Source organism: Hyla sarda, chromosome 8, assembly GCF_029499605.1.
Source record: "Hyla sarda isolate aHylSar1 chromosome 8, aHylSar1.hap1, whole genome shotgun sequence".
Classification (NCBI taxonomy): domain Eukaryota; kingdom Metazoa; phylum Chordata; class Amphibia; order Anura; family Hylidae; genus Hyla; species Hyla sarda.
Window position 1 is genome coordinate 148,718,334 of NC_079196.1, and position 540,696 is coordinate 149,259,029.

The 540,696-nt window shown below is 43.6% G+C and overlaps 4 protein-coding genes and 1 long non-coding RNA gene across 7 annotated transcripts; 2 read left to right on the forward strand and 3 right to left on the reverse strand.

The window, feature by feature from the left end:
• Positions 1-68,520: 68,520 nt before the first annotated feature.
• NABP1 (nucleic acid binding protein 1) lies at positions 68,521-94,520 on the reverse strand. Its single transcript, XM_056535534.1, has 6 exons — positions 93,822-94,520; positions 93,553-93,691; positions 84,423-84,494; positions 76,752-76,842; positions 74,680-74,719; positions 68,521-68,878 (listed from the first exon to the last, which is right to left on the reverse strand). The coding sequence occupies exons 1-6, from the start codon at positions 93,910-93,912 to the stop codon at positions 68,688-68,690; spliced, it is 624 nt and encodes a 207-aa protein (XP_056391509.1). The 5' UTR covers positions 93,913-94,520; the 3' UTR covers positions 68,521-68,687.
• Positions 94,521-149,444: 54,924 nt separating this feature from the next.
• Positions 149,445-201,833, forward strand: LOC130283866 (uncharacterized). The gene is made up of 3 exons (XR_008846869.1): positions 149,445-149,505; positions 200,803-200,902; positions 201,727-201,833. It is a non-coding gene; the product is annotated as an uncharacterized LOC130283866 (long non-coding RNA).
• On the reverse strand, positions 198,506-418,151 carry MYO1B (myosin IB). Of its 3 annotated transcripts, none has more exons than XM_056533484.1 (31): positions 417,953-418,151; positions 381,882-382,022; positions 371,388-371,503; positions 317,776-317,870; positions 294,746-294,850; positions 294,407-294,453; positions 293,680-293,743; positions 286,656-286,754; positions 286,342-286,445; positions 283,555-283,702; positions 281,531-281,649; positions 280,224-280,310; positions 275,512-275,577; positions 252,663-252,767; positions 249,168-249,230; positions 248,059-248,259; positions 245,429-245,655; positions 245,129-245,329; positions 232,720-232,813; positions 232,017-232,166; positions 229,236-229,304; positions 225,217-225,303; positions 224,916-225,002; positions 220,170-220,256; positions 217,966-218,040; positions 216,319-216,453; positions 211,400-211,506; positions 209,244-209,376; positions 205,855-206,007; positions 201,920-202,047; positions 198,506-200,421 (listed from the first exon to the last, which is right to left on the reverse strand). In XM_056533484.1, exons 2-31 carry the CDS (start codon positions 382,014-382,016, stop codon positions 200,298-200,300), a joined length of 3,411 nt encoding a protein of 1,136 aa, XP_056389459.1. In that variant the 5' UTR covers positions 382,017-382,022; positions 417,953-418,151; the 3' UTR covers positions 198,506-200,297. The 3 variants fall into 3 exon arrangements, with proteins under 3 accessions (XP_056389459.1, XP_056389460.1, XP_056389461.1); XM_056533485.1 differs by lacking the exon at positions 417,953-418,151 and adding an exon at positions 414,695-414,712; XM_056533486.1 differs by lacking the exon at positions 224,916-225,002.
• Positions 418,152-455,659: 37,508 nt separating this feature from the next.
• On the reverse strand, positions 455,660-503,849 carry PDAP1 (PDGFA associated protein 1). Its single transcript, XM_056534635.1, has 6 exons — positions 503,681-503,849; positions 486,281-486,372; positions 483,481-483,585; positions 481,374-481,495; positions 464,904-465,055; positions 455,660-455,979 (listed from the first exon to the last, which is right to left on the reverse strand). Exons 1-6 carry the CDS (start codon positions 503,691-503,693, stop codon positions 455,921-455,923), a joined length of 543 nt encoding a protein of 180 aa, XP_056390610.1. The 5' UTR covers positions 503,694-503,849; the 3' UTR covers positions 455,660-455,920.
• A 284-nt stretch (positions 503,850-504,133) lies between these two features.
• On the forward strand, positions 504,134-517,919 carry BUD31 (BUD31 homolog). Its single transcript, XM_056534636.1, has 5 exons — positions 504,134-504,262; positions 505,766-505,872; positions 507,162-507,284; positions 510,466-510,632; positions 517,727-517,919. The coding sequence occupies exons 2-5, from the start codon at positions 505,779-505,781 to the stop codon at positions 517,775-517,777; spliced, it is 435 nt and encodes a 144-aa protein (XP_056390611.1). The 5' UTR covers positions 504,134-504,262; positions 505,766-505,778; the 3' UTR covers positions 517,778-517,919.
• Positions 517,920-540,696: the final 22,777 nt, after the last annotated feature.

Consider the following 540,696-nt stretch of genomic DNA (forward strand, 5'->3'; position numbering starts at 1 on the left):
TGGATTGCACGCCGAGCCAGGAAGTGAAGCACACCGCCATGCGCTTCTCCCGGCTGTATCTAAAGATCAGTGGGGGCACCAACTTCTGAAATGTCTGTGTGACAAATCAAAAGTTTTATTTTAAATGACTCTAAAAGTTTAGGGTTGATGTTAGAGGGAATCATAGATCACTCTATAAAAAATGTGCATACTCTAAGAGTCTGTGAGGAAGATGTGATAAAAGGGTAATAAAAAATTGCCTGGTAACAAGCTCTTTAAAATGTAGGACCACATACTTTACCAAGTAAAACCCAACCATGCAGATAATTTTTTCCCAATATATATTCAGTAAATGGCCTAGTACACATATAATTCACAATCTCAAACAATTTAAATGTTTCCGTCTGGTTGACTGTAATGCCCACTGTAGTAGAAAAGACCCCAATTCCAGGACTAATGATACGAACACATTGCTTTATTAAAAGAGTAAGCTCAGTTGCACCTGTTTGCATACGTATGATTTCTTGACGGGGCGCATTGTTCCTTCAACTGTAGCTCCATCTGCAGATTTTAAGTAGCTGATTATAGCTAGCCTTAAGATTATTTTCATTCCGAATGTATTAAACACAGTTTTACAGTACATAGTTCTTAGAAAACTGCCCTCTAAATACTTTGTGTACTCACCCCTTATATATCTTGTCTCAGGTTATGCAATTCGATTTTAAGCATATAAACTTTCAAATGCATTTAACCAGCCAGGCTTCAAATTTGGTGTCAGGCTTCACTGAGCCAATTTAAAATAGTTAATTCACATATACGATGTAAGGAAAAAAGTAATAAAAGAGACAATATTCACTTTCTTAAACAAACCCAGTACATAGCACACTAATAACACATTTTCAGATTTGCTGGTATTTTAGATTTCTGTTTTGTAAGATTGAAATAGGAAGTAATGTTTGTTTGCCATAAATATTGTAGGGGATCCAGAAGCCAGATTTGACAGTTGCAGTTTTCAATACTCCATGCAAAGTTTTAAGGTGGTAACTAGGGATGAATGAATCGAATCGTTACGAATTTCAGGAAAAATTTTCTTCGCAACGAATGTGAATATCGCTGCAATTCGATTGCAGGAATTGTTTCATTGAACTCCATTTAGTGCAGTCCAGGCTCCAGGGCATCTAAAATGGTGGCTCCGCACGTCAGGACATGGGGCAAGGAACTCTAGGAAGGCGGGAACAAGGGTAGTCGGGATGACCCTGAATCACATGCAGCATGGTAGCCTATGTTACGCCGAGCGCTCCGGGTCCCCGCTCCTCCCCGGAGCGCTCGCTTCACTCCCTCCGCTGCAGCGCTCCGGTCACGTCCTCTGACCCGGGGCGCTGCGATCCCGCTGCCAGCCGGGATGCGATTCGCGATGCGGGTAGCGCCCGCTCGCGATGCGCACCCCGGCTCCCCTACCTGACTCGCTCCCCGTCTGTTCTGTCCCGGCGCGCGCGGCCCCGCTCCCTAGGGCGCGCGCGCGCCGGGTCTCTGCGATTTAAAGGGCCACTGCGCCGCTGATTGGCGCAGTGGTTCCAATTAGGGTTTTCACCTGTGCACTTCCCTATATTACCTCACTTCCCTTGCACTCCCTTGCCGGATCTTGTTGCCTTAGTGCCAGTGAAAGCGTTCCTTGTGTGTTCCTTGCCTGTGTTTCCAGACCTTCTGCCGTTGCCCCTGACTACGATCCTTGCTGCCTGCCCCGACCTTCTGCTACGTCCGACCTTGCTTCTGCCTACTCCCTTGTACCGCGCCTATCTTCAGCAGCCAGAGAGGTGAGCCGTTGCTAGTGGATACGACCTGGTCACTACCGCCGCAGCAAGACCATCCCGCTTTGCGGCGGGCTCTGGTGAAAACCAGTAGTGGCTTAGAACCGGTCCACTAGCACGGTCCACGCCAATCCCTCTCTGGCACAGAGGGTCCACTACCTGCCAGCCGGCATCGTGACAGTAGATCCGGCCATGGATCCCGCTGAAGTTCCTCTGCCAGTTGTCGCTGACCTCACCACGGTGGTCGCCCAGCAGTCACAACAGATAGCGCAACAAGGCCAACAGCTGTCTCAACTGACCGTTATGCTACAACAGTTGCTACCACAGCTTCAGCAGTCATCTCCTCCGCCAGCTCCTGCACCTCCTCCGCAGCGAGTGGCCGCTCCTGGGATACGCTTATCCTTGCCGGATAAATTTGATGGGGACTCTAAGTTTTGCCGTGGCTTTCTTTCCCAATGTTCCCTGCATCTGGAGATGATGTCGGACCTGTTTCCCACTGAAAGGTCTAAGGTGGCTTTCGTAGTCAGTCTTCTGTCCGGAAAAGCCCTGTCATGGGCCACACCGCTCTGGGACCGCAATGACCCCGTCACTGCCTCTGTACACTCCTTCTTCTCGGAAATCCGAAGTGTCTTTGAGGAACCTGCCCGAGCCTCTTCTGCTGAGACTGCCCTGTTGAACCTGGTCCAGGGTAATTCTTCCGTTGGCGAGTATGCCGTACAATTCCGTACACTTGCTTCAGAATTGTCCTGGAATAATGAGGCCCTCTGCGCGACCTTCAAAAAAGGCCTATCCAGCAACATTAAAGATGTTCTGGCCGCACGAGAAATTCCTGCTAATCTACATGAACTTATTCACCTAGCCACTCGCATTGACATGCGTTTTTCTGAAAGGCGTCAGGAACTCCGCCAAGATATGGACTCTGTTCGCACGAGGCGTTTCGTCTCCTCGGCTCCTCTCTCCTCTGGTCCCCTGCAATCTGTTCCTGTGCCTCCCGCCGTGGAGGCTATGCAGGTCGACCGGTCTCGCCTGACACCTCAAGAGAGGACACGACGCCGTATGGAGAACCTCTGCCTGTACTGTGCTAGTACCGAACACTTCCTGAGGGATTGTCCTATCCGTCCTCCCCGCCTGGAAAGACGTACGCTGACTCCGCACAAAGGTGAGACAGTCCTTGATGTCTACTCTGCTTCTCCACGTCTTACTGTGCCTGTGCGGATGTCTGCCTCTGCCTTCTCCTTCTCTACAGTGGCCTTCTTGGACTCTGGATCTGCAGGAAATTTTATTTTGGCCTCTCTCGTCAACAGGTTCAACATCCCGGTGACCAGTCTCGCCAGACCCCTCTACATCAATTGTGTAAATAATGAAAGATTGGACTGTACCATACGTTTCCGCACGGAGCCCCTTCTTATGAGCATCGGATCTCATCATGAGAGGATTGAACTTTTGGTCCTCCCCAATTGCACCTCGGAGATTCTCCTTGGACTTCCCTGGCTTCAACTTCATTCCCCAACCCTGGATTGGTCCACTGGGGAGATCAAGAGTTGGGGGTCCTCTTGTTCCAAGAACTGTCTAAAACCGGTTCCCAGTAACCCTTGCCGTAACTCTGTGGTTCCTCCAGTAACCGGTCTCCCTAAGGCCTATATGGACTTCGCGGATGTTTTCTGCAAAAAACAAGCTGAGACTCTACCTCCTCACAGGCCTTATGATTGCCCTATCGACCTCCTCCCGGGTACTACTCCACCCCGGGGCAGAATTTATCCTCTCTCTGCCCCAGAGACTCTTGCCATGTCCGAATACGTCCAGGAGAATCTAAAAAAGGGCTTTATCCGTAAATCCTCCTCTCCTGCCGGAGCCGGATTTTTCTTTGTGTCCAAAAAAGATGGCTCCCTACGTCCTTGCATTGACTACCGCGGTCTTAATAAAATCACGGTTAAGAACCGCTACCCCTTACCCCTCATCTCTGAACTCTTTGATCGCCTCCAAGGTGCCCACATCTTCACTAAATTGGACTTAAGAGGCGCCTATAACCTCATCCGCATCAGAGAGGGGGACGAGTGGAAAACGGCATTTAACACCAGAGATGGACACTTTGAGTATCTGGTCATGCCCTTTGGACTGTGCAATGCCCCTGCCGTCTTCCAAGACTTTGTCAATGAAATTTTTCGTGATCTGTTATACTCCTGTGTTGTTGTATATCTGGACGATATCCTAATTTTTTCTGCCAATCTAGAAGAACACCGCCAGCATGTCCGTATGGTTCTTCAGAGACTTCGTGACAACCAACTCTATGCCAAAATTGAGAAATGTCTGTTTGAATGCCAATCTCTTCCTTTTCTAGGATATTTGGTCTCTGGCCAGGGACTACAGATGGATCCAGACAAACTCTCTGCCGTCTTAGATTGGCCACGCCCCTCCGGACTCCGTGCTATCCAACGCTTTTTGGGGTTCGCCAATTATTACAGGCAATTTATTCCACATTTTTCTACCATTGTGGCTCCTATCGTGGCTTTAACCAAAAAAAATGCTGATCCCAAGTCCTGGCCTCCTCAAGCAGAAGACTCCTTTAAACGACTCAAGTCTGCCTTTTCTTCGGCTCCCGTGCTCTCCAGACCTGACCCTTCCAAACCCTTCCTATTGGAGGTTGATGCCTCCTCAGTGGGAGCTGGAGCTGTTCTTCTACAAAAAAATTCTTCCGGGCATGCTGTCACTTGTGGTTTTTTCTCTAGGACCTTCTCTCCAGCGGAGAGGAACTACTCCATCGGGGATCGAGAGCTTCTAGCCATTAAATTAGCACTTGAGGAATGGAGGCATCTGCTGGAGGGATCAAGATTTCCTGTTATTATCTACACCGACCACAAGAACCTCTCCTACCTCCAGTCTGCCCAACGGCTGAATCCTCGCCAGGCCCGGTGGTCTCTGTTCTTTGCCCGATTTAATTTTGAGATTCACTTTCGTCCTGCCGATAAGAACATTAGGGCCGATGCTCTCTCTCGTTCCTCGGATGCCTCAGAAGTTGATCTCCCTCCGCAACACATCATTCCACCTGACTGCCTGATCTCCACTTCTCCTGCCTCCATCAGGCAGACTCCTCCAGGAAAGACCTTTGTTTCTCCACGCCAACGCCTCGGAATCCTCAAATGGGGTCACTCCTCCCATCTCGCAGGTCATGCGGGCATCAAGAAATCTGTGCAACTCATCTCCCGCTTCTATTGGTGGCCGACTCTGGAGACGGATGTTGGGGACTTTGTGCGAGCCTGCACTATCTGTGCCCGGGATAAGACTCCTCGCCAGAAGCCCGCTGGTTTTCTTCATCCTCTGCCTGTCCCCGAACAGCCTTGGTCTCTGATTGGTATGGATTTTATTACTGATTTACCCCCTTCCCGTGGCAACACCGTTATTTGGGTGGTCGTTGATCGATTCTCCAAAATGGCACATTTCATCCCTCTTCCTGGTCTTCCTTCTGCGCCTCAGTTGGCTAAACAATTTTTTGTACACATTTTTCGTCTTCACGGGTTGCCTACGCAGATTGTCTCGGATAGAGGGGTCCAATTCGTGTCTAAATTCTGGAGGGCTCTCTGTAAACAACTCAAGATTAAATTAAATTTTTCCTCTGCATATCATCCCCAGTCCAATGGACAAGTAGAAAGAATTAACCAGATCCTGGGTGATTATTTGCGACATTTTGTTTCCTCCCGCCAGGATGACTGGGCAGATCTCCTTCCATGGGCCGAATTCTCGTATAACTTCAGGGTCTCTGAATCTTCCTCCAAATCCCCATTTTTCGTGGTGTACGGCCGTCACCCTCTTCCCCCCCTCCCTACCCCCTTGCCCTCTGGTCTGCCCGCTGTGGATGAAATTTCTCGTGACCTTTCCATTATATGGAGAGAGACCCAAAATTCTCTCTTACAGGCTTCTTCACGCATGAAGAGGTTCGCGGATAAGAAAAGAAGAGCTCCCCCCGTTTTTTCCCCTGGAGACAAGGTATGGCTCTCCGCTAAATATGTCCGCTTCCGTGTCCCTAGCTACAAGTTGGGACCACGCTATCTTGGTCCTTTCAAAATTTTGTGTCAAATTAATCCTGTCTCTTATAAACTTCTTCTTCCTCCTTCTCTTCGTATCCCTAATGCCTTTCACGTCTCTCTTCTCAAACCACTCATCCTCAACCGTTTTTCTCCCAAATCTGTTCCTCCCACTCCTGTTTCCGGCTCCTCGGACGTCTTCTCGGTCAAGGAAATTTTGGCTGCCAAAAAGGTCAGAGGGAAAAATTTTTTTTTAGTAGACTGGGAGGGTTGTGGTCCTGAAGAGAGATCCTGGGAACCTGAGGACAACATCCTTGACAAAAGTCTGCTCCTCAGGTTCTCAGGCTCCAAGAAGAGGGGGAGACCCAAGGGGGGGGGTACTGTTACGCCGAGCGCTCCGGGTCCCCGCTCCTCCCCGGAGCGCTCGCTTCACTCCCTCCGCTGCAGCGCTCCGGTCACGTCCTCTGACCCGGGGCGCTGCGATCCCGCTGCCAGCCGGGATGCGATTCGCGATGCGGGTAGCGCCCGCTCGCGATGCGCACCCCGGCTCCCCTACCTGACTCGCTCCCCGTCTGTTCTGTCCCGGCGCGCGCGGCCCCGCTCCCTAGGGCGCGCGCGCGCCGGGTCTCTGCGATTTAAAGGGCCACTGCGCCGCTGATTGGCGCAGTGGTTCCAATTAGGGTTTTCACCTGTGCACTTCCCTATATTACCTCACTTCCCTTGCACTCCCTTGCCGGATCTTGTTGCCTTAGTGCCAGTGAAAGCGTTCCTTGTGTGTTCCTTGCCTGTGTTTCCAGACCTTCTGCCGTTGCCCCTGACTACGATCCTTGCTGCCTGCCCCGACCTTCTGCTACGTCCGACCTTGCTTCTGCCTACTCCCTTGTACCGCGCCTATCTTCAGCAGCCAGAGAGGTGAGCCGTTGCTAGTGGATACGACCTGGTCACTACCGCCGCAGCAAGACCATCCCGCTTTGCGGCGGGCTCTGGTGAAAACCAGTAGTGGCTTAGAACCGGTCCACTAGCACGGTCCACGCCAATCCCTCTCTGGCACAGAGGGTCCACTACCTGCCAGCCGGCATCGTGACAGCCTAACAGCAGTCAGCCACCCCTGTGATGTCACAGTCCTATAAAATTGGCAGTCATCTTGCAGCAACTCACATCAGCATTCTATTGCAGAGAGAGAGGGGCAGAAAGCAGTGTGTGTTGCACAGAAAAGCATTTTCATAGCAGCGATTCACCTCAAGCCCAAATCCAGCCTAGAAGCACTGATAGGGAAGGGAGAGAGATTGAGAGAGAAAGTGCAATTGTGGGTGTATTGCAGCAGCGATTCACCTCAAGCCCAAATCCAGCCTAGAAGCACTGATAGGTGAGGGAGAGAGATTGAGATAGAAAGTGCAATTTTGGGTGTAGTACACAGTGACAGTGTGCTGCAGCACTGGCGTGTACAACAACTGAGAAGCTAATAGTAGCCAGCCAGTGAGGGTGAGCAGAGCCCTAAAAGCCAAAATCACTTACTATTAGTGCCTAATACTGGTTGAGTAGCGGAGCATATTGTCCTCTATTAAGTGTAACCTGTGCGTACATAGGTGGTGTACCATTTTGTTCCTGTTAAAGTCTTAAGGGCCAAGTTACTGTGAAAGTCCAGGCAAAAGTCCACATCTGCTGGTGTTGTAGACAAATACTGTTTTAAGCGTACTGGAGCGCATTGTACTCCCTTCATAAGTGCATACCATGTACGTACATCTAAGTGGTGTAACATTTTGTTCCTGTTAAAGTTCTAAGGGCCTTGTTACTGAGAAAGGCCAGCCAAAAGTATACACATGCTGGTTTTGTAGACAAATACTGTTTTAAGCGTACTGGAGCGCATTGTACTCACCTTTTATAAGTGCATACCACGTACATAGACCTAAATGGTGTACCATTTTGTTCCTGTTACAGTCCTAAGGGCCTAGTTACTGTAAAAGGCCAGCCAAAAGTACACACCTGCTGGTGTTGTAAACAAATACTGTTTTAAGCATACAGGAGCGCATTGTACTACCCTCATAAGTGCATACCATGTACGTGCATCTAAGTGGTGAACTTTTTGTTCCTGTTAAAGTCTTAAGGTCCTAGTTACTGTGAAAGGCCAGACAAAAGTACACACCTGCTGATGTTGTAGACAAATACTGTTTTAAGCGTAGTGGAGCATATTGTCCTCCTCTCATAGGCCTCGAGGAGTGGTAGAGGCCTAAATTCATCAGGTGCAGGCAGAGGTTGCAGCAGACTAGGGGCGAGTGGCAGCAGGAGTCACAGCTAGAGGCCTGAGCTCCCAGTATCAACTAGCAGTTGTGTCTCGACCAGCAACCCATCTGCTGTCATCGATTGGTTAACACTTTATCACAAGTGACATCTGATACCCCCAGTCAACAGTCGAGGGTTCCTCTGACACAACCCTCAGTTGGCATGGCCCGGGAGCAGTCCCTGTCCTCCCATTGACTCTGTCCTATGCTGTTCCCTCCTCCACAGAAGTATCTTATGCTGTGGATTTAGCTCCACTATTTAGTGAGGACGATATACTAGAGGACAGTCAGCGCCTACTGCCCGCCAAGAAGTGGAGGAGACATCCGCCGCTTCCTCCACTAGGCAGGCAAGTAGTGAGGAGAGTGGCGAGGGAGGTGGTGTTGAGAGCGTTCAGGCTCATGATGCAGACACTGTTGAGGAACCTGAGGAGGACATCAGTAATGTGCAGACACAATTCGATAATGATGAAGCCGATCGCACTTGAGTTCCGGGTGCAGAAGAGGCTATATCATCAGGAGAAGACGGTTGTAGGTGGCCAGTGAGGCAGCAGCTGAACCAGCAAGGTGGCAGCATGGTTGGCAGTCAGCATGGTGGCAGAAGTGGAAAGTCTGGAGGCAAACGTGCCTGGGGTAGACCACCTGCTTCGCGGCAGCCTACCTTCCCTGGAGGTAGTGGAACAGGGGTTCCTGGAGTCGGTGGCAGTAGCAGTCAATCAGTGCGGACTGTTGGTGGAAAAATCAGCTACTCGGCGGTGTAGCAGTTTTTCACCAAGCATCCGGAGGAGGTTAACATCGCCACATGCAAGATGTGTCGGCAGAAGGTGAAGCGTGGCCAGGGTCCCATTGTTGGAACCGCGGCCCTGCATCAACATATGCAGCGACACCATAAAGTGGCCTGGGAGAACCGTGGGTCCGATGTGGTAGTCCAGCCTGCTCTATCACCCAGTGGCACGCCGCTCCCTCTTTCAGTCAGCCAAGGCTCTACCACCTCAGCCGAAGGGAGCTGCGTGTCACACCCATCTTATGTCGCTCCAGATGCTCCTGCTCCTCCTACTTCGAATCAATCATTCTGCCAGCAATCCATTGGCGAAGGCATATCCAAGAGACATCTGTATGCACCCACTCATCCAACCGCGCAGAAGCCGAATGTGCTCCTGTCCAAATTGCTGGTGTTGCAATGCAATGCTGGTGTTGCATTGCACCTTTCAGAGAACTGATTGCTTGTGCCAAGCCATGGTGGAGAGTCCCAAGCCTTCGTTTCTTTACGGAAAAGGTACCAGCCCTGAACAATTTTGTGGAACAGAAGGTGGGCCAGTCCTTGAGCCTGTCGGTGTGTACCAAAGTGCACGGCAGTGTGGACATGTGGAGCTGTAACCACAGTCAGGGACAATACATGTCCTTTACGGCCCACTGGGTGAATGTGGTTCCTGCACAGCCACATGGCAACTTGGACAGGTCACACCGCTTCCGCCTCCACGCTTTCAGGCTGTTGGTCCTGTGACAGTGTGCGACTCCACCTCCTCATCTTCCACCATGTCCTCAGCCTCACCTGCACGGACAAGTCTTCGTGCCCCTCCAGCATACCATGTGTGCAGGGCACAGCGATGTCACACTGTTCTTCACATGGTTTGCCTTGGAAAACTGAGTCACACAGGGGAGGAACTGCTAAAAGTCATTCATCAAGAAATCAAATCATGGCTTACTCCACGAAAACTGGAAATCGGAACCATGGTGACCAACAACAGAAGAACATCTTGTCTGCGCTGCAACAAGGAAGCCTGAGCCATGCATCCTGCATGACACACGTGTTCAATCTGGTTGTCAAGCGGTTCCTGAAGTGTTCCTACCATTTGCAAGACATCATCACAATGGGAAGGAAACTTTGCATGCACTTCAGCCACTCGTACACCGCAAAGCACACCCTCCTTGAGCTGCAGCATTAGAATGGTATCCCCCAACATAGTCTGATTTGCAACGTTTCCACACATTGGAATTCCACCCTCCATATGTTGGACCGACTATGAGAACAGAGAAAAGCCATCACCGATATCTTGATAATCCAAGCAGCTAGGGGGTCTCCCCTGTGTAACTTCAATGTCAACCCTGTGTAACTTCAATGTCAACCAATGTCATACGTGACACCTGCCGTTTGCTCAGGCCCTTTAAAGAAGCCACCGTATTAGTCAGGCACCAGGATTACGGGATAAACAACATAATTCCACTGCTTTATTTTATCCAACACGTGTTGGAAATCATGGCCGGTCAGGGCACTGGAGACGTGGCGCCTACATCTCACGGCCACATGAGCCCTGTGGGGGCTGAACTAAAGGGGGAGGAGGGGCACAGTGGAGCACAGTTTAGGTTTCGTGAAATGGGCTGTTTTTCTAGTCATCTGACAGGAGAGGAGGAGCAGAAGTAGCCAGAGGAGCTAGAGGGTTATGAGGAAGGTGAGACAGAGGACCCAGACACACCGTGGCAGTATGCAGTGGAGATGGAGGCAGAGAATCCCTCTGAGTCACTTGCACAAATGGCACAATGCATGCTCAATTGCTTTCGTAGTGACCGCCGAATTGTCACCATTCAGCAGCGGGATGACTTCTGGCTCTACACCTTATTGGACCCTCACTACCTGCACAAAATGAGGACCTTTTTTACACCCACTGAGAGGGGGGACAAACTGACCTACTACAGAGACATTCTACACAGTCAGTTGGCTGATGCCTATCTGCGCCATCGTCCATCCCCTTGCATGTATGACTAGGGGGGCCCTCTGCGCTCACCTTCCACTGCCATGGCTGCTGGGGAGGGGTGGCTGGAGCAGTACCAACTCCATCAGCAGTAGCCTGAGTCTACAGTCACTGATGAGTAGCTTTCTTCACCCGCATAGTGAAGAAACTCATAAGCAGCAGGTAGACCTAGAGCAGGACCTGAACCAGCAGGTGGTGGCATACCTTGACAGGACCATGCCAACACACCATGAAGATCCGCTGGACTTCTGGGCAGCTAAATTTGATTTGTGGCCGCAACTAGCAGAGTTTGCCCTGGAAGAGCTGTCCTGCCCCGCTAGTAGTGTGCCATCAGAGCGGGTGTTTAGTGTGGCAGGGGCCATAGTAACCCCAAGGAGAAATGTGGAGAGACTGACGTTTGTGAAGATGAATCAGACATGGATCAGCCAGGATTTCAACCCCCCAATGTCTGATGCATCAGAGTAGATTGACTATGGTGCCACACCAACACTTCACAAGTATGGATAGTGCAAAACATATTTAAGGTGCTACTCCCCAGTTACAGACATTACTTGGCATTAGACCACAAGTAAGTATTGAGGATATGTATTAGCTAAAACATAACTTTTCTTAGGATAAAATATATGTACCCAAAAAAATGTTTTCAATAACACAAAAGAAAAGGTGCGCAAAAAACTCCATGTGCCACCTACACCACCAAGTATTGATGTGATGCAAAGACCTCTAAAAGGTGGAAGGGAACAATGCATGGTCCATTGTAACCGGTGGGCGTAAAAACATCCCCTGTAAGGCCCTACTCACGCATTATTAATTCCCTTCTTAGCAAGTGTTAAAAAGGCCAGCCCCACACAGGAACCTCTCCCTATTTCCACCTGAAAACACTGCCATTTCCCAGGGTTTTTAGGTGGAAATAGGGAGAGGTTCCTGTGTGGAGCTGACCTGTTTAGGGCGAGTAACACTTGCCAAGAAGGGAATTAATAGGACGAGAGCAGGGCCTTACAGGGGAATTTTTACCCCCACCTGCTACAATGGACAATACGTTGTTCCCTTCCACCTTTTCGAGGAAAGTGTTACTCGTCTTAAAAAAGGCGGCCCCACACAGGAACTTCTCCCTATTTCCATCTAAAAACCCTGGGAAATGGCAGTGTTTGTAGGTGGTAATAGGGTTAAGTCCCTGTGTGGGGCTGCTATTTTTAGGGCGAATAACACTTGCCAAGAGGGGAAGTAATAATGCAAGAGTAGGGCCTTACAGGGGAAGTTTTTATCCCCACCGGTTACATTTAACCATACATTGTTCCCTTCCACCTTTTAGAGCTCTTTGCATCACATCAATATTTGGTGGTATAGGTGGTACATGGTACTTTCCTTTAGTTTGATTTCAAAAACAATTTTGGGTACATTTATTTTATCCTAAGAATATTATTAAAAGTTAAGTTTTATGTAATGCATATCCTCAATACTTACTTGTGCACTCTAACACTTTTACAAAAGAGACCGTTTTCTTCTGCCCACCTGCCTCAGCTACTATTCTGATCCTGCCACACATCTGATGCCAAGTTCTTCTTTTTTCCCCCACCTTCATCACCGGATACTGGTATTGCCACCCGCCGCCCCACTGTGTCACCGGGTCACTTTCAGGACTCCAGATGCTGCTGATGCCACCTCCGGGCCGTCTCATTCTGCCACCATATGTTCTCATGCTGCTGCCACCTCTAGGCTGCCTCATTCTGCCACCATATGTTCTCCTCATGCTGCTGCCAGCTCCAGGCTGTCTCATACTGCCACCATATGTTCTCCTTATACTGATGCCAGCTCCAGGCTGTATCATACTGCCACCATATTTTCTCCTCATGCGGATGCCAGCTCCAAGCTGTCTCATTCTGCCACTATATGTTCTCCTCATGCTGCTGCCAGCTCCAGGCTGTCTCATACTGCCACCATATGTTCTTCTAATGCTGATGCTAGCTCCAGGCTGTCTCATTCTGCCACTATATGGTCTCCTCATGCTTCCGCCACCTACAGGCTGTGTCATTCAGTCATTATATGGTCTCCTCATTGTGCCACCATGTGTTCTCCTCATGCTGCTGCCAACTCCAGGCTGTCTCATTCTGCCACTATATGGTCTCCTCGTGCTTTTGCCAACTCCAGGCTGTGTCATTCAGCCACTATATGGTCTCCTCATGCTGCCGCCAACTCCAGGCTGTGTCATTCAGCCACTATATGATATCCTCTTGCTGCCGCCATCTCCAGGCTGTGTCATTCTGCCACTATATGGTCTCCTCATGTTGCCATCACCTCCAGACTGTGTCATTCAGCCACTATATGGTCTCCTCTTGCTGCCGCCTACTCCAGGCTGTACCATTCCGCCACTATATGATCTCCTCATGATTCTGCCACCTCCAGGCTGTGTCATTCAGCCACTATATGGTCTCCTCTTGCTGCTGAAAACTCTGGGCTGTGCGATTTAGCCACTATATGGTCTACTCCAGGCTGTGTCATTCAGCCACTATATGGTCTCCTCATGCTGCCGCCAACTCCAGGCCGTGTCATTCAGCCACTATATGATATCCTCTTGCTGCCACCAACTCCAGGCTGTGTCATTCTGCCACTATATGGTCTCCTCATGCTGCCGTCACCTCCAGGCTGTGTCATTCAGCCACTATATGGTCTCCTCTTGCTGTTGCCAACTCCAGGCTATGTCATTCAGCCACTATATGATCTCATGTTTCCGCCACCTCCAGGCTGTGTCACTCTACCACCATGTGGTCTACTCATGCTGCTGGCACATTAAATAAAACTTTTTAGGTTCATGTATTTGAAATCTTCAATTTAAATGTTAAAAAATATCTTTAATCTTTTCAATTGTGAAGCCCTATGGTCTCGTCAGGCCGTTGCCACCTCCAGGCTAGGTCATTCAGCCACTATATGATCTTTTCATACTGATGCCACCTCCAGGTTCTGTCATTGTGCTGCTCTGCGACAGTTATTCTAACATCTAATCTGCATGTCGTACTGAATAACAGTATTATTTCACTAACCAAGCACACACCCTATGTGTGTTACAGCAAGGCAAAGTGTTCTACACCCCTATTGAGACTCTCTGTAGGCCAGAAATAGCTGTTTTAAATAGAAATTCTCTGCAAATTAATTAGGACTGAAACAAATTTTTTTCTAAAAATTCGGGGAATCGGCCGAACCTAATTTTTCAAAAATGTGCTTATCTCTAGTGGTAACATTATTCTGAATATGCTGAATTTAAAAGCAAAGCTATTCATAGGCATAGCTCTTAACACCACCAGGGGTCACATCACAGTCCTTTTGGATAGTTTAATGAAAAGGGGCAAACTATAGTTCCATCGGTCATAAGCCTTGTTAAAAACATGCATAAAACTGAACTTAAATGTTCCCTTCTTCTATTAAATTTGACAGTTTGTGAAAAGTAGAAAATACTCCAGAACAAAGACTGCACTGGCAGGAAAAATACAATACTACTATAGTTAACTACCTGTTTTTAACACTGAAAAACCAAGCAGCATACATCCAATAAATATATGGTTAGATAAAGCAGAAAGCATTGACTCACTTTTTTTTTCTCTATTCCAACTTGCATCAAGAAGTTAATATATCGTAAGTTTTCATTAAAGGGGTTATCAAGGAAAACATTTTATATAGATATATATATATATATATATATATATATATATCTCAACTGGCTCCAGAAAGTTAAACAGATTTGTAAATTACTTCTATTAAAAAATCTTAATCCTTTCAGTACTTATGAGCTTCTGAAGTTAAGGTTGTTGACACGTGTCTCGGTAACCGCCCAGTTTAGAAGCAAATCCCCATAGCAGACCTTTTCTAAACTGGGCGGTTCAAGAGACACGTGTCATCAGAGAGCACTTAGACAGAAAAGAACAACCTTAACTTCAGAAGCTCATAAGTACTGAAAAGAGTAAGATTTTTTAATAGAAGTAATTTACAAATCTGTTTAACTTTCTGGAGTCAGTTGATATATCTAAAAAAGTTTTTTCCTGGATAACCCCTTTAAAATGTATTGCTGCCTATGGCAGACAGCCCCTTTTAGAATGGGGCCTATTTCCAGCACCCGAGCAAACAGCTTATTTTACAAGGGGAACCCACATCCAGCCAGGTATTGGCAGCTGCTGCAGGGAAAATATAATATTATATGGTGGCCATTGAGATTAATGCAATCCATGAAATACAAGCAGGGCTCCAAGACACCAAAACAGGGGCTGCTCTTACAAAGCAGTGGACTCCCTTCAATGAAAATTAAATGTCCTAACCGGACTGGGATGCCTGCTGAGATCATTCAGCAGGCGTCCCGGCATAACGCCTGCTGAATGATCTCATCAGGCATCCCCCCCATATAAGCGATTCCAGATCATTCAGGTGACACGTGCCCCGATGACCCGGAAAAGGAGAGTGACCAGTGGTATAATATACACCATACACCAAGAAAAAAGCAACCACTGTTAGAATAGCTTAGTGACGTGTCATTTCAATAGTAATACCCCAAAAGATTAGATACTATTACAAAAATTTATCAAAAAAATCCATAATCTTTATTAGACATATTACAAACCATTCATAAAATCATGATAAAAACATGTAGCACCAGTAACTACCTCTATGAATTACATGACATGATAAAGTGTGGTAAATAGAAAAAATATATCAAACAAGCCTTACCAGACATATAACAACCCCAACATATGTTTAGCTACCATAGGTTTCCTCAGGGGGTGTGGCTAAACCCCGATCCCGTCCTGGTTAATATATCGATCACTGGCCAGTCACATTTACTCTTACATACATACAATACGGGGGATTGTCCCTATTATTATTGCACTTTGTGAATTAATTGATATCTACTGTTTTTATGGGGATTTGTGTACGTTATTCTGTAATAGAATTTTTTGTAATAAAAGGTTTAAAATTTAGCTATTGTTTTTCCTGATTTGGTAGTCTAGAGCTAGCTAATATTTATCTATATATCAGTGATTGTCATACATACAATCCATCTCTCACCTATCCCGGCTTCTCTTACATATGAATACTCCTCCCCTTTGTAATGCATGCCTTAGCACAGCTGAAAATTACTTAGGTATATACCTTATGTGGCTTCCTGTTTAGTTTGTGAGAAAGGAATGTAATCTAGCGAGATTACGGAGTGTCAGCGTGCCCACGTAATCAAGCCTAGTCACAGGGTCTCGTATTTACTCTGTGTCCATGTGATGATCACATGACACATACTATCCGTGATTGAGTGACGCCGACCTAAGCATCACTCAAACCAGTGATCGCGCGCATGCGCACTTTTAGCAATTAGGGACAGCTTTAGGTTAGCTAGGGAGACATTTTTTTTTTTTGCTAATAGTGTGGCCGGGGTCTCTTCTGTATAAAAGAGTGGCCCGCCACTGTTAGGCTGGGTTCACATCACGTTTTTGCCATACTGTTTTCAATCCGTTTTTCTAAAGACAACCGTATGGCAAAAAAACTGATGGAACAGTATGGGGAAAAGTAAACCGTATGTGTTTTTAACCTGTATACTGTTTTTAAAAGTGCATACAGTTCCGTCCGTTTTTATAAAAAGAAAATATATAAGTTTTTGATAATTTTGTCCATTTTTAATGGGAGGGGTGTTGGGTGGGTACTTTAGGATGCAAATGCGCATGTTCAAAGTAAAAACCGTATATGGTTTCCCATATGGAACTGTATACATATGCGTTTCCCATTGACGTCCATGTCAGAAAAAAACTTATGCGGTTGCAGTACGGTTTTCAACCGGAGTCAAAACCGTGGTTGACCACATTTTTGTCTCAGGTTTAAAAACCGTACTGCAACCGCATTCCTTTTTTTAACATGGACTTCAATGGGAAACGCACATGTATACAGTTCCATACGGGAAACCGTATACGGTTTTTACTTTGCACATGCGCATTTGCATCCTAAAGTCCCCACCCAACACACCTCTCATTAAAAATGGACAAAATTATCAAAAGCGTGTTTTTTTTTTTTTTTTTATAAAAACAGACAGAACTGTATGCACTTTTAAAAACAGTATACAGTTTAAAAACACATACGGTTTACTTTTTCCCATACTTTTCCATCTGTTTTTTTTGCCATACGGTTTTCTTTAGAAAAACGGATTGAAAACAGTATGGCAAAAATGTGATGTGAACCCAGCCTTAGCTAAAGCCCACCCACTGCTGATCAGTCCGTAGTATTGATTAGCATTTATTTTTTGTGGTGCAGGCACTTTTTCCGAGGATTAAAGCGTCTTTTTAATTTTATTTTTTGCACCTAAAGGCGGTCTGTGCCACCAGCAGCAGGCCTGTGCTGTGTGTACAGACCGTATCTGTGTGTGTGGTCTCCGTATTGGGTTGTAAAATCACCAACCTAATGACTTGAACTCGTACTCTGCAGATTTCACCTTGCTTGTTGGCAAACTTCTGCTTTGCCTATAGAACTTTCAAGTGGTGCTGCGCAGCCTGCTGGCCTGAAGGGGACATATGGGGAAGAGAGGCATGCAAGGCATCTAATACTTCAGCAAAAACATTTTCATAAAGTTCATCACGAATATAAACTCAGCAGACCCCTTATCTGTCACATTAGTTACAATCACTCCCTGCCGGTAAGTACATGCTCTCCTAATTGAATAGCTGGTCTCCCATGTCTGGGGACTGGTTGCCCATTACCCGCAACTACTCTGAAATTAACATCATCAGGCTCACACAATAAACGAGCATCCCAATACTGATAGAAAACACTTTTAGGTATGGTAGACACTTGTGACCCTGTATCTATCAACGCCTCTAAAAGGTACACCTTCTTTTACATAGGTGCAGGGATGTGGAATTCCTATCGCCGACGCCCTGGGCTTGCAGTGTCGGGTGCCGGGCAGGTGAATTTTTCCGTCCCTTAGCCCGGCTTTGGCAGTCTTAGCCCGGTGCTCTGCAGTGCTCTGCAGTCTGTATGGAGCGGGCTCCCGACTTATGCCCGTTCCATACTCTGCAGGCCCCGGCTGTGGAAACTTGCGCCCTCCGAATGTGTACGTCCTTTCTCCCCGTGCAGACCTGCGTCCTCTCCCTTCGCTCCACACACCTCTAGCTTCGGAGAGCTGAGGGGAGGAGCGGACGCAAGTCTGCATGGGGCGCAAGTTTCCACCTCACACCGCCGCTAATAGCCAGCATGCGGTGCTCAGCAGTCTGTATGGAGCAGGCTCCTGACTCCTGCCCGCTCCATACTCTGCAGCCCCTGGCTGTTCCCAGCAGTCTGTATGGAGCAGGCTCCGGGCTCTGGACTCCTGCCCGGACAAATGGATCGTCAAAGTAGATTTTGCTCATTTTAGTCCTGTGCACAAGTAGTTTTTTATAAAATTTCCACACCCCTGTAGGCGCCTCTAATGGTACACAATACATTTTACATAGTGGCAGGAAGCAACATAAAGTGAGAGTCCTGAATTAGGTCACTCGGGGGTTGGACCTGATGACTGATTTCCCGAGGGTCGGTCCTCGACCTCAGGGTGAATCCAACTAAATCCCAGCACTGTATTTTCCAATGGCCAGGCTTGTTACAGTAGGTACAGAAAGGTCTCTGCATCCCCGAATACCTATTGGGTCGAGGATTACGGTAATTGAGATTGTGGGGAGCAAGAGCAAGGGTAAGGGTTTCCTGGGAAAGGGTGGTTCACGGTCAGATGGAGCAGGTGGCAAGCTCCTGTCACGATTCGGCTGGCTGGAGGTGGATCCTCTGTGCCAGAGAGGGATTGGCATGGACCGTGTTGGCGGACCGGTTCTAAGTTGCTACTGGTATTCACCAGAGCCCGCTGCAAAGCGAGATGGTCTTGCAGCGGCGGTAGCAACCAGGTCGTATCCACTGGCAACGGCTCAACCTCTCTGACTGCTGAGATAAGCGCGGTACAAGGGAGTAGACAAGAGCAAGGTCGGACGTAGCAGAAGGTCAGGGCAGGCAGCAAGGATCGTAGTCAGGGGCAACGGCAGGAGGTCTGGAACACAGGCTAGGAACACACAAGGAAACGCTTTCACTGGCACAATGGCAACAAGATCCGGCAAGGAAGTGCAGGGGAAGTGAGGTAATATAGCCAGGGAGCAGGTGGAAACTAATTAGGGTGATTGGGCCAGAGCTGGCGCGCGCGCGCCCTAGAGAGCGGAGCCGTGCACGCCAGAGCATGACAGCCGGGGACCGGGACAGGTGAGTGACTTGGGATGCGATTCGCGAGCGGGTGTGTCCCGCTATGCGAATCGCGTCCCCGCCGGCAATGTCAGTGCAGCGCTCCCGGTCAGCGGGTCTGATCGGGGCGCTGCAGGGAGAGAAACGCCGCGAGCGCTTCGGGGAGGAGCAGGGACCTGGAGCGCTCTGCGTAACAGTACCCCCCTTAGGTCTCCCCCTCTTTTTGTCGGGATGTCGCTCCACATGGGACGAGGACATTGGGAGCGATTGTAGAGTCTCCTTCTGGGGGACAGTGAAGTCCTGGGTATACTCATGAACGGCAGAGAGTTCAGAAGAAGTGGGAATGGGGAGGGGGGGCAGAGGGTGAGGCTTGGCACGGGGCAGAGTGTCACCAGGACGGGGGCTATGAGGAGGCACGCACAGTCCTGATAGGCCTTGGGGAGACCAGGCACAGGAGGAGACACAGAGGCTCGACAGACGGGGCTGGGAGCAGACGTGATGCATTTCTTGCGGCAAGCAGGACCCCAATTCTTGATCTCCCCGGTGGTCCAGTCAAGGGTGGGAGAATGATGCTGGAGCCATGGCAGACCGAGGAGGACTTCAGAGGTGCAGTTGGGCAGAACCAAAAATTCAATTTTCTCGAGATGCAGTCCAATGTTCATAAGCAGGGGCTATGTGCAGTAACGCACAGTGCAGTGCAACTTGACTCTGTTGGCCGAAGAAATGTAGAGCGGCTTGATGAGACGGGTCACCGGGATGCAGTACCTATCAAGCAAAGAGGCCAGAATAAAATTTCCAGAAGAACCAGAGTCCAAGACGGCCACGGCAGAGAAGGAGGAGTTGGCAGAAGGAGAAATACGCACGGGCACAGTGAGACATGGAGAGGCAGACTCCGTACCCAGAGATGCCAGACCCACGTGAGCTGGTTGCGTGCGTGCATTTTCCAGACGTGGAGGACGAATAGGGCAATCCACCAAGAAATGTTCGGTACTAGCGCAGTACAGACATAGATTTTTATCCTTACGGCAAGACCTCTCTTCAAGAGTCAGACGAGACCGATCCACTTGCATAGCCTCCTCGGCGGGAGGCACAGGGGTAGATTGCAAGGAATACCATGAGAGAGGTGCCAAGGGATTAAGGTCTTTTTCCTGGCGGAGTTCCTGGTGTCTTTCAGAAAAACGCATGTCAATGCGGGTGGCCAAATGGATAGGTTCATGCAGGTTGGCAGGAATTTCTCGTGCGGCCAGCACATCTTTGATGTTACTGGATAGGCCTTTTTTAAAGGTCGCGCAGAGAGCATCGTTGTTCCAAGATAATTCGGAAGCGAGAGTACGAAATCGGATGGCGTACTCGCCTACTGAAGAATTACCCTGGACCAGGTTCAGCAGGGCAGTCTCGGCAGAAGAAGCTCGGGCTGGTTCCTCGAAGACAATACGAACCTCAGAGAAGAAGGAGTGTACAGTGGCGGTGACAGGATCATCGCAGTCCTAGAGCGGTGTGGCCCAAGACAAAGCCTTCCCAGACAGGAGACTAACCACGAAAGCCACCTTCGACCGTTCTGTAGGAAATTGGTCCGACAACATCTCCAAATGTAGGGAACATTGTGACAGGAAACCACGGCAGAGTCTAGAGTCCCCATCAAATTTGTCCGGCAGGGACAAGCGGAGGTTAGGAGCGGCCACTCGCTGAGGAGGAGGTGCAGGAGATGGTGGCTGCTGTTGCAGCTGATGTAGCTGTGACTGAAGTTGCTGTACCATGGTGGACACTTGCGACAGCTGGTGACTTAGATGGGCGATCTGTCGGGATTGCTGGGCAACCACCGTGGTGAGGGTGGACCGGTTCTAAGTTGCTACTGGTATTCACCAGAGCCCGCCGCAAAGCGGGATGGTCTTGCAGCGGCGGTAGCAACCAGGTCGTATCCACCAGCAATGGCTCAACCTCTCTGACTGCTGAGATAAGCGCGGTACAAGGGAGTAGACAAGAGCAAGGTCGGACGTAGCAGAAGGTCAGGGCAGGCAGCAAGGATCGTAGTCAGGGGCAACGGCAGGAGGTCTGGAACACAGGCTAGGAACACACAAGGAAACGCTTTCACTGGCACAATGGCAACAAGATCCGGCAAGGAAGTGCAGGGGAAGTGAGGTAATATAGCCAGGGAGCAGGTGGAAACTAATTAGGGTGATTGGGCCAGGCACCAATCATTGGTGCACTGGCCCTTTAAATCTCAGAGAGCTGGCGCGCGCACGCCCTAGAGAGCATGACAGCCGGGGACCGGGACAGGTGAGTGACTTGGGATGCGATTCGCGAGCGGGCGCGTCCCGCTATGCGAATCGCATCCCCGCCGGCAATGTCAGTGCAGCGCTCCCGGTCAGCGGGTCTGACCGGGGCGCTGCAGGGAGAGAAACGCCGCGAGCGCTTCGGGGAGGAGCAGGGACCCGGAGCGCTCGGCGTAACAGCTCCTTAACAGCCTTGGTCAATTGCTCAATGTTCTGCTTAACACTCTGTAGATCAAAGGCTGCAGTGACTGGCAAAGTGGGCTGCACTGGGGCAGGGACAGGAAACGGTGATGGTAAAGGCCTGGCTACTGCCCCTAGTGGATCTTGAACAGGTGTGAGGAGAATACAAGTTTCCTCTAACTCAGTCCCAGACTTGATCACTTGAATAGCTAGTCTTTTAATAGTAGGAAATAACATGTTGGGATTTTTAACTGCTAACATTGTCAATTGGGCCTTGTCCCACTTGTTATGGGCTCCATCAATGAATCTGTCCATTAACACTTTGTTGCCCTGTTCGGGAGTTATACCATCTAACTTTTGGACAGTCTCTAGGGCATTCTGTAGGGCTACAGCATATCCTCTCAAGGTCTTACCTGGCTTTTGTCGCCTTTCATACAACCGGAGACGTACCTCAGATGGCGAATATGATTCAAATACCTGGTACAGTCCTTCAAATATCTGCTCCACCATCGCCTTCTCAGATGCTGGCCAAGTGCGGACTTCCTCTAGTGCCGGTCCCTGGAGTTGCCCTGTTAGCAATTGCACCTATTGGTTAGGAGGGAAAGAGTAAAAGACAAACAAACTCTAGATCCTCTCTTTGAAATCCCTCAGGGTAAAGGGATTTCCATTGTAGATAGTAATGACAGGGTTCCCCATGAATACAGGTGCAGACACTGGAACACAAGGACTGCAGGCAAGGGGGGCAGGATCTTCCCCTGTGCAACACAGGGTGGCTCTTTGGTTCCTCCTCGCAGTATTGAAGAGGCGTCACCGCTGGGGACTGACCAGATGGAGCTGCGACAGCTCTTGAGCGTGGGAAACACTGGACCAAGTTATCCCTTTCAGGTACCGACTCTTTAAAGTTCACAATGGCAAACAGTCTTTTCTTCACCTTTCCCTCTATTTCACAAGTGCCTCTTGACATAAACTTTTCACAGGCAAAGTCCTGTACACTTTCTGGCGCAATTTTTGTGCGTTTTACTCTGCAATGCTGGACACAGTTCAGAATGGGGGGGTACTTTAGACATAAGGCGCACACACGTATCCTGTTCATAGGACCCCAAAAGTTGTGGTGAGGGTGTGATGAGGGCAGATGGAATTACCCTAGGGGCAGATGGCAATAACCCCTTGTGTTTATGACACCAGGGTGTGGTTTATCCTCTACACCACCCGAAGGAATACCGCTGGATCCTGGGCTAGGCACAGGGGCAAATAATGACTCCAGCGACAAGTTACGGAACAAAGCAGCTTTACTGAGTCAGACAGGTGTAACAGGCTATACAGCTTGGCTAGGCCCATGGAGGTGACCAGTAACTTCCGAGACCTTAAGGCTTGCTGGGACTTATAGTGGACTTGGACAATTTGAATGCAGGCCACTCTGACTTGAGACAGGATGACTTGGACTGACTTGACTATGACTGTCTCAACCCCTTGTAGCTTACCAGGCTTTGACTTGACCTGTGGGGCAAAGGACTTGAGAATCCATGGCTGCTTTACTGACTTTAGGCCTCCTCTGGACTCCAGACACACTCTTACAGGACTTGACCTTGCTGCAACTCAGCACTAAAAGAGAGTGAGGAAGCTCCACCCAGGGCTTATATGGGGAGACTAGGAGGGGTCCCAGGGGACACTGCATGGAGGCTGCCTGACAGGGCCACCACACATGGCGTATGCCTCCTCCAACAAAAAGGCTTTGGGGTATTTATATTTTATTAGGGGGGGAGGGTGTGTAAGTGTAGTGTTTTCACTTTATTTCAGTGTGTAGTGTAGTGATTTTTACGTTTACTGTAGGCTTTTTTTTGCGGTGCAGGTTTTTGGTTTTCTTTGCACTTTTTGGGGAGCGTATGCGGTAAATGCCACCAGCGACTGTTCTACGCTGTGCGCTGTGCTGATCAGTTAATTATAAACTTTTTTTGGGTGCAGGTTCTATTTCGCGCTTTTAAAAAAAAAATTTTTTAGGTGTTTGCGGTCAGTCCTATCAGCGACTATTCTGCGCTGTGTGGCGGGACTGCAAACTCCCCCCTAAAAAAAGGCAAAAAAAAAAAGGTCTGTACCCCAAAAAAGTTCTGATCAGTAATAATTCACTGATCAGCAATCAGCGCAGTCTACACATGGGGTACGGTTCAGCCACACAGCGCAGAATAGTAGTTGGTGGCACGGACCGCATACGCCCGCCAAAAATCTGCAAAAAAAAAAAAAACCTGCACCCCAGCTAGGGGCAGGCAGCAGACCAGTGGTCGCCAAGGTGCAGCCCTCCAGAGGTTGCAAAACTACAACTCACAGCATGTGCGGACAGCAGTCAGCTGTCTGGGCATGCTGTGAGTTGTAGTTTTCCAATATATGGATGGCCACAGTTTAGAGATCACTACACAGTGGTCCCCAAACTGCGGTCCTTCAGATGCTGCAAAACTTCAACTCCCAGCATGCCCGGACAGGCATTGGCTGTCTGGACATGCTGGGAGTTGTAGTTTTCCAACATATGGATTGTCAAAGTTTAGAGACCAGGCAGCAGACCAGTGGTCGCCAAGGTGCAGCCCTCCAGAGGTTGCAAAACTACAACTCACAGCATGCCCGGACAGCCGTCAGCTGTCTGGGCATGCTGTGAGTTGTAGTTCTCCAATATATGGATGGCACCAGTTTAGAGATCACTACACAGTGGTCTCCAAACTGTGGTCCTCCAGGTATTGCAAAACTACAACTCCCAGTATGCCCAGACTGTGTGTGCATGCTGAGAGTTGCAATTTTGCAAATTTAAGGGGAAAGCACTCACCCGCCGCACCATCGCCGCCGGACCCCTGGACACCCACCGCACACCTCCTAATCCCGCCACGCACCCTCCGATTCCTCCGCACATGCACACCCGATCGCTGATCTGGTTAATCAAATGGGGTCCCGGGGTGTCAGGCGGGAGTGGTCTCCCACCGGACACCCCGGGACTTTAGCTAATTAACCCCATCAGTGCCACGGGAGCGCATATTTAATGAACGCTGTGTATATACGGTGGAATGCGCATCCGCCGTATATATACAATGTTCTGTGGGAAGGGGTTAAAGTTATAAAGTTTTTGCTTTCTTCTTAAGCACAACATTCAAAAATAAACACCAGGTTAGCTTTTAGCTAGCAAACTTCAAGATGACTGAGAAGTATTTCAGTGACAAATTGACTACAGTAATTTCTTAAATTATGCTTTCTTTCTTAGATTAGTAGTTGTTATTTACTCTGTTATTGCTATAAGATGATGCAAAATTACTCACGACTTTGCATGAATTGCATATGATGTACAGTAATCTCCAACTATTACTGAATATGCAATCATCTACTCAAGCCACAGTGCTTACATCAGACATATACTATGGTTGTATACTTCTTTCTTTGTAATTTCTTATAAAATTCTCAATAAAAATGTATTGGGGAATGTGTGTACAGACATTACAGTTATACAGGTTTGCAGTGTAATCTATTTGGTTACATAAACACACTTTATTATTTATAACAGCATGATATAAATGCTATAGGTACACAAAGTATAGAAACTTGTACAGTGGTCCTTCAGCATACAATGACCTCAGGTTACAATATTTTCAGCATACAATGTTTTTTTTTCTGGACCATTGTAACTTGAAACCATACTCAGAGTAATAACATAGCACACCACTTGTGGTGAATAGAAGTAAGTTTTATTCTGGCAATCCAAAAAACATGTGACGTTTTGTTCAAAAATGACCTTCCTCAGACTTATGTGAGACAGTATAACATCAGCATTAGTGTTGAGCGGCATAGGCCATATTCGAATTTGGGAATATATGGACGAATATTCGTCATATATTCGCATTTTATTTTCGCATATACGAAAATTAGCATATACAAAATTAGCATAAGCAAAAATTTGCATATGCGGAAAATTTGCACGCCAGTCTCACACAGTAGTATTAGAGCCTTCTTTACACCACACAAGCTGGAAGCAGAGAGGGATGATCACTGTGATGTGTACTGTGATAAAAAAAAACAATATTCGTAATTATGAATATATAGTGCTATATTCACGAATTCGCGAATATGCGACATTCACGAATAAAATTCACATTGCGAATATTCGCAAGCAACACTAATCAGCATACAATATTTTACAAAATATATATAAAAAACAAATAGTCCATGTATTGTGCATGCTAATTGTTACGCCTAGCGCTCCGGGTCCCCGCTCCTCCCCGGAGCGCTCACGGCGTCTTTCTCCCTGCAGCTCCCCGGTCAGTCCCGCTGACCGGGAGCACTGCACTGTCATGGCCGTTGGGGATGCGATTCGCACAGCGGGACGCGCCCGCTCGCGAATCGCATCCCAGGTCACTTACCCGTTCCCGTCCCCTGCTGTCATGTGCTGGCGCGCGCGGCTCCGCTCTCTAGGGCGCGCGCGCGCCAGCTCCCTGAGACTTAAAGGGCCAGTGCACCAATGATTGGTGCCTGGCCCAATTAGCTTAATTGGCTTCCACCTGGTCCCTGACTATATCTAACCTCCTCCCTTGCACTCTCTTGCCGGATCTTGTTGCCCTTGTGCCTAGTGAAAGCGTATTGTGTGTCTTAAGCCTGTGTACCAGAACTTCTGCTATCCACCCTGACTACAAACCTTGCCGCCTGCCCCCGACCTTCTGCTACGTCCGACCTTGCTTCTGTCTACTCCCTTGTACCTCGCCTATCATCAGCAGTCAGAGAGGTGACCCGTTGCTAGTGGATACGACCTGGTCACTACCGCCGCAGCAAGACCATCCCGCTTTGCGGCGGGCTCTGGTGAAAACCAGTAGTGACTTAGAACCGGTCCACTAGCGCGGTCCTCGCCTATCCCTCTCTGGCACAGAGGATCCACTACCTGCCAGCCGGCATCGTGACAGTAGATCCGGCCGGTGTAGAAGCCAGGGTAGTCCAAGGAGAACTTCGGAAGTGCAATTGGGAAGGACAAAAAATTCAATTTTCTCGTGATGAGGTCCGATGCACATTAGGAGGGGCTCCGTGCGGTAACGCACGGTGCAATCCAACCTGGCTCCGTTGACCGCGGAAATGTGGAGTGGCTTGACAAGACGGGTCACCGGAATGCGGAATTTATTCACCAAGGACTCCCGAATAAAATTCCCAGAAGCACCAGAGTCCAGGCAGGCCACGGCTGAGAGGGAAGAGCTGGCTGAAGTAGAAATCCGTACAGGCACCGTGAGACGTGGAGAAGCCGACTTAGCATCAAGAGACGCCACACCCACGAGAGCTGGGTGCGAGCGTGCGTTTCCCAGACGTGGAGGACGGATAGGGCAATCCACCAAAAAATGTTCGGTACTGGCACAGTACAGACAAAGATTCTCTTCCTTACGGCGATTCCTCTCTTCCAGGGTCAGGCGAGACCGATCCACTTGCATGGCTTCCTCGGCGGGAGGCCTAGGCGCAGATTGCAGTGGAGACTGTGGGAGAGGTGTCCAGAGATCTAAGTCTTTTTCCTGGCGGAGCTCTTGATGTCTCTCAGAAAAACGCATGTCATGTGCTGGCGCGCGCGGCTCCGCTCTCTAGGGCGCGCGCGCGCCAGCTCCCTGAGACTTAAAGGGCCAGTGCACCAATGATTGGTGCCTGGCCCAATTAGCTTAATTGGCTTCCACCTGGTCCCTGACTATATCTAACCTCCTCCCTTGCACTCCCTTGCCGGATCTTGTTGCCCTTGTGCCTAGTGAAAGCGTATTGTGTGTCTTAAGCCTGTGTACCAGAACTTCTGCTATCCACCCTGACTACGAACCTTGCCGCCTGCCCCCGACCTTCTGCTACGTCCGACCTTGCTTCTGTCTACTCCCTTGTACCTCGCCTATCATCAGCAGTCAGAGAGGTGACCCGTTGCTAGTGGATACGACCTGGTCACTACCGCCGCAGCAAGACCATCCCGCTTTGCGGCGGGCTCTGGTGAAAATCAGTAGTGACTTAGAACCGGTCCACTAGCGCGGTCCTCGCCTATCCCTCTCTGGCACAGAGGATCCACTACCTGCCAGCCGGCATCGTGACACTAATCTACGATTAAGCATATGTGAATGGCAGAAGAGAAAAGTACAAAAAAAAGAGGAATAATATGATAGATGGAAGCGAGATGAGGTAAAAAGAGGAGGGGAGCAGCTGATCAGTAATGATAAATGTGGAAAACTAACCTGGGGAGTAGGGACGCCGCTCCCTGCGCTACTGACGGTACGGTCACCTGACCAGAAGTGCGTCATGTGGAACGCATCCTGCGTTCCACAGCGCTATGGTGGCGGAAGTAGATGTGTAGAATGGCATAGCTTGAGTGTTATGAATGGAGAAGAGTTGTGTAATGGAAAGGGGGACAAAATATACCAAAACGGAATGTAATGTAGTTGAGAATGTGTGAAAATATTGGATTTTGTGTAAGGAAAGTAAATACAAAAGGAAATTGAGGAGAAGAGAGAATGGAGAAGACATAAAAGACAGGGGGTGATGAATGTATGGATCTGGAGAGAATATAGTGGAGAAGAGGCAGAAAGTTATGTAAAGATAGGAGAATATAAGGAGCAGTAAAATGAACAAAAAAAGGGGAGAAAGAAAGGGGAAAAGAGAGAAATGAAGGAGAAATAATGAGTACGTAAGAGGGATAAAGGGTATGGATGAATGGACAGGATAGGTGAATAAACGTATATAGACTGAAAGTAGGTGAGGGATATATGGGGAGGATGGATAATGGAACAGGTGGTTAATTAGTGTAGGGAGGACAAAGGCGATGGGAGAAAAAATGGCATACAAAAGATAATATAGAGAAAATAGGGGAAGAAAAGAAAAGAGGGGAAAATATGGAGAGGTCACCGATAGGCGGTGTGGAAGGGGGAGTAGAAATCAAGTGATATTGAGGGGAATAAGAGACAAGTAGGAGGAAAGAACGGAAAAGTTGTAATAAATAAAGTTAAAAAAAAAGGATACAGTGCACCGTGTAGAAAATCCGCCGCAGCATTGGTCCGGATCAATCCTCGTTAACAAGCCTATGGGAATAGAGAGACAAAATGAATAAACAGTAGACATTTATAATTGTGTGATATTGTATTCCCTATTGAGTCCCCTGGGTTCCAGGGACTGCATTCTGTGGATCCAATAGGCTTCCCGTGTTTTAAGTTGTCTGATGTGGTCACCTTCTCGCCTGCTACGTGGGACATGTTCCAGGACTTGGAAACTGAGTTGTGAGGGGGAATGGTTGTGGATGTGGAAATGATATGAAACCTTTAGTAATAGATTTTTTCGCCTTATAGTGCTTTTGTGTTGTGCCATCATGTATTTGATGCGTTGAGTGGTTTCCCCACATAGACTAGTACACTGGGACATTTGAGTAGGTAGACAACAAAGTTAGTGTTGCATGTGAATGAACCATTAATGGGGAATGATTGGCCAGACAGGGGGCGATGTGTGCATTCGCCCCTAATGATACTGTTACAGTGTATGCCGTGTAGACAAGGGAATGTCCCATTCTTTTGGGTTCTAAGAGTGGTTTGTCTGTAGGTTGTACGATTAGCTCCGATGTCTGCCCAAACCAGTTTGTCTTTAAGATTTTTGGGTCGTCTGAAGCAGGGTAGAAATGGTGTTTGGAATTCACCAAGGCTTGTTGGAGTAGGGGCCAGTGTTTACGTATTATACCATGGATTCTATAGGAGAAAGGATGAAAAGTGTGGCCAAAGGGGATCCAACCACCAGGGTCGGAGGTACTGGGGGGTCTGGGTGTGTGGGCTTTCGTAAGGATGTTGTTAGGGTATCCTCTTTCCCTGAATTTTTTATGCCATGTTGTCCAACCGTTTTTCTCTGGTGGCGGGGTCACTTACAATATGGTTAATCCAGTGAAACTGGGAAATGGGTAGTGAATTGATGGTGGCTCTGGGGTGATAGCTTGAGTGTAGAATATTATTTCTGTCAGTGGGTTTGGTGTATAAGTCCGTGGATAAGTGGCCGTTGATGTGGACCTGTACTGTTGTTTCAAGGAAACTTACTGATTCGGTACTATGGTGTATGGTGAATTGTAGTTCTGGCCAGATGCTATTGAGATCATTGTGGAATTGTTGAAGATAATCCAATGTGCCGCTCCATATGCAGAAAATGGCATCAATATATAGTTTCCACGCTTTGGCGTGTGATTGGAACAAAGGGTTGGTGTAGATGAATCGGGATTCGAAGTAAGACATATATGCATTAGCATATGGAGGCACCACATTGGACCCCATCGCGGTGCCCTGTACTTGGAGGGAAAAGGTGTCCTGAAAGAGAAAGTAGTTATTGTGCAATACCAGTTCTAACATATCTGAACAGAAGTCAATGGTGGGTGTGTCAAAGTTTGATGTGATCAGAAGATTCTTAATTGCATGTAAGCCTTTTATGTGCTGTGTGGATGCATATGGACTATTGACATTGAAGGTTACTAGGATGGTGCCAGGGGTGACATGATGGATTTCATTGATGAGTCTTAGGAAGGAGTTTGTGTCAAGTAAAAATGAGGGTGTTGATGTTATTAGTGGGGTTAGTATTTTTTCCAGGAGAATGGAGAGAGGTGAGAGTATAGAGTCTGTGGAGGCTACTATGGGTCTGCCGGGTGGTTTATGGAGATTTTTGTGAATTTTGGGAAGGGTATAGAGAACTGGTGTAATCAAGAACTGCCTTATCAGAAAAGTGTGTGTTTTGTCATCAATAACACCAATATGAAGATAATGATCAATAGAGGTACGGATTTTGGTACTGATGGTGGTCAGGGGGTCAGAGTCTAGGCATCTGTATACTTGTTGGTTTGATAGTTGTGATTGTATTTCAGACAAGTAGTCTGTTTTGTCCTGTATGACAATGGCACCCCCTTTATCTGCTGGTTTGATGATGATGCTATCATCTAGCTGTAAACTGCGTAGGGCAGCTGACTCATTGGGGCTGAAATGTTTGTGATGATGGAGTAAATCTCTCTCTATATATTCCTCCTTACATCCTCCCTCTTAACCAGGTCTATAAAAGTCTCAAGAGTGGGCAAGCCCCTAGGGGGCTGGAATCTACTGGGGATTCTAATCCCCGGTGTTTGTATGTTCACTGGGGTAGATATGGAAGTGGGAGCAACATGGCTTATTATTGAAGTGAGCCTTGAATAAATGTAGGTGAGGGATATAGGGAAGTAGGTGAGGGATATATGTTACTATGTGCAACTTTGCTTCAATATTTATTGAATTTATCTATAGCGAGTTTGCCTTCAGTTCGCTGGTATGCTATACACATGTCCCCATATGGACATTTACCCAGCATTACCTATAGCCATATGTTATTTATCATGGCCACATTATGCCATTATACCCCCCAGCCTTGTTCTGCTCTCTGTGTGTACTGTAGATTAGCATGTACAATACAACGACTGTTTTTAATATATATTTTGTAAAATATTGTATACTGATGTTATACTGTCTCACATAGGTCTGAGGAAGGTCATTTTTGACCGAAACGTCACATGCTATTTGGATTGCCAGAATAAAACGTACTTCTATTCACCGCAAGTGGTGGGCTACGTTATTACTCTTTGATTATTAACGAATTGGGACCCTAACTGTGCCATATCTTCTACAAATACATGTTCTACCCTATACGGGCACCACTGAATTATGTCCAGCAATATCTTCCATTACAAGTTGCAAGTTCCTGCACATGAGTTCAGATCCAGGGAGTTTGAATGTGAGTCCAAGCACCTTGTGAATCTTGAGCTGCATTGCGCCACCCTTACAGAGTATCTCAAAGTACACCGAATCCCACATGGACTATGAGTTCGCCTGAGGCCAACAATGTTCAGTGAGAAAAAAAGAATCCTGTGAACTCTTTGAACAGATACTCAACAAGTGTTCCAGCGACTTGATGACCCTCACCGTAGACTTTTTACAGAAGGAAATCACTACTATACAAGAAAAGATAGAAACTATTGAGACACAAATACGTTCCAGCCTTAATCCTGAAGATCTTGGCAAACTAAAAGAAAAAGTCTCCACCACTCTAGAATCACACAGAAAAGAATCCAAAAGGAAAAAGCGAGAAAAACCGAATATATCTCCAAAACCGAATACAGTGATCCCCCGACTTATGATGGCCCCGACATATAATCATTTCAACATATGATGGCCTCTCAGAGCCCATCGTATGTTGAAGGCAGCCTCGACATATGATGCTGCTGTGTGTCGGGGCCATTGTACAAACAACTATCTGACCGCGCTGACAACTTCAGCAACTGACAGATAGTTGTTTAATGTCCCCGTGTGCCCCGTTCTGCCTCCTGTTACTCACATGCTGTCCTGCTAACTCACGCAGGCTTCCACTGTGAGCTCTGTGTAAGCCCCGCCCCCCCCAGTGCAGCCATAGCCAATAGCCTGCAGCATCTTGCTGCAGGCATCCAAGGAGCTGCTGGCTGCCCTCCCCTTCCTTTCCTATAGAGCTGTAGTCGGCAGGATCATAATGAAGGACATTCTGTCCCCCCTGAAGGTATTTAAAGAACTGTACAGTACTGTATGCGATGTCACACATCACATACAATACATATACACACTATACACCCCATACATCAATGTTTCCCTATCAGTGTGCCTCCAGCTGTTGCAAAACTATAACTCCCAGCATGCCCAGACAGTCAATGGCTGTACATGCATGCTGGGAGTTGTAGTTGTGCAACAGCTGGAGGCACCCTGGTTTGTTAAACACTCCCCATACACTCCACATACAATGGTCATCCCAGAACCAATTAGCAGTTTCCCATAGAGATATGTACTCGACATACAATGGTTCCGAGGCCCCAGAACCAATTACTATTTTTACATAGACATATGTACTCGACATATGATGGTTTCAACATATGATGGTTCTCCTGGAACCAATTAATATCATATGTTGAGGGACCACTGTATATCAATGGCAAGAATCCTTTCCTCCCCCAAGGGGATACCATTCACGCGAGGAACCTCCCAGGACACCCTTTCCTCCAGTTCAGAAGGAGACGACTACACCCAATCTTGTGGCCGTTTTTTAGGCAGAGGACACCCAAGAAGACGGGGAGGGGAGGCCATCGGCATGGACACCGCAGTGACCAGATCCCAGGTATCCACAAGCCAGACACCACTGGTAGTGAGCATTTCATCCAAATCCCTGGACCAACAACAAATCCGGGTGCTGCAAAAGGGTTTATCCTTTTGTCCAGCGAACCGCTTTGACTCATTCCAACTAGATCTAGACCTTCTACATTTTTTCAGGAATATCCGACTCAAGGCTCACTTCAGTAATAAGCCAGAGAAAGTTGCTCCCACTCCCATATCTACCCCAGTGAACATACAAACACTGGGGATTAGAATCCCTAGTAGATTCCAGCCCCCTAGGGGCTCGCTAACTCTTGAGACTTTTATAGACCTGGTTAAGAAGGATGTTGTCAATGTAAGGAGGGATAGAGAGAGAGAGGTTTACTCTATCATCACAAAAATTTCAGCCCCAATTAGTTAACTGCCCTACGCAGTTTACAGCTAGATTATAGCATCATCATCAACAAGAAGATAAAGGGGGTGCCATTGTCATACAGGACAAAACTGACTACTTGGCTGCAATACACTCACAACTATAAGACCAACAAGTATACAGACGCCTAGACTCTGACCCCCTGACCACCATCAGTACCAAAATCCGTACCTCTATTGATCATTACTCTATACTCTCACCTCTCTCCATCCTCCTTGAAAAAATACTAACCCCACTAATCACATCAACACACTCATTTTTATTTGACACAAACTCCTCCCTAAGACTCATCAATGAAATCCATCATGTCAACCATCATATCACTACCTGCACAATAGTCTATATACATGCATATAGGACAAAAAAGGCTTACATGCAGTTAAGAATCTTCTGTTCACATCAAACTTTGACACACCCACCATTGACTTCTGGTCAGATATGTTAGAACTGGTATTGCACAATAACTACTTCCTCTTTCAGGACACCTTTTCACTCCAAGTACAGGGCACCATGATGGGGTCCAATGTGGCGCCTTTATATGCTAATACGTATATGTCTTACTTCAAGTCCTGTCTCCACCTTAGTACCTCCTACCCACAAATAAGTGTAAGAAGCAAAACAGTGAATTACACTTGCTGATAATTCCTGTTATGTTCTCAACAGCACCACCTGCAAAATAGCAAAGATAAACTTTACATAGAGGGACAACAGCACTAAGGACTTTGCTTCCAAAGGCCTACACTGTGTCAACCTTGTAATGTTTCGAAAAAAGTGTGTAGACTTTTTCAGGTAGCTGCTCTACATATCTGCTCTATTCTCTCTGCCCAGAAAGAGGAAAGTACTCAAGTTGAGTGGGCTTTCAATTGAAGAGGTGGACTTTTGACTCTAGCTCTAAAAGCTTCTGAAATTGTTATTCTTAGCCATCTAGCTATGGAACTCTTAGAGGGTTTTTTGCCTCTGTTAGGGCCAGCAAATTGCGCAAAAAGATTCATATCCTTTTTTTCTACTGCTTAGAAGAGCAGTTCTCCAGTAAAAATCTCACTTACACTCCCATTGATCCCGTACTGAGGCCAGGCCCCCTGCATCCTCCGCATGCAGCCTAAAGAATAAGCCTGCACCACTATGCTACAGTACATGAGAAACAAGTTCTTTTACAGCCAGACTCCCAGCTCCTGTACAATAATGAGTGGTGATGTGTACTTGGTATGCATTGCCCCTCATTTTAATTAGGTAGGGGGGGGCCTTGCAGCTGTACTTAAGGCCAGTGCCTCACTCAACACACCCTAGCTACAGCCTTGCCATGACAACTTACATGGATGCCCTTATATATGTGTTTCACTACGGTCGGCTCATTGAAATACATTACATATGGGCCACATATGGAAGGGATACGGGAGCGCCTAGTTTTAGCTCCTCCCAGTCATGTGCGGTCCCGTATTGCATAAAATGTGATGTGAACCCAGCCTAAGGCTTCTAGTTTTTCTGTCCCTCCTCTCTCCTTTCCCTCAGTCTCCATGGCTGAGCTGTGCAGATCAATCACCACTCATTTTCTTTCCTGTGAGAGAAAGGGCACTTTTAGCAGGAGCATGAAAGGGCAGAGGCTAAAGCCCTCTTTCGAGTCAATGGGGGACATGTATCAAAGATTTTACCCCTGCTTTGTGTTTAAACTTTTGCACAATATTTTGCGCAAGTTGTTTTTTTGCGTACATTCTGGTGGAGCATTTCTTCCAGATGTGTATGTTTCGGTGTACCTTGGAGTTACATATTTAGTATGTACGAATTTATTAACTGCATACATTTCATTTACCCCTAGAAATCTTGCGCAATGACCATATTTTTAATGCAAATATAAGCCATCTTGGACTGCACGTAGCAAGATGCTCTAAATCATCGATTTCATTTTTCAAAAAGTAGAGGTATGAGGAGATTACTATATTTACCTGCAATTTATGAAACTCTTTGCGCTTGATTGATAAATTTAGCGCATCTGAGCATAATTTTGAATTCGACAAAAAGGGTAAACTGCTTCTACCATACATAAATAATGATACATGTCCCCAATGTGTGCACATCGCTGATAGAGAGCACTAACATCTAAAAGACTACAGGAGTAGTCCTGGTCATTCTTAGGGTTAGAGAAGAAGTACAGTAGGACAATGTCCTTAGAGCTATGCAAAGATGGCATAATCTTAGGCAAAAAATTTGGATCAAGCTTAAAAAATTATCCTTTCTCCCAGAATCCTGAAATAAGGCTCCTAAAGAGAAAGGGCTTGAATCTCGCTGACTTTACTTGCAGTTGTTATAGCCACTATAAAGACTGTCTTAAGAGTAAAAAAAAACTTAGAGGTACTCTGGTGAAAACCTTTTTTCAATTGGTGGCAGAAAGTTAAACATATTTGTAAATGACTTCTATTAAAAAATCTTAATCCTTCCAGTACTTATTAGCTGCTGAATGCTATGAGGAAATTCCTTTCTTTTTGGAACACTGATGACATCACGAACACAGTGCTCTCTGCTGACATCTCTGTCAATTTTAGCAAACATGCATAGCAGATGTATGCTAAGGGCAGCATGGTGGCTCAGTGGTTAGCACTGCTGCCTTGCAGTGCTGGGGACTTGGGTTCAAATCCCACTAAGGACAACAATAAATAAAGCGTTATTATTATTATTATAATAAAGTCAGCAGAGAGAACTGTGGTCGTGATGTCATCAGAGAGCATTCCAAAAAGAAAAGTATTTCCTCTGTAGTATTCAGCAGCTAATAAGTACAGGAAGGATTAAGATATTTTAATAGAAGTAATTTACAAATATGTTTAACTTCTGCCACCAGTTGATTTAAAAGAAAAAATGTTTTCACCGGAGTACCCCTTTAATAGAGACAGAGGCTAATGGTCCACATAGATCTAAAAGGAGAGATACTAGAACAGTGGTCAAATTCCATTGGGGTTAAAAATTCTAAACCATAGGTTTCAATCTTTCTGTAGTCTTAATAAACCCACACATCACCTGCCAGCTTAACCTGATAAAGGATGTGAAGAAATCTGTACTTAGGGAGTACTAGAGGAAAGACCCAAAAAGAAATCTGAAGGCTGAAGGAAATCAACCTTAGAAATGATGGAAGTTTCAACAAAAAAGTGAAGGTTTACAGTTTGCTAGATTACCCTCTCAGAAAAGCCCTTCCCTAGCAGTACAGACTTTATTATTTCCATGCTACAACTCTGTACTTGACCATGGGGAATCGGCCTATGGGACAACGGACCCTTTTGAGAAGGAAACCTGATAAGCTCTTCTAGCCTTCTTGGGAAGATTTATCAAAATATGTGCAGAGGAAAAGCTGACCAGTTGCCCAAAGCAACCAATTAGATTACTTCTTTTATTTACTTTAAAGCGTACCTATCAGATCCAAAAACAAAACAAAACATTTTTTTAACCCCTTAAGGTCGCCGAGTTTTTCAGTTTTTGCATTTTTCATCACCTTCTAAAAATCATAACACTTTAAATTTTGCACCTAAAATTCCATATTATGGCTTATTTTTTGCACCACCAATTCTACTTTGCAGTGACATTAGTGATTTTACCAAAATATACACGGTGAAGCGAAAAAAAATCCTTGTGCGACAAAATTGAAGAAAAAATTTAATGTTGTAACTTTTGGGGGCTTCCGTTTCTACGCAATGCATTTTTCTGTAAAAATTATATCTTTTCTTTATTCTGTAGGTCCACACGGTTAAAATGATACCTTACTTATATACCGTATATCCCGGCATATAAGACGACTTTTTAACCCCGAATTTTCTTCTGAAAAGAAGGTCGTCTTATACGCCGGGTATTGAGGTTCCGGGAGAGGAAAACTTCTGATTATCTGCCAAGGTCGGCTCCCGTGTGTGGCTGCAGGCGGGGGCCGGCCAAAGCAAGTAAAAACGAATACTATAGAATTGTAATAAAGAGAGGAGCACCAGGCACTGTCTACTCGGCTGTAAGTCAGATATTCCTGTCCGGACTATCCGGGGTGTGTAACCTGCTGCACTAGGTGCTGTGGGGAGCGTCTACGTCTGTTAAAGAGCAAAGTCTTTCATACAATGGCAGGTAGAAATGAAGATAGACGGACGACTCACCCAGGTAGCAAAATTTTCTTCTTTATTCAGAGCTCTCAGCTTAAAATAACAGCAGGTTCAGGGGGGTCTGTCAGCAGGAACGCAGGGCTGTGGAGTGCAACGAACGTATCGCTTCGGACTGAAGCTTCTTCCGGCCTCCAACAGGTGTTCTACGTCCTGCTGTGATTTAAAACCAGGTATGTGCGGAAGGGGGGAGGGGCCTTCACCTAGACAAAAAATCACCTACGTGCTAACATAATGTTAAAAACATTCTTAGCGAATTTACAAAAATGGGCTGAATTCTGCCCTATCGTTAAGTCCCGCTGGTCCGAGGGCTCCGGTTCTAAGTATCCAGCGAGTTTCCATTTGCATAAGAATATTTTCTCTATCTCCTCCTTCTTTCGGGGGAGGAATGCGCTGGATACCGAAGAACTTAAGAGCCCTGGGATCATTATCATGCTCTTCTCTCATATGTTTCATTAATTTTGGGACTCCTTTCCCTGATTTTAGAGAGTAAATGTGTTCTCTGTATCTAGTAGACAATTGCCTTTTCGTTTTTCCGATGTAGAATCGGGCACAGGGACACATTAATCCGTACACTACATGTGTACTTTTACATGTTATGACTTCTCTGACAGTGATGTCTCTTCCTCCTAGGTTTACAAAATTCACTTTCATATTCTGAGAGCAGTGTGAACATTGACCACAGGCGTAATTGCCTGGGGGAAGGGAACTGGTCAGCCAATCTTTTCTGTCTTTCTGTGCGGTTTCCTTGCGTTTTTTTATTTTTTTAATATTATCACTAATCGTGCTGTTTTTTCTAAATGGCATTAAAGGTCTATTTTTGGCTACTGTTTTCAGATCTTCATCTTGTTCTAATATTTTCCAATTGTTGTGTATAGCTTTGGTAATTATATTATTTATGGGTGTATTAGCGAATGAGAAGGTAAATCTTTTGTCTCCTATATCTTGAGTATTAGATGTTTTTTGTTTGTTGACTAACAGATCTTCTCTTTTCTTTTTGTTTGCCTTCTCATAGGCTTGCTGTATGAGTTTTTCAGGATATCCTCTTTTTCTCAGCCTTTCTTTTAATTCTTCTGCCTGTATTTCGTATTTATATTCATGTGTATTAATACGTTTTAGCCGAATAAATTGGCTATATGGCAGACCCTTTTTTACATGGTGAGGGTGGGAGCTTTTAAAATGGAGTAAAGTGTTTCTTGCTATTTTCTTTCTAAAGCCTGTCACTGATATCATGTTACCTTCAATATTTATTTCTGTATCCAGAAATTCTAAGCTTTTGTTGCCATATACTGCCGTGAAAAACATGTTACAGGAATTAACATCGTTTAAATATTGCACAAATTCATGAAACTTTCCTTCTGTGTCACTCCAAACTATTATAATATCATCTACGTAACGCTTAAATAAGCGCACGTATTGTAGATAGGGGTTGTTATCAGAAAAAATATATTGGTCTTCAAATGCAGCTAAAAAAAGGGTTGTAAATGTACAGGAAACTGGTTATTGCGTCCCATGCTGACCAGCACCAGGACATATTTAAAAGACACCACCCATCTGATAACCTCCATCCAGTCTTTTCACATTCTACCACAAGACACCTTAGGAAGTATCGATGTAGAAAGCCTGTATACCCGTATCCCGTTGGATACGGGTATACAGGCCATCCGATACTTCCTCACCAAAACAGGTAAAACCAATCATTTTATAAATTTTGTATGTGAAGCTCTCCACTTCGTTTTAACAAACAATACGTTTAAATACGATTCCCAGTGGTACCAACAATGTACTGGTACCGCGATGGGGACCCCGGTTTCCTGTACATTTGCAACCCTTTTTTTAGCTGCATTTGAAGACCAATATATTTTTTCTGATAACAACCCCTATCTACAATACGTGCGCTTATTTAAGCGTTACGTAGATGATATTATAATAGTGTGGAGTGACACAGAAGGAAAGTTTCATGAATTTGTGCAATATTTAAACGATGTTAATTCCTGTAACATGTTTTTCACGGCAGTATATGGCAACAAAAGCTTAGAATTTCTGGATACAGAAATAAATATTGAAGGTAACATGATATCAGTGACAGGCTTTAGAAAGAAAATAGCAAGAAACACTTTACTCCATTTTAAAAGCTCCCACCCTCTCCATGTAAAAAAGGGTCTGCCATATAGCCAATTTATTCGGCTAAAACGTATTAATACACATGAATATAAATACGAAATACAGGCAGAAGAATTAAAAGAAAGGCTGAGAAAAAGAGGATATCCTGAAAAACTCATACAGCAAGCCTATGAGAAGGCAAACAAAAAGAAAAGAGAAGATCTGTTAGTCAACAAACAAAAAACATCTAATACTCAAGATATAGGAGACAAAAGATTTACCTTCTCATTCGCTAATACACCCATAAATAATATAATTACCAAAGCTATACACAACAATTGGAAAATATTAGAACAAGATGAAGATCTGAAAACAGTAGCCAAAAATAGACCTTTAATAACATTTAGAAAAAACAGCACGATTAGTGATAATATTAAAAAAATAAAAAAAACGCAAGGAAACCGCACAGAAAGATAGAAAAGATTGGCTGACCAGTTCCCTTCCCCCAGGCAATTACGCCTGTGGTCAATGTTCACACTGCTCTCAGAATATGAAAGTGAATTTTGTAAACCTAGGAGGAAGAGACATCACTGTCAGAGAAGTCATAACATGTAAAAGTACACATGTAGTGTACGGATTAATGTGTCCCTGTGCCCGATTCTACATCGGAAAAACGAAAAGGCAATTGTCTACTAGATACAGAGAACACATTTACTCTCTAAAATCAGGGAAAGGAGTCCCAAAATTAATGAAACATATGAGAGAAGAGCATGATAATGATCCCAGGGCTCTTAAGTTCTTCGGTATCCAGCGCATTCCTCCCCCGAAAGAAGGAGGAGACAGAGAAAATATTCTTATACAAATGGAAACTCGCTGGATACTTAGAACCGGAGCCCTCGGACCAGCGGGACTTAACGATAGGGCAGAATTCAGCCCATTTTTGTAAATTCGCTAAGAATGTTTTTAACATTATGTTAGCACGTAGGTGATTTTTTGTCTAGGTGAAGGCCCCTCCCCCCTTCCGCACATACCTGGTTTTAAATCACAGCAGGACGTAGAACACCTGTTGCAGGCCGGAAGAAGCTTCAGTCCGAAGCGATACGGTCGTTGCACTCCACAGCCCTGCGTTCCTGCTGACAGACCCCCCTGAACCTGCTGTTATTTTAAGCTGCAAGCTCTGAATAAAGAAGAAAATTTTGCTACCTGGGTGAGTCGTCCGTCTATCTTCATTTCTACCTGCCATTGTATGAAAAACTAATACTGTATACTAAAAACCAGGGTGCCTCCAGCTGTTGGGAAACTACAACTCCCAGCACGGCAAAGGCTGTCCGGGCATGCTGGGAGTTGTAGTTTTACAACAGCTGGAGGCCCCCTGGTTTTTAATATACAGTATTAGTTTTTACTTGCTCTGGCCGGCCCCCGTCTGCAGCCACACACAGGAGCCGGCCCGGGCAGATAATCATAGGTATTCCTATGCCGGACATCCCTGTGTCCCGAAAAATCTTTTTGGGACATACGGATGTCTGCCGGTCACTTACCATTCCCCGGCGGCGCATGCCCTCCTGCGGTCCGGTCCTCCGTCTCTATGGTTGTACGCACGGGACGTCAGTGACGTCCCGTGCCTACAACCATAGAGGCAGAGGAGCGCAGGACCAGGAGGACGCGTGCCGAACGAGGCCTAGTGAGTGACCGGCCGTGCGATCTTAAGTGATCTGGTCACCGCTCCCCGGTCCCGGCACCTACTGCTATGGTTCATAGGCCATAGCAGTAGATGGTGACCCGGGCCGGAGGAGATTGGAACACTGTGGGGGCAGACCAGTACAGACATACAGCCTGCAGCCATACACTGTACATGGCTGGAAGCTGTATGTCTGTTGGGGGGAGCTGCCAATCTAATGTGGGGGGAGCTGCCTACTATTGTGGGGGGAGCTGCCTACAAATGTGGGGGAGCTGCCTACAAATGTGTGGGGAGCTGCCTACAAATGTGGGGGGAGTTGCCTACAAATGTGGGGGGAGCTGCCTACAAATGTGTGGGGACTGCCTACAAATGTGGGGGAATTGCCTACAAATGTGGGGGGAGCTGCGTACTATTGTGGGGGAACTGCTGACCTAATGTGGGGAGAGCTGCCTACAAATGTGGGGGAGCTGCCTACAAATGTGGGGGAGCTGCTACTAATGTGGGATAACTGCTGACCTAATGTGGGGTAACTTCCGACCTATTGTGGGGGAATTGCCTACAAATGTGGGGGGAGCTGCCTACTATTGTGGGGGAACTGCTGACCTAATGTTGGGGGAGCTGCCTACAAATGTGGGGGGAGCTGCCTACAAATGTGGGGGGAGCTGCCTACAAATGTGGGGGGAGCTGCCGACAAATGTGGGGGAACTGCGTACTATTGTGGGGAACTGCTGACCTAATGTGGGGGGAGCTGCCTACAAATGTGGGGGGAGCTGCCAACAAATGTGGGATAACTGCTGACATAATGTGGGGTAATTCCCGACAAATTGTGGGGGAACTGCCAACCTAATGTGGGGGGAACTGCCAACCTAATGTGGGGGAACTGGCAATCTAATGTGGGGGAACTGGCAACCTAATGTGGGGGAACTGGCAACCTAATGTGGGGGAACTGGCAACCTAATGTGGGGGAACTGGCAACCTAATGTGGGGGAACTGGCAACCTAATGTGGGGGAACTGGCAATCTAATGTGGGGGAACTGGCAATCTAATGTGGGGGAACTGGCAACCTAATGTGGGGGAACTGGCAACCTAATGTGGGGGAACTGGCAACCTAATGTGGGGGAACTGCCTACCTAATGTGGGGGAACTGCCTACCTAATGTGGGGGGAACTATACTGCCTACCTAATGTGGGGGGAACTATACTGCCTACCTAATGTGGGGGGGAACTATACTGCCTACCTAATGTGGGGGGGACTATACTGCCTACCTAATGTGGGGGGAACTATACTGCCTACCTAATGTGGGGGGAACTATACTACCTACCTAATGTGGGGGAACATGATGCCTACCTAATGTGGGGGGAACTACAAGGTACCGTACATCGCGGTAGGAGGGGTAGTCTTATATGGCGAGTGTATCCCAAACTCTATATTTTAACTGTAAAAGTTGGGGGGTCGTCTTATACGCCAAGTCGTCTTATACGCCGGCATATACGGTAGGTTTGATTTTGTCGTACTTCTAAAAAAAAAATCATAACTACATGCAGGAAAATTTATATGTTTAAAATTGTCTTTTATAGATCGGACATTTCCGCATGTGGCAATACCACATGTTTATTTTTATTTATAGTTTGTTTGTTTTTTAATGGGAAAAAGGGGTGATTCTTACCATACGGAGTGCATATTTTTGCTATTGCACTCCTTATGGTAAATAAAAAATATTTCTAATATACTTTGTTTAAAAAAATAAAATTAAGTTTTCTAAGTTTTATTTGTGCTTAAAAAAGCTCAAGTGCACATTTTCCCCCATCTCATACACAGACTTTGGACCGAAGTCCAAACACAGAAAGTGCAGCCTGGAGAGGTGAGGGGGGTGTCCAAACAACAGCATATGGCAATTAAGTGTGAGAGGAGCTATGATTGGATGAGGCTGGACACACACCCCCTCAGCACTCCAGACTGCACTTTCTGTGTCTGGACTTCGATGTGAAGTCTGTGTATGAGATGAGGGAAAATGTGCTCTTGAGCTTTTTTAAGCAAAAATAAAACATAGAAAACATTTTTTTTAAACAAAGTTAATTAGAAATATTTTTTATTTACATTAAAGCGTGCAATAGCAAAAATAAGTTTTAATGAGAGTTACCATTTAAATGATCTTTATTAACTTTTTTTTTACACTTTTTTTTTTTGCAGTGTTATAGCCCAGGGGGCTATTTCAGTGTTATAGCCCAGGGGGCTCTTTCACTGCACATACCGATCTCATACACAGATCACTGCCATGAATTAACATGGCAAAGATCAGTGAAACCTGCGATCAATTGCTCAAGACTGGATTTCAGGCTTGGAGCAATCAATGGCTGATCCGACGCGACAGAGGCAGGTGAGGGGACATCTGCTCGCGTTCTAGCTGATCGGGACATCGCGATTTCACCGCGATGGTCCCGATCAGCCCAACTGAGCTGCCGGGAAGCTTTTACTTTCATTTTAGACACGGCGATCAACTTTGAATGGTTAATAGCTATTAGCCCAGGGTCCCGGCTGTCATTAGCCGCTGGGACCGACCAGGTATGATACAGTGTCACGGCGTGACCCCCCGTTTTATACTGGGACTGGTACGCTCTGCATCCTTAAGAGGTTAATATATCACTCAGTACCTAATCCTTACCATGTACATCTAATTTTTATGTGTCTAGCACCTTTATTTTTTTATTACACTATTAATTTAGCTCACCAGTCTGAATTCCTCTCAAAGGAAGGGGGTGTGGCCTCACTGTGCCGGTCTCTGCCCCCTCCCTCAGTATGCTGTCTGCTCACATCTCCCCTAGCATTAGCTAAACTACAACTCCCAGCTTGTCCTCACTGACAGTAGTGGGACACAAGCTGACAGTGGGAGGATTGAGCCCTGCACTCACAGCTGTCAATCAAGGAAGTGGGTTCATGACGTAGGTGATGACACATGGACACAGCAGGATTAGTATGTGTCCAAGCAGGCAGGGGGGGGGCAGGTGTTTGACTGGCCTTTTCAGTATGAAATACCGAAAATTTTCTAATGAAAGCAATTGCAAAACCTAATGGTTTTGCATACTTTGCAACATATCAAATGCTTTTGTATCGGACAGTGCCCATTTAAGTATTTTTAAAAATTAAAGAGGTAATCTGGGGACCTGGTCTGTGTTTCCTCTGCACAAGTTTTGATGAGCCCCCCCCCCCCCCCCTATGACTTTAGGAGAGAGAACAACCCCCTATTTGGCCAGTATGGTGTTATGAGGATAAGACTGCATGAATAGTTCATCTGTTTTTAACCCCTTAAGGACCCTTGACGTACGCGTATGTCATGACACCCTGGTACTTAAGGACCCATGACGTACGTCATGGACAATTTCGGCCCCCACCGCGCACCGGGTGGGGATCGGACCGGGATGCCTACTGAAATCATTAAGCAGGCATCCCGTGCAAAGGCCCAGGGGGGTTATCAGGCCCCCCCCCCCCCCCCCATGTTGGCGATCGCGGCAAATCGCAAGTGAATTCACACTTGGGTTTTGCGCAATTCTGGGTCATTACGGGTCTATGGTGACCCGGAATAGAAGGGGGATCGCGGGTGTCCATGACACCCACAACTCCCCTGAAGAGATAGGAGTGAGGTGGCAGGGGTGCCACCCCTCCTATCCCTGCTATTGGTGGTCTAGACAAGACCACCAATAGCAGATCGGGGGCCGGGGGGGTTTACTTTCGTTTTCCCCGTCCTGCCCACCCACAATAGGCGGGGCAGGATGGGGAAACCCGACAGGGACCGGCGCCGAAGATCCACTTACCGATCCGGAGGCTGCGGGCGACGGAGATCGTCGGGCGGCGACGTCGTGCGGCTTGATCCTACGGAAGCCGGTGAGTTGCCTAGCGACATCTGGAGGGTCTCTAACTGTAGCCCTCCAGATCCTGCAAAACTACAACTCCTAGAATGCCCAAACAGCTGTTTGCTGTCCGGGCATGCTGGGATTTGTAGTTTTGCAACAGCTGGAGGACCACAGTGTGGAGATCACTTTGCAGTGGTCTCTAAAACTGTAGCCCTCCAGATGTTGCAAAACTGCAAATCCCAGAATGCCCAAACAGCTGTCTAGGCATGCTGGGAGTTGTAGTTGCGTACCTCCAGCTGTTGCATAACTACATCTCCCAGCATGCCCTTTGGTGATCAGTACATGTTGGGAGTTGTAGTTTTGCAACAGCTGGAGGCACACTGGTTGGAAAATACTGAGTTAGATAACAGAACCTAACTGAAGGTTTTCCAACCAGTGTGCCTCCAGCTGTTGCAAAACTACAACTAACAGCATGCACGGTCTGTCAGTACATGCTGGGAGTTGTAGTTTTGAAACAGCTGGAGGTTTGCCCCCCCCCCCCCCAGGTGAACGTACAGGGTACATTCACACGGGCAGGTTTACAGTAAGTTTCTTGCTTCAAGTTTGGGCTGCGGCAAACTGTAACCCTCCAGTGCGAATGTACCCTAAAAACACTACACTACACTACACTACACTAACACATAATAAAGAGTAAAACACTGCATATACACCCCTTACACTGTCACCCCAATAAAAATTAAAAACGTATTGTACGCCAGTGTTTCCAAAACGGAGCCTCCAGCTGTTGCAAAACAACAACTCCCAGCATTTCTGGGCAGCCACTGACTGTCCAGGCATGCTGGGAGTTTAGCAACAGCTGGAGGCACCCTGTTAGGGGCATTCTACGCCAGTGATTCCCAATGTCCACCCCTATGCAATCCCCAATATAGTCCTCAAATGCGCATGGCGCACTCACTTCAGAGCCCTGTCGTATTTCAAGGAAACAGGTTAGGGCCACATATGGGGTATCTCCGTACAAATTTTGGGTGGCTTTTTCTCCTTTTACCCCTTATGAAAAGGAAAAGTTGGGGGCTACACCAGCTTGTTAGTGTAAAAAAAAAAAAAATTTTACACTAACATGCTGGTGTTGCCCCATAATTTTTATTTTCTCAAGCGTTAGGAGAAATTGCGTTACAAATTTTGGGGGTCTTTTTTTCCTTCTGAGTACTACAAGAACATGCGAGTGTAAAAAATGAAGATTTCGAATTTTCTACTTCAATTTGCTGCTATTCCTGTGAAACACCTAAAGGGTAAACAAACCTTTTGAATGTCATTTTGAATACTTTGAGGGGTGCAGTTTTTATAATGGGGTCATTTGTGGAGTATTTCTAATAAGAAGGCCCTTCAAATCCACTTCAAAACAGAACTGGTCCCTGAAAAATTTCGATTTTGAAAATTTTGAGAAAAATCGGAAAATTGCTGCTATACTTTGAAGCCCTCTGATGTCTTCCAAAAGTAAAAACATGTCAACTTTATGATGGAAACATAAAGTAGACATATTGTATATGTGAATCAATATATAATTTATTTGGAATATTCATTTTCCTTATAAGCAGAGAGCTTCAAAGAAAAAAAAAAAAGCGAAATTTTCAATTTTTTCATCAAATTTTGGAATTTTTCACCAAGAAATTATGCAAGTATCGCCAAAATTTTACCACTAACATAAAGTAGAATATGTCACGAAAAAACAGTCTCGGAATCAGAATGAAAGGTAAAAGCATCCCAGAGTTATTAATGTTTAAAGGGACAGTGGTCAGATGTGCAAAAAATGTCTGTGTCCTACAGTGAAAATTGGCTGGGTCCTTAAGGGGTTAAAGGGGTACTCCGGTGGAAAAACTATTTTGTTTTTTCTTTTTTAAATCAACTGGTGCCAGAAAGTTAAACATATTTGTAAATTACTTCTATTAAAAAATCTTAATCCTTCCTGTATTTATTAGCTGCTGAATACTACAGAGGAAATGATTTTCTTTTTGGAATGCTCTCTGATGACATCAAGAACACACTGCTCTCTGCTGACGTTATTATTATTATAATAATAATAATGTGTTTATTTATTTATTGTTGTCCTTGGTGGGATTTGAACCCAAGGCCCCAGCACTGCAAGGCAGCAGTGCTAACCACTAAGCCACCATGCTGCCCTTAGCATACATCTGCTATGCACGGTTGCTAAAATGGACAGAGCTGTCAGCAGAGAGCACTGTGGTCGTGATGTCATCAGTGTTCCAAAAAAGAAAGAAATTTCCTCTGTAGCATTCAGCAGCTAATAAGTACTGGAAGGATTAAGATTTTTTAATAGAAGTAATTAACAAATATGTTTAACTTTCTGGCACCAGTTGATTTAAAAAGAAAAAAAAAAAATGTTTTTCCACCGGAGTACCCCTTTAACCCCTTAAGGACCAAGGGTGTAATGTTACGCCTTGGCGTTTTCCGATCCCTGCCGCGTGCTGGGCAGAGATCGGAACGGCATGCCTGCTGAAATCGTTCAGCAGGCATGCCGTGCAAATGCAGAGGTGGGTCCTGGTACCCCCACATGTCGGCGATCGCGAGCGCGAATTCACGCGAGCGCTCTGCTGCGATTCCGGTAAAAGAAGGTGACCGGCGGTGTACAATACACCGCCAATCACCTCCAGTTGCTGGGGAGCGGTGACAGTACTGTCACCGTCCCAGCAACGCTGCTATTGGCCGGCGATTGTCCGGCCAATAGTAGTCCAGCAGAGGAGGGGTTAACGGTCCCCTCACGCAGCTCTGCACGCTCGCTGAGTTCAGTCAGCGGGCAAAGCTGCCACGAGAGGACCGGGATCCCCCCCCCCCCCCCCCCTCTGCACGATCGGAGCCCCCTCAGGAGCCCCTAGATCAGGGAGAGCAGTATTCAGGGCAAGGTAGGCATTCTGTGTCCCAACAAAAGTAAAAAAAAGTAAAAAATTAATAAAATCCCCCCCCCCCCGAATAGGTCCCCAAGGGTCCGCTGTCACCTGATCCGTGTGACCCCGGGCCCTATTAGGGGTTCAGGGTGCTGCGAGTGCCACCCATTTTTTCCCTATAAGTTTACACCAAGCACCACACACTAAATACTACCCTCCCCCCCCCCCCCCTCCGCCACCGTAGAAAAAAGGCGATGGCCCACCGGGCATTTTCGGCAGCGGAGGCTTACGCTTTTTTAGCCTGCGACTCCAAATCTGCCAGTGAGGACGAGGAAGATCCGACATTTTTGTGTTCTTCCTCACCCTCCTCATCATCTAGTAGTGATGATGAGTCCCCTGTACGGTGGTGGAGACGCCGCCAGGTGAGGCCACGCACCCCCCATGAAAGTGACCTAGTGGCCGACACTAGTACGGGTGGCAATGCCACTCGTAATAGGAGTCCGGCCCCCCAGACAAGTGCACCGGAGCCCCCTTTCGATGACCCTGTCTGGAGCCCCCCAGAGGGTTATCAACCACGGATTCCTGAGTTTGTTGGAGACTCAGGAATCCGGATTGATCATGCTGGATTCACTGATCTGGACTTTTTAAAGTTTTTTTTTAGTGACAGCCTGGTCAATCTAATGGTGGAGCAAACGAACTTGTATGCCCAGCAGTTCATTGCCCACCACCCAGATCCGTTTTTGGCCAGGCCCAATGAATGGCGTGCCATTGATGCAGCGGAAATGAGGAAATTTTGGGGCCTCACGCTGCATATGGGCCTGGACAAAAAACCAAGTGCTCGTCATTACTGGAGCGGGGACGTCCTCTACCAGACCGCGCTTTACAGTATGGCGATGACACGGAGGCGGTACGAGGCGATTTGGAAATGCCTGCATTATGCAGATAATGCGGCATGTCCCCCCCCCCCCCCCCCCCCCCGAGGTGATCCCGCCTATGACCGGCTTTACAAAGTGAGGCTGGTCATCGATCACTTTGGGGCCAAATTTTTGGAGGCCTACATACCCCTCAGGAACCTCTAGGTAGATGAGTCATCAGTTTTAAGGGGAGACTCATCTTCCGCCAGTATATTCCCTCAAAGCGGGCACGGTATGGCGTGAAACTCTACAAACTTTGCGAGAGTACCTCCGGGTACACTTGCAAGTTTAGAGTATATGAGGGACAAGATTCCCGTATTGAACCCCCAGAATGTCCCCCCACTCTGGGTGTTAGCGGGAAACTTGTTTGGGACCTTGTGCACCCATTGCTGGATAAGAGTTTCCACGTGTACGTGGATAACTTTTATACCAGCATACCTCTGTTCAAATCCCTTTCCGCCAGATCCACGTCCGCTTGTGTGGCCGTGCGGAAGAACCAGAGAGGCCTCCCTCTAAATTTGGTCAAGACGCCTATCCCCAAGGGTGAGTCCCGTGCCCTGACCCATGATAACCTGTTGTTGGTGAAGTATAAGGATAAGAGGGATGTCCTTATACTCACCACTATTCACGGGAATGGCCGCACCCCTGTCCCTGTGCGAGGTACCGTGGGACCGGTCCTCAAGCCCAATTGTATTCTGGACTACAATCGGTATATGGGGGGGAGTTGATCTCTCAGATCAAGTCCTCAAGCCATACAATGCCATGCGGAAAACACGGGCATCGTACAAAAAAGTTGAGGTCTACATGGTACAGGTTGCCATGTACAATGCTTTTGTACTTTTCCAACACAGGCACATTCCTCCAGTACCAAGAAGTCGCCCTAAGGTTCCTGATCTTTGGCGACTGGGAAAGATCAGGCCGGACTTCCCAAGGGTCTGGAGTTATGGGCGCCAGGATCGTCCCCGGCCAGCACTTTCCAGGTGAGGTCCCCCACACTGGAAAGAAGAGGCGATCCCAGAAAAAAATGCAGAGTGTGTCGCAGGAAGGGGATTCGGAAGGACACCATCTATCAGTGCGACACTTGCCCAGATAATCCGGGCCTCTGCATAGGCTGCTTCAGGGGAGTATTACACTTCCATGGAGCCCTAAATTTTCCCTTTACATTTTGAATTGTCCATAATTTGACCAATGTACCAAGTCCAGAGTACATTTCAAATTTTAACCCCATAAATCACTAAATTGCCCAAAAAACTGAAGAAAAAAAAATAACCTGATAAGACCCAAAAAAAATGGGTCATAGGTCACTGCGTCACTCTCATCGGGGACTTTTTGTGTTGCCTCAAATGCGTAGCGCTCTTTCTCCACCTGAGCGGGTGCGCATTTGAGGCAACAGGTTAGGGACGGCCACACACATCACATTCCCAGAATGATGATTCAGAGCATAGGGTTTGGGGCGGGCATATTTTTTAAAGTTTTGGCTATGCTCTGGGTCATCATTCTGGGAACATATCCTGTTTTATTATTATTTATAATTTTCTGGCCCACTGTACCCAATATTACGGGCCTCTGTACCCCACCTGACTACCCCAGTTACGGCCCATTGTTCCCCATAGTGTTCCCCTATTTTAGGGCTCAGTGCTCCCCCCATTAATGCTCCTTGGGGGGGGGGTCCCACATGCTGGCTCCATATGAAGCTCAAGGCCCCTGACTGACCTCACGCTATACCAAGACCCGCTGTGCCTCTGCCAATCCATAATCATTCAAAAATAACGTATGTCCTTACTCCAAAGAAATGTATTTACAAATTGTGGGGGGTCTTTTCTGCTATTAAGCCTTGTAAAAATGTAAAATGTTGGTTAAAACATAAATTTTTTGTGAAAAAAAATATTTTTTTTTTTACATATGCAAAAGTCGTGAAACCCCTGTGAGGTATTAAGGCTCACTTAATTCCTTGTTACGTTCCCCAAGGGGTCTAGTTTCCAAAATGGTATGGCATGTGGTTTTTTTTATTGCTGTCCTGGCACCATAGGGGCTTCCTAAATGCGACATGCCCCCCGAGCAAAATTTGCTCTCAAAAAGCCAAACGTTACTCCTTCTCTTCTGAGCATTGTAGTTTGCCCGCAGTACACTTCAGCTCCACTTATGGGGTACTCCCATACTCAGAAGAGATGGGGTTACAAATTTTGGGGGGTATTTTCTGTGATTAACCCTTGCAAAAATGTGAAATTTGGGGGGAAACACATTTTAGTGAAAAAATTTTTTTTTTTACATATGCAAAAGTCGTGAAAGCCCTGTGGAGTATTAAGGCTCACTTAATTCCTTGTTACGTTCATCAAGGGGTCTAGTTTCCAAAATGGTATGCCATGTGGTTTTTTTTTTTTGCTGTTCTGACACCATAGGAGCTTCCTAAATGTGACATGCCTCCCAAAAACCATTTCAGAAAAACGTACTCTCCAAAATCCCCTTGTCGCTCCTTCCCTTCTGAGCCCTCTACTGCGCCCGCCGAACAATTTACATAGACATATGAGGTATGTGCTTACTCAAGAGAAATTGGGCTACAAATATAAGTATAACATTTTCTCCTTTTACCCCTTGTAAAAATTCAAAAATTGGGACTACGAGAACATGCGAGTGTAAAAAATGAAGATTGTGAATTTTCTCCTTCACTTTGCTGCTATTCCTGTGAAACACCTAAAGGGTTAAAATGCTGACTGAATGTCAATTTGAATACTTTGGGGGGTGCAGTTCTTATAATGGGGTTATTTGTGGGGTATTTCTAATATGAAGACCCTTCAAGTCCACTTCAAACCTGAACTGGTCCCTGAAAAATAGTGAGTTTGAAAATTTTGTGAAAGATTGGAAAATTGCTGCTGAACTTTGAAGCCCTCTGGTGTTTTCCAAAAGTAAAAACTCGTCAATTTTATGATGTAATCATTAAGTAGACATATTGTATATGGGAATAAAAAAAATATATTTTGGAATATCCATTTTCCTTACAAGCAGAGAGCTTCAAAGTTAGAAAAATGCTACATTTTCAAATTTTTCATAAAATTTTGGGATTTTTCACCAAGAAAGGATGCAAGTTACTACAAAATGTTACCACTATGTTAAAGTAGAATGTGTCATGAAAAATCTATCTATCTCGGAATCAGAATGATAACTAAAAGCATCCCAGAGTTATTAAGGTTTAAAGTGACAGTGGTCAGAATTGCAAAAAACGCTCTGGTCCTAAGGTGTAAAATGGCCTGGTCCTTAAAGGTTTAAAGGACCCAGAGCACCAGTGGTAGGGGTGGAAAAGAAGAACCTATGCCAAATATCCATTCCTGGGCTAGAGTCCACTGCTAATGGAGAAGATAGATTAGAATAGATTTAACCCTTCGATGACACATGACATACATGTACGTTGCTGCAGATTTACCATCTATGAAGCAAGCGCCAGAGCTAAGCTCTTGCTTCATAAACTGAGAGTCCCAGCTGCTATCAGCGATCACACTGATGTCCGCTATTAAATCTTTTAGATGTTGTGATCAATACTGATCACAGCATATAAAGTATTAGGGAGACTCATCAGACTATCCACAGCACGATTGCAGGGATCCGATGATTCAAGATGGTGGTTTGAGCTCTGCTCACCTTCTTCAGGGCTGTCCTGGAGTTTTCTAGTATAGTCTGCCTTCTGGTAGATAATATACATAGATCACGGCACTGATATCACTGATCAGTGCTATGCCTGTTAATTCATATTGACCCATAGAATAAACCCCCCAAAAGTTGCACATTTGTGGTTTTCTTTTCAATGTCAGCTCCTTCTTCAGGAACTTAAGCTGCGTCATATTGCAACATAGCATTTATCCAAGAAACACACCACTATAGCACTGGCTCCTTCACCTTTGCCCTTCGTCACTACCATACAGTTTAAGTTGGTTGCTACTCAGGATAGAAAATTGGGAGCAGTGGCTATTCTTTCCCAAACTTGCCCCCTTCAAGTAACTTTGGTGGTCCCGGACCCCTCCACTAGTTTACTACCCTATTAGGCACTCTTAGTGGTGTACCCATAACTCTCTAATATTTTGCCCCTAATTAGACAGATTTTCCCTTACCTGAGTTTTTGCTAAATTGCGCATTTCCCTTCTGCTACTCTTTTTGTGAGGTGTGTGTTGCTGATAGACATTCTGCTTTATTAGCAACCCCACAATACCCCTGTGACCTCTGGAGGATCTCAAACTCTACGAGTAAGGACGCGTTAATTTCTAACACAAATTTGTTTTTCCTTAGTCCTAACAGCAGCACAAGTGGGTGTTTCTGCCCCTGTGAAGCTGGCAGGATGGTGGAATTTTTAATTCCGCCCAAGCAATTAACATAATTGAACCCCCCATATAAGGCCTCCTCCCCAGGCCATAGTGCTTTAATAACAAGCAAAATTATACAAACTACAAGGGCGGGAAATTTGTGTGCTGCTGTTAGGACTAAGGGAAAACAAATTTGCCTTAGAAATGAACGCTTCCCTGTCGTCCTAACCAGCAGCACAAGTGGGGACTTAGCAAGTAACAACACAAATAAGGAGGGACTAAGGAGGAGCGGCACTTAGGATGGAACGCCCAAAGGACAGCTCTTCCATATGTTTGGCATTAACCCGGTAATGTTTGATAAATGTGTTGTGCGTGCTCCAGGAGGCAGCAGCACAAATTTGTTCTACTGGAACAGACCTTCTTTCAGCAAAGGAGGTAGCAACTGCCCGGGTAGAGTGGGCAGTAACAAAAGAAGGAGGAGTTAGCTCCTGAGCTATAAATGCCTCCCTGATTGCCTCTTTGACCCATCTACTCAGAGAGGGTTGGAGGCCTTTAGACCTTTGTTCCGTCCTGAAAAAGAAATTGAAAGGTTTTCAGATCTTCTGAATTCACCAGTTCTTGAGATGTATATCTTGAGACTTCTTGAAATGTCCAAGGTATGGTTAGCAGCTTCCTCAGAAGAGGAAGGGTCTGGGCACAAAACTGGTAAGGAGATAACCTGGTTAATATTGGAAAAGGTTGGTACCTTGGGAACAAAGGTCGGTAGATATCTCAACAAGACCCTGTCTTGAAAAAAGAGAGTATAAGGCTCAAAAGCCGCTAGGGTCTGAAGCTCGCCAATTCTCTTGGCTGAGGTTATAGCCAACAAAAAGGTGACTTTAAGGGATAAGTACCTAAAGTCCACTTGGTCCAAAGGCTCAAAGGGGGGAGAACTCAACCCCTTGAGAACGACATACAAATCCCATTGGGGAATAGGCCTAAGGACTGCAGGCTTAAGTCTTTCGGCTCCTTTGAGGAACCTCTTGATTAGGAGATCTTGAGATAAAGATCTGCCTAGAGAGGCAGAGAGTGCAGCAACCTGCACTTTTAGAGTGGATGGGCTAAGACCCTTGTCAAGGCCATCCTGCAGGAACTGAAGCAAAGCAGAAAGAGGAGGATCTGAGGCAACTACCTCTTTCTTAGCACACCATTGTAGGAAAATCCGATTTATCCTAGAGTAAGCTCTATTAGTAGATTCTGCTCTTGAGTGAGCAAGAGTTCTCAAGACCTCCGATGAGAGACCACTACCTAGTAGGGTCCTGTCAATCTCCAGGCTGTCAGATTGAGTATCCTCAGATCTAGGCAGGAGCCTGTGTTGTGAGACACAAGGTTCTGCACATGGGGAAGCCTCCAATAACACCCTTGACTCATCCTCATGAGCTGGGTGAACCAGGACCTCTTTGGCCAGAATGGTATGATGGCGATTACGGAGGTCTGGTCTTGCCGGACTTTCATCAATACCCTCGGTATCATGGAAAGTGGAGAGAAAATGTAGGCCAGCCTGAACCTCCATGGAATGGACAGAGCGTCTACTGCCACAGGATTGTCATCTTTGTAAAGAGAGCAGAACCTGTTCACCTTGGCATTCAGACGAGTTGCCATGAGATCTATCTCTGGCATACCCCACCTCCGGGTTATCTTGCGGAAGATATCCTCGTTCAGGGACCATTCCCCTTGGACTGGGAGACCGCAGCTCAGTCGGTCTGCAACTATATTGAGATCCCCCTTGATGTGGACTGCCGAGAGGTGGGAAAGATTGGTCTCTGCCCAAGAGAGAATTAGTTCGGTCTCCTCGAGGAGAACTTTGGACCTTGTGCCTCCCTGTTTGTTTAGGTAAGACACTACAGTCATGTTGTCTGAACGGACTTTTATCACTTGCCCTAGAAATAGGGGAGCGAAGTGATAGAGAGCTAGATGGACTGCTCTCAACTCTCTCATGTTGGAAGAGAGGAGTCTCTCTTGAGAAGTCCAGGTACCTTGTACCGGAGTTTTGTCCAGATGGGCTCCCCAGCCTACAAGGGAGGCGTCCGTGGTCAGAATGATCCAATGAGGTTGAATCAAGGACTTCCCATCTGACAGAGTTGTCCACCATCTGAGGGATGCACGGACTTCGACAGACAGGGAATATCTTTTGTCCAACCCTTTGGGGTTGCGATTCCAGACACTCAAGAGCTGATCTTGAAGTGGACGGAGATGCCATAGGGCCCAAGGTACTGCCTCTGCAGATGCTGACATGTGGCCTAGCATTTTCATCAGAGTTCTGATGGAGACCCTTTGGGGAACCATTAAGAACTCGGCGGCTCTTACGACTTTCTCCTTCCTCTCTGGGGTCAGAGATAAGGTCATGTGAGAGGAGTCGATTATGAACCCCAGATACCTTCTGGAGGTAGAGGGGACGATCTCTGATTTGTCCCAATTTATGATCCAGCCTAAACGCTGGAGAAAATCCAGAGCCAGTTGAAGATGAGACTGCAGTACGTCTAGAGATGCGGCTTTTAGAAGCCAGTCGTCTAGGTAAGGGATGATTTCCAGGCCTTTTAACCTTAAGGCGGCCACAACCGGAGCCACAACCTTTGTAAAGGTGTGGGGAGCAGAAGGGATCCCGAAGGGCAGCACGGCAAACTGATAATGCTTTACCATACCCTTTATGGTGACAGCAATCCTCAAAAATTTCCTGTGAGCAGGATGTAAGGGCACGTGCAGGTAGGCGTCCTTGAGGTCGATGGTGACCATCAGATCTAGAGGATTCAGAATGCTGGTGACTGACCGAATAGTCTCCATTCTGAACTTTCTTTTCTTTATGAAACGGTTCAGAAAGCGAAGATCTATGATTATTCGCCAAGTGCCCGAGGGCTTCGGTACCAAAAATATAGGGGAGTATACTCCCAGGCCTCTCTGGTTTGGAGGAACCTCCTCCAGGGCCCGTTTCTCTAGGTACAATAGTACCGACTCCTCCAGAATGGATTGTTCTGGTTGAGGGAGTCTTTATCTTAACAAAAATTTCCTTGGTGGGGGGAAACAAAATCTATCTTGTAGCCCGACCGGACTACCTCTAGAACCCAAGGATCTTGGACTTCCTTCATCCAAGCGGAGAGAAATAAACTCAAACGACCTCCTACTGGAGAAAAAACTGGAGACAGAACTTCTGTCAGGACCTCTGGAGGGGAAGGGAGAGGGGAGACGTTGGTGGGATCTGGGTGAGAGTCATAGCTCAGACTTGCGGTCTTTGCCCCGACCGCGTCCGCCACCACACTTAGATCTTTGATTTTGGCGCCTCTGGGTCCCAGAGGAGCCCTGAGATCTGCCCCATCTGCCTCTACCGCGGCCACGAAAGGTCTGCACAGGAAGGGACTTGCCTTTTTTGTCGGCAATCCCTCCATAATTCGGTCTAGCTCAGACCCAAAGAGCCTATTGGGCTCAAGAGGCATGGCACAAAGGTTTATCTTAGAGGTGGTATCTGCCACCCAACCAGAAGGGGCGTCTGCTTGCAGAGGATAGTCCCATAGACTTTGCGGCCAACTTTAGATGTTGCTGAGTGGCCTCACAAAGAAAGTTAGCACCCAGTAGCAAGGTGCTGAACAAGTCCAAAATGTCTTCTCTGGGGACATTACCATCGATGTCGGACTGGATCCTTAGGATACGATCCTTGATGAAATTGGCCACCTCATTAGAGGCAATGGCCACCGTAGCAGAGGCTGAGGCAGCAGAGTAATTTCTCCTGAGCAGGGAGTCCACTTTCCTGTCAAGGGGGTCTTGGAGGTTGCTACCGTCATCTGCGGGAACAAGGACGCGCTTGTTTATCCTGGTAACAGCCATATCCACCTTGGGGGGTGGGACCCAAGCTTCTTTCTGACTCCGCCTCGGCCAGGGGGTACATGAGCTTGAACCTCCGAGTAAGGACAGGGGGTTTGTCCGGATGTTTCCACTCAGTGGTCATTAACTTTTTTAAGGAGTCATCCACTTTAAAAACCAAGGGTTCTTTAGGGGTGGATGTTGAGGCTTCCCCTTGATCAGCATCCTGGTCCCTTGACCGGATGGATCTTAGTAAACGCTGAGTTTTCTCAACGGGAAAGATGGAGGGGGAGATGACTTCTTCCACTGTCTGTTCCGAATGCCACGGACATGGCTGTATATTTTACAATAGAGGAGGGACTAGGAGATGTCCTAGGTCTCTTGGCAGAGAGGGAGCTTTTTTTTCTCATTTATTGAGTTCCCCATGAACTCTTTCATCCATACAAACATGTCCTGGATGGTAGGTTCCGCAGGATTTGCCGGAGGGCGACATCCAGGACACTTATTATATTCATAGGTGTCCGGAAGAGGAGTGCCGCAATCGGCACACGTAAGGTGACGCTTTTTAGAGGACGCCTTGGTCACCGGAGGGTGGAGTAGACATCCTCTATAAAAGATAGAGAGAGAGAGAAACAGTTAAGGAAAAAAAAAATATTTTTTTTTTTAAAACCCCACCCCAGCAAGGAAGCCTAGTTGAGAAGAAAACAAGCTGCATGAAATACACCAGTCTTGCAGTCACGGGTCTAGCTGAGCGCAGCAGAGACCCAAACAAGGCAAGAGCTGCTTTATATAGGGAAGGGGATGGCGCCAACTTTGAATAGGCTCCACCCCCAGAAATGAGATACAGGAAGGGAAACTAATTCCCAGGTCAAAGCGGCTCCTACACAAAAATCTAAATAATAACAGCCAATATGAGCCTACCACAGGCTTAAAAATTATAAAGAAAAGGTCCTGTAGATGTTCGGAGTGAAAACTCCGAATATCAGAGAATACGCCGGTTCGGAAGTGGAAAGTGACGCACTTCCGGTCCCCGCGTCCGGCCGCGCACGCGACACCGCTAGCGCCAAAGGGGGGAGCCGGTACAGCGATCTCAGAGCGGAGCTCCGACCTGAATAACTGACCAGGTACGGAGCTCCCATAACAGCGCATATGCGCACGGGGAATGCACTGACACAGAGCACTGCAACCGGAGAAACGCAGCGAATGCTGCGAGGAGATAAGCACAGGTCAGACCTGTAAAGGAAAGGGCTAAAAAGCCCAAACTTAAAGCAGCAGCGCTGCAGAACATATGTATAAAAAGTATATAAATCCAGGCAGGCTTAATGAGCCTGCCCCGTCCTGCTGTCCAGCACAGGACAGAAAAAAAGCACTATGGCCTGGGGAGGAGGCCTTATATGGGGGGTTCAATTATGTTAATTGCTTGGGCGGAATTAAAAATTCCACCGTCCTGCCAGCTTCGCAGGGGCAGAAACACCCACTTGTGCTGCTGGTTAGGACGACAGGGAATACACCTTTTACTTACAGCCCCAAATCCATGCATACTCAGAGAGACTTTTCTGGGTAAGCTACTGGTGCTTTGCTCACTCTTCTCAGCTACCATGAACCTACCATGCTCCATTGACACTTGATCTGCTTTTGGGTTTACCCCACAAAGGATGTCACTAGAGACTCAATTGCCCAGATTTATCAAACTGTGTGAGAGAAAAATTGGAGTGATTTTCCTACAGAAACCAATCAAATGTCAGCTTTCACATTACCAGGGCTTGTTAGCTGACCTGTGGGAAAATCACTCCACTTTGTCTCCCACATAGTTTAATAAATCTGGGCAAATGTGTCCCTGCTTAAACACGTGGTGCACAGGAATTCTGCATAACAGTGTCTAAGTGGTTATTTTGACGTAACATTGATATAGTTCCTTCTTTCTCTACAGTCTGGGAGGACCACAAAACGGTAATACAAGGGTACTGTATTTTCCTGTCCTGATGCAGAGGGTAAAACCCGGGTACCGAAGGCACATCTTTGGGCTCTGGAGAGCAGAATGGGGCTAACCCATTTGTGCTTGTGCATCTGTATCACATGCGATATTGGTTCTTATTGTCCTGTTGACTTGAATCCCCTAAACAACCCCGATATTTGTTTAGGGAGGAAATGTGGTCAGACAGTTGTTTGTAAACCAGAATATTAACCCTTTAAGGATGTAGCCCATTTTGACCTTAAGGACAGCCATTTTTGCAAATCTGACCTCTGTCACTTTATGCATAACTCTGGGATGCTTTTACTTATCATTTAGGTTACAAGATTGTTTGTTTTTTTGTGACATTCTACTTTATGTTAGTGGTAAGTTTTCGGCAATACTTCCATAATTTCTTGGTGAAAAATTCCAAAATTTTATGAAAATTTGGAAAAAGAATAGCATTTTTCTGCCTTTGAAACTCTCTGCTTGTAAGGAAAATGGACTTGCCAAATAAATTATATATTGATTCACATATACAAATATGTCTACTTTATGTTGACATCATAAAGTTGACATGTTTTTGCTTTTTGAAGACATTAGAGGGCTCCAAAGTTAAGCAGCAATTTCAAATTTTCATAAATTCAAAATCTGAATTTTTCAGGGACCAGTTTAGTTTGAAGTGGATTTGAGGGGCCTTTCTGGAAGAATCCCCTATAAATTATGCCATTATAGAAACTGCACCCCTCAAAGTATTCAAAATGACATTCAGAAAGTTTGTTAACCCTATAGGTGGTTTACAGGAATAGCAGCAAAGTGGAGGAGAAAGCTCAAAATCTTCATTTTTTTTTTTTACACTAACATGTTCTTGTAACCCCATTTTGTTAATTTTTACAAGAGGTAAAAGTAGAAAGACCCACAAAATTTGTATCCCAATTTTTCTTGGTTTATGAAAATACCTCATATGTAGATGTAAAGTGCTCTGTGTGTGCACCAAAGAGCTCAGAAGGGAAGGAGCGACATTGGGCTTTTGGAGAGCGTATTTTTCTGAAATGGTTTTGGGGGGGCATGTCGCATTTAGGAATCCCCTATGGTGCCAGAACAGCAAAAAAAAAAAAAACACATGGCACACTATTTGGGAAACTACACCCCTCAGGGAACATAACAAGGGGTACAGTGAGCCGTAACACCTCACAGGTGTTTGACGAACTGTCGTTAAAATGGGACGTGAAAATGAATTTTTTTTATTTATTTTACTAAAATGTTGCTGTTACCCCAAATTTTATATTTTCTCAAGGGATAATAGGAGAAAACTCCCCCAAAATTTTTAGCCCAATTTCTCCTGAGTAAGGAAATACCCCATATGTTGACATAAAAGGCTCTGCGGGCGCACAACATGGCTCAGAAGGGAAGAAGCGCCATTTGGCTTTTGGAGAGAAAATTTAGCCGGAATCGTTGTTGGGGGCCATATCACACTTCCAAAGCCCCCATGATGCCAGGACAGTGGAAACCTCCTCCTGTGACCTCATTTTGGAAACTACACCCCTTAACCTGTTAAGGACCAAGGGCGTACAGGTACGCCTTTGCTCCCTGGTACTTAAGGACCAAGGGCGTACCTGTACACCCGTGGGAATTTCGGTCTCCGCCGCGCGGGGACCGAACGGGGGTGACTGCTGATATCGATCAGCAGCCCCCCGCGCGCAAATGCCCAGGGGGGGGGGGGGTCATCAGACCCCCCACCATGTAGGCGATCGCAGAAAACCGCAAGTGGATTCACACTTGCGATTTTCGGCTATTCCGGTGATGCGGGACCCACTGACCCGGAGATACATGGCGATCGGGGGATGCACCCCCTATCACCCACTGTATCTATGGGGAGGTGACGATTTCGTCACCCCCCCCCCCCCCCCCCAGGATCGCTGCTATTGGCCGGACCACCGCAGCTGGCTGGGTTCAGTCAGCGGTCAGAGCTGCTGGAGAAAGCCCCCCCCCTGCAAGATCAGAGCCCCCACAGGACCGAAGCTCCCTCTTAGAGCAGGGACAGATTAACCCCAGGGAAAGGTAGGTCGTAAAAATTAATAAAAGTAAAAAAAAAAAAAATCCCACCCCCCCCCGACCCCCTAATAGGTCGCCAAGGGTCCTCTGCAGTTTTTCAGTGTGACCCGAGGGGTTCAGGGCGCTGCATTTGGCCCCCCCCCCCCTTTTTTTTTTTGGGCCGCAGCGCTTTTTTCCACATATAACGGTGTGTGATTTCTAATCACACACCGTTATATATAGTATACACCAAGACAGGCATTTTCGGCAGCGGAGGCATACGCTTTTCTGGCCTCCAACTCAGTCAGTGAGGACGATGAAAATCCTACATTTCTGTGTTCTTCATCGTCCTCCTCATCATCATCTAGTACTGATGAGTCCCCTGTACGGCAGCGGCGAGGCCACGCACCCCCCCCCCCCAATGATAGTAGCCCAGTGGCTGGCACTAGTGCGAGTGGTGATGCCGCTCGTACTAGGAGTCCGACCCCCAGACAAGTTTACCGGAACCCTCTTCCGGTGAACCTGTCTGGAGACCCCCAGAGGGCCATCAGCCACGGATTCCGGAGTTTGTTGGCGGCTCCAGAATCCGGATTGACAATTCTGGATTCACTGAAATTGACTATTTCAGTTATTTTTTCAGTGACTGTTTTGTCAATCTGATGGTGGAGCAGACAAATCTGTACGCCCAGCAGTTCATTGCCCACCACCCTGATTCTGTTTTGGCCAGGCCCAATGAATAGTACGCCATTGATGCAGCAGAAATGAGGACATTTTGGGGCCTCTTGCTGCATATGGGCCTGGTCAAAAAAAAACAGTGTCAGACAGTACTTTTTACAGTATGGTCATGACACGGAGGCGGTTTGAGGCCATTCGGAAATGCCTGCATTATGCAGATAATGTGGCATGTCCACCCCGAACTGATCCCACCTATGACCGGCTTTACAAAGCGAGGCCGCTCATCGATCACTTTGGGGCCAAATTTTTGGAGGCCTACATACCCCTCAGGGAGCTCTCGGTCGATGAGTCTCTTATCAGTTTTAAAGGGGAGACTCATCTTCCGCCAGTATATTCCCTCGAAGCGGGAGCGGTATGGCGTAAAGCTCTATTAACTTTGTGAGAGTACCTCCGGGTACACTCTCAAGTTTAGGGTGTATGAGGGACGAGATTCCCGTATTGAACCCCCAGATTGTTCCCCCACTCTGGGTGTTAGCGGGAAAATCGTTTGGGAGCTTGTGCACCCATTGCTAGATAAGGGTTACCATGTGTACGTGGACAACTTTTATGCCAGCATCCCTCTCTTCACATCCCTTGCCGCCAGATCCCACGCTTGTGGGACCGTGCGGAAAAAACAGAGAGGCCTCCCTCTAAATTTGATCCAGACACCTATGCCCAAGGGTGAGTCCCATGCCCTTACCCATGAAAACCTGTTGCTGGTCAGGTATAAGGATAAGAGGGATGTCCTTATGCTGACTACTATTCATGGTAACAGGCAGCTCACCTGTCCCTGTGCGAGGTACCACAACACCGGACTACAATCGGTATATGGGGGGGAGTTGATCTTTCTGATCAAGTCCTCAAGCCATACATGGCCATGCGGAAAACACGGGTATGGTGCAAAAAAGTTGCGGTCTACATGGTACAGGTTGCCATGTACAACTCTTTTGTACTGTCCCAGTACGCTGGCAACACAGGGACATTCCTCCAGTTCCAAGAAGAAGTCCTAAAGGTCCTGATCTTTGGTGACTGGGAAAGAGCAGGCCGGACTTCCCAAGGAACTGAAGTAATAGGTGCCAGGATCGTCTTAGGCCATCACTTTCCAGGTGAGGTCCCCCACACTGGAAAGAAGGGACGATCCCAGAAAAAATGCAGTGTGTAACAGGATGGGGATTCGGAAGGACACAACCTATCAATGTGACACTTGCCCCGATCATCCGGGCCTCTGTATTAAAAACTACTTCAGGGAGTATCACAATTCCATGCAGTACTAAATTTTCCCTTTTCATTTTCCATAATTTGATCCCAATGCACCAAATCCAGAGTACATTGCAAATTTTAAACACCATAAAACCACTAAATGGCCCAAAAAAACTCATCTAAAAAAACAAAAAAAAATGATAAGACCTCTGGGGGTATTATTTTCTCTGGGTCATGGGTCACTATCATCGGGACTTTTTATGTTGCCTCAAATGCGCAGCGCTCTCTCTCCACCTGAGCGGGGTGCGCATTTGAGGCAACAGGTTAGGGACGGCCAAACACATCACATTCCCAGAATGATGATTCAGAGCATAGGGTTTTGGGCAGGCATATTTTTTAGTTTTGGCTATGCTCTGGGTCATCATTCTGGGAACATAACCTGTTTTATAATTTTATGTCCCACTGTACCCCATTTTAGTTATTTAGTGTACCCCAGTTATTTACCCCATGTAATGCCCCTTGAGGGGGGGTCCCACTGTTCTGGCTCCATAGGAGAAAGCCAAAGCTCAAGGACTCTGACTGATCTCCGGCACCTCTGAGACCGGTGTGCATGCTGTTTACACCCAGACATGAGGTATGTCCTTACTCCGAAGAAATGTATTTACACATTTATAATGACATTTTATCCTTTTACCACTTGTGAAAGTGAAAAATTTGGGGTAATCCCAGCATTTTAGTGTAAAAAAAATTCACATCCCACTTCATGAATATTTATCAAACACCTGGGTGTTAAGACTCACTGTACCCCTTGTTATGTTCCTTGAGGGGTGTAGTTTCCAAAATAATAGGCCATGTGTTTTTTTTTTTTTTTTTTGCTGTCCTGGCACCATAGGGGCTTCCTAAATGGGACATGCCCTTAAAAAACCATATCAGCAAAATGTGCTTTCCAAAAGCCAAATGTGACTCCTTTTCTTCTGAGCATTGTAGTGCGCCCACAGTGCACTTGACGCCCACACATGGGGTATTTTCATACTCAGAAGAGATGGGTCATCACAAAAAAGTTCCCCTAGGTGGATCAGGGATCCCACTTAATTATTCACACAAACCCAGGGCACTAGATCCCTTTAATTAAACCCCCCAATAAATAAAATATAACTTTTATTCAATACAAAGTAAAATGATGAAATATGATTTAAAATCCAGCTTCACAGCTCCAGATATATATTATAAGCTCTGGGATGTACCCAGTAGTCTCATATCTATGGGTCTGCAGTACCCAAAACAAATGGAATGCTGTGAACACTGATTAAAATCAAGACATTTGCCTCCTCTGCTAGTTTTGGCGCCTCTGCACCGTCCTCAGGAGGAATATCTGGCAAACACCCCTTCACGTGCTAGCCTGGGCCTTTGATGCCCTAGGTGTACTTCATCATCATTATTAGTCTCTCCTATGGACCAATCTTCTCCAAGCAGTACCTTATCATCCAATCACACACCTTGAGATCATCTACCTTGTCTACTGTGGCCAATCACTAGCGCTTATACCTGTCTGTACCTTACACCAGGTCATCGGTGTGCGCCACTCTTCCGGTGTACGTGTCATGTGTATAGTCCCATGATCGGGAGATCTTTCCTCTCTTAATGCATGCGTACAATCGTTGTTAGGCTACAAGTACTCTATTGCGGCTGCGCAAGAACTTAGAGAAAGATTCTCCTTATATCTAGTTACCTCGCGTGCGCGGGGACTTAGGTTGTATTATGCCGTGAGACATTTACTACGCCGGCACGCAAACTTAGAGAAAAACTCTTCCTATTGAGTATATGGCGCATGCGTGGGGACTTAATTTCATACCATGTCCTATTGCACAACATTTACCTTATAGCTAGATATAAATAAATCTTCATGTATATTGATACAGTACAAGAGGGGACTAAGGTACAGTATAAGGAGTTATTCAAAATATAGGAAAATATATACTTAAAAAGGTTATAAGGTGTATCATTAGCTTTCAGGCCACTATTAATAGATAGTAATGTAAGGTAGGTTATTGGCCATATAACATATATTATACATCTCTAACTCAGTATACATATCCAGAGTTTGGTATATGGATGTATTACGGGCTAATGTCAAACAATTTACTAGTTATCATTAAGGTATCTTTATATTAAACTATCACTATATTGGATACTCCAAGTATTTTGACGTTCTGTGAAAGTACATGGTGATGGAGAGGTAGACACCAATATCAATTAGTGGATTATTTATTGTCCTCAATCATGTAAGATTGGAGACATATTAGTAAAGTTTTTGTGACATCATGATGTCCCAAAAGTATTTGATTAACCAAGGTTGGTCCCACAAATATATCTATCATTAGGTATCTTGTCTCCTCAAGGTACCTACAGAAGAGAACTGTCCCATCATGACTGGCTCGGTAATCCCGACCACAACCATGGCATCTATCACCATCGACATAAAACCACCCCGAGAGACACCCCACATCAAACACAGGTAAGTATTGCATTGTTCTCAACAAGAGTGTAATACTTAGAATAGATGGTACATGTCTAATGAGTTGCTTTTTCTTTTCATGGATCTAGGGGCATAGTGAAAAGAACCATCCCATCATGATAAAGCTCGGCATCTCTGAGCACAACCGTGGCATCCATAACCATCGAGATATAAACTACCCCAGCCAGAATAACACCATGAGAGCCATCCCACACCAAAAACAGGTGAGTATTTCATTATTCCCCACCAGAGGGTAATATTTAGAATAGATAGTGCATGTCTAATATATTGCTTTTCTCTTCATGGATCTGGCGTAACGCCCCCTCCCATAGACATGAATAGAGAGGGCATGGCGTCACGTCCCCATCTCGGAAGCCCGGCGGTTTCCAAAACTACAGACGGAGCTTCGCTTAGAATGCGGGCCGCTGCAGGGTTAAGATGTTTTTGCTCGGAATACCCCTTTACATTTTTCAGTTTCTCAGACCACTGTTCCAAAAATCTGTCAGACAACTGATTATTTTTGTTTTGCATTTATGTTTAGAACTGCTGCAACTAGAGATGAGCGAACTTACAGTAAATTCGATTCGTCACGAACTTCTCGGCTCGGCAGTTGCTGATTTTAGCCTGCATAAATTAGTTCAGCTTTCAGGTGCTCCAGTGAGCTGGAAAAAGTGGATATAGTCCTAGGAGAGAGTCTAACTTTTCCTTTTCAGAAGGGGTAAAAGAAGAAAAAGCCCCACAAAATTTGTAATACAATTTCTCCCAAGTACGGAAATACCCCAAATGAGGCACTAAACTGTTGCCTTAAAATACGACAGTGCTCTGGAGTGAGAGCACCATGCACATTTGAGGCTTATATTAAAGGATTTGCATACCCTACGACAGTGTTTCCCAAACAGGGTGCCTCCAACCGTTACAAAACTACAACACAGTAAAAAAAAAATTTCAACAGCCGGAGGCACCATTTAGGAAACAGTGCCGTACGAGCTGTTTTTAATATTTATTTTGTATAAGTGTAGCGTTTGGTGCTTTTACAGATCGTACACAAAGTCGGGTTTACAACAAGTTCCCTGCTACAAGTTTGAGCCATGGCAGGTTTTCCGCAACTCAAACTCGAAGCGGGAATCTTACTGTAAACCTGCCCGTGTGCCTCCAGCTGTTGCATAACTACAATACTCAGCATGCATTGACAGTCAAAAAGCATGCTGGGTGGTGTAGTTATGCAACAGCTGAATGCAAGTAACTACAACTTCCTGCATGCCCTCTGGCTTTCTGTGCATACAGGGAGTTGTAGTTATGCAAAAGCTGGGGGCACTTTTTTTCTATAAAAAAAAAAAAGTATGCCTCCAGCTGTTGCATAATTACAACTCTCAGCTTTCGGGCAGTCAAAAGGCATGCTCGGTGCTGTTATGCAACAGCTGAATGCACATAACTACAACTCCATGCCCTCTGGCTGTCAGTGCATGCTGGTAAGTTTTAGTTATGCAAGAGCTAGTGGGGGGAAAAAAGTGCCACTAGCTCTTCCATAACTACAACTTCCAGCATGCACCGACAGCCAAAGGGCATGTTGGGAGTTGAAGTTGTGTTCCTCCAGCTGTTGCATAATTACAACTCCCAGCATGTCCTTTGGCTGTGCATGCTGGGAGTTGCACTTATGCAACAGCAGGAGGCACACAGGGCCTTACCTCCTGCAGCTGCGGTGATCACGGGACACAGCTCTGTAAATGTACAGCACTGTGCGCTAGGTGACGCTTAGGAGCGCCGTCCATTTATGGCACTCGTCCTTAAAAGGGTTAAGAACCTCACTAATGCACAACTAAGTTGTTGTATCATGTGACCAAAGTGTTACCAGCCTTAGTTGTATTTCTGATAATGCGATTAGTGGATGCCCAGTTTGACTTTTCTCGGTTTTCAATTCTGCTGCTTCCAGACTTTCTGGGTTAAATATTTTGTGCTTAAGGACACTCAAATACCTTCTAAAATATTGTGTTTTAATCATTTCTGGTGCTGTTTTCCTGTGATAGTGTTTTATTATCCCCAGATGAGATTAGTTTATCTGTGCACTACTGGGATTTGATACTATAGTACAAACCAATAGCCGACAACATTTTTCACAAATTCTACTTAAATGAGTTTAAGTACATTTTGACTTTATATAAAAAAAATAACATTTCATTATGAGGGAAACCCGTATATTCTTACATGCCACTTTTATCATAGTTTTTCTAAAAAGAGTTGCCTGGCCCTTAGATTTAATTTTTTTTTTCAAAAGGAGCTTAGTATGGTTCAAACCAGTAAGGGCTCGTTCACACTATGGAAGAGATTCCATATCTAGCAGGAGTCAGCAGAACAAAAATTCCAACCTAATGCTTCCAAAGCCCCACCAGACTGCTTTTCGATCCCCCAATGTAAACATAGCAGCCAGTGACCAGCCACAGCAGTCTCATCTCAAAAGGAAGCGAGTAGTGACCAGCAGTACCCAGGAAGCATTGTAACAGAAGAAATGAGGGATTGTATGACTTATTTTAAACTATTCAGAGTTTAAAAAAAAAAAAAAAAAAATGCCAAGAGTCCAGCAAACCCTTTTAACATGAAGTTGGATGTTATTAAAGTAAATGTTCATATCCATATAGAGAAAATAAAAAATGTTTGCAAAACCCCTGTAATCCAACTGAATGCAGCTTAGATGGGAAAGGCTGTGGAAAGATTGTGTCTGCAAGTCCAATTTGGTCCAGTGTGATAGGTCATCAAAACTCTATACATTGCTCCAAATTCAACATGAATATAATCTATGAATACTCAGCAATGGCATAAACCATCTGGAAATGTAACTGTACTGAGATACAAAAACGTGGAGATTCAACTTCTCACATTAACCATAAATAAAAGTGCACTAAGTGTTCAAGTAGAGCGGTGGTCTGCAACATGTGGCTCAGCAGCTGTGGCACTACAACTCTCAGCATGCCCTGGCAGTTTATGGCTGGCAGGCCATGTTGTAATCTAGCCCTAGCTAGAAAGCCACAGGTAGCTGACAACTTAAAACGAGATCTCCAGCCTTGATAAACGTATCCCCTATCCTGAAGATAGGGGATAAGTTTCAGATCGCTCGCTGGGGGGGGGGGGGGGGGGGGATGGTGGTGGATGTTCCGACCGCTGGGACCCCCCACGACCTCCCGGCAGCCTGTGGGAAGGGAGCGTGCCGACCACCGAACAAAGCGGCAGCTGACAGGCCCCCTCGATATAACTATGGCAGAGCCGGAGCGCTGCTTTTGGCAATCTCCGGCTCTGCCATATCTGTGTATTGAGGGGGCATGTTGGCCGACGCTTGTGCGGTGGCCGACACTTGCGCGGTGGTCGACCCGTGCTCACTGGCCCCGTACGGGAGATCGCGGGGGGGGGGGGGGGGCGCCCAGCGGTCGGACCCCCTGCGATCTGAAACTTACCCCATATCCCTAGGATAGGGAATACGTTTTTCAAGGCTGGAGTACTCCTTAAAGTATGGTGTGTCATTTAGTAGGCTACACAGAAGGCATATACATGTCATCTCTTTGCTTTTCTTGGGTCTCTTCCATTGCTTATGGTGGCAGCGGTTTGCGGAGCAGGATTAGGTAGTGGAACAGTTATTTGTTGGTTTACAGGTCCTCGTCCATTTGTTCTACCATTACTACTATAGGAAGGTGCATGATTAGGGAAGGAGTTTGCGGATCCTGGCACAGACTGTGGTCCGTTACCTGCAATAAAAGAAGCAAACTTTTAGTATGTAAAGAATTGCACTGACCAAAAACAAAAATGACAAAACATCTGCAGAAATTTTATATAACGCAGATAATAGATTTATATTTGTAATTTACACTGGTAGGAAAAAAATAAAAAGGAAGCGTATTTTTGGGGTGAAAAATAGTTTTTTACTATTTACCAAAAAGGGGTCCACCGCCACTGTCCAGAACACTGTATTGTCCCTGCAGCTATTGCCTATATGTCTCTGTGCCGAGACAAAATACAGGAAGTGTGGGAAGGACAAGCAGGGCTCTGTGCATGCTCCTGCTTTTCAACCATCCTACTGTGCGAGCGGGGGGGTATGTCATAGAGCCTCAGTGCACAAAGCAGCCAGCTGTAAGCTCTGAGCAGTGAGAGGAAGTTCCCACATGAGATGTAAGGGCAAGCCCCATCTTTCTCAGTATACTGCATGCAATGAAAGCAACATAAATAAGGGAATTAAGAGCCATAAAAGGATGAAAACCAGAGTTTAAAAGGACACAGCAATTCCGTTTTTTGCATTTTCGTATTTTTTTTCTCATCACCTTCTAAGAGCCATAACACTATCATTTCTATCCACAGACCCATATGAGGCTGGTCTTTTGCGTGATCTAGTTTACTTTCAAATGAAAAGATTTTTTACCATAAAGTGTACGGCACTACAAAAAATTATTTGTGTGGAGAAATTTAAAAGGAAAACCTAATTTTAACAACTTTTGGAGGGTTTCGTTTTTCAGCTAAACATTTTATGATAAAACTGATATGTTTTCTTTATTCTGTGGGTCAAAAAAATGAATAGCAACAGAACTACCCGCACACAGTATTGTTCTTATTTACATGCCTTCTTATTACTGTAGTGCTTTGTTAAAGTGTTTTGTTAAAAAAAAAAAAAAGTTTTTGGGTTAAAATATGTTTAAAATTGTTCTATTCTGACCCTTATAACTTTCAAATTTTTCCATATACCTGGCTGCATGAGGACTCCTTTTTTACGCTACAATATGCAGCTGGGACCCACTGTGCATGTGGTACATCTCTGCAAAACAACCTTTCAAATATATTTAAGAAAAATGCTATTTCCTTTTTATAGAAATCATGGCTTATAAAATCATGGCTTTGTCCAAGCTGAAACACAGGCATTGACAAAGTCCAGTAGGTGAGGGTGGGCTAGCACTCCTCTGCGCTCTCTCCTGACTGACGGCACTTCTCTGCGCTCTCTCCTGACTGACGGCACTCCTCTGCGCTCTCTCCTGACTGACGGCACTCCTCTGCGCTCTCTCCTGACTGACGGCACTCCTCTGCGCTCTCTCCTGACTGACGGCACTCCTTTGCGCTCTCTCCTGACTGACGGCACTCCTCTGCGCTCTCTCCTGACTGACGGCACTCCTCTGCGCTCTCTCCTGACTGAGAGACATGCCCTCTAGTGCACCCACAGATCACTTTACATCTACATAGGAGGTATACTCAAGAGAAATTAGATTACATATTTTGGGTAAAATCAGTGTACAAAAAATGAAGATTTTGAATCTTTAAAACGTTTAAAATTGTCATCCTCTGACCCCAATAACTTTAAAAAAAATTTTTGCGTATGGAGTGGTATGAGGGCTAATTTTTTACACCGTGATCTGAAGTTTTTATCGGTACCATTTTTGTATTGATCGGACTTTGATTGCTTTTTATTCTTACTTTTTTCATGACATAAAAAGTGACCCAAAATACGCAATTTTGGACTTTTACGCACGCAGCGATGCCACGTATGTTTATTTACATGTTTTTTTTTTTAAATGGGAAAAGGGGGGTGATTTGGGCTTTTTTTTTTAGGGAAAGGGTTAAATCACATATTATATATATATATATATATATAATTTATTTATTTTATTATTTTTTTTTTTTTACACTTTTTTTGCAATGTTAAGCATGCACTGATTGCCAGCACTGTTCATTGCAAAGCCTTAGCTTTGCATTTATCAGTGTTATCGGTGGTCGATTGCTCAAGCCTGAATCCCTGAGTGACCCCCCTCTCGCATCCTAGCTGATCAGGACACTGTATTTTCACTGCGGTGGTCGCGATCATCCCCACTGAGCAGCTGGGAAGGTTTTACTTTTGTTTTAGACACTGCGTTCAAATTTGAATGCCGCGTCTAAAGTAAATAGCGCGTGGCACAGCGTAAATATACGTCCGTTGTTGTTAAGGGGTAAAAGGACCCAGGGTATACCTGTAAGCCCCTGTGAATTTTGGTCCTCACCGCACGGCGGGCGGGGACCGAACCGGGATGACTGCTGATATCTATCAGCAGGCAACCCGTGCAAATGCCCAGGGGGTTCCTGAGACCCCCCCCCCCCCCCCCCCATGTCGGTGATCGACGCAAATCGCCAGTCAATTCAGACCAGCGATCTGCGGGTCATACGGGTCTCCAGTGACCCGGAAAATAAGGGGGATGGGGGTTGTCCAAGAAGCGACCAACCAATAGTAGATCGGGGGCGGAGGGTTAAAGTTCGGTTCCTCTACTCTGCCCACCCTATGTAGTCTGGGCAGAGCAGGGGAAGAGTCGGTGACCAGCGCCGGAGGTCACTTCCCATGGACGGCGGTAGCGGGTGACATGCGGCTGGCTCCCTGGTGCAGACTACAGAAGCCGATGCGTTTCCTAGCAACATCTGAAGGGCTACAGTTTGGAGACCACTATACAGTGGTCTCTAAACTGTAGCCCTCCAGATGTTGCAAAACTACAACTCCCAGCATGCAGTTTGCTGTCTGGGCATGCTGGAATTTGTAGTTTTGCAACATCTGGAGGGCCACAGTTTTGCAACATCTGGAGGGCCACACTGTGCGGTGGTTTCTAAACTGTGGCCCTCTAAATCTTGCAAAACTACAACTCCCAGCATGCACCAACAGCAAAAGGCTGTCTCGCCATGCTGGGAGATGTAGTTATACAACAGCTGAAGGTACACAACTACATCTCCCAGAATGCCCTTCTGCGATTAGTACATACTAGGAGTTGTAATTTTGCAACAGCTGGAAGCACACTGGTTAGAAAATATTGAGCTAGATAACAGAACATAACAAAGGTTTTCCAACCAGTGTGCCTCCAGCTGTTGCAAAAGTACAACTCCCAGCATGCATGGTCTGTCGGTGTATGTTGGGAGTTGTAGTTTTGCAACAGCTGGAGGTTTGTCCCCCCCATGTGAATGTACAGGGTAACTAAGGTTATTACAATGCAAGTGGGTGGAAGACTGCAAAATTCCCAGTGCAGGCCGTTCTGAAAGATGTCCAGAACCTGGGAACTGCCGGCTATTTTTTGCAATGCTGGAAAGAAACGTTGCAGTCTGGCACCCACTCGCAGGACCCAGTCATTGAGATGCTGGCTTTTTTTTTTTTTAATTTTTAGGAGGTTTGGGGTTGATTAAACATGAGGCCACTATTTTTTATTTTTTTTTATTTCCAGCACCCATATTGACCTCATCCTCTTCTCTGGCCTCCACCTGTCCCCCTGGACCGAAAGTCAAAAGGAAACACTTTCTTCCTATCATTTGTCTTTAAGTATATCAGAAAGGACAGATCCAAAACAACTGCTCTCCTTCACAGGGGATGGCACATCATTTATTTTCTGAGGATACCTCACCTGGCCAATTTTTTAACCACAACACCCTCCTAGCCGAATTTGATAGTGCCCCCGATAGTAACCTTAGAGCGTCTGAGGTGGAGTCAGCTAAGAGGGCTACTCCCTTACGAATAGTGGGAATGGAAGACAAGAGCTGTTCCTTTGGTACCTTATTTTGGATGTTAGGGGCTAGCTGATCTAACCAAATTAAAACAGATCTGGCCACAGAAGTCCCCACTACATTAGGCTTTAAGGCTGCCCCTGAGGCTTCCCTAAGCTTTAGGTATAAAAGTCTATATCAGGGCTCTCCCACTTCTTAAGAATAACTTTAGAGATAATTTTACGCATAGGAAAAACCCTGTATTTTTTAGACTCAAGACCCTCAAATATATATTGAGCTGACCTTGGTTCCCTGGGCTCCTCCATATTCAGAGTGGAACGTACAGCTTTAACTGATCAGTGTTCTCAAAGGAAAATAATGTTTTCCCTGAGGAGTCGTCTTCTGACTCCTCTCCTGAGTCTGATGCATCTGGCATAATAATACCCTCTTCATCAGAGTCAGATTGAGTTAAGGCCACTGGAGTAACATTTGAAGCAGTGGGAAGAGAAGCAGTATTAATGGCTATAGGATTAGTAGCCGCTGTTAAATTCTGAATAGATGACTGGATCTCCTTTCTAATAAGATCCTGCATTTGTGCCAGAAGAGACAGAACTAAGGCTGAAATCTCCGAAGTAATCAGCTTATTAATACAAGACTGACATGAAGATTTTTCATATTTAGGAGGTAATTTTTCTTTACACATGTTACATTCAAGATTTAGAAAAAAAAATGAAAAATTTAAAAAAGAAAAAATACAATCAATCACTCAGGAACCACTGGTACCGTAGATGGGGTCCTTGTAGATGAGTCAGATGGAGTATGCTTTGAGTTGTCACCGCTGGTACGCCCCCACTCCATTGATGGACAAGTATGGAATGACTGGCCAGCTCACAACGGGAGGCAGAATGGCAGAAAAAAAAAAGAAAAAAAAACTTCCTTTTAAATCTGCCGCCTCCTGCACGCCGGAGGCCTGGCATGTGACCTCACATCCGTCCCTTTGACTTCCGACTTCCTCCGCAGTGTCGCTACACCATAGTGACGATGCTAATCTCCACCCACTACACGGTCCACAGCCGCACGCAGCTATCCGTGCACAGACGCCGGGATCCTCCGCCAGCAGCCCGGCCGCAACCCCCCTGAATACCAGCAGCAGCGGACATAATATTTAGTAAGTCAGCGTAGGCTGCCGGCAGAGGGGGAAGGGGCAGGAGATTCAATCAGGAGGAAAAAATGTGAGCCTAGCTGAGATGCCAGACCACGGCTCATACAGGGATCCCATACCTCCTACACCAAGGGGCCCAACATAAAGGACCCCACAGCCATTCTAATATCTTAGAGCCCCACTTGAGACAGGGCTCCCTTCCAGGAGTCCTTCTCTCATGTGGTGCTGTCATGCTGAAGGGAAAATTGAAAAATTGCTGCTGAACTTTGAAGCCCTCTGATGTCTTCCAAAAGTAAAAATATGTCAACTTTATTATGTAAACATATTGTATATGTGAATCAATATAAACATATGAGATTTCCATTTTCCTTATAAGCAAGAGTTTCAAAATAAAATATGCAAAATTTGGAATTTTTTACCAAGAAATTATACAAGTAGCAACAAAATTTTACCACCAACAAAGTAGAATATGTAAAAAATAAAAAAATAAACTCTCGGAATCAGAATGAAAAGTAAAAGCATCTAAGAGTTGTTAATGCTTAAAGTGACAGTGGTCAGATGTGCAAAAAATGCCCGGGTCCTTAAGGTGAAAATGGGCTGGGTCCTTAAGGGGTTAAGGTAGGGTCACACACAGCGCAGAAATATGCTGTGCTTTTTGCAATGAGCAGACAAACAGGGCTTCCCTGTCACAACCCTGCATGTGCAGTTTGGAGGTGGACCCGTGCATCACACTTCGGTGCTCTTGGCCCGCCTCTAAACCTTACTGCACACACAGGGCTGCGGCTGAAAAGCACTCTGTATCTGCTTATAGGAAAATGTGCATAGTATTTCCAGGTGTGCAGCTTATTTCTCGCAGCATGTAATACACTGCGTATGGTGTGGGTGACCTTTGCCAATTCCAATGGGCAATACACTTACCTGCGTTGGGTGGGGAATTATTGCTTTGATCCATATGTACCTGAAAGACAACATGCATTTTGTTATACTTCTGATGTTGCATTTTGCTTTCTAACAAAAAAAACTAAATCCTTTCATATTAATAATTTTCTAGGCTTATCTAGATTGTTCAACCCTATGAAATTTTCCCAGGGTAAAAGTCAACATGGGACCACTCGGAATTAGTGAGTATTACTGATTTTGTTATTTTAGACCAGTGTTTCTCAAGCGCAATCATCAAGTACCATCTAAGAGGTTAGGATTTGAGGAGATCACATACAGAAAACACTTGTGGTGATGCCTGAAGCACTGACCATAACTATATCACCTGTGAAAGACTAAGGCAATCCTGGAAACAAAACCTGTGAAATAATAATAATAATAATAATAATGATAATAATAATAATATTCATAATGTTCATATTTAACATTTTAAAAGGTCGGAAAACCCCTTTAATTTCTCACTATTACTTAAGCAAAAATCATGTACTACAAGGAGTATCTGCTGACAGGCTAAAGCAGTTTATCAATGATTCATAGAAGATTGATCCTTTATGCCATTCAGACTGCACAGGAGAGTAGATCACTATTCTAGGAAAGCGCAACCTTTACATACATCACTGATCTTAGAGACAGAACAAGCCAACAGTTTAATATATTTTGCATGGCCTAAAGTATTTAACCCCTTAAGGACTCATGGTTTTTCCATTTTTGCACTTTTGTTTTTTCCTCCTTACCTTTTAAAAATCATAACCCTTTCAATTTTCCACCTAAAAATCCATATTATGGCTTATTTTTTGCGCCACCAATTCTACTTTGCAGTGACAGTCATTTTACCAAAAATCCATGGCAAAACTGAAAAAAAAAAAAAATCATTGTGCGACAAAATCAAAGAAAAAAACGCCATTTTTTAACTTTTGGGGGGGGCTTCCGTTTCAACGCAGTGCATATTTCGGTAAAAATGCCACCTTATTATTCTGTAGGTCCATACGGTTAAAATGATACCCTACTTATATAGGTTTGATTTTGTCGCACTTCTGGAAAAAATCATAAACTACATGCAGGAAAATGTATACGTTTAAAAATGTCCTTTTCTGAACCCTATAACTTTATTTTTCCACGTACAGGGCGGTATGAGGGCTAATTTTTGCGCCATGATCTGAAGTTTTTATCAGTACCATTTTTATTTTGATCAGACTTTTTGATCACTTTTTAGTCACTTTTTAATGGTATAAAAAGTGACCAAAAATAAGCTTTTTTGGACTTTGGAATTTTTTTACGTGTACACTATTGACCGTGCGGTTTAATTAACAATTTATTTTTATAGTTCGGACATTTACGCACGTGGCGATACCACATATGGTTTATTTTTATTTACACTTTTTTTTTTTATGGGAAAAGGGGGGTGATTCAAACTTTTATTAGGGAAAGGGTTAAATGATCTTTATTAACACTTTTTTTTTTTTTTTTTGCAATCTTATAGCTCCCATAGGGACCTATAGCACTGCACACACTGATCTTTTACACAGATCACTGGCGTGTATTAACATGCATGTGATCAGTGTTATCGGCGCTTGACTGCTCCTGCTTGGATCTCAGGCACGGAGCAGTCATTCGCCGATCAGACACAGAGGAGGCAGGTAGGGTCCCTCCTGGCGTCATGTAAGCTGTTCGCCATCGCGGCGGTCCCAAACAGCCCGACTGAGCAGCCGGGATAGTTTCACTTTCGCTTCAGACGTGGTGGTCAGCTTTGATCGCCGCGTCTGAAGGGTTAATACAGGGCATCACCGCGATCGGTGATGTCCTTTGTTCGCCGCGGGTCCCGGCCGTTGATGGCCGCCGGGACAGACCAGATATGACGTCCTTCGTCGTTAAGGAGTTAATATATATATTTTTTTTAAACACCAATGCAGGAGCAATATATTTAGCTGGTGATGAAGTTGCCTACAGCAAGTTAGACAAGGCGACAGAAATTCTATACAAATGTATACATTATTTACTAACAGTCTGAAGTGCTCATGCAATGTTATCTATGCTACACAAATGCAACTTACAGCTTTATTTGGATTTGCTTTCTGTTGTGAGTTGGCAAAGTCTGGATTTGGTTCACTAAAGTTTGGCACTTCTGAATACACCATACAAAATCTAGGAGTGGAAAAAAGGGAAAAATCATTAAAAGGAAAAGGTGTGTTAAAAATCTTCTAAATGCAAAGTCCATCTCAGATCCAGGGAACTCTACTTATTTATGAAAGAAACCTAAAACTTCACAAGGTTACAAACATGACATTCATTTGTGTAAATCAAGGCAGCATGACGATTAGGCCTAAAGTGACGCCAGGGACCAGTGTAACATACTGCCGCTCAGCTAATCACTTTCTGAGGCGGGAGATCGCTCGGTGATTGGCCGAGTAGCAGAATGACACATTGGGCTCCGAATGGAGAAGCACACCGGAGACACAGCGGGAGCGCTGGAGTACAGGACTGTTTTTTTTATATACACTGTAGAATGGCCATTATTCTAACACCCCCCCTCACCTTTTGGCCAGATATTGGGGGGGGGGGGGAAATCGGGATATTCCGGCTTTAGACATTTTATCCCCTATCCAAAAGGATAGGGGATAAGATATCTGGATTGCGGGGGGGGGGCGACACCGAGACCCCCCGCGATCTCCCTGCAGCACCCGCATTATGGTGCGGAGCTGCGTCTCCAGCCTCAGAAACCGGACGTTTTCGGGACTGGAGATGTGAGGTAACGCCACGTCCCCCTCCCTTCATGTCCCTTCAAGCCTGGAGACACAGCTCCACACATAATGCAGGTGCTGCAGGGAGATTGCAGGGGGTCCCAGCTGCAGGACTATGAGATCTTAGCCTAGTAGATTGCCTGTCATACTTTGTACAGCATAAGGAGTATTGGGGAGATTTATCAAAACCTGTACAGTGAAAAAGGTTGCCCATAGCAACCGATCAGAATGCTTTTATTTTTCAGAGGCCTTTTTAAAAATGAACCAATTGATCTGATTGGTTGCTATGGGCAACTGGTCAACTTTCCTTCTGTACAGGTTTTAATAAATCTATCCATATGAATTTCCATAAACCTCTCTCTCCTCCCCCCCCCCCCCCCAACAAAAAATAAATAAAATAAAAATAAATAAGAATCAGCAGCACTACAGTTCACAATTCTTCAATCTTTCCTAAGCACAAGCATGGAACACATTGCAATACTGTATTAATAAACCCGTCTATGTTTGTGTATTACATGTGACAAGTACCGTATATACTCGAGTATAAGCCGACCCGAGTATAAGCCGAGACCCCTAATTTCAACCCAAAATCCCAGGAAAAGTTATTGACTCGAGTATAAGCCTAGGGTGGGAAATACCTCATCCCCCCCTGTCATCATCCAGACCAGTCATTAACATCCTCATCATCATCCCCTTGTCATCATCCCACACATCCCCCTTCATCATCCCCTTATCATCCCACACATCCCCCCTTCATCATCCCCTTATCATCCCACACATCCCCCTTCATCATCCCCTTGTAATCATCCCACACCCCCCCTTCATCATCCCCACCCCCCTTCATCATCCCCACACCCCCCCTTCATCATCCTCTTCTCATCATTCGCCCTCAGTGGTCTTCAACCTGCGGACCTCCAGAGGTTTCAAAACTACAACTCCCAGCTTGCTGGGAGTTGTAGTTTTGAAACCTCCGGAGGTCCGCAGGTTGAAGACCACTGCGGCCTTCAACATCATCCAGCCCCCCTCTCACCCCCTTTAGTTCTGAGTACTCACCTCCGCTCGGCGCTGGTCCGGTCCTGCAGGGCTGTCCGGAGAGGAGGTGGTCCGGTGAGGAGGTGGTCCGGGCTGCTATCTTCACCGGGGGCGCCTCTTCTCCGCGCTTCCGGCCCGGAATAGAGGCGTTGCCTTGACAATGACGCAGAAGTACGTTGCCAATGAACGCACCTCTGCGTCGTTGTCACGGCAACGTGACTATTCTGAGGCCGGGCCCGAAGCGCTTAGAAGAGGCCTCCCCGGTGAAGATAGCAGCCCGGAACCAGTATCCCACCGGACGACCTCCTCACCGGACAGTCCTGCAGGACCGGACCAGCGCCGAGCGGAGGTGAGTACTCAGAACTAAAGGGGGTGAGAGGGGGCTGGATGATGTTGAAGGCCGCAGTGGTCTTCAACCTGCGGACCTCCGGAGGTTTCAAAACTACAACTCCCAGCAAGCCCGGACAGCCGATGGCTGCCCGGGCTTGCTGGGAGTTGTAGTTTTGAAACCTCTGGAGGTCCGCAGGTTGAAGACCACTGCGGGTGGGGGAGTTCACTCGAGTATAAGCCGAGGGGGGTGTTTTCAGCACGAAAAATCGTGCTGAAAAACTCGGCTTATACTCGAGTATATACGGTAATATCTTTGGAGGCAGATCAAGGTTCCAGCGTGTTGCCCCTTAAGTAACATTTGGTAAGCGGCCATCTTTACGCTTACTTTTCCTACTATGAGCCACTGTGGGCTTCATTAAATGTGCACCTTGTGTGTAATGTGTATATTTAAATCACAGTTCTTTGTCTCCCAACAACAGCATAAGTTACATTGACAAGGTAAATGGTAACACTGATATGTCAATTTAATCTTTTAAAAAAGTAATAAAAAATGCACCATGCAAAGATGCTCACATTTTTTTATTTTTTATGGGAAAAGTAAAAATGTAAGAGAAAAGCCACAACTCAACCCATCGGCTAAGCAGTTTATAACAGCGCTGAGAGAACAGGATTATTTACATCCTGGTTACTATAATGCTCTTGCGCTACAGCTGAACCACATGATAATAAATACAGTTTTTGCTGCAGTTTCCCTAATCCCTAAACTACACAAAAAAAAACGTAAAAGCTAAACTTTTTTTTTTGCACATGATGTAGCTCTCTATCAGTGTTTAAAAGGGTACTCCAGGTCTTATTAGCTGCTGTATGCTCCAGAGGAAGTTGAGTTTTCAGTCTGACCACAGTGCTCTCTGCTGACACCTCTGTCCACGTCAGGAATTGTCCAGAGCAGGAGCAAATCCCACAGCAAACCTCTCCTGGTCCGGACAGTTCCTGAGACAGACAGAGGTGTCAGCAGAGAGCACAGTGTTCAGACTGGAGAGAATTATACAACTTCCTCTGTAGTATACAGCACCAGAGTACCTTTTAAATATACTAAGTACGAAAAGTGTTTTCCACCGGAGTACCTTTTAAATATACTTTAAAGCTATGTTCATATACACATTTTTTCCTTATTCTATGCAGCTGTATACAGCAATGTGTGCCTAAAAAGCAGAGAACAAAAGTCTGGTCATGCACATCATCCAGCTGAACCATCCAGACCATTATTTAACTGAAACAGGACAAAGCTAGCATGGAGGTGGCTTTACCTTTTTACAGCCCTAGAGGGTGCTCCCTCGGGTCAGGGTAGTGTGTGGAAGCTCGCATTGCGGCTGCCTGCACCGTACCTGGCCTGTGAATAAATAGAGGACTTCAGTTTTCCACGCTGCCAGTCCTTTCACATTAAACCAGAACAAACAGTAAAGAAAGGTTAATTCTGAAAGAAAGCTCTGAAATGCCATTAAAACAAAGTTACACGCATGAGAAGGTCCAGATGCCACCTAGAATTAGAAGTATAAAACCCATGCCCACTTTTGAAGGATCAATCACCTGTTCAAATAAATAGAGAATTGTTGTAAATTAATTGTTCACTCCCTACAAGCACAAAAGACTACAACTTATTAAATGTTAACATGGAACAGATGGCAGTGAAATGACAAATGGCTAGAAAAACGTACACTTTAAAATGTATTACAAAGATCAGCATAACGCCCGAACACCAGGACCGCAAAGGACCATATCTGATTTATTAAAGTGTACCTGACCCTGATGAAACTTATGATTGGTCAAAGGGTTCACACCCCCACCATTCGTTATAATAAGGACGGGGGGTGGTCTGCTAAGAGCTGCTTCTCCCCGCTCTGTGTGCGTGACATTAGACGGTCCCATAGACTTTCTCTCTCGGTTGTGCAGAGCTAGGGAAGAACACATTTTAAGTGCATCTGTCCCAACTAAATCTAGCAATCTGTGGGGATCTCAGCACTAAGAACACAGTTCAAAAAAACTATTGACATGTCTAAAGTTTTGATTGACAGTGCCCATTTAGGGTAGGGTCACACAACTGATCCACAGCCACATAGGAGGCCTGCAAGTCGCCGAGTCTACTCAGACATCGCAGAGCAGCTGCGATGTCTGAGTACACTGCACATGCGCAGTGCAATCAGACATAGAGGCTGCTCCGGATGTCAGAGTGCCCTCGGCGACTCGCAGGCCTCCTATGTGGCTGCTCTTAGCGGCAGATTGCCGCTGCAAGCAGGCCAGGGGAGGTGGCAACAGCTGGAGGCCCAAAATGGTCGGGTCACTGGCAGATCCACAGCGTAAAATATGCTGCAGATCCGTTATGTGTGACCCTATCCTTAAAGGGTAAATATGCACAGGATATGGTATTTGTGCATACAGCCTAAATTAAAACTGCAGACTTCAATGTAAACTTATGACTGAATACAACTTCAAATCCAGCACATCAAATATGTGAATACACCCTTAGGGTACACGTTCACACATACAGGATCTGCTGCATATTTTTGTACAGCTGATTATGCTACCCATTGAAGTTAATGAAGTTGTCCTTAATGTCCACTCACATGCACAGTATCCTGCGCATATTTAAAGCTGCAGATTTTATAATGCATTCAATCATTTAGTTTGCAATGAACTCTGCAGTTAGTTAGCAACATAAAATCTGCAGCTTCAAATCCTGCGCAGGATACTGTACAAGTGAATACACCCTTAGGATCTATTCACACATACAGTATCCTGCACAGATTTGATGTGCAGGAGTTGAAGCTGTGTTCAGTCATTTAGTTTACACTGAAATCTGCAGCAGAAAATCCTGTGCAGAATACACCATATAGGGCTATTTCCTTTAATTATGTTATTTCATAGTCTAGTGATATCAATCCCCTGCTGTGCCGGGTTTATAAGGTGTTGAGATATCAAAGCTGTGACTGGTTGCTATGGGAAAATCACACCAGTTTTTATCTCAAACATCCAGGCTAAAGCACAGAGCTGTCTGATCCTGACTCTTTATGGTACATGCAAGCTATTGCCAGCTGCAAAGGTCTGTACTAACAGAGACATATGCAGCCACTGTGTGTTTACTGTGCCCTGCTGAAGCAGTCCAACTACTTCTCAGTGAAGACATGCAAATAAATGCATGAAGTAAACAAAATAAGCCCCGATACATTTTCTAGTTGTCAAGGTGATCGGTTGTGGTTCATCCTAAGGGCCTGTTCATACTACAGAATTTCCACAAGGAAATTCTGCGCGGAGTTCAATGAGACTCTGCTTCACAGTTCACATGCAGAAGTCCTGTAGCAGAACTTCAAACTTGGAATTGGATCCAAATCAGTTCACACTGGAGAACAGGGAGGCGAAACAGAGCTACAGTTTTACAATGTGAAGCTGCAGACAGTGTAAAGTGCCATCAGCTTGCGGCACAACTACCAACGTGTCACAGCACAGTATAAAAAAATAAAAATAAAAAAAACACAAAGCCCCTGGCCTACACCATGGGTTGTTCTAAATATACCTTCGGCTAGATTTATGTACAAAATTAGAGAATTTACAGTATGTGGAAGGGAGAGGCTGGATGCCCCATGGTAATCGACATAATAAAAAGTATATGTTTTAACTATGGAGAAAAAAAACTGAAGTTACCATTACTCTGCTCAAACTGTTGCCATCCATCTAAAAGGTAGCTTATTGCCTATGCGTGTGTTTCTTTTCCAATATTTTTTATGAAGCATGAAGGGAAACAAACCAGCACAACAGGAAAGGCAATGATAATCTGCCTCTAAGTGCTGCCCTGTCATGCCAGAATGGTATGAAAATAACTTGTAAGCTTGAACAGCTATTGGGCCCTTGATTTGTCTTTCCTGTAATCTATTTAACACCTTTCAGGACTAAGGGTTTTTCAGTTTTTGCACTTAAATTTTTTCCTCCTCACCTTCTAAAAATCGTAACGCTTTCAGTTTTCCACAGCTACGCCCTGCGTCCTTAAGAGGTTAAGGTCAGAGTAAAATGCTTTCTTTCTAAAATTAAAACCATCTTAAAAGAAGAAAAAAAAAATTTAAAAAAACTGTCTGTTGCCCATAGCAACCAGAGCTCAGCTTTCCTTTCTAAGGGCAGAGTCACACAGGGGGAACCTGCAGAGTATTTCTCGATGTGGATGCGCTGACAGCAGTCAAAGAGGAACTACAGAGTGAGCTGGCAGCTGCGACCGAGTAGTAGTATAAGTCCACTCGTAGGAGCGGATTTCTACAGTGGGAAATCCAACACTGAGCGGACACACAGAGCTACCTGGCCACGAGCTTTCTGCAGTGTCTCTGTGACTGCCGTTAGCGCATCTGTAGTGGGGGATCTGCCCTTACGGTAGGGTCACACGTAAAGGATCCACAGCGTATTTTACGCTGTGGATCCACCAGTGACCCGACCCATATTGTGTCATGCACAGTGTACTCAGACATCACGGCTACATCATGATGTCTGAGTGAACTCAACGACTCGCAGGCCCTCAGTGTGGCAGCTCAGAGTGGCGGATTGCCGCTGCGAGCAGGCCAGGGGGTGGGGCAGATCCATTACATATGACCCTACCCTTAAACTGATCTGATAAAATGAAAGCAGCTGCGCTGACCGGTCGCTACAGGCAACAAAGAGTTGGTCAGTGTATTACAAATGAGGTGAAAGTATTTATAATACTTGGGGAACTTTCATCTAAGGGCCCATACATCCTACAGTATGGTATATTCTACTTTTTCAATATTCTTAAAAATCCCATAATAGCACACTTTTAGCATATCCACATCATGAGTCCTTTAAACAAATGAACACATGACAGGCCTGAGCTGCATTCATTTTTCATACTGGTGTAATTTTTAACTGTGGTGTGAAGATCGTTTTAGGGTGTATTCACACATACCAGATCTGCAGTGGATTTAAACGTGTGAAATCTGCAGTTACAGCTTTTAAAAGGCAATCCTTATATATTTTTCATGTCAGTAAAGTGATTTGCAACTGTATTGTACAACTGCAGATTCAAAACTTCAAAGCTGCAGCAGATCAGGTGTGTGAATACACCCTATGAATGTAGCCAAAATGCTTGCTTCACTGTTCCTTGCACTCCTATGGCCGTGAAGATGCGTAGACATCTTCCCACAAGCGTCACCAGGTAGGATCAGGGGACCTCCCTTTTCTTTGCATAGGTGGGATCAGCAAGTATCAGACATTGATGGCATTTCTTGTGGACGTCATACATATCTGAGCTGAAAATTATTATCCTTTAATAATCCTTTTGTTTTAATTTCTTATATAATTTTATCACCACATCATAGTCAGTTATTGGGCAGTTTTTAATCGGTAACAAATTTCTATAATAGATGTTGAACTGACCACAAAAGCTTCTGGTCCAAACTACCCTATAAAAGTGTATGAACAACAAGTATTGAACCAGTAGGATGAATTCATTCCAAGATAATAAATGACAATTTTAGGTGTACATTTTGTCATGAGAAGAGTTTGTCTGGAGGAGAGAAACAAACTATCACTATGATGACAGCATCTCACAGGAACAAGCCATATACTTACTCTCCTATTTTCTGAAGTTCCCCTCCTCTTCCACTGTACAGTGTTAGACATCCTTTCCACATTGATGCATACCTTAAAAATAAATGTAAACCATATCAGTTCAAGCACAAGTAGAGTTGTTAAACCAGAAACCAAAGATTAAATGTACATTCTATGAAAAAGCAAAAACTGTATTGGATCCAGTTTTGTACGCAAAGGCCAATCCAGTTACTAACCACATCCACTACAGCCACTTCTCATTACTCAGCATAACACCTTTGTGATGGTCGAAGCCTAGCCTTTCAGTTTTGCAACCAAGCCAGGAAAGGGCAGGCAGAGGTATGGCTTAGTCACTCACATTACAGGACATGCGGATATCTTAGGGTACAGTCACACATTGCAGATGTTCTCCAGCACTAGCAATCCAAAACAGCAAATCTGCACCAAATCATACAGATTTGGGGACAAATATAATAAAGGCATAATCAGGGGGGTTGGGAGGTAAATAAGGTATTATCTTTTCTTGGTTCCCAGCAACTCATTTCAGGTTTAGGCTCCTCTCAGCCCAATAAGTTATTGTCTGGCTTAAAGGGGTATGCCCGTGGAATATATATATATATATATATATATTTTTATTTATTTATTTATTTATTTTTAAATCAACTGGTGCCAGAACGTTAAACAGATTTGTAAATCACTTCTATTAAAAAATCTTAATCCTTCCAGTACTTTTTAGGGGCTGCATACTAAAGAGAAATCCAAAAAAAGAAATGCATTTCCTCTGATGTCATGACCACAGTGCTCTCTGCTGTCTATTTTAGGAACTGGAACTGTCCAGAGCAGCATATGTTTGCTATGGGGATTTTCTCCAGAAGAGAGCACTGGGGTCATGACATCAGAGGAAATGCATTTCTTTTTTGGATTTCTCTTTAGTATACAGCCCTTAAAAAGTACTGGAAGGATTAAGATTTTTTTAATAGAAGTGATTTACAGATCTGTTTAACTTTCTGGCACGAGTTGATTTAAAAAAAAAAAAAATAAAACAAAGTTTTCAACGGGAGTACAGCTTTAAAGGGGGAAGACTTCTATGCAAATAAATGGATGGTTCTCCCAGCTGACCAGGAAGCAGAGCTAATAACTTACAATTGCAGTGGGTCTCAGGAGCGAGACGGCCAACAACTTTTGACATGTAGGATCAAAAGTGGTTTTTAATGACAGTTACACTTTAACTCCTTAATGACACAGGACGTAAATGTACGCCCTGGTACTTAACGCACCAGGACATCCATTTACGTCCTGTACATGACCATGAGCACCAGACCGGTGCTCGTGTCATGCGCTGCAGGTCCCAGCTGCTATTTGCAGCCAGGGACCCGCCGGTAATGGCAGACATCAGAGATCACGCTTATGTGCGCCATTAACCCCTCAGATGCTGTGTAGTCAGTTAAATGGATGATCAGATAGCCCACAGCACTGCCATGGGTATCAGATAATCTAAAATGGCGGTCAGAGATCCCTGCCATCTCCAGGGATCTTCTGCTCTGGTCTGAGATCAAGCAGACCAGAGCAGAAGATGGCCGATAACACTGATCAGTGCTATGCCTTATGCATAGCACTGAACAGTATTCGCAATCAAATGAATCCTCTATGGGGACTATTAAAGTGCAAAAAAAAATAAACAAATGTAAATTGTCCTTTTTTCCCCATTTTACCACCAGAAAGTGTAAAAAAATAAAACATATTTGGTATCGCCACGTGCGTAAATGTCTTAACTATTAAAATATGTTATTGATCTCATCCGTGAACAGAGTTAATGTTAAAAAAAATTGCTGCTTTGTCCCATCATATTCCCAAATAAAAAAAAGGTATTAAAAGTTTCATATATGCAAATAAGGTATCTAAAAGTACAGATAACGGCGCTCATACCGCCGCTTACATAGAAAAATGAAAAACGTTATAGTTCATAAAAATTTTAAATGCACTAATTTGGTTAAAAAAGTTTGAGGTTTTTTTAAGCGGGACAATAATAGAAGAGTATGTAATCATGGTTATCAATTCAATCGTATTAACCCACAGAAGAAAACATGTAATTTTTACCGTAAATTTTACAGCGCAAAAAAAATTCCAAAATTTGCTAAATTGCGGTTTTCTTTTCAATTTACCCACACAAATTGTATTTTTTTTTATTTCGCCATACATTTTATATTAAAATGATTGATGTCATAACAAAGGACAACTGGTCGCGCTATGATTTTTAGAAGGTGAGGAGGAAAAAATGAAAATGCAAAAAATAAAATTGGCTGCGTCCTTAAGGCCAAAATGGGATGTGTCCTTAAGGGGTTAAAAGGAGTACTCCAGGACATTACTTTTATAAAATTTTCACAGAATATCGGCATATAAAACAAAACGCACGTGACTTACCTCCCCTGACGTTCCCAGTATCCCGCTTCTGGCCTCTGCAATGATACTCTTCCTTCTTGTGGTCGACGCATCACACTCAGCTAACTGCAAGCCGCAATTCTGTCCCATCTTGGGCGGTGATAGGCTGGGCGACAGTGTGACATATCAGACCCTGGCACCAGGAAGAAGGCCAGGGCTCGGGCTCAATGCATCACACTGTCGCTCAGCAGATTACCGATGCCGTTTTTTTTTATAATAAACTAGCTGAGTACCCGGCGTTGCCCGGTTTTTCCTTCCTAATCCTTGTCGTGGAGGAAAATCAACAGAGGAAGTTTTTGACTTCATATCCCGTCCTCATATATTGTTGTCCTATCCCGACCTGTAAAATGTGTACCAGGTATTGAAATATCTCCAGCCGTACGGAAGTTATATGGGAACATACATTTCCCATTGATTTGCATGGGACTTTAAACGAAAACCCCGATCCTCACAAATGGGGGTAGTTAAGGGTTAAATTAACTATCCTATATTTTAAGTGGACATAAGTAACATGTGACCAAGTATTATCGAAATATCTCCAGCCGTTTGGAAGTTATGCATGTTATAATTCCCATAGACTTGCATGGGACTTTAAACATAAACCCCGCCCCTGGCAAATGGGGGTGAGTAAGGGTTAAATCACCTATCCTATGTTTGTTGTTGACATATAAGTAACATGTGTGCCAAGTTTCATGTTAATATCTTTAGCCGTGATTGAGTTTTATATATGTGAGAGAGGCATAAAAATTAGATGTACGTGGTCAGGATTAGGTACTGAGTAACATTCATTTTTGGGGGATCTGACAGGTATACATTAATACAACTCAGGAAGTGCAGCAGGGGTTAAACCGCTCACCCTCTCGCCTTATGCATGCGCGGGAAGTGTTCAAAGTCATAAAAGACCAAGAGAATAAAATGCTTTCTGATCATACAATAAATAAAATTAATTAAATAAAATAAATAAAATGCAAATGCTATTTGTGATTACAAATTAAAAACTAAATTTGGGGAACAAGCATTATTAGAACAAATTCTGCTCCACAGGCAAATATATTGTGTAAAACAAAGCGTTCAAAAGAAACGCTGAAGAAACACTATAAAGATCACAGAATGTTTGCAAGCTTGGCACAATGTATATAAATATATGTTCTATATAAGATAATAGTGTAAAAAAATAAACTTTGAGATTAATAGTTTTCACTAGATCCAGTCACCTAATATTTCACCACATGTATGACAAAATAACCTGCTTCCCACCCAAACTATTGTGTTTGCTGATGGACATGGCTGTTCATACAAGAGTTCTCACAGAAGTCAAATATTTACCCAAGAATATGCTAGAGAATACCAGCAATGAACAGCAGAGGGCAGAATATACAGCGATAAGGGACCCTGCACACTGAGCCGGAACCCAGCTATTGAGGGAATGAGTCTGATGAGAGTATCCTATGTAGTCATACTACAGTGGTCCCTCAAGTTACAATATTAATAGGTTCCAGGACGACCATTGTATGTTGAGACCAGAACTCTATGGAAACCTGGTAATTGGTTCTGAAGCCACTAAAATATCATCCGAAAATAGGAAAAAGTGAGGATTAAACAAAAATAAGTAGATAACTAATATAGATGAAGCAAGTCATATAAAAGTAAGAAAGAGCTGCTGGGAGCTGTAAATCACTGTCTATTTCAGTGTTTCCCAACCAGGGTGTCTCCAGCTGTTGCAAAACTACAACTCCCAGCATGCCTGGACAGCCAAAGGCTGTCCGGGCATGCTGGGAGTTGTAGTTTTGCAACAGCTGGAGGCACCCTGGTTGGGAAACACTGGTCTATGTAGAGGACAGGAGCTTCTTCAGGGTCCTGTACAGTACACACAATGTCCTAAAAATTTAAAATGGAGCCACCCTCACCTGGTGTCCAAAGGAGCAGCTATCCCTGGCACAGGTTAAAAGTACAGAACATGTAATACCTACCTGTACTGTAGGGGTGCTACCAGACACCAGTCAGTGCATACACTTCAGTAATACAGGTAAAGAACAGTACAGAACATGTAATACCTCCCTGTACTGTAGGGGGCACTACCAGACAGCCAGTCAGTGCATTTACTTCAGTAATACAGGTAAAGAGTAGTACAGAACATGTAGTACCTTCCTGTACTGTAGGGGGCGCTACCAGACACCAGTTAGTGCGTGCACTTCAGTAATACAGATGTTTTACCAGTGAATGCCCATTCTGATTGGTTGGTTCTTCCAGCCATTGACACCTTTGACAGATCTGGACTGTCCGTAGCATTGTATGTTGAGTCTGGTTTCAAGTTACAATGGTCCAGAAAAGACTATTGTATGTTGAGGCCATTGTATGTTGAGGGATCACTGTATTGTCATTCCAAAGGTATTTAGAAATGACGCGCTTTAAATAAGTATACATATTTATTTGGTTGTGAAAAGTGAATAGAGCCTAAGATTTTCAGTGTCCAGATGTAAACTTGCCAAGCACATGCCGTACAATGCACAGAATACATCTGAACGCAATTTTTTTTAAAGAACCAGAGTTTAAAGGTGATGCAAAAATGTAGTTATTCAATAGGTTTAGCATGTGCACTTTGGAAAGGTTCATGCAGAGACATCATTCATGTGTCAGTCTCTGATGCAAATAATAAAGGCTTCTATTTATATTGGGATTGTCTTCCAGTTCAGCATTAAACAATAAGCCATTCTTCTGAACAGAGTGCTTAGTTTGCACTGTTAAACATGTAGTAACTGATGCCAGGCTGCCATAATAGGGAAGTCAGCTAGAACATACTTCATTGTTTGCTTATGTGAGGAAGTTATCCTGCTTTACCTGATTCTGTCTTTGATACACATCCGCACCACCTAACTGATGCAACACACAATGTGGCGACACGTAGCAGGTGTCCATCAGCAACATGTCAAAAAGGTTTGCCAAAATCCGGACTTTTATGGCCAGTGACTTATTCACATTTATTAACTTTATTTGGACCTTTCACTATTTTTAGTCCATATAGAAGACAATTACACGCAATCTTCTCAGGATAAGGCTTCACTTTCTTACAGAAGCAGCTCCACATATGTCCATAGGTTATATGTAGTTTTATAATTCTGCTCAATTTACGTTTACATTTTTGTTAAAAAAAATAAAAAAAAAGCGGCGTTTTTTGCCGACCACCATAACAATGCACTGCCAGTGGGAGGGAATATCCAAATAAATACATTTGGCATTTTTGGAAACTTCTTTTCCCCCAGAAAAGTTTAGAGATAAGAAGTTTTAGTGTGTACGATCCCTGTTCCTCCAAAGAGCACCATGCACACATATCAACTGTCCTATCTGCTAAAGAGAAGGTCGGTTTCACACAGGCATGAGGCTAGGTTTCCACTTGGGTTTTTTTCTGGCAGTTTTTGGAAAACTGCCACTGCAGTTTTTGAGCCAAAACCAGAAGTGTATTCAAAAGGAATAGGACATATAAAGGAAGGACTTATACTTCTCATCCCTTATGGATCCACTTCTCACTTTGACTCAAAAACTGCAGTGGCAGATCTCCAAAAACTGCCAGAAAAAAAAACAAGTGGAAACCTAGCATAATACAGACATTTTTGTGCCTGTATTACCGCAGTAAGTCAGAACCTGACCTTGGGTCTGATGACCTGAACTGTCAGCTGTTCGCTCAGATCAGCAGAATTGTGGTCGGGCTAGGACTTAGGTAAGGCTAGGCTTCCACTCAGTTTTTTTTTTTTTTCCTGCCATTTAAAAAAAAAAAAAAAAAACTGGCACTGCAGTTTTTAAGCCAAGGCCAAAAGTGGGTCCAGTAGGAAGGAGAAGTACACGTCCTTCCTTTACATTTCCTATTCATTTTTTTTTTTTATACACTTCTGGCTTCAGTTTTCCAAAAACACCAGAAAAAAAAACCTGTGAGGAAACGTAGCCTAAGGTCCAGTTCTTCAAACACTGGTGGACATTCCGCACATTTGAAGAATCTGGCGGGCGCAAAAAATAGATAAGTCTATTCTTTTTTGCGGACCCAGAATCAATATGTTACTGCTACGGAAATTCTACTGTGTGCACAGTGCAGCAGAATCCCTTTGAAATCAATAAGACTGCTGCGGCAGAATGTACGAGCGGAAAAACAGTGGGAAGTGTTAGCAGAATCACAATGTCAATTCAAATATAAAAAAAATATATAAATACAATTATGTCTATGGTTAAAAGTATATCAACTGTATCACAGGTACAATTAAGTATAAGGTAATATGTAGGGTTACAAATTCTGACATTATGGCGTTGTTCCATTTACAATCTAGAACCTGACCAAACAAGAAAATTCTATAGACCGTTTGTTTTGTATATGTAACTAACAAGCTGTCAGTGGACTGACAGGGTGACTGAGGTAGGACACCTACCACATTAAACTACAATTCCCAGCATGCACAGAAAGCCTTTGGCTGTCAGGGGATGCTCAAAGTTGTAGTTTCGGTAACAGCTGGGGGCACCCTGGTTGGGAAACACTGCCCTACAGGTTCATATTACTGCTGCACCTTCATAAGCCAATGAGGTAGTTTTATCAGAACTGGTGCAAAGGAAAAATGGAACTGTTACACAGCACCTAAAATCAGATCACTGCTTTGAAAAGTTATAAGGTGGATTCTGATCGGCTGCATGGACAACTGGTCCTCCTTTTCTCTGTACCAGTTCTGATACATACCCCCTAGGGAAGAAAATCTGCATAATATGACAAGGGATGGAACATGGCAGCATTCTATGAGCAGCTCCACACGTTTCCATAGAATCTGAAGCACCATGAGGGAATTTGCGATTAGCGCAGATTTGCATGCAAGTATTATTATTATTAATTTCCCCCTTCACAACAAGCTGTTGGAATTGTCTTATAGATCCATACAACACATATGCCTAAGGGTAAATGTACAATAGAAGGATTACTGCGGCAAATCCACACAAAAATCTGTGCAAACTTTGTCACGGAAATCCTGCAAATATACGGCAGATTTGATGTTCTCTTTAGATTTCAACCGGGAAATCTCCACCATATAATTGACATGGATCAGGTATTAAAACCGGCTCCAAGGTCAGTTTTCATTTAGAAAAGATTCGTGTACAGGAGATTTTATCAATCAAAACTACTTTGCTGGTTTTGTAACCTTCTTCAGAATTGCTGAGAGAATTTCGGCTGAGAGCGTGTCTAGTGTGCACTTACCCCAATATAGCCATGTAACCTTATCTGAACAATCACTTGTTAAGCTGTAACTCTCATAACATTGTTTACTACAATACTGTTGTGAAGTTGAACGGGTTTCAAAAGTATGCCTGTTGTGTAGTATGTAACAAAACAAACCTTTACTTACCTCCTGCACTCCCGCAATGCCCCGCAGTGATCATCTGCTTGAGCAGCAGCCTGATGTGTCGGCCCAGGAAGCACCCAGGTCCAGTGTGCGACACTGCTGCTCAATGTATTTGGCCTCAGCGATGTCCCACCTCAGCCAGCGATGAGCAGCAGTGTAAGGCTGGGTTCACATCACGTTTTTTACATACGGGTGCCGGATCCGGATGAGGGAGGGGCAAACCGGGCTCTCCCATACCCCAGCCGGACCAGCGCTGAACTCCATTCACTTTAATGAGCCGACCGGAGTCAAACAGTGACTCCGGTCGGCTCAGTTTTGATCCGTATCCAGTTTTGTGACCGGACCTAAAACCGTAGTACACTATGGTTTTAGGTCCGGTAGGGAAACTGGATACAGGTCAAAACAGCCGACCGGAGTCACCGTTTGACTCCGGTCGGCTCATTAAAGTAAACGGATTTACGGGCTGATCCGGCTGGGGTACGTGAGCGCCCGGTTTTCCCCTCCCCCAGCCGGATCTGGCACCCATATGTAAAAAAAACGAGATGTGAATGCAGCCTAAGACATAAGACTCCTGGGCCCAAGAGTCAATCTGTGGCTTAGAAAGAAGATTGACGTGGGAACCAGAGCAGGACACTGGAGGTATTGCGGGAGCACAAGGTGAGTAAAGGTTTATTTTCTTATATACTACACAACGACATACTTTTAAAGCTCCATCCCCTTCCCCCCCCCCCCAATAGCCGCTGGATAACATCTTTAAGAAAAAGTTACACTTCACAATAATCTACAGCAGGAAACAAAGCCTCATGTCGCCCCCTCCTTTTTTTTATTAGATCAGTATGGAAACTGGTCAGGAAATCCATGTTTAATAACAGATCCCCCCCCCCCCCCCCCATCAATGATGGTGACAAGTGACAATACAGGCCTTGTAGTCATTGTGAGTGACGGGCATATTTCTCGCACAATTTCGGCCCGGGCTATGACATAAATCACTAACCCAGTCATAATTTGTAGACCAGTGGTCTTCAACCTGCGGACCTCCAGATGTTGCAAAACTACAACTCTAAACATGCCTGGACAGGCAACGGCTATCCGGGCATGCTGGGAGTTGTAGACCACTGTCATAGACAAATCCCAAATGACTACTTAACATTGGAAAGCCCCAGTTTTTCCCTCAGAGTTTCCCTTTAACTTCTAGCTACTCTCTAAAGAAAGGTGCAGTAGTAATGTTTACTATGTTTTTGTACATAGAAGAGCCAAGATGTCATACGTGCGGTGACTTACGGTTACGCAGCCCATGGCATGCCTCTGCCAGCAGCCTATGGGCACCCAACATTAACACATACCCTCTTGTTAAACGAATTATGTCTCCTGGCTGTATAAGGCTTCCAATTTCATCCCACACTGAGACTGTGATGCTGCCCGTTTTATCTGCCACTTTGCAGGACCTCACTTCATGCCCATCTTTAGTTTTTGTGACTCTGCCTGTTTGAAAGATTGAAATGGAAAACAAAACTGGGATTTAGTCACAAAACAAAAAAACCAAAGTCAGATGATGGAGAAGTGTGCTGGCCATGTGCAGGAGGGGAGCCCACGTGGTTCTGCCCACACTTACCTATTTCCAGGACAATAAAGATGACATTTAAATTTTTCTGTCCGGTCTTAATGTCTTTTATGGACACGTGTGAGTCGTTTAGCATGTTCATGGTGATCTATGAGCAGCACAAAGCATTACTCTATGACCGTGCACTGCATGCAACGTGGAGCTCTCAGGCTCCGGGACACTGATGTCCTGACACACAGGGGACAATATCAAGAGTCAAGGCACAAATGCCTCCACAATTTAGGTCAAGTATCTTCCGATCAGCGCAATGCTGCCCCTAGTGGCGAGGCGAGGTCAGCACCTCTTACAGCAATAAGGTTTCCCTACGGGAGCGACCAAATTGTCTCGTGTCTGACGTTACCACAGACCACCTAATGTCGTATAATTGCCCCTTTGGATGTTTTGTGCCCTCTAAAGCTGCCCCACAGCTAACACAACTTCACACGCCACCACTTCCCTCCGCTCCACATAAATGTCTGCAAGCATGTGCGGCGTAACCTCGGTATTTATATGTGGACTATACCATTGACACACTTCCGAGGGGAAAACGTTTGTACACAGAATCGTCTTTTCACTTGGTTTAGAAGACGCCTAAACAGACCTATCCACCTCTCTGAGGCAATATTCGCTTTACCGCTATTTAACAACTTCAGCTGGCTGAGTTACAGTATTTTAACATGCATATTGTATTAGGTGTGTCGAAACAATGAATGGAATGTTCCCGGGCATTTGCCTGTTCATTTCTAACGAGTGTACAGAAATCCTTGAGGCTGATTGGCTAGTTGGCTGCAAGGAGGCGTGGCTAGTAGTCTTTTGTCCTCTGACTCCTGATTCAGTAGTTCTCGGGGTGTGTGAGCGGCGTGTTGTGTGAGGGCTCCAGCTCGGCTGCGTTATGTCATTAATTCTCTATAGTTAATGGAGATGAACCTTAAAGAACAATGATGTGACCTGATCGCAACATCTGAAAGAATCACTGACCGAAAAAAAAACTTTCTTTTTATTAGGCTGGGTTCACACCACGTTTTTGCAATACAGTTTGCTTATACATTTTCAATTTGAAAACCGCATGGCAAACTATGCAACCAGTTGTGTCCATTTTGTAGCCTGTATGTTGTTTTCCCAAAACCGTAGCCTAGGATGGTCTTTGGTCTGGGTGAAAAAAACGTATGGAAACGTATACTTTTTTTCAACATGGGAGTCAATGGGAACCGTACAAAACCGTATGTGTGTGCAGATCCATCCAGTTTGCAGCATACGGTTTTTTACTTTGTATATAGTTTTTTTTTTTTTCTTGGAATTTCAATCAAACAAATGAAACTTTATTCATAATATAGTGAAAAGTTAAAAACGTATACAGTATTTTACTTAAATAACGGATGCAACCGGACATAATTTCTTAAACTGTATATAGGTAAAAATTTGTACACATGTTATGATACAGTTTAGTCTGGTTTTGAGGAATCCGTTTATTATCCAAGAACCTGATTCGGGATCTGTATTGCAAAAACGTGGTGTGAACCCAGCCTTCGATGATTTCCTAACATCTTGTGACAATGGGAACTGAGATGTTGGTTTTTATGGTACATACCTATAATTTTACTAGTACAGGGTTGTGTTATATATAACAGTACATTCATTATGTAGTAATGAATCTTACCCAACACCTTTAGCCCATGTGATTTATAATATACAACTTTATTTGTGGTTCATAAATGGAAGGCTGGGTTCACACACTGTTTTTGTCTCTTTCATTGTTGCCATTAGGCTAGGTTCAGACTACGGAATTTCCGCCCGCAATTTCGCTTTGAAATTGCAGGCGGAAATGCCGCTTGCTAAAATGTATAGTGTAGTGAATGGTTTTCCGTTCACAAATTCACACTTCGGAATTTGTGAAGCGGAATTTGTGAACAGAAAATCCGAACGGAAAATCCGCTTGGAAATTTCCACTTGAAAGGCGTTGCTCTTTCTTCAGGTGGAAATCCGCCTGGAACACATTGCAGTCTATTGGAGATTGCAGTGTCCACGCGGTTCTGGCCGCACTCGGAATCTCCGGGCGGAAATTTTCTGCCCGGAGATTCCGTAGTCTGAACCTAGCCTTTTAGTATGTTTAAAGGCATTATCCATTAATAGAAAAAAACAGAGCTAATTGCTTCCAAAATTAGCACTAGCCCTGTCCTCAGTTTGTGTGTGGCATTACAACTTGGCTTCAGTCACTGAAGTGGAACCTAGCTGCAATACCACACACAACCTAAGAACAGAGCTGGTGCTGTTTTTTAATTATTTTTTTTAGCTAATGTGATTAGGCTGGGTTTTAAAATATAAAAAAGCCTTTACTCATCTCCCTCGAACCCCTTGCAGCCTCCGGTGTCAGAGCCAGGTCTGTGCCGTACCTCACTTTCCAAATCATTGACTAAGGTGGGACCCTTCTGCAACCAGTGATTGAGTAGCAATGTAACATATTAACCACAGCATCAGGAAGAGCAGCTCGGCAGAGATCGACCTACGCGAGATGGCGCTGCACCGAGTGGTAATGTGACATTGTCTAAAGCTCTGGGAAGTGAAGTACGGTGGAGACCGGGTGCTGATATCAGAAGCTGCAGGGGGATCAAGGGAGGTAAGTAGAGGCCTTAATTTTTTTTAAACACAGCCTTGGCACATAAGTTATACGCAATTGTGAACACCAAAAGATAGATTGAGATAATGGGCCTCATTTACTAAGAGTGTCAGGTTTTTCCTAGTGGGAAATGTTGTTTCAGACTGCATGTACTATAGGGAAAAGTCAGGAAAATTTTCGGACCAGATTTTTCTAGATGGAAATTTGCAGCCATTTATCCACAGGATTTTCTGTGAATTCAATAGTAAATAGGTCAGGTTGGGAAACCATTGCTCTTTTTTGTGCCAACCACGTCCCCTTTGCGACAGACCATGCCACATTTTCGCCTTTTAACAGTGCAATGTCAGGTTTGTCGGATTTTCCCGGCGCAGACTGGCACAGATATGTTGCAGACACTCTGCGCCAAAAGAACCAGACAAAAACTGGTCAGTTTTAGCTTAGTAAATGAGGGCCAATATCTTCCTTTATTGTCCCATGTACAGCATATCAGACAAAAACAACCTTGACGCATTTCAACCAATTAGGGTCTATGTCATGCCTTTTTACTTATCCTGCGACCAAGGCGTGCAACCAATGCATGATGATTGCAAGAAGCACTACACGTAGTTCTTGATAAAGTGATGGCATATCACTTTATGACTGGTGGGCATCTAACCTTTAAAACCTCACCGATCAGAAGAATGAAAGGGGGTGCTGTGTTCCCTTCTGAGCCATTAGTCAGGTGGCTGTGCAGGAAACTGCAGCTAGCCCAAGTCACATTTAGGCTAGGTACACACATCGTAAAATATTCTGACAGATTTATTTTACATGGGCATTTTTGTTTGTAATCAGGGAAAACAAAACCATAAGAAATCAACTTTTTTGGAAAATCCTCACGTAAAAACAAAACATGAGTGCATTTTACCATGTTTGAACATAGCCTAAGCCACTTAGATTAAGCCTCTAAACTCAAAAGCACTGGGGAACGGAGCTCTGTTATACCAGAGGCAGCATGACAGCAAGAAAGGTAAATGGAAGAGTTGTGTTTAGTTTTTTTATTTTTAACAAACTCCTCCATGAATAGGTTGTTTTGTTTGTTTGTTTTTTCTTAAGGATCCAAAGGATAGGGGATAAGATGTCTGATCATGGGGGGTCCCGCAATCTCGACTGCGGCACCCCAGACATCCAGTGCACGGAACAAACTTCGCTCCATGCCGGATGACTGGCAATGCGGGGTGGAGGCTCGTGACATTACGGTCACGCCCCACTCAAGACATCACAGCTATGCCCCCTCAATGCAAATCTATGGGAGGGGGCGGGATGTCATGGCTTTGAAACGAGTGCAGGAGCTGCGCTCACTTCTGAACAGTGAGCTACAATCAGTCCCTCCCACCGCTGCCTGCTCCGGAACCATTCTGGACTCCCAGCCATGTGTGCTCACCTCTGCTCCTCAGTGCTCCAGCCTGCTGACCCAGCCTCCTGATCAGTGCCCCCATCCCCGGGACTGACCTTCTCTCCTCCGGTGGTCTCTTGCAGCTCTCCGGTAACCTCTCCTGGAGCGCTACTCCTCCCAGCTCCTGCGCCTGGCCTCATCTCCTCCAGCTCCCACTCAGCTCAAGATGGCGGCACACATCTGTCCCCGGCTGCTGTGGCCTCCGCTCTGCCACTGAGTGATCCGTACTTTCCTGCAGCGTTGGGACTGGTGAGTGAGGATCATGCTCGGTCCCCTTCTGTTCCCTCAATAAGAGGCACCTCTCCACTAGATCTCCTGACGGGGGACACCCTGCTGACTCCCCAGGTGCTTCACCTGCATCCCCCACTGGGCCCATTTCCGCTTCCCTGGACGAGCTCAACGACTATGCTGAGCCCCACTGGCTCCCCTCTGGGCCCCTATGCGGACTCTCCTCCAGTCTCTCCTGCAGTGATATCTGCATTCCTCCCATCGCCATCCCCATTGCAGGCTCCCTTGGTGGCTAAACCACCCTCCCAACGATGGTCCACTGACTCCTCCCTGGATGCTGCTTCAGCCCCTGCCATTATGTCTCCTGCTGGGTTTGCTCTGGCTGCCTCCCCTCCAGCCTCTGTGTCTCCCTGTCGGGGGCAGTCCTCTCCATCCCCTCCATGCCACCTGTTCGCGCCTGTGCCCCTGGCTCATGCCTGCAGCTTGGATGCTACCCCTCCACTACTCCGTTCCCAGCCGCAAACCTCAGGACTGGGGCCTCAGTCTGTGGATTTATGTCAGTTTTCTTTGAGTTGTGATATGGCTGTGCCTCAGGCTGCAGTGGCTTCCGCTCCGATTACCTTGGCTGACCTACAATCTCTAATCCACTCTCTTTCCTCCAAAATTGATGTCTCTAATCTCGCTCAGCAAGTGGTGGACGAATGTAAGCAAGAACACAACTCCGAACAGAACTCTCTCCTGTGTCTGCTAGAGTGGACGCTGTGGAGGTGACTCAGGATTTTACTGTGTCTTCACTTCAAGCCTTACAAGCGGTGGTGAGCGGTCACTCGGACCAACTGTTTTACTTTCAGCAACATCTGGATGATATTGAGAACTGGAGTCGCAAAACTGGAGTCGCAAAACAATATCCGAATACATGGTTTGCTGGAAGCGGTGTCTTCTGAGGAGCTGTGCCTTGACTTCTATCTTTAATGATCTCTTGGACCGTCCTGATGCGCATATAGAGATGGACAGAGCTCACAGGGCACTGCACCCTCCTATCACTGATGATCAGAATCCCAGGTATGTCATCTGCCGGATTCATTTTTATGCTCTTAATTAGGACATTCTGCAAAGTGCGAGAAGGCATCGACAGATCACCTATAAGGACGTCCCTATTCAACTGTACCCGGATCTTTCCCGCCATACCCTGGCTCAACGTGCTGCTCTTAAGCCTCTCCTCCAGGTCCTCCGGAAAAGGGATATTCCGTACCGCTGGGGGTTCCCCTCTTCCCTCACGGTCCGGCGAAAAGGACGTGTGTTGTCCCTGCGTTCTCCTGATGACCTTCCGGGTTTTCTCCATGATCTGGACTTGAGATGGTGCTCCCTTTTCCCCATTCATTTTGCTCTTATTCTCTGTTCCCCCTTTTTTTTTTGCACCTTTTTGCCTCTTCCCACTAGTTCTCGTATTTTTTGGCAGTGCTATGGGTTCTGGTATTCTTGCTACCTGACTAACTCTACTCCCCAATAGGTATAGGGTTCCTAGGGCATATGTGTCCTTGGGTCTTTCTCCCTTCTTTGGCCTTTTTGTTGGTTGTTAGTCTCCACAGCAGTTGCCCTTTTCTGGACTACTGCTTGTTTCTTTTTCTTTCCTTTCTTTCTTTGGTCTTTTTTGAGGTTTGTCTTGTGTTTGTGTTTTTGTCGTCCCTGTGTGGTGTTTTCTCTCCCCCCACCCCCTTTTCTTCTTTTTTCTTCCCAGCTTCCGTCTCTCCTCTTTTTTCCCTTCTCTTGTGTTTTCCTGCTGTTTGTTTTGAGTTAGTGTTTTCACTGTCCTTTGTCTTTGTCCCTCTTTTTCTTCTCCTTTGTTCCCTTCCTCTTGTCATTGGGTTCCTCATACTTGCATTCCGTCCTTCTGTATTAAGTTTCCTCTTTTCTTTTCCTTCTCCTCTGTGTTGCTCATGGCGGATCTCAAGATTGTTTCCTTCAATGCAAAGGGACTCTACACTCCTGAAAAGCAGACTCAAGTTCTGCACCACTTCCATAAGCAAAGGGCTCATCTGGTATGTTTTCAAGAGACCCACTTTAAGGTAGGCCATGCATCCTCTCTTAAACACCCACACTACACCACATGGTTTTGTGCCAACAATCCTCATTCATGGTCCTGTGGGGATAAATTTCTCCCTCATCAGGTCCTGAACTGCATGATTGCTCTGGATGCATGCTATATAATTCTCTCCTTGTTTAAAGGGGTCATGAATTCTTGGTCCTAAATGTATACTCTCCGAACTATAATCAGATCCAATTCCTATTAGACTTTGCAGACACTGCCCTTCCACTGCTCCGGGGTACTGTTATACTGTGTGGTGACCCTAATCTTACCTTAGATCCCACTGTGGACAATGCTACGGCCGCTCCTCTGTCTCCTACTCTGTCATAAAGCATCTTAAGAGAGTAACTCTGTGATGCCTGGCAGATTCTCCCCCCGTCCGACAGGAATTGCAGTTTTTATTCCACCCCTCATAGCTCCTAAAATAGAATTGACTATGTCTTACTACAACATAATGCCCTTCCCTGGTTAGTTTCTTTGTCTATTGGCGGTATTTTATGGTCAGACCATGCCCCGGTGACCGGGAACTTCTGTTAGCACGTCAGGACGCTCGGCATCTGCATGATGCCTCCTCTAAGCGTGTTCTTCAATTGTGTCGCAGTAAATTCTATTAGTTTGGTGACAAGAATGGGCGTATGTTGGCTAGGGCCCTTAGGGAACATTTAGCTAGATCTCATATCTGTGTCTTAATACCCCCTCTGGCTCGGTAGCACATACTACTCCGACTATTACTGATGTGTTCCATGACTATTAAGCTGCCCTATATAATCTTCCCTCTTCTGCCCTTGTCAGTCCTTGACCGGACTCTTTCCCACTTTCTGATGTTCCTCCCATTCCGGAAGAAGCGTTGGAAGCCCTAAAGGCTCCGTTTTCTTTGAGCCAAGTTCAGGGGGTTATTGCTTCCCTCCCTGGGGGCAAGAGCCTGGGTCCCGATAGCTTCACTGCTGCCTTTTCTAAAGCATTTGCTGAACGCCTCGCTCCTCTGTTATTGAAGACCTATAATGCGGTCTCTCCAGAGGCTCCTTTCCACCAGCAAATTACCCTGGTGCATGTCGCAGTCCTCTGTAAACCGGGCAAAGATCTGTGCTAGTTACTTTATTGAATGTGGATCTTAAGATCTTTGCCAAATTGATTGTACTCCATTTGGGTCCTCTTTTACCGGACCTTATCGACCCAGATCAGGCGGGCTTTGTCCCGGGCAGGGAGGCTTGCGACAACACTTTTAAACCCTTGATATTATTCACTATGCTAGGTCCCATACAATCCCCCTCATGATTTTCTCTATGGCAAACTTCATCAGCTTTTGGTTTTGGCCCTGTCCTTACTTCTAAAATACTCTCGCTCTATCAGGCACCCTCAGCGCGTCTTAAAATTAATGGTACCCTGTCTAGGCCTGTTACTATTCATAACGGGACCAGTCAGGGCTGCCCCCTATCCCCCCTACTGTATGTATTTATTATGGAACATCTACTGACGGCCATTCGCCAGAACCCTGGCGTCTCAGACATTACCATTGGTGACCACGTATATAAGTGTTCGGCATTTGCGGACGATCTCTTAGTTTATGTTACCAATCCTCATGTGACTCTCCCCATGTTGATGGCGGAGCTGTCGGGGTTCAGTGTCTGGTCGAATTTTAAAACTAACATTGCTAAATCCGAAGCGTTGAATGTCTCTCTTCCCCAGTACTTGGTTGCCCTAATTTAACTTAACTTTGCATTCGCTTGGTCCTCTGCAGGCTTTTTGTACCTGGGCACGAAAATCCCTGCAGACCTGTGTCGCCTTTTCCAGTGAAATTTCTCCACTCTGTTGTCTCAGTTTGACGCCCTTCTGCAGACGTGGCGCCGGAATTTTTTTTCCTGGTTTGGTAGGATAAATAAATTGAAAATGACCCTGTTACCCAAGTTTCTCTATCTAGTACAAACATTGCCGATTTGTGTACCTGGCCTGTGTTGGCGGGCTTTACAGGGGCGTTTCAGGTCTTTTGTTTGGGCTTCGGTTCGCCCTAGAATTAGGCGTGAGACGCTTTTTCATCCTAAGGAGGCTGGGGGTGTGGGCCTACCTGACTGTCGCCTGTACTATATGGCGGCCATGCATGCCCGTTTGCTGGAAATCCCGCATAATTCTGCCTCCGAACTCTGGGTGCGTATTGCGCACAATGTTTCACCCCTTTCTCTAGCTGGGCTTCCTTGGTCTTTGTCTCCACTCCCACCCTCCTTGCCCCTCCTGTCTTTTACTTTTTTTATAAACATATTTATTTATTACATTTTGATGTATAAAATACACAACTGAACAATAACGTGTAGCACCCAAAGAGTGCCTCTGTAGGTCCACAGGTCAACTCCATTACTGTTACAGGGATAAGATAACCAAAGGCAATCATACACATAAGGAAAGAACAGTCCCATGATCATCCAGAGAAGCCCCATACCAACAGACATTCACACTTCCACACATTAGCAAGGCTAATACCTTAGTAGAAAATAATTACTGAGCTACTCCAAATGGAGTGTCAGCCCACACATACAATAAAAGCCACGGAGTCCACACCTTATCAAATCTTTTCGGACACCTACGACTTATACAAAGCTTGGTACAACGGGACATATTTATTAACCAAATTCAGCCAGCGAGCTAAAGGAGGAGGGGACGAGTCCTTCCACATCATTACAACCACCTTACAGGCACAGAACAATGAGAATCGGATCAGGGTATGTCTATGCGACCCAGTTACCACCTCATTGAGGATTCCTAATAAGCAAACCACCGGGGTAAGCAAGATGGAGAAATCCAGATTATCCGCCAAAAACCCCATGACCTCCCTCCAAAAAGAGGCTATAACAGGACATTCCCAGACCGCATGCAGAAAAGTACCTACCTCCGCAGAACAGCGGAAACATAAATCCGACGAGGACACCCCTATACGCTTCAGCATAACAGGAGTATAATATAACCTCCCTCCTGTATTTTACAACTTGGCAGACATTCTTGGCTCTCCATTGCTTACCATCCAGAGGGTCTATGGTGGACCACAAAGGGCCCCTGCTGCCTATCACTGACCATCCGGATTTTCCTCCGGGTGCAGCTTCTTGTTTTCTGGGAGGGGTTAAGTTTTCATGTGCTCTCCTCCAATGGTTTGCTCTTCCTTTCCTGATATCTGCCCTGATGGGCCCCCATCCCCGTGGGCCTTTTGAATAGATGCAACTATGACATTTCTACACCACTGTGGCTCGCTTGACCCCTTTTCAACAGCTTTGTCTTACCCCTCTTTAACCTCCCCAAACTATTGGTTTTCTGTACAGATTACTGCTTTCACGCTACACCCTGCTTTACCCTCTTTCTGCAATGCCTGGGAGGCAGAGCTTCATACTCAGTTTACCCCAGCACAATGGCAGAAATGTTTCCGCCTTTCCCATAAGTCTGTCTTAGCTAACAGAACACAAGAAACAAATGATAAGATCCTCTCTCGCTGGTACCGCACTTCAGAGTAGTTGCACCGCTGGTATCCGTTAGTCTCTGAGGCCTGCTGGCGATGCGGCCATTCTGTAGGCACGATGTCAAACATTTGGTGATAGTGTCCCTCTCTGCGCCCGTTCTGGACTATGGCTATGACTACGACTGCTCTGACTACGACTACTGGACTATGGCCATGACTACGACTGCTCGCAAGGTCACCATTGTAACTGTTCCGGACTCCGCTGAGGAGGTTCTGCTGTTTATGTTTTATATTTCCTCCACTTCCTATAGGAAATCCCTTTTGCATTATTTTTTGTAGGCCTCGTAGTCATTCATTCGTCGTAAATGGAGATCGTCTGCTCCCCCCACCACTGGAGAGTGGCTTGAGGAGGTCAATTACTTCCAGCATATGGAGGAATTGATTGCATTGACCTCTGCAGAAAATGATCGCTATACTAAAACGTGGTTTGATTGGCTCTGTTGGCTTCTGGGACCCCTGTGGCTCCTTGACTTTCTTTAGACCTATCGCCCTTCTTTCCCCCTGTCCTTTCTCTCCTCCTCCCTATCTCCTGTGTTGTACTCTGTTGGTCTTTTTTGTTTTTATGTTGTGTGTTATTCTGCTTTTGCTCCTTGCTGCTTTTCTCTCCTTGGTTCTGTTCTTAGTTGGAACTATTGATCCTTATTTGCACTATTATACTATACTGTGTAATTCATAGCATGATGGACCATTCTCCCTTAAGCACTTAGTCAGTATTTGACTTACTTGATTCCATGTTTATTTTACCTTGTTTTGTTTGTATTCATGCCTGTATCCTTGGATATGTAATTGTCTGTTCTCATTTATTTTTTGTTTTATGTTAATAAAAAAATTAAAATAAAGTGCAACTTGTCCTACAAAAAAAAGATGCCCTAATACTTTGCTAGTGGAAAAATAAAAAAGTTATAGGTTTTTGAGTGTAAGGAGGAAAAAAAAACGTGAGCCAAAAAAAATTATTGCTGGGTCATGAAGGGGTTAAATAATAAAAAAAAATAATAATAAAAAATGACAGAAAATATACAAATTTGGTACTTAAAGGCATTGTGCAGGCTAGGGGATAAGTGTCAGATAAGTGTCCCAGCGGTGTAACTCCCTTGCAGTGTCTTGAACAGGCCTCAGCTCTCTGACAGGAGCATGTGCTGGTGTCAGCACATATTTAATTCATTTTTATGGGAGCACCCGAAGATGCCCAAGTACATGGGATAACAAACTGATCATGGGGGTCTGACTCCTGGGATCCTAACCGATCACAAGAATTAAGGTGAAATGTCCCCCTGAATGAAGTGAGCACACTGGGATTGGGCAGCTAGCACTCCATTCTTTATAGAACATTGCAAAGCACTTGCCAAACTCACAATACTTGAGAGCCTCATAGAGAATGAATGGAGAGCTGGCAAAGCCCACAAAGTGAGCCCCATTTATCTTGGCCCAGTACAGGAGTTGTACCCCTGTACCATTGCTGCCCTGTCAGGTGGACTCTATTTCAGTGAACTGTGGGCCCCCCTTTCATCTATGTTCCCTAAATAGTTAATAAGCACCTATGTTATCTAATGTAAGGTGTATATATTGTTATATACCTTTAAATACTGTTGTTATGTGTTGTAACCAAGGTAAGGTACCAGTGACCATGTGACCTATAGAGTGACCTAGGGGACCCCTCCAGAGTCTCCCCCATATAAACCCTGGGAGGAGCTAGTTCAGTCTCTTTGCTCTCTTTAGCTCCTGCTTAGCTGAGATACAGAGCAGTGAAGTCCAAAGAGAGTGTCTGGTGTCCTGAGGAGGCCAAAAGCCTGCCACGTATCCACAAGTCTACTACCCCACAGGTGAACATTAAAACCTGGTAAGCTACATGCTGGGTGAAGTCTGTCAAGTCAATCTAGTCAAGTCAGTCAAGATCAGTCTGTACCAGTCAGCGTGGGCCTGCAGCAAATTGTCCTAATCCACTATAAATCCCAACGAGTCCTAAGGTCTCTGAAGTCACTGGTCATCTCCTTGGACCTAACTGAGCTGTCAAGACTATTACACCTGTCTACCTCAGTAAAGCTGCCGTTGTTCCGTAACTTGGTGTCGAAGTCAGTATTTGCCCAATGCCTAGCCCAGGATCCAGCGGTATACCTTTGGGTGGTGAAGAGGTTAAACTACACCCTGGCATCACGAATACAATGGGTTAATACCATCTGCCCCTAGGGTAATAACATCTGCCCTCATCACACCCTCACCACACATTCATTGCAGGAAAAATTTTGTCTACATTCTTAGGATGGGTGAGGTCCCATCAGTTAGTCTTACAGGATCATCTTGTTATCTCCTATATTATAGATAGGGAATAATTTCATACCAACCACATGAGAAAGCAGACATCCAATGTGGTCAGCAGTTTTACATCAAACTCATAGATTTTGTTCCTTCACATGGCCTCCACATTCCTTACCATTACTGTCACTTTTTCCAGACTGGATAGTTCAGCCATGTATTCAAGAGTTCCTCCAAATGGTTCTTATTGAGCCTAATTTCCTCCAGACTGGAGTGAAGTGGACAGGCTGGGGCCATCCCTATGTCCACTGCATCACATTCTCCATTCCAGTGCCATAAATCGGACTCCTGTAACACTCACGTTTCAGAAAACAGGAACTCCGGTAGATGTGGATCCGCTGGACCTGTGTGGCAGATGACTCCGACCGCACCAGGGAGCGGAATCTAATGTGCCGCTGGTTTTCACCAGAGCCTGCCGCAAAGCAGGATGGACTTGCTGCGGCAGGCGGCACCCAGGTCGCTACCTCTGGCACGGCTCAACCACACAGGTGGCTGAGGAGATGCGAGGCACAGGAGGGATAAGGCAGCTCGTAGTCAGGATAGCAGAAGGTCAAGGCAGGCGGCAAAGTAGCGTAATGAGGACATAGCAGGAGGTCAGTAGGCAGGCGGCAGAGGAGCAAGGTCAAGTCACAGAGCAAAGGATCAGATACATGGTAAGGCAACTCTCAGAAATGCTTTCTCTCAGGCACAAAGCAACAAAGATCCGGCAGGGAAGTGAGGAGGGTGGAGGAATTTATTAATGAGCCACAGGTGAATTACACTAATGAGCGCACTAGCCCTTTAAATCTTAAATCTCCGGCACACGCGCCCTAGGGGACGGGGACACGTGCACCGGAGCAGAGAGGCAGTGGCTGGGGCAGGAGAAGCACCAGATGAGTGACAGCCTGGGGCTCGCATGCGAGCGCATCCCGCGATGCGAGACCCAGACCACGCACTCACGACCAGCGTGTGCGGCCAGAGCGCATAACCTAACAACTCCTCAGCCAGCACAATGATTCGAGGTATCTGAGACTGGCACTTTAAAGAGTAGTAACTGGCACACACTGATGGGGAAACTTATAAGGCATACTCTTATGAACTGAACCAGGGGGAAATTTATATAAGCAATAAAAATCTGTGTGCAGCACTGTAGAATATGGTGTAGAATATTGTGAACATTATCTACAGGAGCTTTTAGGACATCCCTTTCTAAAGCCATAGACATAAATATGGAATTGGTCCCACCATTTGCAGTTGAAACAGCTTCTACTCTTTGGAAGACTTTCCCATGGGATATGTTATTGCCCCGTCTGAAAAGCAGATGTCTGGCCCTATGACTTTGTGAATGTGATATGTGATGTAGCCAATTCCAAAGCAAAATGATTCAAACCAACGAATGAAAAATAAATGAAACAGTTGAGTATTGAGTTTTAGTTATAGGACCTTTATTCAAACATGACCACAACAACCAACAACAGTTATAGCTGTGAAGCTCAAATGAAAAACATGTACCTCACCCTTGAGCACTCAGGAGAGAGAACCACCCCTGTGGATGAAACTTCTAGGGAGCCATGGCTGAAGAATTGCCCTTCCTTGGGCTTACTTACAGTGACAGCATGTTAAAAATAAACAAAGATACAGCCATGCTGGTTAAACAGTTAAAGGAGTACTCTGGTGCAGAGTATTCCTGTTCCGTCCTTCCCGAGCTGCAAAATAAATGAAAATAAACCATCTCTCACCTTCCTGGGTTCCCGCGGAGCGCCACTACAGCTGATCGGTCCTCCGGTCCATCTTCTTCATACTTCCGGGTGTAACGAAGCGTCACATGGCCTATTATGGGCCGAGGCAGAACATCGCGGCGGCTGGCGATAGGCTGAGCGCCATGTGACGCTTCGTTACACCCGGGAGTATGAAGAGGATCAACCAGAGGACCGATCAGCTGTAGTGGCGCTCCGCGGGAACCCAGGGAGGTGAGAGATGGTTTATTTTCATTTATTTTGCAGGACGGAGCAGGAATACTCTGCACCAGAGTACTCCTTTAAGCAAATAGGTTGAATAGACAGTATTAACCCCTTTCCACAGATAGACAGACATAGCTTGAACGTAAAATTGCATTGTTGCAATGGATGTACAATTCCTTCAGTGGGTGGCAATACACATACAGATGACCTTCATTACATTGATTATTTTGTGACAATGACGCATGTCAAGTGGTTGGATATATTTGTAATGAATAGATCTGGTTCCAGCAGAAGGGTTAAATTCCTCTCAGTTTGGCTGAGGCTTCTGTGTTGCTGTGGCAACACCCAGGCCGATCAGGGGGGGGCTTGTACTACTAGCCAATCTCATCTCACCTCAATGTTCAAGTCCTTCTCTGCTAGTCTGTTCAATCCCTGTCTGTGTTTGATTTATTTCTGCACTAGCTCTTGTATTTCTCCTTGCTCCTTCTATCCTGTGTATTTTGACCCTTGGCTAAGTGATCTGATTATTCTTCTGTCTTTTTACTGAAAGCTCTCTTGGTTTTTATTCAACCTGATTATACTTTCACTGTTTGGTAGGTGATTCCCTGTGTTTTGAATCTTGTTCTGACATGCTTCCCTGACTTGTGTATTGTGTTGTTTATTTTATTGGACTTCTCAATGCTCCTGTACTCAGAACAGGGGCCACAGTCCAGTTGAGGATTCGTCACTTAGGGCAATTACTCAGTAGGCAGGGAAAGTGGCTGTGGGTGAGCTCGGGGGTGCACATTACCATGCCCTATGTGACAACATTAGGCAGCAAATTCACTTGAAATGTTCTTGAAAGTTATTAGTTAGAAGCAACAAAAATTAACAAGTGTAAGGATCTTAATAAGGCTGGGTACACACTGCGCAAGCTCCAGACAGAATTTCTGCCGCAGTTTCCGTTGGAGGTGCTAGGACCCTGTGGACTGCATTGCCTTCCCCATAGACAGCAATATGTTTGTGAGCAGATCGGAAATGCATTGCCGCCTATGGGGACAATGATGCAGTCCACACGGTCCTATAGCTATCCGTGGGATCTCCAGTGGAAATTCTGTTCAGAGATTCAGCAGTGTGGACCCCACCTAGCTATGACAAAGTCTAAATTTGTTGTTGTAAAATGGCAGGTCCTGTGGTGCGCTCCTGGTATGCCGTTATTTGTTTATACCTACTAAAAGTGTTCCAAAAATCGAAAACCAGTCATACACTCCCAGGATAATGCTTTACTTGCCACAGTAGCAGTAATGCAAGGCCATATAGCTTATAGCAACTTGTATAAGGAAAAAATCAAACTCAGTTTTCCAAATTATGCCTGTTGGATACACAACAAAAATACACCCATGTCTCTACCCAGGCAAACTAACAATCCCATAAAATGGCAAAACAGCGGATAGATGCTTTAGTTCAGACTCATAATTGGCAGCTCAAATTTACCCAAAATAAATATTACTGTTGCAGCAACAAATCTTATAGCCTTGTCTAACAAAGCTTCATTGTTCCTACAAACCCATTTTATTCCTTAGGGACTTCCATACACAACACTTTTAACCCCTTAATAATGGGGTAATGGCAGATATCAGCGATTGTGCTGATGTCCTCCATTAACCCCTCAGATGCCGTAATCAATACAGATCACAGCATCTGTGGCAATGCAGTAGTTATATTGGATGGTCCGATCTCCAGCGGCGCTGCCACAGGGATCCGATCAGCTAAGATGGCAGCAGAAGGTGCCCTCACCTGCCTCCATCTGTCTCCTGTGGTCTTCTGCTCCGGTCTGAGATTGAGCAGACCAGGGCCAATAACACTGATCAATGCTATGCATATGCATAGCACTGAACAGTATTAGCAATCAAATGATTGCACTAAATAGTCTCCTATGGAGACATAAAAAGTGTGGAAAAAAAAAAGTTTTAAAAAATTTGAAAAATCCCCACCCCCAAATAAAAATTGCCGCCGCTTATACGGAAAAATTAGAAAGTTATAGGTTGTCAAAATAGAGGGATTTAAAACATACTAATTTGATTAAAAAGTTTGAGATTTTTTTTTAAGCGGTATAAATAGAAAAGTATGTAGTCATGGGTATCATTTTAAAACATCATTTTTTACTGTAAAGTGCACAGTTTGAAAAATGAAACCTTCCAAAAGGTTTTTTGCATGTTTTTTTCCTATGTGTATTTTGATCAGGTGGTTATGTTGGTTAGCAAGGCAGGTCGGCATGCCTTGTTGGCTAAGTCAGACATTGAATTGGCTTTCCAATTGTTACCTGTTCACCCAGAATGCTATCATCTACTGGGTTGCAAGGTGGATGAATCATATTATTTTGATGTGTGTCTTTCCATGGGCTGTTCAACTTCCTGTCATTACTTTGAATTGTTCAGTTCCTTTTTAGAGTGGGCAGTCCATTTTGAGACGGGGTCTGGATCCATCATATATTGCCTGGTTGACTTCCTGCCGTTTCCTGCTAGACAGTTTTAGTTCACTCATGAGTAGGTCTGGGGTTCCTTTGTTCTCGGACAAGACAGAGGGTCCGGTCGCGCGTTTGTCATTCTTGGGTATAGGGATTTACACCGTGGACATGGTTTTCGTTTGCCTGTGGATAAACTGAATCATCTGAGTGAACTGTTGGAGGGTTTCTGTGCATCACCCTATTGCAGGTTCAATCGTTGTTGGGGGATGTTGGTTTTTGCATGTCAAATAATGCCCATGGGACGTGTTTTTTCACGACACTTGTCGCTTGCCACCAAGGGCTTCAGTAGGCCGGAGCATAGAATACGGGTCACTTCGGCCTTGCAGGCTGACTGTCCCATCTGGCTTGAATTTCTCTGGCGGTACAATGGTCACACTTGCTGGCAATCTCTGGTGGCCTTTAGTGTAGAATTGTCTCTCTTCACGGATGCGGCTGGCTCTGTGGGTTTTGGTGCCTACTTTGGTGGGGAATGGTGTGCTGAACGTTTGCCGGTTTCCCGGCAGGACAATGTTTTTTGCCGGAATCTAACTTTACTTGAGCTTTCCTCATAGTAGTTGCCCTGGAGCTGTGGGGTGATCGGATCCGGAATTGTAAGGTTTGTTTTTGGACGGATAATCTAAGTGTTGTTAATTGTGTTAACAAATTGTATTCTGCCTCCTTACCTGTTCTCTCCCTACTCTGCTGCCTGGTCCTTTGCTGTCTTGATTTCAATGTCTTTTTCAGGGCCCGGCATGTCCTGGGGGTTGACAACAAGATTGCTGATGCATTGTCTCGATTCTGTTTTCAGGAGTTCCGGGAGTTGTGCCCAGAGCAGCCTTGGAGGGCCTCCGGTGCCCATCTTTCCTCTGGGATGTGGTGAGCAACGCCTGATGCCCTTGGTGTCGCCTTCGGTGATTCCTGTCGCATGGTCCGGACATGGTAAGGTGTGGGGGGAGTGGCTTTCATTGGTTGGGGACCGAGATGTTCCTGGATGTGAGGAAGGGAGATTTGCAATGACTGTTGACTACTTGCTACAGTTGAGGGTTCCAAGGAAGGAAATGCAAGTCACAAGGGATACTATACCTGGAACAGAAAATACAAATAGGGGACAGTGATCAATTTAACGTCCTCAATATGTCAGCGAAAATTATTTCGGAAGATCAGATCAACATTCTTAGCAGTCTTAGGGTCTCAATTTCGTACCCAGTATGAACTTTAACATCTACCAGACTTTGTGGGACATAAACCGCTTCATCCGTTCACTTACAGTGAAAGCATTTTTTTTCAATGCAGAGACTGCAAGTAATACTCAGTTTCAGATTACTCCCGATCTCAACCATTTGGGGGTACCATTACATTTTTCACTTATAGATCAGATAGCAGTCTCTGAAATGCATGAGTAACAGTATTCAGACCACACTCCAGGAGATATTGTATCTACTGGAGATAGGATCAGAGTTTCCAATGAATTTTTCTATCCAATCAACTCCAGGGTACAGTGTATGGATGCCTTCCAACACAGAATAGAGAAAGAATTGTTTCAATTGGAGAAAAATATCAAATCTACACCCACTTCTTATTCCAATGTCACGACTAGAGACCGCAAAACCATTAAGGATTTGGAAAATTTTGATGACATTATAATCCGCATGTCTGACAAGGACGGCTCAGACGTAATTTTGGATAAAGAATTGTACCGTACTGAAGTGTGGAAGATCCTCAATGACCCCAATACCTATAAAGTTTTGGATTGTAATCCTACATCCATGGTGCAATCCAAACTAAATAGCATTTTACAGGAGGGTGTGAGTTTGGGCATTTTGGATGAAAAATCACGTGAATATCTCTATGTTACCAAACCAACTGTTACGCCGAGCGCTCCGGGTCCTCACTCCTCCCCGGAGCGCTCGCAGCATCCTCGCATTCGCAGCGCCCCGGTCAGACCTGCTGACCGGGTGCGCTGCGATATCTCTCTCAGCCGGGATGCGATTCGCGATGCGGGAGGCGCCCGCTCGCGATGCGCATCCCGGCTCCCGTACCTGACTCGTTCCCCGTCTGTCTTGTCCCGGCGCGCGCGGCCCCGCTCCTTAGGGCGCGCGCGCTCCGGGTCTCTGCAATTTAATGGGCCACTGCGCCACTGATTGGCGCAGCAGGCTTAATCAGTGTGTTCACCTGTGCACTCCCTACTTATACCTCACTTCCCCTGCACTCCCTCGCCGGATCTTGTTGCCATTGTGCCAGTGAAAGCGTTTCCTTGTGTGTTCCTAGCCTGTGTTCCAGACCTCCTGCCGTTGCCCCTGACTACGATCCTTGCTGCCTGCCCTGACCTTCTGCTATGTCCGACCTTGCTCTTGTCTACTCCCTTGTACCGCGCCTATCTTCAGCAGTCAGAGAGGTTGAGCCGTTGCTGGTTGATACGACCTGGTTGCTACCGCCGCTGCAAGACCATCCCGCTTTGCGGCGGGCTCTGGTGAATACCAGTAGCAACTTAGAACCGGTCCACCAACACGGTCAACGCCAATCCCTCTCTGGCACAGAGGATCCACCTCCAGCCAGCCGAATCGTGACACCAACATGCCCCATTTTTCATTGTCTACTGAAAACTCACAAAGGGGTTTTCCCCCCTCCCCTATGCCCAATATTTTCGGGCATGGGGTCAGTGAGTGAACGTCTGTCCATGTGGCTGGACAGTCTTCTTCAGACCCTTGTCACCAGGACCCCAGACTATGTCAGGGATACAAAAGATTTACTAACTGCCCTCAACAAACTAAAATGGGAACCTGACATGGCCTGGGTCTCCGGTGATGTCACCTCGCTCTACAGTGTGATCCCACACGATAGAGCCATTTTTGCCTTGGAACATCATTTAAGTAAATACAGTAATTATTCCCCTGCTCTGCAACACTTCATGTTGGAAGTCACCAGTTTTCTTTTGAAGCACATTTTTTTCTTTTTTGATGGATCTTTCCTCCTCTAGACATGTGGTTGTACTATAGGGGCCAAATTTTTGCCCTCATTGGTCAACCTATACATGTCATGGTGGGAGGAAAGATCCATCCACATACCCCTTAATCCCTTCCTCCGCCACATCACCTGGTACGGTTGCTATAGAGATGACGTGCTGGTGGTGTGGCGGGGGTCTATGGAACCCCAGATCATGTCCCTTGTTCAACAATATCTTAATAACAACAATGACAATCTTTGGTTTACTTTGAATTACAGTAGCACAGAGATGGTCTTTCCTGGACATACATGTTTTTATTGATGACATGCAGAAAGGTATTTCTACCAAATTGTACAGAAAGCCCTGGTATCTCTGGTAACTCCTTATTACATGCTACAAGTAGTCATGAACTACACACAATTAAAAATCTCCCTGTAACAGAATATAATAGAGCACGTAGAGCTTGCTCTACGGATGAGCTATATCAACAGGAATGTCAAGTGATCAGAGGTTCAAAAAAAGGGGGTACAAACACAGTGTTACATCCAGAGCAGAGAACATTGCTGGGGCCAAACCCAGATCAGAGTATCTGTATCTGGGGGAGTAAACATAGTATAACACAAAGGAACAACATTTCCAGTAAGAGTAACCCAGTTGTTTTTTCCACTACTTTTCCTAATCAGTTCGATGTTATCAAAAACATTATTTTGGAACAAGATCCATGTCTGGAGGAAATCTTGAGATCAGGTTGCAGGTGTGTGGCTAAAAGGAATGTCACCATTGGCAACAGGATCTCACCTAGTTTCTTCAGGCAGGAACAACCAAAGGTTAACAGCACCTGGTTGAGATATTCTGGGAGTACACCTTGTGGGAAAACACGATGTCCCATGTGCCATCTCATGATTAAAACACACCAGATAGTGTCATTCACGAACAATTTTATTTCACCAATCAAAACTTACATTTCCTGCGAGACAGATCATCTTGTATACTGTAAATCTTGCTCGGAATGTAAGAAACAGTATATAGGCTCAACAGTATGTAAATTGAAACAAAGAATCTCTGAGCATATTTCAGGTGCGCGTGTGGAGGGCATTGCTCACACACGCGCACTGTCAGGAGCGTCGCAACATTTTCGGGACATACATGAAGGTAAAATCACACATATGAAAGTAACACTTATTTAACACATTTTCAAATCGCCAAGAGGTGGGAACAGAACATGAAACTGCGTACCAGAGAAATATACTGGATCATAAAGATGGCTACACGGGCACCAGAAGGTCTCAACCTGAGGTCTGATGTTATGCTTTTTTACTGAATAATATTTATGAGTAGTTACTAATGTCTTAGTAGATGGGTATTATATTTGGATTATCATCATTATTATGTAAATTTCTGCGGTTGACGGTAAAGGTGTTTTTATTTTATTTATTTTTCCCCCTTAAGCCGCATGCACACAATCAAGCAAGTGTGAATATGGAGCTTAAATAAAAAATAAAAAAATATATATTTTTTTTTTACCCCAAATACAGCATGCACACAATCAAGCAAGTGTGAACATGGAGCTTAAATTCTGAATTACTTTTTCCCCATAAACTGCATGCACTCAGTCAAGCAAGTGTGAATATGGAGCATAAAGTCAGAACTTTTATTTATTTTTTCTCTCCCTTTCCCTTAAACCGCAGGCACATAATCAAGCAAGTGTGAATATGGCGCTTAAATACAGGAAGTGATGTGCACAACAGGGAGGAGCTTTGTATGCATTTGTGTATTTATTCGGCATAATATATTTATCTTGAGCAGACCTTGAGAAAGGCTATACAGCCGAAACACGTCGGTCCATGTTTTTAACATGATTTGCTACCCTGATGTTTTTTAAGAATATAAACTAAAATATGGTGCTTTATATCTACTGATGTGTCTGGAAATGCTGAGGGATCTTCAGTCCAAGTGAGTTACTCCTTTCTATTACAGTTGAGGGAGTTGGGTAAGTCAGCGGTGTTGGCAAGACATTGGTTGACTGGTAATAGTTTTCATTTTAAACTTAGAGGGTGGGTGGATGTTACAAAATGGTTTTGCATTTCCCAGGCACTAAAAGGGTGGGCTCGTGGCCCAAAGATGAAAGATACTAAGAGACCGGTTTCCTTTTCTTTGTTGATGTGTCTGATGGTGGCAGTTGAAGGGGTTTGTTCCTCAGCTTATGAATCTTTTTTGTTTCTGGTTGCTTTCTCCCTGGCTTTCTTTGGGGCTTTACGGGTTGGGGTATTGGTGCCCTCGTCTTCTACAGGCTCCGGTGGGCTGTTACGGGAGGATGTGGTACTGTCTGGTTCTGTGGTTGAAGTGCAAATCAGGAGATCTAAAATGGATATTTTGGGCAGGGTGGAGTCATTGTCTTTACATTCTTTGGAGGGTAATGCTTGCCCGGTTTGTTTAGTTTGGTGGCTTTAGGTATGCCCGAGCAGGATTGGGGCGGCTACGGAGGCTTCCCGGGCGGGATGAGCTGCCGCGGAGATACAGAGGATTGGCCATTGGAGATCGGGGTGCTATGCTTCTTATGTACGCCTGGAATTGTTATAATTGTTCTCTCTTTGCAGGTCCACATTCTCTGGTGATTGTTTTCCTTGGACATTCCCATATTTTCAGAGCCAGGCAGAGGGCCCTCTGTAAACCTTGGGGACAGTCCCTAGGTTTCAACAACGAAGTACAGTGGAGAGGCATTGGTGGTCTGAAATGGATATTGGTAGAATCGGTGGGTATTGCCCGTTTAATTACTTCCCCAGTGGTGTTAGCTATCCACGCGGGCAGCAACAATCTCTACTCGTTGCGGATGGCCGAATTTATTATTTAATGTGAGCAGATGTCGAGAGAATTCCATTTTTTTTTTCAAGAAATAGTTATAGTATAGTCAGAAATGGTTCCCTGGGTTACTTGGCAAGGGGCTTGAGATGCAATGGCAATCGAGAAAGCTCAACGCAGTGTTAGTTTCAGACTGGCTGGATACATTAGGTCCTGTGGAGGGGGGGGTAGTTGTGCGCCATCAACAGTTGGAAGGGGACAACCATCGACTTATGATCCCGGATGGCATACACTTTAATGATATAGGCACAGACATATTTCTTTCAGGGCTCCAAGATGGTGTGGAGCAAGCCTTGTTTCTCCTTGGTGGGGGTCGGAGTGCGGCATAATTCCTCACTGAACTTTTCCATGGCGGAGGAGAAGTGGGTATAATGAGCACCAGGAGAGTAGAGTGTCTTGTCCGCTGAAGAGGGCGGCCGGCATACCGCTTAGCTCAGAGAGTTTTAAGAGCTGTTGGAGTCAAACTTTTGTTTGATATGGTTATTCAAAATAAACACTGTGGTCAACCCCCAGTTGTCCAGCAAAGGTTTATAGTTGTCATTGTTTTTATTTACCAGACAGCAAACAACATATATGTAATGTTAATACAAAAGTAAGTTATGGGGAGTCCTAGCTTTATAGTGATACTCTCTTTTAAATCTCCATCCATCAAGATTCCTCTGGCCCAGATAGTGTCCCTGTAGAATAGAATACATACCTATCCTGATTAATTTATATAATAACATTTACCACAATCTGCCATCTCCAGATTTGTTCACAGATTGTGGGACCATTCACCATTCCACTGTGGTACTGGAATAGGATGCCACCATTGCAGCCAGTAAGGTAAAAAAAAATGTCTTCCCTCATAGATCAGCTATGGGAGGTTTTATTAAAGTGTGGAAGCATGTAGGAACCAGGGCCGGTTTTAGTCAAAGTGTGGCCCTGTGCATAATTAAAAATGGGGCCCCAAATTTTTAAATATTGTACCAACAATACGGTCACATATAGCCAATTCAGGTACAGTGGCTTGTGGCACAAGCCACATGCAATATGTCCCCTCTAAAAACATATTGCGTGTGGCTTGTGCCATAAAATATTAATATGCATTGTTATCAAATAATAACAATACAGTGGTGTGGCACTAGGTGGGCATTTTTTTCCTATCTAGCTCTGCAGCTTTCCCGAAGCAGGGCTAGAATGGCAGGCAGTGGTGGCTGCCAAACAGATTAATAGCCACAGCTATCCCTGCGTGCCACAGACAACAATTACTGGCCCACAGGGTGCAGAGTGATCCGCAGCAGTTGGGGGGCAAATTGATGCATGTATTGTTTCTTTAACCCCTTAAGGACGCAGAGTGTATCCATACGCCCCAGTTTCCGAGTTCTTAACCCCTTAAGGACCAAGCCCATTTTGACCTTAACCCCTTAACGACGAAGGACGTATATTTACGTCCTCTGCCGGCTCCCGAGATATGCCGCCATATCGGGTCGGTCCCGGCAGCTATCAACGGCCGGGACCCGCGGCTAATACAGGACATCAACGGTCGCGGTGATGCCCTGTATTAACCCTTCAGACGCGGCGATCAAAGCTGACCGCCACGTCTGAAGTGAAAGTAACCCGGTCAGTCGGGCTGTTCGGGACCGCCGCGGTGAAATCGTGGCGTACCGCACAGCTTACAGGACACCGGGAGGGCCCTTACCTGCCTCCTCGGTGTCCGATCGATGAATGACTGCTCCGTGCCTGAGATCCAGGCAGGAGCAGTCAAGAGCCGATAACACTGATCACAGGCATGTTAATACACGCCAGTGATCTGTGTAAGAGATCAGTGTGTGCAGTGTTATAGGTCCCTATTAGAGATGAGCGAACTTACAGTAAATTTGATTTGTCACGAACTTCTCGGCTCGGCAGTTAATCACTTACCCTGCATAAATTAGTTCAGCTTTCAGGTGCTCTGGTGGGCTGGAAAAGGTGGATACAGTCCTAGGAAAAAGTCTCCTAGGACTGTATCCACCTTTTCCAGCCCACTGGAGCACCTGAAAGCTGAACTAATTTATGCAGAATAAGTCATCAACTGCCGAGCCGAGAAGTTTGTGACGAATCGAATTTACTGTAAGTTCGCTCATCTCTAGTCCCTATGGGAGCTATAAAACTGCAAAAAAAAAAGGAAAAAGTGTTGATAAAGGTAATTTAACCCCTTCCCTAATAAAAGTTTGAATCACCCCCCTTTTCCCATAAAAAAAATAAGACAGTGTAAATAAAAATAAACATATATGGTATCGCCGCGTGCATAAATGTCCGAACTATAAAAATATATCGCTAATTAACCCGCACGGTCAATGGCGTACACGTAAAAAAATTCCAAAGTCCAAAAAAGCATATTTTTGGTCACTTTTTATACCATTAAAAAATAAATAAAAAGTGATCAAAAAGTCCGATCAAAACAAAAATTTCAGATCACGGCGCAAAAAATGAGCCCTGTACGTGAAAAAATAAAAAAGTTATAGGGGTCAGAAGAGGACATTTTTAAATGTATAAATTTTCCTGCATGTAGTTATGATTTCTTCCAGAAGTACGACAAATTCAAACCTGTATAAGTAGGGTATCATTTAAACCATATGGACCTACAGAATAAGGTTAAGGTGTAATTTTTACCTAAATATGCACTGCGTAGAAACGGAAGCCCCCAAAACTTACAACATTTTTTCTTCGATTTTGTCGCACAATGAATTTTTTTTCCGTTTCGCCGTGAATTTTTGGGTAAAATGACTAATGTTACTGCAAAGTAGAATTGGTGACGCAAAAAATAAGTCATAATATGGATTTTTTGGTGGAAAATTGAAAGGGTTATGATTTTTAAAAGGTAAGGAGGAAAAAACGAAAGTGCAAAATCTGAAAAACCCTGCGTCCTTAAGGGGTTAAGGACCAGGACAATTTTATTTTAGCATTTTAATTTTTTCCTCCTTGTCTTCTCCTGCGTAATGAAATCACTAATTTTACCATAAAATGTATGGCACAACCAAAAAAATACTATTTGTGTGGGGAAATTAAAAAAAAACGCAATTTTGCTAATTTTGGAAGGTTTCGTTTTCACACCATACAATTTACGGTAGATATTACATGTGTTCTTTATTCTGTGGGTCAATACGATTAAAATGATATCCATGATTATATATTTTTCTATTATTGTTGCGCTTAAAATAAATCGCAAACCAAATTAGTATGTTTAAAATCCTTCTATTTTGACGACCTATAACTTTTTCATTTTTCCGTATAAGTGGCGGTATGGGGGCTCATTTTTTGCGCCATGATCTGTACTTTTTATTGATACCACATTGGTGGTTATAAAACTTTTATTCATTTTTTATTCGTTCAGCAGGCATCCCAGCAAACCGCCGGTCAATTTAGACCGGAGATCTGCAGCGATTCCGGGTCATACAGGTCTCCGGTGACCCAGAATATAAGGGGGATCGGGAGTGTCCAAGACACCCACGATCCCCCTGAAGGGATAGGAGTGAGATGGCAGGGGTTCTACCCCTCCTATCCCTGCTATTGGCCGTCAGAAGCGACCGACCAATAGCAGATCGGGGCAGGGGGGTAAAGTTCGGTTCCCCCATTCTGCCCACCCATAGTAGTGCGGGCAGAACGGGGGAACCGTCCTGTGACCGGCACCGGAGGTCACTTACCATCGGCGGCGGTGACTTGCGGCTGGCTCCCTGGTGCAGACTGCGGAAGCCTAGCAATATCTGGAGGGCTACAGTTTGAGACCACTATACAGTGGTCTCTAAACTGTAACCCTCCAGATGTTGCAAAACTACAACCCCCAGCATGTGCAGACAGCTATTTGCTGTTTGGGCATTCTGGGATTTGTAGTTTTGCAACAGCTGGAGGGCTACAGTTTGGAGATCACTGTGCAGTGATCTCTAAACTGTGGCCCTCTCGATCTTGCAAAACTACAACTCCTAGCATGCCCACACAGCAGTTTGCTGTCTGGGCATGCTGGGATTTGTAGTTTTGCAACATCTGGAGGTCCACAGTTTGGAGATCACTCTGGAGGGCCACACATTTTGTCGGTTTCTAAACCGGTGCCCTCTAAATCTTGCAAAACTACGACTCCCAGCATGCACGAACAGCAAACAGCTTTCTCATTATGCTGGAAGTTGTAGTTGCATACCCCTTTTGCAACAGCTGGAGGCACACTGGTTGGAAAATACTGAGTTCGATAACAGAACTGAATGTTTTCCAACCAGTGTGCCTCCAGCTGTTGCAAAAGTACAAATCCCAGCATGCACGGTCTGTCAGTGCATGTTGGTCATTGTAGTTTTGCAACAGCTGGAGGTTTGCAACCCCCCCCCCCCCCCCCATGTGAATGTACAGGGTACATTCACACTGGTGGGTTTACAGCAGCGCAAACTCCTAGCGGGAAACTCACCGTAAACCCCAGCCCGTGTGAATGTACCCTAAAATCACTACACTACACTAGCACATAATAAATGGTAAAACACTACATATACACCCCCTTACACTGTCCCCCCAATAAAAATTAAAAACGTATCGTACGGCAGTGTTTCCAAAACGGAGCCTCCAGCTGTTGCAAAACAACAACTCCCAGCATTTCCGAACAGCCACGTACTGTCCAGGCATGCTGGGAGTTTAGCAACAGCTGTAGGCACCCTGTTTGGGAATCACTGATGTAGAATACCCCTATGTCCACCCCTATGCAATCCCTAATATAGTCCTCAAATGCGCATGGTGCTCTCTCAATTCGGAGTCCAGTCGTATTTCAAGGAAACAGTTTAGGGCCACATATGGGGTATTTCCGTACTCGGGAGAAATTGTTTTAAAAATTTTGGAGGGCTTTTTCTCCTTTTACCCCTTATGAAAAGGAAAAGTTGGTGCCTACACCAGCCTGTTAGTGTAAATTTTTTTTTATATTTTACACTAACCTGCTGGTGTTGCCCCATACTTTTTATTTTCCCAAGAGGTAAAAGGAAAAAAAGACCCCCAAAATTTGTAACACAATTTCTCCTGAGTACGGAAATACCCCATATGTGGGCGTAAAAATGTTCTGCGGGCACAGAACAAGGCTCAGGGGTGAGAGCGCACCATGTACATTTGAGGCCTAAATTGGTGATGTGCACAGTGGTGGCTGATTTTACAGCGGTTCTGACATAAACGCAATAAAATAAATACCCACATATGACCCCCATTTTGGAAACTACACCCCTCACGGAATGTAACAAGGGGTATAGTGAGCCTTAACACCCCACAGGTGTTTGACGAATTTTCGTTAAAGTTGGATGGAAAAACGAAAAAAAAAAATTTTTTTACTAAAATGGTGGTGTTACCCAAAATTTTTCATTTTCACAACGGAAAATAGGAAAAAAGCCTCCCAAAATGTGTAACCACATTTCTTCTGAGCAAGAACATACCCCCATATGTGGATGTAAAGTGCTCTGCGGGCGAACTACAATTCTCAGAAGAGAGGGAGCCTCATTGGGCTTTGGTGAGAAAATGTGTCCGGAATTGAAGACCAGGTGTGTTTTCAAAGCCCCCATAGTGCCAGAATAATGGACCCCCCCACATGTGACCCCATTTTGGAAACTACACCCATCATGGAATGTTAAAAGGGGTACAGTGAGTATTTACACCCCACAGATTTTTGGAACAGTGGTCCGTGGAAATGAAAAATGTAATTTTTCATTTCCAAAGACCTGTGAAACGGCAGTAGGGTGTAAATGCTCACTGCACCCCTTATTAAATTCTGTGAGGGGTGTAGTTTCCAAAATGGGATCACATGTGGGGGGGGGGGGGCAATGTTTTGGCACATGTAAACACACAAGACCCCTGACTTCTATTCCAACCAAATTCTCTCTCCAAAAGCTCAATGGCGCTCCTTCCCTTCTGAGCATTGTAGTGTGCCAGCAGAGCACTTGATGGCCACACATGGTGTATTTCCATACTCAGAAGAAATGGGGTTACAAATTTTGGGGGGCATTTTCTCCTATTACCCCTTGTAAAAATTTAAAATATGGGTAAAAACCAGCATTTTTGTTAAAACATTTTTTTTTCATTTACACATCTGACTTTTACAAAAAGTCGGCAAACACCTGTGGGGTTTTAAGGCTCGCTGTACCCCTTGTTACGTTCCTTGGGGTGTGTAGATTCCAAAATGGTATGCCATGTGTTTTTTCTTTTCTTTTTGCTGTTCTGGCACCATAGGGACTTCCTAAATGTGACATGCCCCCCAAAAACTATTTCAGCAAAATTTGCTTTCCAAAAGCCAATTGTGACTCCTTCTCTTCTGAGCAATGTAGTGCGCCAGCAGAGCAATTTATGTCCTAACATTGGGTATTTCCATACTCAGAAGAGATGGGGTTACAAAATTTGGGGGACATTTTCTCCTATTGCTCCTTTTAAAAATGTAAAATTTGGGGGAAAAACAGCTTTTTAGTGAAAAAAAAATCCATTTACACATCCAACTTTGACGAGAAGTCATCAAACACCTGTGGGGTGCTAAGGCTCACTGTACCCCTTGTTATGTTCCCTGAGAGGTGCAGTTTCCAAAATAGTATGCCATGTGTTTTATTTATTTATTTATTTATTTATTTTTTTGCTGTTCTGGCACCATAGGGGCTTCCTAAATGTGAGATGCCCCCCAAAAACCATTTCAGAAAAACTCACTGTCGCTCCTTCCCTTCTGAGCCCGGAAAAACCCTGCGTCCTCAAGGGGTTAAAGGAGCAGAGCACCAACAGAACTCTGAAGTAAACTTTTGCTGTTAGCAGTAATCAGCAACAGCAAGGTGCACTTCCAAATGCTGAAGGCTGCTGCTGATTTACTCTGCCCGACCCATGTGTGTCAGGGAAGCTACAGGGGGCCCCTCTGGAGGATGGGGGCCCTGGGCAATTGCCCTGTTTGCCCCCTCCCCCCCCCCCCCCCAATAATCTAGCCCTGGTAGGAACCATAGCAACTCAGTCAAAAGTGGCAGACGACAAGGTTACAGACATTCAAAGTCACCAACATTCAATAACTGCAGAGTTGTAAGCCTCATCTGAAACTAAAATCTGCACAAAAACTTTGTGCCCAGAGCTTAGGTTTCCATGGCTAAGCAGCTGTATACAAGCCTTACATCACCAAGCGCAATGCAAAACATCAGATTGGTGTACGGAGTGTTGTACAGCACATTGCCACTGGATTCTGAAGAATTAGAAATGTGTTCTGTGGAGGGAGGAATCAAAATTTTCTATCTATCAGTCTGATGGTGAAGTCTGGGTTTGGCAGATGCCAGGAGAACATTACCTGCCTGACTTTATTGTGCCATCTGTAAAGTTTGATGGAGAGGGGATAATGGTATTGGGTTGTTTTTTCAGGTGTTGATCTAGGCCTCTTAGTTCAGTTGAAGGGAAATCTTAAAGGGGTTATTCAGGAATCAAAAAACAGACCTATTTTCTTTCAAAGACTGCTCCCTGTCTGTCTCCACTTTGGGTGTGGTATTAAAACTTTGCTCCATTCACTTCAATGGAACTGAGCTGCAGAATCATACCCAACCTGGAGACAGATAGGGAGAGGTCTTTGAAAGAAATTGTGTCTGTTTTTTAAATCCTGGATAACCCCTTTAATACTTCTATACACCAAGACATTTTGGACAATTGTATGCTTTCAACTTTGTCGAAACAGTTTGGGGGAAGGCCCTTTCCTGTTCCAGCATGACTGTGCCCCAGTGCACTAAGTAATATGAAGGCATCTATAAAGACATAGTTGGGTGAATTTGTTGTGAAAGATCTTGAATGGCCCGCATAAAGCCCTGACCTCAATCCCATGGAACACCTTTAGGTTGAGGGGAAATAGATTGCTGGACAGGCCCTTCCATCCAACATCAGTATCTGACCTCACAAATGCTTTTCTGTATGAATAGGAATAGGCAAAACTTCCCACAGACGCACATTAAAATCTTGTAGAAAGTCTCCCCAGAAGGATGGAAGCTGTTATAAAGTGGTGCCTGAAAGTTTGAGAATGCTTCAGAATTTTCCATATTTCTGCATACATTTGACTAGAGATGAGCGTACCGAAGCTGACGAACCCGAATTTGTTACAAATTTCATGAAATATTTGATTTGCAACGTATGCGAATATCGCCGCGATTCTATCGCGCAAATCGCTTCATTAAACTAGATTTATTGCTGTCCAGGCTCCAGGGCATCTAACATGGCGGAGCCACATGTCAGTACATGGGGCAAGGAACCCTGGTAAGGCAGGAAGGCAAGGCGGGAAGGGAAGTTGGCAGGATGACCCTGAATTACATGCAGGATTCAGCCTATCAGCAGCCAGTCACCCCTGTGATGTCACAGCCCTATATATTCGGCAGCCAGTTTGTGGCTCGTCATTTCATTCATTATCACTGCAGAAAGGACAGACGGACATCACTCTGTGTGTGTTACACAGAAAAGTTTGTTGCAGCAGCGTTTCACCTCAGCCTTCTGTTGGACACAGAGCACAGCGTTTTTGCACAGAAATGTATTCTTAATGCAGCATTTAACCCCTCTCTGAACAGCATTGTATTACAGAGATGGGCAAAGAGCTGTGTGTTGCCTCAGCTGCAGAAACGTTTTCACAGGAGGGAGAAATAATTTTTTAGGGCAAATCTGTGTCTTTGTTCCACAACAACTGGTATGCTGGTTATACTAGTCTGTAGACGGTATAATCTATACCCAGCAGTCCATTCCTAATAGTATTTGAAAGAGAGTCTGTTTGCAATTTTGGGTTTAGTACACAGTGACTGTGTGCTCCAGCATTGTTGTGTACTGCTGATGCTGTGGTCAAATTTTTTTCATATCACATACCTACATCTAAGTAGTGTGCTATTTTGTACCTGTTAATCTCTAAAGGGCCTACATACTGTGAAAGGACAGCCAAAAGTTATTACCGGCTGGTGTTTTACTCCAATACCTTTATTAAGCGTACTGTAGCGCATTTTTCTGCCCTCTTAAGTGCATACCACATACCTACATCTAAGTAGAGTACTATTTTAAACCTGTTAATCTGTCAAGGGCCTCCATACTGTGAAAGTCCAGGACGAAGGATATCGCCGAAAAATACATTGGGGTGGCGTCGCTCCTGCTGCACTGGTAACTTTATACTTTACCTAGGTTTGTACTGTATATTACTTATGCACTTTTGCACTTATGTACTTTCTTTTTGCTGAGATTCTAATCTGTATGACCATGTTTGTACACTTACCTTTGTAATCTTGCTTACTATCATGTTCACAAGTGCAGCAGCAGTGACGCCTCTTGTTGTCCTTGTTCCCCCCTGTGTGTGTTTCTTTCCTGTTGTACATGTTTTAATTAGTATTTAATCAAATACATTTTTACATTTTCCTAATCAAATGACTCCATTGTTCTTGTGTAGTGCATTATAACCAGGAGTTCATATAACTTAGTCCTATATCTACCTAGTTCACCTTGTTACATTCAACAGTATATAGTATGTGTTATATCACACACATATATTTATATATAACTTCTGTCTGGTAGAACTTTTGAGGTAGTTTGCTATTTGTGTCTTTATCGTGAAAGTCCAGGCAAAAGTACTCACTGCCTGGTGTTTTTACTCAGATACTTTTTTAAGTGTACTTTAGCGCATTTTTATGCCCTCATAAGTGTATACCACATACGTACATCTAAGTAATGTACTATTTTGTACCTGTTAATCTGTCAAGGGCCAAGATACTGTGAAAGTCCAGGCAAAAGTAATCACTGGCTGATGTTTTACTAAAATACGTTTTTTAAGCGTGCTGTAGAGCATTTTTTTGCCCTCTTTGTTTCACAACAAATGGTCTGCTGGTTATAGTAGTCTGTAGACGGTATAATACATACCCAGCAGTCCATTCCTAATAGTCTGTGAGAGAGTGCAGTTTTGGGTTTATTACACAGCAACTGTGTGCTGCAGCACTGTTGTGTACTACTGCTGGTGGTGTTGGGGAACACCAAACACCCCTCCCCCCCAAACTTTTTCAAAAGGCAAGTCTTAAACTAACTATTTCACTTTTTAATTGCTGCTCAACAAATGATAAGGGTGCTGACTTCATTTTTCACTTAAGAGCTGAAAAGTGTCAATTCAGTTTTCTAATACAAGACAGCAAACACATAACAATTATGTAAATCCTAAAATCTTTCAAATATAAATAACAATTACAAAACAACACAATCATATATTGTGTCTCCTAACAAACAAATATGTAAAATAGTTATAGACACTTTAAGCAAGTGCCATGAGGTAAACTCTTGTATTAAAAATGGAAAAATATATAAAAAATAAGTATTTTGCTTACATAAGTGTGAAGCCTAGTTAGGCTGTATTTGTGAGAGGGGCGGTAACATCTCCACCCCCCTCGCACGTCAGGCGGCACATAGGGTTGTGGGCGGGGGCAGGGGTACATAACGCCCCTGCCTCCGATCAGTGGGCCGTTCGTGACGTTTGCGGATGGTGGTGGACTTCCTGCCTTCCGGCGTCCCCACGTGTTTCAGTGCTCGGTCCAGGAGCGTTTTGCTGGGGCGGTGGGTAAGGGCACAGTGTGCCGTGCAATCCTCCATATTTCCTTTCCTTGGCAGGAAGAAGCGCAGTCGGGATTGTGTGTCAGCGGCCGGCACGCCACTGCCAACACTGAGCACAGCACTGGTTAGTATATCGCGGAGCCCTGCTCTGCAGCGTGGAGCTGCGCTCCATTTTCACATGTCTCGCACACTTTTCTCCACCGCTCCTGGCGCAAAATATGTGTTTCCTCCCCGGTATCCATGCAGTATCATAAAATCAGTAACCTAGATAATGGTTTTCTAATTGTTACACACAATCTGCCACCTCTATATCCAGATGTTAGTCAAAGCACTGCAGCTGCCTGGTTTTGCCCCCAGTCTGGGCGCTCGGCACTGCGATGCGCTCCCTGCCCCGCCCCTGCAGCGGGATTGGGTGAATCATACCTCATGGCCAGGACACCTGGCGGACGTCGCTGATTACCGGAGCTCCTCAGTGGGCTCCAGCTTCTCCAGCGCAGCAGAATGATAAGGGGACACGAACGTCGTATCTAGAGCTAAGTTACGCAATGTATAGTTGTAATGATAGGTACAGTGCATACAGTCATAGTACTTATGTATAGTACTACATAGTACTCATGTAGGTGGGAAGTTACATGTGCACACGGTCTTAGTGTACATTCAGTCACGGTATCCATAAACACTGACAGCCGTAGCATTTTTCAAGGTACACGGTCATAGTTTCTCAGTGCTTTCGGTCACAGTGTTTCACAGCACATGTGGGCACAGTATGGTACAGGACTCACAAAGGGTTCACAGCATCAGATGCAGGGAAGACACTTACAGTATCATGCAGTACATATGATCATAGTTTTCATGCAGCCGGTCATAGGGTTCTCATGCAGTGAATATGGGTATAGTAATGTATATGTCACACATACGGTCACATTAATGGTATGCAGCACATGCGATCATTAGTACATATGGTCATAGTAGTTATGTCATTCATACTGTTCCATGTGCTTGGCAGGTATTCCATTCATACGCTCACAGCATTTATACTGTTCACTTATACCGTTCATACGCTCATGGTATTTTTATTTATTTTTTTCTCATGGTTCATACGCTTATGGAATACTGTTCACCCGCTCATGGCCGTTAACTGTTTCATTCGCTCATGGTTTCAAACTGTTTCATTCACTCACAGCTTTCATACTGTTTGTACACACATGGCAGTTATTTGTCAATACATTCATACACTCTGGACATTTACACTGTCCGTGCGCCCATGACAGTTATACCGTCCACACGCTCATGGCTTCATACAGTAATTCCCTCATGGCTTCCTTTCACTCAGGATTTGTACACTGTTCATACGCTCACAGCATTTCACTCGGTTCACCCGCTTATTGCTTCATACCGTTTTCACGCTCTTGGCTTTACTGTACACACTCTCATAATATTCACACCTTTCACATGCTCTTGACACCTAAACTAGCCGTATGCTCAGGACATTTATGCCGTACGTTTTTTTGTTCAGACGCTTATCGCATTTACATTGTTCTCATGTCGTGGCGTTTTCACTGGGCATTTTCTGTGACTTCCACACTGTTCATGCGCTCTGGCGGTCGTTGTTCATTATGCTTATGGCATTTGTTCTGTCAGTACGCTCTGGACATCCATACTGTTGTATGTCCAGGACATCCACAATCTTCATGCGGTTCATACATGTCATTTACACTGTTCATACATTCATGATGTTCCATGTGCATGCTTGTGGCGCATGCACGGGACGGGCGCACATAGCATTCATGGTGTTCTACGCTCATGCCACTGGTATTACTGGCACATACACTGGGCGGGCGCACATAGTATCCATGCTGTCATGGTCATACATTGTTGGGTGATTATGGTTTCATTTGCTCACGGAACGCACTATCGACATGATGGTGGCGTTCATGCTGGTCATCAGCCATGGCAGCTATACTGTCTTCACGCTCGTACCAGTTATACTATGCTTACACTCATGGCATTCATACCGCCCACACGCTTGGTATTTCATGCGGATCGCATGCCCACAATATTCATACTGTTCACACACCCACGGGTTTGCCATTATACACACATGGTGTTTTGCACCATTCATATGATCATAACACACATACTGGTCATACTCTCACGACATTGACAATGTTGCATTCACCCATGGCTGTTACACTGTTCATAAGCTCAGTATCTATAGTGGTTATACGCTCATCGCATGAACATAAGTTCATGGCATCATCACTGTGTTTATTAACCATACTGTTCACACACTTAGCATTTTTTCACGGTCATTTGCTCATGGCTTGCACACGGTTCATACACGTAGTTATACTGTCCATGCAATAGCTTTTATTTTTATCATTTGCTAATGGTATCTATGCCACTCATCCGCTCATGGCATTAACACAGCCACATGCTCTTGACATTGACATTACGTTTATGCCATTCGTACTGTACATACGCTCATCAGCACCCATACCGTTCTGTTCATTTGTCCTTAGTTCTTACTGTGTCATACGCTCACGGTTCCAACATTCACAAACCAATCATAGCATTCCATGGTACGCATGGCTTTGCTGACCATGCACTCTCGTTGTTCATACATCCATTGCTTTCATGCCACACATGCACTCTTGACGAGTGACTGGTTGTGCATGTGTGGTGCTTTGTTTCATGCGCCTCGGGCATTCGGGTTGTTCGGACGCTCATGGCATCAGTGCCATGCGAAGGTGCATGGCATTGACGAGCTGGTAGCGTTGGTGTGGTGTATATGCTCAGTTTTATTGCACATGGTGGGTGCTTCCATGCAGTTATAGTACTCATACATGCATACCATCACTCGGCTCATACGCTCATTACTACACGGTGCCCACGCTTGGGACTACGTTATAGTTCCCATGACTGCCAGTCACTTCACATGGACATAGGACGTGGGTCCTTGTCACGCCTGGCACGTCTGCAGGGGGGAGGCACCACACAGGTCATTGTCACTGACACGCCTTCAGAGCAACAACATCACAATACACAGGTTGTTGTTTACCCGTTATGCCTGCCACATTGCAGGGGGAGGCACGACGCGGGTTCATGTTACTGACACACCCTCAGAGCAATAACCTCACGAAATACAGGTGGTTGTTTACCTCTTATGCCTGCCACGTCTGCAGGGGAGGTGCCATGCAGGTTATTGTTACTGACACGCCTTCAGAGCAATAACATCACGACACACAGGTGGTTGTTAACCTGTCATGTCTGCCACGTCTGCAGGGGGAGGCACCATGCAGGTTATTGTTACTGACATGTTCTACAGAGCAATAACATCACGACACACAGGTGGTTTACCTGTTATGCCTGCCACGTCTGCAGGGAGAGGCAGCACGCAGGTTATTGTAACTGACACATCTTCAGAGCAATTACATTATGACACATAGGTGGTTGTTTTCCTGTTATGCCTGCCACACTTGCAGGGGAGGTATCACGCAGCAATTGTTACTGACATGTTTTCAGAGCAATAGCATTTCGACACATAGGTGGTTCTTTACCCGTTATGCCTGCCATGTCTGCAGGGGGAGGTACCATGCAGGTTATTGTTACTGACACGTCTTCAGAGCAATAACATCACGACGCATAGATGGCTGTTTACCTGCTATGCCTGCCACGTCGGCAGGGGGATGTACCATGCAGGTTATTGTTACTGACACGTCTTCAGAGCAATAACATTACGACACATAGGTGGTTGTTTACCAGGTATGCCTGCCACACTTGCAGGGGAGGTATCACGCAGCAATTGTTACTGACATGTTTTCAGAGCAATAGCATTTCGACACATAGGTGGTTCTTTACCCGTTATGCCTGCCATGTCTGCAGGGGGAGGTACCATGCAGGTTATTGTTACTGACACGTCTTCAGAGCAATAACATCACAACGCATAGATGGCTGTTTACCTGCTATGCCTGCCACGTCGGCAGGGGGATGTACCATGCAGGTTATTGTTACTGACACGTCTTCAGAGCAATAACATTACGACACATAGGTGGTTGTTTACCAGGTATGCCTGCCACACCTGCAGGGAAGGTATCACGCAGCTATTGTTACTGACACGTTTTCAGAGCAATAACGTTACGACACATAGGTGGTTTCTTTAGCTGTTATGCCTGCCACGTCTGCAGGGGGAGGTACCACGCAGGTTATTGTTACTGACACGTCTTCAGAGCAATAACATCATGACGCATAGATGGTTGTTTACCTGCTATGCCTGCCACGGCTGTAGGGGGATGTACCAAGCAGGTTATTGTTGCTGACACGTCTTCAGAGCAATAACATTATGCCACACAGTTGGTTGGTTCCCCGTCATGCCTGCCATGTCTGCAGGGGAAAGCACCACGCAGGTTATTGTTACTGACACGTCTTCAGAGCAATAACATCACGACACATAGGTGGTTGCTTACCTGTTATGCCTGCCACGTCTGCAGGGGGAGTTATCATGCAGGTTGTTGTTACTGACATGTCTTCAGAGCAATAACATTCCAACATAGGTTTGTTACCCTTTATGCCTGCCACGTCTGCAGGGTAAGGCTCACGCAGGTCTACACTACTGACACAGTCGCAAAGCAATAGACCACGGGTGAGCAAGAGCAACTCGTCACACACATGGGGTCACCATGTATGACAACATGTCTGCCAGGGGATACACCATGCAGGTTGTCACCAACATGAGTCCATTCACACGGTCGACGGCCCTATTAGCGCCTGCTTCACCGGCATTATCATCTGCACAATTGTCCAGCTTGTTGGCGCGATGGCTCAGGCACGGAGCGGTAGTATCTGCAGGTACATTTGGGTAGGCAAATTACAGACAGGATAGCTGGTGGGTCACTCACAATGTTACACCACTCACAAGACAGTGGTGTTAGGAAGGGGGCATTGGGTTGGCTTAGTTTTCAGGTAAGGTGTTCGGATATTGTTTGATCTACAGGCAATAAGGCTGTTCACCGCCAAGGGTAGTCGGGGGTGGTGGTTGTGCCTATCTGCTAACAGTTTATATTTTGCCACTTATTAGCAGAAACATGATGGGATTCATCAGGCCTGACAGGTCACAGTGTTTCACTCCCGCACTGATATTAGGCAGCATGCTACAAGCAGACATCGGCTTGGGGTTTGGCCTGACCTTGCTCAAGTGCCAACTCTGGTTTCGGTCGGGGGTGGGCATGACTACCACACTCTTCAGTTTCCAGGCATCTATTCCTGGGCCAGTCAGTTCGCTTCACCAATTCCCTCTCCATATCAGAGCTTTATGTTGGGCTAGCGCTAAGGTAGGGACTTTGGTCCTTGATTACTTTTAATTCCCTACCAGATTTACTTTTTGCCCTCTTAAGGTATGGCCTCCGTCGCGTTCATCGGGCACATCTCAGACCGATATGTTAAGTCATAATGTGTACATAACAAGTAAGTATATATCATTGTTATCACGAATACGAATGTGTAAGCCCCGATCACAAGTGTGAAGCCTAGTTAGGCTGTATTTGTGAGAGGGGCGGTAACATCTCCACCCCCCTCGCACGTCAGGCGGCACATAGGGTTGTGGGCTGGTGCAGGGGTACATAACGCCCCTGCCTCCTATCAGTGGGCCGTTCGTGACGTTTGCGGACCCCTCCCAACCCTCCCTCTTATTTTCCTCTTTTTATGTCTTCATTTCATCCATTACTGGGCATGCCCTCTTAAGGTATGGCCTCCGTCGCGGTCATCGGGCACATCTCAGACCGATATGTTAAGTCATAATGTGTACATAACAAGTAAGTATATATCTTTGTTATCACGAGTACGAATGTGTAAGCCCCAATCACAAATGAAATACTGGCGAGGCATCTTAACATTAGATAATATAATGCAAAAACATACAAAAAAGTTAGCACAGTTAAGAAATGTGCCAAACACTACAAATGTCATTGGCATAAATAGTACTACTGCAAGTAATAAAAATTTTTGCAATTAAAAATTCAGATATTGAATCCAGAGATCATTGTCTTGTTTCATCTTTTCATCTTGTTTCATCTTTCATCGTGTTTTCTACATTATTGCCAAGAACTCCATGGCCAGCCTATATTTCCAGTAGAACTATAAGAGTATGGATTTGGCACTGGATTCTGATTTGAAGAAGAGGATGGATCTGCATAATTGTATGGCATATTGGCACCAAAGGGACCAGAAACTGAAAACATCGGTGCTTGAATCTGTCTATTGAAATCAGAGTAAGGCTGTTTGTATTATAGGAATTTGGCACTGTAAATGCAGATGACGGATTATAAGGATTGGTTCTCTGTGTATTGTAGGAAACATTTGGGTATCATTGAGTTACTCTCCCAGAATTATTGCCATGTTGATACCAGTAATAAAAGAAATATTGCCAAGGACTAGCAGAAACAGGAAACTGTGGATACTGACCAGCAGCTGTTGGAATTGACTGACTATTCCAGGTGGTAGATTTACCATTTTGAAGTTCCTCAGTTCCAGTATGCTTTAAAGGGGTACTCCGGTGAAAACCTTTTTTCTTTTAAATCAACTGGAGGCAGAAAGTTAAACATATTTGTAAATTACTTCTATTAAAAAATCTTAATCCTTCCAGTACCTATTAGCTGCTGAATGCTACAGAGGAAATTCCTTTCTTTTTGGAACACTGATGACATCACGAGCACAGTGCTCTCTGCTGACATCTCTGTCCATTTTAGCAACCGTGCATAGCAGGTGTATGCTAAGGGCAGCATGGTGGCTCAGTGGTTAGCACTGCTGCCTTGCAGTGCTGGGGACGTGGGTTCAAATCCCACTAAGGACAACAATAAATAAAGTGTTATTATTTTTATTATAATAATGTCAGCAGAGAGAACTGTGGTCGTGATGTCATCAGAGAGCATTCCAAAAAGAAAAGAAATCCCTCTGTAGTATTCAGCAGCTAATAAGTACAGGAAGGATTAAGATTTTTTAATAGAAGTAATTTACAAATATGTTTAACTTTCTGCCACCAGTTGATTTAAAAGAAAAAAGGTTTTCACCGGAGTACCCCTTTAAGTCGTTCATTCTTTGTTGTGGTTCTTCAGTTGCAGAAATAAGTTGTATCATGTTTTCCTGTTCCTCTGATGAGCTAAGGTCACTGGAACACACAATACTCATATTGTCATCTAATGAAGGATCCTTTTCTTCAGAGAACGTATGTATCATTTTATTATTTTGAATGTCAGGTGGTATTCTGACATTTTCTGATTCTAAAGTAATTTTGGAATCTGAGACACAGGTAAAAATATATATTTTTTAAGCATACTGTAGCACATTTTTCTGCCCTCATAAGTGCATACCACATACCTACATCTAAGTAGTGTACTATTTTGTACCTGTTAGTCTGTCAAGAGCCTATATACTGGGAAAGGACAGCCAATAGTGCACACCTGCTACTGTTCTAGACAAATACTGTTTTAAGCATAGTGAAGTTTATTGTACTCCCCTCATATACGCAATAAGTATGTCAGGCAGAGTAGTAAAATTTCAAATTCAACATCCTCAATTTCAATTTCCAAATCTTAAATTAAAAAAAATCTTACATTTCAATGGTCTCCTCATGCTTTAGCCAACTCCAGGCTGTGTCATTCAGCCACTATATGGTCTCCTCATGCTTCAGCCACCTCCCTGCTGTGTCACTCAACCAATTTATGGTTTACTGATACAGCTGGGCCTGGGCCTAAAAAAAATTATGGTAGCACTAGCTACCATAAATCTTCAATTTAAATTTCAAAGTTCATCTTTTAATCTTAGGGATTGTGCAGCCTTAGTGTCTATTCATGCTGCTGCCAACTCCCGGGTGTTTCATTCAATCACTATATGGTCTCCTCATGCTTCAGCCAACTCCAGGCTGTGCCATTCAGCCACTATATGGTCTCTTCATGTTTCAGACACCTCCAGGCTGTGCCATTAAGACACTATATGGTCTCCTCATCCTTCAGCTACCTCCAGGCTGTGCAATCCAGCCACTATATGGTCTCCTCATGCTTCAGCCACCTCCAGGCTGTGTCATTAAGCCAATATATGGTCTACTGATGCTGCTGGACCTAAAAAATGTTATGGTAGCACTAGCTACCATAAATCTTCAATTTAAATTTCAAAATTCAGCTTTTAATCTTAGGGATTGGGAAGCCCTAGTGTCTACTCATGCTGCTGCCAGCTCCAGGCTGTGTCATTCAGCAACTATATGGTCTCCTTATGCTGCCAACACCTCCACGCTGTGTCATTTAGCCATTATATGATCTCTTCATGCTTCAGCCCCCTCCAGGCTGTGCCATTCAGACACTATATGGTTTCCTCATGCTTCAGCCACCTCCAGGATGTGCCATTTAAACACTATATGGTCTGCTCATGCTTCAGCCAACTCCAGGCTGTGCCATTCAGGCACTATATGGTCTCCTCATACTGCTGCCACCTCCAGGCTATGTCATTGTACTGCCATGTGACTTCTTGTTATATTTGGTCCTTTGTACACACATGCCGGGGCCCAGGACACTAAAACTTGGGAGTTAAAATTTCAATTTCAAAATCCTCAATTTCAATTTCAAAATCTTACATTTCAATGGTCTCCTCATGCTTCTGCCAACTCCAGGCTGTGCCATTCAGACACTATATCAAGGGTCTCAAACTGAAATTATCTGGGGGCCACTAGAGATAGCAGCTGGGTTGAGGCTGGGCCACATGCGCCCCTCATATATAATGCCCCCCATCATGTACCCCTCGCATATAATGCCCCCATCATGCCCCCAGATATGAGCCCCATCTGGTAGGGCTCCCCAGTAGGTACATAGGCCCCCAAATAGATATGACCCCCCATCTGGTAGGGCTCCCCAGTAGGTACACAGGCCCCCAGATAGATATGACCCCCCATCTGGTAGGGCTCCCCAGTAGGTACACAGGCCCCAGATAGATATGACCCCCCATCTGGTAGGGCTCCCCAGTAGGTACACAGGCCCCCAGATAGATATAACCCCCCATCTGGTAGGGCTCCCCAGTAGGTACACAGGCCCCCAGATAGATATGACCCCCCATTTGGTAGGGCTCCCCAGTAGGTACACAGGCCCCCAGATAGATATGACCCCCATCAGCTCGGGCTCCCAAGTAGGTATAGAGGCCACAGATAGATATGATCCCCATCACTGATTGGGGTCATATCTATCTTGGGGCCTGTCTACCTACTGGGTAGCCCATACCTGGTGATCAGGTAGGGGTTCCCAATAGGTGTACAGGCCCCCAGAAAGATATTACCCCCGGAAGGTAGGGCTCCTATTTAAACAATTATGCCCCCTAAGAAGATAGGTTACTGTTAGCCCCTGGTGATTAGCAGGTCCTCCCTATTGAGTCATTAGGCAAGCACTGCTTCAGTACTTACCAGTGGCGTTGCCAGGGATGGTGTCACCCCCACCAAATGTAAAATGTTGACAAAGAGTTTGAGACCCCTGCACTATATGGTCTCCTCATGCTCCAGCCAACTCCAGGCTGTGTCATTTAGCCAATATATGCTTTACTGATGCTGCTGGGCCTGGGCCTAAAAAATTTTATGGTAGCACTAGCTACCATAAATCTTCAATTTAAATATTAAAATTCATCTTTTAATCTTAGGATTTGTGAAGCCCTAGTGTATACTCATGCTGCTGCCAGCTCCAGGCTGTGTCATTCAGCAACTATATGGTCTCCTCCTGCTGCCAACACCTCCACGCTGTGTTATTCAGCCATTATATGGTTCAGAAACTATATGGTCTCCCCATGCTGCCACAAACTTCAGGCAGTCATTCAGCCACTATAGTGTCTCCTCATACTGAAGCCACCTCCAGGCTCTGTAATTGTGCTGCCATGTGACATGTGACTCCTTGTTATTTTTGATCCTTTGTACCCACACGCCAGAGCCCGGGACAATAAAACTTGGGAGTTAAAATTTCTATTTCAAAATCCTCAATTTCAATTTAAAAATCTTACATTTCTATTTAAAAACCTTAAATTTCAATGGTCTCCTCCTGTTTCTCCTGGCTGTGCCATTCAGCCACTATATGGTGTCCTCATGCTTCAGCCACCTCCAGGCTGTCATTCAGCCAATATATGGTTTACTGGTGCTGCTGGGCCTGGGCGTGGGCCTAAACATTTTTATGGTAGCACTAGCTACCAATCAATTAAAATTTCCAAATTCATCCTTTAAATTTAGGGATTGTTAAGCCCTAGTGTCTACTCATGCTGCTGCCATCTCCACTCTGTGTCATTCAGCCACTATATGGTCTCCTCATACTGATGTCACCTCCAGGCTATGTCATTGTGCCGCTCTGCGGCAGTGATTCTAAAAGCGATGCCGGTAATCTGCATGTCATTCTGAATAACAGTATTATTTCACTACCTCAGCACACTCCATATGTGTGTTAGAACAAAGCAAAGTGTTCTACACCCCTATTGTCACGATTCGGCTGGCAGGAGGTGGATCCTCTGTGCCAGAGAGGGATTGGCGTGGACCGTGCTAGTGGACCGGTTCTAAGTTACTACTGGTATTCACCAGAGCCCGCCGCAAAGCGGGATGGTCTTGCAGCGGCGGTAGTAACCAGGTCGTATCCACTAGCAACGGCTCAACCTCTCTGACTGCTGAAGATAGGCACGGTACAAGGGAGTAGACAAGAGCAAGGTCGGACGTAGCAGAAGGTCGGGGCAGGCAGCAAGGATCGTAGTCAGGGGCAACGGCAGGAGGTCTGGAACACAGGCTAGGAACACACTAGGAAACGCTTTCACTGGCACAATGGCAACAAGATCCGGCGAGGGAGTGCAGGGGAAGTGAGGTATACATAGGGAGTGCACAGGTGAACACACTAATTAGACCAACTGCGCCAATCAGTGGCGCAGTGGCCCTTTAAATCGCAGAGACCCGGCGCGCGCGCGCCCTAGGGAGCGGGGCCGCGCGCGCCGGGACAGGACCGACGGAGAGCGAGTCAGGTACGGGAGCCGGGGTGCGCATCGCGAGCGGGCGCCACCCGCATCGCGAATCGCATCCCGGCTGGGGGCGGTATCGCAGCGCACCCGGTCAGTAGATCTGACCGGGGCGCTGCAGTAGCGAGGATGTTGCGAGCGCTCCGGGGAGGAGCGGGGACCCGGAGCGCTCGGCGTAACAGTACCCCCCCACTTGGGTCTCCCCCTCTTCTTGGAGCCTGAGAACCTGAGGACCAGACTTTTGTCTAGGATGTTGTCCTCAGGTTCCCAGGATCTCTCTTCAGGACCACAGCCCTCCCAATCAACCCAAAAATTTTTTTTTCCTCTGACCGTCTTGGAGGCCAGTATCTCCTTCACGGAGAAGATGTCAGAAGAACCGGAAACAGGAGTGGGAGAAACAAGTTTGGGAGAGAAACGGTTGATGATGAGTGGTTTAAGGAGAGAGACATGAAAGGCATTGGGAATACGAAGAGAAGGAGGAAGAAGAAGTTTGTAAGAGACAGGATTAATTTGGCACAAGATTTTGAAAGGACCCAGATAGCGTGGTCCCAGTTTGTAACTGGGGACACGGAAGCGGACATATTTAGCGGAGAGCCATACCTTGTCTCCGGGAGCAAAAATGGGGGAAGCTCTTCTTTTCTTATCGGCAAACTTTTTCATGCGAGAAGAAGCCTGTAAAAGAGAATTTTGGGTCTCTTTCCATATGGTGGAAAGATCACGAGTCACTTCATCCACAGCGGGCAAACCAGAGGGCAAGGGAGTAGGGAGGGGGGGAAGAGGGTGACGGCCGTACACCACGAAAAATGGGGATTTAGCAGAAGATTCAGAGACTCTGAAGTTGTACGAGAATTCGGCCCATGGTAGAAGATCTGCCCAGTCATCCTGGCGGGAGGAAACAAAATGCCGTAAATAGTCACCCAGGACCTGGTTAATTCTTTCTACTTGCCCATTGGATTGAGGATGATAAGCAGAAGAGAAGTTTAATTTAATCTTGAGTTGTTTACAGAGAGCCCTCCAGAATTTTGACACGAATTGGACGCCTCTATCCGAGACGATCTGCGTGGGCAAACCGTGAAGACGAAAAATGTGTACAAAAAATTGTTTTGCCAACTGAGGCGCTGAAGGAAGACCAGGAAGAGGAATAAAATGTGCCATCTTGGAAAATCGATCAACGACCACCCAAACAACAGTGTTGCCACGGGATGGGGGTAAATCTGTAATAAAGTCCATACCAATCAGAGACCAAGGCTGTTCGGGGACAGGCAGAGGATGAAGGAGACCAGCAGGCTTCTGGCGAGGAGTCTTATCCCGGGCACAGACAGTACAAGCCCGCACAAAATCAACAACATCCGTCTCCAGAGTCGGCCACCAATAGAAACGAGAGATGAGTTGCAAGGACTTTTTGATGCCCGCATGGCCTGCGAGGTGGGAGGAGTGACCCCATTTGAGAATCCCGAGACGTTGGCGTGGAGAAACGAATGTCTTCCCTGGAGGAGTTTGCCTGATGGAGACTGGAGAAGTGGAGATCAGACAGTCAGGAGGAATGATGTGTTGCGGAGAGACCTCTACTTCAGAGGCATCCGAGGAACGAGAGAGAGCATCGGCCCTAATGTTCTTGTCGGCAGGGCGAAAATGAATTTCAAAGTTAAAACGGGCAAAGAACAACGACCACCTTGCCTGGCGAGGATTCAGCCGTTGGGCAGACTGGAGATAGGAGAGATTCTTGTGATCGGTGTAAATGATAACTGTAAATTTTGATCCCTCCAGCAGATGCCTCCATTCCTCAAGTGCCAATTTAATGGCCAGTAGTTCTCGATCCCCGATGGAGTAGTTCCTCTCCGCCGGAGAGAAGGTCCTAGAAAAAAAACCACAAGTAACAGCATGCCCGGAAGAATTTTTTTGTAGAAGGACCGCTCCAGCTCCCACTGAGGAGGCATCAACCTCCAATAGGAAGGGTTTAGATGGGTCAGGTCTGGAGAGCACGGGAGCAGAAGAAAAGGCAGACTTGAGCCGTTTAAATGCGTCTTCCGCTTGGGGAGACCAGGACTTAGGATTGGCATTCTTCTTGGTTAAAGCCACGATAGGAGCCACAATAGTGGAAAAATGTGGAATAAATTGTCTGTAATAATTGGCGAACCCCAAAAAACATTGGATAGCACGGAGTCCGGAGGGGCGTGGCCAATCTAAGACGGCAGAGAGTTTATCTGGGTCCATTTGTAGTCCCTGGCCAGAGACCAAGTATCCTAGGAAAGGAAGAGATTGACATTCAAACAGACATTTCTCCATTTTGGCATAAAGTTGATTGTCTCGAAGTCTCTGAAGAACCATGCGGACATGCTGGCGATGTTCTTCTAAGTTGGCAGAAAAAATCTGAATATCGTCCAGATACACAACAACACAGGAATATAAGAGATCACGAAAAATTTCATTAACAAAGTCTTGGAAGACGGCAGGGGCGTTGCACAGGCCAAAGGGCATGACTAGATACTCAAAGTGTCCATCTCTGGTGTTAAATGCAGTTTTCCATTCGTCCCCCTCCCTGATGCGGATGAGATTATAAGCACCTCTTAAGTCCAGTTTGGTAAAGATGTGGGCACCTTGAAGGCGATCAAAGAGTTCTGAGATAAGAGGTAGGGGGTAGCGGTTCTTTACCGTGATTTTATTAAGTCCGCGGTAATCAATGCAAGGACGTAGGGAGCCATCTTTTTTGGACACAAAGAAAAATCCAGCTCCGGCAGGAGAGGAGGATTTGCGGATAAACCCCTTTTTTAAATTTTCCTGGATGTATTCAGACATAGCAAGAGTCTCAGGGGCGGACAGAGGATAAATTCTGCCCCGGGGTGGAGTAGTGCCCGGGAGGAGGTCAATAGGACAGTCATAAGGCCTGTGAGGAGGTAAAGTCTCAGCTTGTTTTTTGCAAAATACGTCAGCATAGTCCATATAAGCCTTAGGGAGACCGGTTACAGGGGGACCCACAGGGTCACGGCAGGGAGTACTGGGAACCGGTTTAAGACAGTCCTTGAAACAAGAAGTACCCCAGCTCTTGATCTCTCCTGTGGACCAATCAAGGGTTGGGGAATGGCGTTGAAGCCACGGTAGTCCAAGGAGAATTTCGGAAGTGCAATTGGAGAGGACCAAAAACTAAATTTTTTCGGGATGAGGTCCGATGCACATTAGGAGGGGCTCCGTGCGGTAACGCACGGTACAGTCCAATCTTTCATTGTTAACACAATTGATGTAGAGGGGTCTGGCGAGACTGGTCAACGGGATGTTGAACCTGTTGATGAGAGAGGCCAAAATAAAATTTCCTGCAGATCCGGAATCCAAGAAGGCCATAGTAGAGAAGGAGAAGGTAGAGGCAGATATCCGCACAGGCACAGTAAGGCGTGGAGAAGCAGAGTTGACATCAAGAACTGTCTCACCTTTGTGCGGAGTCAGCGTACGTCTTTCCAGGCGGGGAGGATGGATAGGACAATCCTTCAGGAAGTGTTCGGTACCGGCACAGTACAGGCAAAGATTCTCCATGCGGCGTCGTGTCCTCTCTTGAGGTGTCAAGCGAGACCGGTCAACTTGCATAGCCTCCACGGCGGGAGGCACAGGAACGGATTGCAGAGGACCAGAGGAGAGAGGAGCCGGGGAGAAAAAACGCCTCGTGCGAACAAAGTCCATATCCTGGCGGAGCTCCTGACGCCTTTCGGAAAAACGCATGTCAATGCGAGTGGCTAGATGAATGAGTTCATGCAGGTTAGCAGGAATTTCTCGTGCGGCCAGAACATCTTTAATGTTGCTGGATAGGCCTTTTTTAAAGGTCGCGCAGAGGGCCTCATTATTCCAGGATAATTCGGAAGCAAGAGTACGGAATTGGATGGCGTACTCGCCAACGGAAGAATTACCCTGGACCAGGTTCAGCAGGGCAGTCTCAGCAGAAGAGGCTCGGGCAGGTTCCTCAAAGACACTTCGAATTTCCGAGAAGAAGGAGTGTACAGAGGCAGTGACGGGGTCATTGCGGTCCCAGAGCGGTGTGGCCCATGACAGAGCTTTCCCAGACAGGAGGCTGACTACGAAAGCCACCTTAGACCTTTCAGTAGGAAACTGGTCCGACATCATCTCCAAGTGTAGGGAACATTGCGAAAGGAAACCACGGCAAAACTTAGAGTCCCCATCAAATTTATCCGGCAAGGATAGTCGTAGGCCGGAAGCGGCCACTCGCTGCGGAGGAGGTGCAGGAGCTGGCGGAGGAGATGATTGCTGGAGCTGTGGTAGTAGCTGCTGTAGCATCACGGTCAGTTGAGACAGCTGGTGGCCTTGTTGCGCTATCTGTTGCGACTGCTGGGCGACCACCGTGGTGAGGTCGGCGACAACTGGCAGTGGAACTTCAGCGGGATCCATGGCCGGATCTACTGTCACGATTCGGCTGGCAGGAGGTGGATCCTCTGTGCCAGAGAGGGATTGGCGTGGACCGTGCTAGTGGACCGGTTCTAAGTTACTACTGGTATTCACCAGAGCCCGCCGCAAAGCGGGATGGTCTTGCAGCGGCGGTAGTAACCAGGTCGTATCCACTAGCAACGGCTCAACCTCTCTGACTGCTGAAGATAGGCGCGGTACAAGGGAGTAGACAAGAGCAAGGTCGGACGTAGCAGAAGGTCGGGGCAGGCAGCAAGGATCGTAGTCAGGGGCAACGGCAGGAGGTCTGGAACACAGGCTAGGAACACACTAGGAAACGCTTTCACTGGCACAATGGCAACAAGATCCGGCGAGGGAGTGCAGGGGAAGTGAGGTATACATAGGGAGTGCACAGGTGAACACACTAATTAGACCAACTGCGCCAATCAGTGGCGCAGTGGCCCTTTAAATCGCAGAGACCCGGCGCGCGCGCGCCCTAGGGAGCGGGGCCGCGCGCACCGGGACAGGACCGACGGAGAGCGAGTCAGGTACGGGAGCCGGGGTGCGCATCGCGAGCGGGCGCCACTCGCATCGCGAATCGCATCCCGGCTGGGGGCGGTATCGCAGCGCACCCGGTCAGTAGATCTGACCGGGGCGCTGCAGTAGCGAGGATGTTGCGAGCGCTCCGGGGAGGAGCGGGGACCCGGAGCGCTCGGCGTAACACCTATTGAGGCTCTCTGTAGGCCAGAAATAGCCGTTTTGTAATATAGATTCGCCGCAAATAAATTCAGATCAAACCAAATTTTTGGGGAAAATCTGATTTTCAATCACATTACAAGTCCTTAAAGTAGATAAAGGAAATCAAATAAATAAATATTAGACTTGGCCATTTATTTATTGAGGAAATTGTTCCAAAATCCTTGCTTTGCTGTCTGGTGTGATCCCCTTGTACAGCAATAACTACATTTAAATGTTTCCGGTAATTACTGATTAGTCCTGCACATTGGCTCAGAGGAATTGTATTGCTTTCCTCCATATAGAACAGCTTCATCTCTTTTATGTATGGAGGAAACTCGCCAACATAACAGCTTCATCTCTCTTATGTTGGTGGGTTTCCTCCATATGTAAGAGCTTCATCTCTCTTATGCTGGTGGGTTTCCTCCATATATATCAACGTCATCTCTCTTATGTTTGAGGGTTTCCTCCCTTAGGGTGCATTCACACGCTAGTAACTAGCAGCGGGTTTCCCTCTGCGAGTTACGCTACCATTCATTTGAATGGGTCCGCGGACAGTACGCAAATCTGACACTATTGCGGACTATCTGTAGACCCATTTAAATCAATGGTGTGTGAATGGGTGTGAACACACCCTTAAACTGCTTCCAGCCTTCCAGGCCCAAATGCAGCAAAACAGGCCCACGCCATGATGCTACAACCGCTGTGTCTCCACAGCACGCTTCACCCCGCTATATCTGGGGATCAGAAGGGACCTGAACAATCAGACCCTGACTGATCAAAACTTTTCACATGTCCCTGCAATACTTCAAATGTTTTGTATCATGACAGGGACGCTAAATGATCTGCTTTAATGGTACGTTCACACATAGGCAGATTTGATGCGCAGGATTTGATGCACAGGATTTTCTCTTGCAGAGTTCAATGTAAACTAAATGACTGAGCACAGCTTCTAATCGGCAGTTACAATTCCTGCACATCAGATCTGCACAGGATCCTTTATGTGTGAACGTACCCAAAGTGTCTTCATGTTAACTAACAAAGGTCTAGGACTACAGCAGCCAGAGCTATTTTGCAAGCATGATAGGGAGCTACAAATAATTAGGCAGGAGGTGTTTAAGTCTTATGGCTGATCCACTGCAATAGCTAGAATTGGAGATAATTCCACTTCTAGCTACTTAACAGCTTAAAGGGGTACTACCGTGCTGACAACTTATTTCCTATCTAAAGGATAGGGGATAAATTGCCTGATCGTGCGGGGTCCCGCTGCTGGGGACCCCCGCGATCTCGCACGCAGCACCCCGCTCTCATCAGGCCCCGGAGCGAACATCGCTCCGGGTCTGATGACTGCCGATCACGGGGCCAGAGTATTATGACGTCACGGCTCTGCCCCCATGTGACATCACGCTCCGCCCCCTCAATGTAAGTCTATGGCAGGGGCGAGGCAGCTGTCTCGCCCCTGCCATAGACTTGCATTGAGGGGGCGGAGCATGATATCACACGGCGGCGGAACTGTGACGTCACAATCACCTGCCCCATCATCAGACCCGGAGCGGATGTTCACTCCGGGGCCTGATGAGAGCGGCCTGCTGCGTGCGAGATCGCGGGGGTCCCCAGTGGCGGGACCCCGCGCGATCAGGCAACTTATCCCCTATCCTTTAGATAGGGGATAAGTTGTCAGCACGGTAGTACCCCTTTAAATGCTGCTGTGTGGCTGTTCCAATGCAATTTTAATGAGCTGTACATATTGGTGAATTACAATAAAAGTGGAGCACCCAATACTGTTTTTTTAAGGCCTGCTTCACCTATTTAGACATCAAAGTTGTGCTGTTAAAAAACTTATCCTGTAAAAAAAAAATAGCTACATTAACAGTAATGAACTTTGTTTATTATTCTACGTACTTACTGTATATTTTCTTTACTGTCAAATATCTGTTTTAAAGAAAAATTCTTAAATAAAAAGTTCAACATAAAAACAATAAAAAGTTATAGTTTCCTGAAGGCAGCAAAAAATAAAAAAAATACAAGTTTCTTGAAGCAGAACTGTAATAGTATAATATGATTATGTATAAAATAGAATGAAAGAGGGACCCTTATATCTTTATTGGGTAAAATCTGTTTGTAAAACAATATTTATATAGTTTTTATATAGTTCATTTAAGGTTTTGTTCGGCTTTAACAAAGACTCAGACAAGCTATGTCTTAGAGATGGTTACAATTCAGCCCAGCTAAACAACAATGTCACCTTTTAGATAATTATAGCTTAATACGTCCAATTCCTTGGAGCATCTTGTATTGGAGTCATAGCAACCAAATCATACATTTAACATTGTGAATAAAGTCACTGGAGAGGAATTCTGAGGATGATATTTTCATCTGTGCTACATTAGGTCACATCTGTGCAACGTAGTGAAGATGACCTCTTAAAGCTCACAGTCGTATTTGTTTAATAATATATACTTTATAACTGAAGATACAATGTAGGTATGATATATTATTATCATATTCTAGTAACAATATTTTACCTTTAGCAAGAGCCTCTTCCACAATGGGTTCTTTCTCCTGGGATCTTTTATTCAACAAGGACAGAAAATGGGAAGGTTCCATCTTTTTACAGGATTTATTACAATTGTGCTATTCTTTTAGGGATTTTCTTTTTTACGCTGCGGGGTCCTGCCGCTGGGGACCCTTACAATCTTGTATTCACCACCCACCTGTTTGAGCTGCACACCGCAGTGCCAGCTCACAAACAGCCGGGTGGTGACCACGGGGCTGGAGTATCGTGACCTCATGACTACGCCCCCGTGTGATGTCACCCCACGCTATGCAAGTCTATGGGAGGGGGCTGGACACAGTGAAAGCTAAGGTAAAATGAAATTTTTTTTTTAATTGTGACATATTTATTAAGGCCGTGCACCTTTATAGTAAATTTGGCGCAAGTTAGCCAAAAAAAAGCCCCCAAATTCTGTCAGGGAAAACAGCATCCTACAGCCAACATTAATATAGGTCTTTTTGTTCAATCTTGTCACTGTTAGAAGTCTCCTATGCTGCACATTTGTTTTTTGCAATTTGTAGTGTCTGTTTTATCAGTAAATATAGCACTACTTTAAAATGTACCCGTCATTTAAAAAAAAATTATAATAATAATAATAAACTTTTGGCATGTCAGAGACACATGTCTAAAGTTTTGATTGGTCTGGGTCTCAGTTTTCAGATCCCTGCAGATCAGGAGAACGAGCTAGGTCCCTACTTAGTGCACTCTTTTCTGCCTCTGTGTCACATGACATGGACGTACAATGTAAGTTTAGGGTGCCATTCAGGTCTTATTGACATTAAGTGGAGAATGGAGCATGTGACAGCGCTTTTCTCACCCGGCTAGTTCTTGTTATCAGTTGGGGTCTGAACACCTGGCCCAGACCAATGAAAAGTTTTGACATGTCCCTAGAACGTCAGAACTTGTTTCTCCCCCCCCCCCCCCCCCCCCCCCACCCCACCCCACTCCGGTGGAAAACTTTTTTCTTTTTTTTTTATGAACTGGTGCCAGAAAGTTAAATAGATTTGAAAATTACTTCTATTTAGAAATCTTAATCCTTCCAGTACTTATTAGCAGCTGTATGGTACAGAGGAAATTCTTTTTGTTTTGAATTTCTTTTTTGTCTTGTCCACAGTGCTCTCTGCTGACACCTCTGTCCGTGTCAGGAACTGTCCAGAGCAGCATTGGTTTGCTATGGGGATTTTCTCCTGCTCTGGACAGTTGCTGATACGGGCATCAGGTGTCTGCAGAGAGCACTGTGGACAAGACAAAAAGAAATTCAAAAAGAAAAGAATTTCCTCTGTAGCTTACAGCAGCTAATTAATTACTGGTACTAATTACTAAGTACTGGAAGGACAAATATTTTTTTATAGAAATAATTTACAAACCTCCTTCATGTTATAGCTGCACTAGTATGAATGAGTATTCCTTATCTATAATCTGATGAAAGTTTATGGAATTTCCTGTTGCCCCGCAGACATATAATTAGAATGCTATTTCTTGTAAAGAAAACATTTACAATAATAAGCATATATCTATGAGCTTCTATCTATGCAGGTGAACATGTTTACATGTAGCCAGTACCAGTGTCAGCAAATTTGGGGTTGCGCCAGTTTTTGTCTTCAACAGATTGATACATTTGGGTCATAGACTTTTAAGATACTGTAAACTTAAACAGTTGTAGTTAAAAGAATGTTGCACTCTCAGTAGCTGTTGCTCCTAGAAATGAACACTAGATGTCAGTACAGAACTGTTCATTGGTTGTGTTGCATGAGCCATCTAGTCTGCATACAGTAGCTACTGAATCTGTTCAGTCTGTCTGCCAGTGTTTTATTCTGGCGGTCCAGCCTTCCATACATTATTATAAGAATTTCTTTTAGATGGAATAATATTGTAAAATGTATTATGGGCATTCCTTTTATTGATAATAATGCACATGTGTAGGGAGGAAAGCATAAACTTGAAATACAGCCTGTAAGAGAAGGGGCAATGAATATTTTATTTAGAAAATCAGGGCAACAAACTGTTCCAGAGGATGTCTAAAGGCCCTATTGTCGGTGGTAAGTTGGTCCTTGTGGTCACCTGCCTGCTGCCAGTTGCACCATGACCTCTAGCCACTCACTAAAAGATGCCTTGGAAGGGAAAGGAGGTACCGATCAAACTACAGGCCACCCAGATAGCATTAACCCCTTACGGATGCAGGATTTGCATATTAATTTTTTCCTAACCACCTTCTAAAAATCATAACGCTTTCAATTTTGCACCTAAAATTCCATATTATGGCTTATTTTTTGCGTCACCAATTCTATTTTGCAGTGACATTAGTCATTTTACCAAAATATCCATGGCGAAGCAGAAAAAAAATTCATTGTGCGACAAAATTGAAGAAAAAAATTCAATTTTCTAACTTTTGGGGGCTTCCGTTTCTACGCAGTGCATTTTTCAGTAAAATGGCATTTCCTCTTTATTCTGTAGGTCCATACAGTTAAAGTGATACCCTACTTATATAGGTTTGATTTTGCATTACTTCTTAAAAAAAAATCATAACTACATGCAGGAAAATTTATATGTTTAAAATTGTCATCTTCTGACCCCTATAACTTTTAAACTTTTCTGCGTATGGGTCGGTATGAGGGCTAATTTTTTGCGCCATGATCTGAAGTTTTTATCGGTACCATTTTTATATTGATCGGACTTTTTGATCGCTTTTTATTAATTTGTTCATGATATAAAAAATGACCAAAAATACGCTATTACGCTGTTTTTTTTTTTTTGCGTGTGCGCCCTTGACCGTGCGGTTTAATTAATGATATTTTTATAGATCGGACATTAAGGCATGCGGCGATACCACATATGTTTATTTTTATTTACATTTTTTTATGGGAAAAGGGGGGTGATTCAAACTTCTATTAGGGAATCTTTATTAACTTTTTTTCACTTTTTTTTTTGCAGTGTAATAGCCCCCCTAGTGGCTATTACACTGCACATACCGATCTCATACACAGATCATTGCCGTGCATTGACAAGGCAAAGATCAATGTTATCGGCGGTCGGTTGCTCAAGCCTGGATTTCAAGCTTGGAGCAATCAAATGCTCAGGGTCCCGGCGGTCATTAGCCAGGACCGACCCGCGTTATATACCGGGACGCCCTACCTCCGTAAGAGGTTAAAGTGTTACTGTTATTAAAAACCACTTCTGACATGTAGATCCTGAGACCCGGTGCGATAACTATTGATATGTCTGATCAACTTGTGAATAGATAAATACCTTCTTTCGCTCCCCCGGTGCCTCAGGTAACCCACTCTGGTATCCGCCACGATCCTCTTCCTGCACTCATCCAATCACCGGCCGCAGCAGTCCCGACTCGGCCGGCGATAGGCTGAGCGGCAGTGTGACGTTTTCGGCCCCGGCAGCCCAGCAGCCCAGGGGAGCGAAGGAAGGTATGAATCTATTTTTTTTTTTTTTACTGCCGGCAGTATGGAGGACAATTTTCCTATTCTGGAGTTCTCCTTTAAAGGTGGCCATACAAATTTAACTTTTAGTTTGGCCAACAGCTTTTTTTTTATTTATTAATTTTTTTTGCAACCTCCCCATACGTAACATTCATGTTTCCTCTACAGGGAGGGGAGGGGTAAGTCACAGCCTGACATCTCTGGTAAAGTCTTATCTCTGCTAGAAAAATAGGGTCCGGCAGTCTAAATCCAACATGCCTCACCCAAATACAACACGGACCCTCCTCTCCACTGACATGGTCTGTCAATAAAGAGCCAGGAGGTTCCCATGCACTTTAGAGGTCAGCCGAACCCAACAGATAAGGCCACCAACACAAGGACTGAAAGCAGTCTTAAAGGGGTATTTCCATTTTTTAGGGCACCTCAAGTAAAATATTTTTGCAAATAAATTCATTTAGCAAATTTGTCGCCTCCTCCTAATATTCCTGCTTCCTCCCTCCCCAATTTTTTTAAGTCATTGTCAAGGTTACAGACCACCACACTTTATACATGGTTGGGTATACTCTACTCTCTATCGCAGAGTGGTGGTCTGTAACCTAGGCAACAAGCTGTCAACTAGGGGAGGGAAGGAGCAGGAATATCAGAAGGCGGCATATTTGGTAAATTAATGTATTTGCAAAAAGTATTTATCTTGATGTGCCCTACCAGTTTAACTCCCTTCATTGAGATGGGAATACCCTTTTAATCTCTGTACAAAAGATGAGTAACATTTTACATGTAAGTTGATGACCTGTATCCAGTGCCACCACTTTAATAAGAATAATGGGGGAGATTTATCAAAACCTGTGGAGAGGCAAAGTTGACCTGTTGCCCATAGCAACCAATCAGATCGCTTCTTTCATTCTTAACAAGGCCTGTGAAAAATGAAAGCAGTGATCTGATTGGTTGCGATGGGCAACTGGTCATCTTTGCACAGGTTTTGATAAATCTCCCCCTATTTGTACAAAGATGGCATAAAAAAAAATGCCAGGCAGCCCATGACTTCCCATACACTTCTGCTATTGTCTATGTACAGTATGGCCCTCATTTACTTAGAAAATCGGGTAGTAAGTCTATCTTGCTTTCTTACCCGACTGCTTTTTTCCCCTGGTATTTATTATGTCGCATCCTGTTTGTCGCACGTGGGTTTCGTTGGTTTTGGTTTCCAACTCCTCTGAGTTGTCTGGAAAAAATCCACAACAATTCAACTAATTCGGGTTGGAAACCTTTATAAATACATGGGAAAGCTCAGAAATGTCAGGTTACGCCCCTTTTTCGGGTTTGGGAGAATCCACATCGGGTCCGTCGGGAAAAAATGTTGCATCGTGTCGCAGACTGGCGCCAAAAAAAACCGACAAAACAAGTCGGGTTTAGAATAGTAAATGAGGGCCTATATCTCCTGAATTGTACATAGCTGCAGCCAAGATTTACCAGGCTCATATAAAAACATGATTTTTCAGTTAGTGTCTTTAGAGTCATTTAGGGTGCAGTAAAGGTGTCTACTACATTGTGTAAAGTATTAGTCACCAAAAGAAGTGTCCCTTCAATAAGAATTCATTCTTTAGACTGGGCTATACAAACACAAGAGTCACCTGATGTCCCTGGTGGAGCCAGGTGAACAATAGCAATGTAACACCTTTATGTTTTCTGTACAAACAAGTTTTATTATACATTGCAAAAGAGTTTTGCTGTGTTTCAATTATTATTCTTTTTTTTATTTTTTTTGCTATAGTAACAAAAATACATTGCATTGAAGTGAATGGGATCATTTGATATGCCAAAAGTTAAAGAAAAATTGGGGTAAATTTGCTGGCATGGAAAGAAGGAAAGAAAGAGAAAAGTTTATATTCCCTGATCCCCACCCCATACTTAGGTATGAGTGCATATGTTCTCAATGAGAGAGTGGCTAAGATGTTGCCAGGCATCTGTGGCAGCTTAACTCAATGTGAACAAATAGATTGGGCATCCATGATACACAACTGTAAACCCCCCCCCCCCCCTCACTTACCATATTTATCGCCATATAAGACGCACTTTTTCTTCCCCAAAACTGTGGGGGGAAAAGTTGGTGCGTGTTATACGGCGAATACACACCTATCACGGTGGTCCCTGCGGCCATCAATGGTCGGGACCCACAGCTAATACAGGACATCACCGATCGCGGTGATGCCCTGTATTAACCCTTCATACACGGCGATCAAAGCTGACCGCCGCGTCTGAAGCGAAAGTGACACTAATCCAGCTGCTCAGTCGGGCTGAAATCGCGGCGTCCCGAAAAGCTTACAGGACACCGGGAGGGACCTTACCTGCCTCCTCGGTGTCTGCTCTGTGCCGGGATCCCCTGCATGGTCAGCGCTCTCCTTCGACGTCATCACGTCGTCGCGCACGCCGTCCCGTCATCCAATAGGAGCGGCGTGCGTAGCGACGTGATGACGGCGACAGAGAGCGTGGAATCCGGGGTAGAAGACGTCCGGAGCGTCGGGGACACCCCGGGGAAGCGGCGACAGCGATGGAAGGTGACATCCAGGGCACCGGTGATGGGTCCGGAGCGGTGGGGACACGTGAGTATTACCTCCCATACCAGTGTTCTTCAACCTGCGGACCTCCAGATGTTGCAAAACTACAACTCCCAGCATGCTGGGAGTTGTAGTTTTGCAACATCTGGAGGTCCGCAGGTTGAAGATCACTGTTGGGTCCAGAATCTTTTTTTTTCTCTAGATTTTGCACCTTTAAAATTGGGTGCGTCTTATATGCCGGTGCGTCCTATAGGGCAAAAAATACGGTAAATAAGTTATATTAGAAAGTAACATATTAAAAGATGTACAACTTTTATTGTTCACTGCTTTCAAGAGCTCTGTTTACTTTCACTGAAAGGAAAAACATTGCAGCAATGCTCAGGACAGAACAGTTATTTCTGATGTGTTTAGCTTCCAGATACATTAGACTCAATACATTACATCAGACCTCTGTCTATGACAAGTAAGGCTGGGAATGAATTTTTAGCCCCTGGATGTGAATTTTTTCCTACAACCAGTAAATAACAGCCATTAATAACCTTATTGATAGCATGCACAAGGCAATTAAGTAAGTGTACTCCTAAAAAGAAGAAAGGACCTGAAAGGGAACCTTTAAAACTTAGCTTTTAATATGCACATCTAAAATGTACAGAACAAGGACATATCAAAAAATATATATATCACAAAAGTATCAAAAAAGATAGAGTTGTACATAAGGTCATAAAAGACCGCCATCAGTGTCCATCTATGCAGGTATAGCTGTGCAGAACACGTCGTCTCAAAATTGGCAGAGAGATAGGTAGTCTGGCTATCTTTAAATGAAAAAAGTTATAGATTCAAAAATTAATATTGGGTAAAGGAACATCTTAAAACTGGCAGAATGATAGGTAGTCTGGGTATAAATCCTATAATTATAACCATAAGATTCAAAACATTTTTTTTTTAATTATTTTTTTTTTAAATAAAGAACTCAAATTAAAATAGTAATCTTGCCGTTAGTATCTACCTTAGTATGACAAGTTGGTAAACATTGTGTTATAACTATATGAGACTTCTTCTTTTTTCTTTCTTGACAAAGTGAGACAGAGTGTGTTGCTATTAGTGATTACACTATTGTCCATTTTCCTTGCCCGTCACATCTAGTCAGCAGGAGGTGTCTATGTTTACCTCCTGACAGATTGTGCACCTTGTCCTCCCGATCCCCGGCAAATAGCTTCAGCGGTGTGCATAGTTAGCCACTCCTAGTGACGTGGCACACTGCTGATTGGAGCCTCGGATCGCGGGAACAGGTGAATGAAGGTATATCAACCTGTATTGTTTGTTAGTCAAGTACGGCTGCCATCAGTGCCGCATACATGGTGCGAACAAGTTGCACTGTAAAGACAGTAAGGTACCAAGGTTTTAAAGGTCCCTGAGGATATCGAGTGATTGAAACGTGTTGGACCCTTTACGTATGGATATTTGAGAACTATGGAGCCATCAGCTGTGATGTACCATCATGCAGACGTTCGGATGTGATCTAAGCACCTATGGATACAGCTAAGTGTATATGCTAGCACAACTACATCAGCACATTTATAATATCATTTGGAGACATTTGAAACCACTAAATATGGCAACTATATAAATGTATTCCTGAGAGCACCAACTTGAAGAGTTAGCCCCACTTCACATTGCAACATATATCCACTGATGCGATATTTCACATTACAGCATATACCCATGCTTTAAACCGGGAATTTATGAATGGCAATGCATGTCAAAGTGTGGAATTTGTGATTGAGCTTAACGCACAGTGTGAACTACTATCAAAATAACTGTGGACTATATATGAACGCACTAGGAGATCAAGTCATCTGTGCCATTCTGGTGGATAACCACTGAATATAGTGTGAATACTATGTGCAAAATAATGGGACTATTGCTGTCTAAACACTAACATATGCTGAAAATCAGTGGATCATAAATATCTTACAGTGTGAACTAAGTATATAAAATGCACTTGATGGGGCCGTTTAACAGTCTGAATATCGTGCTGTAGCACTGTGTATATATTATAGAACTTTATGCTCATATACACTAATGAATGTATGCTGGCTGTATGTCCTTTACAAGAACTACCTTTGTGAGGAGTTTTTTCAGTGAAAAGAACCTAACATCTGTTTCTGCACAATTTAATGGAGTATTACTAATATGGATTAATAATACCAGCAGTGTTTGTGCATAGCTAGTAAAGACTTACATGTTTGGAGGCGCGGATGCGCTATAGTGTGAACTGTGGACTTAATATTAATTGAGCCTATCTACTTATAAGGAGGTTGTCAGTATGAACCTTGGTTTGCTATAGCAGTGAATTGGACTTTCTCCAAAGGATAATATCCACAGTGTGAACTGTGGACTTAATATCAACCGAGTCTATCTACTAATAAGGAGTTTGTCTGTATGAACCTTGGTTTGCTATAACAGTGAACTGGACTTTCTCTAAAGGATAACATCCACAGTAGTCAATGTCACAAACGATATAAATCTGTGTTTAATTGGCCTAAACTAGCTAAATCTGTAGCCTGGTTACGGTGGATCCACCATTAAATATACCGTATTTATCGGGGTATACCATGCACCGGCCTATAACACGCACCTTCATTTTACCAAGGATGATTGGGGAAAATACGTTTTTACCCAAATATCCTTGGTAAAATGAGGGTGCATGTGTGCGCGTGTATACCCCGATACACTGTTTCTTACCCCGCAGAAGCCCCCAGGAAAGGCAGGGGGAGAGAGGCCGTCACTGCCCGCTTCTCTGCCCCTGCCTTTCCTGGGGTCTAGAGCCCTGCTGTCGCCGCTTCTCTCCCCCTGCTATCGGCCCCGCTGCCCCTTCTCTCCCCGTCTATCATGTCGCTGCCCCATTGCCGTCGCCGATAGCCAGGGGGAGAGAAGGGGCAGAGGCACCCTTTGCCAGCGCCGCTGCCCCGTTGCCTCCTCCATCCCCGGTTGTATAATTACCTGTTGCCGGGGTCGGGTCCGCGCTGCTTCAGGCCTCCGGTGTGCGTCCCCTGCGTCGTTGCTATGCGCTGCGAGACGCAATGACGAGTGACGTCACTCGTCATTGTGCCGCGCCGTGCAGCGCATAGCAATGATGCAGGGGACGCACACCGGAGGCCTGAAGCAGCGCGGACCCGACCCCGGCAACAGGTAATTATACAACCGGGGATGGGGGAGGCAACGGGGTAGCGGCGCCGGCAATGGGTGCCTCTGCCCCTTCTCTCCCCCTGTCTGTCGGCGCCGCTGCCCCATTGCCGGCGCTGCTTCTCTCCTCCTGGCTATCGGCGCCGGCAATGGGGCAGCGGCACCGATAGCCAGGGGGAGAGAAGGGGCAGCGGCACCGATAGCCAGGGGGAGAGAAGGGGCAGCGGCGCCAATAGCAGGGGGAGAGAAGCGGCGGCAGCAGGGACCCCAGGACAGGCAGGGGCAGAGAAGCCGGCAGCGCTGGTGGTCTCTGCACCTGAAAAAGCCACTGCAGTTCATTGAATTAAAGCGCCCGCTTTAAATCATAGAACTGCAGCGGCTTATCGGCGTATAACACGCAGGTAGACTTTAGGCTAAAAATTTTGCGTGTTATACACCGATAAATACGGTATGTACATATTCACTGTGCGATCTGTGTGCCCTGTCTGCACGCACCCCCGATTATAGAACTGCAGCGGAGGTGTGTATATACAGGAGATGTGAATTTTTACATTTATAGGAATGGTACATGTAAGCAATACATTATTTCTATTCTAAGAGTATTATAATAGTATCGTGTGCATAACAGGTTGTCTCTCTTGTGAGTAATCACGGTGAGGTGTCAGCGGTTGCACTACAGTAACTGAGCCTCAGCCGATGAGAGACGATGTGTTCTGCACAGATATACCTGCATAGATGGACACTGATGGCGGTCTCTTATGACCTTATGAATAACTCTATCTTTTTTTATACTTTTTTGATATATATATTTTTTGATATGTCCTTGTTCTGTACATTTTAGATGTGCATATTAAAAGCTAAGTTTTAAAGGTTCCCTTTCAGGTCCTTTCTTCTTTTTTGTAATTTATTGGGAGACCTAACATTTTTCATATATATATATATATATATATATATATATATATATATATATATATATATCAGTTTATACAAGTGTACTCCTATATGTGGTGCTCATACATGATACTGAATAAATCAAGGTTTTTCTGCTTTATTTTACACTATATTATGCTTTTTTCATGTTATTTGCATATCATGTACACATAGATGTTGGAATTTCAGTGTAAAGGAGTATATTTTAAAATGGTGAGGAATGGAAACCTAAGGTATATCAGAGAGTGTACAGCGCTGCGGAATCTGTGTGTGCTATATAAAGAATGATTAAGTGCATATCCATTTAATATACAAAATGTAAAGCTTTATTTAGAGAAGACTGGAAAGTCCTTTGAACACTTGCTTAAAACAAATGTAGAGAAGGAAATATTTGGTATAACAAGAAGTTACTTTCAGACATAGCTTAAGGTAATCCCAACTGTACATGACGGGGGAGATTTATCAAAACCTGTCCAGAGGAAAAGATGCTGAGTTGCCCATAGCAACCAATCAGATCGCTTCTTTCATTTTTCAGAGGCCTATTAAAAAAAGAAAGAAACTATCTGGTTGCTATGGGCAACTCAGCAACATTTCCTCTGGACAGGTTTTGATAAATCTCCCCCTTAGTGTTTATTAAATAAATCTCTATAGAAGTCAAGACATGGATGTGACAAGAAGTGACCATATTGTAAAATCAACTGTACATATTGCTGTTGGTTATGTAAGGGGTTGTCTACTAATTACAACATCTTTTTTCATCAAGATGTCCACTAAAAATAAGCTGATTACAGCTTACACTGCTGCTGAGACAATCCCCTGCGGAGGGAGCTGGTAGTGTGTGTACAGTTAGCCTGCAGCACCCCTACTGGGCAAATTATGCATTGCATGGCCCATTGAAGTAATGCACAAACTTGCTGAATTCTCTGGGGATACTCTTTCTAGCCACTCTACATTCCAGCTGAGAGATAAAGATCTCAGTTAGCAGTAATAAGGTATTTAGAAGGTTTTTCTAAATCAGACAACCCCTTTAAGCTTGTGTTAAATTGGAGTAGTAAGATGATGCAACTAAGAATTCTACATATGGTTTTAAAGAGAATATTTAGCAGCGCAGAACATTACAAGTCAGCATGTGGTCGATATCTCTTTCTAGTTAAACAGGAAAGCAGAATGCAGAGTATGGAATCTTAATGGGTTTTTTCGACGCTCCTCTGCATTATCCTCCTCTAAAACTAAATAGACTTTTATATTCACAATGCAATGTGTCCTGCTATAGTCAGCAGCTCCACATGAAGGCTTAGAAGAGTGAATCTAGCCCAGAGCAGTCAGAGAAATGTAAGCAATTTTCCCAGCTTCCTGGTTTGTGGGAACTTTGGTTTTCCTGGGAATAGCAGCTATTTTTAGCATTTTTTTATTATACAATTTGTCACAGAGCTGTCTCAGGAGACTATCAACAGGCAGTTTTAAACAAATTCCAACCACAAACACTTCTCCACATGTGATCTGGAACATCTGGCCTACAAGAGACAATATACGTTACAGCAGTTATCATGCTCCAGATAACCCTACTTACGGCTCAATCTGACAATCAATGTTGTTGGTGCAGAATACAACCCTATCAGAAATGGTGAATCATACAACAAAGAAAATAATTATTAGGCAACTCCCCTGCTATCATGAGCAACAGCAGATTTCACATTTTACTCCAGGAAATGCCTTGTCCTGTGCTCACTTTAAGAGGAGTAGGGGGGGGGTGTAATATCTGTAGCCACTGTTGAAGCCAATTTAATAACTAGCTTAAAAATCTAGTATATGTATGATTTCACATACTGGATTATTGTGATTGCTGCAGTTTTTGTGTAATTTTTTTGCACCAAAGCCAGAAGATGGACGTCACCAGCCCCCCCCCCCCTTCCATAGACATGGGCGTGGCGTGACGTCGTGTCTTGGAAACCCAGAGGTTTCTGAAACTGGAGATTCAGCACCCCGGTGCTGCAGGGAGATCACGAGGGGGGGGGTCTCAGCAGCGGCATCTTATCCCCTATCCTTTGGATAAGGGATAAAATGTTTTTGCCCGGAATACCCCTTTAAAGCGTTCCCGTCAGATACAACAATTTATTTTAAATATATCACTCAGTACCTAATCCTGACCATGTACATCTAATTCTTGTGTCTAGCACCTTTATTTTTTTTTTTATTACCCTTTAATTTAGCTCACTAGTCTGAATTCTTCACTGTGCAGGTCTCCGCCCCCTCCCTCAGTATGCTGTCTGCTCACATCTCCCCTAGCATTAGGTAAACTACAACTCCCAGCTTGTCCTCACTGACAGTAGCGGGACACAAGCTAACAGTGGGAGGATTTTTCCTCCAGCTATAAGCCCTGTGCTGTCAATCAAGGAAGTGGGTCCATAACATAGGTGATGACACATGGACACAGCAGGACTAGTATGTGTCTAAGCAGGCAGGGGGGGCAGTTGTTTGACTGGCTTTTTCAGTATGAAATACAGAAAATGTTCTAATGTAAGCAATTGCAAAACCTTTTGGTTTTGCATGCTTTAGAACATATCAAAAGTTTTTCTATCTGACAATGTCCATTTAACCCCTTCCCGCTATAGGACGTATGCACACGTCCAATCATCCGACACGTTCGCGCATTTGGACATATGCATACGTCATAGCGATTAATCACAGCTGGAGTCCCGCCGCAGCTGCCGGAGCTGCGATCGCGCCGGTCCCGGCAGCATTAACACCATAGATGCCGTGATCGATCCTGATCACGGCATCTATGGTGTAGACAGGGGGAGCGCTCTCCCCCTGTTCTCCAACGGCGGCGCCGCGATTCAATCGCGGGTCGCTGTTGGCTGCTATGGCAGCAGGAGGTCAGATCATGACCTCCTGTCTGCCTGCTATGGAAGCCTGTGAGATCCAGCCAGAGGCTGGATGGCACAGGCTGTAGTGTCTGCAGCTCATCAGGTTATACTGTGCTGCAGTACAAATATACAAATCTCCCCCCCCATGTGTTGGTTGACAGTCTTGCTGGCCTTGGAAAGCAATACAAGGTGTGATTCTTATTCATAATTACAGCAGATGTCATGTCCCTTTATTCTGTCATCCCTTACCATCTCGCTCTCCAAGCTCTAATTTTTTTTTGTTCTGAGCATGCTCAGAAGTAAAAACGGATAAAAAAACAGATTGTAAAAACTGATGCAAACGGATGACATTAAAGGTTCTTCCGTTTTCCACAGACTTCAATGCTAAATTTACTGTATCTGTTTTTTCTTTGGTTTTTTTGGGCGGGAGAAAAAAATACTGCATGAGACAGTCTTTTCTCCCGTAAAAAAAAAAAAAAAACAGGAAATGAGTGCAGACTGTTGCAAATGGATGTGAAAGGATTGTAAAAAAAAATCCCATTGACATCAATGGGATTATTTTACAATCGTTTGTAATCCGTTTACAAGCATCAACAACAGAACCTAGGCTGGGAAAAAAAATGGGGACAGACGGTCATGTGAATGCACCCTTAGTGAACATTTTCATGTCTTGGTGGGAGGGACACTATTTGGAGAATTTTCTGGAAGAGCATAGCCTGGTACGATGGCTGCTAAGATGCCCTTATTTGTATATGATGTGGCAACTGTTAATCATCTAATTTGAAATTCATAGTGTCTCACTGTCAGGACCAAGTACCCTTTTTAGATGTAAAGTGTACCTGTCAGATCCCACAAAAAAATAACAATGTCTTACTCAGTGCCTAATCCTGACCGTGTACATTTCATTTTTATGTCTTTATTACCTATATTTATTTATAAAAAAAATTAGCTCACAGTGTTAGAAATCCTCTCAGTAGAAGGGGCTTGTCCTTCCCTTGTGGTGGTGGTGGGAGGTGATTGGTCCCCCTGCTCATGCAGCCTTGTCCCTGACTCATCGGCAAGCCTGATGCTGCTGCAGGACTGGTTAGTGTCCAGGTTGATATGGGGACCCCTAGTGGTGGGATTTTCTGGAGCAGCTTTCTTTATTAAATATGACATTTTTTTAAACAACCATATTACAAAAGGTATTTAATTTTCATCAGTGACAGCATATTAAAATATTTTGGATCTGACAGTGCCAAATAGAGACATGTAATTATAAGAAAGAGATATCTGTTAATTCAACTTTACATGCCTCTTCCTGTCATCCACGTGGTAAAAAATCTCCTTGTGAGCGAGATGATCAGAGCCAGAAGAAATTGTTCCGATGAAGTCAGCTTGGAGAGTGAAGCCGACATCATTGACAAATTACCACAACTTGGTAACCCAATATGGACCATCAGTAGAGCCAGGGAAACAGCCAGAAACAGGAAGAGTGGCATTTTGTTAAGAAGCACTAATACTGGCACTGAAACACAACGAGAGAACTATGATTTGGTGTTTTTTTTTTTTTTGTTTTCTTTTACAGCACACAGTTCAGATTATTACCAGGTCTGCAAGGTAATTTGGAAATTTATGCCTGTTATCTTGTCTGATTCCTCCTTCTCTTAGGTCCTACAGTCAGGGGTTAAGTAGAGCACATGCTATAGGACAAACGTTATCCTCTGGTCTTTTTAACAGTGGAACAAAATCCATTCCTACATGCAGAGGCGTCTCTCTTATTAGGCGAGTGGCCGCCAAAGGCCTTGCGCTGGATGGGGCCTCGCAGCCACCTAACTCGCCCTCTATGATAGTGGCAATGTGTACAATGTACGCATCACCACTCTACAGAGCCCACCGGTCCTGGATGCATTTAACTATAAGATGCGTTTACAGGAGCCATTGGCTCCTCGCACTGTCAGTCACTCTTGTGGCCACCCACATTACATGGACAACCACAAGAGGTAAAGTGTCCTTCCTATGTCCTTCGGTGCATCAGTGATATCATGCATTTGGAGCACATTGCGGAGGGGAAGAAAGAAGAGAGGACACGTGACTGACTACAGGAGCCAGGTGTGTTTCATCGTCTTTTTTTTACCATTGTCAAGGGGGCTGCTTCTACCAAGAGGGGGTTGCTGCTACCTAAAAGGGGGCTGCTGCTACCTAGAGGGGGTTGCTGCTGCTACATAAAGGGGTCTGCTCTTGCTGCTGCCTAAAACTGGTTGCTGCTGTTATCAAAAGGGGGTTACTGCTACTGCCACTACTACTACCTAAAGGGGCTTCTGCTACCACTACCTGCTGCTACTACTATATGGGTGGTGGGCTGCTGCTACTATATATGGAGGGCTGAATCTAACTACCTAATGGGGGGCTACCTACTCTTTTCCTCAACCCACGTATCTACCCACTCTACTGCATAGGACACCCAGGGGGTTATTATAACTGTATAGAGTGCTAGAAAAGTGTGGATCCTAAAATGTTTGTCTGGCAGGTTCTGTGGAGAAGAGTTGTGGCTGGAAGAAATAGTTGTGACGGTCTGGGCTGGATGGAAAAGAAAAAGGAAAGTGAATGACTCAAATTAGAGAAGATGTCACTTGATATAACTGTATGTAATCCCTTGTATGATCTGCAGAGCCTGTGTTGAGCCGAGGTCACTAACATCTGTGTACACGCCCCCTCCCATAGGCTTGCATTGAGGGGTGGAGCGTGACGTCACACAGGGGCGGAGGTGTGACGTCACACGCCGTCGGGCCTGTGGATGCCGGTAATCAGACTGATTATGAACGGGGTGCCGCGTGCAATATCATGGGGGTCCCTAGCGGCGGGATTCCCGCGATCAGGCATCTAATCCCCTATCCTTTGGATAGGGGATAAGATGTCTAAGCACCGGAGTACCCCTTTAAGGTATTAAGGAGTAATATGTCATCCTGGTGTGGAGGTATTATTTTGGGGGAGATTTATCAAAACCTGTCCTAAAGTTGCTCATAGCAACCAGGTTGTTGCTTCTTTCATTTTTGAAAAGGCCTTTGCAAAATGAAAAAAGCAATGGGATTGGTTGCTATGGGCAACTCAGCAACTTTCCTCTGGACAGGTTTTGATAAATCTTCCCCTTTATGTTTTTAAACCTCAACCTGTGAGAAAATCCTGCATGCCCCCCTGGTGAGTGGCGATGAATAAACTGTGTGCACCGCCATTCTCTTAAATTTGCAAGCTGGGGGGAGGGGCTCATTATTGTCTAGATCTGCCTCTGCCTACATGGCTTAATCATCCAGACTCTTAAAGGTGGACACGTACAATTCTACATCTTTCATTTCTTATACACAGGACAAGGTTTCAATGTTGAACAGCACATTAACTACAACACTCATTAAAATGGTTTATTCGATATTGAGTGTTGCATGTAACGTACGTGGGATGCACCACAATTAATCCGATGTGCCTCATTTGAAATTAAGAAATATTTTGGCAGTGTCCAAACACTGCGTGGATTGTCATGCAGGTGATTGCTCCACTTTTAGATTATAAGGCATAGAAAGGGTCAGTCAACCAGTGAGAGGGGGCAACCATAGACAAAATCTGATCAATAGGGAAGTATTTTGGATACATAATGTGAGACAAGACATAAGGCGTACTCCGGCGTTAAGACATCTTATCCTGTATCCAAAGGATAGGGGATAAGATGCCTGATCGCGGGGGTCCCACCCCCATGATCTTGCATGCAGCACCCCGTTAGAATCAGTCCCCAGAGCACGTTCGCTCCGGGTCTGATTACTGGCGATCACGGGGGCCGGAGCATTGTCACGGCCCCGCCCCGACCCCGTGTGACGACACGTTCTGCCCCCTCAATGCAAGCCTATGTGAGGGAGCATGACAGGGGCAGGGGCCGTGACGTCACAATGCTCCGGCCCCCGTGATCGTCAGTAATCAGACCCAGAGCTAAAGTTCCGGGGACTGATTCTAACAGGGTGCTGCGTGCAATATCACGGGGGTCCCCAGCGGCGGGACCCCCACGATCAGGCATCTTATCCCCTATCCTACCCTTTAATATGTGGGTTCACATACAGAAGTGGGAGAATTATTTGTTTTCCGCGGGCATCTATGTCCCTTTTGATGCACCTCATGATTTTATTTGCCTTGGCAGTAGCTGCCTGACACTGATCAATACATGCTGTGTTAGTTGGCCTTGCTTATCTGGAAATAGAAGGCTTGTAGAACACAATGTAGGCCGGACCCAGCATACCCACCACCTAGGTAAAGGGGACCCATGAATATTCATGATGTGGGTGGGCAAATCTGTACAGAGGGGATGGAGGCAGGGAAGCTGGATATGCTAGGTCCCGCCACCATTATGCAAAACCGTCCATTTCCAGATTAGCTATTTCCTTTTTCTTTTTTTGTTTATACAAATCACGGCTTAAAAAAAAAAAAAAAAAAAAAAAAAAAAGCACTAGGGGTCACCATACCCTCCAGAACATGGTCCAGTCTGGCATCATCTTTGTCCGAGCTGAAGCATTGATTGGGACAAAGTCCAGTAAGTGAGGACATGACTATCACTCCTTTGCTCATTCCTGTCCTGTGAGGCTTTGGGTAAATGCTCAATGAGTGAGGGTGGGCTCAGTGCTTGCTTCAGACATGCTTATTCCTGAGCAGTGGATTTCAGAATGAGTGAGCAAGAGAACAGAGGGATTTGTGAGCCAAATAAGAAACATAAAAAGGCATGTAATGCATCATGCATAACCTCGTGAGTAATAATTTTTTTTTCTGTGGTTTGACAGATACTCTTTAATTCTCCTTCCTGCTGTGTCCACCTCTTGCTACTACAGCGAAACTAAAAAGTATAATATGATACCACAAGGAAGAGAATATAGTCCTGAATATGTTTTGCAGCCTTACAAATTAGATTTTTTTTCCAGTTGCCAAAAATTTTTGCTAAAATTTATGGTATTTTGGCAATGCTGAATCCAAAAACTTTGGTATTATCAAATTGGCTCTAGATTTTGAGCTATAGATACCCCTCGAATAATTATTTTACCCCAATACGACCTGTAGCTGCAGGGTTCCTCAGACTGAATTAAAGTGAACTAAGTGCAGAAATCTTTGATGCGCTTGCCTCAATTTTAGAAACTATCAAGCATTCAGATCACACAAGTTCTGAGTGATAAAAATCTAATTTGAGACCTAACCTAACAAGTCAAATTAAAACACTAGGTTAAAAACATTCATAAAACACAGTCATATCTGAGAAAAGGTTGAGCTACCTTGTATTGTTTTCTATAAGTTCTGAGTAATGTTGAAGCTTCTGCTGGGTGCAGTTACATCTCAAAGATCAAGAATTTTGCACACGCTATTTGGAATTAACATCAAGTAATCCTAAAACACTATAGTATAAGTGACAATAAAAGTAGTGTTGATTTTTTATAAAGTATTTTTATTACTTTTATAACATAATTACAGATATTTTACCAAACATCCAAATAAAAAATATCACAATTATTAACCCCCAAGGCCCCAACCCTCCCCAGAGAGATCAGACAGAAGATCAGCAACTTTGCATAAGCAAATAGTCTAATTAGACTTTTCTTATATATAATATCCCCAACATCTCCAAGGATAATTCTCTTAGGGTCCCCTTCGATGTTAATATTATACCTTTTTTTCAATAACATCAATAATTTGCTTCCGAAACGTCTGGATATAACAGTTTGAACAGTTTGAGATGAGATGCAAAAAGGTAGCATCCTCCAACTGACATTTTGGACAGCTTGCATCCTGTCTGAGGCCCATACTCTTCAATCCCCATGGGATGTAATACATCCTGTACAAAATCTTAGATTGTACATGTGCCTTATTATATGATGTAAATTTGAGATTTTAAATAATTCTGCCCCATGTGTCCGATTGAATATCCCCCAAGTCCCTTTCCCATCTTCCCTTAATAGCTTCTTGAAATGTTCTCGATATTTCAAGACCCAACATTTTATACATTTTTGTCATGGGTTTTATGGACAGAGGGCCCTCTCATTAAGTCAACAATAGGATGTGCATGAACTCTCCTGAACTCCCTTTTTATTGATTTATGATCTGGATTGATTATTGATTGTAGATACCAAAGATTCTGAGTATTTGCCACCCCAAACTTGTGAGCTAACTCTTCAAATGTCAACACCAGGAGGATTAACAGGTGCTGACAAGGTGTTGTTGCAAGGTTGCCGGTTATGCCCTGCTGTCTGAGTGGCTAGCTACTGATTGACCACATGTGCATCTCCCTATATTACCAGGCATCAGACACTGGGAAGATGCCTGTGAAAGCGGTCATTATCTGAGTAGCTAGCATTTCCTTATTCCCTTGTATACCCTTTAAACAAACAACAAAAAACGTGGTCTCAAATGGCTGGAGGTGCTCAACCCCAGATGCGGTTGTGTATTTATACTGGGGGAGCAGATCCTGCCCTTGTAGTCCGTTGCTAAGGGTGATCCCCAGCATAAAAATGCATACAATGGAGGATGCCTGCAGCGGACTACAAGTGCCACAATAGTCCGCTGCAGGCATCCTCCATTGTATGCATTTTTATGCTGGGGATCACCCTTAGCAACGGACTACAAGGGCAGGATCTGCTCCCCCAATATAAATGCACAATCGCATCTGGGGTTGAGCACCTCCAGCCATTTGAGACCACGTTTTTTGTTGTTTGTTTAAATTTTATACTTGGAGGTGTATAAACTCCAAAATAAATGCGCCTTGAATATCTTCAAGGCAGCATTAAGGTAGCACCTGTGAGGCCAGGCACCCATATGAGCCAACTCAGGTGGGGCTTGCAACTTGCCTCCCTCCTCCCATTGCATGTGTGCTCAGTCACGCTGGAGGGTATCTGGGAGGAAGTTGTGAGTCGACCGAATGCTGCTGTAATTGCCCACTGGCCCCTGTTTTGCTTATCAAGCACAGGTAGGATTAGCGTAGGTCCCGCACCATCTTGAGAAACCTTGGCGTTGGTGTGCGGGCTCTGGTGTGTCCTTCATATAAGGATACACTGGCGAATGTCTCAATTTTAACATCAGTGTTGAGGGATAGCCAATGTCATTGTATACATCTACCACAGTAGTGCACCCATATTCCTGTATTGTATCCCTTGTATACCCGGCAACTTGACTTCTGGCTTCCTATCTGACTTCTCTTTGGTTATAGCGATTCGGCACCTCTACCCACTCCTGGCTAAACTCGGTTTGACTGACATTGACTTTATGTGTGTATGTTTAGTTTGTCTTTGTTAGTTGCTTGTTTCCCTGTTGCTCCTGACAACTGACAGGATTGTATTTTATTGTGTTGACATTTGACTCCCCTCACTTATTTAGGAAGGGATTGTCGACCAGTTGCCGGCCTATCATTTAGGATAGGCGGACAAGTAGGCAGGGACAGGGGCGTGGGTGAGCTTAGCGAGCACTCCTTCCCTGCTCATACGTGACATTTTGAAACTACTACCTGCCTCTGCTATGATGGAAGCAATGACTGCTTTAGTAGAGCAAATGCAGGGATTAACCCTTTCAGTACAATCTCTTGCTGAGAGGGTTCAGGCTCAGGAGACAGCTAATGGTCAGTCAGTGGTCTGTCCTCCAGCTGTTTCAAGTGACCCTAAAATCAATCTTCCTGACCATTTTTCAGGTGACAGAAATTTTTGTTTTGTTTTCAGAGACAGTTGTAAGCTATATTTTCACATGAGACCACAGTCTACTAGCACAGAGGACCAGAGAGTAGGACTTATATTGTCTTTGTTGCAAGGAGACCCTCAAGAGTGGGCTTTCTCCTTACCTTCCTCAGCTCCTGAATTAAGTTCAGTGGAGACTTTCTTTTCTGCTTTGGGCCTTCTTTATGATGAGCCAGACCGTGCAGCCTTTGCAGAATTGCAGCTAGTCAATCTTAAGCAGGGAAAGAGAACAGCAGAGGAGTACTGTGCGAATTTTCGGAAGTGGTGCATGGCTTCGGGTTGGAATGATCCAGCCCTTAGGTGTCAGTTCAGATTAGGATTATCTGACGCTATTAAGGATGTTTTAGTAAGTTATCCATCACCTGACTCATTAGAACAAGCCATGACATTAGCTATACGACTTGACAGACCTATGAAAGAAAGAAAGCGAGAGCGGACTTTAAATTTTATTCCTCACTCTCCTTCCTCCATGTTTCCTTCTTCTCCTGTCTCTCATGTCTCTTCCGAGGAACCCATTCAGATAGGGAAATTTTCCCCTCAGCAGGGAAAATCCTTTCGGAAGAAAGACTTGTGGAGAGAAGGGTCTTCAGGTCCAGAATTGCGCCAAATGCCAGTAGCCGGGAGACGTTAGCGCCTAAATGACAATCAGGGAGGTCATTTAGGCGCACAGGTACCTCCGAATTTATCTTCAAAAATGTTGTTACCAGTGCAAATATGTTTTCAAAAGAGAAAAATATTTGGTAAAGCTTTCGTTGATTCTGGTTATGCTGCTAATTTTGTGGATCTAAAATGTATTAAGTCTTTAAATTTACCTTTGAGACGGTTGGAGGACCCAATTCCCATTTCTGAAGGGGATTATACACCCTTGTCAGGGGGTTGTGTCAGTTTTTCTACTCCCGAAGTGGGATTATTGGTCGGTTCTATGCATTTTGAAAAAATCACCTTTTTTGTTCTTAAAAATGTGTCTGTAGATGTGATTCTGGGTTTACCCTGGTTAAGAAATCATAATCCTATTTTTGATTGGACCTCAGGGGAACTTATCAAGTGGGGATCTGAGTGTTCTAACAAATACATTACCGACTCTCTTGCTACTCTCGGTGTGGGTAAAAGTATTCAACCCTAATTTATTTCAGATTTTTGTGACTTTTTTTTTTTTTCTGAGAAGGCATCCTCTGCTTTGCCCCCACACCGAGATTATGTCTGTGCTATTGAACTTTTACCTGATGCCTTGTCTCGAAGTTTCAGCGCTTCTCAGCCTATAGACTCTAATCCTGAGACTATTCTTCCAGAAGGTGTGGTTATCTCTGCAGTATCTGCCGATTTAACATCGGAAATTTTGAGTAATCAAGGTTTGGTTCCTCCAGAGATTCCTAGAGGCAAAATCTTTGTACCTACTCAGTTTCGCCTCCGTAAAATCGAGGAATCTCATTGTTCGCCGTTAGCAGGTCATCCTGGTATCCATGGTACAAGGAGATTGCTTCAAAAGAGATTTTTGTGGTCAACCCTGAACAGGGATGTGAAAGCTTTTGTTGCTTCTTGTGATGTGTGTGCCCGAGCTAAGACTCCTCGGATTTGTCCTGCAGGGGAGCTGTGTCCATTATCTATTCCTTAGAAACCCTGTACCTATACTGATAGGGATAACCCTGAGGTCAGCACCACTATGAGTAAACTGTGCACAGTTTGGGCTAAGGTTCAGAAGAACCTGGAAAACGCCCAAGTACTATAAAAGAAATCGGCCGACAAGAGACGTACTTGCGGCATAAAATTTAAAGTTGGTGATAAAGTGTGGTTATCTACGAAAAATCTTCATCTCAAGGTTCCATCTAAGAAACTGGCATCTAGGTTCATTGGACCTTATGAGGTAATTGAAGTTATTAATCCTGTGAGTTACAGATTAAAATTACCATCTTCTTTTAAGATTCATAATATGTTCCATTGCTCCTTGTTAAAACGTTCTGTTCCTACCCAGTCTCCACTCCCGAGTCTGCCTCCTCCGGTTGAGGTTGACGGAGAGCTTGAGTATGAGGTCGCTAGAATACTGGATAGCAGAAGGGTACAGAATTCTGTCCAGTACTTAGTTCATTGGAAAGGTTATGGTCCGGAGGAGAGATCGTGGGTTCAGGCCTCTTTTGTGCATGCTGCCACTTTAATTAAGAAATTTCACGATTCTCACCCAGACAAACCAAGACCCAGTTTTAAGGGTCCGGTGGCCCCTCTTAAAAGGGGGGGGGGTACTGTCAGCACCAGCAGGGTTAACAGGTGCTGACAAGGTGTTGTTGCAAGGTTGCCGGGTTACACCCTGCTGTCTGAGTGGCTAGCTACTGATTGACCACATGTGCATCTCCCTATATTACCAGGCATCAGACACTGGGAAGATGCCTGTGAAACTGGTCATTACCTGAGTAGCTAGCATTTCCTTATTCCCTTGTATACCCGGCAACTTGACTTCTGGCTTCCTATCTGACTTCTCTTTTGTTATAGCGATTCGGCACCTCTTCCCACTCCTGGCTAGACTCGGTTTGACTGACATTGACTTTATGTGTGTATGTTTACTTTGTCTTTGTTAGTTGCTTGTTTCCCTGTTGCTCCTGAAAACTGACAGGATTGTATTTTATTGTGTGGACATTTGACTCCCCTCACTTATTTAGGAAGGTATTGTCGACAAGTTGCCGGCCTATCATTTAGGATAGGCGGACAAGTAGGCCGGGACAGGGGCGCGGGTGAGCTTAGAGAGCACTCCTTCCCTGCCCATACGTGACATCAGACAGCTTTATTTGACCTGCAACATATAATTGATTTACATAAATGAGCCCCCTTTTCACCCAAAAATGTGAAACTTTAATTATAAAGAATTCCTTAAGTGCTATATTTGACCATAATGGAGTAAAATCAAAACTCTATGTAATTTTACAAAATGTTTTAAATTTCACCCATACTTTATAATATAAATATGCAAATGAGTGGTGAGTGCCCCAAGTTCCAAAATCTCAAAAATTTCCTTATAGTGACCCATTAAGGAAAAAAAATTAATAAAACTACACTTTCCCTCTACCTCATAATATTCTGTAATTTTAGTGCTAAAAAAATACCGAAAAAAATCCGGGAGTGCCCATCCCCCATCATGCTCAGCTAACCATTTGAGCACAATGAAAAATTTTTCTGATATCCATCCAGGAGATGCATTTAATACGAAAATAATTTGTGGGGGTAATAATCATAATTATAGAGGCCCTATCTGCCATTGCGATAGGAAGTAGAAGCCATAATCAATTTTATTTTTTTTTGTCTAGCAAAAGGGATAAATTCTGTTCAGGAAAAAGACTAGGGTTAGTTCCAACTACTATCCCGAGATTCTCAATAGTCTTATCAGGCTCCCACACTTTCAACACAACCCCTTCTTCACTGCTAACTATATCAAAAGGGAGTAGACCAGTTAACCTTCAATCCAGAAAAATTCCCAAAACATTAAATTAGCTGCATAGTTTTTGGGATCGATTTTTCAGAATTTTGGAGGGTAAGAAGCAAATTGTCTGCATAGACATTTACTGTCCTTCCCATAAATACCAAACCCCTCTATCTCCTCCATTTGCCTAATAGCTATTGCAATGGGTTCACTATATAAAAGAAACAGAAGGGGGGACAGGGGTCACCCCTGTCTATTCCCTCTCCAAGTTAAATGTTTCTGTCTGATTCTCATTAACTATAACCCGAGCTAGAGGATGGCCATGCAGGACCCTGACCCATTCCAAAAATCTGCCACCCAGCCCAAACCTCTCCATTGCTTGCCAGAGCTAGCTCCAATCCACCCTAGCAAGCAATGGCATCATGGCATCTATCGACTAAATGGATCGGAGCCCCTCCATCGGAATCTGAATATTAGCAAACAACCTAGTTAAATTGTCATGAATATTTAGACCCGGCACAAAGCAGGTTTGGTCTGTCCCAATAATTTTGTTACAGACCTTTGCCAGTCTCATCGCCAACACCTTGGCAATAATTTTGGCATCTGAATTTAAGAGATGGGTCTATAGGAGTCAACTGAGAGAGGGTCATTCCCCTTTTGTAACAGCAGAATTATGTTTGCTTTGTGCATAGTTGGTGGGAGAGACTTACTAATACAGGATTCATTAAAGACTTTTAAGAGAGTTGGCAGGAGCACCTCCCCAAATTCTACGTATACCCGAAAAGGAAGGCTATCCGCCCCAGGAGCTGAGTACATAGTGGCCAAGGCTTTATAAACTTCCTGGATAGTAATAGGGCTATTTATGGCTTCAATCTCATCTGGATCTAAATGTGGTAGATTATGTTTTGAGGAAAAAATCATTTATATATGACCTGTTCCCCGAGACCTCGGAGGTGTATAAATCTTTAAATTAATTTTTAAATATTTGTTGAATCTGTTCCTTTTTGAAAGAAGGCCCCTCAGAACAGCTTTACACGTGTCCCAGATTATTTGTGGTGATGCTGAGCCGGTATTGCTCCCTCAAAAAAAAAACTAAATTCCTTAAAAATTTGGTCTTTACCATCAATTATTGAAAGCCAATGGGGGTTCAGTCGAAAGGCTCTGCTAGTCCCCGACCTCTCCTTCACCTGGATATCAATCATCTATGAAACATGATCGGATATTGTTCTTCTACCATACGAGATTTATTTTATTTTATAAATTTTAATGCAAATGAATTACAAAATGCCATATCGATCCGCGAGGCAGCTCTATAGGAAGCACTGTAACAAGAATATATGATATCATCTGGATGAATTCCCTCCAAATATCCATCCAGTTTAGTTTTGTAGGGATACGACTAAGCTGAGATTGATTGCCTTGTAGTGAGTTTTGAGGAACCTCCACACCTCACTTATCTCCGACCAGATCCATGGGGCAGTTAAAGTCTCCCATTACATATAGTGGGAGGTCCTCCCGTCCCTTGAAAAATATTAGAAGTGGTTCAAGGATATAACTTTTAAAGGGGGGGAGGGACATAAAAACAAATTATAGCAGGAAGTGATCTGGAAATAGAGTCAAACACTTTGCACCTTTTAAGCTGGTCCCCCAGGTCTCTTAAATTTCAAAAGAGAATGTGTATAACATAAAAAAATAAATAAATAAAAAACATATTTCCCCCAGTCTGGCCCATCTCTACCCATACCTCCCCCCCCCCCCCCCCAACTGGATGGGCATTCCACTAGCCTCTACTTATGCCACCACTCTAACCTCCCGTCTCATCCACCACCCCATAGCAAATCAATTACAATACTATATTATAGCCCCATCTAACCATGCCACAGCTTCCTGCGCTGTATCAAAAAAAAAAACTTTATCCTTGTATACACATCTTAACTTAGATGGGAACAGCAGGGAAAAACAAATCTCGGTGGCACCCATCCGACGTTTACAATCTTTGAAAAAGGCCCTCTGAGTATCTTTAGAGAAATCAAGATATATAGAGATTTTGTTGTTGTTCAAAATTATTTCCCCTTGTTCTCTCGATTTCCTCAGTAATAAGTCTTTGTCCTGTGAACACAAACATTTTACCAATACTGTCCTTGGGGGCATGCCAGGTAGAGGGGGTTTCCTATGGGCGCGTTCAATGGGAAAGTTTTATGAAAAAGTTTGGGAGCCAAAGGTATGTCAGCCACTGTGTACAATAAGACATTAGATCTCCTTTTTCTAGCCCCTCGGGGAGACCAATTATTCTAGCATTGTTCCCCTTTGCTCTGTCCTCCAAGTCCACAAGCTTTCCCTGCATTTTAAGTTGTTTCTCAATTAAATCATTAGAAGTAGATTTCACAGCGACAATTTCTTGTTGGAGAGCAGGAACAAGAAGCACCATATCTGACAATCTCTGTCAAATTTTATGCATGTCATCTCTAATAAATGTGACTTTAGATGCCAGGGAACCCAGTTGAGATGTTAAGTCTTTAAGGGCAGCGTTACTAGCTCTCACTTCATTAAGAATAGACTGCCACACCCTCCTCCCCCACCACCAGGGATGTTCTAGTAGTGCTTCCTTTAGTAGGGGCAGGGGATGCTTTAAGGAACAATTTTAACAGAGGAATTATGTACTTTATGAGGGCTCCCTCCCCTAGACCTTCGTTGATTTTGTTTTGTAGGCATATTTTTGGGTAATGTCTATTTGCAGGGAAGCTAAGCTCTTTAATAGTGGAAAATCCCCCTTGTTGTATTCATAAGATATAAAACGCAACCATATAAAGGTGTCTGTACTCCATAAACAAAAAACAAGAATTAACTTACAGTTCTGTCTTGAGATGCTGAATTTAGATTAATCAATCAATCTTGGCTGTGCTGATATTATAGCTGTAGAAAGAGGAGAGTAGATAAGGAGGCAACACTGTAATCAAAGACTCAGTTCCCGGCAAAGTCCCTTGGCCATAGAAAGTCCATAGCAACGGAGAATAGAGACTTACTGTCATCCGGGGTAACAGGATATCAAAACACTTGTCCCAACTGGATCTCCCAAAATTCACCTCTAAGGTTCAATAGATTTTTTCTCTGAGCTTGCTCTCAGGTAGAATGGCAGCTCACTTTGAATCTTGAGGATATCTGTAACAGAAAGGGAGCACATCTCTATTCCAATGCATCCCCTTTTCAGACAATAAATGTAACAGACCCTCTCATCCTCTAGAACCCCTTCCCGGCATGGGCAGCCCCCAAAGTTTACAGTCCACCATTACCTCTGACCTAAATAAATGGTCTATAAAGGGTCGGGGGTCCCACACACACACACACACACACACATCAGACTGCTCAGGCCGGCACCTGCGCTCTGAGGAAACCTCAGACTATCAACCCGACATCCGCCCCAAAGTCCTTAGCCCTGGCACGGTGCTCTGATGCACAGGGGGGGAGGTTGGGGTGCAACAACCGTCCCTGCCCGCTCCTCCAAGCATCCAGCACCAAACTGGCAGGCGGGCAGCTCCTCCCTGCCATAGATGCCCATAAGTCACCTCCTTCAGCCGCAGCTTAGCAGCGCTGCAGCCCCCCATCCCGGCGTCCTAGGTCATGGCGTCCTCTCCAAGCATACTAAGAAGAGCTGAGTAGTGTTGATCTTTAATTATAGTTGACTAAAGTGTTCTAAATTATTCAGATATGTATATATCTAGGTACAATGAACAACTTTTCCCTCTATAAAAATATAAAATACTTCTATATATAATAAAACATTATATGGCCATAATTGTGTTTCTTTCTTTATATTGTTTCCCAAACATTCTATTTGTAATTATTGATATTTTAGTTTTAAACAAATCAAATTTATTGAAATGCAGTAGAATGCATAAAAAAACTATGCACATTGCCAGGATGCAGCACATCACAAGAAAACATGGCAAAGCAATGTACATAGCAAGAAACCAAGACCATAAAACATAGAACACATAAGGTCAAGTGAATAGACAAATAAAAATTCTAGGTCAGATATACTGATATAATGACATGCAAAAATGTATGCCTGGGCAGTGAGAGGAAGACACACAAGGCTCCCACACCGAATTGAATCTATCCACTGTATCCTCCCACATAGCATTCAATTTCTCTGAGAGAATGATGGAACTTACCTGGGCAACAGGGCCGCTGTCAGGGGGGTACAACCCATACTCGGGTAAGGAGCCAGGAGCCCCAGGGGGCCCGGCTGGCCCTGGACTTTTTTTTGTGTGTGTCAGTGAGTGAATGTATGTCACTCACTGACCACTGGGGGCCCACCAATATTCACTGACTGATTGACTGACTGTATGTACTGTAGTCAGTCAGTCACACACACACACACACACACACACTGACACAAAAGCAGCAGCGCGCTCCGCATACCTCCGGGGCCGGCAGCTGCTGTGCCTTTAAATCAGCATCAGTAGTGGCCGGCGGGAGGTACTATTTGTGTGATGAACGTGCCGCGCGCAGGCACGTCCGACACCAGGGATGTGGAATTCCTATCGCCCGACGCCAGGCAGGTTAATTTTTCTCAGCCCTTAGCCCTGCTTCGGGCAAGCAGGGCTGGACCTGAAAAGCACGGCGGTGCTCAGCAGTCTATATGAAGCGGGCTCCCGACTCCTGCCCGCTCCGTACTCTGCAGCCCTGGCTGTTTTCAGCAGCTGGGGACCGCCGCTAATAGCCAGCATGCGGCTGGTGAATAAACCTTTTGGTTGCCGCTGTCAAAGCTGACAGAGGCTTCTAAGGGGACATGTGAATGTTCCCTGGTGGGCTAGTGGGGTGTCCGTGGCTCTGTCATTGATAAAGCCTGGCTGGACTATGCTCTATCAATAGATCGCAGAGCACACAGATCAATGGAGTTCAATAGAACTCTATTGATCTGTATGAGGAATCTAGTGATTCCTCCTAAAAATCTAATAAAGTGTAAAACAAAACAAAAGTTTTAATAAAAGTTTAAGACACACATTAACCCCTTCCATGTTAAAAGTTCAAATCACCCCCTTTTCCTATATAAAAACATGTAAGCATAATAAAAATAAACATATTAAGTATCGCTGTGTGCATAATTGTACGACCTATTAAAATATAACATTACGTATCCCATACGGTAAACGACGTAAATGTAAAAAAAACTTACCAAACCACAGAATTGCAATTTTTATAATATGCCAGAAAAAAAGTTAAAGAGTACCTATCACTAAATAAACTTTTCTACACTAACTTAACGAATGTTCCCTAACTACATCTAACACCTTCCCTGCCCTTAAAAACTTTTTAAAGAGCTTTCAAAAGCTCTGTAGCTTACCTATCTTCTTGCTCACTTAGTGTGAGCACCCGGCAGGAGGATGTGGGCGTGCCCCAGCAGGCTCCACGTCACTTAAGCCTGCTGGGGGGGGACTGCTTCCGCCCTCACTTGGGGGGGGGGGGCATGGGAATAGTACCTGCTTATCCTCAGTGTACAGGGCGCCGCTTGTCCTCACTGCCCAGATGCGCTTGTCCTCAGTGAATGGAGCGCTGCTTGTCCTCAGTGAATGGAGCGCCGCTTGTCCTCAGTGTACGGGGCGCCCCTTGTCCTCAGTGTACAGGGCGCCGCTTGTCCTCACTGCCCAGATGCCTGCTTGTCCCCAGTGTTCAGAGCGCCGCTTATCCTCGGTGTTCAGTGCCCTGTATGTAAGCACAGCACTCCCGCCTGTCTGATTGACAGGCGGGGAGCTGCGCTGAGCTGGTCACATGCTCAGCCAGCACTGCGATTTCGGACTCACTGCCAGGCCGATGTGAGTCCGTAATCAATGAAAAGCTTGCGGCTAGGGAGACCCCTAGTGGCCACATTTTTAAAACTAAAAACACATAAAAGGAAGCATTTTTTTTTTATTAAATCTAAATTACAAAGTTGTTCTATATACAATCAGCGCTAACATATCAAAAATGTTTTTGATGATAGGTACTCTTTAAAAAGCAATTAAAAAGTCAGATCAATACCAAAATGGTAACGATACAAAAAACAGATTATGGCGCAAAAAATTAGCCCTCATACAGCCTGGTATGTGAAAAAAAAGGAGATTACATCAGGAGGAGGTTTGTTACAGTGTGTCACCCCAGTAGTAAGGAGGTTACATAAGGAGGGGGTTTGTTACAGTGTGTCACCCCAGTAGTAAGGAGATTACATGAGGAGGGGGTTTGTTACAGTGTGTCACCCCAGTAGTAAGGAGATTACACGAGGAGGAGGTTTGTTACAGTGTGTCACCCCAGTAGTAAGGAGATTACATGAGGAGGTTACAGTGTGTCATCCCAGTAGTAAGGAGATTACATGAGGAGGTTACAGTGTGTCACCCCAGTAGTAAGTTGGGGCGTGTCAAAGGGCAGGACCAATAGGCGGCAAAATTGGCTTTTGCCTAGGGTGGCAAAAATCCTTGCACCAGTCCTGCTTGTATGTTAAATGATGTCACTATCATGTGACCATCATGTAACTGGGCAGAATACATGTAATAGTGGTTGAAGGACCTGTGTGATGCTGTGGAGGAGGCGGGGCTGAGATGAGCTGGAGTGGAGGTCGCATGTCACACCAGTAGTAAGTAAATAACATGAGGATGGGGTTTGTTACAGTGTGTCACCCCAGTAGTAAGGCGATTACATGAGGAGGTTACAGTGTGTCATCCCAGTAGTAAGGAGATTACATGAGGAGGTTACAGTGTGTCACCCCAGTAGTAAGGAGATTACATGAGGAGGTTACAGTGTGTCATCCCAGTAGTAAGGAGATTACATGAGGAGGTTACAGTGTGTCACCCCAGTAGTAAGTTGGGGCGTGTCAAAGGGCGGGACCAATAGGTGGCAAAATTGGCTTTTGCCTAGGGTGGCAAAAATCCTTGCACTAGTCCTGCTTGTATGTTAAATTATGTCACTATCATGTGACCATCATGTGACTGGGCAGAATACATGTAATAGTGGTTGAAGGACCTGTATGATGCTGTGGAGGAGGCGGGGCTGAGATGAGCTGGAGTGGAGGTCGCATGTCACACCAGTAGTAAGTAAATAACATGAGGATGGGGTTTGTTACAGTGTATATCAAGACTAGGCACACCGAGATTTTGATGCAACAAGTGGCAATGTTTATTTTGCAATCCAAACAAATAGTTACGTTTCGGTCACACGACCTTCATCAGACCTATAAATCATAAGTAAATAAACCAAAATTGAAAAAGATATCTAGGTATACAGTTAAGGTCAACAAACATCTTGAGCAATATGTCAGATAGTGGCACAAAGTACACTATATCAAAATTCAGTTAGAAAGAGGAGCTGTGCTCATCTAGACTCTATATGGAGATTACATGAGGAGGAGGTTTGTTACAGTGTATCACCCCAGTAGTAAGGAGATTATATGAGGAGGAGGTTTGTTACAGTGTGTCACCCCAATAGTAAGGAGGTTACATAAGGAGGGGGTTTGTTACAGTATGTTACCCCAGTAGTAAGGAGATTACATGAGGAGGGGGTTTGTTGCAGTGTGTCACCCCAGTAGTAAGGAGATTACACGAGGAGGAGGTTTGTTACAGTGTGTCACCCCAGTAGTAAGGAGATTACATGAGGAGGTTACAGTGTGTCATCCCAGTAGTAAGGAGATTACATGATGAGGTTACAGTGTGTCACCCCAGTAGTAAGGAGATTACACGAGGAGGAGGTTTGTTACAGTGTGTCACCCCAGTAGTAAGGAGATTACATGAGGAGGTTACAGTGTGTCATCCCAGTAGTAAGGAGATTACATGAGGAGGTTACAGTGTGTCACCCCAGTAGTAAGTTGGGGCATGTCAAAGGGCGGGACCAATAGGCGGCAAAATTAGCTTTTGCCTAGTGTGGCAAAAATCCTTGCACCAGTCCTGCTTGTATGTTAAATTTCCCGGCTTTGCGCGATTTTCTTGTAAAGCTAAGAAGCAGCTCTCAGTAAATAACTCCGTAAAATTCCCCTATTTGGGGTCATGTCCCATTGTCCCAGAACGGCTCCATGTCCCATTTCTAATTTACTGATGGCTGACAGGGGTCCGCTGGGGCCGGCAGCCACTGCCACTCTAAGAGCGATTGTTTCCAGGATGTAGCGTAGTGGGACGTGAAGCGCATAGGGACGTCCCGTCCTACATCAACATCCTAGCCAGGGGTCAGGAGAGGCAGCGGCAAGTTATGTTTCAGTTTAAAATGCTTTGGAATTGTCTTTAGGGCACCTATATCCATCTCCTGTTTGGCTAGTTCGATGTCTCGGACATGTTCACGTATTCTTCTCTTTAATTCCCGTATAGTCATCCCAATATACATCAAATTACATGAGCAAATTGCAGCATAAATTACGCCCTTTGTGGTACAGTTAATTGCAAACTGGATGTCAAATTGCCTAGTTTGAAAAGCATCATAAAAAAACGTGGTTCTGTCCATATTGGGGCAAGGAACACATTTAGCACATGGTGTGCTGCCCTTTTTGGGGCCACCCGTACCGAAGATGCATGTTGTATTTTGGGACACATGATGGCTATGTACCAGTGTGTCCTTGAGAATCTGTGAACGACGATATGTTACAGATGGATAAGGAGACAATGATTGACATGATCATTGAGCAAGATGGACCAATGGCGATAAAGAATCTCAAGCACCTTTGTGCTTTAAGAGTTAAACTCCATAATGCATCTAGTTTGCTAGTCCTTATGTGTCTTTTTTTCAGAGTTACTTGCCTTTTGTGAGTTTAGAAGAGAGGTGCAGTTGCTCCTTTTGGCTCTAAAGTATGCTCTTCTAACATTTGTGTTGACTCACAATTTATTTGTATTTAAGGGGGCCTTCTATTTGCAACGCCATGGGACCGCGATGGGGGTGGCCTGTGCGCCTTCTATGCAAATCTCTTTATGGGGCAATGGGGGAGGACCCTCTTCTCTATGGAAGGGACCTCCCCACCTGGAAAAGGTGATTTGGTGAGATCGCTACATAGATGATATTTTGATTATATGGCAGGACACTTCTCTTGAGCTTGAGGAATTTGTTACCTTCCTCAATATGAATGAATCCAACATCCGTCTAACTTATAAGTACAGTGATTCCTCTATTGATTTTCTCGATATACAGATCTACAAGGATGAAACAGGATTCATACAAACTGATTTATATCGAAAAAGTACTGTGGCTAATACCCTATTACACGCAACCTCAGCACACCCACCACATCTCATCAAGAATATTCCCATGGGCCAATTTTTACTGGCAAGACGTCTATGTTCAGATGAAACAATGTTTGAGAAGCAGGCCAATGACCTTAAGAAGAGATTCCAGGAACGGGGCTATAGCAATCGCTGTATAAACAGAGCATATTTTAGAGCCAAAAGGAGCAACCGCACCTCTCTTCTACACTCACAAAAGGCAAGTAACTCTGAAAAAAAAGACACATAACGACAGGCAAACTAGATGCATCATGGAGTTTAACTCTCAAAGCACAAAGGTTCTTGAGATTCTTAAACGCCATTGGTCCATCTTGATCACTGATGATACTTTGTGCCAATCATTGTCTCCTTATCCATCTGTAACATATCCATCTGGTACATAGCCATCACATGTCCCAAAATACAACATACATGTTTGGTACGGGTGGCCCCAAAAAGGGCAGCACACCATGTGGTAAATGTGTAGCTTGCCCCAATATGGACAGAACCACGTTTTTTTATGATGCTTTTTAAAATAGGCAATTTGCCATCCAGTTTGCAATTAACTGTACCACAAAGGGCGTAATTTATGCTGCAATTTACCCATGTAATTTGATGTATATTGGGATGACTACACGGGAATTAAAGAGAAGAATACATGAACATGTCCGAGACATTGATCTAGCCAAACAGGAGATGGATATAGGTGCCCTTAAGACAATTCCAAAGCATTTTAAACTGAAACATAACTGCGACAGTTCTCTACTGCCTTTTCGATTCGACCTAGAGGGGGAAATTGGCAAAAGTACTAGCCCAGCATGAGACGCATTGGATTTTCAGATTGGATACTATGACTCCGAATGGTCTAAATAAGACCAATAGCTATGTACTGTTTTTCATATACCATGGCAAAATATATCCATGTTACAGGGTGATTGTTGTCATTTGTGATATATGTCCTGTAAAATGTCCATTTGTATGTACATCTTGTAAATTCAATTACCCTTACCTATGAGTTTAGCATTTCAACAATAATTAATTCTCATTGATCAGGGCACCATGGAGCCTACATGTCTATCCAGCCTGGGTATAGGTGTGACTAATCCTAGCAGGGCTTGAGAAAGAGAGGAGAAAAAGGGAACAAAAAACCAGCGCACCCTGTGCCGTTACCTCGTGGGGACAAGAGAAAATGGGGGTGGGAAGTTGCTCACCTTGTTGTGTTGCGCTGCGAGCGCGACACAGTTGTGGGCTTGGTATGGAAATTATGTGATCCGCGGCAGCCTGTATCCTTCCGTTTCTCGAGATAGTCGAGGCGGTTTAGTCAAGATGCGCGTTCTGTGCCCATGGCAGAGGTCACAGAATCGAAAATCAGATACTCCTCTGGCGCTCGCAGGAACCTTATTGACCACCTAATCCTAGCAGGGGGTTCATTAACACAGCTGCTCTATGACAGGAAAGATAACACCATTTTAGCCAGCAAGGCACCAGCCTGGGTGTCAATAGATGAAAGAGATGTATGACGTTGACCCAATTGGAAAATCCTATATTTTTCAATATTGAATATGGGGGTCAGGGAAGTGCGTCTCTGGCCCTATTATATATGGTTGGATTCTCCATCATATTACCTTTAAAATGAGTCCTCACATGACCCTTGTGTATTGATCCCTGCCCGAACTGTATGCACTGGGTAAATAATACACAATAAGGGGGTCATGTCAGGTATCCCTAGAAAGAGGATTTGATGGAGAACCCAAATATTAGAGGATTATGTGGGTGCCTGGCCCATGATAGAAGATAGAAGACATTTCCTATTCTTTGGGCATAAAGGTATCACAAGGGAGTGGCAACATCTACCTCTCCTCCTTGTCCTGCCCAGGGGCTGAACATAGAGGTGTCTCTTGTCCATAGCAGGATATAAAACTGCAGACCTGGGGGAACTAGGGGCGCTTGCATGGGGGACAAGATCTAATTTTGGATGCCAGACGCCATTTCCTACCAGACCCCATGGGATAGAGCTCTGTAACTTTCGGTAAGTAAGGATTCTATGTTTTTTCCCATTTATTTTATTTTCTGTGTGGTGAAACTTTGTCTTGTTAACATCTATTTTTACATGTACTGTGAATATTTTTCTTTCATAATAAATCATTCATTTATTAAGTACCGCCTTATGTTTGGTAAAACGGACTTACATTGTGCTTGAAGAGATTGAAGTCTTAAATTTACTTACCTGTTCGGCTACATTATAGATTTAGATTAATCTTTTTCCTGTTTTTATATACTACTGGGGATAGTAGATTATATTTGGGAATTGTAGCATATCCAGATTGGATTGATAGCTTCCTGTCGGCTTCAAATTGACAGGTGGTGGCAGCGATACCTTTTAAATTGGGTGGTTTAAGAGGGATTTTTTATCATTATTTTCGGTCTAGTGTAGACAAATAGTGGTTTTATAGATAATCCTTCCACCCGCACGTCTCGGTTCGTGACAAACTGGTGGCATAGCGGTGGGATATTTTACCAGATTTTAGTGTGCTAGATTTGCGAATCCAGGCACTAAAAGAAATTGTCTTCAATTTCCAAAGGCGGAACTCAGTGCATTTAAATAAGTTTCACCACCACAGACCCCCTCCCTCTCTTTGTTTTTCTGTCCTATCTTTTGTTTGGCTGAACTGCAAGATGGATGCATACCAAGCACAGTCCAGGAGTGCTCTGGAGCAGCTTTGCCAGGAACGGTTGATCCCCTGTCGGGGGGAAAAAGAGGAACTTATACAAGCATTGGAGGACTATGATACACAACAAGCTTCCCAGAGGGCCTACAATACTGCTGCGGAAGGCAGGATAACTGAGGAGATACATGCAGCTGTCTTCAGTGATGCACCACCATCTACAGATCCATTGGACTGTTATTTACAAACTGTTTTAAAATATGTGGACTCAACGGATATCAACTTACGGCTGCAGCTAATCTGCCAATATGAGGAGCGCCAAGCTGCAGAGCGCTAGGTGGAAAGAGAGAGAGAGAGAAAGAGAGGCCGCAGAACGCCAAGCCGCAGAACGCCAGGCTGAGACAGAAAGAGAGGAGCGGCAGGTGGCCAGAGAACATGAACTGAGACTGGCAGAGTTGGAAAGGGGGACTGCCTCCCCTATCACTGTTGGCATGAGAGACTCTTCTGCACCCAGACCCCGGGCAGAGAACTTTCCAACCCTGGACAAAGATGGGGATCTGGGTATTTTTCTGCGCAGTTTTGAAAAAGTCTGCCGCCAATTTCAGCTGCCGAGAGACCAATGGGCAAAGTACCTCACTCCTGGTCTCAGAGGTCCAGCACTGGAAGCATTTGCAGAGTTACCAGCAGAATCGGACCAGGACTATGATGCCATTAAGACTGCTCTGCAGAAACGGTACAACCTTACCCCTGAGGTGTACCGAAAGAAATTCAGGACTTTGCAGAAGAAATCCACCGAGAGTTACACCGCTATTGTGGGACACCTGACCACCGCATTTGGACAGTGGACCAGAGGACTGGAGATTAACACCTTTGAAATCCTGGTGGATTTGATCATCAAGGAGCAGTTTTTACAACTGTGTCCGGCAGACGTACAGGAATGGCTGCTGGACCGGGAACCCAAAACAGCATTGGACGCTGGGGAGATGGCAGATTTCCACACCGCCAACCGGGCATCCACAGACTGGGTCAGAGGATTTACCAAAGGAGGGAGGACCTCTGCACCACAACCAACCATCACCCAGCCTACTGTGCCTTCTTATGCACCAGCTTCTACGCCAAGGAGAGCGGGTGCTGGTACCACTGCTATACCTGGGGATAACCGCAAATGTTATGTTTGCAATAAAGTTGGGCACATGAGTTCTACATGCCCGGAGAAAAGGAGGCCTACACCATCTACCGCTGAGGGGCTTCCCTCAGTATTACCGCCTAGACCCTCCACTGGAGCTGGGCGTCCCTCAGGATTACCACCTTCTGTTTTATTTGTTTCCCGAGCCAAGGGCAGTGCCAATTTGAATAATATGCAACCAGTCACAGTAAACGGTCGGTTTACTGTCGGACTGCGAGACACTGGTGCAGATGTGACTTTTGTGCGGCCAGAGCTGGTGAGTTCTAAGGATTTTATTCTGGGACAGACTTTAGCAGTCGGATGAATTGGAGGAGTACGTCCTGCAGTGCCAATGGCATGGGTGTATTTGGACTGGGGAAGGTTCTCAGAGATGTTGGGGTGGCAGATAACCTTCCTACAAATGTATTACTAGGTACTCACTTGGGTAAATTGTTATCGCAGTATGTGCCAGATGATGATACCTATGACCAACCCCCACCACATAGGAGTCCTGCTATGGGAAGAGCAGAGTGTGGAGGTTTACCTCGCCTAACCTGGTGGGAGGAAGGCCTGAGTGAACAGGTGTACCCAGCTTTGCCAAAGCCAGGGGAGATTGTGGTAGCAGGGATGTATGAGAGGCCCTGTGAGAATGTGCCTAGTCTGTCTCCAAGTGAGGGAGGCCAGAATAAGCATGTGTACCCGGCTGTGCCAGAGCCAGGGGAGATTGGGGTAGCAGGGATGTATGAGATGCCCTGTGAGAATGCACCAAGGTTGTTTCCCTGGGAGGGAGGGCAGAATGAATATGAGTCTGTACCTGAACCAGAGGTGCATGAGGTGCCAGCTGAGAGTGCGAACGTACCATGTCACTGGGAGGTAGGGCAGAGCGTGTTTGCGCCAGAACCAGAGGCGTGTGTGGTGCCGTTTGAAGCCAGAAAGGGGCAGCGCCACTTTGAGATAGGACAGAATGAGTCTGTGCCAGAACCAGGGATGCCAGAGATGCCATGTGAAAATGTGGGAGGGCCACCTGACGGTAAAGCAGGGCAGAGAGTGAGTGATTGTCTGTCTGTGTCAGGAACAGCCCAGCCTCAAGATCCAATATGTATGCAGGAAGAGAGTGTGAGTGAGATGGGTGGGCAGAATGTCGCCATCGTCACCAGTCATGATGCTGTCACGAGTAAGGGATGGTGACCAGGACAGACTCAGCCTGCAGATCCAGAAAGGATGTCTACAGGGGAGCCTCAGTCCCCCTTACCTTTCTTCTTAATATGCCAGGAGCCTGACTCTGAACTAGAGCCAAATAGTGACTCTGTAGTATAGAGCCCAGAACTCCTGCAGGTCAAGCAGACAGATCCCTTCATAAGGAGTGGGAATACTGGGACAAGGGTACCAATGCTCTGTTGAACATCTCGCAGGTGGGGTTTCCCCAAAGAGAAGCCAACTGACCGGAGGCTCCAGCTGAACTTTGATCTGATAAAGATTTGGTTCAGGTGGAGCATCTGGTCACCATCCCTGACCAACCTCAGATGGTTTGATTGAAAAGTTTAAGGGGACCTTGAAAGAAATGTGGAGAACATTTGTGGAGTCACAGGTGGGAAACTGGGGGCGATTCCTGTTGCATCTTCCCTTCGCTTTTAGGGAGGGTCTGTGGGAATCCGCTTGCTTCTTCTCCTTTGAATTCCTATATGGGGTTAGAGTGTGTGGTCCCTCTTCTCCGATTCGAGAGGAGTGGGAAGGAACGTTGTGTGCCCCTAGAAGGTCTGTGTTCAGGTTTGTTTTGAGGTTTGGGGACTACATGCTGACCCTAATGGGGGAGGTGCCAGAGAGTATGAATACCGATCAGTTCTTGCAGAAGCAGTGGTATGGCTGGGATACTCAAGAAAGAATGTATGAAGTGGGACAGAGAATGCGGTCATTGAGTGCCACAATGAAAAAAGTGTGTCGTGCAATTGTTTGGGCTTTGGGAGAATTACAGCCCTGTCGGTAGAATTACAATCTGTGGTGCCATGTCAAGTGGAAGACTTGGTAAACGACGCAAGGTAGAGGCGTGTGAGCCTCCTCCCAGTGCGTCTCTTATTGGGGGGAGTTGTCATATACCATGGCAAAATATATCCATGTTGCAGGGTGATTGTTGTCATTTGTGATATATGTCCTGTAAAATGTCCATTTGTATGTACATCTTGTAAATTCAATTACCCTTACCTGTGAGTTTAGCATTTCAACAATAATTAATTCTCATTGATCAGGGCACCATGGAGCCTACATGTCTATCCAGCCTGGGTATAGGTGTGACTAATCCTAACAGGGGGTTCATAAACACATCTGCTCTATGACAGGAAAGGTAACACCATTTTAGCCAGCAAGGCACCAGCCTGGGTGTCAATAGATGAAAGAGATGTATGACGTTGACCCAATTGGAAAATCCTATATTTTTCAATATTAAATATGGGGGTCAGGGAAGTGCGTCCCTGGCCCTATTATAAATGGTTGGATTCTCCATCATATTACCTTTAAAATGAGTCCTCACATGACCCTTGTGTATTGATCCCTGCCGAACTGTATGCACTGGGTAAATCATACACAATAAGGGGGTCATGTCAGGTACCCCTAGAAAGAGGATTTGATGGAGAACCCAAATATTAGAGGATTATGTGGGTGCCTGGCCCATGATAGAAGACATTTCCTATTCTTTGGGCATAAAGGTATCATAAGTGAGTGGCAACATCTACCTCTCCTCCTTGTCCTGCCCAGGGGCTGAACATAGAGGTGTCTCTTGTCCATAGCAGGGTATAAAACTACAGACCTGGGGGGACTAGGGGCGCTTGCATGGGGGGACAAGATCTAATTTTGTATGTCGGACGCCATTTCCTACCAGACCCCATGGGATAGAGCTCTGTAACTTTCTGTAAGTAAGGATTCTATGTTTTTTCCCATTTATTTTATTTTCTGTATGGTGAAACTTTGTCTTGTTAACATTTATTTTTACATGTACTGTGAATATTTTTCTTTCATAATAAATCATTCATTCATGTCTGGTAAAACGGACTTACATTGTCCTTGAAGAGATTGAAGTTATAGTCTTAAAGTTACTTACCTGTTCGGCTACATTATAGATTTGGATTAATCTTTTTCCTGTTTTTATATACTACTGGGGATAGTAGATTATATTTGGGAATTGTAGCATATCCAGATTGGATTGATAGCTTCCTGTCGGCTTGAAATTGACAGGTGGTGGCAGCGATACCTTTTAAATTGGGTGGTATAAGAGGGATTTTTTATCATTATTTTCGGTCTAGTGTAGACAAATAGTGGTTTTATAGATAACCCTTCCACCCTAACGTCTCGGTTCGTGACACCGTTTCTGTAGTGGAACTTCTTGACTTGCTTCTAACTGATTTTTTATGTGTGTTTATGATTTTAATTGTTTTTAACACTTGATTTCTATATTTCCTTTTTGCCTTCAGATATGCAACTGATTCCTCACTGTTTAATTTTTGGATCACATGAAGACCGACGGGAACTATGCACATACATATATGACACAGGAATTTAATTTGATATTATAACTCTGTATTTCTTCTCTTTTTCCCCTCCCCCCCCCCTTTATTTACCTTCTAACCTTACCCTCTTCCCCCCCCCTTCCACCTCCCCCTCCCTTTCTTTTTTACCTCATGAGTTTAAACTATTTAATATTAAGACGGACGATATGGACATTTAATGCCATCGGATTGATTATTGGAGCCTTCATTTTTGAAACTATATTTATACTACTATTGCGCGGATTGCCGGGGGCGGGGCCTGGTCTGTCCCCTCGTGTCGCCTTGGCGATGGGTATGCAATACCCTCGCTTGTACTCCTATTGGCTTCTCCATGTGTGGCGTAGGAGTGTGGCCTGTGGCCCATCCTTCCGTTGAGCCGGCGTTCCACGTGGTTTGCTGATGGGCGGGTCTCGGCCTGCATGCCGCCGTCTCCACGGAGATGACCACTTCCTGTTCCCTCACTCAGTGTACTCGCTTCTCTGTATTGGAATCAGGTGACTATTGTATTATACTGCTATTGGTCCGTGTATTATACTTAAGGAAGGGCACATTACACACTAGCCACGCCCCGGAAAAAGCCAGCCCTCTTGGCAAACATCTGGCAGTAAGGACCCACGACCTAACATATTTATGTGCAATACTATGTTGTTCTAACACTTTGTATGTAATCATTGTGTGCACTGGCACTGCTACTATGTAAACTACCATTTTAATTACTAGTGGGTCCTTATACTTGGTTCCAGCGTTTTGCTGGCCTAGTCTCTCTAGTCCTGTTTTTCAGGAATATTCTATTGTTGTACTTTTAAGCTATTTTTATTGCTTTTTAATAAAGTTAATATTTTTGATAATCCTATGAAACGCATTTCTTTTGTTTTCATTATCTACGTTGAGCGTGGGATTTGTTACTTTTAAAGGGAATCTCTGTTTTGATTATTATTTAAATCTTTATGTGGGACTCTTTGAGGAGAAAGTTGTGAACTGCCATCATTTGTTTTCTAAATGCATATTTTTTAAACGTTTTATTGATGATATATTTATTATTTGGGGAGGATCTCGGTGCCAACTAGAAGAATTTTTAAGTGATCTTAATACAAACACCTGGGGTTTACAATTCACTCATAACGTATTTAATAACCATGCAGAGTTTCTCGATGTGGTCATATTTCATGATGGAGGAACCACTTTAAGCACACGCACTAAAAAGTATCCTAGAGCCATCATAGAGTCTACCTTCAAACGTGCCAGCACTCACACACAGGCAGATTGCCTGACTAAAACTACCCACAACAAATCGAACGACCATGACTGGTCCTCCAACTTCGTCACTATGTATACAAGGGAACATACACAAATTAAAGGGATCATGTGCAAATATTGGTCTATCCTACTGAAGGACCCCTACCTATGCAACATTCTACCTCCAAAACCCAGTTACCTTTAGAAGAGGACGGACACTACACAATATAATTGCCCCAAGCAAACTTAAAACAACTAGCTCCAATACCAATAATTTTTTGAGCACCATAGGCTTCTTTTCATGTGGGATTTCTAGATGTAAGTGTTGCACCAACATCAATAATCGAAGCAAACACTTCATCACCAACAAAACCGGTGAAAAATTTGACATTAAGTAATTTCTTAACTGCTCCACACAGTATATATGTATATGTGCTGGAATGCCCTTGTAAACTCCAATATGTAGGTCGTACTATTAGCTGTCTACATAAATGAATTAACAAACACGGAAGCAACACTGCCCACGGTTTCCAATTGCATGTGTGTCAAGACACCTTACCCTTGAACACAACCGTGATTTTGGCGCATTAACATTACCTCTATGGAAAGCATCTCAAAGTAAGACCCAAGCAGATTCAGAACCCTAAGAAAAAGAGAGAATTACTGGATTTATAGGTTGCAAACTCTTGCTCCATCTGGTTTGAATGAACTCATTGAATGTTTCCTATGAGATTTGTGTGTGCTGCATGGTATAAATCCTGCATGTGATACGCCCGTGTGTACCATTCTGTTCTTGGCACATGCCCAGTTTCATATAATCTTTATATTATCGATAGATGTATTATATTATATATATATATATATATATATATAATTATATAAATATTTCATGTAAAAATATATATTTATTAACATCATAATTGTAATAACTATATTTTGGACTAGATAGGGCTACCTCTATACACCATCACCTTTGTGCCCCATACTTGATACTACATTAAAATGTTATCCTTTGGTTTATCTAGTCCAACCCCCTATTTTACTTTAATTTTTTTCTTAATTTTTATCTATATTTATTACAGTAGGTCACATTCTCATTTAAGATATTTCTATATAGACCTACTCAATGGTTACACACTGTGATCTTTTTTGAGACCCAGTTTATCTAACTATCCAATTAATTTATTTCACCGCCTCATTGTACCATAGACTGCCTGTGCACGAGTAGCCTTCCTGTGAACATGACCCTCCATAAATTTTCATTTATACATATATTTTAACATTCCAGACCCCTCACCTTATTCTGTATATAACATTTTGAAGCGCTGCAGGTCCACGCTTGTTAGCCCACACTCCCAGCTTACGGCTCCGAGAGTTAATACACACTTTCTGCTGCTCCATTGGCCCGGACGCTACACGTGACTGCACCCCCTAGCAACACATCCATAGCAACACTGCCCCTGCAGCGTGACGCGCTCCCAGGGCCTACAGCATTGCAGAGCGCAGGAAATATAATGGAAAACCCCGCAATCCTGCAGGCTTCTTGAATGCACTATGCATTCCCTTTTGTCTTTTTAAGTTTTTAATCTATCTTCATGCATATTTATCTGCCTCCAGGATACTGTATACCTGCTGTATGAACCACCTGACATGATCTTTGACCACTGGGCTACTCCCAAGCTCTGTTTGGTGCCAGTTCACACTATATTTTAACACTATGTTAACTACTGTATGGTTATGCTCATCTGAGGGAGAGGGGAATACCCTCGAAACGAGTTATCCATTCTGTAATGTTTTATTTTTTAAATTTCGTGACTCTGATGTTTGAGCCAGGGGCGCCTGGAATCTATGCTCTATTTTCTCTTTCTACCTTGCAAGTGTTGTTATAAACACAGTGAGCAGCACACACTGTACATGTCTTTTCTTTCAAACTACCTTTCCACCCAGCAATAAATCATGATATTCTCTGAATGGCAACAGTCAGTGACTGAATCTACAGCAGGCAAAGAGCTGCATTCTCTGCCAGCAAAATTTCACATAGGGAGAGGAGGTGGAGGGGTTTCTAGACAAGACAGAAACCATGTGGTCTTTGCCTTCCAGGAGGGTGGGGATACTCTGAGTGAGGGCTTTGCTCAGAGACAAGCAAAATCTGATTATGACCTTTTTCCCTCATTCCCTGCATGTAAGTGACAGCTAAAAGAGGAGAAACTGCTCTATATAGCTAATGAATGATATTTAGACAAATATATAGGTTGGTGAGAGGGAAAGGATGGGCTATGGGTTTAGTTTCCAGGAGTACCCCTTTAATACTTCCTCCAGCCAAAGTTATTGTGCTAATGAAATGCATAATATAATGTGCATTGAACATAGAGCGGCAGAAGAGAGATACTGAATTATACTCACAATAGCTCCCTTAAAACTTTAAGACCCACATCCCAATAACACACTTGGCTTTCAGGGGGCTGCCACCCTGGCTTATTTGACTATTCAGCTTTCTTCTTAACCCCTTAAGGACCATGCCAATTTTATTTTTGTGTTTTTGTTTTTTCCTCCTTGCCTTCTAAAATCCATAAGTTTTTAATATTTCCATCTACAGACCCGGGCTTGTTTTTTGCGAGACCAATTGTACTTTGTGATGACACCTCATTTTTCCATAAAATGTATGGCGAACCCAAAAAAAAATTTTTAGAGAGGAAATGTAAATGAAAAACCAAAATTTTGCACATTTTTGAGGGTTTCGTTTTCACACTGTACACTTTACGGTAAAAATGTCATGTTTTCTTTATTCTGTGGGTTAATAGGATTAAAATGATACCCATGGTTACCTACTTTTCTTTTATTGTACTACTTAAAAAAAAATCTCAAACTTTGTACAAAATCTGTATGTTTAAAATCATCCTATTATGACCACCTATAACTTTTTCATTTTTCTATATATGAGTTGGTATGAGGGCTCAATTTTTGCGCCGTGAGCTTAACTTTTTTTTTTTATACCACATTTGCTTATATAAAACTTTTGAATCACTTTTTATTATTATTTTTTTGGAATAAAATGTGACAAAAAAGCCACAATTTTGGACATTTTTATTTTTTAACGTTTACGCCGTTCAAGAAACGGGATCATTAACATTATATTTTGATAGTCTGGACATTAACACACACACTGATACCAATTTATGTTCATGAATTTATTTTTTTTACGCTTTTTGGGGGGTAAAATGGGAAAAAGGGACAATTTCCATTTTTATTGGGGGAGGGGACTTTTCTAATTTTTTTTACTTTTTATTTTAACATTTTTTAACTTTTGTCTTACACTGTTTATGTCCCCATAGGGGACTAACTATAGCAATCACTTGATTGCTAATACTGTTCAGTGCTATGCATTGGGCATAGCACAGATCAGTGTTATCGGCTATCTTCTGCTCTGGTCTGTTCAATCTCAGACCAGAGCAGAAGACCCCAGGAGACTGCCAGAGGCAGGTGAGGTGACCTCAGTCCGCCATCCAAGATGATCGGGTCACCAAGTAATCCTGGGAAGGCGTGAACAAGGGTCGGCTGGATGACCCTGAATCACATGCAGCCTGTCAGCAGCCAGCCACCCCTGTGATGTCACAGCCCTATATAAATGGGCAGCAATCTTGCGGCCAGTCACAACAGCGTTCAATTACAGAGAGAGAGGGACAGACAGCAGGGTGTGTTGCACAGAAAAGCTTTTTTACAGCAGCGATTCACCTCAAGCCCAAATCCAGCCTAGAAGCACTGATAGGGAAGGGAGTGAGATTGAGATCCGCTCGCAGTTCACACTACGGGAATTCCGTAGTGTGAACATACCGTTAAGGGCCTAGATACTGTGAAAGGCCAGGCAAAAGTACACACCTGCTGGTGTATTAGACAAATACTGTTTTAAGCGTACTGGAGCGCATTGTCCTCCCCTCATACAATCATGGCCGTAAATGTTGGCTGAAATTTTTCTAGAAAATGAAGTATTTCTCACAGAAAAGGATTGCAATAACATGTTTTGATATACACGTGTTTATTCCCTTTGTGTGTATTGGAACTAAATGAAAAAAAAAAAAGAAGGAGAAAAAGCAAATTGGACATAATCTCACAACAAACTCCAAAAATGGGCTGGACAAAATTATTAGCATCCTTTCAAAATTGTGGAGAAATAAGATCGTTTCAAGTATGTGATGCTCCTTTAAACTCACCTGGGGAAAGTAACAGGTGTGGGCAATATAAAAATCACACCTGAAAGCAGATAAAAATTAGAGAAGTTTACTTAGTCTTTGCATTGTGTGTCTGTGTGCCACACCAAGCATGGACAACAGAAAGAGGAGAAGAGAACTGTCTCAGGACTTGAGAACCAAAATTGCAGAAAAATATCAACAATCTCAAGGTTACAAGTCCATCTCCAGAGATCTAGATTTGCCTTTGTCCACAGTGTGCAACATTATCAAGAAGTTTGCAATCCATGGCACTGTAGCTAATCTCCCTGGGCGTGGACGGAAGAGAAAAATTGATGAAAGGTGTCAATGCAGGATAGTCCGGATGGTGGATAAGCAGCCCCAAACAAGTTTCAAAGATACTCAAGCTGTCCTGGAGGCTCAGGGAGCATCAGTGTCAGCACAAACTATCCGTCGACATTTAAATGAAATGAAACGCTACAGCAGGAAACCCAGGAGGACCCCACTGCTGACACCGACACATTAAAAAAGCAAGACTACATTTTGACAAAATGAACTTGAGAAGGCCAAAATCCTTCTGGGAAAACATCTTGTGGACAGATGAGACCAAGGCAGAGATTTTTGGTAAAGCACTTCATTCTACTTTTTACCGAAAATGGAATGAGTCATTTAAAAAAAGTAGGCTACAGTTAAATATGGTGGAGGTTCAATGATGTTTTGGGTTGTTTTGCTGCCTCTGGCACTGGGTGCTTTGAATGTGTGCAAGGCATCATGAAATCTGAGGATTACCAATGGATTTTGGGTCGCACTGTACAGCCCAGTGTCAGAAAGCTGGGTTTGCGTCCGAGATCTTGGGTCTTCCAGCAGGACAATGACCCCAAACATACGTCAAAAAGTACCCAGAAATGGATGGCAACAAAGCGCTGGAGAGCTCTGAAGTGGCCAGCAATGAGTCCAGATCAAAATTACATTGAACACCTGTGGAGAGATCTTAAAATTGCTGTTGGGAAAAGGTGCCCTTCCAATAAGAGAGACCTGGAGCAGTTTGCAAAGAAAGAGTGGTCCAACATTCCAGCTGAGAGGTGTGAGAAGTTTATTGGTTATAGGAAGCAACTGATTTCATTTATTTTTTTCCCAAAGGGTGTGCAACCAAATATTAAGTTAAGGGTGCCAATAATTTTGTCCAGACCATTTTTGGAGTTTGGTGTTACATTATGTCCAATTTGCTTTTTTTCCTCCCTTTTTTGGTTTAGTTCCAATACACACAAAGGGAATAAACATGTGTATAGCAAAATATGTGTTACTGCAATCCTTTTTTTGTGAGAAATACTTCATTTTCTTAAAACATTTCAGGGGTGTCAACATTTACGGCCATGACATGGCATGGCATGGCCCGGGAGCAGTCCCTGTCCTCCCATTGCCTCTGTCTTATGTTGTTCCGTCCCCCACAGAAGTATCTTATGCTGTTGGTTCACCTCCACTATTTAGTGAGGACGATCTAGAGGACATTCTGCAGCTACAGCCCAGCCAAGAAGTGGAGGACACATCCGCCGCTTCCTCCGTCAGGTAGTGATGAGGAGAGTGGTGTGAGAGGTGGTGTTGCAAGCATTCAGGCTCCTGAAGCAGACACTGTTGAGGAACCTGAGGAGGACATCAGTGATGTGCAGACACAACTTGATGATGATGAAGCCGATCGCACTTGCAAGCAAGTTGCAGAAGGGGCTTCATCATTATCATGAGAAGAGGGTTATAGGTTGCCTGTGAGGCAGCAGCAGAGCCAGCAAAGTGGCAGCATGGTTGGCAGTCAGCATGGTGGATGAAGTGGAAAGTCTGGAGCCAAAACGTGCATGGGGTAGACCACCTGCTTCGCGGCAGCCTACCTTCCTGGGAGGTAGTGGAACAGGGGTTCCTGGAGTCAGCAGCAGTAGCAGTCTGTAGGTGGGAAAATCAGCTACTCGGCAGTGTGGCAGTTTTTCATCATGCATCCGGAGGATGTTAACCTGGCCACATGCAAGATGTGTCGGCAGAAGGTAAAGCATAGCCAGGGTCCCAATGTTGGCACCACAGCCCTGCGTCAATATATGCAGAGTCACCATAAAGCGGCCTAGGATAACCGTGGCTCCGATGAGGTGGTCCAGCCTGCTGCATCACCCAGTGGCATGCCACTCCGTTTCAGCCAGCCAAGGCTCCACCACCTCAGCCGAACGGAGCTGTGTGTCATACCCATCTTCTGTCGCTCCAGATGCTCCTGCTCCTTCTACCTCGAGTTAGTCATTCCGCCAGCAATCCATCTGCGAAGCCATGTCCAAGAGACAAGAGTATGCACCCACTCATCCAACAGCGCAGAAGCTGAATGTGCTCTTGTCCAAGTTGCTGGTGCTGCAGTCCCTCCCTTTTCAAGTGGTGGACTCTGCACCTTTCAGAGAACTGATGGCCTGTGCCGAGCCGAGGTGGAGAGTCACAAGCAGTCATTTATTTGTGAAGAAGGAAGTAACAGCCCTGCACAATTTTGTGGAACAGAAGGTGGACCAGTCCTTAAGCGGACCAGAGCCTATCGGTGTGTACCAAAGTGCACAGCAGCGCCGACGTGTGGAGCTGTAACTACGGTCAGGGACAATACATGTCCTTTACAGCCCACTGGGTGAATGGGGTTCTTGCACAGCCACAACAGCAACTTGGACAGGTCACGCTGCTTCCGCCTCCACACTCTAAGGCCGTTGGTCCTGTGACAGTGTGTGACTCCGCCTCCTCGGCCTCCACTGCACGGACAAGTCTCAGTGCCCCTCCAGCATACCATGTGTGCAGGGTACTCTGAGTCACACAGGGGAGGAACTGCTAAAAGTCATTCATCAAGAAATAAAATCATGGCTTACTCCACGAAAACTGGAAATGGAAACCATGGTGACTGACAATGGGAAGAACATCTGGTCTGCGCTGCGACAAGGAAGCCTGAGACATGCGCCCTGCATGGAACACGTGTTCAATCTGGTTGTCAAGAGGTTCCTGAAGTGTTCCCCCCATCTGCAAAACATCCTAACAATGGGAAGGAAATTTTGCATGCACTTCAGCCACTCGTACACCACAAAACACCCTCCGTGAGCTGCAACATCAGAACAGTATCCCCCAACATAGTCTGATTTGCGATGTTTTCACACGTTTGATTTCCACCCTCCATATGTTGGACCGACTATACGAACAGAGAAAAGCAATCACCGATTTCTTGATGATTCAAGCGGACAGGGGTACTCCCCTGTGTAACTTCAATGTCAACCAGTGGCAGCTTATACGTGACACCTGCCGTTTGCTCAGGCCCTTTAAGGAAGCCACATTATTAGTCATTCACCAGGATTACGGGATGAACGATGTCATTCCACTGTTTCATTTACTACAACACGTGTTGGAAACAATGGCTGGTCAGAGCACTGGAGACGTGGCTGAACTGGAGGAGGAGGGGCACAGTGGCGCACCATTTAGGTTTCTTGAGATGGGCAGTTTTTCCTAGTCATCTGACAGGAGAGGAGGAGCAGGAGCAGCTAGAGGAGCTATAGGGTTATGAGGAAGGTGAGACAGAGGACCCAGACACATGAAGGCAGTATGCAGTGGAGATGGAGGCAGGGAGTCTCTCCAAGTCACTTGCACAAATGGCATGATGCATGCTCACTTGCTTGCGTAGTGACCTCCGACTTGTCACTATTTGGCAGCGGGATGAATTCTGGCTCTCCCACCTTATTGGACCCTCGTTACCAGGGACCTTTTTTACACCCACTGAGAGGGAGGACAAACTGACCTACTACAGAGACATCCTACATAGTCAGTTGGCCGATGCCTAACTGCGACATCGTCCATCCTCTCACAAGTCTGACTCGGGGGGCCCTCTGTGCTCAACTTTCAATGCCATGGCTGCTGGGGAGGGGTGGCAGGAGCAGTACCAGCTCCATCAGCAGCAGCCTGAGTCTACAGTCGCTGATAAGTAGCTTTCTTCACCCGCATAGTGAAGCAACTCATACCACTGTATAGTGGTCTCCAAACTGTGCCCTTCTAGATGTTGCTAAACTACAACTCCCAGCATGCTGAGACTGTCCAGGCATGCTGGGAGTTGTAGTTCTGCAATAAATAGAACATGTCATTATTACCATAAAGTGCACTTTGTAAAAACAAAACCCTTCTCCAAAATTAGCAAAATTGCATTTTTCTTTTCAATTTCTTCACGAAAATAAAAAAATTTTTTGGTAGCGCTGGACATTTTAATGGTAAAATAAAAAAGTGCCATTACAAAGTACAATTGGTCACACCACAAATCAAGCACTGATCTAGGTCTGTGGATGGAAAAATGCAAGGAGGAAAAAACAAAAAAACGTTAAAATGAAACTGGCTTTGTCCTTAAAGGGGTACTCCACCCCTAGACATCTTATCCCCTATCCAAGTATAGGGGATAAGATGTCTGATCGCAGGGGTCCCACTGCTGGGGACCCCCGTGATCTCTCCTGCAGCCCCCCGAGTCAACAGCTCTCCGGAGCTAAGTTTGCTCCATGGCTAATGACCGGGGCCGGCGGTTTGTGATGTCATGGCTCAACCTCTTGTGGCATCATGCCCTGCCCCCTTAATGCAAGTCTATGGGAGGAGGCGTGACTGTTGTCACGCCCCCTCCCATAGACTTGCATTAAGGGGGTGGGGTGTGGGACCCCTGCGATCAGACATCTTATCCCCTATACTTGGATAGTAGATAAGATGTCTAGGGGCGGAGTACCCCTTTAACTCCTTAAGGACACTGTCCATTGTGGTCACTGGGGGAGATATATCAAAACCTGTGTAAACGAAGAGTGGTGTAGTTGCCCATGGCAACCAATCAGATTGCTTTTTCATTTTTCACAGGTCTCTTTAAAAATGAAAGAAGCAATCTGATTGGTTGCCATGGGCAACTGCACCATTCTTCCTCTGCACAGTTTTTGATAAATCTCCCCCACTGTGCCCATAGGAGTGACTTCTTTTTGGCACCTATTTTTTTTTATTTATTTTTTTGTGAATCCTGAATGAGATTATTGCCACAATGCATAAAGTGGCGTTTGAAGCCTCGAAACGTGTTATGTTATGGCATGTTGAAACATAAAATAAAACTGTTAAAGATTGCTACACAAACTGTTGGTCATTGATACATCAGTAGCTTGCACCGAGGTTTTTTTTTTTTTGTCATGCTACACTCCATTTTGAGAATTGTTTAAAGCCTCAGAGAGCCTATACCCAAATTCAGTACCAGACAGCCTAGACACCTCCTTATCCTTATGTGTTTCTCTTGTCCTCACCTGTTCGCCTTCACTGTGGTGCTTTGAACCCCTTCCTGTAATATAATCGCAGGTCCTGATAAGCCAAGCTTAGACCTATAAGTGTCACCAACTTAGCCTCATTGTTCTACACCTTACATTTGGTATGTGAAAATATAGTACCCCTTTCATTAAAACGTACACAAAAAAGTGTCATGTGACAAGTGTTTGGTTACAATCACATTGTACATGTAAGAGGTAATCCTCTTTAACCCTTGGCCTCGTACACTGTACCCTGCAGTGACTTGGGAGAACTGCCTAAAAGTCAGTCATTCACTCACTCTAAACAGCACAATGGCAGAGGTGCATTACTACTATGATGTTGTTTTCCATTATTAGTTTGCCGGTGATGACATTAGTAATTATTGCTTCACTATTATATCGTAAATATAGATGAGCTTTTTTTTAATGCAGGAAGTGTCTTCAAATCACATTCTTATGGTCTGTATTGATATAACCTGGTAATTCAAAATTACATTTCTACATGTCTGTTTCATAGTGCCCTTACAGAAGCCAAAAAAAGGTCCTCTACGCCATTTCCTAGCAGCATCTAGAAAGGTCACCCCTACATATTTGAAGTCTCCCCAAGCGCCTCCTAAAGTAGAATTTCTTGAAACTCAAAATGGCATCTAAGGGATAAAAAAAAATAGTTTCTGATCATTAAAGAATAGAAGTTTTCTGCAAGGCCTGCTATTCTTGGGGATCCAAAATGTTTTAAAGGGGTACTCTGGTGAAAACCTTTTTTCTTTTAAATCAACTGGTGGCAGAAAGTTAAACATATTTGTAAATTACTTCAATTAAAAAATCTTAATCCTTCCTGTACTTATTAGCTGCTGAATACTACAGAGGAAATTCTTTTCTTTTTGGAATGCTCTTTGATGACATCACGAGCACAGTTCTCTCTGCTGACGTTATTATAATAATAATAATAATGCTTTATTTATTGTTGTCCTTAGCAGGATTTGAACCCAAGTCCTCAGCACTGCAAAGCAGCAGTGCTAACCACTGAGCCACCATGCTGCCCTTAGCATACATCTGCTATGCATGGTTGCTAAAATGGACAGAGATGTCAGCAGAGAGCACTGTGCTCGTGATGTCATCAGTGTTCCAAAAGGAAAAGAATTTCCTCTGTAGCATTCAGCAGCTAATAAGTACTGGAAGGATTAAGATTTTTTAATAGAAGTAATTTACAAATAGGTTTAACTTTCTGCCACCAGTTGATTTAAAAGAAAAAAGGTTTTCACCGGAGTACCCCTTTAAGGTTAATGTTTTAGTTACATGGTCCCTTGCTGAAAGGGGTCCATATTTTCTGTGTGGCACTATGTTAGTTTCTTTAACTGATGCTTTATACTTCATTGTTTCACTCTTGTTTTAAGGCATGGAGCACTTGAGGAGTTGAGTTGAACACCATTTTGTAGCAGTGGTCTTGAAGATATTTGCCTTGGTTCATCTAGCACTGGTCCATTCAAAATTAAGTGTCTTGACTACCAAACCACATTGAGCATGGGGTAGCATCACTTTTACCAAAATAAAGAAGAAACATGGAATCTGTGGTACTGTAGCAGAAAAATGAAAAGGCATCCAGTATTATGTACAGGAATTAATGTTAAATTTGATGGAAAACCAGAGTGTTTCTTTAACTTGGAATATCACAGAAAAAAAGTAGCACACAAAGGCGTGTTAGGTCTTATCTTTAGTTTATAAAAGATTACTTGCAGTAAATTACAGAGAATGCGTTATAATGCAGATCTACAGGAGAGGTCCATTTATGTGCAGCTTCTATAGGTTCAACACTAATTAAAAATTATGGCCTTAAAAACAAGAGAGCAGCATAATAAAAAAAATAAAAGTTAATACCAGAAATTTTCCTATGTACCATTTAGTCTCCTACAAGAAACTGGACACCATTTAGAGTTTTTACACGTTCAACACCAACTATGTCTGTCATTGCAACGTACTTACACCAGTATTTCATTACACACTATTGTGAAATATAAATAAAGTGAATGATTTATGCACATTGAACATGATTCCTCACAATACATGTAGATAAGTTAATTGGATATGAAGTTGGAAGAGATTATTTGTAATTTCAAGAACAGAAATATTAATAGCAGAGGTTAATGGCATGTACAGAATTGCCTTATATACTGTCCTATGAATTATGATTAGAGGCGTAAGGTCATGTTACCACCTAATCCGATTCAACAGTGACATCAGATGACGTCAAGGGGGACTGTAAAGTAGGTGAAGTTTACATCTGCTTTAACCATCATATCATAAATTATTGGTTTAATAACACAAATGGAAAATGGTAAAATTCCTCATTGACCACCAGGTTTTAAAGAACTCAATGCACCCACTATGGAGCTACCTGTACGTTAAGCCATGGCTCATTATTACAATTCCTTGAATACCTACCAATCCCAGTGGATATAACCAAGGCAGCAAAATGGATAGTTATTGAAGCCATGCTTCTTTTTGGAACCTATGACCAGACTGTGCACATACAATCTTACTGTGTTACAATAAATTGGCATTAGAATACGCAGCTTTAGACACTTCCATGTTACTTCTTTCCTTCATACTTACCAATATCATTTACAAAAAATAATGTACATTAATTATTAAACATTTTGCTACAAAGTAGGAGATTGTGAAATCATGTCCAGAACTACTGGCAGATATTACTAAACATAAGACATACTGTATATAATATAGAATTGTAGTACAGGGCCTGAGGGGCCCAACATAACACTATAGAGACCCCCGATGCCTGTGTCATGCTGTGACCCCTTAGGCCCTGCACTAGACATAACACTAGCAGGTTTGTCCTGGGTGGTACATTAATCACATAGTTACTTTTTATAGATTACACAAAATGGAAACTTTTGGCTTTGTGTAAACAAGAAAATATTAAGGGTACATTGTCTAGATACCGGCACATTATTAAATCCTCCATTTGCTTTGATATAAGAGGTCTAGAATATAGATAAACATTGGATAAAATAATATACAACTTTAGAATGATTGCTGTGCTCAAACTCTTGTATGAATATATTGCACATTATGGCTAGGTGTGAATTTATTATGGATAACTAGAAGGCTCTGCTAAAATGTGGAGCAGAACCAGCAGATTTCTTCAAGGAAAGGTTTGCATGGCACAATGACTGGATACATATACGTAGGTAGTTCTAGAGATCAGGAAATAAAAGGCTCAGTTTGAAAGACTGCAGCTAACATTGTTCACAACACGTGTACCTGGCAAAAAAACTTTCTGATTTGATAAACTGTAAGATATAAAACCACTGCTTAAAAATAATTACATAAAAGCCTAAAATGTTTTCAAGACTGAAGGCACATCATTATCATCAACCTCTCTTGGCACAATCAAAAAAATAAAATAAAACATGAAACCCCCCTCTCTAAAAATTGCACAGTTACAACTAAAAATGTCCATATAGTGAAAACTGCGCCATTAGGACACAGCCACTTCCAGAAGACGATTGTTTTTCCGCTTGCATGTAGGTATGTTACCATTCTTCTGGGTCCCTTGAATGAATTTCACGCATACTTTGTCTTGTTTGAATTGCACTAAGAACCTATATAGATTGAAAAAAAAAAAATAATAAAAAAAAAAAAAAGACTTAAGTGAACGTTTATGGACAACAGATTCTACAACGTGCCAACAAAACTCCACTGACTCAGCTGCTCTAGTGCCAGCCATACACTTCTGATAGCTGCCAGTACAAATGATTCCACATGACCCCTGAGTACAAACACTCTCTCCATCGTAGTAGAATTCATTCTTCTAGGATCGTGCATCTTTTTAAAGCAGTGTGAAGGGAGCCATAGCAGAGCTCCAATAATGTAATGCTGTCCGTTTCATTGCTTTCTGGTAGGTTTAGTTTTCTCTGCATAAAAATATAGTACTGTGTACAAGGATTGCCTTGGTAATTAGAATTTTGGTAACCCATTTGTAGGAAATTCTGGCATCTTTCAACTCCAATGCCAGAGAAATGTAAACACACCTGGTGGCGTAAATGGACTATGATAAAGTTATAATTCTGGATCAGTATAAAGGTAAGTAATGCAAACTATTTCTAACCTTTATTATGTAGAATAATAATAATTTTGAAGGTTAACATGTCCTTAAAGAGGATTACAACCGGTATGTATGTATGCTTTCCTGATCTGAGGGTAAATCTAAACTTTGAAGGGAATCTGTCAACTCCATACCAGCTGCAGCTCCTCACATATAGGTGCTAGGGGGATACAATTATTGGGGGTTGTCCACAAATTGAAGTTACAACCTATCCTAGAGAAAAACTAATCCAGGCGCGTGGGGGGGTGATTGGTTGGGTGTGACTGGACCAACTGCTAAACAACGTAACCATCCCCTTAATCCCCCCAACCCCCAAAATCCTCAATGGAAAAGTCTACACAGTATTTGTGTGCAAACCCCAATAATGTTATACCACTGCCACCTATCTGTCGGGATCTGCAGCTCTGACCAAACGCAGTCAAGCCATACCATTTCGTAGCTAGGCTTCAGATCCAACTCCCATAACACTCAATCCTGCAGTCACTATACACATTAAATATTAGCAGGTTACAGTAAACAAAAATTATCCATCCGTCTTATTGGCCTTTGTAAAAAGAAACATCAAAACTAAGCAACCACCAATGTCACGAATGTAAGCAAATAGACTGCTCAGGGCTTAACAAATCACTCTGATCATTCTAGTAAATAGATGTCCTATTAGGTGCCCTATGTCATACTATAGCACCAAATAGATCTAGAATTTTTGTCTGTTAAAAAGTTAACATTAAGAAACATGTTCCTGACATTTTACTGGCTAGAATAGCCTCTGTTTTTGACACTTTTTTTTTTCTTATATTCTGAGGATTGCTCAAGCAGACTTTCAGGCGCCCATATGTTGTATGGTTGCAGAACTAAGGCCAAGATTTCAATCAAGATCAGATGGACAAATAAAGCTTTGATAATAAAAACCCTCAATATGATCACTCTTTTTAGTCAACACTGAATTTAGCCCCATGAACATGCCACATATCACATTTATACATAGTAATACATACTCATTTGCAATCTCTATGACAATCTTTTGCTTCGTCTGCATCAGAGTAGTTCGATAAAGCTTGGTAGCCATCTCTATGAGATGATCACTGCTGAAGAGGAAATCACCCTTGGAAGCTGCTGCAGAACCCTTCATATAGAAAGAAGAAACACAGTTAACCGCTTTTCAACAATGGTCCTTTAATGGCAATATTACATTAGATTTCTATATGTTGGCAGTCCGATGAGTTAACACTGAGGAGAGCTTCTGCTGTGCCAGCAAAAATCTCAGAAATCCCCATCTGTCTGACTATAAAAGCCACATTTCTTATTACATAATAAAACCCAGTGACCCAGTTCACACGACAAGGAAAAATCAAAACACTGAATTTTTAAATTACTATTCTGGACAAGACAATTTTTTTTTTGCACAGATGTAGGTTTCTACCTCTACCCACTGGTTCAGCGGCTCTTCCAGTATTGGATCTCAATATAAGTACGGCAAGCACTGAACCCTTCACTCTCAGTATTATTAACAAGACAGAGAAACAGAATATTTTAAATTGAATTAATATTTCAAATATTCCAGAATAGGGCCCCGATTGCTTTGCTCTGAACGTAGTGGTGACTCATGTATGCACGCCACTGCTCCATTCATTGTCTATAAGGCAACGCTCAACTCTCTTTAGCAGCTTCATAGACTATTAATTGGGCATCAGTACACAGGGGCAAGTCACAGCTCTGTTCAAAACAAAGGAGCCAGGGCACCTTTCTGGAGATCACAGTGGGCCCCAGAAGTCAAACCCCCAGTGATCTGACATGTCCCATTTACAGTGGATATGTTCATTAAACTATGTGGCGCTCACGTGGAGGGTTTAAGGCAGGGCTTTAGTACCACTAAAAAAAAAAAGTATCTTGTGTGGTCAGTGTATTGCATATGTGTAGCAGTGCAAAATAATGTTATATATGATGACCAGTTAACCATACCAGAACAGTATTTAAATATATGGGTACACTATAAAAGCTGCACAACAACCTTTAGAATACAGCAGCTTGTAGATTGGTACTGGGACAATGCAGAATTATCCCTTTAAAAGGGAACAGGTGGTAATTTTCCTGCTGCCTGAACCATGAGCCATTGTGGCTGTTCCTAGCGGCTTCTGCCTGCCCCTCCTGTCTGAATCTCTCCCTATTCCCCAACAGTAAGTATTAACCCCTTTCCGACCCATGACATACATGTACGTCATGGGTCGGGTGACCAGACATGATGCGGGCCGGCTACTCAAATCCGTGTCATAGCAGCGGGTATCTGTTTGTTATCAGCAGCTGACATCTGCTGTTAATGACAGACATAGGAGATTGCTCCAACATCCATGATTTAACTGATTAAATACTGTAATATATATAAATAATGCCATTATTTCCTGGTGTCTAGCAGTCCCATCAATCTTGAGTCTAAGGAAATGTCTAGCCAGAATATTTTGTAAGTTTTTTTCCAACATGCTAACTGCTGTAGGCTTATTAGGAATGTTAACCTATGGTCCAATGTAAATAATTTTTCCTGCTCCCAGGATATGTTGTATGTAAACAAATATAACAGCATTTACAGCCACAGTCCCGAAGATTGTATATTTAGGATTGAATGATTCATACACTATATCGGTTTCAACACATTTCAGCAAATGTCCAGGAGAACCCTGACCCTTGTAATAGAACTTTAAAAGGTGATTCCATAATATATATATACATATACACACAGTCATGGTCGTAAATGTTGGCACCCCTGACATTTTTCAAGAAAATGAAGTATTTCTCATAGAAAAGGATTGCAGTAACACATGTTTTGCTATACACGTTTATTCCCTTTGTGTGTATTGGAACTAAACAAAAAAAGGAGGAAAAAAAGCAAATTGGACATAATATCCCACCAAACTCCAAAAATAAGCTGGACAAAATTATTGCCAACCTTAACTTAATATTTGGTTAATTACTGAAATCAGTTGCTTCTTATATCCATCAATAAGCTTCTTACACCTCTCAGCCGGAATGTTGGACCACTCTTCCTTTGCAAACTGCTCCAAGTCTCTCTTATTGGAAGGGCGCCTTTTCCCAACAGCAATTTTAAGATCTCTCCACAGGTGTTCAATGGGATTTAGATCTGGACTCATTGATGGCCACTTCAGAACTCTCCAGCGCTTTGTTGCCATCCATTGCTGGGTGCTTTTTGACGTATGTTTGGGGTCAAGACCCAAGATCTCGGATGCAAACCCAGCTTTCTGACACTGGGCTGTACAGTGCGACCCAAAATCCATTGGTAATCCTCAGATTTCATGATGCCTTGCACACATTCAAGGCACCCAGTGCCAGAGGCAGAAAAACAACCGCAAAACATCATTGAACCTCCACCATATTTCACTGTAGGTACTGTGTTCTTTGCTTTGTAGGCCTCATTCCGTTTTTGGTAAACCGTACAATGATGTGATTTACCAAAAAGCTCTATCTTGGTCTTATCTGTCCACAAGAAGTCTTCCCAGAAGGATTTTGGCTTACTCAAGTACATTTTTCAAAATGTAGTTTTGCTTTTTTATGTCTCTGTGTCAGCAGTGGGGTCCTCCTGGGTCTCCTGCCACAGCGTTTCATTTCATTTAAATGTTGACGGATAGTTCGTTCTGACACTGATGCTCCCCTAAGCCTGCAGGACAGCTTGAATATCTTTGGAACTTGTTTGGGGCTGCTTATCCCCCATCCGGACTATCCTGCGTTGACACCTTTCATAAATTTTTCTCTTCCGTCCACGCCCAGGGAGATTAGCTACAGAGCCATGGGTTGCAAACTTCTTGATAATAATGCACACTATGTACAAAGGCAAATCTAGATCTCTGAAGATGGACTTATAACCTTGAGATTGTTTATATTTTTCCACAATTTTGGTTCTCAAGTCCTCAGACAGTTCTCTTCTCCTCTCTGTTGTCCATGCTTACTGTGGCACACACAGACACACAATGCAAAGACTAAGTTAACTTCTCTCCTTTTTATCTGCTTTCAGGTGTGATTTTTATATTGCCCCCACCTGTTACATGCCCCAGGTGAGTTTAAAGGAGCATCACATGCTTGAAACAATCTTATTTTTCCACAATTTTGAAAGGGAGCCAATAATTTTGTCCAGACCATTTTTGGAGTTTGGTGTGACATTATGTCCAACTTTCTTTTTTTCCTCCTGTTTTGGTTTAGACGTGTGTTACTGCAGTCCTTTTCTGTGAGAAATAGTTAATTTTCTAGAAAAATTTCAGGGGTGCCAACATTTATGGCCATAACTGTGTGTGTGTGTGTGTGTGTGTGTGTGTGTGTATATATATACATATATACACACACATACACACACACTAATATATATAATTTTATTTTTTTATTTGGGGGGGGGGGGGAGGGGATTATGATGAAGATGGTTGTTCTGGGGGTTTGCACCTGATCTTGACAGAGGTGGCAGCAGGGAGCAGTGTGTCAGATTAGAAAGAACTACACAGCCTTCCTATGGGGCAAACTAAATCCAGTACTAAATAAGTACTGGAAGGCTTGAGTTTTCTTTAGAGGTAAAATACAAATCTGTAAAACTTTCAGGCACCATTTGATTTGAAAAAATAAAAATGTTTTCCCCAGAATACCCCTCTAAATTGATGATGCTTATGAGAGCTGTTAAGAGTATGCTAAAATTACTCTTTACACCCACATTAAAACACTAAAGATTATCTGTGTATAAAGCGTATATAATAAATCATGAATTTGTACATATAGTGAAACATCTGGAAAATTGTACCATGAATTAATAATACAGGACGCCCATAGTAATAACTACTCCACTGTGTTAATGTTTAAGAGAGGTTTACATATAGTTTGGTGGGGAACATCGGGTCATCTTCAAGGCTGGGATAAATGACTGTATAAAGTAGGAAAGGCTTACCTCTTTGAGATGGAGTGCAAAAAAGCCGTCATTTTGGGAACTCATGCTCACTTTAGTGACATCTCCCAGAGGCACTTCCAGCTTGATCTGGCCTGACTTGTGGTCAGCAATAATGACATTACTCTTTGTCAACAAGAAAATCCTGGTTGCTCCCTGAGGATTTAAATGAATGCTTAGCTGACTTGAGGCAAATCCACTATCCCACTGAAATGCATCTTAACCAACATTACGTGCATAACATTAAGTAGTAACAGACTGATTTTTTTTTTTTATAGAGCAAGCAAAACATCTTCAGTTCTTCTCATATGAAGGAGGGTCATTTATGTCGACCTTGCTTTATGAAACAATTGCACATCTTTATCTACCATAACATTTTCCATGAGGACTCTATATAGAGCCTCATGTTCTAGTGGTCTAGCAAAGACATTTTATCTTATTAGTTATATGATAACCTAAGGCAGTGGTTCCCAAACTATGCCTTTTTTTATTTATCATAAAACTACAACTTCCAGCATTCGCTAACAAGCTGAAGCAGGCTATGAGTTGTACAGTATCTCACGATACTGTAAATTCACAACAGCTGTCAGATATTTGGGGTATAAGCCGGGATGCCATGAAAAAGTTATTTTAACATATATGTTGGGCCCATGGTGTTCAATAGACCAAACGTACTCTACTTGATTTAGTCAATGTGACTACATTTAGTCTTTTTTACGACAAATATCAATCACATATTCCATCAAAAATACAACATAAGTCACAGCACATGGCACCTGACAATACAGCTACCTGCTTGGGCTCTAAAATAATGACCTATATTCCCCCTCGATCACTCCAGCACCAGCGCTCTAGTCCTCCAGTCCTGATGACATGCTGCGCCAGCTCTCCTCCTGATGCTGCAAACACTCTATGGCCAATCACTAAGGCTGCCATAGGTTTGGAACTTTATCAGCAGAGCAGAGAGAGTATGTCATCAGACTATGGAAACCGAGGTGAATTGAAGCAGCATCGCTGGAGCAGTCTAAGAGAGCGCATAGTAGTTTATTCTTTTACCGCCCAGGCAGGCAGCAGTTATTCTCTTCATTAAATCACAATAACTTTTGAATTTTCACACTAGCATTATGGCCTCTATTATTAACAGGAAAAAATTGTGCAGCATACTGCAATAAAAGCAAAAAATAAGGGGGCAAATTTATCACTTGTTCTGTTTCTTGTTTTACACATATGTTGCTAAAGCTATTGATGGACTGGTTTTCCCAGTGTGTAATTTATCATTAGTTGGACACCATCAATTTTAGGGCCTATGCACTGATAACATGTAAACCACATAACACATCATCCAATGATTTAAGCTGTACCCCCCCCCCTCCTCCAAGTCGAATCAGTATGCAACTTTTTTGCAGAGTTACACTAAATAAATTCATCACGCAGCATAAAAAAGCAAAAATTAGGGAATATCTAAAAAAAAAAAAAATATATAAAATATGCACAAAATTTGCGGCAATTCAAAATGCAGGGCATACAATTTATATCATTTCTGCATAGCTTATAACAGAATTGTGAACCGAACCTTATTGCTCTGCTAATCTGAATATATTTTTGTTGTTTATACTTTTGTTTTTTTGAGGGGGGGGTGGGTTCTGGCAAACCCACTGGAGTATTTTATTATTGGTGATTAATCTCCATTATCTCTCGTTTATATTATAAAGGTTGGCCAAATGCTCACACATGTAGGTTTGGCTCAGCCGAGCATTCATCTGTTTTTAGGGGAAGGGGACAAAAATTGGGCATAAGGAAATCCCATATTTCTTACCCCAGACATGTGCTGTCTGGAAGGGTTCGAGCACTCCTATAAACAACGTGGGGCAGATTTAGCAAAACCTGTCCAGAGGAGAAGTTGCCGAGTTGCCCATAGCAACCAGATAGCTTCTTTCATTTTTTTTTAAATGGCGTGTGAAAAATGAAAGTAGCGATCTGATTGGTTTCTATGGGCAACTGCACCACTCTCTCTCTATACAAGTTTTGATAAATCCCCCCCCCGGCAGTCATAATCTGCAGGTTCAGCCAACTTTTCACTAATGGGTGTCTCTAGTGTAGCCTGGCAAGATGCTAATATTTTACTAATTTCACACAGTTCTTTTGGTTAGTATTTTAATCAGTATTTTTTAGCCAAAACCAGGAGTGTAAATCTTTCCAATATAGCTTAACTTTTTCGGTTGGCAAAAAATACTGACCAAAGTGGGAACAAAGCCTGAGAGCTTGTCTTGTAATCGCTCTAGAGCAGTGGTCTCCAACCTGCGGGCCTCCAGATGTTGCAAAACTATAACTCCCAGCATGCCCGGACAGCCGTTGGCTGTCCGGGCATGCTGGGAGTTGCCGTTTTGCAACGTCTGGAGGTCCGCAGGTTGAAGACTGCTGCTCTAGAGAATAACTTGTATATCGATATGCATATACTACATGATCAGACCAACATCACAAGTCTGTGATGTTCAATTTCTAGGGTAATAAAAAGGAGAATGAGATTCAGTATCTTACAAAAAATTACAACTGGCCCACATGTGTCCTCAGCAGTTATTTCCTTCTCAAATGTGGTGGGAAAGTGATCAAAGCTAGAATCTGGTGGCCAACATTCTTTAGGCGGTTTTGCCAAGCATGTCTCAACCATATCCAGACTGCAGAGAATGGTTGACCTAAGATCTCAAAGGGGGTATCCACCATAAGGTGATTTTAGTACGTACCTGGCAGACCGTAATGGACATGCTTAGGAAGAATCTGCGCTTGTCTTGGGGCTAAATGGCTATGTCATGAGATTTCCATAACACTGTGGCTAGCTTTTTCTCAACTTGTATTTCCTGTTTGACTTCTGTTTTTTTTTTTTTTTTTTAACTACAAATGCCACAATGCCATTTTCCTCACTCTCACACATCAGCCACCCCACCCATTGAATCAAAAGACCTGTGGTTTTCAATCAGGGTGCCTCCAGCTGTTACATTAGTTGCAGATTTATCCCTCCACCCATTGAAGCAGACAGGCTCCCTGTCATCAGCTGACTAGTGAGTCAGGTCTCGGCTGCATTGCAAGCTGGGAAAAATCCGAGACAACAGTAATTTTGTATGCTGTTAAAAATAAATATTGGGGTGAAAATCAAATAAGAATTGTGAGAAAACCGTCACACACAGGTACAGACACTATATCATGAACTACACTAACTTTACAGCCCCTGTAGCATAGTCAAATAAAAAAAAATTCCTTGAATACCCCTTTAAGATAAATGCACAAGAATATCTTGCCATTTGTATTATTATTATTTTTATTTTCCATCACGATCAAGCATTAATAAAGAGGAAATCTCTTATGGAAATGCCACATACGTTAACCCAATATCTTACCTTTCCATTGGCTCGGTTGATTTTACTCACTGTGTCGGCAATTATTATTTTATCTTCAATGGTATCGCATAGCTTCTTATATTTGGGATTTTTGCTGATTTCCAAATAATCCCCTTGGAATGGCTGTCCAACACTGAAATATGATTGTACAGGTTAGCAGAGCATTTACTGACCAAGTTATAAGCAGCAGAACCAGGTTTTGCTTTTGTATTATTGCTATGTATTATCTCTGTTTTCAGTGGAACTGTAGCTAAGGCTACTGAATTATCTTATTACAAAAAAAAACTCTGGCAAAAGATGTAGCCGTCCACAGTACTCCCTATGAATATTTAGCAGGAAAAGAAAAGAGTTAAAGTCAGCATATCCTCAGAAAGAAAAGAAAAAGATGTTTTAGCTTTTAAGTTAGCTAAAACATCACTTCGTATTTTTGTATGGGGAGGGGTGATCATGTTAAAGGGGCACTCCCGTGGAAAATTTTTTTTTCAATAAACTGGTGCCAGAAAGTTAAACCGATTTGTAAATCACTTCTATTAAAAAAATCTTAATCCTTTCAGTACTTTTTAGGGGCTGAATACTAAAGAGAAATCAAAAAAAGAAATGCATTTCCTCTGATGTCATGACCACAGTGCTCTCTGCTGACCTCTGCTGTCTATTTTAGGAACTGTCCAGAGCAGCATATGTTTGCTATGGGGATTTTCTCCTGCTCTGGACAGCAGAGGTCAGCAGAGAGCACTGTGGTAATGACATCAGAGGAAACGCATTTCTTTTTTGGATTTCTCTTTAGTATTCAGCCCCTAAAAAGTACTGGAAGGATTAAGATTTTTTTAATAGTGATTTACAAATCTGTTTAACTTTCTGGCATCAGTTTATTGAAAAAGAAAGTTTTCCACGGGAGTACCCCTTTAAAGGCTCTCTGCCTAAGCCTATGCTATGAAAGGGGTTTCTAATTTCCTAAAGTTATTTCCTTTCTAAAACTTAAGTGACAAGCAGCTGATTTTCGGGGTCCAGTCACTAGGACCATCACCAATCATAAGAACAGAGGATAATCGTGATAACATGAATCCGTTCCAATTCTATCTCTGGTTAGAAAACTGGTTCTTACCTATAAGCCAGTCCACTTTTAAATACCAGGTTGTACATTTGGAAATGATGCTTTCTTCTACATCCTTTTGGGGGAGTCATACTCCATGCTTGTGCTTGTCATTTTTCAAGACATTAGACATGCCTGGCCAATTATGACACTACATGTGGGAATTGGGAGCGCCACAATGCATGCTCGGACTCAGGCAACTGTATAACCAGTTATACAGTATTATGGGTGTAAAAGAAAGTCTGACTAGTTATAGCTAAAGGGATGGTTTGACTCACCAACCAAATGAGAAGATAAAGAGGACTGTGCACCTTTACTTATAACCCAGATTACTACAGTCTACAGTTATAACATTGTCTAGTATAAAGAAAGAAAAACAGCAGACTGTATAATGACCATGTTTTGTTTCAGATTACAATGTATTAGTATCTGCAGTTGCCTGCAAGAATGCAGAGAAATCTTACAAGCTGGCACATCTGTAATAAGTGCACTGAATGTGTTAAGTGAAGGGTTTCACCAACATTAAACATCTGAGCACTTGCTTGAATTTGGTTGGGTAGACCAATCCATTACCATCTTCTATGTGTTAAGTATAAAGTAGATCACAACTTACCATTGTGGAATCATTCTCAAATAAAGAATGTTATAAAAAGAAATAAAACATTTAGAGCATATAAAACAGGAAGCTTTAGTAAAGACAAGAACTTGCTACGTAAGATGAAGTTGGCCTAGACATATACAATACAAATTACATATACAGTGAACCCTCTTCCAGAAGCCCATTCAAATTTGCAAGAAAAATGGTCTACTATGCAGTGGTCTTAAAGAAAATGGACACCATGTATAAAGGTATGGTGGACTAAAAAAACATCACTCAAAGACATTGTCACGATAAGTGTGTGGTCTTCTCAAAGAGGAGCGGTATAAACTGTAGCTGGAATAATATTTTAGATTGATCAGCACTATAGGCCACTCCACTTATAAATGTCGGGTTGTACATTTGGAAATGATGCCGTCTTCTACATCTCTTTTGTGGATAGCATTTTACTTGAAAAAGACAAGTTACCTGGGGGGGTACAAAGACTTCTTCTCCTTGAAGAGTTCGCTTGCTTCCAGTTTTTCATCATAAATGAACTTTTTCTGTTCTGTGAACTGATCCCTGTGTTTTTTGCACTAAAATAAAAAATATATATGTTATGACTGTCATTCATCTATAGTATGATTCTGACAAGCCTCCATTTACAATTTCACTTTTTCAAATAAGTTTCCTTCCAGTCTCTGTAACCGGTAAATTCTTTATACACAGTAGTACTTGAATAAAGATTCCTATAAAACAAAGGCAAAACACAGTTGCATTGCTATTGGGGGGGCGGGAGGACGGGCCACACCGGGTTACACCCCCCAGCACGCAGAGGGAATTATGTGGGGAGAACAGTACAAGGCATTATTATGTGGGAGGAACAGGGGCATTATTATTATATTGGGGGCACAGGACAGGGGGCATTAATATGATGAGGACACAGGACAGGGTACAGTGTGTGGTTGTATTATATTCAGATGGTACAGTGTGTGGTAGTATTATATTCAGATGGTACAGTGTGTGGTAGTATTATATTCAGATGGTACAGTGTGTGGTAGTATTATATTCAGAGAGTGCAGTGTATGGCAATATTATATTCAGAGGGAACAATGTGAAGCAGTATTATATTCAGAGAGCGCAGTGTGTGGAAGGGTTATAATGATTATTGTTTTCATGTAAAGGATTAAAATGCACTGACACAGTGAGGAGCCATTTGGGCGTCCCGCTCTGCTGGACGAAGTCCTGGCGGTATGTACCATCTGAATTAGATAAGGGAAGACTATAGAGAAGATGTCACCTGCAGTCACTGATATCATTGTGTATGCTGCCTGACTGTCCCATCAGAGCTGTAGTCACTTGTAAGTTCTTCAGTTATGATGGGTGAAGCTACAACTCCCAGCATAACCTTACCACTGCTTAGGTCATACTGGGAGCTTTAGTTTTAAATGGTTAAAACTTCTCTAGCACTGTCCCATTCTGTGGCAATGGGCATATTTATTATACTGGAAATAATTTTCTGCAACGAGCTACACCACTGGCGTCTGTCACAACAGGCAAAAAAAAATGCTTGGGGGGGGGGGGGTGAGGGGAGGTATGAGTATGGGGTGACACCATTATTTACCGCACTGGGTGACACCAACCCTAGCAAAGCCACTGGGCAAACGGCTTCAAGCAGACTTAATGGCTTTGATTATTGCACTGATGCAATCACAAGTACGTAGAGATCAAAATACCTCAGGTATCCCTATGGGTAAAGCTTAAAACCACATGAACATGCCATTTCATATGACTGCAATACCACATTAGCAAAAATGGCATGGTAGTATGTTTTGCATTTAAACATATAATACATGCAATGTTTAAAATGTAGGGGAGATTTATCAAAACCTGTCCAGAGGAAAAGTTATCCATAGCAACCAGATCGCTTCTTTCGTTTTTGACAAGGCCTCTGAAAAATGAAGGAAGCGATCTGATTGGTTGCTATAGGCAACTGGGCAACTTTTCCTCTGGACAGGTTTTGATAAATCTCCCGCTGTATTTTCAACTGCATTTGATCTCTTTGAAGAGCTATAAAATACTGACCTGTTTGGTGGGAAGTAAACCCCCCACACCCCTTCCCATTTCACCTGATCTGAAAAATGTAGGCAGGTTGAATCCAAACCGATCACATTATAATCCACTTGTTAACCAGAGATCCAGAACACTGGTATAGTATGCAGCATTAAGACAGCATCAGGCTGGGGCATACACAGGGAGTAGAGCATGACCCCTGCCCGGCACAAGCCAGAGCGAAGGAGGTAATGTGGCGGCTGTGTATATAATTTTTTTTTAATTATAATATTCACCTGCTCAATTGCTTTGGGTGAGGTGGGGGGGATTAGTGACTACTCGGGGTGATTGCCTGACTACTGGGGGGGGGGGGGCGCTAATTGCCTACTGGAGAATGTACCTTGCTAATAGGGGGAATACCTGCCTACTGGGGTAGCTACCTGGATGATTATGGAATATGCTGGTTTATTGGGAGGCGTACTTGCTTACTGGGGGGGGGACTACCTGCTTAATTCTGTGGAAGACAAACTTAATGGATAACCTACTTAATAGGGGACCAACCTTTGCTGTTTGGGGCAACAGGGGGGTCTTATTACCATATGGAGGTTCTATAGAATGGGAAATTGTATAGAGGTGGGCACCCATATTGTGTAAGAAAAGAAAGGAGCCCAAGATGTTTTTCTGGCACATTCTGCAGAAGAGAGTCATGGCTGGAAGAAGTTATAATGGTGGTTTGGAAAAGAAAATGATTCCAAGAAGACGTCACCTGTGTAGTTTGATTCACTGCTGGAATTTACTGCTATGGGAGTCCAAATACTCTTGGTATGCCCCTTGCCTTGTGACTTAGTGTCTGTTTTTAGTGGTAAAAGTAGAATTCTAATCTTGTGAAGCAGGACTGGCACAGAACAGATTATTTATAGGACCACAGAATAAGTGTATGACATTACTGAGCAGTGGATTAAACCAGCAATATAACAGCAACATGTGAAGAGGCCCTACAATTAGCTTGGAAAGTAAATGCCAGTATTGTTGCCCTGCATAATCTATGCAATTTTTTTTGTCTTATAGGTTGGGTACACCGTGCAGACAGGCAATGATTTATTTATGAAAAGCCACCATTTAGAAGCATTGGTTAATGAAAGCTACTGGTTTATTATTGCAAGCTGCATTCATTATATAAGTTCACGTCAGCTGTAAAACAAGAAAGCAAGTTTATAATCACGGCAGGAATGGAATTCGGCCATTTCCTCTATAAAAGAATTTCTTCCCATCCCCCGCTTAAACACAGCAGCAATTATTGTGAATTGGAGTTGAGCAATATAAAAGATCCCAGGCTTCTTTCTTAGAATGCCTTAACACAGGCTTTTTTTTTGAGCTTTTAAATGCTTGTAAAAAAATGCAATGTGTTTCAAGCTTTTTCAGAGGCATCATATTTTTCTGCCATTTTTTTCTATAGAAAAGTGTATGGAGCAAACATCAGAAAAAAATTGCTTTTGTTGCAATCACCTGGCTTGTACAATAACCCCTTCAGGACCAAGCCTATTTTGGCCTTAAAGCGTACCCGTCAGATCACTCAAAAAAACTTAACTGTTATATGTTGCTCAGTATCTCATCCTGATCATGTACATGTACTTTGTATGTGTCTGTGACCTACATTACTCTCAGAATTAGCTTTATTTCTCAAATACCTTCAATTTTGTCCACCACAACTTAGGGGGCGGGTACTCACTGTGATAACAACTCCCCTCCCCTCCCCCTCCTTCTCCTCAGTCCAGTGCTTCCCAACCAGGGTGCCTCCAGCTGTTGCAAAACTACAGCTCCCAGCATGCCCACACATCATTTGGCTGTGCAGGCATGCTGGGAGTTTTAGTTTTGAAACAGCTGGAGGATAGGATTGTAGTCCCCCTTTATTACACACAGGCTTCATATATTCTTACACATACACATTAGATAGACACAATGATATACACACATACATATATATCCACATACACATACATGCAGGGACACTTACTTTTACGTCTGCAATGCATGTTTCTGCCTCTCTCATTGATGTCTGCTGTGTGAGAGCCGGCAGCAGTCTTCCTGCCCCTCCCCTTCTCTTCACATGAGTCTCTGCAGTGTGTACAGCCCCTCCCCCCTCCAAAATGTCCTGGAATCCAGGACAAAGCAGTGTAGACAAAAGCACTGAATGCATTCCAGGAGGCAAGGGGGGGGGGCAGTTCTTTGACTGGCTTTTTCAGTATAAAATACTGAAAATTTTCTAATGAAAGCAATTGCAAAACCTATTGGTTTTGCATGCTTTACAACATATCAAAAGTTTTTTTTTATCTGACAGTGCCTATTTAAGGACCAGGCCAATTTTATTTTAGCATTTTAGTTTTTTCCTCCTTGCCTAAATCATAACTCTAATATATTTCCATCCACAGACCCATATGAGGGCTTGTTTTTGTGTGACCAATAGTACCTTGTAATGATATCACTCATTTTACCATAAAATGTACAGTGCAACCAAAAAAAAATTATTTGGGGAAATTGAAAAGAAAACTGCAATTTTGCAAATTTTGGAAAGTTTTGTTTCCATGCTGTACTCTTTACAGTAAAAATTACATGCTTTCTTTATTCTTTATTACCATTTTAATGGCTTTGTTTATCATCTAATGTATAGGAGGCGTCCCTATATGTGTTTGGACTGCTATAGGTCTGCTCAGATACTAGAGGCTCTGGTCAGAGACCGGTAGCTAAGCTGTTTAGCATATGCTGAAAGAAGGAAATTATCTGGAGTAGAAAAAGTGTTATTTGTTGTTCTGTCATTCCATTTTCTTTGAAGTAGATGAAAAAAGCCTCTGCTTAGAAAAAATATCCAAAACATTTTTTCGTGGAACCTGCTGTCTTTCTCAATTGCATACAAAAAACTAAAGATGCAACTTTAGCAGTAACTTCCCCCCTTTCTAAACAGTCACTGAGAAACAGTTAAATCACATAGTATAAAGGCACAATGAGATAAATTCCCAGTTTAGTGGTAGATGGTAGGTGCTCATTAGAGTATGTTTTATATGGTTATATTACTATGTATTCGCTTTGTTTCCAATCATTGTCCTGAAAAAAAAAAAAACAGCAGCACACAAGCCTCCTGTATTGGCAGTATGTAAATTGCATTCATCAGCTACATTGTTTCTCTCATGTGCATCATTATTGGATTCACCAGTAAACCTAACATTTTTGGCAACCCCTTGCACTCCTAGTTTGAGGTCCAATGCTGCAAATATTTTCCTAAGATCTAATAAGCATCAACACACTGACTGGAAACGACAAAACCAGATGATCTTTGCTTTCCAGTTAAATCAGATGCATACCCTCCACAGATGGAAAATCCTCTTCATTTCCGAGTGTGTTGCATCCAAGAAGAGGTAAGGTCTTGGTGGCCAATTGTTGTCTATGGGTGATATTGAGGGAACCTTATTCTTCAAATCCAAGAAGTACTTTTGCATCTGTGATAAAGTTAAATAATAAAACACTAAGACTTTGACAAAACTAGATAATCTGCTGCAAAAACTACATTAACATCTTAAAGGAAACCCCTAACATAAAAATGTAGTCTACAGGTGTTATGGTATAGAGCAGGTGAAGCTAAGAAGATTTATATAAAGCTTTGTGGGAGAAGTTCCATGACAACCTGTCATTTATTCATGTAAACCTCAGCTCATTTTGGGATAAGTAGTCAGGCAGGTGATCCTGCTCAGTGATTGACATCTGTGTAAAACCATGCATATAAAGAGCTGTCAATCACTCAGTAGGACCGCCCACATGATGACTTTGCCCAGAATGAGCAGAGATTTACATAAATGACAAGTTATCTTAGCACTTTTACCACAAAATTATATATATTTATCTGCTTAGCAACTCCTGCTCTATTTCATGGTGGCTGCAGATTGGACTATATTTTTAAGTGACTGGTTCTCTTTCAACTCCTCATAGATACGTTGGATAGACAGAGCTTAAAAAGCTAATTTATGAGTTCCCGGGCCACCAGACAGTCCCCTTAAAATGCCTCCCATAGGAAATTTGTAGTAAATTTGAGTAGCCATATTAGTCCAGTAATGCAGATGCAAATGAAAAAATGTTGCAGTGTCTTGTAATACCTTTTTTTATTGGACTAACAGAATTTTGTAGAGACAAGCTTTCGGGATTCCTCCCTTTATCGCGTCCAAAGCAAATCTAAGCTCACAAGCTTTGAGCTTAGATTTGCTTTGGACTTAATAAAGGGAGGAATCCCGAAAGCTTGTCTCTACAAAATTCTGTTAGTCCAATAAAAAAAGGTATTACAAGACACTGCAACATTTTTTGATCCCATAGGAAACAAAGATAAGATAGTCCCAGGGAGTCCAGGTTAGGGAGTGTTGGTCTGATCATGCACCATAGGTTAAATCCAGAGGGTTAAAATACAATATGAATTTAGTCCAGGATAACTATTGTAAAGCAATGACAACATCTGTGTCCATTTGTCTGTTTCCTTAAAAGATAAAAAACTAAATGGCAAGGCCAGATTAGTTACACGACAGGCAACAATGGGGTCAGTTTGAACCCCACTGACTATAATGGCATTCATATAGTCTTTGCTATAGTGTTCAACACTTTACCAGAAAAAGGATACTGCACTATAGCCAAAGTGGAAAATATTGCCACTCGAGACCATAATCTTTGCTTTAACCTATGCCATAATCTGTACTTTGCTCTAAAGCCTAACCCAGAATAAGAAAAAAAAAAATCTTAAAAAAGACAAATAAGCAGGAAAGTGATAAAGCTAAAGAAAGTCCTTCCATACAAAAGTTAGAGAGCGATGCTCGAAGACCTTGTCTGTTCATACGTCTACAGTACATGGATAGTCCACACATTTTTACAGTATAACATTCTAAGATGTTGAGACCACATGGAGGAAAATAAAAATAATTGAGGTTATTTTTATTATAGTTACCAGGCATACCATAGTATATAATACTTACTATTCTCTGGATTGTGAATTCATAAATCTTCTTTCCAGCATTGGCACGGAAAAATTTCCTGTATTCTCTTCGTACCTAAATATAACAAAAATAGGCAAAATTAATAGAAGCATTAGTTGTTTAAGAGGGTCCCGGTACATATCAAAAGGACAGCAACAGTAATGCAGGTATGGCCACATAGACTTTTGTGGGAGAAAGAGCACAAACTGGTTAGTTGTAACTTCTATTGTATTACATGTAACACAAAAAACAACAAATACAGAAAACAAAAAAGACATCATAAGATTGGGCTTTGTAAATTTAAAACAGATGACGAAAACACAGATGTGAATGTATAGTTGCAATTACACATTTGAAGACAAATAAAACATTGAAACTGGATGCCAGAATAAAGCGCAGTCTTTAAATTCAATATTTGTACTTTTTGTGGTCTATGGTGATTTTTTTTTTTATTCTGTCAAGTGAAAACAAAAACAAAAGAAAAAACATTATATATGGTGTTGAAGGAATACTAATATGTTATGAAAAGTGAAGTTTAGGAGAAGTTAGCCGCAATATGTAAAATTTTCGTTCCGTCCTTTAATACTATAAGCAAGCAGTGGAAGCAATGTTCATATCCAAATTGATACAATTCCAAAGTTGAGGTTTAGAAAACCAGTGAGTAGCAATAAAAATATGCCTCAGTGACATCATTGTGAAATTTATAGTGTAGGAAATCACGAATCCTGGTAACACTAAAAAATCCTATACCCCTAACTGTCATTGGATGAGACATTGTGCTTCAAAGTATATGTTTTTAATTTCGATCTCCATGAGAAGCCAGCATATACAGGACCCTCTTAATATTAAATGTATGCATGCATCCTAGTTCCACTTTCAGTATGCACAGCCATATAACTAACCTTCACATAGGTGCGAACATGCAATACATACAGCTAGAAAAAGTAGTGGAATATGCAATGAAAAAAAAGGATATTATGATTATGTAGAAAACCCATAAAGAGTTGGTGTTGGTGAGTTCAATAAAAAAAAAAATGGTTTGCATAGACAGTACAATGGAAATAAAAAAAATAAAAAATTTGATATATCATGTTAAAAATACAAAAAGTAAACCAATAGAACCAGCACTGTGCTGGGACTTATAGTCCTGGTGGGTGCTCTGCTTCCCAGGACTAAACTCAAAGCCCTTTAGTAGAGAGTAGCTGTTTTGTTTTATTCACTATAGGTAAATAAAAGTTTCGCCTCTCTACTTGTGGATATCGGAATGTCAAAAATACAATACTGCAAAAATTACAGCTTCCAGCTAGATCTGATTTGGTCAGGAGTTTTAGGACCCCATGCAAGAAATAGGGATCCTATTAACTAGGCAGCGCAGTGGCTCAGTTGCCTTGCAATTATAGGATCCACAGTTTCAATCTCACCAAGGGCTACATCTGCATGGATTTTGTATGATTATCTGCAGGTTTCTTGTGTAGTCAACTGGAATGTTGACTGTTTTCCTATGTAAATTGTGCTAGTGTCTAAATTTGATAGAGCATTTAGTCTGTGACCCCTATTGGATACACAGACTGATATGTATGATGCAAAAAAAAAAATCCAATATAGTGATATTGTATGGTGAACTAATCCAGGGTGCACTGAACCAGTCACTTGTAATAAGGCAGTCATGGATTTGCTTCTGGTGATATTAATGGGGTTGTCCAGGGACATTAGGTTTTTTTTACATATGAGAGATATAAGAAAGGGATACTTATCTATGTTTATCACCTGCAGATGCCAATCTGACACCGCCCCATTCCTGCTACATTTAAGGAGTACATTTGCTTATATGGTTATTTGCGTATGTCTATAGCATTCAACACAATGGTCTATATTTATCAATCTACAGACAAAAATGTAATAACCAATCACAGCTCAGCTTTCATTTCTAAATTTTCTCTGGTAAAATGTAAGCTGAGCTGTGATTGGTTGCGATTAAGACAGCTCTGGTCTCAAATACACAAATCAATGGGCAATGTAAAATGGTCAAAACATTTTTTTAATATGTTGGGAAGATCTAATGATCTATTCCTAGATGGGCAACAGCTTTTTTACCATGCTTATAAGTGTGCAAGGACCACAGCAAGCAGACAGACATGGACAGGAAACAATCACAGAGATTGAGGTTAGTAATAAATTGATTTTCATATCAGAAGACGAAGTACCTTTAGTCCAAGCCAGTAAGCCCATATGACTGCCACTGCATGCTTACGCCTAGCCTCCTCCTTCAAGTGTTTCAATTCTCTCCGAGCCTAAAATGTTTAGATATTCAGTGGAAACATAGCTGGAGGCAGAAAGTACATTCACCAGAAGAGAACTTCCCAAAATGAGAAAGTATTTCAAACATAAAGAAAGGTTTGTAAGTAGGTAATAGAAGAAACAGAATACTAAACTTAAAGTCAGACTGGAGAAATGGTCCACCAGTCAAACACTATACTGTAATAGGGCGAAAAGCTATACTATGGAGTCAATGCTCTGCAGTTCGGGCACATAGCTGGATAGATAAACCATGTATTTAGCCATTTTTATCATGGCTTTCCAGGGACATCCAGGTATGGCACATAATGCATGTTGTATTTAAATGCAACATGTAATCTGAAAAATCATACAATATAAAAAAAATATTCAAAATACCTGCAAACCATTTATTTGGAATTGTACCCCAAGCTTTTTAGCTTTATGCCACTTTTAAATGGCTGCAGATACCCCACGGTGCTACTTAACTGGCCTTACATGAACAATAATGATGCAGTTACGATTCCTAAGAACTGCTGGGGGTCCAAATATCATGGCCATAATACAGATGAAAAAATACATTTCAATACTGCCTTAAAGGTCTTAAGTAAAGTCATCACTTTTATTCGCATTCTGAAAAACCCACAGCCTCAGGTTCCCCCTAAAGTTTTGGGCAGACGTCAACTGTCGTATCAGTGCGTGTAACTTATGGCACAGAACAGGGAGAAAAAAATATACTATATTTCATTTCACTATTGTTTATAAATGGTTAAAAAAGGTTGTATGCTGTATTAGGGTGGGTACACACTACAGTTGTAGGCTCAATTGGGGATATCAGTCGCAAGCACAGCATGCTGCATCATTTTGCCAGGTAAAACGCTGGACACCATGCTAGAAATCTTATGGACACTGTAACTGTAACAATGGAAACTTGTACACTATGTATTACCCCTTAGAAGACTGAAAGGATTACATCTTGTGACAAAATGAGGTTCTACTTACTGGGAGTGACAAGATATAGAGAGTGTCCTTATGTATTCAATACTAAACAGCTTTCTACCGTTTAAAAGTAAAACATTCAATACATCTAAAATAAAAGGTAAATTCTCATGACTAAACCTCTCCTACTGTTTTGTGTTTACAGCTACTAATTAATGCAGACTTATGTGTCTCTGTGGTTACAGGCTGCAAACAAACCAGTTTAATTCTATTCTGCAGTCATACTCCCTCCCATCTGTCATTTTTCCAAACATACATGAGCATGTATAAATTCAACCTGCAAAAGGAAATGTTTGGCTGCCTACAGTATTACATTAATCGTACGGTAATTTGTCTGTGTAAATATAGCTGCAGGTTCTCACAAATCGTATGTGCGAATAACATGATAAATGAGCATTGAGCAGCTTTAAAGAGACCCTGTGGCCAACCCCAAAAAGTGAGATTGCATTATCATTAAATAGCTCAGGGTGCCCTGATCACATACTTTTTACAGTGTCTTGATACACACTCTTATTTCTGAGATATACAGGTTTATAAATTGTCTGACAATTCAGGGATTCAATGACAAAATGGTAGAGAGGCTCGTATTAACCAAGTGACCAATGACTCGAGGCGCCCAAATAGCACCTATACCCACGGTGCCAAAAAGGGGAGAAACAAAATATAGAAATTGGGGCTCAGAGTCTTGACTATAGGATTTAAATTAAAACGTTTATTAAATATATGATATAAAATTGTACATATAGGTATAATGTACTGCGGATCACAGGGCCCTTGTGATCTCACAGTAAAATTAATAAATATTTAATATTTATAATCCTTGGCAATTTAATATATATATATATATATATATATATATATATACACAAAATATGTTACAATATTAAAAACAATAATATATTAAAAACAATAATATATAAAAAAATGTATAGATTAATTTAGGGATACAGTCAGACGGGCACCACCTTTGACAACTAATCCCCTATCTGCAGGATAGGGAATAAGTGTCTGTTCACGGGGGGGGGGTCCAACCAATGGGACCCCTGCAATCTCCCGTTTGGGGACCCAGAACTGCTGCGGCTCTGCGTGGCTAATGCATGTGTCTTCAATAGACAGGTCTCCACCATTCAGTTCTATGGAAGAGGCAGGGATACACGAAAGCTGCATCTCCGTCTCTCACATAGAGATACATGGAGGGGGCATGTCAGCCGAGGCGTCATGCTGTAGTCGGCACGCATCCTGCATGGCGAGAACCGAGGCCCTGTACAGGAGAACTCAGGGGTTCCCAGCGTTCAGACCGCCCCCCCCCCCCCCCCCCCCCCCCCACACACACACACAATCAGACACTTATCCCCTATCTTGCGTATAGGGGATAAGTTGTCTAAGGCTGAAGTACTTTAATTTCAATAACAGGAGTATTAGGTGATGGGCGGGATCATACAGTCAGGGGGTGTGAATTACACGCCCCTCAATGTACAACAGTCATACACCCTGCAACCCATCACCTCCCATTATTAAAATTAAGTTTACGCCCCAACTGACAGATTGAATTGTCAGACAAACTAAAAACCCTAATATCTCAGAAACAGGAGGGTGCATTAAGAAACTGTAAAAGGGTGTGTGATCAGGGTATCCTAAGCTATTTAATGTCAGTAACAAACATTTTTTGGGATTTAACACATTTCTTCTTTAAAGGGAAACTGACAGTAAGTAAGTCCATACTAACCTGCTGGTATAGGTGGATAGCGAATAATAGTTTTATACAAATAAAGTGCATTCAGTTCAATGAGGGCATTACTTAGTCCCTAAGTGCACCGTTATGCCCAACCAACAGCTCTGATAAGAATGCCTCATCATGTATGTCATGTCCCGATACAGAACATTGTTCTGTACAGTCCTAAAGTCCTCTCAGATAGAGTCCCTCAAGTCCACAGGGCTCTCCTGCAGGGTCCTCCTAGGTCATTATTATGGTCTCTATTGTATTTACTCATGAACATTTATTATAATTATTGTTCAGTGAATATAAGCTATGTACAAAGGTTGTTAGGATGTTTAAACTTCCTAAGGTCATGTGATATGTGATCACCTGATACCCAGAGTTCCAGAGACACAGGTAGACACAGGCAACCAGATACCAATGGGGTTTAGTCCAGCCCCCTGATATATAAAGGGCTGTAGTCTCCACACTAGGTCTCTTAGTTCCTGGACAGTAATGCAAGCACCAGTTCTGTACAAGTTCCGTCCAGTACAGCTAGGCCAACGCCTACAAGTCTGCAGCCACATCTAATCTGTAAGTCTCATCTATGTCTACAAGTCAAGTCTCCACTGTCCCTACCAAAGTCATAACAGTAGCACAGTGGCCTGCATCATCATTATTACCATTATAAGTCAAAGCAAGCATGAGAGGTTCCCTGTGTCCCGGTCACCTCTGTGGAAGTTGGCTCTCTGTAAGAAACGTTATACTGCCTTCTTCAGTAAAGTTCCAATTGCATCAAAACCTGCTTTGAACTCTCATTTAATATATGCCGTTTCTGGGTTGGTCATTGGCGGTGCGCTTCACCATACAACCACATCCTGGCATTAGGAACACTACAAGCGATTATACTACCACCTGTCCCTACTACTACCTGCACTACACCACCCGGGTACCACATGTATATTCATTAACTATCCCAACAGTGACATGGCTGAAGCAAGGGCTGAGATCTCATGGCTGCACAATAACAACATAGGCACAGTGGCACGGCATTGTTACTGTGCAAAAGCAAGATCCCAGTGCTGGATTAAGCTATGTCAGGGGTAAGGTTCCTGAATATACATACGGAGGTGTTCTTGCCGAAGCAGACAGGCGAGAGTAGCGGTGCACTTATTGCACCTAATGCTCTAATTTGCAATGTGCTAGTAATTATTTTATTAATTAATTATTTTATTTCAGAATAAAAACACAATGGGTTGACATAAGAAAAGTAACATGACCATAAGAGGAGCGCTATTAGCCTATACCAGCGGGTTAATATGGACTAACCTGAGGTCAGATTCCCTTTACGGAACTACAGGTTATTTTTCTTTTTTTACCCACATTTTGTGTTCTGCTTTGCCTCTCTTTTACTATCCCGTTGAATGAAAACTGCATATAAAACACTTATGTAAAAAAAATGCTAGATCAATATAAACTAATCTTGCTTATTCCTAGATGTAATCTACCTTGTATTCAGTGTCATATAGGAAAAAAAAATATACATCAAAGATGAATAAATATAACCAATATAATAGATAAATAGAATTTAATTTAATCAATTCCATTTGAATGATTATAAACTTCTTTAAAGTTATACAAATTTACATAAGATAAACACTAATTCTACATTTTTAGAAATGTCTAACTTTTCTATGTTAACATTTACAGGAACATGCTTCTCAATTCTTTATCATCATCATGCACTCAATTTTTTTCTAAAAAACTAAAATTTTAATTGATGACTAAGGTTAATAATCACCTCTATCAGTCACAAAATTGAGTGAGCAAGCATGCATTCATGATGCTAAACACAAATGGCGGGCATTTTGTATGATATGGCATACAGAGTTAGCATGCAATTCTCTGAGTTAATGGTTTGTTAGTAGTTATTGAGATCATAGGGCTGATGGGTGATGGTTTGGATGTATGCATGAAATACCTTAAGTCCAAGCCAGTAAGCCCATATTACAGCAATAGCATGTTTATTCCTAGCCTCTTCCTTCAGTCGCCTCAGTTCCCTTCGCGCCTGTGATGCATTTGAAAATGAGGTTAAAGAAAAGCTTAGAAAGCGGAAAAGGTTGTGGCAGGAATCCATGAGCCCGGTGAACAGGAAGAGACGATACCAAGGGTGTAAGACGATTTTAAAAGGTTAATTGAAAATACATTTTTTTCATAGGCTACTTTGACACCTGTGTGTTTTGGGAACAAAATTACCATAAGAACCGTATTATGTGTATTACCTGGGTACCATGCCAATAAGCTGCAATTGTTGTAGCTGCTTCATTACAACGCTTCTGGTATTTAAGCTCTCGAAGGATCTTCCGTGCCTATACAAAAAAAAAATATAAATTCAAAATTTGTCCACATTAAGGCTAGGGCTACATGGCAACATTGACTGCAACAAAGAATGGATTTCTTGTGACTGCCAGATTGCGGCTACTTCATTTACTACCTTCATTTAGTTGCCATGCAACATGATCCTCACAGTGGAGATCTTTGGTCACTGCCAAGGTTACCATGTAGCATAAGTCTTAAAGGATCAATTTTTTCGTTTAACACTGCATTTTCAACAGACTTTGTAGAGATCAGTAGCAAATGCAAATAAAGGACACTTTCTAATGTATCCTATTAGAGAAAAATGCCCCTTTCCTCAGTTATGCGCCACTTAGTCTCCTCCCCCTGCATGGATCATTTATTCTCATTTCATTGCCAAACTTAGTCTGGTGAGAAGAGATGACTCACTGATGGATCTGGTTACATGCTGCCCATAGAAATCTGTGGAGAGGGGTAGGAGGAAGGAGCTGCTGAGACAGAGACAGACCGACAAAGAAATGCCACAGCAGCTTGTAGTAAATGTCCCCTTTTGCCCCAGTAGTGGCTTCACAGTTACACTGCTCATTACTATTGCACAGTGCCCTCTATGATGCTGCATCTGAGGGTGTGGTATAGAGACATAGGGGGCAGATATCCCCATCTTTCTGTAGCATACCCTCAAAGTCTTAATGGCAAGATGAATGGTTATTTCTTATGCACACACATGACAGTCTACTTTGAAGTCACCTGAAAAGTCAGGTACACTTGTTCACGCCACAATTTGTGCCTCAGAGGCATGGATATGTTGGGAAAGTGTCAAAATGACATGTCCACGTATCCGTGTTCGGACATGCATGAGTCCTATTTATTTTAATGGCCCAAGTGTAGTTAGGTAGTGACTACATTTGGGTAATTTACCAAGCGTACACAAGTTTTGGCCCAAAAGGTGAAACTCTTTGCTTGCAGCAATCTTCAAACGGATACAAATAACTCACGTCACTATCTGACTACATTTGGGTCTTCAAAATGAATGAGGCCCATGCCTGTCCAAGCATGGACACATCATGTCATTTCAACATTTTCCAGACATTGTGGTGTGACCCTTGCCTAAGACAAAATAAGTGGTACTCACCAAGGAGTCTGTTTAGCTTTTTTATTCAGACACAGGGAAAGACATAGAGAAGGTATGCATATACCACAGCACTGGCAAATAGCTGATCAGTCAGGGGTCTGCAACCTACCAATCTGTTATTGTTGCCCTAACCAAAGGATAAGTCATCATAGTTACATAGTTAGTATGGTTGAAAAAAGACATACGTCCATCAAGTCCAACCAGGGGATTGAAGGGAAGGATGTAAGGGGATAAGGGAAAGGGATGTAGTTTTATAATTCTGCATAAGCATTAATGTTATTTTGTTCCAGGAATGTATCTAACCCTGCTTTAAAGCTGTTAATTGTTCCTGCTGTGACCAGTTCCTGAGGTAGACCGTTCCATAAATTCACAGTCCTCACGGTAAAGAAGCTCAATAAACTCAATAAATTCACAGTCCTCACGGTAAAGAAGCTCAATAAACTTTGCTCAGAAAACCCCTTTAGCGTTAAATTTCTCAATACTGGGAAACTAAGCATTTGTACATCAGGATACTGCTGTATTGTGTTTAGTTTACTCAGAGTTTTTCCGTTTTTTGCACTTAGCGTTTTTAGTTTTTTCCTCCCCACCTTCTAAAAATCATTTCAGTTTTCTACCTACAGATGGCCCTCATCTGTAATTGTTTTATGTGCTACCAATTTTACTTTGTAATGACATCAGTCATTTCACCACAAAATCTATGGCGAAACAAAAAAAAATAATATTTTTGGGGCAAAATAAAAAAAAAAAAAAAAGCTATTTTGTAATTTTTGGTGTCTTCCGTTTCTACGCAGTACACTTCGATAAAATTGACACCTTATATTTATTCTGTACCGTTACAAGGATACCCAATTTATATAGGTTTTATTTTATTATACTACCTAAAAAAAGTTATAACTACACGCACCAAAATTAGTATGTTTAAAATTCTCCTCTTCTGACCCCTATAACTTTTTTTATATTTTTGCATACGGGGCGATATGAGTGCTCATTTTTGTGCACTGAGGTCTGAAGTTTTTATCGATACCATTTTTGTTTTGATGGGACTTTTTGATCGCTTTTTATAAATAAATTTTAGGGTATACAAAATGACAAAAAATACACAATTTTTAACTTTGGAATTTTTTTTACGCATACGTCATTGATTGTGCGGTTTAATTGACATTATATTTTTATAATTCGGACATTTACGCACGTGGAAATACCACTTATATATATATATATATATATTTTAAATTGGAAAAGGGAGGCAATTCAAACTTTTATTAGGGAAGGGATTAAATCACATTTATTATTTTATTTAATTTTTTTACACCATTTTTTTGTCCCCATAGGAGATTATGCCATAGCACAGCATTGATCAGTGCTAGCGGTGCTCTGCTGCCCCAGCCTCCTGGGCAGGCATGGAGCAGCAGATCGCCGCTCGGACAGAGATGGAGGCAGGTAGGGACCCTCCCCCGTCCTCACAGCTGTTCGGTATGCCGCGATTTCACCGCAGCGTTCCCGAACAGCCCAACTGAGCTGCCGGGAACTTTTTAATTTCACTTTAGACGCGGTGATCAACTTTGATCGCCGCGTCTAAGGGGTTAATGCTGGTGTAGTGCCATATTTTGTGTTTTGCCGTGTAATGTGTTACATGACTCAGCACTTGCCAGTGCTGGACTAAGACAGCTCCCCCTACCATTTGTTCCTGGGGAGGGTGAGAGTGTGTGTGTGCGTGTGCGTGTGTGTGTGTGCATGTGTCACGTGACCACAAATATGCTGTCTCAAGCGCAGTTCGCTTCAGTGTGAGTTTGGCTACCACAGCAAGAGGATGTCTCCTGCTGTGATAGCCAAAGCACTGTGGCTGCAATGTTATTAGTGCTGTGGCTGTAATGTAATTGATTCCCCCCCCCCCCCCCCCCCCCCCCCCCGCAGGCGCACAGTCCCCATAGCAGGGTTATCAATTTTATTACAGCCGCAGCACGAATAACATTGCAGCTGAAGCACTTTGGCTATCACAGCAAGAGACATCCTCTTGCTGTGGTAGCCAAACTCACACTGAAGGGACAGGTGTTTGAGACAGCATATTTGTGGTCACGTGACACGCGCATCCTCATCCATCCGCCTCATCCATCCGCCTCATCCATCCGCCTCATCCTCATCCATCCGCCTCATCCTCATCCATCCGCCTCATCCTCATCCATCCGCCTCATCCTCATCCATCCGCCTCATCCTCATCCATCCGCCTCATCCTCATCCATCCGCCTCATCCTCATCCATCCGCCTCATCCTCATCCATCCGCCTCATCCTCATCCATCCGCCTCATCCTCATCCATCCGCCTCATCCTCATCCATCCGCCTCATCCTCATCCATCCGCCTCATCCTCATCCATCCGCCTCATCCTCATCCATCCGCCTCATCCTCATCCATCCGCCTCATCCATCCACCTCATCCTCATCCACCCACCTCATCCATCCACCCACCTCATCCATCCACCCACCTCATCCATCCACCCACCTCATCCATCCACCCACCTCATCCATCCACCCACCTCATCCATCCACCCACCTCATCCATCCACCCACCTCATCCATCCACCCACCTCATCCATCCACCCACCTCATCCATCCACCCACCTCATCCTCATCCACCTCATCCATCCACCCCCATCCACCTCATCCAGTGAACCTCAACCCACCCACCAACCCACCAACCCACCTCATCCACCCCATCCATCCACCCGCCTCACCCATCCACCCGCCTCATCCATCCACCCGCCACCACAAAAAAAAACAGTCATCAGAACATGAAATCAGAAAAAAGGACGTCTTACCTTCCACCCCCTGGTATATGACTGCACCACAATGGTGGAACTTTTAATCTGTTTGTACTTATTTTGTTGCTGTTGGAAAAAGTAAAGGAGAACATCAGAAAGTAATCACAGCGGTTGTGACACAGTCATTCTATTTCTGCTAGCAGAGACATTTGCGGTTTTAATGACAATGATATATAATACAATGTAAATATGCAGTTATTGTGCTCTAACAAAACCCGATAAATGTGGATGTGGAAAATACTGTAATATGTGCCAGATATGTGTGTGCTAAACAGATTATAATAATGGAAAAACTGACAAAGCAGGCATTGTTATTCCATGTTGTAGCCATTTAGTAAACACATGGACCAGTTACATTTCAATCCAGAATATTTCAGAGGGAAAATACCATTGAGAATTACATACTGAAAGCTATCATTACTCTATATGTGTTCTGTGTGTTATGTTCAGACAAAACAAGAGATCCCTGGGCCCCTTAGGAAAATACTGCAGCAGGGCTCCGCCACCTTCCATTAATAATACAGTCTTCTTGTGTGGAAGAGGAAACGTTATACCACCTCTGTCCAGGACTCATGCTCTGCACTGCCTATAGCGACACTCCTGGTTATGGTATGTACCAGTGACTTTTTTTCTTTCTCTCACTTTCTTATTAAAGGCTAGCTAAAGAGGATGACATACATGAGACTTCAGGTCACTAGTTACTCATTTAGAAAGACACTTTCTAGATTTTTAAATCAAAACTTGTATTGCACCCCCTTTAGATCATGTGCAGGAAAGAGAACAAAAACAAAAACCTACCGTATATACTCGAGTATAAGCAGAGTTTTTCAGCATGATTTTTCGCGCTGAAAACACCCCCCTAGGCTTATACTCGAGTGAACTCTCCGCCTGTCAATCCCCTCAGTGGTCTTCAACCTGCGGACCTCCAGATGTTGCAAAACTACAACTCCCAGCATGCCCGGACAGCCATCGTCTGTCCGGGCATGCTGGGAGTTGTAGTTTTGAAACATCTGGAGGCCCGCAGGTTGAAGACCACTGCGCGGGCCTTCGTCATCATCCAGACCCCCCTTTAGTTTTCTACTCACCTCGCCTCGGTGGGAAGGAAGAGTGAGCTGGTCCGGGCCATCTATGCTGCAGGGACCGTCCGGTGAGGAGGGTTAGTCCTTCCAGGCTGTACATTTTCACCGGGAGGCCCTCTTCTCCGCTCGCTCTGGGCCGGCCCCGTACTAGTGACGTTTTCGGGATTGACAGGCGGTGATGATTACGGGGGTGGGGGATCACCCCCGTAATTATCACGGGGGGGGGGGGGGGGTGATGACATGGGGGGGGATGATGACATATGGGGGGGGGGATGATGACATATGGGGGGGGATGATGACATATGGGGGGGATGATGATGACATGGGGGGGATGATGATGACATGGGGGGGATGATGATGACATGGGGGGGGGATGATGATGACATGGGGGGGATGATGATGACATGGGGGGGGGATGATGATGACATGGGGGGGATGATGATGACATGGGGGGGGATGATGACATGGGGGGGGGATGATGACATGGGGGGGGGATGATGACATGGGGGGGATGATGACATGGGGGGGATGATGACATGGGGGGGATGATGACATGGGGGGGGATGATGACATGGGGGGGGATGATGACATGGGGGGGGATGATGACATGGGGGGGGATGATGACATGGGGGGGGATGATGACATGGGGGGGGATGATGACATGGGGGGGGATGATGACATGGGGGGGGATGATGACATGGGGGGGGGGATGATGACATGGGGGGGGGGATGATGACATGGGGGGGGGGGATGATGATTTATTTCCCACCCTAGGCTTTTAGTCGAGTCAATAACTTTTCCTGGGTTTTTGGGGTGAAATTAGAGGCCTCGGCTTATATTCGGGTCGGCTTATACTCTAGTATATACGGAAAGAATTTTTCGCTGGATATTTCGCAAAGCACAAATGGGGGGAGATATATCAAAACCTGTGCAAAGAAAAAGTTGATCTGTTGCCTACAGCAACCAATTAGATTGCGTCTTTCATATTTTCTTAAAAGCCTCTGAAAAAAATTAAAGAAGCTGTCTGATTGGTTGCTGTGGGCAATGGGTGAAAAGTTTTGATAAATCTCCCTCTATATGACTAGTCATGACCTAACAGACTGAACATTTATCTATTTATTTTTAACATTGTAGTTTTTATTGATTTACTCAGCTAGACTGTAGCCTTTGTTAAGCTTTATGGTCATACTGACTATACTGTGCGAGGTCTGTTATACAAGAGGGTTTTTTTTTCTGGCTGTCAGTTTTAATTCCATGAGTTGGCACTGGGTAGTAGTCTTTTGCTACAAATGTGTCATGCAATTTAACTCCAAGCTGCTTTTTTTTTTTTTTTTTTTTAGATTTTTAAATGACCTGTCTACCTATTAAAGTGGGTTGTAGAGCCACAGAAAAGGGCATTCCTATGTTCCAATGAAGCAGAGGTGATTTACTCGGGTGGTATCTGTGCATAAACACTGCATTAGTCTAGTTATATGAGAAATAAAGTAACTAGAAATTAAAACTATTGATCCCACCTGTGGTTTATATAAAATGACTAATGTCTTAGGTACTTTATTTCGTCTCCATGTTAAATTTACCACATTTGTATGAATTCACTAGTCATCTACCACAGTTTGGCCATCACTCTAGATTATTAGCCATCCAAAATGAACTCATTTAAACTGACCATTTATTAGTATTTTAAGCACGGGAAACTTACAAGATAGCGCCTGACCCAGGCAGCCACAATAACCTGACTCCTCTTCATCAGCAGGAAGCGAGTGCGGCACTTCCATCCCCTGTAGATTTTCTGGATAAGAGTGGCTAGGTCTTCTAAACGTTCCTTTCTCAATTCTTCAAGTTTGAACAGCTACAGTGATGACAACATATTGAATGATACAGTGACTAAGATATGACTTAAAAGCTTATTGAGAAATGCTAAAATGCTTCCCATGACAAATAAAAAAAATTGTTTCTGAAAGAAAAATTGTCTGAGGGAACTTTATGATACAGTCATAACTTTGACGTTAATGTCCATGGTGGATGTCGTGTAGTCTGGTCCTGCAGTAATACTGCCATCCACCTGTTTCCTATTTCTTGCTTACCTATCAAATGTAGGTCAGTAAGCATATAGGGGACAGATGAAAGAAAGTATGCGGTCTTAGACTACTTAAGGTCTGTTTGTAGACTGTTACTGTATCCCCACTATCCCACAGCAAACAACTGATTTTGTTGGGGGAAGCCATAGCTAGTAGGACATTTCCTTTTACAAGGTGCCCATTCGTAAACGTGGCCATCCATGTAATACCAACATGGCGCAAGTCTACCAGTAGAGGCCATCTCTCAGTTCTTACTCATAGAGGTGCACATGGAACGGGGTATAAGAAGCTTATAACATGCAGTATGGAAATATGCTAACATACCGTTCTTGGGTTGCGGATAAAAATTTTTGATCTCCCAAAAGAGAATTCTTCTTTAGGAATTTCAAGGTCATTGAGCAATACTTCTACACCAGCTCTGAAAACAAATAGATACACTTCGTATTACATGTCAATGCAGGACAGAAAATTACATTTATAAAATCTACTTTTGATGTAAGCTGAATGGCATGAATTAAAAATAAATAAATAATAATTTAAAAAAAATTATATTACAGATGCTGCTAGGAAAATGACAAACTTTTCCTTGCAAATACTCACTTATCTCATGTAAATGACCTGGGTAAAGGCCACCTTTATAAAAAGGAAGTGCACCTTTTTTTTATCTTTATATCCCTTTCTCAATATATTTCTATTTCATATAAAGCCATTAATAGCTATGGGTTACTGGGGCCTAATAATTTTTTATGCTGAACATATGAACCAACAAACAGCATGTGCAAATGGCCCAATATATTCAATAGGAGTAAAAGCCCTAGTAAGGTTAGTGTTTGCTTCAGCAATAGTGGTTATGTCCCACCCAGGAGGAGACAATCTAAATGTGGCAAGATTTATTTTTCCAAGTCTATTTTAATATGTGGTCAATACTGAATTGTTGCAACAAGTTCAGAGCATTTATGTATTATAGAAAAGTGTTAAATGTTTTTCTATTCCTGAATGGGTTCTTGCTAGACTGTTTACTTGTTTTATACTGATATGGTTTCCTACAAGAAGGAACCTCTAAATGCAGGTATTAAATTTATGGCAATATGAACAAACAAACCTACGTGTCCCAAAATTACAACAAAAAATCCATGCGTAATCTGATGTCTAAAGCCTTTTTACGTGCTCTAATAGGGGGAGTGGAAGGATGGACGTATAAAATAAGTACAGGACAAGACTAAACAGAGGTTTTGTAGGCTGTAAAAACAGAGATATGTACTTCAGCATAGGAGCTGTATACTAAATATAATAGGACATTTTTAATCAAGACTACTTAAAAATTTGTTTTAGGCTTTCTTTTAAGATGCACTGGAGCAACTGGTTGGTTACAAAAGTGCACATATCCTTTAACTTAGGATAGCACACTCCTGCCCACTACCACCACACTAGAATGCAGCAATATTACACTTTAGTAAGAAGCAGGGGAATACTCAAAAGGGGAAGAGGGTTACACGGTTAAAACAGACCTCTTGCACACCTTTCAACTGTATTTGCATCCCGAGAATGCAGATATAGTTGGATATTATGGCAGAGCAGGAAGCAAGAAACTTTATGCAAGTTGGCCTGCTACTGATAGTAAAAGCCACAGGCCAAAATGGAAATATGGAAACATTAACTGTGTGTGGTACACTGAAGGGCATCTTAAACCCCTTCCTGACCCATGACATACATTTACTTCATGGGATGGATGGGCAGACCGCAGGTCGGGTCCATGTCATGCCCGGGAGATGTCCGCTGTTGGTATTGACTCAGCTTGTGGACAGTGACTTATTGTGTGTGTATGTTTATGTTATTACTTCTGTTAGTGTGCGTGATTCCATACAGTGTCCCGACCGCTGTCTGTATTATAGTTTATTTTGTTGACGTTTGACTCACTGCACGTATTCAGGAAGGGACTGTCACCGTGGTTGTGGACCCGTCGCCTAGGGTGGGAACCAAAGTAGGCAGGGCAAGTGGGAGCAGGTGAATTTAGGGCCTCACTCTTCCCTGCCCATACATGACAGATCTATACAGATCACAGAATTTAAACATTAAACGTCACTATTCTCTGGTGTCTAGTGGTTCCATAGCCCTCCCTTTGATGTAATCCCAGGGAGCCTATGGGTGGCTAGGGAATCCCGAGGCCTTACCTTGCCCCTGGCGTCTTCTCTGGCTCTGTGATTGCTTAATTCTCCCTTTGGCAATCGAGCACAGATTTCATGGATCAATGTAATGCAATAGCATTACATTGATCTACAGTATGTAACCCTAGGTGGGCCAAAAAGTGTGTATAAAAAAAGTATAAAAAGGTTTTTAAAAATATTTTTAAAAAATCCCTCCCCTAATAATTCAAATCACCCCCTTTTCCCATAAAACAAACAAAAAAAAAAAAAAACACATATTTGGAATTGCCATGTGTGTAATTGTCTGAACTATTAAATTATTATGTTTCTGATCCTGCATGGTGAACGGCGTAAACGCCAAAATTTCCAAACGCCAAAATTGCTGATTTTTGGTTCCATTACATCCCCACAAAAATGTAATAAAAAGTGATCAAAAAGCCAGAACTATAGGAAAGTGGCACCTTTAAACTAAAGCTCCTGGTGCAAAAAAAACCCTAAAAGAGCTCCATAGGTGGAAAAATAAAAAAGTTATAGGGATGAGAACATGGTAATGAACAAAGTTTATTTTTTATTTTTCAAGGTTTATATTTATTTTGAACCAAAAAACAAAATAAAATTATTCAAGTTTGGTATCATTGGAATTGTACTGATTAAAGATGGCATGTCAGATTTACCATATTTTGAACTCTGGAAAAAATTATTGCTCTACAAAATTGTGCAATTCCATATTTTTTCAATTTTGCCCTACATATATTTTTTTTCTGGCTCAATAATACATTGTATGATTAAAAAAAATTAAGAATCAGTGGAAAGTATAACTCTCCACGCTGAAAATAAGCCCTAATACAACTTTGTCAGTTGGAAAAAAAAAGAGTGTTATGGGTCTTAGAGGGTAAGGGGGAAAAAAACATGAGCAAGAAAAAGAAAAATTGCTGGGTCATGAAGGGGTTAATTGTGTGGAGGGCAGTATTACTGTGTAAAGAGACTAGGAAACTTCTACCCTGTTACCCACTCCAGCAGGAGACCATAGTCTGTGCTTTTGAGCAGACTGAATGTGGTCTGGACCAAAAAGAAGACCCCCTAGTGGCCAGATTTATAAGGCCATGAAAGTGACAAAGACTTTTTTTTTCCAGGATTAAACTACATATCTTAATTTTTTGGCATATGATACAGCAGGTAAAATAAATATTTTAATGACAGTGCCCATTTAACAATGTAAAGTCCTTATAGTACAGAACAAAAGCAACAATTTGGCACAATTTCAGACTCCTAAGACTGTTAAATTAGGCAGAAAAAAGCTTAGAAAAAAAAGGACACATGGAAAAAAGCTGGAGGAAATCTTGAGACAGCAAAAAGACCAGGAACAAAAAGTAAATAAATTGTGCTACCAAGTTCAGTAAAAGAGCACAACTCTTTCATGTGGGATAAAAAAAACAACTTTGCAAGAGAATTTGCTAAAAATATAATCATTTTGCCACATGTACTCCACGTGAAACTTCAGCAACACTAACCACAACCATCTTAAAAGGACACTGCTGAAAAATCCTATCAATACAGAATTAGGAGTACCGTACCCCAAAAAAATTCTACATAATAAAATACAACACATTGGCCCTGAATTACTAAGAGTGTTGTGTAGTTTTCTTTGTGGGTCTAATTCCCTACAAGTACGGTATTTTTCCACGGTATTTACTAATGTTTCCCTACATTTTTTTTTTTTTTTTTTAACACATGCTCTGATCTGTCTGGTTTTCCTCGGCATAAACCTTAGTAAATATGTTGGGATTCTTTGAAAATGTTGGGAGCATGCCACCTTTTCCTATCGGCCATGCCCCTTTAGGGTAAAATGGAGAGTTGTCAGGCTTATACATTTTTTGTATGATACAATTATGCAGATTTATAAATAACATCTATTTAACTTCTTCCCACCCTAGGACATATTGTATGCATATGTCCCAGTTGCTAACATGTTAGCACAAATGGACATATGCATACATCATGGCGATATCCTGCTCAGTGCAATGCACTGCAGGAGATCGCTGGTGAGACTCGGCTGTCAATCACAGCTGGGGTCCTGCCGCAGCTGCAGAGACTGGGATCATGCCGGTCTCTGCAACATTAACCCCATAAATTCAGTGATCAGTCCCAATGACAGAATTTATGGGTTTGACAGGGGGAGGGGGCTCCCCCTGTTCACCAACGGGGATCCCGCGATGCGACTGCGGTATCCTGTTGGTTGCCACGGCAGCAGGAAGCCAGCCGATGGCCTCCTGTCTGCCTAGTATAGCAGCTAGTGAGGTCAAGCCATAGGCTGGATCGCACAGGCTGCATGTCAGTGTAGTACTGACAGTAATACTGTACTGCAACATAGTATAACCTGTGGGAAAAAAAATGTATAAGGTTTTTTAAATAAATTAAGTGTAAAAAAAAATAAAAATGAAATAAATGCCCCTTTCCCAATAAAACCCTATATTATGACCCCCCCCCCCCCCCAAACCTATACATAATAGGTATTGCCACGTCCATAATTACTTGTACAATAAATCGATAATGGTATTTATCCCACAATGGTGAATGCCGTATGGAATAAAAAAATAAAAAAAAAACACATTTTGGTCCAAAACGTGGAATAAAAAAAGATTAAAAAAGGTAGCATGAATCGCAAAAATTGTACCATTAAAAAGTACAGCTTGGCCCACAAAAAATAAGCCATCATACAATGCAGTTGGATGAAAAATTAAAAGAAAAAAAGTCATCACAACTCAAAAAAGGGGAAAAACTTATTTTGTTTAGAAAAGGAAAAAAAAAAAACATAAATAAGCTATACAAATTTTCCGCCATTATCATACCGGTATCACTGTTACCATACAGTGAATGCAATAATTTAAAAAAAGATAAATAAAATAAAGACATTTTTCAAAGTTTGGAGTTTTTCACAAAAATGCTGCATGAATCAATGAAGAATTACCATTAATATAAAGTACAATATGTCAAAAAAACAAAAAAAACTCTCTCAGAATCGCATAACTAAGTAAAAGCATGTAAGAGGTATTACCACTTTAAGAGACACAGGCCAGATTAGAAAAATAAGGCTTGGTCATTAAGGTAAAGACAGGCGGCATCCTTAAATGGGTTAAAAATCTTAAAGGGGTACCCCAGAGGAAATTTTTTTTTTCAAATAAACTGGTGCTAGAAAGTTATACAGGTTTGTGAATTACTTCCATATAAACATCATAATCCTTCTAGTACTTATCAAATGCTGTATACTCCAGAGAAAGTTGTATAGTTATTTTCAGTCTAACTACAGTGCTTTCTGCTGCCACCTCTGTCCATGTCAGGAACTATAGAGCAGGAGAAAATCCTGAAAGCAAACCTTTCCTGCTCTGGACAGTTCTTGACAGGGACAGAGGTGGCGGCAGAGAGCACTGTGGTTAGACTATAAAAAAATTAAAAAAACTACACTACCTACATACAGCAGTTGATAAGTACTGAAAGGCTTAAAGTGGTTATCCAGCCTATAAAAATTCATATATGTAGTGGTTGTGCAAGAAAATGCAGCGTTGTCTCATTTAAGTCAACGGGGAACAGATACAGTTCCTTGCCATGCAACTACAAACTGTACAGTGATGCAAAGAAGAATGTAAGTAAATATTAAAGAGACTGCAGCAAGAGTTGAACCCCCACCATTCTAATATAAATGACCTATCTGGGCAGGACATCCATATTTACTAGCTGGATAACCCCTTTGTGAATTTTCTCTATTTGAGGTAGCATTGGGGTATGTTTAAACATGGTATACCTTATTTTGGAATATCACTTGCAGCATAACTCATGCTACATACTCCGAAATCTGTATGTTAGTTTCCCAGTAAATGTGGATAGAGTATTAAAAACCCCATTCAAATCATAATCAAATGTGTTGCTGAATTTCAGATACAGTCATGGCCGTAAATGTTAGCACCCCTGAAATGTTTCTCACAGAAAAGGATTGCAGTAACACATGTTTTGCTATACACATGTTTATCCCCTTTGTGTGTATTGGAACTAAACCCAAAAAAGGAGGAAAAAAAAGCAAATTGGACATAATGTCACACCAAACTCCAAAAATGGTCTGGACAAAATTATTGGCACCCTTTCAAAATTGTGGAAAAATAAGATTGTTTCAAGCATTTGATGCTCCTTTAAAAACTTACCTGGGGCAAGTAACAGGTGTGGGCAATATAAAAAGCACACCTGAAAGCAGATAAAAAGGAGAGAAGTTCACATAGTCTGTGTGTGCCACACTAAGCACCAAAATTGTGGAAAAATGTCAACAATCTCAGGGTTACAAGTCCATCTCCAGAGATCTAGATTTGACTTTGTCCACAGTGCGCAACATTATCATGAAGTTTTCACACATATAGAAAGAAAGCCAGGGCAACTCACCAAAAACGTATACTTCAAACTTCTTTATTGTTCCATGAAGGGTACAAACAGTGCAGGACATGGGGGCTATGGTGCCGTTTCGCAAGATATGCTTCAACTGGCCCACATCGGAACCCTTCATAGAACAATAAAGAAGTTTGAAGTATAAGTTTTTGGTGAGTTGCCCTGGCTTTCTTTCTATATGTGTGAAAATTTGCATTGGACTTTGCTATTTCCAGTGAGCACCACCTGATGTGGTCTAGCCAACAGAGGTAGTGATTGACAGGTGCGAGTGATTAGGCAAGCTGTGCCGAGTAATCTTTCTAGTACAGAATTTTATTAATCAAGAAGTTTGCAACCCATGGCACTGTAGCTAATCTCCCTGGGTGTGGATGGAAGAGAAAAATTTATGAAAGGTGTCAATGCAGGATAGTGGATAAGCAGCCCCAAACAAGTTCCTAAGATATTCAAGCTGTCCTGCAGGCTCAGGGAGCATCAGTGTAAGCGCAAACTATCCGTTGACATTTAAATGAAATGAAACGCTATGGCAGGAGACCCAGGAGGACCCCACTGCTGACACAGAGACATAAAAAAGCAAGATTACATTTTGCCAAAATGAACTTGAGTAAGTCCAAATCCTTCTGAGAAAACGTCTTGTGGACAGATGAGACAAAGATAGAGCTTTTTGGTAAAGCACATCATTCTACTTTTACCGAAAATGGAATGAGGCCTACAAAGAAAAGAACACAGTACCTACAGTGAAATATGGTGGAGGTTCAATGATGTTTTGGGGTGTTTTGCTGCCTCTAGCACTGGGTGCCTTGAATGTGCATCATAAAATCTGAGGATTACCAATGGATTTTGGGTTGCACTGTACAGCCCAGTATCACAAAGCTGGGTTTGCGTCCGAGATCTTCCAGCAGGACAAGGACCCCAAACATACGTCAAAAATCACACAGAAATGGATGGCAACAAAGCACTGGAGAGTTCTGAAGTGGCAGCAATGAGTCCAGATCTAAATCCCATTGAACACCCGTGAAGAGATCTAAAAAACTGCTGTTAGGAAAAGGCGCCTTCCAATAAGAGAGACCTGGTGCAGTTTGTAAAGGAAGAGTGGTCCAACATTCCGGCTGAGAGCTTATTGATGGTTATAGGAAGCGACTGATTTCAGCTCTTTTTTCCAAAGGGTGTGCAACCAAATATTAAGTTAAGGGTGCCAATAATTTTGTCCAGCCCATTTTTGGAGTTTGGTGTGACATTATGTCCAATTTGCTTTTTTCCTCCCTTTGTTTAGTTCCAATACACACAAAAGGGAATAAACATGTGTATAGCAAAACATGTGTTACTGCAATCCTTTTCTGTGAGAAATACTTCATTTTCTCGAAAAAATTCAGGGGTGCCAACATTTATGGCCATGACTGTATATATTCTGCATACAAAAAAATCTGCGACAAATCCACCACATCTGTAGACTACCTCACAGCATCAACGGATTTTCAGGCTTTGGCTACAGAGTGGATTTGCCTCAGACCCAAAAAGTCACAATATTACATTCTGCATCACAGTATAATGGAAGTACAGGGGGTCATCTTGTTACCGCATGTTGCAGTGACGGGAACAAAGCCATAATCACTTTCAGTAGCTGGGATGCAGGCATGTAACACTGCAATCTTTGGCCTTCCAACCAGAGTTGCCCTGTAGCCCTAGCCTAAAGGAGTTGTTGTAACAGCCTGACAATAGTGTATTGATAGTAAACAGCTGCATTCTGCTTAATAATGCCTGTAGGTTATCAGGACCCCTCCCATGGCTATTTGCTACAATAACAAAAGAAGGAACTACCATCTATACAGGTCCCTAAGGCCTCGTCCACAATACAGAATCTCCAAGATATTCTGGGTGGAGATTCTGTCTGGAGCAGGTGCGCCGAAGTCCAGAGCAATAGGGCCACACAGACATTGCAGTCTCCATAAACGGCAATGTAGTCTGCCAGAATTCCACCCAGACAATGAACACATTCATTTTTTTGAGGATGGCCGTTCCGCCAGCAGAATTTTGCTGCGGAATTTCTGCAGTCTGCACAAAGCAGCAGAACCCAATGAAAATGGGACTCTGCTGTAGGCAGAATTCCATCTGCTGAATTGCGGCAGTGTGGACGAGGCCTTATAAGTTCTTACATGGAGCCTTACTTTATCTAGGCTACATTTCTAAAAACACCAAATACATTTGTACTTGTTTTTATCATTGGGAACAATGAAGGCACTAGAAGACCTCATACACAGACAACAGTAGAAACCGGTCAAGTGATTGAGGAGATTACAATGACTGACAACCTTAAACATCTCAGCAAGACAGAACAAATTGTTAAAAATCTGACATTCTGCACCTTGGAACAGGCAATAACATGTCAAATGGCTGAAGACATTGCACAGGAATGTGTTGCTCAACATTATGTCAAGGGAATAAGCTGATGTCATTATTCCCATCATAATGTATCGGACATTTTCCTTTCTGCTGCAAATTGAGATGAGCGAACTTATAGTAAATTCGATTCGTCACGAACTTCTCGGCTCGGCAGTTGATGACTTTTCCTGCATAAATGAGTTCAGCTTTCTGGTGCTCCGGTGGGCTGGAAAAGGTGGATACAGTCCTAGGAGACTCTTTCCTAGGACTGTATCCACCTTTTCCAGCCCACCGGAGCACCTGAAGGCTGAACTAATTTACGCAGGAAAAGTCATCAACTGCCGAGCCGAGAAGTTCGTGACAAATCGAATTTACTGTAAGTTCGCTCATCTCTAGCTGCAATTTTTAAAAAGGCAGCAAGAAGTCCATGAATCTAGAGAAAAATCTATAAAAATGGACAGGAAAACTCAAACATGAAAGAGAGCAGAGGTAGTCAAAGCCAAAGTATATTTTAAATATCTCACTTTATAAAAATATAATACAAAGTATTTATACTAAATTCTCAATTCTCAGCATAAACATGACAGTATTAGACATTTCCCAGCCATCTGGGTGACAGTGCCCAGTTAGCCATAGCAGGCTGTAAGACATCAAATGAAATACAAATCAACACTCTCTAGCTCAATGCTGATATCTGCAACCTATAAGATGATCAATAGATGCTTATAGATGAAATGCTGACTGTCTTTAAAGGAAAAGCGAACTGATACAGGAATTAAAGGGGGGGGGGGGTGCATGACACCGGCATTGATGCTTGGATATGTCAAGGGGGGAAGGGGGCTTGCGATGGTGGGAGGTGATTGGTGTCTCTGCTCATGCAGCCTTGTCCATAGGTCATCTATTATCCATGACTCATGGACAAGCCTGATGCTGCTGCAGGACTGGTTAGTGTCCCAGTAGGTATGGGGACCCCTAGTGGTGGGATTTTAAATGAGCAGTTTTCTTTATTATACTGAGAAAATTAAGTTATATACGAACTATACAACACACAAACTGAATCACAGGAAGTTGCGTTGCTAAGGTCCTGTTCACACTACTGACAGAGGCTTCTAAATCAGCAGGTAAATAACCCATACAGGGCCGGCGTTAGGGCGGGGCATCCTAGGCAATTGCCTAGGGCCCCCATCCAAAAGGGGGCCCCTGAAAAGCTTTAAGGCAGTACTAACAATACTCAATTTTGCGCAAAATCGCAGTAAAATCACAGCGTTTTTGGCGCGATTTTACCGAGAATTTGTGTAAAATGCAGTATTCAGGGCATAATTCACTAACACTCCTCCCCCTGTCCTGAGCATTCTGGAGGAGCGCTGCTTGCGCTCCACTTATCAAACGTCATCATGCTCGGAGGAATGCGGCAGGCAGCGCTCCACTAGTAAATCCCCCTCACATCCTGCTTGCGCTCCACTGCTTGGGGGCCCCGGGCCAGCACTTTTTTTTTTTTTTACTTCTACTATGTGCAGCCCTGCAGGGCTGAGGAGGCCAGGGGCTACTAGGAGCCCCTGCTGAAGTGACCCTGGCGCAGAAGCAAGGCAGCCTCAGCCAACCCGGGTAAGGAAAGGCTTTGGGTTGGGGATGTGTATTGTATATATGTATGTGTATGATTTTGTATGATGTGTGCATGATAGATTTATGTGTATGTATGATGTGTGTTAGATGTGTATCTATGATGTATGTATGTATGATGTGTGTATGAGGTTTGTTACAGTGTGTCACCCCAGTAGTAAGGAGATGACATGAGGAGGAGGTTTGTTACAGTGTGTCACCCCAGTAGTAAGGAAATGACATGAGGAGGAGGTTTGTTACTATGTGTCACCCCAGTAGTAAGGAGATTACATGAGAAGGAGGTTTGTTACAGTGTGTCACCCCAGTAGTAAGGAGATTACATGAGGAGGAGGTTTGTTACAGTGTGTCACTCCCAAAAAAATTGCTTGCCCAGGGTCCAATCAAAGATGGCCCTGGCAGTATTGGTAGTGTAAGTATCAGTGGCAGATCCAGGGGGGGGGGTGATTGGCAACAGGGATATTGCCCCCCCCCCCCCCCCCCAGGTTAATTTCCCCCATCACTTTTAAGGACATCCCTATGTCCTGAAAGACCTTTTCGGGACACAAGGTTGCCCCTACTGCTATGGCCTGCGGTGGTCGGAGCACTGAAGCAGGGCAATACATAGACATACAGCCTCCAGCCATACACTATATATGGTTGTAGGCTGTATGTCTGTGGGTGCATATACTGCCAACCTAATGTGGGGGAATAAACTGCCAGCCTAATGTGGGGGAACAAACTGTACTTCCAGCCTAATGTGGGGGAACTATACTGCCAGCCTAATGTGGGGGAACTATACTGCCAGCCTAATGTGGGGAAACATTCTGCCAACCAAATGTGGGGGAACTATTCTGCCAACCTAATGTGGGGGGGGACTATACTGCAAAACTAATATGGGGGGGAACTATACTGCCAACCTAATGTGGGGGAACTATTCTGCCAACCTAATGTGGGGGAACTATTCTGCCAACCTAAAGTGGGGGGGAACTATACTGCAAAACTAATATGGGGGAACTATACTGCCAACCTAATGTGGGGGAACTATACTGCCAACCTAATGTGGGGGAACTATACTGCCAACCTAATGTGGGGGAACTATACTGCCAACCTAATGTGGGGGAACTATACTGCCAACCTAATGTGGGGGAACTATACTGCCAACCTAATGTGGGGGGAACGGACTATGCTGCGTACTTAAAGGGGTAGTCCACTGCCCCAGCGTTCGGAACATTTTCAGCAGGCCAGGGGCGGGTGAGGCGGGGAAGGGGGGTGACAACAACTGGAGGCACAAAATGGGGTCGGGTCACCGGCGGATCTACAGATGTTTCTGGCACGGAAATTCCATGTTCTGTGTCCGCACAGAATGCATGGATGTCTATGAGACGCTGCATTCCTGTGCAGTCCTAGTGCCGGGATATTATGTCGGTGTCCTGCAGTTTGTGGAATATCTGCACGGAGATTCTCCATGTGAACTTAGCCTTATAGTATATGTGGGCGCTATTACTGATAGGTAGCATTGAGATCACTGTTTGTGTGCAGTGCCTATTACTGTATAAAGAACATGTTACAATATAAGGTTAGGGCTACATGGCAAAAATGGGTCTCACAGTCAAAGATCGCCATGTTGTTCTCCTTGAATGGTGCTGAATCTCAACTAATGTAAGTAAATGTGGTGACACAGAGAAATCCAGCACAAATCAGTTCTTGCTCTTTGGGAGGTTTATTAAACCCTTAAAACAGCATCATAAAATGTATGGCTTTCTGTGACCCTGTGTTTTCCTGTGACCATACATTTTATGATGCCGTTTTGCGATTTCCCTACATGTCCTTACAAGTTGCTGTTGCTCCACAGGTGTCCGTGCACTTCATTCTTGCAAAGGGGGGAGCTGAGCTGACCTGCACTAAATGGGGTCACATTGCGACCAAATTACAGCAGCCACAAATTCATCCTGGATGGAATTATTACGTGTCTCATGTTGCAGCGCAATTTCATTTACTCGCATTAGCCGAGATGCAGCACAATTCAGGGGGCGCAACATAGTGATCTTTGATCACGCAATCTGGGGGCCCCATTTTTCATTTTTGCACATGGCCACACTTAGTCTAAAACCGGCCCTGAACCCATAGCAGCAGTATGTAGCCCTATTCACAATACATAATATATGCTCAATCTGGAACAAACCTACCTTGCTGGACCTTTCCAGTGTGGCCACGTCTGTTTACACAACATCTTGTATCTTTCTAGGCAAGGCTCATATGGTTGCCTGAAGGCATAACCAGCCCTCCTCACTCTGACGTTTTCTAGCAGGCCAAGGTAACTCACTTGATGACGCACCAGGGCATCACTGAATATATGGGCAGCCTTCTTGTCATTTGGCTTGATGCATCTGAAAGTATACACAGATCCCATGAATCTCAAGAAGCAGTGCAAGAAATAAAGACAGTACTGGAAACAAGAAAGACTAGGTTTTAAAATGTAACTTTACCGGATATAATTTGGGTTCTTTGTAAGCAGATTCTTCATCAGGGTTGATACTGAAGATTTAAATTGGGAGCCAGCAGTTGGTGGCCTTTTCAAGTTAATTTTGGCCGGGTTACCTTCTGGGAACATATCTTTGATAAGTCCATGGTTTGCTTTCCACATAGCTTGAGAAAGGTCTCGGTAGAGCAAATCATTGTTCTTATCTACAAACCCTTCTACCTGGTACATGACCTGGAAAACAAATTTACAGGTACTTGACAATTCTGCCAAATGATAAAAAAAAAAATTGTAAGTAAATAAAGACCTTTACAAAGTTTCATAATTCCCCCCCCCCCCCCCCCCCCCCCCCCAAGGATGCAGCAATAAAAATGAAAGGGGTTATCAAGGAATGGAAAAACAGAGATAATTTATTCCAAAAACAGCGCCACCACTGTCCCCACGTTGTGTGTGGTATTACTACTTGGCTCTATTCACTTCAATGAACTGAGCTGCAATACCACACACAACCTGGGGACAAATATGGAGCTGTTCTAGGAAGAAATCACCTCTGTATTTCTCATCCTGGATTATCCCTTTAAACTTTGCACAGCCAAAAAAAATACTGACATAAAAAGGGACTTAAATTCTCCCCCAGCCAAAAAATTTGACAACCCTCTTTTCTTTACAGTATCTACCATTGGCAGTACAGCATGAAGTCTTTGTTTGGCGAGGAGGAGGAGTGCAACCACTGACTGCATAGTCTTTTATTTAAAATTAATTTTAGAGTGCATGAATGGCAATGTACAGATAATTAGCAGCATAATACCTACAATAATGCAATTTATTGGTTTGTTAACAGTTGTGCTACACAGCTAGCTGTACATCACACTTGCCCTTTCCATTCACTTGTACTGATTTTAGTTTATATTCCTTTTAAGGTCATCTTAATGAGATTGTAGTTCTAGCTATAGCATATGTACAGTCATGGCTGTACATGTTGGCACCCCTGAAATTTTTCAAGAACATTAAGTATTTCTCACACAAAAAGGATTGCAGTAACACATGTTTTTGCTTCACACATGTTTATTCCCTTTGTGTGTATTGTTACTAAACCAAAAAGCTAATTGGACACAATATCACACCAAACTTCAAAAATGGGCTGGATAAATTTATTGGCACCCTTTCAAAATGTTCGCTTAGTCTTTGCATTGTGTGTCTGAGTGTGTGTCACACTAAGCATGGACAACAGAAAGAGGAGAAGAGAACTGTCTGAGGACTTGAGAAGCAAAATTGTGGAAAAATATCAACAATCTCCAGGTTACAAGTCCATCTCCAGAGACCTAGATTTGCCTTTATCTACAGTGCGCAACATTATCAAGAAGTTTGCAACCCATGGCACTGTAGCTAATCTCCCTGGGCGTGGACGGAAGAGAAAAATTGATGAAAGGTTGTCAACGCAGGAGAGTCCGGATGGTGAATAAGCAGCCCCAAACAAGTTCCAAAGATATTCAAGCTGTCCTGCAAGCTCAGGGAGCATCAGTGTCAGTGCCAACTATCCGTCGACATTTAAATGAAATAAAACGCTATGACAGGAGACCCAGGAAGACCCCACTGCTGACACAGAGACATAAAAAAGCAAGACTACATTTTGCCAAAATAAACTTGAGTAAGCCAAAATCTTTCTGGGAAAACGTCTTGTGGACAGACAAGACCAAGATCGAGCTTTTTGGTAAAGCGCATCATTCTACTGCTTACCAAAAACGGAATGAGGCCTACAAAGAAAAGAACACAGTACCTACAGTGAAATATGGTGGAGGTTCAATGATGTTTTGCTGCCTCTGGCACTGGGTGCCTTGAATGTGTGCAAGGCATCATGAAATCTGAGGATTACCAATGGATTTTGGGTCGCACTGTACAGCCCAGTGTCACAAAGCTGGCTTTGCGTCCAAAATCCAAGACCAGCAGGACAAATGACCCCAAACGTACATCAAAAAGCACCCAGAAATGGATGGCAACAAAGCGCTGGAGAGTTCTGAAATGGCAGCAATGAGTCCAGATCTAAATCTGGACATCTGTGGAGAGATCTTAAAATTGCTGTTGGGAAAAGGCGCCCTTCCAATATGAGACCTGGAGCAGTTTGCAAAGGAAGAGTGGTCCAACATTCTGGTTGAGAGGCGTAATAAACATGTGTATAGCAAAACATGTGTTACTGCAATCCTTTTCTGTGAGAAATACTTCATTTTCTTGAGAAATTTCAGGGGTGCCAATATTTACAGCCATGACTGTATTAGTCTACCTGTTTTTTTCATCAGTCCCTACTATAGCGACAAACCATGCAACTTCTATGGGACAGTTAACATGGCAGTCTGTTAGGCATTAGCCATTACCTCTTTCATGAAAATGCCTGTACCTCATAGGCGTGATGATATCCGACTCTTTTCTGGTGCCTTTTTCGGATATGTGCCAGGAAATCTCATAGCTGATATGGTAAATGTATTTATAGCCCTGCGCACCCCCCCCCCCCCCCCCAATTACCCAGCAGGTTTATTTTCAATGTCTTGACAAATGGTGACATTTATAGGTAATCGCAAGCTGCCCTGCATATCAAAGCTCTTTAAATATTTTAAAACAATGTTGGTAACTTCTCCAAGATACCTTGCCAGCATAATGTTGAATCCTGAAGCAGCTGTGTGGTAGGGAAGTGTCATTCAGAAAACGAGAACATTTGCTCATTCGACTCTCAAAATGCTGATGAGTGGCACAAATCTGATTCAGCTTCTCCAAGAAGGTCTCATCAGTAACTGTGCCGGGCCGCAGGCATTCTTCATCCAACATGGCCAGGATTCCATTCTGGTTCTAAAAGTTTATTAAGAAAATATACATTGCGTAAATGACACTTACGTCAACCTCAAAATAAAAAATACAAAGTTGTGTGGTCCCTGGGAAGTTTATATAAAAAAAATAGGGGGACATTTATTGTTTATATTGTAAGCGAGTTCTGTAGTCATTTTTATTTTTATTATATGTGTGGCATATTTATCATACTATCACAGGGGGTTGATAAATTTGGCTCACACAAGCAAAAAATCATAAAAATCACGTTGGAGTACCAATTTAGAACACAAGTAAAAAATAATTAAAAAATAAAAGTATATGTGTTTATAAAAATTTTTACCACTTTCCCCCCCCCCCCCCCTAAATATACCACCCATTTTTTGTGTTTTTTTCCCTTCTCATTTCATATCAGTGTATGCAGAGGTCTACTTCGGATTCGGTGGGCTTCGATGACCAGCCTTTTTGTTTTGTTTAATATTAATAAAATGGTTAATGAGGGCTTGTGGGGAGTGCTTTTTGGAATAAATTTTTTTTAAACTTATAGGGGGACATTTATAAAAGCTTGGTTACGTAGGTTTTTTTTTTAGTGGGTTTATTTTGCTTAATGTTTTGCTTACATGCAACAAATTTATTAACAAGTCACACGGCCTTAATAAATTTGTCACATGTAAGCAAATCAGCATTTTTCCTCCATTTTGTTTTCTATTTTGAGATTTTGTCACATGTAAGTAAAATCTGTAAGCCAGGGTTGAGCTGGAGTAAATGTATGGCTTTTTTTGATGGCGTGCGACTTTTTTTCCCAACAGTCGCAAATTATAAATCTCTGACCACTGCAAGTCATTTTTGAAAATTTGAAGAATTTGACTTCTGTAAGTGACATGTGAATCAGCCCCTATAGAAATTGACAATCTTCTACAATGTATACTTACATTCTCAATGAGATCACATATAATTGCATTGTTGAAGTATTCAATGTGTGTCCACTCAATTCCCTTTAAAAAAGAAAACAAAAACCAAACTGTTATACTCAGAGACAGGAAATGAATTGCGGGTCAAATATCTGATTTCAAGTCTCTAGGGGCATTCTTATGCAGTCCCATTCACTGAACTGCTAAATAAATCTCCGGTTACTAACTTTCTCACCACTTGGTTGTTGTAGTGGTTATCTAACACACCACGAAGCAATGTGCTGCACACCCAGTTTACACTGCATTAGTTAATGTCTAATAGGCTCAGAAAGCTGTATCCTTTCATCAACTGCTTGACCAAATTGGGTGCCCTTGAACTACTTCCAGACTTGGTCTCCATTCCATTCCTGATCTTAGTCAAATTCCCATGCACTTATACGGAAAAGAGCCAAAAGCAAAGGCGGTGAGCATTAAGGTCAGTGATGCTATGTGTATATTGCCTGTAGTCTTTGCTCTGGGCTTCAGTCTTAATCTGATCCTTAACAAATGAAAAAAAAATGTACACAATACATTATGAAGAAACAAGCTGATAAAAAAAAATCCTGAAATGATATGGCTGTGTGGAATTAAATACGACCAGACTAAAATTATAGCCTGGAAACTCCCATTTTAAAGGGTAACTGTTTGCTTCCCCGAGTCACCTAATGCGATCAAGACTTTTGACATGTGGGCAACATGTCATAAGTGTTTTTTAATGACAGTAACCCTTTAAATACACAGATGGCAGACCCTATTCCATTTTGGATATTAGCATTTAGTCCGATCTGAAGCCACTTGTATGACATGAGAAAAACATGCTTTATGTTGCTCATGGTCTATGTGTGGTATTGGTGTTTACTGTTATTCAGATGGGGCAAAGGTACAATACTAAACACAGTCAACAGGTGCAGCTCCATTTATGAAAGGTGGCAGCGAGGTTTACCCCTTCATACAACCTCTTTACCCCTTCCTGAAAAGCTTTAAAACATATGTCACACCTGCATGTGCTGTACCGCTCAAGAACGATTGGTAACAATTGGACCAGGAGCCAGCTGTAACCAGGTGCTCACTATAATGGCCAGGACTGGAGCTAGTGATCACAGCATCTAGTTGGTTAGAGAGGGAGACACCTCCCTCTGTCAGTCCACTAGCACCCTGCAATGTGATTGGTTTACCATGGCAACTCTGGGCCTAACAAGGCTATTGCAGCTCAGCCATATTCAGTCTGAACTACAAGGATTCCCTAACGACAGATCTCTCCAGGACTTACAGGTCACCCTGTAAGTCCTGGAGATATTGCCGATTCTTGAGCTGACACAGCTGCTACCCAAAAATTTCCTTAGTAAACTTTCTAGTTATTGATGTCCTCTCAATGATATTGAGACCGAAAAATCCGAGTGGAGTTTACTATAAGTTTAGTATAAACATTGTTGTCCCTTGTGTCTTTACTGTTTATGTTCTGATAGTTGGGGAATGTAAATTTAGAGCTATGTTTCCCAATTCTTCACATTACAAATCAAACACCCCTCTTATATTTTCTGCTATTCTCCTGAGAGTCTTCCTTAGAAGAGAATAAAATATCAATTTGTACTTTTGTATAATTAAATGATAATCAAGAAAATCTGACAACTAGATTTCATTGAAGCTGAATTAAAGAAGTTTAGTGTAAGTGCTGGGAAGGTAAAACAAAACACCAAACGCTACAGGTGTGACTTTCTGCCAAAGCCAGGAGACGATCCAAAACAACAATAAAGAACAATACTGCCCTACACTGCTTAGAACATTCATCATGAACCGGGTATAAGGTGTGTTGTGCTCCCCTCTTCCAAATATCAAAATAATATGGAAAGTTTGGGCAATTCTGGTTTTGCTAGTTTGGGTACTCTTTTGTGTTAATATTTACATCTTATGAAAGACTAAAATGTAAGATCTGTGAATAACAATCAGTTCAACACTATATACCCCACAAATTCCACACATATGAGCATGTACAGTGTTTTTGCAGAACTCAAAAGCTTGGTCAACCACATGTTGGATCTGAACTTCCTGATTCTTTTACTCTTGGGGAAATAAGCTGCTGCCAGAGCTACCCATTTAAAGCACATGCATGCTCGGCCAAGGGGGAAATATCTGTTAGCCAAAAGAGCCTTCGTCCGGTAGCTATATTATGTTTCTGGCAAGCTTTAGAGCAGACATTCCGTAGACCATCAAGATATACTTTGTGCCTGTTAGTTCAGGGTTGACAAATCCCAGGCGCCAGGTCTCCATGGTGACTAAGAATTTTGTGAAGGCGCCTAGGTTTTTCTCAGCCCTTTTCAAAAGTGTCAATCCTTTAAAAAAGTTTTTCTTACCCCTGCTTTTATTCCTGTACTGATCCCCCATTCTGTATGCTATCAGCACTCCTGTGTTACAGGAGCAGCAGATGTCATGGCTGCAGCAGTCACGTGACACCAGAGAGCCAACTGAAGACATCTGCTGCCTAACACCAGAGCGCTGATTGAAGATATCCAATGCTGAACACCAGAGCGGTGATTAATGACATCCAATGCAAAGCACTCGAGGCAGAATGAGGGAACAATGTGGGAACGGAGGCGAACATCAATAAAACAGTTTAAAAAAAATGAGGGGCCACTTATAACTATGTTACAGTGGTGGGAGGGAGAGGACATTAATAACCGATGCTCAGGAGGGAGATGCCGGGACAGTAAAAACTGAAACACAGGGGAGGAAAAGGAGGGGACAGTAATGACTGACACAGGGAGAGATGAGGGGGGCACTAATGACTGATCATCGACTGGCTCCCAACTTTTTTTGCTGGCTCCTAGACTCTTAACAAGTTTATCAAGCCCTGTGTTAGTTTATGCAGAACCCTGACTCAGCAATGCAAATTTAATTTGCTTAAGCAAAGTTATTCAAAGACATAGCTCTCATCCTATAGATTATAAATGAATAATTGCTAAGAATTCTTCCATGCAAAACACAGACCATATAACTGACAATGTGACACCATCGATACAAGGAACAGCTTATCCATTCCATTGGGAATTTCAATTATTTAAAATACTGCATAACACTTTTGCTATACAACTATGCAAAATATACATATCCTTATATGAGCATCTATGTGTCGAAACTAAAATATAACAATAGGTTATAAATATCACATTAAAATAGAAACCCACACAAACAAGTCTCCTGATCTGAATGATATTGCTTTTCCCTCTTTTGTTTGTGTATGTATTGCTTCCCTCGAGGCTAAGGTTACACAAACCTACAATCTGGGCAGGGCACCCTCCCTACAGATTTGATCTGTGACGCTGTAGCACAAGTTGAGATGCCCCATTCAGTCGTACACCTTGAGGCATCTCTATGTATTTCTCTGGGTTGTAGCCAAGCTAAAATGTGCAGCTATGGTAGTTATCTAGTCCTATAAGTGTAGTGCTACGTGCATAAAATATATTTCCTATATAATATTACCTCGCGTATATATTCTTCCTGTTCCTCCTTAAGGGTCAATTCAATGAAGATCTGTTGCAGCTTTTCGTTGCAGTAGTTGATAATAAACTGCTCAAAACTGTTCTCCTGTAAATAAGTAATGAAAGTTTATCATACAAAACCATAGCACATAAGACAATATCAACATGAAGCTGAGAGCAATAATATTTCATTGCATGTTGTGGAAGCTTCGCTCTGAAGAGATGGGCAAACAGCATAATCAGAGACAGTTCACATGCAGGGCTTCTCCTGCTCTTTATTGTCCAACACAAAATATACATCGGTATTTTCACTAGCACAAAAGTAAAATAAAACCTTCTCTAAACACTAACTATGCGTTATCTTACCCTCACTATACAAATTATTTACTTTCAGCCACCCAACAAAACAAACTTCAAATGTGTTACCTCACACAAATTGCATTGTCTCAGGAGAGGCCAATGTCTCCTGAGAATGTCTCAGGAGAATGTCAGGACTTCAGATCAAGTTCCTCACACAGCCTCCCAGCGCAGACCAACATTCAGCTAGTTTTAAAGGGGTATTCCGGTGGGAATTTTTTTTTATATCAACTGGCTCCAGAAAGTTAAATAGATCTGTAAATTACTTCTATAAAAAAAATCTTAATCCTTCCAGTACATATCAGCTGCTGTATACTACAGAGGAAGTTGAGTTGTTCCTTTTCAGTCTGACCACAGTGCTCTCTGCTGACACCTCTGTGTGTATCAGGAACTGTCCACAGTAAGAGCAAATCCCTATAGCAAACCTCTCCTGCTCAGTACAGTTCCTGACATGGACAGAGGTGTCAGCAGAGAGCACGGTGGTCAGACAGAAAAGAACAACTCAACTTCCTCTGTCTTATACAGCAGCTGATAAGGATTAAGATTTATTTTAAAAGACGTAATTTACAAATGTATTTAACTTTCTAGAGTATAACACACGTGTAGGGCAAATAAATGCTAGCAGCACGCCAACTTTATACATTTCATGGAGTGAGTGACCTTAAAAAGACATAACTCACTTTAAGGTCACTCACTCCATGAAATGTATAAAGTTTGCGTGCTGCTAGCATTTAATTGCCCTACACCAATTTAATTGCCCCACCAGAGTACGGCCAAAAATCACAATCAAATATACATACAGTGCAAAAAAACAGCATAACATAAATGAGAATCCACAAAGCCTTCCAACACCACAATCAAGGGTGCCGAACAGGCTGAACGGCCCAGTAATATAGTATGCGGTATAGGTAGCCAGTGAGAGACGACTCACACATCCCTGAGTAAAGGAAGGAATATAAAAGATCCTGGGGGTATCCCAAATACGAACAAAAATGTGCGGGACAGAGCCAATCACATGCGTCCAAAGAGAAAAGGGTCAGGGCAAGCTGAGGTGACCCAAAGAGCCCTTGAGAGCCTCCATATTATACCATTTCGTGTACCGGAAGGGGCGGACTGTCATCTATCTCCTGCACATTAAAATGCGTCACTATGAATGATTTCCATTTCTGGAAGAACTTTTTGGTGCCAGTCAGTTTGTGACTCTCTGCATCTAGCATATCTACCCCAGAGAAAACCTTCATTTGAGCAATCAGCATGGACAAATCCAGTGTAGTGTCTGAGAGCCAAGTAGCAAAGAGGCAGCGTAAAGCCACCAACAAGGCTACATGAACAAGGATTCCTTCCCTCCCCATCCTCCCCCTCCTGGGGACGCAACTGGTGAAAGAGCCACTGGTGTAATCGGGACTCTCACTCTCCAATGGTTATAAATATAACCTGCAACTAAATCCCAGTAGGATCTAGAATGTGTGCACGGCCAGACACCATGATATACATTTGTTAAGGGTGTTTGGCACTTAGGGCAACTGGTAATTCTGTCTGGAAAATCCGGAGGGAATGTTGAATCCAAATAGTGCAGCATGAGCCATTTAAAAATAAGTTTCATTCCATCTCTCATTTATTACACATTTACATACCCCCGTCCATCCGGAGAGGACGACCTCGGTCAATTCCTCATCGCCCGTCCACCTCTCACACGTACAGAATACGTTTTTAAGGGTCCACTTTTAGAAACCTGCTACGACAGGCTTGATAGAGTAACTAGATTGAAGAGCGTCTACATCCCATACCGATTAGGTCATCAGATTGTGATTCAAGTGTGAGATTATGAAGCCTGCTATTACAGAATGTATAGGCTTGATTGGCAAACATCATATATGAGCTAGGGAGAGCAAACTTAGATAATCTCTCAGCAGGAGTGTACCACCAACGATCCTCCTTATTCATAAAGGTCCCCAACCACTAATATACCTCAGTCCTTCCAGAGAGACAGCCAAGAGGAGGATCCCCCCCCCCCCTGCGGGAATTCAGGGCATCCTCTTGGAGAGGAGAAAAGGGAGGCCAAAAGCCTTCACCTTCAGGAGATGACAACGTCTCATGAGAGTTAACAGAAGATTCTTCCATTTGCAATTCAGAAATTATTTTATTTATGAGGGGAGGGTAATTAAAGGAATAGAGTGAATCAGGTGCTTTCCCAATCTTGATGCCTAAGTAGTGGATGTGAGAGGACCCAACTGCGACCCGTAGGTTCCCAGCCTCCGCTGAGGCACCAAACCCAATGACCAAGAGCTCGCATTTTGACATATTTTAAAGCCTGACAAGCCCCCAAAATAAGAAAGAAAATCCAGGACCCGAGGAATGTCCCTAGTAGGGTGACTAAGATATAAAAGAAAGTAGTCTGTAATACCGATATTAACAATATTTTTACTTCAGTCGAACCCACTCTCACCCCCGAGTACAGCTCCATAGTCAGCAGATGTTGCACCAATTGCTCAATGGCCAGATCAAACATAAGGGGCGAGAGTGGGCACCCTTGCCTAGTGCCATTATGAAGAAAAAAGGGAGCTGACAAGATCCCCGGCATTACTACCCTAGCTGAAAGATCTTTGTCTGGGCACGATAAGAATAAAGGAAAAGCGTCCACTTATCCCAAATTTCTCAAGCACCATCCTCAGCCAGTCCCAATGAACATTATCAAAGGCCTTCTCAGAGTCGAGGGAAAGCAGGGTCGGGTGAGTGTCTGGCTGAGGTTGATGCAGAGAACTATCTAGCACCGCTAACACCTTCCTAATGTTAGTTACTGCTGATTTTGCTTTAACAAAACCTACCTGATGATCACTGATCAATGAAATTAGAAACTCCGCCAGCCTATCCGCTAAAATCTTGGTCAGGAGTTTGATATCCTGATTGATCAGTGAGATAGGCCGGTAAGAGCCAGGGTCGGTCGGTTCTTTTCCCTGTTTTGGGAGGGCTTTGATATAAGCCAACTTGGCCATAGCATCTATGGAACCTGAGCGGAGGACACTGTTAAAGTAATTGGTGAGGACAGGAGCAATGTGGTCTACCAAAGGTTTATAGACGTGTCCTGGGTAGCCATCTGGCCCCAGAGCCTTACCATTCATGCGCACTTCCTCCTCACAATGCATCTAAAAATCGCCTCCCCTCTTCAACATCAACCGTGGAGGGAAAATAGAGAGAAGTATAGAAGTTTATTAACTATATGAGGGTCTCTTAATAGCACCCGCCCCATCCCTCAGGGCTAGAAAATGAGCTGAGGAGTGAGATCCCCTCACAAACTTTGCCAGTAATGTGCCTGCCTTGTTCCCCTGCTTTAATACATCCGTTTCATACGCTGATCTACAGATACGTTCCCTCCTATTCAACAACAGATCAAATCCTGCATGCGCTTCCTGAAATTTAGTTTTGTTTGCTAGGGAGGGATCACCTACAAAATGTGAATACGTTGTCGACAGGTCTGCACTAGCAGACTTATAGCCTAACGTTTTCCGTTTTAGTGTGGCACAATGAGAAATAAGTTTGCCCCTCAAAACTGCCTTAGCAGTGTCCCAGTAAAGGGCAGGTGAGGTAGCGTGAACTGCATTATCAGACATATTCCTGCCATTATCATCTAAGGAGATCCAAAAAGGATTCATCTTTGGTCAAATAGGTAGGAAGCCTCCAAAGTATATCAGTGCCCCTAGGAGACGATGGCAGGAGTTCTAGCAGAACGGGAGAGTGATCAAATATTACCATGTCTTTGATGTCTATGGAGTGTATGTGCTACCAAGAGGTATGCTAACAAGTAAATAATGGATATGGGACCAAGAGTGAAGTACATTGGAGAAATCGGAGTACTCACGCCCACCTGGTTGGAAAAGGCGGAAGGCATCCTTAAGCCCAGAGGATGTCAGAAACAAAGGGAGAACTCAATCACTCGAGGTTATCGAGACAGGAGAAGAGGCGGAATGCTTACGGTCAAGTAAGGGATCAAGAACAGTGTACAGGTCCCCACTCAGCACCTTTATCTGTAATGGGTAACCCTACACTACATCTGCCAAGTAAGTAAAAAAACAAACAAAAAAAAAAAAAAACTGTTTTGCTGAATAAGGACGCCATGGCAGCCTCAACTTGAGCCGCAGATGAATAAGAAGTGGAAGTCCCATCCAAATGATAAACTTTCAGCATGGCAGGATACAGCAACTGGAAGCGCCGTTTAGCCTTGTTCCGTTCAGAACATACCTTGAACACAGTTCAGAACACACCTTGAAAACCACCGAGAAATCTTCAAACAACAGGAGACGTCTATTGAGGAACTCTAGCGGGGGAAGTGCGTTTACGGAACACACAAAGCAACTCCATTTTGTCATTGTAATCCAAGAGCTTAAAAATTACTTGTGCGCTCTTTCCACCCGACAGAGGTGCGACAGACCCAAAGCTTTGGGGAGATTACGCTCACAGAGCCGCTGTAATTCAGAATGCAGTACTGACTCGATCCCCCCCACAATGCGCAGGTTGCATTGGGAGTGGTTTTCTAAGTCCTCCAACTTTCCGCTCACATAGACCAGGTCTGTCTCTGCTCTTCACAAGAGGGTTGCCAAACCGATATGCTCATCTTCCAGGGACACAATCCGTTTTTACGCTTCATCCAAGTGTCCATTTATGGCTATTCACCTCAGTCTGCAGCTGTAATAGAGTTGCCTTCATTGTGCTTGCCACAGCAGCTTGGATGTCAGGGAGGATGAGCTGCACCATCTTGGAGGCCAGAGCCACAAGCCAGGAGTCATTCAAAGTAGCAGCCTGCTTATGTGGGGGCAGGCTGTATGGTATAACTGATGAAGCCTCCTCAGCACTAAAGAGGAGCTGGCTGCTATTCTCCTTGTGGCATTCTGGCGCCATGTTTGGGGCGGAGCTTAGGGGGACTGTGACTTGTGAAGCTGGAACCGGAGCCTCCTGCCCCGGATTGCTGCAGACCACATACCGGTTCATGGTTGCGGAGGTGCAGGCACTGCTGGGCAGGAGCGGAGTGCCGGTCTGTCGCCCAGGAGGGCTGTTACACTCGTAAATGTGCCAGGGTGTGCGGGAGCTCCGTCCTCACACTCCCTGCATACCCTCCGCCAGAACCGGAAGTCCAGAGGACTTTAAAGGGGTTATCCAGGAAAAAAATTATATATATATATATATATATATATATATATATATATATATATATATATATCTCAACTGGCTCCAGAAAGTTAAACAGATTTGTAAATGACTTCCATTAAAAAATCTTAATCCTTTTAGTACTTATGAGCTTCTGAAGTTGAGTTGTTCTTTTCTGTCTAAGTGCCCTCTGATGACACGTGTCTCGGGAACCGCCCAGTTTAGAAGCAAATCCCCATAGCAAACCTCTTCTACTCTGTGCAGTTCCAGAGACAAGCAGAGATGTCAGCAGAGAGCACTGTTGCCAGACAGAAAACAACAACTCAACTTCAGCAGCTGACAATTATTGAAAGGATTAAGATTTTTTAATAGAAGTAATTTACAAATCTCTTTAACTTTCTGGAGCCAGTTGATATATAAAAAAAAAAAAAAAAAAGTTTTTTCCTGAAATACCCCTTTAAGGCCAGTGACAAGTTTGTGGTGTGGCCCAAGAAGTGGGATGAAAGACCCCACTACCAATCTTACCTTTCATCCAGGCCCGAAAATAAGACTTATCAAGAGTTCCAAGCAAACCAAGTGTTCCATAGATTTAACAATTTCTTGGACTACCCATATTTCATCTAGCTTCTCTTGTATGAGATGTATATATGTGCTTCCTGGAAGCTGATGTCCACATAAGATAGGTTACTTAAGAAAATACAGTAATCCCTGATCACCATTGCTGTTATTGCCCCACAAAGTACAGTCTTAAACTGGGCACAGTTTTTTTTTATTTTTATTTTTTTAAAGAGTCAGAAGTCCTGAATTTTTCAATCAGTCTAGATACTACTGTGTTAAGCTCGAAGCCACCAAAAGCATAAGTAAACTGAACATACATGTGAATATTCTTCCATATTGCAAAAATATCCATAGCCTCATTTAAAGAATCTGTAGAGATGCCTGAAATACAAGCAATTGCATATCCAAAAATAGAACACTCTGTTATATGGCACGATTAACTCACAGCAAAACAAAACTATGTATAGAACACACAGGCCTGGAAAATATTTAGCATAAATACTTCAAACATCAGCAAACAGAAGTTATATTGGGATATAAATGGCCATATTAAGCACAGTAAAGCCCAAACACTTCATCTTATCACACACAAAGCGATTTAGTTGACACAAAGCATGCAAAGAAATGCTCACTGCAACATGACAAATACTTACTGAATTCTGTGAGTAAAAAAAAAGTGAGAAACCACAGAATATACTGTCAGACCAAAGAAAAACTGATAAATAACTTATGCAACTTTTCAGAAAATTTATGTAACAAGACATTTATTTGTCTTTTATGGTCATTGTAAGATGTAACAGACAGTAGAATCAACATCTCTTGGGATTTAGGGGGTGTAGCCTTAAAGTAAAAAACATTTGTGGAATAAGATAAAACAAGGCTAAAAAAATGATCTAAAAATCTAATTTTTTTGGTCTGACCACATGTCATTTTTAGGGGAAACCCCTTCCAATATGTAAGTTTTCATAAATGGAGCATTGCACTCCTTATTTGAGGAAGAAAACAATATAGTACTACACTTTTCTAAGCCTCAAATAAAATGTATACCAGCATAAAGCAGATCAAATGCAACCAACAGTAGACTACAGCTGGTCACACCGTGATACATAGATTGGAATACCATTTTTAATGTATTCCGACATACACCAGTATGTCCAAAATGTGATGTGAAAACCCCTTAAGAAATCATATGGTAATCAGATACAACACTGTATTTCAATAAGCACTATTATGACACATAGGAAAGGGCAATATCTGAATAAGGTAGCCTATTCAAAAGAAAAAATGATTATCCCAACATACTTTATCTCTACATACAATGTCAAATATCTTAAACAATTCTTCTATATTTAATACTTAAATAGGCACTGTTGGATACAAAAACTTTTGATATGTTGTAAAGCATGCAAAACTAAAAGGTTTTACAATTGCTTTCATTAGAAAATGTTCAATATTTCATACTGAAAAAGACAGTCAAACAATTGGACGCCCCCTGCCTGCCTGCTTGGACACATACTTGTCCTGCTGTGTCCATGCATCATCACCTACGTCATGGACACACTTCCTTGATTGACAGCTGTGAGCGCAGGGCTCACAGCTGGAGGAAAAATCCTCCCACTGTCACCTTGTGTCCCACTACTGTCAGTGAGGACAAGATGTGAGTTGTAGTTTTGCTAATGCTAGGGGAGATATGAGCAGACAGCATACTGAGGGAGGGGGCGGAGACCTGCACAATGAGGCCACGCCCCCTCCCTTTAAAAGGAATTCAGACTAGTGAGCTAAATTAAAAGTGTAATAAAATAAAGGTGCTAGACACAAAAATGAGATGTACATGGTCAGGATTAGGTACTGAGTGATATATTAAAAAACATGTTTTTTGTTGGATCTGACTGGTACACTTTAAAAGTATCTTTCAGCATACTGTGGACTAAAGATATCTCCCTCTCCCCTGCATACTCCTTTTCTCCTTTTTTATCTGTTCATTTCGCTTTATTATCTTTCTTGGTCTTTTAATTAGCCAAAGGAACAATGACCAAACGCTAAATGTTGTCTGTAGATAACTACATTTTGTATGGATGGATGATGGATGTTACTCTTACTTTTTTTTTTTTTTTTTTTTTTATTTCAACGATAAACTTTATTAAACAAAAAAAGAATAGTAGCACATACAAGTTTCATGATGTGTACATGTAAAATAAACCTAGCAAGCAAGGCACAGCAGGGGCAAAATTGTACCATTAAGGGGGAACCAATACTCATCCGAGTAGCAACATTAGTCCAGTGAATCCGAACATATTAGGCAAGTAATGAGGTAACCAGTGCTATCGGTAGGGGGGGGGGGGTAGGGAGGGAGGTGAGGTTAGAGTGGGTGGAGCGGGGCAGGACAGGTGAGCTGGAGGAAAAGGAGAGGGTTCAGGTGAGGCCATATTGGAGGAAGCGGGGTGAGGCCGCAAAATCCAGCCAGTGGCGCCAGCGCAGGACATATCGGTCGGTGGAGGCATTCAAATCCGCCAGACATTCCTCCAACCCTTGAATGTGTAGGACTTCACGAAGCCAATCAGTAGTCGTGGGGGGGGGGCGGTGGTTTTCCAGCGTCTAGGGATGACTCGTCTGGTTGCTGCTAGTAAAACACCTGTGAGACCGTTCCGCAGGGTGTCTGGGGACACGGGCAGCATCGAGAGGAGCAGCATCTGGGGTGTATCATCTAACTGCGTACCCGTAATTTCCGAGATAAGAGCGGGAACCGAGGACCAGTATGAAGCTAAAAGCGGGCAGGAGTGCCAAATGTGCGTGAGGGTTCCCCTGGTTTGTCCACACCTCCAGCATACCTCCGGGACCGAGGGATAAAAACGGTGAAGTAAGGCTGGAACCCTATACCACCGAGAGAGCAATTTATAATTAGTCTCCTGAAGGGCAACTGCACTAGAGGCTTTATGGCATAACAAGTATGAGGTGTCCCATTCAGCAGTGCTGGGGGTGTAATCCAATTCCCTCACCCAGTTCCATTGGTAAGACAGTAGGGAACGAGAGTCACGGGTACGAAGTAAAGATGAGCGAACTTACAGTAAATTCGATTCGTCACGAACTTCTCGGCTCGGCAGTTGATGACTTATCCTGCATAAATTAGTTCAGCTTTCAGGTGCTCCAGTGGGCTGGAAAAGGTGGATACAGTCCTAGGAGACTCTTTCCTAGGACTGTATCCACCTTTTCCAGCCCACCGAAGCACCTGAAAGCTGAACTAATTTAAGTCATCAACTGCCGAGCCGAGAAGTTCGTGACGAATCGAATTTACTGTAAGTTCGCTCATCTCTAGTACGAAGCATGGAGTATACTAAGAATACCATATGGGTGGGTCCAGGCTGTGCTAAGCAAAGTTTCTCGAACAGGGTAGGATCTACTCTTACTTCTTAATCAAGTCTCTGACCAATAATATCTTCTCAAATCATTTACTGAACTTATCTTTTACTACCATTGGATACTTTTAGATTTATTCTACTTCAAAACTGTATTGGCTGCACATTCCTCTTGCTCCTCTCTAGACCTCCAGGAATGTATTTTCGTTTTGTTTTTGTGTGTTTTTTTGTGTGAAGAATTAGGCGATTTTTTTTGTAATTTACAGTCAGGTAAGGCCATAAACATTCTGCAGCTGATAGATAATTAGTAAGTCAATAATTCAAAGAGACTAAACTCAAACATGTAAAAAAATTCTGTAGAAGGAGTACACGACCACCAGACCTCTCCAACAATACTAATCTAGGGTGACATTAAACATTATTTATGTATCGCTCATTTTTGTATTTTAGTATGTTTTGTATATTTCCTATTTGACTTGTATTTTTATTTATTTTTGACGGCAGATGCCTAGAAGAATATGGTGTTCCCATAACCACAGATTTGTGAATGCTACAGGTATCAAATCAACTGATGTGCTGGTGATTTTCTCTATATATAAAAGAACTATAAATTTCTTTAGTTTATCCTGTATGCATAGACTAAAAATTTCAATTTTCATATAGTTTTCTCCCTAGACTTTTGATCAGCCTTATTACTTATTGTCTTTTCTATATTCAGATTGTCAGCCGTTGTAGAATGTATTCTTTATTACTTTCATAATACAGTAAAGTTCCAACTGACCAGCATTTGCATTAACCTTAACACTAAACCCTACTAGAATACAGTATGGCAAGTAATGAAGGGTCATATTTCTCTAATATATCAACTCGTAATGATCAAGGGCTGTTGCATCTGGTCTTATCACAAAAGGTCAAAAACTTTATGCTTTTGGCAATAGTAACTGGAGATCATGCCTTTGTTCAGCATATCCTGAGCATCTCAAATTTCAATGCAAAGCTGTGCATTACATGATGTCACCCTTGTTCAGATGTGCCATTTAAAAGCTGTGTAATGAGATTTTCCCCAGGAGAGAAAAGAAACAGCAGAGGCTATAGTCATCTCCAGAACAATGCCAGTTACCTGTAGGCTCTATATAACTCATATCTGAAGCCTCCAGGAGCAAGTTAGAGCCCAACCCTCATTCATGTCAGTAATTAACCCCTTAAGGACCCAGCCCAAATATACCTTAAGGACCCGGCCATTTTTTTAACATCTGACCTCTGTCACTTCAAGCATTAATAACTCGGGGATGCTTTTACCTTTCATTCTGATTCAGAGACTGTTTTTTCGTGACATATTCTACTTTATGTTAGCGGTAAAATTTTGTCGATACTTGTATCATTTCTTGGTGAAAAATTCCAAAATTTGATGAAAAAATTTAAAATGTAGCATTTTTTTTTTTTTTTTACTTTGAAGCTTTCTGCTTATAAGGAAAATGAATATTCCAAATAAATTATATATTGATTTACATATACAATATGTCTACTTCATGTTTCCATCATAAAGTTGACATGTTTTACTTTTGGAAGACATCAGAGGGCTTCAAAGTTCAGCAGCAATTTTCCAATTTTGCGCAACATTTTCAAAATCTGATTTTTCAGGGACCAGTTAGGTTTTGAAGTGGATTTGAGGGGCCTTCTTATTTGAAATACCCCATAAATGACACCATTATAAAAACTGTACCCCTCAAAGTATTCAAAATGAAATTCAAAAGGTTTGGTGTTTCACAGGAATAGCAGCAAGTTGAAGGAGAAAATTCAAAATCTTCATTTTTTTACACTGGCATGTTCTTGTAAACCCAGTTTTTGCATTTTACAAGGGGCATTTTACAAGGTTTCTTAAAATTTGTAACCCAATTTCTCTTCAGTAAGGAAATACCTCATATGTGTATGTAAAGTTTTCGGCGGGCGCAGTAGAGGGCTCCGAAGGGAAGGAGCGACAGTGTGATTTTGGAATAGTGATTTTTTCTGTAATGGTTTTTGGGGGGCATGTCACATTTAGGAAGCCCCTATGGTGCCAGAACAGCAAAAAAAAAAAAAAAAAACACATGGCATACTGGCATACTATTTTGGAAACTACACCCCACAAGGAATGTAACAAGGGGTCCAGTGAGCCTTAACACCCCACAGGTGTTTGACGACTTTATGTTAAAGTTGGATGTGTAAATTATTTTATTTTTTTTCACTAAAACGCTAGTTTTCCCCCAAATTTTAAATTTTTACAAGGAGTAATAGGAGAAATGCCCCCCAAAATTTGTAACCCCATCTCTTCCGAGTATGGAAATACCCCATGTGAGGACATCAAGTGCTCTGTGGGCGAACTACAATGCACAGAAGAGAAGGAGTCACATTTGGCTTTTGCAAAGCAAATTTTTCTGAAATGGTTTTTCAGGGGCATGTTGCATTTAGGAAGCCCCTATGTTGCCAGGGCAGCAAAAAAAAAAAAAACCACATGGCATACTATTTTGTAAACTACACCCCTCAAGGCACGTAACAAGGGGTCTGCTGAGCCTTAACACCCCACAGGTGTTTGACGACTTTTTGTTGAATGTGTAAATGAATTTTTTTACTAAAATGCAGTTTTTCCCCCAAATTTTACTTTTTTTACAAGGGGTAATAGGAGAAAATGCCCCCAAAATTTGTAACCCCATCTCTTCTGAGTATGGAAATACCCCATGGGTGGATGTCGAGTGCACTGCAGGCGCACTACAATGCTCAGAAGAGAAGGAGTCACATATGCTAATTTTGCTGAAATGGGGGGGGGGGGGCATGTCGCATTTACTGCCAAAAAACCAAAAAAAATTCAATTTGTAAATTTGCGTAAATTTATAAATGTGTAAAACTGATCTCCGGGTGCACACTGGTCACGGAGGAACAGGAGGGCAGTCAGGGGCCTTGAGCTTCTGCCTATGGAGCCCGAACAGTGGGACCCCCCCTCAAGGGGCATTACATGGGGTACACTAATTACTAACAAGGGGGTACAGTGGGACATAAAATGATAAAACAGGTTATGTTCCCAGAATGATGACCCAGAGCATAGCCAAAACTAAAAAATATGCCCACCCCAAATCCTATGCTCTGAATCATCATTCTAGGAATGTGATGTGTGTGGCCGTCCCTAACCTGTTGCCTCAAATGCACACCCCGCTCAGGTGGAGAGAGAGCGCTGCGCATTTGAGGCAACATAAAAAGTCCCCGATGATAGTGACTCAGTGACCCATGACCCAGAGAAAAAAAAATATCCCCAGAGGTCTTATCAGTTTTTAAGTTTTTTTTTTTTAATGAGAGTTTTTGGGGCAATTTTGTGGTTTTATGGGGTTAAAATTTGGAATGTACTCTGGACTTGGTACATTGGGGTCAAATTATGGAAAATTAAAATGAAAAAGGTAAAATGTAGTACTGCATGGAAGTGTGATACTCCCTGAAGCAGTTTTTAATGCAGAGGCCCGGATGATCAGGGCAAGTGTCACATTGAGTGGTGGTGTCCTTCCAAATCCCCCTCCTGTTACACACTCTGCATTTTTTCTGGGATCGTCCCTTCTTTCCAGTGTGGTGGACCTCACCTGGAAAGTGTTGGCCTGGGACGATCCTGGCACCTATTTCTTCAGTTCCTTGGGAAGTCCAGCCTGCTCTTTCCCGGTCAGCAAAGATCAGGACCTTTAGGACTTCTTCTTGGAACTGAAGGTATGTTCCTGTGTTGCCAGCGTTCTGGTACAGTACAAAAGAGTTGTACATGGCAACCTGTACCAAGTAGACCGCAACTTTCTTGTACCATACACGTGTTTTCCGCATGGCGTTATATGGCTTCAGGATTTGATCGGAAAGATCAACTCCCCCCATATACCGATTGTAGTCCACAATACAATCAGGCTTGAGGACCGGTGTTGTGGTACCTCGCACAGGGACAGGTGAGCTGCCGTTACCATGAATAGTGGTCAGCATAAGGACATCCCTCTTATCCTTATACTTGACCAGCAACAGGTTTTCATGGGTAAGGGCACGGGACTCACCTTTGGGCATAGGTGAACAAAATTTAGAAGGATACATCTCTGATTCTTCCGCACGGTCCCACAAGCGGACATCAATCTGGCGGCAAGGGATGTGAAGAGAGGGATGCTGGTATAAAAGTTGTCCACATACACGTGGTAACCCTTATCCAGCAATGGGTACATAAGGTACCAAATGATTTTCCCGCTAACACCCAGAGTGGGGGAACAATCTGGGGGTTCAATACGGGAATCTCGTCCCTCATACACCCTAAACTTGAGAGTGTACCCAGAGGTACTCTCACAAAGTTTATAAAGCTTCACGCCATATCGCGCCCGCTTGGAGGGAATATACTGGCGGAAGATTAGTCTCCCCTTAAAACTGATGAGAGACTCATCTACAGAGAGCTCCCTAAGAGGTACATAGGCCTCCAAAAATTTGGACCCAAAGTAATCGATGACCAGCCTCACTTTGTAAAGCTAGTCATAGGTGGGATCACTTCGGGGTGGACATGCCTCATTATCTGCATAATGCAGGCATTTCCGAATGGCCTCGAACCGCTTCCGTGCCATGGCCATACTGTACAGCGGGGTCTGGTATAGGACGTCCCCGCTCCAGTACTGCCTGACACTTGGCTTTTTGACAAGGCCCATGTGCAGCACGAGGCCCCAAAATGTCCTCATTTCGTCTACACTGACTGCGTACCATTCATTGGACCTGGCCAAAAAAGAATCAGGGTGGTGGGCGATGAACTGCCTGGCGTACAGATTCGTCTGCTCCACCATGTGATTGACCAAGCTGTCACTGAAAAAATAACTGAAAAAGTCAAATTCAGTGAACCCAGCCTTGTCAATCCGGATTCCGGAGTCGCCAACAAACTCCGGAATCCGTGGCTGATAACCCGCTGGGGGTCTCCAGACAGGTTCACCGGAAGGGGGCTCCGGTAAAATCTCCTGGGGGGTCGGACTCCTAGTACGAGCAACATCTCCACTCGCACTAGTGCCAGCCACTGGGGCACTTTCATGGGGGGTGCGTGGACTCGCCTGGCGGCGTCTCCGCCGCCGTGCAGGGGGCTCATCATCACTGCTAGATGATGAGGAGGGCGATGAACACAGGAATGTTGGATATTCATCGTCCTCACTGACAGATTCGGAGTCGGAGGCAAAAAAAGCGTATCCCTCCGCAACCGAAAATGCCTGGCGAGCATCGCCTTTTACTATGGTGGCAGGGGGGGGGGGCAGTGGCGGGGGGGAGTGGGTGTGTGTGGGGGGGTGGCGGGGATGTACGTAGTGTGTGTGCTTGGTGTATACTATATATAACGGTGTGTGATTAAAAATCACACACTGCTATATGAACAAAAGTAAAAAGCTGCGGCCAAAAAAAAAAATGGGGGGGGGGCAAATGCAGCGGCCTGAACCCCTAATAGGGCCCGGGTCAAGCTTAAAAATCTCCGTCAGAACCTTGGGGACCTATTAGGGGGGGGGGGGGAATTTTTTATTTTATTTTTTAAACTTTTTTGACACTATTTTCTCCTACCTTTCCCTGGGGGTTTTTCTGTCCCTGCTCTATGGGGGATTGTCGGTCCTGAGGGGGCTACGATCTTCACAGGGGGGGTCCCTGGCAACCTCGAGCAGCTCTGCCCACTTACTGAACTCAGCTAACGGGCAGGGCTGCGAGAAGATGCAGTCAACCCCTCCCCCGCTGGCTGCTATTGGCTGGACCATCGTCCAGCCAATAGCAGCGCTCCTGGGGGGGTGACGAAATCACCACCTCCCCACAGATACAGTGGGTGATAGGGGGTGTATTGTACACCCCCGATCACCTTGTATCTTTGGGTCAGCGGGTCACACGTGATTCGTATGACCCGAATCGCGCCAGATCGTTGGTGTGAATTCACCAACGATCCGCCGCAATTGCCGACATGAGGGGGTCTGATGACCCCCCTGGGCATTTGCGCGGGATGCCTGCTGAATGATATCAGAAGGCATCCCAGCGGGGACTGATATTCCCACGGGCATATGGATACGCCCATGGTCCTTAAGTACCAGGACGTCAAGGCTTATCCATACGCCCTAGGTCCTTAAGTGGTTAAAATCATATTATATATATATATATATATATATATATATATATATATATATATATATATATATATATATATAGATATAGATAGATAGATAGATAGATAGAGAGAGAGAGAGAGAGAGAGAGAGAGAGAGAGAGAGAGAGAGATGGGCGAGAGAGAGACAGACACAGAGAGAATAATGAACTGATAATACTCGTCCAAACAGGTAGAAGACAACATGCATGACTATGGGTAGTGGTGAGTGTCAGCTCTGACATGCACAAGGTGCAGTGTAACAGCAGGAGCCGACATGGCCTAAACTCAGTTAACCATTGTGTAGTGTAACTTTAGAGTGACCAATGAAGACTGATTGTTTCAGAAAGCGTTCACACTTCTAATTGAGCTGCAAACACTTATCAGGAATATTTACCACTAAGATATACGTTACCTAAGCTCCTGCAGAGAAGCCAGCACATTCACACACAGCCTGATTTTAGACCATTGCCTGAGTTGAGAAGAGCGTCGCTCACATCAGAGATGATGGAGACCAGGTGAGCTGTAAGGGCTGGATTTTAAAAGGCCCTAGCCCCCTCCTACAAATAGAGGTAAATTATCTAATTGACCTTACACTTGTGGGAAGAAGATTTTTTTGTTTGTTTTTTACAGGAAGAGGATTGGATCTCGGCTCTTTCCACTGGATAACCCCTTTAGGGCCACCATACATATTAGAAAATAAATGGACAATCCCGCTGATTTAGTTAGAACTGTTTAAGTTGTATAGGCGGCCTACCGACCTCTCCCTTGACAGATTATGTTGGGGAAGAGAAGGATCGAGCAAGTTGAATTTCTATGTTTTGTTTTTCCTAACAATATGCCAATGCCAGAAGATTATGGCAGTGGCTTCCTCTCCTCTCTCTATGGGAATGATCAGTCATGCCAAATGTTCATATGTATGGGTGGAATCAGGACAAATAGCTGCCAGCTAAATGTTGGGCTGATAACTTTAAAGTCCCCATAAACTTTAGTGAAAAGTCATCCACCCCTCCATCCCCCCAGGCTGATGATGTTAAGGCGAGGGTCTGGTTAGGCATGTTGTATTTCAATTGCCTTACGCTTTTGTTTTCCGAGAGGTTATTTGCCTTTAGAACTGACTGACAGCAGCTTACTTCCTCTCTTCCCATTCATTACTCATGAATGTTAGATCGAGCCGAACATTAAACTTTTTTTCTATGACTTTGTGATTGATGGCCTATTCCACAGGACAGACCATTGATTGTTGTTCGACGAGCTGATCAGCCGTTTAGCACCCCGCTCTATACAGTGAATGGGAAGCCCTGCGCTATTCATTGTACAATCTGATCTACTATAGAAAAGTGAAGGGGGAGGGCACTACTTGGTAATTGTTATCAGCCATGACGATGCGCCAAGCCCACACACACCAGCAAGGTTACTTAGTCCATTCGACTTTGGGGACTTTCACAGGGTGCTGCACCACATAAAGACAAAAACTCCAATAAACTAGTAATCATGAAGAGCTTGAGTTAGTACAGACGTCTACAAATATAAAAGGAACCGGATCCAGTGGGAGATAGCAGGATGATGTGGAGCACACATAGGCAACTGCTGGCTGTTTCACACATCACTACATGCTTCTTCCGGGCTCGTGGGCTGGAAGAAGCAAATAGCGACATGTGCCTCTTATGCCATCCTGCTATGCACCCCCGCGGATCACGTTCTTCATATTGGTAGACATCAGTTGCAGTGAGTGCAGTAGCTCCCATTCTATTCAATGGGAGTTTAGCTGCTATTACTCGACACCAGCAATATAAAATGTACGGTGAAGGACTTAAGTATACTGTTTAGTTCAGGGTGCTGAACAGCTGATCCGTGGTAGGATGCCAGGAGTCCACACAAAAATGGGGTGAAAGGCAAAGATAGCTGTCAGCTGATAGCACATTTATAACAATTGCTCATTTAATTGATAAAACTCCAAATAATAACCTAAAACCAACTGATTATACAATCTGTGACATGGAAATTGTCTCTTTGCTGTCCTTGGAATCCCTATGTCATGCACTGCTAGCACATGTTCTAGGCATCACTTCAAAGCCACTTATTTTACAAACTCTGTTCACACTATCATCATGTCATGGAGCAGAGACCAAAAAGGAAGTACTGGGTTACATCAAAGATACCAACAAATCCTTATGGACCCCACAGGACTTTTATTGGCTGCATGCTTTGATATTCCTACAGTCAACTATAACTGAGCTGCTGAAAGATTACAAAGGAAGCCTGATGGTAGTCTTAAATAAAAGGGGCATACATGATGACCAGAAACCATTATATTGGGGTACCAAATTGTACATGTGCATCTAAGACTAAGATGACAGTCTACGAGTTTGAGGACTGAAAGCAGTGTATAAATAAATAGGAGTAAATAGGACAGACATTAGTAAATACCATTATTGGAATCCTTTAATTAAAAGACAAGCCAAAGAGGAAGCTGGCAGGGAAAGAAAAATGTTGATGTTCAAAAATAATCCTCGAAGCTCCACTTCCTAACCAAAGCAAGTGTGGGAACATTAGAAAGATATGTGAAATATCTAAGGCCCTGCCCTACCCAGCCCTTGCACAGCTTGTTTCCATAAAATGCTGCTGGTTCTAATGTTAGAAACATTTGTTTACAGAGCACAGAGGGATGCAAGTATCAGGACAGGACAGTAGCATGGCTTTTACACAAAACCATTATTTAACATTTGTTGTCTTAATAAACCTCGCAAGAGTTTCTTATAGATAAAACCAACTCTTCAGCTAAGAGATACAATGAAAATCGGTAAAATATATGTTTTCAAAGACTGCAAATGGAAAGAAAAGAAGACTTTAGACCTATCTTAGCAGTATTAGGTAGACTAAACCAAATTATGATATTTAAACAGATAGAAGCAAAACATACAGATAATTAGGATGGCTTTAAATGCATATAATACATAATGCAGCAAGCCTTATCTTGATCTCTGACATGTTGGGATAACTTATGCAGACATCAGGAGTGCAATACAATATCATAAAGCGTTAAACAAACCAACTTACTTACTGGACTTATCCTGATCCCTAGTGCATAAGGATAGCATAACAAAACACTTGGATCAGGTTAATATGTCTCAATATAACAATGTAGACGTCTCTACATCACATATGCAATGTTCTATTAACCCATGAGATTCTCCTCTGTTGGGATAGGGATCATGATGACAAATCAAATTATTGACATGGTTTTACCAATTATGTCAGACTTAGGGTACTTTGGGGGTCACCAGAAAATTAATTTTGAGGGACCGTTATTTATCGATCGAGAACATGTTGCCCACCATAATATGTATGGCAGCCTTAAAGCGTACCCATCAATTTTTTTTTTATCTATCACTCAGTACCTAATCCTAACCATGGACATTATTATTTTTTTTATTACACTTTTAGTTTAGCTCACTACTCTGAATTCCTCTCAAAGGGAGGGGGCGTGGCCTCACTGTGCAGGTCTCCCCCCCCTCCTTCAGTATGCTGTCTGCTCACATCTCCCCTAGCATTAGCAAAATTACAACTCCCAGCTTGTCCTCACTGACAGTAGCAGGACACAAGCTGACAGTGGGAGGATTTTTTTTTACAGCTATGAGCCCTGCGCTCACAGCTGTCAATCAAGGAAGTGTGTCCATGAAATAGGTGATGACGCGTGGACACAGCAGGACTAGTATGTGTCCAAGCAGGCAGGGGGGGCAGTTGTTTGACTGGCTTTTTCAGTATGAAATACAGAAAATTTTCTAATGAAAGCAATTGCAAAACCTATTGGTTATACATGTTTTATAACATATCAAAAGTTTTTGTATCTGACAGTGCCCATTTAAGATATAGGTCAACAGAATCAGAATTGAGTGAAACCATCTAAGGTGTATAGATGTTTAGCCAACATTTATTTGGAATATATGTCAGAGAAATTTCAGCATGCTTAATTCTTTTTTTTTCCCCTCAATGAATGTGGGTCACCTAAACAGGTGTTTGACCAATAGCTACCGAAAGTATATAGCTTTAAAGGGGTAGTCCAGTGGTGAAAAACGTATCCCCTATCCTAAGGATGGGGGATAAGTTTGAGATCGCGGGGGGTCCGACCGCTGGGGCCCCCTGAGATCTCTCTGTACGGGGGCCAGGCTCTCCGGCCAGATAGCGTGTGTCGACCCCTGCACGAAGCGGCGGCCGACACGCCCCCTCAATACATCTCAATGGCAGAGCCGGAGATTGCCGAAGCCAGAGCTTCGGCTCTGCCATAGAGTTGTATTGAGGGGGCGTGTCGGCCGCCGCTTCCTGCGGAGGTCGACACGCCCCCTTTCCGCAGGCTGTCGGGGCTCCGTACAGGAGATCGCAGGGGGCCCCAGCGGTCGGACCCCCCGCCATCTGCAACTTATCCCCTATCCTTAGGATAGAGGATAAGTTGTTCACCACTGGGTCACCACTGGACTACTCCTTTAATAAAGTACATTTACTTTATAGTGCAGCATAGACTATTACAAGAGAATAATGTAGAGGTTCTGGTGTATGCCTTGTGCTTAGATAAGGTTCACATTGCCATTGTGCTCAGTCCTAACTGATTCCACTGGGTTCCTACAGATGTCATTTATTTAAATGGAGTTAGGTGGGAATGCGCTATATTTTTTCTCTGCCAAATTCCCGTTGTTATGATGGACTGCCAACAGAACTTCATATAGTGGAGCCTAACAGCAGTGTGAACCCAGCCTTACCTGTTTTAGCTGATGTCGCAGGCATGAGTTTGCAGTCACATTGGTTGTAATTGAATCAATGTTGTAATTGATTTGCTTTGCTGACTAAAATTTCCAAATAATCCTTTGGCTTAAGGTGTAGCATTTTATCACTGCACCTGGGTATCCAACGAAGCTGCTGGTGCTGGAGTTCAGCCAGGTGAACTCATGAGAGGGTTGGAGTCAGTTCAAATAATGTGTAGTTTAATGCATTTTCTTATTCAAAGTGCTTCTTTTAAAGAAACATTGCTATGGGGCAGCTTTCTGTTTTTTAGATAGATATATATATATATATATATATATATATATATATATATATATATATATTTTTTTTTTTTTTTTTTTTACAGTGATAAGCACAAAAACAGAAAAGCAGCCTCAGGGGAGGTGTATAATTACTAAATATCCTGATCCTGTAGAGATAGCAGCAGCAGCACACAGATAAAGCTAGGAGTGGTGAGTGGAAGGGTCTGGGAGCTAGCAGGATTAGTCAGATAGGTGAGAAGGTCATCCTGTACTTCACAGGAAGTCAGCTGACCCAAGACTGACCACTTCCTCTGGGTCAAACTAGTGATCTCCTTACCCAGTTATAGTAATAAAATGCATGGATGTAGTTGTGCTGCCATAAAACAAATCATGTAGGACTAGTGATTGTGAAAGTGCATGATACACCTTTTATAATTCACTTAATAAAACCCATAAAATGTCATTATGATAATTACTTTTAAAACTGCTTCAAAGGAAGTTGTCTACTAAACTACTGAGGCCCTATTACTGTAAGGGCCCCCTTATTGTGCTAGAACTGTGGATCTCAGGTGGGTCAGCTCTACCCTGTGTATTATTTAATGCAATTAATAAAATCAGACAAAAAGGGGTATAGTTGGTACTATTTGGAATGCAGGATCATGGTATTTCATCAAACAGTCTGTTGTCATCTCCCTTGCTCAGCACAGCTAAAGAATGTATTCTGCTGACATAAGCCTGCTGCCTCCACTTCACCCTACACACATTCATTTCATCAAGCACACACAGCTAGTTCAGGCAGAACTCCTGCCAGACCCTGCTCGGGCATATTGCCTTCGTGAAGGGAAACGGCTGCTATAAGGAAAGGCATTGATAATTGCAAAGCAAGACAAGAAGAATCTGACCACAAAGTATATCCTGACAACTTTTAAAAAGACTCGTTTACAAGATTAAACAATGACTATACCAAAAAAAAATGAAAGGAGAGACCTCAATGTATTGTACTGTAAAAGAGTTGAAAACAGACTGACCAAAAGGAGAATTTTCTTTGAAGGGATATTCTCATTTCAGAAATTTATCCCCTTTCTACAGGATAAGGGATAACTAGCGGATGGGTTGGGGTCTGACTGCCAAGGCCCCACCATTCTTGAAAATGTCGCACAAACATACCCTTAATAAATGAAATGGAAGCAGGCATGCGTGGCCCGTGGTTCATTCTTACATACAGTAGTAACATTATTTGAATGACTGCAAAAAAACAAGACATCCATCCAGTTTAGCCTATCACCCTATAGCATTGATCCAGAGAAAGGCAAAAAGCCCTTGTGTAATATGCCAATTGTCCTCATTTTGGGGAGAAAAATTCCTTCCTAACTTCAAATCTGGCAATAAATCTGAAATAAATCCCTGGATCAACCACCCATGTCGAGAATCCAGTGACTATAACCTGCAATTGTAACTGTCTAGAAATGCATCCAGGCCCCTTTTCAACTCTTATTGAATTCACCATAACCACTTCCTCCGGGAGAGAGTTCCATAGGCTCACTGCTCTTACAGTAAAGAACCCCTGTCTGTGCTGGTGTAGAAACCTTCTTTCCTTTAGACGTAGAGGATGCCCCTTGTTACAGATACAGTCCTACATGTATATAAAGATCATGGGAGTGATCGCTGCACTGCCCCCTGATATATTTATACATAGTGATTAGGTGGCCCCTTAGCCATCTTTTTTTCTAAACTAAATAACCCTTAATTTTATAATTTGTGCTCGGCAATGTTCAGAAGGGCCCACAGATAATGAATTGAGCACTGCCTGCACAGGACCGTTTTCCTGCTATCTTTGGATTGGTGTTGGTCTTATTGCTCAGACCACCAACGATGAACGAGTTATTCCCTATCCTGTACATAGGAAATTACTTTCTGAAATAATACCCCTTATTACACTTGTACTGTGACATCACTCTATTATAATGGATGACCCATTATGGTTTGTGTTATTTTGGTATATAGCCTAGTTTGTCATCCTTATCTTGGGCTAACATGTTCACATCCACATTGGAGGCTCTGTTAAGCATTTACTGCCTGTAGTTCCTTTGTCCTTAAACAAACATATATAATACAGTGGAGAGTTATGGGATTCTTGCCCTCACTGAAGGCAAGCAGAAAGGTTTTAGGTCTCTGGATTTACTTTTTGTAGAGAATGAATATTCCTGTGGAAAATATGTCTACATTACCATAAGATTTTATGAATCATCAATACCGCTTGTAGCAGATTACCCTAGCCAAGCAGAAAAAAATCCTTACCTCAAAAATCTCGAAGCCGTAAATGTCCAGGACTCCCATTACCTTCTTTCTTACTTTATTTTGAGCCTTAATATATAAAATATAAAGGTTATAAAATATTTCCTGTTTTTAACCATTTCCTCAGTGTCTATATTTGCTCAGTCTCTGCTCTAGCAAAAAACAAAACCCTAAACTATGAACTTGTCTCCCAACAAATCTGAACTCCATATTACATGTTGCATATTTCTGTCCGTTACTTGGATACATTTTTAGGAAACATGTCATAATAAACAATCTGGTAAACATTATATTGAAGCGTAAATGTTAACCCACCCATGGCTGCGAAAATGATGCCCTAGTTTTCAGTCTCTGATGTTAGTGACTGAAAACACAGTAAGAAAAATCATTTCATGCATATATTCTGTTGGTCTTAGATAACAGTTTATGGTTTACGTACATGCAACTAATTTATCAAAATGGCCACAATGCATAATAAACTTGGATCTGTGTGACTATTTAATATAGTGATTGCTTTAAATGGTTAATATATACGTTAGCTTCTAAGTATTCTCATGGCTGGAGTGCAATAATTTTATGACAAAAGTCACATTTCTAACCAAGAGACTTGGACAAAACTTTGCACAATTTCACATTTAACCCTGGTTATACAGTGTTGAACTGAAATCATAAGGTATATTAAAAAACTTTTCATTACCAGTAAATCACAATTTCCTGAGAAAAACTTTAAAAATGTTATGTACAAATAGACAATAGAAAGGATCTGTAGAAAGTGCAGCTCAAATACACTGCTTAAAAAAATAAAGGGAACACTTAAACAACACAATGTAACTCCAAGTCAATCACACTTCTGTGAAATCACACTGTCCACTCAGGAAGCAACACTGACAATCAATTTCACATGCTGTTGTGCAAATGGAACAGACAACAGGTGGAAATTATAGGCAATTAGAAAGACACCCCCAATAAAGGAGTGGTTCTGAAGGTGGTGACCACAGACCCCTTCTCAGTTCCTATGCTTCCTCGCTGATGTTTTGGTGACTTTTTAATGCTGGAAGTGTGTTCACTCTAGTGGTAGGCCAGTACATCAGGAGATGTGGAGGAGGCCATAGGAGGGCAACAACCCAGCAGCAGAACTGCTACCTCTGCCTTTGTGCAAGGAGGAGCAGGAGAAGCACTGCCAGAGCCCTGCAAAATGACTACCAATGATGTGTCTACTCAAACGGTTAGAAACAGACGAGGGTGGCATGAGGGCTCGACGTCCACAGGTGGGGGTTGTGCTTACAGCCCAACACCATACAGGACGTTTGGTATTTGCCAGAGAACACCAAGATTGGCAAATTCACCACTGTCGCCCTGTGCTCTTCACAGATTTAAGCAGGTTCCCACTGAGCATGTGACAGACGTGACAAAGTCTGAAGACATCGTGGGGAACATTCTGCTGCCTGCAACATCCTCCAGCATGACCGGTTTGGCGGTGGGTCAGTAAAGGTGTGGGGTGGCATTTCTTTGGGGGGCCGCACAGCCCTCCATGTGCTTGCCAGAGGTAGCCTGACTCCCATTAGGTACTGAGATAAGATCCTCAGACCCCTTGCGAGACCATATGCTGGTGCGGTTGGCCCTGGGTTCCTCCTAATGCAAGACAATGCTTGACTTCATGTGGCTGGAGTGTATCAGCAGTTCCTGCAAAAGGAAGGCATTGATGCTATGGACTGGCCTGCCCATTCCCCAGACCTGAATCCAATTGAGCATATCTGGGACATCATGCCTCGCTCCATCCACCAACACCACGTTGCACCATAGACTGTCCAGGAGTTGGTGGATGCTTTAGTCCAGGTCTGGGAGGACATCCCTCAGGAGACCATCCGCCACCTCCTCAGGAGCATGCCCAGGCATTGTAGGGAGATCATACCGGCATATGTAGGCCACACACACTACTGAGCCTCATTTGACTGGTTTTAAGGACATTACATCAAAGTTGGATCAGCCTATAGTGTGGTTTTCCACTTTGATTTTGAGTGTGACTCCATATCCAGACCTCCATGGGTTGATAAATTTGATTTCCATTGATAATTTTTGTGTGCTTTTGTTATCAGCACATTCATAAAGATGAAAGTATTTCATATAACTAGTTCATTCATTCAGATCCAGAATGTGTTATTTTAGTGTTCCCTTAATTTTTTTTTGAGGAGTGCATTAATATATATATATATATATATATATATATATATATATATATATATTGTTTATATTAATACATTTAAATAACATAATTCCATTATTTATGTCAATTAAGTCACTTACAAGCTGTTACTCAGTAAGTGCTGATGATCTATTGCGATCATGAAAAGCTGTTTGCTGTATACAAAACATTTAGAAAGTTTTCAGATTTTTCACTTTTCTTCACGTTTTAATAACCATAGAAAATGTGAAAACTAAATTTTAGCAAAAAAAAAAAAAAAAAAGAAAAATAGAAATTTCCCATGGACGTACTGTCTTAGGCTGCATTTACAACAGGTTCAGGGCATACGGATCAAGAAGTAGAATTTGAAAACTGACTGCTGCCATATCCATGTTTGGCCCGTGGCGTAACCTATTCATTTCAATGAGTCGGACGGAGTCAGCTTGTGACTCCAGCCAGGTAACTTTTGGACTGCATTAATTTTTGTTGGTGGACTGACGCTGCATCAAACCACGGCTTTCAGTCCAGCAACAAAAACAGATATGGTCTAAAATGTATGCCCCGAACGAGATGTGAATGCTGCCGTCGATCTAATCGTTGCTACGTAAAACAGATTGGGTACCACAGGGCCACACATTGAATACAGTCCAGAAGCATTCTGACAGTGATATATTCTTCATCATTTAGCTTCTATATACCACCACAATGAATTGACAGTTTAGAATTTTTTTTTTATGTCTCTAATTTAACAGGCTCAAATATAATATAATAAGGAATATTTTAGTACAAATCGTGTACACTTTACATCTGCCTGAATTCTACAACCCATTAACATCCCAAAATGCTATTTCTGCCCTTTAAATGCATTGCCAGGCCTTTACTGAAGCTGTTTTCAGATGCTGTTTTGCCAGTCCTACTGCTTTCAGATCTGTCTTCAAAAAGTAACGGGCATGCTCAATAAGGTCAGGTGACTAAATGGTAGAAGAATATTCAATTTATTGTGTTAAGAAGCTCATTGGTTGCTTTTGTAGTATTTTTTGGGTCATTATCTATCTGTACTGTGAAGTTGTTGTCCTATCAACTTTGCAACATTTGACCAAAGTAAAAAGGATAGCTCTATACATGTCCCTTTATTCTGTAATATTCCCTGAGGACATGACTGCACATAGATATCAGATGACCTAGTTCCATTGCCATGCATGTCTTAACACTGCCTTCACAATGTCAGAAACATGACATGGTGTGCTACAGATCCCTAGGCCTTCAGTCCCTGCTTTATTTTGTTCTCTTCTAATCATTCTAGTAAAGAGATTCTTGATTTCATTTCTGTTCCAGAGAGAAATCTTCTTTTTACATTACATAGTTATATAGTTCATAAGGTTGAAGAAAAAAAAAAAATCCATAAACAATATCCATAACCTATTATGCTATAACTGTCCAGAAACAAGTTCAGGCCCCTTCTGAACTCTTAGGCTAGGTTCACACTGCAGAATTTCTGCCGGAGATCAATCCGGCGGTGCTAGGACCGAGCAGGCTGCAATGCTGCTCCAATAGACTACAATGCATTTCTTGGTGGATCTGCTCAGAAATGCATTGCCATCTATGGGAACAATAATGTAGCCCGCACGGTCCTAGTGCCGCCGGCTAGATCGCCGGTAGAAATTCTGCCCAGAAATTCCACAGTGTGAACCTAGCCTTATTGAGCTCACCATGAATCTGGAAGAACATTCCATTGTCTCACTGCTCTTACAGTAAAGAACCCCCATCTATGCTGGTGTAGAAACCTTCTTTCCTGTAGACCAGTTTTTCCCAACCAGGGTGCCTTAAGATGTTGCATAACTGCACCTCACAGCATGCCTGGACAGCCTTTGGCTGTCCAGGTATGCTGGGAGGTGCAGTTATGCAACATCTTAAGGCACCCTGGTTGGGAAACACTGGTCTAGACATAGAGGTGTCGCTATATATTACACTTTTTTAACGATATGCCAACCTTGAAAGTGTTCTTCATTTGGCAAGGTAATTATTCAACAATCTACTTCTCATGCAGTTTCAAACCTTTTGGTATGGCTAAGCACACCAACGCTTTATTTTCTTTTTAGGAATGTACCAAAGAACAGAACTTATTCTACTTAATGTGCATCTTTTACTTGCACTGACACCACTTTGGACCACATATTAAGAGTTTTCATTAACAAATTTAGCATTTGAAGTTCACTACAGACCTTTAAGCTCCATATTTGTAATGTAAAACCAAGGATACAGGCCACATCTGGCAATGAAACAATTGTCCCGTTACCTTGACTCTAAAAATGGGAGGTACAAAAATGGCTTTCATTTCTAGAATGTTACAGCATTTTTGTTAAACCCACTTTGAAATAAAGTTTTCAGTGTATGACTGAAGTGGACATTTAGCTTTAGGTCAAATTCATGGTGACGGAGTGCAGGTTAAACTATGGAAGTTATGTCACTGTCCAAATGCAGCTGGTTCCAGTTGTACATCTTCATTTTAAAATGTACTTCTAGTTTGCTATACCTTAATGCTCTCATTTATTCTGTTGACAAGCCAGGAAAACAATCTGCTGTACATGTTTTTAGCCAGTGCATCACGTGCATAGTACGCCTGGATATAAAAGACAGAGGAAAGAAAAAAAATGATCTGAAGTTATGCAATACTGAAATCCTCAATACTAAAAATATCACAGACTTTGTAAAAACATCACACACTAGTAAATATAAAAACACCTTAAAGGGGTATTCCAGGAAAAAACACACATATATATATATATATATATATATATATATATATTAATATATATATATATATATATATATAGATATAGATATATACATATCTCAACTGGCTACAGAAAGTTAAACAGATCTGTAAATTACTTCTATTAAAAAAATCTTAATCTTTTCAGTACTTATGAGCTTCTGAAGTTAAGGTTGTTCTTTTCTGTCTAAGTGCTCTCTGATGACACGTGTCTCGGGAACCGCCCAGTTTAGAAGAGGTTTGCTATGGGGATTTGCTTCTACACTGGGCGGTTCCCGAGACACGTGTCATCAGAGAGCACTTAGACAGAAAAGAACAACCTTAACTTCAGAAGCTCATAAGTACTGAAAGGATTAAGATTTTTTAATAGAAGTAATTTACAGATCTGTTTAACTTTCTGGAGCCAGTTGATATATATAAAAAAAAGTATTTTCCTGGAAAACCCCTTTAAATTATTTGCTTCTGTCAGGCCGATTGGATCTGCCAGAATAAAAAGGGCTCGACGGATGTCAAAACAGCACCCCTTTGGCATCAACAAGGCAGTTTGTTTTCCAACATTGTGCTATGGGAAATATATATATTCAGTGAAACCTCTAAGATTTGGTCTTCTAGAGAATACTCACAAAGAACATGACCAGAATTAATAAAATATGATTAAACCAAATATTGATTACAGGAAATCTGGTCTGGACAAGGGGGTGGTCTACTCAAAGAGGTGGTCTTTTGGAGAGGTTTTACTGTATTTCTATGATATATGTACAGTATATTATACTGTATTTGCCTATGTTTTGGCTTTTCATTTGAAGAAAAAAAAAAGATTTGCAAATCTAATAAAATGATCAGAAAAAAAGGAACATTAAACTAACAAGTAGTGTTTAAGCTGAAAACAGAACTGTCAATCCATTATATATATCAATTTTAATGAATACTAAAACAGTCATCAAAAAAAAGGGAAGTAATATGGATCCAATGCTATGACCTTGAGAATGCAGCTGGAAGCTACAAACAAAAAGCATATAGTCAAATTATCTCTATAAACAAATGTAAAACTTTGGTTAATAACTAACCTGGGCAACATTCAGGGTTGTGGAGACTTTCTCTTGTTTGGCTTCCACAGTTCGGAAACTGAACGCTCGCTCTAGCACACTCTGGTCAATACCCGTCAGCTCACAGATTTCTTTCAACTCTGCAAGTTATTAATAGGAAAGAAAATACATAAACTGCTATATAACAAGTGAATTCGAATGATAAACTTAAAATTCAATATGCCAAATAAAGTATGATTCTACAGCAGCACCAGCGGTGTACCTTATCCAAACCATAACTAATTCATACCTGTACATGAACGTTGTTTAAAGGCTGTTCAGGCATGCCAGGGGGAATTACATAGATCAATTAGGGATACTGATAAAAAATTCCCCAAGTGATTTTAAGTTGTGTCCTCACTGTATAACCAAAGACAACAACAGTAGGTGCTGAATCATCACCTCTTCATGTAAACCATAGCTTAGGGCATTTTCAATTCAATAGCACAATAAAACAACAGAAGAAGATGATACCTAATATGGGATATAACATATTTATACAACAAAAAATATATTTTTACTTGGTTTATAATGGTTTGAAATGTTCCACATCTATTTCACAGCATCTCCTTAAGGGTATGTACACACTACAGATTTAGAGCAGAATTACATGTTGGAATTCCGTGGTGTGAACTCTTACCATTAGTGTGAATGGGTCTCATGCAGGCACGTTCACACTGCAGAATTTCAGCAGCTGAAATTGATCAGTGCAAAGAAAGAACATGTTCTTTCTTTGCGCGGAAGTCCGTGAGCACTGCATAGCAGTCAATGGTGACTGTGCAGTGCCGCGCAGCCCAACCACCGAAGTACTTCGGCGGCCGCCGCCAGGATGAAATCTCCACTCGCGGAATTTTAGTTCTTACACTAGAGTTTCCCAAAAGGATTTTTTTGCCCCAACTTTCAGGGATCTACTTATTTTTAGCAAGAACTGTATAGAGGTAGGTTTGTTTAACACTGTACTTTACTGCCAGATACTGTGACTGTAACACGGATGAAAAACAGACATTTACGGTTGTCACAAAAATGTACAGTCACAAATAACTACTTTGTATCAGGATTGTGTATCTTCGAGAGGGTTTAAAATTGTAATATCAGCAATTCGCTTTGTGCATGCACAATGGGGGAGGTTTATTAAAACCTTTGTAGAGAGTTGTCCATACCAACCAGAATGCTTCTTTAATTTTTCAGAAAGAAAATGAAAAAATTAAGCTGACTGGTTGTTATAGGCGACTGCAGCACACTTCCTCCACACAAGTTTTGATAAATCTCCCCTAATAGCTCAATGCCTTATAATAAAAAAAGCTAAACCATTCAGTAGCAAGCACCATTTTGACTTTTCTCCATGCCTTTTTACTAGGAGACTATAATTTCAACTTCCTTGTCACAATTGAATAAATGTAAAGTCAAGACATATGCTTTCTTGACAACTGAAGCCATTGTTGAACAACTAGTTAAAATGATAACTCTTAATGGGTAGAAAACAGTGGAAAGCCACTATAAAAGATGTAGTAAAATTCTATACGAGATGAAGCAAACAACAAGTTAACATATTACTGTAGCTCGCTTTAGTAGGACAATGGAAACACTCTTCAGGCACTCATTTGCAGTAAAGGCATATGGGGCTTGTCTTTTAATTCAAATTAAATATATTGAGGCTTTACAACACATTTTTTCCTGTGGCTATAGTCCCTTATTATGTGGCCATGATGTAGTCATTCACACCACACCCATAGATTCATCTCCCTGGACACCTAGTAATGTCAGGGACAGTAAGACATTACGATGCTTTAAAGTCCTACAGACACAGACGACTTGTTCTGAGGGACTATTAGCACTGTCTCTATTCAGCCTAGAATTTGCTCTCCGGGAAGTCCAGCCCTTAAGCTATCATTTTCACTTACTGGAATCACTTAATAGCAACAAAGTGGGCCTGTTTACAGATCACATTATTTTGGTTAGGATCATTGGAGGGCCCGATTACTATATCACTCAGACAGTGCCCTTACCATTTTTATCTTTAATTTTGCTTTCATCCAGGCCATTAACACGAGATTCTGGTTTGAACTCAATGTTCCCCAATTTCAGCACTGCAGCTATAGCTTCTAAAACAGACAGTGTTTCATGTTCCATAAAGCCTACGATCTGCATTGCATTCTGTAAAAAGAAATAAAGAAACAACAATTTTAAACAAGTGACAGTATTTCAGAGAATTGTTTTTACATATGTATATTTTCCCTCCAGTAATATCATTCAGCACATATGGTGGGCATCACTACCCAATGACCAGACACTTAATAAAATGGCTAACATTGAGGAACATTGTGAAATGGACAAAGAGGTTCGCTCACAACAAGAGATAACTAGATCCCTCTTATGACCTCTCCTTGTGATGTTTATACTCTGCAACCATAGCTAGGCTTTAGGACTCCATCTCTAGTGTGCCATTATATACAAACAAACGCGTTCTGTACCAACACAACTTTTATAGGTGTGTGTGAATATTCCGCTGCTAACAAGGCTTCAGATTAAATTCTACCACCCTATGAGTGCCTGTCAAAGATGTTCAAGGTGAACAGGAAAACTGAAAACAGAAAAATTTAGGTGCAGGAACACCTTTCCAACCACAAATTAAATGGATACGGTGTCCTACTTGCTGGAGGCCAAGAAAAAAATATCAGTCAAGACTACATATCAACACATTTTAATGGAATTTGGTCCTTAAGAATAAGGGTCTCCTCATAGCATGTGCTGAAAGTGTCTTTAGTTTGGGGTTAAGCACACCAGAACATTCTGGTAAGCATATCTGGTATCACCACAGTAATTTATTGAATAATGTTCCTTTTCAATTCCTGGATAGTTTATGGCTTATTCCAAAAAACTTTCCACTCCAGGAGGCCTCACAGGGAAAAGCCCAGTTGGGTCAAAGCAGGTAATTGTGGTGGGCAAAGTCCCATAGAAATTATTAATTCCCAGGCATGGTCACCTTGGAGGGGAGGAAGGTGACCCAATCCTGTTGAATGTAACTGGTGCCAATTGCATCATTGTGCAATTGATTTAAAAATATGTGGACATGTCCACATACACTACACTACTTTTAGTAAAACAAAGTTTGGCCAGTTATGTGTTGCTGTGATACTTCCAGTACATGTTATGAGGGGTTTCTGATTGAGTAAGGCATGATCATGTCTTGACCAAATTTTATTAAGATGTATTCTTTGGAGATATAGATATAGATATATATATATATATATATATATATATATATATATATATATATATATATATATTTTTTTTTTTCCAGGACTTTAGCGGATGGGACCAGGGCAGCCATCATGGGGGTACAGCTGGTACCCAGAGGGGCCTGGGGCCCTAGGGCTGCAACATGCTGGCACGGTCCCTGCATGTGCATAATCAGACCCTTCACCTGCGGGCCCCATCGTACCCCCTGCGACTGGGCCTGCAGGTGAAGGGGGCACCCACGGATCTGGGACACCTGTATGTATGAGGACAATGTTTGGGCCTAATACTATTCTGGGGCACAGAAGGGACTACTATATGGGGCAGTGTAATAAATATAGGGGGTTTGTATAGAGGTGAGGACTTTGCTGTAGCGAGAAGCCTAAAATGTTTGTCTGACAGATTCGGTGGAGACGAGTTGTGATCGGGAGAAATCTTTATGATGACCCAGGACAAATGGAGAAGAAAGAGAAAAGTGAACGACTCTGATCAGAGAAGACGTCCCTGTGAGTATGTAACTATAATCACTTATATGGTCTGCAGCCCCTGTGTACAGCTCAAATCTACCTCTATTTAGGGGTTATTGATCTTTTGTATAGTGGTTTTTATTCAACAACAATATAGTAGTGTTAGTCAGTGGTAATGGTAGTGATCATGGTATGGTGGAATTATATGTCCCTTGTATTGTGGTGTTATTAGTGATACTGGTCTGTGCCTAGTGGCTTTTATTTCCTTACAGTATGGTGGTGTTATTTAGTCACTGCAGAATTAATATGGAGTGGTGATATTATTTTATGTTTCTAAACCCCATACTAATATAAAATCTAGCATGTGCAGCTGTGAGGGGAGAGGGGAGGGGTCCAGACTACAAGCTGTGTAGGGGGCCCCAAAATTTCTGATGTCAGCCCTGGGTGGGACACTCTGTATGATCTCCCAATTACAATGTTAACTTACCGTACCACGTTTGATATTTTTATATGCATGACATTTGTTTTAAGAAAGACTTCAATATAAAAACATTTAAATTAAAAACAAAAATAGTTTGTTAAATTAAGTTTCTAATACTTCCCTATGTAGCAGTTTTGCTGAAGCTATTTTTGCAGTCTTACTGATATTCCATTCTAAGGCTATGTTCACACATAATATTTTGGTCAGAATTTTGCTCAGTATTTTTTTCCAAAGCCAGGAGTGGAACAGACACCGAAAAACTATAACGAAAAAGTTTGCACTTTTATGTGTCTGTTCCACTCCTGGTCTTGGTAAAAAATAGAATAATCTGCTAAATCCTCACCAAAATACTTTGTCCATTCAGGCTGCCACTTTATTTTTTTCATAAATTATCTGTTTCTGACAGCTAATATGGCTGCACTCCCAGTGTTCACTAAATGGCCACAACAAAGCAGGATTTCCCTGATAACATTGTTTAAAAGGTAGCACATAGAGTTTGGTAACCACTGTGGGTGCCATATAGGCTACACTTACCCAAAACTAAAAACTTTCAGTTACCTCCATTACATACATTACAATCACAGAACTTCTCAAACATCTTATCTTACCCTCACAGTTCTGAAGTTTGATGCATCATCCACACCGTTCACTTTTGCAGAATCCAAGCTTAGGTAGTTGTATTTGCTGAAATCCCGCTCTAGTTTTAGCTTGTCTACAAAAAAAAAAAACACAAAAAAAAAAACACAATATATCACAAGACAGGAAAATGCTCAACACTTGCCGGTACATCTACAGAAGAAAATAAACTGTAATAACTTGGGATGTGCATGAACACCTCTGTTGACACAAAACTACAGAAAAGAGTGAGAAATGTTTGCAAATTGCTCAAAGGCACATTCTTCATTGTAGTGTTTATACTTACTTAGGAGATCCTCAGAAGCACCAGACAGCAACTGATAGAAGATATGGAAATTTCTTTCACCCCTTGGTTGTCTGACAACCCTAGACTTCTCTAGGAGATCTAGAAAGAAGTCACAAAAACATTAACAGTATGTTCAGGATTTAAAAAAAAAAAAAAACACAGAATCATTAAAAGGGTGGCCCATTAAAAGGATGATGCCTACTTGTAGGAGGACTTATGTCCAACTCTCCACAAAATTAGGTTTTTGGGGGGATTGGCCGCAGTTTAGGGAACCCTCATAACACACCTTTCTTTTTACAGTCTCTTGATACGCCCTTCCGTTCCTGAGATATTTGGGTTAATAATCTGTTAGGTAATTGAAGGAATCAGTCAGATGGGTGTGAGCTTAACCCCTTAAGGACAAAGCCCACTTAGACCTTGAGGACACAGCCATTATACCCATAATGCCCATGTTTACTAGTTGAACAGTCAAACTATCAAGTCTAATTTATGGTTGTTCCAAGATTCAGGTAATTTGGGAAAGAATAATGCAAGAACAAGAAAAGAAAGTCGGATATTTTATTCAGAGAGGATGCGCTTTAATGATCTTGGGGGAATCTTCCAAGATGGGCACGGAATGGCTCCTCACCACTAGGGGTACTTTTTATGCCAGGATCTTGATAATGCGGGATCAGATTGGGGGGGGGGGGGGGGGGGAATGGTGAACATTCTGGAGTTTCTGACTTGGGTACTAATGATGAAGAAAATTAAAAAATATGAATATTTTTGGTTTTCCGTATCGAAAAAGAAAGACCTTAAAAAATATCGTGACATATGGAAAGCATGGTGAATTAATAATGGTATACGGATGTGGTTTTTTCCCCCTCTTTCCCTTTCTTCCTTGTCTGCTTGGGGGGGCAGGGTGTGCTGGGGTTGTATTATATATTTTTGTTCTTCTTAGTGACAGGAATTATTCCGTTACGGTTTTGTTCTGTGTCTAGTATTGTGTTTATATGATATTGATGGAATTGTCCTGTTTTTTGTAAATTTGTAAAAAATAAAATATAATAAAAAAAAAAAAAAAGTCCAACATTGTTGTCAAAATAAGTATGTTATAACCCTGTTCTGACCCCTGTAGTTTGTTTATATTTTAGTTTTGATTGCTTTTTAGTAATTTTTTCCCCGACATATGATGTGACCAAAAACCAGCAAATCTGGTGTTTGGTATTTTTTTTACATTTACGCTGTTCACCGTGCAGGATAACAAACATTAGTACCATCAGCGACCTACTAGTACAGCCTATTTTTTTGTACAGCCTATTTTAGCTATAGATGCTGTGATCGGAAGTGATCATGGCATCTATAGGTTGAAGGGGTACTCCGGTGGAAAATATTTTTATTTATTGAGAGATTATATATATATATATATATATATATATATATATATATATTTAGAATTTTATTTTATTTTTTATTTAAATTTTTTTTATGAATTGGTGCCAGAAAGTTAAACTGATTTGGACAGTTCCTGACATTGACAGAGGTGTCAGCAGAGAGCACTGTGGTCAGACAGAAAAGAACTCCCTGTGGAGCATACAGCAGGGACCCTCTGCGATCTCCCATGCAGGCCCGCAGCAGTCCGCAGGAAGCACTGTGCCATCCACAGCAGGTAGCCATGGCAGACACGCCCCCCTCCATGTATTTCTATGGGATACATGGAGGGGGCATGTCGGCCGCCACATCATGCAGGGGACAGAACACCCCCTTCCTGTGGACTGCCGCGGCCCCGTACATGGGATCACGGGGGGGGGGGGGGGGGGGGAACCCAGTGGTCAGACCCACCACGGTAAATTCTATTCCACAACAGTTTTTCTTTAAGGGGTTAATGATAATGGGAGTGAATATTAGGTGATGGGTGGGGCTATACAGTCATGGGGTGTGTATTAAGCATACATGCCTTTCAATGTACAACATTCACAAAGCTCAGGGGGGGGGGGCTAGTTGCTGCTTATTTACATACAGTGCGGGAGATTTAAAAATAAATAAATACATAAAAACAGTTTTCTACACTTTCCAAGCATTAAGCCAGGACATGAAAACATGATAGGGAACATCATGTGTGTATGTAAAACGGGTTGGTGGTGGTTACAGGGCTTATAAAGTGCTGACAGGTTCCCTTTAAACTAAAGGGAAAGGTTCATAGTGTTGAGAAGTGCTGCTCCGCATTTAGGTGGTTGCTGGGGAAGCCGGTGATGTCATAGATTCCCTCAGCAGTGTAGGCTTGGAGGCATACAATGTCTATAGCCAAGGGAGGGTGTTTGTTCTTGGCACTATAGTGACGCCCTACTCTGGTGACATGTGGTACCCTAGGACACATAAGTTATAAAAATACACATGTGCCATAAACTATATGCTTTTTGTACTAACTATGTGTGGCACAATCAACATATTACTTGTTTTGGGGTTATGACGGACTGTTTTTCTAACGTCACCAACTCATGTGTCCTTGTATGGGGAAATATATTATGTGGCGTACCACACTGGATTTTAAGACCTTAACCATTTCTATATCTGAGGTTATACATATTGGTGAATAGACAGAAAGTCTCTCCTTTATCATCTGTTCCCTGATATAAATATTTAGTACGAGACCGTAGTGTTCCCTAGCACCCTCAGAGAAACATTACGATTATTTCTTTTACCAAGTACACAAACAATCATCCACATGGCTACTAATCATTTTTGGTGAATACTTTCTTATAGTCATAAAGTTTTCCTATGCGTCCTTTAATCTGCTATACTTCAAAGTAACAAGGATTGATCACTACATTTAGGAGCGCTGATAAGGAACAGACACTTCTGCAAGAGTACAGTTTCAAAAGAGCAGCTCACACCAGAAAAAAAGGGCATGTGAGACCAATAAATTATGTGATTAACAAAGGCTCCTGACAGTTAGTGGAGAAATGTTCCAGCTTGTTCCAAAACAATGAAAATACTTTCACAGGACAAGACTGTCTGTTTATAGTGACTCCAATAGGATATGCAACTGCATAGGACTTAGGTCAAAACATTAGAAGCTGTTCATATTTAGAAACAGAATTTGTTCTATAGGAAAAAAGAGCAGAGCTCCTCATAGGACAATAACGTTTTTAAAAAACCATAGCATGGATTAGAGGTGAAGCAGTGTGCCCAATAATGGAAACTTGCTCACCTTGCTCCGTTGTGTATGAAGACACAACAGCTATAAGCGCATGAATGGAAAATTTGGGGGTGAAACTTCCTGGAGTCGGCATTAGGCATTCCTCAATAATGGTACAAATGGAAAGTGGTGTAGAGGTAAATACCAGGTTATTCAGCGTGGTCCACCAGAGAGGAGACTTCTTAAACAGCAAAATTCAGTTTATTAAGCCATTACATTATGCAATGCAAGGTTTTGGAACCTCTTCATCAGATGTGTAGGCAGTAAACCTGCGTGCACATCTGATGAACAGGTTCCCAAACCTCGCAACATGTAATGTTATGGCTTAATAAACTGAATTTTGCAGTTTAAGAAGTCTCCCGTTTGGTTGATCGTGCTGAATAACCTGGTATTTACCTGTACACCACTTTCCACTTTCCATATTTATAAACAGGACACACTGGATTACAAGGAGTTATGAATAATATGATACACAATGGTCTAGAAAAGTAAGCTCTCAGTCTATGGAAAAAACAAGCGGTATAAGATTTGGGGAGTAAAAAAAATCTTAAGATACTGTGGGCCATCAATGCTATTTGATTTTGAGTGTCCAACTCTCGGTCTGTTGTATGGGACATAACCGATGTACCCGGGACAGGCAGTATGAATAGTATGGCACGTGCAAGTATGAGTTTATATAAAAAAAAAGATACCGCAGTACCGCAACATCTTCAAACAGCTGAGTGGTAGTGGTGCTGGGTATTGCCCCTCCATCTATCCAATATTAGTGGTCTATTTCAAGCATATGCCATCACATTTATAAAATCTGGGTCACCTATTAAAGACCGACTAAAGGGGTTACCCTAGTAGAGCGGGTGAAAGGTTTTTGCCAACTCATTGCAGACGATTATTCAAGAAACTTTTAAGATCTTCTGTATATTTTTAAGATCAAAAGCATCAATTAAGTTGTTTTCAATTTTTAGTCAACTTTTTCACAATAGATAAAGACTTTTGGATCTGGGCCTGTTGAGCTCATACACATTAGTACAGTGGATGGCAGCCTGAGGAAGTGCGCATGGAGCGCAGGAAACAGTCTCTCGCTGTGAGGTCGCTCCTCTGCGTCTACCCGTTGCACACTTAACTGCATGCGAATAAAGATTCCTGCCAGCAAATATTCTGGGTAAGCGCATACATATATTTCTTGAACTTTCCAGTAGTGCACCCCGTGAAGTCACTCAGGTTATTCCCTTGGTACCTAATATCCCAGTGGGAGCTGATCTTTGGGCAGCAGTGCCGGACTCACCTGTCTATCACTATTTTGGACACATTAGTACAGTTTTGTCTAAGTTTCTAAATATGCCTCATTTGAAATATAACATCATATCAATTCCTGGAGGTAGAACACAAGCTAAGCTCACATTTATTACTGAAGAAGCGGCTATTGTCTAGTTTTGCTCCATTCCCTTAAATTTAAGGGAAAGGGAAATGTGCGCTTCTGATTTTGACCTTGTTCCATCAGTAAACTGTTCCCAGCTTCTGAAGATAGCTGTGCTGGCGGGTGCCTGGATCTGACCGTGAAGCTAACACACTCAGTCATGTGAGCGGTAAACAGGGAAATTCAGCTGACTAAGTATGAATTGTCTGGCTAGATAAAGGGCAGGCTGTCTGGAGATGTATCTAGTTGTTATAGACATTTAACAAGATCATTTGTGTTTGCAGATCAAAAGCAGCAGAGCTGTGTATAATGTGTAATAAAGATATTACATCTGGACAGTTGGGTTAACATCATTTTATAATGCAGTAAAAAGGAATAAATCAGGAATAGCATAGCTTTATACACTGTACAGAATTATATTCATTTCCTGCATGTACTCAACCCACATCAACTATATAGACACATATTATATAAAGAATAGTAATAAATGTCTAACCCTTTATGGTATTAAACTCATTTTAAAGTGATTAGTCTGTGTGTGTGTGTGTGTGTGTGTGTGTGTGTGAGATAAGTCTCCTATCACTAAAGCTTTGATACAAAATTGACACAAATGCTGACACAAAACAAATTCATAAGGGCAAAATAATATAAAGTAGAAAGAGCAAATGGTGTCAACACTAAGGCTGCTTTCATACTATAAAATTCATCCGTTTTAAAGATCCGTTTGAATGGAAGAAATAGTGCATGCACTGTTTCTCCCGTTACTATCTTCAGTCACAAAATAACGGATTAAAACGGATAATGTAAAAATCCCATAGACTATAATGGGATTCTCTAACAGACGTATGGGATTTTGTAACGGACGTTTAATGGCCGATTTTCAGGGTTTTCTTAACAGAACATCAAACGGATCTTTAAAACGGATGAATTTTATAGTGTGAAAGCAGCCTAAAAGTCAAAAGTCAGATCCATAACACGTACCCAGAAACCAATATGCATAAACAACATCTTAATATGTATAAAAACTAGGGATCGATCGATATTTTTTTTAGGGCCGATAACGATAATCTGTCACCTTTCAGGCCAATAGCCGATAACATACCGATATTTATCGGCTATTTCAAAAAACCCCGGCGGGGCAGAAGCCGTTGCAGATCAATGATTTAAAGCTGGCGCTTTAAATCAATGAACTACAGCGGCTTTTTCGGTGCCAGAGACCGCCGCCGCTGCCTGCTTCTCTCCCCCTGCCTGTCCTGGATCTAACCACCACAGTTGCTCGATCGCCTCCCCCCATCCTCTGCCCACATACCGCAGCTGCCCCATCGCCTCCCCCCATCCCCGGTGTTATTATTACCTGTTCCTGGGGGTCCGCGATCCTTCTGGCTCCGTCGGCGTCCTGCATTGTCACTGTGCGTACTGACGGTGACGTCGCGTTGGCGTCGTCACTCGTAATTACGCAGCGCAGCACACAGCAACAGAGAAGGAGCCAGAAGGATCGCGGACCCCAGGATACGGTGATTATAACACCGGGGATGGGGGGAGGCAATGGGGGGGGCAGCGGCGGCGATGGGCAGGGCATTATCGGCATATCGGCAAGGTAATTGCCGATACCGATAATGTCCCAAATCGCGATTATCGGCCTACGATATCGGCCAAACCGATAATCGGTCGATCCCTAATAAAAACATCCCAATGTGTTCATCAGGTGACAAAACATGGGTAACACTAAAGAAATCGTAACAAAGAGATACAAACTGTAAGGCCAATGAGTAGATAGATAATACCCACGTTATTTGGGAACAGGTTTACAGTAAGTAGCTGAAACTGATCCGGGGTATCTATGTCTTATTTTGTCCTACAACTGGTTGGAAGCATAACTTTTGCTATTTATATCCATTAAGTTACAGTTACAGCAATTATGTTTAAGGCGTTGAGGTTGTTGGTCACCATCATTTATATACCGTACATTAGTGATTCTATATGACAGGTAAACTTTATTCAAGACAGACCACCATGAGACCTAACTACCGCCACAACAATCACTTTTCACATAATACAGTCAGTATAGTCCAGCTACATTATTCATACATAACCACATCATCCTTAAATCAAGTGATGGCAGCAGAAAATAAAGAATGGTGAAGGCTGAAGTATAGAACATTTAGCTTTATTCATAGTGTTTTTCCTTTATATGGATGTTGTCTGAAGTCATAGCTTCTTGAGCCTGGAGCAACTGAACAGACAGATGCCACTCCATCACATGTATCTGCATAATACATCATATTGTATTATTATACAAACACATTGAGGCAATTCACATGGTGCACCCACACTGGCTATCCCCCAGTAATGTAAAGAATACTACTAGCTTTCACTCATAATGTCCTACACAATGCACACATATTACCTATTTTATCAATATTGGTACTTACAGTTGCTTATAACTCCACCAAGTGGGTCTCCCTTGAAATCAAATTCAATATCCATGTATTTGCCCTGAATAAGTATGAATAATACAAAAGTCACATGTGAACTTTATGCAAGCAGAAAAATAAATATATTTAAGTAGTATCATCATACTAAAAAAACTTATCCCCTATCTGCAGTATACATTTATATGTGGGGGTTCAAGTAATTCATATTTTGGGGTGGCCAGTATATAGTATAACATATGGCGCAATAGGGCCCCATGATCCTCTATTGCCCGGGGACCCCATGAGTCAGTCCACCCTAGTTTATTTTATCATCTTACAAAATCCATCATAGAGAATTTGGTGTCAAATAATACATATTATCCTAAATAGCAATGTGGCTTAGAATTCAAGTTGAGTATTGTAAGAAGGCTACCTTTTCCATTGAGGTTTGGGTGCACATAATTTTCCCTTCTCAGTTCCAGAAATAAATCTGTATTGTCTAAAAAAATGCAAGTCTTTTTATGAATTTCGAGAAATGGTAGGAAAAAGGCGGTCTGGAAGTGCTGCTCAGGGGTGTTAACAGTAAAACGGACTCAGGCCGGCACAGGACAATATATATTTGTCAATACGGACAACGCGTTTCGGCACTTACAAAGTGCATTTTTATTAATTTATTACTTAGGTCACTCATTGTATCATTCATATATTTTTAGACAATAAACAAGTGCATGCACCAGATACTTACAAATCTGGAAGAGTTGTCATTCCTTACAGTTTTTGCATTTCCAAATGCTAATAATGAAAGAAAAAAAAAAAGTAAAATCTAGTGTTAAAAAGCATGTTAGAGAACGTGTTTATAGTCTATAGCCAAGGACAACCATTGAATCAGCCCCTAAAAACACACACTTGAACTTTGAACTCTTTTCAAAGTATTTTTGTCATGAAAACCGATCTCCACTGGATTCTCACTGTATAGTATTATACAAGTTTCAGTGTATCCAGGTTTTACATATGCAGATATGATCAGGATAAAATTTTATTTGCCAATAACCAAAATGTAGACCAAATAAAGTCCTGTCCTTACCTTCTAAAACTGGGTTTGACTGCAAGAGTTGTTCCTTCACTTGGTTAACTTCAGCTCCTTTACCACAAACGGCTGCTACATAAGACATAACCAGCTTACTTGCCTCTGAAAGACACAATATTCAGAGACATAAGATATATGTACATATAAAAGTAGCCAAAAGACTGGCATGCATGTTATACTGCAAAAACATATAGGAAAACAGACTTAAAAGTAAAATCCTACCTTTTTATATTTTAATGGATGTCAACCCATGTTCATGTGCCTAATAGGGTATATCCACATCATAGAGGAGGTTCCCTGCTTTGAATCTACAGCCATCTATGTGCCAGAATAGCTGTACAAAAGAGCAGTTCCCACTCTTGAAGACCCAGAATAGGTGCCATGTAATGCTATAATATGTGCTTAGTCGTGGCTTCCTCTGGAGGAAACAACTGATTGGCAGGTGTGATTAGACAAGACCATTTGAGATAAATATTTTTCAATATAATGCAGTTAACTTTAAATCAGTACAAAATCTATTAAAAAAAAACAAAAAAAAACAAAAGGGTAGTATGTTTGGATACCAAACAGGCATTGCTTATTATGATGTGGGACTCCCAAGTGCCCCCAAAATAGCTCTGACCTGGCAAAGTATTAACTTCACAAGACCTCCGATAGTGTCCTGGTGTACGTTTCAGTCCTGAAAGTTATGAGATAAGGCCTACAAGGACTAGACACTCATTAAGTGGGTAATCGCGTAAAAAACTAGTTTTTTTTATACCAACTGGCTCCAGAAAGTTTAACAAATTTGTAAATTACTTCTATTAATTAAAAAATCAAACCTACTAGTACCTATCAGCTGCTGAAATGGAGTTGTTCTTTTCTGTCTTACAACAGTGCTCTCTGCTGACACCTCTGTCTGTCTCAGGAACTGTCTGGAGTAGGAGCAAATCCCCATAGCAAACCTCTCCTGCTCTGGACAGTTCCTGAGACAGACAGAGGTGTCAGTAGAGAGCACTGTTGTCAGACAGAAAACAACAACTCAACTTCAGCAGCTAATAAGTACTGGTAGGATTAAGATTCTTTAATAGAATTAATTTGGTAGGATTAAGATTCTTTAATAGAATTAATTTACAAATCTGTTTAACTTAATGGAGCCAGTTGATATGAAAACATTTTTTTTTTTCACTGGAGTACCCCTTTAAGTCTTGGGAGCTAATGACCCTGTTGCTACTTCCCCAGATTTCCTTCCAAAGCCCACTTTATGGAGAGGCTCCTACCTGGAATCTAGACATTACAATCTGGCCTTTTTAGACTCCCTTCCACTTGCTTTTTATTTTCAGTTTACTTCCAACATAGGAAGTAAATGGACTGATCACTTTCTTACTTACATCTCAGTATTTGAGAGCTGCCACACTCCGGAAATATTCATCCATCAGGGAGTCTAATTTTAAGGCAGATCTTTGCCCACAGTTGGTTGCTGACTGAATTTGGATGGTATAGCAGGTTAACTCTACTCTATCCAGAATTGTGACTTCTAGTTTTAACTGCAGAACTGTCATTAGGAAGATGCCATGGAAAGGTAAGGACACACAGTGGCCCCTGTGCGTTAGGTCAAGAACCTGCAGTTTCCTGACAACAATTCAGTCCTTTATAATCATTTGTAAACTGCACTGATTTATGGTAAAGCTAGCCATAGACATGAAGATATTTATCTACAGACCATTGGTAGACACATCTTACTTTTAGTAGCAAATCTTATGTGTATGATGTTTACAGACATTAGATTGTTATAAGATCTCACCAAATATACCTATGGCCAGGTGTAAAAAGGCCATAAACCTTTAATAACTGTCAACTAGACATTGGGTCAGTCAACAGCCATTGCTTCCACTCTCTCTATATGCTGTGTAAGTACGGAGACCCCTACAATCCCCAGACAGTCAGAAGCACGGCAATGCACTTTACTCCCCAAGGAGGCTCCTGGTTTTATTCTTAACCCACCAACTGATAAAAACTTAACATGTATGCATGACAGGTCAGAAGTTTTTAGGGATTACTTTTAAAAATAGAAATCTCCTATTATTTTAGGAGGGGTGGCATCCAATAAAGCTCCTGCATCGTACACACTGTGTTTTTACAGGCAACAATATATCAATAAACATGATGATAACATTTGCTATTGTGTTCCAGACTTTTTTTTTTTTATGTCTTTGTGCAATGGAAATACATTAAAAAAAGGCCTGCTACCTGGACAGGATTGCCTAGTGTTGAGGGTACCCCTACTAACAAGCTCTGCCCTCTCAGTGCTTATTTACCAGAGAGGGGCTGTATTTGTATGTTTGTTGTTTATTAATTGTTAACCCATAGCACAGAATTAGACTTGAAATTGATTCTTATTTTCTGGACAGCCCCTTAATTGCAATTGGTCGGACTATAGTACATTTTAGTTTATTAGAAGGTAGAAATAAAAACTTTAAGAAAGTAATATGAAAACTTGACATGACATGATAGGGCTGGGCGGTATGGCCAAATATGTGTATCGCAGTATTTTTGTAACTTTTGGCGGTTCCACGGTATATAACGTATTCCCCCCCCCTCCCCCCAAATTAATTATTAGCCAAGCGCTGCACTGTCCCCATCGGGGTACTACTCACGTGTCACCCGCAAGCGCTGCCTCCTGGTCCTCCTGTTTGTTGCAGCCGCCGGCGCTGACACTCTATACTGTGTGGTATCCCTATGCGGTATCCCTATGCCCGGGCTGCAATAGGTAAACAAAATAAACTCACGCATGTTCCTACGTCGGCCTTACGCTGGGGATGGGAACGTCGGACAGCTGTCAGCCTATCACCGGCCGCAGCGAAGTTCCGCCTCAGCCGATGATAGGCTGAGCGCACTGTCATTTAAGGAGCTCTGTCCGGCTTCTTACATGACAGTGCGCTCAGCCTATCACCGGCTGAGGCGGAACATCGCTGTGGCCGGTGATAGGCTGACGGCTGTCCGACGTTCCATTCCCTGGGAAGCAAGTCCGGACCGACGGGGAAGGAGAGTTAAAGGAAAACTGTCTAGTGCGGTAGACGCTGATTAAAACGAGCCCTACCTTTGTCGGATCCGCCCAGCCGTTCTTCCACAATTGTAGTTTTATTATCTGTTAAAATCTTCTGTAACTGGCACGGGCTGGGCTTCTGTGCTTTACTGGCAATGACATCAGCGCCGCTTATGAATATTCATTCCCCCTCCCCCAGTTAGAAGCAGCGAAGAGAGGGATGAATATTCATAAGTGGCGCTGATGTCAGTGCCAGTTAGCTGCAGAAGCCCCGCCCGTGCCTGTTACAGCAAGATTTCAACAGATAATATAACTACAATTGCGGGAGAATGGCCGGGTGGATCCGGGCAAGGTAGGGCTCATTTTAATCAGTGTCTCCAGCACTATCCAGTACCTGTGTATAGTACCTTTGTATAGTGCGGGAGAAAATATCTGACAGTTTTCCTTTAAAGTTTATTTTGTTTACCTTTTGCAGCCCGGGCATAGGGATACAGTATAGAGCAGTGGTTTGCTATCTGCGGACCTCCAGATGTTGCCAAACTACAACTCCCAGCATGCTGTTGGCTGTCCGGGCATGCTGGGAGTTGTGATTTTGCGACATCTGGAGGTTGAAGACCACTGGTATAGAGTGTAAGTGCCGGCGGCCGCAACAAACAAGAGGACCAGGAGGGCAGCACTTGCAGGTGACATGTGAGTAGCAGCACTGGGCTGATAATTTGGGGGAGCATAACAGCACTTGCGGGCCACATATGATTAGTTCCCCGATGGGAACAGAGCAGCGCTGGGCTGATAATTCATTCCTGAGGGGGAGGGGCCAAACCGGTATTGTGGTATGGGTTAAAATTCATATCGTGCAGCACAAAAATTTCGGTATTTGGTATGAACCAGTATACCGCCCAGCCCTAAGAAATGATATACAAATATATCCAATATAGTTACCTACTAAGTAGGGTTTTGTGCAGACTGTCATCATGGTTTCCAATGCAACAAAAACCATGAAGGTAGTGCTGGAATCCCCTCAACAACAGGCACCAAGGGTGTCCTATAGGACATTGACTTCACTTTCAATTGTGGTGTCTTTTTTTTTGATGGGAAGACTAATGATGTAAAAGACACCTGTCCACAACCTCAAACAGTCACACTCCAAACTCCACTATGGCCAAGACCAAAGAGCTGTCGAAGGTCACCAGAAACAAAATTGTAGACCTGCACCAGGCTGGTAAGACTGAATTTGCAAATGGCAAGCAACTTGGTGTTAAGAAATCAACTGCGGGAGCAACTATTAGAAAATAAAAGACACTGATAATCTCCCTTCATCTATGGCTCCATGCAAGATCTCACCCCGTGGTGTCAAAATGATCACAAGAACGGTGAGCAAAAATCCCAGAACCACATGGGCAGACCTAGTGAATGACCTGCAGAGAGCTGGGGCCAAAGTAACAAAGGCTACCAACAATAACACACTACACCACCAGGGACTCAAATCATGCAGTGCCAGACGTGTCCCCCTGCTTAAGCCAGTGCATGTCCGGGCGCGTTTGAAGTTTGCTAGAGAGCATTTGGATGATCCAGAAGAGTATTGGGAGAATTTCATATGGTCAGATAAAACCAAACTAGAACTTGTTCGTAAAAACTCAACTCGTCGTGTTTGGAGGAGAAAGAATGCAGAGTTGCATGCAAAGAACACCATACCTACTGTGAAGCATGGGGGTGGAAACATGATGCTTTGGGGCTGTTTTTCTGCTAAGTGACAAGGACGACTGATCTGTGTAAAGGAAAGAATGACTGGGGCCACGTATCTTGAGATTTTGAGTGAAAACCTCTTTCCATCAGCAAGGGCATTGAAGATGAAATGTGGCTGGATCTTTCAGCATGACAATGATCCCAAAAACACCACCCGGGCAATGAAAGAGTGGCTTTCTAAGAAGTATTTCAAGGTCCTGGAGTGGCCTAGCCAGTCTCCAGATCTCAACCCCATAGAAAAGTTTTGGAGGGAGTAGAAAGTCTGTGTTGCCCAGCGACAGCCCCAAAACATTACTGCTCTAGAGGACATCTGAATGGAGGAATGCGCCAAAATACCAGCAACAGTGTGTGAAACCTTGCAAAGAATTTAAGAAAATGTTTGACCTCTGTCATTGCCAACAAAGGGTATATAACAAAGTATTGAGATTTACTTTTGTTATTGACCAAAAACTTGTTTTCCACCATAATTTGCAAATAAATTCCTTAAAAATCAGACAATGTGATTTTATGTATTTTTTTTTCCTCAATATGTCTCCCATAGTTGAGGTATACATGTGATGCAAATTACAGGCCTCTCATCTTTTTAAGTTGGAGAAATTGCACAATTGGTGGCTGACAATTTTTTTTGCCCCACTGTGCATGTGTATATATATTTTTTAATCTCTTATTTGTTTTTAAGGGGGGGGGGGTCCAGCATTAGTCTCCCCATAAAAAAAAAAAAAAAAAAAAAAAAAACAAACACCACAATTGAAAGTGAAGTAAATGTGGTATGTAGGACAACCTTGGTGCCTGTTGTTGAGGGGATTACAGTACTATGATGGCAGTCTGCACAAGAAATGAACACCTTAGAGTAACATGAAAACCACAAATATATCCAATATAGTTATATACTATCTTCTAATAAATAAAAATGTACTGTAGTCCGACCAAACACCAAATGCAATAAAGGGGACTGTCCAGAAAATAAGAATCAATTTTCAGTCTAATTCAGTGCTATGGGTTAACAATTAATAAACAAACAAACACACAAATACAGCCCTGTCTCTAGTAAATAAGCACTGAGAGGGCAGAGCTTGTTAGTAGGGGTACCCTCAACACTAGGCAATCCTGTCCAGGTAGCAGAGCCCCCGGCTTGTGTAGTCCATGATGGTCTGTAGAGATGAGCGAATTTCTGAAAAATTCAATTCGGCCGATTCACCAAATTTTCCAGAAAAATTTTATTCGGTCTGAATTTATTTGCAGCGAATCGTTATTAAAAATTGCTATTTCTGGCCTACAGACAGGCTCAATAGGGGTGTAGAACACTTTGCCTTGTCCTAACAGCCATGAAATAATACGGTTATTTCAGTATGACATGCAGATTACAGGCATCGCTATTAGAATCACTGCCGCAGAGCATCTGGATGGGGCATTTTTTTTGCAAATTTTTATATAATTCAATTTGAATTTATTAAAAATCTTTGATTACCCATTCAGGTGAGCATCGAGCTAGCGGTCCTCCGCCAGGAGAGATACCACCTGTTCCAGCCCCTGCATCTCAGGGGCTGATTGCGAAAGTGCGAATATTTCATTTAATCAGTTATGGTTCATTGTTATCGCTCCAAACTGTTTCATTGGATTCTTGTGATAATGCCACAGGTAATAGGACGTCGTCGACCATAGGGCCTTGAAAAGATTACATACATTTTTTTAAATTTAAAGTTAAGATTTATACTTAGATTCCCAAGTTTAATGTCCCAGCGTTTACTTTGAACTAATACTGTATGACCACAAAACCAAATCTAACATGGCGGCACAATGACAGAGCCGCAGAGGAGACCATATAGTGGCTGAATGGCACTACCTGGAGTTAGTGGCAGCATGGGGAGACCATAGGGCCTCACAAGCTCTAAGATTAACAGATGGATATTCAAATTTAAATTGAAGATTTATGGTAGCTAGTGCTACCATAAAAATTTTTAGGTAATGTCTCAGGTCCAGCAGCATGAGTAAACCATATAGTGGCTGAATGGCACAGCCTGGAGGTGGTGGCAGCATGAGGAGAACATATGGTGGCAGAAGGAGGTGGTAGCAGCAGTGTCAGGATCCGGACTGGTATGCAGGGATGACACACGTAGTGGATCCTCTGTGTCAGTGAGGTGATGGCGTGGGCCGTATCAGGGGAACGGATTCTAAGGGGTTACTGGTTTTCACCAGAGCCAGCCGCAAGGCGGGAAGGACTTGCTGCGGCAGGTAACCCCCAGGTCGTTCCACCCAATAGCGACTCAACCTCGCTGACTGCTGAGTAAGGCGCAGTACACAAGGACTAGGCAAGAAGGAAGGTCAGACGTAGCAGAAGGTCAGGGCAGGCGGCAACGGTTCGTAGTCAATGGCAACAGCAAAGGTCAGGATGCACAGGCAATGGACACACGGGAACGCTTTCTCTGGCACAAGGCAACAAGATCCGGCAAGGACAGGAAGGGGAAGTGGGTTAATATAGTGTAGGGAGGTGATTGTACTGATTAGGCCAGGCACCAATTAGTGGTGCACTGGCCCTTTAAATTTCGGAGCGCGCGCGCCCTAGAGAGCGGGGCCGCGCACGCCGGGACAGGACAGAAGGAAGACGGGGCAGGTGAGTGACATGGGGCGCAATCCGAGAGCCCCTCCGGTGACACGGGAGCAGTGCTCGCGGTCAGCGGCGCTGACCGGAGCGCTGCATGCAGAGGCACGCCGCGAGCGCTCCGGGGAGGCAGCGGGACCCGGAGCGCTCGGCGTGACAAGCAGCATCAGGAGTCCTGAAAGTGACCTGGTGACAGAGTGGTGCGGTGGGTGGCAATACCTGGTGACAAAGGTGGGTGAAAAAAGGTCTGATGCGGAGGAATGTTTGTAACTGGGGAGCAGCGCCTTAAATCTATTTGGCACTATCCATATTTGTGAAGAGTTGGTTTTGCACCATGGTCAATCTACTCTGATGCATCAGGTATTGGTGGGTGGAAATCCTGGCTGGTCCATGCCAGATTCATCTTCACAAAGGCCAGTATCTCCACATTCTTTGTGGACAGACGAGTTCTCCTTGGGGTGACTATGGCCCCCACAGCACTAAACACCCGCTCTGATGGCACACTACTGGCCGGGTAGGACAGCTTTTCCAGGGCAAACTCTAGTTGCGGCCACAAATTAAGTTTGGCTGCCCATAATCCAGCAGATCTTCAAGGTGTGTTGGCATGGGCATGTCAAAGTATGCCACCACCTGCTGGTTCAGGTCCTGCTCCAGGTTTATCTGTTGCCGATGAGTTGCTTCACTTTGTGGGTGAAGAAAGCTACTCATCAGCGACTGTAGACTGTAGGCTGCTGCTGATGGAGCTGGTACTGCTACTGCCACCCTACCCCTCCCCAGCAGCCATGGCAGTGGAAGGTGAGCGCAGAGCCCCCCACACCCCTGCGACCTATCCAAGTTGGTGTTGTGGCTGTGCAGGAACCATATTCACCCAGTGGGCCGTAAAGGACACGTATTGTTCTTGACCAGTTACAGCTCCAGATATCGGCACTGCCAAGCAGGGCTGGTACTGCCTTCTTCGCAAAGAAATAACGGCTTGCCACTCTCCAGCTGGGCACAAGCCATCAATTCTCTAAAAGGTTCAGAGTCCACCACTTGAAAAGTGAGGGACTGCAGCACCAGCAACTTGAACAGGAGAACATTCAGCTCCTGTGCTGTTGGATGAGTGGGCGCATACTGTTGTCTCTTGGACATGGCTTCACCGATGGATTGCTGGCAGAATGACTGACTAAAAGTAGGAGGAACAGGAGCATCTGGAGCGACAGAAGGAGAGTATGACACACAGCTCCCTTCGTCTGAGGTGGTGGAGCCTTTGCTGGCTGAAAGAGGGAGCAGTGTGCCACTGGGTGATGCAGCAGGCTGGACCACCACATCAGAGCCACAGTTCTCCCAGGGAGCTTTATGGTGGCGCAGCATATGTTGACGCAGGGCCGTGGTGCCAACATTGGGACCCTGGCCATGCTTCACCTTCTGCCGACACATCTTGCATGTGGCTATGTTAACCTCCTCCGGATGCTTGATGAAAAACTGCCACACCGCCGAGTAGCTGATTTTCCCACCAAATGTCCACACTAATTGACTGCTACTGCCGCCGTCTCCAGGAACCCCTTTTCCCCTTCCTCCCAGGAAGGTAGGCTGCCGCGAAACAGGTGGTCTCCCTTGGGCATGTTTGGCTCCAGAATTTCAACTTGAATTGCAACCATGCTGACTGCCAACCATGCTACCACCTTGCTGGCTCAGCTGCTGCCTCACGGGCAACCTGCAACCCTCTTCACCCGATGATGAAGCCCCTTCTGCACCCAGCTTCCAATTGCGATCGGCTTCATCATCATCATCAACAAGTGTCGGCACGTCACTGATGTCCTCCTCGGGTTCCACAACAGTGTCTGCTTCAGGACGCTGAACGCTGGCAACACCACCTCCCATGTCACTCTTCTCATCACTACTTGCCCGCCTAGCAGAGAAAGCGGCCAATGCCTCCTCCACTTCTTGGCTGGGCAGTAGCTGCTGACTGTCCTCTATTAGATTGTCCTCACTGAATAGTGGAGCTGAACCCACAGCATAAGATACTTCTGTGGGGGAGGGAACAGCAGAGACAATGGGAGGAAAGGGACTGCTCCCAGGCCATGGCAACTGAGGGTTGTGTCTGAGGAACCCACCGACTGTTGACTGGGGATGTCAGATGTCACTTGTGATGAAGTGGATGACCGTGTTAACCAAATCAATGATGGCAGATGGGTTTCTGGTCGAGGCAAAACCGCCATCTGATACCGGGAGCTCAGGGCTCTCGCTGAGACCCCTGCTGCCACTCGCCCCTAGACTGCTGCGACCTCTGCCTGTGCCTGATGCACTTCTCTGTGCATGTCCTGGCACTTCTCTGCCTGACATACTTAGTGCGTATATGAGGGGAGTACATTATGCTTCACTACGCTTAAAACAGTATTTGTCTAGAACAGCAGCAGGTGTGTACTTTTGGCTGGCCTTGTACAGTATCTAGGCCCTAAAGGCTTTATCAGGAACAAAATGGTACAACACTTAGATGTACGTATGTGGTGTGGACTTTTGAGGGCAGAAAAATGCTCTACAGTACGCTTAAAAAAAGTATGCGTACAACACCAGCCAGTGAGTACTTTTGGCTGTCCTTTCACAATATCTAGGCCCTTAATATTTTATCAGGAACAAAATGGCACAACACTTAGATGAATGTATGTGGTATGGGTTTATGAGGACAGAAAAATGCGCTACAGTACTCTTAAAGTTTTTGTGCACAACACCAGCAGTAGAAACCAGTGGTGCAGCACACAGTTGCTGTGTACTACAGCCAAAATTGCACTCTCTATCTCGCTCCCTTTCCGCTCAGTGCTTCTAGGCAGGATTTGTGCTTGAGCTGATTCGCTGCTGTTCTTCTGTGCAACACACTGCTCTCTGATCCTCTCTATAATAGAATCCTGTAGACAGTGACTGGGAGGTGGATCACTGCATATAGAATGCTTTTCTGTGACAAACAAACTGCTCTGTCCAACAGAACGCTGACTTGACAAGGAGGTAAATTGCTGCTGGAAAAGCTTTTCTGTCCCTATCTCTTTGCAGTGTAAGGATGACTTGACTGGCCACAATATGGCTGCCGATTATATAGAGCTGTGACATCACAGGGGTGACTGGCTGCTGATAGGCTGCATCCTGCATGTGATTGAGAGCCATCTCGCCTACTTCCCTTCCCACCTTTCTAGCGTTCCTTGCCCCATGTCCTCACATGTGGATCTATCATTTTAGATGCCCTGGAGCCTGGACTGCACTAAATGGAGTTTAATGAAGCTATTTGCGCGATAGAATTGCGGCGATATTCGCATTCGTTGCAAATCAAATTTTTCTTGAAATTCGTAATGATTTCGTATTCATCAGATTCGATTCGCTCATCTCTAATGGTCAGGGTAAATATGTGCTACACAATAAAAAAAAGTTGGTGTTGCCCATAGCAACAATTCAAATCACAGCTGAGCTTTGACGTCTAAAGAAGAGACAAGTTGCCACAGTAACACTACTTAAAACTATTTTATGCATGAGGATCCCAGTCTACCCGATGGATGGTTTGTGTAACTATGTGTAATTCACAGAAACAATTAGAGCCTTCAAATAACAGATAAAAGCAAAGCATTCACTTAACATATGACCAGAAGTATCTCATACTCCGTACAGTATTTATATTGTGCTAAGTCCCCGGCTATGAATATCATGACTATTATGTAAGCAAGAACAGTAGTATGTTTTGTTAAAAAGAAGAAGAAACTGCAGACTAAATAAGACATTCCTTGACCTAAACTCTGAATTTCATAAACCAACCATACCTTTCTCTGTGTATAAAATAGAAAAATACAACTGATATATATTATATACATATACACATATACATACACACACAGTTTGTAACTGCTGTGAACCCACCCTATTCATGGGGTGAGAAAACTTGTAGGGTGAAATGCTGCAAAAGATACCCTAATACTGGATTCAGGTGTGCAATTTTTGGTGCATACTTGCATGTTTTGGTCAGCAAATTTTGCAACAGTATTTGGGAGCCCTTAAGGCAGGAGCATGGTAGGTTGTATCTAGGAGAGATAATAAGTGTTCAAATGAGTGAATGAGCTCAACTAGATCTGTAAAAGATGGAAGACTTCTACTAGTATGGTTACCTTAATAAGGGTTGTTTGCTTGGTAAGAGAAAATTATTATTATATATCTAGGGTCAGTATAAAAATTTGACCTACGAAGGGTTCATTCATTCGATTTACAATGGTTCTTGTTTGTCACTATAAGCCTCTTTAGGCTACATTCACTTGGAACAGGTTTACTGAAGATCTTCTGCAGCATATTTGATGTAAAGCACATTATATCACCAGAGTTGTAAATAAGATAATTTTTTTTAATGATTCACACACTTCAAAAAAAAAAAAAAAAAAATCCTCATACTACAAGCAGGATAATGCACTATGTCACAAAGCTCACATCATTGCACACTGGTTGAACAGGACAAGAGATCCATGTAGGCCAATGGGCTCAACAGTCACCAGATCACAATACAATAGAGCACCTACAGGATGTGGTGGAATCATGGATGTGCAGCTGACAAAAATGCATCAACTGTGTGATACCATCATGTACAGTGGTTCCTCAACCTACGATGGTAATTCGTTCCAAACAACCCATCGTTTGTCGAATCCATCGTATGTTGAGGGATTCGTGCAATGTAAAAAGTGCATTTAATACTCAACTGTCTCCACCGCTCCGGACCGCGTCCTCACCGGTCCCGATGCTGTCCCAGGGGCCCCAGGGGCTTCTTCGGGATCCTCTGGCTTCTTCCGCCTCGCTTTCTGGTGACGTTATTACGTTGGTGCGCCGGGACGGCGTGCACACGATGTAATAACGACGCCGGAAAGCGAAGCCTGGACCCAGGAGAAGATGCAGAAGATGCCGGAGGATCGCAAAGTGGACCCGGAGCAGCGGGGATAGGTAAGTAAACCTGTCCGGGATGCTTAAACTGCTATCCGACAGCAGCTTAAGCATTTTGCGCTGTCGGATAGCAGTTAATGCGATGGCCCCGACATATAAAAGCATCGTATGTCGATGCTGACATCGACATGCGATGGCCTCTGAGAGGCCATCGTATGTCGATTTGATCATATGGTGGGGCCATCGCATGTCGGGGGGTTACTGAGGAACATTTTCAGCACCCTGTAGAATGTATAACGTGAATACTGATAACAGTTCTAAGGGCAAAAGGGTGGTTCAACCGTGCTTGTTCTAATGAGGTGTACCTAATAAAATGGGGTAAGTGATTTGTTCTTTATTGCTCTCTGTGTAAATATAGCCTAAGCTTTGCACCCAGTATTTTGACCCATTTGGTTTGGTTGGTTTAAAAAAATGCTAAAGCCTATTCTTTGGCACTTTTTGGGGAATCTTATCTGGGTGCAGATCTACTGTATATCAAGCTGCAAATCCACACCAGAAATCCAAGGATCCCTGGGAAGAATACTTTGTGTGAACATGGCCGTAGGCTTAAAAGGAAAACTGTAAAACTGTTCACTCCCACTAAACCCAATAGTGTGGGTGAACAGAAGTCCAACGAGGGGTTACTTACTAAAATATGTCAAGTGGATCCTGATATATGTCCCCCAGAAAATTCTCTGTTAAATGCATTGTCTACGTCCTAGTGACATTGAGTCCCTGGTCATGTGAGCGCTTTACTCTTTGCATAGAGCGCATGCGCGACTGAGCGTTCATGTGACCAGAGACTCCACATCAGGACGTGGAGTTACAGACCATGAATATGTGAAATGAGCAAGCGGGGCCCTGAATTCACAGAATTTAACAGAGGATCTTCCGGGTGACATATCTCAGAATCTACTGAATGTATTTTAGTTGGACTCTATTTTGGTATACAAAAACCCAGCCTTATATGAAAATTATTGTTATTTTATATGGCTTTTTTTTAATGGGTGTAGGGGCATGGCCTTATTTAGTACAATGTATTTTCTTTAATTCATGTCAGAAAATCTGTGTAAATGATAGACATCTACACATGTTTCAGCTGTGGGGTGGTAATGTGCTCTGCTGGCGGCATGGCAGTACTTCACAGGTTTACCACGAATTGCCTTGGTTTCACTGCCAGTATAAGCCAAGCACGTAGTTTTATAGAAATTTGCTGTAAAAGCATGTGTGGGTTTTGCTGCAGGTTTAATAGGCATTGTACGATGGGTTTAATCCATGCTGATTAAGTATGCAAATGACTAGCAACTAGTCACAAGGAAGTAGACATGGCAGCTTCTAGTCTGCTGCTGCTATGTCTACTTCCCCATGACTAGTTGGCAATCATTAGGAAACAATGCAAGTGCCAACCAAAATATTATTATTTTTTTTTTTTAAGAAAATGTGGCTACACATTGAGCATAGGTGAACAGTGTCCAAAAACTGATCCAAGCACCTAATAGATGCAGAGAACAGTGTGTGGAGGACTAGAGGGCCTTTGATTGACCTGGGGCATTAAGGCAACGTATAAAAGGAGATGGTCTGGTTAACCCTGAGATTTTTTTAATAACTATGTGGAATAATAGATGTACAAGAGTAAAAATATGTAGGCAAGAAACATTTATTTCATTTTGCCTCACAAAGAAAATATATATAATAAATATATTACATATCCTAAATTAGAGGAGCCATACTAGTGTAGAGAAACCTCTGCAGTCTGCAGCCTTCCTTGCTACCCTAATTATAAGGATGCCCTTACTATCTTACTTCATGGAGTACTATTCTGAAATAGGTCATAGGTGATTTTATTTTACAAGTAAATTCAAATGATCAAAGTCAAATACAGGGTGGGCCACTTATATAGATACACCTTAATAAAACGGGAATGGTTGGTGATATTAACTTCCTGTTTGTGGCACATTAGTATATGTGAGGGGGGAAACTTTTCAAGATGGGTGGTGACCATGGCGGCCATTTTGAAGTCGGACATTTTGAATCCAACTTTTGTTTTTTCAATAGGAAGAGGGTCATGTGACACATCAAACTTATTGGGAATTTCACAAAAAAAACAATGATGTGCTTGGTGTTAATGTAACTTTATTGTTTCATGAGTTATTTACAAGTTACTCTTTGTTTACAGCCATTGACATGTCGTCGAGGTTAACACGTGAGGAGCGGATAGAAATTGTGTTGATGTCTGGTGAACGCAGTAACCAGGTCATTGCAGCAGATTTCAATGCAAGACACCCTACGAGACCATCCATCTCCCATGCTACAGTTAGCAAACTGCTTCCTAAGTTTCGTGAAACTGGTTCAGTGTTGGATTTGCCAAAATGTGGACGCATGATATCTGTCACTCATGAAGAAACATCAGTGGCTGTCCTAGCTTCATTCAGCAAGAGCCCACAGCGTAGCACTCACCGCATGTCATTAGTCGAACATCCCTTCGGCGGATATTAGCTACTCACAAATGGCACCCTTACAAACTCCAGCTACTGCAGCATCTCAACAAGGATGTCCCAGATCGGCGCACTGAATTTGCAGAATGGGCAAAACAAAAATTGAAACAGGACCCTTACGCAGAAGATTTTGTTCAATGATGAGGCAAACTTATGTGAATGGTGAAGTTAAACAAAACCACCGCTATTGGTCTGATCTTGTAGTAAGAAAAAATTAAACTCCTTGCACGTCTTGATAAAGAGCTCGGTCCAAGCTAGAAACGGATTGAAAGTGCTTTTTAAAAAATATTTTATGCATTATCCTGAAAAATAAAGAAAACCTTCCATTGGGAGAAGCGCCTGATTTGGAGTTAAATTTTTTTCTTACTACAAGATCAGCTATTCATGCCGACATCCCTGGATGATCAAGCACTCCAAGGCTGATGACCTGCTACTGACAGGCTGATATAGATGTTATGCTCTGAGCATAACCAACTCTGGTGAGCGCAATCTCATTATTACTTATATTAAAAAGGAAAAAAGGTGGAAGTGGCACTGTTTAACAAAACGCAATGAAACAGCAATGTGTGAACAGGAGCCAAGCTATACAGGGGAGCTTCACAAGATGCAATGCAAGCGGTGGAGATAGATTCAGGAAAGTAATCCAATATGATCCAACATAGAGAAGTGAAGTAAAATCGCCCTCACCCACAATTAATGTGAGAAAAAAAAAGATGTAGATTTTAATCCAAGATGTTCATCTGAACAGACATTGGCAATGGACGTGGAGGAGTGAAAGACAAGCGACCGGTTTCACACTAGGAAGCACTTCCTCTGGCTTGAGAACCAGAGAAAGCGCTTCCTAGTGCGAAACCAGTCGCTTGTCTTTCACTCCTCCACGTCCATTGCCTATGTCTGTCCAGATGAACATCTTGGATTAAAATCTACATTTTTTTTCTCGCATTAATTGTGGGCGAATGCGATTTTTCTTCACTTCTCTATGTTGGATCATTATTACTTATGTCTGCATCCACAATGGTAATACACTAGGATCGCGCTCCTCCTTTTGTCTTTTTACCGCTATTGGTCTGACACTAACCCACATTGGATAGATCCCTCCAAGACTGTTGGAACACAAAAATGTATGGTATGGTGTGGTATATGGGACACAAAGATAGTGGGGCCACTCTTCATCAATGGAAACCTCATGGCATCTGGATATGCAAAATTGCTACATAATGATGTGTTTCCCTCTTTATGCACTGAAGCTGGCATGTTCCCTTAGTTTTTCCACCAAGATGGTGCACCACCACATTATGGGTGTCAGATCCGAGCATTCCTAGATGAACACTTTCCTGGAAAGTGGATTGTTCGTTGTGTGCCAGTTGAATGGCCCCCAAGGTCGCCCTATTTGACCCCCTTAGACTTTTATCTTTGGGGTCATCTGAAGGCAATTATCTATGCTGTGAAGATACGAGATGTGCAGCACCTGAAACTATGGATACTAGAAGCCTGTGCTAGCATTTCTCCTGCGGTGTTGCTATCAGTGTGTGAAGAGTGGGAGAAGAGGGTTGCATTGACAATCCAACACAATGGGCAGCACACTGAACACATTTTATGGCCGACTTCAAAATGGCCACCATGGTCACCACCCATCTTGAAAAGTTTTACCTCTCACATATACTAATGTGCCACAAACAGGAAGCTAATATCACCTCCCATTTTATTAAGGTATCCATATAAATGGCCCACCCTGTATATCACAGATACCAAAGAATTGATTTAGGTCAGTCTCCAAACGAAAGAAAAATAAATACAGTCAAGCGTTACTCTCATAGGAGGAGTTTGGCTTTGTCATGTGGTCACACTAGACCAATCAGAAGCATAAAGGATACTGAAAGCAGCAAAGAGTTATTGGATAACTAAGTTATTACTCATACTTTTAAGTCTATGTATGGCTTTCCTGTACACTAAAGAATTTGTGGCATTTGACTGCTAAATACTTTGGAATGCATATTAAAACATTAGATTTTTTCTGAAATTTATACCTATTTCTCAACAATATACACAAGGCTGAGGGAGGACAGAGGTACTCCCAGCCATTGAGCAATAAAGCATTTTCAAACATTCTTTTATTTGTAAAAAAAAAAAAAATAATAATAATAAATAGAGATAGTATCAAAAAATGTTGTAGTTTAGTCTGATGCCATATCTTCTGTACATGCTCTTCTGATATGGAATGTGGCAAAAGTACAATATTTAATCTTAAAAAAAAAAAAAACATTTGCTTGCATTCCATTCCTTCATAAAGAGTATAAGATTTCTATCAATCGCACTGTAAGGAAGGGGGAAAAAAGCACGGCATGGCACACAAAAAGTTCAAAAGAGTGCAGCCCATCACAATGTGTCAAGATTGTGGGTGTCTCCAAAAGATAAGCCCCCCCACAAACTTCCCCTTCTACCTGTGCCCTAACCTGCAAAGGTTAGGGATAGATAGCCCTCTTACTAATGCTTAGTGAGAGCGCATCTAGCTCCCACCCCAATCCCCAATGTCCATAAAAGAGCGATAAGTTGAGCTTGGCCTTCAAGCTGGCTACTGCAGTCGTGCAATAATGCCTCAGCAAATTTGTAGGTTTATATGTTCATGACTTGAACTTTGCCAATCCTGTTGCCACTAACTTAGAAATTGACAAAAATCTGGATTAATTTGAATCCAGTTCTTAATAGAACAAAAAAAAAAAAAAAAAAGGAACCTGCATTTACTGCATCCTTCTTTAGGGCTCGTTCACACTGCCAGATTTTATTGCGAACACTTTTTTTGAATGGGGGCTCTCCATGCATGCTTTGAGAGCCCACCCTCATTCAAACTCGCAATGGGATACGCACTGCGAGTTCGCAATTAAATTGCCATCAATGGAAAGGAAAATCAGCTGCAGAAAATATGCAGCAAATGAAGGCACATATGAACATACCCTTAATGGTAAATCACCCCTCTCCCTCTGTTATTGTTCCAACAGAGTCAGTCTTTATGCACAAAGCTTCCTTTTGGCTAAGTTTCCACACAGGTTTTTTTCTGGTGTTTTTGGAAACCTGCAGTTTTTGAGCCAAAGCCAGAAGTGTATTCAAAAGAAATAAACCATGAATGTATACTTCTCCTCCCTACTGGATCCACTTCTGGCTTTGGCTCAAAAACTAAAGTGGCACTTAAAAAAAAAAAAAAAAAATATGGAGAAACTCAGCCTCTCTCTGTTCTGAATCACAGGAAATGCCCTGTCCCGTCCACATCCGGCGTGGCTGGGTCACAGCTGCAGCCACTGACTAGCTGAGTGCGTCCTTTCCTGTGTGCCGGGATGGAAAATGGAAAGTCACCCCAAGTACTTTTAATAAGCCTAAATATTTCTCCAGATTATTCTCCAAGGTAAAGTGATTCTAGCTACATACGAATGCTTCAATATACCCTTCAATGGGGGAACCTTACAATGTGCAGCATCAGATGTACATGCACATAAAATAAACAAAGGAAGGCTATGTGCACCAGAGTTGCTTGAATAATAGTCAGCAGTCATTCCAATTCATATATTTTTGATAAACTTTATCGATGTGTGTTTGGTTAAAAATGAACATTTGTGGAATAAAAGGTCTATAAAAGGAGCCCAGAACATGTGTTCAGAGCATAAATTGTAGCACATAAAAAAAGAGGAAAGATTGAACTCTCATGGGAACAAGATGCAATCTAATGCAATATCACATACATTTCCTAAAGAGCAAATAAGCACATATATGTGGCAACTTTCTCTACTTTGCTGATAGTCAAGACTATAAGAGAGACTTATTACAGTGGTCCCTGAAGTTACAATATTAATCGGTTCCAGGACGACCATTGTATGTTGAGACCAGAACTCTATGGAAACCTGGTAATTGGTTCTGAAGCCCCAAAATGTCATCCAAAAATAGGAAAAAGTGAGGATTTAAGAAAAATAAGTAGAAAACTAATATAGATAAAGCAAATCCTTACATATAAAAGTAAGAAAGATCTGCTGGGAGCTGTAAATCACTGTCTATGTCAGTGTTTCCCTACGAGGGTGCTTCCAGCTGTTGCAAAACTACAACTCCCAGCATGCCCGGACAGCCAACGGCTGTCCGGGCATGCTGGGAGTTGTAGTTTTGCAACAACTGGAGGCACCCTGGTTGGGAAACAATGGTTCAACTAGAGGACAGGAGCTTCTTCAGGGTCCTATACAGTACACACAGTGCCCCAAATGGAGCCGCCCTTACTTGGTGTTCAAAAGAGCAGCTAACCCTGGCACAGGTAAGGAGTAGTACAGAACTTGTAGTTCCTCCCTGTACTGTAGGGGGCGCTACCTGACAGCCAGTCAGTGCAGGCACTTCAGTAATAGAGGTGATTTACCAGTAAAATGCCCATTCTGATTGGTCAGTTCCTCCAGTTGTGACACATTTCACAGATCTGGTCTGTCCATAACATTGTATGTTGAGTCTGGTTTCAAGTTACAATGGTCCAGAAAAAAAACATTGTATGTTGAAACTATTGTACGTTGAGGCCATTGTAAGTTGAGGGATCACTGTATATTTATTATGTGAACTGAAGGAGCGGAGCGGTTTATCACCATTGGAAACTATCAAGTATTAAAAAATGAGTTCATATGATATTGAGTGTTTGGGTTAAATATCCAAACAAGTAGCATCGATCTGGAGACACCTTAGTTACTAAAATGATTCCATAGCCATTTGCATTCATAATTAGTTAATGCAACTTTGCAACCTTCCTTTTCCACAGCCACAGGATATGACTGTCTCCTATCCGCAGCATGGCTTCAATTATGCTAATTAAATAAAGATGCTGTTAATAAAATAGCTGGGGCTTTTTCCTTACGAGGCAAAGATAGATCGTTCATCCATGCCCAATTAATACTACTTTCTTACGTACCCATTATAATATAAACACATTTTAAACTTTAAAATTTGTATTGCTTTTTTATTTAAGAACACTATATATTCAACACTATTGGAAACAATGCCAAACACTTTAATAGGAAGCTTTCTAATGTCCAACTCGGCAGCCAGATCAAAGCTAAGGAAGTTAACAAGCCTGTCTTTAATGTTCTTGTACCATGATCCAACCTGGGAGCAAAATGGGATAATCAAATGCAAACAAACTAGAGAACAAAAGCTACACATTAACCAATTCTCATTAGAATTATTATATATCATACTGTATATTTTATTCTACAGTTGCAGCATCATGTGAAGAATACGCATTGCTTTGAACAATCAAACTCTCCGACCGATAAGGGATCCTGCTGCAGGGAGCTGAGAACAGGCGATTTTACAGGGAACCCCCTATTTACATGTTTATTCCAGCAGGAAAATGTAGTCATTAAAAGGGGTATTCCGGGCAAAAACATCTTATCCCCTATCGAAAAGATAGGGGATAAGAGGTCTGATCGTGGCGGGCCCGCCGCTGGGACCCCCGCAATCTCCCTGCAGCAGCCCACATTCTATGTGTAGCTGTGTCTGCAGTTTCGGAAACCGCCGGGCTTCCGAGACGGGGACGTGACGTCAAGCCACACCCCCTCCATTCATGTCTATGGGAGGGGGCATTGCGGCCGTTACGCCCCCTCCCATAGAAATGAATGGCGGGGGCGTGGCGTGACGTCACGTCCCCGTCTCGGAAGCACGGCGGTTTCCAAAACTGCAGACACAGCTACGCATAGAATGCGGTCTGCTGCGGGGAGATCGCGGGGGGTCCCAGCGGCGGGCCCCCCCGCGATCAGACATCTTATCCCCTATCCTTTCAATGGGGGATAAGATGTTTTTGCCCCAAATACCCCTTTAAGTTACGTCCGCACGTACACTTCCTGAAGAAGGAAGCAAATCCGAAACATAAGTAGGGCGCTCTTTTTGGTACTGTGCCTCTGGTTCTATTTATATGTTAGAGTAAACTACTGATTTTAGCTAGTAAACGTCTTATTTTGTAATACAATATCTCCCCCCAAACACCGAATGCCCCCCGGCGTGCGATCATCCTGGGGGGGGGGGGGGGGTTGGGGGGTCAATCCACCCCACTAGACCACCAGGGATGGTTATAAGAAACCTTTAGATGCTGTGCTCTAAAAGGTTAATAGCCGGCCGCGGCGAGTGCCGCATGCCAGGCTATTAGCGGTGACCCCCAGCATCCAAAATCAGCCAGGGGCTGTCAGGGATGGAGCAGGCTCGAGTCAGGAGCCCGCTCCGTACACCCTGAGCGCCGGTGTGGGGTGCAGACTTGCGTCCCATGCAAGTCTGCGCCTGCTCCTCCGGTCAGTCTGCACCTCACACCGTCATCATGACACCCCTCTTGTATGTGTCTACCATGATCCTACTTTTATAATTGTAATGGCAACTTCTCTATACATAACACCAAAAGAAATGGAGTTTTGGATACCACTTAAATTGTAAACAAAATCTTTATTGACACAAAGGGGCCGCCCCTTGAAAAAGTGAGTTAGGAAACAGCGTTGGGGCGCAGTGGTACGCTGACAATAATGGGTAAGCACTAAGGCACATTTTCAGTGTGGATATGAATAGCACCTTATTTAACCCTATGTTTACCATTGCATTTTTGCACATAAGAGGGGGTTAGGAAGCAGCAGGACTTATCACTCAGTAGTACTAGATAGTGTGCACAATAGATCCTGGTTATAACGTGGTTCTTCCACTTGCCATTTATTATTTGTACTGCACATAAGTGGATTAATAAGGTCACTATATTTTGGTTTTAGATGCATGAGACATTCATTTGTGTACAAGTGATAGTCCACACTGTTTCATGCGTAGTTAGGCTGGGTTCACACTACGTTTTTTAACTACGGTTCCCGCATAAGTTTTCTATCAAAAACCGTATGGGAAAAAAACGGATGGAACAGTATGGGAAAAAGTAAACCGTATGCGTTTTTAAACAGTATACTGTTTTTAAAAGTGCATACAGTTCCGTCAGTTTTTATAGAAAAAAAAATACGTTTTTTTAAATTTTGTCCATTTTTAATGGGAGGGGTCTTGGGTGGGGACTTTAGGATTCAAATGCGCATGTGCAAAGTAAAAACGTATACGTTTTTCTCGTATGGAACCGTATACATGTGCGTTTCCCATTGACGTCCATGTTAAAAAAAAACGTATGCGGTTGCAGTACGGTTTTTAAACCGGAGACAAAATCGTGGTTCCATCCGTTTTTTTCCCATACAGTTTTTGATATAAAACTTATGCGGGAACCGTAGTTGAAAAACTTAGTGTGAACCCAATATTGTACCTCTGCAGCAGTCCAGGTACTGTACTTATGTTCATCTCTTCCACATGTTGAGTTGTTTTTAACGTGTAATACATTTGTGTCAATAAAGATTTTGTTAACAATGTAAGTGCTATCCAAAACTCCATTTCTTGGTGTTACGTTACACACACAATATATATATATATATCCCACAAGACGCACTTGCACTTAATTTTATGTCTGAAACAGTTATGGACATGAAATAAAGCTAAATGCTAAAAAGCATTTTGGATGTTTTTGAGACGTAAAAGGGATATTTCAAAAACAGCCATAAAACTGTGTGCGCACTTAGCCTTACAGTGTGTAGATAATACTGCCTTACAGTGTGTAGACGAAAATAAATATTAGGGGAGATTTGTTAAGTCTACCCTTTTTATAAATCTGTTTATCCTTTAGCAATCCATGTGATTTAAAGAACAATTTTTTCATTTATATTTTCGCCTACCAATTACAGAATAGGTTATTAATTAATAAGTAGAGGGTCCTGTTCATGCCTTGTGAATACCTATTTTACTTGATGTGGCATGCATCGGTTGTACACCATTTTGATTTGTATTTCTTCTGATGTAGCTCAATGCAGATTAAATTCCCCATGATACCTATGGCTTTTACAAAGACAAAAAGGGGATGGAGTCTTATCACTGCAGCTGGTCTGCACTGAGTTTTACATAAGTGCAGCATGTGATAAATGTGATATAAAGTCTTAGATGAGATACAGCTTCAGCCTATCTCCTTATTACTGTCCCCCTTACACACAGAAGAGCAATATCTTGCTCCACCACATAGAAAACACTAGGCTTTCTCTGTACTCCTACTATAATAAAATTCAGGTGTCCTAAAAAGCATAATGGCCTTTTCTGTCATATATTCCAGGTAAGAGTTTACACCATTTAAGAGATCATCTCACTTAAGGGGCAAAAAAAAGGATGGAGGGTTATCCGGTACCTGTTTTTCCTGCTCCGCTTTCACCAGTGATGAGAATGCATTGATCCTTATCTTGGTCTCTTAGAGAACGATATGCTTCATCAGAAAGCGCATAACTGCAAAATAAAAAACAAATACCTTTAAAATCTCATCTATAAAAATGTTAAATGTAGCATCCATTGACATAGGATAGACTGTAAAACTGGGTGCACACAGTGTACGGGCCTGTCCACATGTTTGGTTATCCTGTTGAAATGTCTGAATAATTTTTCAAACAGTTTTCCCAACTTTTTGGGATGTTCAGTGGGGATATACATCTTCATGCCCTCTGAAGTATACCTCCGATGTATAACTAAGAGAGATGTACCTTGGTGGCACCAGTCATACATATACTCCCATATGAAAGAAAACTGATATTTTTTCTACACCATCCTGCTCTATATATGCAAAGGTCTACACAAATTTCATACTGCAGAAAAATGCAATCCCCACAAGAAACCATCAGAACAGAGGCGAAAATTACATTTTTCTGGCTTCTGTCAGGCAACGGGGTTTATGGATAGCGATTTCCTGACACATACAGCAAACAAAACCTTAGGGTCTTATTCCGCAAGCGGAAATTCAGAAGTGTGAATGGGAGTGCTGAATCCCATAGAAGTCTATGGGCTTTAATTTGAGGTGGAATTCCACAAGGGGAAATTCTGCCATGTGAATAGTCCTTCAGGTTTTCAATGTGGCTTCAGTCATAGTTAAAAGTGTTTGACAAGTTTCAGCCAGTTTCAGGTTTTTGAGCCACATGTCAAAAGTTAATGTAAATGACAAGTAACAGTCTCAAACCATTGGTCATACACATGTTGGAGATGCCCAGAATTTGGTTCTTTTATACATATATGGTGGAAAAGCCCGCGAGTGTTAGCTTTCTGGAGGAGACTTGGTAGACTCCTTTCTCAAATTTGTGGTCTCCCAATAATACTTAACCCTGCCTTAGAGCTCCTCAATATCGGTATTGAATCCTACTAATTTTTTCACAAATCTATTATTATCCACGCACTCATAGCCGCGAGACATAGTATAACCAGGAAATGGAGAACCCTTCAGATCCCCTCTATTAGAGAAATTATACAAAATATTAACTCAAACTGCTGGCACGAATATAAAATCTCTTGTGCCCTGGGTTCGGACAATGCCTTCTTAAATAGATGGGATATATGGTTAAGTGGCCCTCACAATATAGTACAAATTTGATCTATTACTTTTGTGTGGATTGTATGGACTAATTTCTGTTAGACCCCTTTTCCTCGCATAATACAATATATAGGGAGTGGTAGGAGCACGGTGAAATTGCTTCTGTTGATCATCTATTAATTTATAGTTTTTTATTTTATTTTTATTTTATATGGTTTAGTTATCGATTATGTTAGTCATTGCTCCTTAGATTTATATTGCATATACCAACTGTACTTTGCTACACTGTATGCGATGACTGATACTCTTATTTGTACGGATTTGATAACTATTTTTCTTTTAAAATAAAACTTTCATGTAAAAAAATAAAAAAAACATTGGTCATTTTTATTTCTCCTTCCAAGTCCAGCTGAGGGATTAGCCTCCAAACTACTAAGAAATGTCCCTTCTAATGGAAAGGTTTAGAACCCTCACCAATTGGTAGGCTTTCCTGCCGTCCGACGTTTTTGCATTTGTGTGGAAATTGCATTTTTGGCCCCTTTGGCTTTTTTTGTACCTAAAATTTGTTGGGTACCGTACCAAAAAAAAAATAAATAAAATTAATAAAAAAGGAAGCAGTAGTGATGGAAAAAATGTATTAAAACAACATTTCAATTTTTTTAATATTAATTTTTAATAAAGTGTGTGTTTCACTTTTTTTTCTCTATTTTTAGAAATTTTTTAGGTAGTACTACTACTCCCATCATGTTGGGAGCTGTAGTACCTGCAGTTAATGGAAAGATGACAGCGAATGTCTCTCCTGACACGCGCTGTGATCCTCCTGTATAATGTATAGATGCGGCCGGCCGCTCTTCTATGGTCCCCTGCACTGACGTGTATATACACCTATTCCTATTTCCCGCAGAGAGTTGTGATTGTCTGGAACCATCTGGCCAATCACAGCTCTCTGCAGGAAATATGAATAGGTATTTATAATATATATATATATATATATATATATATATATATATATATATATATATACACATATACACACAGCAGTGCAGGGGACCATAGAAGAGCGGCCGGCCGCATCTATAAATTATACAGGAGGAACGCAATGGAACCCAGGGTGATCTGTTAATTAGTACAGGTATTACTTCTACCATCATGGAACAGTGTGTGTTCCATGCTGGGAGCAGTAGTGCCACCTAAAAAATAAAGAATAAAAAGTGAAAAACACACACACACTACGTTTTTATTGTCGGCTATATTTTTAGTGCCCTGCCAACCTACATAAATTGATCCCTGTTTAAAAATTTATAAAAAATTTATAATGGAAAAAATTGTATTTAACTAAATTTCTTTATCACTACAGTATCTTTTTTATTATTATTATTATTTTTTTTTTTTAATGGTACCCTACGAAATTTTATAAAAATAAATAAATAAATAAAGGTATCTCCATCACTTTTTTGGATCGCTGAAGTCCAAAAGAGAATAAAAACCGCCTGAAAAAACGACAAAGTTAAAACCCACATTGCGTTTTTCTAGGTGTTTTTTTTACGCCCATAGACTTCTATGGAAGAAAAACGCCACGATTTAAGAGAAAAAAAAACGACAGTGGCTCAACATGCTACGATTTTGGAAAACCGCCAAGGAGCTCAAAAAAGAGTGAAAAAACACCAAAAGGATTTAAAAAAAAAAAGCCAAAAGTGAAAAAGCCCAAGTGGACTAAGATTGTTGCGATTTCTCATTGATTTACAGCACATCTGGCCGCAGCATTTTTTGGCAGAATTGGCGTTTTTCTTGGGGGCAGTACAGAGATCTCTCCCATGATTTATTTATACCCAGGACTGTATCCATAACAAGGGGGCATCCTCTACGTCTTGAGGAAAGAAGGTTTCTACACCAGCACAGACGGGGGTTCTTTACAGGAAGAGCAGTGAGACTGTGGAATTCTCTGCCTGAGAATGTAGTCATGGTGAACTCTGTAAAAGAGTTCAAAAGGGGTATAGATGCATTTTTGGAGAACAACATTATTGCTGGTTATGTATACTAGATTTATAGGGACAGTACACTAATCCAGGGATTTATTCTGACTGCCATATTTGGAGTCGGGAAGGAATTTTTACCTCTAGTATGAGGTTGTTTTTTTTTTCCTTCCTCTGGATCAACTCAGTAGGGACTCATTAGGGTTATAGGTTGAACTTGATGGACTCTGCTCTTTTTTCAACCTTATGAACTATGAAACATGAGGGTGGCATGAGGACCCAACATCCACAGGTGGGGGTTGTGCTTACCGCCCAACACCGTGCAGGATGTTTGGCATTTGCCAGAGAACACCAAGATTGGCAAATTAGTCAATGGCGCCCTGTTCTCTTCACGGATGAAAGCAGGTTCACACTGAGCACATGTGACAGACGTAACAGAGTCTGGAGACACCGTGGAGAACGTTCTGCTGCCTGCAACATCCTCCAGCATGACTGGTTTGGTGGTGTGTCAGTAATTTTGTGGGGTGGCATTTCTTTGGGGGGCCGCACAGCCTTCCATGTGTTTGCCAGAGGTAGCCTGACTGCCATTAGGTACCGAGATGAGATCCTTAGACCCCTTGTGAGACCATATGCTTGTGTGGTTGGCCCAGGGTTCCTCCTCATGTGGCTGGAGTGTGCCAGCAGTTCCTGCAAGAGGAAGGCATTGATGCTATGGACTGGCCTGCCCGTTTCCCAGCCCTAAATCTGATTGAGCACATTTGGGACATCATGTCTCGCTCCATCCACCAACGCCACGTTGCACCACAGATTGTCCAGGAGTTGGCGGATGCCTTAGTCCAGGTCTGGGAGGACCTCTCTCAGGAGACCATCCGCCATCTCATCAGGAGCATGCCCAGACATTTTAGGGAGGTCATACGGGCAAGTGGAGGCCGTATACACTACCGAGCCTCATTTTGACTTGTTTTAAGGACATTACATCAAAGTTGGATTAGCCTGTAATGTGGTTTTCCACTTAGATTTTAAATGTGTGACTCCATATGCAGACCTCCATGGGTTGATAACTGATTTTCATTGATAATTTTTGTGCGATTTTGTTGTCAGCACATTCAACTATGTAAAGGCGAAAGTATTTCATAGGATTAGTTCATTCATTCAGATCTAGGATGTGTTATCTTAGTGTTCCCTTTATTTTTTGAGCAGTGTATATTACCTATATTTAACCCCTTAAGGACACATGACGTACTGGAACGTCAGGTGTCCACTCCCGATCTATAACGCGGGGCCCGGCCGGGACCCGTGGCTAATAGCGCGCGGCATTGATCGCTGTGCCGCGCGCTATTAACCCTTTAGACGCGGCGTTCAAAGTTGAACGCCGCGTCTAAAGTGAAACTGAAAGCATGCCTGTTAGCTCAGTGGGCTGTTCGGGATAGCCGCAGCGAAATCGCGGCATCCCGAACAGCTTACAGGACAGCGGGAGGGCCCCTACCTGCCTCCTCGCTGTTTGATCGCCGAATGACTGCTCAGTGCCTGAGATCCAGGCATGAGCAGTCATGCGGCAGAATCATCGATCACTGGTTTCCTATGAGAAACCAGTGATCAATGATAAAGATCAGTGTGTGCAGTGTTATAGGTCCCTATGGGAGCTATAACACTGCAAAAAAAAAGTGAGAAAAAAAAGTGAACAAACATCATTTAACACCTCCCCTTTTAAAAGTTTGAATCACCCCCCTTTTCCCATAAAAAAAAAAAAAGTGTAAATAAAAATAAACATACATGGTATCGCCGCGTGCGGAAATGTCCGAATTATAAAAATATATCGTTAATTAAACCGCACGGTCAATGGCGTGCGCGCAAAAAAAATTCCAAAGTCCAAAATAGTGCATTTTTGGCCACTTTTTATATCATGAAAAAATGAATAAGTATCAATAAGTCCTATCAATGCAAAAATGGTACCGTTAAAAACTTCAGATCACGGCGCAAAAAATTTGCCCCATACCGCCCCATACACGGAGAAATAAAAAAGTTATAGGGGTCAGAAATGACAATTTTAAACGTATTAATTTTTCTGCATGAAGTTATGATTTTTTCAAGAAGTACGACAAAATCAAACCTATACAAGCAGGGAATCATTTTAACCGTATGGACCTACAGAATAAATATCAGGTGTCATTTTTACCGAAAAATGTACTACGTAGAAACGGAAGCCCCCAAAAGTTACAAAATGGCGTTTTTTCTTTCAATTTTGTCTCACAATGATTTTTTTTTCAGTTTCACCATAGATTTTTGGGCACAATGACTGAAGTCATTACAAATTAGAATTGGTGGCGCAAAAAATAAGCCATAATATGGATTTTTTAGGTGCAAAATTGAAAGAGTTATAATTTTTTAAAGGCAAGGAGCAAAAAACAAATGCAAAAACGGAAAAACCCCGGTCCATAAGGGGTTAAGATTAGATCAGCTGTCCAAAGAGAAATTCTGATCAAATCTTTATTCTTTATGCTTATTGGGCCAGAAACAATTGCATGCATAACATACTATGCGTTAATATCCAGTAAATAAATCTTATATGGCCATGAAAAAGACCAAACGTAGTAAAAAAATACAGATTTGGTCTATGAAATTTCATGGCTATGAAGCGGGCACCCCATAATATACACCGGAATACTGTTTTAAAAGTAGTCTGATGTTTAAAGGAGATCTGCGGCGAAAAATTAACTTATCCCCCCTAAGTAGCTGATCAGGATGGGACACGGCGCTCAGTAAGGGGCGCATGCTGCAGCCAGCAGGCGCTCCATTCATTTCTATGGGAGCATAGAAAAGACCATCATCGGCACTCCCTTAGAACTGAATGGAGCTCGTGCTGCCTACACGTAGACGACACACGCTCCTCAGTGAGAGAACATGGGATCTGTCCGGGAGATCGTGGGGGGTCCCAGCGATCCAATCACCACCGCGATCAGTTACTTATCCCTATGGATAGGGGATAAGTTCATTTTCACCATAGTTCAAATTTAAAGGGTACCTCTCATCAAAAAAACTTTTGATATATAATAGATTAATGTATGCAGAATAACTTTACAATTGCATGTTATTAAAAAATATGCTTCTTTCTATTTCATTTTCCACTTTGAAGAAATGACCACTAGGGGTCTCCCTACCAGTCCAGGCAGCAAGCATTTCAGACTCATGCTGGAGTCCTAAACACTACGAGCTGCCAGTCTGCTTGTTCACAAAGGAGAACACTCAGAGCTGCCAGCCTGCTTTGTTCACAGCCTGTTTGGCTGTGAACAAAGCAGGCTGGCAGCTCTGAGTGCTTAGGACTCCAGCATGAGTGTGAAATGCTTGCTGACAGGACTGATCGAGAAAAATACAATAGAAAGAAGCATATTCTTCATTAACATGCTATTGGAAAGTTATTCAACATTCATTAATCTAAAATATATCAAAAGTTTATTTGATGAGAGGTACCCTTTAACCCAATCATGATGTGAAAACCGCATTAGAGCCACAAATACTTTGTGTCTGTGATATGTAACAGATAGGTGTAAACTATATTTTGTATGTATTTTCTACTATTGTAAAATTTTTGTATCGCTATACAGAACAAAATATAAATAGAATTCCTTTTAAAATGCTAAAATGCTTTTATCCCTAAAAACTGTAGTTGGCACTGACTTACTATATTCAGTAACATGCAAAAATTATTTCCAGTATATATAAGCCTATGATTTGAAATATAAAATACAGTACCTCTTAGCAACAGAATTCCTGTCACCACAAATTCTATGTTATTACATTGGCTTTCCTGTAATTATACCTACCACTTATTATAGGACTGCCATATCTCCGGGCTATTAAAACCAACAGGTCCAAATGGCAATGCCAGTGTCCACGACATCTGTTACTGTGTATACTCACAGATGGGATATATAAGGAGTGGTAACTGGAGCAGTAGCTTGCTAACATCAGAAAACCAGATCATATACACATATATCTCTAAATAGAGATTAAATGAGCACTGTCAGATACAAAAACTTTTTATATGTTGTGCATAGTAACATAGTTCATAAGGTTGAAAAAAGACCAGAGTCCATCAAGTTCAACCTATAACCCTAATGAGTCCCTACGGAGTTGATTCAGAGGAAGGCAAAAGAACCCTCATACTAGAGGTAAATATTCCTTCCCGACTTGAAATATGGCAGTCAGAATAAATCCCTGGATTAACCTTATGTCCCTATAGATCTAGAATCCATAACCTGTAATGTTATTCTCAAAAAATGCATCCAGACCCCTTTTCAAATTATTTTACCATGACCACCTCCTCCGGCAGAGAATTACACATACTGACTGCTCTTACAGTAAAGAACCCCCGTCTTAATCTTTCTGGGTACCGTAGTCCTCCCATTCCCCGCATTACTCTGGTTGTAGGGCTGGGCAGTATGACCAAATATGTGCATCACAGTATTTTTGTAACTTATGGCGGTGCCACGGTATATAACGGTATTTCCCCCCCCCCAAAATGAATTATCAGCCCAGCGCTGCGCTGTCCCCATCGGGGTAAATACTCACATATCACCTGCAAGCACTGTCGTCCTCCTGTTTGTTGCGGGCCACCGGCGCTGACACTCTATACTGTACGCTGTATCCCTTTGTCCGGGCTGCAAAACAAAATGAACTTTAACTCACCTCCCGTTGGTCCAGTTCTGGCCTCACGCTCTTCCTAGGGACGGGAACGACGGAGAGTAGTCAGCTTATCACCAGCCACAGCGATGTTCCGCCTCGGCCGGTGATAGACTGAGCGCACTGTCAAGTAAGAAAGACATTCCCATCCCCTGGAAGCTGGTCCAGACCGACGGGGGAAGAGAAGTTAAAGTTTATTTTGTTTATCTTTTGCAGCCCGGGCATAGGGATATAGTGTGCAGTATAGAATGTTAGCGCCGGCGGCCCGCAACAAACGGGAGGATGAGGAGGGCAGAGCTTGCAGGTGATATGAGTATTTACCCCGATGAGGACAGCGCAGCGCTGGACTGATAACTGGGGGGGCAGAACAGCGCTCACGGGTCACATATGATAAGTTCCCCGATGTGGGGATAGCGCAGCGCTGGGCTGATAACTCATTCATTCCCAAGAGGGAGGGGCCAAACCGGTATTTCGGTAGGGGGGAAAAATTCATATCGTGCAGCACAAAAATTTCGGTATTCGGTATGAACCGGTATACCGCCCAGCCCTATTATGATGTATTATATTATGACCACTATTTCGTAGGTGTCTTTCTACTTGCACATTAGTTACTCTGTCAGGTGTGTTGGTTAATATTAAGTCCAGTAGGACGTCCCCTCTGGTCGGGCCCTGCACCATTTGGGACTGATAATAGTCTTTAGCTATTGTCAGAAACCTTTTTCCTTTATGAGATTCACAGGTCTCAGTCTCCCAGTTTATATCAGGATAGTTAAAGTCCCCCATTATTATCACCTCATTCTGATTTGCTGCCTTGTTTATTTGCCTCCGTAATTGATCTTCTGCCTCTTCCATTCTGTTTAGTGGCTTATAGCAAACCCGTGTAAGAATATACATATTTTTTTAATCTCCATATATTTCTACTCCTAATGACTCCACATTATTGTTTCCCTCCCGTATATATGGCCTTCAGACTGGACTTTCTCCCCCTTTCCGTTTTGTCCGATCATTCCTGAATAGACTATAACCCTGAATATTGACAGCCCAGTTACAGCTATCGTCCAACCAAATCTCGGTTATACCCACTATGTCCTTATTTTCCTCAGACATCAACCACTCCAGTTCCTGTTTTATTAGACAGACTTCTGGCATTAGTCAACATGCAATTCAAAGGTGTATGTTTTTTTTTTTCTATGAAGCCTATCCCTATTAACTATTCTAACCCCTCCTCCACTTCACCCCCGGGAACATTAATAAATCCCCCCTCTGTATCTACACTATCTTCCCCCTCTTCGTTTTAGGTTCCTACCCACCCCCCACCCAGTCCCTAGTTTAAACACTCCATTCTTTGAGGTGCAGCCCGTCCCTATGGTAGAGCCGGTATCTGACAGCGAGGTCGGCCCAGTTCTCCATGAACCCAAACCCATCCTTCCTACACCAGCTTCTGAGCCACTTGTTTACCTCCCTGGTCTCCCACTGCCTCTCTGGTATGGCTCGTGGTACAGGTAATATTTAAGAAGATATTACCTTGGAGGTCCTTGCCTTAAGCTTGCTGCCCAAGTCCCTGAAATCATTTTTAAAAGGACACTCCACCTACCTCTTACTTTGTAATTGGTGCCAATATGTAACATTACTGCTGGGTCCTTTCCAGCCCCACCCAGCAACCTGTCAACCCAATCCACCAAACTCAAGCAACAGAAAGACACACTGTTCGGCGATTCTAGTCTTTGTGACCGATCTCCCTGTCTGTCCCCCTAATAATTGACTCCCCCCACTACCAGTACCTGTCTAACCTGCCCTGCACTCCTACCTCCCTCCTTACTGGAGCACCCCCCTGAAGGTCAGAGGCAGTATCTTGCTGCAGTACTGCTATGAAATTGCATCCCCCTCATCTGCCAACCAGCCAAACTTGTTGGGGTGTGCCAGATCAGAACTAGCCTCCCTGACACTTTTCCTGCTACCCCATTTTCTAACTGTAGCCTAGCTAGCTGCCTGACTGTCCTGCACCTCCGTCCCACTATCCTCCCCCACCTCTACCGGAGAGTACTTGCTCAGTGAGCAGGAGACTCCACTCGAAGCTGTCAATGCGTCTCAGTGTTGCCAGTTGCTTCTCTAGATCCAGGACCTGGGCTTCCAAATGAACAACTCGCAAACATCTCGCACAACAATATGAACCCTCAAACTGATGTTCAAGGAATGCATTCATTGTGCAAGATGCACACTGGACTGCCTTTTCCAACATGGAGGCCATACTAGATTTGGGGATTGCAAAAATGTAATCAAATATTTATATTAAACGCCCTGAATTTAAAGTCCCTTAATTTTAAGACCCTCTCACTTTTATACTTACACTCACTTGTATACTTCACACTCTTCTATCCAGACACACAATCACTAGCTCAGACAATCGCTTAGTATACTTTCTTTTATAGTTACCAAACACCAACTCTTTCTTCCACTGCCTGAAAGTGAATGCAAAGGGAAAAACATTCTATATAATATACTTGATAAGAAAATGTTATATCCTTTTCATAGAAATATCTTATAAAATCATGGTTTTGTTAATGCCTGTGCTTCAGCACAGAGGAGTGCTATCAGACAGCCGAGAGCACAGAGGAGTGCTATCAGACAGGAGAGAGCACAGAGGAGTAATATTAGACAGGAGAGAGCACAGAGGAGTTCTATCAGACAGAGGAGAGTACAGAGGAGTGCTATCCAATAGGGGAGAGCACAGAGGAGTGCTATCCGACAGGAGAGAGCACAGAGGAGTAATATCAGACAGGAGAGAGCACAGAGGAGTCCTATTAGTCAGGAGAGAGCACGAGTCACAGCCCACCCTCCCTTACTGGACATTGTATATGCCTGTGCTTCATCTTGGACAAAGCCATGATTTTATAAGCCATGATTTCTATAAAAATGAAATAACATTTTTCTCATGGAGTATATTAGAAAGGTTAATGTTTTGCCAAAATGTTCAACATATCAAAAGTTTTTTAATATGACGGTGCTTATCTAAATGTGATTTACCCATTACCACTCCATAAAGTGGAGTTACCACTTAGATTTAGAAACGGTCACACAAAATTTTGTCTGGATAAGTATGTGGTTTTCTCAAAAAGATTTCAGTCTATATGGTGTGAGAATTTCATGACTTGCTTTTTGGACTACAGATAGTTGGAATTGGAAGCAGCAAAATATGTTAAAAAACAAAACAAAGAACACAACAATTAACCTTGTTTTTGTGATACGACTATGTAGAAGTATTAGGTTGGGTTTACCAGGGGTGGAATTGACACACACACACAAAAAAAAAAAAAAAAATGAATAACCTGGAAGGATCTGTCACTTTTTCTGTGTTTAAAAATTATTTCTGGTTTTGCCTAAAAATAATGACCAAAATACTATGTATGAATCCAGCCTAAGAGTGCAACTGTGGTAAGCAAACATATCGGCAGTGTTAAATTTTTATTTGTTTTATGGTGCAGAAAACGTACCGTAATTTTAAAACGTATCAATTTTGTAAGAATTTTTTTTTATGTAAAAACATGTTAAAAAATGAGGCCTTGCTTTAAAAGGAATCTTTTAGTTGTATTTGCTGCTAAGAGCAGCAAACACCATTGGATGGCTTTTATGGTATGGAGCTGATGGTGGCTGCCAAACTTCTAAATTGACATTAATTTTCGGAAAGAAGTAGGAACCACACTGCTTAAAGGAGTACTCTGGTGGAAAACAATTTTTTAAAATCAACTAGTGCCAGAAAGTTAAACAGATTTGTAAATTACTTCTATTTAAAAAACCTCAATCCTTCCAGTATTTATAAGCTGCTTCCTTTATAAGGAAGTTGTATAGTTATTTTCTGCTGACACCTCTGTCCATGTCAGGAACTGACCAAGGAGCACTGTGGTCAGACAGAAAAGAAATTCAAAAAAGAAAAGAACTTCCTCTGGAGCATACAGCAGCTGATAAGTACTGGAAGGATTAAGATTTTTAAATAGAAGTAATTTACAAATCTGTTTAACTTTCTGGCATCAGTTGATAAATAAAATAATAATAATCCACCTGAGGACCCCTTTAAGTGCTTCAGAAAATTTACAGACCAGAAGGGTCCGGAAATCTGCAGACCAGGTGGGTATAGAAATGCAGGGATGGAGGTGTGCCAAACTGAGGGGGAAAAAAAAGGCAATTCTATAAGTTTGTACATTTCCTGGAGCGAATGGCTGTGGTCAGTCTGTTTCTATACTCTTACCGATATCAAATGGTGTCGGTAGCTCTTAACAGTAAATAGAGCAGACAGGTTCCCTTTAAATACTGAGATCCTGAAATCAGGGAGCTACTTACCAGAAATGCTACATGGTTTATATTCTATTGTGTTCTCTGTATTCACCCCCAGCTGGTAACCTCCTAACCCATAGCTGCCTTTAATGTTTGTCGGGTCACTTTTTATGGATTACTCTATCCACTTAAGAGGTTATCTAGGGTTTTCTCCAAGCTCAAGTTACTTCAAACAATCCAAAAACCTACTAGTGGTTCAAATAATATCACACAATTTAAATCCATTTATTGTAAATTTAGACAATACTACTGTAAATGAATATATTTTCTGCAGACTAGATTAATGTTTAACATATAAAATAGCACAAATAATGAAGGGAAATTATCTAGAACTGCTGGGAGCCCTTATAACATTCACCCGTGGACAGAAGCTGGTGTCATTCTCCCCAAATGCCTGTATGTGATCTGAAGCTCTCGAGGGACAGACAAACCAGCTGTCACTAAGCAGACAAACAATATGTAACCAGCTCAATACATGTCTGCTCTAGATCTGCTTGATATGATCCCACCACTGCCAGGACAAAAGTTTAACCCACCTAACTGGATATTATACACAGTGATTTTATTGTTCATAATATGTACAAAAAACAGCATTAATGTCACAAAACAAGCACAATAAACAAAGCAAGATCACTGAAGTCACATCACAGTTCTTATACAATATTAGAAAAGGGTTACTACACAGTGACATCGCAATATGGGAATAATGATCACAGTGATATCCTGGAACAGGATTAATAGGGGGGGGATGATGATGTCACAGCTACTAGCAGAACTGATTTGACAGCAGAAGGATAATGAACAAGGACTGATACATAGATATGGCATGCAGATATGCCACAGTATACGAAAAAGGATTGCAAAAAATTTTTAATAAATTTGTGACAGAGTTCCCTTAATCCTTTCTGGTCTTGGGGCCAGGTGTGACTGCAAACTCTGCAACCCCAACAGTTACGTCCCCTTAATGTATTATACCTAATGTCCATTTTGAATTAGAAAAAAAAAACACAGACTGACTAAAGTTACACAAATAACACAAAAATAGTCATCACTTTAGGCCAATGCAAAGATGTCTGTTTGCAAACTATGTACATTTTACCACTTATTCTAAGTGGATGCATCAATTGTCTACTGCCCAATTTCAGATCATTAAAGGGGCGCTCAGGTGAAAAACTTTAGTTTTTTTTATCAACTGGTGCCAGAAAGTTGAAGAGATTTGTAAATTACTTCTATTAAAAATCTTAACCCTACCAGTACTTGTCAGCTGTTGTACGCTCCACAGGAAGTTTTATTTCTTTCTGAATTTCCTTTCAGTCTGACCACAGTGCTCTCTGCTGAACCCTCTGTCCATGTCAGGAACCGTCCAGAGTACAAGCAAATCCCCATAGAAAACCTCTCCTGCTTTGGACAGTTACTGCTGACAACTCTGTCCGTATCAGAGAGCGCTGTGGTCAGACAGAGAATAAATTAAGAAAGAAAAGAGCTTCCTCTGTAGCATACAGCCGCTAATATGTACTAGAAGGATTAAGATTTTTTAATAGAAGTAATTTACAAGTCTGTTTAACTTTGTCACACCAGTTGATTTAAAAAAAATATTTAAAAAATTCAACTGGAGTACCCCTTTAAATGGAATACTGCTAATAAAAGTTAAATTATATTTGGAAAACTGGGAGGGGTTATCATTTGTTTTAGCATGTGTGAAGACATATACCATTATATGTCATACTCAGCATCAGCATTTCTTGCATATCTGGCCCTAAGACATCTTATTCCCTGTCCAAATGATGTCTGCTCGCATGCAGCACCCACCTCTGGGAGCTGCATGCAGCGCTGCAGCTTCGAAGTCTGCCGGGTCACGACTACGAGGCCAGAGTATCGTGACGTCCCGCCGCCGCCCCCGCAATGCAAGTCTATGGGAAGGGCGTGAAGGCCATCCAAAAATGCTGCGACCAGATGTTAGTTGGGAATAGAGTAATATGAAATGCCAGACCCATGTGATTTTTTTTTTCTTGTTTTATTCTCCATAGCATAATTTTCACACACCACAGAAATTCTATTGTCTGAATGGGACTTGTAATAAAAAACACATGGGTTTAAACATATTGGGGGGGGGGACTGCTTTTGCTAAAAATCACAAAAGAAAAGAAAAAATGGGGAACAACTACTAACACAAAAACTTAGGTGCAAATTTAGGTAAAAAACTAATAATTAAAGGGATAGTGCCTAAAACTTAGCTTTTAATATTATAACTCCAAATAGTTTGGTAGGCATCGCCAAAAAGCTATGTGATAGCCTGGGGGTATATGGGGTGTAGCTGTGCAGTGACTAAAGGGTGTCTGGTTAACCCTTTCTATTCGTGATGTCAGGGTTAGGGCTGCTCTGTAATGCTTGTCCTACCACCACCCTTCCCAATAGCAATAGGGAGGTATGCAATAATTGAATGTCCACAACCGGAGTTTGCTGAAAACAGTTGGAACTTTACTGACGATTTATGGAAGTTTCATAACAGGAACAGTCTCTATACATGTAAAAGTCTCTCAGGGATTGACAAAGGTTGGGACCTTAAGCGTTTTAGAGTCCTTAGACTGATATGCGCTGTTCCACTAGATTTTGTTGCGGTCCAGTTGTCACGCTAGCTTTAGCGGGGATTAGTTTAGAACTCACGGCTTAGTTTAGGCTGAGGCCGGTAGGTTTTCAGGCCTAGCTTGCCTTTGAAAGTTGCGCAGATCCGTCCTGCTAGTCCGGCATCCACAAGAGCAGCAACCCAAGAGAGCGATAATTGGCTACAGCTCCCTTATATGGGCAGGGGCTGGACTAGAGCTAATTGGTTCAATACTTCGGTCAATCACCTTCACATAGCATTATGGGTAACATGTGACCCAAGGACCCCCAAAGGTCCTCTAACATACCATAGAGGAATTAACATAGTCACATGACCGAAGGTCCTGCGACGTTAACAAGGTAAGCATACTATACTTTAAAGTAAATATAAACATTATTATTAAAGATGGACATTTATCAACGGGTTTAGTCAGGTTTTCTTTACTATAATTGTCGTAACTGCGACTACGTGTGTTTTCGTGCAACAATTTGCATGAAGAACAAGAAAAGCAAGAAAATTCAAACTTGCTTATTTGCTTACGATAAATAAGTCACACATAAGCAAAAAAAAAAAGTAAGGAAAAAATTACTAAAGAAAAAGAATACATAAGCAAACATTGATAAATGTCCCTCAGACATCACAGAATTAGAGTAGAAAAGAGTGCTGGATAGATTACACTGTGTGGTCGATGTGACCAGTAAAATACCCATAATTAATCTATAGCAAATTAGGTGGCAGATTTTATGTTTTTTTCAGGCCAAAAACTGCCAAAACAAAAGTTGTATGGACTCCCAGCTTCAGGCTGCGTCCTACAAACTTCATAAAATGAGCAAATGCACTTTTCCTCTTCCAAATTGAAAATTCATAGGGGGAGATTTATCATTGGCTTTACCCTGTTTACCCTGATTTATCAACTGCAAAAAAAAAAAATTTTTTTTTTTTTTTTTTGAATGGTCACAAAATGTTTGCACAATCTCACAGTAAGGCTAGGTTCACACTATGCAATTTCCAAGCAAGATTCCGCTTGAAAATTCGATGCAGCAGCCTCCCGCTTTTAGTTTCTACAACTGATACACTAATCAGGGGCTAAAATGTCAACTGGGATGTCCCAAGTACTCCGTTCTTAATGGGAGAGCCTCAACTGAGCAGCAGTGACCGCCTACTTAATGGTCTATAGACTGCTACAACCCAGAGCAATGAAGATGGGGAAATCTACAAGATTAAGCAGAAAGAGGCCAAGCAAGTCATAAGAACTTCTAAAGCGCAGGCAGAAGAAAAACTAGCTCAGTCTGTTTAAAAAGGGGATAAAGACATTCTTCAGATATATAAATGAGAAAAGGAAATTAAAACAAGGAATAACTAAATTAAAAACAAAGAAAGGAAGGTATGTAGAAGAGAATAAAGGGCTAGATGACTGCCTTAATGAATACTTCTGTTCAGTTTTTACAGAAGAAAAAAGGACCTCCATTAGAGAGGAAACCTAAGGACTCGTTTGATGTATGTGTCTTTACAGAGGAAGAGGTTCTACGTTTTCTGTCTAAAGTTAAGACAAATAAGTCACAGGGGCCTGAAGGGATACACCCAAAGTTATTAAAAGAGTTTAGTGGTGAGCTAGCAAAACCGTTAACAGATTTATTTAACCTATCACTGGTAACAGGAGTCGTCCCGGAAAATTGAAATTTAGCAAAGGTCATGCCCATTCAAAAGAAAGGTAGTAGGGAGGAATCAAGCAACTATAGGCCAGTAAGTCTGACATCAAAGGATAGAATTGTAGAACATCTAAAATACCATGGATTGCAAGATGAAAAACAACATGGGTTTACTTCAGCGAGATCATGTCAAACAAATCTTATTGATTTTTTTTGACTGGGTGACTAAAATAATTGATGGCGGAGGGGCAGTAGACATCGCATATCTAGATTTTAGTTAGGCTTTTGACACTCTCCCATCTAGAAGACTTAAACTACAGTCATTGAGCTTGGACTCCCATATTGTTGAGTGACAGACAACAGAGGGTTGTAGTCAATAGAGTATATTCAGAGCAAGGTCTTGTTACCAGTGCGGCACCTCAGGGATCTGTACTGGGATCAATTTTGTTTAATATCTTCATTAGTGATATCGCAAAAGGTCTCTATGGCAAGGTATGTCTTTTTTGCTGATTACACAAAGATATGTAACATGGTTGATGTTTCTGGAGGGATACACCAAATGGAAAAGAATTTAGGCAAACTAGAAGAATGGTCAGAACTCTGGCAACTGAAATTTAATGTGGATAAGTGCAAGATAATGCACCTGGGGGCGTAAAAACCTTCTGGCAGAATATAGAATATTTGACACAGTCCTGACCTCAGTATCTGAGGAGAGGGATTTAGGAGTAATTATTTCAGAAGACTTAAAGGTAGGAAGACAATGTAATAGAGCAGCAGGAAATGCTAGCAGAATGCTTGGATGTATAGGGAGAGGTATAAGCAGTAGAAAGAGAGAAGTGCCCATGCCGCGGTACAGAACACTGGTGAGACCTCACTTGGAGTATTGTGCACAGTACTGGAGGCCATATCTCCAGAAGGCTATAGATACTCTAGAGAGAGTTCAGAGAAGAGATACTAAACTAGTGCATGGATTGCAGGATAAAAAACTTACCAAGAAAGGTTAAAAGGACCTTAACATGTATAGAAGAAACAGAAGGGATATGATAGAGACTTTTAAATACATAAAGCAAATCAACACGGTAAAGGAGGAGAGCATATTTAAAAGAATAAAAACCACCACAAGTGGACATAGTTTTAAATTAGAGGGGCAAATAGTTCTTATCTGCAGACACATTATATGTTTCTATGTTAATATCCATAGATAAGTGAAGTGAGCGGTGCTGATCACCGAAATGATGGTGTAGCTCCTCATTAGCATATCTTGTGAACTATGGGGGCTAAGCCAATAGGTGGTCAGGAATTATTGCTGCACCAAACAGACCAGGCTGATAACAGCTGAATATTTTGGAAGACGCCACAGGTCCTCTTTAAAGGGGTACTCCACTGGAAAACTTTTTTTTTTAATCAACTGGTGCCAGAAAGTCAAACACATTTGTAAATTACTTCTATTAAAAAATCTTAATCCTTCCAGTACTTATCAGCTTCTATTTGCTCCAGAGGAATTTCCTTTCTGTCTGACCAAAGTGCTCTCTGCTGACACCTCTGTCTGTTTTAGGAACTATCTAGAGTAGGAGCAAATCCCCATGGCAAACCTCTCCTGCTCAGGACAGTTCCTAAAATTGACAGAGGTGTCTGAAGGGAATAGAGTCAGCTCTAGTGTATTGTGCCTATGTCCATGTATCTATGTAAATGCTGATAATAACCAGTGTAAATGATATGGCAATGTAAATGTGGATAACAGCGCAGGCTTGCTGTCCCCATTATGAACAAAAAATTACAAATCATAAAATAGAAATACATTAGAAAAAACAGCAACATTTTCCAGTACCTGGCTCTAATTAACAAGCTTAAAAATTAAAGGGAAAGTTGAAACATTCACATGTAATAATAATAATAATATCAACCACATGTTTCGTTTCTATGGTGCATTGTGAAGTGCATATGCAGCAGGTGTCCAGGAAATCCCCATAGAATATCCTATGTGTAACATGAACACTGTAATTTACCAACAGCATATAGTCTGAAAGTCATGTTTAACACACAGAGAAAACATGAAAAAAATTCAACATAAAATGATCAAATTCAAAAGGTCAGGTAAGAGCTAGTAAACAATACCAAAGAAATTATAAGACTTTCTATCTAATATTTAAAGGAGATCTGCATGTTGTCAAAGGGATTGGCGTGGACCGTGCTGGTGGACCGGTTCTAAGTTGCTACTGGTATTCACCAGAGCCCGCCGCAAAGCGGGATGGTCTTGCAGCGGCGGTAGCAACCAGGTCGTATCCACCAGCAACGGTGCAACCTCTCTGACTGCTGAATATAGGCGCGGTACAAGGGAGTAGACAAGAGCAAGGTCGGACGTAGCAGAAGGTCGGGGCAGGCAGCAAGGATCGTAGTCAGGGGCAACGGCAGGAGGTCTGGAACACAGGCTAGGAACACACAAGGAAACGCTTTCACTGGCACAATGGCAACAAGATCCGGCGAGGGAGTGCAGGGGAAGTGAGGTATAAATAGGGAGTGCACAGGTGAACACACTAATTAAGCCAACTGCGCCAATCAGTGGCGCAGTGGCCCTTTAAATTGCAGAGACCCGGCGCGCGCGCGCCCTAAGGAGCGGGGCCGCGCGCGCCGGGACAAGACCGACGGAGAGCGAGTCAGGTACGGGAGCCGGGATGCGCATCGCGAGCGGGCGCCTCCCGCATCGCGAATCGCATCCCGGCTGAGAGAGGTATTGCAGCGCACCCGGTCAGCAGGTCTGACCGGGGCGCTGCAATTGCGAGGATGTTGCGAGCGCTTCGGGGAGGAGCGGGGACCCGGAGCGCTCGGCGTAACAGTACCCCCCCCCCTTGGGTCTCCCCCTCTTCTTGGAGCCTGAGAACCTGAGGACAAGACTTTTGTCTAGGATGTTGTCCTCAGGTTCCCAGGATCTCTCTTCAGGGCCACAGCCCTCCCAATCCACCAAGAAATTTTTTTTCCCTCTGACCGTCTTGGAGGCCAGAATCTCCTTCACGGAGAAGACATCAGAAGAACCGGAAACAGGAGTGGGAGAAACAAGTTTGGGAGAGAAGCGGTTAATGATGAGTGGTTTAAGGAGAGAGACATGGAAGGCATTGGGAATACGAAGAGAAGGAGGAAGAAGGAGTTTGTAAGAGACAGGGTTAATCTGGCACAAGACTTTGAAAGGACCAAGATAGCGTGGTCCCAGTTTGTAACTGGGGACACGAAAGCGGACCTATTTAGCGGAGAGCCATACCTTGTCTCCGGGAGCAAAAATGGGGGGAGTTCTTCTTTTCTTATCGGCAAACCTTTTCATGCGGGATGAAGCCTGTAAAAGAGAATTTTGGGTCTCTTTCCATATGGTGGAAAGATCACGAGTCGCTTCATCCACAGCGGGCAAACCAGAGGGCAAGGGAGTAGGGAGGGGGGGGAAGAGGGTGACGGCCGTACACCACGAAAAATGGGGACTTAGTAGAAGATTCTGAGACTCTGAAGTTGTATGAGAATTCGGCCCATGGTAGAAGATCTGCCCAGTCATCCTGGCGGGAGGAAACAAAATGCTGTAAATAGTCACCCAGGACCTGGTTAATTCTTTCCACTTGCCCATTGGATTGGGGATGATAAGAAGAAGAGAAGTTTAATTTAATCTTGAGCTGTTTACAGAGGGCCCTCCAGAATTTAGACACGAATTGGACGCCTCTATCCGAGACGATCTGCGTGGGCAAACCGTGAAGACGAAAAATGTGTACAAAAAATTGTTTTACCAACTGAGGCGCTGAAGGAAGACCAGGAAGAGGAATAAAATGCGCCATCTTGGAAAATCGATCAACGACCACCCAAACAACCGTGTTGCCACGGGATGGGGGTAAGTCTATAATAAAGTCCATACCAATCAGAGACCAAGGCTGTTCGGGGACAGGCAGAGGATGAAGGAGACCAGCAGGCTTCTGGCGAGGAGTCTTATCCCGGGCACAGACAGTACAGGCCCGCACAAAATCAACAACATCCGTCTCCAGAGTCGGCCACCAATAGAAACGAGAGATGAGTTGTAAGGATTTTTTGATGCCCGCATGGCCTGCGAGGTGGGAGGAGTGTCCCCATTTGAGAATGCCGAGGCGTTGGCGTGGAGAAACGAAGGTCTTCCCTGGAGGAGTTTGCCTGATGGAGGCTGGAGAAGTGGAGATCAGACAGTCAGGAGGAATGATGTGTTGCGGAGAGACCTCTACTTCCGAGGCATCCGAGGAACGAGAGAGGGCATCGGCCCTAATGTTCTTGTCGGCAGGACGAAAATGAATTTCAAAGTTAAAACGGGCAAAGAACAACGACCACCTGGCCTGGTGAGGGTTCAGCTGTTGGGCAGACTGGAGATAGGAGAGATTCTTGTGATCGGTGTATATGATAACTGGAAATTTTGATCCCTCCAGCAGATGCCTCCATTCCTCAAGCGCCAATTTAATGGCCAATAGTTCTCGATCCCCGATGGAGTAGTTTCTCTCCTCCGGAGAGAAGGTCCTAGAAAAAAAAACACAAGTAACAGCATGCCCGGAAGAATTTTTTTGTAGAAGGACAGCTCCAGCTCCCACTGAGGAGGCATCTACCTCCAATAGGAAGGGTTTAGATGGGTCAGGTCTGGAGAGCACGGGAGCAGAAGAAAAGGCAGACTTGAGACGTTTAAATGCGTCTTCCGCTTGGGGAGACCAGGACTTGGGATTGGCATTTTTCTTGGTTAAAGCCACGATAGGAGCCACAATAGTGGAAAAGTGTGGAATAAATTGTCTAATAATTGGCGAACCCCAAAAAACGTTGGATAGCACGGAGTCCGGAGGGGCCTGGCCAATCTAAGACGGCAGAGAGTTTATCTGGGTCCATTTGTAATCCCTGGCCAGAGACCAAGTATCCTAGGAAAGGAAGAGATTGACATTCAAACAGACATTTCTCCATTTTGGCATAAAGTTGATTGTCTCGAAGTCTCTGAAGAACCATGCGGACATGCTGGCGGTGTTCTTCTAAGTTGGCAGAAAAAATCAGAATATCGTCCAGATAAACCACAACACAGGAATATAAGAGATCACGAAAAATTTCATTAACAAAGTCTTGGAAGACGGCAGGGGCGTTGCACAGGCCAAAGGGCATGACCAGATACTCAAAGTGTCCATCTCTGGTGTTAAATGCAGTCTTCCATTCGTCCCCCTCCCTGATGCGGATGAGATTATAAGCACCTCTTAAGTCCAGTTTGGTAAAGATGTGGGCACCTTGTAGGCGATCAAAGAGTTCCGAGATAAGAGGTAGGGGGTAGCGGTTCTTTACCGTGATTTTATTAAGTCCGCGGTAATCAATGCAAGGACGTAGGGAGCCATCTTTTTTGGACACAAAAAAAAATCCAGCTCCGGCAGGAGAGGAGGATTTGCGGATAAACCCCTTTTTTAAATTTTCCTGGATGTATTCAGACATGGCAAGAGTCTCTGGAGCAGACAGAGGCTAAATTCTGCCCCGGGGTGGAGTAGTACCCGGGAGGAGGTCAATAGGACAGTCATAAGGCCTGTGAGGAGGTAAAGTCTCAGCTTGCTTTTTGCAAAACACGTCAGCAAAGTCCATATAAGCCTTAGGAAGACCGGTTACAGGGGGAACCACAGGGTCACGGCAGGGAGTACTGGGAACCGGTTTAAGACAGTCCTTGAAACAAGAAGTACCCCAGCTCTTGATCTCTCCTGTGGACCAATCAAGGGTTGGGGAATGGCGTTGAAGCCACGGTAATCCAAGAAGAATTTCGGAAGTGCAGTTGGAGAGGACCAAAAATTCAATTTTTTCGTGATGAGGTCCGATGCACATTAGGAGAGGTTCCGTGCGGTAACGCACGGTACAGTCCAATCTTTCATTGTTAACAGAATTGATGTAGAGGGGTCTGGCGAGACTGGTCACCGGGATGTTGAACCTGTGTATGAGAGAGGCCAAAATAAAATTTCCTGCAGATCCGGAATCCAAGAAGGCCATAGTAGAGAAGGAGAAGGTAGAAGAAGATATCCGCACAGGCACAGTAAGGCGTGGAGAAGCAGAGTTGACATCCAGAACTGTCTCACCTTTGTGCGGAGTCAGCGTACGTCTTTCCAGGCGAGGAGGACGGATAGGACAATCCTTCAAGAAGTGTTCGGTACCGGCACAGTACAGGCACAGATTCTCCATGCGGCGTCGTGTCCTCTCTTGAGGCGTCAAGCGAGACCGGTCAACTTGCATAGCCTCCACGGCGGGAGGCACAGGAACGGATTGCAGAGGACCAGAGGAGAGAGGAGCCAGGGAGAAAAAACGCCTCGTGCGAACAAAGTCCATATCCTGGCGGAGCTCCTGACGCCTTTCGGAAAAACGCATGTCAATGCGGGTGGCCAGATGAATAAGTTCGTGCAGGTTAGCAGGAATTTCTCGTGCGGCCAGAACATCTTTAATGTTGCTGGATAGGCCTTTTTTAAAGGTCGCGCAGAGGGCCTCATTATTCCAGGATAATTCGGAGGCAAGAGTACGGAATTGGATGGCGTACTCGCCAACAGAAGAATTACCCTGGACCAGGTTCAGCAGGGCAGTCTCAGCAGAAGAGGCTCGGGCAGGTTCCTCAAAGACACTTCGAATCTCCGTGAAGAAGGAGTGTACAGAGGCAGTGACGGGGTCATTGCGGTCCCAGAGCGGTGTGGCCCATGACAGAGCTTTCCCAGACAGAAGGCTGACTACGAAAGCCACCTTAGACCTTTCCGTAGGAAACTGGTCCGACATCATCTCCAAGTGCAGGGAACATTGCGAAAGAAAGCCACGGCAAAACTTAGAGTCCCCATCAAATTTATCCGGCAAGGATAATCGTAGGCCAGAAGCGGCCACTCGCTGCGGAGGAGGTGCAGGAGCTGGCAGAGGAGATGATTGCTGAAGCTGTGGTAGTAGCTGCTGTAGCATCACGGTCAGTTGAGACAGCTGATGGCCTTGTTGCGCTCTCTGTTGCGACTGCTGGGCGACCACCGTGGTGAGGTCGGCGACAACTGGCAGTGGGACTTCAGCGGGATCCATGGCCGGATCTACTGTCACGATTCGGCTGGCAGGTGGTGGATCCTCTGTGCCAGAGAGGGATTGGCGTGGACCGTGCTGGTGGACCGGTTCTAAGTTGCTACTGGTATTCACCAGAGCCCGCCGCAAAGCGGGATGGTCTTGCAGCGGCGGTAGCAACCAGGTCGTATCCACCAGCAACGGCTCAACCTCTCTGACTGCTGAAGATAGGCGCGGTACAAGGGAGTAGACAAGAGCAAGGTCGGACGTAGCAGAAGGTCGGGGCAGGCAGCAAGGATCGTAGTCAGGGGCAACGGCAGGAGGTCTGGAACACAGGCTAGGAACACACAAGGAAACGCTTTCACTGGCACAATGGCAACAAGATCTGGCGAGGGAGTGCAGGGGAAGTGAGGTGTAAATAGGGAGTGCACAGGTGAACACACTAATTAAGCCAACTGCGCCAATCAGTGGCGCAGTGGCCCTTTAAATTGCAGAGACCCGGCGCGCGCGCGCCCTAAGGAGTGGGGCCGCGCGCGCCGGGACAAGACCGACGGAGAGTGAGTCAGGTACGGGAGCCGGGATGCGCATCGCGAATCGCATCCCGGCTGAGAGAGGTATTGCAGCGCACCCGGTCAGCAGGTCTGACCGGGGCGCTGCAATTGCGAGGATGTTGCGAGCGCTCCGGGGAGGAGCGGGGACCCGGAGCGCTCGGCGTAACAGCAGCATTCGTGCATCCCCGCTTCTCCCATAGAACTGTATAGAGTGGGCGTGTTGTCGACCGCAGTGAGGTTGACGACACGTGCATTTACCGTGCAGAGCCGCGGTAATGTCTTGGCCCGGTATGTGAGATTGACAACATGCAGATCTCCTTTAGATATTAGATATAAAGTCTTATAATTTCTAATGTCTAAGTCTGCAGTACTCCTTTAAAGGTAAAATGTATTGATGGCCAATCTTAGGATAGACCAACAATAGCTGATTGACAGTGTGCCCACACCCAGCACCCCACCAATCAGCACTGGCCCTTGGAGAGTTGGGTTTTTATTAGTGCAAAATAAATTTTTTACACTTGAAGGTTTCCACACTATTTACTATTGGGGAACACAGGTTGAGAAAGTTCTGACCATTTTATTTGGTGGAGATTTCCAGCCATATACTCACAGGATTGTGTGTGAATTCCATAGTACATACGTAGCCAGGTTCCATTATGTTCGTAGGTTTATTTGTGGTGCACAAAAATTCTGGTGCACACCCCGACAGAATGAGGTCAGGTTTACAATAGTAAGTCAGGGCCACAGCGTATAGAGCTTTGCCCTTTTTTGTAGGAGCTGCACTGGGTTACCACAAATCAGATTACATTTATTTCACTTTTGTTTTGTAAACATATACATATATAATCATTTATCTTTTTTTCTCTGATTTGTTGTATACATATTCAGTACTGCCTATGTTATGTTTAATTTTATACTGATTTTGGGATGTGTTAACTTCCTACACATTTTTGGCCGTTTTTAGAGCTTTGACTGAAGATCTGGGTGGAAACCTCATAAAAAATGGCTGAAAATACAGACCATAAAACTGAGTGGGAGGATATTCTTACACTGACAAAACCACCATTAGGATGTTCCCCTGGCACGGTCTAGTGGGCAGACACTGATAGCCGACCAGGGGGCTCAGCTGCCATGGTAACCATCAGCACCCTGCAATAACATTGGGTAATGCTAAAGACAAGATGGAGGGAGCTCCCTCTTTCTGACACCTTAGAAGTTGTGGCAGCCATTGACCATGGAATCTAAGTGGTGTATAACAGATGAGCTCCAGCTATGATCTAGGTATACTTTGCACTTCCCTTAAGCTCATCATGATGGTTATATCTGTCAGCAACTAGCACCTTAAGGGTACGGTCACAAGTGCCATTTTTCCTGCTGCGTATTTTCCATCTATGGGTAGCAAAATCCGCTGCAAACATTATGCAGCAAAATATGGCATGTGTGACCATATCCTAAGAATAAATAATAATAATAATGCAAATAATTAAATAGACATTACTAACTTTTCCAATCCCCTTACAGTAACTGGCTGAGCAGACATTTTCAGCCACTTTGTGTGTCAAGATGGAACCAGGAAGTGGAGATCAACAGGGATCTGGTGAGCGGGAAAAGTAGCAGATAGTTGAGATGGGTAAAGCTTCTTTTATTTTATATATTTTCTGTACGCAGTCTTTTTAAAGCATCTCTAGGCTAGGCTCTCTATGTGTATGCTGTCAATTGTACATGCATGTGTTTATACAGTCATGGCCATAAATATTGGCACCCTAGAAATTTTTAATTAAAATGAAGAATTTCTCACAGAAAAGGATTGCAGTAACACATGTTTTGCTATACACATGTTTATTCCCTTTGTGTGTATTGGAACTAAGCAATAAAAAAAAAAAAAAAAAAAAAAAAAAAAAAAAAAAAAGGAAGGGAAAAAGCAAATTGGACATAATGTCACAACAAACTCCAAAAATGGTCTGGACAAAATTTTTGGCACCCTTTCAAACTCCTTTAAACTCACCTGGGGCAAGTAACAGGTGTGGGCAATATAAAATCACACCTGAAAGCAGATAAGGAGAGAAGTTCACTTAGTCTTTGCATTGTGTGTGCCACACTAAGCATGGGCAACAGAAAGAGGAGGTGTTAACTAAGGACTTCAAAACCACAATTGTGGAAAACCATCAACAATCTCAAGGTTACAAATCCATCTCCAGAGATCCAGATTGACAAGGACCCCAAAAAGCACCCAGAAATGGATGGCAACAAAGCGCTGAGAGTTCTGAAGTGGCCAGCAATGAATCAAGATCTAATGGCGCCCTTCCAATAAGAGAGCAGTTGGAGCAGTTTGCAAAGGAAGAGTGGTCCAACATTCTGGCTGAGAGGTGCAAGAAGCTTATTGATGGTTATAGGAAGGGACTGATTGCAATAATTTTTTCCAAAGGGTGCAACCAAATATTAAGTTGATGGTGGCAATAATTTTTTCCAGACCATTTTTGGAGTTTGGTGTGACATTATGTCCAGTTTGCTGTTTTTCCTCCTTTTTTGGTTTTGTTCCAATACACACAAAGGGAATAAACACGTGTACAGCAAAATATGTGTTACTGCAATCCTTTTCTGTGAGAAATACTTCATTCTCTTGAAAAATTTCAGGAGTGCCAACATTTATGGCCATGACTGTATATTGTATTCTAATCTGACCAACTTATTTTTCATGCTCTTTTTACACTGGCATTTTTTCTCCTGCCACGTTTCCCTACTGACAGGCCCATTATGTATAAACAGAAGAGACTGGTTTAAAACATATGATATCAGTCATGAAGATTAAGCCATTGTAGACATGGCCTCCACACAGTGTCGTAGCGTGGGTTGTCAGCATCCGGGGCAAGGCAAGTAATTTGCGCCCCCTAATCCGTGGATTTTAGCACTCTAGTCTCTTCCACTAGATTAGTTAAAGAAACCCTTACCCCCTAAGCACATGTATTGTTTGTTATGAAAATACTGATGTCAATAAAGTAAAATGCATCTAAATACAAGTTTATTTTCAAACACTTTATTGAGTGCGAACATGCATTACACATTCTCCACATTTTCAGCAGGTCTATGAATACAAATGTAGTAACCTAGCATGGGCCATGCTATTATATGTCGTCTCACAACCATCGTAAACGACAAAAAATATCAAGAACAAAAACTAAACATCAAAATGGAACCGTACCCTGGAAGTAAGCGGCAAATGTCAGGGGGGCATTATATGGGCACATGACAGGGGGCCCGTCATGTGCCCCCACATATATTGCCCCCTGACATGTGACCCTGACTTATAATGTCCCCTGTCCTGTGCCCCTCACATATAATGCCCCATGTCCTGTGCCCCTCACATATAATGCCCCCTGACATGTGCCCCTCACATATAATGCCCCCTGAGGGGTCAGGACAGGGGGCATTATATGTGAAGGGCACATGTCAGGGGGGGCATTATATGTGAGGGGCACAGGACATGGGGTATTATATATGAGGGGCACTTGACAGGGGGGGGGGTCCTGTCATGTGCCCCCACATTTAATGGCCCCCTGACATGTGCCTCTTAATCATCATTTGCCCCTCTCATTTATAATTTGCTCCCCCCTCCCCTTTCTCACGCCCGTCACCCTTCTCCCACGCTGCAGCTGCTCCATTCCTGCAGTCAGTGAGAGCCGCGGGGACGTGATCTCCGGCGCGATGATGTGATGTCATCGCGCCGGCCTGCCGTGATTGGCTCTCACTGACTGCAGGAATGGAGCAGCCGCGGCGTGTGATAGCAAGGTGACATGCGTGATTTAGCGGGGTGACGGGGTGGTTTAGCGGGACAGCCGAACAGCTCCCGCTACACCATGCGATAGTTCAGGAAGAGGGGCAACAAACTCGGGGGGGGGGGGGGGCGCAATTGCCCCGTTGCCCCCCCCCCCCCTGGATCCGCCACTGCCTCCACAGTGGGCGGCGACGCGGTGTTTCGGATCGGATTCGCAGAGCCAGCACTGCAGAGAGAGTGAGTGAGCCAGGCAGGGGAAGAGCTGCAAATGCGAGTGCCCCCACCCCCCAGATGTTGCGCCCGGCCCCCCCCTAGCTACCCCTCTGCCTTCACAAAAAGAGATTGAGAGTCCATAGGCTGCTGTAAATGCCTATAGTATAGAATACTGTATTTCAGTAATACTGAAAGCTGCTTGTAACCAGACTATTACTCCAAACCCAAATCTGGCATTTCTGCCAGACTACCTTTTGTGAAGAGAAGTTATCTGTGTTTTAGGAATGAGTCATGCCACAGCACGTTAGTAATCTGGAACTGGAAAACTATAAAAGGAAACTATAAAAAGGAAACAGTTTTGGGCTCTATGAATTATTGCCATGTGTCTTCTTAAAAATAAACATCAATTCAGCCACCAGTCACTAAGGCTTTTCTGGTTTATTTCATCGAATGGGCAGAATCAGTCAATTTGTAAAGATAGCTGTGTAAAAATCAGGTCACTCCACCCATAGATTACATGAGGAGAAAATGCAAAAATGAAACAAAAAACATGAACGCTAAATAAAACCTCTACCTAGTTACCTAGATAAACCAATGTAATGCACTATTGGCAGTACCAGTTTATCATCATTTACCACAAATTTTCATTTCAAAACATTCTACAACTTATGATTTAATGATTTATTAATGCTTTAATTGCTGCTGATAGACAGGGGGTCATTAAGTGGTTAAGTTATCTTAAATATACTATAAAAATATTATTTAAAAGAGGTATTCTAGATTGATTGAATTGGTAAGGGTACAAGCTCTATATGTGGCTATTTTTTATCAGTGCCATAGACTCTTAGGTTTATAAAGCAACAGGGAACACTGCTCCATTACATTCCGTCTAGCTGCAGTCTAGCAGGGATAGGAGGAAATGAAGGAACGGACATTCAGGGTCTCCCACTCAGTTATTGGTGGGGTACTTATTTGGACCCTATTTATCTAAAAGTTATCACTTATCTTACTGATATAAAATTCACCCACCTCAGTACGCCACATGAAAGAATATATTATATCTATAGGACTTTTAAGCTATCTTGGCCAATACATGCGAAAACAGTGTCAGCCCAGCTAAAAGCTAATTGCTTTAGGATAGATTGGTTAATATACATTCTAACATACTTATAAAGGTTGGGGGGGGGGGAGGGGAAACACGAGTCAAGTTCAATCTAAAAAACTCCTATGTTGATAAAGAGGATTTTAACCCCAAATAGGCTGAGGTCAATTGCCCCATAACAGGAAAATTCCTTCCCAACTCCAATATGGCAATCAGAATAAATCCCTGAAAGAACGTTCTATCCTGCTAAATCTTGTATCCATAACTTTTAATATCTTTTTCCAGAAAAACATCCAGGCCCCCCTTGTTTATGGAGTCCGACATTACAACATCATGTGGTAGACTGTTCTATAGGAATCTTTGATGATAAAACCTTCTTTCGCTTGACAACCTGTCTTGGTACTGCAATCCTCCCATACCAAAAACTAGCTGTCTCTCTACTCTGCACCCACTTCAGTTCAGCCATGTCCTCCTTATATACAGGCGTCAAAGATTAGACACCATACTCTATATGTGGTCTGACTAATGATTTGTACAGCAACAAAACTATAATCCTGTCACGAGCCTCTGTGTCTCTTGATACATCCCATGCCTTTGTTAGCCTTGGCAGCAGCTGCCTGGCATTAGTCATTAAATTTGAGCTTACTGTCCACCAGTACCCCCAAGTCCTTTTCAGTAGTAGTTTAAGCTAATGTTTCATTATTTAGCACATAATTGTACATTTTGTTTTAACAAAACAAGCGCATAACCTTGCATTTGATTGTTGGAATTTGGCCTCCCTGAAAGTGAATGTTTTTGTTGCACCTTTAGTAGACATAATCTTATAGGATAAAACCTTATGTTGTGGTCACTAGGGTAGGTTCACACAGTGGAATTTTTGTACTGAATCCAGCGGGGGGAAAAAATCAGCTTGAAAATTGTGCTACATCAAGTTAACATTGTGCTGAATAAAATGCTGTCCCAATCACATGGCAGATTTTCTGCTGCAATGATTCTCCATTGAAAACTCCGCAAAAAGAATTGACATGTTCATTCAGTCCGGAATGCACAATCCTACTGCCAGATTGGCAGAACAGAATCTGAGTGAAAGCAAAGAAATTCTGCCATGTGAAGATAGCCATACCAAGATGACCCCCTACTTCAGATTCTGGCCTATTGGGTAATAGACATTCCAGAAGTGATCCCCTTTTTGTTGGGTTCTGCACTAGTTGGGAAAGGTAGTTGGCCTTTATTATTCCAAAAAATCGGTTTCCTTTGCTGGACCTGCAGGTTTCCACTTCCCAGTTCATTTGGGGGTAAAGTCCCCCATAATAATGACTTTACCCTTCTTTGCTGCCCCATCTATTTATCTTATTAGCAGGTTTTCTGCTGCTTCCATTATACTTGCCAACTTTTTACAAATTAGTCATTTATGATCCTTCCCCCCTCCCCTTATTTTTACTCATATAGACTCATGTTCCTCACCTACGTCTTCATGCAGAATGGGCCTAAAATAGGATTTTATGTATAAGCAAACCCCTCCCCTTTTTTATTTATTGTAAGGCAGTTTCTGAACATACTGTAACCCTGTATATTACCCATCCAGTTACAGCTCTCATCCAGCCATGTCTCACTTATCTCCACTATGTCAGTCTCCTTCCAACATTAATAATTCCAGATCTTTAATTAGTGAGGCTTCTGTCATTAGTATACATACACATGATTTTTTTTATTCATATTTTCCTTCTTTTTTATCAGTTTGGACCGTTCGAACCCTTCCTGCTGCTCCACTGCCTATTCTCAACTTTATTACTTATCCCCAGCTCTATCTACACTGTCTTCCTCTCCTATATTATAGTCTCCCCCTCCGTCCAGTCCCAGGCCAGATCAGGACTATCCTCCCTGATCCTTATCTCTTTAGGCTTCTTTCATACTACAAAATTACTCTGTTTTAAAGATCTGTATGAAGTTCCGTCTGAAAATCAGCTGAAAACGGCAGTTACAAAATCCTATACGGCCGTTAGAAAATCCCATTATAGTCTATGGAATTTTTCTAATAGCTGTTTTAACCAGTTATAGCCAGTTATTAATAACGGACGTTATTTTGTGACGGAAAATAGTAACGGGAGAAATAGTGCAATTTGTGAACTGGTATTTCCTGTTTGACTTTTCTTTTTTTGACTACAAATCCCACAATTCAATTTTTCTCCCTCCCACACATCAGCCACCCCACCCATTGAAACATAAATGAGCTGCATTCATCAAAAGACCTGTGGTTTCCAATCAGCGTGCCTACAGCTGTTGCATTAGTTGAGGATTGATCTCTCTCCCACCAAGTGATCCCTCCACCCATTGAAGCAGACAGGCTCCCTGTTATCAGCTGACTAGTGATCTCAGGTCTCGGCCACCATGCAACCTGGGAAAAATCTGAGACAACAGTCATTTTGTATGCTGGTAAAAACAAATATTGGAGTGAAAATCACTGAAGAATTGTGAGAAATCCGTCACACACAGGTACAGACACTATATTATGAACTACACTAATTTTACAGCCCCTGTAGCATAGTCAAATAAAAAAAATCCTGGAATACCCCTTTAAGTTTCCAAAAAGCAGTGCATCTCCAAATATAACTGACTGAATTTACAAAATGCTGGTACACCAAAAATAAGAATGAAGGGCTATGATGCAGCCTCAGTGACAGGTTGGGTACAATATACAGACATACTTTCTATCCTCTTGGAATCTGTGGTTAGAGAATTTATACAGAGCTACACGTGTTCTATTGAAAGCTTGGAAAGGTTATGGAAAAAAAAAAGTTCACACACAACAGGACCTCACTGTACACAATGTCAATTTAGTGAAGGCTCCAATTTTCCTTCCTTTAGAGGTTTTCTGATAGATGACTTCATACTAAACAGTATAATTATAAACCCCTGAAAACTTAAAACGTGTCAGTACATGGGGGCGCCACACTGCAACAAACTCCTCTGAAAGAATTAATAATTACTTCTAGACAAGATTTCTTAGCATAGAAAGTAGTTGCTGTATTTATGTATTACAATAGACTTCTATAAGCTCAGCTGTACTTTATACTCAACTGCTTGAAAATGTCAGAAACACAAACAGATATTCTATGTAATTATAAACAAAGCTTTTCAATGGCTTTACAAATTCACTGCGCATTTATTCAATTTATATAACACCTACATATATTGCCATTTGTCTGAGGGCACATAAGGTTCCCTTATATCTATCAGAGGTGCATGTTTTTCATACAGTCATGGCCGTAAATGTTGGCACACCTGAAATTTTTCAAGAAAACGAAGTATTTCTCACAGAAAAGGATTGCAGTAACACATTTTGCAATACACATGTTTATTCCCTTTGTGTGTATTGGAACTAAACCAAAAAAGGGAGGAAAAAGCAAATTGGAAATAATGTTACACCAAACTCCAAAAATGGGATGGACAAAATTATCGTCACCCTTTCATAAGATTGTTTCAAGCATGTGATGCTCCTTTAAACTCACCTGGGGCAAGTAACAGGTGTGGGCAATATAAAAATCACAGAAAGAGGAGAAGAGAACTGTATGAGGACTTGAGAACCAAAATTGTGGAAAAATATCAACAATCTCAAGGTTACAAGTCCATCTCCAGAGATCTAAATTTGCCTTTGTGCTCAGTGCGCAACATTATCAAGAAGTTTGCAACCCATGGCACTGTAGCTAATCTCCCTGGGTGTGGACGGAAGAGAAAAATTGATGAAAAGGTGTCTACGCAGGATAGTCCGGATGGTGGATAAGCAGCCCCAAACAAGTTCCAAAGATATTCAAGCTGTCCTGTGGGCTCAGGGTGCATCAGTGTCAGCGCGAACTATCTGTTGACATTTAAATGAAATGAAACGCTATGGCAGAATACCCAGGAGGACCCCACTGTTGACACAGAGACAAAAAAAAAGCAAGACTAAATTTTTTCAAAATGAACTTGATTAAGCCGAAATCCTTCTGGGAAAACTTCTTTTGGAGAGATGAGATCAAGATAGAGCTTTTTGGTAAAGCACATCATTCTATTGTTTACCGAAAACAGAATGAGGCCTACAAAGAAAAGAACAGTACTTACAGTGAAATATGGTGGAGGTTCAATGAGGTTTTGGGGTTGTTTTGCTGTACCTTGAATGTGTGCAATGCATCATGAAATCTGAGGATTACCAATGGATTTTGGGTTGCACTGTACAGCCCAGTGTGAGAAAGCTGGGTTTGCATCAGAGATCTTGGGTCTTCCAGCAGGAAAATGACCACAAACATATGTCAAAAAGCACCCAGAAATGGATGGCAACAAAGCGCTGGAGAGTTCTGAAGTGGCCAGCAATAAGTCCAGATCTAAATCCCTTTGAAAAGCTGTAGAGAGATTAGTGGTCATACATTCCGGCTGAGAGGTGTAAGAAGCTTATTGATGGTTATAGGAAGAGACTGATTTCAGTTATTTTTTCCAAATGGTGTGCAACCAAATATTAAGCAGTGCTGTAATCGCCCCTGATTTAGTCCCACTGTACACTGACGGCACAGGGCACAGTGGGACTATATCAGGGGGACTAAAGCACTGCTGAGCTCACCTGCTGGCACCCACTGACTAATCTCCTGTCTGTAATATGGCACGGCGCTGAACGAGCCATTGCTTTGCATTAACGCTGCCACATCCCCAGCAATCAAACATTATAGTGAAAAGATATTCTGTTACTACATATGGTGGAAGGACTTTAAATTCCCATCTCCAGCCCTCCTAGTGAGACCTTATACCAATGGGAAGCAATCTCCCATACAATTTTTTATTTACTTTTTAGTAATACTTTTTCGCTTACTATCCTATGTTTGATGCAAGGGTCCTGCAGAAGACATCATATTGTATTTAAAGTGTATAATAAACTGTAATTTATTGGACATATTTTCTCTCTTCTCATTTTTCTTCCTGATCTTCTCTCTTAACCTCAACCTAGCAGGAATGTCACAATTTTTTGTTTTTCTTGTATGTTTTTGACACATAGGTTAATGTGTATATATTTAGTTATATTTAGTTTTGTAAGAAAAGTTCCAGAATAACTAGTAATTTATTCATGTAATATCTGCTCATTCTGGGCTAAGTATTTATGTAGGCGGTCCTACTCAGTGATTGACAGTTGTGTGTATAAGTGTGGGTGTAGACAGAGCTTTGTCACTCACTGAATACGACCACCCACTTGACTACTTTGCTCATTTGGGGCTAAGTAACCAAGTGGGCAGTCCTATTCAGTGACAGCTCTCCTCACATACAGCTGTCAATCACTAAGGACCGCCCACATGACTTAGATCAAAATATACAGAGTTTTACATGAATAAATGACAAGTTATCCAAGAACTTTTTCTTATCCTGGAGCAATTCACTGATTTTCTTCTGCTCTAACATAATGACAGCAGATTGGACTGTTCATTCAAACTAACAAGTTCTCTTTAAAAAGAACGATTAAGCTTATGAAAATAGAGCCTATAAAATGCACAAAACAGCTGTGTTTTCGGCTTACTTCAGAACAGTATTGTCTTTTCTTTGTAAACCAACCAAAGCTTATATTTTTTTGCTTGTGTAATAGTTACTAGTGGGGTACCAAAGTGGTCAGTACTGGGTAGGGGGATTACAGAGTAGAATTTCAATATTTGTGGAGGACACTAAACTGGTCACCATAGAGGAGGATAACAATATTACAGAGGACTCTGGGGAAGCTGGAGGCTTGGGCACAGACATGGCAAATGAAGATAATGTGGATAAATGTAAGTTTATGCACTTAGGCCAAAAATAAATAAATAATTATAATTATGTGCTAAATAAAATGAGGTTATAACTTCTACCAAAAAGGACTTAAGGGTACTGATGGACAGGAAATTCAACTTTAGTGACTAATGCCAGGCAGCGGCTGCGAAGGCTGACAGTCATGGGATGTATCAAGAAAGGCATCGAGGCTCACAGTAGAAACATAGTTTTGCCTCAGTATAAATCATTAGTTAGACCACATAGAGCATTAAGGATATGGCTGAACTGAAGTTGGTGCAAAGGAAAGAGACAATGGGTATTAAGAGGATGGGTAGGTTAGAGTTCCATGACAGTTTTTTTAAAGAGCTAAGGAACGTGCTCTTGAATCACCCAAAGTGCAAGAAAAAGTGCAAACGTGTTACACTAAAAAAAACGTGCACAAGAGTACCATGACAGGTTATCAAGCTTGGGGTTATATAGTATGGAGATCAGTGAGGCTAAAGAACTCTCTGCCACATGATGGAGTGATGTCCGACTGACTAAATAAGTGAAGGGGGGCCTGGCTATTATTGATTGAATTGGTATTTATTCTTGTTGCCATATTAGAGTCAAGAAAAAAAAAATTCTCTGCTTTGGGGCAATTTCCATCCGCCTCATAGGGTTTTTTCAGTTCCTTTGAATCAACACAGTAGGATTATTGGTTGAACTTGTCTTTTTTCAACCCTATGAACTGTGTAGCTATGCGTAATTTATATCTACAGTAGACAGGTGAGAAAAAAAATATGTTAAATAATATATTATCTACAGTAGAGTCATGCATACATCTCAATTTACCATAATCCTATTGTGATAAACTACACATAATGCAAAAGCAGGAGGCAAGACAAAGTGGCCTAGAGCAAAAGGTGCCATTATTGGGAGTGGAAGTAGACAATAGACTAAGTCCGCCCCCAGATTCTGTTCTTGGAATTGCAGCAATCTTACAATATGTACAGGTAAACTAAATCATGACATGTTTATAATATATTTATATATATATTTTTAATACCGGTATATATATATTTGTATATATACACACAATGATCCCCCGACCTGCGATGGCCCCAAAATACGATCATTTTGACATACGATGGCCTTTCAGAGGCCATCGCATGTTGAAGGCAGCATCAACATACAATGCTTTTGTATGTCGGGGCCATCGCATAAACGGCTATCCGGGAACGCAGACTGCTTCAGCTGCTGCCAGATAGCCGTTTAAGGTGCCCCGTGTGGTCCGGTGATGGTCACTCACCTGTCCCCGACGTTCCGGACCGTCCTCTACAGGCTCCGCTGCATCGCCGTTGCACTCAGTCGTCATCACGTCGCCACGCACACCGACCAGTCATCCAATAGGAGCGACGTTCCCGGCCAACAGAGACGGTCTGGAGCGGCGGGGACACCCCAGGGATGCGGCAACAGCGATGGAGGGCAACATCCGGGGCATCGGTGACAGTCCGGAGCGGCGGGGACAGGCGAGTATAACTTCCTATACTTTACATTGCACGGATCCCTCAACATACGATGGTTTCAACTAATGATGGTTCGTTTGGAACGAATGACCATAGTATGTTGAGGGACCACGTGTGTATATATATTAAGGATCGACTGATATCGAGTTTTTAGGGCAGATACCGATGCCAATAATCTGTGGCCTTTCAGGCAGATAGCTGATAATTTATACCGATATTCCAGAATAAGTTATCAGCCATTTCTCCACCCCCCCCCCCCCCCGGTCCCGAAGAAGCCACTGCAGATCATTGATTTAAAGCGGGCGTTTTAAATCAATGAACTGCAGCGGCTTTTGCTGGGCCAGAGACCAATGCCGCCACCCGCTTCTCTCTCCCTGCCTGTCCAGGGGTCCTCCTAACCACCGCCGCTGACCCCCGACCCGAACCCCCCACCCCACCGCACGCCGCCCCTGCTCCATTGCCTTCCCCGGTTTTATAATTACCTGTTCCCGGGGCCCACGCTACTTCTGGCTCCCGTGCTGCGCTGTCACTGACTGACGTCGCGTGAGGACGTCACTCGTCATTGCGCTGCACAGTGTAACGCAGCAGGAGCCAGAAGTAGTGCGGGCCCCAGACCCCGGGAACAGGTAAATATAAAACCGGGGAAGGGGGAGGCAATGGGACAGCGGCGGTGGGGGCGGCGTGTGCTGTATTATCGGCAAGGTAATTGCCGATAACGACCAAAATCGTGAACTTCGGCCAAGTTAGAGCTTTTTAGCTGTAATTATATAATCTTAAAGAACTTTATAAGCCTAGGCAACCTTGTTCATACTGTAGCCACTAAAGAGTTACATGGCAGCCATTTAGATAAAAGTCTAAATGTTGGTCTTAATGCTATGTTTACAGTTTTCAGGAATGTAGTTTGATGGGTAATTTTTACACCCCCAAAGACATCCACTTTATGTCTATTAAATCCAACTTCATTGTGTTTTTGAAGAGTTTTTTTTTTTTTTTAACCTGATTAAATAACCACTGTCAAAAAAAAAAAAAAAAAAAAACCTTTGACATGTTCTAGAGACATGTCAAAAGTTTAGATCAGTCAGGGTCTGGGTGTTCAAACCCCCCCCCCCCCCACCACCACCACCACCAGTCCTTAGGACCAGTGGGGAGAAGTGTTCGCTAAAACATTCTCTCCCTGCTCTGTTCTAATGGTAGAACAAAAATTTCTATAGGAAGGTATGGGACGATCTCTTGCAGCTAGATGGTGAGAAAGGTACTGGTTTTGGCAGTTGGTGGTGGTCTTACTTAAAACCCAGACCTTGGACATGTCAAAAGTTTGTGTATTAAGTAGGGATGTCCAATACCATTTTATTTTATTTTTTAAACCGAGTACGAGTGCCCAAACTCTCAGTACTCACAGATACCAATTACTGATACTTTTTTCTATGTCATGTGACAAGTTTTTTTTAATGGGAAAAAGGGGTGTTTTTTGTTTTTATTAGAGGAAGGGCTTTTTTAAAATATTTTTTTAAAGATTTTATTTTATTTAAAAGGGGGATTCAAACTTATTGGGGAAGGGGTTCATTCACATTTTTTTAGTTATTTATACATAAACTTTTTTTTCACTTTTTTTTAGTCCCCATAGGACACTATTACAAGCAATCTGTAGATTAAATACACTGATCAATGATATGGCATAGCATAGCATTGATCAGTGTTATCAGTGCTCCTTTACTACTGCCTGCAATGGATGGCTGCAGTAAAGGAGCGACGATTGGACGGCACGGAGCACGGTAAGGGACCTCCGGCCTTCCTACAGCCAATCTGGACACTGGGATTTCACTGCGGTGATCCTGATCAGCATCCTTGAGCTAACCAGCAGTCAACTTCAGGACTTTTAGACGCTGCAATCAACTTTGATCACGGCATCTATAGGGTTAATGCCAGACATCACCGCGATCGGTGATGTTCGGCATTAGCCACAGGACCCAGCTATGATGCGCGCTCAGCTGTTGGGATCGCTACATTGTTCGGCACCTCCATGATAGCTTACTCGTGCAAATGTCCAGTATCGGCTCCGATACCAGTATCGGTATCAGGACATCCCTAGTATAAAGCCCTGGAATGAGATCTCACTTCCCCTCCCATTTCTCCTCTTAATAGACTTGTATTGCGTTGAGCTCAAAGTTGAGCTGATTTTCAGAACAGAAGAAGAGTTCAGCAGCAGGCATAAGGGGGGGGGGGGGGGGAGAAGAAAAAGTTTAAGATGAGAAGAAAGGAGGCATTTTTGACTCAAAAAGCTTCTTATATATATTTGTATTATTGATCTATGCAAAATGTGTTCAAATAACTCTTTAAATAGCCTTATTAAGGGCTTGTTAAAGATTTGGGAACATTAAACAAAGTTTGCATGATAAACATTTATGCAATAATTGAGATACATGGCCTCTAATAGAAATCCAATATTTTGGGACAGCTCCTTGACAAGGACACAAAGAAGTTCTAAAAAGGGACAACTTTATTTATGTACTGATATACAGGTGACTATTCTGTGTGACCTATGGTGAATAACTTATATTAAGTGAAATAAATGATATATTTTAGATCTTTAAAAAACCAGAGCAGCATGTATTCTCTCAGTGAGCTGTCTCAGACAGAATGGAGGTGTTTTTTCAAAAGACAATCGCTTGTACTGCCATTTTATGCAAACTTTGTTGTAACAATAGGACTAATGTTCTTCCCAAAATTTCAACTAGCCTTTAACTCGACTCTCCCATTAGAACACACTTTTCATTGATCAATAGTAGAAATGAATATAAGAAGCTTCGTAATATATATTATGAGACAAACATGCGTCTTTCTTCTCCTATCAAACTTTTTCTCTCTCTACCCCCACCACTTCTGCTGCTGAACTCTTCCACTCTGTAAATAAGTTCAGTTCTGTCCTGTGTCAGCAATTTAATAAGTGAAATAAGTTATATTTTAGATAATTTAAAATTCAATGATGGTTTGTTTGTCCCAAGGAGGGATCACAATAAATACAATGAATCAGTGCAAAGAAATACATGCTGCCCATATTTGCCTATGGAAGGGAAAGGGGTGAAGATGGAAAGTAAGATGGGAAGGTGGAAGCAATTTCAGAGAGCAGAGGCAAACCGAAAATAAACACTGATTCTCAGCATATGTGATCAGGATCAGCATATGTGAACAGGGTAAGGCTACTTTCCCCCTACCAATGTCACACGGTAGTGTGACGGGTATCGGGGCTGCCAGAGAGAATTGCGGGAGAAAAAAAATACTGCTTGCTCCGTCTTTTTCGCCCGCTACTCCAGCAGAAAAACTGTGCCGCCAGACGGACCCAATTGACTATAATGTGGTCCATCAGGACCTGCTGTTGCCACCTCCCCCCCCCCTTCATCAAAATGGCGGCTGTCAAACTAAAAGGAAAAAAAAAATGAATTTGACAGACGTTCTTGATGGGGCGCAACGGCAGTGTGAAAGTAGCCTAAATAGAACACTCGCTGTTTCTCCAAGGTGTTCTATCAGGACTGCACTTCTAATGCCTCAACTCATATAAATCATATTCTTCTTAAATAAAAAATGCTTCAATCAGATGTTTTATTAAAGGCTGTAGCAAATTAGTGAAAATATACATAAACAGATTTTAGAGTTTGTGGCTTTGTCTACATAATGCAGAAAGCTTTGGGTATGGTATTTTTTCTGACATCATTTCCCATATGCTTCTCAAAAGAGGACTTTCTTTTTTTCCCCTAATATTTCTTCATGTTTGAAAAACTAAAACCCACCAGAAACGCTTGTAAAATGATGGCATAAGCTTAAAGCATTTCTCATACAAATAAGTGGGGCTTTTACATGTGTTTTAAAAAGAACTGTTTGGACGATAGTAATTGCTGGATTATAAAATTATTGTCAGTCACTGTGCATACAGGTCAATAAAATCTTGCTGCCGAGTTTGGCCACCCTTCTTGGTGCTGTACCACAAAGTATATTGAAGAAGGTCATTAACCCCTTCCTGTGCCGGAATTCACTGCATGCACAGTGTAAGTCACATACCATAAAACCAGCATTACTACATTCTTCCATGCTTTTAAGTTTGTGGGAAAAAGAGCAAGGGTCTATTTCAGTTTCAGATTCTCAAGGGCTTTATAAAAACTGAAGCCAGATGTTCAAACTCCAAAGGGAAAATAAAACAAAAGTCCATGAAACAGGATCTGGCAATAGAAGGGAAAAAGGAAAAAACACACACATACACACACACACACTTCAATGAAGTTACGGGGCAATCTGTGAGACATGGAACCTACATAGTATGTTCACCTTTTAACATAATTTTACATATAGAATTAGTCTAAATTGAAACGATTAGACTTGTTGAAAAAGGTTTTGCTTATCCTATACTGAACCTGTATTATTGTACGGATCCCCCTCCCTCATATGATGCACAAAACATCTATGTAAACAATTTTTTAACCTCATGTTAGAAAGAAGTTTTCTGGTTCTTTAATATAAATAATTTAATTTGCTGACTGGCAGGGGTGCTTAGTCCGACCCATAATGACCTAATTTTTCATAGTCCATTATCTTAAACCCCTCTGTCTAGATGGTTCTATTGACAGCGATTGTCCCTCCATCACCTCAACTCATGAGGTACCTTTGGCTTGTCATGGCAGCCAGGGACAGAGTAAAATCTTTATATGGGCACTGTCTGATTCAAAAACTTTTTATATGTTGTAAACTTTGGCAAAAAAAAAAAATTGTATTTCCTTTTTATAGAAATCATGGCTTTGTCCAAGCTAAAGAGCAGGCATGGACAAAGTCAAGTAAGTGATGGTGGGCTAGCACTCCTGTGTGTCTGATAGGACAGGAGAGAGCACAGGGGAGTGCTATCAGACACGAGAGATCACAGAGGAGTGCTATCAGACACGAGAGATCACAGAGGAGTGCTATCATACAGGAGAGAGCACAGGGGAGTCCTATCAGACAGGAGAGAGTACAGTGCCCATTTAAGGCCTGACAGGGGCAAGATCTAATAGAAGGTCATCAGAAGAACACTGCAAAACATTAGGGATGTACGTTAGCATAGATTAATAAAATGAATCACATCTTTGACATCCTTAGGCCTCACTCACACACACACACACACAAGCTTTATTCTACGGACAGCCTACTACACTTTACTGGATTACAATCTACTTTCTCTATCCGCTACTCAGATTTCTGCAAACACTTGTAGAATACTTGTAATATTTGCAAATTACTTGCAAATTAGGCATTCCCTCACCACCACTGTCTCTTCTACAATTTACATTCATAAGCCCTCCATCCCATTTTTAGCTAGTAATTTGAAAGATCTTCAACCTCTCTATTCCACTGCAACACACTCACAGCAGTTCCACAAAACACACCCTTTACGGGAGCTGGGCATAACTATATCATAGAAGCAATGAAGGAAAGCCTTTGCTAGATCATGTATCTCATATTGAATCAGCCATGAAATCCACGTTGAAATGGTATTCTAACATTTTTAATGTTTCCCATATTTCCCTTTCCAATTTAACAAAACCGCCCGTTTTGTAACAGCCGATTCAGAAATAAGTTTATTTTCAATGCCAGTCTGCTGGAAGAGCTGAAAGTCAGCTGTTCTTGACAAGGGAATGTTAGGCTTTATTCACACTTTTTGTCTCTGTTCAATGTATACATGAGGAAAAGGTCCGCACTTAAGAGACTTTGATGGATGCTATACAGTAGCATTCATCACCCATAAGTTATGTAAACTGGATATGGATATTTATACAAATTACATTTTATATTTATACAAATTCATCTTTAGAAATTACATTGTATTGGTGCAATACATGGCCATGCAAAGGGAACCTTTCACTTATGTTACCTTTTCCTAGTATAACATAGGGACAGACACTTTTTTAAGCAGTCTGTCCCCAGCGATGTAGCATGCCATAGATCCCGGGGACAAAGGCATGAAAAGCAGCTACATGGGACAAGAAATAAGTGCACTCTGTATAGGGAAACCCCTGTCAATAATCGGAAGGTGGAAGGATCCACAATGTTGGATTTTATTGTACAGGGTGGGCCATTTATTTGGATACACCTTAATAAAATGGGAATGGTTGGTGATATTAATTTCCTGTTTGTGGCACATTAGTATATGTGAGGGGGGAAACTTTTCAAGATGGGTGGTGACCATGGAGGACATTTTGAAGTCGACCATTTTGAATCCAACTTTTGTTTTTTCAATAGTTAGAGGGTCATGTGACACATCAAACTTATTGGGAAATTCACAAGAAAAACAATAATGTGCTTGGTTTTAACATAACTTTATTCTTTCATGAGTTATTTACAAGTTTCTGACCACTTATGAAATGTGTTCAATGTTCTGCCCATTGTGTTGGATTGTCAATGCAACCCTCTTCTCCCACTCTTCACACACTGATAGCAACACCACAGGAGAAATGCTAGCACAGGCTTCCAGTATCCGTAGTTTCAGGTACTGCACATCTCGTATCTTCACAGCATAGACAATTGCCTTCAAATGACCCCAAGGATAAAAGTCTAAGGGGGTCAGACCGGGAGACCTTGGGGGCCATTCAACTGGCCCACGATGACAAATCCACTTTCCAGGAAACTGTTCATCTAGGAATGCTCGGACCTGACACCCATAATGTGGTGGTGCACCATCTTGCTGGAAAAACTCAGAGAACGTGCCAGCTTCAGTGCATAAAGAGGGAAACACATCATCATGTAGCAATTTCACATATCCAGTGGCCTTGAGGTTTCCATTGATGAAGAATGGCCCCACTATCTTTCTACCCGATATACCACACCATACCATCAATTTTTGTGTTCCAACAGTCTTAGAGGGATCTATCCAATGTGGGTTAGTGTCAGACCAATAGCGGTGGTTTTGTTTGTTAACTTCACCATTCACAAAAGTTTGCCTCATCACTGAACAAAATCTTCTGCATAAACTGAGGGTCCTGTTCCAATTTTTGTTTTTCCCATTCTGCAGCACCTGAAACTATGGATACTGGAAGCCTGTGCTAGCATTTCTCCTGCGATGTTGATATCAGTGTGTGAAGAGTGGGAGAAGAGGGTTGTATTGACAATCCAACACAATGGGCATCACATTGAACACATTTTATAAGTGGTCAGAAACTTGTAAATAACTCATGAAAGAATAAAGTTACATTAAAACCAAGTACATCATTGTTTTTCTTGTGAAATTCCCAATAAGTTTGATGTGTCACATGACCCTCTTCCTACTGAAAAAACAAAAGTTGGATTCAAAATGGCCGACTTAAAAATGGCCACCACCCATCTTGAAAAGTTTCCTCCCTCACATATACTAATGTGCCACAAACAGGAAGTTAATATCACCAACCATTCCCATTTTATTAAGGTGTATCCATAATAAATGGCCCACCCTCTACTTGCTTACATTTTCTTAGCAGGATATGAAAGCGCAACTTAATGGGTGCCTGTCCCATAGCATTTAGGATCAGTATTCCCTCAATGAGAACATTTATAGTTCTAGTAAAAGGAAGTTGAGAAGAGGAGCTTGTACACTGTCAACTAAAGGGGGGTGCAGAGGGTGAAGTTACATTCTGGCCCTGAATGGGCCCCAATTAAAAGTCTGTAGAAGGGCCAATGAGACTCTCTACCTTTTTATCTGTAAGGCTGCTTTCACACTATAAAAATTAATCATAAAATCTTGAAAATCGGCAGTTAGAAAAATCCCATAGACTATAATGGGATTTTCTAACAGCCGTTATTTTGTGACTGGCGAATGAGTGGAAGAAAGTGCATGCTGGCGGCGCAAGGCCGCGGAAACGTTCTGTTTTGCTGCACTGGAATAATGGAATAAATCTTCACTTTTTTTTCACAATTTGTGTGCTGCTGTTTACTGGAGATATATATATATATATATATATATATATATATATATATATATATATATATATATATATATATATATATATACATATACATATACATATACACATACATACACACACACATTTTATTATGCATATAAACATGAGATTTCTGTGTGATCTCTATGAAAAGTAGGACGTTCCAAATATGTGATTACCTCTGTGTGCATAGTAAGTCAAAAGATTACAATGTTTGCATCACTGATATATACTTTCATAATAATGATTTGTGACTGAAGACACCATCAAGCCGGACCATTATCTGTGGGATTTACTTGTCCAGTCTCAGTCAGGAGGCCATACATATAAAGGGAATCTCCTGATGTCCTGTCCGATAAATCACTTAGTTTGGCCAATAACCTACAGGAAATTTCTTTTCATCCTGACAGAGACCAAAGTTTATGTTTGCTTAAAGCAGGTACCGATCAGTTATGTGTCAACCTGTTTGCTTGCTACAAAGTTAATCTATTCTGTAACTACTGTGTTTTTCACATTGTTTCTTTTTGACCACCTGCTAGTAATAAAAGCCTCAGTGTCAGTATTTACAATACAGTACATTTAATCTTAATGGCACAGCTTTACCTCTGGAAATAAAGGGGGAAAGGCAAAAGGAGAAAAGAAAGCCAACTGATAAATCATGAAGCATACACAATTCTTATCACATCACCCGAATAATATTTGTCAGTTTTCACAACATATGTTCAATGACCTCAACTGCTTTTCAGACCAATCCTTTTGCCTTCAGGATATTCCGGATGACGTTTCTTTATTACCATAACAGTACAACAGCCTAACAGCACTTTCTATCCTTGGATATTGAAAGCACATGCAGATTTGCATAGAACAGTAGTAGGTGTGAAGTTCTGAAATTGTATCTTATTAGGGGAAAGTAGCATCTTCCAGGAGACTGAAGCCCCCATTCTGCCCTCATACTATTCGTAAATATTCTAAAACCTCTTCAGTCAAAAAGATTCCATCTAGTGTAAAACCGCAAATAAAACAGTGAGAGGTGGGAGGGGGAGGATGATGCAGCAGCAGAAGTAGTTCTGACCCTGTAAGGGCATGTTCACAAGGTGTAAAACGTGCATGTGTTCCGGGCGGATATTATGCATATTTGCCGTGCACTAGCGCCGCTTGGAATCGTGCCGTCTCATAGATGGCAGTGTGTTTCCAAGGCAAATCCGCAGAAAGAATTGTCTTGTCTCTTCTTTCAGTGGACGCCGGAATCAGGATTTCCGGGGCAGAAACATCTGTCGTGGAAATTCCCCCGTGTGCAAAGTGCAACAGAATCCCATTGAAACTGATGCGACTCTGCTGCAGCGGAACTTCCTTGCGGAATATTCCAGGGGAATTCCGCATGAACATTATGCCATCTGAACATACCCTAAGAGAAATGTGGGCAGAAGGTTATGAGACCTTCGTCTGGCTCAAACTCACGAGCACAGGACTTTCAGCACAATAAGAGCCTGTGCCCTCAGTACAGCTACATGAAAGACAGAAAACAGGAGTGCAATCCTAGTGTTATACCTGGTGTTTATTCAGGTAAATAGCAGTTATACTCACCGATGTGAGTTATGCTTAGAGCATAATATCTGGTATGGCATGTGCTTGGGGAGCGGGTCAGCATCCCTGGAGATCCCGATTTCCTCTGGATCTCAGCACAACAGCAGTAGAGGATGAGAAAAAAAAAATCTCCAGACCCAGTGCTTCTTTCATTAAAAAGCGTTGCATTTATTGTGTTAAAAATCCGTACAAGCCATATTGTGCACTGGTCAACGCGTTTTGGGCTCGGACTGAGCCCTTTCAAGATGTGCACATCATGAGAAAGGGCTCAGTCCGAGCCCGAAACGCGTCAACCAGTGCACAATACCGCTTGTATTGATTTTTTTAATACAATAAATGCAACGCTTTTTAATGAGAGAAGCACCGGGTCTGGAGATTTTTTCTCCTCCTGTACTGCTGTCCCCTCAGTAGGCATGGAGGGAGAGAAATAAATTAGACAAGTTACAATTATAGGCTTCATGACATTTATAGTGCACCTACAACTGCCGAAGAAAGTATGCTATAAATAGATTAGATACCATTAACACATTTCTAGGGTTGTTGGATATGTGGCCGACAGACTGTATTTCTAAAACCTAGATAAATTCTAACATGCTTGCTTGTCTTCAACTACCTGCACATGTGCAGCCAATTCTCCACTCCTGGCTGCTTAATTTATACAGCATTCATTTGCTCTATGGGCCCAAAACTAAGTACAGGAAAATAATAACTGCAGCTAAGAACCCACTAAAGTGAAAAGACAAGTTAAAACTAACTGGGTACAGCCACTATCTTTCACCAGAGACAACTCTTCCTGCCCCATTTACAGCACAGTTCTGGCAGCCTTGCAGGACAGCTGGTTATCGGGGGTGCCGAGTGTTGATACCCATGCTGATCAGATATTGATGGCCCACCCTGACAATAGGCCATCAATCAACTTTTGAAAAAAAAATATTTCAGATATGGGGTATCTAAATAAGCACTCCTCAGTTATCAATAGAGTGTGTAGAAAATATATACCCCCCCCCCCCCCCCCCCCCAATGATTATTGCTATATGATCTCCCAAATACATACAAACCCACAAAAGAAATAACTGGAGTCATTTACACCATAATTGTTACAAAGTATATAAATCTTTATTAATAGATATCCCGTTAAAAATAGAGGGATTCCACCCAAGGGCGGATAAAAAAAAAAAAAAGGGTGCCACTCACTGCTCATGTTACATAAAGGATCTCAAAAAGCGACTAGCATACATATCCCAAAAACAGTTGTAATGTGGATAGCAGTAAATACAAATTAATTACATAATAGTAGTTAATGCAGAGATATATAAGCACAATACTTCACCATACTAACACTGTTAATGGGCAGAAGGACACTAGCGCGACACCACCCCAACGCAGTGTTTCAGCAAACTTTTGTCCAAGGAAGGTTTTTTCTATATAGAGGACAGCCTCTGGGGAGGGTATACACAAGACACTTTATTTATCGTTGGATCCAGAGTGTGGTGTACTGCACGTGCACCGAGCCTCCGACCCCGTGATCTCCCGACAGCTGCGTCACGTGATCGGTCTCGTGACGTGGCTTCCGGGGGTGGCAGGATGTGTGGCAAGTGTGCCAAAGAATTCCGCACTCAGGTGAGAGGAGATTCTGATAATTACTATTCCTGACTAGTCATTGAACGTTGGGGGCATAAATACTATATCCTGCTGGGAGGACATCACCCCTCAACAAAGGTTTGCATAAACGCTGCGTTGGCATGGCGTGGCTCCAGTGTCCTGCAAATTGAAAGTGTTGGTATGGTAAAGTATTGTGCTCATACACTGCTCAAAAAAAAATAAAGGGAACACTAAGATAACACATCCTAGATCTGAATGAATGAACTAATCATATGAAATACTTTCGTCTTTACATAGTTGAGTGTGCTGACAACAAAATTACACAAAAATGATCAATGGAAATCACATTTATCAACCCCTGGACGTCTGGATATGGAGTCACACACAAAATCAAAGTGGAAAACCACACTACAGGCTGATCCAACTTTGATGTAATGTCCTTAAAACAAGTCAAAATGATGCTCAGTAGTGTGTGTGTGTGTGTGTGTGTGGCCTCCACGTGCTTGTTTGACCTCCCTACAATGCCTGGGCATGTTCCTGATGAGGTGGCGGATGGTCTCCTGAGGGATGTCCTCCTAGACCTGGACTAAAGCATCTGCCAACTCCTGGACAGTCTGTGGTGCAATGGAGTGAGAAATAAATGGTGGATGGAACGAGACATGATTTCCCAGATGTGCTCAATCGGATTCAGATCTGGGGAATGGGCGGGCCAGTCCATAGCATCAATGCCTTCCTTTTGCAGGAACTGCTGACACACTCCAGCCACATGAGGTCTAGAATTGTCTTGCATTAGGATGAACCCAGGGCCAACCGCTCCACATGCTGGAGGATGTTGCAGGCAGCAGAACATTCTGCACAGCATCTCCAGACTGTCAGATATGCTCAGTGTGAACCTGTTTCATCTGTGAAGAGCACCAGTGGCGGATTTGCCAATCTTGGTGTTCTCTGGCAAGTGCCAAAATGTCCTGCACAGTGTTGAGCTGTAAGCACAACCCCCACCTGTGGATGTCGAGCCCTCATAGAGTCTGTTTCTGACCATTTGAGTAGACACATGCACATTTGTGGCCTGCTGGAGGTCATTTTGCAGGGCTCTGGCAGTGCTCCTCCTGCTCCTCCTTGCACAAAGGCGGAGGTAGCGGTCCTGCTGATGAGTTGTTGCCCTCCTACGGTCTCCTGATATACTGGCCTGTCTCCTGGTAGCGCCTCCATGTTCTGAACACTACACTGACAGACAGAGCAAACCTCCTTGCCACAGCTCACATTGATGTGCCATCCTGGATGAGCTGCAGTACCTGAGCCACTTGTGTGGGTTGTAGACTCCGTCTTATGCTACCACTAGAGTGAAAGCACTGCCAGCATTCAAGTGACCAAAACATCAGCCAGGAAGCATAGGAACTGAGAAGTGGTCTGCGGTCACCACCTGCAGAACCACTCCTTTATTGGGGGGGGTCTTGCTAATTGCCTATAATTTCCACCTGTTATCTGTTTCATTTGCACAACAGCATGTGAAATTGATTGTCAATCAGTGTTGCTTCCTGAGTGGACAGTATGATTTCACAGAAGTGTGATTGACTTTGTGTTGTTTAAGTGTTCCCTTTATTTTTTTTGAGCAGTGTATATCTCTGCATTAACTACTATAATGTAATATATTTGTATTTACTCCTATCCACATTACAACTGTTTTTGGGCTATGCATGCTAGTCACTTTTGACATTATTTATGTAGTGGGATACTTGAGTGGCACCCTTTTTGTTTTATCCCCCCCCCCCTTTTTTATCCCCCCCCCCCTTCTATTTTAGATGTGATATGTATTAATAAAGATTTATATACTTTGTAACAATTAGGGTTTAAGTGACGCCAGTTCTTTTGTGGGTTTGCATCTATCAACTTTGCCTAGAGAAAACCCCTCTAAATCATAAGTGTAAAAGGATCTTGTTCCAGAACTGGGCACCTTATTTAAATTTTTTTATGCATTACTTAGGATTTTATTTTTATTTTTTTTAAATCCTGGCTGTGATAAAGAAAAAAGACTGCCAATGCCTAGGGCAGCACCATTTTATAGAAAGAAAATATTTTATTTTAATCATTTTTTTCTTAACCCTGACCCCCACAGGATTGGAATGAAAGAGGGGAGGGCAATGTGAACTCACAAAAAGGATGGGGCAGGGACTCACAAATCAACTCCAGATATTTGATCTCCAAAGGCTGTGTTCAAACAGTGTGGCTTTTATGTGTTAAGATGTGTCTTTCTGCATGATTTTGTTGAAATTGCACTATTTTCCTGGCATTTTGTTGTCAAGACTTTAAAAAATAAAAAACAAAAAAAAACAAAAATCAAAACAAAACCGGTGCCATCTTACAGCAATTGCAGTTAAAATTATTTAAAAATGGAAATGCACCATGTGAATGCAGCCTTAGACTACATCCACCAAAAATATGCATTATGCAATGGCTGTGCAATGATTATCGGCATCATTGTGCAACTCATATGGGTTTAGATTCAGACGCATGCGTTTCATAGCTTCTGTAACCATATAAAATGCATTAACAAGGCCACACCTGACCACGATACTGCCTGTCGATAAGTTCTGTGCTTGTGAAAATGGACATAATGTTAGAAATGGCTGCATTTCCTAAATGGTCAATGCAATATTTATGCAAAAACCACTTGGATTAAAGTCTACACTTCAATTGCATATTGATGGCTTTGCTTCAAATCTAATGTGCTGATGTAAAGGCGCTAAATTATGGAAACTGCATTTTAGGTTTAGAAGTATTTGGACAGTGGCTCATATATACCATATATCACACACACAGTACATTTGGCTTTTGCTTTTAAGAATTGCAAATTAGGGAGCTATTGAAGTCAAATTTGCTGGAGGCAACTGGGCTGCAGCTGGTGGCTTTAAAGCATTTAAGCAGATTACTGACATGGAACCATTTTTTACCCAGGAGAGAACATTAGGGCCTATTCTGTATTAATGAAGTCTGCAGAACAAATTACTGTATTATTTCCTCTGAAAGCCTTTTGTGTACGAGACTGATAAATACATTGTCTAGTGACATCATAAACATGGCCAGCTCTGTCTGCAGTAACACCTGCTTGCCTTTCACATTATTTATTTTGGAACCAAAAAGTCAATGTACAGTATGAAACACTATTTGCATTAATTTTAATTTCTCTCTATAATGGTTTTCTTTTTAGAATTACTAAAAGATTGTTAGGTTTTTATTAGACTGTTTCAGACTTTGATTCACAGGTCGAAAAAGTTCTGACCATCTTTTTCTTGGTGGGAATTCTCAGCCATTTATTCACAGGATATTAGTAAATATGATGGGTTGAGAGAACACACCCCTTTTGTCGATCACCCACTACCCTTTTCCAAACGACCTTGCCCCTTTTTCTGATTTGTCAGGCTTGCAAGCTAATATTGGTGCACATAAAGCAGGTCAGGTTCTCAATAACAAAATCAGGACACGGGTGTAGTCTTTGTATATATATGGTTGTAAACTTTAACTCTGTAGAGTTAAGTTGGTTTATAATGGTGGATATAAAAGTTACTACGTGTTCTGAAATAGAATTAATACACAAACTGAATGGAACATATTTATTGTATTATGTGCAGAATCTTGTAGCTTGAATGTAGACAAAGGCTTGTATTCCACATTGACAATGCCTCCTTGTATCCCAGCTCTCTCAATCTTTTTTTTTTTTTGGGTGCATGTAGCACTGTAACCAACTACCAAAAAAGAAAGTAAATATGCTGAATTGGTATAATTTGGGAGCAGCATGTCACATTCTGTCAGCAGTTACACAATCCAGTGTGTGTGGCTCGGGGCCACTGTCTGAAAGGCCAATGCTCTACTCACATGCTGCAATAACTGAATGTCAAGTGCTTACATTCCAGAAGTGACGGGGCTACAGCAAAAACGGTGTTGACTCTTAAACATTGAAATTCTATGGGATCTGGATAAATACAGACAATGCAATAGGAATATAAGAGAAATCCTGGAATAATCATTTTATTTACTGCTCACTTTGGCTATTTTCATCACATGACATATTTCTCTACCATGCCGAGCATTTACTGCCAAGTTTATGATAATAAATAGAGGGAAGGTGACAGATATGTTTAGTTAAAAACAGAAAATGTATCTACCTATAGAAGTGACAAATTCAGAGGGTTGTTGGCTTAGCATTCTTAGTATGTTTAATGAAAGAGTACATAATCAAAATGTTATTGGAAATAGGTCGCTTATGATGATAAGGAATCCTTATTTATGCAGTATTGCAATGAAAGGTTTCCTATATTTCAAGGACCGATGCAGTAAACTATGCAAAGAAGTCAACCTCTGGTCCCTGTAGTGTAGGCTCTGGTAGTCAGCAGTGAAGGTAACACTACTCCCAGGGTGGTTGTTACTAGGAATAGACTTCTTGCCATGAAATTGTGGTGGTGCTAGTGCTATTATAGAATGGGTTGCCCATTGAATGGGCAGGACCGGGGGTGCAAACAGAGCAATGTCTGTATTAAAACTACATGGATTGGTTTCCAGTGTGCATGATGCTGCAGCCTATGCATTACATAAATAGAGATATTGTGCAGTGTGCCACCAGGAGAGTGTAGGTGTTATGCCACAGAATAGCACATGGAGGCCACGGTAGCAGAAGTGGGATCTCTGATCCCTGGGGCACCTTTACAACACACACATGCCAGTGGTAATAGGGGGCTGCACAGGTGTTTGGGCACACCCCAATACATTTAGCGGTTGATGGGGTTACAGGTGCATTAGTAGCTGAAACCTTGGAATCAGGAGGAACAGGACATCAGTGTAGTTCAGTGCATTACGTAACTTTACTCTCAACAAACGGATAGTCCATATTTAAAAATTTACACAGTGCAAGTGCAAGTGAAACAGAAACCTGTGGTGGAGAGTTAGCCTGTGAGTGACCAGAGTTAGTTTCTGGAATATTAAAAAAGAACCTGACAGTTTTATGCTTCCCACCCCACCAGTCTTGTGTGACGAGTCTCTCCCTTTACACTGCTAGAGAGTGGTCACTGAAGCCAGCCAAGCAGGGAGCAGCTGCCGGGTTCCCTGAAAAGTCTATGAGGTGACAAGTCATGTCAGTGGCTTCTGGCCTCATTCTGGGGATGGGATATGACAACAATATATGAGGACGGGACATGGGGTTGGGATATGACAACAATATCTGAGGACGGGATATGAAGTCAAAGCTTCCTCCTTTGTTTATTTTCCTCCCCAACAATGATTAGGAAGGAAAAAAACGGGCAACGCCGGGTATTCAGCTAGTATATCTATCTATCTATCTATATATGTGTATGTGTGTGTTTTTTTGTGTATAAATGCATGTTCCAGCATAACTTCATAACTTCCAAATAGAGTGAGATATTTCGACGTAACTAGAAATATTCTAAAACTATAGTAGAGTTGAGTGAACACTAACCCACCCCCTTATGTGAGGGGTTGTGAAGTTTAGTCTAAAGGACTTCTGGTACATCTCATAATCGCATTACTCTCGGGCTGCAGAGATTGCCTAGGACTTTTCCACATCCTGCAAATGTCTGGCAGGAAGCTGCAGAGAAAAGTTTTAAGGATGGGATACGAGGTCGACTAGAGCATCATTGTCACTTTTCCTCTCCAGCAAGGTTTAGGTAAAAAGACTGGGAAATGCTGGATACTCTGATGAAACAATGGAAAATACTGTTGTGATGACACATTGGATGATAATGTAGTAAAAGTTAAATACTAAAGACATTAGTTTTTTCTTTATTAAGGTAAGAGTAATAGTCAGTGTGTGAAAAAATAGAGGATCTGAGAGTTTGGTTTACTGACTCCACAGCTCTGGTTTACAGTGTAATTAAAAAAATGTGTGTGTTGTGGTATATTCACACACTGCAGTCATATCACACAGCCCAGTACTGGCCATACACACGCGATCAATGAAATACATCTGTAGCAGCTTATCCCTCTCCTTATAGCAATAAACATACTTGTTTGGCCAGTCCAAGTACATGTTTATGGGAAATTACAGAAGATCAGCCGACCGCTATTTTATGCATGCTCCCAGCTGAAGTCATCACGACAAAATGGAAACAAGAAGTTTATATGAATATATATAAAAATATATATGAAAGATGAAGGTACACACAATACTCACATATGTGGACTTAGTTCATAAAAGTTTCGATTCCTGTATTCTTCCACTTTGTCCGGTGTGTAAATGGGCAGTGACCTGTAGGGGTTTACAGATATAACCACGCTCCCTATGTAGGTCTGTAAGTAAAGAGACATCATGTTATTACAGATGCAGGAGTATAAAGCTTGCTCTTCTATCACTTTTCCTGCAAATTATACAACACAATATAGAGTAGAAAAAGTTAGCAGCTATAATAGGTTTTTCCCCTTTTCAGTCACTACTATCTATACATTTTTTCAGTATTGGATATTTTTGAGCTCAGCTACATTAGGGTCCAGTTAGGAGAGGTCTCTCCTCCTTATTATATCTTTAGATTGTTACTGTTATGTTTCCCTGATGGTCTGAGCTCTAAATTTCCATCACAGACAATGAAACGTACAAAAGCAGGATAAGCTCACCACCACATTTTCTATCTAGATCATGAGTTTAGGGACCAGCCGTGACTGCCAGGCTATGTACAATCCAGAGCGAAAACAAGGGATAGTCCAGCAATACAACTCCGCGTAGAATTCTACTTTATGTAACTCAGATTAAAATCAGGCAATGAATACACACATGGAGTATGGTTGAGGTTTTTCAAGTCTAAATGACACCTAATCATGATTAAGAGTCTTCAGACTTGAATCCCGTCAACCGAGCTCCATGTTTAGCTTGTCAGATTTTAAGATGGATTGAATGAAGATTTTTTTCCCAAATTGTTGTGCTGTCCTCTTCTCTTGACAAACAAATATATTCTAGCTACCTTTACAGGGAGTTTATGAACTAGCTGCATACTCATACATAAAATACAATTATAAGTATGCTGTAAGCTCCATTTATTGGTGGCTGCAGACAGCCAGCATGTTAATACTAAAAGGAGCTTTCCAGGCTAATATGATTGATAACCTCAGGATAGGCCATAAATCGCTGATCGGCGGAGTGCCAACATCGCTGTTGATCAGCTGTTCAGCGCCTGCAATACACAATGAATAGTGCTGGAACCAGTTGGTTCTGCAGTTCAGATGACATTCAAGTAAATGAGAGCTGACCTCCAGTAACCAGGCCCAGCCATTATACAGTGATGGCATGATCAGTGCAATGGCAGTACGAAACAACTAGATTTGTTATAGGCATAGAACATTAAAGCCACAGCAATTAAAAAAAAGGTACATGCTACAGATATGTGGATAGGCATATGAGGAACTATATGAACAATACACATTTTAGAGTTAGTTGGCTTACAAGGGGTTCTCCAGGACTTAAAGAGGTACTCCGCTGGAAAACATTTTTTTTTTTTTTTTTTTTTATCAACTGATGACAGAAAGTTAAACAGATTTGTAAATTAGGGGCAAAATGGGAAGAAAAGAAAAGAAAAAAAAAAAAAAGAAGTTATGTGTGCAGTTCACAAACCAAAAGTCAGATGTACATGTGGTTAAAAGGGTCGATCCCCACCAACCAAATATAAGAAAAAATGAAATAAATTGTATTAACCACACCTCAAGGACCTCACCATACCATATCGTACACAATGACGATAGTTGGAGACAGTTTGTATGAGACAAATGTGTAAAATTTATTACACAATCATAAAGGAAATAAAAAACAACAAGCAAAATATGGAATAAAATGGTTAGAATGTTGCACTACTTGACTATATGTTTTACCATTGGGCCCTAATGGTAAAAATAAAACACTGCTAATGATGGTTATATCACGTTTACAATGGTGGTAATATCTGTTAATCCGGCAATTTTGATTAACCGGCACTTTGAAATACTCCAGCAAAATAAAATAGTTCAGCATATGCTATTGAACAATGAATTAATAATAGATAATGGTCAGTCTCTCAGATGAATATAATTAGCCGCCTACAGTGTGTAATGTTGTTATATCTCACCGGGTCTCCGGCCGCTGGTCCCGTGCTGCAACGGACCGAGAGTGAAGTCCTGCGGCTGTTGGAATGGTACGGGCACTGAAGTCCTCTAGGTGTCTATGGTAGCAGGCTCTGTATGCACGGGATGGGATGGTAACTCACGAGCTGTCTCTAGATTCGAGCTCTAGCAGGAGGAACTCGTGGCCTGATGTTTCAATACTCCCAAATACAGACCAACAGTTGATGTACGAGGATCTTTTGGCTCAAACAGTCCAGCAGACAGCGCGTCTAATACATGGAACGGGGACCCAAGTGTGGTAGGCAGATAGCTTCAGTTGATTTAAGCCAGCTTTGATGTAGATTGTGATCTAATAGCAGTGCGTCTTTTTTGGTGCTATATTCAGATTACACAAAACCCTAGACGCGTTTCAGGGTGCTTAATCCGACCCCTTCCTCAGTAGACAACCCCGGAGACCCGGTGAGATATAAAACACAACATACTGTAGGCGGCTAATTATAGTCATCTGAGAGACTGACCAGTATCTATTATAAATTCATCATTCAATAGCATATGCTGAACTATTTTATTTTGCCGGAGTATTTCAACGTGCCGGTTAATCAAAATTGCGGGATTAACAGATAATACCACCATTGCAAACGTGATATAACCATTAGCAGTGTTTTATTTTTACCATTAGGGCCCAATGGTAAAACATAGTCAAGTAGTGCAACATTCTAACCATTTTATTCCATATTTTGTTATTTTTTTATTTAATTTATGATAAATTGTTTTATGATTGTGTAATACATTTTATACATTTGTCTCCAACTATCATCATTGTGTACCATAATGTTATGGTGAGGTCCTTGAGGTGTGGTTAATACAATTTATTTCAGATTTGTAAATTACTTCTATTTAAAAAATCATAATCCTTCCAGTACTTAAAGCTGCTGTATGCTTTACAGGAAGTTCTTTTCATTTTGAATTTCTTTTCTGTCTGACCATCGTGCTCTCTGCTGACACCTCTGTCCATGTCAGGGACTGTCTAGGGCAGGATATGTTTGCTACGGGGATTTGCTCCTACTCTGGACAATTCCTAAAATGGACAGAGGTGTCAGCAGAAAGCACTGTGGTCAGACAGAAAGGAAATTCGAAAAGAACTTCCTGTGGAGCATATAGCATCTAATAAGTACTGGAAGCATTAAGGTTTTTAAATAGAAGTAATTTACAAATCTGTAACTTTCTGGCACCAGTTGATTTAAAAAAAAAAAAATAATTATATTATATATATATATATATATATGTGTTTTCCAGCGGAGTACCCCTTTAAACACTGATGATGGTAGCCTCTGATTCAAAGATAAGAACCTGTTTTCCATGTACTATAAGACTAAAATCTGAAATACAACATTGCTGCATGGTACCTCGGCTTTTTTGGAGATGATGAAGGTTAACATATGGCTACCAGGTTTATGTAGGCATATTAATAGCTTTATAGACGCATGTCTGGTTCTTTTAATTAAGAAACTAAAGCAACCACATTAAATTCCTTGGCATCTCCTCTCCCACCAGTTAATATTGCACTTGGCATACTTCCAAAAATTCATTACACCGATTTACAAGTGTAAGCATTTCTGAGACTGTCAACAAATTGAACACTGGTCGTGATTTATCAAAATGTGCGGAGGGAAAAACTGAACAGATTTGCACCACAGCAACCAATTGCACCAGTTTGTAGGAAAAACAAACAAAAAACACACACACGCACACACACACATATATGAACATAAGTGAATTATGTTTTAATAAAAGTGCCGAAAAGAACAGGTGCAAACTACTGACTGTTACATTTTTTATATGTTTGGGGAGATCATACATTTAAAAAAAAAGAGAATCCATTGTCAAATAGTTACCTATTTTTCAATTAACTTTCAAGTTAAAGGGGTACTCGGCTGCTCAGAGTTTGGAACAAACTGTTCCGAACGCAGGAGCTAGTGACTTCATAGCCCCGACCCCTCATGACGTCATGCCCAGCCCCCTCAATGTAATTCTCCCATAGACTTGCATTGAGGGGGGGGGGGGGGGGGGGGGAGTGACGTCATGAGGGGTCGGGGCTATAAAGTCACGAGCTCCCGGCGCCGGCTCCAGCGTTCGCTGCTCAGCATTTGAAACAAACTGATCTGGAGTACCCCTTTAAAGGGATAAGCATTAGAATTACCAATAAGAAACACAGATGACAACAGGTGATTGACATAACCCAGCCGGATGCTCCTCCCTCCTTCTCACAGCACGTTAGACCAATTTTGCATTGACGTTGTGCTTCGCCCCCTCAGGAATCTGTTCTTTTTTAAGTGCCAAACCAGATTCCGGAAAATTCAATTGGCTTAAATGGGGTCCAACAGAGATTCAGTAGTTTACTAGAGAAAACTAATTTTTTTTCTCTGCTAAAACCGATTGAGTTGCTGACAGAGCTCCATATAGTGAAGCCCAACGTCAATGTGAACTTAGCCTTACAGAGCACACCCACAAACCCATTCACCCATGTCCGCGACACATTATCTGACAGGTATAATATGCTAAGGTGCTTACTGATAAAATGTTTCCAGCTCAAGTATACGGAGTGACTCCATAATAATGTAAAAATTAAAATGCAAAGTTAAAAAAATAAAAAAGTTTCAGTATTTTGTTCAAAATAGTTTTATTAACAAAGTCATACATTCCTTAGAAGGTTATGTTCACATTTAAATTACAATTACTGAACACAAAGCCAGGAACAGATCATAAATGGAGGACACAATAAAAAGAGACTTTTCATTTAAAAATCCATTACTGGCTTTGTGTTCAATAATTGCAAACAAAAAAAGTAAACATCCTAAAAGGCCATGTTTTTTTTTTTTTGATCTGTGAAAATTGCATTTTTACTGCTCAAAAAGTGTTCAAACCCCTGGACATATACAACTTTATTACCGTATATACTCGAGTATAAGCCGAGTTTTTCAGCACGATTTTTCGTGCTGAAAACACCCCCCTCGGCTTATACTCGAGTGAACTCTCCACCCGAAGGTCTTCAACCTGCGGACCTCCAGAGGTTTCAAAACTACAACTCCCAGCAAGCCCGGGCAGCCATCGGCTGTCCGGGCTTGCTGGGAGTTGTAGTTTTGAAACCTCCGGAGGTCCGCAGGTTGAAGACCACTGCGGCCTTCGACATCATCCAGCCCCCTCTCACCCCCTTTAGTTCTGTACAGTACTCGCCTCCGCTCGGCGCTGGTCCGGTGCTGCAGGACTGTCCGGAGAGGAGGTCGTCCGGTGGGATAGTGGTTCCGGGCTGCTATCTTCACCGGGGAGGCCTCTTCTAAGCGCTTCGGGCCCGGCCCCAGAATAGTCATGTTGCCTTGATGACGACGCAGAGGTACGTTCATTACCAACGTACTTCTGCGTCATCGTCAAGGCAACGCCTCTATTCTGGGCCCGAAGCGCGGAGAAGAGTGGCCCCGGTGAAGATAGCAGCCCGGAACCACTATCCCACCGGACGACCTACTCACCGGACAGCCCTGCAGCACCGGACCAGCGCCGAGCGGAGGCGAGTACTGTATAGAACTAAAGGGGGTGAGAGGGGGCTGGATGATGTCGAAGGCCGCAGTGGTCTTCAACCTGCGGACCTCCGGAGGTTTCAAAACTACAACTCCCAGCAAGCCCGGACAGCCGATGGCTGCCCGGGCTTGCTGGGAGTTGTAGTTTTGAAACCTCTGGAGGTCCGCAGGTTGAAGACCACTGAGGGCGGATGACGACAAGAGGATGATGAAGGAGGGGGGGGTGGGATGATGAAGGGGGGGTGGGGATGATGAAGGGGGGGTGGGGATGATGACAAGGGGATGATGAAGGGGGGATGTGTGGGATGATTACAAGGGGATGATGACAAGGGGGGATGTGTGGGATGATGACAAGGGGATGATGAAGGGGAGATGTGTGGGATGATGACAAGGGGATGATGAAGGGGGGGGGATGTGTGGGATGATGACAAGGGGATGATGACAGGTGATGATGATGAGGGTCTGGATGATGACAGGCGGTGATGATGATGAGGATGTTAATGACGGGGGTCTGGATGATGACAGGGGGGATGATGTATTTCCCACCCTAGGCTTATACTCGAGTTAATAACTTTTCCTGGGATTTTGGGTTGAAATTAGGGGCCTCGGCTTATTCTCGGGTCGGCTTATACTCTAGTATATACGGTATACTCAAAAGTAAAAAAAAAAAACTACCATTAGTTCACACACATTGGCCCTTATTTAATAAGAGTGTTGTGTAGGTTTCTTTGTGGACTTTAATTCCCTACAATTTATTTTCCACGGTATTTACTAAGATTTCCCTACACTTTGCTTTTTTTGCACATGCTCTGATCTGTCTGGTTTTCTTCAGCTCAAACTCACCACATTTTCTGTGGAAACTTTAGTACATATGTTGGGTTTTTGTGAAAATGGAGAGTTAGTCTGGGTTTTTTAAATTCTGGCGCAGACAGAATTTCTGGAGCAATGTGACAGAATCTGGCACACAACCCAACAAAACATGTCGGGTTTGCAATAGTAAATGAGGGCCAGTATGTACGCAAATTCAAATTGAAACAGATAACTAATACAAAAAAAATATAAATCTGGAAATTTCCAGATTTTTTGCACCTGAAAATAACAGGCGTAAGCTAGACGTTCAGCTATTTATGAACAGGACAAAATACACAAAATGATTGATTATGAACACTAATTACCTTGTAAAGCTAAAGACACCAGAAGATATACACTAAAGCATATAATAATCAACTGTGGGATTTCTAAATTTATAATCACATACACCCTAATGGTAACTACAAGATGTCCTGTCTGGCAGCTTTCTGTATTCTAAAATACAGGTTATAAATATAGCAAAGGTTCTAGGGTAATTTGGGGATTTGGTGAACAGGAAGGTTTGATTGAATGAGCATGCGGAAAAGCTAAACAAGACACTTTGTTCAGGATTGCCTTCTAATTGTATAAAGACATCTGCCCATCAAGATTATCCTCTAGAACAGAAGTTCCCAATCTGGGGTACGTATATCCTGCAGGTACATTTAAAACATTCTGTAATGGCGGCCCCTGGTTCGCATCTAGCAGGTCCTGGTTGGGCAGTCACCAAGGAGCAGAAATCTTCACACAATACAACAGCAGTGACTGCCCGACCAGGAACTGCTCTTGTGCACCCTCAAAAGATCGGAGTTCAATCTGTTACTAGAAAATATGGATGTCAACCAACATGGCTGTCACAATGTAAGTCATTCAGCTTTCTCAGGCTCCTGAATTCCAGATCTGCTTCTTTGCAAATCATAAGTCTGGGAAAGCAAAATGACACGGTGACAGAAACACCAGGAGGACCAAGATGGTTGCAGTGCCTTCACGGCTTAGGTGCCATACGGTGCTGAACCGAGCCCTCCAGCATTTTTCCATCCACTCCAGTCTCATCCTGGAGGATATATCCTCATCCTATATGGATATAGCCCCCTCTCTCTCTCCCCCCCCTCCCCAAATTAATATAAATATAATATTAATATAATATAATATTAATATAATATAATATTAATATAATATAATATTAATATAATATAATATTAATATAATATAATATTAATATAATATAATATTAATATAATATAATATTAATATAATATAATATTAATATAATATAATATTAATATAATATAATATTAATATAATATAATATTAATATAATATAATATAATATAATATAATATATATATACACACACACACACACACACACACACATATACACAGAGTAAAATCTCCCTTAGCGGACACTTCCCAGTAGCGGACAGTATTTTTTAATTCCTCGGCAGAGTCCTATAAGACTTAATGCATTTGCACCCTCTGCAGGGGCCTGCTTCTGTACGTCCACCAGCCACATCATTCGCCCCCCCCCCCATGCCACTCTATTCCCCCTGTGCCAAATCATACAGTCCTTTATTATCCACTGTGCAACATAATTTCCCTTGTCCCCCCCTGTGCCATTTCATTACCCTTTTACTACCCTCTGTGCAAATTCCTCACCTCCTTTTACCATCCCCTGTGCCATTTCTACTCCCTGTGCCAATTCCTTACCCCCTTTATCCCACCTGTGGCAATTCATCCCCCCTTTATCCCTCTGTGCAGAGCAGAGGACGTCAGGTGAACTTTAAACCTGCTGAGAGCCCCTGCACCTGAGCCTGCAGGGGAGGTAAGAACAACAACAGGGGAGAGAGGGAAAAGTAATGTGGCATGAGGGGTGGGGGGGGGGGGGAATGATTTGACACAGGGCACTAGAGGTTCAAGAGTGGAGGAATGAAGTGGCATTGGAAGGATCAAGAGGGGGAATAAAATGGCACGAGGGGGGGGTGAAATGGAACAGAGGGGTGATAAGGGGTGATTAAACTGCACTCTGAAATTCTACTGTAATATTGCTTTTAATCCTGTTTTGTAGGTAATTACACTCTGGAGTGATTACAGTACAGTATTTAGTCATTTAGAAAGATTTGAGCCTTCCCCCCCTCCAATAGAGGACATCTCTCTCTCTGTCTCTCTGTCTCTCTGTCTCTCTCTCTCTCTCTCTCTATAGAGGACTTTTTTTTTTTTTTTTCACAAACACACACACACACACACACACATATAATCCATATATAATTTATTAAGCCACTACAACATGTGACTGGTACCAAAGGCACCTGACACTTTATAATAGTAAGTTTTGCTTTGCAAATGAGAATACTACCTGACTTCCTTTTTTCCAAACAAAGGAGTACCGTAAATGTTAAATTTATGTTAAACTGCATTTATTGACTATATATCATGGAACTAAAACTTCTATCAACTACTAACAGTGCAACAGGTCTCACCCGATAACATGAAAACACAATAATGCAAATATTAAGCTACCTCATTTAAACAATGGAAGACCAAAGTACCTGGCAACAAAAGGGTGACCCAGTCTCCAACAAGCCAACCTTTTTCAATTGAGGTGCTCATGCACCATAGACTAAAGTCGAACTGACTGACCAACATGTTTGGCCGACTGCCAACTCTCCAATGACAGATGAGAATGGTGGAGAAAAGGGCCGGATGTGTTGGATTTATGGTATGCAACACTGTTCTGGGGGCACAAGCCAGTGCGGTCTGGCTCCAGAAAGTTAAACAGATTTATAAAATTACTTCTATAAAAAAATCTTAATCCTTCCTGTAGTTATCAGATGATGAAGTTGAGGTTTGCTATGGGGATTTGCTCCAACTCTGGACAGTTCCTGAGATAAGCAGAGGTGTCAGCAGAGAGCACTGTTGTCATACAGAAAATAACAACTCAACTTCAGCAGCTGATAACTACTGGAAGGATTAAGATTCCCAAGGTGACACAGTTGACAATTACAATTTAGCCATACCTGTTGCTGCATTTTAGCAGCCTTTAGCAAGCTAAAAAATAAAATAAAAATAAAAAAAGCTTTTTACCACTGTCCGGATAGGGGTGGGTATGCCCCATGGCCGCCATGCTTATCTCCTGTATGTCAGCACTGGGACTGCTGGGTGTTTGACACACAAGTCCCAGCGCATGCAACCCTGATCATTCTTACTTGCGTGCGTTGCGTTTTTAGAACAAGCGCCTGCTCTCAATGACCCCAGTGCGCCTGCGCAATGCCAGAGGAGAAAGTGAGTGAGCTCTCCGTTTATGCCGCTGTAAAAAGGAGAAGGGGAACTGTTGTATAGTGTAAGAATGATCAGGGGCGCATGAGCATGGATTTGTGTATCAATCACACAGCAGTCAAATCGCTGACATACAGGGGATAAGCGTGGCAGCAACTGTTCCTGACAATGGTAAAAGGCATTTTTTAGCCTGATCAAGGCTGCTAAAAAGCAGTAAAAGGTATGGCTAAATTGGAATTGTGAACGACTGGGAATAGTTTAATGGGATCTATTTTGCAACTGTCACGCCCACTCCCATAGACTTGCATTGAGGGGGCATGGCTGTGATGTCACGAGGGGCGTGGTCGACCCCTACAACGCGAAAACAGCGCTCGGACCATTGCTAAATAAGTTTAAGAAAATAATATGTAGAAAGACACGTGATTTGTCAGCTTTCTATTAATCATATTATGAAGATAGGGAATATGGATGTCAGAGGGGAGTTCCCATCTCAGGACCCACTATAACCCAGAATGGAGAGTTGCCATAAGTCAGATGCTATGTATCTCAAGGGCCTGTTCCATCCATGACAATCTGCCCTCTGCAGTGGTGTAAAACAGTGCCCCCTTTAAAATGGAACAGTGAGGTGTCCTGTGCAGTCTCCCCCCCCCCCCCCACCAAAGCTGGCCCTGTGTGCACTTCCCACCAGATAAAAGAATCCAGCTACCAAACAAAGTATAAAGATAGACAACAAACAAGAGTGGATTTTCTGCAATTTTTGAAAGGGTACAATCTGCTTGGAGAGTGAGAATTTCCACCCATTTTATGCATGGGTTTCTGTTGGGTGCCACAGATTTTATTTAAGCTCAATCCTGCATTAGAATTAGAAATAGATGTATGTATACTTACATAAATTTCACTGTGATCAAAACGTTTTTTGAGGTTATTGATAAAGGATTCTTCATCGAGTGGTTCTAAAAGAACCATATCCCCCACACCTATCATGTTGTCCAAGAGTGAGGTCTTACCCTCCATTTTGGCCATGGTGCCCTAAAGGAGTAAAAAGACAAAATTCACAATTACACACTTTCATTTCATGGTACGGGGTCACCAAGAGGCACATGCAAGTGGCCAAAGTAAACAGACTATTGTCATAATATCAATTAGTATATCGATCTGGAATTCTTCTGTTAACAGATAGAACAGGCGAGAGCTGGATTTCAGTAAAGCTTGTGAGGACACAGGCTTTGGTATCCTCCAGCCAACAACCTGTTTGGTTTCACCCTCAATGGAATTGAAACAGGTCATAAAACATTGTAAGTCATTATATATATCACTATTTTAAACTATCCTGGATTTGTAGGGCCAGTCCAGGATCTTCCCTATGTGTGTTATTGGTCTGTCACAAGCATTTTATATATTTTTTTAATTATAAAATGGCTACCTTGGCCCCAATAAGTTCTACTTAAGTAGAAACAGTTTTCAAGAACACTGAAGTTAGCTGTCATAACAAATAATAGAAAAAAACAACAACATTTTACCCAATTGGTTTTGTGTTATTGCTGCTATTAGCTGCCCAAGATTGGGTTTACAAGTAGTAAACTTAAAGCATACCTGACAGATCCCCAAAAAAAAATTTAAAAAAAAATAATTAATAATAATAAAAAATTATAATTAACAACTTTTATATGTTACTCAGTATCTCATCCTGATCATGTACATGTAATTTTTATGTATCTATCACTGATATTTTACTTTAAAAAAAATATTTAAAAAAAATAAAAAAAAATAAACACATTACAGCCACATTACACTGCCTTTCCCATCCTGACAAAGGGAGGGGGCGTGTCTCTTGCCCGTACTGTGATGACTCCTCCCCTCCCTCACTCTGCTGAGTCACTGCTCTTGGGAGTGAGCCTGGCAGCCGTGCTCTGTAACCCTTTCCTTTTTGGATTTATGTTGTACACACACACACACACACAGATTATTGGAGATTGCCTGTACTTTAACAAAGACAATATGGTGAGTGTATAACTTAGATCTTCCTATGTCATTCATGTGCGCAATCCTTAGGCAGTCCTGTAATACTGGGACTTGTAGTTTTAAAATAGTTGGAGGTATACTGTTTGGATAACTCTTTTTGCAGCAGTGTTGCCTTCAGTTGTGTGCCTACAGCTATTGCAAAACTACAACTCCAAGCATGCCCGGACATTCTTTGATTGTCCAGGCATGCTTGGAGTTATAGTTTTGCAAAAGCTGGAGGCACATGATTGGTAAAACTCAGTGTTACAGCAGTGTTGCTGCAGACTGTGTCCCTCCTGAAACCTTGTCAATCAGCCATATCGTGTCCATGACCCTTGGATACCCTTCTGCTGCTGTGGGACTCAGTGTCCTAGGAGGTAAAGGGACCCCAAGTGGTGAGATTTTTAAAGGCAGTTTTCTTTAATAAATATTTTAAAGAAGTTTATTAGAAAAATAAAAAAATAAAAATAACACTTGTTTCGCCAAGATGTACAACATATAAAAAAAATTTTTTTATATCTGCCAGTGCCCATTTAAGTTTAGCCAAAACTAGGAGTGGAACTGATACAGAAACACTGTAATAGAAAGATTTGCCCATTTTTCCCTATTTTGGAACAAAATCGGGACCACACACTACAGTTAAACCCAACTATAGGTTTATGGCACTGGTAGTAAGTTGTTGCACACATCATAGAAGGGCTTGCTTCACACTGCATTTTGGATAGTATCTGTAAGCTATAAAGAAAAAAAAGTCAGCTGCTACAGTAAGGTCTGTTTCACCTAAGCGTATACATCTGTAATATGGTCATATTTCTGATTAAATGAAATCAGTAAGACATCAGCCTTGCATACATATTTCTGTACAGTAAATGGACAGCCTTTTAAAAAGAAAATTGTATTACATTTGAAGAACGGATGCAAAATAGATGAAAAGCACACAGGTGCAATAAAAGATACTTCCGTCTTTTAGTGTTTTAATCTCTCTCAATTGGCTTTTATATAAGTTTTCTATCAACAACATGAATGAAAGCACATGTTGAATTTTGAAATACAAGCATGTTTTCTATGCCCATGGGAATGGCCCTATAGATTAACATTAGCGCCACATTACAGTCCACAAAAAATGAACTCTGTTAGATACCAGATGCGTTCGTGTGAACCCGGCCACTGAGATCAGAGGTATATTCATCTGGGGGGGGATGGTTTCTTTCAAAGTATAAGAGTAATTCAACAAAACTGCCCTCCAGGTCAGTCACCTACAGTGAGCAACAGGGGAAAAACATAAGCCGATGACCCTCAGATTAAAGGGTAAAAGTGGGCTCGTTTTGCCAGGAGGAAGATTATTCAGTGCACCTTTACACACATATTTTAGTGATACTGTAGAACATTAGAGTACAGTCAGTCTTCATAAAATGCACTAACTAGGTTTAATACTGACAAATACACTAATCATTCCCATTACATCAATTATTGGCCTATATTAACACTTCTAGAAAAGCTTTTTCTAATAACCCACTGAGTCACACCAAGGACAGAGACAAGAATAATGAGGACACACCAAGGATGACACATACCCTGTCCCTAAGGTTTATCTTCTTTGATGAAATGTCACAATAAAAAATAAAAAAACTGCATAAAAAGTTGTAATAACTGTGTAAATATATTGGGGTGGGGGTGTATCACTGGCTGTGTAAATCACCGGGCGCATGTCATGTACTTCCTCTACATTCACCAAAGAGGTGAATTCTACATTAATAGCAAAATAGCTTAGAAAATGTCATGCGTTACACATTTATAAGCAAAAAAATGTGTGACACATTTCATAAATACATTACAACTGCGAAGCTAAAAACATTTTAAAACACTACTTTCTACAAGCACTTAAAAACTTCCCCATGTGAAAAAGTGCATAATGTTTACACAAAGAAGCCATAACGCAAACATTTGAACCCAATATAGACAACAAAACTGCTCTACCGCCAATGATAAATGTATCTTATGTTTCTGAATTATAAAGAAGCTTTTGTCACCATTCATGTTCACAAGCATTCTGTGGACCTCCAGCTACCAGAAATCAGGGAAATGCGAGAGCTCAGATGATAGGTACACACTGTAAGCTCAGGGGGTAGTTCTGAAACCTATTTACTCAACTTTTATGTAGACCTTTGAACCCCTACAAAAAGGCATCAATTCTTTCATTTTCTTTCAACATAGCTCTGTGTAGGCTTTTTTATGCCACATAATGGCACGAGAGGGGACAACAACTCGGAAGGGGTGTGATAAATAAAACATTATATATATATATATCTTATATACACCAGGGGTGTGGACATTTTATAAAAAACTACTTGTCCACGGGACTAAAATGGGGCAAAATCTACTTGTCCCTCATGACGATCCACTTGTCCGGCCAATTTTCGCTTTTACACTCTCGTTTTTTCCTCCTCGCCCTATAATAGTAATAACTACCTACTATAATGATACCTTTTAATTTTTCAATAACATATTCTCCGAAACAAAAATATATATATTAAGGGAAGTGAAATTGAAATAGTAAAAAAGATAATTTAGCAGATTTTGGTGGTTTTTCTTTTCTGCACCATTTACCTTGTGGTCAGATAACATGTTAGTTTTATACTTAATGCGCCTGATTACAGTAATACCAGATTTGTATTGTTTACATCATATTTTACAAATTCTGGACTTTCAAATTTTTTTAATTGCCATTTTTTAACCCCTGTAGCTTTAGTTTTTTTCCGCATACCAGGCTGTATGAGGGCTAATTTTTTGCACCATAATCTGTTTTTTGTATCGGTACCATTTTGGTATTGATCTGACTTTTTAATCGCTTTTTAACTTTTTTTTCTGGGATATTATAAAAATTGCAAATCTGTGGTTTGGTATTTTTTTTACATTTACTGTACGGGATACATAATGTTATATTTTAATAGGTTGTACAATTACGCACGAAGCAATACCAAATATGTTTATTTTTATATAGGGAAAGGGGGTGATTTGAATTTTTAACATGGAAGGGGTTAATGCAGCGGTCTTCAAACTGTGGCCCTCCAGATGTTGCAAAACTACAACTCCCAGCATGCCCGGACAGCCAATGGCTGTCCTGGCATGCTGGGAATTGTAGTTTTGTAACATCTAGAGGGGCACAGTTTGAAGACCACTGGGTTAATGTGCGTCTTTCAAACTTTTATTAAAACTTTTTTATTTTATTTTATTTATTTATTTTTTTACACTTTATTACACTTATAGGAGGAATCATTAGATTCCTCATACAGATTAATAGAGTTCTATTGAACTCTATTAATCTGTGTGCTCTGTGATTCATTGATAGAGCCTGGTCCAGCCAGGCTCTATCAATGACAGAGCTGGGACTGGAGGAAGCAGAGGTAAGTCCTCCGGCTACCTCTATAGTGGATCGCCCCCCTGCAATCGCGCTGCGGGGGGGCGATCCACCCCACTAGCCCACCAGAGAGCATTCAACTGTCCCTTTAGATGCCGCTGTCAGCTTTGACAGCGGCGATCTAAAGGGTTAATAGCCAGCCGCTTGGCTATTAGCGGCGGCCCCGGCTACTGAGAACAGCCGAGGGCTGCAGAGTATGGAGCGGGCAGGAATCCGGAGCCCGCTCTATACATACTGCAGAGCGCCGCATACAGTCTCCCCGTGCAGACGTGCGGGGAGTGAAGGCAGAGGACGCAGGTCTGCACGGGGAGAAATAAGCCACGCCCCCTCATCTCCCCCCGCACGTCTGCAGAGCAGGGGAGAGAAGACAAATACTGTACACAGCTTCTCATCTCCCCTGCTCTGCTTCGGAGGACACAGGCTGCAGAGTATGGAGCGGGCAGGAGTCAGGTGCCCGCTCCATACAGACTGCAGATCCGCCGCACTTGTCAGGTCCGGCCCTGCTTTCCCGAAGCCGGGCTAAGGGCCGGACAAATTCACCTGCCCGGCGCCCAAAACTGCTAGTCACGGGCGTCGGGCGATAGGAATTCCACATCCCTGTACACACACACACACACACACACACACATATATTTTTTTAGTTTTGATTGGCACAATTTTGGGCTACATACGACATTGTGATCACTTCATCTTTCTTTTATTTATTGGGAGGCAAGGTGAACAACCTTGGCACTTTTTTATTCATTGTGTGGGATATATAATGTTCCCCTTTTTAAGTGTGTTGTTACATTATTCCAATTATAATGAGCTACAGCATGCACTTCTCCCTCCCACACCCCTAAGCTGGGCACATCAATCATGCAGGGTACAATCTGCAGCTCAGCACAGCCTCCTTGACACAAACTCAGAGAATGATCTACAGCTGACCCTATAGATGCCCAGCAACTACAGCATCATCTAGCTATGTTTTTTTTGTTTTTGTTTTTTTTTTATAAACCAAACAGAAAAGAAAAACCAAAACCTACACTCATTTGGCACTGCTGCATTGTAACAATCCATAGAATAAAATTTACTTTTGTTAGTTTATACTGCAAGTCCTCATATGGCTATATTGATAGGAAGGCAGATGTTACGCTAGAGATGAGTGAGCTGAGCCCAGCAAACCAGGTCTTACAGAGAACTTTGTGGAAAATGCATCTTGCAGAACATTCAGACTTTACCAGGCTCGGTTTACGTGAGCCTGGCAAAGGCACTATTGTAGGAGAAGGGATGAGGAAAACATGGCCTTTTGGCACCTGAATGCATGAAAGAATGAGGTAGTAACAAAGATTTAGGGTAGCCCAGCATACCTTGCAGCTAGAAACAAAATCACATGACCCAAGGTTAGCCAAACATTGCTTGCATTATGTTTTTACAAACAGCTCCCAGGCCAATCAGGAGACAGCATAGAGGTGGGTTTAAGAGACAGATGATAGTTCCTCTGTGCACTGCTCAGTGCATAGGGTTTTAACTCACTGTGGAACTAACGATCCCAGTATGCTATCACACTATAAATCAACGCAAGTTAAACAAAGCACTGTGCAGTGAGCTGACCTGTCTTAACATAAATCTGCATTTAAAATATAAAAAAATAAAAATAAAATAAAGTGTTGGGAGTGAACTTGGTATAGGCATTTTAGGCCAAGTTACCTGAATCTTCTGGGTTTAACCAATAAATGTGGAACAGGCATGTTAAGCCAATTAACCTATATTTACTGCTTTTTATTTAAAAAAAAAAAAAAAAGCCAGGCTGACACCTTGGTTTAAACAAACAAAATAACAAAACAAATAAATCTTCCACAAAAGCCGAAAACAGAAAAAGAAAAAAAAAAACAAGAGTGGTGGGGATGATGGTTGATAATAATGTGGAAGCCTGGGTGTTGTAGGGTATATGAGGTGTAGCTGTGCAGTAACTAAAGGGTGCTTGTTTAACCCTTATCACTCGTGATGCCAGGGTGAGGGCTCCTCTGTATATGCTTGTCCTATCACCACCCATCCCAAGAACGATAGGGAAGTATAATAAAGGATTGTCCACAACCGGAGGTTTTCAGAAAACTGTCTAAACTTTTACTGCGACTTGTATTCAACATTAAACAGGAACAGTCCGTGTACAAGAGTCTATTACGATCCTGACTGTTGGTTGGGACCTTTTGAGTTCTGAGCTTAGAAAAGGAATAAGTGCTGTTCCGCTGGATTTATGGGATTGAGTTTAGGTCCAGCAGTCACACTAGCTTTAGCGGGGATTGATATCGTAACTCACAATTAGATTCAGGCTGAGGCTGGCAGGCTTCAGGGCTAAGCTTGTCTTTGTAAGTTGCACGGATCACTTCTCTCTCCGCTAGTCCGGAACCCAAGAGAGCGAAAGCAAAAGAGCGATCATTGGCTGCAGCTCCCTTATATGGGCAGGGGCTGGCCTTAAGCTCACTGGTCCATACCATCTGTCATTCACTTTACAAGGAATTATGGTCTAACCATGTGACCACACTTGAGACCTCCAAAGGTCCTTCAACACATCTTACTAGAATTAACATGAGTCATGTGACCTAAGGTCCTGCGACACAATATAGCTAATTAAATATAATAATTTATACATGTTAAACATTATAGAATTATACAAGAAAGAGGCGACTAGGGGCTATCCCACTAGGAGGATGCTATTGGAATGAAGTTACTCTGACGTTGGGGACCACCACACAAGGTACGGTATACAATACGGTATCGGGACACCACAATAATATTGTTTAGGAGAGGACACGGGGACCAGGTGAGGAGTAGGTGACGTATTTAGAGCCACTACCCTCCTGCTCTGAAGACCAGCGGAGATAGGGCCAGAACATCTGTCAAACATACCAGACGTAGGCCTGCTGGTCTGATCAGTCTGATCGTCAAAGGGATATACTCCTATATCAACACCATGGCATCCATTTTACTGTGCATATAAGGTCTGGTCTGCGGGGACATGCAATTTGAAGAAGGGGAACTAAACCCCCAAAACGCATTTTATTATACTCTTCAATAAATATGTCAGAGACATTGGAAGAACATCTATGGATTCAACTTAGTTTTTTTGTAGTGAAACATCACCTGATGCTCATTACATTTGGACAGGACGGGTAGCCCTCATCTCATGTAACATCACGGTCTAAGCAGCTTTCTCCTCTTCAACTTGCTACCCTTTCTTAGGTCAATGTGAGCGGCCATCTTGACTATCCTTCATTTGTGACCCTTAATCGGGGTCTGTAACCCAGGCGCTGCCCTTTGGTTTTCCTTTTTCTCTATATGATCAAAAAAAAAAAAAAGAGGATTTTTGGGGGGGAATTTTTAAAAGGTATTCCCTCAAGATTTTGGGACATCAATCCTGTTGCAATTCCCAAAAGGGCGAATGTTTGAAACGCTTCAAAAAAAAAAAAAAAAAAAAAAAAGTAATTGCATCTTTAGATTCCGTGTGCATTTTAATATAAACAGGCATCTGCCTGCCAAAAAAAAAAGGCAAACAAACTGACATTAAAGGGGTACTCCACCCCAGGACATCTTATCCCCTATTCAAAGGGGCCACTGGGACCCTCAATCTCTGGGCGGCACCCCGGCATTCTGAACATTTTTGTTCAGAAATCTGGGTTCGGGTGGCCGTGGTTGTGGCGTCATGCCCCTCCATTTAAGCCTATGGGATGGGGCTTGATGGCTGATGTCGTGGGGGGGCATGACCATGGCCGCCCGAACCCAGCATTCTGAACAAAATGTTCAGAACACCAGGGTGCTACCTGGAAATCGTAGGGGTCCCGGTGGCCGCCCCCCCCCCCCCCCCCCTTTCCCCAGACATCTTGTCCCCTATAATTTGGATAGAGGATAGGCTGTCCAGGTGCAGAGTACCCCTTTAATTTAGCCTTCAAGCCGCTTTAAAACCACTTGATAATATTCAAGTGTTTTGAGGGACATTACATTGCCAGTTCGCATAGAACTTGTTTACAGTGAACTTGTTTTAGAAAAGATCTGCAAGCCCTGTGAAATGAATTTTTGAAAAGCTCGCTTAACTCTAGTTATGGCCCTCAGAATAAAATACATTTAAACTAGTACTGAACAAGTGAGGGATTAAGATTAGAAAATAGCAGTTCAGGCTTATAAAACTGAAGTTATAAATAAAATAATAAAATCACAAGTGTTTGGAGTGTAGGATACATCAGATCAATTTGTAGCAATCAATGAAGACATTTCTAAATGACGGCATGTGTAAGACAATGGTGGTGTAAACATGGACTTTCTTCCGTCAGTTATATGCAACTTCCTCAATCAATTAATTCAGACATGCGTCACTAAATCCAATAGTTACATTCTGCTAAACCATACAGTAAACACATTAATGAGAGCGCGCCATTTCCTTTACGGCCCACATCTGGCCGCTGTATCAAACACTGGTATGTTTATGTTCCTGCTTAAAGTCATTCAGTGCTTGTTCAACATTTACACACAAAGGGCGGACTATTCTATAGTGCACGACTGCACTGGATTTATCAAGAAGTGCATGCCTCTTCCAGAAAACTCCAGGTGTATCTGAGGCTGCCTTATGCAGGAGCCTTAAAGGGGTACTCCACTGGAAAACCTTTTTTTAATCAACCGGTGCCAGAAAGTTAAACAGATTTGTAAATTTATTTTATTAAAAAAATCTTAATCCTTCCAGTACTTATCAGCTGCTGTTGTGATCCACAGGAAGGTCTTTTCTTTTTTAATTTCCTTTCTGCCTGACCATAGTGCTCTCTGCAGACACATCTGTCCATTTTAGGAACTGTCCAGAGCAGGGAGCAAATCCCCATAGCAAACCTCTCCTGCTCTAGACCGTTCTTAAAATGGACAGAGGTGTCAGCAGAGAGCACTATGGTCAGGCAGAAAGGAAATTCAAAAATAAAACAACTTCCTGTGGATCATAACAGCAGCTGATACGTACTGGAAGGATTAAGATTTTTTAATAGAAGTAATTTACACATCTGTTTAACTTTCCAGCCCCAGTTGATTTAAAAAAAAAAAAAAAAAAAAAGTTTTCCAGCGGAATACCCCTTTAAAAGTATGCCATCTCTGAGGTGTAAATTGTTGTAAATTTGGTGAAACTTTACACCATATTTTCACAAAAATGTTTTTGATTTCGACACTTGTCGGTTTTGTGTTAAAACAAAAGAGAGTGGTGTTAGTGGGAGAGAGCATAGTTTTCATTGGTCCAACCAATTTAAAAGTTGTACTCCGGTTATAAACAAATGTTTTCAAATCAACTGGTGCCAAAGAGTTAACAGATTTGTAAATCACTCCTATTTAAAATCTTAATCCGTCCAGTACTTAGCTGCTGTATGCTCTAGAGGAAGCAGAGTTGTTCTTTTCTGTCTTGCCACATTGCTCTCTGCTGCCACCTCTGTCCAGAGCAGAAGAGATTTGCTATGGGGATTTGCCAGTTCCTGACATGGACAGAGGTCTCAGAAGAGCACTGTGCTCACACTGAAAAGAACAATGTGCTTCCTCTGGAGCTTACAACAGCTGATAAGTACTAGAAGGATTAAAGGGATACTCCGGTGGTCAACGTGTTTTTCCGTTTTTGACTTGCCCTATTTGTTTTGTTTCATTTCTATTCTTGTTGTTTAGCCTACTCTATTTCCGTTCTTTGTTGTCTTTTTATCCCCCACTTTGTTTTCCTATCTTTGCTTCTATTTCCTGTTTCTCGCTGTGCTGAAAACTACAAATCCCAGCATGCCACATGCCTTGCTGGTTTGGGACGGCTCCTTTTTTTTTTGTTTGTTTGTTCCGCCCTTTACCCACCCTACTATTTTCCCGGGTCAGCCCCCTTATACACAGCACACTAATATAAATCAGCCTTGCTTGGGATACACTGTCATACACACACAAAAAGGACTACAACTCCCAGCATTTGTCATTCAGGAGTCTTCAGTCTGTGGTATAAAACCAGCATGCTGCCTCTAATCTCCTGGGGGTTGTAGTTCACCACACCTCTATAGGGCATACAACAGGGACTACAACTCCCAGCATGTGTCATACAGGAGTCCCCCCCCCTCCCCCTTCACATATAGAGATCATTTCCAATATGAGATTTATTCCCCTGCAGTCTATACATCCCCAGCCCGTGCACCTTCTCATCCTCCCCTTCAGATAACACTTATCTTCTCTGTGAGGTCTTTCTCTTGTGCAGACCTGTGTCCTTAGAATACAGAGCAGGGGGGAGGGGAGTAGCTTTGTACTCAGCTGGATGAGATGAGGGGGCGACGCTTATTCCTCTCATGCAGACAAAAAAAAAAAAAAGCTGTGACATCTTGTCCACAACAGACTCAGAACTGTGGACAACAGTAAAAGAAAACCCTCTGAACTACAGAACTTCCTGCCCAACAAACAGGTAAGAAAAAGACATACATGCTGCCAAAACATATAACGTATTAGGGATCAACCGATATAGTTTTTTTTAGGGCAGATACCGATAATCGGTGCAGGTTAGGGCCGATAGCCGATAATTTATACCGATATTCCGGTATAAGTTATCGGCTATTTAACCCCCTGCGACACCGCTGCAGATCATTGATTTAAAGCGAGCGCTTTAAATCAATGATCTGTAGTGGCTTTTGCGGGGCCATAGGCCGCCGCCGCCACCACCCGCTTCTCTCCCCTACCTGTCAGGGTGGTCCGGGCCATCCATCCATCGTTCATGTAGTGTCCGGGGGCGTTCCGGGTGGAGGGTGGTCCGGTCCGGGCTGTCCTTCTCCAGCGGTCATCTTCTCCACTCCGGGAAGGCTCCGGCCTAGTACGCTGCATAGACGCTGCTGCGCAGTGACGCGCGTGCGCAGCGACGCACCTGACGTAGCGGCGTCTATGCAACGTACTAGGCCGGAGCCTGCCCGGAGTGGAGAAGAAGACCGTGGGAGAAGAAGGACAGCCCGGACCGGACCACCCTCCACCCGGAACGCCCCCGGACACTACAGGAAGGAAGGATGGCCTGGACCACCCCCATTACGGGTAAGTTTAATTTTTTTATTGACTCGGAGGGTGGGGGAGGGGCCCGACCGGTATAGCGGTATGGGAAAAAATCCATACCGGTATACCGCCCAGCATCACGGTGGGGGGTGCGACGCGGTGCGGTGGGTCGGGGGTGCGGTGCGGGGCATTATCGGCAAGATAATTGCCGATACCGATAATGCCCAAAATCGTGATTATCGGCCGATAATATCGGCCATACCGATAATCGGTCGATCCCCAACATGTATATTGCAAAAAAAAACTAAACTTACAAAGAAGATGCCATATAGTAAAAAAAAAATAACCACCGGAGTACCCCTTTAAGATTTTAAATAGAAGTAATTAACAAATCTGTAAAAACTTTCTGGTACCAGTTGATTTGAAAATAGTTGTTTCCCGCCAGAGTACCCCTTTAAATTTTGTGCCAGAAAATGACAGACATTAAAACCCTTATCTACACCTGCTTACAGTACACAGAGACTTCAATACATACCAAAAATGTGCCAAATTTGAAGTGTGCTTTAATAAATTTGGCACATTTCCCTCCAACAAATCAGTTTTAGAATAGAGTATGGTCCATTTGTTTTATGCTGTAATTTTTCCACAAATCTTTGCAAAACTTGTGCTAGGTTACTGTTTTACAGCAATTTGGATGCAGCAAATATTACCAACAAAGTGCAGTAAAAATGTGTGGCCCCAGCCTAGAGACTTCAAATCTTCCTGAACATCCTAATGGTCTCATGCCTTTCACTTCTTAACAATATTTCTCTTAGGGTATGTTCACACGTACATAGATTTGATGCACAGGATTTTCTGCTGCAGATTTTAAATGACTGAGCACAGATTCTAAAATCGGCAGTTACAAATCCGGCGCATCAAATCTGCACAGGATCCTGTATGCGTGAGCTCCAGCAGCCTTTTGATACTTAAACACTGAGCTAAAAACAGGTAAGCACAAGGCATACACAAGACCCTCTCCATTATTCTTTTATATTAGCCTATGCTGCACTATATAAAGCAAAAAAAAATTTAATAAAAATATACTAAGAATACTAACAATAATAATCTAACTGCTGCAACAGTGGTCGATAGACCGCAAATAACTGATCCACAGCAGAGTTGTTTCCCCCCCCCCCCAAAGAACAAGGAAAGAGACAAGCAAGCAACTCTGCAACTTTCCCCTAAATCCTACAGGGAGAGAAGCTATTTATCAGCAGTCGGGGTTGACAAGATCCTTGTTCTCCTAAAAGGCTTTGAGAATCCCATCCATGGATTAGTGAACTGTTAATTATGGCGGATTGACAGCGTGCAACCTACTGTGCAGAACCCCTGAAATGTTGCTGCATCTGGACATTATATAAAAGTGATTGGGAGCTCGACATAAAACAGAATCCTAAACAGAGGATACTGTGATACACATTACCCTGGACAATGCGCCCAGGACAAAAGAGAAAACATTTGGATTGAAAAACAGTCCTGCTAAGTTAAGGATATGAAAATGAAAATGGAAGAAAGGAAAGAAAATATGTCGAATAAATTAAATTACTGTGGTGACCCACGGTGTATGGCAGGGACACTGGGTGTAGCGGTGTAGGGGCAAGACTGTATTCATCCCCGGGGCAAGGTGTTGTTAACCCCTAATGTTCATGAAGCCAGATTGTTTTTTGGGTACCAAAACCACACAAACAGTATATCCGCTATTCCAATGGCTAGGCAGTGAAAGGAGAGTCCACAACCAGTTATGGTTTAATGGAGGCTTTACTGAGTTTAGATAGACGGTATTAACTTCACAGCTAGGCCAGATTACCAGAGAGGTGGCCAGGAACACAGAAGGACCTAGCAGCTTATTGGGACTAATTAGACTGGTAATAGACTTTAGATAAATTATCCAGAGGCATGACTTTAGACTGGACTTGACTATGGGTAGTGTAGTGAAAGCAGGCAAAAATTTTTACTTACTAGAATGACTGTAGCTTTGTGGCCTTCCAGGTGCTGGACACAAGCACTGAGATCTCTGGTGTTTGCTGATCTCAGTAAAGAAGAGTCTCAGTAAAGAGAGAGAGCATTGTAATGGCCACCCCCTTACATAGATGAGGGCTGAGCCAAAGCCCATTGGTCAAGCTGCGGGTCATAGGTTAAGCTGGTGCTCTCTGGGTAACATCATGTGATAACAAACATAACATCTGACATTTCACAGGTCCTTTAGACAACTGCTGGAGTCTTCCAAAGGTCCTTTATACTGACTATACATTAGGACACTGACTATCCATAAAATAAAATAGATAACAGTAGAGTAACAGCAGGGGAGACCCTGCAGGAGAGCCACCAGGTCACTGAGGGACTCAACCTGACAGGGCCTAAGGGTAGTACAGAACCATGTTCTGTACTGGGACATTGCATTAAAATTTATTTAAAATATACTAAGATGTCTTCTGCAGGGCCCTTCAGGGCATCAGACATAAGTTAAAAATAAAGTAATAAAAAAGGTGTGCTAAAAATGATAATGATAATATGCAGACTTGTTAAAATTGCTTGCATATATTAATTCCCTGTTTGGCATACAGTCTTACTGGGAGGGCTTAGAGGCTCTCCACTTTATATTAGTGTATTGTACTGATACAGCAATAGGATGATGATTTTCTCCACACTATGATGTTATACATTGATACAGTGTTAATCCAATGTGATGGCTCAAGCAGTGCCGTGCCGTGTTAGAAACCGAAAGTAAAGTTAGTGGGTTCCGCCATGTGCGCTCAGCAGCACCCATATTTCCGCCCCACTCTACCCTGACGGCGCAGGGCTATGTGCAGTTGTGTCCGAGTGGGATGAGGATTAGGTAAACGTGCCAGGCAGGTGCGCTATGCATTGCTGGAGTCCCCCTGATGGTCTCCCACTTGGCCCTGGCGGCACATGAAGAATGTGGTATAGGTTCCAAGTGGGGTAGGAGGCTGGCACCAGGTGCCTCTTACCGGTATCGGGTAAGTCTCCTCGGGATGCACTTCAGTGTTGGCTGGTCAGCGGAGAAGATTAAGTCTGTGGAGCGCACGCTCTGCTTCTCTGTTTGCGGTGGAGATTAGTGTGATGTGAATCCTCCGGTTTTGCCAAAGATGCATATGTGAATTGGCTAGACATTTCGGGGAGCCAGGTCCCCTTTTCCAATAGCTATTCTCCCTGTGCCGCCAGGGTAATAGCGCACCTGCCTGGCACGTTTACCTAAACACCCATCCGACTCAAAGACACAACTGCACATAGCCCTGCGCCGTCAGGGTAGGAAATATGGGTGCTGCTGCACGCACATGCCAGCACCCACTAACTTTACATTCGGTTTCAAACGCGGCACGGCGCTGCCTGAGCCATCACATTGGATTATTGCTGTATTACTGTATAACATCGTGCGGAGAAATCATCATCCTATTGCTGTATCAGTACAATACACTAATATCAAGTGGAGAGTCTCTAAGCCCTCCCAGTAAGACTGTATGCCAAACGGGGAATTCATTTCTGCAAGCAATTTTAACAAGTCTGCATAGTATCATTATCATTTTTAGCACACCTTTTTTATTACTTTATTTTTAACTTATGTCTGATGCAAGGGCCCTGCAGAAGACATCTTAGTATACTTTATATAAATTGTAATTTAATCTATTGGACATATTTCCCCTTGTCTTTTCTTTCTTTTCTTCCATTTTCATATCCTTAACCTAGCAGGACTGTTTTTTAATCTGAATTTTTTCCCATCTGAACATAGACTAACCTGTCCTGTTTACAAAACATTGCTGTCTGTTTCACATTTTAGTAGAATATTTACAGTATGCACATGCATGACAACATAGTCATAGGGCTGCTTATGCACCAGCAACATAGTGTTCATTTTTGTATATGTATGTTCTCATGTGACAGCTGGTAAATGCTAGGAGCACAGTGCTTAAAAAGGGTTAAAAAAATGGTTTTCAAATCAACTGGTGCCAGAAATTAAGTAGATTTGTAAATGACTTCTATTTAAAAATCGTAATCCTTCCAGTGCGTATCAGGTGCTGTATACTTCATGTCAGGAACTGTCTGGAGAAGGAGACAAGATTACGATGGGATTTGCTTACGGACTGTCCCTGACACGTGCAGAGGTGTCAGTAAGGAGCACTGTGGTCAGACTGGAAAGAACTACACAACTTTCTATGTAGTATACAGCAGCTGATAAGTACTGGAAGGATTAGAATTTTTAAATAGAAGTAATTTACAAATGTTTAACTTTTTGGCACCAGTTGATTTGAAAAAAATAAAAATAAAAAAATGTTTCCTCCTCCGGAGTACCCCTTTAGGGTATGTTCACACTGAGGAATTGGGGCGGAAATCACGCTGAAGATTTCCACCCCAAAATACAGTTTTTTTTTTCGCTCTTAATTAGCAGCGATTTCGCGCGGAAATGCAGGTTGGAGAGTGGACGTAATATATTTTACCCCCCTTTTTTTTTCATGCGGAAATGCTTCTGACTGAAAAAAATAAAACAACATTGATCTCTATGGGAGAACGACGCTGATTCCGCCTGAAAGAAAGTACATGTTCTTTCTTCAAGCGGAACAGACTTCCTCGTCAGAATTCTGCTTGAGGGAATTCCTCAGTGAGAAATTCTGCATAGCTCTATGGGGATTTCACTGCTGAATGATTTGGAGAGGAAAAAGCGAGCAGAATTACTCGTGGAAATTCCTCTCCAATTCCTCAGTGTGAACAGACCCTTAAGCAGGAATGACCTTTCCTAGTTATGATAACTAATTCTCCCAGCTGATCACCTACTTACATTCCATTCCCAAAATGCAATAATCTCAAGGATTAACAGTGAAAACTGGATAATGTGTCTGTCCTGGAAACAGAATTTCAAGATTTATCAATTTTTTTTTTTTTTTTTTTATACAGAGACTGATAGTACGAAGAAAATACAAGTGCTTTAAATGCCTTACATTGCAATGCAAGATGCTGCTGAAAATTGTGAGAAATGACAAGAATGAGCTGGGAAAAAATTCCAGACATGCATATGTATACAAAACATGCCATGTCGCGAGGGTTAATAAATCATGTCTCTTGTAAGAATGTAAAAACACGTGACAATGTCCCCGCTGTAAAGCTGCAGATGGATCAGTCTGTGTAGCAATCAATATACAATGGCTAATTCCACTGGTAAGATTAGAGATGAGCGAATTTACAGTGGTGGGCTGGAAAAGGTGGATGCAGTCCTAGGAAAGAGTCTCCTAGGACTGTATCCACCTTTTCCAGCCCACGGGAGCACCTGAAAGCTGAACTAATTTATGCAGGATAAGCCATCAACTGCCGAGCCCAGAAGTTTGTGACGAATTGAATTTACTGTAAATTCGCTCATCTCTAGGTAAGATGAACAGACATAAAGGGGTTGTCCATACTGGAAAACTGGGCCGTGTGTCCCTCTTGTGCAACAGTAAAGACATATTCATACTATGGAATCTCCACCCGGATATTCAATCTGTAGCAGGTGCCGGCAGAACAAGCTGGCACTAGAACCGCACGGAAATGCGCTGTCTCCATAGACAGCAATACATTCTGAGTACATTCTGGATTATGGGGTCGAGAATTTTCATACCTGAAAATAGTGTGGTGTAAATGGTGCAGTAGAATACCATTGCATTCAACTGAAGGCTGCTGAACCGTACGTATTTGATGCAGCGGATTTTGACATTTTTTTTGCATCTCTTGCTGTTTTTTTGGTGAAAAAAAAATCTTTCCTGCGTCTGCGCCTCTCCCATAGAGATGAATGGAAGGGGCATGTTTGTAACAGTTGTACTGCTGGTAGAAATACGCCCCCTGTACTGGTGCGAAATGTCACACACAGCAGCTCAGCCCTGTATGGGAGATCGCGGGGGGTCCAACGGCTGGGATAGGGGATAAATTGCTTAAGCACTGGACATCATCTTTAAGTAATCTTGGATATATGTAACTTTCCATGAGATTCAGAACGATTATGCTTAAAGCTGAACTCTAGTGTTTAAGGTGTTAGTGGATATTCCTGATTGAAATTGTGATGTCAGGAAGCTAAAAGGTCAGAGCTGCACATAAATCTGGGGAATCTGCGGCATTTCCCCTAAGGTTTGACCTCAAATTTTGGAGGTTTTAGGTCCAATTTAGAAGATTATTAGGTTGTTCTGTTGTGGGTATGAGAAGAGCCTTGTAAAGCTGTTTTCCACATTAACTGTGGGAGTTGAACTAATGGATCCAATGAGCCCTGGAATACTCTGATGTCATTCTAAGGAGTATCTTCTCTTCTATCCTCATCTTGTGAAGTTTGGGAAACCAGGGTGTGGATAGACAGATACACTAGTACAATTTTATAAATGTATTCCTCCTCTATCTTCTGTAATGTCTAGACCATAAGTGTAGGAGGGGAAAAGCATACAGATTCTGTAGGCCCTTCAATGGAAAAGATAAAGCATCTATCCTCCAAGCTTTCCAAGACCAGATTCTTGCCACAAACTTTTGAATCTGGACTGTTATGTCCAATGCAAACAAATCTATTTCCTTTAAGGGGTACTCCACTGCCCCAGTGTTCGAAACATTTTGTTCGTCGTGACGTCACATCCACGCCCTTTGTGATTTCACGGTCACGCCCCCTCAATGCAAGTCTATGGGAAGGGGCATGGCGTGAAGTCACGAAGGGCATGGCCGCGATGTTACGACACCTGCAGCCCGCACCCAGCGTTCGGCACAAAATGTACCGAACGCTGGAGCAGTGGAGTACCCCTTTAAGACCAAATTTCTGATTCAGGATTAGAAACTTCTAGGCTGTGAGGCTCAATGTAGGCAAAGTTAGTTTCTGTCTGGATGGGGAACCTGCCATCTTGTTTGAGTGCCTGAAATAAACTGGGCTATGAGTTCTATTTCATTCTCTAGGGTCAATAACCAAAATGTTATGTCCTTTAAGCATAGATTTTTGGACCATCTTTATATAAGTCACTGCAGTCCTGCTATCCATTTTATCAGAGCAGATTTAGGTATGAGACTGAGAAGTGATCTTTGACAATTTTACCTCTTCTTGTGGAGTGTATGGAAAAAGCTTCCCAACCGGTTGTTAGTGACATCTGTTGGGATTGTAATATCTAGAGGGAGAAGCCTGATTGGACAAAGAAGAGATTTGATTAGCAGTGTAATGTGGGACAACTCTTCTATAATGTCTGATGGAAGAGTTCCTCTTTTGTTCCACCAGTGTCCTCGCCTGAGATTTCCCAGCCACATATGCAATTTTCTAAAAAAGCGCAGGAGCGGTTCTGAACCCAGATTGCATTGCAACTATTTTCCCAATAAGACTGGCTAATGGTCTTAGTGACATTTTTTTTCTAAATGACTTTCCTCTTCTATGCATTTTAGTTCTTCCCAATTGTCTAGGGGGATACTTAAGTCAAATTGTTGAGTCTATTTGGAAACCCAAAAACACCAGTGTTAACGGTCAGTTAAAGAACTGATTTTTGTTTGTTTAGCGCAAGTCCTAAGTTTTCTAAGAGACACCCTTTGACCTTAAATGAGTGATCACTCCTTTTAATACTATTGTAAAGGTTTAAGGTGCTATGGAGAGGCCAAATACCATTATGTTCCAATGGCATAATTGACCTTTCCACCAGGATTAAAGCAGTCTCTTGTGTTCAGGAGCTATATAGAACCGAAAGCATCTTTTAAGTCCATTTTTAATATGAACAGTTTTCCAGCCTGAACCTTTCCTTTTTCAAGAATTTGTTAAAGGGGTACTACAGCTAGAATTAACTTACTTCCTATCCACAACGATCAGACCCCCTGCGATCTAAAGAACGGGACATTGTTCCGCTCAGTCAGGAGCACGTGTCGTCTACTTCCTGAAATGAATGGAGCATGTGACGGCTAGAGGTAGACTACTGGCACTCATGACTGAGTGGGACGGGATCCCACCATTCAGGAGATTTCAGGGGATACGTCACACCCCTTCCCCCACCCCACCTCGCTCGCGATCAGCTACTTATCTCTTGAGGATAGGGGATAAGTTCATTCTGGGGATTTACATTTAATATAGGTCTGACTGAACAATCTGGGTTTTGGATGGAAATAAGTGGCTTATGCATTCCTTTTTGATTTGGGTCTGCCCATGAAATGTTCCACGCATCTCATGTTATCATTAGTACCTGGTCTAATAATTTGTCTGACCTGAATGAGGCTTCCTTCTCTGTAAGGAGAAATGTTCAAGGGAAGAATAAAGCATTTTTTTTTTATTACACTCAGGACCTAATGGCCTGAGGTAAAGTCTTGCCATAGATCTAATCCTGGCAAATCCTCCTCTATGGGTGGGGCCTTGACCACTGTTGTATGGCTTTCTTGCTTGTCCCTGACTATACTCTTATCTCTGGCCCTGGAATCAGGAATCTGTAGAGGACTTCCGGGCTTTATCTCTGCCTTTAAATTCCTGTAGAAATACCAGACCTAACAGATTAGAATTTTCCAAGTTAGGATATTTATGGCATTGTGGAACCAACTCTGACATTCCTGCCGCAGCGAGCTGGCGGGGTCTTCTTGCATTGGTTATGTAATTAAATGACCGTCCTTTAATTAGGACACACTGTTTTGAGTAAGGCCATTTTGGAAGCTGGCAACACTCACTTTGTTACTCTCATGTCTACTTTTCTGAGTATCAGTAAAAGGGTACCGGCTGTGTCTGCAATTTTAAACAGCATATTTCTCATTGTATTATCAGTCAAACCATTGTGGGCTACATTGCCTGTAAAAGATAAAGTGACGCTTGACCAATTTTTAGCGACAGTAGTGCTTGTATATCTGGTTTGTCAACATAGTTTATTAGAACTAATTTGTCCTCTTTAAAGGGATACTCCGTAATAGGGCTTTTTCTTTTTTTTGCCTATTTTTGTATATAAAAAAAAAAAGTTTACACATTACCATTCTGTCAGGAATGAAAAAAATAAAACATCTACTTACCTTCCAACGCTGTTCCTGATGCCTCTGTTGTCCCACTTCAGACCCCAATGCACTCCTCTTCTTGTTTCCCTGTGGTCAATACGTCACGCTGCAGCTCAGTGAATCACTGGCCACAATGATGTCCCGCCTTAACCAATGATTGGCTGAGTGGCAATGTGACGTATTAAGCCCTGGTATTCTTCCTGGTGCCGGGGCTCAATATGTCACATTGCCAAGGAGAGACTTTGCTGCAGCCAGGGATTTGCTGAACCACAGCATGACGTATTGAACGTGCAATAGGCGCGGACCGAGGACCACAGCTTAGTCTCTTACGTTGTCATCTTCCATAAGTGAGAGAACAATTTACTAAGAGGTACACTGCCAGCTTACTCCACTCTAGGCATTTGTCTGTCGATTTGCTGGCCCCTCTCGGTCGAGGCAGCTGACCTAGTGATAGACTCACATTCCAAGTGCCCTTCTGTGCTGAGGGACCTTGTAAGGAAAATAAATGCATCATGTGAGGGACTTCAGAAAGAAATGCTCAAATGAGTTGAAAATTAGGAGGCTGCATCTGTGTTCAGACTCTTGAATAATGTGTTCTGTGCGCTTTTTACTTTTCCTCAAACAAGGCTGCACTTCTAGGTGGCTGCCTCCCGTTGAACAAGTGTTAAATTCTCTTTCAAAATAATCTTTATTGGTATGACAGTATATGTATTAGGTCAAATGTATGTAAAAATCTATAATGTCAATAAAAAGCCCGAGAGCATCTCAAAACTGGTTCTTTAACATGAACGCACACGTAACTACGGTAAATAGTCACTTAACAGTCATCAATGCAATTTGCGACACTACAGGAAGTTTACTGGTGAGCAAGGTATGAGAACTCCTATGGATAACTAGTCTGGATTTCATCATGACAGCCTTGTCAAAAGACGTAGTCCAGACTAAGAACACTCTTATTCCTTTAACAGATTCCACTTAGTAAAAAGCTATGTGGGTTACTTCTCGCTGGACTCCCAGATGTCTACAGATTATTGGCTGCAGATGTGTGATGGCTGATCGCTATGCATTAACCTCTGGAAAAAAGACTTTTTGTGAAAGGTTTGGAAAGTCTAGTAAAGTTGAAAGACATTAATTCTTTGCTCTGTATATCCATTTGCACTACTCACATTCAACATGATGTAATCCATTAAGTTACTTTTGTCCCGCACACAGATCTAAGAAAAAGAACTACAGACAAACTGCATTACGTGAACTTAGGCCATACCCAGACTGCTGAAACCTGAGCTGTATTCACCATTTGCTGTGTCATATATACTGTAAGTAGTCATTTTACATTGCTGCAAATATAAAGTGCTAAGATTACTATTGCACCCATGTAGTAGCGTTCGGAACAAATACAAAAAACTTCTGAAAAATATATTTCTGGTATCACACTACCATAACGGTTTATGTTTTCGATTTGGGGTGGCTGCACTGCATAGCCTTCTGTCTATGACTACACATTCGCTATAAAGAAGAACGCTCCATCTCTCCTCCAAGCTAAACCTCTAGTGGTGGTAGTAAAGATGTAAGAATTTTAAATATGGTCAGTTAGGTTGGGTTTACACTTCGTTTGTAGTGTACGGTTGATGGATCCGGTTGGGAGGGGCAAAAATCGGCCGCTACTGTATCCCAGCCGGATCTGGCCCAAACCCCATTCATTTTAATGAGCCGACAGGAGTCAAATGCTGACTCAGGTTGTCTCATTTTTCCCCATATACGGCTTTCTGACCAGACCAAAAACAGTGGTATACTACGGTTTTAGAGCTGGTCAGAAAACCGTACACGGGGCAAAAATTAGACAACCGGAGTCAGAGTTTGACTCCGGTCGGCTCATTGAAATGAATGGTGTTCGGGCCAGATCCGGCTGGGATACGGGAGCGGCCGGCTTTCGCCCCTCCCAACCGGATCCAGCAACTGTACACTACAAACGTAGTGTGAACACACCCTTACAAATAGTCCAATAGGTACTGTAAATTATGTTGAAATAGTATATAGTATACAGCTCCAAGACGTGCTGCGTTTGTGAGTTACTGCCAGGTAAGCCTGTGGCAGCACATGTCTCATTGTCCAGGAATAGAAAATCAGTGCGGATTTCTGCCAAAACAGCACCACAGGTCCTCAGGTTGTGTGCGGTATTGCAGCTGTTACTTTAAAATGAATGGGGACAAATTGTAATACTGCACACAACCTAAGGACAGGGGTGGGGCTGTTTTGGAAGAAATTAGCTCTGTTTTTCTAATCCTGGATAAGCCGTTTAAAGGATTTTGCCCCACAGTGGAACCTCCACAGCATTTCTGCAGTGATTGTGCGGATTTGGGAAGGATTTGCTGCTGTGGACTACAAGAAGATAAATATGCTAATATTCTAACACTAAAAGCGAATTAAAATTCCAATATTGCAAATGTTGATGCAGTTCCATAGCCATATGCAACATATCTAAATTTAATGAAGATTTACCTCCCTGCAGATAAATAAATCCACAGTGGATCAGACCCAACATTTGACACGCTGCAGATTAAAACATTTGCGCTGCAGGTCAATTTCTGCACAGAAACTCAGCGCGCATAATGGTGAATCAGCCACATTTACCCAAATTTCTCCTTATTAAGTAGGTGATTCTTGATAGTGTAACCATTGTGTATCTAGTCACACAGGAGCATCTGTGGAATTCACATAAAACCAGTTCACACAAAATAGGTTAACACAACAAACGCTAGAGACCACAATATTGCTAGTAAAAGGAGAGAATATATCATAAAAATAAAGTAGAATATCTCTAACCGCTCAATGTAGCATTTGCTCAATTAAAGATTGGATAGGCTAAATTGTTGGCCTTTACGGAGTTAACCTAGATGTATTGCTAAATGTAAATAAGAAGAATAAGTTACTGAACAGACTTAGAGCCGTATGTACAACCTCCTGACCCTAGAACGGATTTGATGCAATGCAGCTGTTTGCTACACTTCACCATGGAAAACACAATGCCCGTAACACTTGAGGTGGCCACTAACAACATCTCTATGTATCTTTCTATCTAATCCAGTGGTTCTTAACCTTGTTGGAGGTACTGAACCCCACCAGTTTCATGTGCGCATTCACCGAACCCCTCTTAATTGGAAAAATTAAATATGAATTTTCAAATTCAAAACATAGGAGAATATATATATATATATATATATATATATATATACATATGTGCACAAAATGAACAAAACAATTAGGAACCAAACCATGAAAACATTATTTTCACACAAAAACATAATGAATATTTACTGCAAATCAGTGTGACTTCTGCTGTTGTCTTTCAGAGACCAGTTCAGAAATGCGCGGCTTTACCTTGGCAAATGCCACTCTCGTCATTTTCGCAAAAATGGCAGCGTTCCCCCACATTATGTAGGCCAGTGGTCTTCAACCTGCGGACCTCCAGATGTTTCAAAACTACAACTCCCAGCATGCCCGGACAGCCAGCGGCTGTCCGGGCATGCTGGGAATTGTAGTTTTGCAACATCTGGAGGTCCACAGGTTGAAGACCACTGATGTAGGCAGTGTTCCCCCACAGACATACAGCCTCCAGCCATATACAGTGTATGGCTAGAGGCTGTATGCCTGTGTACTGCCCACTTCAGGGCTCCGACCACCGCTCCGGCTATACCAGTAGGTCTCGGGACCGGTGGTCGGAGCACCGAAGATGACGTGCCGCTGGTCACTTACCAAGTTGGCCAGCGCGCGTCTTCCTCCTCCTCTATCATCTGGTCCTTGGCGCCTTAGTTTCCGTGGGCGCACGCACAGGGCGTCAGTGACGTCGCGGCGTGCGCTATGTCCCGGCGGCCCTGCGTTTTTAAACTTAACGCGGGGCCGCAGGGAGTTAATAGTGATGGGGGGGGGGGGGGAATTGCCCCGTCGCTACAGGACGGGCAAACACCGTCTCTGCTCAGGGCCCCAAGCAATTGCTTGGTTTGCCTGTCCTGTTGCGACCTCCCCCGCTGAACCCCCGGGACTGACTCACTGAACCCCTGATTGAACCCAGGTTAAGAACCACTGATCTAATCTATTTTCATTTTTATTGTGTACACATCCTACATGTGTCCAACTGCTATAAATACACGTGGGATACATGGAAGTGACCAAGTAAAAGACATTTTACTGCAACCGCCATACACCACTCATCATCTGGAAAGGACATTTCTGGAATGTACAAATATATTACGTGAGCTCTGCCAGACTGTGGGAACAACGCTTTTCTTCTGCAACTGTACTGGATGTAACCTCTAGCATTAAGTGTGCAATATATAACAGTCAACCGAGATCCAATTTCATCCAACTACAAGCAGATTAGATCAAAATCGGCCCGCCCGAAGCCCATCGGAGGGAAATGGCTTTCAGCTAAATACTCCATAAAATAAACTATGAAAACCGCCTTAAGGGCACCACAGATGCTCAGATAAATAGACCATAAATCTGCACGTCCATGCTAACAAAGAGAAACAGATGTAAATCTCATCTACAGGGTGGGACACCTGACATTTAAAAATGTTCTCTTCAGCAGATAATGGGAAATCTTACCATGGAAATAGTACCAGGCCCATTGCTTCCTATGATGGAAGCTGAAGTGCTACAGTCATATGTTATTACATAATCCTCACCATATTAAGAATATGTGCTTATCCAGTGTCAGCCTTAAAAGGGGTACTCTGGTGGAAAACAAATATTTTCTAATCAACTGGTGCCATTAAACAGATTTGTAAATTACTTCTATTAGAAAATCTTAATCCTTCCAGCTATTATCAGCTGCTGTATGCTCCTGAGGATGTTCTGTAGTTCTTTACTGTCTGACCACAGTGCTCTCTGCGGACACCTCTGTCCATGTCAGGAAATGTCCAGAGCAGGAGAGGTTTTCTATGGGGACTTGTTCATACTCTGTATAGTTCCTGAGACAGACAGAGGCATCAGCAGAGAGCACTCTGGTCAGACAGGAAAGAACTACACAACTTCCTCTGGAGTACTGGAAAAATTGATATTTTTAAATATAAGTAATTTACAACTTTTTGGCACCAGATGATTTAAAAAAAAAAAATGGATCCCACTGGAGTACCCCTTTAACAAGGCTAGGGCTATACAAAGACTCAATAACCTACATAAAAGTTACCTCTTAAGGACGCAGGGCGTACCTGTACACCCTACGCCCGGTCCCAGTGTTTAAAACGGGGGTCACACCATGATCGGCTCATTACCAATGGGTCAGCATTTACGCAATGTTCAAAAATACCGTTTTCATTACAGCATGATGATATGATGTATCCAAAGAGGCATCACCGCTTCAACCAGCAAGGGATGTCACTGTCGCACAGAAGCAACAAGTGGTGCCGAGAAACAGAGCTAAATTTGAAATTACAACATGTAATTAATTACATGTTCTGTTAGTAGAGCCAATATCAAAGATCAAACAACACTCCTTTGGGGAAATAACCTTGCAGGGCTCACCTCAAACTAAGGACCCCCAAATTATTAAAACTATGCTTTTATTGTGCTCAACTAAAAGTGTTGTAGATTTGTAACCACAGGTAGTGAATCTAAAATTCACGTACGCCAGGTCATAATGGTTCTGTTTCACTTCTTATATAAGAGCTGTCTCTATGTTGAATTACTGTATTGATTGTATGTACACTGTAGCCTGAAACACTATGACCTATAGTGAGGATCTGAAAACTTAAACCATCCTCTGACATTTCGCCAATGAATCCTGGCTTTATCAAAGACACGAGGTATGGAGTGGTCTTGCAGACTCGTCTATTTATAGACTCAGGACATGATCTCATAGATCCGTCACTGTGGAGCGTCCCTGATGTCCTAACATTCAATCACTAGTTGTAAAGTATCAATTCTGCGACGCTTCACTAGTCATATGGTCTCCAAATATGTCACCTGATATCCACATGTCTCCAGACTTTGTAAAAAGTCACCACTGCTATGCTGCAGTGTACTGCATATGCGCCAAGACTTCTATATGAAATCTATAGTCTTACTCACAGCGCAAGACTATGAGGGAACTTCACTTTATTAGTGGACTTCCTTAATAGTCAACGCATGCGCGAGAACTTCTATTATTAATCGGCATGCTTGTATTCTTCTTATGCAGGTAGTTTGCTAGCTTCATTAGGTGCCTTTGTTATAACCAAAAGGCTGATAGAAGGACTAAAATCAATATATACCATACCGAGAGTGATGTCAGGATAGTTTTTGGAACAATAAAAGTTATTGTAATTGTTCAGGGACCAATTATGTCCATAAATCATAGGTACATTACCAGTATACACCATTCAAATAGTTAAATGTCTCTGTGTATAATTGAATTACTAAAACTACAAGACATCCACAATATATTCCGGACCGTGGTATACATAGTCAGGTGATCAGTGATGCTGGAATGGATATCAGGTGACATACTTGGAGACCATATGACTAGTGAAGCGTCGCAGAATTGATACGTTACAACCAGTGATTGGATGTTAGGACATCAGGGACACTCCACAGTGACACAACTGTGAGATCATGTCTGCCTGCGAAACCATGCCATGCCTCGTGCCTTTGATAAAGCCAGAAACGTCAGAGAGGATGGTTTTTAGATCGTCACTATAGGTCATAGTGTTTCAGACGTAAACAGTGTACATACAATCAATACAGTAATTCAACATAGAGACAGCTCTCGATATAAGAAGTCAAACAAAAAACATTATGACCTGGTGTACGTGATTTATAGATTCATACACTACCAGTGATTACCAAATATACACCACTTTTAGTTGAGCACAATAAAAGCTACTTTAAGTTTTAATAATTGGGGGGGGGGGTCCTTAGTTTGGGGTAAGCCTGGCCCTGGGACCCCCTGGGGTATTTGTTGTCTAATATCATAGATGAAACAGTAAATGAAAATACATATAAAGCACTAGTACTACAGTAATGTCCTTAAAACTTTGAGATATTATAACCCTAAATACTTTGTAATAATGACACTACCTTTTGAGTATGTTGTGTCTCACTTATGGGTGTGAACTCACCAGAGGCTCTTTTACAGTCATCAGTTTACAGGATGTTTTCTGTTTAGAATCGTCAATTCCTTATACATGTTACTACTGAATACTATGGCCTCCATACGGAATCCTTGCTTACTAGACCATATAGTTGCCTTTTTGAACAATCTCAAGAGTGGAGTTAGTTACTAAGATTCATCAAAACCTGTGAAGGGGAAAACTTGCCCAGTTACTTATAGCAACCAATCAGCTCGCTTCTTTCATTTTTAGGAAGGCCTGTGAAAACTGAAAGAAGTGATCTGGTTGCTATGGGCAACTGGACAACTTTTCCTCTGCACAGGTTTTCACAAATCTCCCCCTAAGGGTTTCCGTTTCTGACTATTTTCAAGTTCTTTGCTTACAGTCAGTGAATTCATTTTCACCAATAACCGTATTTATCGGCGTATAAAATCACACTGGTGTTTAACCCTCATTTTAACAGGAAAATCTGAGTAAAAAATAAATAAATAAAATGTTAAATAAATGACTTGGAAGCTCTAAAATAAATGCCCCCCCCCCCCTCCCCCCAACTTTGATCGCCCCCTGCTCCTCAGTTTGCGTAAAACCCCCCCACCTGACTCCCCGTGTGCCTCATTATTTTTCCCTTTGTGCCTCCTTTCCCGTTATTCGCCCTGCCTCATCATTCCCCCCTGCGCCCTGGATTTTATATTTTTCCTCACCTGACTGTGCTCCGGCAGGCTCAGGTCAGGCGGGTCTTGCGGGCTGTGCGGCCAGTAAAGGATGACGAGTTATGTCACCTGCCTGCTCCTCTGCGCGGTGTCAGGGACGTCACTCGTCATTCCCTGCAGCCACCGCTGGTCAGAGTGACCACAGCGCCGGCTGCTTGTTAACGTTCAGCGGCCCAGCCGCGGCCACTTTAGAACAGTAACCAGCGGCAGCTGCAGGGAATGAAGAGTGACGTCCCTGACACCGCGTAGAGGAGCCGGCAGGTGACGTCACTAGTCAATCTTTACTAGCAGCACAGCCTGCAAGACACGCCTGACCCGAGCCTGCCGAAGTGTGGCAAGGTAAAGAAAAAAAAAAATATATAAAAACAGGGGGGAAAAAAAGTGTTGGCCCACAGTAGCCGCCGCTAGTCACTGTTTTAAAGTGGCCGTGGCCAGGCTGCTGATCTTTAACAAGAAGCCGGCGCTGTGGCCACTTTAAATCAGTGACCAGCACATTTATTGGTGTTTAACACACAGGAAGGGTTTTTGCCTTAAATTTAAAGTTTTAAAAGTGCGTTATACGCCAGGGGCTAAAGGGACTTCTGATCATGAACATCTTCATACAGTATATAGGGCTTCTTAAAGATAGGGCTCAGATTTAGAGTATGGGCACATACAGTGGAAATGCTGTAGATTATGCACAGTGGAAAATCTGCTGCATTTCCACAAGAAATTGCAGATCTTAGTGTGGATTGGCTGTGGATATTGTTAGATTAAAAAATAAATTTAAAAAAAATTTAAAAAAAAGCGCAATATATTTCAATTCTGCATCTGTGAACTTTACTGCGGGTCCACAACAAAAGCTTCAACACCCGCACATTTATTGTGGATTTCGACTTTGCAATTGAAGTCAAACAAACCCTTATTTTAAATGTAAGCCCCAGTTTAAAATTAAAATGGCCACTGTCAGTAGGAAAAACTTTTGACATGCCCTAACAACAGGTCAAAAGTTTGGATCGGTAAGGGTGAGAGTGTCCAGATGTCTGCCGATCAGGAGAATGAACCAGGAAAAATGAGCTTTCAGTGCGTTCTCCCGGCTCAGCGTCACATGATCGAGACAAGCTTGCCGAGTGTGTCATAATCATGTGACACAGCGGCAGGGAGAGGAGCATGCAGCAGCACAGGCTTCTCCAGGATTGTTCTCCTGAACAGCAGAGGGCTGATCTGAGGCAGATCTTAACTTTTGAGATGTCCCAGGACAAGCCCCCAACAAAAGAAACAGGCAATAATTCTGAAATAACCAACACAAATGTGTGTAGTGTGAAGTAACCAAACCACCCCAAATAATAACAACACTACCACCAGATATAAGTTAACCACATAAATCTTTATTGAAAATAACCATATTTTAACTCTTTAAGGACACAGGGCGTGCCTGTACATCCTGTGCCCGCTCCCCTGCTATGACGCAGGGTCACGGGCTGACCCCACGTCAATACCAGGTGGTCCCGGTGCATTGCAATAGAATGAGATTTGCCTTCAGATAAGATGCTCCGCCTCCATCACATCCTATTGGCTCACACTTGTCACTTGACATATTTAACCGTCACGCATCGACGCGCACAGCAGTCTCAGTTTGGCTATCACAGGGAGAGGATCTCCTCTCCCTGTGATAGCTGAAGCTGCACGGAGCTCTCATGGCCTCTGCGCTGGCAGGAGGCACGCTGACAGCGCTATCGGGCATTGGGATCCCGATAGCGCTGTGGATCTATCGCGCTCGCGGGGAGGCACGCTGATGACAGCGCTATCGGGCATAGGGATCCCGATAGCGCTGTAGATCTATAAAACAGTAAATGTAATAAAAAAGAGTAAATGTTTGAGCCGTATGAGCTGAGTAAATGTATGAGCTTCTGTGGCCTGAGCTCGGTGCAGCTCCGTGCAGCTTCAGCTATCACAGGGAGAGGAGATCCTCTCCCTGTGATAGCCAAACTGAGACTGCTGTGCGCGTCGATGCGTGACGGTTAAATATGTCAAGTGACAAGTGTGAGCCAATAGGATGTAATGGAGGCGGAGCATCTCATCCGAAGGCAAATCTCATTCTATTGCAATGCACCGGTGGCTAAAAGCCCCCAGGGCCTGTGTCTAATCCCAGACATCACTGATCGTGTGAGGCGTGATTACAGCCCTGAGCATGGTGACTATATGCCAATACCGCACCACCAAAGGGATTACTTGATGAGAATATACATATAACTCAATTTTATAAAGCTTGATTTCTTAAAAGGAGTAATCCGGTGGAAAACTATTTTTTGAAAATCAGCTTGTGCCAGTAAGTTAAACATATTTGTAAATTACTTCTATTAAGAAATCTTAATCCTTTCAGTACTTACCTGCTGCATGCTCCAGAGGAAGTTCTATTCTTTTTAAATTTATCTTCTGTCTGACCACAATGCTCTGCTCTCTGCTGAAACCTCTGTCCATGCCAGGAACTGTCCAGAGCAGAAGCAAATCCCCATAGAAAACCTATCCTGCTGTGGACAGTTCCTGACATGGACAGAGGTGTCAGCAGAGAGCACTGTGGTCAGACAGAAAAGAAATCCAAAAATAAAAGAACTTCCTCTGGAGAATACAGCAGCTCACAAGTACAGTGACCCCCCCCCCCCCACGACCTACGACCTACGATGGACCAGACATACGATCATTTCAAGATACGATGGCCTCTCAGAGGCCATCGTATGTTGAAGGCAGCATCAACATACGATGCTTTTGTATGTCGGGGCCATCGCATAAACGGCTATCTGGCAACGCAGACTGCTTCAGCCGGATAGCCATTTACGGTGCGCAGTGTGCCCTGACGATCACTTACATGTCCTCGGGGCTCCGGCGCGTCTTCTTCGGGGTCCCCTGCTACGCCGGCACTCTCCTTCAACATCATCAAGTCGTCGCGCACGCCTTCCCGTCATCCAATAGGCGGCGACGGAGAGCGAGGATCCCGGGCAGCAGAGATGTTCCGGAGCGGCTTGGACGCCCCGGGGACGCAGTGACAGCGATGGAGGGCGACATCCAGGGCAGCGGTGACGGGTCCGGAGCGGCTGGGACACGCGAGTATACCTCCTATACTTTACATTGCACGGATCCCTCAACATACGATGGTCCATTTGGAACAGAGATATAGATAGATAGAGATATATATCACACATATTTATTTATTTAGTTTTCCACCAGAGTACCCCTTTAAGATTACAGCCATCATTCCAGGACATAGAAATATGGTAGTAACACTTATGTACAGCTACAGAACATGCTCCTATTGGTTAAAAGTAGTGATAAGTTCCCTTTAATTTCACATAACGCATCAGTTTAGACTTCTTTCTCTTCACTGTAAAACCCTTTTAAAGGGTGTGTTCACACATTCAGGTTTTTAATTGCAATTACTGAATACAAAGCCGGGAACAGATAATATTTCCTTTATACATGTCCAGTACTAATTAAGACTTCTTCCCTTTTCAAACCCACACCTGGCTTAAAGGGGTATCCTGCATTTCAAAACAGTTTGAAGGGGTCACACATCTTGGGTGAGATAATATACAATCCCTGGAAACCATACATTGAAAATGGTGAAATTAAGGCTAGGTTCACACTGCGGGATCTCCGGGCAGAAAATTTCCACGCGGAGATTCCGAGTACAGCCAGCACCGACTGATTCAGGACCGAGCGGACACTGCAGTCTCCAATAGACTACAATGTGTTCCGCGAGTATTTCCGCCTGAAGAATGAGCAACGCCATTCTTCAGGCGGAAATTTTCAAGTGGATTTTCAGTTCCCAAATTCCGAAGCGTGAATTTGCAAAGGGAAACCCATTCACTACACTATACATTTTAGTAAGCGGAATTTCTACCTGCAATTTCAAAGCAGAATTCCAGGAAGAAATTCCGTAGTGTCAACCCAGCCTAAAAGGTTTACACAGGGTCAATGTTTTGGGTGAGGTAAATGGAAAAACTAAACAGAACAATGTCAGATGTTTCTAAAAACATTCCCCTCCAGCAAAGTGTCTGCTGTGTGGCCCCTCGTCTGCCAGAGGTACACCATGAATGCCGAGCCCTTCTGGCAGTGTCCTCCCTTTATCCAACTGTGGAAGGCACTGTAAAACGAAAATCGCATTCTGCTTTGTTTAGTCACAGCTCTACAATCCGCAGATCAGATTTACAAAATGTCTTGGAACATGAAACAAACAAAACTAACCAGACTATACATAACTGAAGGCCAAAACCTGCACCTAGTTCCTCATGTAGGAATACAGTAGAGATAAGGCATAAGCGGCATTATCAGTAACCTTCACACATAACCAAAACTCTCACAATATCAAGAAACATAAGGATTCAAATTACACAGCAACTTGCTTTTTTCATTTATGTGTTCTTAAAAAAAAAAAAAAACATACAAAAAGAAAAAGACAAGTATCTTCTACATACAGTTTTGGGCCTTCTTCACACAAGAAGAATGCTGTATCCTGACCTGATCATGGCTCCGATGACCAGAACTGACTTATGTCTGTAATATGGATATATTTGGGAAGATTTATCAAAACCTGTCCAGAGGAAAAGTTGCCCAGTTGCCCATAGCAACCAATCAGATCACTTCTTTCATTTTTAACAAGGCCTCTGCAAAATGAAAGAAGCGATCTGATTGGTTGCTATGGGCAACTTTTCCTTTGCATAGGTTTTGATAAATCTCCCCCAATGAGCTGTAATAAGCCCATGTGTCGGGACCCTTATATAGACAGGGCCAGGGTTGTCTTTAATATGGCAGTTGCCCTGGGCCACTCATTTCTGTGGGGCCCAAGCAGCTGCCCCGAAGCCCACTGTTCTACCCAGCCAGAACTTGAAGCGAATCTATCACTTGGAAAATTGGTATTAAATCCCCGGCACTGTTCCATAGCATGTGATAATAGAATACAAATGATGGATGTGTCTGTGTCCTTTTTCCATCACAATTATCAGTTTTTTTGCCCATACACGTGTTGGAGGCGGAGCCTAGGGTCTGACATGGGCCAGGGCCACTTTGTTTCTAGGCATAAATTTAAAAAAGGCTCTTCCAGGGTCCAATGATAATTAAAGGGGTACTCCGCCCCTAGACATCTTATCCCCTATGCAAAGGATAATGGATAAGATGTCTGATCGTGGGGGGTCCTGCAGCTGGGATCTTTGTGCAGCACCCAGCATTCATTTAGAAGGCTTGGAGCGGGCGTTGACACATCACGGCCACGCCCCTCGCAACATCACACTACGCCCCCTCAAAGCAAGTCTATGGGAGTCTGCCGTCACGCCCCCTCCCATAGACTTGCATTGAGGAGGCGTAGTGTGACCATGATGTCACGATCCCCACCACCAGCTCCTAGCGTTCAGAACAAGACGTTCCAAACGCTGGGGCAGTGGAGTACCCACTTTTTGGGGGAAACAAATTGTGTCCATGACAATACAATTGTGTACCCAGTTCCATTTCTATATTTTGTTTCTTCATTGTACACAGCACAGGGGCTCTATATAAGAACTATTGGAAGGAGTAGTGGTTCTTGTATTTACACAAAGACTAAGGGACAGACATTGGAAACAGTCAGCACTGTATAAGTTAAAGCTTCAATAAGCAGCAAGTAGTAATTACAAAAAAATTAAATAAAAAAAGGTGCACCCCGCACTCCTGGAAGAAGCCCAGCGGATTAGGAACACCCCAGATATTTATTAGGAGATGGAGGTTCTTCTCTCTAGGAGCAACTGGTGATTCACAGGCTGCTATTTCAGGCTTCGCTTAGTGGCTTTTCCAGACATTCCTTGAAATTCAGGATTAAGATTTTTGTAATGGAATCAGTTTGCCATATGGGGCAGTGTGTGTATGTAACCGACATTTTTTTGGCCAGAACATCCATTTCAGGACTTGGCGTTCCTGAGACTACACGGAGAGGAAATCACCCCATGGAGGTGTGAAGGTATAAGGTGTCCTGCAGCAGCGATCCTGCCAGACATGCTGAGGAATACTTCTACATGTCGCTTCAGGACCACGGATCAACAATTGTCCTATATATCACTCACAAGACCATATATTTTATATATCTTTCTATCTATAAATATATATAATCAGTCACAAGACCATAATATAGATATATATATATATATATATATATATATATATATATATATATATATATATATACATACATACACACACACACACACACACACACACAGTGGTCCCTCAAGTTACAATATTAATTGGTTCCAGTACGACCATTGTATGTTGAAACCAATATATGTTGATACCAGAACTCTATGGAAACCTGGTAATTGGTTCTGAAGCCACCAAAATGTCATCCAAAAATAGGAAAAAGTGAGGATTAAACAAAAATAAGTAGATAACTAATATAGATAAAGCAAATCCTTACATATAAAAGTAAGAAAAATCTGCTGGGAGCTGTAAATCACTGTCTATGTAGAGGACAGGAGCTTCTTCAGGGTCCTGTAAAGTACACGCAATGTCCTAAAAAAGTTAAGTCGAGCCGCCCTCACCTGGTGTCCAAAGGAGCAGCTAACCCTGGCACAGGTAAAGAGTACAGAACATGTAGTACCACCCTGTACTGTAGGGGTCGCTACCAGACACCAGTCAGTGCGTGCACTTCAGTAATACAGGCGTTTTACCAGTAAAATGCCCATTCTGATTGGTCGGTTCTTCCAGCCATTGACATGTTTCACAGATCTGGACTGTCTGTAGCATTGTATGTTGAGTCTTGTTTCAAGTTACAATGGTCCAGAAAAGATCATTGTGTGTTGAAACTATTATATGTTGAGGGATCACACATATATGTGGGGTCTTGTGACTGATATATATGTGGGGTCTTGTGACTGATATATATCAGTCACAAGACCCCACATAAGTCTAGATTTCGGAACAGAACAATAAGGTTGTTCTTTAACCATGCGCAGACCATGTACATCACAGGAATAATGACTCTCAGTGTAAGCCCATTGAAGTCTACCTATAAGTAGGGGTTATTTTTGGCATGTTTATACACCATTGTGTGCCAGACACTATACACAATATATTTGTATGGAACAGAACCTACAAATTCCTGCTATAAAGGGCGTCAGCAGTGCTTGGCGCAGTCCTGATCGTTCACATGGTGATGGATATCATAAGACTAGGAAAAATTAACATCTGAAACTGAGAAATATCTTTGGACTGGGTTACCTATGGGGGTTTTGTGCTCTATAATGTTGGGAGCAGTTTGGGGGGGATGTTGGGGTGTTGGTCATTTGTTCTGGTCAGAGGAAGTGGCACATGTTGGATGTCAGATCTCTGAACTGGAAACAAAGGCTCAAAACAGTGTTTCCCAAACAGGACGCCTCCAGCTGTTGCAAAACTACAACTCCCAGTATGCCCAGGCAGCCAAAGGCTGCCTGGGCATACTGGGAGTTGTAGTTTTGCAACAGCTGGAGGCACACTGGTTGGGAAAAACTGGCTCAGAGTGTTAAAGAACTGAGAAGACATCTCATTCATCTAAGCAGTAAAAAAAAAAGTCACCGGCTGTGAAGGGTTAACGTCCAGCATGGAGCTTGTCTGTAGACTTCTATTGTCCAGTCCATGTCTGCCAGCTGGATTAAATGCCCATGCCAGCCCCGAGACACGTGGACTGTAGAACAGAAGGGGCCACATCCTCTCCATCACAGACCCCCCTAGAGTTCTAGTGATAGAAGCCCCATGTCCATTCATTCTATGGAATACCTTTATATGAAGTGCCGGAGTCTTCACTTCCCTGCGATTATAATCCACAAGGAGAAAGTAGAGACTGTGTCCAGCCAATCCCGACAGGCAGAGATAACAGTCACTATCCCGCAGCTCCTCTGCCCAGGGAGCGTGTGAATGAATGGGAGAAGCCGCACTTCCTCTCACTACTATCCTGCAGCAGCCCCGGAGAGGCCAGTATTGGGAGAGGTGCCTCTATACCCACCTAGAGGACTGTATCACTCCGCCCCTGTCCCGAGCGGCCCGTGCGTGCACAGCGCCACCACGTGGACACCCTTAGTATTTCTGTGAATTTGCAGCATTGAAAAGTTTATCCCCAAAATACAGTTGTGTGTGGCATGTGCGAAAGGCATGAGGGGGATTTAGGGGAAGCTTTCGTTTGGCGCAGGCACATTTTGCACCAACATATTGCAACCTTTTCTGTAGAGCAAAACCGAAAGTGCGCTAGTTTAGAGCACATGACTAGGGGATAGTCTACATACCGCTGTGACCCCACCCAAACCCCATAACATAGCACAGACAACAACTTGGTAGAAACAGGCCACAGCAGCCCAATTTTATTAACCCCCTTAACCCCTTAAGGACCCAGCCAATTTTCACTGTAGGACACGGCCATTTTTTTGCACATCTGACCACTGCCACTTTAAACATTAATAACTCTGGGATGCTTTTACCTTTTATTCTGATTCCGAGATTGTCTTTTCGTGACATATTCTACTTTATGTTAGTGGTAAATTTTCGTCGATACTTGCATCATTTCTTTGTGAAAGATTCCAAAATTTGATGAAAAAATTAAAAATTTTGCATTTTCTTTACTTTGAAGCTCTCTGCTTAAAAGGAAAATGAATATTCCAAATAAATTATATATTTATTCACATATACAATATGTCTACTTTATGTTTGCATCATACAGTTGCCATGTTTTTACTTTTGGAAGACACCAGAGGGCTTCAAAGTTCAGCAGCAATTTTTCACAAAATTTTCTAAATCAAAAATTTTCAGGGACCAGTTCTGTTTTGAAGTAGATTTGAAGGGCCTTCTTATTAGAAATACCCCACAAATGACCCCATTATAAAAACTATACCCCTCAAAGTATTCTAAATGACATTCAAAAGGTTTGTTAACCCTTTAGGTGTTTCACAGGAGTAGCAGCAAATTGAAGGAGAAAATTCAAAATCTTCATTTTTTAAACTGGCATGTTCTTGTAGACCCAGTTACACTAACCCCCCGACCTATGATGGCCCCGACATATGATAAAATCAACATACGATGGTCTCTCAGAGGCCATCGCATGTCGATGTCAGCATCGACATACGATGCTTTTATATGTCGGGGCCATTGCATTAACTGCTATCCGACGGCGCAAAATGCTTAAGCTGCTGCCGGATAGCAGTTTAAGCATCCCTGGCAGGTTCGCTTACCTATTCCCGCTGCTCCGGGTCCACTTCGCGATCCTCCGGTGTCTTGCGCATCTTCTCCAGGGTCCGGGCCTCGCTTTCCGGCATCGTTATTACGTCACTACGCACGCCGCGCCGGCGCAGCAGCGTAATAACGTCACCAGAAAGCGAGGCCCGGACCCTGCCGAAGATGCGGAAGAAGCTGGAGGATCGCAAAGAAGACCCCGGAGCAGCGGGACAGCATCGGGAGCCCCTGGGACAGCATCGGGAGCAGTGAAAACCTGGTCCGGAGCGACGGGGACAGGTGAGTACAGCTTCCTATACTTTACTTTGCACGGATCCCTCAACATACGATGGATTCGACAAACCATGGGTCGTTTGGAACGAATTACCATCGTATGTTGAGGGACCACTGTATTGAATTTTTACAAGGGGTAAAAGGAGAGAAATCTTCCTAAAATGTGTAACCCAATTTCTCTCGAGTAAGAAAATACCTCATATGTGTATGTCAAGTGTTTGGCGGGCGCAGTAGAGGGCTCAGAAGGGAAGGAGCGACAGTGGGATTTTGGAGAGTGAGTTTTTCTGAAATGGTTTTTGGGGGGCATGTCACATTTCGGAAGCCCCTATGATGCCAGAACAGCAAAAAAAAAAAAAACACATGGCATACTATTTTGGAAACTACACCCCTCAAGGCACGTAACAAGGGGTCCAGTGAGCCTTAACACCCCACAGGTGTTTGACGACTTTTCGTTAAAGTTGGATGTGAAAAGATTATTTTTTTTTCACTAAAATGCTAGTTTTCCCTCAAATTTTAAATTTTTACAAGGGGTAATAGGACAAAATGCCCCCCAAAATTTGAAAACCCCATCTCTTCTGAGTATGGAAATACCCCATGTGTGAACGTCAAGTGCTCTGCTGGTGAACTACAATGCTCAGCAGAGAAGAAGCGCCATTGAGCTTTTGGGAAAAAAATAGTTTGGAATGGAAGTCAGGGAGGGACCATGTGCGTTTACAAAGCCCCCCGTGGTGCCAGAACGGTGGACCCCCCCACATGTGACCCTATTTTGGAAACTACACCCCTCACAGAATTTAATAAGGGGTGCAGTGAGTATTTACACCCCACTGGCGTTTGACAGATCTTTGGAACAGTGGGCTGTGCAAATGAAAAATTACATTTTTCATTTTCACGGACCACTGTTCCAAAAATCTGCCAGACCCCTGTGGGGCATAAATGCTCACTGTACCCCTTATTACATTACGTGAGGGGTGTAGTTTCCAAAATGGGGTCACATGTGGGTATTTATTTTTTTGGGTTTATGTCAGAACCGCTGTAAAATCGGCCACCCCTGTGTAAATCACCAATTTAGACCTCAAATGTACATAGTGCGCTCTCACTCCTGAGCCTTGTTGTGCACCCACAGAGCACTTAACGCCCACATATAGGGTGCTTCTGTACTCAGGAGAAATTGTGTTACAAATTTTTGGGGTCTTTTTTTCCTTTTAACGCTTGTGAAAATAAAAAGTATGGGGCAACACCAGCATGTTAGTGTACATTTTTTTATTTTTTTACACTAACAAGCTGGTGTAGACCCCAACTTTTCCTTTTCATAAGAGGTAAAAGGAGAAAAAGCCCCCAAAAATTTGTAGTGCAATTTCTCCCAAGTATGGAGATACCCCATATGTGGCCCTAAACTGTTTCCTTGAAATACGACAGGGCTCCGAAGTGAGAGAGCTCCATTCGCATTTGAGGACTAAATTAGGGATAGCATAGGGGTGGACATAGGGGTATTCTACGCCAGTGATTCCCAAACAGGGTGCCTCCAGCTGTTGCTAAATTCCCAGCATGCCTGGACAGTCAGTGGCTGTCCGGAAATGCTGGGAGTTGTTGTTTTGCAACAGCTGGAGGCTCCGTTTTGGAAACACTGCCATACAATACGTTTTTCATTTTTATTGGGGGGGACAGTGTAAGGGGGTGTATATGTAGTGTTTTACCCTTTATTATGTGTTAGTGTAGTGTAGTGTTTTTAGGGTACATTCACACTGGCGTGTTACGGTGAGTTTCCCGCTAGGAGTTTGCGCTGCGGTGAAAAATTTGCCGCATCCCAAACTTGAAGCAGGAAACTTACTGTAAGCCTACCCGTGTGAATGTACCCTGTACGTTCACATGGGGGAGCAAACCTCCAGCTGTTTCAAAACTACAACTCCCAGCATGTACTGACAGACCGTGCATGCTGGGAGTTGTACTTTTGCAACAGCTGGAGACACACTGGTTGGAAAACCTTCAGTTAGGTTCTGTTACCTAACTCACTATTTTCCAACCAGTCTGCCTCCAGCTGTTGCAAAACTACAACTCACAGCATGTACTGATCACTGAAGGGCATGCTGGGAGATGTAGTTATGCAATAGCTGGAAATACGCAACTACAACTCCCAGCATGCCGAGACAGCTGATTGCTGTTTGGACATGCTGGGATTTGCAGTTTTGCAACATCTGGAGGGCTACAGTTTTAGAGAACACTGCAAGGTGATCTCCAAACTGTGGTCCTCCAGCTGTTGCAAAACTACAAATTCCAGCATGCCCTGACAGCAAACAGTTGTTTGGGCATGCTAGGAGTTGTATTTTGCAAGATCTGGAGGGCTACAGTTTAGGGACCACTATATAGTGGTCTCAAACTGTTGCCCTCCAGCTGTTGCAAAACTACAACTCCCAGCATGCCCAAACAGCTGTCTGGGCATGCTGGGAGTTGTAGTTTTGCAACATCTGGAGGGCTACAGTTAGAGACCACTGTATAATGGTCTCAAACTGTACCCTCCAGATGTTGCTAGGCAACTCACCGGCTTCTGTCGGATCCAGCCACACGTCATCGCCGCCCGCCGATCTCCGTCGCCCGCAGCCTCCGTCGCCCGCCCGGATCAGTAAGTGGATCTTCGGCGCCGGTCGCCGTCGTTTCCCCGTCCTGCCCCGCCTATTGTGGGTGGGCAGGACGGGGAAAACGAAAGTTAACCGCCCCCCCCCCCCCCCGCCCCCGATCTGCTATTGGTGGTCGCGTCTAGACCACCAATAGCAGGGATAGGAGGGGTGGCACCCCTGCCACCTCACTCCTATGCCTTCAGGGGGATCGTGGGTGTCTTAGACAACCACGATCCCCCTTATATTCCGGGTCACCGGGTCACTATAGACCCGTAATGACCCGGAATCGTGCAAATTGCAAGTGTGATTTGCCGCGTTCGCCGACACGGGGGGGTCTGACCCCTGGGCGTTTGCACGGGATGCCTGCTGAATGATTTCAGCAGGCATCCCGGTCCGATCCACGTCCGGTGCGCGGCGGGGCCGGAATTCTCCATGAAATACGCGTACGTCATGGGTCCTTAAGTACCAGAGTGTCATGACGTACGCGTACGTCAAGGGTCCTTAAGGGGTTAAGTACCCAGCCAATTTTCACTGTAGGACACGGACATTTTTTGCAAATCTGACCGCTGTCACTTTAAACATTTATAACTCTTGGATGCTTTTACCTTTCATTCTGATTCCGAGATTATTTTTTCGTGACATATTCTACTTTATGGTAGTGGTAATTTTTTGCCGATACTTGCATCATTTCTCGGTGAAAAATTCCAAAATTTTATGAAAAAATTGAAAATGTAGCATTTTTATAACTTTGAAACTCTCTGCTTGTAAGGAAAATGGATATTCCAAATAAATTATATGTTGATTCACATATACAATATGTTTATTTTATGTTTGCATCATAAAGTTGACATGTTGTTACTTTTGGAAGACATCAGAGGGCTTCAAAGTTCAGCAGCAATTTTCCAATTTTTCACAAAATTTTCTAAATCGGAATTTTTCATGGACCAGTTCAGTTTTGAAGTGGATTTGAGGACTTTCATGTTAGAAATATCCCACAAATGACCCTATTATAAAAACTGCACCCCTCCAAGTGTTCAAAATGATATTCAGTAAGTGTGTTAACCCTTTAGGTGTTTCACAGGAATAGGAGAAAAAGCCCCCAAAATGTGCAACCCAATTTCTTTTGAGTAAGGAAATACCTCATATGTGTATGTCAAGTGTTCGGCGGGCGCAGTAGAGGGCTCAGAAGGGGAGGAGCAACAATGGAATTTTAGAGAGTGAGTTTTTCTGAAATGGTTTTTGGGGGGCATGTCCCATTTAGGAAGCCCCTATGGTGCCAGAACAGCAGAAACCCCCCCACATGGCATACGATTTTGGAAACTACACCCCTCAAGGCACGTAACAAGGGGTCCGCTGAGCCTTAACACCCTACAGGTGTTTGACGACTTTTCGTTAAAGTCGGATGTGTAAATTAGCAAATATTTTTTTTCTCTAAAGTGCAGTTTTTTTTCCCAAATTTACAATTTTTACAAAAGGTAATGGGAGAAAATGCCCCCCAAAATTTGTAACCCCATTTTTTCTGAGTATGGAAATACCCCATGTGTGGATGTCGAGTGCTCTGCTGGCGCACTACAATGCTCAGAAGAGAAGGAGTCACATTTGGCTTTTGGAAAGCAAATTTTGCTGAAATGGTTTTTGGGGGGCATGTCGCATTTAGGAAGCCCCTATGGTGCCAGCATAGCAAAAAAATAAAAATCACATGGCATACTATTTTGGAAACTATACCCCTCAAGGAATGTAACAAGGGGTACAGTGAGCCTTACTACCTCACAGGTGTTTTACAACGTTTTGTTAAAGTTGGATGTGTACATTTTTCATTTTCATGGACCACTATAAATCTGTCAGACACCTTTGGGGCGTAAATGCTCACTGTACCCCTTATTACATTACATGAGGGGTGTAGTTTCTGAAATGGGGTCACATGTGGGGGGGGTCCATTGTTCTGGCACTATGGGGGCTTTGTAAACACACGTGGCCTTCAATTCTGGACAAATTTTCTCTTCAAAAGCCCAATGGTGCTCCTTCTCTTCTGAGCATTGTAGTGCGCCACTTTGTAGTGTAATTTCTCCCGATCCCCCTTATTTTCCGGGTCACCATAGACCCGTATGAGCTGGAATAGCGGCAAATGCCCCCCCCCCCCTGGGCACTTGCGCGGGGTGCCTGCTGATCGATATCAGCAGTCACCCCGGTCCGGTCCCCGCCCGGCGCGTGGCGGGGACCGAAATTACCACGGGCGTACAGGTATGCCCTGGGTCCTTAGCTACCAGAAAGCCAGGGCGTACCCATATGCCCTGGGTCCTTAAGGGGTTAAATAACATATTTTACAATGTAAATAACTCTCATAATAATTAGGTAAACATTACCCATAACATTTTACCAGTGCAAAAAACAATCCTACAAACACTATCCCAGCGGGAGGGCGACTTGAAGGCTGCACAAATCTTCAGTCTTCTACTTTACCCTTGGCCGTACCTCACCTAACCCAAGGGCGCCTCTTTTGGAGACCATTTGGATTTTGGGACCGCCCCTGCAGGGATTTCCACCTCCGGCTGGGTTCTCCAGATCTCTCCCAATGCCTCCAAGTCCCCCTCCAGCCCCTGCTGCTGTGACTAGAAGAACCCTTACCCAACCCCTAAAACCACAGAAAAAACAAGGGCGGGCGGGCAACTTTCACATACAGCACTGCACTGATCTCCTTACTTCCTGCCCTGCACTTCCTCCCTCACAAGCCCCCCTTCCTTAACCCCCAGGTAACCCCTACCTCTGCTCTCATCCTCCCCCTTTCATGTGCCCCTCCTCTCCCATACTGTCCGCTCCAGGGCTTCTTTCAATTTTGCCATTTGCAGTGGGCAGGGATTTATGACATTGTTTTTCTTTTCTTTTGTAAGTAGCCTTTTTTTTGGCAGAAGGAGGTCTGCCATGGCTGAAATCCATGCCATGACAGAGTACACATGAGAAAGTGGCAAAAAATGTTTCACTGGGGAGGCCTGATGAAGCGCCGGAGGGCGTGATACGGTCCGTGGCCAGCGTCTGAGAACTCCCCCACTCTCTCTCCTGCGACGTTCCTAACGGACCAAGGATAACCTGTGCTTGGATTTCCTGGTGGCGGCGACCGACTCTGGGTGAGTGCGCTCTGAATTCTCTGGATGTATTATATAAACTATGGAAAAGCTCATACTATCTTAAAATGAGCTGGCGGTCAGCTGCGAGGCGCGCTAACACCTTCTCCAGCCCCTGCCTCTCAGCACCTGATTGAGTGTCCCGGGTGCCTGAGGCGTTTACTTTGAAAAAATACTGTCTTACTACAAAATCAATGTAACAAGATCAACACATGGCGGCACAATGACCTGGTAAGCCTGGTAATTGGGATGAGCAAACTTAAAATCCTTTTTTGAGGACCCATTGGAGGGCAAGTCTGGTGCTGGCAGCCGCAGTAATTCCAGCTCCAATAGTGTATAATTGCTGCAGTGTAAACTATGAAAAAAAACTCGTACTTGCATCTTAAAATTAAGTTGGTGGTCCGCTGGGAAGCAAGCTATTACCCCCTGCCTCTCAGCATCCCCCCCCCCCCCCCCCAGCCCCAATGCTCATGATGGAGTGTCCCGGGTGCCCGAAGCATTTACTTTGAAAAAATACTGTCTTGCCACAAAAATCAATATAACAAGGAAATCACATAGTGGCCGGATGACAGAGCCTGGAGGTGGCAGCAGCTGGCTGCCACCTCCAGACTCTAGCTCCAATAGTGTATAATTGCTACAGTGAAAAAGCTTGTACCTTAAGATCGAGCTGGCGGTCCGCCACCAGGCGAGCTACCACCGGTTCCAGCCCCTGCATCTCAGGGTCCCCTCGATGCTCATGATTGAGTGTCCCGGGGGGCCGAAGTGTTTACTTTGAACAAATATTGTATGATCACAAAACCAAAATAACAAGTAGATCACATGGCGGCACAATGACAGAGCCTGGAGGTGGTGACAGCATGAGGAGACCATATGGTGGCAGAATGACACAGCCTGGAGGTGGCAGAAGCATGAGGAGACCAAATGGCGGCAGAATTACACAGCCTGGAGGTGGCGGCAGCATGAGGAGACCAAATGGTGGCAGAATGACACAGCCTGGAGGTGGCATCAGCATGAGGAGACCAAATGGCAGCAGAATAACACAGCCTGGAGGAGGCATCAGCATGAGGAGACCAAATGGCAGCAGCAGCATCAGGAGTCCTGAAAGTGACCCAGTGACAGAGTGGAGCAGTGGGTGGCAATACCAGTACCCACTGACGAAGGTGGGTGAAAGAAGGAGCACTCAGCATCAGATTTTTTGGCATCAGGCAGGTGGCAGGATCAGAATAATAGCTGAGGCAGGTAGGCAGAAGAAACCGGTCTCTTTTGTCAAAGTGTTGGTGTGCACAAGTAAGTATTGAGGCTATGCTTTAGCTAAAACTTAACTTTTAATATTCTTAGGATAAAATATATGGACCCAAAATTTTTTGGAAGTCAAACAAAAGGAAAGGTGTGCAAAAAACACCATGTGCCACCTACAGCACCAAGTATTGATGTGATGAAAAGACCTCTAAAAGGTAGAAGGGAACAACGTATGGTTCATTGTAACAGGTAAGGCCCTACTCTCGCCCTATTAATTCCCTTCTTGGCAAGTGTTACTTGCCTTAAAAAGGGCGAACCCACACAGGAACCTCTCCCTATTTCTACATAAAAACCCTGCCATTTCCCAGGGTTTTTAGGTGGAAATAGGGAGAGGTTCCTGTGTGCGGCCACCCTTTTTAGAGCGAGTAACACTTGCCTCTAAAGGGTGGAAGAGAACAACCTATGGTCCATTGTAAAAGGTGGGGGTAAAAACTGACCCTGTAAGGCCCTACTCTCGCCCTATTAATTCCCTTCTTGGTACTGCTCCTCCCACCCCACTCTTCCCCAGCAGCCATAGCAGTGGCCATGAGCGCAGAGGGCTCCCCAAGTCAAACCTGTGAGAGGATGGACAATGGCGCAGGCATTGGCCAACTGACTACGTAGGATGTCTCTGTGGTAGGTGGGTTTAAAAAGGCACCCATTTCGTGCTGGTAGCGAGGGTCCAACAAGGTGGAGAGCCAGAAGTCATCCCGCTGCCGAATGGTGACAATTCAGCAGTCACTACGCAAGCAAGTGAGCATGCATCATGACATTTGTGCGAGTGACTCGGAGGGACTACCTGCCTCCATCTCCACTGCATACTGCCACCGTGTGTCTGGATCCTCTGTCTCGTCTTCCTCATCACCTCTGGCTGCTCCTGCTCTCCTGTCAGATGAGTATAAAAAACACCCATTTTGCTACGCATTGCCTGTGCTACACTGTCCCCCTCCCCCTCCTCCTCCTCTTCCAGTTCAGCCTCTACAGGGCTCATGTGGCCGTGAGATGTAGGCACCACGTCTCCAGTGGCCTGACCAGCCATTGTTTCCACCATCTGTTGTAGGAAATGAAGCAGTGGAATGACATCATTCATCTCATAATTGTTACGCCGAGCGCTCCGGGTCCCCGCTCCTCCCCGGAGCGCTCGCTTCACTCTCCCCGCTGCAGCGCTCCGGTCACGTCCTCTGACCCGGGGCGCTGCGATTCCGCTGCCAGCCGGAATGCGATTCGCGATGCGGGTAGCGCCCGCTCGCGATGCGCACCCCGGCTCCCCTACCTGACTCGCTCTCCGTCTGTTCTGTCCCGGCGCGCGCGGCCCCGCTCCCTAGGGCGCGCGCGCGCCGGGTCTCTGCGATTTAAAGGGCCACTGCGCCGCTGATTGGCGCAGTGGTTCCCATTAGTGTGTTCACCTGTGCACTTCCCTATATCACCTCACTTCCCCTGCACTCCCTTGCCGGATCTTGTTGCCTTAGTGCCAGTGAAAGCGTTCCTTGTGTGTTCCTTGCCTGTGTTTCCAGACCTTCTGCCGTTGCCCCTGACTACGATCCTTGCTGCCTGCCCCGACCTTCTGCTACGTCCGACCTTGCTTCTGCCTACTCCCTTGTACCGCGCCTATCTTCAGCAGCCAGAGAGGTGAGCCGTTGCTAGTGGATACGACCTGGTCACTACCGCCGCAGCAAGACCATCCCGCTTTGCGGCGGGCTCTGGTGAAAACCAGTAGTGGCTTAGAACCGGTCCACTAGCACGGTCCACGCCAATCCCTCTCTGGCACAGAGGATCCACTACCTGCCAGCCGGCATCGTGACAGTAGATCCGGCCATGGATCCCGCTGAAGTTCCTCTGCCAGTTGTCGCTGACCTCACCACGGTGGTCGCCCAGCAGTCACAACAGATAGCGCAACAAGGCCAACAGCTGTCTCAACTGACCGTTATGCTACAACAGTTACTACCACAGCTTCAGCAGTCATCTCCGCCGCCAGCTCCTGCACCTCCTCCGCAGCGAGTGGCCGCTCCTGGGCTACGCCTATCCTTGCCGGATAAATTTGATGGGGACTCTAAGTTTTGCCGTGGCTTTCTTTCCCAATGTTCCCTGCATCTGGAGATGATGTCGGACCTGTTTCCCACTGAAAGGTCTAAGGTGGCTTTCGTAGTCAGCCTTCTGTCCGGAAAAGCCCTGTCATGGGCCACACCGCTCTGGGACCGCAATGACCCCGTCACTGCCTCTGTACACTCCTTCTTCTCGGAAATCCGAAGTGTCTTTGAGGAACCTGCCCGAGCCTCTTCTGCTGAGACTGCCCTGTTGAACCTGGTCCAGGGTAATTCTTCCGTTGGCGAGTATGCCGTACAATTCCGTACTCTTGCTTCAGAATTGTCCTGGAATAATGAGGCCCTCTGCGCGACCTTCAAAAAAGGCCTATCCAGCAACATTAAAGATGTTCTGGCCGCACGAGAAATTCCTGCTAATCTACATGAACTTATTCACCTAGCCACTCGCATTGACATGCGTTTTTCCGAAAGGCGTCAGGAACTCCGCCAAGATATGGACTCTGTTCGCACGAGGCGTTTCTCCTCCTCGGCTCCTCTCTCCTCTGGTCCCCTGCAATCTGTTCCTGTGCCTTCCGCCGTGGAGGCTATGCAGGTCGACCGGTCTCGCCTGACACCTCAAGAGAGGACACGACGCCGTATGGAGAACCTCTGCCTGTACTGTGCTAGTACCGAACACTTCCTGAGGGATTGTCCTATCCGTCCTCCCCGCCTGGAAAGACGTACGCTGACTCCGCACAAAGGTGAGACAGTCCTTGATGTCTACTCTGCTTCTCCACGTCTTACTGTGCCTGTGCGGATGTCTGCCTCTGCCTTCTCCTTCCCTGCTGTGGCCTTCTTGGACTCTGGATCTGCAGGAAATTTTATTTTGGCCTCTCTCGTCAACAGGTTCAACATCCCGGTGACCAGTCTCGCCAGACCCCTCTACATCAATTGTGTAAATAATGAAAGATTGGACTGTACCATACGTTTCCGTACGGAGCCCCTTCTTATGAGCATCGGATCTCATCATGAGAGGATTGAACTTTTGGTCCTCCCCAATTGCACCTCGGAAATTCTCCTTGGACTTCCCTGGCTTCAACTTCATTCCCCAACCCTGGATTGGTCCACTGGGGAGATCAAGAGTTGGGGGTCCTCTTGTTCCAAGAACTGTCTAAAACCGGTTCCCAGTAACCCTTGCCGTAACTCTGTGGTTCCTCCAGTAACCGGTCTCCCTAAGGCCTATATGGACTTCGCGGATGTTTTCTGCAAAAAACAAGCTGAGACTCTACCTCCTCACAGGCCTTATGATTGCCCTATCGACCTCCTCCCGGGTACTACTCCACCCCGGGGCAGAATTTATCCTCTCTCTGCCCCAGAGACTCTTGCCATGTCCGAATACGTCCAGGAGAATCTAAAAAAGGGCTTTATCCGTAAATCCTCCTCTCCTGCCGGAGCCGGATTTTTCTTTGTGTCCAAAAAAGATGGCACCCTACGTCCTTGCATTGACTACCGCGGTCTTAATAAAATCACGGTTAAGAACCGCTACCCTTTACCCCTCATCTCTGAACTCTTTGATCGCCTCCAAGGTGCCCACATCTTTACTAAATTGGACTTAAGAGGCGCCTATAACCTCATCCGCATCAGAGAGGGGGACGAGTGGAAAACGGCATTTAACACCAGAGATGGACACTTTGAGTATCTGGTCATGCCCTTTGGCCTGTGCAACGCCCCTGCCGTCTTCCAAGACTTTGTCAATGAAATTTTTCGTGATCTGTTATACTCCTGTGTTGTTGTATATCTGGACGATATCCTAATTTTTTCTGCCAATCTAGAAGAACACCGCCAGCATGTCCGTATGGTTCTTCAGAGACTTCGTGACAACCAACTCTATGCCAAAATTGAGAAATGTCTGTTTGAATGCCAATCTCTTCCTTTTCTAGGATATTTGGTCTCTGGCCAGGGACTACAGATGGATCCAGACAAACTCTCTGCCGTCTTAGATTGGCCACGCCCCTCCGGACTCCGTGCTATCCAACGCTTTTTGGGGTTCGCCAATTATTACAGGCAATTTATTCCACATTTTTCTACCATTGTGGCTCCTATCGTGGCTTTAACCAAAAAAAATGCTGATCCCAAGTCCTGGCCTCCTCAAGCAGAAGACGCCTTTAAACGACTCAAGTCTGCCTTTTCTTCGGCTCCCGTCCTCTCCAGACCTGACCCTTCCAAACCCTTCCTATTGGAGGTTGATGCCTCCTCAGTGGGAGCTGGAGCTGTTCTTCTACAAAAAAATTCTTCCGGGCATGCTGTCACTTGTGGTTTTTTCTCTAGGACCTTCTCTCCAGCGGAGAGGAACTACTCCATCGGGGATCGAGAGCTTCTAGCCATTAAATTAGCACTTGAGGAATGGAGGCATCTGCTGGAGGGATCAAGTTCTCCTGTTATTATCTACACCGACCACAAGAACCTCTCCTACCTCCAGTCTGCCCAACGGCTGAATCCTCGCCAGGCCCGGTGGTCTCTGTTCTTTGCCCGATTTAATTTTGAGATTCACTTTCGTCCTGCCGATAAGAACATTAGGGCCGATGCTCTCTCTCGTTCCTCGGATGCCTCAGAAGTTGAACTCTCTCCGCAACACATCATTCCACCTGACTGCCTGATCTCCACTTCTCCTGCCTCCATCAGGCAGACTCCTCCAGGAAAGACCTTTGTTTCTCCTCGCCAACGCCTCGGAATCCTCAAATGGGGTCACTCCTCCCATCTCGCAGGTCATGCGGGTATCAAGAAATCTGTGCAACTCATCTCCCGCTTCTATTGGTGGCCGACTCTGGAGACGGATGTTGTGGACTTTGTGCGAGCCTGCACTATCTGTGCCCGGGATAAGACTCCTCGCCAGAAGCCCGCTGGTTTTCTTCATCCTCTGCCTGTCCCCGAACAGCCTTGGTCTCTGATTGGTATGGATTTCATTACTGATTTACCCCCTTCCCGTGGCAACACTGTTATTTGGGTGGTCGTTGATCGATTCTCCAAAATGGCACATTTCATCCCTCTTCCTGGTCTTCCTTCTGCGCCTCAGTTGGCTAAACAATTTTTTGTACACATTTTTCGTCTTCACGGGTTGCCTACACAGATTGTCTCGGATAGAGGCGTCCAATTCGTGTCTAAATTCTGGAGGGCTCTCTGTAAACAACTCAAGATTAAATTAAATTTTTCTTCTGCATATCATCCCCAGTCCAATGGACAAGTAGAAAGAATTAACCAGATCTTGGGTGATTATTTGCGACATTTTGTTTCCTCCCGCCAGGATGACTGGGCAGATCTCCTCCCATGGGCCGAATTCTCGTATAACTTCAGGGTCTCTGAGTCTTCCTCCAAATCCCCATTTTTCGTGGTGTACGGCCGTCACCCTCTTCCCCCCCTCCCTACTCCCTTGCCCTCTGGTCTGCCCGCTGTGGATGAAATTTCTCGTGACCTTTCCATCATATGGAGAGAGACCCAAAATTCTCTCTTACAGGCTTCATCACGCATGAAGAAGTTCGCGGATAAGAAAAGAAGAGCTCCTCCCGTTTTTTCCCCTGGAGACAAGGTATGGCTCTCCGCTAAATATGTCCGCTTCCGTGTCCCTAGCTACAAGTTGGGACCACGCTACCTTGGTCCTTTCAAAATTTTGTGTCAAATTAATCCTGTCTCTTATAAACTTCTTCTTCCTCCTTCTCTTCGTATCCCTAATGCCTTTCACGTCTCTCTTCTCAAACCACTCATCCTCAACCGTTTTTCTCCCAAATCTGTTCCTCCCACTCCTGTTTCCGGCTCCTCGGACATCTTCTCGGTCAAAGAAATTTTAGCTGCCAAAAAGGTCAGAGGAAAAAATTTTTTTTTAGTGGACTGGGAGGGTTGTGGTCCTGAAGAGAGATCCTGGGAACCTGAGGACAACATCCTGGACAAAAGTCTGCTCCTCAGGTTCTCAGGCTCTAAGAAGAGGGGGAGACCCAAGGGGGGGGGTACTGTTACGCCGAGCGCTCCGGGTCCCCGCTCCTCCCCGGAGCGCTCGCTTCACTCTCCCCGCTGCAGCGCTCCGGTCACGTCCTCTGACCCGGGGCGCTGCGATTCCGCTGCCAGCCGGAATGCGATTCGCGATGCGGGTAGCGCCCGCTCGCGATGCGCACCCCGGCTCCCCTACCTGACTCGCTCTCCGTCTGTTCTGTCCCGGCGCGCGCGGCCCCGCTCCCTAGGGCGCGCGCGCGCCGGGTCTCTGCGATTTAAAGGGCCACTGCGCCGCTGATTGGCGCAGTGGTTCCCATTAGTGTGTTCACCTGTGCACTTCCCTATATCACCTCACTTCCCCTGCACTCCCTTGCCGGATCTTGTTGCCTTAGTGCCAGTGAAAGCGTTCCTTGTGTGTTCCTTGCCTGTGTTTCCAGACCTTCTGCCGTTGCCCCTGACTACGATCCTTGCTGCCTGCCCCGACCTTCTGCTACGTCCGACCTTGCTTCTGCCTACTCCCTTGTACCGCGCCTATCTTCAGCAGCCAGAGAGGTGAGCCGTTGCTAGTGGATACGACCTGGTCACTACCGCCGCAGCAAGACCATCCCGCTTTGCGGCGGGCTCTGGTGAAAACCAGTAGTGGCTTAGAACCGGTCCACTAGCACGGTCCACGCCAATCCCTCTCTGGCACAGAGGATCCACTACCTGCCAGCCGGCATCGTGACAATAATCCTGTTGACTGACTAATAATGTGCCTTCCTCAAAGGGCCTGAGCAAACGGCAGGTATCACGTATGAGCTGCCACTGGTTGACATCAAAGTTACACAGGGGAGTACCCCTGTCCGCTTGGATCATCAAGAAATCAGTGATTGCCTTTCTCTATTCATATAGACGGCCCAACATATGGAGGGTGGAATTCCAACGGGTGGAAACGTTGCATTTCAGACTATGTTGGGGGATGCTGTTCTGACGCTGCAGCTCAAGGAGGGTGTGCTTTATGGTGTTCGAGTGGCTGAAGTGCATGCAAAGTTTCCTTGCCATTGTTAGGATGTCTTGCAATTATGTGGAAGACTTTAGGAAACGCTTGACAGCCAGATTGAACACGAGGGCCATGCAGGGAGCATGGGTCAGGCTTCCTTGACGCAGCGCAGACAAGATGTTCTTTCCGCTGTCGGTCACCGTGGTTCCCATTTCCAGTTGTTGCGGCGAAAGCCATGAATCGATTTCTTCATGAATCACTTTCAGCAGTTCCTCCCCTAGCCAAACTAGAAGATCATCCAAAAGGACAAAAAGCCATCTGTAGACATCTGTTGTGGGGTTCCTAACCCTCAGCAGCACAGGGTGCTGGCAAACAGGCCTTTGATTTAGGTTGGATGGGGTCATATTTCTCCTTGGGACGAGGGGCAAGAACCTAGAATCTACAGCTGGGTTTCATTCCATATGAAGGAGATTATGCTTTGGCTAATAATCTCTAGACATGTTTCTAGCTCTTAAATGTGTACCTGTCATGAAATTTAAAAAAATGCTCCAGGCTCACTCTTTTACTTGTGCTGATCCTGTATGTATGCTTAAATCCTGGTTATCATCATTTTATGACTACTAATTCCCTTGTTGCTCTCACTGCATGCAGTTCACTGGAAAGAAGGGGTGTTCCCTTGGTCAAGCATGCCATTTGCCCTCACATCTCTTGTGGAAACTTCTTCCCTCACTCCTCATAGCTGAACATTCTCTTCTCTGTGCACTGAGGCTCTGTGACACGCCCCAGCTCATAAAGCAGGCTGAGTGATAAGCTGTGAGCGTTCATAGAGCCCTGCTTGTCCCACCCACACTTACTGTATTTTGTCTTGGTACAGCTGATGGACGAGACACACAGGCAATAGCTGCAGGGACAAATCTGGAGTTCTGGACAGTGGGGGGGACCATGTCCATTGGAGGAGAGATACTTTGCATAAGGGAAGACTAGTAACTGCTGCTTTCAGCACCATTTTGGATGAGAAGTTCATTACATTTAGTATACATTACAGTTAGTATACCAAATGTGGCAAAGCACACTAAAAACAGAACACACCAAGTTCTAATCTTAAAATAAAATTGAATTGTGGAAAATTGGCATAAGTAACTATGTAAATTATACACTATATTATTAATTGTTCCCATCTTGTGTGATATACATAAAATCTACACAGTTTATGCAATATGTTTGGCTGTAGAACAGTATAAAGCCATTGCCTGAGGGCACAGTGGTTAAAGTGAGACATGATTGGTTAATAGGAAATCATATTAGGGTATGTGTTGAACATCTGGTATGTTGTAAACCCTATATTACTTTAGTTGCATAGGAGTTATAGTAACACATGGCAATCTGAAATATATTTAAAATATTTTATCACAACATCTGGTACAGAAAAGTTCTATTTGTGGTTTCATGCCTTAAATCAGGTCATGGCACAATAATTCCTTAAGTAAAAAGCAATGGATGGCAAAGATCCATGGTAAACATTACCGTACAGTACACTGAAATGGATAAGGACATGTGAAATGTCGACAAATATCTAAAGAGAATTTGGTTACGTAGTTTTAGTGTATTCTCATATGTGATATGCTTATAGGGGGAATTTTCTTAGACCGGTGGGTCACACAGAGCTGGTGTAGATTTCCAATATAACCTTTGCGGGGGGAGCCCAAACACCTTTACATGAAGTCACACCCCTAAGTATCAAGCCCCGCCCACTTGGTGAGTGCAGCACAAACTGGTAAAATGTCACAAACCATTACACCAGGCATAGACCTTAAAGGGGTTGTCTCACCTCATTTCTGCTTCTCTGGTTATCTCCTGCCTGTTTACAGAAGTCATAAGTAGCACAAAAAAGCCAAAAGCAGCTGAAGCATTTGCATTATTCTTTATTGACTTTACACTCCCACTGACATTACAGGTAAACTACCTACAGGTACACAATTCCAATCAGAGAGGATGTCATCTGTGAGGTACTAAATGTACCTGCACTGTAATCACTTATATTGTCTATTTGGCCAGTAGTGGTAGGAGTTAGGATATGGTGGTTTTATTTAGTAAAATACTGTCATTGATTGGTGATATATTTGTATAGAGTGTTATGCTCAGTAGCAGTATTAATGTTGCCAGCAAATGAAAAAGAAAGACATGGCTGCACATCCAAATGTTATACGTTTAGCTTTTGTTTCTAGGCACATTTTCCACAATTGAGATCAGGTGGTTACTATACATCATGATGAACCCATACATGCCCAGTTGCCTCTATATGTCAATCTGAAGTGGGTCGCTAACGTAACAGACATGGCACTGGGGGGCAACCACCATTAGCAAATCCTGGTCCTGTCATTGACATTATAGGTAAAATACCAACTGGGAGCACCAGTATACAGGGGAGAAATTATCTATGGGGGGTGTCCTACTTACAGTGGGGCCCTACCTACTGAGAGGACCTACATACTAGGGTGACCTGTCTATCTAATAGGGAGACCTACTGTATCTATGGGGGGATCTACTGGCTTCTCCAGAACCCACCTACCCCCTCCATACCAATCCACTTACCTACCCATTTTAGTGTGCAGCACACCAAGGGGCCATTATTACTGTTTTGGGCACTATGGGTGAGGAAAAGTTACAGAGGGTGCAGGAAAAGTGCAGAACCTAAGATGTTTGTCTGGTAGGTTATGCATAGACGAGTATGGTGTGGAAGTAGTAGTCATGATGGTCTGGGCCAGATGAAGAAGAGAGAAAGTAAACAATTCCAATCAGAGAGGGTGTCACATGTGAGGTACTGAATGTACCTGCACTGTAATCACTTATATTGTCTATAAATCACCAATCAATTATAGCATATAATTACTAAAATAAATAAAAACTCTACATCCCAGGAGTTAGGATATGGTGGTTTTATTTAGTAATTATGTACTATAATTGATTGGTGATCGATTTCTGTGTATAGAGTGTTATGCTCAGTAGCAGTATTAATATTGGCAGCAATTGTAAAATTGTTATACATGAGCTTTTGCTTCTAGGCACACTTTCCACAAATGACATCAGGTAGTTACTATACATCATGATAAACCCATCCAAGTCCACTTCCCTTTTCATTTCAATCTGATTTAAGTGGGTCGCTAACTTAAAAGACATGGCACTGGGTGGCCACCATTAGCATGACTCCACTGCTGATTAGCAATTCCTGGTCCTGTCCCAACATGCAGAAATTGCCTGTTTAGCTAGTCACTGGCCATAGTCACCTCATCCAGTCATTAAATGAGTAGGCATTTCCTTGTGTTGAGGCAGGCCAAGAAAACACAGATGGGTGGAGGTCTGGGCATCATTGGAGCAGCAGGGGTCAGGGTCAGGCAGGTGAGTATCTCTTATTTTATTTTTTATTTGCCATCTAGCAAATTCTCCTACTTGTTTCTACAAAATGTAAATCTATTAACATCTTAACATGATTGGGCCATTAAGCAAACTTTTAATAAACTATTTACCATTTGTAATTGTAAGAAACAAAGCTATATATTGAAAGTCCCTTCTAAGTTCATTACTAAATAATGTAGAGCAGTGATTCCCAACCAGGATGCCCCGGGTACCCGAAGGTCCTACCAGGGATGCTGGGACGCTCCAGTGGGAAAGATGGAGCCAACAAACAAAAAAATGTATTTCCCGCCTCAACTTGCGCACCAGGGACTCATGGTGCCACAAGGGGGCAGGGAATTCTGTGTGTGCATTGCATGTGCATTGTGCACCCAGCCTCCCACCCCCCCCCTGCAGTGCCATGAGTGAGTCACAGGCACGCAGGCCGGGAAGGGGATGTACACATGGAGGGACATATGCACACGCTAGGAAGGGGATGCTGGTCAGTTCCTTGTGTATCCTCCTCTGGCCTCTGGATTCTTCCTGGTCCTCTGCAGCTGGGCATTGAGGTGAAACCAGAGCTCGGCTTCAGGTACTGCACCCTCTCCCCTCTGTCACCCCTGTCCACATCTCTGTCACTTCCTTTCACGCCCCTGTCCACACCTCTGTCACCCCTGTTAATGTCCCTGTCCACCTGTCACCCTTGTCCACTCCCTTGTCACCCCTATGCCCCCCTTTATCCCTGCCAAGCTCTCTGTCACCTATGTACACCTCTCCACACCCCTCTGTCTCCTTTACACCTATATACCCCTGTACATCTCTACACCTGCAAAAAGGGAGACACCAGGGCTAAGCTACCTACCTACAGGTGGAGGCATTGTGCGTGGGTGGGGCTGAAGGCATTGTGAATGGGTAAGGCTGGAGGCGTTGTGTGTGGATTAGACTGGAGGCGTTGTGTGTGAGGCTGAAGGCATTGTGTGTCGGTGAGGCTGGAGACATTGTGTGTGGGTGAAGCTGGAGGCATTTGGGTGAGGCTGGAGATGTTGCTTGTGGGTTAGACTGGAGGTGTTGCGTGTGAGACTGGAGGTATTGCGTGTGGGTGAGACTGAAGGCATTGTGTGCCTTTAGGCTTAAGGTGCTGAGTGTCGGTGAGGCTGGAGACAGTGTGTGTGGGTGAAGCTGGAGGCATTTGGGTGAGGCTGGAGATGTTTGTGTTGGTGAGGCTGGAGGCGTTGTGTGTGGGTTAGGCTTATTACATTATGTGTGGGTGAGGCTGGAGACATTTGAGTGAGGCTGGAGGCATTGTGTGAGGGTGAGGCTGGAGGCATTGAGTGTGGGTAAGGCTGGAGGCATTTGAGTGAGGCTAAAAGTATGTAGCTGAGGCTGAAGGCATTGTGTGTCGTGAGACTAGAGGCATTTGGGTGGGGCTGGAGGCTTTGTACTTGGGTGAGGCTAGAGGCATTGTATGTGGGTGAGGCTGGAGGCATTCTGTATAGATGAGGCTGGAGGCTTTGTATGTGGGTTAGGCTCATTACATTTTGTGTGGGTGAGGCTGGAGGCATTGTGTGTTGGAGAGGCTGAAGGTGTTATGTGTGGGTGAGGCTGGAGGCATTGTGTGTGGGTGAGGATTAAGGCATTTGGGTGAGGCCAAAAGGGGTACTGGTGCCAGAAAGTTAAATGGATTTGGAAATTACTCCTATTTAAAAATCTTAATCCTTCCAGTACTTATCCAGCTGCTGTATATTACAGAGGAAGTTCTTTTCTTTTTGAATTTCCTTCCTGTCTGACCACAGTGCTCTTTGCTGACACCTCTGTTCATGTCAGGAACTGTCCAGAGCAGGACAGGTTTGTTATGGGGATTTTCTTCTACTCTAGGCAGTTCCTAAAATGGACAGAGGTGTCATCAGAGAGCACTGTGGTCAGACAGAAAGGAAATTCAAAAAGAAAAGAACTTCCTCTGTAATATACAGCAGCTGGATAAGTACTGGAAGGATTAAGCTGTTTAAATAGAAGTAATTTACAAATCTGTTTAACTTTCTGGCACCAGTTGATTAAAAAAAAAAAAAAAAAAAAGTTTTCTAGTGAAGTACCCCTTTAAGGCATTGTGCGTAGGTGAGGATGGAGACATTTGGGTGTGGCTGGAGGCATTGTGTGTGGGTGTGGCTGGAGGCATTGTGTGTGGGTGAGGCTGGAGGAATTGTGTGTTGGGGGGAGGGGGTTGAAGACATTGGCCCTCATTTACTAAAAGTGGAGTGTTTATTGTGGAGTGTTTTCTATATCACTCCATTTTTTTCCCAGGCTTATTAACTATTCTGTCGCACATGTCGGTTATTTTTCTGTCGCACGGGTTTTTTGTGTCACACTAGTCAATTGTGTCGCACAAATTTCAAACACGTAACACAAACTTATTTTTGGACCTTAACCCCTTAAGGACTCAGGGTTTTTCCGTTTTTGCACTTTCGTTTTTTCCTCCTTACCTTTTAAAAATCATAACCCTTTAAATTTTCCACCTAAAAATCCATATTATGGCTTATTTTTTGCGTCACCAATTCTACTTTGCAGTGACATTAGTCATTTTACCCAAAAATTCACGGCGAAACGAAAAAAAAAATCATTGTGCGACAAAATCGAAGAAAAAAGCCATTTTGTAACTTTTGGGGGCTTCCGTTTCTACGCAGTGCATATTTCGATAAAAATTACACCTTATCATTATTCTGTAGGTCCATACGGTTAAAATGATACCCTACTTATATAGGTTTGATTTTGTCGCACTTCTGGAAAAAATCATAACTACATGCAGGAAAATGTATACGTTTAAAAATGTCATCTTCTGACCCCTATAACTTTTTTATTTTTCCACGTACAGGGCGGTATGAGGAGGGGGTTGAAGACATTGGCGGTATGAGGACTCATTTTTTGCGCCGTGATCTGAAGTTTTTATCGGTATGATTTTTGTTTTGATCGGACTTTATGATCATTTTTATTCATTTTTTAATGGTATAAAAAGTGACCAAAATACGCTTTTTTGGACTTTGGAATTTTTTTGCGCGTATGCCATTGACCGTGCGGTTTAATTAATGATATATTTTTATAGTTAGGATATTTACGCACGCGGTGATACCACATACGTTTATTTTTTTTACACTGTTTTATTTTTTTTATGGGAAAAGGGGGGTGATTCAAACTTTTATTAGGGAAGGGGTTAAATGACCTTTATTAACACTTTTTTTTTACATTTTTTTTTGCAGTGTTATAGGTCCCATAGGGACCTATAACACTGCACACACTGATCTTTTACACAGATCACAGGCGTGTATTAACACGCCTGTGATCAGTGTTATCGGCACTTGACTGCTCCTGCCTGGATCTCAGGCACGGAGCAGTCATTCGTCGATCGTACACCGAGGAGGCAGGTAAGGGCCCTCCAGGTGTCCGGTCAGCTGTTCGGGACGCCGCGATTTCACCGCGGCGGTCCCGAACAGCCCGACTGAGCAGCCGGGTCACTTTCAGTTTCACTTTAGAAGCGGCTTTGACCGCCGCTTCTAAAGGGTTAATATCGCACATCGCCGCGATCGGCCATGTGTGGTATTAGCCACGGGTCCCGGCTGTTGATGAGCGCCGGGACCAACGCTTCATATCGCGGGAGCCGGAGCAGGACATAAATATATGTCCTGCATCGTTAAGGAGTTAAAGACCATTTATAAATAAAAAAGTATTTGTGTGAGTCAAAAGGTTTTGGACTAGTTTGTTTCTAAACAGTTTCATTAATTAAAATTATTCAGGTGTTATAATGTAAAAAAAAATATATATCACCCAAACATTAAATACTTTATTCATAAAAGTGTTTAACTGTACAAAATGTTTTCCGGTTATAAACCAAGTTACTTTTACACAAAACACAATGCTAAACGATCCTTTGTTAGAAATCACTCCATTTTTGGAATTTCACTTGGCTGTTTCTCGAGTGATTTGGGAAGTACTCCGAGTATTTTTTGTCTTTTGTCGGTAAAACGCCCATTTTTGCATAAAACACGCCCATTTCAGAGTGAAAAAAACACTCCGAGTGTTTTCTAAAATGTCGGTTGTGCAACAAAAATTTGGTCGCATAATTAGTCGCACAAACATTGCGACTAAAATTTATAACCGAGAAAAAGAGTCGGTTGGACTTTAGTAAATGAGGGCCATTGTGTGTGGGGGAGTGAGAAAGCATTTGTGGGGAAAAGGGGAGGCTGATGCTGGAAATTGCAGAGCCTATGTTTGTTTTGTAGGACTGAGTTTGTCCCAAAGCCAAACTGGTTGGGTAGCACAGCAGGTCCACACACGGTGTGTTACAACTTGGCATTGCTGCCATAATACGTGGGTTCAAAAAGTATGGACACAGCAGAGTTGGGATGAATTTCTAGAATATAGCTGGTCCACATTATACAGGTGAAACTCGAAAAATTTGAAAGTTCATTTATTTCAGTAATGCAACTTAAAAGGTGAAACTAATATATGAGATAGATTCATTACATGCAAAGCAAGATAGTACAAGCCGTGATTTGTCAGAATTGTGATGATTATGGCTTACAGCTCATGTATACCCCAAAGCCTCCCCCCCCCCCCCAATTACTATGATTTGGGGAGCCCTGTCATCTGCTGGTGTTGGTCCACTGTGCTTCATTAAGTCAAGGTCAATGCATCCGTCTACCAGGAGATTTTGGAGCACTTCATGTTTCCTTTCCTTTTACGTTGCATTAATGAAATACATTGAACTTTTGCACGATATTCAAATTTTTTGAGTTTCACCTGTATGTAAGAAAAGAAAAGCTAATTCTGGTATGCTTTATTTATAAGGGAGTAGAAGCTGATAAACGAATTGCCCCATTACGACAACATTTAGTGAAGGCTCTGTTCCTGCTGTGGATCACTGCTCCTGGCAAGTACAGCTGCCCGGTTACCTATAATCCATGATCCTCCTAGTCCAGGCTCCTCTCTGCTGCTGTATATCTGTTGTTGTAATTGCCATTTCTGCCTTTGCTTGCAGGGTTTGTGCAAACTTAATTCCTAATTCTTAAAGTGTCAGCGTTTACATGCAGATTTTTGGCTGCACTGTGCACACAGCAGAATTTCTGCACAAAGGTGTTTCTGGCATGGAAATTCTGATCCCGGTGTTCGCAGAAAGAACAGACAGGTCCATTCTTTCTGCGGACTCTGCAGGTAATGCAATCCCATGCGGTCTAGCACCAGCATATCATGCCAGCACCCACAGTCTGCAGAATGTCCGCACTGAGACTTTCCTTGCAGACATTCTGAAATGTGAACATAGCCTAAGGGTACGTTCCCACACGGCGTATTTTGCTGCGTATTTGGTGCTGCGTATTTTCCTACCCATTGACTTCAACAGAGAAAATAAAATACGCAGCAGCAAATATGCCGTGTGGGAATGTACCCTAAAGGTGTATCTTTGCATGGGGATTTGATTCAGTCTATGACCTCAGCCAGTTTCCTGTCTACACTGTCTATAGCCTCTCCTGTCTATGAATCCGCCTGTTTAATACGAACTTGTGCCACCGGCCCTGACCTGTTTGCAAATTCCTGACTACACATCTATGCCACTACCAGCCCCAGACTTCGGCCTGTACCCAGACTTGTCTCAGTCTGACCCCTCAATGCCTTGCACTGGTGTCTCTTAAACCACTGAGCCAGCTGCCACCTGCAGTTGTACCACTCTTAGAAAGCAGCAGTAAAGTATAGATCCCCATATGGGGGGAGCAAAGGGTTAAAACCAGGTGGACTACTTTGACAACGCCTCAGCTACTGTTGCCAGGGAAAGCCACTGCCTGGGAAATATATTTTCATGTGCACCATTTAAATTAAATGGCTTTCCATGTGACACATGAATGATTCACATCCACTAGGGCAATATACACTGCTCAAAAAAATAAAAGGAACATTTAAACAACACAATGTAACTACAAGTTAATCACACTTCTGTGAAATCACACTGTCCACTCAGGAAGCAACACTGATTGACAATCAATTTCACATGCTGTTGTGCAAATGGAACAGACAACAGGTGGAAATTATAGGCAATTAACAAGATACCCCCAATAAAGGAGTGGTTCTACATGTGGTGACCACAGACCACTTCTCAGTTCTTATGCTTCCTGGCTGATATTTTGGTCACTTTTAAATGCTGGTGGTGCTTTCACTCTAGTGATAGCATTAGATGGAGTCTATAATCCACACAAGTGGCTCAGGTAGTGCAGCTCATCCAGGATGGCACATCAATGCTAGCTGTGGCAAGAAGGTTTTCTATGTCTGTCAGTGTAGTGTCCAGAGCATGGAGGCGCTACCAGGAGACAGGCCAATACATCAGGAGACGTGGAGAAGGCCATAGGAGGGCAACAACAGATCAGCAGGACCGCTACCTCCGCCTTTGTGCAAGGAGGAGCAGGGGGTGCACTGCCAGAGCCCTGCAAAATGACTTCCAGTAGGCCACAAATCTGCACAAATGGTCAGAAACAGGCTCCATGAGGGCCCGACGTCCACAGGTGGGGGTTGTGCTTACAGCCCAACACCATGCAGAACGTTTGGCATTTGCCAGTGAACACCAAGATTGGCAAATTCGCCACTGGCGCCCTGTGCTCTTCACAAATGAAAGCAGGTTCACACTGTGCACATGTGAAAGACATGACAGAGTATGGAGACGCTGTGGAGAATGTTCTGCTGCCTGCAACATCCTCCAGCATGACCGGTTTGGCGGTGGGTCAGTAATGGTGTGGGGTGGCATTTCTTTTGGGGGGCTGCACAGCCTTCCATGTGCTTGCCAGAGGTAGCCTGACTGCCATTAGGTACCGAGATGAGATCCTCAGACCCCTTGTGAGACCATATGCTGGTGCGGTTGGCCCTGGGATCCTCCTAATGCAAGACAATGCTAGACCTCATTTTGCCGGAGTGTGTCAGCAGTTCCTGGAAGAGTAAGGCATTGATATTATTGACCGGATCGCCTGTACCCCAGACCTGGGCATGCACCTCATTAGGAGCATGCCCAGGCGTTGTAGGGAGGCAACGGTCAGCGTGAGTGAGTGTTAGGCCCGATCTTCAGCCTCCCCAGCCATGCGAACAATACCAGGTGAAGACTTCCAGAAAGCGGTGGGTTTATTGTTTTAATAAACCCTTTCTCTACTCACCTGATGTGTTCATTCCTGGTCAGCGCCATTGAAACCCACCGCTGTCTCGAAGTCTTCACCTGGTATTTTTTTGAGCAGTGTTTGATGTCTGGTAGTGGCTCTCCACTCTGGTTAAAGTATACCTGTCACTTAAACCCTTTAACAAGCCACAGAGAAGTGATTAAAATATGTTTTCCAAAGTATTGTCTTCCATGCGCTGATCTAGAATGTCCTTCCGATAATATCTACTAAAAGTGTTTTGTCTTTGTGGGAAGACATTGTTTTTATAACTTCCTAGACTTTTATATGAATACAGAAGTGAACAAATGGGTCATTATAAATGTGGAGCCGCACAATCTCAGTACATGTAGAAAGCTTCTTTCATCCAGAAACATATTTCATTCATGGCTCTAATTGAAAGCATGTCCCGTCTCATTTATATCCTTCCTCTGGTACAGCTTTAAATAGATCATTTCTTTCTTATTTCCTGTTGTCTTTCTTTCTCTGCAGGTTTTAGTGTCATAAAGGCCACAAATGTAGTAAAGTGTAGAAGAAAAAATGATGTGGGTGCAAAATATTTCTGGATACTATTGTGTATGATATAATTATTCAGAGAGCTGGATTGTTCTATACATAAAAAAAATTTAAAAAAATAAACTTGAAAACAAGTTTTACGCATGATCAAATTACAGAACATCTTTCATTCACATACAATGGATCCTACAAATCTTCATCTCATATAATAGAGAGAATGTTATGTTCAGTTCTAAGCAACTCACCACCAACTTAGTTATACACAGTAACATAGTCCCCCCCCCCCCCCTGATTTATTTATACAGTCATTAGGTCACCCGTCTTTTTTTTTCAACAAAATGTTGATAACCTGTGTACTGTAGTCATTTCTTACCATGTATTACTCTGGTTGCCCGTCTTTGAACCCTCTCCAGCTCCACTATATCTTTCTTGTACACTGGTGCCCAGTACTGTACACAGTATTCTATGTGTGGTCTGACTAGTGATTTGTACAGCAGTAGAATTATTTCCTTGTCGTGGGCATCTATGCCCCTAATGATGCACCCCATGATTTTATTTGCCTTAGCAGCAGCTGCCCGACACTGGTGGCCACAGTTAAATGCACTGTCAACTAAAACTCCTTTTCCATGTCAGTTGTACACATTGGTTTTCCATATAGTACATAATCCCAGCCTGGATTTTTCTTTTCCATGTGCATAACCTTATATTTATTAATAAACTAGCTGGTACCAGGCGTTGCCCATTTTTTTCCCCCTACATAATCCTTGTGGGGGAGGAAAATCAACATAGGAGGAATTACTTGTCCTCATATCCTGACCTCATATCCCATCCTCAGGTGGGGCTGAGTTGTGATGAAAAGATTGTAGGGTGAAAATAGAAGGAGGCATGGTTTTGTGAAAGTGGGCATGACTTGCAAGCCGGACCAATGCACAAAAAAGCATAGAAAATATAAGGGGTCTGGCTTAAATGGTGGGTGTGGATTTGTGAGATGGGGTGTGGCTGTACTGACGCATTCACCAGGAGATGCAAAGCAGAGCTTGTGGAGTAAGGTACTAAGTCCTATATACTTGCATGGGACTGAAGACAAAATCCCCACCCTTCACGTAAGTGGGTAGGTTAGGGTTAATTTAACTGTCAGATTTTTACTTGACATAAAAGTAACATGTGTACTAAGTTTCAGCTAAATATCTCCAGCCATTTGGAAGTTATGCTGGAACATACATTTCCCATAGACTTGCATGGGACTTGAAACAAAAACCCTGACCCTACCAAATCAGGGTGGTTAAGGATTAATTTAACTATCCTATGTTTGTAGTCGATATATAAGTAACATGTGTACCAAGTTTTATCGAAATATCTTCAGCCGTTTGGGAGTGATGCTGGAACATACACACACAGTATGTATATGTGTGTATACATATCTATATACTAGCTAAATACTTGGCGTTGCCCGGTTTTTCCTTCCTAATCCTTGTTGGGGAGGAAAATCAACAAAGAAGGAAGCTTTTGACTCCATATCCTAACCTCACATATTGTTGCCATACCCCAACCCCATATCCTATCCTCATATCCCGTCCTCCCATCCAGACCTTCTATCCCGTCCTCATATCTCATCATATCCAGTCCTCATATCCCGACTTCCTATGCTGTCCTAATGTCCCGTCCTCATGTGGGACTGATTTGTGATGAAGATATTGTAAGCTGAAAATAGAAGGTGATGTGGCTTTGAGGGACTGGGCGTGATTTGCAAGGCAGACCGATGCACAAAAGGGTAGAGAATAAAAGGGTGTGTGGCTTAAACAGTGGGCATGTCTTTGTGAGATTGGGTGTGGCTTGCAAGCCAGACTGACACATTCACCAGTAGATGCAGAGCGGAGCTTGTGGAGTAAGGTACTGGAAGTCCCATATACCATCTTTTATATAAGGGTGTAGGTAAGGGTTAATTTGACTATCATATATTTTTATTTGACATATAAGGAATATGTGTACCAGGTATTATTGAAATATCTCCAGCGGTACGGAAATTATGCCGGAACATACATTTCCCGTAGATTTGCATGGGGCTTTATTATCTTTAGACATTTGGACATGATGCTGGAACATACATACACATTTTGAGTTTTATATACAGTGGGCCAAAAACTATTTAGTCAGCCACCAATTGTGCATGTTCTTCCACTTAAAAAGATGGGAGAGGCCTGTAATTTTCATCATTGGTATACCTCAACTATAAGAGACATAACGAGAAAAAAAATCCATAAAATCACTGTCTGATTTTTAAAGAATTTATTTGCTAATTATGGTGGAAAATAAGTATTTGGTCAATAAGAAAAGTTCATCTCAATACTTTGTTATATACAATGCCTTTGTTGGCAATGACAGAGGTCAAACGTTTTCTGTAAGTTTTCACAAGGTTTTCACACACTGTTGCTGGTATTTTGGCCCATTCCTCTATGCAGATCTCCTCTTGCTTGTTTGTAGGTAACCAAATACTTATTTTCCACCATAATTTGCAAATAAATTCTCATTATGTCTCTCATAGTTGAGGTATACCTATGATGAAAATTACAGGCTTCTCATCTTTTTAAGTGGGAGAACTTGCACAATTGGTGGCTGACTTCTTCATTTTGAATTATATTTATCGCATGTGTCATTCTGCACAAAAATCTTCAAAATTTTTTACACTGTTGTATCTCAAGTGATTTTTGCAAAACTGACTTGCTGGATGTTTTGCAATAATCAAAAATTTATGAAATGCAAATTGCAAAAAATACAATGCAAATGGTCCAAAGCCCATCCCACCCCCTTCACAAATCTATACCACTCCAGCAGTGCTCTAGAAGAAGGCTTTCTTACTAGTTTTTAATCTCACAGCCTTACTTTAGTGTACGAAATTTACCACTCATCGTGCAAATGTTTAATAAATTTCCCTCAACTCCACCCAGCATTTTTTCCATGTTTTTTTTTTAAAGGGGTACTCCTGTGAAAACCTTTTTTCTTTTAAATCAACTGGTGGCAGAAAGTTAAACATATTTGTAAATTACTTCTATAAAAAAAAAATCTTAATCCTTCCTGTACTTATTAGCTGCTGAGTACTACAGAGGAAATTCTTTTCTTTTTGGAATGCTCTCTGATGACATCACGAGCAGTGCTCTTTGCTGACGTCATTATAATAACTCTTTATTTATTGTTGTCCTTAATGGGATTTGAACCCAAGGCAGAAGTGCTAACCACTGAGCCACCATGCTGCCCTTAGCATACATCTGCTATGCACGGTTGCTAAAATGGACAGAGATGTCAGCAGAGAGCACTGTGGTCGTGATGTCATCAGTATTCCCAAAAAAAAGAAATTTCCTCTGTAGCATTCAGCAGCTAATAAGTACTGGAAGGATTAAGATTTTTTAATAGAAGTAATTTACAAATATGTTTAACTTTCTGACACCAGTTGATTTAAAAGAAAAAAGGTTTTCACCGGAGTACCCCTTTAAAGGACCAGACCAATTTTATTTTTTTGCATTTTCGTTTTTTCCTCCTCTCCTTCTAAAAATCATAACTTTTATATTTCCATCCACAGACCCATATGAGGGCTTGTTTTTTGCGTCACCAATTGTACTTTGTAATTACATCACTTATTTTACCATAAAATGTACGGCACAAAAATATTTATGTGGGAAAATTGAAAAGAAAACCGCAATTTAGCAAATTATGGAAGGTTTTGTTTTCACGGTGTACACTTTCCGGTAAAAATTAGATGTTTTCTTTATGTTGTGGGTCAATACAATTAAAATGATACCCATGTTATATGCTTTTCTATAATTGTACTGCTTAAAAATAAATCTCAAACTATTTTAACAAAATTAGTATGCTTGAAATTGCCCTATTTTGACCACCTATAATTTTCTAATTTTTCCGTATATGGGGCGATATGAGGGCTAATTTTTTGAGCCATGATCTGTAGTTTTTATCAGTACCACTTTTGCTTAGGTTTTACTTTTTATAAAATTTTTTGGGAATAAAATGTGACAAAAAAGCAGCAATTTTGGACTTAAATTTTTTTTTTTTAAATTACGTTTACGCCATTCACTGTACAGGATAGTTAATATATTTTAATAGTTCAGACTTTTACGCATGTGGCGATACCAAATATGTGTATTTTTCTTACGCTTTTTTGGGAGTAAAATGGGAAAACTGACATTTTACTTTTTTATTGGGGGAGGGGATTTTTCCTTTTTTACTTTATTTAACTTTTTTACATTTTAATAGTCCCCATAGGGGACTATATATATAGCAATCATTTAATTGCTAATACTGTTCAGTGCTATGCATAGGGCATAGCACTGATCAGTGTTAGCGGTGATCTTCTGCTCTGGTTTGCTCGATCTCAGACCAGAGCAGAAGACCCCGGGAGACAGCCGGAGCCAGGTGAGGGGTCCACCAGCTGCCATGCTGGATGACCGGATCACCGCGGCAGTGCTGCGACAGAATCTGGCACACAACCCGACAAAACATGTCGGGTTTGCAATAGTAAATGAGGGCCATGGTGCGTTAAGTACCACAGCACAATGACGTACATTTACATCCATTTTCGTTAAGGGGTTAAGGTTAAGCCAATAATACATGCAATATTCTCCTTTTGTATCACCACCTTTTGCAAGGCCCCAGGAGATGCAGAGTAAAAAAAAAACTGGACTGTTATTGTTGTGTAACGAACAACAAATGTGGCCCTTTTTTGGATTGTTTGTGTCTAGAATTTCCTACAATGCTCAGAACCACATCTATTTTTGGGTAGAGCAATCTATAATTGAGCTTGAAATAAACACCTTCCCTTCGTAAAAGCAGCTTAATGACAGCTTAGGCTAAGGACACTTTTAGCAAATCTGACTTTTGCCCAAAAAAAAAAAAATTCTTATAATGATGTAGGTTGTGTAAGTAGTGCCCAAGCAGGTATTCTTACATTTCTGTCCTGTTCACATTATATTTTATATACTGTCAGAGAAGCTTTTAAACACATAAAAGGAATCAACACAGTAAAGGAGGAGAGGAGATATAAAACAAGAACAGTTTTATATAAGAGGGGGAAAGATTTGTGCAGTAATATCAATAAATGGCCCTGGTCAGTAAAAAAATTTTTTTTGCATATGATACAGCAGGTAAAATAAGATTTGTAATTTACTCCCTGTAAAAAAAATATCATCATGTCACTTTCATGGCCTTATAAATCTGGCCACTAGGGGGTCTCCCATCTGGTCCGGACCGCATCCCGTCTGCTCAAAAGCACAGACTTTGGACTCCTGGCACAAGACCAAACTCAGGAAGTGCGGTCTGGCCATAGGCAGTGAATAGCACGCTTTCTCCCAGTTTCATACACAGGCAGAGTAAGTGCTATTCACTGCCTATGGTCTATAGCCAGACAGCACTTCCTGAGTTTGGTCTTCTGCCAGGAGACCAAAGTTTGTGCTTCTGGATGGAATGTGGTCTGGACCAGAAGGGAGACCTCTAGTGGGCAGATTTATAAGACCATGAAAGTGACATAAGAATTTTCATTCTGCTGCAGTTTACATAGAAATCTGCAGCAGAAAATCCTGTGCATCAAATCTGCTCAGAATACTGTACATGTGAATAGATCATTAAGGAGTTTAAGCATGCATGGGATAAGCATAAGGCTATCCTTCATATAAGATAAGGACAAGGACTATTCATAGTATTCAGAATATTGGGCAGACTAGATGGGTCAAATGGTTCTTACCTGCCGACACATTCTGTTTCCGTGTTTAACACCATTTCTCTCTGGTGGATGTTTTTCCAATTACACGTCTCCCCTAGATTATACGTTTTAACTAGTGATTTTTTCTAACAATTCATCCCAAGTAACTCTGCACCTGTCTGAAGAGTCTTGACTAATTTCTTTGCTCTGTCAATGACCAAATAGTCTTCTTCTGTGGACCACCTCCCCATCCTGCACCAAGTCTTATCCTGTCCTACTTTTATTTTTTGTTTGGGTGGGTGTTTATGCTTGTGGAGACTGCTGAATTGTTACAGAGTCATATAGGTCAGGAATTGTTGCAAAAAAAGTCAACTCCCAGCATGCCTGGAAAGCCAAAGGCTGGGAGTTGTAGTTTTGCTGGAGAGACACTGGTTACAAAACACTGCAGTAGTAGTAGTACAGCCAATTTGAGGTAGCTACTCTGTAAATCAATGTCAGATAACCCAAGTATGTGCAAACAAAGGGCAGTGTGCCACACATTAAGGGCACATCTTTGTTAAGGGATGCTTAAAATTCTAACCAATACCTTCAACATTCTTTTATCTGGTTTTGCTTAACGTTTCTTTGTATAACTTTTTTTATTTATTTATTTTTTTATTAATTTATGTTTCATATTTCTTATTTTATGTATCTAAGCAGATTTAAAAAAAAAAAAAAATACCCAAGATTGGCTGAAAATAAAGAACTTAATTTAATGGCTGTAACTGCAGATTTTTCCCCTTGATTTAGCATGGACAACAATAAAACACATTAATATAAGACATTCTGCAGATTTTTACCTGATTTTTTCCACTGTACAAATGCAATTTGAAAGAGGGAAAAAAAGACAATTTTCTAGGTGAACCGTGGCCAAATGATGTAAGGGCTAAATTCAAGTATGGGAGCAATTAAGTAAAATTATCCATCTGTCAAACAGGCCAGTTAAAGCGATACTCCACTGGAAAACATATTTTTTTTAATCAACAGAAAGTTAAACAGATTTGTAAATTACATCTTTTAAGTCTTAATCCTTCCTGTACTTATCAGCTGTTGTATGCTTCACAGGAAGTTCTTTTGTTTTTGAATTTCCTTTCTGTCTAACCACAGTGCTCTCTGCTGACACCTCTGTCCATTTTAGGAACTGTCCAGAGGAGGAGAGGTTTGCTATGGGGATTTGCTCCTACACTGTTCCTACAGTTCCTAAAATGGACAGAGGTGTCAGCAGAGAGCACTGTGGTCAGACAGAAAGGAAATTCAAGAAGAAAAGAACTTCCTGTGTAGCATACAACAACTTATAAGTACAGGAAGGATTAAGATTTTTTAATATAAATGATTTATAAATCTGTTTAACTTTCTGGCACCAGTTGATTAAAATTTTTTTTCCAGGGAGTACCCCTTTAAGGCTAGATTCACATCACTGATGTACGTCCAGACTTTCTCTGCACTGGACAGTTCCCGACATGGACAGAGGCGTCAGCAGAGAGCACTATGGTCAGACTGGAAAAAACTATACAACTTCCTCTGTAGTATACAGCAGCTGATAAGCGCAGGCAGATTTTTTAATAGAAGTAATTTACAAATCTGTTTACCTTTCTGGCACCAGTTGATTTAACTCCTTAACCCCTTAAGGACACATGACGTACTGGAACGTCATGTGTCCACTCCCGATCTATAACGCGGGGCCAATCATAGCGGGTCGGGCCCGGCCTCTAACAACGGCCGGGACCCGTGGCTAATAGCGCGCGGCATTGATCGCTGTGCCGCGCGCTATTAACCCTTTAGACGCGGCTAGCTCAGTGGGCTGTTCGAGATAGCCGTGGCGAAATCGCGGCATCCCGAACAGCTGACAGGACAGCGGGAGGGCCCCTACCTGCCTCCTCGCTGTCCAATCGCCGAATGACTGCTCAGTGCCTGAGATCCAGGCATGAGCATTCAAGCGGCAGAATCATCGATCACTGGTTTCTTATGAGAAACCAGTGATCAATGATGAAGATCAGTGTGTGCAGTGTTATAGGTCCCTATGGGAGCTATAACACTGCAAAAAAAAAGTGAAAAAAAAAAGTGAATAAAGATCATTTAACCCCTCCCCTATTAAAAGTTTGAATCACCCCCCTTTTCCCATAAAAAAAAAAAGTGTAAATAAAAATAAACATATATGGTATCGCCGCGTGTGGAAATGTCCGAATGATAAAAATATATCATTAATTAATCAATAAGTCCTATCAGTGCAAAAATGGTACCGTTAAAAACTTCAGATCACGGCGCAAAGAATGAGCCCTCATACCGCCCCATACACGGAAAAATAAAAAAGTTATAGGGGTCAGAAGATGACAATTTTAAACGTATTAATTTTCCTGCATGTAGTTATGATTTTTTCCAGAAGTCCGACAAAATCAAACCTATATAAGTAGGGTATCATTTTAATCGTATGGACCTACAAAATAAAGATAAGGTGTCATTTTTACCGAAAAATGTACTACGTAGAAACGGAAGCCCCCAAATTTACAAAATGGTGTTTTTTTTCAATTTTGTCGCACAATGATTTTTTTTTCCGTTTCACCGTAGATTTTTGGGCAAAATGACTGACGTCATTACAAAATAGAATTGGTCGCGCAAAAAATAAGCAATCATATGGATTTTTAGGTGCAAAATTGAAAGAGTTATGATTTTTTAAAGATAAGGAGCAAAAAACGAAAATGCAAAAACGGAAAAAACCCCGGTCCTTAAGGGGTTAATGATGCATGACGTATATTACGTCCTGCGCTGGCTCCAGCGATATAACGTGGGTCGGTCCCGGTGGCCATCATCGGCCGGGACACGCGGCTAATACAGGACATCACCGATCACGGTGATGCCCTGTATTAACCCTTCAGACTCGGCGTTCAAGTTGACTGCCGCGTCTGAAGTGAAACTGAAAGTATCCCAGCAGCTCAGTCCCGAACAGCTTACAGGACACGGGAGGATCCCTACCTGCCTCCTCTGTGTCCGATCAGCGAATGACCGAGATCCAGGCAGGAGCGGTCAAGCGCCGATAACACTGATCAATGGCATGTTAATACATGCCAGTGATCAGTGTAAAAGATCAGTGTTTGCAGTGTTATAGCCCCCTATAAGTGTATTAATATGTGATTTATCCCCTTCTCTAATAAAAGTTTGAATCACGTCCCTTTTCCCAAAAAAAAACCTGTAAACAAAAATAAACATGTGGTATCGCCGCGTGCATAAATGTCAGAACTATAAAAATATATCGTTAATTAAACCACACGTTAAAAAAAAATCCAAAGTCCAAAATAGCGTATTTTTGGTCATTTTTTATTCCATTAAAAAATTTATAAAAAGCAATCAAAAAGTCTGATCAAAACAAAAATGATACCAATATAAAACTTCAGATCACGGCACAAAAAATTAGCCCTCACACCGCCCCGTACACGGAAAAATAAAAAAAGTTATAGGGGTCAGAAGATGACATTTTTAAACATATAAGTTTTCCTGCATGTAGTTACGATTTTTTCCAGAAGTGCGACAAAATCAAACCTATAAAAGTAGGGTATAATTTTAATCGTATGGACCTACAGAATAAAGATAAGGTGTCATTTTTACCAAAAAAAATACACTGCGTAGAAACGGAAGCCCCAAAAAGTTACAAAATTGAGTTTTTTCTTCAATTTTGTCGCACAATGATTTTTTTTTGTTGTTTCGCCGTAGATTTTTGGGTAAAATGGCTAATGTCACTGCAAAGTAGAATTGGTGGTACAAAAAATAAGCCATAATATGGATTTTTAAGGTGGAAAATTGAAAGGGTTATGATTTTTAAAAGGTAAGGAGGAAAAAACAAAAACGCAAAAACTGAAATCCTTAAGAGGTAAAAAAAAAAAAAAAATTGAGTACCCCTTTAAATGGCTTGTTGCTGGCTGTTTGCTTTTTTAAACTGAGTGTATTTACACTGATGTTTTATCAAGTTTTGTTTTTGAGCTTTCATCACATTTTGTGGATTAAAATTTTTAAGTTTACTGCAAAATATCAATAAAAAAATTGCATCATAAGCAACCTTGTCTCTGTACAGTAGCCTATATTTGTGAACAGTCAGAGGCCATGCTAAAAATGTATCACAAATTGGGCACAATTGTGAGTTTTTAACTTGCCATAATCAGAAGTACCGTACTTTTCGCCCTATAGGACGCTCCGACATATAAGACGCACCCAATTTTAAATGAGGAAAATCTAGAATACAAGGTAAAGTATAGGTCACAGTGATCTTCAACCAGCGGACCTCCAGATGTTGCAAAACTACAACTCCCAGCATGCCCGGACAGCCGTTGGCTGTCCGGGCATGCCAGGAGTTGTAGTTTTGCAACATCTGGAGGTCCGCAGGTTGAAGACCACTGGTATAGGAGGTAATACTCACGTGTCCCGGCCGCTCAGGACCAGTAACCCCTGCCCTGGATGTCGCCCGCTGTCGCAGCGTCCCCGACGCTCCGGAACGTCTCTGCCATCACACCGCTACGCACACCGCTCCTATTGGATGACGGGGCGGCGTGCGCGGCAACGTGATGCCGACGAAGGAGAGCGCCGGCCATGCAGGGGATCCCGGCACGGAGCAGACACCGAGGAGGCAGGTAAGGTCCCTCCTGGTGCAGCCGGGTTAGTGTCAATTTCGCTTCAGACGCGGCGGTCAGCTTTGATCGCCGCGTCTGAAGGGTTAATACAGGGCATCACCGCAATCGGTGATGTCCTGTATTAGCGTGGGTCCCGGCCGTTGATGGCCGTAGGGACCGCCGCGATAGGTGTGTATTCGCCCTATAAGATGCACCAACATCTCCCCCCCCCAGTTTTGGGGAAGAAAAAGTGCGTCTTATACGGCGAAAAATACGGTAAACTGAATAAAAAAAGGTGGGCCAGTGTCTGTTTTGTGCTCCGCTTTTTTCTCCTCATTTTACTGAATTTCAGACACAAATGGAGGGCTGGAGGGGCAAGGTCTCTTGAGGAAAAGGACAATCTTTTCAAGTTTTGCTTTTCAATGAATAGAAACATTTATCTTTAAACTAGTAAGAAATTGGTATGAGAAGTATATCAATCAGTTACAACATTTGAACATTTTGAACAATTCCTTTAAGAGCTCAAAACATTTGTACACATGAATCAGCAGTTTTATGTATGGAAAGGAAAAACAAAAAAACGAATTTTAGTTTGAATTCCAAACTTTATTCCCCTCTTCAGGACCCCAAGATCCACAAACACTCAGCATTAAATAAATATGTGCTCAGTGCATGTCCAGTCTTTCTTTGCAGTATCCTCAGCATGTAAACGCTGTCACGACTTGATCAGGGATAGCATATTGTGGACACACAAGGGACCAGAGTATTTCCTAGACAAGTAGTCTACAGACCATATAGCTGCACTGGCCCTAGGATCCTCTGAATGTGGTCGCTGAGCGGTAGCAGTTATTTGTTAAGAGACATTGATTGCATTCCTTTCGTTGCTGCTCCCGTCCCATCTTTTACTGTAAAATAAAATACATAATGTGAAGAAAAGAAAAACAAAAAAAAATATGTATTACAATCCTAAAAATCAGTACTACCATTAGACATTGCCATATTTGCCAAATACCTGTACTGCAACGGACAACCAGCATCCATCTCTGAATTGTGATCATGATAGAAATAATGCAAATGTCCTCAGCATCAGTATGAGAAGAAATGGTAGCAGGTAGAGATGAGCAAACTTACAGTCAATTCGATTCGTCACGAACTTCTCGGCTCGGCAGTTGCTGACTTATCCTGCATAAATTAGTTCAGCTTTCAGGTGCTCCGGTGGGCTGGAAAAGGTGGATACAGTCCTAGGAGACTCTTTCTTAGGAATGTATCCACCTTTTCCAGCCCACCGGAGCACCGGAAAGCTGAACTAAATTTATGCAGGAAAAGTCAGCAACTGCTGAGCTGAGAAGTTTGTGACGAATCGAATTTACTGTAAGTTCGCTCATCTCTAGTAGCTGGTGAACAGTAGAAGCAGATAGCATGTACAGATGGTGATATTCTATTGCTATGTATTCAAACTAAACATCTTTACTAGAGATGAGCGAACTTACAGGAAATTTGATTAGTTACGAACTTCTCGGCTCGGCAGTTGATGACTTATCCTGCATAATTTAGTTCAGCTTTCCGGTGGGCTGGAAAAGGTGGATCCAGTCCTAGGAAAGAGTCTCCTAGGACTGTATCCACCTTTTCCAGCCCACCGGAAAGCTGAACTAATTCATGCAGGATAAGTCATCAACTGCCGAGCCGAGAAGTTCGTTACGAATCAAATTTTCGGTAACTTCGCTCATCTCTTATCTTTACCATCACATTCTACCGTCTGTCTGTAACCGAGCACAACAAGCTTGCTGAAAGCTGATCCTTTTTCTATCATTTAATTCTATCATCACCCTAAATGTAATACTAGCACAGCCGCTACATTTACATCAGGAGGAAAAAAAACTTTAAATCCTCGAACAGCATTCCCCAGCACTGCGTGCAATGTGCCAACAGCTATCCTGCTAGCCTCTTGTGAAGTACAGAGCTGGGAGAGTACAGTGGTCCCTCAAGTTACAATATTAATTAGTTCCAGGACGACCATTGTATGTTGAGACCAGAACTCTATGGAAACCTGGTAATTGGTTCTAAAGGAACCAAAATGTCATCCAAAAATAGGAAAACATGAGAATTAAAGAAAAATAAGTAGATAACTAATATAGATAAAGCAAATCCTTACATATAAAAGTAAGAAAGATCTGCTGGGAGCTGTAATCACTGTCTATGTCAGTGTTTCTTAACTAGGGTACCTCCAGCTGTTGCAAAACCACAACTCCCAGCAAGCCCGGACAGCCAAAGGCTGTCCGGGCATGCTGGGAGTGGTAGTTTTGCAACAGCTGGAGGCACCCTGGTTGGGAAACACTGGTCTATGTAGAGGACAGGAGCTTCTTCAGGGTCCTGTACAGTACACACAATGTCCTAAAAAAGTAACATGGAGCGGCCCTCACCTGGTGTCCAAAGGAGCAGGTAACCCTGGCACAGGTAAAGTGTACAGAACATGTAGTACCTCCCTGTACTGTAGGGGGCGCTACCAGACATCAGTCAGTGCATGCACTTCAGTAATACAGGGGTATTACCAGTAAAATGCCCATTCTGATTGGTCAGTTCTTCCGGCCATTGACACTTTTCACAGATCTGGACTGTCCGTAGCATTGTATGTTGAGTCTGGTTTCAAGTTACAATGGTCCAGAAAAGACCATTGTATGTTGAAACTATTGTATGTTGAGACCATTGTAAGTTGAGGGATCACTGTACTTAGGAGAACATTCTGCAGACAAACAACCCTTTGGCTAGGTTCACACTACGAAATTTCTGAGCGTAATTCAGCTTAGAAATGACACTCAAATTCTGATGGAGCAGAATCCTATTGCTGTCAATGGGATTTCACTACACAGTGCACACTGCGGAATTTCCGCCACTAAAAGAATGCTCTCAGTAATCTTTTCAGCAGAATCCGCCTGGAATACATTACCATCTATAGAACGGCAATGTACGCCCAGTCAGTTGAGGTGTATACTAGGTATCCTGAAAATACAAAGAAAAGATTGCAGCCTGCTGTGCATGCATTGGGAACATTACGGCTGCCATCACACAGAAGTTAAATATAAAGGACTAATACCTCTAAAGTGGTACTCCCGTGCAAAACTTTCTTTTTAAATCAACTGGTGCCAGAACGTTAAACAGATTTGTAAATTACTTCTATTAAAAAATTTTAATCCTTCCAGTACTTTTTAGGGGGTATCTACTACAAAGGAAATGTATCTTTTTAGATTTCTCTGATGTCATGACCACAGTGCTGACCTCTGCTGTCCATTTTAGGAACTGTCCAGAGCAGCATATGTTTGCTATGGGGATTTTCTCCTACTCTGGACAGTTCCTGAAATGGAGAGCAGAGGTCAGCAGAGAGCACTGTGGTCATGACATCAGAGGAAATGCATTTCTTTTTTGGTTTTCTCTTTAGTATACAGCCCCTAAAAAGTACAGGAAGGATTAAGATTTTTTTAATAAGAGTAATTTACAAATCTGTTTAACTTTTTGGCACCAGTTGATTTAAAAAAAAAAATATAACAAAAAAAATAATTAAAAAAAAAAAGGTTTTCCACAGGAGTACCCCTTTAACTCTTGGATCCACTGCAATTTTTGAGCCAAACAAAAAACAAACAAACAAACCCACTACTGTATAACACTAGCTTCGCTGTTTATAAAAATCTATCCTGGTTATGTGATGGACACAGGTTTGTTATGGATTACACTCAGCTTTGCCTCCTTACAAGCCCAGCACCTTTAACCCCTTGGGGACGGAGACCATTTTGACCATAAGGACGAGAACATTTTTTGCAAATCTGACCTCTATCACTTTATGCATCAATAACTCTGGGATGCTTTTACTTATGAATTTTATTCTGAGAATGTTTTTTCATGACATTCTACTTTATAAATTTGTATCGATACTTGCATCATTTCTTTGTAAAAAAAATAAAAAAATGTCATGAAAATTTTGAACATTAAGCATTTTTCTTACTTTGAAGCTCTCTGCTTGTAAGGAAAATAGACATCCCAAATAAATTATATATTGAGTCACATATACAAGATGTCTACTTTATGTTTAATTAATAAAGTTGACATGTTTTTACTTTTTTTAAGACATCGGAGGGCTTCAAAGTTTAGCAGCAATTTTCCAGTTTTTCATGAAAATTAAAAAATATCTGAATTTTTCAGGGACCAGTTCAGATTTGAAGTGAATTTGAGGGTCTTTATGTTAGAAATACCCCATAATGAAAAAAGCACCCCTCAAAGTATTCAAATGACATTCAGAAAGTTTGTTAACCCTTTAGGTGTTTCAAAGGAATTCAAGCTTATACCACACCACGTGTCTGAAAGGATGTACTATATCAGCAATCCCCGGAGAGTCAAAGTGGGTTACAATAAAGGAACGGTATTTCTGGAAGAATATAAGTGCCTGAATTGCGATGGCGTTCGGCATTAATCCCCAGAAAAACTTTCAATTGTGATATCAGCATAGGGATATCCGGTGTCTATGAATCCAACCACTCAGCCAAAAGGCATCTAAGTGCCACCAAAAGTACCACATGGACAAAGCTGGAAACTGTCTCTCCCCCCCCCCCCCCTCCCTCCCCTTTCAGAGGGAGCAGGTGATGAAACAGAAGGGACAGGGGTGTAAATTTGTCAGTGGGCAATCGCACTTGGGGCAACTAGTTATCCTATCTGGGAAGGTAGGTGAGGGGAGGATAGTGGTGTGTACGTCAGCATCACCCAGGTAGTGAATACCTTGTCAGGGTTTATTTTAAGAAAACTAGCCCGAAAGGCTAGGTAAAGCGATGAAATCTAAGATCCCTGCGGTTCCTGCCCAATGACATTAACTAAGGAAGGAGATGTAGCTTCGTGTGTGAGGTCCCAAAGTCTAGAGGAGCAGAAAGCATGTACCTGATTTGCTTGGAGAATGTGTTACTGGGGAAGATCAAAAGGTGTCAATGATAGCTCTTGGTGCTAGCCACCTACAAGTGTCTATATTCATAAGTGCCTCCACTGTGGACATGCCCCTAGCTTCCCAGAGGTGCACCCAGGGGGAGGAGCACCCCTGAGGGAATTCTGGGTGATCCCGAAGAGGCATGCGTTCTGAAAGAAAGAAGGGAAGGCCAAAAGCCTTCCGTACCTCCTTCCAAGATATTATCATATCCTTAAGTAAAACCGACCCCTTCACGTCAGGCAGCAACATAGCAAAGGACGTGTGTAGCAGTGCTGGAAGAGACCATGGCGCAGCCAGTGCCCCTTCAATTCGTATATTAGAAAAATAGTTGGAACCATGGATACAGTCTATCACGTGGCGAAATAAACAAAAATCTCTATATTTTACACTAACATGTTATTGTAGACCCATTTTTTTTTTCCATTTTTGTAAGGGGTAAAATGAGAAAAAGCCATCCAAAATTTGTAACCCAATTACTCTCGAGTGAAGAAATACCTCATATGTGCATTTGAAGAGCTCTGTGAGCACACTACAAGTCTCAGAAGGGAAGGAGCGACAATGGGCTTTTGAGGAGCGAATTTAGCTGAAATGTTTTTTTTGGGGGGGCATGTCTCATTTAGGAATCCTCAATGCTGCCAGAACAGCAACCCCCCCCCCCCACACACATGGCACACTATTTGGGAAACTACACCTCTCAAGGAACATAAAAAGGGGTAAAGTGAGCCTTAATACCCTACAGGTGATTGACGAACGTTCATTAAATTTGGACGAGAAAATTAAAATTTTTATTTTTTTCACTAAAATGTTACCCCAAATTTTTCATTTTCACAAGGTGTATTAGGAGAAATGTCCAAAGGCACGACATTGGGCTTTTCAAAAGCAAATTTTGCTGAAATGGTTTTTGGGGGGTATGTCACATTTAGGAAGCCCCCATGGTGCCAGAACAAAAAAAACAAAAAAACACATGGCATACTATTTGGGAAACGACCCCCCCCCCCCCCCCCAAGGAACGTAACAAGGGGTACAGTGAGACTTAACACCCCACAGGTGATTGGCGAGTTGTTGTTAAAGTTGGAGGGGAAAATAGATATTTTTCACAAAAATGCTTGTGTTACCCCAAATTTTTTTATTTTCACAAGGGGTAATGGGAGAAAAAGCCTCCAAAATTTGTAACCCCATCAAAATAAATACCCCATATGTGGATGTAAAGTGTTCTGCATGCAAACTACAATGCTCAGAAGAGAAGGAGCGCCATTGGGCTTTTTGAGAAAAAAATTTGGTTGGAGTAGAAGTCGGGGGCCTTGTGCATTTACAAAGTGCCCCATGGTGCCAGAACAGTGGACCCCCCCCCCCACATGTGACGCCATTTTGGAAACTACACCCCTCACAGAACTTAAGGGTTGCAGTGAGAATTTACACCCCACTGGCGTTTGACAGATCTTTGGAACAGTGGGCTGTGCAAATGAAAAATTAAATTTTTCATTCTTACGGACGACTGTTCATAGAAATCTGTCAGACACATGGGGGTGTAAATGCTCACTCCACCCCTTATTACATTACGTGAGGGGTGTAGTTTCCGAAATGGGGGTCACATGTTGGGGGGGGGGGGGGGTTCACTGTTCTGGCAGCAATGGGGGCTTTGTAAACGCACATGGCCTTCAATTCCAGCCAAATTTTCGCTCTCTCAAAAAAAAAATGTAAATAATTTTTTTTGCTCCTTCTCTCCTGAGCATTGTTGTTCGCCCATAGAGCACTTTACATCCACATGAGGTGTTTGCATACACAGAAGAAATGGGGTTACAAATTTGGGGGGGGGATTTCTCTCCTATAACCCCTAGCGAAAATGAAAAATTTGGAGTAGCACCATCATTTCAGTGAAAAAAAACAACTCATTTTTGTGTCCGACTTTAATGACAACTTGTCAATCACCTGTGGGGTGTAAATGCTCACTGCTCCCCTTATTACGTTCCTTGAGGGGTGTAGTTTTTTTTGTTTGCTTTTTTACATTTATGTCAGAATCGCTGTAACTATCAGCCACCCCTGTGCAAAGCACAAATTTAGGCCTCAAAATGTACACAGTGCGCTCTCACTCCTAAGCCCTGTTGCGCGCCCGCAGAGCACTTTACGTCCACATATGCAGCATTTCCGTACTCCGCAGAAATTGTGTTACAAATTTTGGGGGTCTTTTTCCTCTTGTGAGAATGAAAAGTATGGGGCACCACCAGCATGTTAGCGTAAAAAAATATATTAAATACACTAACATGCTGGTGTAGACCCCAACTTCTCCTTAGGGTAAAAGGAGAAAAAGGCCCCCAAAATTTGTAACCATTTCTCCAGAGTACAGAAATACTTCATATGTGGCCCTAAGCGCAAATCTCCAGCTGTTGCAAAACTACAACTCCCACCATGCAATGACCATGCATGCTGGAAGTTGTAGTTTTGCAACAGCTGAAGGCACACGGGTTGGGAAACACTAAGTAAGGTAACAGACCATAACTCCGTGTTTTCCTACTGGTGTACCTCAATCTGTTGCAAAACCAACTCCCAGCATGCACTTACAGCCAAAGGGCATGTTAGGAGTTGTAGTTCTGCAAAAGTTGGAGGGGCACAGTTTGGAGATCACTGTATAGCGGTCTCCAAACTGTGGCCCTCCAGATGCTGCAAAACTGGGAGTTTTAGTTCGACAATATTTGAAGGAACAGATGTTGCAGAACTGCAACTCCCAGCATGCCTGGACTGTCTGGGCACGCAGAGTTGTAGTTTTGCAACACTACACAGTGTTCTCCAAACAGTGCCCATCCAGATGTTGCAAAACTACAACTCCCAGCATGCACAGACAGCGTTTGGCTGTCTGGGCATGCTGGGAGTTGTAGTTTTGCAACTTCTAGAAGGCCACAGTGAAGAGCACTTACCAGCAATCTTCACTGCAGCCTCCTCCTCCGCAGTCTCCACTCCGCCGCCGCCCGCTACACCCGGTAAGGCCAGACAGCGCCCCCACTCGCCCCATTTGTGTCCCCCCCCCCCCCACTCTGTCCCAGACTTCCATGGGTGGGCAGAGTGGGGGAAATTTACTTTAACCCCCCCCGCCTTCAACTGCCATTGGTTGGTCAGTCCTGACCGACCAATAGCAGGGGATAGGAGGAGGTGGCAGCCCTGCCACCTCACTTCTATTCCTCTGGGTGTTAGGGGTAGTCTAGGACAGCCCGATCATGCTTATTTTCCGGGCGATCGGGTCACCAGAGACCCGATCAGCCTGGAAAACAGCGATTCGCTGGTCAGAACCCCCCAGGTCTCAGGACCACCCCCCCCCCCCCCCCAGGCGTTGGCATGGGATGCCCGCTGATAGATATCAGCAGTCATAACGTTCCAATCGTCGCTCTGTGAGCGGCGGTGATCGGAAATACGGAGGGCATACAGGTACGCCCTCTGTCCTTAAGTACGGGGATGCGAGGGTATACCTGTACACCCTCCATCCCCAACAGGTTAAGCACATCCCATGAACAGGACAGTTTTTATTCCTAGGGAGTACATGAAGGTTACCACTGAATGACAGCAGATAGCAATTTGAAAAACTATGGGCCTGTTCACACTGCTGAATCTCTGATTCTGTCTGGAGTGGGTGCCATCAAAGTCATCGGCAGCAGGACTGCACAGACGTGCACCGTCTCCATAGACTGCAATGCAGTCCAGCGGAATATCACCAAAAGAATGAACATGTGTATTATTCTGGTGGATGTCCATTCTGCTGGCAGAATTTCAAAGAGTTCAAAGAGCAGCAGAAACCCATTGAAACAAAACAGATCATAAGGAATGGATACTGAATGCACACTGGGGAAAGTAAGACTTTAATACAAGAATCCTAGCTTAAGAGGGTCAACAGCCTCCAAATACTGGTATATTGGCACTAATGTCACATGACTGCTACAACCAGGAGAGCCAGCACTGCTGCCACGGTCTCCAGTTAGTACACAATGCAGTGGTAAGTGAACATGTTTCTCTTCAGGGTCCCCAGCAGTCTGCAAAGTAGATAACTTAAGGGGGTTCTCCAGAATTGGAAAAACATAGCTCCTTTCTTCCCCACAAAAAAATAAATAAAACGGTGTGGTATTACATCTCGGCTACATTTACTTACACAAAACAGAGTAAGCTATGATTTTCTAATCCTGGATAACACCTTTAGGCCTTGGATGATTAAGTTGAATCTTAAGTTGCATTCACACTACGAGATTTCCCCAGGCGAAGACTCTGTGGCCAGCAGAACAAGCGGGTGGTAGTTATCTTTGAGTCCACCATCTCCATAGATGAGGCATTTCTGAGCGGATTTCACTGAAAGAATAAAGATTCATTCTTTCGGCAGTGTGTGAGATCAGGAATATTTACAGCAGAACGTCCGTCACGGACATTTCGGAGTGTAAATTATGCAGTAAAATCCCATTAGAATCATATGGGGGGCTGCTGTACCAGATTTTCTGCTGCAAAATATTGCTACTTTTACGTGGACAGACTGCTGCCCAATACAAGTGCGATGTAGTAGATTAGTGCTTGATAAAAAAAAAAAAGCCTTTACACGGCTCAAATCATTGTCTGTGCAGGACTGCACGAACGACTGATGGTTCATTGTTTGCTACACATCCCTGTGGATCATACATCCTGTTTCCAGGGAGAAATGCAGATTACACTGTTTCAGGCTGCATGATCCCAGTGATCAGCCGAGGAATAAGAATATGCTCACTGGTCTGCTGATCACTGGGACTTTTTAATGGTGCAATAATAAGCCCTTTTGGCTGATAATTGCAGCGTGTAAAATGCCCTTTAATCTTTACCATTATAAGCCGACTGTGGAAGTAGGGGGTAACATTTTGGACACACCTTTTTTTTCTTCCTCCTTTTTCTTTGCTGCCTCTTCCCTCTGTTTTCGAATGATTGCTAGACGGGCCAAGTCAGCCTTTGCTTGATCTGTTTTTCCTGCTAAATGCATTTTCATGTAGCGTTCTTTTGCCTTTTGCTTTTCTATTTCCTCCCTGTTAAAAAAACAAACAAAAAAAACATTTTTTTTAAGTGCAACACTAGATAACTCTCAGACAAGAATAGTGCAAAGCATGTTTACCTCTGTTCGGTAGGCTTTGGTTTACATGAATAACCACTTTCTTAGGGTCTGCACACATTACATATGGGAAAGGCAGGTGCAACAAGCTAGAACCATTGCATCTAACACCCCATCTCAAGCCTCACTTCGGACTCCTCTCAAACAGCCTGAGAGAGTGATTGTAAAGAACCCTTTTCTCAGTGCCTTTGAGCCCATACCCACAAAGATATTTTTTAGTCTTACTCCCCCCCCCCTTTCTTTCCCCCAATGTCACCAAGATTTATAATAAAAAGTGAGAAAAAGTTAAGCATAATTTAATTCCAGCTTAGAAGGCAACATATCGGCAAGCCATCTGTCACAACCACTGCACATTAAACAGACAATTGGTCGAGATTCAAATTTAATAAACATTTTGCACCATTTTCACACATTAGTTGCATGTACAGAATCCATAAACAGGCTTTATCTGTTAAAAGAACAGAAGAATAGAGATGAGCGAACTTACAGTAAATTCGATTCGTCACGAACTTCTCGGCTTGGCAGTTGATGACTTTTCCTGCGTAAATTAGTTCAGCCTTCAGGTGCTCCGGTGGGCTGGAAAAGGTGGATACATTCCTAGGAAAGAGTCTCCTAGGACTGTATCCACCTTTTCCAGCCCACCGGAGCACCGGAAAGCTGAACTAATTTATGCAGGAAAAGTCATCAACTGCCGAGCCGAGAAGTTTGTGACAAATCGAATTTACTGTAAATTCGCTCATCTCTACAGAAGAACACACATAGCAGATAAGTTCCCCCTCAATTCTGCTCATGCCACCATTTTCTCCTCTCCTACCCACTAAATACCTGTCAGCAGGTGACTCCGTGGTTAGCACTGATGCATGAGAGGTAGCAGACATCTGCACATAATCTGTACCCTCTCCCTGGGTTTGCTTTGTTTCTTTAAATACCTGGGTGTCTGCTCACAATGAAAAAAATAAAAGTCTGCAACTAAAGTCAACATTTAAGTGACGGCTGGTACATGGCATTCTTGTTGGGCCGGTGTCCATTCACTACATGTGACTTCCAAAAGGTCTCCAAAAATAGACGCAATATTGGACTGACTTAGGCAAGTATGAGCATGCCTACTAAACCAGATTAACTCTTCACAGCTGGCGCCAGAACCACATGTACATATTAGACCAAAAGCAGCAGTCCTACTTTCTAAGCAAGTGTTTCCCAACCAGGGTGCCTCCAGCTGTTGCAAAACAACAACTCCCAGCATGCCCTTCGGCATGCAGGGAGTTGTAGTTTTGCAACAGCTGGAGGCACCCTGGTTGGGAAATAATGTTCTAAGCTAACAAATCAATAGGAAACCTGCTTCTTCCTCTGAAGAACCAGTAGGCTGTGTTCACACTGAGTTGTTGTTGAATGTAAAACATGCAGTTTCTGTTTTGATTGGTGAACAAGACATAAGAGTTCACCAATCAAAGCATTCATGTAAAAAAAAAAAAAAGTGTGAACACAGCCATAAGGTCTTATATCACTAACTAGAATATGAACTTGCATTAGAAGACAATAGCCCAAATTTACGCATTCAAGTAAAAACCGACCGCTCCTTGTGTTTTAGCATTTCATGCATGTTCACTGACAGATTAATCGCAACACTGTTTTTTGCACCTAACTAAACATTTCTGCTCCGAAACCTAAAAGGGGCACAGCTTTAATATACTCTGCATTCCTGATACATTCATTACAGGTTTTTCTTCAGATCTTGATGCATTTTCGCCATTATGACAAACAGTAGAGTTTAACGCAAAACAACTAAAATTGGTGCTAGTAGGCACACAAAGTCACATAAGAAATAACTAAATAGACTAGAGGAGTACTCCGCTATTTTACTTCTTATGCCCTATACACAAGAGAAGGGATAAATGTATGACTGGTGGCGGCCCCTCGAAGGCTGTACTTGTGTATCTCTGGCTATCCCATAGAGATGCTCCGTGCACACGGAGAGTCTGGACGCCATTCAGGAGATTGCAGGGGGTCCCAACATTCAGATCCCCTATGATCAGACACTTATGTCTAATCCTGTGGACAGGGGATAAAAAGTAAAAGTAGCAGACTACCCCTTTAGTGTCAAACAGATAAGAAATGTAGCAGGATGAGAAACTAAAACCCTATTGTGACCCTGGTGTTATTTTGAAAACGATCGAAGTAAATATTTGGGCCAATGATTATTTGCCTTAACCCCTTAAGGACTCAGGGTTTTCCCATTTTTGCACTTTCGTTTTTTCCTCCTTCACTTTTAAAAATCATAACCCTTTCAATTTTCCACCTAAAAATCCATATTATGGCTTATTTTTTGCGTTGCCAATTCTACTTTGCAGTAACAGTCATTTTACCCAAAAATGCACGGCGAAACGGAAAAAAAAAATCATTGTGCGACAAAATCGAAAAAAAACATTTTGTAACTTTTGGGGGCTTCCGTTTCTACGCAGTGCATATTTCGGTAAAAATGACACCTTATTATTCTGTAGGTCCATACGGTTAAAATGATCCCCTACTTATATAGGTTTGATTTTGTCGCACTTCTGGAAAAAATCATAACTACATGCAGGAAAATTTATACGTTTAAAAATATCATCTTCTGACCCCTATAACTTTTTTATTTTTCCACTTACAGGGCTGAATGAGGACGCATTTTTTGCGCCGTGATCTGAAGTTTTTATCGGTATGATTTTTGTTTTGATCGGACTTTTTGATCACTTTTTATTCATTTTTTTAATGGTATAAAAAAAAAAGTGACCAAAATACGCTTTTTTGGACGTTGGAATTTTTTTGCGCGTACGCCATTGACCGTGCGGTTTAATTAATGATATATTTTTATAGTTCGGACATTTACGCACGCGGCGATACCACATTTTTTTTTTTTTTTTACACTTATTTTATGGGAAAAGGGGGGTGATTCAAACTTTTATTAGGGAAGGGGTTAAATGACCTTTATTAACACTTTTTTTTTACATTTTTTTTTTTTTTGCAGTGTTATAGGTCCCATAGGGACCTATAACACTGCACACACTGATCTCCTATGCTGATCACTGGCGTGTATTAACATGCCTGTGATCAGCATTATCGGCGCTTGACTGCTCCTGCCTGGATCTCAGGCACGGAGCAGTCATTCGTCGATCGGACACCGAGGAGGCAGGTAAGGGCCCTCCCGGTGTCCGGTCAGCTGTTCGCCGCGGCGGTCCCGAACAGCTGGACTGAGCAGCCGGGGCACTTTCAGTTTCACTTTAGAAGCGGCGGTCAGCTTTGACCGCCGCTTCTAAAGGGTTAATACCGAACATCGCCGCGATCGGCGATGTGTGGTAGTAGCCGCGGTTCACGGCCGTTGATGAGCTCCGGGACCGACGCGATATGATGCAGGATCGCGGCGCGATCCCGCTTCATATCGCGGGAGCCGGCGCAGGACGTAAATATACGTCCTGCGTCGTTAAGGGGTTAATTAAGCAATAATAAAAAGCTGAGAAAGGGAATACATGGATGGATATATACACTGCTCAAAAAAAATTAAAGGGAACACTAAATAAAACATCCTAGATCAGAATAAATGAACAAAGGGTATGAAATACTTTCGTCTTTATATAGTTCAATGTGGTGACAACAAAATCACACAAAAATTATCAATGGAAAATAAATGTATCAATCCATGGAGGTCTGGATATGGAGTCACACTCAAAATCAAAGTGGAAAGCCACACTACAGGCTGATCCAACTTTGATGTAACGTCCTTAAAACAAGTCAAAATGAGGCTCAGTAGTGTGTGTGCCTCCACGTGCCCGTATGACCTCCCTTCAATACCTGGGCATGCTCCTGATGAGGTGGCGGATGGTCTCCTGAGGGATGTTCTCCCAGACCTGGACTAAAGCATCCGCCAACTTCTGGACAGGCCCCCAAAAAATGCCACCCCACACCATTACTGACCCACTGCCAAACCGGTCATGCCGTAGGATGTTGCAGGCAGCAGAACGTTCTCCACGGCGTCTCCAGACTGTCATGTCTGCCACATGTGCTCAGTGTGAACCTGCTTTCATCTGTGAAGAGCACAGGGTGCCAGTGGCAAATTTGCCAATCTCGGTGTTCTCTGGCAAATGCCAAACGTCCTGAACGGTGTTGGGCTGTAAGCACAACCCCCACCTGTGGATGTCCGGCCCTTATACCACCCTCATGGAGTCTGTTTCTAACCGTTTGCGTGGACACATGCACATTTGTGGCCTGCTGGAGGTCATTTTGCAGGGCTCTGGCAGTGCTCCTCCTTGCACAAAAGACAGAGGTAGCGGTGCTGCTGCTGGATTGTTGCCCTCCTACAGCCTCCTCCATGTCTCCTGATGTACTGGCCTGTCTCCTGGTAGCGCCTCCATGCTCTGGACACTACGCTGACAGACACAGAAAACCTTCTTGCCACAGCTCGCATTGATGTGCCATCCTGGATGAGAAGCTCTACCTGAGCCACTTGTGTGGGTTGTAGACTTTATCTCATGCTACCACTAGAGTGAAAGCACTGCCAGCATTCAAAAGTGACCATAACATCAGCAAGGAAGCATAGGAACAGAGCAGTGGTCTGTCGTCACCACCTGCAGAACCACTCCTTTATTGGGGGTGTCTTGCTAATTGCCTATAATTTCCACCTGTTGTCTGTTCCATTTGCACAACAGCATGTGAAATTGATTGTCAATCAGTGTTGGTTCCTGAGTGGACAGTGTGATTGACTTGAAGTTACATTGTGTTGTTTAAGTGTTCCCTTTATTTTTTTTGAGCAGTTTATACACACACACACACACACACACACACACACACACACACACACACTATGTGAGGAATCATTTCTGGGAATACTGGATTCTCTGCATTAAGGAGACTACAATGAAAATTATGTATAAAACAAAGTAGCCATTTAAAATTGGCAAATCCCCTCTATGATGACCCAGGTAACTTTAGGATCTGTGTGGGTCTGACCTCCATGATCACTTGAACAAAAGTTAAGCTGCAATTCCCTGTAAGAATGGGTAACCGGGAACACCACTGGAGAGAAAAACCTTGACCTACACCTGAGCTGTATCTCCTCCATTCTCACAATTATGAAGTTGGACCCACAGGACTATAAAATGACAACAAATTCCAGAAATCTGCATCTGAAGAAAGAAAAATGCAAAATGAGAATTTTTTAGCTCTGTTTTGGTTCTGTGAGACCAGAAGAGTAGGAGCATTAAACTGCTGCGCAGAAGAGATTACTAAAGGAATAATAATTTCCTACTAATACCAACAACACAATGAAGAGAAATCATCCAAATAGCAATGTAGCTCCTGTAGCCATAGTGCAAGGATATAACTGCACTTTTTATAAAAAATTACATATAGGCTTTTCAGCCTAGAATAGTAAAAGTCTGTGGCAGACATGTGCTGTGTTGCAAAGACACATGTATCAGGGTCCGCAAATAGAAAGCGGCATAGAAAGGAGACCTTCCACCACCATCCTGCTGTGATGAATATTCAGCGTCATCACCAATGTCACCATTATCCATGAGGTCCCAGCCGCTGATACCAATACCATGTCAGGAGATGCACTGATCATGGAACCCTGTACATGTCACCGTGCTAAGTACAGCTTACAGTGACACATGTACATTCCCCTGTCCTCTAATGCTTAATACTTTCTTAACTTAATCTTTTGTAAACATGATTTGCTACTCCGTTTTACTCCTTGCGGTGGGCTTCATTCATTAGATCAGTTATAGGGTACTGGGACTTAAAAAAGGGGATTTTCCAAGTCAGTGGGGTACCTACAACTGCAGAGGCAGCAGAGTCCCATTGATATCAATGGAATTCTACTGCACTGTGCGCACAGCGGAATTTCCGGAGCAGAAGTTTCTGCCTCGGAAATCCCAATTCTGGCGTCCACAGAAAAAATAGTCCTGTCTATTCTTTCTACGGATTTCACTCGGAAATGCATTTCCGTCTATGAGATGGCGCATTTCAGAGTGGTCTTAGTGCCTGTTGGATCATTCAAATGTGCAGAATGTCTGTCCGTGATTTCAAGGCAGATATTCCGCACATTTTACTCTGTCTGAACATAGCAATGCAGATGACTCCATTCACCGTGCAGTGACATTGTGCAGTAGAACCTTGCGCAGGACTAGTTTTTCAATCCCGCTCCCAATGACTTTTTTGACCAATCCCGGCCGCTCCCAATGACTTTTTTGACCAATCCCGCCCGCTCCCGTTAACATAGGAATGTACAAACACTAGGGTGCGATATTCTGCACATACCCTCCCATTTGTATAGCAGTCTTTGTGTAAATTCATATACAGGTGGGGTATGTGCAGAATGCAGAGCATTGCACCCTAAGGTCTGTAGAAGACAATGCAATGCTCTGTCTGAGGTCTACTTTGCACCCCCCATGCGTATAGCAGTGCAGAGCAGACACAGACGGAGGCCCTGGAAAGATTGCCGACTGCTGGGCCACAGCACAGCTCACAGTGAGTGTGTGCTGTAGAAGATGGACATTTTTACCTACCGAAAGAGGCCCGGGCGGTGGTGGCGGCTGAAGATGGGGGTCACTACACTGACTGATCCTCCTCCAGAGTCCAGGGCAGGATGAGCGGGGGGGTTTTGGGTGGTGGAATGGCGGCACTAAGGCAGCGGTGGGGGAGGAGACCGTTAGGAGGAGCAGCAGCCCCACGCTGGTGAGTGAGTGGTGACTGTATTTGGAGGGTGGGGCTGAGTCACTGAGGCTGCTGCGGGATTTTGCAGGACCCGCAGGCCTGACCGCCCGACAGCAGCAGCCTCCTTGGGTCCCGCGGGTTCCCAATGCAGGGCTCTAGTGTGCAGCTGAAGTTCTGCTGAAGTAAATAGGAGCTGACTACAGTAGTGCTAACACATAGTGAACAAAGCCAACTACTATAGGCCCAGTTCCCAGTGTGGATCCAGCCGTGGCAGCCCTGCAGAACAGCTAATCGGTGGGCTGGACATAGGCAAACAATTTTGCCCAGAAAACCCCTTTTAGCACTGATGTGTCTCTTGGTGAAATAAGACGATTCAAATGTGAAGTAAACTTTTCTATTGGGCCAGAATTATAGATTAAAGGTTATGGAAACCTTTGCCATAGTAAAAAGTTATTTCATATATAGCAGTGGTAACCTTAAGTAAAAAGTGTTACACTAAGTGTAAATCTTATGTCTGTATTCATCTTTAGGCCCCCGACACTGAAAGTCTGCATAGATTCCGTAGTGTCATGTCATCCAGTATGCATTAGTCTAGAGCAGTGGTCTTCAACCTGCGGACCTCCAGATGTTGCAAAGCTACAACTCCCAGCATGCCCGGACAGCCGTTGGCTGTCCGGGCATGCTAGGAATTGTAGTTTTGCAACATCTGGAGGTCCGCAGGTTGGAGACATTGGTCTAGAGTTTGCGGTGGGTGCTCTATTTTCTCCACAAAGCCTATGTGCATCATATGCCCTCCATGTATACCATCCACACTCCCTACAACCTCCTCCTCCTGACTGTTATCTCTGACACAGAAAAGGAAGGGGAAAGCAGAGAGCCCTCAGAAACAGAGCTTAGTTGGATTTCTGTCAGATTCAGCAATACCATCGGACACATGAAGTTCTTAGGTCATATTCCCACAATGGAATCCGCTTGAAAATGCATTGCAGTCTATGAAAGAAGCACATTTCCGAGCGGTCCTAACCTTGGCGTGTTCGTCTGGCAACTGGGGTTTGCAGAATGTCAGCCAGAAATTTTCCCGTCAGACATTTGACAAAAAATTCGCCATGTAAACACAATGGACATTGTAACAGCAAAATGCTAGGACATTTTCAATGTAAGAGACTACATACATATCAGTGCTAAAAGGGGTTTTCTGGGCAAATTTGTTTAGCCTTTCCCGTGCCTATTCGCTCTGTAAAACCGCATTTAGAATTAGCCTTGGAATTTTTCTTTTTTTTTTTTTAATTGAATGCACTCATGGTTAGCCATTGTGTAAAAATCATCACCATAAGTACAATTTTAACTTTGGCCACTAGATGTCAATACACATTCCCATAAGAGTAAGACCACAGAGTTAGGAGACTCAATACCATTTTTCACAGGCAATAGGAGTCTCAAATCTAAATTTTATTTTTTTTACTTTTTTCCAGACATTTCTTTGTGCTACAACAAATGTTAATAATCAATTTAAAAACCAGGCCTTCTTTTGTGTTATAAATTGACGTAAAGTTGAACCGAATTTGACCTTGCATAAAGTGAGTTTATAATAAACAACTTAACCATTAAAATCCTTAAGGATCCTTAAGGACTCGGGCCATTTGGATACATTTATTTTTTTCCTCCTCGCCTTCAAAAAATCATAACTATTTTAAATTTGCATCCACAGACTAGTATAACGGCTTGTTTTTTGTGCGACCAGTTGTTTTTTGTAATGACATCAGTCACTTTACCATAAAATGTACGGCGCAACCAAAAATATACTAATTGTGTGGTGAAATGAAAAAGAAAACCGCAATTTTGCTAATTTTCGAAGGTTTCGTTTTCAGGCCATAAAATTTACGGTAAAAATGACATGTGATCTTTATTCTTTGGGTCAATATGATTAAAATGATACCCATGATAATATACTTTTCTATTACTGTTGCGCTAAAAAAAAAAAAAAAAAAAAAAATAAAAAAAAAACTTTTAAACCAAATTGGTACGTTTAAAATCCCACTATTTTGAAGACCTATAACTTTTTAATTTTTCCGTATAAGCGGCAGTATGAGGGCTCATTTTTTGCGCAGTCATCTGTACTTTTTATTGATACCAGATTTGCTTATATAAAACCTTTAATATATTTATAAATTTTTTGGGGAATAAAATGTTATAAAAAAGCAGCAATTAACATATTTTACGCACACAGTGATGCCAAATAGGTTTATTAATTACCGTATATACTCGAGTATAAGCCGACCCGAGTATAAGCCGAGACCCCTAATTTCAACCCAAAATCCCAGGAAAAGTTATTGACTCGAGTATAAGCCTAGGGTGGGAAATACCTCATCCCCCCCCTGTCATCATCCAGACCCGTCATTAACATCCTCATCATCCCCTTGTCATCATCCCACACATCCCCTCTTCATCATCCCCTTGTCATCATCCCACACATCCCCTTATCATCCCACACATCCCCCCTTCATCATCCCCTTGTCATCATCCCACACATCCCCTTATCATCCCACACATCCCCCCTTCATCATCCCCTTGTCATCATCCCACACATCCCCTTATCCCACACATCCCCCCTTCATCATCCCCTTGTCATCATCCCACACATCCCCTTATCCCCCCTTCATCATCCCCTTGTCATCATCCCACACATCCCCCCTTCATCATCCCCTTGTCATCATCCCACACATCCCCTTATCATCCCACACATCCCCCCTTCATCATCCCCTTGTCATCATCCCACACATCCCCTTATCCCACACCCCCCCCCTTCATCATCCCCACCCCCCTTCATCATCCCCACACCCCCCCCCCCTTCATCATCCTCTTCTCATCATTCGCCCTCAGTGGTCTTCAACCTGCGGACCTCCAGAGGTTTCAAAACTACAACTCCCAGCAAGCCCGGGCAGCCATCGGCTGTCCGGGCTTGCTGGGAGTTGTAGTTTTGAAACCTCCGGAGGTCCGCAGGTTGAAGACCACTGCGGCCTTCAACATCATCCAGCCCCCTCTCACCCCCTTTAGTTCTGAGTACTCACCTCCGCTCGGCGCTGGTCCGGTCCTGCAGGGCTGTCCGGTAAGGAGGTGGTCCGGTGAGGAGGTGGTCCGGGCTGCTATCTTCACCGGGGGCGCCTCTTCTCCGCGCTTCCGGCCCGGAATAGAGCCGTTGCCTTGACAACGACGCATCTGCGTCGTTGTCAAGGCAACGTGACTATTCTGAGGCCGGGCCCGAAGCGCTTAGAAGAGGCCTCCCCGGTGAAGATAGCAGCCCGGACCACCTCCTCACCGGACCACCTCCTTACCGGACAGCCCTGCAGGACCGGACCAGCGCCGAGCGGAGGTGAGTACTCAGAACTAAAGGGGGTGAGAGGGGGCTGGATGATGTTGAAGGCCGCAGTGGTCTTCAACCTGCGGACCTCCGGAGGTTTCAAAACTACAACTCCCAGCAAGCCCGGACAGCCGATGGCTGCCCTGGCTTGCTGGGAGTTGTAGTTTTGAAACCTCTGGAAGTCCGCAGGTTGAAGACCACTGCGGGTGGGGGAGTTCACTCGAGTATAAGCCGAGGGGGGTGTTTTCAGCACGAAAAATCGTGCTGAAAAACTCGGCTTATACTCGAGTATATACGGTATTTTATTTTTTATTATTATTTATTTTGGGAGAGGGGTTTTAAAAAAAAAATGTTTACTTTTTTATTTTTTTAAACTTTAAATAGTCCCCATAGAGGACTATTTATAGCAATCATTCGATTGCTAAAACTGTTCAGTGCTATGCATAGGACATAGCACTGATCAATATTATCGGTCATCTTCTGCTCCAGTCTGCTCGATCTTAGACCTGAGCAGAAGACCTGTGGAAGGGAGCGGAGGCAGGTGAGGGGACTTCTGTCTGCCGTTCTGGATGATCGGATCGCCGCGGCAGGGCTGTGGCCGATCCGGTCATCCATTTTAGTGCCAACGATGCAGCAGATGCCGTGATCTGTATTTATCACGGCATCTGAGGGGTTAATGGCGGACATCCGCGCGATCGCGGATGTCAGCCATTACTGGAAGGTCGCTGGCTGCTATCAGCAGCCGGGACCTGCCGTGCATGACCCGAGCATCGCTTCGATGCTCACGGTTATGTATAGGACGAAAATGTACGTCCTGGTGCTTTAAGTACCCCCTCACCAGGACATACTTTTACGTCCTGCGTCGTTAAGGGGTTAACGACCAAGTAGAGGCCACTCTGGCTAATAGATTATTGAAACCGCACGGCGAATGGTAAAAAAAACTCCAAAGGAAAGAATTGTGGGTTTTCTTTGGTCACAACACAAATAAATAAAAAGCTGATCTATGTCAAAATGGTACAGATAAAAATAAAAAAAAGATTAGGACGCAAAAAAATTTAACCCTCACACAGCTCCGTAGACTGAAAGTTTAAACTTTATATGGGTCAGAAAAATTGTAAATTTAACTCCTAGGATGCCACAGGGCATACATTTACGACCTGGTCACGGTCCAGGTATATGAAGCACACTCACAGCAGAGAGCGCTCCCCATACCTGCTATCAGCACTCCGGACATACCGATAATGCTTGACAATAGACTATTTTTTTACTGTCAGGCATTGGCAAAATCAGCCTGCCGTTCCTTTGGGGGCGGGGTTGCAGCAATCATTAAGGGTCCAAATCAGCCTGCATGATGGCCAGATGGCCCCTACCTGCCTCTGTGCTGTCCGGATGGTATTCTGCTTTGGCAGACTAGAGAAGCAGAATGCAGATAACAGCGATCAATGCTATGCTTTGGCATGCAGGGGGAGAAGTGTTGATAAATGTGAATAAGCCCCTCCCCTAGTAAACTTTTACATCACTCCCCTTTTCACATTTTTCAAATAAAATAATGTGATAATGGTGTGACTGTTGGTTACTTCATATACCAGAAAAAAGATCAAAGAGTCCCATCAAAGCCCTGTATACATGAGTTATAGGAGGCAATAGAGAACAATTTTAGAGATACTCTTATTCTAACAAAAAGTGAAATATTTTAGTTTTTTTTTTTTTTACATTAGTGAAAAAATCAAACCTATATAAACGGGGTATTGTTGTTATCGTATTGAATTACAGCATAAACATAACTGTAAAGCGCACGGTGTAGAAACAAAACCCCACAAAAGTTGTAAAACTAATGTTTTTTTTCAATTTTGCCCCACACTTTTTTTTTTGGGCTAAGTGAGAGATGTCATTACAAGGTACAATTGCTCACACATAAAACAAGGCTTCATATGACCCTGTGAATTCAGTTATGTTCACATGGCAGAATTTCCGTGCGGAATTCCGCATTGGAATTCTGCAAAGAGATTCCGCAGTAGCAAGTCCCATTGAATTCAATAGGATTCTGCTGCACTGTTCACATAGAATTTCTGTGCCGAAAACATCTTTCTAGCACATTCCCGAGCAGTCCTAGCGCTGTCACATGATTCAGTGACAATGTCCGCATGGAGACTTTTGATGCTTGTGTCTTTACAGTGGAAGAGGTTCTAATTCAGATGTGTAAAGTTTAGACAAAAGTCACAGGGATACACCAAAAGATATTAAAAGAGCTCAGAGGTGTACTGACAAAACAGTTAACAGATTTATTTAACCAATCACTAGTATCAGAAGTTGTCCCAGAAGATTGTAAATAAGCAAATGTTGTGCCCATTCAAAAGAAAGGTAGTAAGGAGGAATCAAGCAATTATAGGCCAGTAAGTCTGACATCAATAGAGGGGAAATTAATGGAAACCCTACTGAAGGATAGGATTGTGGAACCTCTAAAATCCCATGGATTGCAAGATGAAAAAACAACATGGGTTTACTTCAGGGAGATCATGTCAAACAAAGCTTATTGATTTTTTGACTGGGTGACTAAAATAATAGATGGCGGAGGGGCAGTAAACATCGCATATCTAGATTTTAGTAAGGCTTTTGACACATAGAAGACTTATCACTAAACTGCAGTCTATGAGTTTGGACTCCCATATTGTTGAGTGGATTAGACAGTGGCTTAGGGACAGACAACAGAGGGTTGTAGTCAGTGGAGAATATTCAGAGCAAGGTCTTGTTACCAGTGGGGTACCTCAGGGATCTGTACTGGGACCAATTTTGTTTAATATCTTTATCAGTGTTATTGCAGAAGGTCTTGATGGTAAGGTATATCTTTTTGAGCAGCAGCAGCCGGACAGTCACGGCTCCCTGCACACGGCAGGTTCTGCTCAGCAGCCAGATTATGAAGAGAGGAACGTTGCAGTATCCAAGTTATATGAACCCTATATGATGTCTCTGATTTTCTTACAGGAAAAACTTTTTCACTCCACAGGGCGATCGCATTGATCGCATAATGGTGAAACTAAGCTATTGCGAATGCAATGCAATTATATGCCCGTGGATAGACAGTGTGTAATGTAGTTAATATAAACATTTTATTACTCCGCTGTGCTGCGCAATTATATGTATACAGGAGATATAGACAACTGCTCCTGGTCAGAAGCTATTGCTATCAATATATATACACACATCTAAAAAGACATTCCGCCATCCTGATGACGTCACTCATTACAGAGTGACAGAAACTCGTTGAAGGCGGTAGCATAGCGGATATCTGTCCACAAGTGAACAGGTCCGAGCGTAGCAATATTGCTTTGAGGATAACTGAGTCTGGAAAACTATTGGCTCAGACTAAGTTGTTATCAGATTGCTGTTTAATACTTGTTTTAATGGTGATGAGCACTATCTATACAGTGGTCTCTCAACATATGATATTAATTGGTTCCAGGAGAACCATCATATGTTGAAACCATCATATGTCGAGTACATATGTCTATGTAAAAATGGTAATTGGTTCTGGGGCCTTGGAACCATTGTATGTTGAATACATATCTCTAAGGGAAACTGCTAATTGGTTCTGGGATGACCATTGTATGTGGAGTGTATGGGGAGTGTTTAACAAACCAGGGTGCCTCCAGCTGTTGCACAACTACAACTCCCAGCATGCATGTACAACCATTGACTGTCTGGGCATGCTGGGAGTTATAGTTTTGCAATAGCTGGAGGCACACCGATAGGGAAACATTGATGTATGGGGTGTATAGTGTGTATATGTATTGTATGTGATGTGTGACATCGCAGTACTGTACAGTTCTTTAAATACCTTCAGGGGGGACAGAATGTCCTCCATTACGATCCTGCCGACTACAGCTCTATAGGAAAGGAAGGGGAGGGCAGCCAGCAGCTCATTGGATGCCTGCAGCAAGATGCTGCAGGCTATTGGCTATGGCTGCACTGGGGGGGGGGGGGGGCTTACATGGAGCTCACAGTGGAAGCCTGGACAGCATGTTAGCAGGACAGCATGTGAGTAACAGGAGGCAGAACAGGGCACATTAAACAACTGTCAGTTGCTGAAGTTGTCAGCGCTGTCAGATAGCTGTTTGTACGATGGCCCCGACACACAGCAGCGTCATATGTCGATGCTGCCTTCAACATACGATGGGCTCTGAGAAGCCATCATATGTTGAAATGATCATATGTCGGGGCCATCATAAGTCGGGGGGTCACTGTATATCATTCTTGTTTTTTTCTTATTTAGCTTGCCGGATAGTACCACAAAGTGGGGCGGATGAGGCCATTACTTTACTCATCATAATTATTGATTTGCTGATGACACAAATATTTGTAACAGGGTTGATATTCTTGGAAGAATACATCAAATGGAAAAGGATTTGGGTAAACTATAGGAATGGTCAGGCAATTAAAGTTTAATGTGGATAAGTGCAAGATACAGCACCTTGGGCATAAAAAACCCAAGGGTAGACTATAGAATATGCAATAGAGTTCTAACCTCAGTATCTGGGAAAAGGAATCTTGGGGTCATTATTACAGAAAACTTGAAGGGGTACTCCACTGGCCAGTGTTCCAGCTGCATTTGGAACATTTAGTTCTGAACGCTGTTCACACAATACGGAGGTCGGCCACGCCCCTTCGTGACAACAGGCCATGCCCCCTCAATGCAAGTCTATGGGAGGGGGCATGGTGGCCACCACGCCCCCTCCCATAGACTTGCATTGAGGGAGCGTGGCCGACCCCCACATAGCGCGCACAGCATTCAGAACTAAATGCTTCACTGTATTCTTAAAAATTGATGCAACCGGACATCATTTTTCAAACCATATATGGGTTAACATTTGTACACACATTTTGATACAGTTTAGTACTGCTTTGAGGAATCCGTTTTTTTCATCAAAAACCTGATACGGGAACTGTATTGCAAAAACGTGGTGTGAATGCAGCTTAACACTGATCAATACTATGCTACAGTGTATGCAATCAGAAGATTGCATGTAGTAGTCCCCTATGGGAACTAAAAAAATTGTATGGGGGAAAAAAAAAAGTTAATAAATGTGATTTAACCCCTTCCCTAATAAAAGTTTGAATCACCCCCCTTTTCCCATTGGGAAAAAAAAAACTGTAAACAAAATTTAAAAAAAACTCAATATAATGTTAATTAAAATTCCAAAGTCCAAGTATTTTTGGTCATTTTGTATACTAAAAACTAATAAAAGTGATCAAAAAGTTCCATCAAAACAAAAATGGTACTGATAAAAAACTTCAGATCATGGCGCAAAAAATAAAAATAAAAAAAGTTATAGGGGTCAGAATGACAATTTTAAACATACTAATTTTGGTGCATGTAGTTCTCATTTTTTTTTTAATTAGTAAAATAAAATAAAACCTATATAAATTAGGTATCCTTGCGACCGTATGCACCTACAGAAAAGATAAGGTGTCATTTTTTTACCAAAAAGTGCACTACCTAGAAGCCCCCAAAAGTTACAAAATGGCATTTTATTTTTTCAATTTTGCTGCACAAATATTTTTTCTGGTTTTGCCATCGATTTTGTGGTGAAAAAAAAAATTGGTACCGCAAAAAAAAAAAAAAAAATTCCCTCACATGGGTCTGTAGGTGGAAAATTGAAAGTTTAGATTTTTAGAAGGGGAGGAGGAAAAAACTAAGATGCAAAAATGAAAAATGGCCTGGTCTGGTCTACTGAGAGAGTAGTGGATGCATGGAATAGCCTTCCTGCAGAAGTGGTAGCTGCAAATACAGTGAAGCAGTTTAAACATGCATGGGATAAGCATAAGGAAATCCTGCCTATAAGATAGGGATAGGCACAAGGCTATCCTTCATATAAGACAGGGCCAGGGACTATTCATAGTATTCAGATTATTGGGCAGACTAGATGGGCCAAATGGTTCTTACCTGCCGACACATTCTATGTATCTATATTTGATATGCTAATATGGACCTAGACTGGGTAATCTCCACCTCGTTCAGTACTCAGGTTCACCTCCCTTGAGATCAGAGAAGTGGTGACTCCTTTGACACACTGCAAAGATATCCACAGACTGGGAATTTTAATTTAACAATAGTTGTTCAGCCCCAAAGTAAAGAAATTTAGGCAGTAAGTCATTAAAACGGTCACACTAAGCACACATAAGATTCAGGACTTACCTCTCTCTTCGAGACAGTTCCCTAGGTCCTTCAAGATCAACCTGAGTGACCTTTTTAGACGTCTGCGCTGCACGATTAGGATTCTCTATGTCAATTAAGCCTTCAACTCCCTTACGCTTTTGCTGAAAGATAAAATTGCAAAAAAAAAAAAAATCTAAAATTCCAGACCGACAATAAAGTGATACGCATACATCTTTAAGTTGCAAAAGAATTGTAAAAGCTGACATCATGGCAATCTCTGCACTATGGGGGACATGTATCATTATTTGTGTATGGTAGAAGCATTTTACCCCTTTTCCCCAATTCTAAATTATGTGCAGAAGCGCTAAATTAATCAATCAAATGCAATGAGCTTCATAAATTACAGGTAAATATAGTCATCTCCTCAATCCGCTTTGTTGGAAAATAGAATCGATGATTTAGAGCATCTTGCTACGTTAAGTCCAAGATGGCTTATATTTGCGGGAAAAAAAACAGCTCTTGCGGCAAAATTTTTGGTGTAAATTAAAAGTACGCAGATAATAAATCCATAGATGTCACCCCAAGGTACCCCGATTCAGCCACATCTGGAGGACATGCTCTACCAAAACGTGCGCAAAAAAATGCGCAAAAAAAGGGCTTGCGCAAAATTTTGCACAAAAAAAATACACACAAAACAGGGGTAAAATCTTTGATACATGTCCCCCTATGAGTGGAGCATTCCCACTGAGCACTTGTTTGGAGCTGTATTATAATACACCGCTGTATAATGTGAAGATTACATTGCAAAACATGGATCACCAGGGATCTCTGCAGAGGATTATCCAGCAGGGAATACTGGCAGATTTAGTTCAGCAGACAGCAGAAACACAAAGAAAGCAGAAACACAAACCTATCTCTACAAAATAAGTTCTTTAACCCCTTAAGGACCAGGCCAATTTTATTTTAGCATTTTCGTTTTTTCCTCCATGTCTTCTAAAAATCATAACTCTTTTATATTTCCCTCCACAGACACATATGAGGGCTTGTTTTTTGCGTCAATTTTACTTTGTAATGTAATTTTGGCGCAACCCAAAAATTATTTATGTGGGAAAATTGAAAAGAAAACTTTTTGGAAGGTTTTGTTTTCACGGTGTACACTTTATGGTAAAAATGACATGTTCTCTTTATTCTGTGGGTTAATATGATTAAAATGATACACGTTATATGCTTTTCTATAATTGTACTGCTTAAAAAAAACTCAAACTATAATTAATATGTTTGAAATTGCCCTATTTATAACTTTCTAATTTTTCCGGGTACGGGTCAGTATGAGGGCTCATTTTTTGCGCCGTGATCTGTAGTTTTCATCAGTACCACTTATGCTTAGGTTTTACTTTTTATAAATTTTTTATTACATTTTATTTGGAATAAAATGCGACAAAAAAGTGCAGCAGTTTTGGGCTTTATTTTTTTACGTTTACGCCTTTCACCGTATGGGATAATTAACAATATATTTTAATAGTTCAGACTTTTTTGTACGTGTTGATACCAAATATGTTTATTAATAATTTTTTTCGCTTTTTTGGAGGTAAAATGGGAAAAACGGATGATTTATGTTTTTATTGGGGGAGGGGATTTTTCAATTTTTTTTTTTTTTTTTACCATTTAATAGTTCCCATAGGGGAATACTTCTAGAAATCATTTGATTGGTAATACTGGTCAGTGCTATGTATAGGACATAGTACTGATCAGTGTTCTCCGTCATCTTCTGCTCTGGTCTGCTCAATCTCAGACCAGAGCAGAAGGGCAGCGCTGCGGGCGATCCAATCATCCATTTAAAGTACTGCACTGCCGTGATCTGTATTGATCACGGCATCTGAGGGGTTAATGGCGGACATCCGCGCGATCGCGGATTTCCGCCATTACCATCGTGTCCCTGGCTGCTGATAGCAGCTGGGACCTGCCGCGCATGACGCGAAGACCGGTCCAGTGCTCGCGGTCATGGTGGAGAGTAAATGTATGTCATGGTGCATTAAGTACATTTACATCCTTTGTCGTTAAGAGGTTAACCAAGACACAAGTAAGTGTATAAAACTATGTAGACCCACTAAATGGGCAACAAATCGGTTTCTGGTAGCTGATATACCTGATAGTCGTCATCATCCTCATCGCTCTCATCTGAGCTCCCGTCTTTCTTTTCCTTTGTGGGATCTTCAGCAGCGCCAACACTTCCGTCTTCAAGTTCTGCTTCCTATATGGAGGAATATAGACAGTTCAATATGTTCCTTCCATCAGAACATTATTTGTTTTTAAAACTTATGTTCTCAGTGGTGATGGAAATGTAAATAGGTTCAAATTCCTATCTTTATCCATGGTATAACATGACTTTTGACATTTTAAGCAATAAAATATAAACATTCAAGAAAGGTCAATGTGATCCATGTAGTCCAACCTGCAAAACTTAAAAGGGGTTATTCACAATACAGTGATTTTAGTACCAACTGCCAGACAGTTACGGACATAGCTTAGAAAGGAGCCATGCTTGTCTTGGGGCTAAATGGCTTTGTTGTGCTTCCACTATAACACTGCTGATTTCTTTATGTGAAATGGCCATTTCCTGTTGAGGTTCCCTCCCTCCAACTACATGTCAGAGAATTCCTCGTATGTAAGTGTGAGGTCCTTTTTCTCCCTCCCACAAATCAGCCACCCTACCTATTGAAGCACAGGGGTGCTGACTGTCATGCTGTGAACAATAGACCAGTGTTTTCTCACCAGTACGCCCTCAGGTGTTGCAAAACTAAAATTCACTGCAGAATGATTTCCATCCAACCCAGCAGTCGCTCCACCCATAGTAGCAGACAGGCTCCTTTGAACACCTAACTAGTGACGTAATGTCTCAGGCCGCACTGCAACCTGGGAAAACCTGAGAAGACACTGATTTTGTATGCTGTTAAAATAAACATCATGGTAAAGATCACATAAGAATTGCGACACCACCATTAAACACAGTTACAAACACTATATTATGAACTACACTAACTTTGCAGCCCCTGCAGTACAGCAAAAAAGAAAAATCCCTGAATGCTCATTTGAAGGGGTTATACAGTGAACCACAGGATAGAGGATAAGTGTCCCAGCAGTTGGACCCCCCACCGTGCTCTCCAGAATGGGCCCCGGCTCTGTGAGCGGCTCGTGCTAGGGATGGCACATGCTTCATTAATTCTCTATGGGAGAGCCAAAAAGACCCGAGTTCTCGAGTGCTGTACTTGGGCATCTTCAGCACTCTCAAACACTTATCCCCTAACCTGTGGATAGGTAATAAATACATTTTCACTGGATAACTCCTTTAAAGTCAAAGATAACAGACAGAAGAACTCATGCAGTCAGCCTTTGGCTATATTACACCTCATTTTCTCTAAAAAAATTTTACCACAAAATTACATAGAATTAAAAATATTAAAATTAAAAAATGTAAATTTTTTCCTTAAACATCTGTTATTATTGCTTTAACAAAAGTAATTATTTTGGGTGTAAAAGTTTATGAATGTATTTTCGAGATTTTTTTTAATGCTTTTGTGCATACACTGGAAATGCAGTCAGTAATCTTCCATATGCATGAATCACTATCAGGGACCTTGTAAAGTGAAAAAACTAATATTTTTTTTAAGCTTAACTCTAATTATTCTTTGTGCTGTGTGTTAAAGGGGTACTCCGCCCCTAGACATCTTATCTCTAATGCAAAGGATAGTGGATAAGATGTCTGATTGCTGGGGCCCAGCTCCTGGCCAGTCACACCCCCTCCGATAGACATAAATGGAGGTAGCGTGGCATGACAACACCTCTCCTGCCGTGGGAACTCTACCTGCGTTTTAAACATCCCAGCGACTGGGGATAAAGTGTCTAGGGGCGGAGTACCCCTTTAATGTTACAATGTACCTTTTTCTGTAATCCTAGATCACTGCTTTTCTATAGAAAGGTCTGGTCCATAACAGATATTCATTTCATTCATAATAAAATAAGTTGATTTCAAGTGAATGATCAGGTCACATATCAGGAATCAGCTACAGATCAATAAACAGCACAGTATAAGCCCAGAGCAGGTTATAGTTGCTGTATTACAAATCAATAATATACAGGCATGTGAATTTATTCTAACACTAACTTTTCAGTAATAAAGTGAAGGCATTAAGGGTGCATTCACACCATGTTTTTGGAATACAGTTCCCGTATACGTTTTCAATTTGAAAACCGCATGGAACCATATTGAAAACCGTATGCATTGACTCTCCATTGAAAACCGTATGCCAAACAATACATCTGGTTGCATCCGTTTTCCATCTTGTATGGTTTTGTCCTTTTATTTTTCCCGTACCCAAAACCGTAGCCTATCACGGTTTTTAGACCGGGTGAAAAACCGCATGGAACCCGTATAGGTATTTTTTTTTTGTTTGTTTTTTAACATGGGAGTCAACAGGAACTGTACAGAACCGTATGTGCATAGAGTTCCATCCGGTTTGCACCATACGGTTTGACTGTGCACAGTTTATTTTCTTGGAATTTCAATCAAACATGAGAAACTTTATTCATAATGGAGTGAAAAGTTAAAAACGTATACAATTTTTTCTTTAAAAAACGGATGCGACCGGATATTTTTCAAACCATATACGGGTTAAAATTTGTACACACGTTTTGATACAGTTTAATCAGGTTTTGAGGAATCAGTTTTTCATTAAAAACCTGATATGGGAACTGTAAGTCTGAATTACTCGATCCTATGAGTAATGTGCAAAAATCAATAAACAAAAAACACCCATGCAAACTGTCAAGTGTTAACTGAACTAACATCTCCAGATTGGTGCTGACAAGGAAGTGAAAAAAAATAAAATAAAGTTTAAAGTCACTTTTGTATGTTTAAGATGGAGTCATATCCTACTATGTAGACGTACCAATGCTTTCTCATGTTCTGCTTTAATCTGAGCATCGATCTCCTCCGGACTTGTGTACTGCCTCACCCGACCTTTGTGACCCCCTTTTCTTCCTGCACGAGACAAAAATACATCAATTCATACATGTGCTAAAAATGTATACATGGAATGGAAAACAGCAGACATAGATGGAACATTAGCTTCTTCAGGCCCAGAGTCACCTCCGAACGACAGAGATCCCCATGTGCAGATAAATGTCCACACATGGGAAATTTGTCCTTATAGAGATTACTCTGGTATTATCGTTTTCTTCATTTTTACACTTTTCCCCAAAAAGTATTGAATAAAATAAGTCACTGGGTTTCTTCAGTGAAAATAATGGGACGCATATAAATTAGTAATTTTAGCTTAAAGGAGTTGTATGGTGACAAATAAACCTGTGTATTGTGTCAAAATGAGTAATAAAGCCACAACTACCGTAATATAGAGTTGCTATCAAAAATGCACAATTTTTTTCTTTCTGCTGTGCTCCTTTTCCCTAAAGTTCAGAACCTCCTTGTAAGTGGTGACATGTTGTCACAGCATCAGATAGCAGTGAGCTCCATCCCTGTCCTGGAGTGTCAGCAGAGGAGCAGTGATGTGAAGGAGGAGGCTGGTGTCTGCTATCTGTTGTGACATCAGTGAGCCCCGTCTCCATCCTGGAGCGTTGGCACAGGACCAGTACCTTCCTTTAAATCACTGTCCCCGTGCCGACACCCCAGGACAGCAACAGGGCACACTGCTGAGGCTGTGACAACATGTCATAGCTTACAAGGAGATTATAAGCTATGAGCACAGTTGAAATAGAAGATCTGTGCACTTTAAAGGCTGCATTCACCAAATGCGGCTAATAAGCAATATCACAGCTAATTACCACATGTTTGTTTTTTTTCTCACGAGTGACGCGCATAAAATGGCACATTTATCATTTGCATACTATGGGTAAATCAGGACTTTTTTGCGGCCATTTGTAGTAAAACCGTGGTACTAATTTGCAGCAACATGTGAGCACTGCCTTACAACACTATAATAAGTTGCTTTATTCCTTGTTATGACACCAGTTTTTTCTGGACAACCATGGAATAAAAGCTCAGAAGAACATGAACCCAGTATTCAGTGTAACTATAAATACTGGCATTTATAAGATGTCAATGGGCAGTTGGGACAGTAGGCACAGAATATGCTGCCAGGATCTAATGAGGAAAGCAATGTCATCTGGAAGGTTTTATATACCCCATTTAGTGTTTCCCAACCGGGGTGCCTCCAGCTGTTGCAAAACTACAACTCCCAGCATGCCCGGATAGCCTTAGGATGGGACTCCCCGCGATCTCCAGCCATTACCCCGGCATTCTGAATATTTATGTTCAGTACCCCTTTTATATTTTAAAATAGAATTTACAGAGTTGTATAATAATTTTTTGCCCCCAGTTGATTTGAAAACATTTGTTTTCAACCGGCATTCCCCTTTAAAAGAAATCTGTCACCAGTGTCACCTGCACTAACCTGTCAGTACCGACAGGTAGTGCAGGTGACACTGATGACAACAATACTCACCTTGTCACGGTCCGTGGATCTCCTGTAATCTTCCCCGGTAACTTTGCTCTGGGCACCGGCTTGGGGCATGGGAGGAGCTTAATTATTCAACCGCTGCTGTTCCCAGGGCCCATGCCCCAAGCCGCTGCCGCTTTCTGCTGGGTCCCGGAAACAGCAGCAGTTACGTCATTAAGCACCGCCGGTGCCCCAAGTCGGTGCCCGGAGCAAAGTTACCGGAGAAGATTTCAAGAGATCCCTGCCACGGACCGTGACAAGGTGAGTATTGTTGTCATCAGTGTCACCTGCACTACCTGTTTGTACTGACAGGTTAGTGCAGGTGACACTGGTGACAGATTTCCTTTAATGCAGAGTAGTCAGGGTAGTATCAGACTACCTTTTGCTTCATGCCACCAGAGTAGACTAAGTTATGGTAACTATGCAATATTGCAATATTCACAACTACCAACAAATATTGAACAGAATTATCTGGTATTGTACTCAATTTCAAGAAAAGTCTAGCCATGTTTATTCCTTCTAGTTGCATCACCCTGTAGACATGACTTCACCCGGGGAGGGTGCTCACCTTTGAGTCTCTCTTAATACCTTAATAGCAGTGCCGCTGCCAGCCTGGTCTTATTACACACAGGGGGCTCATCAGTACCTACTGTATGGAACACCAGGGACTACATGGCAGGGGAACGGGGGAATTACAAAGACAATGAAACGTATGCTATTCCCTGTTACATGGCTTTCAGGTATAGAGGGGTTCTTTGTATATCTGTAAACCATTTCATCACTACTAAAGGAGACTAAACAGGAGAGCACGCAGCAGCATCACTCATATTGGTGGATCCCAAAAGATGTTGGGGGAATCTAAACATCTAAAATTATGAATAAAGCTTTCCTGTCTGATCCTTTTGGTTCCTCGGAACCCCATAAAAATACTGAAATACTGTAGTAGAAAATGTCTGGGCCAGCTAAGCAACAGATCCAACTTAAATTATTATTATTATTAGGGATGTAAGAAAAAATCGGTTCTCGCGATAATCGCGATTTTTCATTTGCCGATACAGAATCGATTCAAAATATTTTTGAATCGATTCTTTTAGGGATGTGAAATTTTTATCTGCGGACGCCCGTATCTTACCTGCCAACGAGCCCCCGGAGCTCCGGTACAGGTGTTCGGGTCCCCGGGCTGTATTCTTCTTACTTCCTGTTAGTCCGGCACGTCACATGGAGCTTCAGCCTATCACCAGCCGCAGCGATGTCCCGCCTCCGCTGGTGATAGGCTGAAGCTCCATGTGACGTGCCGGACTAACAGGAAGTAAGAAGAATACAGCCCGGGGACCCAACACCTGTACCGGAGCTCCGCGGGCTCGTTGGCAGGTAAGATAAAGTGTGTTTTATTTTATTTTGCAGCCCGGACGGGATAACATGAGAAAAGTGTGCACCGGAGTACTAGATCGCCGCTGTCAAAGCTGACAGCGGCGTCTATTGGGATCTATGAATGCTCCCAGGTGGGTGATATATCGGGATATATCGCGATGTATCGTCACCTAGACGGTATCGCGATATATCGGGATATATCGAATCGCCACACTGGTATCGCGATTCGAATCGAATCGCCAAATTCTTGGCGATTCACACCCCTAATTATATTATTATTATTATTATTTTTTTTTTTAAATCAACTGGTGCCAGAAAGTTAAACAGATTTGTAAATTACTTTACTAAAAAAATCTTAATCCTTCCTGAAATTATTTTCTTTTTGGAACACCGTGCTCTCTGCTGACATCTCTGTCCATTTTAGGAACTGTCCAGAGCAGCATATGTTTTCTATAGGGATTTTCTTCTACTCTGGACAGTTCCTAAAATGGACAGAGATGTCAGCTGAGAGCACTGTGCTTGTGCTGTCAGCAAAGAGCTCTGTGTTCCAAAAAGAAAAGAATTTCCTCTGTAGTATTCAGCAGCTAATAAGTACTGTAAGGATTAAAAAAGGTTTAATAGAAGTAATTTACAAATCTGTTTAACTTTCTGGCATCAGTTGATAAAGAAAAAAAATAAAATAAAATAAAATAAAAAGTTTTCCACCGGAGTACCCCTTTAAGCAAATTGCAGTGTTAAAAGATGGTCTGCAGAGCACTTCAGTAGAACAGCAGAAGGGACTAAAGGATTTTATATTTATCAAAAAATAAAATAAAAATATTTTAGTTTATTTGAACAATGAACTGCCGCCAGGCAAAGAACAGTCAAATGCACGTCTACTTTTGTCAGGAGGAGAGCTTGGGAGCGTCTGCTGAACATTCCCCTGAAGTGGACACCTCCTCAAACACAGCCACCACAGGACTGATAACATCCAATAACTGATGTACCTACACATGCAATAAAACCCCACAGAGCCAACCACCCAAATTTGGTCTTTTAATATAGTCAAAGTATGTACAGTACAAAAAAAATCATGTGTTTTACGGTATATCACATTACTGCTTCCTGTCAGAATAGCCTGGCTGTCTATCACAGCATAGCTCCCCATCTTATTCCTGGTCCCATAACTTTTCTAGTCACTAGCATGGCTCCTCTCCCCAGTGCAGCACGATGTGGCAGGACATTCGCCGTCTGACCGCCTTCTTCCTCCTACCCAGCATCTCTCCCTCATGTCTCTTTGCCTTCTTGCTCCAGCTTCTTGATGCACTGCAATACAGATTTGCATCCGCATGATTCATAGCTGGTGTTGGTCTTGTCAAAGTAGTTCCCATTACAAAATTGTGTTAAAAGGAGGGGTCTTCTCAAAGGAGGGGTCTTCTCACTGGAAATTTCACTGTAGTTAAAGCAGTTTCTGGCAACTTAAAGGGTACCTCATCAAAAAAACTTTTGATATATTATAGATTAATGTATGCAGAATAACTTTACAATTGCATGTTATTAAAAAAACATGCTTCTTTCTATTTCATTTTCCACTTTGAAGAAATGACCACTAGGGGTCTCCCTACCAGTCCTGGCAGCAAGCATTTCTGACTCATGCTGGAGTCCTAAACACTACCAGCTGCCAGTCTGCTTTGTTCACAAAGGAGAACACTCAGAGCTGCCAGCCTGCTTTGTTCACAGCCTGTTTGGCCGTGAACAAAGCAGGCTGGCAGCTCTGAGTGTTTAGGACTCCGGCATGAGTCAGAAATGCTTGCTGACAGGACTGATCGGGGAAAATACAATAGAAAGAAGCATATTTTTCATTAACATGCTATTGGAAAGTTATTCAACATTCATTAATCTAAAATATATCAAAAGTTTATTTGATGAGAGGTACCCTTTAAACTTTAAAAACCCCGTTTGCCCTCTTAAAAAATAAAAAAACAAAAACACACATTTCTAAGTGGTGAAACAGTACCTAACAGGGGTCATTTATGGAACTTCTGGGGCCAATACAAGGAATGCACAATGCTGTAAGCAGATAGGCTTAGCATGGGCACCAGGGGCACATCACCCCGATACATTATACCATAGTCAAGATTTAGCTCTCCCCCTGCAATAAATGCATTGACAAACCAAGAAGAGATAGCCTATTCACATAGTAGCCAAGCTATGTGGTGACCGTATGGCTCCGTAATGTCCACGTCACCAAACGCTGGACACTCAGACACCACAGCGTCTCTTATCTAGGACTCCAGCACTTATTCTGTTTTCTACTCTGTCAATGTAGCAGGACAGAAGAAGCAGAACCAGTGGATCTGCTGCACATTAGACACCAACATCCCCAGATGGACCCCACTGACTTTACTGGAGTTCAACAGGTTTCCAGTATAGTGTCCGGCACTTCACAGGACAGAATAGCACTGCATAGTGCATTCAATTTTGGACATAACCTGTGATGGAGACACTCAATGGAGTCTTCAATACAGGTGTGAACACAGCCTTACTGTAGAACTTGCATCACACTGGACTGGACCAAACGTATCACTCTGGACTGTATCACACATTATGCAAGACCATTTGACATGTACTTTACTGGACTGTACCACAAACGCATTGGGCTAGACCATATGACATGTACTTTACTGGACTGTACCACAAACGCATTGGGCTAGACCATACGACATGTACTGTACTGGACTGTACCACAAACACATTATGCCACACCATATGACATGTACTTTACCGGACTGAACCACAAACGCATTATACCACACCATATGACATGTACTTTACCGGACTGAACCACAAACGCATTATACAAGACCATACCATTTACTGGACTGTACCACAAACGCATTGGGCTAGACCATATGACATGTACTATACTGGACTGTACCACAATCACATTGGGCTAGACCATATGACATGTACTTTACTGGACTGTACCACAAACGCATTATGCCAGACCATATGACATGTACAGTTGCAAGAAAAAGTATGTGAACCCTTTGGAATTATATGGATTTCTGCACAAATTGGTCATAAAATGTGATCTGATCTTCATCTAAGTCACAACAATAGACAATCACAGTCTGCTTAAACTAATAACACACGAAGAATTAAATCTTACCATGTTTTTATTGAACACAACATGTAAACATTCACAGTGCAGGTGGAAAAAGTATGTGAACCCTTGAATTTAATAACTGGTTGAGCCTCCTTTGGCAGCAATAACTTCAACCAAATGTGTCCTGTAGTTGCAAATCAGACGTGCACAATGGTCAGGAGGAATTCTTGACCATTCCTCTTTACAGAACAGTTTCAGTTCAGCAATATTCTTGGGATGTCTGGTGTGAATTGGTTTCTTGAGGTCATGACACAGCATCTCAATCGGGTTGAGGTCAGGACTCGTCATAGCGGGTCGGGCCCGGCCGTTGTTAGATCGGGACCCATGACAGATAGTGGCACTGATCGCGGTGCCGCACGCTATGAACCCTTTAGATGTGTTCATAGTTGATTGACGTGTCTAAAGTGAAAGTAAACTGCTCCCGGCTAGGTCAGTCGGCTGTTCGGGACCGGCAGGGCATCCCGAACAGCTGGAACACACAAGGAGGGCCCATACCTGCCTCCTGCATGTCTGATCGTGGAATGACTGCTCCGTGCCTGATATCCAGGCACGAACAGTCAAGCGGCAGAATCACTGATCAATGTTATCCTATGGGATAACAATAATCAACGTAAAAGATCAGTGTGTGCAGTGTCATTGTAAAAAAGATCATTTAACCCCCTTCCCTAATAAAAGTTTGAGTCGCCTCCCTTTTCCCATAAAAAAACAAAACTGTGTAAATAAAAACAAACATGTGGTATTGCTGTGTGGGGAAATGTCCAAATTATAAAAAATATGATTAATTAAACCGCGTACGAGCAAAAAAATTCAGTCCAAAATAGTGTATTTTTGGTCACTTTTTATATCATGAAAAAAATAAAAAGCGATCAAAAAGTCAGATCAATATAAAAATGGTACCGATAAAAACTTCAGATCACGGCGCAAAAAAGAAAAAAAAAAAAAAGAGCTCTCATACCGCCCTGTACGTGGGAAAACTAAAAGATTTATAGGGGTCAGAAGATGACAATTTTAAACGTATAAATTTTCGTGCATGTAGTTATGATTTTTCCAGAAGTACGACAAAATCAAACCTACCGTATATACCCGAATATAAGCCGGGGGGCATACACAACACGCGCTGTGCGGGGGGGGGGGCATACACAACACGCGCTGTGCGGGGGGGGGGGGCATACACAACACGCGCTGTGGGGGGGGGGGGGCATACACAACACGCGCTGTGCGGGGGGGGGGGCATACACAACACGCGCTGTGCGGGGGGGGGGGCATACACAACACGCGCTGTGCGGGGGGGGGCATACACAACACGCGCTGTGCGGGGGGGGGCATACACAACACGCGCTGTGCGGGGGGGGGGGCATACACAACACGCGCTGTGCGGGGGGGGGCATACACAACACGCGCTGTGCGGGGGGGGGGGCATACACAACACGCGCTGTGCGGGGGGGGGGGCATACACAACACGCGCTGTGCGGGCATACACAACACGCGCTGTGCGGGGGGGCATACACAACACGCGCTATGCGGGGGGGGGGCATACACAACACGCGCTGTGCGGGGGGGGCATACACAACACGCGCTGTGCGGGGGGGCATACACAACACGCGCTGTGCGGGGGGGGCATACACAACACGCGCTGTGCGGGGGGGGCATACACAACACGCGCTGTGCGGGGGGGGCATACACAACACGCGCTGTGCGGGGGGGGCATACACAACACGCGCTGTGCGGGGGGGGCATACACAACACGCGCTGTGCGGGGGGGGCATACACAACACGCGCTGTGCGGGGGGGGCATACACAACACGCGCTGTGCGGGGGGGGGCATACACAACACGCGCTGTGCGGGGGGGCATACACAACACGCGCTGTGCGGGGGGGGCATACACAACACGCGCTATGCGGGGGGGGCATACACAACACGCGCTGTGCGGGGGGGGCATACACAACACGCGCTGTGCGGGGGGGGGGGCATACACAACACGCGCTGTGCGGGGGGGGCATACACAACACGCGCTGTGCGGGGGGGGCATACACAACACACGCTGTGCGGGGGGGGGCATACACAACACGCGCTGTGCGGGGGGGGGGCATACACAACACGCGCTGTGCGGGGGGGGGCATACACAACACGCGCTGTGCGGGGGGGGGCATACACAACACGCGCTGTGCGGGGGGGGGGCATACACAACACGCGCTGTGCGGGGGGGGGGGCATACACAACACGCGCTGTGCGGGGGGGGCATACACAACACGCGCTGTGCGGGGGGGGCATACACAACACGCGCTGTGCGGGGGGGGCATACACAACACGCGCTGTGCGGGGGGGCATACACAACACGCGCTGTGCGGGGGGGGCATACACAACACGCGCTGTGCGGGGGGGGCATACACAACACGCGCTGTGCGGGGGGGCATACACAACACGCGCTGTGCGGGGGGGGGGGGGGCATAACCAACACGCGCTGTGCGGGGGGGGCATACACAACACGCGCTGTGCGGGGGGGGGCATACACAACACGCGCTGTGCGGGGGGGGGGGGGCCATACACAACACGCGCTGTGCGGGGGGGGGGGGGGGGATTAAAAACACGCGCTGTGCGGGGGGGGGGCATACACAACACGCGCTGTGCGGGGGGGGCACACACAACACGCGCTGTGCGGGGGGGGCACACACAACACGCGCTGTGCGGGGGGGGCACACACAACACGCGCTGTGCGGGGGGGGCACACACAACACGCGCTGTGAGGGGGGGCACACACAACACGTGCTGTGAGGGGGGGCACACACACAACACGCGCTGTGCGGGGGGGGGGCACACACACAACACGCGCTGTGCGGGGGGGGCACACACATAACACGCGCTGTGCGGGGGGGGGCACACACATAACACGCGCTGTGCGGGGGGGGGGCACACACATAACACGCGCTGTGCGGGGGGGGGGCACACACATAACACGCGCTGTGCGGGGGGCACACACATAACACGCGCTGTGCGGGGGGCACACACATAACACGCGCTGTGCGGGGGGCACACACATAACACGCGCTGTGCGGGGGGCACACACATAACACGCGCTGTGCGGGGGGCACACACATAACACGCGCTGTGCGGGGGGCACACACATAACACGCGCTGTGCGGGGGGCACACACATAACACGCGCTGTGCGGGGGGCACACACATAACACGCGCTGTGCGGGGGGCACACACAACACGCGCTGTGCGGGGGGCACACACATAACACGCGCTGTGCGGGGGGCACACACATAACACGCGCTGTGCGGGGGGCACACACATAACACGCGCTGTGCGGGGGGCACACACATAACACGCGCTGTGCGGGGGGCACACACATAACACGCGCTGTGCGGGGGGCACACACATAACACGCGCTGTGCGGGGGGCACACACATAACACGCGCTGTGCGGGGGGCACACACATAACACGCGCTGTGCGGGGGGCACACACATAACACGCGCTGTGCGGGGGGCACACACATAACACGCGCTGTGCGGGGGGCACACACATAACACGCGCTGTGCGGGGGGCACACACATAACACGCGCTGTGCGGGGGGCACACACATAACACGCGCTGTGCGGGGGGCACACACATAACACGCGCTGTGCGGGGGGCACACACATAACACGCGCTGTGCGGGGGGCACACACATAACACGCGCTGTGCGGGGGGCACACACATAACACGCGCTGTGCGGGGGGCACACACATAACACGCGCTGTGCGGGGGGCACACACATAACACGCGCTGTGCGGGGGGCACACACATAACACGCGCTGTGCGGGGGGCACACACATAACACGCGCTGTGCGGGGGGCACACACATAACACGCGCTGTGCGGGGGGCACACACATAACACGCGCTGTGCGGGGGGCACACACATAACACGCGCTGTGCGGGGGGCACACACATAACACGCGCTGTGCGGGGGGCACACACATAACACGCGCTGTGCGGGGGGCACACACATAACACGCGCTGTGCGGGGGGCACACACATAACACGCGCTGTGCGGGGGGCACACACATAACACGCGCTGTGCGGGGGGCACACACATAACACGCGCTGTGCGGGGGGCACACACATAACACGCGCTGTGCGGGGGGCACACACATAACACGCGCTGTGCGGGGGGCACACACATAACACGCGCTGTGCGGGGGGCACACACATAACACGCGCTGTGCGGGGGGCACACACATAACACGCGCTGTGCGGGGGGCACACACATAACACGCGCTGTGCGGGGGGCACACACATAACACGCGCTGTGCGGGGGGCACACACATAACACGCGCTGTGCGGGGGGCACACACATAACACGCGCTGTGCGGGGGGCACACACATAACACGCGCTGTGCGGGGGGCACACACAACACGCGCTGTGCGGGGGGCACACACAACACGCGCTGTGCGGGGGGCACACACATAACACGCGCTGTGCGGGGGGGCACACACAACACGCGCTGTGCGGGGGGCATACACATAACACGCGCTGTGCGGGGGCACACACATAACACGCGCTGTGCGGGGGGCATATATAACATGCGCTGTGCGGGGGGCATATATAACATGCGCTGTGCGGGGGGCATATATAACATGCGCTGTGCGGGGGGCATATATAACATGCGCTGTGCGGGGGGCATATATAACATGCGCTGTGCGGGGGGCATATATAACATGCGCTGTGCGGGGGGCATATATAACATGCGCTGTGCGGGGGGCATATATAACATGCGCTGTGCGGGGGGCATATATAACATGCGCTGTGCGGGGGCATATATAACATGCGCTGTGCGGGGGGGGCATATATAACATGCGCTGTGCGGGGGGGGGCATATATAACATGCGCTGTGCGGGGGGGGGGGGCATATGATTGCGCTGTACGGGGCATATGATTGCGCTGTACGGGGGACATATATACAATTTTTTTCCCATGCGACACATTAGTAAATCAGGGAGAAAAATACCCGGAGTAAATGAAGAAACACAGAGATGAACCCGACACTCTTAGTAAATGAGGGCCAGTGTGTGTTTCTTCCAAACAACTCAACTTTGGTTTAATCTGTCCACAGAATATTTTGACAGTATTGCTGTGGAACATCCAGGTGGTCTGGTGCAAACTGTAAATGTGCAGCAATGTTTTTTTTTTTTTTTACTGTAATTTTTATTAAAGATTTTCATCAAACAAGGAGAATACAGCAAGGATAACGCAGGTACTGCGAAAAGCAAAGTAGCACAAATCTGGAAATCCCAAAAAAAACAATTGAAGTATACAATATTGGGGCTCAAAGGGTAATGCGATTACTAGTGCAAACCAAGAAAATACATAATAACATTCAAAAAAAATATATACACAAAACAAACAAAAAGACATCACAACAAAAACACACAAGACAACAAAAAAGGGGGAAGATCACTAGGAAGGAAGAAGGGGAATCCATTCAAGGAGGATGACGAACAGATCCCAGACAGACAAACAGCGGCACAGTATTATTCAGTGATGAAGTCAAGGACTCTAGGGATCGGATCTCATAGACACGGGCCAATAGGTCGCTCTCCGACGGGGTAAGAGCTCTCTTCCAATATTTAGCAATCAATGTTTTTGCAACCAAGACAATAAGCATAAACAATTTAAACAGTTTTTTTGGACAAGGCCCTATGAGACAAATTCTATAGATAAACATGAGAGTCAAGTGGGACCGCAACCTCCAAAACGGAGTGAATTACACGGGCTAATACCCTCCAGAATCCCAATATAAGCGGACAGGACCAAAAGATATGAAAGGTAGACCCAACTCCCACCCCACAACGCCAGCACTGTGGAGGGACGGATGGGTTCAATGTGTGGAGGAGTTCAGGAGTGTGGTACCAACCCATAAGCATCTTGAACTGGGTTTCCTTATAAGCTGTACAAATCGAAGCCTTAGAGGCACTCTCCCAAATCGTCCTCCATTGATGAACCGTAATACAGGTATTCAAAACCTCCTCCCAGCGGCCCATATAACGGTGTGTGGGTGGGGCTCCTCCAAGAGGAGAGTTAAAGGGGTACTCCGCCCCTAGACATCTTATCCCCTATCCAAAGGATAGGGGATAAGATGTCAGATCGCCACGGTCCCGCTGCTGGGGAGCCTCGGGATCCCCTCTGCGGCACCGCACTATCATTACAGTACAGAGCGAGTTCGCTCTGCACGTAATGACGGGAAACACAGGGGCCAGAGCATAGTTACGTCACGGCTCCGCCCCTCATGGCGTCACAGCCCGCCCCTTTCAATATAAGTCTATGGGAGGGGGCACGGCGGTCGTCACGCCCCCTGCCATAGACTTGCATTAATGGGACAGGCCGTGATGTCACGAGGGGAGGAGCCATGACGTCACGCTGCTCCGTCCCCTGTATCGCCCGTCATTACGCACAGAGTGAACTTGCTCTGTGCTGTAATGATAGGGATCCCGGGGATCCCCAGCAGCGGAACCGCGGCGATCTGACATCTTATCCCCTATCCTTTGGATAGGGGATAAGATGTCTAGGGGCGGAGTACCCCTTTAAGAACAGAATAAATAGCCGAAAGAAGGCCCTTCACTTGCGGTCCCTGATAATATAGAAAAAGGATGTAGAACAACAAGTGTATACAAGAACCAGTCCTCTAGAGTCAGTAGAAATAAGAAATGAGAAAATAGGAAAGAAAAATAGAAAAGAGATGAAAATGGATGAAATGAAAATTTTTTCATTTCATCCATTTTCATCTCATTTCATCCATTTTCATCTCTTTTCTATTTTTCTTTCCTATTTTCTAATTTCTTATTTCTACTGGCTCTAGAGGACTGGTTCTTGTACACACTTGTTGTTCTACATCCTTTTTCTATATACACCTTTAGGTCTGTGGGGTATAGACCTACCCAGTTAACCTCGAGTCAGCCCTGGCTGAGTGAGCTACACAATTTTTGTTGTATTTTCATGGTCCCTGATAATTCAAAGCTCATGGAAAAGGAAACCACCCGGGAGCTCAAGGAAGAGAACATATAATGACTAAGTTGGGGATAATAAAACCGCTCAGAGGAGACCATTCTGTGACATCACTTGATCAAACAGCAAAAGGGTACGTGAACGGAAGTGCACCACATCCGCCCAACAAAAGAGCCCCATAGATCCCCATTCCCAAACCATAGCATATTCTCCCTGGTCCCTCAGCAGAATGATTGGGATGGAGGGAAGGAGCAGGGGTGACGCTTACTCCGCTTCAGGTAGAGCACCCCCACTCTTCTTTCACTCCTCGTAACCCCCAGACACCCCTCTGTCACCCCTCTAAACCCCACAGTTACCCAGTACACCCCTCTACACCCGTCTGCCATGTACACCCCTCTGTCACTAGGTGGGGTAAGGCTGGAGGCGTTGTGTGTGCTTGTGGGGGGAGATTTATCAAAACCTGTGCAAAGGAAAAGTTGCCCAGTTGCCCATAGCAACCAATCAGATTGCTCCTGGCGAAACGCGTCGGAGTTGTGGACATGGACTGGGATGAGTTCTTGTGCTACTGTATACCAAGCTTTCATTTTCATTCTTTATACATCGCCTGCCTGCGGCTACTTTCCACCATATTTGTTGCTATAACCCCACGGGGTCACTCAGGGACTAGTATCTATTGGTTGCTTGCACACCCATATCCTTATATGTTACTCTTTGCACCCTATATGCTATATTTTGCCCACTTTAATGCACTTTATATTTATTATATATTGATTTACCATATATATACACGCCCTCTGTATATAGCCACAAGTTTGTTTTCCATATTTTTTCTCCCCCTACGTTGTATATACACTTATGCATTTTTCACTAGTGTGTTGTGATTGATTCTATATATTCATCTATACTTTTCATGTTTTTTCACCTATCACTGAGTGGAGTTTGATTTAACCCCTTCAACATGGTTTTTCACAATTGTCTGTGTGGATATATATCGTTCCCCCCCCCCCCATTTTTTATCGCACTAGTGTGTGCCATCCCATTTATGTGCATGATAACTGTCTCATCCTCTATTCGCCAGCAGCACTGAAACCTCTTTTGTACTATCTATATTTATTCTCTGGTATACAGGCTCTCACCCCAGTATCCACCTTATATGTTATTTTTTATATATATATTTTTTTTAATCTTCATGTTTTTTTTTATGAATTGATTCTGTGGTATTGTATATATACACACAAATCTATTTTTATACTAATATTCCAATAAAATTATTTTTATACGTGCTGCATTGTATCATGCCAAACTATCATACGCATTATGGACTGTATCGTGCCACCTTTTACATGATGGATTACACTGGATTTACTAGAACTGATATTTTCCAGTGGATACACTTTCCAGTAAATGACATAAGAAGTGTACCACAGTGACATTTACTGACCATGACTTGTTTTGGCCAGATAAATGAAGCAAATGTGTAAAATCTAATTATATCGGCCCCTGTCCAGATCAAGTGCACAACCAGAGAGAATTCACACATTTACATTTGCTGAATACAGTGTGTGAACAGACATCTGCTACTCACAGACAAGTGAAACATCTTCCAATACCATGTGCTGGAAGTTGTTGTTACAACTATAGATGAGCGAACTTACAGTAAATTCGATTCATCACTAACTTCTCGGCTCGGCAGTTGATGACTTATCCTGCGTAAATTAGTTCAGCCTTCAGGTGCTCTGGTGGGCTGGAAAAGGTGGATACAGTCCTAGGAAAGAGTCTCCTAGGACTGTATCCACCTTTTCCAGCCCACCGGAACACCTGAAAGCTGAACTAATTTACGCAGGAAAAGCCATCAACTGCCAAGCCGAGAAGTTCGTGACGAATCGAATTTACTGTAAGTTCGCTCATCTCTAGTTACAACCCCCAGCATGCCTGGTCAGGAAAAGGCTTTCCGGAGGCACATGGGAAACACTGGTTTACACAATTCTGTTTGTGTACATGGTGACCCTTATGCTGGAAGTCCAGTGAGGGTGGGCTGGCACTCCCCTGCGCCCCCTCTCCTGTCCGATAGGACTCCCCTGCGCCCCCTCTCCTGTCCGATAGGACTCCCCTGCGCCCCCTCTCCTGTCCGATTGCACTCCCCTGCGCCCCCTCTCCTGTCCTATTGCACTCCCCTGCGCCCCCTCTCCTGTCCTATTGCACTCCCCTGCGCCCCCTCTCCTGTCCTATTGCACTCCCCTGCGCCCCCTCTCCTGTCCTATTGCACTCCCCTGCGCCCCCTCTCCTGTCCTATTGCACTCCCCTGCGCCCCCTCTCCTGTCCTATTGCACTCCCCTGCGCCCCCTCTCCTGTCCTATTGCACTCCCCTGCGCCCCCTCTCCTGTCCTATTGCACTCCCCTGCGCCCCCTCTCCTGTCCTATTGCACTCCCCTGCGCCCCCTCTCCTGTCCTATTGCACTCCCCTGCGCCCCCTCTCCTGTCCTATTGCACTCCCCTGCGCCCCCTCTCCTGTCCTATTGCACTCCCCTGCGCCCCCTCTCCTGTCCTATTGCACTCCCCTGCGCCCCCTCTCCTGTCCTATTGCACTCCCCTGCGCCCCCTCTCCTGTCCTATTGCACTCCCCTGCGCCCCCTCTCCTGTCCTATTGCACTCCCCTGCGCCCCCTCTCCTGTCCTATTGCACTCCCCTGCGCCCCCTCTCCTGTCCTATTGCACTCCCCTGCGCCCCCTCTCCTGTCCTATTGCACTCCCCTGCGCCCCCTCTCCTGTCCTATTGCACTCCCCTGCGCCCCCTCTCCTGTCCTATTGCACTCCCCTGCGCCCCCTCTCCTGTCCTATTGCACTCCCCTGCGCCCCCTCTCCTGTCCTATTGCACTCCCCTGCGCCCCCTCTCCTGTCCTATTGCACTCCCCTGCGCCCCCTCTCCTGTCCTATTGCACTCCCCTGCGCCCCCTCTCCTGTCCTATTGCACTCCCCTGCGCCCCCTCTCCTGTCCTATTGCACTCCCCTGCGCCCCCTCTCCTGTCCTATTGCACTCCCCTGCGCCCCCTCTCCTGTCCTATTGCACTCCCCTGCGCCCCCTCTCCTGTCCTATTGCACTCCCCTGCGCCCCCTCTCCTGTCCTATTGCACTCCCCTGCGCCCCCTCTCCTGTCCTATTGCACTCCCCTGCGCCCCCTCTCCTGTCCTATTGCACTCCCCTGCGCCCCCTCTCCTGTCCTATTGCACTCCCCTGCGCCCCCTCTCCTGTCCTATTGCACTCCCCTGCGCCCCCTCTCCTGTCCTATTGCACTCCCCTGCGCCCGCTCCTGTCCTATTGCACTCCCCTGCGCTCGCTCCTGTCCTATTGCACTCCCCTGCGCTCGCTCCTGTCCTATTGCACTCCCCTGCGCTCTCTCCTGTCCTATTGCACTCCCCTGCGCTCTCTCCTGTCCTATTGCACTCCCCTGCGCTCTCTCCTGTCCTATTGCACTCCCCTGCGCTCTCTCCTGTCCTATTGCACTCCCCTGCGCTCTCTCCTGTCCTATTGCACTCCCCTGCGCTCTCTCCTGTCCTATTGCACTCCCCTGCGCTCTCTCCTGTCCTATAGCACTCCCCTGCGCTCTCTCCTGTCCTATTGCACTCCCCTGCGCTCTCTCCTGTCCTATTGCACTCCTCTGCGCTCTCTCCTGTCCTATTGCACTGCTCTGCGCTCTCTCCTGTCCTATTGCACTCCTCTGCGCTCTCTCCTGTCCTATTGCACTCCTCTGTGCTCTCTCCTGTCCTAACAGATAGGGGACAGCACAGAGGAGTGCTAGCCCACCCTCACTTACTGGACTTTGTCCATGCTTGTGTTTCAGCTTAGACAAAGCCATGATTTCTATAAAAAGGAAATAACATTTTTTTAAGTATATCAGAAAGGTTAATGTTTTGCCAAGATGTACAACATATAAAATGTTTTTGTATCTGACAGTGCCCATTAAAGGGTATGTTCACATAGGGCTGAAATGCTGCACATTTTGTTGCAGAGTTTGACTTGAAGTTATGTAGGAAAAGGGGTAACAGATCTGCCACACTTCGGTCCTGTGTGAACATACCCTAAGGCAGATCATTGGACTTCATAGCCTATAAACTGAGCACCTCTTCCCCAGGATCCTCTGCGGTCAGTTTACACTGCTCATCCTATAGACCAAGAGTCTGTGAATCTGGCGCCTTCGCCGGCGTGATGTCAGCACAGAGATCACTCCCATCATTGTCTGCTCACAGCCGGCTTCCTCCGCACACACAGGCCCCCGGCTGCATAATCGCACTCTCACGGGTACCAGACTACACATAACCGCCGCCTCCTCACCTCCTTTCGGCATGTTATCTCCGTTCTTCTCGTTGCCTCTTCCTCTCCCCACAACTTGATGGGCACGCGTCTGAAGGGTCCTGAGCCGCAGGGCAGCCAAGGAACCGCCTGCTGTGGGCGTATTACTAAACCAATCGTTTATTTTCCCAAAACACAACAGCCTACGTAGTAATTGCTTTTAGTGAAGCAAAATAAAATAACAGAATAATTTATGGTCCCTGGCAGTTATGGGAGCCATACCAGTGCGGTATTTTCAGACAGGCACAACATTAGACAGCCCTTCTGACGCAATGCTCCCCTACTCTCGGGTCCCTCACGGAGCGCACTCATTTTCACACCAAATTGTTTATAGCGAGCACATCTCGGCATCAACGAATAATCCATAGGGCAGTTAAAAAAAAGTAACCGCCGCTAATTGTGACGTAATTGGTTGTGACCGGAAGTTCTGGAAGGTCCCCAGTAGAAACCTGACGTTCTAAGTGCTGACCCGGAAGTGGAGTTCGAGGTAATTTCCGGTAGGAAGTTTGGTCGGGAAGAAGGATTTGTGATCCTCTGAGTGCATATCTGTGGCTGGTGGAACAGGTAGGATGGCTGGCGGCTTTAGTAGACAAGCTCTTACATTGTGGAAAGGAGCTTCACAGGCTTTAGCTTTGTTATGCAGTATATGTGAGGTGACTGTACGATTTCTATACGATTTGATTGCAGTCTGTTGTTATAATAGGAACATGCCACCAAGTTTTAACCTATGTAACTTGTGACAACATATTATTTGGGGTAAATAACATTTCTTTCCAAGTCTGGATGTTTAATGTAGAAAATGAGCCTTAAAAGTGGCCTGTGCTATATTTTAATGAATCACTGGTACTTTATTAAAATAACTTTCTCTACAAAAATGAGTGCACTTAAGTCTCCTCCCCTGAAGCAAATGGCCGCCTCTCATAGCCATAGCCAAACAATCTCTGCTGGCTTTCAAAGGTGACAGCATTATTTAAATGGCTGTAACAAATGTCATTGGTGGTACAGGGATCTGCCAGGGCTCTGCTTTTCATAAGGCTCTATCAATAAAGATCTCATGGATCAATGCAATACATAAGTATGGTCTGTATAAACCATCGTTTCCCAACCAGGGTACCTCCAGCTGTTGCAAAACTACAACTCCCAGCATGCCCGGACAGCCTTCGGCTGTCCGGCCATGCTGGGAGCTGTAGCTTTGCAACAGCTGGAGGCACCTTGGTTGGGCAAGACTAGTATACGCAATCTAACAATTGCTCATACAAGTGCCCTAGGGACTAAAAAAAAAAAGCATTTTTTTAAATTGTTTTAAAGGGGTATTCCAGGATTTATTTATTTTTTGACTATGCTACAGAGGCTGTAAAGTTAGTGTAGTTCATAATATAGTGTCTGTACCTGTGTGTGACGGTTTTCACACAATTCTTCTGTGATTTTTCACCTCACTATTTATTTTTAACAGCATACAAAATGACTGTTGTCTCTGATTTTTCCCAGCTTGCAATGCGGCTGAGACCTGACATCACTAGTCAGCTGATGACAGGGAGCCTGTCTGCTTCAATGGGTGGAGCGATCACTTAGTGGGAGAGAGATCAATCTGCAACTAATGTAAAGGCTGTAGGCACCCTGATTTTGTTTCAATGTGTGGGAGGGAGGAAAATGGAATTGTGGGATTTCTAGTAAAAAAAAAAAAAAAAAAGTCAAACAGGAAATACAAGTTCACAAAAAGCTAGCCACAGTGTTATGGTAATCTCACAACCATTTAGCCCCAAGACAAGTGCAGATCCTTCCTAAGCATGTCCATTACTGTCTGCCAGGTATGTACTAAAATCACCTTATGGTGGAGAACCCCTTTAAAGTGTGAATGGACCCCTCTCATAGTAAAAATACAGATCACCCGCTTTTTCCCATTTCCACATAATAATGTCCTATTGCACATCATGATGCTTCTGTGCGTGACTCTAATATGGTAAATTTGTATTATGTTCAAATTTAATGTTTTGTTCTTATAAGGCAAAAATCTATAACATGAACTGTGTTGTGAAGATAAATAAATATACATTTGCTATAATCTAGGGTTGTCCATTCAATGCCTAAAGTGAAGCGAAGCAGAAAACCGCCACCAGATGGTTGGGAGCTCATAGAACCTACATTGGATGAACTCGATCAGAAAATGCGAGAAGGTGAGACGGCATGGGTTTTTGGGCTCGTGGCATTATTCAGAAGCACCATAGAGAATGAATAGAGCACTGGCCACACGTGTGATGCACTCTGTTCATTCAGGGTGAACAATTTCTCTGTATTCTCAGCACTGTTTGAAAGCGCTGGTCGGGGGGGGGGGGGGTTTAACAATGTCCTAACGTTCGCATGATTGGTACAGGTCCAAGAGTCAGACCTATATGATCAGCCTGTTATTCCCCATCCTGTGGATAGGGATTACTTTGTGAGATTGAAATTAGGGATCGACCGGTTATCGGTATGGGCGATATTATCGGCCGATAATCACGATTTTGGGCATTATCGGTATCGGCAATTACCTTGCCGATAAGCCGATAATGCCCCGCACCACGACCGACAACCACCCCCCCCCCCGACCCGCCCCACCGCACCCCCGACCCACCGCACCGCGTCGCACCCCCCCCCCCCCCCATCGTGATCCTGGGCGGTATACCGGTATGGATTTTTGCCCATACCGCTATACCGTTCGGGCCCCTCCCCCACCCTCCGAGTCAATAAAAAAATTTAACTTACCCGTAATGGGGGTGGTCCGGGCCATCCATCATTCCTGTAGTGTCCGGGGGCGTTCCGGGTGAAGGGTGCAACGGTCCGGGCTGTCCTTCTTCTCCGGCGGTCATCTTCTCCACTCCGGGCAGGCTCCGGCCTAGTACACTGCATAGACGCCGCTACGCCGTGACGTTGGGTGCGTCGCTGCGCACGGGCGTCACTGCGCAGCGGCGTCTATGCAGCGTACTAGGCCGGAGCCTGCCCGGAGTGGAGAAGATGACCGCCGGAGAAGAAGTACATCCCGGACCGGTGCACCCTTCACCCGGAACGCCCCCGGACACTACAGGAAGGAAGGATGGATGGCCCGGACCACCCTGACAGGGGGAGAGAAGCGGGTGGTGGCGGCGGCCTATGGCCCCGCAAAAGCCACTGCAGATCATTGATTTAAAGCGCCCGCTTTAAATCAATGATCTGTAGCGGTGTCGCAGGGGGTTAAATAGCCGATAACTTAAACCGGAATATCGGTATAAGTTATCGGCTATCGGCCCTAACCTGCACCGATTATCGATATCGGTCGATCCCTAATTGAAATATCTCTCTATAATTATAATGATATATTATTGATTATGGAGTGTGAGTGTACATGTGCTGGTAGTTATCACCCGTACCTTAATGTAGCATTACATCTATTAGAACTGTGTATTTGTTAGGCCGTTTATCATCATAACTTATGTTGTTTATTTACCAGCTGAAACAGACCCACATGAAGGGAAGAGGAAGGTGGAATCTCTGTGGCCAATCTTCCGTATTCATCATCAGAAAACCCGATATATATTTGACCTGTTCTATAAGAGGAAAGCTATAAGCAGAGGTAACAATTCATTTATTGTAATATCTTCTTGTAGAACATCTCTGCACTAAATAGTGATTAAGGGAAGGATCATGCATCACATCCGCAGCTGGCTTCCTGCAGCTGAATTTCTGCAGTGAAAGAACTGCAAGCGGAATTTCAGTTGGGAAAACCAGCTGTAAATTTGGTATGTGTGACCGTACCCTAAAGGTATCATATAAGGTGTTACATTACAGTGCTTGTATGTGTTCCTTCATGGACAAGAGGGAAGATTTACTTAGCAAACTGAACCAATAAACTGGTGTACATATCGCCTGATGGGCTGTTGGCCTGTAACTTGAAAATTTTATTGACGACATACTGCATTTTTGGCATAAAGTATTGGTAAAAGTTATTACATGGCATAATCTTGCTACCAAGTATTCTGTGTATTATGTTAAAGGGGTACTCCAGTCAAATTCTTTATGTATCCTATATGTCTAGGCTTCTTCCATTAAAATAATAAACTTGCCTTCCATGCTTCCCCAATGGTGCTGATTTTGGTCTCCCATCCTCAGGCCCTGGTATTTTTACCTGGTTTTAGGGCCTGACATGTAACATTGTGCTCACTTAATTGTTGACTGGAGCGATGTCCTGCCTCAGCAGGTAATAGGCTGGGCAGCAGTGTGATGTAACGGGCCCGGGACTGGCCTTCTTCCTGGTGTCTGGACCTGTTACATCACACTGCCGCCCAGTGTATCACCGGCCAAGGTGGACATCACTGAGACAGGGGCCTTTGTACAGGAGACCGTTATCAACATCAGGGGAGTACATGTAAGGGGGATTTATGCTCAGTGAGTGCTTAGCTTGCTCCATACATGGCAGGTGTTGGCCAGCAACAGAATGAATCATAAAACACAAAGAGATAAAGAAACATAGCCGCACAGCCACAATTTATTTTTTGATCTACTTGCTTTTCAGCATAAGTTCAAACACTAACAGGTTGTTAGTATACATTTTGATCAAAAAGTACAAGCCCACTTGCCACGTTAAGGCCACCTATTTAGAGTGGGTCCCTAACCCAACATTTCCATAGAGCCGGGCGGCGGCCACCGCAACACCATGCCCACAGGGGGAGCGATCCAGTGGCCAGGCAGCCCCACTGCTGTCCGACCAAGCCCCTGGCTCCAGGCAACACCACCCGACAAAGCATCACAGTAACAATGACCTGTGCAACCACACCAATGTGAATGCCTACCAAGTGCTCCCTGCCAGAGGACGTCGTGGTTTAGTCCTACATCGCTATGTGGATGATTTGTGAATTGGTCAGATACAGTTAATGCTGGCAGTAGGCGGCATGTGTTTTATCGGGGCCATCTATCCCCTTGGATGTTGAGAACATTAGGCATATTACCTTTGTGTATTTCTATATCTGGTTTAACTAGGACTTATCATCCCTTGAGGGAACAACTAGGACTAATCGGGTCCATTGAGGAAATATCAGTATACAGTGACCCCCCGACCTACGATGGCCCCGACATACGATAATTTCAACATGCGATGGCCTCTCAGAGGCCATCACATGTTGAAGGCAGCATCAACGTACGATGCTTTTTCTATGTCGGGGCCATCGCATAAACTGCTATTCGGCAGCGCAGACTGCTTCAGCTGCCACCGGATAGCCGTTTACGGTGCCCCGTGAGCTCCGGTGACGATCGCTTACCTGTCCTCGGGGCTCCGGCGCGTCCTCTTCGGGATCCCTGCATCGTCGGCGCTCTCCATCGACGTCATCACATCGCTGCGCACGCCGTCCCATCTTCCAATAGGAGCGGCGTGCGTAGCGATGTGATGGCGGCGACGGAGAGCGCGGATGCCGGGAAAGCAGAGGCCTTGCCGGAGCGACGGTGACGCGGCGACAGCGATGGACGGCGACATCCCGGGCAGCGGTGACAGTCCGGAGCGGCGGGGACAGGTGAGTACACCTTCCTCTAACAGTGGTCTACAACCTGCGGACCTCCAGATGTTGCAAAACTACAACACCCAGCATGCCCGGACAGCCGTTGGCTGTCCGGGCATGCTGGGTGTTGTAGTTTTGCAACATCTGGAGGTCCGCAGGTTGTAGACCACTGTCCTATACTTTACATTGCACTGATCCCTCAACATGCGATTGTTTCAACAAATGATGGTTCGTTTGGAACGGATTACCATCTTATGTTGAGGGACCACTGTACTTGGAACACCTATGCTTTGAGAGAATTACTATCTATCTTATCTATGTGGTACCTTCTACTTATGTGACTCCTCCTCTGATGTAATGTATTAACCCATTATAATTTGGAGAATTAGCAGCAGTCAAGACATCTCAAGCAACTAATTTGGCTATTTACGTGTGGTCTGCTAAGTGTCAGGTCTATATGTATTAAGTGCTCACATTCTGCTGTTATCTTTGTATTACGTACACTAATTGTTTCTGTAATGTGTCTAAATCGCCTGTAGCTTCATATGCTTATATTTACTGCTATTCCTTTTCTGGGAATTTCTCTCATTCCTATATATATTTCACTTATGATCCCCTGATGAACCGCTGTATGTCATAAGATACATGGGGAAACACGTCGAGATATACAGGTGTTAATCATTGGAGAATTATCCATTTATATGATATTTGTATGTTCTCTGTAGTATACAGCTGCTTAGTGGAAGTACAAATATTTTTTAATAGACGTAATTTATAAATCTGTTAACTTTCTGGCACCAGTTGATAAAAAAAAAAGTTTTCCACCAGAGTACCCCTTTTAAAACCTCTGACTGCCTTGATGGGACTCCTATTACAGCCTGTTTATTAGCATCACATATGTTTATGTAAAGATATTGCTGCCAACAAATGATGATTTTTATGTTGACATAAAAAAAATGTGATTTACTTATAGTTATACATTTACTGGTTCTCAACTCATTGCTGCGGTGTTTGTATGGACCAATGATTGGGAATGACTGTTTGCCTTATCATACGATATAAGAGTCTTTAAGAACTTTGAGAAATAACTGCTGTAACATGGGCAAATACATGTCAAGCCATTTCTTGATAAACTCATTTAATTAACAGTAAAAATATTGTGATTTATATTTCACTTAAACTTTACATAGTGTGAACATTGTCTCTGTCAGTGTAATTGTTAAATTGGTGCAGACATGATCAAGTCTGTTTTCTCTCCATTTCTAGAACTGTATGACTATTGTATCAGGGAAGGATATGCTGACAAGAACCTTATTGCAAAGTGGAAAAAACAAGGATATGAGAACTTATGCTGCTTGCGTTGTATACAGACCAGGGACACAAACTTTGGAACTAATTGTATCTGTCGTGTCCCTAAAGGCAAACTTGAAGTGGTAAGATTTCTTGTATAACTGTATCAATGTCAGGGCCTTTGTTTAATCTTTTTTTTTTAAACTTTTTATTCAAAGAAAGTTTATTATAAGAAAGAACAGGGTGAAACAAACTTCAATAGGAAAAAATCCAGTACAGCATAATGTACACGAGAAAGGTACAGTTACACATACGTTGTCAGCGCAAGAGCTATAGAACCGGCAACCCTCGCATAACATAGAAAAAAAATCAAATATACACCATCATGTGGGGCCTGTGAGGCCATAGAGCAAGGCAACATTTCTTGATCATGCCACTCTGGAGAACAATCGAGCTGAAACGGGGTGGGGGGGGAGGGTAGAAAAAATGTGAGGGGAGAAAACGCAAGTGGGGGGGGGGGGGGTTACGGGAGGGGGAGGTTGGGAAGAGAAAGGAAAAAGAAAAAGACGGGAGGGGGGAGAAGAGAAGAACGTGACGGGAAACAAAGATGATCAACACCTGAATCGCCAGACGCCTGCCTCCAGTACCACAACCGCGGTTGAACATCGGCTCCCTGTCGAACTTTTCAGCGGGTCCAGAGAAGAAGTCAACCATGTGAAGCGGGGTTCAGGAAATCACCCCTCCCTGTAGAGTGGGGTTTCAAGGAAGGCAAGCCAAGGACTCCAGGTCGCCACATATGCCTCATTCCGACCTGAGGAGTCAGCCTCCATACGACAAATGAAGAGGATCTCATCATACCATTCATAGACAGTGGGGGGAAGGGAGTCCTTCCAATGTCTCGGGATCACAGACCTCGCGGCCATTAGTATGAATTGGGCTAAGATTTTTGGCAGGGATTTCCTAGCTACTGGCATAATGGACAATAGGAGGACCTTCGGGTTGTTGGGATAAGTCACCCCTGTAACCGTAGCTATGCGGGAGGTCACATCCGCCCAAAACGGTTGAAGCAATGGGCAGGACCACCATGTGTGAGCCATGGTGCCACAGTCGCTCCCACAGCGCCAACACAAATCTGACACAGATGGGTACATTTTATGTAACAGTGCGGGGACACTATACCATCTGGACAGTATTTTGTAATTGGTTTCCTGGGCTCTACAAGATATGGAAAATTTGTGGCACTTAATGAAAGCAGCCAACCAATCGGACGAAGCAAAAAAGGTGCGTAACTCCCTCTCCCAGGCCACCACAAATGCCGGCGGGTGCTGAGCTGCTTCTCCCAGTAGGAGGCTGTAGAGTTGAAACACCGCCCTGGATACCTGGGAGGAGGAGGCACACAGCTTCTCAAACAGGTGGAGGGGTCTAGTCAAGTTTAGTGTCCGACTCGTGGTCTCCACAATGTGGCTAAGTTGGCGGTATTGCATGTGCCTAAAAGGAGTGCAGAGGTGTAGGGGTACCAGATCCTCATAGGGGCGTAGCATTGTCTCTGTGAGAAGACTTCTCAAAGAGAGGGTCAAGGGGGTGGAGAGGCCAAGGAATGAAGAGCAGGTCAGTCCCGGTGGGAAAAGAGGATTGCCGAGGACAGGAGTTAGAGGGCCATCGGGGGAGAACAATTGCTTTCCAGGTAAGTAATGTCTGAGAGCCATGACTAATTCATTGGACACCCACGGTAGGGTACGGAGGGTGTCTACAGGGGGAGATCCTCTGGGAAGCCAGGGGTAGTTTGCCATCTCAAAACCAGAAGTTCGACCGTCACCCATCTTTTCGCGGTCTGGCCATGCAGAAAGTCTAGGAATCTCGCCAGTGTGGCAGCTATATAGTATGCATGGCAGTCAGGGATCGCCAGCCCACCCGCCTGCTTCTGTCTAGTCAGTACAGACCTGGTTAATCCTGGCCGGCCCACCCACACAAAACAACGTATATGTTTGTCCAGTCTACTAAAGAAAGGAGGAATGGCCACTGGGACAGCCTGGAAGAGAGAGAGCAAGCGTGGAAGTATATTCATCTTGAGGACATTGGCCCTACCGAGCCATGAGAAGGTGCCAGTAAACCACTTCGCCAGGTCACCCTCAAGGGTGGAAAGTAAGGGTAAAAAGTTAAGGGAAAAAGTGTCATTGAGGTCTGACAGGACTTGCACCCCCAGGTACTTAAATGACCTCGTGGCCCACTGGAATGGGTGCTCTCTCCGAATGCGGGCAACATCTTCCGCAGATAGGGCGATCGGTATTGCCACACTTTTGGACATATTGATCTTATGATTGCTAAAGTGGGAATAAATCTGAAGAGTCCGCAGGACTGCTGGTAAGGACGTGTGGGGAGAGGTAGAGGAGGTCATCCGCGAACGCAGAACAGAGATGCACTCGGGAACTGCACAGAGTAGAAGAGGTTTGCTATGGGGATTTGCTTCTAAACTGGGCAGTTCCCGAGACACGTGTCATCAGAGAGCACTTAGACATCTGCAGCTCATAAGTACTGAAAGGATTACCATTTTTTAATAGAAGAAATGTACAAAGCTGTTTAACTTTCTGGAGCCAGTTGATATATAAAAACAGTTTTTTCCTGGATAACCCCTTTAAACGCCAGTAGCGTGACTCAGGGTGTAAATGTACGCCCAGGAATGGGGGTGTACCTGTACACCCAAGTGGTTAACCAGGCAGCCTGGCCATGTATTTAGGAAAAAAAAAATTCTGGATAGCCCTTGAGTCAAAATTTTCTTTATTTATTTTTATTTATTTATTTTTTTACATATTTATTTTGCAACACTATCAGTAATGCCAACCTATCAAAGAGCACCAAATTCATAGGATAATGAAAAGTAAGCAATCTTTATTTAGAACACAGATATAAATATAAAACATAAACCCCTTTACTCAACAGCCTGTTTTGGCTTAATGACCAAGGCCTTTTTTTCTAATCTGACATGTCTCTTTATGTGGTAATAACTTTGGAACGCTTTTACTTATCAACGCAATTCAGAGATTTGTTTTTTCGTGACATATTGTACTTTACATTAGTGGTAAATTTTGATATATTCAGCGGTTTTTGTAAAATAAATACAAAATTTGGCGAAAAAAATGAGAAATTTGCAGTTTTCTAGATTTTAACATTTTCTGCTTGTACGATAGTCATATCGCACCAAATTAACCCCTTCAGGACGGAGCCCATTTTGGCCTTAAGGACCGGAGCATTTTTTGCACATCTGACCACTGTCACTTTAAACATTAATAACCCTGGAATGCTTTTAGTTATCATTCTGATTCCGATATTGTTTTTTCGTGACATACCGTATTTATCGGCATATAACACGCACTTTTTAGGCTAAAATTTTTAGCCTAAAGTCTACGTGCGTGTTATACGCCGATACCGCCCCAGGAAAGGCAGGGGGAGAGAGGCCGTTGCTGCCCGCTTCTCTCCCCCTGCCTTCCCTGAGGTCTAGAGCCCTGCTGCCGGCCCTTCTCACCCCCAGGCTATCGGCGCCGCTGCCCGTTCTGTCCCCCTGACTATCGGTACCGGCGCCCCACTGCCGGCGCCGATAGCCAGGGGGAGAGAAGGGGCAGCGGCAGCCATTGCCGGCGCCGCTGCCCCGTTGCCTCCCCCCATCCCCGGTGGCATAATTACCTGAGTCGGGTCCGCGCTGCTGCAGGCCTCCAGCGTTCGTCCCCATCGTCGTTGCTATGCGCTGCACGGCGCGGCGCATGACGTCAGTGCGCCGTGCATAGCAACGACGCAAGGGACGCACGCCGGAGGCCTTCAGCAGCGCGGACCTGACTCGGGTAATTATGCCACCGGGGATGGGGGGAGGCAACAGGGCAGTGGCGCCGGCAATGGGTGCCGCTGCCCCTTCTCTCCCCCTGGCTGTCGGCGCCGCTTCTCTCCCCCTGGCTATCGGGGCCGGCAGTGGGGCGCCGGCACCGATAGTCAGGGGGACAGAACGGGCAGCGGCGCCGATAGCCAGGGGGAGAGAAGGGCCGGTAGCAGCGCTCTAGACCCCAGGGAAGGCAGGGGGAGAGAAGCGGGCAGCGACGGCCTCTCTCCCCCTGCCTTTCCTGGGGGTGTATCGGGGTATACACGCGCACACACGCACCCTCATTTTACCATGGATATTTGGGTAAAAAACTTTTTACCCAAATATCCTTGGTAAAATGAGGGTGCGTGTTATAGGCCGGTGCGTGGTATACCCCGATAAATACGGTATTTTACTTTAACATAGTGGTAAATTTTTGTCGATACTTGCATCCTTTCTTGGTGAAAAATCCGTAAATTTGATGAAAAATTTGAAAATTTTGCATTTTTCTAACTTTGAAGCTTTCTGCTTGTAAGGAAAATGGATATTACAAATAAATTTTTTTTTTTGTTCACATATACAATATGTCTACTTTATGTTTGCATCATAATATTGACGTCTTTTTACTTTTGGAAGACACCAGAGGGCTTCAACGGTCAGCAGCAATTTTCCGATTTTTCACAAAATTTTCAAACTCGGTATTTTTCAGGGACCAGTTCAGTTTTGAAGTGGATTTGAAGGGTCTTCATATTAGAATTACCCCATAAATGACCCCATTATAAAAACTACACCCCCCAAAGTATTCAAAATGACATTCAGTCAGCGTTTTAACCCTTTAGGTGTTTCACATGAATAGCAGCAAAGTGAAGGAGAAAATTCACAATCTTCATTTTTTACACTCACATGTTCTTGTAGACCCAATTTTTGAATTTTTACAAGGGGTAAAAGGACAAAAATTTTTACTTGTATTTGTAGCCCAATTTCTCTTGAGTAAGCAGTAGAGGGCTCAGAAGCGAAGGAGCGATAAGGGGATTTTGGAGAGTACGTTTTTCTGAAATGTTTTTTGGGGGGGCATGTTGCATTTAGGAAGCCCTTATGGTGCCAGAACAGCAAAAAAAAAAAAAACGCATGGCATACCATTTTGGAAACTAGACCCCTTGGGGAATGTAACATGGGATAAAGTGAGCCTTTATACCCCACAGGTGTTTCACGACTTTTGCAAATGTAAAAAAAAAAAAAGAATTATTTTTACCTAAAATGCTTGTTTTCCCAAAAATTTTTAAAAAGGGTAATAGCAGAAAATACCCCTAAAAATTTGAAGCCCAATTTCTCCCGATTCAGAAAACACCCCATATGGGGGTGAAAAGTGCTCTGCTGGCGCACTACAGGTCTCGGAAGAGGAGGAGTCACATTTGGCTTTTTGAAAGCAAATTTTGCTCTGGGAGCATGCCGCATTTAGGAAGCCCCTATGGTGCCAGGACAGCAAAAAAAAAAACCACATGGCATACCATTTTGGAAACTAGACCCCCTCGGGGAACGTAACAAGGGGTTAAGTGAACCTTAATACCCCACAGGTGTTTCACAACTTTTGCATATGTAAAAAAAAAATTTTTTTTTTACCTAAAATGCTTGTTTTCCCAAAAATGTTACATTTTTAAAAAGGGTAAAAGCAGAAAATACCCCCCAAAATTTGAAACCCAATTTCTCCCGAGTACGGCGATACCCCATATGTGACCCTTAACTGTTGCCTTGAAATACGACAGGGCTCCAAAGTGAGAGCGCCATGCGCGTTTGAGGCCTAAATTAGGGACTTGCATAGGGGTAGACATAGGGGAATTCTACGCCAGTGATTCCCAAACAGGGTGCCTCCAGCTGTTGCAAAACTCCCAGCATGTCTGGACAGTCAACGGCTGTTCGAGAATACTGGGAGTTTTAGTTTTGCAACAGCTGTAGGCACACTGGTTATGTATCACTGAGTTTGTGACCTAACTCAGTGTTTCACAACCAGTGTGCCTCCAGCTGTTGCAAAACTACAACTCCCAGCATGTACGGTGCATGGTGTACATTGACTGCTGAGAGTTGGAGTTTGCAACAGCTGGAGGCACACCGGTCGTGAAACACTGAGTTAGGTAAAAAAAAAAAAAAAACTCTAAGTTTCACAGCCAGTGTGCCTTCAGCTGTTGCAAAACTACAACTCTCAGCAGTCACCGACAGCCAACGGGCATGCTGGGAGTTGTAGTTATGCAACCAACAGATGCACCACTACAACTCCCAGCATGCACTTTAGCTGTTTGTGCAAGCTGGGAGTTGTAGTTATACAACAGCTGAAGGTACACTTTTCCATAGAAAAAATGTGCCTCCAGCTGTTGCAAAACCATAAGTCCCAGCATGCCCATAAGGGAATGCTGGGAGTTGTGGTGGTCTGCCTCCTGCTGTTGCATAACTACAGCTCCCAGCATGCCCTTTTTGCATGCTGGGAGCTGTTGCTAAGCAACAGCAGGAGGCTGTCATTCACCTCCAACGATCCAGCCGCATGAGGTCAGTCCTTCGTCGTCGTCGCCGCCGCCGCCGCTGCTCCTGGGGCCCCGATCCCAACATTGACGCCGGGGATCGGGGTCCCGCACCCGCTCAGGTCCTCTGGAAGAGGGGCGGTGCGGGAGTGACACCTGCAGCAGGCGCCCTGATTGGTCGGCCGGTAATACGGCCGACGAATCAGGGCGATCGTGAGGTGGCACCAGTCAGAGACGGCCCCGATCAGCCAGTAATTCCGGGTCACTGGAGACCCGATTGACCCGGAATCGCCGCAGATCGCTGGACTGAATTGTCCAGCGATCTGCGGCGATCGCCGACATGGGGGGGGCATAATGACCCCCCTGGGCGATATGCCGGGATGCCTGCTGAACGATTTCAGCAGGCATCCGGCTCCGGTCCCCAACCGGCTAGCGGTGGGGACCGGAATTCCCACGGGCGTATGGATACGCCCTCGGTCCTTAAGGACTCGGAATGCAGGGCATATCCATACGCCCTATGTCCTGAAGAGGTTAATATGTTTAATGTATAGATGCAAATGGATCACTCATTTAAACCAGGGGTGGTTCAGATGTGTGCTGCGGTATGTAAAGCAGTGCTGTACTATGACATACAAGAGCACTGTTTACTGCATTTGTGTGACAATTGTAACTTCTTTGTGAATACTTCCATTTTCTGCCTATTTGCCCGAAGGGATTTAATTGGCACTGCCTCCAGCTATTGCAAAACTACAACTCCCAGCATGCCCGGAAAAGCTGTCCAGAGGCACACAAGTTAGCCTTTGTTTAGGCTCCTAGAAGGCAGTTAGGTTTCTTTACAATCTTATTAGCTGTGGATTAACACTTTGTTTCTTCTTTGTTTCAGGGGCGGATTATTGAATGCACACACTGTGGTTGCAGAGGATGCTCTGGATAAACAGAATACTTTTTAGAAATCTTGATATTCTTTGTGTTCTCAGATTCTTTTAAAATGAAGAATGTTTTCCATTATTGTGGCTGTCTTGTGACCAGTTTTCATTTATTTTTAAACGTTTAATAAAGATCCTGTTTAAATGTTATCTTTGTGTACATAGGAAGTAGATTTTACCTTAAAAAATATGGGTAGTCAGGTATTGTGTGAGATGAAGGATGGCCTAACTTGCAGTGATAGGTATCTATAGAATTCTGTAACAAATACATGTTGGTGAGAGTTGTGAATATGTGAGCCCTCTGGGAGCTTTGACTTCTGACTGACTAGTCAGCAATAAGGTTTGTGAAAATGTGCACTGAACACTAACACCCGTTATGCACTATGCTCTAATATTCAAGGGCTGGTCTAGTGACAGACATGTTTCTATGTTGGATATATATACTGTCAGAGAGAGATGATAATGTTTTTTTTATTTTATGGCATGTTCTCCTATTGCATACCTAAAATGTTGTTCTTGCAATCTGAATAAGATGTCTGATCACCTGCACCCCCCCATGAACAAATGCTAGGTTCTAGTGGTCGTGACACTACGCCCCTCCATTCATGTCTATTTGGGGGGGGGGGGGGGGGTCGTCAGGTCGGCAGACGCGGGGCATGGCCGTGATGTCACAATCATCGCCTACGGCTCCAAGCATGGAGGTACCCCTTTTATGTTTTAAAATCAGATATTTTTATTAAGAGTTTAAAGATTTTTAAACATACAAAAACATTTCCTCAACAATAAACCCCACCCACCCACCGTACATACAATCTTTCCGTCTCTTCCCTCTGCAGCATCAGGAATATGCACAAGTAGAAAACTAGAGGTTTGAATATACTTATATCCCAATGGGAAGACTCCCTTACTCCCAGCACACACAACCTCAGCAAGCGGTACCTACAGGCACTCAAACAAAGCCACCAGAGGAGAAAAGGGCAGACAAGGAAAAGAGTGAAGCCACACAGAAATTCCCAGACCATAAGCCAATCATATCAAGACAAACACAGGCCGCGGGCTCACAAGCAATTATGAACCAGTCATCGGGGGGTCAAAATGGTGTACCCAGGGTCCCCAAATACTATCAAACTTCCGTTCAACTGTACGTTTAATATATATCCCTTTCTCCAGGCGCACTATCTGCCATATTCTTAATAAGATAAGTGACCCCCGGAGAAGCCGGTCTAATCCAGTACTGCGCAATCAGCTTCCTGGCTTGATACAGCACACGTAAGATCCCCACCTCTATCATGGAAGGTTCCTTATCACATCCAATAAGGCCAAGTAAGCATACCTTAGGTTCTATAAGCAGTGTAACCCCATAAACATCCCTGATAAGGTGTAACACATCAGCCCAATAGGTGTCTAAAACGGGGCACGCCCAGCTCCCCACACCTAGGGCAGGCAGAGTCGGACCGAACACCTACATTATGTAAGAACAGAGGGGTCTTATACACCCTGTGCAGAAAGAACAACTGTGACAGTCTGTTAGCCTCCGACAGGGACAATGACTGGGTAAGCGACAAGACTAGACCATTTCTCATCACACAGCCCACCAAGGTCTCTCTCCCACTTAGTTCGGACTGTCAAGGGGAACCGTTCATGGTAAAAACTCGAGCTCACCGTACAGCCAAGAAATAACTCCCGCAGATTCCCTTTTCATAACTACCGATTCCAGGACCCTGTTAGTTTGCACCTCCATCAGCCGCAGCCGATTCTGAGTTTCGTACACATGACGGAATTGCAGGTATCGAAAAAACGAGGAGCGCGGTAAAGCGAACTCCTCCTGCAAGTCCTCAAAAGATCGGACTACCCCCTGTACAGCCAACTGCCCCACTTCACATAGTCCCATCCTCTCCCAATAACCAGCATCCACAAAAGAGCAGAAAACTGGCAAGCCCGGGTTACGCCACAGCGGTGTACACGATATGAAGCTTGTAAGACCTAGTAACTTACACGTGTGGCCACAAAGCTTGCAAAGGAGTTGGGTAGTGGGAGAGGAATCCGGAGGTCTGGTCAGGGCTCCTATCTCTAGAATATGCAGTGGCACTCTCCCTCCATGTCTGGCCATAAACAACAGACCCGTAGGACCCAGGAGAGAGATCTTCGCCCACCTTCTAATCTGATGTAGTTGCGAGGCAAGATAATACAGCCAGGGATTAGGTAACGCCAGCCCACCTTAAGTTTTTCCCCTTTGTAATGTCTCAAGTTTGATCCTAGCAGTCGCCTGCCCCCCTCCTCACACTAACTGTCTAAAAAGTCGCTGTATCCTATGAAAGTAAGTCATGGCTATCCACACTGGTGAGTTTTGCAGCACATACAATAATTGCGGCATTAGCACCATTTTTGTTAGGTTAGTCCGGCCTACCACTGAGATCGGCAATTTACACCAGACTGCTACCTTCTGAGAACTCTTGTCTAGCAGGGGCGTCAGATTCCAGGGTATAAAATCGTGTAAAAAGGGTGTGATGTTAATACCCAAGTATTCAAGATCCTTAACCACCTGGATATTAGAGAGGGCTATCTGAGGGATATGGGGCAAAGGATCCAGGGGCATCAATACCGACTTATCCCAATTAATGAGCAGGCCAGAGAAGGTACCAAACTCAGTAATGATAGACATTTTTGGGTGATACCTAGCGGTATCACCCAAAAATAGCAAAATATCGTCTGCATAGAGCACCACTCTCTCGTCCATGGAGCCATAATGGAATCCAATTATATCAGGTGAGGATCGCAGTAGACAAGCCAGCGGTTCAATAGCTAATGCAAAAAATAAAGGCGTACCTCTCCTCAACTCAAATGATGGGGAAAGCCGTCCATTAACCCGAAGACGGGAAGTCGGGCAGTGATAAGTGGGAAGCCTTTAAGGCTGAATTTGTGCGAGGGGGCGTGAATTCCCACGCCCCCCGCACCTCTAGGCGGAGCCATGACGGAGGCACGACTATAAAATGCCCCTCCACCATGCAGACGGGGCGTACGAGTCATTTTTCGGAAGGAGCGTGTGTGCAGGGGGCGGAGTGGTTCCAGTACGGTAAGCACGGGTTATCCCGGTTTCATAGCAGTCACCCACCTCCTAATGTTCCCCTCACCCCTGCGCCTCCACGCGCCACGCTCCCGGTGTCCGCCGGGGAACCTCGCCCCGTCAATCACTCCCCTCACGCGGCTTCCACTCCCTGGCAGCAGCGGCGGCATTCACAGCCGCCCCGTACGCTGCCTCGTGTCTCCCGGTAGGCGTCCGATGGTGCCACGGCCTAATCGGCTTTCCACGGCCGGTGCACGTGCCTGCGACACTGCTCTGACCTCCGCCGGTGTCCCGTTCACTCCCGCAGCGTGTTCCGGCGTCTTGTTGCCAGGGTGACGCGGCGGGGTCACGTGGTGCATGCGGGGTGGTTCAGAGCAGCGCAGCCTGCTGGTGAAGTTCGGAACTGGCCAGACGGGCTGTCGCTTGTCAGCGTGCAGGATACGGACAGTGTCCTCGCTAGTGTGGGGCCTGTCTGTGCCCTGCTTGGGTGTGCTTTGGGGGAAGGGCTGCTCCGTGGCATGCTGAGGTGGCCCCCCCCCCAAAGGATACCCTCCATATTTGTGATGTAGACCACCAAGTGAAGCTCACACTGGTTTTCCTGTTGCACCTTGAATTCACTGCAGAATATTCATCACATGTGCATGCATGAATTACAGAGTCCGTGCCTCAGCATTTGTCCCATAGCTCTCACAGCATGCATACCGTTGCAGTCATTTATAGCATTCATACCATGCAGTCATTGATAGCATTCATACCGTGCAGTCCCTCATAGCATTCATACCGTGTAGTCGCTCATAGCATTCATACTGTGCAGTCACTCATAGCCTCCATACCGTGCAGTTACTAATAGATTTCATACCGTGCAGTCACTCATAGCGTTCATACTGTGCAGTTACTAATAGCATTCACACCGTGCAGTCACTCATAGCGTCCATACCGTGCAGTTACTCGTTAGCTTTCATACCGTGCTGTCTCTCGTAGCTTTCATACCGTGCAGCCACTCGTAGCTTTCATAAACGTACAATCACCTATAGCCGTGATTCCGTGTAGTCACCCATAGCTGTCATATTGGGCAGTCATAGCATCCATACCGTACAGTCACTTTAGCATTCCTGCTGCATATTGCTTATACGCTTCCTATGCTCATATCGGTAACATGAGTACGGTATTCACACTCATAGCATCACTGCTCTTACGACATAGTAGTTCTATACCGCACGTAGGTTACAACGCATACACGATCACAGTGTCTCACGCTGCGTGGGGGCATTCGTGGCATATGCTCTGCATGCGTGGGCTACATGCGCCCTTAGCGAGACATGCGGAGTGTGCGGTCACTGTTGGGGGCGCAGTGTGTGAGCCCATGGTGTCGTATACTGTGGGTACAGTCAGTGTCGTGTACAGCACATACGCCCGCAGTGTCATGCTTGGGTAACAGTCAGTGTTGTACAGTGTATACATTCTCACTGTAATGTAGTGGGTACAATTTACAGTGTTGTGTAGTTATAGTGTTGTGCACAGTACATACGCTCATAGCGTCACATGCAGTAGGTACAGTCAGTGTCGTATATAATACTTACGCTCGTAATGTTACATACAGTGGGTAAGTTGCAGCGTTGCATACAGTACATACGCTTATAGGGGGGCATTTACTAAGGGGTTTAGTCATTTTTTTCTGACTATTTTTGGCGCAAAATTGTCGCAATTGCGCCTACCCTATAAATTGTGCGACTATCCCTAGCAAGAGCTAGAAAGTCAAAAAAAAATTCCCGCTTAATTTACGCAAGTTTTCAGTTTTTACTTGCAGTGGTCAGGAATTTATTAACTGAGACAGTCGCAGTTGCGCAATAAACTGTCGCAACGGCCATAAAAATTGACTAAATTTACTCCAGCTCCAACATGGAGCAGGAAAAGCTACTGCCGCCCGGGCTCCGACATACTTTCTCCCCGCTACCCTCACTGCGCTACCGGGACACTACAGTGATTTATATCCCCCCCCCCCCTCTCACCTGCCAGCGCCACACAACTCCCATCTATCTGCTGTTGCAAGACTACAAGTCCCAGCATGGCCTTACAGTGAGGACACGCTGGGAGTTGTAGTCTTGTAGCAGCGGGAGCTGAGCGGCGCGGGCGGGAGACAAGGGGAGGGGGGGGGGGTAGCGGGGAGGCCGTATGAGGAGCCCGGGCGGGAGACAAGGGGGGTAGCGGGGAGACCGTATGAGGAGCCCGGGCTCCTGCCCTGAGAGCCATAGGCTTTGGCTGTCAGGGCATGCTGGGTGTTGTAGTTTTGCAACAGCTGGAGGGCCACAGTTTGCAGACCACTGGTGTGTGGTCTGTAAACTGTAGTCCTCCAGCTGTTGCAAAACTAAACAGCTGAAGGGGACCGGCGAAGAAGTTCACTTACCCTTCCGAGGCTCCAGCGACGATCGCTGTCGGAGATCGTCGCGCGGCAGAGTCGTGCAGCGCTGGATCCTACGGAAGCCGGTAAGTTGCGCAAGCTTCCCAACCAGGGTGCCTCCAAATGTTGCAAGACTACAACTCCCAGCATGCCTGGACACCCTTTGGCTGTCCGGGCATGCTGGGAGTTGTAGTTTTGCAACAGCTGGAGGCACCCTTGTTGGGAAACACTGGCCTAAAACAGTGCCTCCAAATGTTGCAAGACTACAACTCCCAGCATGCCTGGACACCCTTTGGCTGTCCGGGCATGCTGGGAGTTGTAGTTTTGCAACAGCTGGAGGCACCCTTGTTGGGAAACACTGGCCTAAAACAGTGTTTCCCAAGCAGGGTGCCTCCAGATGTTGCAAGACTACAACTCCCAGCATGCCTGGACAGCCATTGGCTGTCCAGGCATGCTGGGAGTTGTAGTTTTGCAACAGCTGGAGGGCCACAGTTTGCAGACCACTGGTTTGTGGTCTGTAAACTGTAGTCCTCCAGCTGTTGCAAAACTAAACAGCTGAAGGGGACCGACGAAGAAGTTCACTTACCCTTCCGAGGCTCCAGCGAGGATCGCTGTCGGAGATCGTCGCGCGGCAGTGTCGTGCAGCGCTGGATCCTACGGAAGCCGGTAAGTTGCGCAAGCTTCCCAACCAGGGTGCCTCCAGTTGTTGCAAGACTACAACTCCCAGCATGCCTGGACAGCCTTTGGCTGTCCGGGCATGCTGGGAGTTGTAGTTTAGCAACAGCTGGAGGCACCCTGGTTGGGAAACACTGGCCTAAAATAGTTGGGAAACACTGGCCTAAATCAGTGTTTCCCAACCAGGGTGCCTCCAGATGTTGCAAGACTACAACTCCCAGCATGCCTGGACAGCCTTTGACTGTCCAGGCATGCTGGGGCTTGTAGTTTTGCAACATCTGGAGGCACCCTGGTTGGGAAACACTGTTTTAGGCCAGTGTTTCCCAGCCAGGTTGCCTCCAGATGTTGCAAAACTACAACTCCCAGCATGCCTAGACAGCCTTTGACTGTCCAGGCATGCTGGGACTTGTAGTTTTGCAACATCTGGAGGCACCCTGGTTGGGAAACACTGTTTTAGGCCAGTGTTTCCCAGCCAGGTTGCCTCCAGATGTTGCAAAACTACAACTCCCAGCATGCCTAGACAGCCTTTGACTGTCCAGGCATGCTGGGGCTTGTAGTTTTGCAACATCTGGAGGCACCCTGGTTGGGAAACACTGGCCTAAAACAGTGTTTCCCAACCAGGGTGCCTCCAGATGTTGCAAAACTACAAGTCCCAGGTTGGGAAACACTGTGCCCGGCCTCCGCCCCACCTTACTGTAAGGGCATGCTGGGAGTTGTAGTCCTGCAGCTGGGGGCAGGGGACAAGCTTGTCACTTGCCCACACATCTCCTGCACCACACAACTACAACTCCCAGCATGGCCTTACTGTAAGGGCATGCTGGCAGTTGTAGTCGTGCGGGGCAGGAGATGTGTGAGCAGGTGATAATAAATGTACTAACCCATTTTTTTTGTTTTCTTCTCATTTCAGATCCGTTTATCCTGTGGACTCCTTCGGATTCGGTGGACTACTTCGATGACCAGAGTTTTTCTTTGTTTGATTTTAATAAAATGGTTAACGAGGGCTTGTGGGGGAGTGTTTTTTGTAATAAAAATTTTTTAAAACCTGTTGTGTTTTTTTCTTACTTTACTAGACAGGCTTAGTAGTGGAAGCTGTCTTATTGACAGAGTCCATTACTAACCTGGGCTTAGCGCTAGCCACAAAAACAGCTAGCGCTAACCCCCTATTATTACCCCGGTACCCAACGCCACAGGGGTGCCAGGAAGAGCCGGTACCAACAGGCCTGGAGCGTCAAAAATGGCGCTCCTGGGCCTAAGCGGTAACAGGCTGGCGTTATTTAGGCTGGGGAGGGCCAGTAACAATGGTCCTCGCCCACCCTGGGAACGTCAGGCTGTTACTGTTTGGTTGGTATTTGGCTGAGAATGAAAATAGGGGGGACCCTATGCGTTTTTTTTTTTTAAAATAAATAATTAAATATATTAAAAAAACGCATAGGGACCCCCTATTTTTATTCTCAACCAAATACCAACCAAACAGTAACAGCCTGACGTTACCAGGGTGGGCGAGGACCATTGTTACTGGCCCTCCCCAACCTAAATAACGCCAGCCTGTTACCGCCTAGGCCCAGGAGCGCCATTTTTGACGCTCCGGGCCTGTTGGTACCGGCTCTTCCCGGCACCCCTGTGGTGTTGGGTACCGGGGTAATAATTGGGGGTTAGCGCTAGCTGTTTTTGTGGCTAACGCTAAGCCCGGCTTAGTAATGGACTCAGTCTATAAGACAGCTTCCACTACTAAGCCTGTCTAGTAAAGTAAAATAAAAATAAAACACAACAGGTTTAAAAAAGAAATTTATTACAAAAAACACTCCCCCACAAGCCCTCGTTAACCATTTTATTAACACCAAGCAAAGAAAAACGCTGGTCATTGAAGTATTCCACCGAATCCGAAGGAGTCCACAGGATACACAGATCTGTAGAAGAAGTAACCAAAAAAAAAAAAAAGTGTAAGTACATTTAGGGAGAAAAAAACTTACAATGGCCTCAACATACAATAGTTTCAACATACAATGGTCTTTTCTGGACCATCGTAAGTTGAAACCAGACTCAACATACAATGCTACAGACAGTCCAGATCTGTAAAACGTGTCAATGGCTGGAAGAACCAACCAATCAAAATGGGCATTCACTGGTAAAACCCCTGTATTACTGAAGTGTATGCACTGACTGGTGTCTGGTATTACATGTTCTGTACACTTTACCTGTATCAGGGTTAGCTGCTCTTTTGGACACCAGGTGAGGGCGACTCCATTACTTGTTTGGGACATTGCCTGTACTGTACAGGACCCCTGAAGAAGCTCCTGTCCTCTACATAGACCAGTGTTTCCCAAGCAGGGTGGCCCCATCTTTTGCAAAACTACAACTCCCAGCATGCCCGGACAGCCTTTGGCTGTCCAGGCATGCTGGGAGTTATAGTTTTGCAACAGCTGGAGGCTCCCTGCTTGGGAAACACTGACATAGACAGTGATTTACAGCTCCCAGCAGATCTTTATTACTTTTATATGGAAGGATTTGCTTTATCTATATCAGTTATCTACTTATTTTTCTTTGTCACTTTTTCCTATTTTGGATGACATTTTGGTGCCTTTAGAACCAATTACCACGTTTCCATAGAGTTATGGTCTCAACATACAATGGTTTCAACTTACAATGGTTTTCCTGGAACCAATTAATATTGTAACTTGAGGGACCACTGTAGTTATTGAATTATTTAGATGTGGTGAAAAAGCTAAAAAAAAACCTCAAAAACAAAAGATCCAGAAGGAAACCTAGCAGCCAAACCTATTCAGACAGCAGGAAAAAGGAACAGACTATTTTTTCTACTACATGAAGTAAATTTCCCACTTTTGCCTATGTGTGCCAAATTTATTAATGCCGTGCAACAATTTAGTAAATTTGTCGCACATAGTCAAAAATGAAGTAGAAAAAAACAGGGTAAAAACCAGACTACATAGTAAAAGATTAGTAAATGCCCCCCATAGTGTTCATGTTAGGGGTACAGTTCAGTGCTGTGTACGGCACATGCGCTCATGGTGTTATGTGCAGTGGGTACAGTTAGAGTACAGTATGCCGTACATATGCTCACAGTGGCATGTGCAGTAGGTACAGTATCAGTGTAGTATGCAATACATACACTCATACTTTCATACGCAGTAGATACAGTTACTGTTGTACACAGTACACACAATCATAGTGTCATATGCAGCAGGTATGGCCAGCATTGGATACAGTACATGCGCTCTTAGGGTCACATGCAGTAGGTACAGTTACAGCATGGCATACAGTACACACGCTCACAGTGCTATATGCAGTAGGTACTGTCACATTGTTGTATAACAGTACATACGCTCACAGTGTCATATACCAGTAAGCACGGTCAGTGTTGTGTAAAGTACATACGCTCATTGCATGAGTGGTAGCGGGGAAAAAAGGAATCCGATCCTGGCGCTCACCCGTGCGGCAGCTGAGGAAATGATGTGAGGAGCCGTGATGAGGTAAAAGATGCACTTTATTTTGAATAAAGCAGGGACTACGCGTTGCGAGGGGACAGGCTCCCCTCTTCCTCAGGTCCAATCATAAGGGCTAGGGGGTAGGGCTTGTGTTTTAAAGGGAAAAAAGCCCGCGAATTTGGGTGCTCATAATTACAGAATACACAATAGTGCGAAAAATAGCAGACAAATACATAACATATAAGGATCGTGAGCGATACAAACATGTGGGGCACAGAATGTTACAAAGGCCCCATGTGAAAACAAAAGATAGGATACGTTCTATATTTAGTATAGTTTCATGCACCAAGTATTGGGCAGTGATACTATACGACATGGTGCACAGGAAGTCCCAGCGGTATGGGGCCATGGACAGATGGTGCACTTAGTCGCTGTTCAGGCATGGCAGGGACATACCTCTGGATGGGAGACATAGGAACCGACAATCTAAGCCCTTCCATTGAATCCAGCTGATGGGGGTACATGGTTTAGGCAGAAAATAGGCTGGCAGACCTAAGGGGGGTGGTAATGTCTATAGCTTGATATTAGCAGATGAGCTCAGTTGCCTCATTCAGACCCCTAGGGTGAAGTGTTTGGAGGGAGTAAATCCAGAACATCTCTTTTTTGTTCAGTATTGCATACCATGACCACGAAGAATGGAGCCTTTAAATGTGGTCATCCCAGATGTTTATGCTGCACTACCATCTGCCATAAGCAATCAACCATTACGAGCACAGCAACGGGTGCCACGTTCCACCTCAAATCCCGCATGACCTGCCAATCATCTTACGTGGTCTACCTGATAAACTGTATATGTGGCAAACAATACATTGGTCGGACCACACAACCACTTCACATACGCTTGAACCAGCACAGGACGAATATAAGAAAAGGTTTTCTCCTCCACAGCTTATCCAGACATACCAGTATTCATCATAAGGACATCCCTAACCCAATTACCATCACACCAATTGAGCAGATCCCCATTGGTGCGGACAACAGGTCTGCAATACTGAACAAAAAAAGAGATGTTCTGGATTTACTCCCTCCGAACACTTCACCCTAGGGGTCTGAATGAGGCAACTGAGCTCATCTGCTAATATCAAGCTATAGACATTACCACCCCCCTTAGGTCTGCCAGCCTATTTTCTGCCTAAACCATGTACCCCCATCAGCTGGATTCAATGGAAGGGCTTAGATTGTCGGTTCCTATGTCTCCCATCCAGAGGTTTGTCCCTGCCATGCCTGAACAGCGACTAAGTGCACCATCTGTCCATGGCCCCATACCGCTGGGACTTCCTGTGCACCATGTCGTATAGTATCACTGCCCAATACTTGGTGCATGAAACTATACTAAATATAGAACGTATCCTATCTTTTGTTTTCACATGGGGCCTTTGTAACATTCTGTGCCCCACATGTTTGTATCGCTCACGATCCTCATATGTTATGTATTTGTCTGCTAATTTTTGCACTATTGTGTATTCTGTGATTATGAGCACCCAAATTCGCGGGCTTTTTTCCCTTTAAAACACAAGCCCTACCCCCTAGCCCTTATGATTGGACCTGAGGAAGAGGGGAGCCTGTCCCCTCGCAACGCGTAGTCCCTGCTTTATTCAAAATAAAGTGCATCTTTTACCTCATCACGGCTCCTCACATCATTTCCTCAGCTGCCGCACGGGTGAGCGCCAGGATCGGATTCCTTTTTTCCCCGCTACCACTCATACTCTCAGACCGTCCGGCCATGGATTTCCACTTACCCACACCAATTGGGCCCCTTCAAGCTGCAACAGGTGTTATGCTCTCAGCATAACACCACCAGGTGAGAGCATTCCTTACGCTTCCTCACCTGTCACTTGTAATAAGGATAACGGCACATAGATAGGCGCATTGTCCCTTTTTGTCTTTCATACTTCTCTGTTTACCAAGACCGCCCTGTTATTTTCTGAGGGGACGGGATACGTGGACAACTGCTGCGCTGTGCCTAATACATCATGGAATACTTCATGCAAAGATCAGCGGAACGTACGAAACTGATCTCAGAGTACACGAACTGCATACAGATACAAACCACTGCAACTAACTGTACTTCTTTAGTTTGTGAAGACAAAGATAAAATGACTAGTTTATTTAACGAACTGGAGCACCTATTGTCTGAAGAATTAAGACATAGTATCGATGCAGAATTTCTGCAGGTCTATATTAATGAGACGCTAGCCCCGAGGGGGTTACGTCTTACTATTGATCCCACTTTCCATAATGATGATGTGTATGTTAAGGAGTGGGATGCGTTATTGAACAAATGTTCTGACCTTATGATTTCACATGTTAAAAACAAAAGGGAAAAGTTACAGAATGATCTGTTGTGTAGAATTAACCTTTTATTTCAGGAATTAGAGGTTTATAACAACTATATGGAGTATGATATTTTGAATAAGAAAATCTCTGGACGCACGCAGAGGCTCCAGAAAGAGATAATACAAAAGAAAGCTCTAAAACTCAAAAGAGATAGAGATGACCGCACCAACGGCATATACAGATGCTGGCAAAAAAAGACGAACACTATCAACAAAGTGGATGCGGGCAGCTTGCCTCCTCAGACCAGTAACAAAAAACCACGACTGGCACCAACCGGAAACAGGGAGTCAAACCCTGCACCAAAGGCTAACACACCCACATTAAATGTCCCTCACCCCACCGGACGATACCCACGTCAGGAAAGAGAGGACAGCATGAATGCGACTAACACCAATACAAATACCAATACATTCAAAAACAGGAATAAGAACAAAAATAATTACAAAAGGTCTAACTTCACCTGGCGCAATTCAAATTATGCGGGCTTCAAGCGGGTTAACACCCCACTACGGAAAATGGAAACAAGCCCGAAGAAGACTCCCAAAGTGATAACCAAGGAACATGGTCCTGTTACACCACCACGGATTCTAGATGTAGCACCCACTGAAACTAAACTACAGGCAACCTCCCCCCTCTACACCCCAGTCTCACGCTCAATAGACGAGCATCTGAATGAGATCACAACCAATTTCTCCCGTCTCAGAGAGAAACTCAAAATGAACATCCTCTTGGGGAATGAGGAACAGGCCCCGGGGCCATTCAAGTTATCTCCATCTCCGGCTAAGGGGAACACACCAACAAGACAGGCTGGATCTAATGACAATCCTGGTGGCACAAGTCCTCTGGATATTAACATCTCTCTCCTTACAGTGCATGACTCACCCCTGAACCACGCTCTGGAACCTGCCACAGTGATTGACAACACATCAGCTGGAGCTGTGGCATCGGTGCCCTTTTTGAAGCCACTCACTTCCAATAGCGTGGTCACAGAAGCTACTGTGCACTACCCTGAAAATGCACCCATTCCTTCAACTATCTCTTTGAGTCCATTCTCCAACAAATCCCGTTCAGGAGGACATCCTATCTCCAATACCGAACAGGACTTTATCGCTCTATCACCGGCACCACTATCCCCCCGCAGAAATGAGCGTTATTTTTTAGACATAAGACACAGGACCCCGGTGAAGATGAAAATTACGAACTTCTTCCCAAAAAAGACTCAAAAAAGAAAACTAGAAGAGGCAAAAGGGGAGGAGTCAGAAGAACAGGATGCAAAAATCCTAAAGAAACAGTGGTCCCCTCCCACACAATAGACCTAGCCAACAGGTCAGGGACTGGATCCACAATTAAGATTTTCAATCTATCCAGTCACATCCTGAATACGGGTGAACACCTGCTCCTGCAAAAGGGTCTGTCTTACTGCCCTCACAATAACCCTGACAAATTTGGACTTTTTTTGGACCTACATGGGTTCACAAGACGCTTGACGTTACAACGTCATTTTGCACTGGCCACCAAAAATCCCAATCCAGAGATGGAAGAGACATTACCTGGGATACATCCAGATGTCAAAACCAAAAGTAAATTTTACCCCATCAACAGCCAGGGGCACCTTCTTAAGACTTTCCACGATCTGGTTGCCAATGAGTTTCGGACCCTACTGGACAAGATCACCTGTGTATCCCAGGAGGGAAAACTTACCCCAGTGGAACACAGAGCCCTAAAATCCCTGAAAGAAAACACCAACATTGTAATCCGCTCAGCGGACAAAGGAGGGGGGATTGTATTACAGGATCTGGAGGATTATCATAAGGAAGCAATGAACATCCTGGGAGACACTACTTACTACCAACAAGTACAGGGAGACCCCTTTCCAAAGCTACAACAAAAAATATCTATCCTGGTGAGTGAAGGTCTGAAGAAGAAGGTGATCAACAAGAAGGAGAGGAAATTCCTCCTCATACCCAGCCCCAGTGTACCATACTACTACCATCTACCTAAGGTACACAAGAATGAGCAATGCCCCCCGGGGAGACCGATCATCTCGGGTATCAATAGCGCTACCAGCAATATGTCTCAATACCTAGACCTTATATTGCAGCCCTATGTTAAAAAGCTGCCCAGCTACCTGAAGAACTCGGACGATCTGATCACCATCCTGAACAGCCAGGCATGGGAGGACGATATGGTGCTAGTGACAATGGATGTCACAGCACTCTATACTAACATTAGGCACGATCTGGGCCTGGCAAGTACTAGAACACATCTCGAAGGGGACACACGGATTCCCCCTGCACAGGTATCCTTTCTTATGGAGTGTCTCCAGATGATATTGGAAAATAACTTTTTTACATATGACGGCAGGACATACCATCAGACGAGAGGCACAGCGATGGGGAACCGTGTGGCCCCCTCCTATGCTAACCTCTTTATGGGGTGCTTCGAGGGTAGCTTCATTACCCCCAACCCCCTTTTTTCCAAACACGTGTCTATATACCGGAGGTATATAGACGATTTGTTCTCTCTTTGGAAGGGGGACATTGATTCTATCTCCACCCTAGTGCAGCAAATCAACGAAAACACCTGGGGTATCAAACTGACCCCCAACATCTCCAGAACATCCATAGAGTTCCTGGATTTACAGATAACTCACACTGAGAATCGGATTACTACGTCCACGTTTTTCAAACCAGTGGATTCAAACAGTTATATTCCTTTCCAGAGTGGACATCACAAGAAATGGAAACGGAATATTCCGTACGGCCAATTCCGCAGGATTAGAAAAAACTGTGCCGAAGAAAAAACATTCAAAGAACAAGCAGGAATCTTGAAAGATCGCTTTCACGAAAAGGGCTATCCCAAACAGCTGGTTAGGGATGCATACCAGAGAACCCTCAAATTGACTCAGGAAGATTGCCTACCGGTTCCTGAAGCAGGATCCTCGGCTTGGGTGGCTCTCCCGGAACCAGCAGCGATGGATCCTGTTGTTTCCCTAGTCCATCCCTTGGAAACAAAGGGGAATTAAATAACACCAGTACCCATATCTCCTGGCCCCAGAAAAAGGAAACAGGCAAAGTCAGACAGAAGTAATCCAACATTGAATTTTATTACCACATACTCTGGAGGCCACAGAATTATACAACAAATCATCAACAAACACTGGAATGTTCTGAAATCAGATCCCCATCTCTCTGGAATAATTCCAGATAAACCTAGGTTTACGTACCGTAGGGCTCCTACTCTACGCAATCTGATCGCCCCTAGCCGTGGTAAGAAAAAGAAAAAACATCTAACCATAGGGGGTACCTTCAATACCATGACAACGAAGAATGGAGCCTTTAAATGTGGTCATCTCAGATGTTTATGCTGCACTACCATCTGCCATAAGCAATCAACCATTACGAGCACAGCAACGGGTGCCACGTTCCACCTCAAATCCCGCATGACCTGCCAATCAGCTTACGGACCACACAACCACTTCACATACGCTTGAACCAGCACAGGATGAATATAAGAAAAGGTTTTCTCCTCCACAGCTTATCCAGACATACCAGTATTCATCATAAGGACATCCCTAACCCAATTACCATCACACCAATTGAGCAGATCCCCATTGGTGCGGACAACAGGTCTGCAATACTGAACAAAAAAGAGATGTTCTGGATTTACTCCCTCCAAACACTTCACCCTAGGGGTCTGAATGAGGCAACTGAGCTCATCTGCTAATATCAAGCTATAGACATCACCACCCCCCTTAGGTCTGCCAGCCTATTTTCTGCCTAAACCATGTACCCCCATCAGCTGGATTCAATGGAAGGGCTTAGATTGTCGGTTCCTATGTCTCCCATCCAGAGGTTTGTCCCTGCCATGCCTGAACAGCGACTAAGTGCACCATCTGTCCATGGCCCCATACCGCTGGGACTTCCTGTGCACCATGTCGTATAGTATCACTGCCCAATACTTGGTGCATGAAACTATACTAAATATAGAACGTATCCTATCTTTTGTTTTCACATGGGGCCTTTGTAACATTCATGTTTGTATCGCTCACGATCCTTATATGTTATGTATTTGTCTGCTATTTTTTGCACTATTGTGTATTCTGTGATTATGAGCACCCAAATTCGCGGGCTTTTTTCCCTTTAAAACACCAGCCCTACCCCCTAGCCCTTATGATTGGACCTGAGGAAGAGGGGAGCCTGTCCCCTCGCAACGCGTAGTCCCTGCTTTATTCAAAATAAAGTGCATCTTTTACCTCATCACGGCTCCTGACATCATTTCCTCAGCTGCCGCACGGGTGAGCGCCAGGATCGGATTCCTTTTTTCCCCGCTACCACTCATACTCTCAGACCGTCCGGCCGGACGGGTGGATCCGGGCAGCACACCGTGGATTTCCACTTACCCACACCAGTTGGGCCCCTTCAAGCTGCAACAGGTGTTATGCTCTCAGCATAACACCACCAGGTGAGAGCATTCCTTACGCTTCCTCACCTGTCACTTGTAATAAGGATAACGGCACATAGATAGGCGCATTGTCCCTTTTTGTCTTTCATACTTCTCTACATACGCTCATTGCGTCACATACAGCAAGTACAGTCATAGGGTTGAAAGCTCATACCACTAGCACCGCTTATGTGCTCGTCGTTGTCGTGTTGCACTCACGTGTGCCTTCCATTACATACGTGCGGCTATACAGAACGTTCGCTCATAATTGCTGGTGGGTCCAGCTTCATACTGTGTTATCGTACACATGCTCATACAGTTCATACACGCATAGCTTCACACGGTGTACACTACACAATCTCATAGCATCATACTGCTCAGATGTTCATTGCTTGTACGCTACAGTCACAAACATTTACTCTGCACATACGTCTGGTCATTACACTTTCATACGTTGGGTTTTCACGGAACATACGACTGTAGCATTCTACGGTACATACGCAAGTCATGCATATATGAGACGGCTTTTTCATATTCATCCACATAGTGTTGTCACAAGCTCACTACCATAAGTAACATACCATGCACACATTAGTTTCTCTACGCTTATTTGCTCTGCACTACAACTGATGTACCGGCTATTGGTTCCCGTAGCTGACATGATTCACATACATTACCATAGTAACTGCACGTAGTCACAGTTTAAGCGTCCGCATTTCGTCATACACTCACTAGTTACCTTTCATTTTGTCCAAGGGCATGCATAAGTCTTTGTCGCTGAAATATTCTTATGCATAATGTCATGTCTTAAAAATAACTACGTCACGACACATAGGTGGTTGTACCAGTCATACCTGCCACGTCCGCGGCAGGAGGCACTGCTTATTAGTTGTTAAAGACACTTCTTCAGAGCAACAACTTCACGATTCATAGGTGGCTTTGTATTCCAGTCATGCCTGCCACACCCGCAGGGGGTGCACTGCATAGTTGATACTTACTCATTTTCAGAGCAACTACTTCATGACACATAGGTAGTGGTATACCCGTTATGCCAGCCACGTCCGCAGGGGGGTGCACTGCATAGTTGTTCCTGACACGTCTTCAGAGCAACTACATCATGACACATAGGTAGTTGTAGACCCGTCATGCCTGCTATGTCCACAGGGGGATGCACTGCATAGTAGTTTCTGACACGTCTTCAGAGCAACTACATCATGACACATAGGTAGTTGTAGACCCGTCATGCCTGCCACGTCTGCAGGGGGATGCACTACTTGGTTGTTGTTACTGACACATCTTCAGTGCAACGACACCGTCATACTTAGGGGTTCCACATCGTCATCTCCTGCCACTCCTGCAAGGGATTTACAGCATGTTTCCCGTACACAAGTCAAAGTTTATAAATTTCACGACGCACAAGTGGTCATTGTCTCGAATCAACCAGTCTCGTCCACGTTTGTCAGCGTCACGCAAACATCCGTCACGTCCACAGACACAAAGGTTACTCAAGACCTGTCACACCTACAGGTACGAGGTTCGAATTAGGTTGGTCTCTTCAGGTAAAACGTCTACGCAAAGACCTGTCACATCTACAGGCACCAGGGCGCTTAAATGCCTGGCAAAATCTACCGAGGGTCGGTCACATAGTCAGGTTGTGCGTCACCAACTAACAGTGAATTTTTGCCACTTATTTAGCAGGGAGTGGAGGACATGTCATGCCTGACAAGCTTTATTGGTTTCCCCTTTCTGCAATGGCACAGTAAGTATGTCAACATGCACAAATCAGCTAGTACGTAGTCAGGTCCCGTTTCCAGTGTCGGGCCATTCGTAGTAGGCATGACTACCATGGCTTCGCAACATCAAGCACTGCCTCTTGTGTTTGCTAGCCAGCAGGCATAACTCTTTGTTTCTCTAGTTCAGTTAGGGGAGATAGATATGACTAGTGTGTGGCCTTTGTCATCATGGTTAGGAACAATGTTATTAATTCTACTTCTTGATTTTTTGCCCTCTATAGGTGTGCCCTGATACGCGGTTTTGGGCACAACTCAACCGCTTCGTTAGTCTTTCTCATTTGTTATAGGTGTACAGGGTTGCATGTAAAGTGCAGTCTCAAGTATGAAAGAACTTCAACCACCTAGTAAGTCAATGTATGGCCATGTATAATCTGTATTCAAATGTTGCAACCACGAGCACGAATGTAAGCCCTGAGCACAAAGTTTAATATAAGAAAGAAACCTGGGTCCGAACCCCATAGCCCCCAGCACTCCCCACAGATAGTTCCATTCAACGCTATCAAATGCCTTGGCAGCGTCCAATGAAAAAAATCGATCTAGCCCCTGCGAACTCCTGTGTCATCTGCAAATTAAGATACACTCTCCTAATGTTATCCACAGTAGATTTACCTGGCATAAAGCCAGTCTGGTCCCCATGAACTAGAGATAATACAACTTTAACTAGTCTGTTAGCGAGTACCCAGGCCAGCAACTTCACGTCAGCACACAGTAATGAGATCGGTCTGTAAGAACCAGCACATAAAGGGTCCTTGCCCGGTTTAGGTATAAGTACTACGATGGCCTCCATCATGGAACGAAGCAAAGCACCCTCCAAAGCCGCCGACTCGACCACTTGCAACAGCTGGGGCAGGAGTATCCCTGAGAATTTTTTGTATACCTCACTCGGAAGGCCATCAGGGCCCGGGGCCTTTTCATTAGCAGCATCTTTCAGAGCCAGTTCCAATTCCTCCAGAGAGATGGGAGAGTCCAGCTCGTCCCTCTACTCCAGAGAAAGGGAAGGAAGTAATGCCCTGCCCACATACGCCCCCAAGGCCTCCCCAGTACAAGAAGTCTTAGTAGAGTAAGCCTCCTTATAAAAGTCTATCATCACACCTGAGATCTCCTCATCCTCCGTGACCTCACTCCCCGATCACCCCTCAAACAGCCAATATACGCAACCCCCTGCTGAGCCCGATCAATGGAAGCCAACAGTTTGCCCGTTCCCTCACCACACTCAAAGTAGCGGTGCTTACTAGAAAACCTCTTATGTTCGGCCGTCTCCTCCAAGTATTTAGTATAGTCATCCTGTGCCCTCAGCCACACTTCCACGTACCAGGGGTAGGGTGCAAAACATATCTAGCTTCAGTCACAGATAGTGTCAACTTTTCACCCCTCTCTCTGGTGAAGGACTTGTGGACACTTATGTCCCGAATAAACAGACCGCGGAGGAACGCCTTTAGAGAGTCCCAAACCATGGAGACCGAAGCCGAACCTTCATTAAGGGCAATAAAGTCCCTGAGTTCCGCACCAACTAGTTCAGTAGTAGTCAGCAAATCAGCTCCCCCCATTAAATCAAGTCGTAAACGGATCGGGGAGTGATCCGACAACCCCCTGGCCAGATATGCAATTTCTCCAACCAGTCCAGCCATGGTCCCGTCCCCAACTGCCATGTCTATCCTAGATAGGGTGCCATGCATGGCCGAGTAACAGGAGAACTGTCTAACACTGGAATTACGGAGGTGCCACAGATCGAATAGGTCTATTTCCGTCAACAGCTTAGCAAGACCAGTAGGTCTAGAAGGGGGAGGGGCCTGAGTTCTCCAAAACTTATCCTTAGAAGCATCTAAGACCTGATTAAAATCACCACACATAAGCACAGGGGCCACCGGGAATCCAGATACTATTGTTAGAATACGCCGTACGACATCACCACTATAAGGAGGAGGGATATATACACCAACTATAGTAAGCAGTCGATGAGACACCTCACACAATACGCAGACAAATCTACCATCCGGGTCAGTGCTAGAGGGGACAGCCTTAAACGGAATAGATTTGTGGACCAGCAGAATAACCCCTCTAGCATGAGAGGAAAAGGTAGAATGGTAAGAGTGACCGACCCATGCCCTATGAAGGGCCGAGGTGGTTTCAGCTGTCAGATGAGTTTCAGTGAGGCAGAGTATGGCAGGGTGAAACTGTCTCACCGAGTTCAATATTGCATAGCGTTTCGCCACATCCCCCAACCCCCTAACATTCCATCCTATAAAATAGGACCGCCATCAGGGATACCGGAGCAGAAAAGGGCGATTATGTCAACACTGAAATCAAGGGAGCCCACCTGTATATTCCCAGGAAACCTACAGACAGTACATACAGCAACACAAGGATAAACGGAAAACAAAACAAATAAACACCCCAAAACAAGGTACAAATACATCCACACAAGTTGCCGCGTCACACGGCACTCAGGGGCGCTAGTATACCCACACCACTCATAATCAGTCGTACCAAGGAAACACTTCAGGAGATGATCAGTAAAGTGAGAGCATACAGCAGGCATACAATCGGCCAACCTTACACAAGCAAGTATGCATTCGTTCAGCTCCGGAAATGAAAACATGTCATAGATATCTCATACAGTAAGCATATGTGCGCCATCCCCTCCAGAATTCAACTCCCCCCCCACCCTCAAAGGACATACAGGAGAGAAGACTAGTCCGATATTAAGGCAATACATAGGCCCCACACATGGAACTAAAAACATAAAATAGGTAAAATATTCAAATAGGGCCGCTAACAATAAAGCACAATATGGCTCCCATGGTAACCTAAGCTATAATATGCAAAGAAATACATGAGTCAACAACTTCAAATAATAGCAAAATGACATCAGCATGAACACAGGGAGGAACAGTTCAGTCCGGGTCCGGTCCTGGGGAGCCTACACGGGCCCTCCGGCGCAGCTGGGACTCATGGGAATCCCACCATCTCACAGCAGCATCCACTCCTTCAAAAAAGTGGGTGGTACCCAAGGCAACCACCCTCAACCTGGCAGGATACAGCACGGAATATTGTACATCCAAGATCCGCAGTCTCTTTTTGACATCCAAGAAGGAGGCACGCTTCTTTTGCACCTCCGCTGAGAAATCAGGGAAGAAAGAGAGGACGTGATTGTCCACAGTCACGGGTTGATGTTCTCTAGCCAGTCAAAGTATCAGATCCCTGTCACGGTAATGAAGAAGTTTCACCAGCATAGATCGGGGTGGGCCACCAGAGGGAAACGGCCTCGTAGGAACATGGTGAGCTCTTTCCACTGCAAAGAGAGGAGTCAGGTTATCTGCCCCAAATACTTCCTTAAGCCATGTTTCCATATATTCCGTCGGAGAGCGCCCCTCACATTTTTCAGGCAGACCCACTATGCGCACATTATTACGGCGCAGACGATTTTCCAGGTCATCTGCTTTAGCTTTAAGTAGGGCAATATCATGGCTGTGTCTAGTAGAGTCCCGAACCAATGGAACAACTGTATCATCAATGTCGCTGATCCGACCCTCCGCTGCAGAGGTACGGTCAGTCACCTTTTGTAGGTTGTGACGTATAAGTGAGATGTCAGATTGCACAGTTCCCACCTGCACGGTCAGCTGAGAGAGCTGAAATACATTGCATCTTTGTATTTCAGACAAAACAGAAGCCAATGTAGGCTCCGCCTGGGGTTTAGAAGAAACCACTGCAGCCGCTCCAGCAAGCTCAGGAGGAGTACTAGGTAGGGAGACACGTGGATCCTCAATAGAAGCCTCAAAAATATCCTCACAGTCCCTTAAGGGGCCCGGGGGGGGGGGGGGGGGGCACTCCGTGGTCAGGCGAGTCAGGGGACTCAGGGCAAACCTCTCCAATTTGGCTGCCACCTCCTGTTGTAGAGTCAATGTATTTCTACCAGCGGACAACCCACCGGTTCTCTGTTGAGAGGTGCTAGCCCCCTCTTTGTTCCTGCACACCATAGCAAAGTGCAAGTAATGTAGTAGGGAGACCGCTCAGGCAACACGGTAACAGTTTGCAGCACTCAGTTCAGCCAACAGCAGTGAGGGTCAGAGTACTCCTATAAGTTGCAACAGCAGTCAACACTCCATCCAGCCAACAGCTACAGTTATCAGGGCACTCCTTAAAGGCGTAGTATCTTTCAGCACTCAGTCCAGCCAGCAGCAGTAAGAGTAGGAGTCAGAGTACCCCTATATGTTGTGTTAGCGTACAGCACTCAGGCCATCCAGCAGCAGGAATAGACAGTGTACCCCTTTAAGTTGCAGTCGTATTCAGCACTCAGTCCAGCCAGCAGTTGCAGCAGCTGTCAGCACTCAGTCCAGCCAGCAGCAGCTGGAGACAGAGTGCCCCCTTAAGCTGCAAACACTTTCAGCATTCAGTCCAGCCAACAGAAATATGGAGCAGGGTTCCCCTTTAAGATGCAGCAGCCGGCAGCACTCAATCCAGCCAGCAACTCAGCACGCAGTCCCAGGTATGGTGCAAAGGGCAGGAGGGGTCCCCCAAGCCACAGCAGCCCCCCCCCCTCAGCAATGCCCCCACAGCTCCTCACAGAGCAACCCAGGGGACCTCCAGCTGTTGAGACTCCAAGTATGGTGGGCGCCCCTCTCTCACAGGACACTGTCCGCTGACTACCCACAGAAGGGCCAGGTACTCACTGAGGAAAATGCAGGGACCCCGGCAAGAGGCCCTGCAGGCTTGC

Excerpts from the sequence above, each read along its gene's own strand:
- NABP1 (XM_056535534.1), bottom strand. The coding sequence starts at position 93,912 with ATGAACATGCTAAACGACTCACACGTGTCCATAAAAGACATTAAGACC. Across the intron at positions 76,843-84,422 it reads GAACTTCAGAAAATAGGAGA|ATTTTGTATGGTGTATTCAG; the intron begins GTAAGTATATGG and ends TTCCACTCCTAG. Across the intron at positions 68,879-74,679 it reads TAATTCCCCACCCAACGCAG|GTAACGGACCACAGTCTGTG; the intron begins GTAAGTGTATTG and ends CTTTTATTGCAG.
- MYO1B (XM_056533484.1), bottom strand. The coding sequence starts at position 382,016 with ATGGCCAAAATGGAGGGTAAGACCTCACTCTTGGACAACATGATAGGT. Across the intron at positions 317,871-371,387 it reads TATGAACTAAGTCCACATAT|TTATGCGCTTTCTGATGAAG; the intron begins GTGAGTATTGTG and ends TTTATTTTGCAG. Across the intron at positions 249,231-252,662 it reads AGGAAGAATATATACGCGAG|GGAATTGAGTGGACACACAT; the intron begins GTAATATTATAT and ends TCTTTTTTAAAG.
- BUD31 (XM_056534636.1), top strand. The coding sequence starts at position 505,779 with ATGCCTAAAGTGAAGCGAAGCAGAAAACCGCCACCAGATGGTTGGGAG. Across the intron at positions 505,873-507,161 it reads CGATCAGAAAATGCGAGAAG|CTGAAACAGACCCACATGAA; the intron begins GTGAGACGGCAT and ends TTTATTTACCAG. Across the intron at positions 507,285-510,465 it reads GAGGAAAGCTATAAGCAGAG|AACTGTATGACTATTGTATC; the intron begins GTAACAATTCAT and ends CTCCATTTCTAG.
- PDAP1 (XM_056534635.1), bottom strand. Across the intron at positions 481,496-483,480 it reads AGGATGATGACGACTATCAG|CAAAAGCGTAAGGGAGTTGA; the intron begins GTATATCAGCTA and ends TTTATCTTTCAG. Across the intron at positions 465,056-481,373 it reads GAACTGTCTCGAAGAGAGAG|GGAGGAAATAGAAAAGCAAA; the intron begins GTAAGTCCTGAA and ends TTTTTTTAACAG.